Source organism: Lissotriton helveticus, chromosome 7, assembly GCF_964261635.1.
Source record: "Lissotriton helveticus chromosome 7, aLisHel1.1, whole genome shotgun sequence".
NCBI classification, from domain to species: Eukaryota; Metazoa; Chordata; class Amphibia; order Caudata; family Salamandridae; genus Lissotriton; species Lissotriton helveticus.
This window is the reverse complement of record NC_136068.1, coordinates 497,684,606-498,261,321: the sequence shown is the minus strand read 5'-3', so window position 1 is coordinate 498,261,321 and position 576,716 is coordinate 497,684,606. Positions and strand designations below refer to the sequence as shown.

General features: G+C 45.6%; 1 protein-coding gene across 4 annotated transcripts; it reads left to right on the top strand.

Annotated features, from left to right (window-relative positions):
- The first annotated feature begins 97,574 nt into the window (after nucleotides 1–97,574).
- On the top strand, nucleotides 97,575–538,103 carry LOC144768675 (butyrophilin subfamily 2 member A1-like). 4 transcript variants are annotated; one of them, XM_078652498.1, is made up of 15 exons: nucleotides 97,575–97,741; nucleotides 127,272–127,364; nucleotides 143,477–143,824; nucleotides 182,112–182,396; nucleotides 278,138–278,275; nucleotides 283,607–283,651; nucleotides 298,672–298,704; nucleotides 306,534–306,578; nucleotides 337,199–337,231; nucleotides 356,972–357,016; nucleotides 494,878–494,898; nucleotides 508,356–508,376; nucleotides 508,460–508,480; nucleotides 508,574–508,600; nucleotides 533,884–538,103. In XM_078652498.1, the coding sequence occupies exons 2-15, from the start codon at nucleotides 127,304–127,306 to the stop codon at nucleotides 534,396–534,398; spliced, it is 1,638 nt and encodes a 545-aa protein (XP_078508624.1). In that variant the 5' UTR covers nucleotides 97,575–97,741; nucleotides 127,272–127,303; the 3' UTR covers nucleotides 534,399–538,103. The 4 variants fall into 4 exon arrangements, with proteins under 4 accessions (XP_078508624.1, XP_078508625.1, XP_078508626.1 ...); XM_078652499.1 differs by lacking the exon at nucleotides 298,672–298,704; XM_078652500.1 differs by lacking the exon at nucleotides 306,534–306,578.
- Nucleotides 538,104–576,716: the final 38,613 nt, after the last annotated feature.

Sequence of the window (576,716 nt, the reverse complement as noted above, 5' to 3'; positions counted from 1 at the left end):
GGATAGCACTATATCTTTAATATATAAAAAGCCGATTAACGATCGAACGGATTTACTACTGCAGCTCCGGGAGGCTTGGACCGGTGATGGACTGGAGTTGGATGATGAAGACTGGCAGGCTGCGATATCCTCTCCCAAAGAGGTTGCGATTCCGGCCCGTCTCCGGCTGGTGCAACTAAAGATTTTACATCGTATTTATATAACGGGTCCCCGTCTGATGCGTATGGGTTTTTCTGTAGATGGTTTGTGTAAGCGTGGCTGTGGTTTGCTTGGTACCTTCCTTCATATTATATGGGAGTGTCCTGCGGTGGCTGTGTTCTGGAACCGTGTGCATGTGGTCATGGAAGAGGTCACGGGAGTCTTGTTGCTGCCTGAAGCCCGACGCTGTTTACTGAATGTGTGGGAGCCGAATGACTATTCGGTGGCACAGACGCAATGGGCTATCCTTGGGAACATGGTGGCTAAAAGGGACATAGCACAATTGTGGGGGTCCCAAAGAGCACCTACGATTTCAGCTTGGGAAGAAAACATGGACTGGTGCATGTTCAGGGAAAAAACTATATATGTTGCACGTGGCAAGCCTAAGAAGTGGGGCAGAATCTGGAACCAATGGAATTCATACCCGGGGGAGATTTGTACCCCTCCGTTTGTAGATGTCCCGGAGATACCGCAGTCCCCATAGCCTGACGTTCCTTATACGGTACAGATTTTTGCAGAAACATGATCATTGACACGGCTCTCCCCCATGGAACGGACACATACTACATTGCCTCTTTGTTTAGTTAGTTTTGGTTGTTTTATTGTTCGTTTATATGTCTTTAAATAGTAAAACCTTGACCTTATCCTACACTACAACATATGAACCGTAAGAACAGTATGCTGAATCGCTGCCGGGCCCCCGGGCTGTCGGCTGAACAGCTGTGTATATGTGAAATACTAAGTTTCTGTTTCGTTTTAGCGACGGCCGGCCCCCGTGGTTGTAGGCCCGCAAATGTAAGACTGCAACTGAAAATAAAGGTTTAAAAAAAAAAAAAAACACATCCATTTAACACAGGGAGCACTCTCACTGTGGCACTGAATAGCAGTGGCACAGTACCCAAAGCATCTTGACCAGCAAAACAATCAAAAACAGTGGAGGCAATCCGTAAAAGAAAATGGAAGGGAGACTCACGCCAATGACACCAGGTCTAACAGACCACAAATATCAAGGGTTACTTTCTCCCAAGCTCTTTTTTGGAAATATAGACACCGTAGTAGGAATTTCCATAATCACATGAGATTTTTCACTACAAGTATTTGGCACATAATTCTGAACACATCTCTCAATATCTCTGTCCATTACTGGCCACCTGAATTCCGGTCATGTTTTACGCTTCATTGCAGACATGCCCCCATGACCAACGTGCAACAGTTCCACCAACCTTTGTAGTAAGCTCTCTGGAACCACTAGTCTTCCACTGCTTCAAAGCAGATCATTCACAGCTGGTAATTGCTCCCAAACTGTCAAAACTGACACAAGGTCGTCCATTCCTCTCCTCTAGGAAGTGATCCATCTGATAATCTTGATGTGAGCAACTGCAACAACTCATCTTCCACCATTGCCCAACTCAACTCTTCAGTATTTCTCCATTGCAAGTTTCTGACACCTTATCCACCACCCAATCATTATTGTTCACACATGAATCACACAAATGCTTATTCAATGGCAACCGCAACATGCAACCGCATTGACATTCCCGGTGCCTGGTATATACTTTACCTAAATATTGAAATCTTGTAGACTAAACAGCCACTTAACTATATGTCGTGTAGCCCTTCTTGCACCTTGGGTTGTGAATAAACCTAGAAGTGGCCTGTGATCTGTCCGTATTTTAATCATGTTACCCCACACATAAGTCCTAAAATGTTGCCCTCCAACCACCACCAGCGCCTCCTTCTCATTGGTGGAATAAGTTCTTTCTGTACCTTTCGCTGTATGTGACGCAAAAGCCATCAATCTTTCCTGACCATCACACTCTTGCATTAATACCGCATCAAGACCATACCCACTGGCATTAGTCACCACTATAGTTTTGTCATTGGGCTCAAGTGGTTTCAACACAAGAGCTTAGACTATATATTCTTTGATAATATAAAATGCATGTTGATATGGAATTGAACACCCTTCTTCATCAACTCATGCAGTGTATGGATTTGATATGAAAAATGCCTCAACAAACTTAGAATAGTACTCCGCCAGACCAAGAAATTAGTGTCATTTTTTCTTGTTCTTTGAAGTTGGTTCTCTTTCAGTGACTTTCTAGAACTTTTATTTTGAATCTCACCCCCTCCCACGACAGTGCATGCTCCAAATATTCAAACTCTCTGACACCAAATCTACATTTATCCAGTCCTACTGTGAAACCAGCTTGTTCCAATGTAAACAGCACATCGTTTACAATAGCATCATATTGGCGTTTATCTGGCCCCCACAGAAGAGTGTTATCCTTGGAGAAGAATACATTAGCGAGGCCTTGTCCTTATGATCCTTTGGAAGACTGCAGATGCCCTGGTTACTTACCGGTAATCTTCATTACTCCGAGTATAGTCTTCCTCGCCACATGACTAACAAAGTGAGCTTCAGCTCCACACCAGAACCCTCCAAAGCAAAAAGTCAGCCTCCCATGCCTCCCATCCCTTCCCAAGATGGCCGACCCAATGCCACCTGACCTCTATAAGAGGCGGGCCGGCCCAACCCATCAGCCTGAAACCACCAAGCACAAACATGAAGACGATAGCCAGTTAGGGAGGGAGGGATGGGAACTCATGTGGCGAGGAAGACTGTATTTGGAGTAATGAAGATTACCGGTAAGTAACCGGGGCATTACCTCCTCATTAGTCTTCCTCGCCACATGACTAACAAAGTGAGTACATACCAAAGCCAAGCGGCTTCATGGAAACTCACAAGCAACCAACGGAGCAGGATGGGACCCTGTCGGGATTGGCAGCAGCTCAGGGATAATTAAATGCCACTAACCTTAACCTTGTGACCAGCGGAGACGATGTATGAAGAATAGCTCCCCAGTTCCACTCAGGCACGATTCCCAACAAAGGAGGCTTGAACCCTCTGCGTGAACTCGTGCCCCGGGGAAAAGGGAAGTGGAAAAAATAATAAAGTAACGGTGGTCTCTGTGGTTCCCTCGAGGTCTGGTCAAAAGAACTGCGAGTTACCAGGAAGGACTTCCACTCAGAAGTCTTGCAGCTATACAAAGTGAATCTTTCCCTTTTCCTCTCAAAAACAAAAAGTACTAACCAAAAATTAAGATTGTCCAATCCAAAGGGCTCATTTGTTAACTGATACAACGAAAACACAGTGTGACTGTGAATGGAAAAAACGTGAAGGATTCTCAATGTCGCTTCAGATCAAATACACAGGAAAAGTTCTTTCCAACAAGCAAGCGTTGTTAAAGGCACAACGCCCTTTTAAGCGTACTGTTCCTCTGTGGTTAGAACTCGGCTTGAGACTTTCAGGAATCAACTGATCCGCCGTGTTCAATATGACATACGTGCCATAAAGTGGACAAACGGTTAAAGTTCCTTGGCAGAATAAACAGAAGTGGAACCACTTCCCCTGAACACTGCTATGAACGATATTACTCGGAACGCGTCTTATGAATCAGACGCGTGCAGAGGCAATAGCGTTCTTCATCCGCTGACTGCAATTGAAACGCGAAGCAACGCGTTTAAATCTGCACCGCGGCTTTCCTTAATTAAACACGCAGGATCCCAAGGCAAGACGCGGAGGAGGCGAGCCCGCACTCCTTCCGCCAGAGTACCTGCTACAAGTCCCGTAAAGAACACGGAGCTCCAGAACAGCGTCCCGGACACCAAAGGCTGTACTCTTCAAGCTGAAATCCGGCGGGGAACACCATCCGCCATTCTCGAAGAACCAAGAATGTTTGACAAGCACCTTCTCATCGTGAAGGAGGTGCTTTAGTAAGTTCCGCCCTGAGCCTCATGAGTCCTGCCCCTAGCTGTAGTTTTCCTGATGATCCCCCTCGTATTACATCGACCAGGGAAACAGCGGAATCGTATGGTTGTAGTCTTGTCGCCAACGTGATCGCTACAGACCCCCACGGAAGACCAACAGGCCAGACAAGCGGAACAACCACTCAAGAGAGGCAACCACGAGCAGGAAGAACCAGCCCAGGACAAAAGAAACCGGAAGTGCCGAAAACCCGGACCCCCGAGACACGAGACACGAAGTGTCTCCAGAAAACGTGAACAGACCAAAGGAAGACAGAGAAGGCACAGCACAAGACCGCACGGAGCCAAAGCAACCGCAAACAGGCCCACAAACAGAGAGCAGCAAGCCGGGCCAAACACGCCAAGACCGCCCAAGGACAGCACAAAGCGAGAGGGGGAAAACCCAAACAGGAAACAAGCCACCAGGGCCCCAAAGGAACCAAAGAAACAGAGGGCAGCCCCACCACAGCGACTCAACGAAAAAGCCACAGCAGCAAGAGACACAGACCGACCAAAGCCCAGCTACACTGTACGGTGGACCACCAACAGCGAGAGAGTCCAACCACCTCCAAACCAAAGACCAGAGGGGAGAAGAAAACAAAATCCACCAAGTACTGAGGGAAACAAGGGCAGAAGCAAAGGAACCAGACGGAACCAACCCAGACCGCCAGGAGCCGCAAGAACGGACGAAGGCGCAGGAAAAGAACCAGCACCCCACCCGAACAGCAAAAATCAAAGACACCCAAACCCCACTAACAAGGAGATGCAGGCGGGACACGGACCACAGTCGCCCAAAGGAAACCGGACGGGAGCGCAACAGCAACAATAGAGCGCAGGGACAGCAAAGCCCAGGCAGGTGCAAGGCAAAGGAGACCCGGAGGCCGCAGGGCACCGAAGGGGACCAGGTCCAAAGCCAAGCCCCAAACAGGCAGGCAAACACCCACCAGGGGACCTCAGGCACAAGAAAGCACAACGAACCCCGAAGGAAGGGGAATGCAGAACGAACAAGAGAGACAGCCTAGCGCATGGGACAAGCAAACCGCCCCGCAACGCCCCACATGCAAAAATGCGCCGCTGAGGCCAACACCCAGGAGGCCAAAGACACACCAGGATGAACCAGCCGAACAACGGAGAACCGACCGGAACAGGTGCGGACACAGGGGCAAGGCCACAGGCAGCAACCCACCAAAGGCGAGAAGACAAGAGCCGGGCGGAACGAGCCCGAGAAATGCCAACACCCCCAGGGACCAGACCAGAGCCGGTAGGACCCAGCACCCCAAAACCAGGGACAAAGAAGAAGAGGATCCAAATTGCACAGTGAGCGCCGGTGAGAAATAAGAAATCAGTGGCAGGAAAAGAAACCCCAGACCTGAGTGAGCCAGTGCCCACAGAGGCACAACACGGACCAGAGCCACCATCAGTAGGAGCAGAAATGGGAAGCACCCAGGCGAGCCCCCCCAACAGGACAAAGAACCCGGCCAAGAAAACAAGCCCAGGCGCGAAGCAGCGAGCCTGGATAAGAAGGCAGGAAAAGCCAGGACACAAACCGGAAGAGAGCGACCGAGGCAAGCCCGCAAAGACCCCAGAAAACGAGGCAGGGAACAACCGCCCAGGAGAGCAACAAGAAGCTCCCGCGGGGCCGGGGCAAAAACAAGCCAAGAAACGGTCAACAGAAGGCAGACGAGAAATCCGCCAAAAAGCACACCAACCGACCCAGCACAGATCGGGAACCCATGCATGCCGCACAGGCCGGGAAGGGGAGACCAGAACACAAAGACCAATGGCCGAACGGGCAGACAGGGCAATAAGGGGGCCACCAGGGCAAGAGAAGGGGCACCCATGGGAACAGGTGAAGGAGGGAAAACCCACAGAACACCGGGACCAACCAGACGGGGACCCCCAATGGACAGACCGGGCAAGCACCACTAGGCACCCAGGCCCAAGGAGCCCAAAACTCACCCTACGGAAGGGCCACAACAGGGTAGACAACCCAGACATGAACAGCCGGGGGCCACATAAAACCAGACGAAGGCCGACAGCCACCCAAGGGAGGAGACCAACCACAGAGCCACAGCACGCGGGACTGGACCCAACCAGCCAGGAACGCCCGAAAACAGTGGCAAGGAGTGCACGGGGCACACAACAGACCGTCCCACTCGGGGAGATAATGCAAACAAAAAACAAAAGATGGACAGAAAGCAGAACAAGTCATGCCTGTACCCCAACACAGAGAACCAGGACCAAATCCATCGAGTACCCTCGCATACTATGCCACATCAGCATGGACCCAGGAAAAATACCCCCAGGCAATACAAGGCACAACATGTGCACGGGTGCGTGCGGAGAACACAACATAGCACACTACTGCAACACCAGAGCCCCCAGACAAGAGGCAGGAGAAGCGAACACGAACCACCTGCACCAGCCGAGAACCGTGACAACATGACGAGGAGGGTGCAAGGGACGCCCGCCGGTCCAAGGCAAGAAAACCAGACCGCAGGAACAGGAGCAGACGCCAAAGCCCACCCGGAGACTACAGAAGCAGCCCGAGAAGGAAAAACAGGAGCAAACAGAGGACCACCCCCATCAGACATGCAGGTTCCCACAGACCCCGGAATCACCCCAGGATACAGCTGAAAGAATCGGCAGGAGTAAAACCCTGTCCCGTGGAGGACTGTGTCATCAGAGGCCCAAGGCGCCCCACTGAGCTACAGCACCATGGCAGCGCACAACACCTGGAATACCCAGGCAATCTCCATTCAGGCACCAACCGGGCCAAACCTAATAAAGCACACATTCACCCCAGCAACGGGGCAACAAGGCCGCTGAAATAACAGAAGAAAACTGACATCCAATACAATGGGACACACGTCAAACGACCTCAATGGATGAAAGGCCGAGCGGACCCTCCGGGGGCCGAACCCATGACCATGAGGTCAAAGCAGGCATCTGCAGTAGAAGCAACAGCCCACTGAGCCGCTGGACCATTCAGTGGTAGAGCGCATGCTTCGCATGTATGAGGCCCCGGGTTCAATCCCCGGCATCTCCAGGAGTCGCAGTCCTGCAACTTTGCTTTTTCCAGAAGGCTAGCCTGCCATCACAACAGGGAACGATCAGACAGAAGGGCGAACAAGAACCCAGGACTCCAAGAGAGCGAGCCCCAACGCAGCGCCGTAGGCCATTCGGCAATCCAGACCACACAGCACTCGTAGAATCGACCCTGGTGTGGTATATAAATAAATAATACCGGATCTAGGTTTGACTGGACATAGCAATAACAGATAGCTCAATAAATAAGAGTCAAGATTCGAGGTAGTAGGAGTTTGCAGGTTTAATACAGCATAAAGGACAGGAACAGGACAACCTGCACGGGAACAGGATGGCAGGGCCCTGCAGGGTGGACAGGGAATGAGCGCGCTAACTTTAATAACAGTACACAAGCATATATACTAAAACAGTTGCATTACAATACATACGATAGGCGGAGCAGTGGGTGTGGTAAATAGCAGTCGCGAAAGATAAGGGTGAAAGTAGGTGTAACAGGAGGCGTATACATAGACATGTGATGTAAACGTAACAGAATATGTCATAAATAGGGCGGAAACATGGAGGGGGCTACCTAAGGAGCCGGGACCTCTAACCTAATGGTGCGCGCAAACTGACAATGACGTGTTACTAGGAGAAGCTGGGGGCTATGAACTCTGCGCTAGGAGTAGAGACTGAAGTCTGGAGAGTCAGGGCGACATGTACCTAAACCCTATCTAGTATCTAATGTTTAGAGGACATGTTGATATAAACTAAGAGTCAGGAGGGGAGAGGCTAACGGACTCTAAGACTGGAGCATGCATTATTCTACATGTAGTGCGTGCTGAGGAATATTAAATGACCATTAAATACAGTATTTCTCCTACATGGAGACGTAAAGGCTAGACAATGACGGAAACTATTGATGCGATTCAGTAGCTTAGGAATGCAGAGAAGGAGGGCTGGACTGATAACTAGAATCATAACATACTCTTGGCAGACTAACAGGCAGAGCCAGGCCGAGCCGGGCACTGTGGGGCAGGAAGTAAGTGAAGGGTCGAGGATACAGGTGGGGGCTGTATCGCTCCTCAGCGAGGGTTCAGGAGACAGGAGCTGAATCTGGTGTCCGGGCCCTTTTGAGGCCTAGAAACGGGGACTTTTCAATGAAATAACGTGCACACTGGGAAACGTGGCAACATAACTTTACATAGGCCTGATATTCATAGTATTCACGAGAACTGGAAACTGACATACTAGAGATGGACACAACTGTAATTGCGTCTTTAATCGATCATGGGGAAATACATATGCATATTAATCATGCACACATAACATAGGATGGGGAACACGTAGGGACACAGAACATGGCAAAATTTACTTTTCCACATTCCCTCCTTGTCACTACGTTTCCATCAGGAAACATCAATATTCATGATACCATCTATCATTTCATACAGTATCATTTGCTCGTCTCGAATTTTCTTGGAACGGGATTTAGGACGGGACTTGGGACTAGGAATACAAGAGGTAGCACAAATGCCACAAATCGCAGGGCCACATTGTATACAGAGGCAGCAACTGAATATGATCGCTACTGCAATACCTAGAAAGGACAACACTTTCCATCCCCAGGCGGAAATTATATTCCAGAACCAACCGGACCATGTCCAGGTGCCTGGATCTTGGTGTAACATATGGGCAATTTTATGGAGTCTGGTTATAGCTGAATAAACAGACGGCGCGTTATTTGGAATGAAAATGCAGCAACTAGATCCGATGACTCTACATGCCCCGCCCCTATCGGCCAGTATGACGTCAAGGACGAGACGATTCTGGAGCACGACAATTCTCATAAAGGATTGCTCTTCGGTCAAGTTACCTAGAGCAGAGGTAGTCTCAATCACTACTGCTTCAAGGGTTCTGGTTAATATACGTATCAGTTTACTATTCACGACAGTACCTAAATAGGGAAAGACACCTTTATTGATATCTATGTATTGTTCTAGAGCAGTTTCAGTATAATCGACAATCGGGAGGTCTCTTTTGTGTCTCGTATGTACTAGGTGGGAATTCCTATGATAGTCAGGTGGGGCTAGAAAAACTGGTGGCAGTAGGAAGGCAATGTAACAGGTACCCTCCCACTCGAGGGGCAGACGAACATATGCGGTCTGACCACAAACAAAATAAGAATGACGTGAAGCTTTGAAAATAGATTTCCTACTGTCACTATACTTGACAATAGTAGTACAATCACTATGGCCTACATGTACGGAACCATTCTTTCGGACACATAATTCGCCTTTGACTGGTAATACTGACATAGCAGGTAAGTCTGGAGTAGTATCAGACTGAACATTCAGGACCATGAAATTCGAAGAATAATTACCCAAATTGTAAACTTCATTTTCTAGATCTAACCCTGTTCTGTGGGGAAGACCTTGCTTGTCTGGGAAACATGTACTGTTAAGAAAAGACATATCTGTTAAGGATGACGTTAACGTGGACCATGCTCCACACGAACCGTTATGTGAAAATGGATAAGGAAACAGTGGCAGAACTCCCTTCGGTGTCTGGAAAGGGGGGAGTCGACCACACACCCAACAATTAGTGGCATTGCTGGTCTGGTGTGAATAATGTAACATGCGGATAAAGGAATTATTACGCATAGCAAGACGATATGAGAGTTCATGAGGAGGCAGATCACTAAACGTGTGCTCTACTGTAACAATAGAAGACTTATTTACATGAGAAACTGGAAAATACAAATAAAATGCATAACTTGTGCAGGTAATCATAAGGCTGAGATATAGCAGAAAACATAAAATAATAGTGCAACTTTTAGAGTTCTCACTAACTCTCTCTCTATGGGGGTCTATTATATACATGTCAGGAACCGGTCTAACCGTTTCACCTAGGGGAGGACTTAGACAATCAAACTGGCTGACTTATTTTACTAGACCTTAATTTTAGCTTGTACTCCTGCTGCGGAGTTTTCTCTAACAGGGAGGGATCTGTATCATTGTCTTTTGCGGGACAGTCCTTGAGAATAGTACTTTGGCAATCCTTAAAATCCTCGGAAATGTTCTTGGAGACAGTCTTTAGTCCATACAATTTTTTCACATGAGACAGGTGGACCCAGCCCTTCCTGCCTTCCAGCTTGACGGCAGTACGGGTGGCCAGGAGGACCTGCTTGGGCTCCTTCCAGCGGGGCTCCAGCGGACTTGAACGATCAAAATTCCGGACAAGAACCATGCATCCGGGAACGATTTCATGCGGTGCCACCTCGGTATTGTCTGGAAATGCGGCGGCAACCTGTGAACGACAAGAGTGTAGGGCAGACATCAAGGAAGCTAGGTAATCTGTCAGCATATTACTTGAAACATCTGTAATACTTCGGGGTCTAGGTGTACCCCACATATTAGGGGGCGGCCGAATACGACCTCATACGGGGACAGACCTGATCTGGAATGTGCGACCATGCGCATATAAAACAAAGCGACTGGCAGAGCTACTAGCCAGTCCACACCTTTCTCTTTACATATTTTGGCAATGCGGATTTTCAGGGTCTGATTATGTCTCTCTACGAGACCGGCTGCTTCAGGATGGCGTACACAATGGAACTTCCACTGGTACCCTAACAACAGGGAGATGTGTTTCATGAGCTCAGATGAGAATGGCTGGCCGTTGTCAGAATATACGACTCTAGGGAGTCCGTAGCGGGGGAAGAATTCACGAACCAACTGCTTGGCAGTGGTCGCGGCTGTGTAATCTGGGACCGGATATGCTTCTGTCCATCTGGACAAAGCGCATACAACTACAAGGACATACTTGAAACCTCGACATCGCTCCATCTGAATATAATCCATTTGGAGGACTTCAAAAGGGTGGTCAGGGGGCTGGAATCCACCTTGTTCCACCGGGACACTTTTACCTGGATTAAACTGGCAACATATCATACAGGTACGGACTTTCTGCTTGGCTGCAGCTCGTAAATGCTTATTGAACCAAATGTTCTGGATACTGTCTAACATAGCTTTTTCTCCTAAATGTGCTGGACTATGTGCGGTATTGATAATGACTTGAACCATTGAGTCGGGGAGAAACCATGTGGCTTTTCCCTTCGTTACCCATCCCTGATCTGTCTGGACCCCTCCTTGTTCGGACCATTTCTTAATTTCATCGGGAGTAGCATGTAACTGGATATCTATGACATCTTGAGTAGGGTCCTTAACTGTCATGCATGTAGTCGGATCTGGAGTATGGGTCTGTGTTGGATTAACTGAAATGTCTGGAGTCTGTGCTGTAAGCTTGGCTGTGCGATCTGCTAGATCATTACCTTGAGAAATAATGTCAGTAACTTTCGTATGTGCTTTGCATTTCATGATAGCAATAGATGTCGGTAAGTGTATGGCATCTAACAGAGCTTGAATAAGGAGACCATGCTGAATCTTGGTTCCATGAGAAGTCATGAAACCTCTCTCCTGCCAGAGCACTCCAAAGTCGTGTACGACTCCGAATGCGTAACGTGAATCTGTGTAAACATTGACTTTCAGGTTCTTAGCGTGTATGCAGGCTTGGGTCAGAGCAACTAGCTCTGCTGCTTGAGCAGACAGGGTGTCAATACGGTGTGTTTCTATAACTTCAGTGTCAGTAGTCACTGCATACGCGGCTACTAGTTCTCCTGTACTTGTTCTCATACATGAACCATCCACATAAAGTGTCAGGTCGGGATCTGGTAATGGAATATCTGTCAGATCTTGTCTTGGCTTAGTCATAGTGTTAAATACTTCCACACAGTCGTGTGTGGCAGGATTCGAATTAACTGACGGTAACAGTGTAGCAGGATTTAGGACGTTGCAGCGTCTGATTTCTATGTGTGGCTGGAACAGTGTCAATTCATAACCTGTTAAACGTGCAATTGTCAAGTGTTGAGTCTGTGTACGGTTTAAAAGAACTTCCACGGAGTGTGGAACTTGTACTGTCAAGGAATGTCCTAATACTATGGAATCACTTTGTCTGATAGCTAGTGCTGTGGCTGCAACTGACTTGAGGCACGCAGGCAGAGCCTGGGCTACAGGATCTAGTGTGCTTGAAAAATAAGCACAGGGCTTGTATTGACCGGCTTGATCTTGTGTAAGAACAGATAATGCTGTACCTTCACGTTCAGTGACGAAAAGTGTAAAAGGCTTACTGTAGTTCGGTGTAGCTAGAACTGGAGCTTGGCATAAAACTTTCTTTAACTCATTGAAACTAAGTGTATGTTCAGATGTCCAAGGGAGGACAGTCGATACGGCTGCCTCCTGTGTCGTTAACTGTATCAGTGGCTTAGCTAGAAATGCATACTGAGGAATCCATTGTCTGCAATAAGAAGTAAGGCCGATAAAAGCACGTACCTCCTTCTGGGTCTTGGGCTGAGGAAGACTCGCTATTAACTGGATACGGTCGGGTGTCAACTGCCTACCCCTCTTGGACAGTAAGTGGCCTAAATAGATCACTTGCTGGACACAGAATTGAAGCTTCGAAGGGGACACTTTGTGCCCCATCTCGGCAAGGAAATACAGGACTGTAAGTGATGCTCGCTCGCAAGCACGTTCAGAACGGGCTGTGATCAGTAGATCATCGACATACTGGAGCAGGGCAGTGTCAGTTGGCATGTGAATATTGTCTAGTTGTCTCTTAAGTGCTTGACTGTAAATACTAGGACTTTCTGTGAAACCTTGAGGAGCTCGTGTGAATTTATAGCTCCTTCCATTTAAACAAAATCTGAAAAGAAACTGGCTGTCTGGATGAATGGGGACACTGAAAAACGCGTTCTTGAGGTCTATGACTGTAAAAAATGAGGCTTCGGAATCAATGGCTGTCAATAGGGAAGAGATATCTGGGACAACTGGGTACTGGGGAATAATACATTTATTAAGTTCTCGAAGGTCAATCACTAATCGATATACTGGGGGTGCATTTGGATCAGTACGTTTCATGACTGGAATGATCGGAGAATTACATACATTGGAGTCAGTTTCTACAACTACTCCTTGAGCCATGAGCTCGTCAATAATTTTGGATAAGGCTGCTACAGCCTCAGGTGGCAATCTGTACTGTCTGATTCGTGGTAACACTACACCTGATTTGAGAGTCACACGATGGGGTGTGATTTGCATATAACCTACATCAGTTGGACCTTGCGCCCATAGATGCTGCGGAACATTAGACAATCTCGGATCAAAATCTCGTAATACATAGTGACCCTTGAAGTCACGTAGAAACAGGCGTATTCCCTCTGGGGAGCAGCAAATAACTGCACCTAATTCTTTCAGTGTTTTAATACCTAACAGATTTTCTGGACATGACTTCGTAAGTAACAGATCAGTAGTGCGGGACAATGGACCTACTTCTAGAGTAACTGGCTTAGATATCTCGTTTACAATAGGCTTTCCTGAAAATCCAAGGGAAACATTTCTAGAGCCTGAGAGCGGAGCCCCTGGAACTTCGGCGTGACTAATGGTGGTCCTACTTGCCCCTGTATCAATCAAAAACTTTCTGTCTTTCCCTAGTACTTGACTGTGAACATAGGGACCCTCTTGATCTACAGGAATCTCGATGAGAGGCAAGCCTACCTCCCTCTCTAGGCTGTTTCATGAGTACTGCTGATACTCTGGATACTCGGACTGTGCATACTGGTACATCTGCTGTGTAACGTGCTGTGTTGCAGCAATAGGCTGCGGTGCTGGAACTGTCTGTTGTGCATTCTGTGGCTGAGAAGTCTGTGAAACTTGTTCTTGTCTAGGCGGACGTGGTCTTTCTTTAGTCTTACCAGTAGCTATATTGTGTTTCAGAACTGCACACTCGTTTATAAAATGACCTGGCTGTTTACAATAATTGCAGGTCCCTTTAACGGGAACTGCAGGATGACTGGCTTGATTCGGACCCCTCTTCTGACTGTCTTGAGGAACAGATTGTGCAACTAGTACTTTCATTTTCGTGTCTTTCATACGTTTTCTTTCATGATCTTGCTCTTCTCTGATTCTATTCTGGTGATACTGAAGTATCTGTAACATTTGGGACGGGGTATTAGCTTGCCAGGTACTTTCGACTTTCAAAACTCGATTCTTAACTTGTGGATTTGAATTCTCGACTAATTTAGTAACAAAAAGATGAGGGTATGACTCACTACTCGTCTTCAAGCCACTGTTTATAATAAAGCATTTCTCAAATCTAGAATAAAAATCACTAGTATCTTCGTCTTGTTTCTGTTTACAGGCTGAGATTGCATCCCAGTCTTCCTTTTTAGTGGCTAATAATCTTGGCAAAACTTGTATCAATAATTCAGGTAATTCTTTACATTTCTCTCCAAGACCGGTACCTGGTACTCGTATCTTATCTTCAGCTTCTAGAACTGCCCAATCGATCTTTTTCTCTCCCACCTCCCATTCTTTTTCCTTCAGTTTTTCATATACCCCTGCGGGCAACAGGACCTTTAGCATTTTAATTATATCTGGATACGTGTATTCTCCCATACGGAGCATGTCTTTTAATTCTCGGTGGAACCCTGCTGGATCTTTGTCATGACAGGGAATTAATTTCTTCATCTCTAAGAGTTCCATCTTTGTAATCGGAGTGTAAACAAATACTCGTTGCATTTCACCATCCGCTGTCCTAACTGGATGTACTTCTCGTAACGGATTCTGTCTGTCTATATAAAAGGGTTTACTTTCTGGAGGTGAGACATGAACAAAATGCGGGTTCAGGAACGTTCTATATTTGTGGCGCTGTTCTAGAATAACACTAATTAAATCGGTACCTAGACCTTTCCATCTATACTGGAGTAACTCGTTCAGGACATCGTGTAACGGACCTGGATCAGAATGTTGACCCTCATACAGAGTAATGAGGTGCTGGATCATATACATACCCACCAGTCGTTGCTCGGCTGGGGGCAGTTTCAGAAACATTTGTGCCACTATTTCATCTGGAAAAGTGGTAGAATCAGTAATCCATCGGACTGCTGATCGGGCTAGTTCTTGTTCATGCATAGTACTTAACTCACTATAAACGATTCGTGATTTCAGAATATGATCGGTAGCTTGAAATACTTGTTCTAGAGAACCTTGTTCTGGTGCTAGGTGATGAAAAACTGACTTGTGTTCTAGGCGTAAATGGCGGTCTGGAAATCTAGATTTTCCTACATACGCTATTCTGGCGGGATTCTCGTCGTCTACCTCTTCAGTAGAAGAGTCATTCTCTTTCTCGCTTACTTGTGCTGCTTTACGTTGTTCGTGTAACTTTATTATTTCCTTACGAATTCTCTTGTACATACTCTCTATACTACTGATAGTTCTGTGTTTACCCTCGGCTATATTATCACTCCACCTTGTCAGGATTCTCATTTCGGCCGGATCTTTGGTCGGATAATCTTGTTCCCTTATTAAACAATTAATCAGAAACTTTAATATCATGAGCTGGATCTCAGCTTTCCTTTGGGACATGGCTTCGCCAATGCTTTCTGGATCATTCCCTGTACGGATGAAACGATATATTCTGTCTAGATCTTCTTTCATATTCGGTAGGGTGTCCAGATACCCAGTCACCCGTCTTACACGGATGGAATATATAACTGTGCTATCATCACCTGCAACTGGATCATAGCGGCATTCAGTAAGAGCTCGTCGGATATCTGCAACGGACTTATATTTGGGCGTACGCTGTAACGCACTTTCATGTAACTCGACTAACGTTACTCGTTGGTGTGGTGGCGGGGTACCAGGAGGACCTCCTCCTGCGGCCCCTATACTGGAATCGTCGACTGATACTCTTCGTGCTGGCGCGGCGGGAAATTGTAATGTGGGCTGGACCGGGGGTACCGTAACAGGTACTCCGGTGACTGGAGGAGCAGGATTTACATTATTTACAGGAGCTGGCGGAACAGGATTTGTATATTCTGGAACCGTGTCGTCCAAATAGGAAGAAATAAAAATATCAGCTGCGGTCGGTTTGTGACGTAGCTTGGTCGGAACTAATGGTGGCGGAAAATTACTGGATGCCTCCGGGGTTGCTTTTGGCAAGCCCTCGGCAAGAAGAGGGTACATACCCTTAATAAGGGCATTCCTCTGTCTGTCTGACTGTTCGGTTTTAACTCGTTCACCTATCTCGATTAGTTCCCTTTCTTGGGCTCGTTCTAAGGATTCTCTACTTAATTCTGACTTTCTGATTTCTTTTTCGGTTCTTTCATGAGATTCTTTGCGCCATAACTCGATGGCATCTTTCTGTGACTGTCTGGCTTTCTTTTTCCATAATGCTTCTTCTACTCGCATGATGCACTCGGCATCCCATGTGCCCGATACGGGCCATCTATACTTTTCTTCTAACTGTTTGGTGTACTCCACCCATAAATCTAGATATAATATGGCACTTATGCCATGCTTCTGATACATAAAATGACCTGGACTGTCCCTAGGCGGGACAGGAACTGCTTCTTCTAACAGACCTTTTCTGGTTTTTAACTGACGTAGTTTAGAAAATAAAGGCATGACTGAACTGTAATCTAGACACAATACAATACACAATGAACACGATAAGTACACCACTTTCATACCACGACATTAAAATACATGAAGAACATTTAAAATAACAGTTCGAACAGAATACTACCTGGAATACGGAAAACAGAATACATGAATCTTCTCGAGAACAGAACTGACTAGAACAGAAACTAGATGCACTGCTAAAACAGTACGAAACTTACCGGTCTCATAAAGAGACACGTCAGGACCCGCATCCACCGAAGTGGACACTTCGTTTTGGGTCTGTGTACCACCAAAACCCACGGACCAGAGACAATTAGATTGACCCTGTCTAGATACTACCCCAGCAACGGTACTCACTGGGCAGCAAGAACGGAAGGCCTCGGACTGGACTGGACTGCTTCGACGCCGGACAGACGGACTTCGGACTTCTGTTACGGGTGGGCCTCCGGATACCTCGGACCTTGGACTCTCGGCTTGGGCTCTGGTCGGGACTCGCCGCGTTCCTCCACCGCCTCGTCTGGATGCTGGACCGCAACCTCCGTCTCCTCCGTGGGCCTGAGGGATACTTGAAGCAGAAATATCTGCACGTGGCCGGTATGGTTCCGTCACGGCTGCAGAGGGTCAGGGGGCATACGTGGCTTCACCGGCGCGTGGGGAAAGGGCAAGTCCCTATTCGGGCGCCATTATGTGGTATATAAATAAATAATACCGGATCTAGGTTTGACTGGACATAGCAATAACAGATAGCTCAATAAATAAGAGTCAAGATTCGAGGTAGTAGGAGTTTGCAGGTTTAATACAGCATAAAGGACAGGAACAGGACAACCTGCACGGGAACAGGATGGCAGGGCCCTGCAGGGGGGACAGGGAATGAGCGCGCTAACTTTAATAACAGTACACAAGCATATATACTAAAACAGTTGCATTACAATACATACGATAGGCGGAGCAGTGGGTGTGGTAAATAGCAGTCGCGAAAGATAAGGGTGAAAGTAGGTGTAACAGGAGGCGTATACATAGACATGTGATGTAAACGTAACAGAATATGTCATAAATAGGGCGGAAACATGGAGGGGGCTACCTAAGGAGCCGGGACCTCTAACCTAATGGTGCGCGCAAACTGACAATGACGTGTTACTAGGAGAAGCTGGGGGCTATGAACTCTGCGCTAGGAGTAGAGACTGAAGTCTGGAGAGTCAGGGCGACATGTACCTAAACCCTATCTAGTATCTAATGTTTAGAGGACATGTTGATATAAACTAAGAGTCAGGAGGGGAGAGGCTAACGGACTCTAAGACTGGAGCATGCATTATTCTACATGTAGTGCGTGCTGAGGAATATTAAATGACCATTAAATACAGTATTTCTCCTACATGGAGACGTAAAGGCTAGACAATGACGGAAACTATTGATGCGATTCAGTAGCTTAGTATTGCAGAGAAGGAGGGCTGGACTGATAACTAGAATCATAACATACTCTTGGCAGACTAACAGGCAGAGCCAGGCCGAGCCAGGCACTGTGGGGCAGGAAGTAAGTGAAGGGTCGAGGATACAGGTGGGGGCTGTATCGCTCCTCAGCGAGGGTTCAGGAGACAGGAGCTGAATCTGGTGTCCGGGCCCTTTTGAGGCCTAGAAACGGGGACTTTTCAATGAAATAACGTGCACACTGGGAAACGTGGCAACGTAACTTTACATAGGCCTGATATTCATAGTATTCACGAGAACTGGAAACTGACATACTAGAGATGGACACAACTGTAATTGCGTCTTTAATCGATCATGGGGAAATACATATGCATATTAATCATGCACACATAACATAGGATGGGGAACACGTAGGGACACAGAACATGGCAAAATTTACTTTTCCACACTGGAAGGAAGACAGGCACATGCAAAATGAGGGCAAATGAACAAGACATACCAAAATAAAAACAGCAATGCCTACAGCCGTATTTGAGGACACATAGTCCCGAAAGCAAGAGGCTAAGACCAAAACCAACAGGCCCAAAATACGACAGGAAGCGAACCCGCGCATAGAGAAATCGGCAACTGAAAATGTGCCGCCGCACCAGGTGCGGCCCGAACTCACAATCAGCCAGGTACAGCAGAAAAAACACAGTGAGCAACCTGACCGCGCCACTGGAGCACACACAGGAGTTAATACCCAAAGAGAACGGCAGTACCGCAAGTACAAAACCAAGACTCAAAGCCAACCCCAGGGCAGGAAGCCTGAAAACGGACAAGCACGTCCCCACCAGACACAGAAGACACGCAGTGCCACTAGAAGCGAGAGGGAGTACACAGAACTACCACCTAGAGGACGGGAAGGAAGACGCACCCCAGACAGAGCAGAGAACCAGCAGAGCAGCGTAGTCGCACATAGCCACGGAGGAACAGAGACCCGCCAGGCGGCCGCGGCCACGCCCCCTTGGAGGCAGAGCTAGAAAAAGCGAGGACAAGCGGCACCCCGCCCCCTAGAAGCCCGGACCGAGAAGCGAGCCGCACCGGCAATGCATCCGCCGGAAAGCAAGTGTAAGGAGCAGCCCCGCAGCCGCCCGCCAGCCCCAATGGACCGAGAGCGCAGGGAGCACCGGCCACCCGACAGAAAAGAAAGAACACAACCCGAAGGCAGCGCACACAGGAGCTGAAACGGTGAGTGTACCCGGGGCCCGCAAGAGCAATGGGGGTGCAGCCGCGGTATGCAGGACAAACCGCCGGGCACCCAGCTCAACCCCGCCAACAGCCACACACACACAGGGGCCACGGGATACACCGGGTAGGCCACAAGTAATAAAAAGACCGGAACACATGCAGAGACACCTTGCGCACCAGAGGGGCAGACAGTGCTGTTTGCCAGCAGCAGCAGCACAAGAATTAAATCGTGTCAAGGCACGGCAATGCACCCGTCTCTTCCAAACCAGGAGCACAACGCTCGAAATTAAAATCAACAGTGATAAGAACCACGTTCAGTGCAAGCCCGCGCCACAGAGGCACAAGATTCACCACTCAGCCACAGCTCCGTGGTGTTTAGACAAAGCCAACAACCAACAACTGAGACAGTGCGAGGCGAGGGGCAGATGGGAGCAGAATAAACAGAGCCCCAGACCACCCCGCCCGCCCCCCCTATTGACCCTTGGCCCGCTAAGGCAGGGCCTAACCAGCCCCAAAGAGACCGGGGGAAGGAAGGGGAGAGGTCCAAAAGCCCCAGAGTCCGCAAGCGCAGGACCACCAACCAAGGACCCATGCTCCCGCAACAGCAGAACCCACTTACCTGAAGACGCATCTGGAGAGTAATGACGCGCAGAACAAAAAAAACAGGCTGATGGGTTGGGCCGGCCCGCCTCTTATAGAGGTCAGGTGGTATTGGGTCGGCCATCTTGGGAAGGGTTGGGAGGCATGGGAGGCTGACTTTTTGCTTTGGAGGGTTCTGGTGTGGAGCTGAAGCTCACTTTGTTAGTCATGTGGCGAGGAAGACTAATGAGGAGGTAATGCATTTCCTTCACTTTCATCCCCCAGCCTACAAACTCTAGCAAAGAGCCCTAGTTTCTTGTATTTAGAACATCCGGCTTTCAATGTCGGACACAAATCGGATGCATCCCTGTGTTTATCACTTTACCTTCTATGACGTGAATGTCATGCAAAAAACCATTAAAAAGAAAGAGAATGCATGGCATGACAAAGTTGTTCCTTTACTGCAAAATCAAGGATTAAAACGTTTGTCATAGTGTGTTATTGGTTCTATTGATCAGTGGATCTCTAATTATTTCTTGTTGAAGATCCCTTAACTTAAATGACACCGATAAGGTTCTAAGCACAGCTACATATTAATCTATACTTTCGTCTTGCAAGTTGTGCACAAGAGAAAAATGTTTCAACAACGCTTATGTATTTTCCAAAACTTTCCCCCAGAGGTTTAATTGCACTGATATATTCATCATACGATAAATAAGTGTCACTCTCTGTCAGTATCATCCTCCTGTCTTATAGGAATGGGAAGAGGTTTCAGAATTCTTCTACTCTCCTCTCCTAATTTATGTCTCAGAAAAACTCATTTCCTCTTGGCCCAAACTCATCACCTCCCAAAGCTTCTAAATATGTCTCAAAAGATTCTATCCAATCTTATCATACCAAAAATAGTTCTTCAGGTTGCTGTAAAACATGAGAGTAGCAGAAATAGACTATACAGCCATGTTGGTAGTGCTTAAATAACAAACTAAAATAAGAACAGTAGTCTCCATTCTTTTAGGGAAAATTGGAAAAGTAGTCACTGCTGTCGTAAACCGTAGCACTTCCTAAAAAACCACCTTTGACCCTGCCAGCAGGTATGTCGCCCCCCCCAGCCGCCGCACGGTCCTCCTGTGCAGCTGCCCGCCTGTGCCCTCGCTGATGCTGCACCCGGTAAGCTCTCCTGTGCCTGCTGCTTCTGTGCCTCTGTCCCCGGTTTCCCCCGTGCCCTGTTGTTGCCCCCTTCTCCTCTGTGCCCCGTGTGCCCCCGTGATTGTGTCCGTTTTTGCTTCTGTGCCCCATGTGCCCCCGTGATTGTGGCCATTGCCTCTGTGCCCCTTATGCCCCCGTGATTGTGCCCGTCCTTCTGTGACCCCCGCTGCCCCCCGGTCCTCCTTTCCGCCGCTGCGTCCCTGCGGCTCCGCCCCCCGCTACCCCATTCGCCACCCCGCTCCCGCCTCCCAGCTGCTCCTCCCTCCCACTACCCCTTAAATGGAGGCTGCGCAGCGGGCGCGCCACTGGCGCGCCTAAGGCAAGCCCATCTGAGCCTGTTCGCGCCTGGACCGCGCCCAGCGCCAGGACCCCTGGCCCTCGACGATGCCAGCCCACACGACAGACTTACGACGCCGCAACCCTCCACGCACTGCTAGATTTAAGTCCCCCTTTATTGCTTAGACCGGTCCCTTTAAAGTTTACCTGTGCTCGAGGCTACCATCGTAACCAGCACCTCTGCACCCGGACACACCAGGGTAGGTAATCCCAAGCACCTTAAGTCCTACAGGGCACCTTCTACAACTGCTTGCAAGTATATGTTTGCAGTACATGTCTTTTCCTCCCATAGGGTAACATCACAGCGTTTGAAGTTCAAGCCTCAAATTCGGCAGATCTGCTATTTTTTTAATGTTTTCTCTGTAAAATGATAACGCCTAAAGTACTTACCCGATCCTGAAGATTTTGGTGTCTAATACTATATAAAAGTCTGTTAATTTTTTCTAAATTGATCACAGATTTCTTTTCGAGTGTTTGTCTCATTTATTTACTCTGTGTATATAACACTGACTGATAAACCTAAGCTGATCAACAACACTACTACTTATGGAGCATTTGGGATTATTAGAGTAAGCCCCTATAAACCAACAAAGGCCGTCTGGACTTTTCACACAGTTTACCCCTATATTGGTACCCTACGTAAAAAGCCAGCTGCCTATACTGGCAAGTTATAGTCTACAAAGAATGTTTCATAACAGTGGCCACCTCTTGATCCCAACACTCCTTGTGAGTAGTTTGTTATTATGAGAAGGTTCTCAATACTTTGCTGTTAGAACCACACAGATGCTTTGGTAACTCAGCCGTTGTAGTATAGTTCCTACATTCCCAATAGGCTCTGCGCATTGGAATAATATACACTATAGAATTGACATAGGACTGAGGTCAGTATGTCTCTATCGAGTATACTAAACTTAATTGTGAGTGCCAGCTAGCTCAGAGGTCACTAGAAACTTTCTTGAATACACAAGAAGGGATTAGTTTCTGACAACCGCATAAACATTACAACTTTGTTTCCCCAAGAATAAAAACTTATCTTCAGAGTCGTGGAAACAATAGGTAACTATTTTACTCAGTCAATCGTGCATGCTTCGTTTCTACAGAGTTGCATAAAAATAGTTAGACAGGCGTTTCAATTAAAGGGTTTTTTCGAAGTCTTCTTTCTCATGCAAGAGCGGTGAACTGTTACAATCGTTAGACAGAATGCAAAGTATAATGCGTACAGTGTAAACAGTGATATAAAATAATACTGTAATAGCATTGTCTGGTTCTATGCCATATAAAAATACATACATAAATAACAGAGGCTAAAATACTCAACTGGTGCTTCTAAAATACGCCTACCCCAATGTGCCTAACCTAGGTCTAGTACGAGGGAAGAAATTAGTGTTGTCTTTAGCATAGGTTTAGTTTTTGCCAAGAATTGCCAAAGGTTTCTCTAGGTTCTAATCAGCTCCACACCTTAGAATGAGAGAGGTTGGTATCTCTTTCACGGACTCGATTTCCTCGGCAGAGGATGACAGCTTCTGATCAGTACATCAGCTGGAATGTTGCCTTCCTTCAGCACTTGCTGTTGCGAGCTGCGTCGTGAAAGTAGGTAGTCGAACTGCACTGAACCACACCGTGCTTTGCTATAGCAAGCAAAGGTATATTCATACCTTGAAGGTGTTTTAGGAATGCCAGCTTTGACGTAAAGTCGGGCATATGAACGTCATGAATGAACCCCTAAGGAATAGGTGTTCGAGCATATTAACTGAGTTCTTGGAGAAATCAATATTCAAGCAAGGGGAAGTCCCTAACGGCTTAATAGTCTGTTTTTCAAGAAATCATTGTGACGTAGATGAATGGATGTAAGTAGCAATGCCTGTATTTGGGCAGCATGGGCTATGCCTAAATAAGGACTGGATTTCTATGCCTGTATAAGGCATAGAAATATATATATAAGGGAATCTAAAATCGAACACAACACCATGCTGCTCTGATGTCTTTATACTGTAGGTGCGGGATGGACATCACGTCCAAGTTTGTAATGGTGTACACCAATGATGCTGCACAAGGCCTCAACAATGTAATCTGACAGTTTAACTCATATTGTTTCAAGCCTACTGCAATGAAAATGACTGGACAGGCATAAGTATCAATATTGATTTCCCCAGGCCAGTACTGGAAGAAGAATTCTTAGGTGTAAAGTGCTGCTAGCCCAACAGCTTTATATACCACTTCACTTAGGTTGTTTGTTCCTTAAGGTGAATATGGTGCCCTGTTAGTGATGAACTTTCAAGTGGCAGCCTTTTCAAGGCAAGGAAGTCCAACCAAGGCATTTCAGAGATCTTTGAGCTCTAGACAGACTTCGACTGCCAAAGGCAAAAGGATCCCTGGCTTTCACTTCTCCTTGCTACAACTTTGTTCTCAATAAATTGCAATTGGCATCGAAATGCTTAAGTTAGAGTTTACTAGGATATGTGAAAGCCAGAACCAGTGCTATTGACAACTTATGTGTCAAGGTGAAGAAGGACTCTTCACTACTACATGGCTTCAAAAAGTATTCTTACCTTGCATTTGCCTGGAGGAGAGATTTTCTGTTTGTTTTACTTTGTTCATTGTGAGAAAGTGGCTCTATATATACTGGACAATAATGAAGTACAGTGTGTATAGAGTCCACAAACCCCAAAGGTATAACAGAGGTTAAAGTCAGGACTGACCTTACTCTCAAAAGTGGTAGCTTGGTCGAGCAGTAAGGCAGTACCAGAGGGCAGTGCAAAGCATTTGTTGCACACACTCAGTCAGCAAAGGATTTCACACACTCAAAGACTGAACTCCAGGCCAATGGTTTTTATATCCAAAGATATAGTTGTTTTATTTTTAGAACTGTGAGAAAATGCCATCTTCCTTGCCATGCCCCCACTTTTTTCTGAACTGCTGATGTACTCTGACTGAATGTGCCCTGGGTCCCTGCCAACCAGGTACCCAGGGCCTGTGTTCCTTCCCTACAAAGAAAAGCTATGCTGAAACAAAACACCCAATTGGCATCTCTTGTCAGGTTAGCACTCTGCAGGATCTTCATGCAGCATCAATGCTCCACCTCCGGACCCTCCGAACACCCCGAATGTAATACACACGGTGTTCAGATGATACGGTGAGGGAAAAAAAAACAAAAAGGGGAAAAACCCAAAAGAAAAGAGTAAGGAGGGAAGGGGCAGCAAGGGAACAGAAGCTGAAAGAAAGAACATACAAAGATTAACACAAATCAAATTTAAACCCTACTCTCATTACATTCTCACTAAATAAACATACGCAAGATTCACCTGTAGGAATGACTTGACCCAGCCCTTCCTACTGCATCTTCTGACTTCCCATGTATTCTGTACAAACACAATAACAACAGGTTAAACACAAGGAATCGAAACCTCCCTTCTGAATTTACTGTGTTCTCATTAAACCTACCCCTTCTCCCTGCTACTGCTGCTCTAAAAAGGGGATCCGTTAGATAACATAAAGCTAAATAGCGCAGGAAGTTTATGTTCAATTCCTTAGTATTCAAGCAAATGCTCCTTTGCAAACACAATGTTTTTTCCACAATCAAAAAATGACAGAACCCCAAATACGGCAAGGCGTAGTTGATTCACTACTACCATCCGCTTTGGTATTTGTAATCCTCCTAAGACTTGAAGACCAAGGACTCGTCATGTATTCATGACGGTAATGTGGAGGTAACGTGACTCCACCCCCTGCATTCCGCCACACCAAGAAGGACAAGACGACCCAACGAAGGAAGCAACCAAGTATATAAGACGCTAAGCGCCAGAAACGAAAATGATTCAATGTTCCTATAAACAACACCTCGCAGCCGCGAGTCTAAGGACTATCCGGAAACAAACGATAGTCAGAAAGTACACAGAGGACACACGCGCTATCCAGCGCTCGCTCCTTTACCCGATAGCGTCTTCCTCTCTGCCGCAGTGCACCACGATCCTCCGACCGGGCAGGGAACCCAGCGGGAAACGCCAGGAACTCAGGACAGTCGTCCTGAACAACAACCACGGAATTACGAGCCCCGAACACCGGGACCCGCCCTGCCTATCACTACTACCGCCGGCGCACCTGGGTAGTGTAGTCCTAAATCTAAGCTTCATGGGATTTGTAGTTTTTAGGCAGGCGCGCTCGCTCAGACCCTGTCAGTACGCCCTCCTCCCAGGCGCCTCCTAGGACCGGGCTTAGAAGGGTGTCTCGAATGGAAGGAGCGGAGAGCCCTAGGCGCATGCACGTTACTCCACGGCTCCCAAGAATCATCCTCGGCGCTGTATCCCTTCCATGCGACCAGATACCAAAGCACCCCCTGCGCATCTTGGAATCGCGTATAGTCTTCACTTCATACTCCAATTGTCCATCGCAGACAACAGGAGGTGGCGCCGTTCTGCGGGATGTGAGGGCTCTCTTCAATAAGTGGACGTGAAACACTGGATGAATTCTCAAGGAGCCAGGCAACTTAAGTTTGTATGCAACAGGATTGATACGTTTCGTTATGGTATATGGACCAATGAAACGTGGATGAAAAATGCTTCTCAGCTTGAACCGTATGTTTTTTCTAGAGAGCCATACCTTGTCCCCTACCTTGAACTGAGGACCAAGATCACGGTGTTTATCCTCCCAACGTTTGTACGCCTCTTTTGCTTTGCACAGATGTGATTGTACTCCCTTATGCACCTTCCTTAAGGCCTGAACACGTTCTCTCACTGATGGCTGTGTGTGCAAGTCAGTGGGGATGGTGATCGGCAAGGTATTTGCATCATAGCCATAATTAGCCTTGAAAGGCGACATTCCCGTTGAACTGTGCCATGAATTATTGTACGCTAACTCAGCCATCCATAACAATTCCACCCAGGATTCGTGAGCCTCCTTGGAGTAGCAGCGCAGATACTTTTTCAAAGTCTGATTTAAGCGTTCAGTTTGCCCGTCTGTTTGCGGATGGAAACTGGTGGAGAGTGCTGACTCGATACCCAATGCCTTGCACCACATTCTCCAAAAACGGGCAATGAACTGAGGCCCCCTGTCTGAAACGATGACCCTTGGAATACCATGCAACCTGATAACCTGGGAGGCAAGTAACTGGGCTGTCTGACCTGCTGTGGGCAAATTTACACAGGGTATAAAATGCCCCATTTTTGTCAAGTTGTCCACAACCACCAGTACAGCAGTTTTACCCTGATCCAAGGGCAGACCTGTGATAAAGTCTAGGCTTATGTTTTGCCAGGGTCGATCCGGTGTAGGCATAGGCATCAACAACCCTTTCCTCTGAGTGGTGTTTCCTTTTCCTCTAGCACAAGTCTCACACTTTCCCACCCATCGGGTAGCGTCGCTAGCCAAGGACTCCCACCAAAAATATCTTCGTAACAGGCTCACAGTCTTTGTTACCCCTGGGTGACCGGCCGATGGAGCATCATGGCACCAACAAAAAGCCTTTTTACGTATCTCCTCCGTAGGCAGATACAAACACTCCCCTTGAAAAGGCAGTCCCTGTCTCACCTTCCTGCCAGAATTTGCCGCAGCCCAACGGTTCCACGACCCCATGGACCTGGAACCTTTCACCTCATCCAAGAACTTCCCAGCTCTTATCACACAAACCACCTTTGCCGAAGGTATGATAGAGCGCTGTTCCTCTTGTACCTGTTCTGTGGGTATTTCTTGTCTCGGCAGTGCATCTGCCTTCCTGTTCTCAATTCCTGGTCTGAAAGTCACCACAAAGTTGTATTCTGAAAAGAATAGCATCCAACGCATTTGCCTTTGCGTCAGATGCCTTGCAGATGCCATGTATTGGAGATTGCGGTGATCGGTATAGACAGTCACTGCCTGACAAGCCCCCCTCAAATAAGGCCTCCACTCCTGAAAAGCTCTTTTTATAGCTAAAAGTTCCTTCTCGGCAATCGTGTAGTTGATTTCAGCCGAACTCAACTTCTTTGACAGGTAAGCAACGGGATGTAGCTGACTGCTTTGTGGATCTCCCTGAGAAAGAATCGCCCCAATGGCTTCATCAGACGCATCTGCCTCGACTATAAATGGATGCTCTAACACAGGGTGCGCCAACACCGGTGCAGAGGTAAAAGCCCTCTTCAATGTCTGGAAAGCGTCCTCCGCCTCCCCTGTCCACACAAAGGGTGTTCCCTTTCGTAACAACTTTGTAATTGGAACAGCTGTCTGGGAGAAATGCAGAATGAACCGACGGTAATAATTAGCGAACCCCAAGAAACTCTGCACCTCTCTCACGTTCCTAGGGGCTGGCCAATCCTGTACTGCCGGTACTTTCCTCCCTGACATTTGCAGTCCGCTTGAGCTGAGATTCACGCCCAAAAACTCCACCTCCTGTACACCAAACTCGCATTTGCTCAGCTTTACATATAAGCAATGCTCCCTCAGTTTGTCCAACACCTTGCACACCTGGGCTGTATGACATGAGACGTTCCGGGAGTATATCAATATGTCGTCGATATACATCACCACGAATTGGTCCACGTACTCTTTTAACACGTCATTTATGAAGTATTGGAACGCAGCAGGAGCGTTACACAGCCCAAAAGGCATAACCAGATATGTGTATAGACCATATCGCGTCTTGAAAGCAGTCTTCCACTCATCCCCCTCTCTCACTCTGACCAGGTGATAAGCCCCACGTAAATCTAATCGGTTGTAGATCTTTGCCTCTCTCACCTGGTCGAGCAGAACTGAAATGAGGGGGAGAGGATAACGATTCCTTATGGTGTTCTTATTCAAGGCGCGATAGTCCACGCATGCCCTCAAATCCCCGTTGGCTTTTGCTATGAAAAACAAAGGGGTGGCGGCTGGAGATCTAGATGGCCGAATGAACCCCAAACGGACATAATGGTCAAGGTATTCCTTTAGATGCTTGGTTTCGGGCACTGACAAAGCGTACACTCTGCATGACGGTATTGTGGCCCCTTCTACCAGATCGATGCGGCAGTCATATTCCCGGTGAGGGGGTAGGGTTTCAGCTTTCTTCTCGCTGAAAACATCCTTATATGACAAGTATTCCACTGGTAGTTGCACATCTGTTTCCACAGCCGTAGCTGCTACAAACGGAGTGGCCAATACTGCAACATGAGCGGACGCACAAGGCACTAGGTGATCCTGACAATTCTCCATCACAAAATGGAAGGTCTTTGTCTGCCAGTCAACCACCGGATTGTGTTTCCTTAACCATGGCATGCCCAAGATAACTTCATACTGAGGTGCTGATATTATATTCAGAGACAACCTCTCTGAATGGATATATCCCTGCGTGGCTATCGATAAACCTAACTCTCTGGTTCTTTCGGTTATATGACCTGAAGTTAAGGGTTTGCCATCCACCGCTAAGACTTCTTCCGGACTCTCTCTTGGAACCCGAAGCAATGCCAATCTTGTTACCAGACCATCGTCTATGAAATTGCCGGTGGCTCCAGAATCCAACATTACCATGACGTGATGTTGTTCTACTTCACAGTCAAGTGTCATAATCACCACTATGTGTGACTCTGTTTCATCGTTACCATAAGATGACAGAGACGTAAGTTTCCACTCCTGTACTCCCTCACGCCTCTCTTGATTGTCACTCTTTGCTTCTATGTCCTGCACTGTTGTAGACACAGCCACTTTTTTGAATCTATTGAAATTACCAGAGGATTTGGGTTTCGATGGACATTCTCTAACATAATGTCCCTTTTTTCCACAGTACATACATAGGCCCTGTACTCTTCTTGTTTCTCTCTCCTCCCTAGACAAAGGAGCCTTGAGAGCTCCTATTTCCATTGGTTCGGGGGCTGATTCTGATCCCCCCACTACTCTATGAGGGCCTTTATCGCTACTGTAGGTTCCCTTGTCCCATCTTTTGCAACTATACCCTCTCTCAGACAGACGACTATCCAGGCGTATCACTAGATTCACCATGTCAACAAAAGAAGTAGGCTGAGGATCAACATGCGCTACGGCATCTTTTAATTCCTCTTTCAAACCTTGATAAAAGAGAGACATACGTTTCTCCTCCGGCCATTCTGTTTCAGCCACCAGCCTGTTAAAAGTAGAAAGGTAAGTAACTATTTCTCCTCTCCCTTGCCTCAACTCCAGTAGCTCTCGGTCAGCACTAAAAGACGTAGCCCTTCTGTCAAACACTCTCAAATTCCGCTTTAAACGCGGTCCAATCCGACAGGATGGGATCATCGCGTTTCACCAAAGGCACTGCCCAATCCGCCGCATCCCCCACCAAATACGATATAACAAAAGCCACTCTCGAGTGGTTAGTGGGAAAAGAGGAAGGCTTGCATGAGAAGTGCATAAGTACCTGGGTCATAAACACATGCACCTTGCGGGGATCGCCTGTGAACCTTTCAGGATTTGCTAGAGGAATAGGAGGGGGCACAGTTACCTGAACGGTAGAGGACGGAGCGGATGCGTTAAAAGGATTGCCACTCAATCGTTCTACCTTCTCTCTTAATGCAGCGGTTTCGGCCTTAGAAGAGGCCAACTCCTGCTGCACCAGAACCAGCGCATGCAACACGTCCTCCATGGACGCCATTGTTACTACACAAAAACCGGGCAGAGTGAAATTCTTGGGCTCGTAATTCTGTCAGGTTAGCACTCTGCAGGATCTTCATGCAGCATCAATGCTCCACCTCCGGACCCTCCGAACACCCCGAATGTAATACACAGGGTGTTCAGATGATACGGTGAGGGAAAAAACCCCAAAAAGGGGAAAAACCCAAAAGAAAAGAGTAAGGAGGGAAGGGGCAGCAAGGGAACAGAAGCTGAAAGAAAGAACATACAAAGATTAACACAAATCAAATTTAAACCCTACTCTCATTACATTCTCACTAAATAAACATACGCAAGATTCACCTGTAGGAATGACTTGACCCAGCCCTTCCTACTGCATCTTCTGACTTCCCATGTATTCTGTAGAAACACAATAACAACAGGTTAAACACAAGGAATCGAAACCTCCCTTCTGAATTTACTGTGTTCTCATTAAACCTACCCCTTCTCCCTGCTACTGCTGCTCTAAAAAGGGGATCCGTTAGATAACATAAAGCTAAATAGCGCAGGAAGTTTATGTTCAATTCCTTAGTATTCAAGCAAATGCTCCTTTGCAAACACAATGTTTTTTCCACAATCAAAAAATGACAGAACCCCAAATACGGCAAGGCGTAGTTGATTTACTACTACCATCCGCTTTGGTATTTGTAATCCTCCTAAGACTTGAAGACCAAGGACTCGTCATGTATTCATGACGGTAATGTGGAGGTAACGTGACTCCACCCCCTGCATTCCGCCACACCAAGAAGGACAAAACGACCCAACGAAGGAAGCAACCAAGTATATAAGACGCTAAGCGCCAGAAACGAAAATGATTCAATGTTCCTATAAACAACACCTCGCAGCCGCGAGTCTAAGGACTATCCGGAAACAAACGATAGTCAGAAAGTACACAGAGGACACACACGCTATCCAGCGCTCGCTCCTTTACCCGATAGCGTCTTCCTCTCTGCCGCAGTGCACCACGATCCTCCGACCGGGCAGGGAACCCAGCAGGAAACGCCAGGAACTCAGGACAGCCGTCCTGAACAACAACCACGGAATTACGAGCCCCGAACACCGGGACCCGCCCTGCCTATCACTACTACCGCCGGGGCACCTGGGTAGTGTAGTCCTAAATCTAAGCTTCATGGGATTTGTAGTTTTTAGGCAGGCGCGCTCGCTCAGACCCTGTCAGTACGCCCTCCTCCAAGGCGCCTCCTAGGACCGGGCTTAGAAGGGTGTCTCGAATGGAAGGAGCGGAGAGCCCTAGGCGCATGCACGTTACTCCACGGCTCCCAAGAATCATCCTCGGCGCTGTATCCCTTCCATGCGACCAGATACCAAAGCACCCCCTGCGCATCTTGGAATTGCGTATAGTCTTCACTTCATACTCCAATTGTCCATCGCAGACAACAGGAGGTGGCGCCGTTCTGCGGGATGTGAGGGCTCTCTTCAATAAGTGGACGTGAAACACTGGATGAATTCTCAAGGAGCCAGGCAACTTAAGTTTGTATGCAACAGGATTGATACGTTTCGTTATGGTATATGGACCAATGAAACGTGGATGAAAAATGCTTCTCAGCTTGAACCGTATGTTTTTTGTAGAGAGCCATACCTTGTTCCCTATCTTGAACTGAGGACCAGGATCACGGTGTTTATCCTCCCAACGTTTGTACGCCTCTTTTGCTTTGCACAGATGTGATTGTACTCCCTTATGCACCTTCCTTAAGGCCTGAACACGTTCTCTCACTGATGGCTGTGTGTGCAAGTCAGTGGGGATGGTGATCGGCAAGGTATTTGCATCATAGCCATAATTAGCCTTGAAAGGCGACATTCCCGTTGAACTGTGCCATGAATTATTTTACGCTAACTCAGCCATCCATAACAATTCCACCCAGGATTCGTGAGCCTCCTTGGAGTAGCAGCGCAGATACTTTTTCAAAGTCTGATTTAAGCGTTCAGTTTGCCCGTCTGTTTGCGGATGGAAACTGGTGGAGAGTGCTGACTCGATACCCAATGCCTTGCACCACATTCTCCAAAAACGGGCAATGAACTGAGGCCCCCTGTCTGAAACGATGACCCTTGGAATACCATGCAACCTGATAACCTGGGAGGCAAGTAACTGGGCTGTCTGACCTGCTGTGGGCAAATTTACACAGGGTATAAAATGCCCCATTTTTGTCAAGTTGTCCACAACCACCAGTATCAATGAATCAATCAGGAGTTTGTTAAAGCGCGACTACTCACCCGTAAGGGTCTCAAGGGGCTAGGGTTGGGGGGGGTGCAGGTTCCATTCCATCAAGGAGGGGGTCTGTCGAAGAGCCATGTTTTTAGGTTTCTTGTGAAGATGGGGAGCGATGTTGTCTGTCTGAGGTGGAGCGGAAGGGCGTTCCATGCTTTGGCCGCGAGGAAGGAGAAGGAGCGGCCTCCCGATCTGGTCTTTCTGGTGCGGGGGACCACAGCGTAGGAAAGCTGGGCTGATCGTAGGGTCCTTTGGGGTGCGTGGAATTTGAGTCGGCTGTTCAGGTATGCTGGTCCGGTGCCGTGGAGGGCCTTGTGTGCGTGGGTGAGCATCTTAAAGGTGATTCTCGCCTCGACGGGGAGCCAGTGGAGTGTGCGCAGGTGCTGGGAGATGTGGCAGTGTTTTGGCAGGTTGAGGACCAGTCTTGCGGCGGCGTTCTGGATGTTCTGTAGCTTGCAGATGAGGTTTTTGTTTATTCCGGCGTAGAGTGCGTTGCCGTAGTCGAGTCTGCTGGTGACCAGGGCGTGAGTGACTGTCTTTCGGTGTTCGAGGGGGATCCAGTACAGCAGTTTTACCCTGATCCAAGGGCAGACCTGTGATAAAGTCTAGGCTTATATTTTGCCAGGGTCGATCCGGTGTAGGCATAGGCATCAACAACCCTTTCCTCTGAGTGGTGTTTCCTTTTCCTCTAGCACAAGTCTCACACTTTCCCACCCATCGGGTAGCGTCGCTAGCCAAGGACTCCCACCAAAAATATCTTCGTAACAGGCTCACAGTCTTTGTTACCCCTGGGTGACCGGCCGATGGAGCATCATGGCACCAACAAAAAGCCTTTTTACGTATCTCCTCCGTAGGCAGATACAAACACTCCCCTTGAAAAGGCAGTCCCTGTCTCACCTTCCTGCCAGAATTTGCCGCAGCCCAATGGTTCCACGACCCCATGGACCTGGAACCTTTCACCTCATCCAAGAACTTCTCAGCTCTTATCACACAAACCACCTTTGCCGAAGGTATGATAGAGCGCTGTTCCTCTTGTACCTGTTCTGTGGGTATTTCTTGTCTCGGCAGTGCATCTGCCTTCCTGTTCTCAATTCCTGGTCTGAAAGTCACCACAAAGTTGTATTCTGAAAAGAATAGCATCCAACGCATTTGCCTTTGCGTCAGATGCCTTGCAGATGCCATGTATTGGAGATTGCGGTGATCGGTATAGACAGTCACTGCCTGACAAGCCCCCCTCAAATAAGGCCTCCACTCCTGAAAAGCTCTTTTTATAGCTAAAAGTTCCTTCTCGGCAATCGTGTAGTTGATTTCAGCCGAACTCAACTTCTTTGACAGGTAAGCAACGGGATGTAGCTGACCGCTTTGTGGATCTCTCTGAGAAAGAATCGCCCCAATGGCTTCATCAGACGCATCTGCCTCGACTATAAATGGATGCTCTAACACAGGGTGCGCCAACACCGGTGCAGAGGTAAAAGCCCTCTTCAATGTCTGGAAAGCGTCCTCCGCCTCCCCTGTCCACACAAAGGGTGTTCCCTTTCGTAACAACTTTGTAATTGGAACAGCTGTCTGGGAGAAATGCAGAATGAACCGACGGTAATAATTAGCGAACCCCAAGAAACTCTGCACCTCTCTCACGTTCCTAGGGGCTGGCCAATCCTGTACTGCCGGTACTTTCCTCCCTGACATTTGCAGTCCGCTTGAGCTGAGATTCACGCCCAAAAACTCCACCTCCTGTACACCAAACTCGCATTTGCTCAGCTTTACATATAAGCAATGCTCCCTCAGTTTGTCCAACACCTTGCACACCTGGGCTGTATGACATGAGACGTTCCGGGAGTATATCAATATGTCGTCGATATACATCACCACGAATTGGTCCACGTACTCTTTTAACACGTCATTTATGAAGTATTGGAACGCAGCAGGAGCGTTACACAGCCCAAAAGGCATAACCAGATATTCGTATAGACCATATCGCGTCTTGAAAGCAGTCTTCCACTCATCCCCCTCTCTCACTCTGACCAGGTGATAAGCCCCACGTAAATCTAATCGGTTGTAGATCTTTGCCTCTCTCACCTGGTCGAGCAGAACTGAAATGAGGGGGAGAGGATAACGATTCCTTATGGTGTTCTTATTCAAGACGCGATAGTCCACGCATGCCCTCAAATCCCCGTTGGCTTTTGCTATGAAAAACAAAGGGGTGGCGGCTGGAGATCTAGATGGCCGAATGAACCCCAAACGGACATAATGGTCAAGGTATTCCTTTAGATGCTTGGTTTCGGGCACTGACAAAGCGTACACTCTGCATGACGGTATTGTGGCCCCTTCTACCAGATCGATGCGGCAGTCATATTCCCGGTGAGGGGGTAGGGTTTCAGCTTTCTTCTCGCTGAAAACATCCTTATATGACAAGTATTCCACTGGTAGTTGCACATCTGTTTCCACAGCCGTAGCTGCTACAAACGGAGTGGCCAATACTGCAACATGAGCGGACGCACAAGGCACTAGGTGATCCTGACAATTCTCCATCACAAAATGGAAGGTCTTTGTCTGCCAGTCAACCACCGGATTGTGTTTCCTTAACCATGGCATGCCCAAGATAACTTCATACTGAGGTGCTGATATTATATTCAGAGACAACCTCTCTGAATGGATATATCCCTGTGTGGCTATCGATAAACCCAACTCTCTGGTTCTTTCGGTTATATGACCTGAAGTTAAGGGTTTGCCATCCACCGCTAAGACTTCTTCCGGACTCTCTCTCGGAACCCGAAGCAATGCCAATCTTGTTACCAGACCATCGTCTATGAAATTGCCGGTGGCTCCAGAATCCAACATTACCATGACGTGATGTTGTTCTACTTCACAGTCAAGTGTCATAACCACCACTATGTGTGACTCTGTTTCATCGTTACCATAAGATGACAGAGACGTAAGTTTCCACTCCTGTACTCCCTCACGCCTCTCTTGATTGTCACTCTTTGCTTCTATGTCCTGCACTGTTGTAGACACAGCCACTTTTTTGAATCTATTGAAATTACCAGAGGATTTGGGTTTCGATGGACATTCTCTAACATAATGTCCCTTTTTTCCACAGTACATACATAGGCCCTGTACTCTTCTTGTTTCTCTCTCCTCCCTAGACAAAGGAGCCTTGAGAGCTCCTATCTCCATTGGTTCGGGGGCTGATTCTGATCCCCCCACTACTCTACGAGGGCCTTTATCGCTACTGTAGGTTCCCTTGTCCCATCTTTTGCAACTATACCCTCTCTCAGACAGACGACTATCCAGGCGTAACACTAGATTCACCATGTCAACAAAAGAAGTAGGCTGAGGATCAACATGCGCTACTGCATCTTTTAATTCCTCTTTCAAACCTTGATAAAAGAGAGACATACGTTTCTCCTCCGGCCATTCTGTTTCAGCCACCAGCCTGTTAAAAGCAGAAAGGTAAGTAACTATTTCTCCTCTCCCTTGCCTCAACTCCAGTAGCTCTCGGTCAGCACTAAAAGACGTAGCCCTTCTGTCAAACACTCTCTCAAATTCCGCTTTAAACGCCGTCCAATCCGACAGGATGGGATCATCGCGTTTCACCAAAGGCACTGCCCAATCCGCCGCATCCCCCACCAAATATGATATAACAAAAGCCACTCTCGAGTGGTTAGTGGGAAAAGAGGAAGGCTTGCATGAGAAGTGCATAAGTACCTGGGTCATAAACACATGCACCTTGCGGGGATCGCCTGTGAACCTTTCAGGATTTGCTAGAGGAATAGGAGGGGGCATAGTTACCTGAACGGTAGAGGACGGAGCGGATGCGTTAAAAGGATTGCCACTCAATCGTTCTACCTTCTCTCTTAATGCAGCGGTTTCGGCCTTAGAAGAGGCCAACTCCTGCTGCACCAGAACCAGCGCATGCAACACGTCCTCCATGGACGCCATTGTTACTACACAAAAACCGGGCAGAGTGAAATTCTTGGGCTCGTAATTCTGTCAGGTTAGCACTCTGCAGGATCTTCATGCAGCATCAATGCTCCACCTCCGGACCCTCCGAACACCCCGAATGTAATACACAGGGTGTTCAGATGATACGGTGAGGGAAAAAACCCCAAAAAGGGGAAAAACCCAAAAGAAGGCCATTCCTGGGCACTGTAAGTGCAGTGTTGCCATTTAAGAGTATATGGTGCTGGGAGGTTGTCTTTTACGAACTCCACAACACCATAATGGCTACAATGAAGACTGACAAGTTTGGTACCAAACTTCTCAGCACATTAAACCCGCACCGATGCCAGAGTGGGATTTAATGTAAAATGCACGAGAGGGCATCTTAGAGATGCCCTCCAAAAACCCGAACCGACAAACCACGTCTGGGCTGTTGCTGGATCCCTGGGTGGAGAGCCCCCTGCTCTCCTGGGTCTGCAACAAGGCACATCCAGGGCGAGGTGCTATGTCTCCTCCCCCAGGATGGCCAGGGGGAAGCTTTAAAGGCATACCGCATCTGAGAGCTTCTCCAGACCATTTGCTGTCCCCAGCAACCAGCCCCCCACCAGGCCTACCCCCACTCTGGCGGGAAGACTGGTGGGAAAAACTACGTCAGGAAGGGGGGGTGTGCCAACCTGTGACAACTCCACCCCTCAGGTGGAGGAGGCGAGGTGAAGCACGACCCCGGACCCCGGCCATCTTGTAGATGGGGAGTCCTGCCCAATCCCGGCTAGGCTCCTGCCCCCCCTCCCACAGGAGAGGAGCAGGCTAGGGGGTGTACTCACCCCAGGGCAGGGACCCATTGGTCCCTGCCCTTGCCCTACCGGTAACGCCCCTAAATTCAGTATTTAGGGGCTCCCTGAACCTTCCTTCCTTAGATCCTGATACCAACAAGAAGTAAGAAGATCAAGAAGAAGAAGACCCGCCGCGCAGCTGCTAACAACAGGACAACAACAACTGACTTGGCCCCAGCCCTTCCGGCATGTCGATCCTGGAACCTGCTCCTGCCTAATCCCGGCGACCTCCGCGGACAGCAACCTTGGGACACCCAGAGGACCTGACTGCCTTGACCCTCTCGAAGATTGGGACTCCCATCAGCAGAGGCTCTGCTGCAACAACCCACCTGGTGCCCACCAGGAAGCTCCGGACCAGACCACTCTGCACCAGCCAATCCCGGGCCAGGCCAACCCGAACCAAGACCACGAGGACATCCCCCCGGTGACTGGGACCCGAAGTCCAGTGCCCAAAGACCCTCCTTGGCGAACCAGCCGACGCCTGCAGACTCATAACCAGGGGCCACCCCAACCGCGACCAGCCGAGGGTAAGCTTTTCCAACACCCAAAGACACCCCTGCACCCGGCGCCCTACAGCCCCCCTGTGCCTCCCTTTGGGGTACCTACCTGTGCTCCAACATCCCAACTTACCTCTTGAAGTGCTGGTCGCCCCCGGAGAGTCTATTGAAAATAACACACCCAGGCAAGCAACCTAGATATACAATGTGTTGAGGCCCAGACAACTGAAAATGACATGGAACTGCAAAATGGTATGTTTTTTTTTTGTTTAAGAAAATTCTTAATATTTTAATGGTTATCCCCCGGAGAGTCACCGTCCCCGAGCCTGCAGCCTTTGTTCCTTTGTCAAGATCCTCATTGGATAACATTGAGCGCCCGACGGCTCAAAAGCACCCTGCACCCAGCCGCCCGAGTGCCTCTGGCTGTGACCTCTCTGTCCTAATCTACTTCCCCCCTTGCCCTGAGCAAGTGACCCCCCCTGCCTCTCATTGACTATCATTGGGCCTAACTACCTCTGCACCCGGCCGTCCCTGTGCCGCTGAGGGTGTACTAACTGTACCTATCTGATCCTGGGGGACCCCTGAGTCTGTGCCCAGAACCTTACCTTCACCAACCAAGTACTCACCTGGAGGCCGGTAATTCACTTACCCGCCATTGGATAACATTGACCCATTTTGACTCGAAAATGTTCTAAGTGTGAAGTTTTGAAAACTGAAAATATTCCTATAAAATCAGCCAAAGTCTGAATTACAGAATACTCACCTGTGAAAAGGAGAGAAGCCAGTACCGTACCTTTCAGCCCAGTACTGAACCGCCAAAGTAATCCCTAGCGGGTTTACTAGTAACCTGTATTTTTCTCCATAGGAACCCATTGTCTGCTTTTCTATGAAATTTCTTCTGTCTCCTTTTGAAAACTGCAAATATTCTTCAAAAATCGTACGAAATACTTAAACGCAATTACCTACCTGTTTTAAGTTAAGCCCCCAGTGCTGGCCCTAGGAGACTAGTGCTGGGTTACAAAAGTAACGCGATTGTACTTTATCCGTAACCTGAATTTCCTCCCATTGGATAACATTGTCAGAATCATCTTGAAAAGTTTCTAAGTGTGAATTTTTAAAACCGCTTTATTTTCAGGAAAATCCACCACAATAACTGAAACGTTTTTGCTAATCTGGTTTCAGTTTAGACCCCAGGTCTGAATCCGCGACCTAGTCCTGGAACTACTAAAGTAATCCATAAAGTAATCAACTGTACTTTCCTAAGAAAAACCCATTGAGCTCAATACTAGAGTGTGTTTCAGAACTGTATTGATTATTAGCTATCCTGTAATTATTGTGTGTACAAACTTATTGCTCCTCTGCAAAGTATTTACATGAGAGTACTCGTATCTCGAAAAGTATATTTTTATATCTGTTGGTTCCAAAAATAAAACAACTATATCTGAGGATATAATAACAATTGGCCTGGAGTTCAGTTCTTGAGTGTGTGAAACCTGTTGCTGACTGAGTGTGTACAACAAATGCTTTACACTGTCCTCTGGTACTGCCTTACTGCTCGACCAAGCTACCACTTTGGAGAGTAAGGTCAGTTCTGACTTTAACCTCTGTTAAACCTTTGGGGTTGTGGACTCTATACACACTGTACTGCCTTATTGTCCAGTGTATATAGAGCCACCTTCTCACAAGAACCAACAGGCATAAAAATATACTTTGCTACATATGAGAACTCTCATGTAATTACTTTGCAAGGAGGCAATAACGTTGATGAACACAATAGGTACAGGAGTTGCTGAAGTCAACTCAAGTCTAGACACACTTTAGCATTGTGGTCAATGGATTGTTACCATAAAAGTACAGTTGATTACAGTACAGATTACTTTAGTAGTTCCAGGACTAGATCCTAGATTCAGTCCTGGGGTCTAAGCTGAAACCAGATCAGCAATAACGTTTTATTTACTGTGATGAATTTTCATGAATATAAAGCTGTTTAAAAAGTTCACACTTAGAAACTTTTCAATGACAATCTGGCAATATTATTCAATGGGAGAAAATTCAGGTTGCAGGTAAAGTATGATCGCGTTACTTTTGTAATCCAGTACTGGGCTTCTAGGGCCAGCACTGGGGTCTGAACTTAAAACAGGTAGGTAATTGCGTTTCAGTATTTCGTATGATTTTTAAAGAATATTTCAAGTTTTCAAAAGTAGACACTTAGAAGAAGTTTCATAGAAAAATAGACAATGGGTTCCTATGGAGAAAATACAGATTACAAGTAAACCCAGTAAGGATTACTTTTGCGGTTCAGTACTGGGCTGCAAGGTACAGTACTGGCTTCTCGCCTGCTTGCAGGTGAGTACTTCGGAATTCGGACTTCGGCTGATTTTATATGAATATTTGCAGTTTTCAAAACTTCACACTTAGAAAATTTTCGAATCAAAATAGGTCAATGTTATCCAATTGCAGGTAAGTGAGTTACCGGTTTCCAGGTGAGTACTTGGCTGGTGAAGTTAAGGTTCCGGGTATAGACTCAAGGGTCCCCCATGGTCAGGTAAGTACAGTTGGTGCCGCCCCAGCAGCGCAGGGCTGGCCGGATGCAGAGGTAGGTAGGCCTAATGAAATCCAATGAGGGAAAGGGGGCCTTCGGTTGGTGGCTGCTGGCTAGCAGGCCACGCGGCTGTGGGAGCTGGGCTCCGGGTCACTTGCTCAGGGCAAGGGGGGGAAGTAGGATAGGACAAAGGTGGCACAGCCAGCGGCACTCGGGCGGCTGGGTGCAGGGTGCTCTTGAGCCGTCGGGCGCTCAATGTTATCCAATGGGAAAGGTCAAAAAGGAACAAAGGCTGCAGGCCCGGGGACAGAGACTCTCCAGGGGCGACCAGCACTTCCAGAGGTAAGTTGGGATCTTGGAGCACAGGAAGGTACCCCAAAGGGAGGCACAGGGGGCTGTAGGGCGCCGGGTGCAGGGGTGTCTTTGGGTGTCGGAAAAGCTTACCCTCGGCTGGTCTCGGTTGGGGTGGCCCCTGGTTCTGAGTCTGCAGGCGTCGGCTGGTTCGTCGAGGAGGGTCTTTGGGCACTGGACTTCGGGTCCCAGTCACCGGGGGGACGTACTCGTGGTCTTGGTTCGGTTGGGCTCGGCCCGGGCTCGGCGGGTGCAGAGTGGGCTGGTCCGGAGCGTTCTGGTTGGGACCAGGTGGGTTGTTGCAGCAGAGCCTCTGCTGATGGGTGTCCCAGTCTTTAAGAGGGTCAAGGCAGGCAGGTCCTCCGGGTGTCCCAAGGTTGCTATCCGCAGGAGTCGCCGGGATTAGACAGGAGCAGGTTCCAGGATCGACAGGCCGGTAGGGCTGGGGCCAAGTCAGTTGTTGTCATCCTGTTGTTAGAAGCTGCACGGCGGGTCTTCTTCTTCTTGTTCTTCTTTCTTCTTTTCGTATCAGGATCTTAGGAAGGAAGGTTCAGGGAGCCCCTACATACTGAATTTAGGGGCGTTACAGATAGGGCACGGACAGGGACCAATGGGTCCTTGTCCTGGGGTGAGTACACCCCCTAGCCTGCTCCTCTCCGATGGGAGGGGGGCAGGAGCCTAGCTGGGATTGGGCAGGGCTCCCCATCTACAAGATGGCCGGAGCCCAGGGTCGAGCTTCACCTCCTCTCCTCCACCTGAGGGGTGGGGCTGGCACACCCCCCTTCCTGACGTAGTTTTTCCCGCCAGTCTTCCCGCCAGAGTGGGGGTTAGAACTGGAGGGGGCCAGTTGCTGGGTACAGCAAATGGTCTGGAGAAGCTCACAGAGGCGGCATGCCTTTGAAGCTTCCCCCTGCCCATCCTGGGGGAGGAGACCTAGCACCTCGCCCAGGATGTGCATTGTTGCAGGCCCAGGAGAGCGTGGGGCTCTCCACCCAGGGGTCCAGCAACATGTCGCCTGTGTGTCAGCCTCTGCAGCCACTCAGCCCAGACATGGATTGTAGGTTAGGGTTTCAGAGGGCAGCTCTAAGATGCCCTCTGGTGCATTTTACATTAACTCCCACACTGGCATCAGCGCGGGTTTAATGTGCTGAGAAGTTTGGTACCAAACTTGTCAGTCTTCAGTGTGGCCATTATGGTGCTGTGGAGTTCTTAATGACAACCTCCAGGCATCATATACTCTTAATGGCATCACTGCCCTTACAGTGCCCAGGAATGGCCCTGGGTACTGTAGGGGCACCGGGCTCATGCACATGTGCCCACACCTCTGGCATAGGGCACCTAGCTTGAGGGGTGACTGAAGTATACTAGGGCAGTGGGTACTGTGGTCATGGCACACAGGCATGTGTGCCATGTCGACTCTTGGTTTAGTTCTGTACTTAGGCACTCAGCCTGCAAAGGCAGTGTGTGGGTGCCAGTGTACAGGGCCCCTGAGGGTGGCACAATAAGTGCTGCAGACCTCAGGGGTCTTCTCTGGTCACCATGCCCTGGGTACCTAGGGTACCATTTACTAGGGGCTGACAGGTGGCACGAGATGCCAATTGGGTTTTTAGTTTCAGCACAGTTATAGGGAAGGAACACAGGCCATGGGTATCTGGTTGGCAGGAACTCAGGGCACACTCAGTCAAAGAACATAAGCAGTTCAGAAAAAAGTGGGGGCATACCAAGGCAAGAAAGATTGCACTTTCTCCCCCCCCCCACCCACCAAACGAAAGGTGATCAGACTAACCTTGCCCTAGGGAGTCTTCATTGTCTAAGTGGAAGAACCTGGAACGTCCATCTGCTTTGGCATGGGCAGTCCCTGGTCGGTGTTCCACTTCAAAGTCTATACCCTGTAGGGAGATGGACCATCTCAGTAGTTTTGGATTTTCCCATTTCATCTGCATTAGCCATCTGAGAGGTCTGTGGTCAGTTTGAACAAGGAAGTAAGTTCCAAACAAGTAGGGCCTCAAGTTCTTCACGGACCAAACCACAGCAAAGGCCTCCCTCTCAATGGCACTCCAACGCTGCTCTCTGGGGAGTAGCCTCCTGCTTATAAAAGCAACAGGTTGGTCTTGGCCTTCCTCATTGATCTGGGAGAGGACCGCTCCTATCCCCAGCTCTGAGGCATCAGTCTGCACTATGAACTGCTTGGAGTAGTCTGGTGCTTTTAGAATGGGTGCTGAGCACATTGCTTCTGTCTGGGTGTCAAAAGCCTTTTGGCAGCCAACAGTCCAGTTCACTTTCTTGGGCTTTTTATTGTATGTGAGTTCTGTGAGGAGAGTCACAATTTTATTTATTTAGTGTGTTTTGTATAGCGCACAGCTACCCCAACGGGGTGTCCCGGCGCTGCTGTAAGCATGTTGGATCTCACTCAGGTGAATTTAGCAGAAGAGGAATGTTTTCAGTGCTTTGCGAAAGGGCAGCTCCTCCTGAATCATCCGAATGGCGATGGGAAGTTTGTTCCATTGAGAGAAGGCACATACCTGAAAGGTCTTTCCCCCAGAGCGGACTTTATTGAATCTGGGGGTGGACAGCAAGATTTTTGAGCTGGATCGGAGGTGTCTAGCATTGCTGTAAGGGCGAAGACAGGAAGAGAGGTATGCAGAGCCCTTTCCCTTGATTGCACGATGTGCCGGGGTGAGGGCTTTGAATTCTGCCCTTTTTTGAACCGGCAGCCAGTGAAGCCTTCGCCGATGTGGCGAGATGTGCTCTCGGAGGGAGATGCCACAGACCAGCCGGACTGCTGCATTCTGGACTGTCTGTAGTCTGTGACAGAGGCCAGAAGCGAGTCCAATATAGAGGCCGTTGGCATAATCTAAGTGGGATGTTATTAATGCCTGGACAATGGTTTTTCTGGTGTTATTAGGGAGGAAATTGATACATTTTTTGATCATCCTAATTTTTGAGAAGCAGGCAGCAGACACCGTCTGGACTTGATTATGAAAGGAGAGGCTAGAATCCCATCTGACCCCCAGGTTTTTTACTGATTCCTTGGGGGAGGGGGGCATGCTCAGGTCGAGTGGCCACCAAAGGTTTGAGTCCAGTGGGGAGGGTTGATGAAAAAAGAGGACCTCGGTTTTTCCAGCATTTAGCCGAAGGAAGTTATTGTCCATCCAACGGGCGATGTTGCGGAGACAGTCTTTTAATGGATCAAAAGTGGTCTGAGTGGGAGTGTCATAAGAAAATAAAAGCTGAATATCATCAGCATATGAGGTTGCCTTAATTCCTGATTGAGCAATGAGCTCAGCCAGGGGGGAAAAATAAACATTGAACAGGAGGGGACTCAGTGAGGAGCCTTGAGGGACTCCCCACTTTAGCGGACGGCTAACAGAGGTGTGTGGGGGGGGGGGTAAACACTGCTTCTGTCCGATTGGATAAAAAAGAGGACAGCCAGTCCAAGGCCTTGCCTTGGATGTCTTTAGACCGAAGGCGATCAAGTAGGACGGGGTGAGAGACGGTGTCGAAAGCTGCTGATAAATCAAGCAGCACCAACACCGCTCTCGAACCCCCGTCCAGCTTCCATCGTACAGAATCAGCCATTTCTAACAGGGCTGACTCGGTGCTGTAGCCTGGTCGAAACCCGTGTTGTGAATCATGGAATAAACCGTGGGTTTCAAAGAAGCCCGCTAGTTGCTGATGCACTAGTTTTTCAAGAATCTTGGCTGGGGCGGGCAACAAGGAGATGGGCCTATAGTTGGCAGGTTCATCAGGGTCTGCATTGACTTTTTTGAGAATAGGAACTAGTTGGGCATGTTTCCAAGCGTCCGGGAATGTGCCTGTCCTGAGGGAGTCGTTCCAAATGCAATTAAGTGTGGGGTTAAGAAGAGGGGCCAGTACTTTATATTGTTTGGCCGGCCAGGGGTCGATTGGCGAGCCTGATCTACATTTTAAGGGTTCTGCCAGAGAACGATCTAAGGTGATCTCTTCAAAATCTGAGAGAATAGGGGAAGAATCTGAATGATCTACAATAAACCCATATCCCTTCACAAACTTTCTGTAGTACCTAGTCAAGCTTAGGAATGCCCCGACTTGGGTCTGGGTGGTTGGAGCTGCCCAGTCCAGGATGCTCTGGATCTTGGGCTGTAAGGATTGGACCTGGCCTCCACCAACAAGGTGACCCAAGTACACCACAGTGCCCTGCCCTATCTGGCATTTGGATTCCTTGATAGTCAGTCCTGCAGATTGCAGGGCGTGTAGAACATACCCAAGGTGGATTAGGTGATCCTGCCAGGTGGAGCTAAAGACAGCAATATCATCAAGATGAGCTGTACTAAAGGACTCCAATCCAGTCAGGACTTGGTTCACCAACCTCTGGAAAGTGGCAGGGGCATTCTTTAACTCAAAAGGCATTACAGTGAACTGATAGTGCTCATCAGGGGTGGAGAATGCTGTCTTTTCTTTGGCTCCTGGGGCCATGCTAATCTGCCAGTACTCTGCAGTTAAATCAAAGGTGCTGAGGAATGTGGCTGCCCCTAGCTTTGCTATCAACTCATCTGCTCTTGGAATGGGGTGAGCATCTGTCTTAGTGACAGAGTTGAGCCCTCTATAGTCCACACAGAACCTCATCTCTCTCTTCCCACCCTGTTGATGAGGTTTGGAGACCAGAACCACTGGGCTAGCCCTGGGGCTCTCAGAGGGTTCAATCACCCCTAGCTCCAGCATCTTGCTGACTTCAGCTTTGATGCCTTCCTTGACTTGGTCTGATTGTCGATAGATTTTGTTTTTGACAGGGCTACTGTCACCAGTGTCCACATCATGGGTACACCAGCTGGTCAGACCAGGGGTCAAGGAAAAGATGCTAGCAAACTGCTGCAAGACTTGCCTGCAGTCAGCCTGCTGTTGGGGAGTGAGGGTGTCTGAAAAGACTACTCCATCCACTGACCCATCTTTTGGTCTGGTAGAGAGGAGATCAGGGAGAGGTTCACTCTCTGCTTCCTGTTCCTCATCAGTCACCATCAGCATGATGAGGTCAGCCCTGTCATGGTAGAGCTTGAGACGGTTCTCATGGATAACCCTTTTTGGTATCCTGCTGGTGCCCATATCCACTATGTAAGTGACCTTACTCTTTTTCTCCAGGATAGGGTAAGGGCCACTCCATCTGTCTTGGAGAGTCCTTGGTGCCACTGGCTCCAAAACCCACACCTGTTGTCCAGGTTGAAATTCAACCATGGCAGATTTTTGGTCATACTAGTGCTTTTGCAGCTCCTGGCTGGCCTCAAGATTCTTGGATGCCTTGTCCATGTACTCAGCCATTCTGGACCTTAGGCCAAGCACATAGTCCACAATGTCTTGTTTGGGTTCTTGGAGAGTCCTCTTCCAACCCTCGTTCACCAGACAATGTGGTCCCCTTACAGGATGACCAAACAGAAGTTCAAAGGATGAAAACCCCACTCCCTTCTGTGGCACTTCCCTATAAGCGAAAAGCAGGCATGGCAACAGGACATCCCATCTCCTTTTGAGTTTTTCAGGGAGTCCCATGATCATACCTTTCAATGTCTTGTTGAACCTCTCCACAAGACCATTGGTTTGTGGGTGGTATGGGGTAGTGAACTTGTGCTGCACCCCACACTCCTTCCAGATGTGTTTCAGGTAAGCAGACATGAAGTTGGTACCTCTGTCTGAAACCACCTCCTTAGGAAACCCTACCCTAGTGAAGACACCCAGGAGGGCCTTGGCTACTGCAGGAGCTGTAGTAACTCTAAGGGGAATTGCTTCCGGGTACCTAGTAGCATGATCCACTACTACTAGAATGAATTTGTTCCCTGAGGTTGTGGGAGGCTCAAGTGGACCTATAATGTCCACACCTACACTTTCAAAGGGTACCCCCACCACTGGCAGTGGTATCAGGGGGGGGGGCTTTGGTTTGCCACCGGTCTTGCTACTGGCCTAACAGGTAGCACAGGAGCTCACAAACTCCTTCACCTTTTGGTTCATCTGGGGCCAGTAGAAGTGGCTAACTAGAAAAACTGGGAGGTACCCTGATCTTAATGTGATCTAAAAGGATACCCATCAGTCACCACACGGAACCACCCTTCATCATTTGGGATTCCTTGTAGACCATTCAGTTGGTAACCTACTGGTAAATATGGAAGGTAAGATCTTATAACCTCCAAAGAACCTGGTAGTAACCCGAGTGGTCTTGGTATAGATGGTACTAGTTTATGGATAAATGTGTGACTGATTTGCAGTGCCTGTGAAAGATATAGTGATTGATAGTGAAAGTAAAATTGGGTGAGGGAGCAAATGTGAAATTTTATTCTGTGTTCTGCTTGCTCCACCAATGTTAAAAGAGCAGCAAAGGTAGTCTTAACAAATAACTACCTGGATGGAAAAAATGGTCAACATGTTTCAGCAACAATGTTGGACTAATGTGTCCATTGCCTTCATCAGGACATAGAAATACATTATGCTACTGCAATAAGATAGTGAAAGATAAGAGATAAAAAAGATAGTGACTGCATAAGTATCATATTTCGACAAGCAAAGAGATCACCTGATTTCCTAGGTGTAGTCTTGACCTGTTGCAGTTATATTTGCATGTCACTGGTAGGAAAAATAAAAATACAGACATACAACAGGTAAATGGTCACATAGATATAGACATATTGGTATGTAAATGATAAACATATTCTCCTTAAACATAAATGTTTATACAAAAATAGGTTTTGTTAACGTTTTCCAACATGGAGGCACATTGTTGTTAATCCTACATGTGACTAAAACTTATCCTAATCATAGGAATTTACGGCCTCACCTCACCTGGCAATGGCTCAGGGGACGAGGGAAGCACCGCTCTGTTAAAAAGGAAGCAAACACAATAGAATCGTAATTGCTCCCTGTCCTCAAGGGATAGTATGCACACCAGTAAAGCCAGTTAGTCCAGAAGTGGTTAATAGGTGAGTGTTTCTAGTCATCATACATCGAGGCTGTATGAGACCTTTTGAAAGGAATTAACCTTTGGCATCTGAGATGGTATTGTAGCAAGGAATGATATACTTAGTCGGGTCTCACATCCACACGTAGCGCAGTATTGTACGTTAGATCAAAACCGAAAGATACAGCGCCAAACACTGCCTGTTATGTAAAGCGCTGTCGGCGTATAAGCAAGCATCTGGACACTTTCACAGCGTGGCCCCGCGTGTACTTTAGGTTGGCGCGTAGTGCAAAAGAGTAGCTGTCCCTAGTTGCAAGTCGTATGTTGTTATCCGTGTGAAAAGCTAAACACGGGAGCCATTCAAGGGAAAAGACAAACAGAATCCAACTCTCCTCTCCGTCGGTACTTCTCTACCGGCTTCTGAGCCGGTTGGGGAGGTACCTGATCGAAGGGCGAGCCGTGTTTAAAAGCGGGGTTCTGATAGGACAAAGGGAGTCATGTGACTTACGAGACCGCCTTGTTGTTGATAGCAAACGCGGAAGTCATGTCTATCATAGCGGCTCCACTCTAATAGGTCGGGGGCCATCATGAAGGATAGCTACGTAGGTGAGAAGTAGCTTATGTTAATCCGTACAGAGACGAATAAAGTTAACACATATCTAGCGCAATATAAAAAGATTTGTATTAGCGCTAAATAATAAACCATATTGGTACTAGAATAGAGACTGTTATAAACACAAGGACAGGTGTGGAAAAGTCAGCCCATAACGCTCCTGATGCCCAGGCTGCTGGCACAAGACGCCTCTTAGTTCCCATCTTGAATAATTACCAAATAAAGAGACGGGCGCTGGGAGCAGGAAAACAAGAACAGAGTTTTATTTCTCATGAGGAGAGCCTGTCATTTCGGACACTCGCATAGTGTCTTCAGGAGGTGCTCTAACTAGCCTCTCTGAGGCCTGGTCTTTTATACACTGGTTTAAGACATGTGAACGCTCTTTATTACAATAAAGACATTGTGAAGTATGAAGATGACATCCCCGGCACCCCCCCAGTTCCGGCTCATTCCAACACGTGGCTACAGTAGAGGCCCTTACCCCCCATACAATAGGAGGGGGATATCACGCAGCTGAGTGTTCTGCCGATTCCTTTGGAATGTGTGCGCCTGATCGAATCCCAGGGGGTGGGAAGGTCATGATCAATAGTAGCTCCTTTGAAGAGGGGCGAGTGCATACAGTAGTGGGCAATAAACTGTATCCTCAGGCTAAGGGATGACCAGCGGTCCGTGCAAACAATCGTGCTCAGAGGAAGGGGTCATCAAAGGAGAGATATTCATGAAAGGAAGGATCGGTGTGGACAATCGAGCGTAGAGGAAGGGTTTATCAAAAGAGGGGTATTCATGGAAGGAAAGGAGGTGTTGGTCAGGCGCGGGGTGTGATTCCCAGTGACAGAGTCATGCAGAAGGAGAAGGGTTCATGACTTGTGCATGTGAGAGTGGGGGCGGTCGGGGTGCATGGGGGATGCTTGCAGGGTCAGGGAAGGGCGCTGATGATCGATCGCGAACAGGGAGACCATGGCACCTAAAATGGCTGTTTTATATATGTGCGCATGGGTCTATGCTGACGGGATAACACAGTCAGTGTTTTGCAATATCCGTTCTGCTTACGACAAGAGGTACAGTGACCACAAATGAACGCCGCTTATGTGTATATACATTGCCAATTTCAACAGTCGCCGCTTTTTAAGATACGCTAGTTCATTTGTGTTAACCCCAACTGATGGAGTGTACATATAGTCATGTGTGGCCAATGAAATAGCGTTCGTCAAATGCTAGCAACTTGCGTGTAACCATATGCAGTCATTACAATTGGCGGAATGCGGTACATATGAATTTACATTCGTTGGGTTATTCATACAAGTCTAGAACTCGCCATAATACTTTTAGTCAGGGTCAATCAAAAAAACGTTCCGACACATCATAGAATCTGGTTCTGACTTTCTCTCCGGTGACATCAACATACAGTAAAAGTGCTCTGATACCTTTGGGTTTTGTCAGCGCTATAAGAGACTTTTGGAAAACTAAATACATGAGTGACCAATGAAACATTTTTGAAAGCAATAAAAATGGCTGAGGGAGGAATTCAGTTTGATACAAGCAATTAGTCAAAGGGAGGGTAGAAAGTTCAAAAAAGGGGGGGGGTCTTTGTCACAATGTCTTTTTAACAGAGTCCGTCTTCTTTTGTTGGCGCTGTTGAGCACCGGCGGTGGAGCTATAGGTCCAGCTCGTATTCATCCTTACGGTTGCAGGGTGCAATCTGTCATCTGCTATTAGATCACAGTCCTGTTTCCTAACTGATCTTCTTAGGGGTGCCTCATGCTGGGCACCAGCGTGTCTTTCTTCTTTCGTGGCAAAACCCTTATGCTATCTAAAGGCTGCTCTTCTTTTCTGAGTCAAAAGTTATGCGAAAAGGGCGATGTTGTCGAGGGAGGAGAGGGCGGAGTGGGATCAGATCTTTGAACACACCAAGGGACCAAAGGAGCAAAGGATGACGAGCAGGCAGGCCCATCAGTCGGGCTCAAAAAGGACGGGGACTTCAGGCACGAGTGGGTCAGCAAATCGAGGGCTTCAAGGCAGCCCTTCATTCCTTCATCTGCCGAGTTTGAGAGTGGTGCCTCGTCCCACGTCTCGTTGCTCTGCGACTCCATCTTTGGTCGAGGTCACACGTGCTTCATGATCTGTGGCCAGGCTGTGCGTCACGTCCATCTCCTCTCCTCCGGTGATTATATCTTTAAATGAGTACAAAACAAGTTTTTAGAAAAACTGGTAGGAGAAGACTTTTATACATCTCAATTCCGTCCTCAACCCTACGTAGGTGGGGGATATGTTCATCGATCACAGTCAGAAGTCATCACTTATGGAGTATGTAGGAGGGCATTTCTACTGAATTCGTAAACCTATTCGGCGTTCATTCGTGACGTACGTGGGGGGGAAATCGGACTAGGTACTGACAATCTTACATTTCCCTTCGGGGTCGGCTAAATCTTGCAAGCAGGGGGTTATCATCATGAGGGGGGGGAACAGAGGTGAAACATGTTTTACTTGGGGAGCGATAGTTAACCAAGGTCATCAATTATACTTCGGGGATAGCTGATATGGAGCTGGGGTCAATCGGGAGAAGCGAGGACGCTTTGGACAGGGAGCTGGGGTCAATCGGGAGAAGCGAGGACGCTTTGGACATCCGCACTTAAGTGCAGAGGGGTGGGGCAATCTGGGCATTGGGGATTGCATTTCTAACGAACTGAAAAACAGAAGACCATTGACGTTATAGTCCCCCTACAAAAAGGCCAGATTAGGGGACATCAGTCGTCTTACCTGTCCTTTCTTTCATTACCAACTCGGGTTCTATCGTTTTGCAGAAAGGAGAGGTAGTAATATGGCAAGTTACGATCGTTTTAGTTCCTGTCAATTTTGCCGAACACCTCTGTGTTCGAAGAGACCCAATTAGGTTTGTGCCGGTGGGGCACAACGTTACCACAAGGGAGGAGGGAACAGGGGGACCCTCAGAGAGAGAGTCGCCCGCACTCTAAACGAACCATTTGGTACACGTATGACGTGGAGAGAGAGAGAGAGAGAGAGAGAGAGAGGGAGAGGGAGAGAGAGAGGGAGAGAAACGTGTACAATAATGGTCCATTCAGTGCGCACACAACACAGAACAGCAGGGGTTAAGTAATACGGAAACACAGGCAGAGGGATGACGTAGATCCATACATCACGTACACACAAACTCAGACGGGGGAGACAGTACATGTATTATATACAAAAATCCAAGACAAAACATAGAACAGTTATTGGCCAAAATTATCTTTTCCTGTATGCTGTGCATCCTTAGCATCCTAAGCTCTTTTTACCTTTTTCTTCTCTTTTATTCGTCGGCTGCCTTCACTGGTGGCTTTGATTGTACACACTTACGCCTTTGGCAATTGGTCAAGAACTAACCTGATCGGGCTAAGGTGTTTCCAGCCTGAGGCAACAGTGGGTGTCAGTTGGGAGAACAATGGGGTAGCTTTGAGTTTCATGTCTATGAGGGTGCGAAGAAGGATGCAGTAGATTTTAAATGTAAACCTCACCTCAAAATATTCCTTAAACTTTCCCTATTTAGTTAATTGTAGGATGCTTATTCATTAGTGCACGTCATTTTAGTTGTACTATTCGGGGTGCCAAGCGAAGTTATATTTTGTAGTTTCCCCTTCAGGCTGCCCTCCCAGGCGCTAAGTTCAGGGAGAGAAATAGTCATTGTTTGTATGTCCTGTGTAGGCACCATAATCAAATCCCTTTTTCCCATCTCTTCGTCCGCTAGACCACTATTTTTTTCGTACTTTTTACTCGACGTTCCGATGTGACCTGCAGAAAGAAGGAAAAAGAAGGGGGGGGCAGGGGCAGCATTTAAACAACATATTAGCGCACATAAACCCGGAAAGGCTTTTACTTACTACATACTCGGCCTAGCTCCACAGGATGCAGTCCCTGCCAACTTGGCGTTTAAGCCCAGGTGGACCCTTTAGCGTGGGAGAAATTATTATCGGAAGCCTGTGGATGGCATAGGTCGCCCAAGTGTGGTATTACGGATCGTGCGCAGGGTGGGGGGTCAAGTGGCACTCCTTCGGGGTGACTTAGGGGCATTTTAAAACAACCTTCCTGTTACAGGTAGCATATAAAGTATAGGCTAAATACCAGGATCTTTTAATGGTTGCTTTAGGCTGTAAAAAAATGCAAAACACATACAACAAAAACCTGGACCGTTCATATTTGCAATATTTCTGAGCACTATACTTTTTAACTCTTAACTAATCGAGCTGAGCCATTTCACCTGTATTTTAGTTATATCGGAAATAGTGGTCATTTATTCGAAACTTACCAATCTACGTGTGACAACTATGTTTGCTTTTTCCAAAAATCTTTAATAAGAATGTCGGTGCACACATACGGGCCTACAACCCCGTGGGCCGGCCACGGAGCAGGCTGGAACTGTACATGTGGGGACACTTATTAGTGGAAAACCTAATAGAGTCGGTGGTCGTTAATTTCATAATAAAAAGTGCGACAAGTGCAATAAAATCATATCGAAACTTCAGTGTGAGCGAGTATCATAAGTGTTGAAATTCGAACTTTCAATAATCATGAAGCGTCAAAACTTAACAACAATTCATTGTCCGAATGTTCAATCGGTACCCATCTCATGTCAATTCATTGTCCTTCATTGTCCGAACACACAATCAGTACCTATCCCATATCAATTCATTGTCCGAACTGACAGTACACATCCTATATCAATCCATTGTCCGAACATATAATCAGTACACATCCTATATCAATCCATATGTTTAAAAACTACATACATATCCCATGACACCAAGGCTGAGCAATCGGGGTACAACAAGGGGTTGAAAGTTTCATTTGTACCGGCGCCATTTTGGGTGCAACCAGGCAGATCCAGGCATAGTCTAAATCTCCACTAACTCGTGGTTGGCCCAGAGCCTCTTTCGGCAGTCCAAAAGTTCCGTTAAAGGGCAAAAGAAAGGATCGGTGGTCTGAACCATCAGTCAAAGGGGAGGGAGGCAACAATTTTCCTACCGGGTCATACTGGGTTTTCACCGTAACTGATCCGAACTGTAGTCTGCAGGATTCTAGTCATTCAAACTGAGGCTGGCGCCAGCATGGGAGCGCCGACGTCTCGCGGCAACATTTTCATCGTTCCGTGGGCAATCATGGCAGTCATTCCCCATCGGGGGTGTCTGCGGGGGTCGGGGACTCCCGCGGCTCCTATAGAATCTTCAAGGTCGAGGAGAACTTTTATGATGGTGGGACTCGTTTCTTAATCAACAAGCAGCCGGGCCATCTCTTCACCCCGGGCCCGCTCCAGCAGGATCGTCCGCCATTTTACGAGTGGGCGAACCCATGTCGGGTGAGTGGAGCGTTGGGGGTGCCGCTGGGGGCCTCCACCTGGGGAGGTGGGAGAGGCTCGTTCGCGCCGCCTCTCCCTCCCAGCGCACCCCACGCCGTTTTCCTCGGCGCTAATATACATGATGGCCGGACCAGGCGATGAGAGAGGGGGGGGTCGGAGGCATGCGCAAGACATTCCCCCCCCGTGTTGTCGTAGCCATTATTATTGAAGAAAGAAAGAGGGGGGGGGGGTCGGAGGCATGAGCAAGACATCCCCCCCCCAGTGTTGTCGCAGCCATTATTGAAGAAGTGGGGACGGCCGGACCCCGTCGGCCTCGGCTCTTCTTCGGGACCACCTTACTCGATGACCTCCGGCTGGCAGCAGGACCCGCCCTACACGTGTTGAAGATCTCGTCTTCCGGATGGGCGTAGCCGCGAACCTGTTGCACTTCGGGAGTTTTCAGAATGGGGGTAGGTATCTGTTGACTTGTATCTATCTCATGTTACCGTTATTGGGGCGTGGCGGGCGGTGGGACAGGCATGTTTGGAGCAGTGAGGGGTGGCGAAGCCTAATTGCCTCGTGGCCGTCGTGATGTCAAGCTTGGCTTCTCTCACCATTTTCATGTTTCTTATTACGGGCTTATTCTTAACGTTTCTCATTTCTAGCGAAATCATGTATTTTATCGTGAGCTATTTCTAACGTGTTCTTATTTGTAGCGAAAATCAAAAACTCATCAGTGGCCTACTGACTTTACTTGATTCCTTTTGTTTTCCCTAACGATTTTTATATATATTTTTTTTTATCTGCTAGCACGATACAGCGGCTAATCCGCATTTTTCTTTATATTTGTCCTTTTTATTGGGGGTGTCCTCCGGGCTGAGCCGGATGACCTACCTCCAATAAATGGTCCGGGTGGAACTAGTTTACCAATCAGTGGGGAGTAGATAGGCATGAAAGATTACAACGGGGGACAAAAGGTCCACATTACCTACCCTTCACTATTTGAAAAGACTAGACGGAATATTTCTATTCCACGTTATTTGCAAACAGAGAATACCTCCAAAGAGAACCAATTCCAAACAATCAATGTTCGGACAAACAATCAATCAATGAGGAATGAAGTAGGCACGACGGGTTACAACGGGGGCACAAGCCTGCGTTACCTACCCTTCACTATCTGCAAAGGGAGAGAGAATATTCCTATTCTTCCCCGTTTGTAGGCAGAGAAGATCCTTAAGAGAACCAACTTCGAACAATTCAATGCTCGATCAAACAATCAATCAATGGGGAGAAAAACAGGCATGACGGATTACAATAGGGGACAAATGTCTGCATTACCTATCCTTTACTATCTGCAAAGAGAGAAAAACGTTCCTATTCATCACTGTTTGCAAATAGAAAATATCTCAAAGAGAACCAATACTTCAATTACAATCAAGGCTAAATGAACCAATCAATGAACAATACCAGTATTTAAATACCGATTGCAATATAAACAATCAATCAATCAATCAGATGGATAAAGCCATCCTACCAATCGGACGTAAAGACGTCCTTCTTAACCTTACCCGGGACGGACCGTGTGGGCAATTCTTCGCCTTCCTTTTTCCAGCGCCCGATCGTTCTCTTTCTCCATGTTTTTACCTCAGCATTCCTGTGGGATTCCAGTCAGGACAGTAGTTCACTTGAGAGAGGTCCGTTCGGAATCGGTGAAGTTCATTCAATCGGCAGCCGGACGAGGGCCCTCTCAAGGCAGGTATACTCCAATCGTTTAGATGTTCACCCCATCGTCTGGACCTCTCTTACCGGACCTTATGTCGCTGATGGACCCCGCGTTGGGACGCCAATTGTGGAAAAGTCAGCCCATAACGCTCCTGATGCCCAGGCTGCTGGCGCAAGACGCCTCTTAGTTCCCATCTTGAATAATTACCAAATAAAGAGACGGGCGCTGGAAGCAGGAAAACAAGAACAGAGTTTTATTTCTCATGAGGAGAGCCTGTCATTTCGGACACTCGCATAGTGTCTTCAGGAGGTGCTCTAACTAGCCTCTCTGAGGCCTGGTCTTTTATACACTGGTTTAAGACATGTGAACGCTCTTTATTACAATAAAGACATTGTGAAGTATGAAGATGACATCCCCGGCACCCCCCCAGTTCCGGCTCATTCCAACACGTGGCTACAGTAGAGGCCCTTACCCCCCATACAATAGGAGGGGGCTATCACGCAGCTGAGTGTTCTGCCGATTCCTTTGGAATGTGTGCGCCTGATCGAATCCCAGGGGGTGGGAAGGTCATGATCAATAGTAGCTCCTTTGAAGAGGGGCAAGTGCATACAGTAGTGGGCAATAAACTGTATCCTCAGGCTAAGGGATGACCAGCGGTCCGTGCAAACAATCGGGCTCAGAGGAAGGGGTCATCAAAGGAGAGATATTCATGAAAGGAAGGATCGGTGTGGACAATCGAGCGTAGAGGAAGGGTTTATCAAAAGAGGGGTATTCATGGAAGGAAAGGAGGTGTTGGTCAGGCGCGGGGTGTGATTCCCAGTGACAGAGTCATGCAGAAGGAGAAGGGTTCATGACTTGTGCATGTGAGAGTGGGGGCGGTCGGGGTGCATGGGGGATGCTTGCAGGGTCAGGGAAGGGCGCTGATGATCGATCGCGAACAGGGAGACCATGGCACCTAAAATGGCTGTTGTATATATGTGCGCATGGGTCTATGCTGACGGGATAACACAGTCAGTGTTTTGCAATATCCGTTCTGCTTACGACAAGAGGTACAGTGACCACAAATGAACGGCGCTTATGTGTATATACATTGCCAATTTCAACACAGGAGCAAAGAAAATTGCTTTAAGAACTCGGGCGCTACATGTCCGACAGAGATCCCTGACATAAAGTTGCCTCTGCAGTGCATCTCATATCAGCGCAGCCTTTATAAAGATAGCTCTATTGCACCCTGTAGCAGTGTCGTGGTAGCTCGACCTATTTTGATGTAAAGAATATAAAAGAACACCTTCAAAGAGGGTGCGTGTAATACCTCGGACCTGGCCACAGCTAAGGACGGGCGAGGAGAAGGAAAGGGGATTTTATTAGTCCTTTTATTTGCCTTTGTAATAAAACTTTACTAGGGAGCTTATATGTCAAAAAGGAAGAGGAGGAATAACCGATGTCAGTGTGGCTATCACAGGATGGACCAGGGTATCTCGTCATTCAACCCTCCTTTGTTTGTTCCCAATTAAAAAACCAATTTCTGTTCTTTGTGGAGTAGAAATTTGGAGTAGTCTGTAATATGAGAAGGGATGTATGGCTGTTCAAGAACAGTCCAGATGAAAGCAGTGGGGGCATGTTGTTTATCCAAAAAATGATTAGTAAGTTTGGTAGCCTGCCTTTTACATCTGATTGTACTTTTGTGTTCCGAAATTCTGATTTTTATTTCCCGAGTAGTCATCCCCACATATTGCAGTCTACAAGGACAGGTTATGAGTTAGATTAGCTTCTCACTGTTGCAGTTGGTGAACTTGGTTTGTTGCCATGGTCTGTTGGTTCCTATGTCAATTTCTGTGGATTTTTTCGTCTGTGGACAAGCTTGGCATGACCCGCAGGGATGATGCCCTACCACAGGTGGAAGGTCCCAAATGGTACCAAGGGCCCTTGGCATCTTATTGCGCGGTCTAGTGTGAACAATGCGGTCCCTGAGGTTTGGGCCTCTTTAAAAAGAAGAGTGGTGCTTCAAAAATCTTGTGCCCTGAGTTCAAGATAGGCCAATGTTTCTTCACTATCTTTTGAATTTTGTTTGACAGGGTACCAAACGTGCTGACACAGGTTAGTCTATCAGAAGGTGGTTTAGGAACAGATGGTTCTAATAAGGCTTGTCGGTTGTTGTTCTTGGCACGTTTTAGTGATTTGCGCACCAATCTGGGAGGGTATTGCCTGTTGCAGAGCTGGTTATGTAAGGCTGCAGAGTGTTCTTTGTATCCTTCTGTTGTTGAACAATTCCTCTGTATCCTCAGAAATTGCCCATATGGTAAGTTTTCTCTGAGGGATTTCGGGTGATGACTATCGAAACAGAGTAAGGAATTTTTTGCCGTGGGCTTCCTGTAGAGTTCTGACGGGAGTCCTTCTGGGGTGGCAAAGATCATGAGATCCAGAAATGCAATTCTCGTCTTATTGGCTTCAACCGTGAAACGGAGAAAGTCGTTTCTGTTGTTCAGCCAGACTTGGAACTTCAATTAATCCTCATGAGTCCCTCGCCAAATTACCAGTATATCATCGATATACCTTTTCCACATTTTTATGGAGGCGAGGTAGGGGTTGCCACTAGTGAGAACATGTTCTTGTTCGAAATGATGTACGTAGAGGTTAGCCAGGCTGGGAGCAAAAATGCTCCCCATGCTGGTACCAGATGTTTGTAAGTACACTGTATCCTCGAACCTGAAGAAATTGTGTTTCATGGCTAAGGTGGCGCATGCCATGAAAAATCACGAGCCATCAATAGAGAAGAGATAACCTCTAGTGTTTCATCTTGAGGTATGGACGTATAAAGTGACTCTACGTCGAAAGAGACGAGGTGGTCACTCTCGGCATCGAACTCCATATCTGGGAGAAGGCGTAAAACATCCGTGGTATCCTTGAGATATGTAGGCATTTCCTGCACCATTGGGCGCAGGAAATGATCGACAAAGGTGGAAAGCGGTTCTAGGATGGATCCGATACCCGAAATGATGGGGCGTCCTGGTGGGGGCCTTTGCTGTTTGTGCACCTTCGGGAGGCAGTAAAAGTAGGGCATCACCGGATGTTCAGTACACAGGAAGGCGGCCTCCTGAGGAGTGACCCAACCTTCTGACAAAGCTTCCTCTACCATTTCGTGAATCGTGTTACGCATATTAGCGGTAGGGTCATGATCAAGGGGGCGATATGCTCGCCTATCGTTGAGTTGCCGTAAGCATTCAGAGCAATAGACTTCAGTGTCCATAAGAACAATGGCGCCCCCTTTGTCCGCAGGTTTAATTGTAAGATCAGTATTAGCTGTTAGAGATCTTAATGCTTCTTGTTCTCTTTTAGGGAAATTGCAGAAGTCATCCTTGTTTGTTGAAAAAAGGGATTCAATATCTTTCTCTATCGCTTGTTCAAAAGCGAGAACTTGCACTGGCACCGTGTGAGATGGAGGGTTGAATGTAGATTTCTTCTTTAGGCCTGTATTGATGTTCTCTGGGTCTTTGTCAGCCTGGTCTTGTTTAGAGAAGAAGAATTGTAGGCGAATTTTCCGAAAAAATCTTGCCCTCTCGATGTTTGTTTCGAAATGATCATTTTTGAAAGTTGGCACAAAGCCTAGGCCTCTATTGAGGGCCTTCTCTTCGGTTGGAGTGACAGTGTACAAGCTTAGATTGATGACGAGCCCGTCTCCGTGCTCACTTGTGCTTGACCTTGTACTTTGTTCTTCGTCGTCGTACTCCTCAGGTTCCTCGTTGAGGTTGACGGTGGGCTGTAGTGTACCTGAGGCTGTTGGCCTCTTCTTCGTCCTCGTGACCTGCCCCGGCTAAATCCTAAAAAAGGCTGGCCTCCAAAATTGCCAGGGAATTGGGGTGGTGCGAAGGGGCCCTTGTGTTGGGGAAAGGGCCCATCTGTTGTGGATATGTAGGTCCTCCAAATTGCCAAGGAGCCGGTGGCCACCATGGTTGGCTTTGGTTCTGTTGGTTGCCTCTCCAGTGCCTTTGAGGGTATCTCCTCCCACGGCCTCTTTGTTGGGGGTTACTTTGGTTGGAAGAATCTGAATCACTCGAGTTATACTCCGAAGTAGACGACCCATAGGATGAACCGATCTTCCGGCCCTTACTGTTGAAATCTGGGGGTACAAAGGAATCGCTGGTGTAAGGATACACTTTTTCAAAAGAAAATTTGTCAAGATCCTTTTTGAACTTTTCGATCTTCGAAAACAGAGTAAAATCCTTGAAATCTTTATTGTTTTTATTTGTTTCATCTTGATTCTGTTTGAAGATCTTACTAGATAGGGTCGCTTTAATTTGAGATTCAAGGACCTATATCTCAATCAGGATCGTGTCTGCTATCCTTTGTGATGTTTGTATGATTAGAATTAACCAGTCTCTGGTGCATCGCCATGCGATGAGAGACCAGTTTTTCAGGAATTCCTTATCCTTCAAGAATAGTCTTGGGGCATTGTTCACAATAAAGCCAAACGGATAACAAGATACGACTTGCAACTTGCAACTAGGGACAGCTACTCTTTTGTACTACGCCCCAACCTAAAGTACATGCGGTGCCACGCTGTGAAAGGTGTCCAGATGCTTGCTTATACGCCGACAGCGCTTTACATAACAGGCAGTGTTTGGCGCTGTATCTTTCGGTTTTGATCTAACGTACAATACTGCGCTACGTGTGGATGTGAGACCCGACTAAGTATATCATTCCTTGCTACAATACCATCTCAGATGCCAAAGGTTAATTCCTTTCAAAAGGTCTCATACAGCCTCGATGTATGATGACTAGAAACACTGGTAAAGATTTTAAATAATCAATCAATAAGAAAATAAAAAAAATAAGACTAGAAACACTCACCTATTAACCACTTCTGGACTAACTGGCTTTACTGGTGTGCATACTATCCCTTGAGGACGGAGCAATTACGATTCTATTGTGTTTGCTTCCTTTTTAACAGAGAGGTGCTTCCCTCGTCCCCAGATCCATTGCCAGGTGAGGCGAGGCCGTAAACTCCTATGATTAGGGTAAGTTTTAGTCACATTTAGGATTAACAACAATGTGCCTCCATGTTAGAAAACGATAACAAAACCTATTTTTGTATAAACATTTATGTTTAAGGAGAATATGTTTATCATTTACATACCAATATGTCTATATCTATGTGACCATTTACCTGTTGTATGTCTGTATTTTTATTTTTCCTACCAGTGACATGCAAATATAACTGCAACAGGTCAAGGCTACACCTAGGAAATCAGGTGATCTCTTTGCTTGTCGAAATATGATACTTATGCAGTCACTATCTTTTTTATCTCTTATCTTTCACTATCTTATTGCAGTAGCATAATGTATTTCTAGGTCATGATGAAGGCAATGGACACATTAGTCCAACATGGTTGCTGAAACATGTTGACCATTTTTTCCATCCAGGTAGTTATTTGGTGATGCAGTGCGCGCAACGAAATTCGTTTTATTTATTTAAATGTTTACTTACCTGTAACACTCCGTAATCCATACATTACTACCCCCCACCCTGCCCCTCCCCCTGCCCACGTCACCGCCCTGCAGAAACACCTACTGCCGACCGCTACTGTTCTGTACCCCTCGCTGCCCGTGTCTCTGCCCAGTTTTCTCTTCTGTTCCCCTCGCTGCCCCGTGCCTCTCTGCCCGTTCTGCCTTCTGTTCTTAGCTGCCCCTATATTTCTGTATTCTGTATTTTGCCTCTGTGCCATTAGTTTTTTGTGCCCGTCTGCCCTCTGTGCCACTCTTTTTTGTGCCTTTCTGCCCTCTGTCCCACTCGTTTTTGTGCCCTTCTGCTCTCTGTCCCACTTGTTTTTGTGCCCTTCTGCGTCCTTCTGCCCTCTGTCCCACTCGTTTTTGTGCCCTTCTGCCATCTGTCCCACTCGTTTTTGTGCCCTTCTGCCCTCTGTCCCACTTGTTTTTGTGCCCTGCTGCCCCACTCGTTTTTATGCCCTTCTGCCCTCTGTCCTACTCGTTTTTGTGCCCTTCTGCCCTCTGTCCTACTCGTTTTTGTGCCCTTCTGCCCTCTGTCCTACTCGTTTTAGTGCCCTTCTGTCCTACTCGTTTTTGTGCCCTTCTGCCATCTGTCCCACTCATTTTTGTGCCTTTCTGCCATCTGTCCCACTTGTTTTTGTGCCCTTCTGCCCTCGGTCCCACTCGTTTTTATGCCCTTCTGCCCTCTGTCCCACTCGTTTTTGTGCCTTTCTGCCATCTGTCCCACTCGTTTTTGTGCCCTTCTGTCCTCTGTCTTACTTGTTTTTGTGCCCTTCTGCCCCACTTGTTTTTGTGCCCTTCTGCGCCCTTCTGCCATCTGACCCACTCATTTTTGTGCCCTTCTGCCATCTGTCCCACTCGTTTTCGTGCCTTTCTGCCCTCTGTCCCACTCGTTTTTGTGCTGCCCTCTGTCCCACTCGTTTTTTTGTGCCTTTCTGCCCTCTGTTCCACTCGTTTTTTTGTGCCTTTCTGCCATCGGTCCCACTCGTTTTTGTGCCCTTCTGCCATCTGTCCCACTCGTTTTTGTGCCCTTCTGCCCTCTGCCCTACTCGTTTTTGCGCCCTTCTGCCCTTTGTCCCACTCGTTTTTGGGCCCTTCTGCCCTCTGTCCCACTCGTTTTTGGGCCCTTCTGCCCTCTGTCCTACTCGTTTTTGTGCCCTTCTGCCATCTGTCCCACTCATTTTTGTGCCTTTCTGCCATCTGTCCCACTCGTTTTTGGGCCCTTCTGCCCTCTGTCCCACTCGTTTTTATGCCCTTCTGCCCTCTGTCCCACTCGTTTTTGTGCCTTTCTGCCATCTGTCCCACTAGTTTTTGTGCCCTTCTGCCCTCTGTCCTACTTGTTTTTGTGCCCTTCTGTCCTCTGTCCTACTTGTTTTTGTGCCCTTCTGCCCCACTTGTTTTTGTGCCCTTCTGCCATCTGACCCACTCATTTTTGTGCCCTTCTGCCATCTGTCCCACTCGTTTTCGTGCCTTTCTGCCCTCTGTCCCACTCGTTTTTGTGCTGCCCTCTGTCCCACTCGTTTTTTTGTGCCTTTCTGCCCTCTGTTCCACTCGGTTTTTTGTGCCTTTCTGCCATCGGTCCCACTCATTTTTGTGCCCTTCTGCCATCTGTCCCACTCGTTTTTGTGCCCTTCTGCCCTCTGCCCTACTCATTTTTGCGCCCTTCTGCCCTCTGTCCCACTCGTTTTTGGGCCCTTCTGCCCTCTGTCCTACTCGTTTTTGTGCCCTTCTGCCCTCTGTCCTACTAGTTTTTGTGCCCTTCTGCCCTCTGTCCTACTCGTTTTTTTCCTTGTTTTATATGCCCCTCTTGCCTTCTGTTCCGCTCGTTTCCCCAGCCGCTGTGCCCCCTGCGGTCCCGCCCTCCTGACTGCCCACTGTGGCCTTTTGTTTAAATATTGCTGTTAATCGGAGCCCCTTCACGGGCTCCGATTAACATCATTACGTAAACAAAAGGCCACAGTCTGCCCCGCGCTTTACTAACAAAAGCGTAGAGACAGTTTCCAAACACAGCGTGTGCTAAAGTACACGCTGTGTTTGGAAAGTGTCTACGCTTTTGTTAGTAAAGCGCGGGGTAGACTGTGGCCTTTTGTTTAAGTATTGATGTCAATCGGAGCCCGTGAAGGGGCTCCAATTAACAGCAATATTTAAACAAAAGGCCACAGTCTACCACGCGCTCCCACATAGCCACCAGCCCCCCGCCTCCTTACCTACACTGGTCATGTTCCCGCCACTCGCTTCTTCAAAGCGGCCGGCGGCGACTCTCTCGCGCGAAGTCCTGTGTGCGCGCTCCTAGCGAGTCGGTGCGAGGGGATGTAAGGAGAGGTGCGCGCGCGCCCTAGAGGGAACGGTGGTTATAACAACTATAATTGAAGAACCTTATGAGGTCTGACAGTGGGCTAAAGTGTTGCTTATCTGTGGGACTCTGGCCCAGGCCTACAAGGTTCGGCTTCAGTTCCCAAGGGTGTCTGTATGGAGTGCACCATTGCTTGATCACGTCATTGTACCCCTGTACAACCCACTGACCATACCAGCTGTTGTGGTGTTCCAGCTTTCTGGGTTACTAACAATCCCATAAAGGGTTCAGGGACACACTGGTAATTCAAAGACAATTTCGTTCTTTAGAATTGCACACTCCAGCACTGCACTAAGGAAAAATCCTGTATGTGTTTAAAGGTGTTTTATTTCAACAGTCTCATTTTGTTGCTTAGTATATAAGTAATAACCACACAGGATATAAATAAAACAGTACTTATGCCCATTGCTAGAAGCGAAAATAAAATGAACAATTCAACATAATTTGAATGTTCCTAGCAGCCTATGACCCTAAAGACTACTTCTGTGAGCTACACAATGAAAGCATGGAGGAGTTAACTTGCCTCTATAGTCTCATCGAACCAAGTAAACAGTGACCTGACTATTGGCATAACAGTGGATGCTACAGCAATCTGGCAGGACCTCTTGTGATAACCTGGTACAAAGGCCTCTTGAATTCAGTGGTTAATTCACTGGATTTGACCACTGACTTTTAGCCTTCATTGTTTTTTTTTTCATTGAATCCGAAACATAACTGATCTGAACCAGCATGATGGAAATACATCAACTCAGACAACATGTTAGTTTTACACATCTACTCTCAGACTTTGAGAAGTAGATATTGTGTAGCTTGTAGCAGACGTGTCACCTTATGTGAAGCAAAGTCATTATTTAGATGAATTGACACTTTCACAAGTTCTGCAAAAGATAATGACATGCTGAATATGTAACGACATGCTAACTTAACATACTCAAAATGGAGTCTGACTTTGGGATTTTACAACATACCCGGCTTGTATGTCTGAGGATAACATAATTAAATATAGATGTAGATTATGTAATTCTAGAGATTTTGTTTTGTATGAATAGACTAGATAAAACTATAACATTCATGCTCTTAAAAGTAGGAAATTCAAAACGTCTCACATAAGATAATTGAAATAATAAAAACAACATAAATATATGATAAACAGCACAAAATAATGCATTAAGCTTTACATTAATGTTTTTCTTTCAAGCCTTGCATGTCTATTACAGTAATATAAAACCATTGTATAACATTAAAAGACATTATCATATTGGTACATCAATTAAGGAGGAGATGCGTTTTGATCATTAAGCAGACCAGGCATGATATTGAATGTGCCAAATGTAAAAAGAATGTGGCTTGGTAAAAAATTGAGACAAAAGGGTAAATAGTCTGATAACAGGTCTCTTTCAGGGATTTATTTATTTTGAAGGTTTTATAGAGCTCGAACAAGATCCTTGCGGAAATCAGAGCGCTTTACATTAAGCACTGCAATTATACAAACAAATAAATGAAGGTAAATCCCAAATAACATAACAAAATATATAAACAATTAAATGAAGGTAAATCACGAATGACATACCAACTCGTGCAAAAAAAGAAAAACAGTAGAGTACATAACAGGAACATCCCGATTGAATCAGTCAAGGGCAGAATAAAGTGATTAGGATATTTAGTTGGACCCTTAACAAAATAGGGATTACTAGTAATCAAGTCTTGCATACTGGGGACTTTGGCGGGTGGAGCTATAAGAAGGAATTCGGTTTTTAGAGTGTTCAATTTGAGATGGTTTTCTGCCAGCCATGTCTGGGTGTTCCTGAGCATTGTGTTAAGCCATTTAATGACTTCTAAGGTGTTGATCTTAAGATAAAGTTGAGTATCGTCAGCGTACATATGATATTGCACGTTAGACGCATGTAGAATTCCGGTGAGTGGCTCCATGAACAGGTTAAACAATGTCAGAGAAAATGAGGACCCTTGCGGGACTCCGAACGTTACTGGTAGGGGTTTGGAAAGAGTGTTGTTAATGGAGAAAAGAAGTAAACCAGTTTAACACTGACCCAGATAGACCCATTCTAAGTTTGAGAAGATCTATCAGATTCTTGTGTTTGACTGTATCAAAGGCTGAAGATAGGTCTAGTAGGATGAGTAGGCATGATCCGTTCTGGTCAAGGATTTGTAGCGCATCGTCAATAATGTGTGTCATGGCTGATTCAGTACTGTGACCTGCTCTGAAGCCTGATTGGTGTTTGTTGAGAAGGTCAAAGTGATCAATATGTTTAGTCAATTGGTGGTGTACACATTTTTCAAGTAATTTGGCCAAGGTAGGAATATTGGATATAGGACGATAGTTGTTAAGGTCCGTAGGGTCAGCTGTTGGTTTCTTTAGGAAGGGTGAAACCTGTCCGACTTTGAGTGAGTCTGGGATGCAGCCTTGTTGAAGTGAGCTGTTAATGATTTTGGTCTAGAGAGGCAGAAGCCAAGGGGTTAAGTCTTTAACAGCGTTTGCTGGGAGCGGATCGGTGAGGTGGTTGGCAGGCTTCAGTGCATTGAGAAACTTGCCTAAAGGCTCTTCAGTGTAAGTATATTTAGGATACAGCTTTTTCACTCCAAATTGGACTTTGTTCATGTCTTCAGTCAGATTGCAGGACATCCAACTCTAGTTGTTCACTGAAGATGTTGTCACAGCAGCTGGATCATAGCCAGCATGTGAATGATCCATGAGATGAATTGGCACTGCAGACATACTTGCCGCTTGTGAACATGATGGACAGCAGCACAGGAAAATATTTTTTCTCTCTAGAGCATTCAAACATGGTGAGAGTGCCTTGATTGGTGACTCAAGTGACATCAGTGCAGCAACAACAGAATGATGGATGGAATTATTGAATTCATCTCAGCCACTGGTAATTGCTTGGGCCGCATCGCAGTCCCTCGTTTTTCACCCACCATGCCACCTCAGTTTGGGTCCAGCCATATGCAAATCAGTCTTGACCCTGCACCAATAACAACAGTCCAGCCCAAACTACCAGGCCACGTCCCCCCTGAACCAGAACACAAACAACTCATCACTGGCTTTGCACTGAATCGGGCTCATCAGCAAGATATAGCTTGGTTTCAGTGGCACATTGAGCACTGGACCCATGTTTGGGCATACCCGATGTACTTAGGGTGTCAAATGCAACAGCAACCTTTTGATGGATGGAATGCATTTTTGTGAAAAATTGCACCTAAGTAAGAAGAAGTTCATTGGTAGAACCTGAGTAGGGAGACTAGTGCAGATACCGGCTCTACAACCAATGGTAATTTATGGTTTGGGAGGCATTGCACTGCGGAGGCTTTGAATTAATTCATGGCATGGTTTCTCGGCCACCAAGCCACCTCAGTTTGGGCCCAGCCATTGGAAATCAGTTTTGACCCTGCACCAAAGGCAACAATACAGTCTAAGCTGACAGGCAAGGTGCTCTATGAACCCGGAACACAAGCAACCCAAGACCAGTTTTGCCTTGATTAGGGCTCATCGGCCAAGTATAGCTTGGTTCCAGTGGCGCAATGAGCACGGGACCCATGTCTGGACATACATGTCGCACTTAGGGCATCAACTGCAACAACAACAAGGTGATGGATGGAATGCTAGAATTAATCTCAGCCAGTGGCAATCACTCAGCGGCTTCCCAGTACATTATTGTTCACCCACCATGCTCCCTCAGCGCAGTCTGGACACAGCCATAGCCAAATCAGTCTTGACCCTGCACCAAAGGCAACAATCCAGCCCAAGGTGCTTCATGAACTGGAACACAAACAACCCAAGACTGGTTTTGCCCTGATTAGGACTCATCAGTCAGTCATAACTTGGTTTCAGTGGCACTCTGCTTTGTTCAGTTTCAATCAATCAATCAATCAGAACATTTGTAGAGCGCCCTACTCACCCGTGAGGGTCTCAAGGCGCTGGGGGGAGGGAGGGGGGTGCTCCTACTGCTCGAATAGCCAGGTCTTGAATAGCCTCTTGAAGGTAAGTAGGTGCTGGGTCTGCCGTAGGAGGGTGGGGAGGGTGTTCCATGATTTGGCGGCGAGGTGGGAGAATGATCTGCCGCCGGTGGTTGCTCTTCGGATGCGGGGGGCGGTGGCGTAGGAGTTGAACTTGCAGTTCGGGGTGTAGAAGGTGAGTCGTATATTGAGGTATGCCTCTCCGGTGTTGTGGAGTGCTTTGTGTGCGTGGGTGAGGAGCTTGAAGGTGACCCTCTTGTTGACAGGAAGCCAAAGCAGGTCTCTAAGGTGGGGTGTCATGTGGCTCCGGCGAGGTATGGCGAGGATCAAGCGTGCAGAGGTGTTCTGTATGCGTTGTAGTCGTTTCTGGAGTTTGGCTGAGGCTCCTGTGTAGAGAGCATTGCCGTAGTCTAACCTGCTGCAGACGAGGGCCTGGGTGACCGTTTTTCTTGTTTCGGTAGGGATCTACCTGTAGATCTTGCGGAGCATGCGGAGGGTGATGAAGCAGGAGGACGCAATGGCGTTGACTTGCTTGGTCATGGAGAGTGTTGAGTCGAAGGATGAACCCTAGGTTGCGTGTGTGGTCGGTGGGTGTTGGTGCTGCTCCTAGCATGGTCGGACACCAGAAGTCGTCCCACGCTGAGGGGGTGGAGCCGAGGATGCAGGCGTTCGTCTTGTCCGAGTTCAGCTTCAGACAGCTGTTCTTCATCCACTCAGCGACTGCTTTCATTCCTTCGTGGAGGTTGGTTTTGGCAGTGGAGGGGTCCTAGGTGAGGGAGAGGATCAGCTGGGTGTCGGCGTAGGAGATGATGTTAAGGACGTGCAGTCGGGTAGCCAGTAGTGTCAAATGTTCAGGGGGCTATTTTAGAGGCCTCACCTCCACCTATGTCAGCCATTGTGTCACATCCAAAAGCCCACACCAAATTTTCAGGGCTTTCAAGGTAGTGGCAGTGCCAAGGGAAGAGGGTAGCGATGGCAGCAGCAGCATTGTTTTTCTTCCTTTTCATCTGGCAGCACAACAAAAACACTTTAATTCGCCCTTGGGCGAATATGTGTGACCAGTGGGGGCTTGGATTCAGCATTGCCTGTCCTACTGCAGCTCGATCACACTGGATCACTGGGCCCTGCAGATTGTCTGACATGGTTAAGTACCCTTTACTTTTTTAGTTACTTCAAATGTATCCCCAGTTGTCATGCCAGTCTTGGTGCATGATACTTAACTCCTCTACAGGGAAATGGTGACACCTGCATAAGTCCCACTGGCTTTGCACCACGAAAGCTCAATGTTGTCCCTGTACCTGCAAGACGCACGCTTTCATATAACAATCTTGAAGTCCCAAATGAACAGTGAGCGTTTTATGGTGGAATTGACTCACATTCAGTTCATCTTCCTGTCTTTTAGCCCCTACAATGGCATCTTGGATCTTTAGGAAGGTCATGTCAGTTGTCGCAGCCTATGATCACCTATCTTGATGACTGTCTTTTGAAGGTGGGCTCACCTCAGTTCATGTTGGACTACCTGCAGAGCAGTGGGTCATTGTTGTTCAGCTAAGGGTTCTCTATCAGTGGGTATAAATCCCATCTGCATCTCATCCAGAGGCTACCAGTCACTAGCGCCATCTTGGACACAGTTGCTTTGATGAATCAACCAACAGTGTGTCCAGAACATTCAAGCTGTGATCCAGATGTTTCAAGCGAAATCTTCTATTCCAATCTTTGCAGTTTTGAAGCTGTTGGGCCAGTTAGCCTCCTGCATCTTGCTGGTGCCCTAAGGTTGGAGGTACAAGCAGGCCCTCCGTAGAAATTGCTCTTTTAATGGGTCTCGCATTAGGGATTGCAAATGTACACAATACACATCTTCAAGGAGACTTCTGGTGCTTTCAGAGGGGGGGGGTGATAGGAGTCAGCCTGATGTGTGGCAAGTCATGATGCCTTTTCCTTCTGGAAGCTTCGGTGGTGACCTTAGCCTTGCATCTTTGCTGGAGAAGTCACCTGAATGAAATAGAAGGTCAGAGGCCCCAGTGGAGCAGCATCCCATATAAACTTACTGGAGCTGCAGTTCCATTCATATGGGCCTAGATACAATCCTGATATCTATCAGAGGAAGGACAATCAAGGTGCTCACAGACAACATGAGCACCATATGGCACTGCAACAACCAGGATGATGGTGGGTTAATGCACCCTCTATCCTGTGGATTTGAGGATGTAGCTTTGTCTGGGGCGTAACAGGATTTTGCTAACAGTGCAATGCCTGAACATCAGTGCAGACAAACTCAGCAGATGTCATCTTGCCGACCACAAGTTGCTCCTACACCCAGAGGTGGCTCAAGAACTTCTTTGTGATACGTCCTTGGTTGAACTTTATGCCACCTCTGAAAATGCTTTGTGTCCAGCATTTCGTATTGTAGACTTTCCACCTCGAGGGTCTCTGTGGTACACAATCCGCCTTCCAAGGGACTCAGGTCTTCTGTGAGCATTTCCACTGCTTCCTCTAGTTCCACACGTTCTGAGGAAAGTCAGATGTGAACGATCACAGGTCAGTAAGGTGGCCTTGGATTAGGTACTCAGAACTTCTGACTTTGCGACCCACTTGGACTGCCTCTTCTGAACAATATTGTTCTGCTCTGGTCTCCTGATCTCTGTATCAAAACCGCCCCCAAGCCTTTCGAGCTGACATCTGTCATCATCACGGCTTCATCTTTGTTGTTAAAACTACCCAAGTCTGATTCATCCTCCAAACTGGTTTTTACATCTACAAATTCTTTCTCACATGAATTGCGCCAGACAAAATCTTTGCCTTTACCGAGTAAAGCCATAATACACATGTTTTCCTCGGCAAACCTTGGAAAGTACTTGTAAAATTATGCCATCCCCAGAAATTTTACCAATTTTATCCTAACCCTGAGGAGGTGGCAGATTTTTGATGGCGCTCACCAGCCCACTTTTGGGTTGAATACCTGTTCCTGTGAGTACATGTCCGAAATACTCAATTTCAAATACTTTAAATCTGCATTTCTCCTATTTTAACGTTAATCCACAAATTTGCAATCTCCGCGGGACTTCACACAACCTTTCATCGTTCTCACCAACAGTAGTCTCAAACACCAAAATGTTGTCCTGATAAACCTTCTGTGGTTCTGAAATTCTGGACCCTGCTGTTGTCCCGGTATCGAGGTCCGATACCCGTGTCCCGAAACATCAACGTACCATGACGAATTTGGTGTCAACAGACCGATAATGATTAGGGCATCATCCCTATGCATTTGCGTCATGATTGGGGGATGCCAACACCCTTAAATCATAGTTTCCGTTCCGAACCCTTAGACTCCATTTTGTGAACGGCATCCATCTTGTGTCTTGCCCTCATGATAAGTCAATTAAGTAAGGCCGAGTCTGATCTAAAAGGACACGTCCACCTTTCCTTGACTTCCCCCTGACCTGTCCCAATTGACTCCATTGCCTCCTGCCAAACCTGTTTGGGCAGCTCCTCGCCCAGTGGCCGAATACGATAGCATCGATGCACAACATACCACAAACTATTCACTACATCCAGATCATGTTTTTACACACACACACACACCTGTCCACGCACCCTGTTTATGACCAGTTTTATGACTAGGAGGTGCCTTTCTTTATTGGGGTTTCGTCGATATCTGATGGGAGTTCCAGGCCTGGCCGGGTAATCCATCACGAACTGGACGTCTAAAATAGGGGCTTGCCTACATGACTTCGCTCTTTTGTATTATTGTAGAAATATGTGTATAGCCATATCATAAACTCAGGAATTCTTGCTTGCAGCTATTATTTTTGTATATAAGGAGACGGCTGGTTCTGTAAAGACGAACAGTCTCCTGAGAACACACAACCCGTGCTGTCGTGTTTTTAGGACACCTGTTACTTGGTAGCTGCCAATAAAACTTGATCTCTGACGGTAACTAGAAGACTCCGTGTTTCTGTGGTCCGGAACAAGGGAGAACTCAGAGGTCTTCGGGTGTTATCCCCTGGCACCAGCGGGTTCCTAAAAACCCGTTACCTCAGTTGGCGCCCAACTCGGGCGGTATCAAGCGGCGACGGTCCAAGCCAGATGTTCGTGAGGAGCTTCGTGTGAAAATTCCAGAGGACGGCCAGCCACTTCAGCGACCCCTGTATGTCGACGTGGTTCCGAAGGTCTTTGCTGCGAGGTTCCCCGCGTCCCGACGGCTACGAAGGACTGCTGCCCTGACTATCGCCTTGTTTTGGACCCAGTGATCCTTGGTAGAGCGAAACGATAGACGAGTCTTCTAGCGACGTCACAGATCTTCAAATACTTCAGTTAAGTATAAGTGGAGCGTCTCCCAGTCCTTAGTTTGTCCTTAGTTTTTGGTATCCTTGAGATACGCTTTGATTTGGTACTTGCAAACCCCAAAGCCGAAGGACTCGTGTTTTCACGAGAAATATCGTAACAGATAATCCTTTGAAGTTTGAAGCTAGACTAGTGAGCGAAGATGCCTGGTTTTAGCAGACTTGGAAACTTGTTTTGTCTTGGTTGTAGTAAGGACTCCCGATTAGAGGATTCTTGTCCGGTTCCTCCAATTGGAACTCCAACATATGAGCTCTATGTAAAGCACGGCGTAGGTCCTATCACATATAATGAAGTGTGGATAAAATACACCCGCAAGGATGGTGTTTTAAAATGGCCCCAATATGGTAGTTTTGATTCAGAAATATTAGATAACCTAGAGGTCAAATTGTTCAAGAAAAAAGCCCGGCCGGCGATGTTTGACTCTTTTCGCTTATGGCGCAAAGAAGCCAAACAGAAAGAAATAAAATTAGCAAAAAAGAATAAAAGAGGAATGTCAATGGTGCAAGCTGCCATTTCATACAGGGATAACGAGGAAGAGCAAGAAAACGAACAAATGCTTAGGAGCAAGAAACTAGCAGTAGATAAATGCTACCCGATGTTACCACATAAGGGACAAGGTCAAGAGGAGAGATCCGAGAAAGATCCAATAATGTCCCACTTATTAAGCTCACCTCCACCGTATGCGTTAGACGCTACGGCACCCCCAAAGCGTTTTACTATACCGCGCCCCGGCGCACGTAACACAGCTCTTGCACAAACGCCAGCTACTGTTCAGCTGGTTCCTACTTCGCCGGCGCAACCTTCTCAAAGGCCGCCGTCTCTGCTACCTACTCCATCTACTTCTACGACTTTGCCTACAGCTCCAACTATTCTCTATGATACTACGTCTGCTACCGCTCCAACTTCCTCTGCTATTGCCTCTACTTCTTCTTTGCCTCAGCATGTCTTTTCCGATGCACTTGCCCTTCCGCAAAGTTCTCCTTCTATTAGACAAAGAGTGACAGGTACAGTCACTAGTCTGCTTTCACCTTTCTTTGGGTCGCCTAAAACGACCCCTAAAACAGAAGATAGACAGTCACGTAGTCAACTGCCTGATTACGAGGAAAGAAAAGTGCTGAATGAACTAGCCCGCCAATGGATTACGGATACTGTTAGATATGATGTTCAGCATGTTATGGACGTTTTTCGTCAATGGAATGCACCCACTCAGAGACACGTATTCGAAGAAATGTGTGTATATCTGTGCGAAGATGTGAAGACAAATGATCCCAAATGCACAATGGACGAACTATGGCGTACGCGCTTTAAGTTCCATGAAGGTATGATTGTAGGTGCAGATGTTGAGAAAGCGATAGAGTTATTGCTCTCTTATAGGAGTAAGGGAAACGTCTCTAGATCATTGCACGAAGACGACGTATCAGGTAGGAAAAGAGCGAGACAGTACCCCATGAGAGAGGTTCCTCCGGTTTGGAGGGAAGGTGATGCGAATGCAAATCCACCAATTCTGCCTCATTTCCAGCGTGAATGGGTACATGTCCCCTGGAAAAGATCCGAAGTTTTAGCACTCAAGCAGACACTGCCTGATCCTCGTAAAAACCCGACTGGGTATTATAAGGAGTTATCGCAAACTGCAAGCTCATGTATAATGAATTTAGCGGATGTAGACATGTTGTTTGGGAACGTTGTTCCACATCCTTTATGGAACAAAATCCGTCATACGGATCATGACCAGGAACTAGGTGACTCATGGGCAAACATTACCGCTACAGATGCTAGACAAATTGGTGGTTTTAAACCTGAGCCGTTAATAGCTGAACTTCCCGGTAGGATTATCGCGTACATGAAAACAATAATGCCTGAAGTACGCGTAAACTGGGATAAGCTCTCTGCGTGCAAGAAGAAGAAAGATGAGAATGTGTCTGACTTTTTCACGAGATTTGAGGAGACTTTCACCGATCATAGTGGTCAGGATATGGCTACCGAGGGTGGTCAAAGATTGTTTGTAGACAAATTCGTACATAATTTACTTCCTGAACTGTGGAATAAACTAAAAGATTCAGAGAGTGCTTGGGCTGTCTCTACGTCAGCGCAGATTTTAGCTACCGCCCAGTACTATGAAAATAGGCGCAAAGACGAGCTAGATAAGGCAGACAAAAAGACGAAAGAGTTAAAAACTAAAGTTCTTCTCCAGCAGGCCTATCCGCCTCGTATGGCTAGTCAGCCCAATTATCAGCAACAACAGCAGTATTCGAGAAATGCGCAAGGAAACGAGTTTTCCCATCAGCGTCTTCCGTATGGCCCAAATCAATGTGCGTATTGCAAGGAAGAGGGTCACTTCAAAAGTAATTGTCCGGCTCTTGCGCGACGCTTAAACGGCGTTTCAGGTGTAAGGGGAAGAGGTGTTCAACATGCCCCTAGAGGTAGTGGCCGTGGAAATTTCTCCCAAAACACAGCTTCTTTTCCGCCTCAGAATTCCATGAACAGCTTTGACCAACAGAATAATGCATCGTCTAGGTCGGCTCAGTACTATGCTGACGACTATTACACCGAACACGAAAATGAGGGTAATGATTGCTAGGACAGCCATGGACAAAGAGAGGGAGTCGTTTCAGTTCCAGTAGATCAGAATGGACCTTATGTCGAGGTAATTGCCTCAGGAGTGTCAGAGCCATTTCTGCTGGATACTGGTGCTACAAAAAGTTCTATTATGCACTCGAAACTTCCTGGCGCACCTTTGTCTGGCAAAATGAATGTCTCAGTAGGTTTCTCTGGCGCCCCTGTTAGAAACCCGATCTCTAGTCCCATGTCCCTTTCTGTTGGCCCATGCGAATTAGAAGCACCCCTCATTTTGACAACAGGTTGCGGTGAAAATTTGTTAGGTTTGGATTTACTAAAGAGGTTATATGCGACTTTATACTGTTCCCCCTTGGGAGTACAACTTACTTTAGGTAAGAAAGTCATTTCTCCAATGTATTTGTCAAAGGAAAATATTCCAACTAAATTGTCATCACTTCCTGATATACTTTGGGCTAATGGTTCTAATGATGTCGGTCGTTTGGAGATAGCACCATATGTCATAACTTTGAAAGCCAACGTTAGGTTGCCACGTATTCCCCAATACAAAATATCTAGCGAATGCGAAAAGGCGTTGTTGACGATCGTTTATGATCTGATCGATAAAGATGTTATCGAAGAAACAACAGGTAATGTTTGTAACAGTCCAGTTTTGCCCGTCTTAAAACGTACTGATCCTTCACAACCGCCTGTGTACAGGTTCGTGATTGATCTCAGAGAAGTGAATAAGGTAGTTATCCCGCAGTTTCCAGTTGTCCCCGACATTACTGCTTTATTGACAATGGTTCCAGCTTCAGCAGCTTGGTTCTCGGTGATTGACCTGAAGAACGCTTTCTTCAGCATCTCGATTGCTGAGGAGAGTAGAGACATTTTTGGCTTCAATTTAGGAGGACGAAGCTTCCGCTTCAAGTGCGCTCCTCAAGGCTACTGCGAAAGCCCATCAATATTCAGTCAGGCTCTGAGAACACAACTGACACGATTGTTCTACCAGATGGTTCAACTTTAATTCAGTATGTAGACGATCTGCTGATCGCTGCAGACACTGAAGAAATTTGCAAGAAAGCTACGGTGTCATTATTGCGTCACTTATGTGACATGAAGCACAAAGTCTCTCTTTCCAAACTACAATTTTGTCAACAAGAAGTAACATACCTAGGTCACATCTTATCGAAGGAGGGAAGGAGACTGACACCAGAAAGAATACAGGCAATTGCAGAACTGAGTGCCCCAAGGACACAGAGAGAGGTTCGAGCCTTCTTGGGCATTACATCGTACTGTAGACAATGGATACCGAATTTCTCACTACTAGCTAAACCCTTGCTGGCACTACTCTGCAAAGACACGCCCAATCCTATGCCCTGGTCTGAAGATTGTCAGACGAGTTTCCACGAGTTGCGTGATGCATTATGTTCGGCTCCTGTGTTGGGAAACCCCAACTACAGTAAGCCTTTTACATTATATGTCCATGAGAAGGAAGGTTGTGCATTATCAGTCTTAACACAACACTTTGGGGACAAGCAGCGCCCATGCGCGTATTTTTCGGCAACTCTAGACCCTGTGGCTAAAGCCCTACCAAGTTGTCTGAGGGCTACCACCGCAGCAGCTGTCTGCATTCGACAGTCTGCTGGATTAGTCATGAATAATACTCTAATCGTTATGGTTCCGCATGCAGTAGACATCTTGCTAAACAGGACGAAGACACAACATCTTACTAGCGCTCGACTATCCAGTTACGAACTTACACTGTTAGCAAGTCACATCCACATAAAGAGGTGTGATACACTCAACCCCGCTACGCTACTACCCATCCCGACAGAAACAGACGAGATTGATAAACATGACTGCTGCTTTAGGACAGAAGAAGAGACAAAAGGGAGAGTAGACTTACAGGACACTCCCCTTCCTGAATGCAATGATACTTTATGGGTTGATGGTTCATGTTTCAAATTGCCGAATGGTGATACGACTGCAGCATATGCCGTAACGACATTACACACCATTATAGAGACCGCGCGCATTTCCCACAATTCTGCACAAGCTGCAGAGCTAATTGCACTTACAAGAGCATGTGTGTTGGCGAAAGGAAAGCGAGTGAATGTGTACACTGACAGCCAATACGCCTTTGGTGTGGCTCACAGTTTTGGGAGATTGTGGCGTGAACGTGGGTTCCTTACGTCACATGGTGCAAAGATACAACATGGTCAGCTAGTTAATGAACTCCTTGAGTCATTGACCTTGCCACTACAAGTTGCAATTATGAAATGCAGTGCACACAAAAAGATTCAGGATGATGTTGGCCGCGAGAATGCATTTGCAGACGAGGTTGCGAAAGAGACTGCAAGGAACACGATGAGTCGGATGTATGTTGTAGGTCCCGCTAGATGGATTACTGATGTGGGAATGTGTGAGGACACCATTGAAAGCGTGAAATCTATACAAGCCGAGGCGACTGAGAAAGAGGTGAATGAATGGAGAGAAAGTACAGGTAGATTAGATGCGAATGGTTGTTGGGTCGAATTGTCGGAACACCAGCGATGGCTATTACCTAACGCATATGTACTTGCAGTAGTAACAATGGCTCATGGAATTGCACACATCAGTTCGAGAGGAATATGTAAACTATTGGCCCCAGTATGGCAGAATAGTAATATCCCAAAATATGCAGAGAATGTGGTCAGAAACTGTATGGTGTGTTTGAAGTACAATCCCGGTAGGGGAACCCCAACTCCAGCTGGTCATTTTGCGCCTCCAACGTATCCGTTCGAGGTTTTGCAGCTAGATTTCATACACATGGAGAGGTGCAACAACTTAAAATACGTGCTTGTGGTTGTTTGTGCTTTTTCCAGGTGGATAGAAGCATACCCCCTTAAGGACAATACCGCCTTGTCAACTGCCAAAGCCCTTGTCAAAGAGTTCTTCCCTAGATTTGGTATGCCTAGAATTGTCTGGAGTGATAATGGAAGCGAATTCGTAGGACGCGTGATGAAGAGAGTGTGTGAGTGTCTAGGCATACACCAAAAGTTCCACTCTGCAAACCACCCCCAATCAGCTGGATTAGTAGAGTGCTACAATGGCACGTTAAAGCTCAAATTAGCCAAGATCCAAGCCTGTACAGGTCTTAAATGGCCTGACGCCTTGCCTCTAGCACTCTTGTCAACCAGAACGACCGTCCATTCCAGATTAGGACTTAGCCCCCATGAGATAGTGTTTGGCCGCCCAGCCAACGTCTGGGGCGTGCCAAGGCCAAAGAAACTCAGCGAAATAGAACACCCCGTACTGCTTGACTATTTGTGCGAATTAACAACTAAATTGCGTGTCTTACACCAACAGGTTCACAGTTCCTCTCCGCCAGCCTCTGACGATCCAGGTCACTCCATCGAACCCGGCACGTGGGTCTTGGTGCGGAATTTCCAGCGCACAAACAACGGACAACCGAGGTGGACCGGACCGCACCTGGTACTTCTTTCCACGAGATCAGCTGTTCGGGTGGAAGGCAAAAAGAACTGGGTGCACGGGACCCATTGTAAACGGGTCCCTCTACCCCTCCCATACGACCGGTGGGTCAATAAAGGACTTGCCGACTCTGAGACAGAATCCGTACCTCGCTTCATCCCTTTCAGCGATGCACGTTTGAAAGAGACTGGTTCCGAAAAGGAGAGTGATCATATTTTACAAGGACTTGTGCCACCGTCTATGCAGTTGGACACTACCGAACCTGAGACATTGTTTGAAGCCAACACCGTACCTGGGAAACGACGATACAATCTAAGGTCTAGACAAAGAGACTAATAAAAGGCAAACTAATGTGAATTTCCTTTCCCCTAAGAACTATTTTTGATTTTTCAGCTCTCTCACTCTCAGGAAACTTGCTCATTTTTGATTTTCGAACCGCCATCCGGTTCTGCTGCTAGGGTCGCGGTTGAAGTCTGGGGAGTGCAACTGGGGACGTTTAGGTCAACGGTTCTGGTTGGTCCATGGGAGTTACCCCGGACTGAACAGAGCGCACTCCCTGGCAGAATCAATCTACCACCGCGGGCAGCAACTAGAGGATGGAGTTTCCTAGGGTAAAGAGACCTATCAGATTCACGAACTTTGAAAAACAATTATGCACGATACTGTCCAAAAGAAGATTCCTGATAATATGTGTTTTAATGCTGTGTAGCATAGCGATGTTCTTGACTGGTTATGCTCTATTCGTATTTCAAGTTTCCTTGTTTTCAAATGACACTCGGCCAACGCCTCCTCCCACTCTCTCTCCGCACTCCTTTCACCCTCTACCTGAACACGAGTCTGCCAGAAGACTCGAATTTTTAAATAACTCATTCATTCAACTTCTACACCAACACCAGTCCATAATGAACACATCGAACTGTTGGATATGCGGACTCATGCCACACACAACTGATAAGGGTATCCCATACTTTATCCTGCCATTCAGTTATTATGGTTCTCTGTGGGCTTTCCAGACCATGTTCCTATTCGCCCTAGAACCATACCCGACCCGTTCCACTGAGAGCGATTCCAGTAACAAGGCACTAGTGGCAGGGATAAGAAATATGAGTAGGGAGTTCGACACTTATCTTGCGATCCCAAAAGATGAACTCAGTCCCTACACTCGTTGGAACGTAACTAAATATGGGGTTTACCTGAGTAAGAGCCAGGCAGCAAAGAAATCCCGCCCAGTCTGGATAGTGCCCCACCGAGGTCACTTATGTTTACAAGGTATTGGTAGGGATCTCAAAGCACAATTAGGAAAGAGCATATGCACGGAAACATATGTGTTCGCTTCCCGAACCTCCCCTATACTCTTAGCAGCCAAAGGCACGTATTTCGTCTGCCACGACCAAGCCTACACATGGTTGCCCCCTGACTTCTCAGGTACATGTTTTATCTCATTTCTGCTGCCTCCCACCTACACGGCCAGAGCAGATTACCATCGGACAAGGACAGCTAGGGGTGTCGTGAGTAAAGACGACACCGCGGGTCAGGAATTCGCTGACTTTGCAAAGGGTTTTCTGCCATTTTGGGGGCCTATGGTGAACAGCAGGAATATTCATCAATTAGCAAGGATAGTTGAATCCGCCGTGATTGAAACGGCCGGAGCCCTTGGCAATTTAACAACCGAGCTTCAGTCGGATCGACTTATGACCCTTCAGAACCGAGTTGCCCTAGATATCATACTCGCCGATCGTGGTGGTGTGTGTAGAGTGATCCAATCCAGTTGTTGCATTTTCATCCCTGATAATGCGCCGACAGTGTACCAGGCCATCTCTAAGCTACATGAAATATCTGGTTCCCTTCACGTAGAAAAAGGGGACTGGTCCTTGCTAGGGTGGTTCTGGGAACTGATTACTGCCTGGGGATGGAAAACACTGATCTTCATTGGGATGATCTTAGCGCTTCTGTTTATGTTCTGCCTGTGTGTACAGTGCGCTCCTGCACTATGTGGCCTCTGTGCTACCTCATGTGTAAGGAAGCCTGTGTCAAGGGACGAACTGAGCAACAGAATGATGCTACAGCAACATCTCCACGAATTCATTAATACAGATTTAGACTCAGATTAACATGAGTTATTGCCTTACATAAGGGCAAAAGGAGGGTCTGTGGTTCTGAAATTCTGGACCCTGCTGTTGTCCCGGTATCGAGGTCCGATACCTGTGTCCCGAAACATCAACGTACCATGACGAATTTGGTGTCAACAGACCGATAATGATTAGGGCATCATCCCTATGCATTTGCGTCATGATTGGGGGATGCCAACACCCTTAAATCATAGTTTCCGTTCCGAACCCTTAGACTCCATTTTGTGAACGGCATCCATCTTGTGTCTTGCCCTCATGATAAGTCAATTAAGTAAGGCCGAGTCTGATCTAAAAGGACACGTCCACCTTTCCTTGACTTCCCCCTGACCTGTCCCAACTGACTCCATTGCCTCCAGCCAAACCTGTTTGGGCAGCTCCTTGCCCAGTGGCCGAATACGATAGCATCGATGCACAACATACCACAAACTATTCACTACATCCAGATCATGTTTTTACACACACACACACACCTGTCCACGCACCCTGTTTATGGCCAGTTTTATGACTAGGAGGTGCCTTTCTTTATTGGGGTTTCGTCGATATCTGATGGGAGTTCCGGGCCTGGCCGGGTAATCTATCACGAACTGGACGTCTAAAATAGGGGCTTGCCTACATGACTTCGCTCTTTTGTATTATTGTAGAAATATGTGTATAGCCATATCATAAACTCAGGAATTCTTGCTTGCAGCTATTATTTTTGTATATAAGGAGACGGCTGGTTCTGTAAAGACGAACAGTCTCCTGAGAACACACAACCCGTGCTGTCGTGTTTTTAGGACACCTGTTACTTGGTAGCTGCCAATAAAACTTGATCTCTGACGGTAACTAGAAGACTCCGTGTTTCTGTGGTCCGGAACAAGGGAGAACTCAGAGGTCTTCGGGTGTTATCCCCTGGCACCAGCGGGTTCCTAAAAACCCGTTACCTCACTTCACCCCCTCAAAACCTTTCCAAATCATCTCCATACCCCTCTGAAAAACAGACAGAAGCCACGGAAATCAACCCAAACGGCATCCTGAGAATTTTGAAGGTGCCAAACGGTGTTGCAAAGGTAGTGAGTGTGAGAAAGTGCCATCTTTCTTGCATTGGTATGCCTCCACTTTTTTCTAAATTGCTGATGTGCTTTGACTGAGTGTGCCCTGGGCTCCTGCCAACCAGGTACCCAGGGCCTGTGTTTCTTCCCTAAAACTGTACTGAAACAAAACTCAATAGGCATCCCTGGCCACCTGTCAGCCCCTAGTAAATGGTACCCTATGTACCCAGGGCATGGTGACCAGAGAAGACCCCTGAGGGCTGCAGCACTTATTGTGCCACCCTCAAGAGCCCTGTACCCTGGCACCCACACATTGCCTTTGCAGGCTGAGTGCCTAAGTACAGAACTAAACCAAGAGTCAACATGGCACACATTCCTTTGTGCCATGCCCACAGAATCCACTGCCCTGGCATACTTCAGTCACCCCTCTAGCTGGGTGCCCTATGCCAGAGGTGTGGGCACAGGTGCATGAGCCCTGTGCCCCTACAGTACCCAGGGCCATTCCTGGGCACTGTAAGTGCAGTGATGCTATTAAGAGTATATGGTGCTGGGAGGTTGTCACTACGAACTCCACAGCACCATAATGGCTACACTGAAGACTGACAAGAGTGGCACCAAACTTCTCAGCACATTAAGCCCGCACTGATGCCAGTGTGAGATTTGATGTAAAATGCACCAGAGGGCATCTTAGAGATGCCCACTGAAACCCTAACCTACAATCCACATCTGGGCTGAGTGGCTGCAGAGGTTGCACACAGCAGACATGTTGCTGGACCCCTGGGTGGAGAGCCCCCCCGCTCTCCTGGGCCTGCAACAATACATATCCTGGGTGAGGTGCTAGGTCTCCTCCCCCCGGATGGGCAGGGGGAAGCTTCAAAGGCCTGCCGCCTCTGAGAGCTTCTCCAAACCATTTGCTGTACCCAGAAACTGGCCCCCACCAGTTCTAACCCCCACTCTGGCGGGAAGACTGGCGGGAAAAACTACGTCAGGAAGGGGGGTGTGCCAGCCTGTTGCCAACCCCACCCCTCATGTGGGGAAGACAAGGCGAAGCACGACCCCAGGCTCCGGACATCTTGTGGATGGGGAACCCTGCCCAATCCCAGCTAGGCTTCTGTCCACCTCCCTCAGGAGAGGAGCAGACTTGCGGGTGTACTCACCCCAGGACTGGGACCCATTGGTCCCTGTCCTTGCCCTACCTGTAACGCCCCTAAATTCAGTATTTAGGGGCTCCCTGAACCTTCCTTCCTCAGATCCCGATACGAAAAGAAGAAAGAAGATCAAGAAGAAGAAGACCCGCCGCGCAGCTGCTAACAATAGGACGACAACAACTGACTTGGCCCCAGCCCTACCGGCCTGTTGATCCTGGAACCTGCTCTTGCTTAATCCCGGCTACTCCTGCGGACAGCAACCTTGGGACACCCAGAGGACCTGCCTGCCTTGACCCTCTTGAAGACTGGGACTCCCATCAGCAGAGGCTCTGCTGCTAGTACCCACCTGGTGCCAACCAGGAAGCTCCAGACCAGCCCACTCTGCACCCGCGAGCCCGGGCCGGGCCCAACCGAACCAAGACCACGAGGTTGTCGCCCCGGCGACTGGGACCCGAAGTCCAGTGCCTAAAGACCCTCCTCGACGAACCAGCCGACGCCTGCAGACTCAGAACCAGGGGCCACCCCAACCGCGACCAGCCAAGGGTAAGCTTTTCCGACCCCCAAAGACACCCCTGCACCCGGCGCCCTACAGCCCCCTGTGCCTCCCTTTGGGGTACCTACCTGCGCTCCAAGATCCCAACTTACCTCTCGAAGTGCTGGTCGCCCCTGGAGAGTCTCCGTCCCTGAGCCTGCAGCCTTTGTTCCTTTTTGAACTTTCGCATTGGATAACATTGAGCGCCCGACGGCTCAAAAGCACCCTGCACCCAGCCGCCCGAGTGCCGCTGGCTGTGTCACCTTCATCCTATCTTACTTCCTCCCTTGCCCTGAGCAAGTGACCAGGAGCCAAGCTCCCACAGCCGCGTGGCCTGCTAGCCAGCAGCCACCAACCGAAGGCCCCCTTTCCCTCATTGGATATCATTGGGCCTACCTACCTCTGCACCCGGCCGGCCTTGCGCTGCTGGGGCTGAACCAACCATACCTACCTGACCCTGGGGGACCTCTGAGTCTATGCCCAGAACCTTAACTTCACCAGCCAAGTACTCACCTGGAAACCGGTAACTCACTTACCCGCCATTGGATAACATTTACCCATTTTGACTCGAAAATGTTCTAAGTGTGAAGTTTTGAAAAATACAAATATTCATATAAAATCAGCCGAATTCCGAAGTACTCACCTGCAAGCAGGCGAGAAGCCAGTACTGTATCTTGCACCCCAGTACTGAACCGCAAAAGTAATCCTTACCGGGTTTACTAGTAATCTGTATTTTCTCCATAGGAACCCATTGTCTGCTTTTCTATGAAATTTCTTCGAAGTGCCCACTTTTGAAAACTTGAAATATTCTGTAAAAATCGTACGAACTTCTGAAACGCAATTACCTACCTGTTTTAAGTTTAGACCCCAGTGCTGGCCCTAGAAGCCCAGTGCTGGATTACAAAAGTAACACGATCATACTTTACCTGCAACCTGAATTTTCTCCCATTGAATAATATTGCCAGATTGTCATTGAAAAGTTTCTAAGTGTGAACTTTTAAAACAGCTTTATATTCATGTAAATTCAACACAGTAACTAAAACGTTTTTGCTAACTTGGTTTCAGTTCGACCCCAGGACTGAATCTTAGATCTAGTCCTGGAACTACTAAAGTAATCTATGCTGTAATCACCTGTACTTTTATGGTAACAAGTCATTGAGCTCAATGCTAAAGTGTGTCTAGTCTTGAGTTACCTTCAGTAACTCCGGTAGCTATTGTGTTAATCAACTTTATTGCTTCATTGCCAAGTAATTACATGAGAGTTCTCATATCAAGCAAAGTATATTTTTATGCCTGTTGGTTCTAAAAATAAAACAACTATATCTGTGGATATAAAAACCATTGGCCTGGAGTTCAGTCTTTGTGTGTGTGAAATCCTTTGCTGACTGAGTGTGTACAAAAAATGCTTTACACTGTCCTCTGGTACTGCCTTACTGCTCGACCAAGCTACCACTTTTGAGTGTAAGGTCAGTCCTGACTTTAACCTCTGTTATACCTCTGGGGGTGGTGGACCCTATACACACTGTACTTCATTCTAGTCCATTATATATAGAGCCACTTTCTCACAGTGAGTTTTTTGGAAGAGGGGTGCAGCTTTATGTGGTGGTACGCTGATTTTAGGTTGAGTGAGAAAAATGCTTAGCACCATTAAGGGAACACAACATCTCATTGATATTGAGAATTGGAAAATGGTCCACCACCACAGACTTGTAGAGTTCCGTAAGGTCCTCATTTATTTATCTATTTTATTTACTTATAGAGCGCAGGACTCGACCCCCGGAGGGGTATCTCCGCGCTAAATTTGCTGATGGAGCCAGATTCATTGCCTTTTAATGAGTGCAGATATGGGGCTATGGTTCACGGAAGAGAAATGTCTTGAGTGTTTTCCGGAAGGATAAAAGATTGGGATTTTGTCTCAAGTCAATGGGGAGTTTATTCCAGATGAGGGGTCCTATGTACGAAAGTGCTCGGCCGCCCTGTCTGGCCTTCTTAATAGGGGAGATTTTTAGTAAAGATTGATTGCTTGAGCGTAGGAGTCGTTCCGGCTTGTGGATTTGAAATTTTTTGTTTCAGGTACAGGGGTCCAGATCCAAAGAGACTTTTGTGTATGATGCAGCATATCTTAAAGCTGATTCGCTGACGGATGGGCAACCACTGAAGCTGTTCCAATAGGGGCCTAGATGGTGTTCTCGAGGGGGCATTGAGAACCAGTCTGGCCGCGGTGTTTTGGGCTACTTGAAGACGGTTAAGCATGTATTCATTTGCTGAAATGAAGAGACCGTTGCAATAGTCAAGGCGACTTATTACAAGGGCCTGAACCAAGGTCTTTCTGTAAACATCAGACAAGAAGGGGAAAACCCTTCTTAAGAGACCAATGGTCCGGAAACAGGTTCCTGTCACCAGGTTCACATGTTCTTTTAGAACCAGGTATTGATCCAGTCTTACTCCCAGACTCATAGAGCTTGGCCTACCCATTGGCCTTGCGTGTTATCACGACGGGTCCAAGCCACTCCGAGGCGTCCACTTCCTGGATAATCCCACAGTTAAAATCAGTTTGCCCAGTTCTTTCCTCATGATTTCTCTCACCAAAAACTGGACAACCCTCTCTTTGGCAACCTATGCATGTAGTATTTGAGACACCCCAGACTCTTACTAAAGACATCAGGAAAACAGTTTCAACCACTCATCACCCCTGAGACACTCCCAACAGTAGAAATATCCTACATTCTGACAAGGGGATTCTCATTTGGGTCCAGAGAAACAAACAAGTCATGCTGGTGGCACCCACTAATAAGGGAATCCCCTTTGATAGATACATATATTTATCCCAGGTATAATGCGATCCTTAAACTCAATCGTTCCCCAGAAATAACCTAACAGTTTGATCGGCTCCCGACTATACCCTTTAGGTTTTACATCCGGTTTCATCAGCTTCACTTTCATTTTTACATTTTGTTCTTAGAATATCTTTGTAATCACTGTTATATTAGCACTTAAATCAAACAGAATCCTGGCTGGTTCACCATTTGCCTGAATTGTCTCAAAGGGACCGCTAAATGAACTTTCTTTTGTTTATAGTATTGGGACCTTATATTCATTAAGGTTTGCTGAGTCATTGTCCAACAAGTCAGGAAGTTGCTCAAACACCTGCTGACTTCCAGACCCAAGACAGTGCATTAGCAATGACATTCTACGTTCAGCGCTGAGTGAAGAGCTGCATACCCTTGCATTGTGACTAAACACTTTCTTCCATTTCAGCCATGGTATTGGTGGACCACCTTGCTTTTCTAAAAAAAATGGGGGTGGAGTGAAATTCTGCATGGCGTACTGTTGTGATTACAATGCTCGTGTCCTCTCCTGGACACCGTACTGTTTATGCATAGCAGTGCCCCTGCGCGGACGCCGTACCGGCGGTGAGGTCATCAGCTGGAACTGTCAGAATGACAGTTGACAGCTGATCACCGAACTGACTGGAAGTTAACGCTCCGACTTCTGTAGGAGCATGTGTTGGCTTTATAAATAAATAGAACTCTTTACTTGAATTGGTGTTGGAGTTCTTAACAAAACTGGCGACGAGGGCCAACACGGAACCCACGCATCAAAAAAGTAAATTTAATGTAACCAGCAGTGGGAACTTCACCATAAGTTTATACTCTGCAATTCACTACAAAAAAATAAGGAATCTACAAAAGTGAAGGATATATATTACCAAGAAAATTCAGGTACAAAATAATACACTGTAAAAAGAAAAATGTTACTAAGAAGCTTAAGCGCTACGCAAATACAAGCAGCAAATTAAGCAAAGAATGTAATATTGCCGAAATGTATGAGACAGCGTAAGAAAAAAAAAACCAACAGTGCGTGTGGTAACAATCTTCACAGAGATTTGTTGAAACTGCGCAGAGTATCGCCGATCCAGACATATATCGGAAACAGATCTGCAGTAAATTGCAACAGTAAAGTGCCTGAGATAAATATAGACTGTGAGTACAGCTGCTCTAATAAATGTGAATTTTCGCTAAGAAATGTATGCAAAGAGAAACCTGCCTCAATCTGAAAAGTAAACGGAATTAAAAAAAAACGTCATCATAAACCGTCACCACCAACAGTCAACTTGCCAGCTGAGGAGAACGACAGCTGACACCTACGTCATCACGGAGGAACGTACGCGACATAGGCGGCCATCTTGAAAGCAGTGAATGCGCATTAAATGACAGTCTAGTTTTCCAGCGCATACTTCAGAAATCAATCGGGGAACGGAAAAACAACGGCAGCTAGCGCATTTTGGGAGCTTAATCGGACGTGCTGGAACATCAAGGAGGAAAACGCTCAACACATATAAACGGTAAATTTATGAACTATTTAGTGGAATAAGCAAATTAGTAGGCAGTGTATCTTACCAACAAGCTAATTCATATCATACCTAGAGCAATCTAACAAGGAGTATTTATGCACAGCAAACATTAAATAATACAGCCAGAGACTAGCATAGCAAAAGAAAATAAAACAATATAAATCCTACCATCCCTACTGCTAATAAAAGTATTAGGGACAAAAAAAGATTTGAAAATGGCTATTGGTTGTATCTGGTATCTCTCACCCCCTGAGTCATTCTTACGTGCTGGTAGCGAACCAGCATTAAAGTGGGAAGAGTGGAGGGAATATTTCCTTAATTACATCTCCACACTAGAAGAGGATGGAGAGATAAAACCAGAAAAGAAATATAAAATGCTAATGCACAGCCCAGGGGCAGGAGGAATAAAAGTGTATAACTCAATAAACAAAAATAAAAGAGCGGAAAATGAAGGTGACGTTTTCACCAACGCGATAGATGATTTAAATACGTACTACAAACAAACAGTTTGTGTGGTAGTGGATAGGTATACGTTTTTCCACATGAAACAAGGAAAAGAAGAGTTAATAGATGCTTACGTTTCCGCACTCAAAAACCTGGCAATAAACTGTCGTTTTGGAGACCTTCACGACGAATTAATAAGAGATCAGATTGTGATACAGGGCTCAAATGAAAATATTCAGGATAACCTGTGGGCAAAGGGAGAGTACCCACTGCAGAACATAATAGATATCACAAGGAAGGCAGAACTCACGGGACGATGTGCCAAAGCAGTACTCACAGAAGACAAAATAAAGAAAGAAGGAGAACAAGTGAACAAGGTGTCCGACCAAAAAATCAACACCAAACAGAGTTGGAATAAGAAAAACACCAAAAAAACATACAGAAAAACGGAATCACGGAATTGGGGACACTGTTATCGATGTCTGAGCACGGCTCACATGGCCTATGATCCTGCTTGTGAAGTTAAATGCACATTATGTGGTCTAATAGGACATTACAACAAGGCATGCAATAGAAGAAGACCACAACGAGTAGAAGTAATAGAGAACGAAGAAGATGAATTACAGGACGAATCAGATGAAGACATCAATATGTACATACTTAACATAAATGAAGAACAGGACAATGATGTTAAACAAAAAAATAAACCAAAGACAAGAAAACCAGTATGTAATATGACGATTGGAGGTGTAGAAATAAACATAGTAGCCGATTCAGGGTCGCCATACATGATTGTAAACGAGAAAGTCTTGAGTGCCAAATTCAAAGCCAAAATTGGTGAAAGACTTGACAAACCGGACATTGTGATAAAATCATTCACTGGTGAGCCCATTGATGTGTGTGGATACAGAAATCTGAAATTCATATACAAAGGAAGAGAAGCAGAGGGTAAACTTTATGTTTCGAAGGTAGGACCATCTGTTCTAGGGTGGATGGACCAAGGAAGCCTGGTAATCATTCTTGATGCGAACAGTAGAGAACCTGTACTAAGTTTAACAGACACCAGCGACTATGACCGCCTTATACTAGCAAAATTCCCAAAAGTGTTTAGTTGAACTGTGGGAGTACTGAAGGGATACCAGCACAGAATAAGGTTAAAACCAATCTCCACAACAACAGTGCACAAAGCAAGAAACATACCATTTGCCATAAGTGAAGAGGTCAGAAACCAACTCGACAAGCTACTGAATGACGGAATAATAGAAAGAGTAGAGGCATCAGAGTGGGTCTCACCGCTTGTCGTAGCCAAACGCCCTAATGGCAAGCTGAGACTCTACATAGACCTTCGAGATTTAAACCAAAACATCATAGAATATCCACTCCCAAAAATTAATGAAATGCTGTCCACCATCAAGGGTGTCAAGTGGTTTACTGCCATCGATCTAAAATCGGCCTACCACCAGGTACAGCTACATCGGGACAGCAAATCACTAACCACGTTCGTGCCGCCATTTGGGTGCTTCAGATTCACCCGAGTGCCATTTGGCTTGGCCTCTGCGGCCGCGATGTTTCAAAGGCTAATGAACAATATATTTGAGGGTGTCACAGGAATATTAAGATTCCAGGATGATATCCTGGTGATGGGAAACACAAGAGAAGAACATGACAATCGAGTGGAGCAAGTTTTGAAAATCTTGAATGAAAAAGGATTAACGGCTGAGCATTCTAAATGCAATTTCGCGAGCAAATCGGTCAACTATCTGGGCCATTAAATAACTGGCGAAGGCATCAGCCCAAAGAATAAACTAATTCAAGCCATTAAAGACTCACCGGTACCCACCAATAGAGAAGAACTGAGATCTTTCCTCGGGTTGGTGGAGTACTACTCGAGGTTCATCAGGAACTTTTCACTAAAAACGTACGCCTTGAGACAGCAATTAAAGCTCAAAAACAAATTTGAGTGGACAGGAGAATGCGAAAAAACCTTCCAAGATCTCAAACAGGACATGCGCACAACTCTACCCTTACAAGGATTCGACCCTACTCTGCAAAACTTTGTGACAACAGACGCCAGTAACAAAGGCATAGGAGCTGTACTCACTCAGAAGGACGCAAAGGGAGTAGAGTACACGATTGCATTTGCATCGCGACCTTTAACTACAGCAGAAGAAAAATTCTCGGTGATAGAGCGGGAGGCATTAGCCTGTGTCTGGGCCCACGAGCACTTCAGGCAGTACGTCTGGGGCAGGAAGGTAAATCTTTGCACAGACCATAAACCCTTAACGAAAGTGCTCACTATGAATGGGTTATGCACAGCATCACCGTGGCTGGCAAGGATCTAATGCGCCTGTTCGATTACATGTATAGCATACAATATGTCCCTGGTGTGAAAAACGTGGTGGCGGACTTTTTAAGCAAATACCACTAGAAACAAAAACCAACACCGAAACAAATGAGATGGATGAATCATATATAGCAAGTTTATGGGCATTTTCCAGTAGAATAACAAAGGAGGAGTGGCTGATGGAGCAGAGTAGGGACAAAGTCATTGAACAAGTAATGCAAATGATGAAAACTGGTTGGACGAGCAAAAAAAACCTAACCGAACAAATTAAGCACTTTTGGGAAGTGAAAAACTAATTATCAATAGAAGATGGACTCTTAGGGCCAGATGTAGGACGGCAAATACCGGTTGGTAACGGCCGATTTCGGCCGTTACCGACCGGTATTTGGATTTTCAGATGTAGGGGGCTTAATGATTACCGATTCGGTAAATTTACAGAATCGGTATTTACCGATTCTGTAAATTTACAGAATCGGTAATTTGAAATGTAGGTGGCACTGAAAACAGTGCCACAGGGCCTTAGAAATTCGTTATTTACTATTTGATGGTAAATAACGAATTGCTGTGTACATGCGCATGTGAGGCCATCGCGTCCTGTTGCTCGTAAGTGAGAGAACCAGGCTTCTGGTAGCGTTTGAGGTTAATGCGCAACAGAGCAGCGAGATGATTTCTCAGAAGTCGCGTTTAAAGCTTAATGCGTAATGTTTGAAATGACACTGTGATATAATGCCATGTATTTTGCGAGTGACTAATTTGGTCCTGTTTGCGCTTAATTTTCAGACCCCTGACGAAGGGTCATTTGTGTTATGGACCCGAAATGCATTGGGTGAATGGAAGTTTCCATGAAAATCTGATAATGATGATATAAACATTGGATTATGTTCACTTTGGATTTTGATTTATGAATATATAATCATCGTCACAAATTTGAATCACGCAAATAAATTTGATGAACTTGAAGAAATTGGAGTAGAAACTAGTTTTTCTTTGTCAATGAGTGCTCAGCCCAGAGGATAGTGTGTTCTACCCTCAATATTCTTTGGCATGTATGTGTGTCACATGGCACACAAGCCTGAATCAGGGGTGCAACAGGGTGTCAAAGTGACACCCTGTCCCCCTTGTAAATTCGGTAATTTTACCGAATCCGTATTTACCGATTCGGTAATTGACATTGGTTCCTATGGGCCTCAAGGCCCATAGGAATCAATGGCAATTACCGAATCGGTAAATACCGATTCGGTAATTACCGAATGTTACAGATTCGGTAATAAAATCGGAATAAATACCTACACAGCATTTACCGATTTGTAAATACCGAATCGGTAAAATTCGGTATTTACAAATCGGTAAATGCATTTTACCTACATCGGGCTCCTAGTGAGGAGCGGAAGATTTGTACCACCAACAGTCGTCAGGAGGAAAATACTGGAGATATGCCATGAAGGACACCTGGGCATCGCCAAAACCAAATGCAGGATCAAGAACATGTATTGGTGGCCAGGTGTTAGCCTTGATGTGGAAAGAGCAGTAACAGACTGTAAGTTGTGCATGGATTCCGACGAGACCCAGGTGACTTTCAAGCCACCACTACACCCTATACAATGCCCATCTATGCCGTGGGAGAGGATAGGGATTGACATAATGGGATCAGTGTTTAGTGACCATGAACAACATTACATTATAGTCATTATAGATCACTACACCAAGTGGCCAGAAATAAGAACTGTAAAAAAAACTGACACACCGCATGTGGTCCAATTCCTGGAAGACACTTTTGCACGTGAAGGACTGCCAAAACAGATAGTGAGCGACAACGGAGTTCAGTTCACATCAGATATGTTCAAGGAATACATGTTGAAGCACAGCATCGAGCACAAGAAAACGTCGATCTACCATCTCGCAGGTAACAGGGCAGTAGAAAGGTTCAACAGAGGCCTTAAAGGGATCATCCAGATAGCCAATTCTAAGCAGCTGGACTGGAAGAAGGAAATACTGAAGACGGTGTGGGCATACAGAATAACCCCTTGCGAGACCACAGGTCACAGTCCTTTCGAACTCATGCGAGGAAGAACTCCGCTCACTAAGGACAATGTGGGCTGGGTTAACGATGCCCGAAGAGTGCACTGGTCATCAAGGATAGTTAAGGAAAAGCTCATGCAAGCACAGTCTAAGAGCAAGAGCAGCTATGATAACAAACACGGATGCAAGGATGTGGAAATCAAAGCAGGAGATGTTGTTAAGGTGAGGAAGAGTGGCCACATAGGGAAAGGTCAAGAAAGATACACCAAGCCCCTAACTGTGCACGAGGTGTACTGCAATTATGCACGCTTAAGCGACGGAAAAGTTTGGCATTTCTCAGCTCTCTCTGCCTACAAACATCTTGTGGATGGCACGGAAGACAATCCACCCAGTAAGTCCACCAAAGACCAACCTGAATTACCTGGAAGCAACGTGACACAACACTACTCCTCTGACATGGAATCTGACTATGAGTGGCCTGCACCTTCCAATGGGAAGAGCGGAAATAGCACGCAAACAAACACCATGCAAGAGGACACTACATCCAATCGGGCAGACCAGGAGGAGTCAGACGCAGGTCACCTTCCATCCCGGTGTGCGAGTCTGCACAGCCCGTTGGCAGAAGCAGGGCAGGAAGATTGTTGGGACCACCTGCAAAACTTAAAGATTATGTTTGTGGATAGTGGAGCCCTATGCTCTTTTTGTTCCACGTTTTGTTCCCTTCTCCCAAAAGGGGGAAGATGTGTTGTGATTACAATGCTCGTGTCCTCTCCTGGACACCGTACTGTTTATGCATAGCAGTGTCCCTGCGCCGACGCCGTACCGGCGGTGAGGTCATCAGCTGGAGCTGTCAGAATGACAGTTGACAGCTGATCACCGAACTGACTGGAAGTTAATGCTCCGACTTCTGTAGGAGCATGTGTTGGCTTTATAAATAAATAGAACTCTTTACTTGAATTGGTGTCGGAGTTCTTAACACGTACGAACGACAGAATAAAGAGGAGAAACAACACAACTGAAAAAAATAGAACAGAAATGATGTACTGAGGCCAAACTTAAAAAAAACACAGGAATCCGACTTTACACCCAAGATACTGAACATGCCTTAGGAAGTCACCAACGTGATGCCCAAAGTGCAGTGGAGAATGTGCCTCTGAAAATTTTACTCAGTACAGATGTGCACAAAGTACAGCAGATAAAGTCATGTTCAAGGATTACAAAGATGGCGGATAATGTAAGCGCAATAATTTCACAGCCCACAAAATGATTCACACTTGACTGAATGTGTGCTGTAGAATAAGAAAGGCTAAGGATACTTAAATGTGAAGCAAACAAATGCTCGACATACATACCTACACAGCTAGGTCCAAGAAGCGATGCCGTAGTAAGAGAGAGAGCATGGCTTCAAGGGCACAGACTACTTTATTTGCACACCATAGAGTTGGTGGAGCTGTAGAAGAGCCTTATCTTGTTCCAAAATACATGCCCTGATACGTTACAAGGCACCAGCGGGCTAGTAATTGCCATCGAAGAGCCCTGACGTGATTCAGGACGCCGGTGGGCTTGTAGTGAAGCGCGAGGCATAGGGCAAACATACCTACACGTACTGAGGCTTGAATCAGCCTTGTATGGCAAAAGAACGCATACTCTGTGCATGCTGACGCATCCCGAAGTTTGGATCGGTGTTGCTGGGCAACCGAACGCAGATGCCATACATTCCAATTCCAGGAGGCTTGTTTCCGGTCCAGGGAAGACATGGCTTGGCAGTTCGGGCTGGACTGTTGCCATGCACAGGGTCAAGACTGATTTGCATGTAGCTGGGTCTGAACTGGGGTGGCAAAGTAAGCTAAAGAATGCTGATGGATTCAAACCAGATCTGTGACTGGGGGTGAGTGTGAGTGTCTGAAAAGTTTCAGTGCTCCGTCCATCATCTCCTTGTGTTTGCTTTGTACATTCCAATGTAGGCCAACACCGAGGCTCATGACATTGAGGCTAAGATCAGGCAAGGCTTGTCACATTTCTATTTCATGGTCCTTCACACAGCACACTACAACTGTGCATCTTGATCGCTTCAGAGTCGTTGGCTGTCGCCTAAACACACACACACCGTCAACAGTTCAAATAAAAGTGAGAGTACCTTTTTCTTAGCTTTCTTCTTTTGTTCCTGTACAAAACCACAGCACTGGTTGTTTTGAGGCCTTGAAGGAATTATACCAACGTACTACCTCGATGGCATTAATGTCTTGATTATATGGGGTTAGACACGCACCGTTGAGTAAACCAAAAGTTGAATTGATAGAAGGTTGTCGCATGCCAACCAGGGCTTCGCTGTCTGAACCAAATCAGCGTTGAAGTCATCATTACAAATTTCTTAATTTTCATCCATGCGATAAAATTAATTTTTCGGGTTTGAAACTATACATCCAAAATTCATTGTTTCCATATCCCTATGCATTTCGGGCTTGTCCAGCCCTTCATCAGGGGAATAGTCTGTGAAAAAATAAATAAAAAACGAACTGATATCAGTGGTGATATCTGCTGTACAGACTTCACTTTAAACACACATTATTTCAATGAGAAAATAACAATTGTTTAAACATCAAATCATCCTCAAAGAGCTTCATGCATAATCGTACATTTCAAGTGTAGACCTAATGTTGAATGAATATCACTATTATTAATGTTGATAGTGAACTACGTAGTGCAACAGAATCTAAAGAGACGCCACCAAACGATTGTTATTGACATCGAGTAAAAAGAATCCAGTTAAATACAATCCGGTGAAGACAGGTGTCTAATTTTAAATGTACTATAAGTCGCGTATACGGTGTTTTTTATTTATTTTTTCACAGACTATGCCCCTGATGAAGGGCTGCACAAGCCCGAAATGCATAGGGATATGGAAACAATGAAACTGGATGTATAGTTTCAAACCCAAAAAATTAATTTTATCGCATGGATGAAAATTAAGAAATTTGTAATGATGAGATAATTTATACAATTACAAATTGATTTGGAATTAACATGGTCTTTATTTGAACTTCATTATACCTTTGGGTATCTGTCAACGCGGTGCACTGGGGGACAACTCTCATTGGGAGATTGCGATATTGTATTAATGTCTTGATCTCAGTTTTAAAATGTGATGAAGCACACCGCTCATCAACAAATGTAAAAGTCCAATAAAACAAATTACTTGCAAGTAGATATAGTCCCTAGTATCTTTATTAAGAATACAGCGTCAGAGGCCCCAAAAACTCCAGCAGCGCAGAACAGCTCCACCTCGCATAGTCACCGTGATCAGAATCATGATAACACTCCCGGAATGATGCGATGGTTACAGAATATAGTGTAAAGGAAAAGGGCCTCCTGCGGGTAGATGAGAGTTCCTCTAGGCAGGGAAATAAGTAAACCGTACAAAACCTAGGTCGACTTGTAATGAATTATGCAACGTATAATGAAAATGGACATACATATAAGGGCAACAACACAAATGATAATGATTAATACATATATGTATTCAATGCCATAGTAAAATCTGCACAATACAAAATGTATAAAATACTAAATCACATCCACGCTCCAATAATATTGACTTTCGTACTCTAATAAACCACATAATAAATACAAGGTCTACAGACAAGAAGACAAACAAATATGTAAAGAGAAAAGCACTAACACTAGTGTTGAATGTGAATAATACAGAAAATATTCCTCAAGGATTAATTATATATAACCGATAAAAATTGTAAAGATCAAAAGACACACTGATGGTGACTTAACAATGACATTTCTTTTTGTCATCTTATCGCATCATTACCTGGTTACAGAATACCACAAGAGCATTTCAAGATTTTGGGATTATGGGAAAGATGTTTGAAGAGGATGACCACTCTGCCCCCGGACTGATACAATATGACTATTTGGCAAACACAAGGAGATGATGGGTGGAGAGCTGAAACTTTTCAGACACTCACCCTCAGTCACAGCATCCTGGGACCTGTGTTGTGGCTCCACCCCTCATCAGCCAGGCTAGCTTGAATCCAGTGGCAAAGTGAGCAGCACCTGGCTTGGCAGTTCGGGCTGGACTGTTCCCACGAGGAAGAGGGTCGAGACTGATTTTCACATGGCTGGGTCTAAACTGGGGGGGCATAAAGAGTAAAAGAACTATTGATTAAACCCAGATCTGTGACAGGGTGAGTGGTTGAGCAGTTCAGCACTCCATCCATCATCTTGTTGTGTTTGCCATAATTGGCCAAGGGTATGCCCACACATGGGTCCCTTGCTCACTGTACCACTGGAATCAAGCTAGCCTGACTGTTGAGGTGTAATACCCTTAAACCTGTCCCAGGATGCTTGTTTTTTGGCCCAGGGAGGACCTGCCTTGGAAGTTTGAGCTGGACGATCCCATGGGGAACAGGGTCAAGACTGATTTGCATATGGCTGGTTCCAAACTGGGGTGGCATAGTGAGAACAAGAATGATGGATTAAACCCAGATCTGTGACTGGGGGTGTATGGTTGAAAAGTTTCAGCACGTTCTCTTGGTAATTTTAATTCCAGATTGACTCACTCCTAAACTTTTCTTTTCCTCCATGATTTTATCTTTTTGAGTTTGAACATTCTTTAAACTTCTAATTTGCCTTATTATAGATGTTGGAGCAGTCCTAAATGAGGGGATGAGGGCATTACTTGCTATGGGGATAAACCTCTCCCCAAGCAAAGCAAGCGTAAGACACAAAATAAACTGTGTATTCACATTGTAATGTTAAAGGAAAATACTGCGTAAGACTAAACAAATGAAGCGTTTAGCAGGTGGAGCAGCGTTATTGCTTTCACTCCCCATTCCTAAGAGTCCGCCACATTAGATCATGCCCTTATTATTCCCAGCACTAAGGGAGTGCGCAGTTCCAATCCCATAGGTTGTTGAAAAGGTAAATGGCTTATACATAAGCTGTTATGCGGGTGTCTTGCACTTATTTTATTGCTAGGTGCATTGTATGAAGTGAATGTCAGGTTTGCAACCACGCACGACTTTCCCTGGAGCCAGAGGTCCGCCTGTTGACATCAAGTGATCATAGGTAGAAAGCCAGGAGAAAGGAGACAAAGGCCTGGGGATAAGTGAAGAATAGAGGGATAATGAAACACAGTAGTAAAAAATACAAAAGACAAAGAAGAGAGTCAAGAATGAGAGAGTGGATAGACAAAGCGGGGAAAGGAAAACTGTAAACGAACAAGCATCAAATGTTTTTCCAAATAAAATATGAGCCGCTCATCCAGTCCTGTTTTATGTTGCATTATGTTATTTATAGTTATAAATATTTTATTCTAAATACTAAATTGTAAGCACCATACACAATGAAAAATAGGAAAATAAAGTATTAACATTTGACTTGGAGTGAAATGAAATCAGAGTTAAGTATTGAGTCCAAGTAAAGGAACAGTGGAGGGGTAAAAAAGAACTGAGTAAAGGAGAGAGGGAAATTGACAAACTAAGGGGCATATTATCAAGCCCATTATCGCCGCTTTAGCTGCTGTTTTCGGGACGAAAAGCGGTGATAATGGCATCGCACTATTAGCAAGGAAACGCTAGCGGGTGTCTCCTTGCCTTAACTCCCGGTTTCCTATTGCCTCACCTTGCATCGCTAATGAGATGCAAGGTAGGCGTGCCCCTCACAACTACATCATAAAATATCAGTAACGGTGCTTCGCTGTATTTACAACGAAGCTCCGTCTGGTTTAGCGCTGATTTTTTTCGGGCTAATTGGGCCTTAACGCTGGAATTTAACGTCTGTTAAATTCCAGACTAAGGCATACCTTACAAGAGGGGTGGATTGTATGGCTAAAACCACAGGCCCTAACATCAAGGATATCGCCATTTTTCTTGGACCATCGTTGAAAACTAGCGTTGTTCCATGGAAAGCGGCGATATACCCTCCATCACCCCCCCCCCCACACACACACACCGCCGGTTTGCAACAGGCAGAGGTATCACTCCCTTTGTCTCGCTGGCCGGCCCATTAATGTATGTACATACTAGCGGGGCAGGGGGCCTCAGTAGAAGTGGCCTCACTAGTTTTCAGGTGTGTTTCACCAGTGTAAACTAATGCGTGCATTTTTTTAAGCCCCCCCCTCCTTCTTTTTAATACAATTACGCTGAAGCAATGATTTGAGGACGGGCATTATCCAAATGGGGGCGGATTTTTTTTTGTGTGCCCGGGCCGATTTTCAATCCCAATCCGACCCTGAGGGGAGGGGAGGGGGAGTCGAAATACACGAGGGAAAGTTTTAAAAAAAGAAAGAAAATAAAAGTCTTACTTTTCCCTCGTCGTTGTATGTTAAGGTTAAAATCAGGGCCACTGCAGTTGTATGCATACGTTTTACGTCAATATCCACTTTTCTTGTTTTGCCGAATAGTGAGAAACTTGCCTGAAAATAGATAAAATGAATTTATCAAATCTCAGAGACTGAGAGAACGTGATCATGTGGCACGGAGGGTGGGGAGCCCTGATAAGTTTCGGTTTCTTTTTCGCATTCTGTACTTTTTAACGGGCGTTAGCAGGCAGACAAGGGAGCGGTCGGTCTGTCGAACAACGTACTTTTCAAAGAAGAGAAAATATAAGTATTTTAAGCCTGTGTGACGGTGAACGCATACGATGGATTTCGGATGACAGGTATTTCGTTCTTCGTATTAAGTCTCCAGTTTTTTTTTTAACAACTAGTACTTCCGCCTACTCGTTGCCTGATCCCGAAAGCTCTACCTGCTTTCCAAGTTCTTCCTGTTGCGGGTTTATTTGTATTATTCCGAGAAGAGCAGTGATTGTGCTAATTTCAGATTGTGGGGGACAAAGTGACTAAAATATCTCTAAAGCGCCATACTCCAGATGGGGGTGGTGTCCGATCCTTTGTTGGGAGTTGTTGCGAGGGCCTCTTAGTTTTTTTTGTGTACGTATGCTCGCGTTGGACACTTTCAGGGACAGAAAAGTCAAACATACAAGCGTGAGTTTTGTAAATGCGACACCTTGCATTACAAATGGACCTTTGTAAAAAAAAAAAAAATCATTCGGCGCTTTAACATTGGCCCCGCCCCTTTCTTTAGACGAGCCCTGTCTAAAGCAATTTAGAAATTAAAGTGAAAGCGCAGTTTGGGACGCTTATTTTTATAATTTTTTTGTAAAAACGCCCCATGCCCGGCTTTCACTTAAGTGGCGACCCCCGCCCCCCGTTCCTTAGCATTGGCTTGTTTAAGGAAAGGGGCACTGCGCAGACATTAAAGCGTAAGTGCCATTTAAAAAATAAATAGTTTAAAAAAACATGTGGCTCCGTTTGATGTGTCAAGTAAAGCAGAGGCACAGCTGCCACTATCAGCATGGCGTCGTGCTATGTAAAAAAAATCATAAAGCTGTTGCAAGAGAGCCTGTCCTGCTTGCAACAGCAGCCATGCGAAGACCATTAAAGTAAATAATGCTCGGAGCTTGTAATAAAAGTCTACCAAGCTTACAACGCTTATAAGTGGAGGTGTCCTCATGGGAGGTACAAATGAAGACAATGCGGTACTAAGGAGGGACTAACAAGCATATTCACAAGTCAGAAGCCAGCATTTACAAAGGACAATGACACAAGTCAATGACAAATATGGGCGGAGACCTGGTGGGGTTTAAAGTGCATACCCCATTAAAGCATGACTATCAGAGCAGCGCATACGCTTGACCCAAAAACGAAACTACCTGGGACACGTCAGTGAGATCCATACGTTGTCATAGTTTTAAAGTAACACTTCCAGCTTTTAATATTTTTGCGAATTTTAAGTATTATGTACAAAAGTAAAGGTGACTCTACAAGTACCGCAGTGTCATGGTGTCAGTATTTGTATTTGTGATGTGCATTGCTGCTGCAGCCCTATAGCTCTGTCTGCCTGTCTGATTCTTGCAGTCTGGGTTGCGTGTGGAGTAGGTAGAATTGTTCCTAAATGCAGGGTTTGATTGGGGCCACAATTAGGCCCGGGCAACCCCAAAAAAGTAGACCATATTTGCAGATCGTCAACTCTCGCAATACACTGCTTAGGTAGGATCATGGAACTAAATGATGGCAAACATTTGCGGTAATAAAAGTATTTTAGAGATTAAGGGTTAGTAGTTGAATAGGAAATTAACATTTCAATGGAAAAAGTATACTTTAGAAGAACAGAATTATCAAAAATATTAGGAACTCTCTTTTTGCTTGTTAGGTCGCTGCTCTGCGAGACTTGTTGAAATTTCAGAAATTAGGGACCCTACAAATACAATATACTTGCTAGTCTTAGGGAAATGATTTTTGGGGGTAAAAACCAGTACATAAGAAAGTGAATAACTCAATAAAATTTTCTAAGCAACTAAATAATGTGATTATTAACAATCAGTCATGTACATAGATTCAAAATAACAGCAGAGAAAATATATGCCATTATTTTAGTTTGGTTTTTAATAATTATAATAATTTGCCGTCGCTATTCGGTTTACATTTTCTATACTACTGCTGAATTTGACTTGTATAAACAACACTGCTTGCTTTGCGCCACTGTTTTCCGGGATTCACCACAGTAATTTATTCTGGTACAAAAGTGAAGATTAAGTGATTTGCTCACTATTAACCCGTGCAACTATAGAGCATTTGTGCCTCTGCTATTCTGTTACTTTCTCAATAGTACCGCTTATTTTGAGCTGGTATTTTCTGAACCCACCAGGGCGAAACTGTAGTTAAACATGTTCTTAGCCTCACATAACCAACCACATTGCCTAATTTGCGCCGCTTAATTTGAGCCGTAGTTTAACATGTTCCTTGCCTTGCAAATCCACATTTCTTTAATTTGCGTCTCTTCTGGTACAAAAGTGAAGATTAAGTAGTTTGCTTCTGGTACAAAAGTGAAGATTAAGTAGTTTGCCCAGGATCACAGGATGTTTGTGCCACCCCAAAACTTGAACTTTATTGTTAACTTCAAAATAAACATTTTCGAAGTTATTGATTTTCACCAATATTATTTGATGCTGCTACTCTGTTACATTTTCTATGGTACTGCTTAATTTGAACCGGTATTTTGCTACACTCACCACAGGAAAAGTTTGGTTTCACATGCTCGTTGAGTTGTACAAAAAGCACTGCTTACTTCACTCCACTGTTTTCAGGGATTCCCCACGGCAATTTATTCTGGTACAAAAGTGAAGATTAAGTAATTTGCCCAGTATTAACCTGTACAACTAAAACACATTTGTGCCTCTGCTATTCTGTTACATTCTCTATGTACTGCTTAATTTGAACCAGTATTTTTGTTGAACTCACCACGGCAAAAGCTTACTTTAACATGCTCTTTGCTACAGCTTTTCTCCCATGGCATTTACCATTGCTATTCTGTTACATTCTCTATAGTACTGCTTAATTTGAACGGGAATTTTGCAGAACTCACCATGGCAAAAAGCTTTCTTGAACATGCCCTTTGCCTTGTTTAAACCACATGGTATACAACGGTTAGCACGCATTTTTTACAACGCGGTGCTGTTACCACGCTACTTTTACCACGCAAGTCGTTACAACGACTTGCGCTGGGGGCGCTCCAGGATAGTAAATAGTTTAATTTACTATCCAACTCCTTCCCTAGAGTCCACGGGGACTGGAGTTGGAATAGTAAATTAAAAAATTTACTATCCAGCGCCCCTCCACGCAAGTCGTTGTAACGACTTGCGTGGTAAAAGTAGCGTTGTAACGGTACGCGTTGTAAAAGTACGCGTGGTACCGTCATACATCCGTGCCACGCCAAAACTTGAACTTGGTTCCCCAGATTTAAAGCCGACATCTTGCCTTCTTACACTAGACCTTTTCACCAATGGCATTTGCCTCTAATATTCTGTTACCATCTCCATGGTACTGCTTAATTTTAGACAGTATTTTGCTGAACTCACCATAGAAAAAAGAATACTTGAACATGCTCTTCGCCTTGTTTAAACCACATTTCTTAATTTGAGCTGCATTTGGTACGAAAGTGAAGATTAAGTAATTAGTCCAGAATCACAGGATGTTGGTGCCATCCGTATGTTCTCCCCTTCACACACCTTCGTTTTTACTTATGATCTACAGAGTCTGTATCATTGAAGGTCAAGTTGAGCAGTCACAAAGTTAGAATGTTGGAAATTTGACTTTACTCACTAGCTCCCTTTCACCTAGTGTTTCATTTTTATGATTAATTATGCTTCACTCGCTCGGATCTTGTCTTTATCTGGTCACAAATGTGACAGTTGTGTCTCTGTTCCCAGTTGTAATTCCTTTATCTTAGTCCTCTACGCAGTACTGCAGCTGTTTCTCTGTTTCCAGTGATAATACCTCATTCCTAGTCCTCTAACCAGTGCTGCTAGCTGCTTCTCTGGTCCCAGTGGTGATTCCTCATTCTAAGTCCTCTAGACAGTGCTGCGAGCTGCTTCTCGGGTCCCAGTGGCAATTCCTCATTCTTAGTCCTCTAGACAATGCTGCAGCTGCTTCTCTTGTCGCATCGGTAATTCCTCATTCTAAGTCCTCTACATAGTGCTACCACCGCATCTTTGGTCCAGTTGGTAACTCCTCATTTTAATTCCTCTACACAGTGTTACCACCGCATCTATGGTCCTGGTGGTAATTTCTCATTCTAAATCCTCTACACAGTGCTGCAGCTGCTTCTCTGGTCTCATCGGTAATTCCTAATTTTAATTCATCTAGACTGTGCTGCAGCTGCTTCTCTGGTCCCAATAGTAATTCCTCATTCAAATCCTATAAGTAGCGCTGCAGCAGTGTCTCTGTTCATACATCCACTACACTCCAAACCATAACACATAGATAAAAGACATTGTCATTTGCAGTGCCAATAGCTCTAACTCTGACAAATGCGAGTCCCACTGCATTGCAAATGCTTGTTTACCCATATGTTTGCTATGGACATTTTTTTAAATTAATTTTTTAAAAATATTTTTATTGGAAAAAATGACAGACCATTCATTTCACTGTTGCTCATACAATTCACAATTCAAGTTACATTTAGCATCATATTAAGTACCAATGTCAATCAAACATATATCTTATACATTGTGTTCCCCATCCCTGTGCCTTCGCAATTCCAATTCTACCACAGGCAATATGCAAATATCCCCCCTATATAAGTTCCATTTGGACCATTTCCTGTCCCACTTCTTCGGGCACCCCTAGCAACAAACACACCTTTCTCAGCTATCATGCATCTATCTAACTCCCTTTGCCAAACCACCACTACAGGAGGCAGCACTTCGCCCCAGCCCCTCGCAATTTCTATCTTAAATAGTGTGAAACCTAACGTTACAAACTGCTGTTCAGTCTCTGTGTGGTCAGTTGCCTCCCATATATTGAGCAAGCCCAATCTTGGCGTCAAATTAAGGGGCTTTCCCAGCGCGGAATGCATATGTGTCGTGATTCTGTCCCATCGGCTCTGCACCAGCGGGCATTCCCATATCATATGGTAAAAGGTAGCTGACTGTCGGCAGCCCTTCAGACACAAATCATCTGGCCTGGACCCAATCTTCGCAAGAGTGACCCCAGTCAAATATGAGCGGTGTAAAATACGAAGCTGAATAAGTCGGAATCTAAGTGTGATGGCAGCCTCTCTAGTTGATATTAGCGCCTGTCTCCAATCCTCCTCTTCGATCGTCCCAAAGTCCCCCTCCCACTGCTCTTTAAGCTTCCCGAAGGAATCAGGCACATTATTGCTAAGTTTCTTATAGGTGAGGGAGATCGCTTTGGTGTGCAATTGCCCATCCAGCAGATGATCTTCCAGAGGGGACGAATCCGGTGTGTCCACACAACTGGGGAACGCCGTTATCAGAGCATGGCGTATTTTCAGATAGCGAAAGACCTCACTTGGCTCCAACCGGTAGGCCTTCTGTAACTCCTCAAAACGCAGAATCTTACCCTTCTTGATCAAGTCGCAAACTGTCAAGATACCAATCATATCCCACCTGTCAAATCCCGGGTGGTGGCAAAGCATACTGAGTTTCTGCGAATACCACAACGGCGTCGCTTTAGTAAGCACGCCTGTCCAACCTAGACGGTAATTAGCTAACCTCCAGATCTGCAACGTGTGTTGAGTGGGGCCTATAAAAAGTTGCCCCTTAGTGTGAGAGTAAAGCGCCCCAAGATAACCAGATCTATCCATCTGATACCTATCTAGAGTACATGCCGGGTCATCCGGCGGGCGTATCCCCATCTATTCACAGTCACCAGTTGCGAGGCCCAATAATACAGCCATACATCAGGTAGTGCAATGCCTCCATCATACCGTCAATTTCTGAAGTGCAATCCTCAGGGCCTTCCCATCCCAGAGTAACGTACGCACTTCCCCTTCAACTGCAGTAAAGTAAGTATCCGGAACTTTATGTGGACAATTTTGGAGAATATACAAAAACCGTAAGGGCCAGCATCTTAAAAAGAGCAGCGCGGCCAACCAATGACAATGGCAGAGATCTCCAATGCTGGACATCCGCTCGCAGCCTTGCCAACCAGGGTGCTAAATTGCGACTAAAAAAGATAGCCGGATCCAGCGTGACGAAGATTCCCAAGTATCTAAATCCATCTACTGTGACCATTAAAGCACAATCTCTCAGGAGGTGTGGGGTCTGTCCATGGAGCACATATAACACCGACTTTCCCCAATTAATAGCATACCCAGAATACTTCCCAAAATTCGTAAAAATATTGAGTATCATATGAATGGACCTATATGGATTCGCAAGGTATAACAATATATCATCTGCATATAGGGATATTCTATCTTCGCACTCGTGGGACCACCGCAGACCCCTTGTCATTACATTGCGCTGTATCCAGGCCGCCAAGGGCTCCAGCATGAACAAGAACAGCAGTGGCAACAAAGGACAACCCTGTCTGGTGCCTCTCCGTAGAGGAAACTGCCTGGATGTGTAGTTGTTCACTTTGACCTGCCCTAAAATGCCTGTATAGAGTAGCCGTACCCACCGCATAAATTTAGGGCCCAACCCTGCTCTTTCCAGAACTTCAAACATGTAGGGCCATTCAATTGAGTCAAACGCCATAGAGGCGTTGAGGGACAGTATGACTGCATCCTCTTCTAGATATCGCTGACGCTCCAACACATTATGGAGCCGGCGGATATTAAGAGCCATATTCCTCCCTGGCATAAAACCAGATTGGTCCGGGTGCACAAGGGAGGATATCACTGTTCCTAGCCGCGTGGCGAGTACCTTTGCCAAGACCTTCACCGCTACATTTATCAATGAAATCGGCCTATAGGAACGACAACCATCCACCGATTTGCCAGCCTTGTGAATTACCACAATACTTGCCAGCCGCTGATCCGGCGGTAGGGTTCTCTTCTCCCAGCTTTCCTGATACATTCCTCGCAGGTGCGGGACCATTTGTGAAGCCACTATCTTAAGAAACTCCACCGGGGTACCATTGGGCCCCATCGCCTTCCCAGATTTAATTTGGCCAATGGCCTTTCGAATCTCCTCATCCGACAGGTCTGCATCGAGCAGCTCTCTATCTACTTCTGAAAGAGTCGGCACGTCGCATTCTACCAGCAGTTGACGTGACTCCTCCGCCGTATATTATGCCGAGGGCGACTACACTGTTTCGAAATAATCAGTAAATGCTTCCGCTATTGCGCCTGGGTGGTAAAGAACTTCACCCCTCGGCATCGTCAATCGGGGCACCCACCTCGCACCTTGCTCCTTCCTTTCCAACCATGCCAACGTCTTTCCTGCCCTATCTCCAAGCTCATACAGCCTGTGGTGGGTAGCCGCCTGTTTAGCCAACATGTGCTCCCGAGCCTTAAGTTTGTATTCCTCCTTCTTGAGCGGCTATGGACATTTTTTTATTAATGTTTGCTGGTAAACATGACATGGCATTGACCTAGACAGCCTTTATTTATACACTCATCCTGAACTTTTTTGATATTCATTTTATATTTTGCATTACTTAAGAGAGGCGCTCCAAAGCTCAGCAACTCGTGAAAGGTGCATCCGTTTTTTTGTTTTGCTTGCTGCTAGCATTAGAGCAGCCCATTGTAATTCTGCCCATGACATTAGCCCGCTGGCCTGACTTCATATGCATGGAGTCAGGCTCAGTATATGTTTGTGATAGCAGTAACGACCTCTCTTCGCTTTTTGCACCAGGGGTCGAGACCTAAGCCGACCAAGAAACTGGCCCACCAACTGGCCTCAGCCAGAGGCCGATCGGCTGATGGCTGATTGCCCGCCTTACCAATCAGAGTCTGCCTATATGGGAAGAGTTGGTGAGGTGATTCCAGGTTGTTTCCACAATCGTGACACTGAAGTGCTGGAGTAGTGGGGTTGAGAGAAGCTCCAGGAGAATAAAAATGAATTAGAAATGGTAGCTTGTTCTGAGGACCTCCACTGAGTTTGTCAGTAGCTGGTATAGTATGTGCATACAATGTCTCTCCCCTAGAACTCATGAACTGGTTGGTGAGGTTCAAACAAATGCTCCACACTCGTCGCTGTGAATGATAAGTTGAGGAGGCAGTATGAAGTGGCAGGAAAGAGGGCGAGTAGAGCTCTCGCCCTTCTGTGTACACATGTTGAACTTGATGGTCTCCTGGAGCGTTGATTGTTGATCATTTGTACAGTCCACACCATACCATTACTGTGGCACTGTAGAGGTTTTTTGAAACCTGAGTTGACTTTTCCTAAGTTATACCACTGTTTCCACATAGACCAAAGTCTCATTTGGATTGTGGAATTTTGGGGTCAGTTTGATGACACATATGGATCTTCATACTGGTGGAGAGAACTGTCATGTTTTTATAGCATTGTATTGTTATGCGGCCTTTCACTGTTACTCTCCTGGGATACCTCTCACAGTTGTTGAGAACCAGGCCTTGTCCATATCCCTTGGATTTGGCTCTGCTAATATGGCCATCAGTATTGTCTTGCTGAAGGTAAAGACAAAGTGCAGGGCGTAGCCTTTGGTGGGGGCTGGGCCAATTACTATCTAGTGCAGGATCAGAACTTCCAGGATGGAGTTGAGAGATGTTGCCTTAAGCGTATGACAAAAGAGCATAATAAAGTGTGTGATCGCAAACATTTTATGTCTTGTGAGTTTCATTTTGTTACCAAGGTCTGGGTGACGTGAGTCTTATGGATTTCTTGCAGGAGCGTCCCGTGCAGGTAATATCGGTGGGCAGTGGCGGCTCCTCCTTCGTGGTGTTTAGGCGTCACCCCACTGCTTTCTCGCACTGCGAGAAAGCAGAAGTGCCTGGGTGGGGGCGGGCGGATGGGTGGTCCTGCTCGAGGGCAGGGGGAGAGTGGCTTTAGGTGATGGAACTAATTAAACACACCCACATTAAATAGCGGGCGGAGTCCAAGATGGCGGAGTGAGGACTCTGCTGGCGGCGGACCGAGAGCTCTCTCCCTCCACTCTGATGTCAGCAGCCGATTACTGGCGCTTATGAAGATTGCAAGGAATGGGGGATAAGCCGTGATTCTATCTGCTGTCTGTACGGCTGTTTGTACGGCAAGGAGCGAACCGGAGAGGAAAAAAGAAAGAAGACGCTGATAGATGTAGCGTACTCTTCTGGCTTGCTCACCTGGACCGCTATATAACGTCTTACAACGCCTGTAGCGCCCTTGACGCTCCGCAGCACTACACGCCACGCGCTGCTCTTGGCGGATACCACTGCCGATGTTGTGGCTCTCTACGAGTATCTGGCGAGCGGTGCGGGACTGGCTGGAGAACAGGCTCGCTCGCTCTGGGAACGATTTGTTGAGTCTGGCTAAGACGAGGTTTGCAACTATATCGCCAGAAAGCATGTTGCCCAAACATCCTCCGCGCACAACGCGGAACACTAAAACTTCTGCAACTGCGGCAGCCGCTGTACCTACGCTCACTTCGACAGCTGCATTACCAGCTCTAATTCCAGCTTCAACCCTTGTTATATCGAATACCATGGTTGTAGAGGCAGCAGAAATGACAGTGACGGGGGGGCTGAAAAAACGGTAGCGAACACGGAAACTGCAACATTGGCAGCACCGATCCCGACAGCTACTTTGAAGGGGAGCGTCAGGAAGGCGACAGGTAATACACTTCTGCGCCCTCCTCTATTGAACTGTGGGACAATTCCTAAAAAAAGGCACAAAAAGGTGTAGACTTTAGAGATATTAGAGAAAATGCTAAAGTCGGGGCTCCTTTGGCTGAGGATGGAATATTAGCAAGCTCTCAAAGTACCATGACATTAGTTGACATAAATCATGAGGATGTTTCAGCACTATCTGCTCAACTGGCTACTTCTCTTACTCCCACTGAAGACAGCGAAGTCCGGGAGGTACTAGGGAGTCCTGAGACAACAGCAGGATTAAAGGAGGTAGATGGGGTGGCAAATGGGGGCCCCCAACCATTAAACATCTCCAAGTCAGTTTCAGTTTCAGATGCTACCTCGACCTATATTCCTAAGACAGCGGCTATATTTTCAAGGATGGAAGACCAAATAGACAAAGACAAAGGTACTTTAGAAGAGAGTGATAGTCTAGCTACATGTCCAGCGAGTAACTATGGTTCGGGACAATCTCTGGAACTGGCTGATGAACATCTTTCCTCTGAAGACTGTGATTATGATACAGAGGAGGAAATGGATAAGCCTATAGATAAGACCCTGAGCAGGCTACCCCCGCAGAGACGCAGAGGTAAAGCTAAAACAACTTATAAGAAGAGAGGGAGAGCTTTGGCTGGCCTGGCTACAGGAACAGTACCCTTGATTTAAAAAAAAATGGTCATGGACAAAAGCCCGCTAAGGAAGTGGATTGAGGCCAAAGGGTTAGTTAAGACTATGACTTTAAGGCTGTCTGGGGGCAGTCCTACAGATAACGAGGTACTGCAAACCCCTAATCATGCTCTTATCGAGCAGACTACAGAAGAAGAAAAAGATCTTCAACCAGCGGCAACGGCCTCTGATATACTGATATCTGTGGATATAGACACTGATCTAAATAAATTATCTGCCGAAAATCTGAATGCAAATTCAACGGAAGAGATCAGGTTGGAGAACACTGATCACCCCCAATTAGACACTATACTAAAGCTTCTGATAAATCAAAGGGCAGAATCGGAGGCACACTATCAACAGCTAAAAAGTGACAATGTAAGACTGCAAACATCCATAACGGATATAGCCTCCATACTAAAGGGTATTACACAGGAGATAATAGAGCTCCAACAACGTACAGTCTTGGTAGAAGAAGGAACACAACGGTTAGATGCCACTGTGGGGCGCCATGATGCAGAACTAATCCAACTTCAGGGGAAAGTCGAGGACCTGGAAAATCGTCAAAGAAGATCCAACCTCAAACTTTATGGAATCCCGGAAGGGCTAGAGGGATCCGACCCGAGGGCTTTCATGGTGAGACTGCTGCCTCGTGCATTTCCGGATCTCTGAGACTGGGACTGGGACTCCCAAGTGCAGAGAGCACATAGACTTCCACTTTTTAAAAAACGCCAGAATAGTAAATTCCCACGCCCAATCTTGATGCATTTCAGCAACTTCCTGCTCCGACAAGCTGTGTGGCAAAAAGCTAAACCTAATACTCCAATAACTGTTGACAATCTTACCATCTTTGCTCGATCAGACCTTAGCAAAATCACGATGGACAAAAGATGGGAAATGCGCAAATTGATCGATCCAATCAATAAATTGGGAGGCTTTGCATATTTACAAGAACCCACCCGACTTAAAGTAATTATGAAAGGGCGCACAAACTTCTTTAGCGAAGTACGGGAAGCACAGGAATTCCTAGCCAGCCTCAACAAGAGTCAACAAAAGTAAAGATCGAAAAGAAGGCGAGGAGCTCCCTAACCTTTTCTGCATAAGAGATATAGAAACTTTAGATGGATAGAAATCGAATTTAAGTTATAGGCTGGGACACGGACACTTCAAACACTTAAAACATTTAACTTTTGTTCTTTCTTTTATGTTAACATATCTAGTCACCAGTCTTGATGAAGCAACAACATTAGCTGACATATCAGGGGGAGGGGGGAGGGACCCTTGGTTCCTGCCGCAGGTGCTGCCTTGTTAGCGGCAGTAGTAGGTAAGGGGGGGAGGGGGGGTTGGTCTTCGCAGTTTGGGATGGTTGTGGGAGATGGGGGAAGGTGGAGGGAGGGTTGGGGAAGAAAGGAAAAAAAATATTTTCAACCTGGTAGAAAAGTTTGATGAGAGCTTTACGTTTGTAAAATGTATTCTTTATTTGGTACTACATATAATAATGCTGATTATTGACATCACTTTCTGTATAAGAGATGTATAATATTAGATGTTTGGCATGGAATGTCTCAGGGTTGAACAACAAACGCAAGAGGCATTTAGTTGCTGAAGAATTAAGATTACATAATCCTCACTTAGTATTTTTGTCAGAAACCCACATTATAGACAAGGATAAGAAACTGCTAAGTCAATTGGGCTTTGAGATGATAATTAATTCTGCAGTTGCGTCCCCTATAAGAGGGGTCGCTATACTAAAAGACAAAAGGTTTAAGGCAGAAATAACCAAAACACAGGGTGATAAATGGGGGAGGTGGGCAATTGCCCAACTCTGCTTTAACAATGTGAAGCTTGTAGCATGTGTTGTATATGGACCTAACAAAGAGGACCCTAGAATATTTGAACAATTAAGTATAGCGTTATTGGATTGGGAGGGAGAAGTAATAATCATGGGTGATTTTAACTGTATTTTGAACTGCCAGACGGATACAACACGTAATTACAAACGAATGCCCAAAACTAGAACATCTATTTTAGATCTATGCAAATTACATAATGTTAGAGATGTATGGAGTTCGCTATACCCAAACTTTCCAGGCTATACATTTTACTCAGCTCCCCACAGGTTATGTTCACGTCTAGACATGGCTTTCATATCAGATTTTCTGATGAGATCCACAACTACGGTAATATATCCACGTATAACATCTGATCATAATCCCATTATGATTGAATTTACTACGTCTTTGAAACGTAAACCTCCAAGGGCTTTTACTTTCCCCAGGAATCTAATATCGGATATGACTTTCATTTCACAATTAAAACAACATTTAACAGAATTCTTGACTTTTAATAGAAACACTGCCTCATGCTTAACAGTATGGGATACATGTAAAGCCAGTATCCGAGGGTTTACACAAACCTTTGTTTTGAAACAGAACCGTGAAAGACGCAAACATAATTTAACCATGACTTCCGATATTGTAGCTGAGGAGATAAAGCTTGTACAAGCTCTAAGAGATAATCTTTCGACTCTGGATATCAGTGCAAACCTTAGCCAGCTAAAATGTAAAACCAAAGAAACACTTCTAAAGAAAAGGAGTGCACAGATTTATAAATATAAATTTTCACAATACGAGGGCGGTGACAAAATTGGAAAAATCTTAGCATTTAAAGTAGCAGAGGATAGAGCGGAGTCTACGATCCCCCAAATTATGGGGGTTGATAATAAGAGATATAATCAGCCAGATGATATAATTCAACAATTTGCTAAATATGATGAAATTTTGTATACACCAGAGAACATGTCCAACGACCATACAATTGAGAACTATTTAAAAGAAAATTTAACGAATAAGATAACAAGAAACGAAATAGAGGAATTGACCTTAGAAATAACTAGTGAAGAACTAAAGGAGGCTATAAAATCACTGCCATTAGGAAAATCCGCTGGCGAGGACACCATCCCTCTGGAAATTTATAAATCATGTTCGGACGAGCTAACACCCTTTCTTTTAGAAGTAATCACTTATATTGGCAGAACCGGGTCAGCTCCCCGTTCTTGGAATAAAGCCAAAATCATTTTTTTTCATAAAAAGGGTAAACCTAAAGAGGAGATGGGCTCATATTGACCGATCTCCTTGATTAACGTTGATGCAAAGATTTTCGCAAAGTGTTTGGCTAGAAGATTAGCACCACTAATGCCTAAAATTGTAAACACGCAGCAACACGGGTTTATAACAGGGAGGGATACATCAGCCCATGTCAATACGGCAATAACTGCGTTTGATATAGCAGAGGTAGAGGCTACACCCCTTGCTATGATAATGCTAGACGCCGAAAAGGCATTTGATCGGGTGGGGTGGGACTATCTATGGCATGTAATGGGATCAATGCGGTTTGGTGGAAAATTTCTAAATGGGATTCGGGCACTCTATGACAATCCAATAGCTTATACTAGCTATGGGGGTCTCACGTCACATTGTTTTCCAATCAAGAGGGGCACAGGTCAAGGGTGTCCCCTATCACCTTTATTATTTGCCCTCTCATTGGAACCGTTTTTAAAAGCCCTGGATACTCAGGCAGGAATAATACCCTTTAAGACTAGTAGTCAAAGCTTAAAAATTACTGCGTATGCGGATGACATCGCTATCTATTTGATCGAAACAACTGACTCCCTAAGAGCTATTAATTTTGAAGCATCCAAATTTGGCAATGTATCAGGCTATAAATTAAATGTTCACAAAACCCAAATAGTAGCTAACTTTGTTCCCCCTCAACCAGTACCTGAAATATGTAAGATTGCGACATATCTCGGAATTAAAATTACCTCAAATATTAAAGAAATCAATACTATCAACTATAATAATTTATTGAAAATTACCACTACGAATTTAAAAAAATGGCATCGACTTCCATTAAATTTAGTCGGCAGAATAAATCTGATAAAAATGAAAATTATACCTAAATATCTATATTTATTTAGATCAATTCCTTTGGTACAGAATAGGCTTTTTTTCAAACAATTAGATAGGATCTTTTGTAACTTTATTTGGGGATACAAGAAGGCTAGGAGATCGCTAAAGATGTTGAAAAATCAAATAGGATCTGGCGGTCTTAACTTTCCCGACATGAAATTATATTTCTGGGCTTCTTTTGTAAGACGTATTCGATCACTACTAAATGTAGAGGACCTGCTTTTTTATCATCATTTATCACTAAAGGGAGATTCCAAACAATTTTTTCTCCGTGTTACAGATCCTAACTATTACAAAAGGGTTAAATTCAAGACCGCGCGAGACATAGTAAGAATATGGAAGGACATACTTATCCACTGTAAAATTACTATATTTCATTCACAATTAATTCTGTGGGATAATCCTGGGCTGCCTAGTATATTTAGCGATGGGGAATTTCACATGTGGCAAATGAAAGGAATTATGGTTTTGGGTGACTTATATAATTCTCAAGGCATACTGGATTTTCTTACTTTAAAACAATTATACGGACTGTCTGATATACACAGATTTAAATACATGCAAATATATGACTTTCTAGTGCGGAAGAATAGAATTAACACTTTGTCGAGCGGGGATATTTGGGACCTCTTAAACTCTAAAAAGAGAAATCAATAATCAGCTCGGCATACAAATTCTTTATAGGTTTAAGATCTGACGACAACGATGCACTAGCTAATAAATGGAATCTAAAACTCGGAACTAATTTAACAGGAAAACAAATAAGTAAATCTTACACTAATATCCATGATCATGTAAAATCATCTAGTTTACGACTACAACAATATAGAACTATATACATGCTATATTATACCCCAGAAAATTTTTCTAAATGGTCCTCAAACAACATCATGGGAAAGAAAACCAAATGTCCGAAATGTGACGAGTATGCGGCAGACTTGTCCATATGTTGTTCTCATGTCCGAAATTAAGGAAATTCTGGGAAGAAGTGGGAAAAATTTTAGCTACAAAAAACATTCTTAGCTCACCAATAACAGCTCCTATGATAATACTAGGCCCACACTTGACAAATCAACCACATCATATACTGCTATCAATCTTATTTTCCTGTGCCAAATTAATTTTAGCCAGGACCTGGATCAACCCTAATCCACCTAATGCTCTGGAATGGTGGTACCTGGTTAATGAAATCAAAATTATGGAGTGTACGTTGGCAGAATTTAGGGGTGTCCGATCGCTAAAGAAATACGAGAAAATTTGGGGGAACCTAGAATTGAACTGACATACCCAAGACCATTATATGTCTATCTGAGAGTTTTTATGATCTTTTGTTAAGTCACTTTATTTGACAACGTGAAAAAAAAAACCTGATTAATTTATGTTTGATTATGTATTTACTTGATGAATTGAAACTGTGCTGAATGTTTTGTAGTCTTATACCAGGTGAAAATAAAATAAAAACTTTATATAAAAAAAAAAAAAAAATAAACACACCCACGTGATAAGGTAGCGAATTATATCTCCAACCTGAACGTGCTCATACAAAACAAAAGTGCTGTGTGACCAAAAAATCCAGATCCCAACACAGAAACACTGTTGAAAAATAATCAATAAAACAGGCGTTCTAGTTACCGCAATTTCTTAAATCAAAAACGAGATGCGTAAAGATTTTCTATGTTTCCTCGGGATACAGGCAGCTGGGGTAAGGAGGAGAGATCAAAACCACTTTAACTCTCACTTTCTATATGCTAAATTCAACAACTACCGAGTATATTTATTGAAGATTAGGCAAAATGGCTTACCTAGCAATTTGTATATCAAACTGAAGCCACTGGAGTCAAGCTATCCTGGCTGAAGACGGCTGATAGCCAGAAACCGGTCCTAGGATGCTTGATTCCGGTCTTGGGAAGACATGGCTTGGCAGTTCGGGCTGGACTGTTCCCATGAGGCACAGGGTCAAGACTGATTTGCATATGGCCATGTATGAACTGGGGTGGCTTGGTCAGCAAAATAACGATGGATTAAACCCAGATCTGTGACTGGGGGTGAATGTTTTGCCATTGTGCAACATTCCGTCCATCATCTTGTGTGTTTTGCTGTTCACCCTATGTGGGAAGGGTATGCCCAGACGTGGGTCCCGTGCTCACTAAGCCACTGGGGTCAAGCTATCCTGGCTGAAGACGGCTGATAGCCAGAAACTGGTCCTAGGATGCTTGATTCCGGTCCAGGGAAGACATGGCTTGGCAGTTCGGGCTGGACTGTTCCTATGAAGCACAGGGTCAAGACTGATTTGCATATGACCATGTCTGAACGGGGGTGGCTTCGTGAGCAAAATAACGATGGATTAAACCCAGATCTGTGACTGGGGTGAATGTTTTGCCATTGTGCAACATTCCGTCCATCATCTTGTGTGTTTTGCTGAATCCTCAGACATACCTGACAAGTATGTCCTTGATCTTGATGAGGACGATCAAGAATTTTACAATCTGGAAGAGGAGCTCTCATCATCCTCAAAGTACATTGTCCTTGACCCCTTGGGGGAAGAAATGTTTTCCCCATTAAACCTCAAACACCCAAGAAGTTCTGAGTGGTCCCCTCAAGACCACGTCACAAAATTAATTAAAAAATGGTTAAGAAACCTCTTAGAGAGGGACACTCGTAACATCCTTGGAGCTGAATGCTCTAGACCTTCTATCGAGGACAAGACCTGCTACACCCCCAACTTGGACCCGGAATTGATTAAATTCCTCTTCAAACTTGGACGTGATCTAAGGAAAGGGATGGAAAGATCCCTGAAAGGGTGCCAGGAACTTCTTCTCGATGTACTGGAACCATTAGCCAGAATCTTAGATTCTGCCAAAGATAGCCACATCAATGGAACTCCTCTCAACGCCGACCTGATCAGGGGCTGGAGCTAGAGGGCAGTCATACTACTGGTAAATGCCAATGCAAGGATGAATGCAGAAAGACGAAGAGTCGTTCTGACTAAAATAAATCCAAAACGAAGTGATATGGCGGACAGAGACCCCTCACAAAACCGAAAAGGATTACTCTTTGTAGAAGATCTCATTAAATCCTTGGGTAAATAACACATTCACCGCCTTTGACAAGGCACAACAAAATATGCGGAGAGTTTAATCCTAACCTTTTTGAGCGGGCCGGAAGACAGTGCCTCTCTTCCGGCCGCTTTAATCAAAGGCTCTATTCAAGATCTAGTGGTTATGGAAGAGGGTACCAACAGTACACCTCAGTTCTACCCCCAGAGAGGTAGAGGACAACGCAGCAGGGGATTTAGATCCCGCAGAACCTCCAACTCAAACAACCCTACTAGTGATTACTCGTTCCTCTCTCCCTTCCCCTTCTTTACCCCAAGTAGGTGGCAGACTCAAATACTTCCTTCACAATTGGAGATTTATCACTCAAGACCCTTGGGTCTTAAACACTGTAAGGGGATTTATGATAGACTTTACTCATATACCTTCACAAACTTCTTTCCTGAGAGAAATACCTCTTTCTCTAGATCAACAAAAAATAATAGCGGAGGAGATCTCCTCTATGCTTCAGAAAGGAGCTATAATAGAGGTCCCTTTAGAAGCATTAACAATCATAAGCACACTCTTTCTTGTGAAAAAGAAAGACATACACTTAAGAGAACTAAACAAGTATTTGGTCTACAGGCACTTGAAGATGGAGGGCATCCACCTCCTGAGGGACTTACCTCAAGAGAGAGACTGGCTAGTCAAACTGGACCTAAAGGATGCTTATTTCACCATTCCTATGGCCTAATTCCACCAACCCTTTCTTAAATTTGTATGGAAAAATCACCTATACCAATTTCAGGCACTCCCCTTTGGACTCTCTTCTGCCCCTTGGTGCTTCACCAAGGTCATGAGAACTGTCGCCTCTTCCCTAAGAGTAAGAGAGTAAGGGGCATTCGTCTAATCATATGCTTAGACAACATTCTTATAATGTTGCAAGACCCTTCACAAATAGTCAAAGATCTGAAGACTGTGTTGGATCTCCTAGAAAGCTTAGGATTCATCATAAACAAAGAAAACTCAATTTCCACCCCTTCCAGAGCTCTGGAGTTCCTAGGTTTCACAGTAGACACATTAAGATGTCTTCTTTTACTCCCTTCCAAAAAAATTACCAAAATCAGGAAGGAAATAAGACACGTCCTGAAACAACAAGATTTATCTCCGAGCGAGCTAGCCAGACTACTGGGTCTCCTCTCCTTCTCCAGCCAAGGCATCTTCCCGGTACCCTCATCTATTGGGCCCTCCAAAGGGTAAAAGGGAGACCCCTAAGATCTGGCCTCTGGTATGGAGATCGGATTTGTCTGGACCAGGAAGCCCAATCGGAACTATCCTGGTGGCTCGAGAACATAGACGCGTGGAACGGGAAAGCAATCTTTAAGTCAAAACCAGAGTTTGTTTTAGAATCAGATGCAAGCCTTTATGGCTGGGGAGCTTGCCTTCTCAATCAGAATACTGGTGGTATCTGGTCGCAAGAGGAATCCTTTACCACATAAATTATTTGGAACTAACAGCTGGCCTTTACGCCTTGATGAGCTTCAAACACTCTCTCCAGGGGAGATCAGTCATTCTAAAGATGGACAACATGTCCGCAGTAGCCTATATAAATCGTCTTAGAGGCACCAAATCGGCAGACTTCTCGAATTTAGGCACGAAACTGTGGATGTTCTGTCTGAAACACAGTATCGCTCTCAAAGCGGAATACCTCCCGGGAAAATCGAACTTCTCTGGAAACTGGAACTCAAGATTCCTGTTAGATCACAGCGATTGGAAACTCAATATTTCCGCGTTCAGTACCCTGAACAAGATCTGGGATCCACTAGAGATAGACTTATTTGCGAGCAGACTAACTTTTCAATTGGAGAATTACTTCAGCTGGATGCCCGACCCGAGTGCTCTGGCAGGCAACGCCTTCCTACAGTCTTGGAAAGGAGTCAAAGCATATCCCTTTCCCCCCTTTGCCATGATTCAGAGAGTTCTTCAGAAAGTGAGAGAGGACCAGTGCATTCTTGTCCTAATAACTTCCTTTTGGCCATCTGAGGCCTGGTTCCCCACCACTCTAGAACTAGCTTGCAACCACCCCTTCCTAATTCCTTCCCTAGAGAATCTTCTAACAGACGTAAATGGAGGAGATCATCCCCTAATTCAGAACTGGAGTTTATCCCTTCTTGCCTGGAGAGTGTCAGGAGATCCAATGAAATCTCAGGGCTTTTGGCAACAGCTGCAACTCTCCTTGGAGAGTCTTAGTGAAATAATGTCCACCCAGACAAATATGTTAAGACATAGGTACTTTAATTATCATTAGTCTCAGCAGCTCCCAGGAATCTGACAACACATCAGAGATAGTGAATATTCAAATGTCAACATTCTATCGCTATGGGGATGGGTAATGACATTAGGCCCCAGGCACTCACTACAGATATAACAACATATGAAGAATCTCGGTACGTTGGTGCCTGGAAAGGAACCTGGATTCCTTGGAGGCACCTATTGTTGACATAGTTAACTTTCTTGTTGAACAATTTGAAAGAGGTCTCAGTTTTAGAACTATCAACTGCTATAGATCAGCTATCTCTCCTGTCCATGTCCTTGTTAACGGTAAAACGGTAGGTAAAAATGTCATTATTGGCAGAGTGATGAAAGGCATTTATTTAAGAAGGCCTCCTAAACCTAAATATGAAAGTCTCTGGTATGTCAAGTTAATCCTTGTTCTTTTTAATAACTGGCCTGATAATACTCTCCTGAATAGGAAAAACCTTTCCATTAAGTGTGCTACTCTCCTATGCCTAATTTCATGCAGAAGGGTCTCCGATGTCAACGCACTGGAGATTAAGACTAGATCCTATAACATGTTTGGTGTAAAATTCAAGATTTATAGAAGAACTAAGTCTGATTAAATTTTTTATCCACTTTTTGATTTATGCCCAAAACATTGCGTTGGGAACTGCATGTGAGAGTATGATCGCAGAATGTTTGCTCTTCGTCCATGGTTGTGTGAACCAATTACTTATATCCTTTGTTAAACCCCATAAAGGTATAACCTCAACTTCTATTGCTAGATGGGTTAAAACTGTTATGAATTTGGCTGGTATGGATTCAAAGACATTTCAAGCTCACTCCCTTAGAGGTGCTATGGCCAGTAAATCTCTCTGGTCTGGAGGTAAGTTGGATGACATTCTCAAAGCGGCTGACTCGTCGAATGCTAGCACCTTTGCACGTCAGTATTGCAAACCTATTAAAAATATGTTTGATGTAGTTTTACAAAGCTACCAACATGCATAATGTAGCCTCCGTTCTTGTAATGAAATTGTGATTCCCCTATTACCATGACTAGAGAATCTGGATTTCATTGAAGACACGGAGGCTGACATTATCTCATCCATACCACCCATTCGTGGTCTTACAGTTAATTAATGTTCTTTTTATTGACAATACTTGTATTATCTCTTACCTCTTCTATTACCTTGTTGAGTTTTATACTATTTGTTACGTTCAGAGGCTCTCTCTTTTCAGGTAACCCATCTTAACTGCGAGTCGTCTGGCCACTGGATTTACTCTCATTCTTCATTCTCATTCATTTTGTTCATCAGAGGATCGTTTTGAAGTTTAGCAGATTCAGGTTTCATGGACTTATTCTTTTCCACCTTTAAAAGAGGCAGATTGTTGATGGCTCATGCCTTTTATGTGTTGCTATTGTTCTGTTCTGGAACCTTTTAATATTGTGATGTTTACAGCTGCTTGGACTGCATTAAAGGAATAATGCATATTGTCAGCCTCTGTGTCTTTAATGAAATCCAGATTCTCTAGCCATGGTAATAGGAGAATCGCAATTTATGTAGATCTCTTACTGGAGATACTGTTGAGCAATAAAAGAAGATACTTTGATGCCACAGAAAATCACTTAAAACAGTAGCCCTTGGGAACTCCAGCCTCATAAAGCTTAAAAACAAAGTGAAGAGGACAACAGATGAAATTCCTGATTAAGGAGATGAAACCAAGAAAGCGTAAAGGTGACAGGGTCTGCTTCCCAAAGCAGTTTAGGAACTTGAAAAGAGAGCAAGACTGAAAGTGTGTTGCAAAGAGAGGTTACAAAGATCACAAATTGTAGGAGAGAAAAGTTACTTTTGGTTAAATATTGACAGTTTAAAGCAGATCAGCATGACATGGCCCAGTTTCCTGAACCATACCTTGTTTGTCTGGTGGAAACTGTCAATGTTTAACCCAATGTATCTTTTCTGTCCTGCAGTATTCAGTCTTTTTCCTCCTCTCTTTGCAATACACATTCTGCCTTGCTCTCTATTTAAGTTCCTATGAGATGCTTTAATTTGTAAACTACCAATAAGACAGATCGAATATCACATATAATATTCATGTTCAAAGGCCTTTGAAGGTCCCTGTGGCCTACTAGCTTATGATAGACATTTTAAAGGCTGAGGTGTGGTACCATTCAGATGCCTTAAGTACTCCCTGCTGTCTGGAACTAACCCCTGAGAATGCTGGTATACCAGTCTGCCATCACATGGCCATGACCTGGAAGGTATTTCTCAACAGCAAGTTTCTTTGACCTGGATCCATTAATCTTGCTTATACATTTATTAACACTTATATGTTGTGCATTCTGGTAAGGATATTCTGTTGTGAGCCATGCTGTGCCAGGCTCTCAACTATAAAGGATTTAGGTAGGAAATATACGCGGTTCATAGAATCAAACTGGTGATTTGCCCTCTTAGAAAATATCCCATGGCTCTCAGGGAGTCTTTGTGTTTGCGGAGCTGGCAAAACAGACAGAAGAAAGGGTCTCACCAATGCTCTGTTGGCCTAATCATTGGGGTGAGTCAGTACTGAAAATGCATTAGCCTGATAGAATCATTTTCAGGGTTCTTTATGTGCGCTCCCGACCTTTTTGGGTCTGAAAAATTAAGAAGTACCTCAGTAATTAGGTAGAAATATTTATTGCACTCTAACCTAAAGTATTGCAAAAGACAAATGTAGGAAGCTGACTCCTAATATAGTATATCATAAAGAGATATACTGTGCAAAGAGTCTAGGCATTTCCTTATAAGTGGACAGGGGTTTGCTCTAGCAATCCCAAGGTGCTTTTCTAGGGGGGTAGTGTGGTGGAGCAGCCTTAGGCTTATCAGGGAGGATTGTTGGACATCTACAAATACCAACAATAGTTAATAAATGATGCACACAACTTATTAAGGAGAGCCAAACCAATTTATAAAAATAGCATGTATCTTTATATAAAAAAAGTCGACTGCATTTTTTCGAAGCTGCAATGTTATTATATGGGGCGAAAAACAAGTATTGCATTCAGGGAGAAGACAGCGACTTACGAGTCCAATCTCCTGGACTTAAGGTGAGCATGGGGCAAGGTCCAAGGCAGCACTGGCAGGTCACCTTCAGTGGCACTAGGGCGGCTGGGTGCAGTGGTGCAAAACCACGTCAGATGTTAGTCAAGGAAGATCGGTCTGTGGGAAAAGAGGCTGTATGTTTGGACTGTGAGGTCAGTCGGACTGAACCAACCAGAGGGTTCCAGTCTCGTGATGCTAGGGGACGTGGAGTAACCAGTGATCCTCTTCTCCTCTGGGTGGCCGAGTGCAGAGGGTCTTTTAGGTGTCTGGTTTCTTTGTCCGAGAACACTCGTGGTAGAGGGGTCCTGCACACAAAGGCTGCAATGGACGTCAGAGAGCACACACTGGGTGAAACCAAGATGTACTTCGTTTCTTAAGGGCTTGGGGACCACGCTAACACCATTGGCCAATTTCAACATAGGTTGGGTGGCTTGAGTGCAGTGGTGCTTGGAAAAAACACAAAACGAGAATAACCATCATCACCAACGATTTTGGAATATCTTCCATTAGAGAGGAAGGTATTCTATCGAAGTAAGTAATATCGAAGTAAATAATATTGTTAGCAAAAATATCGTAAACATTATCGATTTTAATTAATTTTTTTAGTGTTATGTATTTAGTATGTATTTTATATGTATGTTTAACATTTTTTTAAATGTTTTTCATTATTTTTAAATATATGTATAAAATGTTTAGAAAATAGTACATTTTGAAAACTTTTTTTTCATTTTAGTATTAGAGCGGGTTGTGGGTTTATAGGGGAATAGGGTGGGAAGTAATTTAATAATTAATTAATACGTTTTTATTTATTGTTATTGATTGTCAATTAGTTATTAATAGGTAATTAATTTTTATTAATTGGTTAATTTATCATTATAATAATTATAATAATTATAATTAATGTATACTAATTTTTAGTTATTGTTAATTAATTTTTTGTAACTTAATTAATTGGTAATTATGTTTTATTAATTGATTAATTGATAATTACATTAATTATGTTATTTTTAATGTGTAGCGGGTTTTGGGTGTATAGGGGAATAGGGTGGGAAGTAATTTAAATATAATTAATCAATTTATATGTTTTTATTTGTTATTGATTAATAATTTATTGTTAATTATTAACTGTAATTACTTTCTATTCATTGGTTAATTTGAAATTATATTATAATTAATTTTTTTATTATTTTTTATTTTTTATTGATTAAATTATTGTTAATTGATTATTAATTGGTAATTTTTATTAATTGATTAATAGATAATTAAATTGTTATTTTTTTATGTGTAGCGCAATGTGTTTATAGGGGAATAAGGTGGGAAGTAATTTAATATTTAAGTAAATATTAATTTAATAGGTATTTATTAATAGTTATTTTGTTAAATAATTATGTTTATTTTCTAAAAAATATGTAATTGATAAGTATGTTAATTTAACTCCTACGCTATCCAACATTTCCCTACTGTTGCATTTACTGGAGTGGGAATAGTAATTTTTACCCCTACGCTATCCAACACTTTCCCAATTGTTGCACCCATGGAGTGGGAATAGTCATTTGTACCCCTACGCTATCCAGCGCGTTTCCCTACTGTTGCACTCACTGGAGTGGGAATAGTAATTGTAACCCCTACGCTGTCTAACGCTTTCCCTACTGTTGCACTCACTGGAGTTGGAATAGTCATTTTTACCCCTAGGCTATCCAGCGCGTTTCCCTACTGTTGGACTCTCTGGAGTGGGAACATTCCCTAATGTTGCAATATGTGGAGTAAGTATATATATTAATTTATATGTAGATGTTTAATTAATTTTTACATTATATGTAATAGTTATTTTTTAAATATGTTTTAATATTCATATCTATATTTTTTTTAATTACATCTATTATTGACTCATTTTTACATTATTATTAAAGCATTTAAAAAAATGATTTTTTTAATATCGATATTTTTGACAATGATATTTGTTCTCGCTATTTGTGTACTTACCTTTATGTAGATAGGACTTCGATATTTTTGCCTTCGATATTTGCAGGTCGATTTTTTTGTCTGTTGATATTTTGTCAGACATTCGATTAGAATACCTCAACAAAATCAACACTACAAAGATAGACAATAATACTGAACTCGCGCTAGAAAGACCTATTTCCCGACACAAAGTCTCAAATCTAATAAAACAAAACTTACAGCTAAGAAGGCACTGGGCCTGGACGGCTTCCCGGCCTCATTCTACCAGACATGGGAATTATCCCTGACCACCCCCACCCCTCACTCTCCCAACACACCTATTTTATCAGTTATCATCCACAGGTATCTTCAAAGGAACTGCTGCAGAAGCAATGATTGTAATTATGTCTAAAGAGAGGAAAGGCCTAGCAAACCCCCAAAATAGTAGCCCATTGTCCATAATAAATGTTGACGGCTAAATGCATGCAAAAATACTTGCTCTCCATTTGGAACTCATACATAACAAAATAATACACACTCCACAATCAGGGTTTATTAAATAGAGGTTTTACCGCTGATAGACTATTCAGCAATACTATTTAGAAAGCTCACCAACTCAATCAGCCTTCTTGTGCAATAAATAGTACTTGACGCAGGGAAGGGCTTTGATAAGTTCTTCATGCCACTCATACCACCTTTAATTTAGGCCCTTCCCGAATAAGAATGATACTTGCCCTGTTCAAGGAACCTAAAGCAAGAATAAACATCTTTGGCAGTCCATCAAACTCCTTTGACCTCTAACAGGGTACCAGACAAGGGTGCCTCTCTTTCCTTTGCTTTTTCTGTTAACGCTGGAAATCCTAATCATCCAAATTAGAGAGATTCCACATAACCCAGGCATTCCCTTCAAGGCAGGCCAGCAGAATCTAGATGCCTACACAATAGATATTCTCTTATTTACCGTTCAAGCAGACCTTGCATTATCCTACATCATATCTACTATCAACAGCTACATGCAGGTATCAGGCTACTGCCTCGACAAAGACAAGACAGAGGTCCTCCCTATAAACTTACACAGTAACAGTGCTGATATCGCCAACCATGGCCTTAAATGGGCCCCAGATAAAATAAAATACCTGTTATTCTGGTTCACCCAAAACCTCTCGAGAACCCATCACCTACAGTGAGAAAATGACATTACAGAAAATCAAAGACATCCTGGATAATTGGTCTTCCACATTCATCATATGTTGGGATAGAATAGAATCCATCAAAATGATGATTACCCCACTCGTACATTTTTTAATTAGCATGTCCCCTACATACGTCTCAGACTCCTTCACCAAAATAGATGCAATTATCAATGACTTCCTATAGCAATCCAAAAAACTAAGATTTCTCTTAAAAACCTAAACTAAGACTTCCCCAAAAAATTGGCGACCTATATTTATCACGCTATAGGAGATATCAACATGCCTTCCTAGCAAAGTCTCTGGCTCTCCAATCCTAATACCACCCCCTTTCCTGGCTGGATAACCAAAAAACTCTTGCAGACCCTCCCGCTCTCTCATTCATAATCACTACCAAAAAAGTAAGAATGGACCATTCGGCATCTACTCTTATCAAGCACAGCACAGGCACTACGCAACATTGACAACAAACTCCCCACATAAATGCATCATTCAACACTCATCCTTATGGTACAATGAAAACTGTGAACGAGAAGGTAAAACACTCTATATAGACAACTGGGGACAAAAGGCATACTAGTGGTAGATGATCTTGGTACACCCTCAAATCCCCTGCCTTTTTCCAAAATTAAAACAAGATTTTAATCTAAACGTTCTAGAATTCTATCACTTCTTAAAAATTAAGACCGTTCTATCCAGACATAAAACACCCTGACTTACCCATCATATTACCGTCATTAAGCTAAAGGAGGCCACATGGCATCTAAGATCTACTCTGTCCTGTCTCCTACAAATACACTTACCAAATCAATACATACCAAGTGAGACTCGATCCTGCTCGAGTCTTGTAGTACCTAGGGGACTACCTTGAACTGCCCATCTATATAGTCGAACTTTACCTCAAACAAATTTACACCATCGCTAGCTTAAAGCAGATCGTGGATGTCTTATATGGCACTTTGAACTCTTACCAAATTAGCCAAACTTGGTTTATAGACCTCAGATAGATCCTGGAGTTGCAGAGAGGAACCAGGTGACTTGAAACATATGCTAATGGAATGCACCTTCTCTAAGAAGTTCTGGAACGAAATTAGCAAAACTGTCTAACAAAATGGACACCTACCAGGGCCTCCTTCCTCCTGGGAATCCTTCCACCTGAGACGAACCTGCATCAAACAAAGAATATAGCCTTCTATGAGTCATCCTTGTCTCTCCAGTCCTCAAAAGCATCCTTTCCGAGTGGAAAGACGTATCCAGACCCTCATCCCAAACCTAGTCGGAGTGGATACAATTCACTAGAGGTGCGGCTAGCTCACTTAATGAATATTTCAAAAAATTTGCTAGTAGGAAAGGCAAAATCTGGTCTAAATTAGACACCCACATCTCGGATGTGTTCTCACAACAGCTAGCCAAACTCCCTTTAATACCTCCATGCACCATTACCCACCTCTCCCCCATCATCCACTCCCTTACCCCCCACCGCTTCCGCTTTCCCTTCTCTTTTCTTTTCTTCTCTGTTCTATTTCTCTCTCTCTTTTTCTTCCTACCTCCATGCTATGCGCAGGGTTGTCTCCCATTATGTAGTCCATGCTAAATCACCAGTACACAGCCTCCAGTTCCCCTCAGTATAAAAACCCTCGATTTACGTGACTTCCACACAACCATACTATGAGTTTGTGTGCTTCTAAAACCAAATTGCTTATTCAACACAGTTCTGTACTTAAATACATTCTGGACAACTCATTATGATTATACTTCTTTCTTTATGGTCCATTTATGTATTGTTTTTCTTTCAATAATAAAATCTCAAGAAAAAGTTTTTGCAATTAAAAAAATAAATTAAGTTGTAGTAGCCAAACCTTGATAGAATTAAGGGGCCCATTACGATGGGGGCAGACCTGAGTCTGCCCGCCATCGTTGTGGTGGTTGGGACCGCCCACCAGTCATTCCCCTGGAGTCCCACCTATGGAATTACGATGCGCAGGCGCATCCTGGGGATTCAACATTGCGGACGGTGCTGCTGGCTACAGCACAGTTCGCAATGTCAATATGCCATGTAGTACATTTCCCTGCACTATGTGGCAGGCACCACGCAGTGCCTTCCACTTAGGGCTGGGAAATGTTAGGGGGTAACATGGGTACCCCCCCATTGAACCCCCAACACAGAGGGGACCCACAGATGGCCCCCGAATCCTACCTCCGCCGTCCTTACCATGGCGGTTCCACTGCCATGGAAAGGCTGGCTGACACCAGCATTGTAATCTGGTGGGATGTGCGTGCTAGGCACTGCCACCATTTCCCTAGTTCTATCCGCGCCGCTGGGCAATCGTACCGATTGCCTGCTGCGGAAGTGTCGTGGGTGGTCTTTGCGTCCGCCACGCTTGCGGAACAATTCCCCCCGCCATCTTAAGGTGGCAGGAGAAAATAGGCAATCAGATGGCGGAGGACCCGCCACCGCACGGCTGGCGGTGGGGGGCCTTCCGCCATCCTACTGAGCCCCTAAATCCCTTGCAAGGATACCTGATATCCCCAAGACGTACATTGTAACCCACTCCAAACCTATTCTTAAGCTGGTAGTGGCAGAAACTGATCACAGCTTTTATTTGGAGTACAGAATACAAATTGCCATCCAACAGCATGCCCATATTGCATACTCTTTTAGTAGGGAAGACAGGGTGCCCTGCACAAGCTATCAGGGCTAATGTTGTCTATGTTGAATTACCACCTCAGACAAGAAGCTGAACCTCTCCTTTCAACTTCAGTAAATTGCTGTGTGTACCATGGGCCGTTGCCTCCTAGCAGGATTCAGTGACATCACAGCCACGGGGTTACCAGAGTCAATGCTAATCAGGATTAGGCTGTGCTTTTCTAGTCGATGAAATTGAGTCGTAAACGTGATGAAGTGTGCAAAGGGCATACATAATTAAGCAGTATTGTAGTAATTAGTAAACGGGCCAGTGCTAACAATCTGAGCAACAGCCCCTGCTCCCACTTCTGACACAATCATAAGCCTTCGGACACACTCGGAGCCCTGGTCATACGTGCTAAGTGAAAATGTGCTCGTGCATTGCACCAATGAAAACTAAATGACTATACATACACACAAAAAACGAGAACACAAAACAATTCAGATTCTTTAAGCCTGCCCACTATATCCAGATTTTCAGTCTCTCATAGATGGACTAATTTTCATCTGTCCTTAAATGCCCAAACTGAGTTTTGGTACTGGCAATATATGAAACGCCAATGTTTCGACCCTCTTAAGAAGCTTGCACTTTCTATTCTTCTAACAGGGTTTAACAGGGTCTTCATCAGGACTAGGTATGGAATAACCTGCAGTCGATGAAAGGCTTGTATGACCTTCGTGTTAATTTATTTTATTTTCTGGTAAATATTTTGCTGTGCTCCTAATTCTTACAAGCACCCTTTTAATGGACTTATAAGCAATGTTTGCACTTTGTACAGTCCGATTACCTATTCCTAAAACACATTATTTGAAAGTATCAAACTCGAAATCATTTTGTGGCTTCCTATCCTATACTCAGGGCCCCTAGAATTTTGCGATTCTGGCATTTTCTGCATAATTATGGATTTTCTGCATATGCTACGTAAACGGTCATCTGCATAATCTGTAGATTTGAACAATAAAATGTTTTTAGTTCAAATGGGTCAGAAGTTGTTAAAATGTGGTGATGTCCATGCAGTGGAAACCCCTTTGCATAGGTTGACTGGTCATCTTTCAGTTTCTTATTGCTGTATCGGGGTGTCAAATTTGTAATAATAAGGTGAAATCCTTGGCCAGACAGTGTTACCCTATGTAAAAATATTTAAAAAAATAAAGTAATGGAGTTTTGGAGCAGTTAAGGGCAGATTGCATTAGGACAGAAAGCCTTTACGAAAGTGACTTTGTTGACTTTTCAACTTGATTCCCAGATTGAAACAGTCAGAAACTCTCAAGGAAGAACATGGAGTATACATCTTTCCTGATATTTTTCTTCATTTTCATATCTTCAAACCTTATATCAGGTAAGCCCAACTTTGACATTATCAATTCTTTGTGTTTTCTGTCCAGCTTTCCTGATCTCATGAATATGACTCATAAACACCTTTTAATAACACTTTATTAATTAAATTATCATAGTAAAAATAAATCTTGTGGGTGCTTCCGCATTCAGGGTAATTAATGCTTTAGCAGACTACTGCTTGACTTTTTGTTTTGTCTTTTTGGCAAAGCGATCACACAAATACAAAAAATATATCAATATACGTGTCTTGTGACAGCTTGGTCAAAATACTTTAAATAAGTATATAAATAATAAATAATTGTAATAATAATATTATTATAAGGATGAATAGACAGCAGTGCTACTGTATTCAAAATCACAGATAAACGCAAACATTGACTCAAGACCTCATGTCTTCACTTGTGCATTTTATAATTGTTTGATGAAACAGTAGATGAAATTGCATAATATTATGTCATATCCTCCTTCTGTACATGTTCCTACACACTCCCAAATCTTTTTGAGAGGGTAATTGCATTTTTTTAATTTGCAAAGTAATTTACTTTCAGAATTTCCTGATCCCAAGTAACCAAATCAGATGATACCGTGCTCTTCCATAAGTTATCTACTTGTAATCTTGCCAATAAAGTCGCAAGAAAACAAATGGATTATACACCCCACTATTAAATCCCATCATGATCAAACCTATATTGAACTTTATAACATTCCCTACAGCAGTAGATGTCGGAGCACTTCCTCCCAAAAATTGCTCATTATAGGACAGGTTGCAAACGTGAAGTCTGTTTGCCTCCTTGGACTGGCATGTGGGACAAGTAGAAACTTTAGCTGAATACTGCGTCTCAATTTTACAGGAGTAATGTAAAAATCAAATATGCTCTGATAATGTTGCAGTCTGTATTTGACTATTGTAGTTGTTTTATTACAAAGGTGTATAGATTGTGCAATGTCTGCTTTGGTGACATTGGTTAATAGCCAATGCGACCATTTTTTGCCCATACAGAGGGATCATCATTTTTGGCTTCCAGGAATATTTCATATTAACCAGATAGTCTTAATGGATCTTGTACAAGAAGTGTAGCGTGTACTTTAGGAACACTATCTACTTGCTGAACCTGCCGTTTGTCTCCTAAAAGTGTTCTAATCTGGAGGTAGTGAAAACACTTGTTCAAAGTGATTTCAAAACTCCACCGGAACATTCTAAAAAGATTGACAAATGCTCTTTTTGGATAGTTGATACAAGAAGTGTACAATGCCCAAATAGAGTTTTTAGACAGATCTATGTGTTCAACTTGGACCATGGCTAGATCAGCACATGCATGTAATTTAAGTATTCTCATAAACCTGGTAATTGACCTCACATTTCTGAAACATTCATATTGCACGTTTTGCATGGTATTTCGATTAAATAAAGAGATATGTATGGTGGTCGAGTACTGCCTCCATAAGTAACAAAGTATTACTAGTTCCTTTGATTAATTTAATGTACCTTTTACAGAAGGTGGCCCAGTGATAACAAATTTGCTAATCCGCCCCCCCACCAGCTTTGCATAAAGCAGTTGTAAAAATCGCATTGATCTGCATGACTTTCTGTGGGCCCAGATGGATGATGATATTAGGTTATCTAACCATTAAAAAAAAAAAATATATATATATATATATATATTAGTAATGATTTAAAAAGTTTGAGTAACTTGGGGAGTGAACGCATTTTGATAATATTTTTATGTCCTAGTACTTTGATTGGAAGCCTTTATGCAATATATGGGAGATTTCACAAAGGGCTTGCTTATATATGCATCATAAGGTCCTGTATATGCATTCATGAGTTTCACCCCTAATTATCTCATGCTTCAGACAGTGTAGAAAAGGGGATCAGAGACACCTATGCAAATGCATTTCAGGTTTATCTACATTAAGCTTATAACCTGAAAGACTATCCAATGTAATGGTTAACTCCTGCTCCACATAAAGTGTCCTTACAACATTCAGAGTAACCAGATAAGACCTGCAAAAGCCAATAACTTGATCACATCTCTGGGTAGTTTGATCGGTTCTGCTCCTGTATTATGAGCTATCATTCATAGACTGTGTTCCGTATATAAGACAAATTAACTGTGTGTGAGAGGACATCCTTGTTGTGTCCCGCGTGTGATTGAAAACTATTCAAAATAAAGTCCATTAATTTATATTGTTGCCAAAGGTTTTCCTAAAGATTTTTTTAAGCTGTGGGAGGATGCCCATGTGGTGCGTCACTCCCATAAAAAGGGCCCATTGTGCCCTGCCAAAAGCTTTTCTGGCATTGTGGCCCATAAGGGCGAAAGGTTGCTCATTGAATTCTGCCCAATCAATGTGTTTCGTAGCAAATACACTGTCTATGGTGGTGTCTCGTCCTGGTACAAATCCATGCTGCCATGGCTATATTAAACTGGCAATTTTGCTGTTCAGCCATGTTGCAATAATTTTAGGATAGATATTAAAATCTCTACGAAGTAAAGACATCTGGGTATAAGAACTGACCAGGTCAGGAGATTTATTCTTCTTACTGAATACTATAATACACCCATAGTTCATTATTCTGGTTTAGTTTCCCCTTACCATAGTTCAGTACATAGCTGGAAAAAAGAGGTGCTATTGCTGGAAGTATCAGCTTAAATAATTCAGCAGGGATTGCATCAATACCGATGGCCTAACCTAATGCAATTGATTTAATGGTATCAGCCACTCTCTCTCTGGTTTTAATGGATAACAAGTTGGATAAAATGTAACCTTCAACCAAGGTACTAGTCTTCTACTAACTAAAAAATGATCTATCCTGAAGTAGTGATGATGAACTGGGGAGTAGAATATGTAGGTTGTTTTGATAGGGTTATCCCATCTCCACATATCTATCAGGTCGTATTGATCTACTGTCTGAAGGATCTCCTTCTTGGTCTGGCACATGCGTAGGGAGCCATTGACGAGTGTGGCTCTAATACAGATGGTTGAATACAATTGAAGTCCTATACAAGTAAATAATCCCCTGGTTTGTCTAGTATGGCTGTGTATAAGATAGATGGATCATCCTGATTTGCTCCATATATGGAACATATATGAAGTGTAGTGGTTTCTAGATGCAACGCAATTATTGCCCACCTCCCTGCAGTGTCACTTTTTGGATTTGTAACTTGAAAATGTACTTAAAAATAGTCTTGCAGTTCATTTTATTGATGTGTTAACCAAGGTCTTGTGTCCTTTTTTAGCCCCTACACACTTGAACAGTGATTTATCCTTTACCGATAATCGAGTATCCTGAAGACAGGCTAAATTTGGCTTTTATCCGCTCAACTTTAAAGTAACTCTTGTGTTTTAATCCCGAGTTTAGCCCTTTGACATTGTGTTTGGCAATCCTATTGTTAGTAAAAGCCATAGTTAATGCTTATTGTCCATAAATAACAACTACTTTGATACTTTCTGCCTTAAAAAGCTTTTTTCTCTTAAAAGCTTTTCCCCTTAAACCCTAATCCACCCACTCACTCTGCCTTAGTGCTCCCTTCCAGTGCCCTTCAAACCCCACCACCCGAAAACCTTGGGTGCCTTAGGTAAAGAGCCATACCCCTAAAAAAATCCCATTGGGCCTACCTGGTTGCTCACGTGACTCTATCACGCCAAGTCAAACAAATGCTGATAAATGCATCCAACGATAAAAAAAGTGACACCCCTCCTACATGCCAACCATCACCACACCTGAGAAAAGAGAAGGAAGATAGAAAATAAAAAAGAGGAAATAACACCTTCCCACACAAGTGGGAGCCATATAGTTCAATAACTTAATAGTTCAGCGGCTTGTCAGTGCTCCAGTACTGCTTGCTATTGGGCTGCAATGAACTACAGATCGTTCTGTGGCTCCGAAAAGTTTTTAAATGCACCATGCAGGATGATTATTAACTTAAGAACATTACATTACTTTTTTTGGCACATGTAACACTTGACTTTAACAATGTCTGCTTTGTAGGGGAAACACATGACCTAGGATCTTTGCACTCGTGTCCCAACAGCTTCATTTAAACAGAGGTAGCTTAATCAGTGCATCTCCTCGCACCTTCCCATGATGATATGGTGATTTCCCCAATCGCCTTGATTCCCCACACCCATTCTGCTCCAGATTCCCCATGCCTTTGGACAACCTACAGCCCTCAGGAGTCCTTGCTCTGTTTCCAGCACCAGTTGACTCTAGACCCCATCATCTTCCTTTTATGTATTTTTTATCCTCATATTACCATTGGTTCTGCAAACTCAGGCAATTACATGATTGTTATCCAGCCCTCAGCCTGCTGCATTTGCATTGGCCCCCATCGCATCAAGCGAGCCCAATGACCCGCCGCCCATAGCGGAGCCTCAGTGTAATCATAGGACCACTCTTTCTGTTGGTTCCTGTCAGTAGCACCACGGGGAGATGGATCAGTCCAGCACTTTCAGATCTCTCTCCTAACAAAAGCACAAGATACAACAACAGGCCCCTCTGTGCGCTACTCAAAAGGCTGCACGAGGCCACATCTACTCCCATCAAGACCAGCTCAAGACTTAGCTTGATATTGACTCCCAAGATGTCATTTAAGACATTCTCGACGTCATCCCAAATCCCTCTGATCCTGGAACAGTTGAAAAATGTTTGTTCACCATTAGCCTTTAAAGGACCACAGCTTCTACATTTGGGGGTCAGATCCCGTACAAAGGTTGCAATCTTTTGAGGAGTCCAGTATAGTATTTAGATGGTGAAAAATTGATGTAGCTTGAGATTAACTGGCTTAACCACAGAGTACAATAACTTCAAGGATGTTTGCCATATAAATTGTAGCTCGGTCTCCTCGATGATTCTTTTTCAAACTGAGTGCAGTGCCACCATTTTCCTATCCTCAGCATCCAAAATTCTGCAATACCAGAAGGCAACCTCCTTACTTTTAGGCTTCACTTCCTGTAATATTGACTCAACTTCCTATGTGCCCCCCCATCTCTAGTGGCACTTGCGGATCAGTAAGACAGCTGCAGATACATAAACCTTGATAAGGATCCCCAGTCCTGGCATTTAAAACTTCCCAGGGTAGTACCCTCTGTACTGCAAACAGCTCCCCTGGGTAGCTATTCCAGCCCTCCTTAAAGAAAGTCTCAACCCATCCTTTGAACACTCTGTGGTATCCGGGGAATCCAAATTGTTGTATAATCTCAATAATAGTCGTTATCCAAGACCTTCCTGACTCTGAACCATAAGCTTCGTCCAGGCTTTAAAACTAATAACCATAATTTCTTTTTTTTTATTGTGGCACCAAATTTATATAGGAACCCTGTGAATACCGACTCCCTAAAATCACTGCTAGAATCACCCCCAAGTTGAACTGTCTAAGACTCCAAAACATCCTACAGTTTTTAAAATGTGAGGTCATACAATACAGAATCAGGTCAGGCAGAGCCAGGCCAACCTTCGCAAGCCTGTGCCTCAACTTTTTCCATGCTAACCTTCCCCCACCTGAGGCCCATGTAAAGCTTTTTATTTTCCCCCTGAATCTTGTCTATAGCTCATTTTGGAATTGTGAGTGGGATGCAGTTAAAAAGATATATCCGCTTGGGGTTTACTCGCCCGTAGATTGTTAATTGCAAATTATTCCATCTAGCGAGTAATATGTATACCTCCTTCGACCACTCTCCCTAGATTATGCAGTGGAATTGTCTCCAGAGGGTTAACAATAACAATACCCAGGTACTTGATGTCCGCCCGTTCCTCCTCAATCCAATCTGCTATATTCCAACACAAGTTGTTCCCTAAAAATTCCTATAGGGCCCCAAATTACTCCGACAAACTTTCCACCCTAGAGATAGTCTAAACAGGGTCTGATGTATAGATGACCAGATCGTCTGCATATAGTGTGATCTAGTTGCTAAAATGGGAGGAGCAGAGGGAATTTACCTGAGCATCCCTTCTGAGTAACTGGGCAAATGGCTCTATGTAAATATCAAAAAGGAGAGGAGACAAGGGTCAGCCCTGCTGAGTGCCTCAATGGATATCAAAACTCTTGGTCAATGACCCATTGAGCAAGGTTCTGGCCCACAAATTCTCATATAACCTCTGAAGATTCAGAATAAAATGAGGACTGAAACCCAATAACCGTCAGAACCTCCCACAAGTAAACCCACCATACTCGATCGAATGCCTTGGCAGCATCTATTGTGACTACTGCCAAGGGGATCGATTGAGCCATGGCCATGTCTATAGGTCCATTCAACTGCTAGGTAATCTCATGGATCTGTTGCTGTGGTGCAAAGTCCTTCTGATCTGGATGTATTAACTGGGGGGCTAACTTGTCCAATCTCCTAGCCAAGATGCTAGTGAAAATCATATCATCTGCGTTCACTAGGGAAATTGTTCGGTAAGAATCAGTCTTCCTAAAATATTTGGTAGGCGTTAAAATCAATGCAATCGTGGCTTCCTTCTATGAGTCGGGGACCTGCACATTGCTCTGATATACTGAATTAAACAGTACCTCCCACACTGGTACAATCTCCTCCTTTAAAAGCTTGTAAGGCTCTGGGGGAATGGCACCGGGACCTGCCGCCTTTTCGTTCTCAATAAGCCACAGGTGCTCACTAATTTCCTCCTGCATAAGCCATGCCTCCACGCACTCTTTACCCTTCATTGTGAGGCCAAGGGAGGTTGATACCCCTCAACCAATCCCTGAGCCTATCCGGATCCGGAAAGACCTCTTGCGGATACAGTGTAGAGTAGAGAGAACCACGTGCCTCTCCATATCCTCAACCTTGTTTGAGACCTCTCCCTGGGAATTAACGACTAGTTCCTTAATGGTATTCTTGGATCTCTCAACCTTCCCCTTCCACGCCAGTAGCGCACCTGCTCGCTCCCCATACTCAAACTGTCTCCTGCATCTGGTTTGCCACCTTTCCCTACACTTCCTATGCAGCCTGATGCCTCTGTCGGTACAATCCGGTCCCTTGAAGCAGAAAGAAGGCTGGAGGAGGGTGAAAATCTTCGCAGTACAGCCCAGATTATTACCAGAAACTGGTTTAAAGCACTTGCCTCTGTGGAAGAGCCTGGATAGGTTAATGAGCATTGTCAGGGACGTCAGTGAGAGAAGGGTGTAGATGAAATCAGTAGGGTGCAGGCAAAGGATTTGCTAGCAACCATTCTCCTAAGATTAAAAGAAGAGATGAAAGGCAGGTTTAAGGTCTTAGCAGCTAATTTGGTGGGCATTCAAACCTCCTGCTAGGTCCCAGAAGCTTGATGAAGTGGTTGCACGTACTAGAGCATTAGAAGAGGTTGACTCGATTAAACAGGATGTTATAAAAAACACCCTTAGGATAAGTTTGTTGACCAAGCAAGATCTAGGTTTGAGGAAAGATCTTGACAGGATCAAGAATCGCTCTCAGAGGAATAACCTCAGATTCCTGAATGTAACTGAGGCTGAGACAGGTGCTGACATGAAGTCCTTTATAATCTCTCTGCTGCCGGACACAGTCTTATAAGATAGGCCAGATGTCAAGTTACAGCGGGAGATACAGAGAGCACACAGAGACCATTTCAAGAGGAATCCTCAACGGCAGAAATCAAGTAAGATCTTGGTAAATTTCCTTTCATATGCAGTAAAGGAGTGGCTCTTTCACTACTAAAGGGTTCTCTTTCACTATAAGATGTGTGCAAAGCGAGAGACCAGCAGCAGTGGGAGCTTGGTAGGAGAATAGAGGAGCTGCATAAACTGGGGGCTTTGGTTAATACCATTAACAAGCATTTGCAATGCAATAGGTCTCGCATTAGGAAAGTTTGAGCTATTGGTATTGTAAATGACAATTTTTTTATTTATGTGTTGGTTTTGAAAATAGCGAAATTAATAGCTTTGTCATTTACAATGCCAATAGTTTTAACTTTCGCAAATGTGACACCTATAGCATTTGAAATGCAATATGTATTGTATTTACGTGACTAAGATGTATTGATATTACAAATAACAATGGCTTTTATTTTTTTTAAATAATTAATATTTACAAGTTATTGTAATTTATAATGGCAATAGCTTAAACTTTTGTAAATAACTTTTGTGAAGATTATGTTCAGTGTATTTTATTGTGACGAAAATACAAGAACAGAAGTGCAATATAAACATCTTTTTGTGACATTTGTAATAAAGCTTGAAACATTGAGAGAACATATTTGAACCAGTTGTTGGGGCGACGCCGGTGAGTGGGAGAGAACGAATAACAGGACTCACTCATCACCGGAGGCAGATGAAGGCAAACGCATTGAGAGAGTGGAGGGCGGAGAAGAAATGAGGGAGGAAGCGTAGGTTAAGAAATAACAGAAGAGGCGCAGAGACAGAAGGTAGAAATGAGCGAGAGGCAGTGGATGGGAAGGGGAGGGATGCCAGAGAGCTGTTTTGAGTCCGGGGTTTTTAGAGAAAAAAACATCGCTCCCCACAAGAGACTGCAGTGTGAGCTCTGATTCTGAGCTGAATGTACCACCTTCACACCATCTGCGACACAGAGGTGCACAAGGGGACTAGTGCAGCCTTGTGAAAAAATAATAAATTGTAAGAATGCAAAAGGCTAATCACTGCGGTAATAAGGAGAGAAGGTGGTGCGAGTTATTCACATCAGCTGTTTGCAATGAAACAACACAACACAAAGGCAGCACTGGGAACTATTTACTAGACCCTGGGATATTCCGACATGAAAGGAAGCCTCTGGAAGATGGTAGGCAATGCGCTCGCTAGTGAAGGAGACTAAAGAGGTAACTCGCACTTATTTTATCTACAATGCGATGTATTTCTAAGTGCTCGGCAGGACAGTTAGGTGTAATTTTTGCCGTACACGTGGTGCCATGTCTGTAAACACGCTTTGGCCTTCCGGCTTGCCTAGAGATCGCATCTCAACACAGCTTAGAGTAGAACCTTAGATAGGACGGTTGAATAAGGAGAGGAATACTATTAACGCGGACGGATACCTGTGGCTGGCAAAGCCTCCAGTCTCTACGTGCAATACATTTGTTTACCCAGCATGTGCGAATAGCACTTCAGTAGTCTTCTAACATTCCCTGCAAACATTTCCGTAAGAGGTCGGCATCTCTCCAAGATTTCCTGAGTGTTTCCAAACAATAACTAAAGTGCACCAGATGGGTAAGAAGCACTACCAGTGCCTAAATTGGCAGGCACTGACGTGACAGTCGTGGATTCTGCGCTGGATGTAGGGAGAGAGAGGGACAGAGGAGGAAAGGTGGGAGGGAACACGGCCTGGGGGAAGCTGGCTGGGGAGGGGGAGGAGAAGTCCAAGTCTCAGAATTGCTTCGCGTTGGTGAAAAATATAGCAGACATGGCTGGAGGTGCCCCGGTGACATGGGGCTGTCAAAAGCTCGGCACACCGTCTTCATAGATTTCTATAGCGTCTACATATGAAACGCCCTCAGGCACTGGAGTCCAACACGTGATTGTGAACAACACTGGGCTTTCAGTCGATTTCTACACGAAAACCCCTCTAGCACAGGAAAGACCAGATCACTTGTGTGCACAAGGAAATCACTTGAGGTTGTAGAAGGAGTTCGCGAGGCAAGAGTTGTGTAGAAGGGGGCTGGGGAGGAAGAAAGAATGAAAAGAGGGTGGACAGAAGAAAGATGAAAGGAGAGAAGATATGATAACGCCTACCGGAATGAAATGAGACTGGGAGTTAGGTTTAGGGACGTGTGGATGGAAAGAGAAAAAAAATGAAAGGAAATGATGCAAAACGAGGGTGACTAGATAAAAGGTCATGGAAATAAAACAGAGAGGAAAAGGAACAGAGAAGAGGGGAATCAAATGGAACGCAGATACACTAAAGAAAGAAATTAAAGAGAAGAGGCAATACGTGAAAGAGATGAATAGGAAGAATCCTTGATGAGGTGTGGTGAGAAGAGAAAACGGAAGAGAAAGAAAAAAGGGTACTGAAGTGGGATGGGGGTGAGAAGCGAGGTGAAAGTAGATGAATTTACAGCCGCCTCTTCAATCCAAAAAACGTCAGTCAGGCTCTAAATTAATGCAACGGGCAAAACGTAGCACCACATGACTGCAAATGAATCTTATCGGACCGGCCGGTATCTAACGAGGTATCTGTGTCCCAGGGAGCCGGCGGTATGTCTCTGGCAATATGTGCGTGCTGAGAGCTGCATGCTTTGTGCTCAGTTGCAGGCAGCATTTTCTCTCATTGTTTCGGATATCCTCGTGCATCTGTGGCGCGTGGAATGCATTCATACTGACAGACTTCCTATTGTTTCGCCCCTCTGGAGCTTTGTTGGCGAAAGGCTGCATCACAGCCCCTGATAATTATATTGCTTAATTAATCAAGGCGAAACAAAAATTGTGAATGTTTGCGTGGTTGACAAGTGCGGGAGATAAACAAGCTCTCAGCATTGTTGTGGCGGGGGGAGGGGGGGTGGCCGAAAAGCACGGATTTAAAAACAAGTTCTGCAGGACGTAGGCAGATGTAGGGAGGGGGTGGGCAGGCTGATTAGCTGGGGAGCGGATCTCTTTGAAGTAGCTCACGGCCTTGAGGCCGTGAAAATTAAAGCAATTAGGGGGGAGTTGGGAGGGAGGCTGCCGGCAACTCGAGCGACCATATGGAGAGGGAGGGGGGTGGGCTGCCTGCTGGGAGAAGCTTGTGTGAGGGTGACTGGGCTGCCTTTGATGATCGAATGCAAGCTCGTGCACGAGGAGCTTGTGGTCACGTGATTCACGTGAACTGTTGAAAATCCTCATCGTAAAAGTCAGCTTTGTGGATGGGTGGCATTAGGTCTCTCTGCGAGACCTAAAAAGGGGGAAATTCTTGATTTTTAGCAATCCTTGAATGGCAGGTTTGTGGGGTTGAGAGAGTGGAGGGGGCACAACGCGGCTAAGTATTTTTGAGTGTGGTTTGTCGGTGTCTCCTGGAAAAACTCTTTTGACATTCACTACGCCTAAAAGACCCTGTCATCTTCCAACTGAAATCCCAAACTTTGGTACACAAATCCTACTTAGTTGTCCTACATAAACATCAGCCTGTAAGGAAGCCCATTCCCTCTTAGATGTCACTCTCCCAGCTGAGTAGCAGAGATGTACTGGCAGGCATGAAGGTAACAGCTACATAACATAATACAATGGAAAAGTACAGAGATCTCCTTTTCCAGATTGATAAAGCAAATTTGAATGGGAAACCCGGAGAGCAGAGCTCCTCATATAAAGACACTTCCTGGCAGAGGGACCGTGTGTGCTTGTACACTGAATAGCATGTCACCTTTTCAAACAAACGAGGCATCGTTCACAGATTGTTTACATATTCCATCCTGAGATATTCTTTCTAAAACCAGAGACTATTCTCTGTCAATTCCTAATAACTGAGCTGTCCCATCCATTAGAAAATTTAACAAAGCATTAACTTCTGAAAGAGGAATTGGTCACACTTCCATTTTCTTTGCCCTTTGACCTTTCACCGAACAAGGGAGATGTCAACAGCTGGGTCTCAGTGACTTCTGATGATTAGTCTAATGATAATAATAGTAAACAATATTTCATTTCAGTACAGGTGGGTGAAAGAGTCGCACATATTGTCTTTGTGAAGTGCCTGGCACATATTGTCTTTGTGAAGTGCCTGGCACATTTTGTCTTTGTGAAGTGCCTGGCACATTCTGTCTTTGTGAAGTGCCTGCCACATTCTGTCTTTGTGAAGTGCCTGGCACATTCTGTCTTTGTGAAGTGCTTGTTTCATATAGTCTTTGTGAAGTACTTGACACATAAAGTCTTTTGTGAAGTGCTTGGCACATATAGTTTTTTGTGAAGTGCTTGGCACATATAGTCTCTTGTGAAGTGCTTGACAACATATAGTCTTTGTGAAATGCCTTGTTCTCATATGAAGAGCTAGGCCCACACTGAACAGATTTAAAGACAATGTACACCCCTAAATGAAACCAGCATTGGCATAGCCAATAGGTCTAGCCTTTTTGACCTTGTTTTATAAAAAAAAAGTTCGGGGCTAGAGCAACATTTTAAGAAGCCGTTCAATGTGTAACATATCTTGAGGCATGGGTTCAACAAAACAGTAACTGAAATCTATCAATTGGAACTGAGGGCCACACGGTGTCAAATATGTCTTGAATGTCCATTAAATGTGGGACAGAAAGATACCTTGAGTGCTCCGTCACCGATGGCAATTGTGTGTGCGTGTGGATGGGTACCATATATGTGGGAGAAAGTAACCTGAGGAAGAGAAGCAGGGGAGTGGTGCGTGTGCGACACCTCTCCAGAGTAAATACTCCGGCTCGAGTGTAAAAAACACAGCAAGGGCCCGGTCCAATTATCAAAAGCAAACCTTCGAGAGCCACAGAAGTGACCCCCCATCCCCTGTCTCCATTTAGTGACATTATACACGTAGTACAGCTACTACTTAAAAGGGGACTTTACCGCGAACAACGAAACGCGGTCTGTACTATTTCTGCGTTTGCAGTTTTATATAGCGTGCGCTCGACCCCAAGGTATCCGAGCACTTTACATGACCACCAGTTGCAATACAGACGGACACATTATTTTTTTGGCACGGGTAGATTATATTAATTAATTTGCCCATAATCACAGGATAGTGAGCTGACGCCGGGACTCGAAGCTGGCTCCTTAAATTCCAAAACAGACACTTCTGTAATAAAAATAGCTTCTTTACTTTGCAATGTCATGAATGATGCGATTGATGTCTGGATCGAAAATAATAGGATAGCCGCCTTTATTGTCTGTTCAAAAGAACCGAGTTTGTGGTTCCGGTCTATGCCTTTAATGGCAAGACTCTACGAGGAATCAACTTCCGGCACATGTTCATTGCAAAATTATTTTTTTATTTTTTTGGCACAGGTAGATTAGATTAATTTGGCCAGAATCACAGGATAGTGAGCCGACGCCGGGACTCGACGCTGGTTCCTTAAATTCCAAAACCAACACCTCTGTAGAGTAAATAGGCACGAGCCTAAAAAACACAGCAAGGGTCTAATTAGCAAAGATAAATCTTTGAGAGCCATAGAAGCGAACATTGCCAAAGTGAAATAGGAAAATCCAAGGAAATCTGTGATGCCTGGTGTAGTCTCCATTCTCAAAGACTAAGGCTTAGCCCGAGGCATTGTTTATAGCTACCACGAGGTTCATTCTAAAGGAAAAAAAAAAAAGCGAGCACCATCTGTTTCCAATTACCGCCAACGCGATAATTGGAAACAGATCAGATTAAAGCTTGCTCCTGTGGACACTAGGCCATGGAACAAACAAGGCTGGACTGTGAGAAAGTGCCATCTTTCTTGCATGGTCTGCACTCACTTTTTGCTGAATTGCTGATGTACTTTGACTGAGTGTGCCCTGGGCTCCTGCCAATCGGGTACCCATGGCCTGTGTTCCTTCCCTAAAACTGTATTGAAACCTAAACACAATCTGTATCTCTGGCCACAGGTAAACTCCTGGTAAATGGTAACCTAGGTACCCAGGGTACTGTGACCAGAGAAGGCCCCTAAGGGCTGCAGCACTTATTGTGCCACCCTTAGAGGGCCTCTACCCTGACACACACACACTGCCTTTGCAGGCTGAGTGTCTTGGTGCAGAACTAAACAGAATGTCGACATGGCACAAATCCCTGTGTGCCGTGCCCACAAACACACTGCACTGGCATTCAGCAGTCATCCCTCCAGCTGGGTGCACTTTGCCAGTGGTGTGGGCACAGGTGCAAGAGCCCTGTGCCCCTACAGTACCCAGGGCCATTCCTGGGCACTGTAAGTGCAGTGATGCCATTAAGAGTATATGGTGCTGGGATGTTGTCGTTACGAACTCCACAGCACCATAATGGCTACACTGACAAGTGAGAAGTTTGGTATCAAACTTCTAAGTACATTAAACCCACACTGATGCCAGTGTGGGATATAATGTAAAATGCACTATAGAGGGCATCTTAGAGATGCCTCTTAAAACCTAACCAACTCCTAGTGTCCTGACTGCGTGGCTACCGAGGCTGCCACCACCAGACATGTTTCTGGACCCTTGGGTCGAGAGCTTGCCGCTTCCGGATGCCTGAAACAATGCACATCCTGGGTCGGGGTGCCAAGCCTCCTCTCCCAGGATGGGCAGGTGAAGCTTCAAAGGCATGCTACCTTTTGTGAGCTTCCCCAGGCCAATTGCTGTACTCAGCAACTGGCCCCAACCGGTTCTGACCCCCAATCTGGCGTGAAGACAGGCCCTACGGCCCCCTGTGCCCAACTCCTGGGTGTCCATCTATCCTCCAAGATCCCAACTTACCTCTCGAAGTGGTAGTCGCATCTGAAGAATCTCCGTTTCCGAGCCTACAGCCTTTGTTCAACTTCCAGCTTTCCCGTTAAATAACATTGGGCACCCAAAGGCCCAAAAGCGCCCTGCACTCAGCCGCCCGAGTGCCACTGGAAGTGCAGCATCTATCCTACTCTACTTCCCCACTTGCCCTGTGTAAGTGACCAGGAGCCCAGCTCCCACAGCCGCGTGGCCTGCCTGCTAGCAGCCATCAACCGAAGGCCCCCTATCCTCCATAGGATAACATTGGGCCTACTCACTCTGCACCCGGCTGCCCCTGTGCCACTGAGGGTGTAGCAACTGTACTTACCTGACCCTGGTGGACCCCTAAGTCTACCCCCAGAACGTTAACTCTGCCAACCGAGTACTTACCCAAAGAACGGTAACTTGATTTTCTCCGTAGGGTAACATTGGCTGTTTTTTACTGAAAATTCTTCTAAGTGTCGAATTTTGCAACTTTGAAATATTCCTTAAAAATCGTCCAAATATCAAAAACGAAATTACTCACCTGTGATCAGGAGAGATCCCAGTGGTGTGTCTCTGAGCCCAGCACTGAGCGTAAAAAGTAATTATAACCGTGATTTACTGTTAACCCAATTTTCCCCCTTAGGAATACATTGCTTGGTTTTTACCAAAATTTCTTCTAAGTGTCGATTTTCAAAACATACAAATATTCCTTAAAAATCGCCTGTGTAACAAAAACGATTTATTTCACAGGAAATGCTCCAGGGCTGATCCAGGAACAAGCCCTGAGTAAGAAAAACATTCGTAAAATAATTTTATTGCATTTACTTAAAACTTCCCATTGAGCTCAATGTTATTTTGTGTTTAACTTGTGTTGCAAATTTCAACAACTGTATCTATTGCATTTAAAAGTCAACTGCTATTTGAAAGTATTCAATTGCAACATCTCATTTTGAGAAAGTATTTATGACACCTACTGTGGTTCTAAAATAAAGTAACTATAGATTTTTATATACACAAAACAATAGAGTTCAGTTCTTGAGTGTGTGAGACCTTTTGCTGACTGAGTGTGTTCCACAAATGCTTTACACTGTCCTCTGATACTGCCTTACTGCTCGACCAAGCTACCGCTTTAGAGAGTAAGGTTATATATAACTTTAGCCTCTGCCATACCTCTGGGAACTGTGGACTCTGTGCACACTGAACCTTACTTTGGTTCAGTATATACAGAGCCACCTTCTTACTGGGAAAATCCCCCACCTTGCACCAATTGCGTGCTGTGTTTTAAAAAAAGACACATGCACAGGCCAATTACAGGCTAATAAAAAAAAAAGCACATGCACGAGCATGTGTTCAGAGCTCAAAAGCCCTTACTTAATGCGTCGCAGGTCCCCCTCCCAGATTTATATCTTTGGCTACGCCCTGCACATTCAAAGTAAAAATTCCAGGTTGGGTTTTAATTGTTTAAACTTATTTTGAAAGTGACTTTTAGTCTGGACAGGTCACCTTTATTCTAGTGAGCTTAACTGATACAATTAATGTATTGCAAATGGTTTCTGATCATTACCGTACAGGATGCTTTGTCTACATGCTTTTTATGCTCAGCCAATCAGCATCCCCCACTGAATCCCCCTTTCCATCAGCTCCTTCAGAGGAAAGATATTTTGTGAAAAACTTGCAGATGGTAAAATGTCATTTTTTCTTGCTCCAATAAGCTCACACTCTTGCTTCCGTAACAAGTGCTTCTACAGTTCCTGTAATCACAATACATCTCCAATAATAGTCTTAAATCTCCTGTCTTTCTCTGACTGTGCTGTTTACTTATCAGCCAGGTTCACCGTCATTGGACCAGAACAGCCTGCCATTGCAGAGGTGGGCAAAGACGTCATCCTTGACTGCCGCATCTCCATCACTGCTGAGCTGAGGGAGGTGCGATGGTTCCGAATCCAGGCCAACTACCCCTTCATCATCAACCTGTACGAGAGGGGCAAGGTGCAGCCGACATGTGAACTCCCGCAATATGCGGGAAGGATGGAGCTTATGAAAGAAAACATCACTCGTGGAAATGTGGCCCTGAAGCTCCGCAATGTCTCCCTTGAGGATGAGGGCACATACCGTTGCTACCTTGAAACCGACAACTACTTTGAACGTGCAGAATTTGAACTGAGAGTTACAGGTCAGCCGCCTACCTTTCCCTCCTTTCTTTTCGTTTTTGTTGCATTTGTGTATTTTAACATGTACATTTCCACCCACAAGAGCTTAGTTTATTTTAGGGTCATTATATTGGATTACTAAACGTTGCATACAAGGTGACTGCTGTGGGAAGAGCAAGATGTTTGTTCAGGTCATAAAGAGAGGCGTGATAAGCATAAAAACACAAGTATGCTCTGCTCAAAGGGGCATATACCGTAGGATAGTGTGTGCACCTCTAGAGGTCAAGAGAGAACTCTGAAAACTGTACCAAGCTGGCCTTCCTTGCACCAAGGTACTTATTTACCACACATATATGGGCGTGATGCTTCAGTTCCTTTTGAGGTGGTCCTGGGTGTGCAGCACGAAAAGCCAATGGTTGTACCTTATCTATGTAGGCAAAACAAGAACTTCAAGTTCATAGCATGCATGGCTGTAGATACACATGCTTTGCACACTCCTGCCGTCTAGTGTTGGGCTCAGATGTTACAGACGCTTTTTCTTCAAAGAAGCTTCAAGTCCCACTGTGTTGTACAATTCCTCCCTTAGTATTACAATGTGTGTAAGTGTCTACTCAACCCTTAGATTGTTGTTTTTGTGTGTGTGTTTTTTTTATGCCATGGGATTTGGATATGTTTTGTAATGACTCCAAGGTCGACTGCCTCCCACTGCCTTTCTCTGGCTTAGCTGTCCGCACCTTTTGACACCCACAATTGGAGAGCAATCCTTTTGGTTCCCTGGCAGACGAGAAGAATCGTTGTGATCCTTTGGGCAGGGGAAAGATCAGAATCAAGACCTCCGTTGAGTCCTTCCTTCTTCGGATATAAAGACTTGGAGAATGTAGACAAATATAGAGTGATGGTTTAAAAGCCCTTCCTGACTTTCAAGGAAGAAATTGATTTTGACGAACCTTGGCACCCAGCTATTGCTTCTTTCACCTAGGCACTCCCCTTCGCCTCCCGCACACCCATATTCTGCACCACAACCACCTTCTTCACAATCTTGAGAGGGGTCGGTCCTCTCTTATTGTGACACCAGCAGCCATCATAGGGAGGGAGACCCATATGACCATCATGTGGGGACAGAAGCAGGGGACGGCTTTGTGGGGTGACTATAATGTCGATCCAACAGCCGGCCCTGACCCTGAGCCCTGACCCATCAAGGCATCATCCCTGATATTACTACTGCATATCATGCAGATACTTAGAGGGCAGCTCATCACCGCAAGGTGGACATGCACACTATCGAAGAGGAGGATGACGTCCTCATAGAAACCTTTTCACATACTGAATACACTGTCGGGTTTCAACTGATACTCAGAATTGTTTCCGAGAGCGTTAAGGACCCAGATAGGGCAAAGGGTAGTTGCACCAAGGGCGGAGAGGAAATTCAAGGCATCTCGCAGGGAACCTCTCTACATTAGAGGGCAAGTTCCCCCCGACTCCCTGGTCATTCAGAAGGCAAGGGAGCGAGTTTGCGTCCAGGCTACTGGGAATGCAACCCCCCCCCTTCAGATAAGGAAATCAAGCACCTTGATGCTACTTGAAAAGAGTCACATTTGGGGCAACTACCCCGTGGAGAATCACCAAATTGATAGGTTTGCTGTCATAGTATGACAGGTACCACAGTTACATTATCTTCCAGAGACCTATAGGAAGAGAAGTGAGCAATCAGTCGCAGAGGGAAAAACTATGTCTAATGCAACCATCAAGTGCACTCTGGATGCAGCACACTACATCCTTTCAAACCAACCCTAATGTATGGCTTTGTGTCTCCTGTTTTAAGCTAGAGGTGCAGCAGTAGCTTAATGTCCACTTCAATGGGGAACATCTCTTTGGACCCCAAGTGGACAGTATGTTAGAGAACGTTAAGAAAGGCACTAAGATTGTAAGGTCTGTGAGTGCCCGACAGACCTTAATCTAAGGGGACCCTTTCGTAGGTCACAGGTAGTAGGGGGCAACAAGGCAACACCACCAACCCAGGCACAGGCGTACGAATGACAGTAGCAGCCATTTCACGATTCCCACATGAGCGGGGGTTACTGAAGAAGGGGTTATAGGGGTAACATGGTAAGGACAGGGGAAGAAGTGGCTCCGGCAAGGGAGCCCCTGCTCCTAAACACTGACGTTCGAGGCATATGAGCTGCAGAATTTATACTCGTGCATAGATCGCCATCTGGTGTTGGGCTCGGATGCTTGCACCTTGTTGTTGTCTTTGAAGAAGTCTTTGTAGTCATGAGATAGGTGACTCCTCTTTTGGACAATAGTGCGCATGGACATCGACTCCATCTTTAGATAGTTTTTTTTCGCCATCGGGTTCGGATGTGACTTGCTGTGTTCCTGGTCGGTGTCGTTATCGAACTCACTTTCGACGCGCAATCACAGCTAACAGACGGTATTGTCTCAATCGTGTTTCTTTCAACAGGCACCCTCGACAACAGCTTTGAAAAACATTGACGCCTGCGAACTTAGACGCGGGCTGTTGCGCCTACCCGCACCGGTACAGACGGACATCGATGGAATGGACTCCCTTTAAGAAATGTCCTTAGTGTGGTGCTAAATTTCCACACTCGGACCTGTCTGTAACTTGTGCCTCTCTCCAGAACACCGAGAGGACGACTGTGAGGCTTGTTTATTCTTCAAGTCCAAGAAAACCATCCGGGATCGTCGTGCTCGACGCCATGAGATGCAGCGCGGCACAGGGTCCATTCCAGACATCTTCCATGCAGGCCCTGAAAGCCTCCTGGAACCAGAACAGGAAAAACAGGTCCAAGACTCCGAAGTAGACGTCTCCGACGCCGAAGATGACATCACCCCAGCTCAAAGGGACGAGAGTACTAAGACCCCCGCCCTTCCCAAGCCCATAACTAAGGCTCCGGTCACACCTTCGGGCTCAGGTCTACACCATACAAAAACTTTGAGTGCCCCGCCTTCTGGCCTAGCGCCGAAGGACAAACAAAAGCCATCTGGCTCCAGCCAACCACCCGGTCCGAAAAGCCATCTTCGGCTCCAAAACAGCCAGAGAAGACACCTGCACTGAAACAGCCACAAAAGCTCTCTGCACCGAAACAGCCGGAAAAGACCTCGTCACCGAAGCAGCCAGAAAAGCTCTCGGCACCAAAGCACACAGAAAAAGCATCCGGCACCGAAGCAGCTGGAGAAAATCTCGGCACTGAAACAGCCAGATGAGACCTCCGCGCCAAAACAGCCTGATAAAACTTCAGAGCCGAAATCATTAAAGGACACGTTTTCCCATAACTAAGCCTCCCAAACAACCACCTTCAGAGCTTAAACAACCCCCACCAAAGGTCTCAGAGCCAGGGAAAGCTTCCATACTGTACAAGCCAAAGCCAGCTTCTAAGGATAAATCTTCCATGCCAAAGAAAACGGTTGATACAGAAGAACTTTTTCTCCCCAACCCAAAGCAAACCACCATGTTAATCCATACAAAGACTGGTCACATAATTACCAAACCACCTGCAAAAAGGAAACCAGAACTTTTACCACAGGCACCAGTTCCTCCAAAGAAATTGCACATAGCTACTAATACTTCACCACCACCATCACCCCCTCCACCAATTAACCCTAATTTTCTCATCTCACCACCACATTCTCCACAACCACTGGATAGTGATGAGGCACAGGAGGATAGGCAAGAGGATGAAGACATAGTGCCATTAGACATTGATCCTGACGATCCACCACAGGAACCAGACCCATGGCATGACTGTAATACGAATCCTGATCTAAATAATAATCCTGACTTCTATCCCTCAAAACCATCTCCACCAGATGATAATGTAGGTTTTGCCCAGTTAATCAATAGGGCCACAACATACCATAAAGTCAAACTACACTCAGACCCTGTAGAAGATGACTTTCTTTTAGAAACTTTTGGCCCGCCAAAAAAATCTACTCGCATCTCGCCAATGCTTAAAGAACTTCTTAAACATGCCCCTGAGGTGTTTAAAGACCCAGTTAGAGCTAGGGTTCTTAACCCCAGAATAGATCAAAAATACAAGGCAGCTCTCACTGACCCCAAATACATCAAAGGTCAGTTCCTTTAGATTCCTTAGTGGTAGCCAATGCACGTAAAAGAGCAAACTCTCAGGGGTCAGGTGACACACCACCTCCTGATAAAGAATCTAAATTACTAGACGCATCAGGCAAACGTAATGGCGTCTCAAGCTGCAAATTCATGGAAAATAACTAACACACAAGCCCTTCTAGCAAGGTACGACAGGGCTCACTATGATGAGCTAGAAACCCTCATTCAACACCTACCACAAGAATATAAGGACAAAGCCAATGTTCTTATACAAGAAGGCAAACTCATTACAAATACATCTAAAAAATGCGCGCTCGAAGCAGCAGACACCGCATCCCGTGCACTAAATACCAGTGTCTTGCTATTCAGACATGCCTGGCTCAGGTTATCTGGCTTTAAACAAGAGGTACAAAATACCATTCTGAATCTACCTTTTTTTTTCATAACCAATTTTATTATGAGTTCAAGCATAGCTCAACACAGCCCTCCACAGTCAGGAGGAGACTGTCAAAGACAGATAAAAAAGAGACATATCATTAGTACAGCATCGAACCCATCGTTATACAGTAAATGGCATTGAACTACCCCACCCACCCAATCCCAAAAACACCAACCAGCCCCGCCCACAGCTACCCACCCCTTATCCCACCCTAACCCAGTGCACGCGATCACAGTCCAGCAACTTGGGACAATCTACAAAGGTGGAGCCGGCCAGCGGCCTAGAGTGCGGGATCCACATCCAGCTGTAATGCATCATCAATGTCCACAGGGGGGTCGAGGAGCAGGCCCCGGTAATCCGCCCACCGTTTCCAGATTTTGTAATGTTTGCGGGGACATCCCCGGGCTTCAAAAACAGGCTGTTCTAGACCCATGAGGAAATCCAGTCCCGCCCTCCAAGCCCCGAGGGGGGGGGCGCGCTCGCTCTTCCAGGCCTGCGCCAGGTCTCTCTTCGCCACCACCAGCCCCAGCAACAGCAAATGGCGCTTGTAAATATTGCCTCCAACATTCTCTAGAACATGAAGAAGGCCCAGCCTGGGGGTACGGGGCAGGTCCCAACCCAACACCTCTGATAGGCAGTCCCACACCCCAGCCCAGAATCGAGTCAGTCTCTCACAGGACCATACTGTATGAAACAGGGTGCCCTCTTCAGAACCACACCGCAGACATTCGGGAGACGCGACAAGGCCTGCCCGCCATAGACGGTGTCTAGTATAATACGCCCGGTGGAGGTATTTGAACTGGATGAAGCGAAGGCGGATGGCTATAGCAGCACCTCGGGGAGATTCCAAGGCCTCACGCCAGTCGTCATCATCCAGTGGACCTACATCAGCCTCCCAAGAGGCCCGCAGTGCTGCGAGTGAAGGGGAACAGTGAGTGACCAGAGAGCGATATATCTGCGAGACCTTCTTGTCACCCAGGTCTCCCATAAACAGTTTAGCTTCGATAGGACTAAAATCAGGGAGCTGTTCCAGGCCCACCAGACTTGGGGTAAGTGCGTGGCGGAATTGAAGGTAACGGAAAAACTGGGTCTTGGGCATGCTAAATTCGGAGCTAAGCTCCCGAAAGGACTTCAGGGTAGTACCAGAGAGGACATGACCTAGGGACGAGATCCCAATCGCATCCCAGCCGTCAAATCCGGACAGAGACGCCAGCGCCGGTAACAGACCATTTTGCCACAACGGGGTTTCGGCTGTAAGCCGACCCCACCAGCCCACCCGATGCAAGGCCCGCCGCCAGACAGTGAAGACCACTTGGGTGACTTGCGGAAGCAGTCGCCTCCGCCTAGCCGAGTACAACAGGGTGTGAAGGGAGGCGCCACCCATCAGGGAATGCTCAAGGGCATAAGCCGGGTCACTACGGTCGCCATACCACCACTCGTTGAGTACAAGGAGATGGGAGGCCTGATAGTAAGATAAAATATCCGCGGCCGCCAAGCCGCCGCAGTAGGTAGAGAGGAAGCATGTGCGCAGCGCCACCCTGGCGGCACCGCCAGCCCACAGAAACCAGCCCAGCACCGAATCAACAGTACGGAACCACTGCGGGTCAACCTGGAAGGGATGATTCTGCAGTTGATATAGCAGACGGGGCAAAGCCACCATCTTGAAGATGGCCGACCGGCCGTAGATATTAAGTGGCATGCGCGACCATGTCTTGACGTCCAGTTGGACCCGATCCCATACAGGCAGAATGTTCCGGTCCCATGCCACTGCAGGCGAGGCAGAGAGGAAGACACCCAGGTACTTCACACCTTCAACTGCCATCTGAAGGGATGCAGCCCACGGGCAGTCCACTGCGGCACCCCCCAGCACCCACATGGTCGACTTGCGCGGGTTAAGGAAGAGCCCCGATGCCCGACCAAACTCCTGCATCAACTCCAGGACACGAGGACCCGTACGCTGCAGGTCGGTCATGAAAAATAGCACATCATCCGCATATAAGGCTATGCGGTCCGAGTGATCCGCACCCCAGACGAAGCCACGGTAGAGCTCATCGCGGCGCACCCTGGCGGCCAGCGGCTCCATGGCCAGTGCGAAGAGGTAAGGGGAGAGCGGACACCCCTGACGCGTGCCCCTGGACACCGGAAAACGAGCAGACGTCGTTCCCGAGATACGCACCGAGGCCGTGATCTCAGTGTAGAGCAGCCTGATATAGGAGAGGAACACCGGGCCGAGATTCAGCAGTGGCAACAGGGTAAAAAGAAAGGTCCAGCTGACCGAATCGAAGGCACTATCAATATCAGCCAGCAGGAGCGCCGCCGGGTCCTCCGAAGACTCAATCGCCTGTATCGCGGCCTGCGCCCGTCGTATATTGTGTCTCGTTGCCCTGCGCGGCATAAAACCCGCCTGATCTGGGTGGACAAGGGCCGAAATGTGTGGGAGTAAACGGTTCGCCAGCGCCTTTGCCAGGAGCTTGGCCTCGAAGTTGATGAGGGATATGGGGCGATAAGAGTCATGGCGATCGGGGGGCCTACCTGGCTTCAGAAACACCACGATTTCGGCATGACGCCAGTCCGGTGGGAGGCGGCCATGCTCCCGTGCCTTTTCCAGGGCCCGCAAGTAGTGCGGCCCGAGCTGCAGATGGAACTTCTTATAAAATTCGCTGGGGAAACCGCTCGGCCCCGGTGCCTTGCCTACATTTAACTGACCCAGTGCATCACCCAGCTCCTCAGCCGACAGGGGAAGGTCTAGGGCCTCGCGTACCTCATCAGATACAGCAGATGGGGGAACCGAAGCAATATAGTCTGCGATAATGGCAGGGGAGAGAGTCTCCCGAGAGGCATACTGGTGCCCATAATAGCGCGCAAAACTCGTTGCAAGAGCCGCCGGATCTGTGATTGCCACTCCTGCACCATCAACAAGGCCCGGCAGCGTAAGAGGCTGTAGGTTCTGTTGGCACAGCCTATGGAGCATGGTGCAAGACTTGTCGCCCCACTGGTAGACCCGACTACGGGTGGCTAGCCACGCCTGACGAGCCTCATCCAACAGGACCGAGGAATAAGACTGTTGCGCCTGCAGGAGTAGCCGCAGTGCCACATCATCGGGTGCCTCGCCGTGCCGAGCCTCGAGCTCCTCCACCCGCTCCGCGGCCGCAGCAATGCCTCCCAGTCGAGTCCGGCGAGCAGCTGCACACCAAGCAATATCTGTGCCCCGCAGGGTGGGTTTCATAGCCTCCCAAACTGTCACCGCATCCATCCCTTCGGTAAGGTTGTCCTGCCAATAATGGGCGATCGCGCTGCGCAAATGTTGGGAATAATCAGGGCGCTGCAGATGCCACGCGGACATTCGCCATCGGAAGGGGGAGCGTGCTTTGCACAAGTCAATTTGTACCGCCACTGGGGAATGATCAGAGAGCCCGCGGGGCCGAATTGCTGCCCCCTTCACTCTGTCAAGGAAAGCCCTCGGGACGAACACACAGTCCAACCGTGAAAGGGAGCCATGGACAGCCGAGACAAAGGTGTACTCTCGCCGTCCCGCATGCAAATGCCTCCACACATCCACCCAGCCCAGACCATCAACCATAGCCCCCAACCGTGTAGGGGAGGATACAGGTGCCACTCCTGGCCTCCTCTGCCGGTCCAAAGCCACATCCATCACATCGTTCCAGTCTCCGCCAATCACAGCCATGGAGCGGGGGAGCTCGGCCCATACAGCAAACAAACGTTCAGCTAAGGCCCACTGCAGGGGGGGGGGGGCATACACACAGCCAAATACAACCGGCTCCACCCCGACCTTCCCCTGTACAAAGACAAAACGGCCCTGGGGGTCAAGCCACTGACGCTCATGTACATACGCCAGCCGTCTATGAATAAGAATGGCCACACCTCTGGAGCCCCTGGTAAATCCGGCATGGAACACTTGATGGAAGCCAAAGCGCTGCAAGCTCAGGGCTTTTGTACCTAGCATGTGCGTTTCTTGAAGAAGGAGCACATCTGCCAAGTCCCTCTTAGCCCATCGAAGCACCGCTCCCCGTTTAATCTTGTCCAATAATCCCCGTACATTCCAGCTAAGGACACGCATGGAAGCGCCATTGGGCGCCAAGTGAGGAACATCAACCATGATCACAATGCTCCCAGCCCCACACTCCCCGACCCCCGGCCCACCTCCCAGACCCCACAGCTGCAAAACACACAGAGACCACGTGCACCCCCAGAACCAGAACCCCAGACCCCACAAATCCCGAAGCCCCAAGCCCTACTACCCCTCCAATCCCGACCCAACCCACAAGCAACCAAACACCCAGGTTCCCCCCACCCCCACCCCCATACTTCAAAGAACAATGAAGTACCTGTCGCGGTATACGGTACATCAGGCCCAAAACACTGCACCCAAAGCCAGCCATACCAATGGATCCCAACTAGTCCCCCCTTTAACTAATCAGACACACCCAGAACCACCACCCAGTCCCAGCAGGAGGAGGCAGCCCAAAGTACGTGCCCTGAACCCCAACAAACACACATTAGAGTCATAAGCATAGCACCACCAGAAGGTTACAGCCCATGACGGCCCCGGCATTCGCCAAGAAGAAAGCAATACTGCACCAGCCAATGTACGTCCCATCGACCACAGCTCAGCCTCCACCAGGGATAGTCACATAAAGAAGGCAACCAGCAGACAGTCCCCATGACGGGCGATCAGGAGCCTCCATCAGATTGGTCCGCATCAGGCTGTGTGTCCCCCAAGAGGGGGTCCCGGGACAGGGACCTCCGCCGGGAGCGGGACTTGCGATGACGTTTTCCTTTGCCAGACGGGTTGCTCCTGTCCTGAGACGAGCTACGCGATGATCCAGAGTGCAGCCCCGGTTGGACGTGAGGTCGAATCCTGACTGTTTCATCGGTCCAGTTGAAGACGGCCTCCGGTGTATCAAAGAAGATGGTCTTGGAGTTGAAAATCACCCGAAGGCGGGCCGGGTAGAGCAGCGAGTATTGAATTTTTAGGCCACGCAGCTTGGCCTTGGCAGCCAGGAAGGAGTGCCGCTGTTGGTGGACCAGTTTGGTATAGTCCGGGAAGATCATTATTTTATGATTGTCATACAGCAGGGTGTCCTTCAACCGCGCTTCCCGGAGGATGACGTCCCTGTCGTGGAAGTTGAGGAGCCTGGCGATGATCGGGCGAGGCCGCTCCCCGACTGGCGGCTTCTGTGTCAGGGCGCGGTGGGCACGCTCCACTATGAAGCATCGCGACAGGGAGTCCGGAGGTAGCCAGCTCTCCAGCCACCGGGACAGGAAGGCGTCCATAGGTCCATTCTCGCAGTCCTCCGGAAAGCCAACGAAGCGCAGGTTGTTTCGCCTCGCCCGCCCCTCGGCATCCTCCACACGAGTCGCCAGGCCCCGTTGGATCTGTTCCATGTCGGCAATCTTCTTCTGAAGGGCACCAACATCGCCCTCCACTGCTGTGACCCTGGTCTCAGTTTCAGTAATGCGGGCGACTGCATTGCGAAGATGCTGACGCAGCAGCATCACATCGGCCCCCACTGCGCCGATTTTCGCATCCAGCATGTCGCGGGACTGTGTAATGGCCGCCATCAACGCCGCGTTGTCCGGTCCAGCAGGGTGACTCCCACTAGCCGCCCCGGCTCCTCCACCATGGCCGGTGAACTTGTCAATGGGTCCTGTCTTAGTGGCAGCCGAGCCCCTCGTCATGGCGGCCGTGAGCAGTGACACGCACCGGTATCAGGGCCGCTTCTCGCAATAGTCCACCAGCTAGGCCCCGGCCGAGGCGTCTCGAACACACCAGGCCGCCCGAGAGTCCCTCACCACCGGCCCACAGATCGGGTTGCACCCCAGGCAACGCTGCCCCGCCAAGGTGTAGGAAATCGTCTTCGCGCCCACCGGTACTCCTGGCACGGCGCAGATATGGGCCACCCCAGTGCGAACTACCAGCTCTCCAGCCACCGCCCCAGGTACTACAGGAGCAGGATAGGGCAATGGATCCGGGCCGGTGACTCCGGGTGGGGACCACCAAACCAGAGGTCCCGGCTGCACCAAGGCCCGGCAGGCCGCAGAGCTTCCGACACCCCCTCCAGTCGCAGCGAGGAAGGGCCGAGGATCCCACTGTAGGTCGTCAGGAGCAAGGGACCCCGGATCGTGGCCAGCCCAGGTTGCGAAAATCAAGGTCCCGACTGCGCTCGGGCCACCAGGCCACCCCTGCCGCTCCGGCCCCTTCGCCGCGTCCACACCACTTGCAGGTCCAGCCAAGCCCTGGGAGGATAATCACTGGTCAAGGGTCCAAGGTATGTCGCGACCCCCTCTGGCACAACTCTTCGCAGCAGCCCCCACTGCGCCGGTCAACAAGAGTGGAGGACACAGTTCTCACCGGTAATGGAGCCGCTGCCAGTCCCAGCGGAGGGTAATGCGCCAGCCAGTAGTGGGGGACAACAGCAGCAGAGTGTCCGGACACCAGTGCGAACGTCCTCGGGTGTCGCCAAACTCGAGGCCCCGGCTCCAGCAAGGCCAGGTAGGCCGCCGCCCCTCCAAGGGCCCCCACCGGCCCAGGCCCCCGCCACCGGCAATGTCAGGACAGGCAGGGCACTCCGCTGTGAGCCGCCGGTAGCAGACAGCCCCGGAACGCGGTCTGGGAGCGGCAGCGCCGGCTCCGGGCCAGGTCCCCCCGTCGGGAACGCCAAAATCGAGGCCCCGGCCTGTCCGGCGGGCACCAGGCCGCTCGCTGCAGTCACTCGCCCCACAGCCGTAGGTGGTCTCGGCGCGGTATCTCCCGCACCGGACGGTTCCCGGTGTCCTCCGCCAACACTACCCTGGATGTGGTGCACTTTCTGGGGTTCAGGGCCAGGATAATGCCAGGATAAACGGCGGGCCGGCGGGAGCTCTTAGGCAGCCACGTCCGCCATGCTCGCCCGCTAAGCCACGCCCCCTGAATCTACCTTTTTGACCAGGAGCACCTCTTTGACCCTGCAGTGGATACATCTTTAGTAAAACTAAAGACACAGAACCTGCCAAGTCTATGGGAGCTTTACAGTTACCGTCTAACATAGGCTCCTTTCGGCGTTCCTTCTATAGGGCAGGTTCCAAGACAAATACAACAGAACACCCTTCCTCATCTTACAAAAGTCCCAACCAGGGATTCTTTTCCAGAGGATACAATAGAGGAGGTTATAGAGGGAACAACAACAAGGGCAGAGGCAGGGGTTACTATACCCGCAGCCCCCTAATACCAAACAGTGACTTTCCCCCGCTTCCCCCTGATCATTCCGCTCCTGTCGGGGGACGCCTCTCACAGTTCCTACCTGTCTGGGATTCGATCACAACAGACAAGTGGGTAAGACAAATTATCCAGTATGGTTACTGCCTGGAACTTACTGCAACTCCACCCAACATACCGCCCAAACAACGTCCAATGTCCACAGAACATCTCACGCTTCTCAAGCAACAGGTTCTCTCACTGCTGCAAAAGCATGCTATAGAACCCGTCCCCATGCAGCATCAAGGAACGGTAGTTTACTCCCTGTATTTTCTAATTCCCAATAAGGACTGTACACTAAGACCAATACTGGACCTCAGGCCTCTCATTTTCTACATACAGTCAGATCATTTTTACATATTCACTCTTCAACATTTCCTTCCATTGCTTCAACAAAACAGCTTCCTTGCCACATTAGATATCTACAGGATGCCTACTTCCATATTCCCATACACCCTGCGCAAGGAAATATCTAAGGTTTACGGTGAACGGCCAACACTATCAGTTCAAAGTCTTCCCATTCGGGGTTACTACAGCACCCAGGGTATTCACAAATTGTCTTGCAGTAGTAGCACCACACTTGCGAAGGCAACACTTACATGTATTTCCATACCTGGACCACTGGCTGATAAAAGCCAAATCTTACCACCAGTTTATGCACCACACTTATCAAACAATTCAGCTGCTACACAACGGGGTTTATAGTAAACTACACCAAGTCACACCTGCGGCCCTCCTACCTACATCAGTACCTAGGAGCCACAATACACACTTCCAAAGCTCTAGCATACACGAATCCAACCAGGATAGCCAGTATGCATACCCTCATCGCCAAATTTCAACCACAACACACTCTTCCACCCCGAGCGTTTATGCAGCTCATATGAATGATGGCCTCTTGCATTTTCATAGTACCTCATGCAAGACTGCAAATGCGCCCCTTAAAAGAATGCTTGGCACGTCAGTGGAACCAGGTTCAAGGTCAACTTATAGATCTGTTGTTGGTGGACAGCCGCACACATCGCTCTCTGCAGTGGTGGAACACACAAAACCTTTCCAGAGGGCGGTCGTTCCTAGAGACAAATTACACAAATAGTGCCAACAGCGGACGCTTCACTCACCGGTTGGGGAGCCCATCTCCTAAACCACACAATTCAGGGCAAGTGGACCACCCAACAAAAAATGCTCCACATCAAGCACCTAGAATTACTAGCAATATTTCTAGTGTTAAAGTCATTCCAAGCACATCTCCTTCATAAAACTGTCCTAGTCTGCACCGACAATACAATAGCAATCTATTACATACATAAACAAGGAGGGGCACATTCTTTGCAGCTGTCTTAACTGGCACAAAGCATATGGAGATGGGCCATTCCACCAAATATATATCTTCTCGCAGAACATCTTCCAGGAGTGAACAATCAGATTGCGGATCTATTGAGTCGTCAAACTCGGCAGATACACGTGTGGGAACTTCATCTGCAAGTTCTTCAACCCTTTTTCCACATGTGGGGCCACCCAGACATAGATCTGTTCGCCACACACGCAAACGCAAAATGCCCAACCTTCGCCACCAGGTTCCCTCTCCTGTTGTCTAAGGGCAATGCGTTATCTATGAACTGGTCAGGTAGATTTGCGTACGCTTTTCCGCCACTCCCAATCATCCCGCTAGTAGTACGCAAGCTCAAACAGCAGTCTCTCAAAATGATCCTAGTTGCACCCACATGGGCACGGCAACCATGGTTCACAACACTTCTATAACTCTCAGTAGTTCCACACCAAAAACTACAACACTACCCAAACCTGCTAGCGCAGAACCATGGAGACAAAAGACACCCTGATCCAGCACAACTGAATCTAGCGATCTGGCTCCTGAAATCCTAGAGTTCAGTTACTTCAACCTCCCACCGACTGTATGAACATTATTAAAGAAGCCAGGCGCCCCACTACTAGAGCTTCCTATGCAGCTAAATGGAAAAGATTTGTCATTTACTGCAACGACAATAAAATTGACCAGCTAGATGCTTCACTTCAGAACATCATTTGCTATTTGCTGCATCTACAAAGATGGAACCTGGCATACTCCTCTATAAGACTACATCTGGCCGCACTTGCCGCCTACCTACAAAATAGAAAACATTTGTCATTATTTGGAGTACCCGCTATCAAAGCCTTTATGGAAGGCATTAAAAAGATAATACCATCCACACTGCCACCCTCTCCTGTGTGGAATCTAAACATTGTTCTTACTAGACTCATGGGTCCCCCATTTGAGCCTTTACACAAATGCGAATTACAGTTCCTTACATGGAAAGTAGCTTTCCTTAGCGCAATCACCTCTCTCAGGAGAGTAGGTGAAATCCAGGCTTTAACCATACAAGAACCATTCTTACAAACACATCCTAACAAAGTGGTTCTCAGAACAAATCCAAAATTCCTTCCCTAAGTAATTTCTACTTTCCATCTTAATCAATCAGTAAAATTACCAGTATTTTTCCAAAACCCCGATTCCGTAGCAGAGAGAGTTCTTCACACGTTTGACGTCAAAAGAGCTCGGCTTTGTTATATTGACAGGACTAAAGCCTTTAGAAAAACAAAACAATTGTTTATGGCTTTCTCTCCACCTCACAAAGGCAATCCCATCTCCAAAGCTGGAATTGCAAAACACACATTAACAATTCCCCCTAGAGCACATTCAACACGCAAACTAGGGGGTTCCATGGCATTCTTAGGGAACATTCCACTAGGAGATATATGTAAGGCAGCCACAGAGTCTACTACACACACCTTCACTAAACACTATTGTGTAGATGTGCACGCAAAGCAACAAGCTTATGTAGGCCAGGCTGTTCTTAAAACACTTTTTCAAACCACTGCAATCGATACAGGTGACCACCGCCAGGGGAGGAACTGCTGTACAGTCTATGCACAAGTATGAATTCTGCAGCTCATATGCCTCGAACGGAAAATGCTACTTACCAGTATGCATCTGTTCTTGGCATGTAGAGCTGAAGAGATTCATATGCCCACCCACCTCCCCGGAACCTGTATCTATTCCAGTGTTATCTTACTTGGATACATTCACATGGACATCTTTTCTGTTTCTTACAAACTCCATCATTTCCCATCATGGCGAAAAACAATCTAATGATGGAGTCGATGTTCATGCACACTATCGTCCAAGGGAGGAGTCACCTATCTCGTGACTACAAAGACTTCTTCCAAGAGAACAACAAGGTGCAAGCATCCGAGCCCAACACCAAATGGCGATCTATGCACAAGTATGAATCTCTGCAGCTCTACATGCCAAGAACAAATGCATACTGGTAAGTAGCATTTTCCTTTCCATCCATTCCCATCAGTCATCCAACACTCGTCGATGGAGTATATCAGATTTCCACCATTGCTGGATGGAAACCACTTTAGATCAGTAGGTCCTAGTACTGCAGGGCAACTGTCTAGAATTCCACATCAACCCTCCCAACATACCATCCTGACACTATAGCCTCAGTCGAGACCATCTGACCCTCTTGCAAGAAGAGATCTTAGCCTTGCTCCAGAACGGTGCCATACAGCCAGTACCCTTGCATCAGCAAGGAGAGGAAGTTTACTCACTATACTTCTGCATTCCAAAGTAGGATCGTTCACTCCTCCCCATACTAGCTCTATGGCTCCTCAATTGATAAATCTTGTGAGAAAATTTCCATATGGCCATCCCGCAGGATGTCAACCCATTACTTCGAATGGGGGGGCTTCATGACTGCCTTAGATCTCAGAGATGCGTATTTCTACATCCTAGTCTACCCTGCTCAACGCAAGTACCATTCGTTCATGGTAAATGGATAGCATTACCAGTTCACAGAGCCACCCTGTGGGGTCACCATGTCCCCCAAGGGGTTTCACAAAGTGTTTGGCAGTGGTGACTGCTCATCTACGCCGAGCTGGCATCCATGTATTTCCTACCTCAACAACTGGTTAATCAAGAGCAGCAGACAGCGGTGTCTAGCACACACACACAGACATCCCACGCTTATACAGCCAAGAGTTCACAGTAAATGCCAATAAGTCTTATCTTCAACCTCAGCAGAATCGGCTCTTACTGAGATCAGTTCTCACAGGGACAGTACAGTCCAATCAGCAGAGGGTGATGGCATTTCAGCAGCTTCCCTCTTTTTCACACCACACGTGCCAGAACTGTAAGTTTGGTAATAAAGCACTTGAGTATGGTGGCAACATGTATAGCAAATGTTGCACATGCTCCCACTTCATCAGTGCCTCACCAGCCGGTGGTCACAAGCGGATGTTCATTGGAAATCTCTAGTATTGATGAAGGCCAGCACTCCACGCACTCTGCAATGGGGGAACAGTAATAATTTGTTCACAAACCTTCCAGACACTTCTGCTTGTCTGGACTTCTACTTCTACTTGCACACATCCCACCCATATGAAAAACCAGATCCGTGGTTGAGCCTTCTCGGTCACGACTCTTAATCCGTGGAATGACCTGCTGCTACCCATAAGAGCCTCCTCTTTACTTCTTGAATTCTGCAAGACGCTGAAGACATGGCTTTTGGAGTCGCCGCACTAGACAATATGTTTGGCTTGACTCGCACCTATTCAGCGCCAAGATACCCTCCTGGGTGTTTGTGGCCTCCGAAATGCATTGGGTAACATCAATTTTGCAACTGAGGATGTTTTATGTTTTTGGGCATGCCCAGACAAAGGCTCGGATGGGCATATCTGTGGCATGAGAAACTGTTGAAATAGAAGTGTCACAAGAGTGAACAGAACAACAAAAATAAATGAAGTTATAAAAAGACTTTGGAGTACATGGAATATTTATTGTTGAAATTGCAAAAGCAGTTGGAAAAACATCGTAATAATCACAATTGATGTTGCGCACCTGGTATTGGAGGGAAACTCCGTTCCATCCCGAAAGATGTAATGATAACCGCATGACATCAGGGTATATCACGCTATCCAGGGAGCACCCAAACCGATGACAGTTGGATAAAAATGGCAAAATTAAGGAAGATGTTCAAGCGGTGTGCACTGCAATTTTTGGAAAGTGGCAACATGTATAGCAATGTTCCACATGCCAGGTTGCACATGCTCCCATTTCATTAGTGCCTCACCACCCAGTGGTCACAAGTGGATGTTCAATGGAAATATCCAGCATTGATGAAGTCCAGTACTCCACGCACTCTGCAATGGTGTAACAGTAATAATTTGTTCACAAACCTTCCAGACACTTCTGCTCGTCTGGACTTCTACTTCTACTTGCACACATCCCACCCATATGGAAAACCAGATCCGTCAGTTGAGCCTTCTCCTTCACCGCTCTTAATCCATGGAACGACCTGCTGCTACCCTTAGGAGCCTCCTCTTTACTTCTTGAATTCTGCAAGAAGCTGAAGACCTGGCTTTTGAAGTAGTCGTACTAGGCAATATGTTTGGCTTGACTTTCACCCATTCAGCTTCAAGATACCCTCCTGGATGTTTGTGAGCTCTCCACAGCTACATAACATAACATAACATGGGCAGGCTTTTTGTGGACACCATTCTGCAGATGACCATTACTACAGTTGTGCCATTTACAAGGTGATGTGCACATCTAAACAATATTTCCATCCAGGGCACTCAGACCCCCTTTCACCCCCTTCAGCAGGGAAGGCATCATTTACCTGGAAATAATGGCCCCTTTTTTTGTCCAGCAGAGTATTCTACTCCATAGTATGTATGACACAAGGTGATACTTGTGCACACAGAAAACTAGACAGCCATGTACTTCACTCAGCACTGGCACATCAGATTTGACATTGTGCAACTTGCTATCACTTACATCTTCTGGCAGAGCATCTCCCATGGGCAGACAATCATTTTGTGGATATCCAAAGCCGGACACATCCAAAAGTCTGCCAGTGGGAGCTTCATCTGCAAGTCCTCCAAAGGTACTTCCACCAGTAGGGAACTACACTCATCGACCTATTTGTTACCCCAGAAAATACAAAATGCAAAAGCTTCGCCTCCAGGAAACCACACAAACAGTCCCTGGGCAATACACTAAAGCATGTGTATCAACAGCCACACATGATATATATGGAACATGTTACCTACTGTTGAATCATCTATTTCTAATGTGAAGTACTGTACATTTGCAAACACTCACCCACCTCCCCAGACGTGGGCAGTGATGGCATGTTTCTTACCACAAATATTCATGCATTCTTAAATAACATCAAGGGCACATACCTATTTCTCTTTACATTAATTCCCCTTTCATCGTTCACTCGCTGAACAAAAAACAATCTAGGCTGGAGTTGGTGGCCATGCACATTGTAACAGTAAGGGAGGAGTCACACAACATTGCGTGACTCAAAACGTCTTTGAAGAAAAACTGTTTGTCATGTTTGAGCTTAAACCTAGATGGCAGGAGAATGCAAAGAATGTGAATCTACAGCACTGCATGCTATGAATGGCTGCTTACAGGGAAAGTAACATTTTCCTTTTTGCTGTTGCAAAATAGCACTGCTTTCCACACAATCGAATGGAGAAAAATAGTACACCTGTGCAAAATGTTTATGTGATACTATAGAGTGCTACTGTTCTGTTTTTTGCTCTACTTTTTTGTGGTTGCTAATGGGGTTTTGTTGCAGGGAAAATCAGTGCTTGTTTTTATTTACTTAGAACAAGTAGAAACAATTATTTTTACAGCAACAAAAAGCAATGGCCAGCACAGCAAATATACCACAACCTTGCAATATCTTGTTTGCTGCTTTTGCATCCAGATTAATATTAGTAACACAAGACCAATGCATGTAATCTGGTTGCAGCTATGTGGTGTTGTATGTCTGGTGCTGGAAGTCTCCTTTGTGGTATTGCCCCAAATACTTACCTGTAATTGTCATTACTCCGAATCCTCGCTTCCTCATCCCAGTCCTAGCAAGAGATGTTATGTCCTCAACCTGTAGCTTGACAATTTTGACTTAACCCCACCCCTTTGTTTCTTGCTCCTCCTTCCTTGAATACAACTTTCACCCAAAGTAATTACACTTCTTATTTCATCTGCCTCCTTGGGATGCTGGATTGGACTTTGCTGCCGTTTAATTGTTGGGTAAGTGTTTTTCGTTCTTTTTTCTTTGCTTCAGGAGGGTCTAGGTCTTCCTCTGGTATGCAATCGGAAGCCTTGGGTTTGTCAGTGTGGGGGCAGGTTTGGCATACAGGTAGTAGGGGGGACTTGGCAGGGCCACATCACAGTCCTGGTGTGCCCCATTTATGTTGGCTTGCCTGTTCTGTTTAGGGTGGGAGACCAGTAGCACATTGTGCTGCTTTTGGCGGAAGTAGCCTCTTTTCTTGTGTGCCCTCCTCCTTTATCCTTTTGATTGTGCCAGGGCCTGTGGAGCCTTCTGTGGCAATATAAAGCGTGGCACCTCTCTTTGACACCTTTTGATCCATTAGGTCTCAGGTTGGCTGTTCTTGCATTGTATGAATGTGTGTAGTTGCAAGAAGATGCTAGACATACCTGCGGTTTTAGCAGTTTTGGCCTGTGTGAGAAGCATGGAGGAGGCAAGTAAGTGCTCTGCTTAGGCATGTTGAGGGCACTAAACGTGTAGAGCTGAGGTGGCTTGCCTTGTCAATTTTATCAACTGCATCTGAACATCAGACTATTATTGATCTGCCTGTATGGTAGGCACTGATTCCTCCTTAGGACTGGGACATGGTAATAATGTGCACAGTTCTGAGGTTCTCACATGTAGTGCTGTTACTTTTTGCAAATACATTCAGAAGATGTTTTCTCGTGTGTAGGCTTCACCCAGAATATTGAGTGCCTGCTGATACCTTCAGGTCACCACTGGTTTTAGGCAGTATGAGATTGCAGGCACAGGCTCTGTTGAGGAGCTGTGAGGCCAGCTTGTTGTCTGGTACCTTGAGTGCTCGTTTCATTAATGCTTCCTGTTAACTAAGTTATAAAACAAACATGGGACATATTTTTTATTTTTTTTTTTTTTTTTTCTGGCAGAGGTAATACATACAAGGGTATGACAAAAATGAGGAATCCAACATAATTCTTTACAAAAAAAACAACCATTGTACATTTTAAATCCAATTATCAATTGGTAGCCATAACTTCCGACCAAAAGTCTTCTTTTTGAGTCCTTTCAATTTGTAAACTGCTTTATCCATTCTATAAACATTTAGCAGCTTTCCCAACCACAACTCAAAAGTTGGTGGATCTGCATCCAACCATCTAGAAGTAATACAGGCTCGATAAATAGACATTCCCATAAACATAAAGTGTTCTTGATCTATAGTTAAATTCCGAGAGGGAAAATAAACACCAAAAATAATAATAGTAGGATGGAGCATAATCCGCACATGTAACAAATTAGTCAGAAACTTTTCAATCTTCTCAATATATACAGCCAGTTTAGAACAACTATAAAACATGTGAATTGAGTCGGCTGCTAAAGTTCCACAACGACTACAATTAATACCTTTTTGAGCTTTCCATTTTACCAGTTTTGCAGGTGTATAGTAAAGATCTAGGGTGGACATAAAATGTTGACTCTTAAGAGAGCTATTAATTAGTGTCTTATTACTCATCTCGAACACTTTTACCAAATCAATCCCTTCAATACAGAGCTTTCTCTGCCATTTCAGGGTATGATGATCAAGATCGTTCTGCATCCTATTGTTCATTAACTGGTAAATAACACCAATACGACTGTTCTTCCTAGAACTTTCTAAGATATCGATAGTTTCCATAGTATCGGTAAGTAAAACATTTTTTTTTTCCAGGAAGCTACGAATCTGTAGGTATTTAAAAAAATCGTTCCTAGATAAACCAAATGTCTCTTGTAATTTAGAAAAGGACATAAGGGACCCGTTTTGATACAATTGACCAAGTAGATGAATCTGTCTCATATGCCATCGGTAAATTACCGTATCTTGGAAGATTACGGATAATAACTTATTATCAGACAAAGGTGTATAATAATTCAATTTTGGGATTATACGTAAAGTTTTGTTCATTTGCCTCCAAATCAAAAATGCAGCAAGGACCACCTTGAACTTTGTTTTTTTATAGTAACTGGGTTCAATGACTTTCAACAGGCATTGCCGCGCATGGGTACCTAAAAGCATTTCAAAGATAGAAGGTGCAATGGCTGGGTCTGATACATAATCATGAAAAAGCAAAACCCGAAAAGTTTTCAAAGCAATAGCCCAGTAATACATTCTAAAATTCGGGAGCCCCAAACCAGCACAGTCTAATGGGAGAGTACACAATTTTAAAGATCTTCTAGCACGGTGGTACCCCCACAAAAACCTAGACACCATTCTATCTATTCTGTTGAAGAGGGACATTGAAAAAAATAAGGGAATAGTACGAAAAAAATACAAAAATTTTGGAAAAATCATCATCTTAATGACATTAGTTCGACCATATAATGACAAGTGTAAGTTATTAAATCTTTCTAACGTTCTGTTGGTGGATATGAGTAAGGGGTCTAAGTTTAATGCAACAATATCCTCAACCTTGGGAGATAAAGTAACGCCGAGATATGAACCAGTAGTATTTAGTGAGATATCAGTGGGTTTACCCGTTTCCGAATGTATGATCTGAGTTTTTGTAATGTTTAGCTTATAGCCAGAGACCTTCCCGAACTCACTGGCCAGATCAATTATTGTGGGTAGCGCAGAGGAGACATCAGAGGTGACAATAGCCACGTCATCTGCGTACGCTAGGACTTTATGGTCAACTTCAAAAAGATGAACTGGTGGAATATTAGGTTCCAGAATAAGTCTACTCAAGTAAGGTTCTAAATATAACGCAAATAAGAGCGGGGAACAAGGGCAACCTTGTCTAGTCCCTCTAGTAATTGGAAAAGGTCTCGAATGGTCAGTACCTAATCTTATTATACCCTTAGGGCTAAAGTAAAGTGAGCGCACCGCTTGAATGAATTGTGGGGGAATCCCCTTCCCTTCTAACACAGTCCAAAGGAATCCCCAGTCTACTCTATCAAACGCTTTTTCAGCATCGAGTAAGATCACCCCGACTGGGGATTCCTTTGCCTGTGCCCAATCTAAAAGTGTAATAACACGTTTAACGTGATCAGTAGTGTCTCTACATCTGATAAAACCATGTTGAATATTAGAAACTAAACTGGACATTACCTGGTTAAGTCTATTTGCAAGAATTTTAGAATAAATCTTGCTGTCTGCCGTAATAAGAGATATGGGTCGATATGAACCTAATTCTTTTGAGTCCTTGTTCTTCTTTAAAAACACCACTATAATAGCGGTGGACCAGGAATCAGGTGGTTTCCCTTGAAATGCTGAATTAAAGATCTTTACAAATTCTGATTTCAGCATATGTCTGAATGTCCGATAAAATTCAAGAGGTATCTGATCAGATCCCATGGCTTTGCCTGCCGCAAGACTCAAAATGGCTTGCTCAATCTCATCCCAGCTTATTGGGCGTCCAAATGAATCAGTCTCTCCACACCCCAATAATAGTTGGTTGGTACTGTGAAGATAATTTACGGGATTCAGAGTCTTATCTACTTCATTGTTAAAGTCATTATACAGTGTTTTATAAAACTCCAAGAACGATTCTAAAATTCCTTCCCTACGTTCGTGATAGTTACCATTCATGTCATTGACACCCTGAATTTCATTAATAGAAGATTTCTGACGGAGGCGTTGTGCTAGGATTTTACCGGTGCGCTCACTATACTCATAGCGTTCGGTTTTGTATTGCTTAAAATCTAATGCTACTTTATCAGCAATATGGGTCCGTAGACCAGAACGTTCAATTACTAGACGTAATTGCGCGTCTTCTATGCCTATGTTATTTTTGCATGCGGTCGCAAGATCCATCTCGGCTAGCCTGATCTTATTTAGCCTCTCCTTAAATTCTGTTTGTATTTTTTTCCTCTTAAAGTTTGCAAAACTAATTGTCTCTCCACGTATGATTGTTTAAAAGCATCCCACACCACTGGTGGGGAGGCCGTATCGTTATTTGTTAAAAAATAATCATTAATGATAATCGCCATGAATTGCAAATAGTCTTCATCTAATAACAGATTTCTCTGAAATGACCAAGATCTACTTGAGTTCTGGCGTTCTATAGAAACCTCGATCTCAACAATTATGGGATTATGGTCTGAAATGACTTGGGGTAGAATTTCGATACTAATTGTCTCCAAAAACTGCGAAGACGTAAAAAAATAATCTAATCGGGCAAATTTCCGATGTGGGCTGGAATAGAAAGTATATCCAGGATCTTTAGAGTACAATTTATGCCACACATCCGTTAGTCCATTATTCGAAACCAACTCCCTGAGAGCACTATAAGTTCTAGGTTTATAACCCGTATATCTCCTTCCTAATTTAATATTCCAATCAGCCGGCAAATGAATATTTAGATCCCCACATATTATAATGGGTTGCGTCCACATAGCTAGTTCTGCATTAATCGTATTAAAAACTTCCGCATCATCTAAGTTTGGCCCATACATGCAGCATATAGTGAATTTGGACCCACCAATGATTAGCTCAGCGAGTCCCCATCTACCCCATTTATCGGCTAGAGTTTTCAAACACTTCCCAACTCCCTTTCGCATACAGATAGCAATACCTCTTTTTATACCCATCTGCTTAGAAACAAGTAGCACATCCAATCCCAGCTTATCCAAAAGTGAACGCTTATCCCATGCAATATGGGTTTCCTGTATACATAATAAGTCAATGGACAAGGTCTGAATCATTGAACGAAACATTCCAATCTTTTTGAAGTCATTAAGACCATTGATATTAATTGTACATATTTTCACCTTTTTCTCCATATTGAAATAGTGATTGAAAAAAAATTAGCAAGCATCAACAATATATAATCCTCACTACTACAACTTAAATACCAATTAAACATCCTTGCAACGAATACCTCTGCCTTACACCCCCACCACCAACCCTTACCCCTTCCCACCCCCACCCATTGCCCCAGAACCCCTCCCCCCACCCTCCCCATTATAGGAGGCATAGGAACTACCAGTTCCTAGAACGTATGGGTGCCGTGTCCCTGGGCCATAGCGTCCTGGCAGGAAGAAAGGGAGAAGAGAGAAACTATTAGAAAAAGAAAAAAAGATTAGAGGAAAAAGAAAAGAGAGAGAGAGAAGCTTATCAATCCTACTTAAAAGAAAAGGTAAGAAAAAAGAGAAAAAAAGAAAGATTGAAGCTTCAGCAAGAATACTTAAACTAATAGCCCTTATAGCCCTTATAGTCCTACGATATAATAGCCTTGTATTCTGGAAGGCCTTAACATCTGATTATTATTCAAATAGAGTCCAAATATTCTTTAGCTTTGACCTCTGAAATAAAGTATTTTACTGTGCCCTTGAATACAGTCTTTAGCTTTGCTGGGCCTTGAAGAAAAACGGCAACCTCTTTCTTTTGGAAGTCAGGAATCAGTTGTCTCAACCTCCACCGTTGGGCCACTGTAGCTTGACAATAGTCCGGTCGTACAAAGAACTGACAGCCAAGACCATCCGCTTTCTTGTCTGGTCTCGCAGACACATAAATGGCTTCACGGGCAAGAAAATTGTTAAATGAGACCAGAATAGCCCTAGGATAATTTACTTGGCCTTGTCGTGGGTTCCGCACAGTGAAGGGGAACCTGTGCGCACGTTGTACTTCTCGTGTCCAATCCCAGTCTACCATTTCAGGAAAAGCATCCTTCAATAGATTGATAATGAACCTCCGTGGATCAGATCCTTCTTTATTTTCGGGAATTCCCAAAAAACGTAGATTACTTCTACGGGCCTGATTCTCCAAATTAGCGATCTTATCAGACAAATCTCTTTCAGGGCTGTAAAATCGCCGACTTCCTGTCTCTGCGCCATACTTTCTTCTTCCAAAACTGCAATTCTGGCCTCTGCTTCGACAACTCTATCGGTGGTCTCAGAGCACATCTTGATTGCACGGCGAACTGAGTTTTTAACCTTAGCACAGGTCATCTGCGTGCGTAGATTTTCGGCTTTACTTTCAGCCCTGTGGCTCATCATGGTGTCAAAGATCATTTTCAAAGTAATCTCCTCACTGCCTTCACTATTGTCCTGTACTGTAACCGAATCAGAGACGGGATTAGGGTTAATTCCCACAGTGTCAGTGATGTCAGTGGTGGGAGCAGATACAAAATTAGAAGGTAAAATATTACCCCCTCTGGGTGAATTAGAGGCAACTTCTTTACTCCCCACACGTAATGACCTCTTTTTCCAGAGTTTTTTTTTTATAGTAGTAGCTGTATTAGTGTCAGGGCTCACACTGAATTCGCCATCTGAAGATAAACTCTCGCAACTGAGCTCAGCCCAGTCTTTGTGTACGCCTGTCGCCTCATCCGAGGAAAGTTCGGACAAAGAAAAAAACTTTTCCGAGGTTTCCAGATTAGTATACTGTGTGGAGTCTCCCGTTGCTTTCTGTTGGTCGTTTTCTGCTAATACTGATACCGATAGCGTGGGAAGAGAACAAGAGCGACTGATACCGGCTCCACCAGAGACTACATCTCCCATAATGCCCTTCTTTAAGGGATTAGTCAGCAGCAAGTTTAGAGGATTATTTAGCGGATTATTGTCATTTTCAACTGTAATAGCGGATTGTTCAGACTGTGATTCCATCACATCTATGCTTTGCACATTAACATCAGTTATTTTTTTTCTGGCCACTTGCTTCTCAAAAAGGGCAGGCAAAGTTTGTGACGTGACATTCTTAACACTTACGGCCTCATTATGTTTTGCAGGGGGCCTGCTGGTGTTCTTACCCTGTTTTGTTGTAGTTTTAGCAGGGGTTGGAGGTGCAGCCTCTGGAGCCTCAGCCATCACGAGTCCCTCGCCGCCCAGTTCCACTCTTCTCTGCGCTCGACCCTCGTCGTCTCTCCTATTACTGCGGGTACTGACAGACGGGGGCAGCGGTGTCTTTTTTTTCCCCTTTCGTGAGCCGCCTCCGCCTCTACCGGGAAAGACACTGCTCTGCGCCCAGAACAGACAGAGTGTAGCACGCCACAGCGGAGACCGCCGACTGAGCTCAGAGAAATTCAGCAACATTCGTATAATCCTTCAAGGGGATACTTTGTATCGTGTTCACCACGCCAGTACGTTGACAGACTCCAAAAGCACTTCTCCGCGATACTTTTCTCCGCGCCGCAGAAAGAGCCTGATTGTGCAGCGCACACACGGGTAATCAGCCGGAAGCGGTCAACGCCTCAAATGGCTCCGTCTTGCGGCGTCCAGCAGTAGAAGAAACGCCGATATAAGCGGGTAAGTGACCATGGGCGGCCGTGCAAAGCCGTTCAAACCGAATATGTACAAAGACGCTATCATGGCAAGTTTTCCTCGTAAAAAGTGGATCTATCCTCTCTCCTTTTCTCCCGGACGCCTGGAGCCAGGGAACGAGCTGCTCACACAGCCTTCCTCACGGCAGCCATCTTGCCTCGCAAACATGGGACATAAGATAAGAAAATAGTCTACCATTGAAGAAAGTTGCAAATGAGAGCCCCCCAGGCAAGGGAAGCAGATATGCTGCAAGTGTAAGGAGTGACATGATTTCAGGCAATTGAGACAGAGCTGAATCTGAAGTATGCAGAACCTGCCTTCTTTAAATAACGACCACTCCATCACAAAGAATGCTCAGGGAAGTTTGGAACGAAGGAAGCAGGCAAGCAAGTAGGTAATGGAAAGACCCTATAGAGGTGAAACTAAAAGAACACTGCACACTTGAGTGGGTGCAGCAAATTCTTTAGGTTCTAGTGTCCCTGTCGTAGTGTGTATGTTCCATCCCACTTCTGATTTTCTGAGTTTAATCCACCCTATTTGTTGCTTGTGCAGGAGACCCTTGTCACCTGTGACCTGGCATGAGACCTACTTGATTTGGTATGTTGCTCTCCACCATGGCACCAGATTATTTTGGGTGATAGGAGTTCTCCCAGACGTGGGACTCCTTTTATCAGGGGCAGTTGCTGCTTCCATGGCAAGTCCATGAAACCAGTAAGGGCTGGCACCATCTGATTCATAGTAGGGGGTTCAAGACTTTGTATCAGAACCGGAGTTGAGAGACTGCCCACCAACTCTCCCTTTGTAAATACCTGCATTATGGCATGACTGTATTGCCTAATTAGATGAGGTGTGCGTAACAAAGCTCGGTCATCCATATTTGGTGTGCCCCTGGATGTATGGAATCCCTCGTGTTGCAGGGTACTCGTTCGCGCTCTTTAAACTATAAAATAAATACATACGCTGGGTCTTAGTGGTAGTCAGTCCTATTGCCTCCCCTTCTATGTGCATGCCCTTTGTGTGGCTCTTTGCTTTCAGCCCGCCTTGCAGAAACCGTTGCAAACAAGTGCATATGTCTGGTTCTTAGTTCATATGCATTGAAACGAGCAGGAAGGATTCCATGTGATTACTGGACCAGTCCAGCTCCAGCAGGTCAGACAATGGCTTGAGAGGAGTAAAACTTGGAAAATGATTGTGGTTAAGAGCACGGGCAAGGAATGCACACCTCACACAAAACAATGTGTTGCCTGCCAGTCCACTGTGTCTTTTTCTGCTGGATCAGCAAGAACCCCGCAAAGAACCTATTGTGCACAGGTCCTTAGGATCCTAAGGGTTATGGCTTCCCTGCGTCTTGTTGCTTTGAAGCTGCATCACACTGCCAAGGACATTTACTTTTGACACCTTGAACTTGACTTTTTGGTAAAAGTATTGGGTCAGCTTTAAATTTGAGTGACCATTTGCTTGGAGGCCAGCAGACCTAGTGCTGGATATAAGCCGACACCTATGGCTTAGTGATTGTTCGTCTTTCACGGGAAGAAGGTCCCTCCGTCCATCTTTGTAGAAGAAGGCTAGGTTCAGAAGGCTAGGTTCAGAATCTTTGGCTGGCTGCCCGGGTTGGGAGATAGGGCAGGGACTTTACCCTGTACTGAGGGAAAAGTATGCTGCTCATCGATCTGAAAGAGAAACCCAGATGGAGAGTGCTGCATATAGAAAACTGCCATTGTCACGAGAGAGCCTGCATGCCTCTGCTGCCATTGGTGCAGTTCCGATGTCCTATGGGTAACAAGTGCTTGCACCCTACCGTTGCCTTTGTGAAACCTGTTTGCGTAAGGCCTGCATGCTTGCAACCCTGCATTGTCTCTGAGATCCCTGTTCTATGAGTGATGCCTATTGGGGAGGGGAGGGCTGTCCTGCCTCCTCCTGCCATGATGCCTACGAAATACCCCCTTGTCAAATGGCACCATTGGAGCATGGGATTCCTTCGCCTTTATCCCACTGTGGTTCTTCTCTAGTATCTCAAGAGGCTATTGACCGAATAATGTAGTGCAGTGTAGTGCTATTACAGCCCTTGACCCGCCAATAGTAGTGAGTATCCCCTGCAAAGAACTGAGTCTGGTATTGAACAATGTGCAGATGCTCCACTTGGATGTATCCATAAAGTATAGTTGCATCTGTATCCCTGTTTTATTATCTGCATGCTCTGCGAAGGACAGATTAATTATAGATTCACTACAATCGCTACCAGACCCTATTTCCTTAATGTAAATAACAATGCATGGGCATTTTATTCATTGAGGATGATATATGTGCTAGTTTAATTAGATATTGTACCATACATCACCGTCCAAGACAACGCCTTGACTGTTTGACCTTTCCCATGAAAGTCAAAGAGAGTAGGAACTTGGTAATTTACTGAGTGTGAAGCAGGACTGGGTTCTTGTGCTTCAAAGGACAAAAGCAGTACTTGTGACAATGGCTATCAAGGTGCCCTTGAGTCAGACATGCCCCAGAGAACTGACCTGACAACAACTAATCCATTCATGTGGAGACCAGGAACTGAAGTGGAAGGCCAGTGATTCATTTAAGCCATCGGCACTATTTTCGCGGACCAACACTTATTTTATTGCATTAGATATTAACTGAACGCAAGAGAGGGAAAACACACTGATCGGAAAGACAGGGGAATGGAAAGAGGGCAAACAGTCGCAAAGGGAAATAGCAGTAACTTGCAAGAGTGACTTAGGGGAGGCAGGGAGGGTCTGGTAGTGAAATAAAGATGCATGAGGTGGATTTAGGATTACCAGCCTTGGTAATCATTGCATCAATGTTTAATTGCTCTGGCCATGAGCTTCTGAGCAGAACTTTGGGCACTAGTACTCTTACTTTTACAAATTAAGTAGAAGTGAGACATATGTGGCTTCACTACGGGCCATTCGCACGCACATGCTTGTTCTTCATTTTTTATAATTATCCCAGGGTGTATTGATGTCCCCCTCTGGTGGGAAGACTATCGCCAACCTGTGAAGTAAGAGTGTCTGAAGAACTAAGAATGCAATAGTTTATATCTAAGTAATGTGTTTTAAGTTCTTCCTCATAAAGATGGTAAAAGCATGTGTATAAAAGTGCCCCTTTTTGACATGGTTACTCATGTGATTTTGACTGAAAGCGCACTGGGTCCCTGCCAACCAGGTCCCCAGTGCCAGAGCTCTTTCACAACATTGTGCAATTGTTCCCCCAGTTGGGAAAACCTTTAGCATTCTCTGTAACTCCCTGATAAATAGCACCCTGGTACCTAGGGCCTGAGGTACTAAAGATGGTCCCTAAGGGCTGCAGCACAAATTGTGCCACCCTAAGAGACCCCTCACCAAGCACATGCACAACTGCCATTGCAGGCTGCATGTCTTGTTGCAAACAAAAGTGAAAACACTACCGTCCCCTACCATTACATATGATATTTTTAAGTCACCCCTACAGAAGGCTGACAGCCCTAAGGCAGGGTGCTTAATATTATATGTGAGGGTATATCTGCATGAGTAGATATGCCCCTGTGCCGGGCAGCCCTATTGCTGCCAGTGCAAGTGACCAGAGAAGTCATCCTTAACCATGTACTGGACACTGGTTCCCCAGCTACATAATGTCTTCACTGAAACTAGGGGTGCTTGGTACCAAACATCTCTTATTGATAAACCCACTCTGATGCCATGTGTTGGATTTATCAATACATGCACTCAGAGGGCACCTTAGAGGGGCCCCCTGAAAACCTACCAGCCTATGGTGTGCTTATTGACTAGATTCTGCCAGTCTGCCATCCGAGACACTGTCCTGACTTCCTACGGTGAGAGCCTTTGCTCTCAGGAGACTCAAAAGCCTGTCCTAGCAGAGGGTGTAACACCCTTGTTCGAGGCATGTGGGCTGCTAAATTCATATCTTTTGCATTAGATCGCCGCCTAGTGTTGGGTCCGGATGATCGCACATTGTTGTCCTGGAAGAGTCTTCGAAGTATCCTGAGATAGGTGGCTCCTCCCCTGGACTACAGTGCGCATGGGCATCGGCTCCATCCCCAGATTGTTTTTTTCCGCCATTGGGTTCGGATGCGGTCTCGACGTCTCTCTGTCGGAACCGAGAAAACTAGCTTTTTTACGGCCAAAAGGCCTTACTTTCATTACGTCGGTATTGTTTGCGTACGGTCTCGAGTTTCTTCCGTCTCTTTGAGTCGGATTCTACGGAGTCGTATCACTCTTCGGACATCGAGGCCTTCTCATCGCAACACGACCGCAACTTTTCAGCATGGAGCGGAGCCCGTTTAAATACTGTCCCCTCTGTGGGTCCAAATACCCACATATCGACGTGCACCCGGTCTGTAACAAATGCCTTTCGCCAGACCATAACGAGGACACCTGCATGGCCTGCTCCAGATTCAGGTCAAAGAAGACACTCAAGCTTCGGCGCGCGGTGCGCCTTGAGGCCAGACAAGCGGCCCCGGATCCAGAGAACATCTTCGGCGACCAAGAAGAAGAGGGCCTAAGCCATCACCTTCAAATCTCACCGCCCGCGACGGAGGTCGAGGCGGATCCGGAAGACGACGACGGAGTCGTGGGTCAAGGCCTTGAATACGTCGACGAGGTAGGGGACGTCGAAGAAGTTTATGGGGCCGCGGAAGATAGCTCAGGGGATGAGCTATGCCCCGAAGGTTATGCGGATCAGGCTCGGGTCACGGGATCGCCACTCGGCCATACCCAAGACCCCGTACCGCAAGCCACGGCCCCGCCTTCAGGCCCGGCCAGGGACATACTTGCTGCGCAGCCCGTATCGAAACCGAAACTGAAACCAACGGTATCGACTACACCTAAAATGGCCGACCCGAAAACGAAACCGAAACTAACGGATTCGAGCGTACCTAAGATGGCGGCCGTTCCACCAAAAACACCAAAACCTGCTGCCTCATCGACTCCGTCGGCCTCCGGTCCACAGAAGTCGAAGAAAACTGTCGATTCGACAGTGTCGAAGTCGTCGGCAGAGAAGGCGTCCTCTAAGAAGGGCGTCCGGCACGGGTCGACCGGTACGACGCCGTCAAAGTCCGCCAAAGCCAGCGACAAGACTCCGGTACCGACTGGCACGTCGTTAGTCGGACGCGTGGTGGAGACGGAGCCTGCAAAACCACACGGATCGAAGGGCGGAAGCTCAACACATCGGTCCAAGGACTCTGTGTCTACGGCTGCAGCATCGACGTCTAAGACTCCGAAGGGCCCACAAGACGTCGGATCCGAAGGCAAGGTGAAGGCCTCCTCGTCGGCGCCAAATGCCGCTGTGAGTGACGCGTCCCTCATCGTCTCTTCACTCCAGAGAATTCGGGAGAAGGCCTCTGCGACGTCGGCTCCGACGCCGTCGCACCAGAAGCCGATGGACATGCCGGCAAAGCCTGCTGGTAAACTTCTCTTCCTTCTGCCGCCAAAGGAGGCACCGAAGGCCTTTACGCCAAAAACGGCGCCAAAGACATCGGAATCGTCAACGTCTGCAGCGGTTTCGGGTCGACTACTCGACTCAGGAGAAGATTCTGAGCGTTTTATCGACGCAGACACGGGCAAATTGACCCTTTACAAAAGAAAGATCACTTCACAACCAGTGGACTCCTATGTTATCCCACTGAAGAAGAAAAGGCTTGCACAGGACGCTTCAGCCCTGATAGAACCTATCCAGCCTCCTCCTAGAAGGAGCCCAACACCTTCCCCCGAACACTCTGAGGGAGAGGAATATGGAGAAGATGACCAATACACTTTCCCCATCAATGAACCCGATGCACAGCAAGATTCCTATGACGACATAGGTGACCAAGGCACCCAGAATGTGGGGCAGGACCCACAGCCTTTCAGTGCACGTGCATCCCCAATAGAAGACTCTGCAGGTTTTCATGCACTCATTGAACGGGCAGCCGCTAATCATGATGTGGACATGCATGCTGACCCAGTGGAGGAAGACTTTCTATTTGACACTTTTTCAGTCTCTGAAAGGACAATAAAGACGCTGCCTATGCTCAAAGGTGTCCTTAAGCATGCTGCGGACATCTTTAAAGAGCCTACCAGGGCGAGGGTGGTCAATCCACGCATCGAGAAGAAATACAGACCAGCACCTGCGGACCCTGCATACATTCGGGGACAGTTGCCACTTGACTCCCTTGTGGTCGCAAATGCCCGCAAAAGGGAAAACTCCCAGACGACGGGTGAAGCTCCTCCCCCGGACAAGGAGTCTAAAGTGCTGGAGGCAGGGGGCAAAAGGGTAGCTGCGCAGGCTGCCAATTTCTGGCGTATTGCGAATACACAGGCGCTATTGGCACGTTATGATAGGGCGCATTACGACACCCTAGAGCAAGTTTTACAACACCTGCCTCCGCAGTTTCAAGAGGGTACCAAACTGCTTATAGAGGAGGGCAAACTAATCTCCAACGCAGCCATAAAGTGTGCACTTGATGCCGCAGACACAGCAGCTAGGGCTATTAACACTAGCGTCATGCTGAGACGGCAAGCGTGGCTCCGCATATCAGGGTTTAAACCAGACATTCAAACAACCATACTCAATCAGCCCGTCAATCCTGATAGACTGTTTGGTCCTGATGTTGACACCACCCTCGAAAAGATTAAGAAAGACAACGAAACAGCTAAGTCTATGGGGGCCCTACAATCACAACAATTCCGGGGCAACACTTTTCGTCGCTCAGGTGCACGTGGAGTCACCAGAGGACAGATGGGTCAACAGTCACAGTTCTCTAGAGGTGGAGCACAGTCCTCGTACCCCAAGCAGAATAAAGGGGGTTATCGAGGAAACAGCACCAGAGGACGTGGCAGAGGAAACAACAACTCCCGTTCCTCTGCCCCAAACAAACAGTGACTCTCTGTCACTGCCCCCCGACCATTTAACACCTGTCGGGGGGAGACTCCAGCAGTTCCTGCCAGTCTGGACAAACATCACCACAGACAGGTGGGTACGACAACTTGTCCAGTACGGTTATTGTCTAGAGTTAAAGTCCACTCCACCCAACATTCCACCAAGGCAAAGGCCTATGTCCGCGGAGCACTTGCACTTATTGCAGCAAGAAGTAGTGGTGATGCTGCAAAAAGGCGCAATCGAGCTCGTGCCAGTGGAGGAGGAAGGCACAGGGGTATATTCCCTGTGCTTCCTTATTCCAAAGAAGGACGGATCTCTCAGACCCATTCTGGATCTGCGTCCCCTCAACCTGTATATACTGTCAGAACATTTCCATATGCTTACACTGCAACAGATTCTTCCCTTGTTAAACCAAGGGGACTTCTTGGCAACCTTAGACCTCAAGGATGCTTATTTCCACATACCACTACACCCGTCCCACAGAAAATACCTCAGGTTCACTATCCAAGGCAGGCATTATCAGTTCAAAGTCCTACCCTTCGGAGTGACCACAGCCCCAAGAGTGTTTACCAAGTGTCTGGCGACGGTAGCGGCGCACCTCAGGAGGCAGAACATCCATGTCTACCCCTACCTAGACGACTGGCTCGTTCAAGCCAAGTCGGAACAACAGTGCGCCGCGGACATGTCGACTACCATTCACCTCCTTCACAATCTGGGCTTCTCGTTGAACTACCCAAAGTCGCACCTTCAGCCGGCACATGTCCGGCAGTTTCTGGGTGCGACGATCAATACCCTGACGGCCATGGCTCAGCCAAACCAAGTCAGGATAGACAGCATGCAGTCTCTAATCCAAAAGTTCAGACCACAACACTCGCTTCCAGCGAGAGTGTTCATGCAGTTGATTGGCATGATGGCCTCCTGCATCTTCATAGTCCCTCACGCACGTTTACATATGCGTCCGCTCCAGGAGTGCTTAGCAAATCAGTGGACACAGGCTCAGGGACAATTGACAGACCTAGTGTTGGTTACCAGTCGGGCGTACGACTCTCTGCATTGGTGGAATCCACACAACCTTTGCAAGGGCCGACTGTTCCAGGAGCCAGTGCCACAGATTATCCTGACAACGGACGCATCTCTCCAGAGATGGGGAGCTCATCTGCTCACCTACACAGTGCAGGGACTATGGACGACGCAGCAACAGAAGATGCACATCAACTATCTGGAACTGATGGCAATCTTCATGGCGCTCAAGTCCTTCAATGTACATCTGTGCAACAAGGTAGTGTTAGTCCGGACGGACAACATGACCGCGATGTACTACATTCAAAAGCAGGGAGGCACCCACTCGCCACAGCTGTCTCATCTGGCTCAGAGCATGTGGAAGTGGGCCATTCAGAGGAACATTTTCCTCATGGCAGAACACCTCCCGGGCAAGGAGAATCAGATGGCGGATCTGCTCAGCAGATACAGCCATCAAATGCACGAGTGGGAGTTACACCCATCAGTACTCCGCCCGTACTTCCAGCAGTGGGGTCATCCGGAGATAGACCTGTTTGTCACAAACGAAAACGCAAAATGCCAACACTTTGCCGCCAGGTTCCCTCATCCACAGTCGCAGGGGAATGCGATATGGATGAACTGGTCAGGCAGATTTGCGTACGCTTTTCCACCAGCCCCTCTGATACCGCTGGTGGCAAGAAAACTAAGGCAGCACTCGATGACACTCATCCTAGTTGCTCCAACGTGGGCACGCCAAGCATGGTACACCACGTTTCTGGAACTCTCGGTGGTGCCGCATCAAAGGCTGCGCCTCACGCCCAGGCTTTTGACGCAGAACCATGGAGACATTCAGCATCCAGATCCACAACAGCTCAACCTGGCGATCTGGCTCCTGAAGTCCTAGAGTTTGGCTACCTTCACCTACCTCCAGAATGCATGGACATCATCAAGGAGGCAAGAAAGCCGACTACCAGAGCATGCTATGCTGCAAAATGGAAGCGTTTCGTCCTTCACTGTACAGCCAATAACATAAACCCGCTAGATGCATCTATCCCTAACATCATTTGCTATCTGTTACATCTTTACAAGTGCAATCTAGCCTACGCTTCCATTCGGATACATCTATCCGCCATAGCAGCTTATCTTCAGAACAGGCAACATCTCTCTGTCTTCAGAGTGCCTGCCATTAAGGCTTTCCTTGAAGGTCTGAAACGAGTCATTCCCCCAAGAACACCGCCAGCTCCGGTGTGGAACCTCAATGTGGTCCTCACCAGGCTGATGGGACCACCTTTTGAGCCACTACACTCGTGTGAACTCCAGTTCCTAACGTGGAAAGTAGCTTTCCTTATTGCTATTACGTCACTGAGACGTGTCAGTGAGCTGCAAGCGCTCACAATCCAAGAGCCATTCATTCAGATTCATCCAAATAGGGTGGTACTACGTACTATCCCCAAATTCCTTCCGAAGGTGGTGTCACAGTTTCATCTCAACCAAACTATTGACTTGCCTGCATTCTTCCAAAACCCACAAACGGTGGCGGAAAGAATGCTTCATACTTTGGATGTTAGGAGGGCGTTGATGTACTATATTGACAGGACACAACACTTTAGGAAAACAAAACAACTTTTTGTTGCCTTCTCGCCACAGCACAAGGGCAACCCTATTTCCAAAGCAGGAATAGCCAGATGGATTGTTAAGTGCATCCAGATCTGCTATCAAAAGGCTAAACGCACCTTAACAATACCCCCAAGGGCGCACTCCACACGCAAATTGGGGGCATCCATGGCTTTCCTGGGGAACATTCCTTTAGAGGACATTTGTAGAGCAGCCACGTGGGTTACACCACATACCTTTACAAAACACTACTGTGTTGATGTGCATTCCAAACAGCAGGCAGCTGTTGGGCAGGCTGTTCTAAAAACACTTTTTCAGGTTTCTGCAGCTGGCACGGGCAACCGCCGCTAATGGAGGGACTGCTATATATTCTATGCAAAAGATATGAATTTAGCAGCCCACATGCCTCGAACTGAACATGCTACTTACCAGTATGCATCTGTTCTTGGCATGTAGGGCTGCTAACATTCATATCGCCCACCCTCCTCCCCGGTGCCTGTCGCAGCTGCAGACATACTCTTGCATTCAATCATTAGCATGGACATCCTTTACACTTTACACTCCATCTCTGCCACAATGGCTAAAAACAATCTGGGGATGTAGCCGATGCCCATGCGCACTGTAGTCCAGGGGAGGAGCCACCTATCTCAGGATACTTCGAAGACTCTTCCAGGACAACAATGTGCGATCATCCGGACCCAACACTAGGCGGCGATCTAATGCAAAAGATATGAATGTTAGCAGCCCTACATGCCAAGAACAGATGCATACTGGTAAGTAGCATATTCATTCCACAGGATGACCTGCTGATTAGCCTCCTTGGGCTGGGAAGCTTCAAAGAAGTTGCCTAATTTGGAATGCAAATTTGGCTCCCCTCACAGTAGAGGAAGCCACTCTCTCTTGTCCGGTGCCCACTTGGTACCTGGACAGGTGGGAAAATTAGCTAGTCGGGTAGGCGTGCCACCCTCAGGTTAGCACCATCCCCAATGTGGACTACCTGCGAGATAGACACAACTTTTCAAAGGTAGCCATTTTTGTGATGGCATATTTAGGGATTCTGGGACAGGGTTATGCCCACTTCTCACAGGAAGTGGTCATATAGGGGGGCGTAGTGACCCCAAGGGTCAGTAGCCCATTGGCTACTACACTACACTCCACTAACACCCCTAAATTAAGTGTTTAGGGCAGCCCATGAGCCCCAGAGAAGGAGATCCTGAAGACCTTTAAAGAAGAAGCACACAAACAGCCACAAAAGCAGAAGAGAGCACCTGACCTGGTCCAGCCCCGGTGACCTGACTGCCGTTCTCGGTCTATTCTGTACCAAAGTCGGCTCGTCTTGCAGCTGAGTGCCTTCAGAACCTGGGAGGACTGCCTGCCTTCAATAAAGACCAAGACCTCCGTGAATAGTAGACCTGCTCAAAAGCAACTCCATAGAAAGGATCTGCAGACTCTGGAACAACTAAAGGCCCAGCACTCGATGCCTCCTGCCCGAGTTGAAGTGGCTCAACGGTGCCAACAAGGTTCTCCAGCGCAGCTGACTCATAGCCCAGCGTCGGTTCCCCCTTGTGGACTCTCCGATGTTGCCTGCAGCCTTTACACTCCTCCAGTTAAGGAAACCCAATGCCTAAAGACACCTCTGCATCTGTCGCCCCTGAGCCCCTGAGAAGAGGACCCTTGGTGTCCCTACGTCCCCGAGCATCGCCAGTCTTGAACCTCCTTATTGGTTCACACCGACTGGTCTCCTAGTCCAAGCCTACAGCCTCTTTCCACAGTGAGAAATCGCCATTAAAACCTATTGGGTTCCTGATGCTGTTTTGCACCCTGCAACCAGCCGCCCCACTGCTGCTGATGTTGTACCGCTGGTGCTGTCTTGGACCTTGCCCACCGCTCTCCTTAACGCCTCGAGATTGGTCCTGTAAGTTGATGTACTGTACCTGTTTGCAGAACTTGTTTTTCCGTTCATACGTGCTTGCTTGAGCAATTTTTCTCTGATACCTAAACATGTGTAAAGTTTTTTTTTTTTAAACTTTATTTTTTCAGCAAGATGAACAACATAATCCCCCCCCAAAAAAAATTGGCATCGGTAGAAATAAAATACAGGTGTACACAGTTCATTGTCCCAGTACGGCTCCAGCAGGTGCAGATATAACAGGAGAGTCAAACCCTTGGGATGCAAAGCAATCATAAAAACTGACAGTAAGGAACCTTGTGCGCAGTCATCAGGGCATTACCCCAACACCAACTCTCCCAAACATGTGTAAAGTACCTTGCTATTTTTATAAATTGGTGTGGATCACCTGGTTGAGTCATGTTACCATTTATTAGTCAGTTGGGTGTATTTGCAAATGTCTTTCACTCCTCTGTGTTAGGCCTAACGCTGCTCTACCACACTACTCCTTAACAGAGAACTTTGGGATTGTATAGCAAGCTCTGCCCACTAGTAAGGGAACTCCTGGACTCTTTACACTGTTTATCAGATTATTGATATATCGCATAAAGAGCCGGCTTCCTACAGCATAGTACAGCTTTTCAGCAAAATTGCTGAGAACAGGATTAAAAAAAGGGTAGGGTGTAGTCTATTCAGACAGAGATGTTTGTAAGCGTATATGGTCTTGGAACAGGCAAGGGAAGGTGTTATGTAGTAGGGCTCTAATGGTCTTTATCTTTTTGTTTATGTGCCTTTCTGTGACCCTAATTTCACTTTGCTGTTTTTCAGCAACGGGATCCGATCCTAGCATTGGCATTGAAGTCCTCCAAGATGGTGGGATAAAGATGATGTGCTTGTCGACAGGATGGTACCCAGAGCCCAAGTTGCTGAATATAAAAGACGATGGACAGATGGCGACAGGGGACTTTTCTGAAATAAAAGTCCAGCAGGAAGATCACTACTATAGTCTTGAATATTCTCAGGTCATAACACAGAATTCAAACAAGCCCTTTACCTGTGTGGTCGGAACAGTCCTCTCCAATCAGCAAAAAGAGTCATCACTTATTGTATCAGGTGAGTGGCGGTCACAAAGTTCCGACAATTTGGGTGACATCCGAACAAAATGGCCCTGTGGTATGGTAATTCAGTGTGCCTTGCTTAGGAGTTAGTTTCTGTTAGGGGACTTGGGTTATGGTTTCTGTTTGGGGACTTTGTTGCTGCCTTGGGCTCTGATTTCTCTGATTAAGATTCTGAACAAATCTGAATAGTTTTATGTCTATCCCAATACACTTTAACTGCGGGTGTCTGACCTGGTGTTCCTCCTTAAGCCTTTTAAATTTCTGACTTTTTGTGAGCTTGCCATTCTATAGAAAACTTACTAGCATTAGTGAGAAATTCAGCACTGTGCATGTATGATGCTCAAACTACTCAACAAACCCTTACTCTCGCTGCCTTGCATCCTCTTTCCAATCGCATATGCTGATTAAAAAAGTTAGAAGCATCCATCAGTGTTTATTTTTCCTCAACTTGGGGCCACCGTTAAGCATGCTTTAAATTTTGTCTTTTCTGTATTAAAGTGTGGTCCCAACATCCTAAGCCCCAAAGTTCAGGCTTCGAGTCAAGCTTATTGTAGCTTAAACATTTTGTACAAGCTAAACCACTAGGTATTGCATTTCCTGTCTTGCACATAACCATCCAGTCCTTGTCCTTTTCTTTGCCTCATGATCAGAATTGACCTGGCCATCTGTATTAAGAATCAAAAAAATAATTCTTCACTTAATGAGAACAGAAGTAAGTTTTCAAAACTTCTTACTGGCTTTTTATCGGGCCAGTCAGAACCTTGCAGTGAAGTCTCAAGAGCGTCATACTTGTGTAGTTTTTCTCCCTATGCATCAATGTCTCTGTCTTTGATTTATTATATGTGAAAGTAACCCCAGGGTGGGCGTAGAAACCTATTCACATGACCAGTTTTCCTCTGTAAAGTTTAAAAAGCACAGTGAGTCAAGTGTGGTATGATAGTCCTTCTTCAGGACATAAAACCAGTTTGAGCAATTACACTCTAAATTATTACTAGCTCCTGTTTTGGGCACCGTGTAGCCACTGGTGTTTCAGAATATGGAAAATTGTTCCTGTGAAGAGCCTGTACCACTGGCCCTACATCTAGTGCTTGTGGCTTCAGACAGACTGCTTGCCTAAAATTGTTGTTTCCAGACCATATTGAACTGTATCCACATGAAAGAGAAATGTGAGCAGCCCGGACCATCATTAACATCTTTTTATGAAGAATACCCTAGTTTGCTACTACACAAATGGCCTTTACCCTCACATGGCCACCAGGTTTACTTTGTGACTAGCATTTCCGAGTTCTTCAGCTGTGTATGAGCCTTTGCTGTGGGTACTCAGGCCTCCCACATTTTAGAGGCTCAGGAGTAAAATATTAAACTGTGGGAGAAAAACAAGAATGGGGCCCAGGTGAAAGGCTGGGCTCTGAGAGTTATAAAATTACCTTGTGTCTTCATCAAGAAAAACCCAGGGCCTCTCTCAAGGAATAGGTGTGGTTGGAGAAAATTCAGTTTGAGGCATGTGTGGCTGTAGATACACATGTTGTAAATACTCCTGCCTTCTAGTATTGGGCCGAATGTTTCCAAGTTTGTTTTTCTTCGAAGAATTCTTATTGAGTCACAAGTTAGTGTGACTCCATCTCTTGGTAATGCGCCTGATCACCATCTCCTTTTAGTTGAAGAAGACTCTTGGAGGCCATCTAACTTATCAACTTGAGACATCGGGCAGGAGCAGAGATGAAACCCCCAACTTTTTGGCACCCAAGGCCTTGAGGGGGAACATCATCCAGAGCCATCGCCTACAACAAGGAGGTCGCCACCCCCAACCCCAGTTCTGACTCTGGCCTTGAGATCGAAGTCGTGACTACAGTTACCCCCTTCCCTCTCAACACCACTCGCACTCAGAGTAGACACCTGTAAGGGGAATACAGTCTCTCTGGACCCACAGGGACATGCTCCCGGACAGCTACTGTCTTTGGGCCATGGTCAGCACAACTTTGGACTCCACGCCCATCCTCGGCTCTGCACCAAAGAAGATACTAAAGCCGACTTATTCTCTGCTTACTGCTCTTGGCTTGGAGCCAATCCGACCTTTAGATCTGAAACTTTCGGCGTTGAAACCAAAATTGGCGCCAGTTCCAAAGCATTTGGTGCTGACAAAATGATTTTTATCCATCTGCTCCAAAAACTACAGGACAAACTTCGCTTCCACCATAGACATATTATCATCCACTACCAGACAAGTTGAATCCTTAGGCAGCCTCTGGCATCCGCCGCTCAGCCTTCTAAAAGGCAGCTTAGTTTAGAGGAGGCCTTTGAGCTCCCACCCCAACCAAGCAGCAGAAGAAACACAACAAAGCCACCAGTCCTCTTACTCGGCATGAACTACCTGTCGAGGCCTCAAAAAATCATAAAATGTTTACTAGACCTGCAGGTCTAGTGACTTAAACAACCTACTCAGCCTAATTGTAATGCTCTTGACCTATACACTGGTTTCAAATGATGTTATCCTGGGCAAATATTTTAATTCACTGAACTGCCAATTTCTTCATTATCACATATGTCTGTTGTTCTAAAAACTCTTTTGTCTGATTTAGTAGACTAAACTTTTATTTCATATATAATGCTAAGCTAGCCACATATAGGATAAACATGGCCAAACCTGCTTCTTAGTTCATTAACTATAACCAGAAACAGTGGTTCCTGTGGAAGAAATTGGATCTGTAGAAAGTACTAAGATTCATATGCGCAACCGCATTTCAGGAATGGGTTAGTGCGATATCCAAAGGAGAAAGCTATACACAACTCCGTATTGGGTGTGAACAATAGTTATTTATGTAAATATAAAATCAGTTAATCAATTGTACAGTGCATTGTGTCCCCAGTGAACATGGAACCTACAACAATTTGTGACATATTAGTGACAAGTACATATGGTTTCCAACAAAATGTTAAAGTCGACCATCCAGAGAAATCAATAATAGGCATGGTTCGCTTTATTTTCGTCTACAGCGTTTCGACCCCTATAGAAATGAGGGGTCTCTTCAGGACCTAGCAATATAGGGACATCTGAATAGAATAATACCTTGTCATCGTGATAGGTATGAACCTCAGGAAGGTGAAAAAGTGAAAGCAAGCGCTTACTCACATGGGACCGGTAGTGCAGTTGCTATGCAAATTCGTATACACACGACAATACGTGTATTGTATTGAGGCCAGGCAGAAGGATGATTGTCCTCATCGAGTAAAATATGCTCCTGTATATGGTAGCATCAAAAAGGATGCATAGAACAGGTCATGTCGGCCCGTGTACCTGTGTAGTATTTTATGCAGTGGCTTAGGAATCAGGCCGCGAATGCAACCGCTACGCGCTCCCTTCGCACTGCTTGCGTCTATGTCCCACGCTGCTATATACGTATAGTAGCGTGGGACGTAGACGCAAGAGGTCCATGTCGTGTGTATAGGCATTTGCATAGCAACTGCACTCCCGTGCAGTTCAGCTTTTCTGTCATTCCCCCTCCCCTCGCTGGGTGCCCGACTGGGTCCCATGTGAGTAACCGCTTACTTTCACTTTTTCACCTTCCTGAGGTTCACACCTATCACAATGACAGAGTATAATTCTACTCAGATGTCCCTATATTGCTAGGTCCTGCAGAGACCCCTCATTTCTATAGGGGTCGAAACACCGTCACCGAAAATAAAGCTAACCATTCCTATTATTGATTTCTCTGGATGGACGACTTTTAACATTTTGTTGGAAACCATATGTACTTGTCACTAATACGTCACTAATTGTTGTAGGTTCCATGTTGACTGGGGACACAATGCATTGTACAATTGATTAATTGTTTTTATATTTACATAAATAACCATTGTTCACACCCAATACTGAGTTGTGTATGGCTTTCTCCTTTGGATATCTCACTAATCCATACCTGCATTGCGATTGCGCATATGGCATGGTTTCTTTGTGTGTAGGGTTTCCCTTGTAACTTTTTTCGACTCTTAGTTCATTAACAGCCTTGTCATCAGGGTTAGGTCAGGCATGTTTCTCAAATCATGTTTAAAACCTATCACTTTTAATGAATACATAACTAAAGCATCAAATGGTAGCACACTGTCCTTTGCAAGCAGCAGATTTTACATTGAAATGGCCACAACATTTTCCACTGACATGCGGTTTTACTGATAAAACTATATACTGTACAAACAGTGTTTGGAAATAGGGTTTCTGTAAATATTTGGCATTTGCACATCGCCAAGGACAGTGCTCTGATTTGTTTTGCCCCAATTTAAATCTTTGTTTGCTTCACACTTCTCAATTACAAAAAAATTACTTAAATTCATGATACATTTCGAAAATTGTACCATTCATTTACAAGCTATTTCAATGTTATATGTTAGAAACAAAACAGACATCTTACGGCCTTTTGTTTCACAATGGTTGTCCGACAGCTCACTTGACATTAACCTCCAACTGTAGTAAAAGAAAGAAAAAGAAACTCAATTTTCCAAATAGCAGTTAGCAAAAGGGCAAACTCACATTTGACCTCTTTCCTTGAACAGGCAGAAAATGTGTGAACATAAAAACAAGATTTAAAGGCATCTTTATTGCTCTTTTACTTTCTGAATGAACAAAATGCCTGTTCCTTTCCAGATTGTATTCACTTGCCAGAACGGACCAGTGGGTGTTAAAAATAGCTTGACCTGATAAAATCTGACTCGCCATTGCTGTCCACTTGTGGTAAATAAATAAATAATACCCTATTTTTGACTAGACATATATCATAACAGATAGCTCAATAAATAAGAGTCAAGATTCGAGGTAGTAGGAGTTTTGCAGGTTTAATACAGCATAAGGACAGGAACAGGACAACCTGCATAGGAATAGGATGGCAGGGCCCAGCAGCTGCTGGGGCTGGATCTGGGATGAGCGCGCTGACTTTTAATAACAATACATGAGCATATATACATAACGCAAACACATAGCATTACATTGCAGTAGGCGTAGCAGTGGGTGGAGCAGAAGGTGTGACGCGTAGCAGTCGCGAAAGATAAGGGGGAAAAGTAGGTGTAACTGGGCGTATACATAGACATGTGATGCAAACGTAACAGAATATGTCATGAATGGGGCGGAAACCATGGAGGGGGCTACCTAAGGAGCCGGGACCTCTAACCTAGTGGTGCGCGCAAACTGGCAATGACGTATTACTAGGAGAAGCTGGGGGCTATGAACTCTGTGCTAGGAGCAGAGACTGAAGTCTGGAGGGTCGGAGCGACATGTACCTAAACAGTATCTAGTATCTGATGTTTAGAGAACATGTTGATATAAACTAGAAGTCAGAAGGGGAAAGGCTAACTTGATTCTAAGACTGGACCATGCATTATTCTACATGTAGTGCGTGATGAAGAATATGAAGAATATGAAATGACCATTAAATACAGTATTTCTCTAAACGTGGAGACGTGAAGGCTAGACAATGACGGAAACTATTGATGCAGTTCAGTAGCTTAGGAATGCAGAGAAGGAGGGCTGAACTGATAACTGGAATCATAACATATTCTTGGCAGACTCAGAGACTGAGCCAGGCTGGACCGGGCACTGCGAGGCAGGAAGTAAGTGAAGGGTCGAGGATACAGGTGGGGGCTGTATCCCTCCTCAGCGAGGCTTCAGGAGACAGGAGCTGAATCTGGTGTCCGGGCCCTTTTGAGGCCTAGAAACGGGGACTTTATAATGGAATAACGTGCACACTGAGAAACGTGGCAACGTAGCTTTACATAGGCCTGATATTCGTAGTATTCACGAGGACTGGAAACTGGCATACTAGAGGAGGACACAACTGTAATTGCATCATTAATCGAACATGGGGAATGCATATGCATATTTAATCATGCACACACAACATATGATGGATGACACGTAGTGACACAGAACATGGCAAAATTTACTTTTCCACATTCCCTCCTTGTCACTACGTTTCCATCAGGAAACATCAATATTCATGATACCATCTATCATTTCATACAGTATCATTTGCTCGTCTCGAATTATCCTGGAACGGGATTTAGAACGGGGCTTGGGACTAGGAATACAAGAGGTAGCACAAATGCCGCAAATCGCAGGGCCACATTGTATACAGAGGCAGCAGCTGAATATGATCGCTACTGCAATACCTAGAAAGGACAATATTTTCCATCCCCATGCGGAAATTATATTCCAGAACCAACCGGACCATGTCCAGGTGCCTGGATCTTGGTGTAACAGATGGGCAATTTTATGGAGTCTGGTTATAGCTGAATAAACAGACGGCGCGTTATTTGGAATGAAAATGCAGCAACTAGATCCGATGACTCTACAAGCCCCGCCCCTATCGGCCAGTATGACGTCAAGGACGAGACGATTCTGTAAAACGACAAATCTCATAGCAGATTGCTCTTCGGTTAGGTTACCTAGAGCAGAGGCAGTCTCATTTACTACAGCTTCGAGGGTTCTGGTTAATCTACGGATTAACTTACTATTCTGGACAGGGCCTATAAAGAAAAAGAAACCTCTGTTGAAATCTGTATACTGTTCTAGAGCAGTTTCAGTATAATCGACAATTGGGGACTCCCTTCTATGTCTAATGTGTACGAGATGTGTGTTTCTATGATAATCAGGTGGGGCTAGGAAAACAGGTGGCAGTAGGAAGACAATGTAACAGGTTCCCTCCCAATCGAGGGGCAGACGAACATATGCAGTTTGACCACAAATAAAATATGAATGACGTGAAGCTTTGAAAATAGATTTCCCACTGTCACTATACTTGACAACAGTAGTACAATCACTATGTCCTACATGTACGGAACCATTATTTCGGACACATAATTCGCCTTTGACTGGTAGTACTGAAATAGCGGGTAAGTCTGGAGTAGTATCAGACTGAACATTCAAGACCATGAAATTCGACGAATAATTACCTAAATTATACACTTCATTTTCTAGATCTAAACCTGTTCGGTGAGGGAGACCTTGCTTGTCTGGGAAACATGTACTGTTAAGAAAAGACATATCTGTTGAGGATGACGTTAACGTGGACCATGCTCCACACGAACCATTATGTGAAAATGGATAAGGAAAAAGTGGCAGAACTCCCTTCGGGGTCTGGAAAGGGGGGAGTCGACCACACACCCAACAATTAGTGGCATTGCTGGTTTGGTGTGAGTAATGTAACATACGGATAAATGAGTTATTACGCATAGCGAGGCGGTAGGACAGTTCATGAGGGGGCAGATCACTAAACGTGTGCTCTATTGTAGCATTAGCAGACTTATTTACATGTGAAACTGGGAAACATAGGTAAAATGCATAACTGGTGCAGGAAATCATAAGGCTGGAAAACAATATGAAACATAGAAAAATGATACATCGGATTGAGTTTTGACTAACTCTCTCACTATGGGGGTCTATTTTATACATGTCAGAAACAGTCTAACCGTTTCACCTAGGGGAGGACTTAGACAATCAAACTGGCTGACTTAATTTACTAGACCGTAGTTTCTGTTTATACTCCTGCTGCGGAGTTTTCTCTAATAGGGGAGGGGTTGTAACAATGTCATTTGCGGGACAGTCCTTGAGAGCAATATTCTGGCAATCCTTCGAATCCTGGGAAATGTTCTTAAAGACGGGTTTCAGTCCTTTAAAAAGTTTAACATGAGAAAGGTGCACCCAGCCCTTGCGTCCTTCCAACTTCACGGCTGTACGGGTGGTGAGGAGGACCTGTCGGGGCTCTTTCCAACGAGGCTCCAGCGGACTTGATCTGTCAAAGTTGCGGACCATCACCATGGATCCTGGGACAATTTCATGCGGTGCCACCTCGGTATTGTCTGGAAATGCGGCGGCAACCTGTGAACGACATGAGTTGAGGGCAGACATCAAGGAAGCTAGGTAATCTGTCAGCATATTACATGAAACATCAGTAATACTTCGGGGTCTAGGAGTACCCCACATGTTAGGGGGGCGGCCGAAAACGACCTCATACGGGGACAGACCTGATCTGGAATGTGCGACCATGCGCATGTAAAATAGAGCGACTGGTAGAGCTACTAGCCAGTCCACACCTTTTTCTTTACAGACTTTGGCGATGCGGATTTTCAGGGTTTGATTATGTCTCTCAACGAGACCGGCTGCTTCAGGATGGCGTACACAATGGAACTTCCACTGGTACCCTAACAAAAGGGAAACGTGCTTCATTAACTCTGAGGAGAATGGCTGGCCGTTATCAGAATATACGACTCTAGGGAGTCCATAACGGGGGAAGAACTCACGAACCAACTGCTTGGCAGTGGTCGCGGCTGTGTAATCTGGAACTGGATATGCTTCTGTCCACCTGGACAAAGCGCATACAACTACAAGGGCATACTTGAAACCTCGACATCGCTCCATCTGAATATAATCCATCTGGAGGACTTCAAAAGGGTGGTCAGGGGGCTGGAAACCACCTTGTTCCACCGGGACACTTTTACCTGGATTAAACTGACAACATATCATACAGGTACGGACTTTCTGCTTAGCTGCAGCTCGTAAATGCTTGTTGAACCAAATGTTCTGGATACTGTCTAACATAGCTTTTTCTCCTAAATGTGCTGGACTATGTGCGGTATTAATAATGACTTGAACCATAGAGTCGGGGAGAAACCATGTGGCTCTACCCTTCGTTAACCATCCTTGATCTGTCTGGACCCCTCCTTGTTCGGACCATTTCTTAATTTCATCGGGAGTAGCATGTAACTGGATATCTATGACATCCTGGGTGGGGTCCTTAACTGTCATACATGTAATCGGATCTGGAGTGTGTGTCATGTTAACTGGAATGTCTAGAGTCTGTGCTGTAAGCTTGGCTGTGCGATCTGCTAGATCACTACCTTGGGAAATAATGTCAGTAACTTTCGTGTGTGCTTTGCATTTCATAATAGCAATGGATGTCGGTAAATGTATTGCATCTAACAGAGCTTGAATAAGGAGACCATGCTGAATCTTGGTTCCATGAGAAGTCATGAAACCTCTCTCCTGCCAGAGCACTCCGAAGTCGTGTACAACTCCAAATGCGTAACGTGAATCTGTGTAAACATTAACTTTCAAGTTCTTGGCGTGTATGCAGGCTTGTGTCAGAGCAACTAGCTCTGCTGCTTGAGCGGACAGGGTATCAATACGGTGTGTCTCAATAACTTCAGTGTCAGTAGTCACTGCATACGCGGCGACTAGTTCTCCTGTACTAGTTCTCATACATGAACCGTCCACATAAAGTGTCAGGTCGGGATCTGGTAACGGAATATCTGTCAGATCTTGTCTTGGCTTTGTCGTAATGTTAACTACTTCCACACAGTCATGTGGGTCAGGATTCGAAGTACCTGATGGTAACAGTGTAGCAGGATTTAAAATGTTGCAGCGTCTGATTTCTATGTGTGGCTGGAACAGTGTCAATTCATAACCTGTTAAACGTGCAATTGTCAAGTGCTGAGTTTGTGTTCGGTTTAAAAGAACTTCCACGGAGTGTGGGACTTGTACTGTCAGAGTATGTCCTAAGACTATGGAATCACTTTGTCTGATAGCTAGTGCTGTGGCTGCAACTGACTTGAGGCACGCAGGCAACGCCTGGGCGACTGGATCTAATGTGCTCGAAAAATAAGCACAGGGCTTGTTTTGTCCTGCTTGATCTTGTGTGAGAACAGATAATGCTGTACCTTCGCGTTCTGTGACGAAAAGCGTAAAAGGCTTACTGTAGTTCGGTGTGGCTAGAACTGGAGCTTGGCATAGGGCTTTCTTTAACTCATTAAAACTAAGTGTATGTTCAGATGTCCAAGGGAGGACAGTCGATACGGCTGCCTCCTGTGTCGTTAACTGTATCAGTGGCTTGGCTAGAAATGCATACTGAGGAATCCATTGTCTGCAGTAAGAAGTAAGGCCGATAAAGGCACGTACCTCCTTCTGGGTCTTGGGCTGAGGAAGACTCGCTATTAACTGGATACGGTCTGGTGTCAACTGCCTACCCCTCTTGGACAGCAAGTGTCCTAAGTATACCACTTGCTGGACACAGAATTGAAGCTTCGAAGGGGACACCTTGTGCCCCATCTCGGCTAGGAAATACAAGACTGTAAGTGACGCTCGCTCGCAATCACGTTCAGAACGGGCTGTGATCAGTAGATCATCGACATACTGGAGCAGGGCAGTGTCAGTTGGCATGTGAATGTTGTCTAGTTGTCTCTTAAGTGCTTGACTGTAAATACTAGGACTTTCTGTGAAACCTTGAGGAGCTCGTGTGAACATATAGCTCCTTCCATTTAAACAAAATCCGAAAAGAAACTGGCTGTCTGGATGAATTGGAACACTAAAAAATGCATTCTTGAGGTCGATTACTGTAAAGAACATGGCTTCGGAATCAATGGCTGTCAATAGGGAAGAGATATCTGGGACAACTGGGTACTGCGGAATAATACATTTATTAAGTTCTCGTAGGTCGATCACTAATCGATATACTGGGGGTGCATTTGGATCAGTACGTTTCATGACTGGAATGATCGGAGAATTACATACATTGGAGTCAGTTTCTACAACTACTCCTTGAGCGATGAGCTCGTCAATAATTTTGGATAAGGCTGCTACAGCCTCGGGTGGCAATCTGTACTGTCTGATTCGTGGTAACACTACACCTGGCTTGAGAGTCACACGATAGGGTGTGATTTGCATATAACCTACATCAGTTGGACCTTGCGCCCATAAATGCTGCGGAACATTAGACAGTCTCGAATCAAAATCTCGTAATACATAGTGACCCTTAAAGTCACGTAGGAACAATCGTATTCCCTCTGGGGAACAACATATAACTGCACCTAACTCTTTCAGTGTTTTAATGCCTAATAGATTTTCTGGACATGACTTAGTAAGTAACAGATCAGTAGTGCGGGACAATGGACCTACTTCTAGAGTGACTGGCTTTGATATTTCATTTATAATGGGTTTTCCTGAAAATCCAAGGGAAACATTTCTTGAGCCTGAGAGCGGAGCCCCTGGAACTTCGGCGTGACTAATTGTGGTCCTACTTGCCCCTGTATCAATTAAGAACTTTCTGTCTTTCCCTAATACTTGACTATGAACATAGGGACCTTCTTGATCTACAGGTATCTCGATGAGAGGCAAGCCTACCTCCCTCTCTAGGCTGTTTCATGAATACTGCTGGTACTCTGGATACTCAGACTGTGCATACTGGTACATCTGTGATGTAACATGCTGTGTTGCAGCAATAGGCCGCGGTACTGTAACTGTCTGTTGTGCATTCTGTGGCTGAGGAGTCTGTGAAACTTGTTCTTGTCTAGGCGGACGTGGTCTTTCTTTAGTCTTACCAGTAGCTATGTTGTGTTTCAGAACTGCACACTCATTTATAAAATGACCTGGCTGTTTACAATAATTGCAATTCCCTTTAACGGGAGCTGCAGGATGACTAACTTGATTCGGACCCCTCTTCTGACTGTCTTGAGGAACGGATTGTGCAACTAATACTTTCATTTTCGTGTCTTTCATACGTTTTCTCTCGTGTTCTTGCTCTTCCCTGATTCTATTCTGGTGGTACTGGAGCATCTGGAGCATCTGGGACGGAGTATTAGCTTGCCAGGTACTTTCGACTTTCAGAACTCGTTTTTTAATTGGTGGACTTGAATTCTCGACTAGTTTAGTAACAAAAAGGTGAGGGTATGACTCACTACTTGTCTTGAGACCACTATTGATGCTAAAGCATTTTTCAAACCTAGAATAAAAATCACTAATATCTTCCTCTTGTTTCTGTTTACAGGCTGAGATTGCATCCCAGTCTTCTTTTCTAGTTGTCAATAATCTGGGTAAAACTTGAATCAATAATTCTGGTAATTCTTTACATTTCTCTCCTAGACCAGTACCTGGTACACGTATCTTATCTTCAGCTTCTAGAACTGCCCAATCGATCTTTTTCTCTCCCACCTCCCATTCTTTTTCCTTTAGCTTTTCATACACCCCTGCGGGCAACAGGACCTTTAACATTTTAATGATATCTGGGTAAGTGTATTCTCCCATACGGAGCATGTCTTTTAATTCTCTATGGAACCCTGCTGGATCTTTGTCATGACAGGGAATTAATTTCTTCATTTCGAGGAGTTCCATCTTTGTAATCGGGGTGTAAACAAACACTCGTTGCATTTCACCGTCCTCTGTCTTAACTGGATGCACTTCTCGTAACGGGTTCTGTCTTTCCATGTAAAATGGTTTACTTTCTGGGGGTGAGACATGAACAAAATGCGGGTTCAGAAACGTTCTATATTTGTGACGCTGTTCTAGAATGACACTAATTAAATCGGTACCTAGACCTCTCCATCTATACTGGAGTAACTCGTTCAGGATATCATGTAACGGGCCTGGATCAGAATGCTGACCCTCATACAAAGTAATGAGGTGCTGGATCATATACATACCCACCAGTCGCTGCTCGGCTGGGGGCATTTTCAGAAACATTTGTGCCACTATTTCGTCTGGAAAAGTGATAGAATCAGTAATCCATCGGACTGCTGACCGAACTATTTCTTGTTCATGCATAGTACTTAACTCACTATAACCGATTCGTGATTTCAGAATGTGATCGGTAGCTTGGAATACTTGTTCTAGGGAACCTTGTTCTGGTGCTGAATGATGGGAAATTGGCTTGTGTTCTAGACGTAAATGGCGATCTGGAAATCTAGATTTTCCTACATACGCTATTCTGGCGGTATTCTCGTCGTCTTCCTCTTCAGGATCAGAGTTACTTTCTTTCTCGCTTACTTGTGCTGCTTTACGTTGTTCGTGTATCTTTGTTATTTCTCTACGGATTTTCTTGTACATACTCTCCATGGCACTAATGGTATTGTGCTTACCCTCGGCTATATTATCACTCCACTTTGTCAGGGTTTTCATTTCGGCCGGATCTTTAGATGGGTAATCTTGTTCTCTTATTAGACAGTTAATTAAGAACTTTAATATCATACGCTGGATCTCAGCTTTCCTTTGGGACATGGCATCACTAATACTTTCTGGATCATCCCCTGTACGGATGAAACGATATATTCTGTCTAGATCTTCTTTCATATTGGGTAGGGTGACTAGATACTCGGTCACCCTCCTTACGCGTACTGAATATAATACCATATTATTCTCGCCTGGGACTGGGTCATAGGCACATTCGCCAAGGGCTTGCCTGATTTCTGCGACAGACTTATTACTCTTGGGAGTACGCTGTGATGCTTGAGCATGTAATTCGAGTGCTGATAAACGCTTACGTGGCGGCGGGGTTTGAGGAGGACCTCCTCCTGCGGCCCCTAGACTAGAATCGTCGACTGATATTCTTCGTGGCGGAGCGGGAAATTGAAATGCTGGCTGGACCGGGGGTACCGTAGCAGGTACTGCATGGGGTGCCCCGGTGTCTGGAGAAGCAGGATGTGCCTGATTTACTGGGACTGGCGGAGCGCGAACAGGATTTGCATATTCAGGGACTGTGTCGTCCAAATAGGACGAAATAAAAATATCAGCTGCGGTCGGTTTGTGACGTAGCTTGGTCGGAACTAGTGGTGGCGGGAAATTACTGGATGCCTCCGGGGTCGCTTTTGGCAAGCCCTCGGCAAGAAGAGGGTACATACCCTTAATAAGGGCATGCCTCTGTCGGTCTGATTGTTCGGCTTTGACTTGTTCACCTATCTCGATTAGTTCTTTTTCTTGGGCTCGTTCTAAGGATTCTCTACTTAATTCTGACTTTCTGATTTCTTTTTCGGTTCTTTTATGGGCTTCTTTGCGCCATAACTCGATGGCATCTTTCTGTGACTGTCTGGCTTTCTTTTTCCATAATGCCTCTTCTACTCGCATGATGCACTCGGCATCCCATGTACCCGATACGGGCCATCTATACTTTTCTTCTAACTGTTTGGTATACTCTACCCATAAATCTAGATACAATATGGCACTTATGCCATGTTTCTGATACATAAAGTGACCTGGACTGTCCCTGGGCGGGACGGGAACTGCTGCTTCCAGCAGACCCTTTCTAGTTTTTAACTGACGTAACTTGGAAAATATGGGCATGACTGAACTGTAATCTAGACACAATACAATACACAATGAACACGATACTTATTTCCCATTCATACCACGACATTAGAATACATGAAAAACATTTAAAATAACAGTTCGAACAGAATACTACCTGGAAATACTGAGAACAGAACACATAAATTTTCTCGAGAACAGAAACTGACTAGAACAGAAACTAGATGCACTGCTGAAACAGTACGAAACTTACCGGTCTCATAAAGAGACACGTCAGGACCCGCATCCACCGAAGTGGACACTTCGTTTGTGGGACTGTGTACCACCAACCCACAGACCAGAGTCAATGAAATTGACCCTGTCTAGATACCACCCCAGTAACGGTACTCACCGGGCAGCAAGAACGGAAAGCCTCAGACTGGACTGGACTGCTACGACGACGGACGACGAACTTCGGACTTCGGACTTCAGTTACGGGTGGACCTCCGAATACCTCGGACCTTGGACTCTTGGCTTGGGCTCTGGTCGGGACTCGCCGCGTTCCTCCACCGTCTCGTCTGGATGCTGGACCGCCTCCTCCGTCTCCTCCGTGGGCCTGAGGGATACTTGAGCAGAAATATCTGCCACTGCGCAGAAGAGTTCCGTCACGACTGCAGAGGGTCAGGGGGTCGGCGTGGCTTCACCGACGCGTGGGGAAAGGGCAAGTCCCTATTCGGGCGCCATTATGTGGTAAATAAATAAATAATACCCTATTTTTGACTAGACATATATCATAACAGATAGCTCAATAAATAAGAGTCAAGATTCGAGGTAGTAGGAGTTTTGCAGGTTTAATACAGCATAAGGACAGGAACAGGACAACCTGCATAGGAATAGGATGGCAGGGCCCAGCAGCTGCTGGGCCCTGTCATCCTATTCCTATGCAGGTTGTCCTGTTCCTGTCCTTATGCTGTATTAAACCTGCAAAACTCCTACTACCTCGAATCTTGACTCTTATTTATTGAGCTATCTGTTATGATATATGTCTAGTCAAAAATAGGGTATTATTTATTTATTTACCACACACTCCTCCACTCCTCCCAGGCCCTCAGCCTCATCATCCCCATCTGCTTCTCCTGCTGACTCACTTTCCTCCAAACCACAGGGGTCACCACACTCTTACTTTGGCCGACATAGCTGGGGGCCCATATGACATGCCCCGCAGGGAAACCCATGGGATTCCTATGACATGGACCCTCCATGGGATACAGACCCTGACCTCTCCTTCGGGAAGAGGTTCAAGTACTCCGTCTCTAAGGTGCTATAGAGCCTGTGCCACAGCACCTGCAGGGCTCAGGGGAATATTCCCTTTACTTCTTCATTTCTCAGTCCATTCTGGACTTCAGGCCCCTCAACCTGTACATCCTGTCAGAACATTTACACATGGTCAGTCTTCAGGATGTCATTCCTCTGCTACAGCAAGGTGATTTAATGGCAACACTTGACCTCAAAAATGCTTACTTTCACATTCTGATTCATCCAGTGCATTGGCTATACTTCCATTTTGTGGTAAATGGCAAAAACTATCAGTTCAAGGTACTGCCATTCTGTGTCCCCACTGCACCTCAGGTATTTACAAAGACCGGGTATGTACGTATTCCCATACCTAGAGGATTGGTTGATTAACCACATCAGTGCTAAGGCAATTCCTCCTCTGTGCTGCAGGACCTAGATTCCCATTGTTCATGACGAGCTCAGCTTGTCATGAGCACAGGAGCAGTGTACTGCATGACGAGCTGAGCTCGTCATGAGCATGGAAGGGGTTAAGAGTGCAATGTAGCAGCAGTATCCTGCACACAAACAGACCACCATAAAACTCATACATATACTGGAGATTACCATCAACGCTGTGAAGTCCCACCTCCAGTCCCTTCAACTCCAGCCCAATTTCTCAACGCAGAGGTGGGCTGGGCCTATCCTAGCCGGGTAAGGGTCCAGTCCTTTAATGCGTTGCTCTCTTCTTTTCTGACAGACCAACAGGTCAATCTGGACTGTCCTGCACCTACTTGGCATGGGCATGATGGCCTCATGCATCTCGAGGTGTTGCCCATGCCATGTTACACATGCGCCTGCTGCAAGAATGCTTAACGCATCAATGGTTTCAGACAGAGGGTCGTTTGGATGATCTAGTGTTGATCAGTCACCACACTCCTTGCTCCCTGCAGTGGTGGAACATCAACAATGTGTTGCAAGGCTAGCCTTTTCTCGACCCAGTTCCTAAACAACTGACCCGTCCCTCACAGGGTGAGGTGTGCATCTACAGAACCTGACTGTTCAAGACCAGTGGGAACCCAGTAAATGGGGCCTCTGCGTCAACTATCTGGAGCCGTTAGCCGTCCATCTAGTGCCTTCCTCCCCCACATCGTGGGCAATTTAGTCCTCATCCAGACTGACAACATGACTACCATATATTGTCTACAGAAACTGGGAGGCGCATATTCTCCCCATCTCTCTCAGCTCACCCAGGCCATCTAGGGGTGGGCTCTCCACCACAGGATCTATCTGTTAGCAGAGTACCTCCTGGGGGTGGACACCGACTTTGCCGACCTCCTCAGCAGGATGCAGTAATAAGTCCACAAGTGGGAACTCCACTTGCGCATCCTCTTCTCATACTTCCAGATATGTGGGTTGCCGACATAGACCCCTTCGCCACAGCAGAAAACGCAAAAGACCCAAGCGTCGCCTTCAGATTGCCAAGACCTCAGTCCATGAGCAATACACTGTGGATGAACTGGTCAGTGATATTTACCTACTCTTTCCTGCATCTACCCCCTCCTACTGTGTGTGGTACTGAGGCTTCAGCAAACCTCTCTCACTTTCATCTTGGTGGCTCCCACCTGGGCCAGACAGTCTTAGTTTTCCATTATCCTCGAGCTCTCTGTGGTACTGCACACGACCCCCACCAACAGGCCGGACATTCTCATGCAGAACCATAGAGAAGTCAAGTACTGACCCCAGGAGCCTTAACCTTGTGATCTGGCTCCTGAAGCCTTGGAGTTTGGTTACCTCAGCCTACCTCCACAATGAATGAATATACTCAAGGAGGCATGCAAGCCTACTACTCATCCCTGTTATGCTGCCAAATGGAAAAAGTTTTCCTATTACAAATCACTTTGACCACTTAGCAGCTAGTATCCAAAGCGTTGTCTGGTACTTACTACATCTATAACTCTGACAAATTTAGTAGGTCTTCCTGAGTGCGGCCATGCCCTGCGAGACCTACTGTATGCTATGCATGCCAGAAGGCAATGCACTGCAGGAGGTGGGTGCTTGCAGGGGTCAGGCCCTGCGCCCAACCCCACAATGCAGATGGCCAAAGGCAGAGGGTTGCGTGCAGGGTGCGAAGGCTGTACGAGGTGTGGGGTTGGCTGCCCACGAGGGGTTGGATGCAGGACCTGCATTCAGGCCAGGCCCTGTGACCAACCTCACGCTACACATGGTACAAAGACCATGTGCATCATGGGGTTGGTATTACATATGGTAATAAAATATTACTTTATGTTAAACCAAAACACTAGAAATCCACTGAAAAAAAACAAAGGTTAACATGATGATATAGTTAGGTATAGTAATAATATCTTACTTTTCGTTGGAATAAAACATAAATAGCTATGGTATTTTTGGCTTTTTTTAGTGATTTTGTAATCCCCCACTTATTACATCACTCACAACATGATCTGTGACATCATTGATAACATGACTGCAATATCTGGAATGACATTATTGATGACAGGACTGTGCATGGCAGAGGCTCCAATCATAGTGTATTTAGAGCACGCAGGATAATTATAAATGGTGAATTTCAATGGTTTTGTTAGTTTAAAAGGGTATGTTTTAACTGATATTTTCACCTAACTATAACCTCAGTTTACCTTTGTTTTTTACAGTGAATCCCTAAAGTATATATATTTTTTTTAATGCATGTTTTCCCGATGCAATTTCCCATAGGGATTTTAGACACAACTACAGCCCGATTCCCTGAACAGAATTACACCAAATTTGGCAGAACGCTAGATCTTGGTCCAGAAAGATCTCTTTTGTGATTTGGATTAAATCTGTTAAGTAGTGTTGGAGTTATTAAAGAAATAAGATGTTCGAGGCATGTGAGCTGTAGATCACATGCTTTGCATACTCCAAGTTGTTTTTCTTCGAAGAAGTCTTTCCAGTCACGAGGTAGGAGACTCCTCCTTCGGTGATAGTGTGCATAGGCATTGATTCCATTGTTAGATTGTTTTTTTCCGCCATCGGGTTCGGACGTGAATTGCTGCGCCCCGGTTTGACACCGTTTCTCAGGTTCTCGATGCGCAATCCACTTACCCTCATCTGTATTGTTTTAGATCGTGTATTCCCTTTCTCTGCATATCGTGTTTAATACAAAAAACTTTTTGATCGGGAAACTCTTGGAAGACCGTTGGGTCTACCCGTATCGGACCAGCTTTCAGTCGATGGCACGGATGCCATTAAAATTCTGCCCTCGGTGCCACACGAATATCCGTGCACCGATTTGCACGAATTGTGCAACCTGTGCTTATCTCCAGAGCACATCGAACAAGACTAAGATGCGTTTAAATCTTTCCACTCGAAGAAAACGCTTCCACGACCGCCGGGCTCGACGTCGTGACATGTGGAGTCAGAACACCGTCTCCATTCCGGACCTCTTCGGAGAAGATTCCGAACAAGCTACAGGCTAGGCCATAGGGGCCGAGGAAGAATAAGAGGACCCTGTCCCTGTCTCCGGCTCCTATGTGGACCAAGATATTCCGCAAGGTCAGCGTATGATGAGTACTTATCCTCCCTTGCCCCAAAGTTAAACTCAGCCGAAGAAAAAGGCTCTGGTTCCACCTCTGCCTTCGGGCTATGGTCGGCACCGAAACATACGCCAAAGCCTTCCGGCTCGGGGTTCGGTCGTTCACCTTCGGGATCGAAGCTGAAACCTGTCTCGGGCTCACCTCCTTCGATGCCTAAATAGTCTTCAGCACCCAAATCCTCGGCCCCCAAGACACCGGCACCGAAACATAAAGATTCTCCGAAACCATCAAAGGATCCTCATTTTGATGTCCCGCATCCAAAACCTGACCCGAAACAATAGGAACTGTACATCAATCCAAAAACTGGACATGTTGCGACCAAATTACCGCAAATCTAACTCAGAGGAAGCCTATCATATTCCTTTAAAAAAGAAACATGCAGGTACTAACCCTTCTCCTCCTACTCCATCATTTTCTTTCCAGAAAAACAACCTGTAGGAAGGTGGTCTTCGGTTGCATTAACCCCCCACTTTTTGCCAGACTACTGATGCACTTTTCCTTGGTGTGCCCTGGGTTCCTGCCAATCAGGTTCCCAGGGCCTGTGTTCTTCCCCAAAAACGAACCCAATTGGCATCTCTGGCCACAGGTCAGCCCCTGGTACATGGTACCACAGGTACCCAGGGCACTGTGATCAGGGAAGATCTCTAAGGGCTGCAGCACTTATTGTGCCACCCTTAGAGGCCCTCTACCCTGACACTCACACACTGCCTTGGCAGGCTGCCTGTCTCTGTGCAATACAAAGTGAAGTCGTCATAGCACACATCCCTGTGTGCCATGCCCACAAAACATTACCCTGGCATACATCAGTCACCCCTCTAGCTGGGTGCCCTATGCCAGTGGTGAGGGTACAGGTGCATGAGCCCTGTACCCCTACAGTACCCAGGTCCATTCCTGGGCGCTGTAAGTGCAGTGCTGCCATTCAGATTATATGGTGCTGGGAGTTTGTCATTACGAACTCCACAGCACCATAATTGGCTGCACTGAAGACTGGGAAGTTTGGTATCAAATGCACGACATAGGGCAACTTAGAATTGCCCCCTGAAACTGACCCACAACAGTGTCTCTACTGAATGGCTGCTTCGGCTGCCACCAGACAAGACTTGGTGCCAGACCTCTGGGTCATGAGTCATCCTCTCTCGAGGTCTGCAAAATGCACGTCCTGGGTGGAGGTGCTAGGCCCCCTCCCCCAGGACGGGCAGGAGCAGCTTCAAAGGCCTGCCGCCTTTGTGAGCTACTCCAGACCACTTGCTGTACTCAAGGTCAAGGTCAAAAGGTAAGTTTATTTAGATCATAATCTTTAAACCAATACACAGTGCTTACTTGCAATAAAATATCATCAGTCAACAAAATTCATACAAAATTATCATTAAATTTCATTCCTTTAAAATAACGGTGTAAATGAACTTCCCCCAGACAAATGGCAATTGACACCAGGTACACATATTATCAGCAATTCCAACGGTTTCCCTAATAAAATTCATAAAACCAATTATCTCTAGACAATTCTATTTAAAACATTAAAATCTATAACTGATTTATTATAACACTATGTACACTTTTTAAAAATTTCCCAAGTGCGATTGCAATATCAATGCTTGGAAGTTCTGTTATTAGCTCAAGTGCTTGTCTCCTGTTCTTTATATCATATTTTATAAATTTTGGGCGCAGCCAGAGTTTACGCTGTTCTAAATTATTTAAACAGTCTAGCAAAAAGTGCACGATGTCCCCTTTTGTGCCCAGCCTGCATTTGCAGTGCCCATTAGGGTCCAACATTTTGGTTTTAAATTCTTTATTTGATATCCATGGATTGATCCCAATACGTAATCTTAGGATCTCTTGTCTAAACCACGTGTTAGGCAATAGGTCCAAGTAAGGGAACCAGGATTCCTTTGCCCATGCCTTCATCATGAAATCCACTGATATTTTCTTCCCTAGATATTCCCTATCCATACTTCTTGTAGACATTTGTCCATTAGTACGTAGTTCCTGTTTTGAGCACTCTATAGTTAGCGCCTCACAAGACATATCCACTTTTATATTTTCGCAGGCCTGTAACATTCTCTTCTTACACATTTTAGCCCATTTTAGGTCACTTCGTTGTATTTCGTTCCGGCACCAATGTGCAATATTTTGATCGTTTTCTAGGCGTTTCCAGAAACGAATTACTGCACATTGTGCCTGAACTCCCCAAGCTGTTGTCCCTAGCTCTGTTCTTATGGCTTGTACCATTGCCGATGGGGGTAGGGATAAGAGCTTTTTCATGCATTTTCCTTCCTCTATGTCCCAGGCTCCCTTACCGCTCAAATAAAGGATTTCTGCTCCATAGAGGACTTGTGGTGGAATCATTGCGTTAAATGCTTTCAATAATGGCCGATGACCCAGACTATTGTTCGCTTTACTCGTCCTAAGGGCTCCCCAGGTGGATCGAGTGGGGCCCTCGAGGAAACTGGTGATGGTGCTCCTGAAGTTGAGGAGCCAACTTTGAAGGACGTTATGGGCGCCATTGCGAGTGTTCGGACTACCATGGGCCAGCAGTATGAAACCTTGGCAGCTAAGATAGACACGGTGGCGATTGAAGTCAACCTCATCAGGGCGGACTTGGGGAAAACCAATGAACGGGTCAAGTCCCTTGATATCAAGACTGCGAGTCTGACCACGGATGTCTCGGATCTCCAGACCACAGTCCGCAATCTCCGGACGACCAGTGACCTGTTTGCGCGTCGGCTGGAAGATTTCGAGAGCCGGGCCAGACGCAACAACGTCCGCATCGTGGGTGTTCCGGAGAACTCCGCTGACTTATCCGCAGACGTCCTGGTGGAGGACCTCGTCTTGAACCACCTGGCACCAAAGGGCCTTAGTAAACTTTTCGCTGTGGAGCGGGCTCATCGAGTCCCTGGTGGGAAGCCTAAACTGGGAGCCACTCCGAGGCCCATAATAGCCAGGATTTTTAATTTCCGGGACAGGGACGCCATCCTGCAAGCCTCACGTACAAATGGCCCGCCAAATTTGAGAATGTGTCGATCAGTTTTTATCCGGACTTTACTCAGGCGGTGCAGAAACAACGAATGGGCTTTACGGGAGTGAAAAGGCGACTCAGGGATATGGGACTGAAATACGCTATGCTTTTCCCGGCCCGCCTGAGGGTTGAACATGAGGAACGTGCGCTTTTTTTCGACCGCCCGGAGGTGGCCAGTGACTGGTTAGACACTTTGTCGACGCGCCATGACAGCCCGGAGAGCTTGAGGGGCGCCGAGGGCGGCTTGGAAGAACAGGAGTAGTGAGTCTATGCCGGCGAGCCTGACTTAACGGCAGTGGCTCTGAGACTGTTATGTTCTTACAGTATGGATACCCGGGGGTGGGGGGAATCGGGACTCTTCCTCCTTTGGGGACTTTTTCTCTCTTCTTGTAGGTTAGTTTAATGGGGCGACAGGCACACTGCAAGTTGGGGTGGCTCTTTGGTCTACCGCAGGGGTGCAGGGTGGGGGGTTTGTGTTTTGAGGGTTCATTGGGGGTGGTGGGGGGGACTTTTCTTTCTTGTTTGTATCGAGGCTACGCTTTGTTCCATATTGGCTGCTATGTGCCTGTTTCATGGCGGGGGGCAGAATGTTTACTACTGGGATGGGGGGTAAGGGGCTGAGGGTGCTGAGCTGGAACATCAACGGTCTTGGTGATAGGATAAAACGGGGGATAGTACTGCAATATTTGAAGCGATGCTCCCCAGATGTAGTTTTGCTCCAGGAGACACACTTGGTAGGTAATACGTGCCAGGCACTGAATAGACGGGGCTACCGATTGGTGGCCCATTCCGGCTTTACCACTGGGTCGAGGGGGGCGGGCATCCTGGTTAGGAACTCCCTCCCCCTAGAGATAGATGGCACGGTGTTGGATGACAGAGGCCGCTACGCGGCTATTACGGGAAGGTGGGAGGGGAAGTCGATCTCCATATTGTCTGTGTATGTTCCGCCTGGTCTACAGTCCACCACATTCACTGATTTGGGTGGGGTGGTTCTGGGGCTTCCTGACGGCTTGTTGGTAGTGGGTGGCGATTTTAATTCCGTGGTTAATGGGGAGAAAGATCGTAGCCCCCCCAGGCTCCTTCCCGCATCGCAGTTATGGCTGGGGAAGTTTTTAGACACGTTTGGTCTGGCGGATTGTTGGAGACAACTGCACCCTGGACAGCTCCAGTACACCTTTTACTCGGGAGCTCACGGGAGTCTCTCGAGACTCGATTATATCCTCGTACCGGCGGTGCAGATGGTCTCTGTACGGGAAATCAAGCATTTAGCTAGGGGGGTCTCCGACCACTCCCCGCTCTGGCTTACCATTGATGCACAGCGGGGGGCCGGGGGGCGGATTGCCCCGATCAATCCATGGCATTTTCATAACCCCAAAATTAGATCGGAGGTGGTCAAGTGTATGGACTTCTACTTTGCTGAGAATGAAGGGTCGGTGTCCTCCCCGGTCTCCTTGTGGGAGGCTTATAAAACTGTGATTCGTGGCCAGACTCTGTCCTTGATCACTAGTGAGAGGAGGCGCAAAAATGAGGAGGTGGTGGGCTTGGAAACTGAAATTACTGGGTTGGAGGAACAGTTGGAGTCTGGGGCTACACCTGAGCGACTGCACTTTTTGGCTCTTAAACAGTCTGAATATAGGGCTTTGGTGACTGACGCGGCCAAGGCAATGAATCGTGTGCAACAGGGGCGTTTGTATGATGTGGGTGATAAAGCGGGAAAGTTGATTGCTTGGCTAGACAAACGAGATAGATTGAATCGGGTAGTGCCTGTGGTTGAGAAAGTAGACGGAACGCGAGTGGTGGACCCGGTTGAGATAGTCGAGGTGTTTGCCCAGCACTTTCGGAACGTCTACGCGCCGGTCTCGGACAGACCGGAGGAGGACTCGCACTTGTTGCTTCGTGATCTCGCGTTGCCTAGCCTCTCAGAATCGGACAAGGTGCTTATGGAGCCGGACTTTTCCACTGATGAGGTTGTGCTCGCCATCCGCTCCCTTCGCTCGGGGAAGGCCTCTGGTCCGAACGGTATACCAGTCGAACTGTACAAGCTACACCCTGACAAAATGGCGCCGTATCTTTGTCGTATGTTCTCGGCATCGCAAGACCTTGGGTCCCTTCCCCGGGATCAAAGGCTGGCGTCCATTGCGGTCATCCATAAAGATGGCAAACCCCGCGAACACTGTTCATCGTATCGGCCGATATCGCTCTTGAATGCGGAACCCAAGATCCTGGCGAAGCTTTTGGCAAACCGGTTGATCACGGTGATTAGTGACTTGATACACCCGGACCAGTCTGGTTTTATTCCCCATCGGAATACCGCGCTCAATCTTCGCCGTCTTCACGGTGTCCTGGCGAGGGCGGGGTCTCTCAATGAGCCGGCCATCCTGGTTTCTCTTGATGCCTCGATGGCCTTCGACACGGTTGAGTGGCCATATCTGTGGGCTGCTCTTGCTAAATTTGGTTTTGGCCCGAAGTTCATTGGGTGGGTCAGGCTTCTGTATGAGCAGCCGCTGGCTCAGGTGGTGGTCAACGGCAGGGCCTCGGAACCCTTTGTTCTCGGCCGCGGCACGAGGCAGGGGTGCCCTTTGTCGCCGCTTCTATTTGCGCTTGCCCTTGAACCCCTTGCTGCTTGGCTCCGCTGGGAGCCCTCACTCAAGGGTATTCGATGGTCCCCGGACTTCGAGGATCGCATATCACTATATGCCGATGACATATTACTGTACCTGACCTCCCCCCGTAAGTCACTAGGAGTCCTCTTCGACGTTTTGAGTTCCTTCGGAAGAAACTCCGGTTTAGTTATCAACTGGGCCAAGTCTTGTATCGTCCCACTCACTGGAGACTCACCCTCTCTGCCCCGTGCTTGCCCGATACCTGTTTCTAGAGGTGGCTTCAAATACTTGGGGATCTATATTTCATTAGACCCCGTGATACGCTATGAGTGGAATTTATTACCCCCGCTTGCCCGGCTTCGGTCGGACGTTGCGGCGTGGTGTAGTTTGCCTTTGTCCCCCTTGGGAAGAGCGGCCCTGTTCAAGATGATGTCTCTTCCCCGTTTTCTGTATGCTGTCCAAAACCCACTAGATCTGGTGCCGGCCAGTTATTTTCGTGAAATTGAGGGCCTCCAGAGGCGACTGGTGTGGGGCGGGCGGCCCGCATTGCGTTGGCAAAGTTGACTCTGCCCTGGTACGACGGTGGTATAGCATTGCCTGATATTAAAAGATACTACTGGGCATCTCAGTTGAGCGCTGTTAACCATGCCATGTACGGTCCAGTTCCGAATCCCGCATTTGAGATGGATAGGTGGCAACTTCCCGTGGGCGATTATAACAGAGCGCTCTATTCTAGAGCCGCCAGGAAGAACCTGACGGGTCCCACTGGAGTGGCGGTGCGAGTGTGGGGTAGTGCGACTACGGCTACGGGGTGGACGGATAGGCTGACTAGAGCGACCCCCCTATATGCCGCAGAGAGGTTGGGTGAACTATGGACGTCGAAGGGTTTCGATAGATGGGACCTTATTGGTATTAGTAAAGTGGGCGACCTCTGGGCCAAAAATAGAGTTAAGACCTTTGATGAATTGAAACAGGAATATAACTTGAATGATAAGGAATATTTCCGCTGTCTCCAGGTCCGTCACGCACTTGAATCGGTTTTTCCAGCCGGATCTACGATCCCGGAGTATTCTCCCCTGGAGGACAGGGTGCTGGACGGATACGTTCCTGACAGCACTATATCTCTTATCTATAAAAAACTCATCAATGATCGTTCGGACCTTCTGGTTCAGCTTCCAGGTGCTTGGACGGGCGATGGGCTGGAGCTGGACGATGAAGACTGGCAGGCTGCGATATCCTCTCCTAAAGAGGTCGCGATTCCGGCGCGTCTCCGACTGGTACAGCTGAAGATTCTGCACAGAGTCTATGTCACGGGTCCACGATTGATGCATATGGGTTATTCTGCGGACGGGCTGTGTAGGCGTGGCTGTGGTATGCTTGCTACCTTCCTCCACATCATATGGGAATGTCCGGAGGTAGTGATTTTTTGGACTCGAGTGCATGCGGTGATGGGTGAGGTGACGGGCGTTGAGTTATTGCCTGAGGCCAGACGCTGTTTGTTGAACATCTGGGAGCCGAATGACTGCACTGTTGCTCAGACTCAATGGGTCACGCTGGGCAACATGGTTGCGAAAAGGGACATCGCTCAATTGTGGGGATCTCAGAGGGCACCATCAGTTCTCACCTGGGAAGAAAACATGGACTGGTGCATGTTTAGAGCAAAAATTGTATATGTTTCCCGTGGTAGGCCCAAGAAATGGGGTAGGGTATGGGGTCAATGGAATTCGTACCGAGGAGAGATATGCGCTCCCCCTCTTACTGAAGCTCCCGACACTCCTCGATCTTCTTGACTGTAAGTTTCAGTTTCCCAATTTCCTGCAATGCACGATATGTCTTTTGCTCTCTGTCCCCCCCCCCCCTCTCCCAGGATCTCTCCTTCTTCCTAACACTGCTCATTGTTCGCCTTCTCCCCATACCGTATGGAACAGTCATTACATTGCAAGGTACCGCCTCAACTCTTTCTATGGTTAAGTTTTTGTTGTTTATTTTGTATAAAATGTGAAACCTTTTAAATATCCTCTTATTGACACGAACTTTGGATAATATCATGCTTTATCACTGCCGGACCTTCGGTTGTCGGCTGATGAGCTGTGTCTTATTGCGTTACTGTTATTGCATATGACTGGCCGGCCCTGGTGGTTGTAGGCCTGTAACTGTATTCCTTTTCTTATTAATAAAGGTTTTTAAAAAAAAAAAAAAAAATAATGGCCGATGAGACTTATCCCCATAATCCCGGTTAAACATTTTTAGACCAGCAATTGAGGTTTGTGACTTCGCTTTTTGGGCTTCAAGGTGTGTTTGCCAATTTAGTTTTTTATCGAACCACACACCTAGATATCGGTATTCATTTACGGATTCTAGTTTAAGATCCCCTAAAAACCAATTAACCTTGATCGCTTTTTTCCCAAAGCATAAGATTTTTGTTTTGTCTAGATTTACCTTTAAAAACAACTTTTTACAATATTCATTAAAAAAATTCAGTTTCCTTTGAAGGCCAATTTCTGTTTGATCCACTATCACTAGATCATCTGCATATAGCAGACACGACACCTTTTTGCCATCCATTCTTGGGCTGGCACTACCCTTTACTTCGAAATATTCCGGTAATTCAGATAGGAAGATGGAGAATAACTGGGGGGCCAGTACGCAGCCTTGCCGCAGGCCATTTCCAATGGGGATTTTTGGTGTTAGTGTCCCCTCAGTATCCCTGATAACTTGGGCCCAATTTTCCCGGTGCAATTCTTTTAATACCGTCAACAAGTCTCTTGGGATATTTTTCTTAATTAGTATTTCCCAGAGACAGTCCCGGTCCACCGAGTCAAATGCCGCTCGGAAGTCCACGAAGCAGCAACAGAGTTTTTCATTCTGTTCCGTCGACTTCCTCGCCATTGCCCATAGGGAGAAGCAGTGATCTATTGTTGAATGACCTGCTCTAAACCCTCCCTGTTCGATTGGTATTATTGAGTACTCCTCCACCCAGACATTCAGTCTGTTAAGGACAAGTTTTGAAAAGACTTTTGCCCCTATGTCCAGGAGATTTATCAATCTGTAATTTTGTGGTTCCCCTGGGCTACCCTTTTTGTGGATAGGTCTGATTATGGCCCCCTTCCAGTTTGATGGCATTTTTCCCTCTGTTAGGATTAATTGGAAGAGGTTTGAGAAAAACTGTGCCCACCATTTTGTTTGAGATTTAAGGATTATAGCTGGGAGATTATCCGGCCCTGCTGCTCTAGTTAGGTTCAACTTCTTAATTATTTCTCCAATGTGGTCTTCTGTGAAATCTAATTTAAATTCGTCTGAGATTTGGAGGCGCTAGGGGGCGCACAGCGGGATGGCTGCCTGACACAGCAGCTCCGCCGGGAAGATCATGCAACCGCGTTTAGAGGTTGTCAAATCTGCGAATTAATCGACTTGAGCCATATGGTAGGATCTGTCACCTTCAGGGGCACAATCGACGTGACTCAGGCGGTGGTTGCAAGCACTCTCCTCGACGCCACCAGCTCCGGCAGGGAACGGGAGCCCAAAGCTGACATGGCGCCCGGTCGCAGTCTCTGACATTTCTGCTGTAACTGACGAAGGAGCGCGCACAAGACCGGCGGCCCCGACGATGCCCCACGCAGGATGAATGAGCGGTAAGGGACGCCTGCGACACAGCGAGCGCAGATCAGCACTCTGGATTGTGCCGTTTTTCGTGACTCCATGGGAAGATCATAGCGCGGTCCTACACGCAAGATGGCGGCGCTGTGTGAGACATAACGGAGAACAGTAACGGTTGGCGGCGGGAACAGAGATCCCAAGGGTGGATATGTGTCACGGGTCCTTTCCCCACTGTTAGCTGAACAATAGCGCGTTTCCTGCCTCAGAGCGCTCCCTACAACTGTGTTTGTCGCCTAATTACCAGCGGCACCCAGGCTCATACGTGCAAGATGGCGGAGCCCTCCAAACAAGCAGCAAGTCGGGGATAGATGCGACCGCTCCGGGTAATATGCACACCTTAATATACCCTTTTGAAAATCGTGCACTATCCCCACACTAGCAAGCTACCAACGCCGCTGATATCGCTCTGCCACTCACCCCCTCATGACAGTAGAGTGAGTTAAAATACCGCGAAAACTGGACAGTGACTCTGGGCGCCGACATTTGGGACCCGCCGCTCTCGCTGCCCGCCATGCTGCCATGTATACTCTCGTAAGCTTTCAAGGACCAGTTTTCAGTCCCCGGTGAGCCAGTACTTCTGAGTGGGCTACAATACTACCACCACACATCGACGTCCAACTGTTCACGGGGGCGGAGAAGACCCGAACCAGCGCATTAACCGGTCGCCCCTGTGGTCTGCTTTGAGTTCTGATCCACGGATGAAGTGACGCACCTTGCAATTCGCCACATTCTACGACCTGCACCTGCGTACCTGATTAGGTGATCCCAGTGCATCTCCATCCCGCCCGACTGGATCATTGCTTCTACGCGGTCCCAAATAAAGCCGGGAAGGGGACCGCCAACCACCCTTCCCACTAGACGAACTCGAACACCTGTCGCAGGTGATTTCCAAAATACACCGTCGCGACGACCCTCGTGTGTTGCACGTCCGAGCTCGACAATCATGGGCAAACCTGAAAGGCAACAATCCAAACTCAGCTTTGAAACGCGGAAAACCCAGAAGGGTCCAGTGGAAGCAATGGACGAGGAGGCGACGAATGGCAATTCGGAAGGAACCAACATGGCAGACATTCTTGCGGCTATTAACAACAACCTCCAAGATATTAATGGTAAGCTTGATAGTCTGACTGGTCGCATGGATAGAATGCATGCACGGATGGAGCAACATGGGGAGCGGCTAGATGAAGCGGAAAAACGCATATCCACGGTGGAAGACGAAGCTCACGCCACCACCACTACATGTGCGGGTATGGAGAAGGTCCTGGCGGTGATCAAGGGGAAGGCGGAGGAATTGGAAGCGAGATCGCGTCGAAACAACATACGCATCGCAGGCCTTCCCGAGACGACCAACACGGGACGCATGGAGACTTATATCGAACAGCTGTGCAAAGATATCTTTGGTGAAAGTTCCATGTCCTCTGTGTTCATCGTCGAAAGGGCCCACAGGGCATTGGCGCCGAAACCACCGACCGGTGCAACGCCTCGTCCCATAATTGCTCGAATCCTAAACTACAGAGATCGAGATACCATACTACGGCTGGCAAGGGAGAAAGGCGCCATCACCCATCAAGGTAACAAACTGGACTTTTTTCCGGATCACACGTATGCAGTGCAACAAGCGAGAAAAGAATTCAGCACCGCCAAGGCCAAACTACGTGACCTACAGATACCGTATGCCATGCTGTATCCAGCGCGACTCAAAGTCACATGGGAGGAGAAAACGATCATCCTTCTGACTCCTAAGGCGGCCACAGACTTCATAAAAACTGTGACGACAAAGGGTAAAAAGGTGAACCGCAAAGAGAACGCGACAGACACGGAGTAAGGTAAGGTGGCGACATACTGCACTGGATAATGTGATGTACACTATTTCTGTCGCTGGCTGCCCTCCGGCATGACTTTCCACCAGTCTAACTCTGGCTGCCTACGAACCTCTACACATCCAGGGGCCTTGGCCACATAGACAATGTCGTGCCAGTTGGGATCTGTGGGGCATAGTAACACGACACGCTGAACTAAAGGCACAGCTCCTGCAGATGTACTCTTGACTACCACATTATGAGACATTGGCTACATTAATCGCAGCAAGTAGTGATAACGCTGATGTGACTTGGGAACACAGACACACACTCTCTGTTGAGGGCTTGGTGATTACACTTATGCAAACGACTTCTCATCCACTTGTGGCTGGCTAGTTAGCTACAATTTCAACCTACACTATGCATTATTGGATTATGATCTGACCCCATCCTTTGAGTAGGATGGTGAACGTGCGACCCCGGCGGACCTCCACATGGGAGTTCCCCAAAGTTATGGTTATTGGTGAAGTTTTTAAAGGGACATGGCTTCAGCGAATTTGGGTTGCTGATGTGGGTGGGTGTGGGACCAGTTGGGGTTTCGTTAAACTTGCAACACCAGTATGTTTGAGATGCATTGCTAATTCCCGTAAACAATTCCAAATATGTACCATGAATCTTTGTCACTGTCTGATGGTGAGTTATGCACTTCCAACTCTTCAGCTGAACCATATGTGGTTATGTATCATTTCACAATTGAGTAATGGCGAATACTAATGGTCTGAACTTATTGACATGGAATGTACGGGGTATCGTTAATCCTAAAAAAACTAGACAGATATTTGCAAGTCTGGACAGGCACCACATTGACATTGCATTACTGCAAGAGACACATGTAGCCCCAACTATGTATAGAAAGATTGGGTCACGGTGGGCCGAATCGTGCTACTCATCCTCATATTCCTCCTACTCAAGAGGGGTTATGACACTGGTCAGGAAAGGTGTTAACTACAGAGTTGAAAGGTCCATATCAGACCCCAACGGTAGATACGTCATCGTGTCTGGCCGACTGCGAGGCCAACCCCTCACGTTGGTGAATGTTTATGGACCTAATGTGGACGCACCCGAATTTTTTCAGGAACTATGGAATAGAATGGTGGAATTCACCAACACATACATCATATGGGGGGGGGACCTTAATGTCGCATTGAATGACACCCTGGACCGCTCTGGCACTACCGTTGAACCACATAGACAAGCAAGGGCTACGATTCAAGACATGATGTCCACTTTCCCCTTACGTGATATCTGGAGGGTCAAAAACCCAGATACGACTGCTGCCACCCACATTAATGCCATGCACGGCAGCTGGTCCAGGATAGACTATTGGCTGGGGTCAGATGAGATCTTGCTGTGGACTGACACCGTCACTGTGCTTCCCAGGACTGTATCTGATCATAATCCCCTCAAGCTGCAGGTCCGGATTCCACAGTATACACCCCCGCCATTCAGTTGGCGCTTTAACGCCAAAGCACTCTTAGACCCCTTATACGCGGACAAAATAGCGACGGCTGTCACAGAATACTTCCAATTTAATGTGGCATCGGTTAAAGACCCAGGTATACTTTGGGAGGCCTTTAAGGTAACACTTAGAGGGGTCTGTATCAGTACCAGTGTGGGGATATTGCGAGACATAAGAGATCAGATCAAGAAGTGTGAAATGAAGATAAGAACGCTTGAAATGGAATATGATAGAACGCAGGATGCCACTGTATTAGGGGAACTGAGGAAAACACTTACTGAACATCAAACATATGCCACTGATGAGCTGAAGTATATCACCAAACGGCCAGTAGCAAAACAATATGGAGAGGGTGGGAGACCAGGCCGCATCCTTGCATCGAAAATTTGCGATGGAAAACCCCACCAAACCATAACACAGATAAGGGACTCCACGGGCATTCCACTGACACAACCCGACGACATATTACGTACCTTTGTAGATAACTTTAGCACGCTGTACACCTCCAAACCCACACCACCCAAGGAAGAGACACTAGCATATTTGAACGACACCGCCATCGCCTGGTTATCGGACAGGCAACGTGAATACCTAGCAATGCCAATTACAGTAGAAGAGGTTAAAGACATAATTCGCTCCTTGCCTAATTGCAAAGCGCCCGGCCCTGACGGGTTCACCTGCGAATTTTATAAAACATACGCTGACACTTTGGCGCCACACCTCGTTGCCATGTATGGGAATGCATTTGATCAAGCCACACTCCCACCATCACTACGAGAAGCTGTACTCATAACCCTACTGAAACCCAACAAAGACCCAGAACACTGCGATTCATACCGACCCCTTTCACTACTCAACGTCGACTCAAAGATACTGGCCAAATTGCTGGCGGTCAGACTACAGCCCCTAATGACTAATTTGATACTACCGGACCAAGCAGGGTTCATACCCACCAGAGCGACCTCCCACAATACTAGGACCTTGTTCGCACTCTCCCACTATTTAACTCCTAACACTAAAGCAGTGGCGGTTATGCTAGATGCTGCCAAAGCATTTGACTCAATTGAATGGCCGTACCTGATTGCAATACTCCAACGCATGGGCTTCCCGCCACGGTTTGTAACATGGGTAACGCTCCTGTACACGAACCCTGTAGCCAGGGTCCGGGTCAATGGTTATATTTCGGACCCTTTCCCCATAAGCCGAGGAACACGACAGGGTTGTCCTCTGTCCCCATTATTATTTGCGCTCGCGTTGGAACCATTAGCATGCATTATCAGACAATCATATAAACACTCCGCATTACACTTTCCGGGCCGTCCATTGCACATTTCTATGTATGCTGATGACATGCTGTTATACGTTAGGGATCCCGAACAAAATATGAACCCCATATTACGCGAGTATATCAAATTTGGCGGACACTCGGGTTTACAGATCAATTGGGACAAATCGGTAATTATCCCTCTTACAGACACCACGAAGCGACACCCCACTGATTTCCCATTAGATTGGCAAACGGACCCGGTTCGGTATTTGGGGATTTGGTACAGCAGGGACCCAGAAGAAGTTATTCGTACAAACTATGGCAGAGTACTGGATAAACTGAATAGGCAAATTGACCGATGGATACAACTCCCACTGTCACTAGCTGACCGTATAGCCATAACCAAAATGAATATCCTCCCCAAGCTCCTGTACCTGTTTAACAACATACCGATTACACCCCCGAAAGCAGTGTTCAAAAATATCACCTCGATGGTTCTCAAACTCATCTGGGCGGGTAAGCAGGCTCGCATTGATTTACGAACTTTGACTTTACCCTATGAAAGAGGTGGATTCTGTGTCCCTGACTTTTACCTGTACTTCCTCTGTGCTCAAGCGCAGTATGTAACATACTGGTATCACACGATCCCTTATCTTACACACACGGCGGTGGAGGAGGGGGACGCCTCTCCTATACCGCTGACAGCGATGATCACGCATAAACGACCACCGTTGCACGCAGCGGATATTAACACAGTGGACACAACGATAGCTGCTTGGGGTGCAATTGGCCGCCTAACGCACAAAACACCACTCTATGCGCCAGCGCTGCCGTTACACTACCATCCCCAGATTTCTGTCACTAACGAACAAGTGGGTATGGGTCTTCTAAAACAAGTTGGTATTGCCACATTTGGGGATCTCTATCAGGATGGCGCATTCAGAAACATAGATGATTTATCTTATATCAGCAATCAAACCGCCCTGTTCCGCTTCACGTATTATAGGCTACAAAGAGCAGTGCGTGATTTATACCCGAATTTCCCGGCAGAACCCCCCAGTCTAGACACACTGCAGTACGTACTCACCACCTCAAATGCGGCACACCTGGTTTCCCGCCTTTACAAGCTGGCCCAGAACGAGATCCCTTTCACATCTAACAGAGCCTGGGAGCGCTGGAATGAGTCCCTCTCAGACCCACTAACTGAGAAAGAATGGTACACCACGTGCACACTGATCAAACTACTTACTTCGAATGGCAATTTGCGCATTCTACACCTAAAGTACCTCCATCAATCATATCACACCCCATCACGGCTACACAAGTTTGGGCTACGGGACGATGCTAAATGTAAACGATGTGGGGAACAGGACGCAGACTTCATACACCTGGCATGGTCGTGCCCGCAAATACAGGACTATTGGGGGCAGGTGATTGCAATTCTTAAGAACATGGTAGGCATAGAATTTGACTGCACTATAAAACTGTGTCTCCTGGGTCTACAAACTGGGGTCAAAGCAGGGAAACGTAAGTATTGTGCAATCTCCCTGCTGTTAGCTAAAAGGCAAATTTCACAATGTTGGGGTGGCACTAGAGTACCGACCACGAAACAGTGGCTAAAAGACCTAGCATACTGCAAGACTCAATTGCTAACTTATGAGGAAGAACTACCAGCACGGTCTAGACCGAAAGACTACTGGTCTTATTTTACGAACTACTTGCAAAGTGTGGAATCCTTGGACACTCCGTGAAACCTAATGTTACCAGCACCATTTTATTTCAGGTCCACCTTGTGAAATTTGTGCACTAACTCCATTTTACCTAGTACTTGGTACAACTTATAACAATGTCTAATTTTATAACATGTATGTTGGGATGACGGATGCGGGAATGTTCTGGTGTTTGCTGTATTACCATTTCTGATGGTTGTATTTACTTGTTTTGAAAATCAATAAACAGATTTAAAAAAAAAAATTCGTCTGAGATTTCCTGCCACCCTGGGAGTACTCTTACTCCTGAGACTGATCTTGCTTCATACAGTTCCCTTATATATTTGTCCCAGGCAGCCTCACTTACGACGCATATCATTTCTCCCGCAGGGGGAGACGATGCTGCTTTTATCAATTTCCAAAATTGTCTCAAATTCTTATTTTCAATTGATTCTAGCAGCTCTCCCCAGCATTTCTCTTTGTACTGCATTTTTGCATCAAGGGCCATCTTCTTAAGCTCTACTTTTAGAGAGATTATATATTTTTTCCTCTCTAGGTTAAATTTTTTCCTTTGTTTTCTAGCTTCTGCCCTTATTTCTCTTTTTTTATTTTGGCAGTCCATTGAGAACCATTTCAGACGGCTGGCACGATTTATTTGACCTTTACTTTTATTCTTCTTTAGTTCTATCCTAAGACATTCGACTAATTGGGCGATTTTCTCCTCGTACCATTTTAGATTTAAGTTTTCTAGGTTTACCAGTTCTATCTTTTGTTGGAATGATTTTAACTTTTCCACATAATCTTCGGTTACTCTGGTTGTTGCCCTTTTTGGGTAATCTAATTCTTGGTGAATCACCTTTTCCCTTGGTTCCAACTTTCCCCATTTTAAACGTACCGAGAGCAGATTATGGTCGCTACCTTCACCATGCAGTACTTTAAAGTCCTGCACTAAGTGGACATTCCAGGCTGGCATAAAGACATAGTCAATTGGAGAGTTTTGTAGGCCTTTTTTAAAAGTCTTCTTGGCAGGGCAGTCTGATTTAAACCTGCCATTTAGGCAAAAGAGTCCCTTTTCCCCCAAATAATTGACCAATTCCCAATCCAGCTTTGAGGGGTCACATGTTGGAAACTTTGCATATGTTATTCCATAGGCGTCTAATAGTTCTGTGCACCAACGATCGGTCTTCCCTGGGTATAGTTTATGGTTAAAATCCCCTAAAATTAACAATATGTCTGAGGTGTACCTTTTTAAAGATATGATCTACGTCCTGTTTGAAGTTTCCCATCTCTCTTGCATAGTCATCTACATTGTCCCATTGTATATATACATTTACAACAATTATCTTTGCATATGACTTATCCAGGCAGAGATGGTTTATCCTACATGCCAATAACCATTTACACTTTACTTTTAACATTGTCACATTTCTTAGTATCTTCGTTGAGATAAGCGTCATTATTCCCCCCGAGGGGCGACCAAATCTTTGTCTCGTTGCCGGTCGATTTAGTTGGTAATATCCCTCGAAGATGGGGGTTTCGCCGCATGCCCAAGTCTCTTGTAGGCAGGCAATTGCTACTTCGTTTATACGAAGCTTTATCTGTTCCCTTTTTAAATCATTGCCTAGCCCTTTTATGTTCCATGTTAAGAGACTTAGGGCAGTCGGCGACCCTCTCTCCTATTCTATTTCGCTCAGTCCCCCGGCTACCTCACTTTCCTCCAAATAGCACTCGATTGAGTCCCCTAGATAGCTGCATTGACTCCAATTGCCCCACCAATCCTCTTTCGCTGTGTTATTTATCACCACCTTTAGACGTTTATCCCCTTCCTCTTTACCCTGGTGTATTCTCACCTGTCTCTTTCCCAGACCTGCGTGGCAGCTTAGGAAGTCCCTTCCTGTGAGTACTTTTCCTCTTAGGTCGTTTTCAGTCAGTACCTTTACTCCTTCTTGGAGAATCTCGCTGGCTGCCCTCAAAATTGCCTTTCTTACCAGATCTGAGTGTAACAATACTTTTGTTATTTCCCCACCTGTGGTGCTATCTATAAAGCCCACCTGTCTTAAATCTTTTGTATCAATCCCACTCAGGCTTACACATTTTGAGAAGATCGCCAAAATTTGTGATCTATTTAGGGGTTTTATTTTTCTTGACTTCTTACCCCTTTGGCCTTCTTCTGCTGGTTCTAGGTAGACCCATTTATTGTTCCCCTGATCATATCCTTTCTCTGGGAACTCTATAGTTTTCTGTCTTGGTCCTTTCTTCCCTGTTACTCCCGTTTCTATCTCTTGTGGCTGGGAAATTTCTTCCGGGTTCCTGTGTCTCAGGGGGGTCTGCCTTTGGATTTTTAATGAGGGCGTTATTCTCTGGCTTATGGGTTTATTCTTTTGTACTGTCCCTTTTGGGTCCTTGCCTTTCTGACTCTTTTCTTGTATGTTTTGAGCCTTCCTTAATGTTTCTATTTCCGAAGGTCTGGTCGGGACAAAAGCCCGAGCCATAATGTTTAGTGTATCTCCGGTTTCTTTTTCCTTCGACTTCTCCTTTGGCCCTACCTGTGTGGCCTGCTTTTTTCCCGCCCTACCTTTGGTGCGAGTTATTACATGGTCACATCTCCTTCTTATCAACATTGGGCGCCTAGAGATATAGACATTATCTGGAGGCTCTATCCGACCACTTTCCAAGCTTTGTTCCGTAGCTTGGGGGGTTCCTACTGGTCTTATCAGGGTAGACATTTGGCCTTTGATTCCAGTCAACTCATCCTCTATCTTCTTTAGGTGTTGCTTTTGGGAATTCAGAACTCCATTGTTCAGCAATGAGACTTCGAGGATCCCTTGCAGAGTTTTTTGCAACATTAATAGAAGGTCCATCATTGAGGTGGTAGGGGCCATTGAGAGATCAGGGTCATGTTGACTATTTCTCTCTGGGATTAAGTGGCTTCTGATTTTCCCAGTATTCTGCAAATTTGAGTTATTTCCCCTTTCTTCACTCAATGGTACTCGGCTGGGGGATGCCTCCCAAACAAAACTTGTCTCCAGGCTGACTCTTCTCACTTGGTCTTCGTTCCCCGATACTTGGGGGGAGAACAGTTTTGGGGATGAAGATAGCCGAGGTACCAGCAAATTTGAATTCTGACTGTTTAGTATTAGATTTATTAATAGGGGATCCTCCAGCTCTTCTTCTTGTTCTTTTTCTGGCGTTCCTCTCAGGTTTTGATCCACTTGAAGCACGTTATCTGTTTCTCTATTTGTTGTCTCGGAGTCCTCCTCCTCATCAGAGTCCACATTAATTGCCGTTGGGTTTTGGATTTTATAGTGTTTACCTAAGAAGTCCTTAACTGGGTTTGAGGGCTCTGTAGTCTGTTTTTTAGGGGATGTTAAGGAGCACCCTTTTTTTACTTGCAGGGCCTTTTTTGGAACTTTTTTAGATTTCCCCTTCTTGCGTCTCTCCACGGAAATATCCTCCTGGGAAGTCAGACCCTCTTGGCTCTCTTCCCTTAATCTGGACTCAGCCAGTTGTTCGCTCATCTCCAGGCTGGAGTCTTGTGCCTCCTTCCGCGCTTTCTTTCTTAATTTGCGGCCCATACCCTTTTATAGGATTAAACTGGTGGGGTTTTGTTTTATCCCTGCGAGGCTCGCTTTCTTTTTACTGTACAGTGTGGGTTACTAATCACCAATTAATATTCATATATTCTGGCTTAAACATACACTCCTCCACACTCCTCCACACTGTAGCTAACTTACCTCCGTTGTGCACTATCCACCAGACTGCCTTGCCAAGGATTAATGATGCAAATCTCTTCCTTTATCTCCCTTTATCTCCTTCTCTGGGGGTGTTTCAGTATTTCATTGTTTCAGTATTTTCAATGTTGTCCCCCAGTTGGGGCGCCCAGAGGCTCAATGGTCCGGGCTTAAAGGTCGACTCTCGGGGGGCCCAAGTATCCGTTTTACAATGCTCCCCCTGGGGACACAGTTTGCCGCTTCTTGCGCCTTTCTGCGTCTCCCGGTCCCAGGTTTCTCTGGCCACGGCCAGGGGTGCCCAAAGCTTTGCCGACTTGGTGCGGCTTCACCCAAGAGGCGCGGAAGTGAGGGTGGGATCAATTGATTTCACCACTCCGCTGTACCGCGCCTCGCAGCACAAACAGTCCGCACAGCTGCGGGGGACACACCCCTCGGCTCGCGTCTCCAGCCGCACAGAGCGCGGCGCCTCGGCGTCTAAAGACAGAACATGCCTCCTGGTTTCACTGGGCGTTTTTCGTCGCTTTTCTCCGCGACAATCCCTGGTATGGTTCCCGGCTCCCAGCTCTGAGTTTCCGCGGCATCCGCGGCGTTTTCGCGCCGTTTGGTCCGGCGCCTCTCTCGTGATACTCCTCCTCCTCTGGTGCTTCAGGCAAGGCGAGGCGGGGCGTAGCGGCAACAGAGTCTGCCGCTATGCCCCGCTGTGTACTCAGCAACTGGTGCCCACCGGTTCTGACCCCTACTCTGGCGAGAGATTGGCGGGAAATTCGAAGTGAGGAAAGGAGGTGTGCCAGCCTTTGCCAACCCCACCCCTCAGGTGGGGGAGGCGAGGTGAAGCACAACTCCGGAGTCTCGCCATCTTGAAGATGAGGAGCCCTGCCCAATCACAGATAGGCTCCTGCCCCCCTCCCACTGGAGATTGGCAGTATAGGGGGTGTACTCACCCCAGGGAAGGGACCCATTGGTCCCTGCCCTTGCCCTACTTATAACGCCCCTAAATTTCATATTTAGTGGCACCCTGAGCCTTACTTCAACAGATCAAGATCGCAATAAGACCAGAAGAACTGCTGTGCAGCCAGCTAACAAGAAGACAACGCCCACAGACTTGGCCCCAGCCCCACAGCCCTGTCGCCCTTCGAACCTGCTCCTGCGGACCCCGGCTTCTACAAACAGTCAGCAACCTTACTAACCCCGGTGGACCTGTCGGCCTTGCCTTTGAAATGGCTTGGACTCCTGTGAACAGCAGACCCTGTTCAACAAGTAACGTGCATTCTTTGGCTCCGGCCCGAGAACGCGAATCCTGTCCACTCTGCACCCGCCGAGCCCGGCCCGAGTTGAAGTGGACAAAGGCCACGAGGAGGTCCCCCAGCCGAGAGTGACCACAGTCCCAGCGACCAAAGACCCACCTCGGTGCTCCTGACGATGCCTGCAGCCTCAACACAAGGGAACCCTTCAACCGCGACCTCCTGAGGGTAAGACTTCCGACGTCTCAAGACACCCTTGCAACCGTTGCCCCATGTCCCAAGTGCCCAATCCGAGGGGGGCCTACCCAACCTTCAACCCTCCAACTTATCCCTCAAAGTGGTGGTCGCACCTGAAGAATCTCCATCCCCGAGCTTGTAGCCTTAGTTCATCTTGCAGCTTTCCCATTGAAATACATTGAGCGCCAGACGGCTCAAAAGCACACTGCACCTGATCGCCCCTGAAGGTGCAACCTTTATGCAGTTTGAATCCCCCACTTGCCTTGAGCAAGTGACCAGGAGCCCTGCTCCCACAGCCGCATGGCCTGCCTACTAGCAGCCACCAACCGAAGGCCCCCTGACCACCATAGGCTAACATTGGGCCTAACTCACTCTGTACCTGGCAGCTCTGGTGCCGCTGAGGGTGCAACCAGAGTGCAACTACGAACCTGGGAGACCACTGAGTCTAGCCCCAGAACTCTAACTTACCTGGTCGAGTACTTACCCAAAAGTCGATAACCTGATTTCTCTCTATAGGGTAACATTGACTGTTTTTTCCTAGAATTTCTTCTAAGTGTCAACTTTCTAAAAATTGAAATATTGCTTAAAAAGCGCCTGTTTGATAAAAACGAATTTACTCACCTACTTGCAGGAAAGGTCCCAATGCTGGATCTAGGTACCCAGCACTGAATAGTAAAAGTAATTGCAATTGTACCTAAACCGAGGATTCCATTTCCTTCCATAGGATAACATTGGCAGGTTTTCTCCGAATTCCTTCTAAGTGTCGATTTTCTAAATATTGAAACTTGTCTTTAAAAACGTCTGAATAACCAAATCGTTTTCCTCCAACTGTTTGTAGGAAATGCACCAGGTCTGAATCCAGGATTGAGCCCTGAGTAAGGAAAATGTTAGTAAAGTAATTCTATTGCAGTTTACTTAAAATTCCCATTGAGCTCAATGTTAAACGTGTACTGAGTATTGCATGGCCTCGCATCGCCTGTACTACATTTTGCTTCAAAGTCCTATTGTACATTCTAAGCATTGAATGCAAGCATCTTACTACTGTAAAGTGTTTTATGCAAATATGTGCCAGGCTTGCTTGGTTCTAAAAATATATTAACTGTATATTTTTTATACAAAAACCCAATTGGTCTCGAGTTAAATCTCGGAGTGTGTGAATTCATTTGATAATTGAGTGGGTACAATAAATGCAGTAACACTGTCCTCTGATACTGCCTTACTGCTCGACCAAGCTACCCCTTTAGAGAGTAAGTTTGTATCTAACTTTAACCTATGCCAAACCTGTGGGGACAGCTGGACTCTGTGCACACTGTACTTTACTTTGGTGCAGTATATACAGAGCCACTTTTATTACACAACCCTATTAATTCACTACCACCATACACACCTGATGATCAGGATGACTGGGATAGGGATGAGGACAATAATCCTGCGCCTGCAGATCCCTGGAAGGATTACTACACAGATTCTCCCACAGGTAACGATCATGATCTTTACGCTACTAAACCTTCTCCACCAGATGACAACATAGGCTATATAGAACTGTTAAGCAGAGCTGCTGATTAACGGGGGTTTCAATTACACAAAGAATCTCTAGAGGAGGATTTCCTTTTTGAAACACTTAGTAGTTCCCAAAGATACACACACACACACACACACTTCTCATGCTCAAAGGTATGCTAGGACATGTGGATGACATATTAAAGGATCCTGTTCGGTCATGTATTCTCACCCCCAGGATAGACAAAACGTATAAATCTGCACAACCAGACCTAGTTTATATCAAGGCCCAGTTACCCTTGGATTCGTTAGTAGTTTCTAATGCCCGTAAACGGGCCTATTCTCAAACGTCAGGAGATGCTCCACCTCCAGACAAAGATTCTAAGTTGGTAGACGCCTCTGGGAAAAGAGTGATTTACTAACCACAAGGGCAACCCTAGAGCAAGAACCAGGGGTAACTCTAGCTATTTTCCAAACAATGGTTCTTGAGCTAAGTTAACAAACTAAACAACTGAATAAAAATTAAATAAGAAAACTGTGGATAAAAGGGGGGACAACACCTTATATTAGCATAATTTCACAGATAACCATGTACATAAGTGATTATATAAATGAATTTAATGAAAAACAAAGGGCGCTCATCAAGTTACACTCATACTATACACTAAGAAACATTGCCAAGTGTGAACTCAAAAAATAGTGGCAGAGAAAAATATATAAGTTAAGAATCAACAGAAGAGTGACGAAAGGATAGTTAATAGCTGCCACCAAGTAAGAAAATTTGTTTCAAACAGAGAACAGTCAGACAGTTAGGATTGCATACAAAGTGCCGCAAGAAAAACCCTCAGGCACCAACAAGATAGTCGGTTGCCATTTGTCTTCATTGGGTTTTTTTGTTAGAAAGTAGTGATGGAAAAGTTAAAAGAAGTACTGACTACTCCCCAAATTGTTTTATTAAGGAGGTAGCTCTAACTTCATTAAAATTCTTAATAGGAAGAAAGAGGACGGGAAAGTGGATATGTTAGTTTGAACCACCCAGTCCTAAACATAAAACAACAGTATAGGTCGACATGTTTCGGCTACAAGGAGCCTAAACTCAGCTCAGCGTTCATCAGGACCGTACACACCTACAACATGTGGGTGAAGCGCGCTAATGATTCACTACCACATGATGTAGAAAAAATTGTTATAAAAGGGAAAGATTACAACCTTATGTGTAATCGAGACACTGGAACTTCCTAGTGTTTCTCCTCCTACGAGTGAGGGATTTGGATCTGTAAAGAAGGATAAACAGAACACAAACAAAAGATCTTGGCATGTTAAAGGCACTCTGTTTCAGGTTTTCACAGTTTTTAACATAATGTGAAAAAACATTATTTTCTAAATGTGCAAAAACCATCACCCACTGTGTGAACATAAATTGTAATATCATCATTATGTCTGGTCGCTCTCAATAAGTAGCCTATCTGATAAACATTTAATTATGAATATCTTTTACTAAAGTTACTACCAAGCCTTCATAAATTATTTATGAGGAATTGAAAAGAGAGCTAGCCGAGTTTTTTGAAAACTAAACAAAAAACTAAACACAAAACTCTGTAAGCGCAGTCAACCATCAAACGAAAGGAGCGCAATGGAAAGATTAATTCAGTCCATGTTATTTCACAAGTGTCCAACACGTTAAAAACAATCCAGCAGCCAATCACAATCGGTCCACTAGGTCAAGACGGCGCCATAGGTGGCGCGGATCACGGTCCGGCACGGACTCTTCCATGACCAGGACCTATTCACCGACTTTGTCGGAATCCCCGGGAACGCGAGTGTCTCCTGTGGACGACATCAGCACGTTCCAGGATGTTCTCCTGAGGGTTGCAGCAAAATTGGGAATCACGGTGACGGCTCCAACACCCACGACGTCCGTGACTTTTGAGACGCTTCATAAGAAGCATTTGTCTCGCCCTTTACTACCGCTAGTACCAGGATTGGTAGAGCCCGCGGAGGAGCTGTTCCTCACGCCAGCAGTGACGAAGGCCGCTCCCTCCCGGCTCCTTAAGAAGTACAGGGCCCCGGATTCTGACCCGATTCCGGATTCTGTTATAGTGACGACGGCCAGGAAACAACACTCTACCTCCCACGTCTTCTACCGTACCTCCTGATAAGGAGAGCCGATGGATCGACTCAGCTGGCAGGAAGGCCTGTGGGACGGCATCTAGGCCATGAAGGCGTCTAGCGATGCGGCTCTGCTAGGGCGGTATGATCGTGCCCTGTGGGAATCCCTCCAGCAGTTCACGGAACTCCTGCCACGAGAGAAGAAGGAGGATTTTCAGGCGATCCTGAAGGAGGGGATGCTGGTATCGAACCAGGTCATCAGCGCGGCTGCTGATGTATCTCTTTTGGCGGCCCATGGGTACTGTCATGGGATCAACCAATGGCGCCATGCTTGGCTTAGGCTCACATCACTTAATCCGGAGGCTCAGCAACGGGTGGCCAATCTGCCCTTCTCGGGGGAAACCCTGTTCGGCAAGCATGCGGACGATGAGATGGCCCGCATGAAAGCGGAGTCCGAGACCCTGACGGCGGTTGGGTTGGAGAAGCCCAAAGAAAAGAAGGCCTACCGCACGTTCCAGAGACGGTTCGAGGCACAGGGCAGAGGGCGAGGGCAGGCTTCAGGACAGCAGCAGCAACAACAGCAGCAGTTCCGGAGGCCCTTTCAGAAGTGCCAGAAGGGTAGAGGAGGCCAGTAGTCCTCTACAGCGAACAAAGGCCCAGCTGGGTCTCGACCCTGAGCGGTTACTTCCCCTACATCCGTTACCCGCTCCGGTGGGGGGAAGCGTTCAATTTTTTTCTGGCAGAGTGGAGAAAAAATTACTCGGGACAAGTGGGTGCTGAATATTGTTTGCAATGGATACAGTCTTCGGTTCACCAGCCCGCCTCCACCAATTCCACCGGTCAGCTCGCAGTTTCAGCTGCGTGAGCTCCAGGCGGAGGCCGATATCCTGTTAAGGAAAAGGGCGATAGAAGACGTACCTCTGTCTCAAAGGGGAAGAGGTCTGTACTCCCGGTTCTTCCTGGTTCGCAAGAAGGACAAGAACGAGTTCAGGCCCATACTGGATTTGCTACAAGCAAACAAGTGGATTCGCAGAGAGAAGTTTCGCATGCTGTCGTTGCATCAGATTTATCCTCAGCTGCAACAGGGAGACTGGCTATGTGCTATAGACCTACAGGATGCGTACTTCCATGTGCCCATTGCACACAAACACAGGAAGTTCCTGCGATTCTAATCGGCACCAATCATTATCAGTACACAGTACTGCCATTCGGACTGAAGTCTGCGCCCAGAACATTCTCGAAGTGCATGGCAGTGGTAGCCGCACACCTAAGGAAGAACAAGGTGTTTGTCTACCCGTACCTGGACGATTGGTTGATCACGGCCTCCTCCTTCTCGGAAGCTCAAGCGCACTTCCAGAAGACGTGCGTTCTCTTGAACAAGCTGGGGTTGCACATCAACATGTCCAAGTCGGTCCCGACTCCGGTCCAGTGCATACAGTACCTTCATCAATATGCTGTCAGCAAGCGTGTCTCCTTTGGAGGAGAGACGATTATCACTCCTTCGGAAGGCTCAGGTTCTTATGACCACTCCATCTACAACAGTGAGGACGGTGTCTTCTCTACTGGGGTTGATGGCCTCTTGTATCTTCCTCACGCCACACGCACGGCTGCACATGAGACCATTGCAGGAGTGCTTGGAGGATCAGTGGGATCAGAGGAAAGGATCTTGGGACGACAAGATACGACTGTCTCTGCATGCTCTTCAGTCTCTGAAGTGGTGGTGTTCGGCGGAGAATCTCCTCAGAGGGGTTCCCTTCCACAAGGAGATTCCCACGCAGACTATCGTGACGGATGCGTCTCTCCGCGGCTGGGGGGCGCACTCCGGAGACTTACAGATTCAAGGGACGTGGTCCCCGACGGAGTCCACGTACCACATCAACTTCCTGGAACTCAGAGCTGTTCACTTGGCACTAAAGGCTTTTCATCCGTCCTTCCAGACAAACTCTCTGCTTGTGCAGACGGACAATACAACCACGATGTATTACCTCAACAAGCAGGGGGGCTCGAGATCGCGCACTCTGTCGCAGGAGGCACAGGCGATCTGGCACTGGCGCTTAGCCAGGGGACTGACGATAACGGCTACCCATCTGCCAGGTGTGCAGAATGTTCAGGCCGACGCACTGAGCAGACTGATTCAGGAAAACCACGAATGGGTCATAAATGACGAAGTACTGGGAGAAGTCTTCGCAAGGTGGGGGACTCCAGACGTAGATCTGTTCGCCACCGCCGAAAACAGCAAATGCCGAGACTTCGCCTCCAGGTACTACCAGCAAGGGACGCTGGAGAATGCGTTATGGATCAACTGGTCGAACAGCTTTCTGTACGCTTTTCTACCCATTCCCCTGATTCCAGCGGTGCTCATCAAGCTGTCCCAGTCGAGGGCGCGGATGATCCTGATTGCCCCGGAATGGCCCAGGCAGTGGTGGTTCACGGACCTGTTTCACCGGTCTCTCCTTCCTCACATACGGTTGCCGTGCAGGCCGGACCTTCTAACGAAGTTCGGGGGGCAGATGTTGCACCCCAACCTCTCGTCCTTGAGTTTGGCGGCATGGCTCCTGAGATAGTGCAGTATGGCCATTTGAATCTGCCTGAAGATTGCATGGACATACTGAAGGAGGCTAAGCGACCTTCCACTAGGACTTCTTATGCTTACAAGTGGAAGAGGTTTTGCATCTGGTGCAAGTCCAAGAACTATGACCCAACGACGTGTAAGGAAGATGTCATCCTTCCGTATCTTCTACATCTGGCGCAGTCTGGCCTTAATGTCCATTCCATTAAGGTTCATCTTGCTGCGCTGACTGCCTACAGGAAATGCCCTTCACAGACTTCCTTCTTTAAGATCCCTGTGATCAAAGATTTTTTGGAAGGCTTGAAGAAAGTGTTCCCTCCTGTCCGGCTTCCTTCGCGGGAATTGAATGTGGTGCTGTCCAGATTGATGAAGGAGCCTTTTGAACCTATTCATAAGGCTTCGTTGCAGCACCTGTCCTGGAAGGCGGCGTTCCTCGTGGCCATTACATCGGCCCGCAGGGTGAGTGAAATTCAGGCGTTGTGTTGCCAAGAACCTTATACTGTATTTCATGCTGCTAAGGTTGTTATACGTACTCACCCTAAATTTCTTCCAAAGGTTATATCTGATTTTCATGTTAACCAGACCATAACTTTACCTACGTTTTTCAGAATCCTTCCTCTCCAGCGGAAAGGTCTCTGCATTCCCTGAATGTTAGGAGGGTGTTGAAATTTTATCTGGATAAAACTAAGGATATTCGTAGGTCAGACCAATTGTTTATCAATTATGGATCAGTCAGGACGGGTCTTGCTACCTCTAAACAGTCCATCTCGAGGTGGATTGTGTCCTGTAGACAATTGTGTTACCTAAAAGCTAATAAGACCTTAGGAGGTAAACCTAAGGCTCATTCCACCAGGGGCAAAGCTGCCACGACTGCTTTGCTACGTAATGTTCCGATTGCAGAAATCTGCAAGGCGGCCACTTGGAAGTCGGTCCATACCTTTGCTAAGCATTACTGTCTGGACACTGATGCCAGGGCAGACACTCAGGTTGGGCAGGCTTCGCTGCGAAATCTGCTCGCACAGTAGTGGTTATTTTGTTTTTTCTCCACCGCTTTGGTGTGGGGATGGGCTTGCCATTCTATTTACTAGATTTTGACTATACACAGAGATCCCCTACTACAGAAGGAGTAGTTTCTGTCCTGTAACTCCAGTTCTGTAGTAGGGGTATCTCTGTTATAGTCATAATCGCCCGCCCTCCTCCCCGTTGGAGAGAGATATTCATGTAAGGAATGCTACAGGTCTGGCGTGTTACGCCTTTAAAAACAACTGAAAGTAAAAGGGACCTGCAGTGCATTCTGGGATACTGTGAAGTTCTGGAAAGTTCTCTTAAAGGCACAGTATCCTGTTCTGAGCCACATAATGGCAGCCTATGGGGCTTGTCTGTCCATGTCTTCCTCTCTATCAAAGGTCAAAAACATTTATTGCATAATTAATTAAAATCATTACAATTTCCACATGATAATTTTATAGTACAAAAAGACAAAATGCTTACTAAAAAGATTAGACTCCTCCTTTGTTAAAATGATGTAACACAGTTTAAAAATTTTCTTCCGGGGATACTCCCACAGAGGAGGTCAAAATATTATTACATGTTTGTGCAAGGTTTACCAGTCATTAGGGTCGGGCAGCGTTGGTGATCCGCTTCTTTAACCCTGTCCTTGTTCCACGAGACTCAGGCATTTTTTCACTTCTGCCAAGAATTTTGTTCCCCGGCAAGCCAAAATAATTGAGCTCCCTCCCAGCCAACAAGTTACGGCTTGCCTGCAGGTGCGGATTTTTAACTCGTTGCAGATCTGTTTTAATAATCGACGACGTTGTGCCAGGAGAGCCGGACAAACACACAAAAAGTGAGCTAGTGATTCTGTTTTGTATCCACATAGTCTGCAACTCTCGGTCTGGTAGTTACCTTTCCAGGATGGTGCTAGATCCTTCGAAATGTGCATACCCATCCTGTAGTCTGTAAAGGCTCTTTTTATGTGCACATTGAAGTGAGAGGATAAGTATGCATGCGGTAGTCCAGCTTTAAAGGAGTTGATTATGGTCCAACCATGTCGCCGTTTAAGAAGTGACGCTTTGTCATCTTGGAAAGATTTCTTCCTTGCTGCCTTATTGGCTAATCTACTTAAGGTTGCTTTATCCGTCACGGACTCCCATGCGCCTTCCAACCCCAGCTCTTTTACGCAGATTTTCAGATGTTTTCCCAAGGACACGGGGTTCCCTTCACTCCTTGATCTTTTATAGATTCCCAGTTTAACCAATCCATTGAATCCGGATCTGCTGATCTTAACTTGTAACACAGTTTTATGAAGCCGCTCATGCTCCTATAGTTCTGGTTTTGCAGACCAAATTCCAGTCTAACTTGCGGGGCTGAAGCACACTTTGGAAGGTTAAAAACTGCTTTATGGATTTTGGTTTGGAGCTCATTTAGTAGGTCTATTTCCTTGCCACACCAGGTGACAAGACCGTAAGACAAGGATGGTAAAATTTGTGCCGACATGACCTTCAAGAGGTGATTGTGGTTCGGACAGTCCATTTTTGTTTTTAGCAACGGCTAAGCAAAAATTAGGCTTTGGGCTTTTGCGCGTATTGCAGTTATATGCTCAGTTTGTTTTGCTCCCTGGGATATTGTAACTCCAAGGTATTTATACGAACCTTGTTCGTTCACCTTCGTCCCGTTGAACGTCCATGTGTATCTAAGTTTTTTTGGGTCTACTAGACGGACCACTTTAGTTTTTTTCTTTATTTAGATCCAGACATTCTTGTTTTAAGTACGCTGATAGTATGTTTAAGGCTCTTTGTAGACCAACTGGGGTTTTGCTCAGCAGGACTATGTCATCTGCGTATTGCAGGCAGGGAATTCGCAGGTTTGCCAATGAAGGTGGGTGCACTTCATCTGTGTCCAGCACTGTTGCAAGATCGGAAAGGAAAAGGTTAAAAAGGGTGGGCGCTAGAACACAGCCTTGTTTTCGGCACTGGTGTGTTGGTATGTTCCTCGTTGTGTAAGCTCCATTTCCCAATTTAACCTTTGCCCATGTGTCTTCATATAAAACTTTTATTGCCTGTATTAGTTTCGTTGGCGTCCCCCAATGCTGCAATTTACCCCATAGACGCTCTTGGTTAACTCTGTCGAAGGCAGATTTAATATCTACAAAACAGGCATACAATCGTGCACCCTTTGCTGCTGTTCTGCCCATTAATAGTGACAGGCAAGTTAAGTTGGTAATTGTCCCCATATTCCGCCTGAAGCCTGTCTGGAACTAGGGGATTCTGTGAGATACTTCGATCCAGTCTTGCAGCTTTAGGAGGATACAAGAGGCGTAGAGCTTTGCTTCAACGTCTATAGCGATATAAGTCTGTAATTTGTTGGGGAGCCATGGTCGCCATGTTTAAATATTGGATGAATCACGTTGCCCTTCCAAGATGCAGGTACCTGTGTGTCATGATAGATTTGATTAAAAAGTGGCGTTAGGATTTCTGCCCAGAATTCCGGGTCATGTTTAAAGATGGCGTTGGGCAGCCCGTTCGGGCCTGGTGCTCCTTCAGCCTTTAGCCTTGTGATGATTTTACAGAGTTCCCCTCTGGGGGCTAGTTCTGGGACTGTCGTCTCCTCTTTTGTGCAATCCTTTATCCCCGGTCCTACTGTACCTATGTTGTAAGTTCCCAACTGGCCATTCTCTACTAGATTTGTTACCCGTGTATTGTTCGAGAGGCCTGCTGTTGTTAAGCTGTAGAGGGATTGCACATGTTTGGACCAAGAGTCGGCTCCTACTCCTGCTTCCTGGTAGAGTTTTGGTCCTTTGTTTAGGTCGTTAATGATGCCCCAAAATTCTCGACTGTTGGGGTGTTTTCCTGCACTTAGCAGTTTATTCCATAGCTTCTCCTTGTAGGCAGATTTTGCGATGTTTAGTGACTTCCTATAAGCGTTTCTGGCTTCTATCAGGTCCCCCTTGTTTGTTTGTAACCCCAGTCTTTTTTGCCGAGCTATAAGTCGGACCTCATTCGCTACCCTCCTTTTTTTTGTTCTTAATTCGTTGGAAAACCAGGGCTCCTTTTTAAGGGTAGACTTGCTCGGTACACCTGAAGTTGCTGGAAATTTGTGGAGAAGGTCCAGGACCAATTGCTCCCAATTTTTTACCAGGTCCTCCTTTTTTTGCAGCCCTAACTCGAGTTTTCGAGCTGTTGCGGCGAGCTGGATTTTTTCCAGCGTTTCTCCTCGCCATTTTAGTTTCTTTAAATTGAATTTAGAGGCTTGGTGAAGTAAACTTGATATTTTCGGTGCCACGTTAGGCGCAGTGTTTAGGGAAGTTATTTGGGGGAAGTGGTCACTTTCTGGCCGTTGGACAATTTTGAAGGTCTCAATGCCTGGAATTAAGTCGTCACTTACTATTGTGTAATCTATTGTTGAGTGGACCCTTCCACTCAGGTACGTAATACCTGCCGGCCTATCCCCCGTCATGTTGCCGTTCAAGATCGTCAGACCCAGGTCTCTTAGATCGAAGGCTAACCTGAGGCCTCCTTTGGGCTGTCGCATGATTCCTTTTGCCCTATGTTTACCAATTAGGTCGCAGTTGAAGTCCCCTGAGATTAATAGTGGGCATCCTAGATAGGTTTTTTGCAACATTTTAATCAGCGACGTCAGGCTAATTTGTTTTTCTTGTTGTAACTTCCGATCCAGGTGGATATAAATATTGAGGATTATGATTTGCCACTGTTTGGGCCCAGCTGACATAGATTCAGTGATTCTGGTCACTTGTACCCAATTGAGGCCTACATCCAGTGCTTCTGATGACCAGTTAAATTTTTGAGTTATGTGAGTTGAAAGACCACCCCCGGGGTGCCCAAAGTTTGAATGTCTTTCTGCCGGTATGTGGTGGGTCTTAAAGCCTGGAATTACACTTGGTGCTAATTTCCATGACTCCTGAATCAGGATTACCATATTTTCTGGCGTATAAGGCGACTGGGCGTATAAGACGACCCCCTACTTTTTCTTTAAAATATAGGGTTTGGGCTATATTCGCTTGCTCATAAAATGACCCTGGCGTATAAGACGACCCCCGACTTTTGAAAAGATTTTCAAGGGTTAAAAAGTCGTCTTATACACCAGAAAATACTATGTCTTGGTTGGAAAAAAAGGATTGTGTATCATAGTCCAGCTCCATTTCTTGGAATCCATGTACGTTCCATGCGCATACTGAAATATTTGTTGAGATTGTTTTGGCACTCTGCGTTTCCTCCCTCCTACGTGGAGACGATGAGAAATGTTTCTCCGTGTTAGGGTCCCTTTTTACACAGGAACGTGGGGACCCAGGACCAGTCTGTTTTGTCCCGGCCGTGCTGCCTGGTTGGTTGGTTGATGTCTATCAAGATTTCCCCGTCCGCTAAACTTGCAGCGGCTGGTGAGGTAGCACGTGCTCCTAATAGACAGGAGAACGGAGGACGTTTTTTCCCGTTGCCCTTTGATTCGTTGTGGGTGTTTGTTTGTAACGGAAATGGATATCTTGGGCGTGTGTTTCGTACAAGCGAGATTCCCCATATTTCGAAGTGATCTTTTGCGGAGAAAATCTTGTCAGCGATGGCTTTTGAGGCCCACGTTGTGACGGTGACTTCAGACTCTGTATGATGGGGGATTCTTTTAAATTCGACTGTCAGAAGGTCCTGTGATGTTATCTCGTTTAGCTCCTCTATTTCCTGGAACAGTTTTAGCAGGTTGCCTCGGTTTAAGAAATCCTGAGGCCCCTCTGATGGGTATTCCGGGATGAATGTTAGGTTGTGGTGTGTAGTTTCAGGATGATGAAGGAATTCGTTGGAATCTTTAGACTGTTGAGGCTTCGTAAATTCATTGAGTTTGGGAATTTTAGAGGGGGGATCTCGTTCCCGGTCCGTGTTTGCTGACGTCGTCAGATTGGTTGGACTTTGGTTTGGACCTGGGTTATGATGCTCCTTTGAAAAAGAGTTTTGCCGAGTTTGTAGTAGGGCACAGGTGCGCTCATTTTCCGAAACGGTAACGCACATGCGGGTGGGTACAGTTTTTAACTGTGGTCCTAGATTTTCTCCTGACTTTTTATTTAGGGGGGATACCAGTTTCAGGCGGCTGGACTGTGTTCCGGTGGAGTTCGGGCTGTTATTGTCGGCCAGTTTTGACAGACATTGTTCCCCTATGTAGACTCCCGTGTTTTCTCTTGGCCTTATTTGCTCTGGGCCTCCCTTTTCAGTAATCCGGGTAAAATTAGGAATTCCTTCCCTGTGAATCTGGACGCTCTTTGGTACTGGTGTTTTTTCCTTTGGGCCGCTAGGCACTTTGGCTGGTACCAAGTTCGTTGTGCAGGATTGGTCAACAGATGTTCTTGTCGCGCACTGCCTTGGATTGTCCTCCCTCGAGGGGATTTGGGACTCTCGTTTTACTGGCGGCTGAATTAGACCCTCCTTGCCGTCTTGCGGCGTGGTAGGAGAATCGGAGTTGGAGTCCTGAGCGGAGTTTGCGTTGAAAATCGGAAACAGCTTGCCTGGGTCTGTAGTTTGTTGCTGCTTGTACTTTAATCTGGCTTTCCTGGCCTTTTTCTTTTGTCTCTTAGTTGCTATTTTTTCCTCTTTAACGGCAATTTTTTCCCCTTCAACCGATATTTGGGGGGGCAATGATGTTTCCTGGTCTTGTGCTGTTCTTTCTAGCCCCGCTTCCCTCGGGATGTATTCTAAATCCTTTAGGTAGTTACTGGTTGAATGCTCCTTTATGATTGGCCTGTGGGGGGAGTATGATTTTTCCGGGGTAAGATTTGTGGGTTTTTCGGCTGGATTGTGAGGGTGTCTTACCTCCCGTAAAATGTCTATCAGAATGGCCGGCAAGCTTGCTAGTTTTTCAATTATTGAGCCACAACCACAACAAAGCTGTTGTTTATTGTAGCCTGTTTGGGCCTCTAATTTCCCCAGATTTTTTAAAAGGGAGGTAAGTGCGTCCATTTTTAAGTTTAAGCCCGCAATGTGGCCTGCCACTAGGGTGATGAGGTCGATTTGCACCTCCATTTTATTTGATTGAAAGTTCAGAACTTTTATGGCTTGGTCTAAAGAGCTTAGTAAGGTCCTAATCCAAATGGACGACTGATCTCCTTGAGACTTGTTTGGAACTTTAGTATCAATGTCCATCGAGCTGCCCGACGAGATGGTTATTGGTGCAGTTTGATTTACGTAAGGATCGTTTATTGTCATGATGTTACTGTCGTTTATCGTAAGGTTTTGATGGTTTCTTTTTTCTACTGACCCTCGAGGAGTAGACATCGCCAGACCTAGACTTGGGAGAAGATTTTTCGGACTTGGCTCAGATCGTAATACTCTGCCTTGAGTTTCTAGGTACATTGATATTCTTTCCGTCAGTTCTTCCAGTTCAGAATCGTTTGACAAAAACAATGGTTTATGCCATGGGTCACTATCGCACGGGGATTCTGCGTATAGGTTGCCATGGCTTGTTAGGCCCTCATTGGGTCTTATCGGACCTTTAGGATCAATTTCTTCCACCACATCGGTAAGTGTTGTGCTGTCAGTTGTTTTCCGGCTGCAGTCCTTTATGGTGGCATCCGCCAAGGTGTGCTTTCGAGTTTCTGCGTGGTCGTTTTCCCCAGGGTGGGAGTTTAGATGGTGTACTTGTGCGGTAATTGTCAGTGTGCTTCCCTTGGGTGTGGGACCCTTGGATTGTATGCAGGGATTTGGCCCATCGCTCATGCTTGGCTTGTTTTTGTCCAGAGAGGATAGAACGTTAATTGGGGAAATTGGGTTTGATAAGTTGCTGGCTTCAGCTGTTGGCGTATAGATCGCTGCAATTGGGTCTTTTAAGTAAAAGAATTTTAGGAGCCCCGACTTTCCTGCAAGTTTTGATGTCGATTCGGGGGTGGGCGCTGAGACCAGTCTCTCCCTTGGCCGGCTTGAGCCCCCAAGGATGTGTCTGCTACGTTTAACTTCTTTGAATTTTTTTGGTTTTTTTTTTGTTTTCCACCGGTCGTCGAGTTCTCCCTGACCTCATTATCCCCCGGTTAGGGCTCTTAGCCCGCTTCTCTGTTCAGCACGACCTTTTGGGGGGGGTAAAACTTTTGCTCTTGCTCTTAGTCTTGATCTTGATCTCACTCTGCGTGCGTGCGCTGCAAGTGCCCCCCCCCCCCGCCCTGTCCCCGGCAGGTGCTTGCTGTCTGGCTGCCTCTGTTTTAGCACACCGATGGATGGGGTGGCTGAGTGGGTGGATCCTCTTGTCCTCCGGTTCCGACTTCAGCGTTGGCTCCAATGCTCTCTGTCTCCACAACGCCCTTCCTCTGCTTCCAGCTTTAGGGTTCCGGGTCGGCTTTTGGAGCCCCCCTGGGGGTTTTTCGGGGGCCGGACCGCCCAGGGGCCAGGCGAGCTGGGCAAGACTAGCTAGGCTAGACAGGCAGGCGGGCTCCCCTTCCGCCGTGGAGCTCAGCACTCACGCCCACCTCCAGCGTATCAGCAACGGGGGCTGGCGTTGGGCTCTCGCCGCTTTTAGGGTTGCTTTGGGATAGCGCTCACCCCCACCTGTGGCACCTTTTACCTTCCACCTTGCTGGAGGCTTGGGGCTCGAGGCTCGTGGTACGGATTCTAACGGTGATTGAGGAAGATGGCGATGGTGGTGGCGGCGGCAGAGTGGGGACGGTGTTGTTGTCTCAGCACATCGGACCACTCACACCCGCCTGCAACTCGCCTGCTTCCGCGGAGTCTCACCCGCCCTCCTCGACTCCTGCTCACCGATTACGTAGCTGTGTGGTCGGCTGTGGCTGTGGGCAGGCTGGCCGCTGGACGGCCCCGGTGCTCCCGCTCCCACTCCCGTACCGCTGCGCTGCTTCTCCCCTGAATACTTCTTGCACCCCTGCTTGGCGGGCACAACGGGATAGCGACGGGATAATAATGGCAAAGCGGCAAGACGGCAAGACGGCAGCCTGCTCCCGTCTCCGGGTGGTGGAGAAATGGCGATCTGGCGTTTTCGTCGTTCAATGATTCTCTGGCTCCCTCTGCTGGTCAGACTAGCAAGCAATCCAGACTCAGTGCCTCTCAGTCAAAAAACGTATAAAGTTTATGAACTTCCTCTCTATCATACCAGAGGGTTTTTGCTGTTAAGGCAAGAGAAATCTGGACAGGCTGTGCTGTTTGTGGATTTTTGGTGGAATTTCTAGTTGAAGTACTGGACAGTGTAGCCTGTGGATATAGGCTGCATTATCTGTCTTTAATTCTCTCTTAAGTGTCTGTGCAGTTCTGCATTTTTGACACCTTAAGAGATTATTTTTTATTGCTCCGGGGTCCACGCACATGGGCGGGACTATTCACTAGATTATGACTATAATAGAGATACCCCTACTACAGAACTGTAGTTACAGGACAGAAACTACTCCTTCTAGAGTGAAAGCGACCACTTATTTTGGTTCTTAACAATCTTCCTGCACGCAACAGTACTAATCCCTTATCCAACCAAAATTCCAAAGTATTTGAAGGGGAGTCCTGTAGGTGTGAAAAAATCACACTGAATGGCAAATCTTCAGTACAAGTCAATCAAAACTCTGGTTTGACACTATAGAACAAGGATATAGAATTCTTGTAAAGTCCCAGAAAGATTTGGTAATTTATTTATTTGAAACCCTCGTGTGCAGTATCCCGTCCTCCGTCAAACATCCGGCAGTAAGAGCAGGAAAAGAGTAGCCTCCCAAGCTGCACATTTCTGGCGCATTTCTAACACCCAAGCCCTTTTAGCCAGGTACGATAGGGCGCATTTAGATGAAATGGAGCAGTTGCTCGAATTCCTGCCTCATGAGCACAAGTCCAAAGCTCAAGACTTAGTGAAAGAGGGAAAGCTCATCTCTAACAATTCCATTAGGTATTTGATAGATGGGGCTCTCACTTCGGCCAGGGCTGTCCACACCAACGTGCTACTAAGAAGGCATGCATGGTTAAGAATTTCTGCCTGTAAACCAGAAGTTCAAGCTTCTATTCTTAACACACCATTTGACAAACAACACCTCTTTAGTCCTGTTGTAGACACGTCCTTAAAAAAGATGAAAAAGGACACAGACGTGGCAAAATCTATGGGAGCCCAACAGTCCCCTTCTGGCCGGGGTTCCTTTCGCCGCTCCTTCTATCATGGGGGGTCCAGGGATACCTACTCAGACACTGCCTCTGCACCGTACAAGAGCAACAATCAGCCCTCTGCTTCCAAGGGTTTCTTCAGAGGGGGCTACAAAGGCAACAATGGCAAAGGTAGAGGTAGAGGTTCCAACACACGCACCTCCCCCTCTAATACTAAACAGTGACTTGGCTACACTCCCCCCTATCATTTAACATCTGTCGGGGGTGTCTTTCACAATTCCTACCCGTCTTTCAATGAATAACTACATCAACTCCCTTGGAGTCTTAGGGGGAACAAAGGTACAGACCACCCCCCACTCAAACAGTACCAAACCAGATTGTGGCCTATCCCTCAAGACACTCTTATTTTTCAATTATACTGCAGGATCCATGTAGGTGTGTGCACAATAGTATCACTACCCCTTCCCTATTATATCAAGGCTCTTAGTTCCTGCACAAGTGTCACTCTTTGTCAAAGTACACACAAGGTAAAATTAAAATTGCCAAACAACCATCACCCATACCACAAAAAATTGTGGAGAAAGAGAGTGAGCCCCTCATGGTAGAACCGCCAATGGGGTTATCTGGCTAGCAATTACCAGTGTACCCACTTATCATCATAGGTAGCTCACTCTCATGAAAGTGGAAAGAAAAAGACACAAACATACAGAAGAAAAGGACAAACACCATGTAACAATCCTTTTGCTTCACAACAGTCAGACAATGTGCTGAATGTTCGTGAAACAGCGAGTAACAAGTACCAGTCGGTGTTTAGTGTACACATTCACCATTAACCCCAGTGAGAAAAAGAAAAAGTGAATCTCACACATTAAAATTGCAGAACTCACTGGCCACTCCTGCTTTTATTCTGGGCTGTGAGTACTCCAAACTAAAACAGACTCACATTGAACCGAGTTTTGTGTGAGTCTAGGTCGCTAGTACTCACAGCCCAGAATAAAAGCAGGAGTGGATTCCAATACATCCCGCTCATCGCAAATTTCTCAGATTTGTGGTAGCAGCGCAGCATTACCAGTTCAAGGTACTCCCATTTGGAGTCGCCACTGCTCCCAGAGTCTTTACGAAATGTTTAGCTGTGGTCGCTTCTCACCTACGAAGACAACACATTCATGTCTTCCCCTAATTGGACGACTGGCTCATCAAAGCCTGTACATACCCAAAGTGTCTCCAGCACACTCACATAACACTGCAGTTACTGCACCAACTGGGGTTTACAGTCAATGTATTGAAATCACATCTTCAACCTTCCAACACAGAACTATCTAGGAGCCACTTTAGATACTCAAAGAGCTCTAGCCTTCCCCAATACAGCCAGAATTCACAATATTCAGGATCTGGTTCTTCAGTTTCAGCCCACTCACTCACCAGGCTTCACATGCGTCCCCTTCAGGAATGCTTAGCCAGTCAGTGGAACCAGTCGCAGGGTCTCTTAACCGTTCTAGTGTTGGTAAACTGCCGTACCCATCTGCATTCATGAAACCCACGAAATTTGTTATAAGGACGGCCCTTCATAGACCCTGTTCCATAAACAATACTAACAGCAGAAGTTTCGCTCACTGGTTGGGGAGCTCATCTCCAGAAACACACAATTCAAGGCTTGTGGAGTCAAAAGCAAAAAGCTGTCAACATAAATCATCTACAGCTGCTAGCAGTGTTTCTATTGCCCAAAACCATTCGAATTCACCTTGTAGGCAACGCTGTCCTAGTTTGCAATGACAACATGACAGCTATGGTTTATATAGAAAAGCAGGGGGGAGAAACATTCTCTCCAATTGTCACACCTAGCTCAAGACATTTGGAAATGGGCCATACACGGCAAAATCTATCTCCTAGCAGAACACCTCCCAGGAGTAAACAATCAGATTGACGACCATCTCAGCAGACAGAGGCAGGAAATCCAGGAGTGGGAACTCCACCCTTAAGTTCTCCTCCTGTACTTTCAAAGATGGGGTTCCCTCAAATAGATCTTTTCGCCACATACAAAAACGCAAAATGCCCAAGCTTCGCCTCCAGGTGTCTACGTCCGCTCTCCAGAGGCAATGCACTATAGATGAGCTGGTCAGGGATATTTGCCTAAGCTTTTCCGCTTCTCCCACTCATTCTATCAGTGATTCGGAAACCCAGGCAAACATCCCTCACACTGATTTCAGTAGCTCCCACATGGGTCTGTCAACCTTGGTTCATGACCCTTCTGGAGCTATCAGTAGTTCCACATCAAAAGCTGCATCTCACATCCAATCTCCTCGCACAGAGCCATGGAGAAATCAAACACCCAGATCCCAAAGAATTGAACCTAGTAAACTGGCTCCTGAAGTCATAGAGTTTGGCTATCTGAATCTTCCACCAGACTGTATGAACATTATTAGAGAGGCCAGAAGACATACTACAGAGCTTGTTATGGAGCTAAATGGAAGCGTTTTGTTATTTATTGTAATAATAACATTAATCCTCTTGATGCTCCCATACAAAATATCATATGGTAACAGTTCCAGCGGTCAGAATTAGCTTACACTTCTATCCGTTTACATCCCACTGCATATCTGCAAAGCAGGCAACACTTATCTCTTATCAGTACCAGTTATCAAAGCTTTTATGGACGGACTAAAAAGAGTTATACTGTAGTGTAGCTCCTATCATCCCAATAGGCTCTGCGCATTGGAATAATACCTACAATAGTAAAGGCCTAGACCAGACGTTAACTAGGTCTACTACTGTCGATATTAGACTTAAAGTTTTGGGTTTGCCAGCTTAGCTCAGAGTTCACTAGAAACTTTCTCGAATGTTCAGGAAAGAATTAACTTCCCTGATTAGACAAGAAGGGATTTAGTTTCTGACAACCATAGAACATGACAACTTTGCTCTCCCCTAATCAAGAGTAAATCTCGAGAGTCGTGTGAACAAAAGGCAATTTATTTTACTCAGTCAGTACGTGCATTCTTAGTCTCATCAGATTGTAGAGAAAAGGAAGAGACGGGCGTGTTCAATAAAAAGGTGTTATTTATTGATCAGTCTCTTTTCTCATACAAGAGAAATGGATCGATATTATTGCAATACTTATAGTTAAGTAAAGTGCATACATTAAAAGCAGAAGTATAAAATAATACTGTAAAAACATTGATATGGTTTCTAAGCCATAAGATGTTTAAAATGAATAAAATATATTACATACACATATACATTTGACTAAACGTACTCAACTGGTGTTTCTAGATACGCCTACCCCGTGTACCTGACCTAAGTCTAATACGAGGGCGGGAATAGAAAGTTACAGTTTAAGTTAAGTTTGTTTTTGCCAAGTGAATAACTTAAGAATTCTCTGTGAGGGGTTATTCAGTTCTGTACCTGGAAGTTAGGATGAATGAGGAATGGTATCTCTTTCTCTGGTCTCGATATTCCAGGCTGCCTGCGAGGGCTACCCGGAAGCGCCGGTGCTTGGTTTCTCGGCAGGAGAAAGCAGCTTCTCGTTCTCAGCGCGTCAGAAAGGCGGGGCTGCTGCCAGCGGGGTCTGCTCTGCTTCTGGGCTTCGACAAGTATGGCTGCTCCGTCTCGTCACCACGCGTGTGTTTGCATAGGGCAAGATCGGTAATATTTATACCTTTAAGGTGCCGAGATTGACGTAAGGATGGACATAGATACGTCAATAAGGATGTCATACGACTTGCTCGTTAGCACATTCTTTTGCTGAAGTTCTCGGTGAAATCAAAACAATGGCCGCAGGGTTTTGCCCAGGTTGTCATAGGTTTGATTTGTTATGAGAACTCCGTATGCCTTATCAGGGGCTGGAGGAATATCGCTTGTCTAATTAGATCGCAAGCGTTATGACCTAATCAGATAACACGTTCCTGTGCCGTAGTGTGACTGCGTCAGATAACGGTATCTGCATCATGGGGATTTTCTGCCTCATGGGCTGATTACTAGTTAACTTGTTAGTTTGCTAACCAGAATAGGGTCAGGAATAGGGGGATCGATTCAGAACCTATAGGAATACATCACACCCACTCCACGCTAACTATGGTCATATTTACTAATCTATGCATAGTATAACATAGTACAACATACTATAGAGTATAGTGTATACCTTACCACCCCAAAATACATAAATGCATTTTGAAATTTTCAAATATACGGAAAAATTGCAGTCATATGTATTGTATGCACTCAAGCTATGGAATAATGCTAAAGTAATCACGCATTTGTATACATTATTGCTTATTTGGTATATGAGAAATTACACATGAAATGGCTCTTAATACAGAAAAAAGTTCGAGACCATTCCATCACAGAATAAAATATTTATGAACATACCAGCGGGCAGCTAATGTCTATATGCTATCTAAAATTTAGAAATCTTAGTTCTTTAAGAATAGTTTCTTACTTTAAGCAGAAGATAGTGTCCCGAAAAAATATGCAAAAATAATTTGGGGCTGCTGAAAAACTTGCTGTCCGTGAACTGGAGGGAAAATTGTTCATGTGACTTTATTTTTAAAGTTGAAGGCCGAATTCAGGGAACGCCGTGTGCGAGCTTGCTCAAAAGTCTCTATTTCTGCTCTGGAGAGAACATCATATCATTCAGGCTTTCGAAAAAGCTGTCAACAGCTTCCTGGGAAAGTTCCACTAACTCGGAAATAGGTGTAATCATGCATTCGTGAGCATGATTGTCTCCATTGACATTCTGATTCGCATTGCTGACAGAAGGTCGTACCTGATCGATGCTGCTTTCATCTTGAACTTCACTACCCATCAATCGTAGTGGTGAAGCTTCCACGAATGCCGTCATCAGGATTGGTAGCCTTTGAGGGCAGCACAAAGCATGAACCTTGATCGGGCTCAACAATGTTTCTGCATCCATTGGCGCATCCGATTGTAGCGTCAGACAGGTGTCTAACACGCATTCTTTTCCGCATAGCAGACACCTTAATACAGGTAAAACACATCTTTGCCACATTGGTCGAAATGATAGAAACCAAGTCATGTTCAGGTCTCTAAGCCGGGAGAGTCCCAGGATTTTTGATATCCGGTCCCGGTATCCAATGGCTAGGATTGTTTCTTCCCTTGTCGCAAGAGTTTTGTCTGTGACATGGGTTGCCATAACGAAAAATAAGGACTAAGAATAGGATTCCTGCAATTAGTCCCAAGATCAGGGGAAGTCCGCTAAAAATCGAATGGACGAAATCTGGAAAAATACCCAGTATGGCTTTGAATGGTGTTAATGCCATCGAAAATACTGTCTTAAATACCTTTGAGACCCCATTGGGATCAGAAATATTTAAGATTTCATTCAGGATTTCCGCGAAATGTACGGGGGAATTAGTTGATAACAATGAATGTATCTCTGCAGTCGTCCTTGCGACTTGGAGATCATATGTTTCTTTTGATGACGAGAGCCTGGTAGGCGTCTGAAGAAGCACTGTTTTCATTCTGCTTAAAGTATCTATTCGAATAGAAGTAATTTTCAAATTGGGCCATGCCCTTGCCTCCCTGTCTGGAAAGGAGCTGGGGAACAATGAGCGTCCACAGCACTTGACCTTCGCAGTCGTAGTTACGAGATAAGGAGTCCCGGGCATAAGACTACAACATCTGCGATCTACAATTAGAATGTAACTCCCATTATAGAGTCTTTGAAAGAATGGTTCTATTTCTGTTGCAGGTGCGCCTTGCTGGTGACATGAAAGGTTGTATGAATTCCCTTCACAGGCTCCATGCAAACTAATTCCGTTACACAGAAGTGTGCCACTTAGTGACATCGCACAATTGTTGCCACTAAGAAACACTTTCTGTCCTTTATTACTGACACATGCATGTGAATAGGGCAGGTTCCATGTTGTTTTAATGTACCCCTTTCCCAATTTCTCGTACATGCCAGCCTGTATATATTTTTGGCAGTATTGAAACCTGAAGGTTGAGATTGGAATATTAATTATCCCATGTATTATCCATTCACTGACAGGTCGTTCTGACATTGTCACTGGTAATCTTTCTAGTTTTTCAATGCTCAAGATTGTATAATCAGCACCCTTTTGCGCCATACTGATTTGTCTATCAGTAAGGTTAAAGATTTGGAATAGTGACGTTGTGTTGATTAAACGCCAAGGCACATAGCCTGAACGCAGGTTTTGTAACGTCCAGCCAAGCTGTACAATAGAACGCAATTGGGAGTGACCGTGTTGTAGCAACAGTAAGTCCTGCGATAATATGTCGATTGCTGTGTGGTAAATAAATAATTAATTACCGGTACTATTTTTCATATAATCGATAAAACAGGTAGCTCAATAAATAAGAGTCAGGATTCGAGGTATCTTGAGTCAACAGGCTTTAATCAGGCATAAAGGACAGGAACAGAACAGCCTGTACGGGAAGGGAATGAAGGCAGCTGCCGGGGGCAGGATCTGGGAATTGGCTGGCAATTGGCAACTTTTAATATGGGTGCACAATATATATATCAAAACAATTGCATTATATTCAATACAGTAGGCGTAACAGTAGGCGTGACTCGTAGCAGTCGCGAAAGATAAGGGCAAAATGATGTAACAAGAAGGCGTGTACAGGGCGTATACATAGACATGTGATGTAAACGTAACAGAATATGTCATAAACGGGGCGGAAACATGGAGGGGGCTACCTGAGCAGCTGGGACCTCTAACCTAGTGGTGCGCGCAAACGGGCAATGACGTGTTACCAGGGAGAACTGGGGGCTATGACTTCTGCGCTAGAAGAGGAGACTAAAGTCTGGAGTGTCAGAGCGACATGTACCCAAGGCATATCTGGTATCTGGTATTTAGAGTACATGTTGATAGAATCCAAAAGTTATCAGGGCAAAGGCTAATAGACTCTAAGACTGGTGCATGCATAATTCTACATGTATTGTGTGTGCTAGGAATATTCTATGAATATTAATACAGTATTTCTCTTACATGGAGACATAAAGGCTAGACCATGACGGAAACTATTGATGCGATTCAGTAGCTCAGGAATGCAGAGAAGGAGGGCTGGACTGATAACTAGAAGCATAACATACTCTTGGCAGACTGGGAGGCAGAGCCAGACCGGGCCGGGCACTGCGAGGCATGAAGTAAGTGAAGGGTCAGGGATGCAGGTGGGGGCTGTATCGCTCCTCGGAGAGGGTTCAGGAGACAGGAGCTGAATCTGAGTCCGGGCCCTTTTTGAGGCCTAGAAACGGGGACAATTCAATGAATTAACGTGCACACTGTGAAATGTGGCAACGTAGGTTTACATAGGCCTAATATTTGTTGTTTTCACGATGACTGGAAACTAGCATACTAGAGATGGACACAACTGTAATTGCGTCTTTAATCGATCAGAGGGGAATACATGCATATCGATCATGCACATATAACATAAGATGGGGAACACGTAGGCACATACAACATGGCAAAATTTACTTTTCCACATTCCCTCCTTGTGCCCTACGTTTCCATCAGGAAACATCAATATTCATGATACCATCTATCATTTCATATAGCATCATTTGCTCGTCTCGAATTGTCTTGGAACGGGATTTAGGACTAGGAATACAAGAGGTAGCACACATGCCGCAAATCGCAGGGCCACATTGTATACAGAGGCAGCAACTGAATATGATCATTACTGCAATACCTAGGAATGACAATACTTTCCATCCCCAGGCAGATATAATACTCCAGAGCCAACCGGACCATGTCCAGGTGCCTGGATTCTGGTGTAACTGATGGGCAATTTTATGAAGTCTGGTTATAGCTGAATAAACAGACGGCGCGTTATTAGGAATGAAAATGCAGCAACTAGATCCGATGACTCTACATGCTCCTCCTCTATCGGCCAGTATGACGTCAAGAACGAGACGATTTTGGAGCACGACAAATCTCATAGCAGATTGCTCTTCAGTTAAGTTACCTAGAGCAGAAGTAGTCTCATTCACTACTGCTTCAAGGGTTCTGGTTAACCTACGTATTAACTTACTATTCTGGATAGGTCCTATAAAGAAGAAGAAACCTTTATTAAAGTCTTGATACTGTTCTAGAGTAGTTTCAGTTTGATCGACAATTGGGGACTCGATCTCCCTTCTATGTCTGACGTGTACTAGATGCGTGTTTCTGTGATAATCAGATGGGGCTAGAAAAACTGGTGGCAGTAGGAAGGCAATTTAACATGTTCCATCCCAATCCTGGGGCAGACGAACATATGCGGTCTGACCACAAACAAAATAAGAATGACGTGAGGCTTTTTTTTTTTTTTTTTTTTTTTTTTAAAAAAAACCTTTATTTGAGCAAGCAGAAATGTACAAGGATGGGCCTACAACCACACGGGCCAGCCGCTAAAAAGGAGTAGACACATATCACATATGCCCGCAGAGGTAACCGTCAATCAACAATGCAATACTCCACATTATATACAGGACCAAAACAGGTTTTATATATATGAAAGAACAAACATACAAAAAGGCGAGAGTGTATCACTGAAGGTCAGCCCAAGGGACGCAAGGGGGGGACAGCAGCGGAGGTGCAGTAGTAATATCCTAAGCACTAAGGAGTATGGAGTGGGGGGGGGGGGAGGGGGGCAGAGATCAGGAAGAAGAAGGGGGGAAGAGCCGGAGACACCAGCTCAGTCCCTATATGAAGATTCCGGGAACGCTAGCCTAAGGAGATAGGGCAATCTCGATAGTGTCCACAAGGGGAGGAGTACAAATGTCGCCACGGTATTCGTTCCATTGACCCCACACCTTCACCCATGCCCTGGGTCTACCCCTGGCCACATAGACAGTTTTCTCACGGAACATGGACCAATCCATATTATCCTCCCATTGCGAGAGGGCAGGGGGCCTGGAGGCCCCCCAGAGTTGCGCAATATCTCGCTTCGCAATCATATAGCCCAGGGTGGCCCATCTAGTCTGTGCCACCGAATAATCCGTGGGCTCCCAAACATTCAAAAGACAGCGACGAGGTTCCGGTCGCAAGGATATCCCTGTCACCACAGTCATCAGATCAAGCACGGCCACCCAATAAGCAGCCACCATCGGGCACTCCCAAAGAATATGCAGGAAAGTAGCACGCAAACCACATCCACGCTTACACAGTCCATCGGAGGAAAAGCCCATCACCATCAGTCGCGGTCCCGTAACGTACACCCGATGAAGGATCTTCAATTGGACCAGACGGAGTCGAGCCGGTATAGCCACCTCCTTCGGAGAGGAGAGGGCCGATTGCCAATCCTCATCATCAAGTTCCAACCCATCTCCCATCCACTGTTCCCGAAGTCGGGCCAATAAGTCAGTCCGATTGTTAATCAACTTTTTATAGATCAGGGAGATAGTGCTATCAGGAAGATGTTCGTCAAGGATACGGTCTTCAAGTGGGGAAGAGTCAGGCGGAATCTCACCAGGAGCAAACACCGAAACCAAAGCGTGCCTGATCTGTAAATAACGAAAGAATTCCCGACTACTCAGGCCGTAGTCAGCCTGGAGGGCCTGAAACGGACGCACAGAACCCTTAGAATATACATCCCCCACTTTAGAGATCCCAATCAAGTCCCAACGGTCAAAACCCTTGGAAGACCAAAGACCGCCCAGACGTTCTGAAGCATAAAGCGGCGTCGCCAACGTCAAGCGATCCTCCCAGCCCAGGCTCACATTCGCAGCACGCCACACTGTCAAAGCAGTCAAAGTAGGTCCCACAAGATGGCGCCCAGCGGAGCGAGAATAGAGCACTCTATTAAAGTCACCTCCCGGAAGCTGAAGTGTATCCATCTCAAACGCCGGATTACGACCCGGAGAGAACATAGCGTGATTAATAGCGGACAGATGGGAAGCCCAGTAGTATCTCTTAATATCGGGGAGCGCCATGCCCCCATCGTACCACGGGATGGAAAGTTTCGCGAGAGCAATGCGCGGTCGCCCATCCCAAATAAGTTGCCTCTGAAGGCTCTCAATCTCCCGAAAATAGGTCTTGGGGATAGGATCATAATAATTCTGGAGAGCATAGAGAAACCGCGGTAGTGACATCATCTTAAACAGGGCCGCCCGACCCAGTGGAGACAGGGGAAGTTTGCGCCAGCGGGCAACGTCCAAACGGAGCCTAAGCAACGGGGGAAGGAGATTACGATCAAAACGAAGGGACGGATCCAAGGTAACGAAAACCCCCAAGTATTTGAAACCATCCCGGACCACCTGAAGAGGAAGTCTACTCGGCAACGGAGGCAAGATACCAGATAAAACGTATACACAGGATTTAGACCAGTTGATGACGAGGCCTGAGTTAGCGCCAAAGGACGCAAGAACGTCAAATAAAACAGATAAAGACTTGCGAGGAGAAGTAAGATACAAGAGGATGTCGTCCGCATAAAGCGAGACGCGGTCTTCGAAGTCCGGGGCCCAACGAATACCTTTAAGGGACGGTTCCCAACGGAGCCATGCCGCCAACGGTTCAAGAGCGAGCGCGAACAACAGAGGGGACAAGGGGCAACCCTGACGGGTACCCCTGCCCAAGGAGAAGGGGGCCGACACTCTACCGTTCACTACAACTTGCGCCAGAGGTTCCGCGTACAACAGCCTAACCCAGCTAATAAACTCGCACCCGAATCCAAATTTCTCAAGTGTCGCCCATAAATAGGGCCACTCCACAGTATCAAAGGCCATGGAGGCATCCAGGGACGCCAAAATGGCCGGTTCAGTCAAAAGCCCCGCCCTCGCCAGCGCGCCGTGGAGGCGACGTAAATTCAGAGCAGTGTTGCGATGCGGGATAAAGCCAGATTGATCCGGATGGACCAACTCCCCAAGAACCGAAAGGAGACGGGTCGCCAAAAGTTTAGCCAACACCTTAGGTTCAACATTTAATAGGGATATGGGCCTGTACGAGGAGCAGAGGTCACGCGGTTTACCCTCTTTGGGAATGACGACGATTGTCGCCAGACGCTGATCATAAGGAAGTATGTTCCGCTCACGAGATTCTAGAAACATGGCGCGGAGATACGGCGCCACCTTATCGGGGCGTAATTTGTACAACTCAATAGGCAAACCGTTCGGGCCCAGTGCTTTGCCCGAACGGAGCGATCGAACTGCATTGGCTATCTCATCATTCGTAAAAGGGGAGTCCAAAGCAATACGGTCCAAGTCGGTGACACAGGGCAAAGTGATATCACGCAGAAGAAGGCGGGAGTCAGCAACATCCCTCACAGACACGGGAGCATATACCACACGGAAATATTCCGCAAAACGATCAACAATGGCGGTCGGATCAATCACATTCTCACCACTCGCAGACTGAATCACGGGCACCACACGATTAACTCTTTCTTTCTTGTCCAACCACGCTAGGAGTTTGCCCGCCTTGTCACCCACGTCGTACAATCTGCCCTGCTGCTCACGAAACATCACCTTTGCAGCGTCAGTGACCAGAGATTTATATGCAAACTGTTTTAGACCCAGGGCATGGAGTTTCTCAGGCGTGACACCAGATTCCAACTCGTCCTCCAAAGCAGAGATCTCCCCCTCAAGGTCCACCACCTCCTTCCTCCCTGCCCTCTTAGCTTCAACAATCAAGGAAAGGGCCTGTCCACGAATCACAGTTTTAAAAGCTTCCCACAGGGACACAGCCGAAGAGACCGACCCCTCATTTTCCAGGAAATACGCATCCATGGACTTGAGCAAGAGGGTACGAGTCTCAGGGGAGGAAAGATACCAAGGGTTAATGGGAGCCACTCGGCCCGCCGCCTCTACCCCAACCTCGAAACGAAGCCAGAGCGGCGTGTGATCAGAAATACCCCTCGGCAAATGTAAAATCTCGCGAACCGCCGATGATTGGGCTGCGGGCATCAGGAAATAATCCAGCCGAGACAGACTGCCATGGGCCCCAGAATGGAAGGTGTATTGGAGCTGAGTAGGATGCAACAGTCGCCAGCAGTCCACAAGGCCAAAGGTATCTAAAAACCCACCCAACCACTGCTGAGCCTGCGGGGTATCTCTAGGGGGATGGCGATCGTGAAGGCCGGAAAGCACCGAATTAAAATCACCGGCAAGAAAGAGAGCGCTATCAGGGAGATCTAACAAAACACGGCCCAAGTCAGTAAAAGTAGAGGCCTGCAAACCCGGGGGAACATAAACATTGAAGAGAGATAGGGTGCGGCCTTCATATCTACCCACCAGGACAGTATATCTCCCACTGTCATCATGAATCACCTCATCGATAGCCAGGGGGAGGGAGGTTCGAACAAGAATACCCACACCCCTAGATCCGGAGGTAAACCCCGAGTGCGCCACAAGGCGGTAGCCCCATCTATTCATTGCATAACAAACATTACCAATCAAATGGGTTTCTTGCAAGAAAACAATGTCCGGTGACAAACGTCGTATACATTTTAAGACCACACTGCGCTTAATACGATCTCCCAGGCCATTAACGTTCCAGGAAAGAAATTTCAACCCTCTACCCCCCATCCCAACCGCCCGAGCCAAGACCCCTCGTCCATGAGCTAGACATCAGAAACAGCAGCAAACACAGGAGCAACTCGCCTTGAAAACAACACACAGAAAAGAAAAAACTTCCCAACCCCCCTCCCCCAAACTGAAGAGAAACACCCCCCACCTTGCACCCCTGCAAAAAGCTAAAGAGCCACCCCAACCTGCAGTGTGCCTGTCGCCCAAGAACCCCTATTCTACACAAAGACCCCGGAGGAGGAAAGGTCTCCGTTCCATCCACCCCCCGACCTCAGCAAGAACAAAAATAACAAACGAAAGACAGAATGATCACAATGTAGAGGGACGCCGGCCAACACTCCTGAGAATGTATTCAAAATAAGACATAAGAGCCGAACAGTTAGATCTCCACGCCACCTTCGGCACCACCAGGGTGAGCGGCGGAGTCTGTCTCAGGAGGACGGTCAGGCAATGAGTCCAGCCAGTCATTAACAGCATCTGGCCGATCAAAGAAAAGGGTACGTTCATTGTATTCAACCCGGAGTCTAGTGGGAAAGAGCATGGCGTAACGTAGGCCCCGATCCCGGAGACGTTTCTTGGCACCACGAAACTCCATACGTTGTCTCTGAACCTGTTGGGAAAAGTCCGGGTAAAAGTTCACCGTAGCATTCTCAAAGGCCACCGGGCCCTTCACCCGCGAGGCCTGCAGGATAGCGTCCCGGTCTCTATAATGAAAAAGCTTCGCTACAATGGGTCTCGGCGGGGCTCCCGGCTTGACTTTGCCCCCTGGAACACGATGTGCACGTTCCACCGTGAAAAATTTTGTGAGACCAGAAGGGGCCAAATGGTTCAAGACCAGATCCTCAACCAGGAGATCCACCGAGTGGGGTTCAGGGTTTTCCGGTACACCAACCAGGCGAACATTGCAGCGACGCGCCCTATTTTCAAAGTCCTCCAGGCGACGGGTCATGAAGTCGTTCCCCCGACGGAGATTTCCAATCTCTGTTTGGAGCTCCGAGACATCATTCGTAAGGCTAGAGGATTTAATATCCAGTGATTGTACCCTCTCATTCGTCTTGCCGAGATCAGCACGAATCAGATTCACCTCAATAGCCACGGTGTCAAGTTTGTGGGCCAAGGCCTCGTACTGTAGGCCGATGGATTCCCTCACACCCGAGATGGCGCCCATGATATCCTGTAGGGAGGGCTCCGCCGACTCTTCCAAAATTCGTTCGGACGCTATACTAGAACCAGGCAGGGCAGCTCCGGGGGACCCCTTAGAATGGGTATAACGGTCCATGACATTTGATTGAACTGGAGCTCCGCGCAGAGGTGTTTTCGTCTTGCGCGTCTCTCTGTCCCCTCTGCCCGCCATTTTGAAGATGCGTCACAGGACAAGCCACCAGGTTCGACGGGCCCGACACCCAAAGTACAGGATCAAAAGTACATAAAAAGGGGGCACAACTCGGGTAGAGGTCGCCAAGCCAGCAAATAGGTCACATGAAAGCCCAACAGCCGATCTGCCTCCAAGTCTCAGTCGCAACACGACATCCACATCCGTGGCCCAAGTCGGAACGGAATCGAAACCGAAACTTAGGAAGGGGGGACCCACAAGGCCAGATCTCCTGCCGTTGTTGTTCAATTGCAGGACGGCTACAGTACCGCACCCCGTCCCGGGCGCACCTCAAGGGCGGAGCCCAAAAGTTCAGAGCACCATATTTCAGGAATACGAGATCCAAATCGATTTCTGAAAAGTGCCAGGGTAATCAGCCAAACGTCCCCTACACGAATTCTTGCAAGAAATCAGGATTCAGCCAGGATAAAATGTCGGGAGCGGCGAGGGTCCGGAGAGCGCTGTGCTCAAGCGGCCATCTCGGATGCCCGCCAAGCTCCTCCTCCGACGTGAGGCTTTGAAAGTAGATTTCCCACTGTCACTATACTCGACAATAGTAGTACAATCACTATGTCCTACATGTGCGGAACCATTCTTTCTGACACATAATTCGCCTTTGACTGGTAGTACTGAAATAGCAGGTAAATCTGGAGTAGTATCGGACTGAACATTCAGGACCATGAAATTCGAAGAATAATTACCTAAATCACATACTTCATTTTCTAGATCTAACCCTGTTCTATGGGAGAGACCTTGCTTGTCTGGAAAACATGTTCTATTCAGAAGGGACATATCATTTGAGGATGATGTTAACGTGGACCATGCTCCACACGAACCATTATGTGAAAACGGATAAGGAAAGAGTGGCAGAACTCCCTTCAGTGTCTGGAAAGGGGGGAGTCGACCACACACCCAACAATTAGTGGCATTGCTGGTCTGGTGTGAATAGTGTAACATTCTGATGAATGTATTATTTCGCATAGCAAGACGATAGGATAGCTCGTGAGGAGGCAGATCACTAAATGTGTGCTCTATTGTAGCATTAGAAAACATATGTACATGTGAAATTGGAAAACATAAATGTAAAGCATAACTTGTGCAGGTAACCATAAGACTCGAAAATAACAAAAAACTTAGAACAATGATACATCTTTTAGAGTTTTGACTAACTCTCTCACTGTGGGGGTCTATCTCATACATGTCAGGAACCTGTCTAACCGTTTCACCCGAGAGGGACTTAGACAATTAAACTGGCTGACTTATTTTACTAGACCGGAGTTTCTGTTTATACTCCTGTTGCGGAGTTTTCTCTAACAGGGGAACTTTGAGTTCAGAGTCTGTTTTTAGGCAGTCTTTAGGAATGAGGTAGTCCTTAGCAAAAGTCTTTTCTGGTACTCCATGGAATTTCTTTACGTGGGTCAGGTGGACCCATCCTTTTCTCCCCTCGAGCTTCACTGCAGTCCTTGTTGTAAGCACGACGAGGCGGGGCTCCTTCCAGCGGGGCTCCAACGGACTTGAACGATCAAAATTCCGCACCAACACCAGATCGCCTGGAATGACCTCATGCGGTTTAACCTCGGTGTTGTCTGGAAATGCGGCGGCAACCTGTGAACGACAAGAGTGTAGGGCAGACATCAAGGAAGCTAGGTAATCTGTCAGCATATTACTGGAAACATCTGTAATACTGCGGGGTCTAGGTGTACCCCACATGTTTGGGGGGCGGCCGAATACGACCTCATACGGGGACAGACCTGATCTGGAATGTGCAACCATCCTCATATAAAACAAAGCAACTGGCAGGGCGACTAGCCAGTCTACACCTTTCTCTTTACATATTTTTGCAATGCGAATTTTCAGGGTCTGATTATGTCTCTCTACGAGACCGGCTGCTTCAGGATGGCGTACACAATGGAACTTCCACTGGTACCCTAACAGAAGGGAAACATGTTTCATAAGCTCGGATGAGAATGGCTGGCCGTTATCTGAATATACGACCCTAGGGAGTCCATAGCGGGGAAAGAATTCACGGACCAACTGCCTGGCAGTGGTCGCAGCTGTGTAATCTGGAACTGGATATGCTTCTGTCCACCTGGACAAAGCGCATACAACTACGAGGACATACTTGAAACCTCGACATCGCTCCATCTGAATATAATCCATCTGGAGGACTTCAAAAGGGTGGTCAGGAGGTTGGAATCCACCTTGTTCCACCGGAACACTTTTACCTGGATTGAACTGACAACATATCATACAGGTACGGACTTTCTGCTTGGCTGCAGCTCGTAAATGCTTGTTGAACCAAAGGTTCTGAATACTGTCTAACATAGCTTTTTCTCCTAGATGTGCTGGACTATGTGCGGTATTAATAATAACTTGAACCATAGAGTCGGGGAGAAACCATGTGGCTTTTCCCTTCGTCAACCATCCTTGATCTGTCTGGACCCCTCCTTGTTCGGACCATTTCTTGATTTCTTCGGGAGTAGCATGTAACTGTATGTCTATGACATCTTGTGTAGGGTCCTTGACTGTCATACAAGTAGTCTGATCTCGAGTGAGTGTCTGTGTCGTGTTAACTGGAATGTCTGGGGTCTGAGCTGTAAGCTTGGCTGTTCGATCTGCTAGATCGTTACCTTGGGAAATGATGTCAGTAACTTTCGTATGTGCTTTGCACTTCATGATAGCGATAGCTGTCGGTAAATGTATTGCATCTAACAGAGCTTGAATGAGGAGACCATGCTGAATCTTGGTTCCATGAGAAGTCATGAAACCTCTCTCCTGCCAGAGCACTCCAAAGTCGTGTACGACTCCGAATGCGTAACGTGAATCTGTATATATGTTTACTTTCAGGTTCTTGGCACGTATGCAGGCTTGGGTCAGAGCAACTAGCTCTGCTGCTTGAGCAGACAGGGTGTCAATACGATGTGTTTCTATAACTTCGGTGTCAGTAGTCACTGCATACGCGGCTACTAGTTCTCCTGTACTTGTTCTCATACATGAACCATCCACATAAAGTGTCAGGTCGGGATTAGGTAATGCAATATCTGTCAGGTCTTGTCTTGGCTTAGTCATAGTGTTAACAACTTCCACACAGTCATGCGTGGCAGAATTTGAAGTAACTGACGGTAACAGTGTAGCTGGATTTAGAATGTTGCAGCGTCTGATTTCTATGTGTGGCTGAAACAGTGTCAGTTCATAACCTGTTAAACGTGCAATGGTCAAGTGCTGAGTCTGTGTTCGGTTTAAAAGAACTTCCACGGAGTGTGGAACTTGTACTGTCAGGGAATGTCCCAACACTATGGAATCGCTTTGTCTGATTGCTAGAGCTGTGGCTGCAACTGACTTGAGGCACGCAGGCAGAGCCTGTGCTACTGGATCTAATGTGCTCGAAAAATAAGCACAGGGCTTGTACTGTCCTGCTTGATCTTGTGTGAGAACAGATAATGCAGTACCATCACGTTCTGTGACAAAAAGTGTAAAAGGCTTACTGTAGTTCGGTGTTGCTAGAACAGGTGCTTGACATAAGGCTTTCTTTAATTCATTAAAAACAAGTGTATGTTCCTGGGTCCAAGGGAGGACAGTCGATACGGCTGCCTCCTGTGTCGTTAACTGTATCAGTGGCTTGGCTAGAAATGCATACTGAGGAATCCATTGTCTGCAGTAAGAAGTGAGGCCAATAAAAGCTCGTACCTCCTTCTGTGTCTTGGGCTGTGGAAGACTCGCTATTAACTGGATACGGTCTGGTGTCAGCTGCCTACCCCACTTGGACAGTAAGTGTCCTAAGTATACCACTTGCTGGACACAGAATTGTAATTTGGAAGGGGACACCTTGTGCCCCTGCTCGGCCAGAAAATACAGAACCGTGAGTGACGCACGCTCGCAGTCACGTTCAGAACGGGCTGTGATCAGTAGATCATCGACATACTGGAGCAGGGCAGTGTCAGTTGGCATGTGAATATTGTCTAGTTGTCTCTTAAGTGCTTGACTGTAAATACTAGGACTTTCTGTGAAACCTTGAGGAGCTCGTGTGAATTTATAGCTTCTTCCATTTAAACAAAAACCGAAAAGGTACTGGCTGTCTGGATGAATGGGGACACTGAAAAACGCGTTCTTGAGATCGATAACTGTGAAAAACGTGGCTTTAGAATCAATTGTTGTCAATAGGGAAGAAATATCTGGGACTACTGGGTACTGGGGTATGATACATTTATTAAGCTCTCGAAGGTCAATCACTAATCGATATACTGGAGGTGCATTTGGATCAGTACGTTTCAGGACTGGAATGATAGGAGAATTACATACATTGGAGTCAGTTTCTACAACCACTCCTTGAGCAATGAGCTCGTCAATAATTTTGGATAAGGCTGCTACAGCCTCAGGTGGCAATCTGTACATAGGGGTGTAAACAAATACTCGTTCTAGATCACCACCCGCTGTCCTAACTGGGTGTACTTCTCGTAACGGATGCTGTCTATCTATGTAAAATGATTTACTTTCCGGAGGTGAGACACGAACAAAATGCGGATTCAGAAACGTTCGATATTTGTGGCGCTGTTCTAGAATGATACTAATTAAATCAGTACCTAGACCTTTCCATCTATACTGGAGTAACTCGTTCAGAACATCATGTAACGGACCTGGATCAGAATGCTGTCCCTCATACAGTGTAATGAGGTGCTGGATCATATACATACCCACCAGACGTTGCTCGGCTGGGGGCAGTTTCAGAAACATTTGTGCCACTATTTCGTCTGGAAAAGTGGTAGAATCAGTAGTCCACCGGACTGCTGATCGGGCTAGTTCTTGTTCATGCATGGTACTAAGTTCACTATAACCGATTCGTGATTTCAGAATGTGATCGGTAGCTTGAAATACTTGCTCAAGAGAACCTTGTTCTGGTGCTGGAGGAGGAAAAACTTTCTTGTGTTCTAGGCGTGAATGTCGGTCGGGAAGTCTAGTTCTACCTACATACGCTATTCTGGAGGGATTCTCGTCGTCTACCTCTTCAGTATCAGAGGCGTCTTCTTTCTCGGTTACTCGTGCTGCTTCTCGTTTCTCGTGTAACTTTATTATTTCCCCACGGATTTTCTTGTACATACTCTCTATACAGTTCTGTGTCTTGTGTCTTCCCTCGGCTATATGGTCACTCCACCTGGTCAGGACTTTCATTTCTTCCGGATCTTTATCCGGATAATCTTGTTCCCTTATTAAACAATTAATTAGAAACTTTAAAAGCATGAGCTGAATCTCGACTTTTCTTTGAGTCATGGCCTCGCCAACACTTTCTGGATCTGCTCCTGTACGGATGAAACGATATATTCTGTCTAGATAACCTTTCATATTCGGTAGGGTGTCCAAATATTCGGTCACCCGTCTTACACGCAATGAATACAGGACCATATCATCATCGCCTGGGACTGGATCATAACGGCATTCGGTAAGAGCTCGCTTGATATCGGCAACTGACTGGAGTTTGGGCGAACGCTGTAACGCTCGTTCATGTAGCTCGAGAAGTGTCAGACGTCTATGTTGCGGCGGGGTTCCAGGAGGACTTCCCCCCCGTGGCCCCTAGACTAGAAGCGTCGACGGGTATTGTACGTGCAGGGAGAGTGAGTGATGTAGCGGGTACATGTACTGTAGGCTGGACCGGGGGTACCGTAACAGGTGCTGTAACGGGTGCCCCGGTGGCTGGAGGAACAGGAATTACATTATTTACAGGAGCTGGCGGAACAGGATTTGCATATTCTGGGACTGTGTCGTCCAAATAGGACGAGAGAAAAATATCAGCTGCGGTCGGTTTGTGAGGTAGCTTAATCGGAACTAATGGCGGCGGAAAATTACATGGTGCTTCCGGAGTTGCTTTCGGCAAGCCCTCGGCAAGAAGAGGATACATACCCTTAATGAGGGCATTTCTCTGTCTGTCTGACTGTTCGGATTTAACTCGTTCACCTACTTCGATTAATTCCCTTTCTTGGGCTCTTTCTGAAGATTCCCTACTTAATTCTGTTTTTCTGATTTCTTTTTCTGTTCTTCTATGAGATTCTTTACGCCATAACTCGATGGCATCTTTCTGGGACTGTCTAGATTTCTTTTTCCACAATGCTTCTTCTACTCGCATGATGCACTCGGCATCCCATGTACCTGACATGGGCCATCTATATTTCTCTTCTAATTCCTTGGTGTAATCCACCCATAAATCTAGATATAATATGGCACTTAAGCCATGCTTATGATACATAAAATGACCTGGACTGTCCCTAGGCGGGACAGGAACTGCTTCCTCGAGCAGACCTTTTCTGGTTTTTAACTGACGTAACTTCGAGAATAGAGGCATAGTTTAAGCTGGAGTCTGGACACAATACAATACACGATAAACACAATAATGACTGGAAAAACAACTCACTCATACCACGACATTGAAAAACACATTAAACGACATTTAAAATAACAGTTCAGACAGAATATTACCTGGTATACTGAGAACAGGACACATGAATTTCTCGAGAACGAAACTTACTTGAATGACTAGATGCACTGCTAAAACAGTACGAAAACTTACCGGTCCCATAAAGAGACACGTCAGGACCCGCATCCACCTAGATGGACACTTCGTGTTGGATTTGCGTACCCAAACCCACGGACCAGAGACAAATTAATTGACCCTGTCTAGATACTACCCCAGCAACGGTACTCACCGGGCAGAAAGAACGGAAGGCCTCGGACTGGACTGGACTGCTACGACGACGGACTACGAACTTCGGACTTCAGTTACAGGTGGGCCTCCGGATACCTCGGACCTTGGACTCTCGGCTTGGGCTCTGGTCGGGACTCGCCGCGTTCCTCACCGCCTCGTCTGGACGCTGGACCGCAACCTCCGTCTCCTCCGTGGGCCTGAGGGATACTTGAAGCAGAAATATCTGCACGTGCACGGTATGGTTCCGTCACGGCTGCAGAGGATCAGGGGGTCTGCGTGGCTTCTCCGGCGCGTGGGGAAAGGGCAAGTCCCTATTCGGGCGCCATTATGTGGTAAATAAATAATTAATTACCGGTACTATTTTTCATATAATCGATAAAACAGGTAGCTCAATAAATAAGAGTCAGGATTCGAGGTATCTTGAGAGTCAACAGGCTTTAATCAGGCATAAAGGACAGGAACAGAACAGCCTGTACGGGAAGGGAATGAAGGCAGCTGCCGGGGGCAGGATCTGGGAATTGGCTGGCAATTGGCAACTTTTAATATGGGTGCACAATATATATATCAAAACAATTGCATTATATTCAATACAGTAGGCGTAACAGTAGGCGTGACTCGTAGCAGTCGCGAAAGATAAGGGCAAAATGATGTAACAAGAAGGCGTGTACAGGGCGTATACATAGACATGTGATGTAAACGTAACAGAATATGTCATAAACGGGGCGGAAACATGGAGGGGGCTACCTGAGCAGCTGGGACCTCTAACCTAGTGGTGCGCGCAAACGGGCAATGACGTGTTACCAGGGAGAACTGGGGGCTATGACTTCTGCGCTAGAAGAGGAGACTAAAGTCTGGAGTGTCAGAGCGACATGTACCCAAGGCATATCTGGTATCTGGTATTTAGAGTACATGTTGATAGAATCCAAAAGTTATCAGGGCAAAGGCTAATAGACTCTAAGACTGGTGCATGCATAATTCTACATGTATTGTGTGTGCTAGGAATATTCTATGAATATTAATACAGTATTTCTCTTACATGGAGACATAAAGGCTAGACCATGACGGAAACTATTGATGCGATTCAGTAGCTCAGGAATGCAGAGAAGGAGGGCTGGACTGATAACTAGAAGCATAACATACTCTTGGCAGACTGGGAGGCAGAGCCAGGCCGGGCCGGGCACTGCGAGGCATGAAGTAAGTGAAGGGTCAGGGATGCAGGTGGGGGCTGTATCGCTCCTCGGAGAGGGTTCAGGAGACAGGAGCTGAATCTGAGTCCGGGCCCTTTTTGAGGCCTAGAAACGGGGACAATTCAATGAATTAACGTGCACACTGTGAAATGTGGCAACGTAGGTTTACATAGGCCTAATATTCGTTGTTTTCACGATGACTGGAAACTAGCATACTAGAGATGGACACAACTGTAATTGCGTCTTTAATCGATCAGAGGGGAATACATGCATATCGATCATGCACATATAACATAAGATGGGGAACACGTAGGCACATACAACATGGCAAAATTTACTTTTCCACAGCTGAAAACACAATGTTGTCCAAAGAAAAAATTCTGGAGGACAGAGTCATTAACCCATTGTCCACTACAGAAAGTGATTTTTCCAAATTAATACGGTCAATTTCCCGTATTCTCTCTGCTGTCTCAATTTGAGTAACCTTCCAGGCCTCATTGTATGCTGCATATACAGAGGCTGCTATGAAACGTTTTTGACGCTGTTTGCGTGGTCCCATTATGAAATCACGCAAGTCAGCACCATCAGTAAGTAAAGTTAGGTGTTGCTTAATTTCTGCCAGTGTGGAAGTTTGTAGCCATTGAAGGCATAATTTGCCCACACTGTAGGTTGTTATTATCCCTGGGTGATGTCTTTGGGGATATCTAGGGTCTGGCCTGGTCATTTTGAACCCCTGTGTTTTGTTCAGGAATCTGTCTTGACAGTTATTAGTATCTGTGGGCCAGATCAACCATTGTTTCCAATCAGGATGTGTTCTGTTTTGGTTTAATATATGGTTTACGTCTATCTCTTCATCTGTAGAAGTGTTGCTAAACATTGTTGGCTTTGGAATAGACGGTTTATTTAAATCTTTGATTTTGGCTAGGCCAAGACAGGTGGTTTTTTGAACAGTGTCATTTAAAAATATCATTTGTTCTGGGATCATGCAGGCTCTAAACAAAGCTTCTATACCCTGTACTTGCCAATCTTTTGTACCCCAAACACTTTTCAATTCAACATTTTTGTCCCAATAATCAAAACCAAAAGTATTCATTTTTTCAAAAAATGAGTCCGAATATATCAATTTTGTGTTGGTTATCATGGTTTTTGTCCCTGTCTTGTTTGACAATTTAAAATAAAATGTTTCAGCATTACTTGTGTTAAACCCTGAAAAATATGAATATTTGTCGTAAACGGTTCTTGAGCTCCCTTTTGGAGGTGTTGCACAATGTTCCCATTTATTATAATTTAAAACATTTCTAGGTTGTGCAGATTTATGTAGAAAATGGTTACCATAGTGGTTATAACAGTACATACTATCATAATTTGTAGAACCCTGCAAATAATCAAGTTTGGTAAATTTAGCAGACATTACTAAGTCAGACATCATATTATTAATGCTTTCGAAGTCCCAATCATCAGCAAATGAGTTTGGTTTTACAAAGTCACTCAAGGAGATCTTAATTTGGTGTGGATATTTCAGGATTTCGACCGGACCATAAATTTCATAGTCAGTGTTGTCCCATGCTACCCCACCCGGTATAGGATTGGCTGTGAAGTTGGCTGAAGAAAGTTCTCTTTTCTCGACGTGTGAAGATGTGTGTGGTTTGAGGATCAAGTTGATTTTCTGACTTGCTGTGTCCATTTTAGCATATTTTCCCTCAATGAAGCGTCCCAAAGTAAGTACCATGATGAGCCAAAGTATGAGGATAAATGCACCAAAACCCACCCAAAATTCAATCCATGGGGAAATCAGATATGTTTCTTTCAGTTGATTCAAAAGTTCTTTAGCTTTATCTTTAAAGGTTTTTGATGATGGCTGTGTCTTTGATTCGTTGAAGCCTTCAGAGGAATCATCGAAGTTTATGAAGTAGCCGGATGCTGTTCTGTCAATTGTTCCAATTGCTTCAGGATTACTGTTTCTTGCATTTTCACTTGGTACTTCATTATAGATTTGTGTGTCTCTGCTAAATGTTTTTATTTGGGTTTTCAGAGGTCTGAGTTCTATTGCATTGTTGCATAGTCCTTGTTGTTCTTCTGTAGGCGTTTCGAATGTGATGAGCCTCTTCGATAGGACCTCTGTACTGGTAGCAAACCTTGGTGTTCTGCTACTTATTGGGAGTCCACTTGGCCTACTGTTTGTTATCGGCCACATGATTGTGGTTTTACCAGGTCGATGGATACAACTCGGTTCTCCTTTTTTCCAGCAAGTGGCGGTAGTACAACTGATCTTGTCCCGTTGACAGACAAGACAGGAACTGCTTTTCTGTAAGAAGGCCCAAATTCCTTCTTTACCGCGATCTTCTCCCTGACTAGATCCCCGACTTTTGGAATCCAGACAGGTCTTGCTGGGACAGGTGGTGGTTCTTCAGTGGTTGTTGGCTGTTGTTTCAACTTTATGTTGCTCAGGTCTTTTCTTGTTTTGTTTAAGTCCTGCAAAATAGCCAAACGGTCTTTGATATCAAAGCTTTTTTCTTTCACCACTGAAGTCTGACTGTCAAGGTCAGAGATTAACATCCTAGTTCCGAATAATAATTCGTACGGACTGAATCCCTTCAGAGAATTTCTTGGCAAGTTATTTAGACTACGTTGGACACTTATTAGATGTTTGACCCACCCAGCTCCCGAACCTAATATCCTTTCCGTTATAGATTGCTTTATGCCTTGGTTTTTTCTTTACACCATCCCGTACCCTCAGGAAGGAAGTGAGAAGATTCCCGCTGGGCTATGCTCATTTGGTCATGTTTCCCCTCAGGCTGGAGGGCTAGAGTGAAAACAATGGTCAAACGTAGCATGCTCTTAGCGTATATGCCATTTAGACTCGCAAATCTTTGTATAACAGTCCAGACGTCAGCCGAGTGCTGAGGATCTACATTATAAGTGGAAACTAGCCTGTATATGTTAATCGCAACCCTTCCTTTTTACTCTTGATTTTTTTCTGGAGCAAAACGGCGAGGTATTAAACTGTTTCTCTCCCCACTGCGATCTCTGTTGCAGTTTGGGCAGTTTTTTACAAACATGGTGTGACGCAGGCTCATGCCTGGCCACCAGTACCGTGATTGTAATTCTTCCAGAGAATCTTTTAGTTTGAGGTGTCTGAGACCCTCGCCCATATGTGCGTCTGCGATTAACAAGTTTCTCCTGTCCATGTTTGGAATCACTCTATCCCCCACTCCAGGGATTCGAGCAAAAGGGACGGAGTTTGCATCGATTATGTATGTATAATTGAGTGGATAGTTGATCGGTAACGCTGAGCAGTCGCCTTTTGATGACGTTTTCACCGCCAGCACTGTTTCACCGTCAATGTATTTTAATGTACGCTTTTTTCGAACTACGGGAGCCGATTTAGTGGCTGCCGCGCTGGCTGTTTCAGCCAATGAATTCCCTGCAACGTGAACGCCATCACGCTGATGACTCAGTGAGTGTGTCACGTGAGTCTTTGGTAGCTCTTTCTGTAAAAGAGCTATTTGTTCCCAGAGCAGTTTTTGCTTTATTGGTGCATCTGTGTCATCTTTGTAACCGTTTTGAATCCATGTCTGCAAATCGCTGTTATATGATTTGACGCAGTAATATGAATCTGACACTATAAGTGTCGGGAATTCGCGATCCGCATTATCTAGCGCCATTTTCAATGCTAATATTTCAGTCTGTTGTTCTGAATTAGTTTCTACTGAGTGTGTTTTTGTTAATAGAGGTTTTAGTTTACCTCCGCGCCACACTTCTTTTGTAATCTCACATGTGGGGTTGTATGCTTGTTCTCCCCAAACGGAGGGTTGAGCATGTCCGTTTGTATAGATTACACAGGCGTAATGTCGTAAAGGCAGAATGTCGATTGGCAGAGGGAATGTTTTTTCATATTCTAAATTTTCCATTTCTTCTAGTTCTAGAAGATTGTAAGCCAAGCTACACTTGATAATTCATATCCTACGAACAGGACTGTCAGATGGGCAATTCTGGATTTTTTAAAGTTGAATTTGTAACCCTCTGCTGCGAACCCAAGTATTATGGTGTTCACTCTCTTCAAGTGAGTCTCCAAGTCATCGTCTGTTAAGTAAATGTCATCGACATAAGATAATGCTTCATCATCATATATTTGTAGTAATTCTGTTACTCTCGCTGAGAATACCCCCGGGCTGTTCTTGTACCCCTGGGCTAACCGACAGAATTGTTTTTGAGTGCCATTTATTGAGAACGCAGTTAAATATCTGCTCTCTGGTGCTATGTTTTGACAAAAGAATCCATTAGAGATGTCTAATGTTGTTTTGTATTTTTTGCGCACTATGTTATTCATTAGTGCAGCACTGTGTGAGTTTTGCACTGCAAAAGTTTTGCAACATGTGTTAAGGTGTCGGTAATCCAAAACTAGACGATATGAATTGTCTGGTTTGGAGACCGGAAACAAAGGGTTGTTCATTTGTGAGGTGCAAGTTTCAATCACCCCCTGGTATTCTAGCTGATCTAGTATTTCATTTACCTGTTTTTTAGCTTCTTGCTTAATTGGGTACTGCCTTTGTGCAGTTGGTTGTGATTTTAACTGGATTTTGTGAGGAGGAGAGTCCTCATCCCATCCCACGTGATTTTTATATAAAGCAGGAGCTAGAGCTACTGCCCACTTTCTGGCAAGTGTGTATTTTTTATGAATTGGGATATGATTTGAGAAGGCAGGCATAATTACTTCTTCGCCATGAGGGCACTCCCTGACAAACTCTGGTGGCCAGTCTTTTTCAACTAGAAGGATATCATAGCCCTTGGAGAGATTATCCCAAAATAGTCCCCTTATTTTTCTAGTCTTATCCCCCTCTATACGCAATGTTATTTTGTATATTTTGTGAGGTTTGCTAACTCTGGTGTCCGCAGTTTCCACTTGAAGATATTCATTCGTGTCCACTGTCTCCAGATGATTCATAAGGACTTTGCGAGCTATGCTCACTTCTGCTACGCTGTCTAGCATTGTCTGAGCCCATTCCCCGTTTTTCAGTTGTGTCCTCAGTATTCTCGGCATTGTTAACTACCTTGATACTGGCTACCTTCTTTTTTGGAAATTGTAATTTCTTTTTTAGCTGAGCAGGTTCCTTGTCTTTGGACTTGGCGTGCTCTTCTCTTTGTTCTGATCGTCCTCTTCTTTCCGATTTCTGCGAGGAAGTCTGAAAAGATTGAGAGGGACGTGTATCAATGTCTTGATATCTATCAGGCTTTTTTATATTATCCCTATTTCTAAGGTTATATCTTTTCCCAGAGGGGTCACTCTGGGGTGACCTGTGTCTTTGGTTCGGAGATTTTTCTCTTCGCCTAGGAGACCTTCCTCTGGACTGGAATTTCTTTTCTTTAGGATTGGATTGTTTGTTTCCATCCCAGCTCTTTTTCTGTGATGTTGAATTATTATTAAAAAATATTTTTTCAGGACTTTCAATCAGTTGTGGTTTTACTGGTATTCCACCTAAACTATCTCTACCTAGTTCCTCATAGGATTTTTCTATGATTCTGGCAATTTCAGCTGGTTAGTCTGCTATATCTGTCTCTTTTAACCTCTGGCGGATCGCCACGTTTGCTGCTTCTCCCTTTATGTTGGCTAATAATATAGCCGAGACCTGCTTGAAGTCTTTTAGTAATTTCATACCAAGAGTTAAAGCGGGTTCTGGACCGTATTCGTCTTGAATTTGTTTTAGCACATCTGGTATCACCGAAATGGATGGAACACCGTGCGTTTTTGTGTAGATGGAAGCAAAGACTGTACCCCAAGTGTCACAGTCCTCTATGTGTGGTGCGATTCCCATTGGGAGACAGATAGTCAGAATCCTGTGCTTTTCTAGCGGGGTGGTGTCTGGAAACACCGCCTCTATTTGGGTGATTTTCTGCGCCAACCAGAATGGTATTTGTTCCCGTTTAGCCGGTACTTTACCTAGGCAGGATTGGATGTTCTGTGGTGTAATTTTATTTGTGTTCCCCTGGTGTGGGGTCAGCTGTGGAAGTTTCATCGCTGGCTGAATTGTTGAAGTCCGCATCACATACTGGACTAATTGTCTATGTATTTTTATTAATTGTTTTAGCTGTGTTAACAGCTGTGGTGCAGACATCCCGTCGATGTCTGGATGTGGTGTGTATCCGGCTAGGACCGGCCACGTTGCTCCTGGTCTACCTAAAGGACCGAGCCTGGTGATGTGATTGTTATGTTTTAGGGCGCCATCAAATAAGAGCAAATGCTCTTGAAATTTGAGTGGTACTTCCACCTCCTCGAAAGGAGTGTACTCATTAGGAGGTTCCTCTATTTTGTAATAGTGGAAGTACTTTGTTACAGCATTTGCTGCTGGAAAATGTATCCATGAATAGTATACCTCTGTCTGCCGATATTCGTGTGCCTCAATTACGAATATGACTGTGCCACCTCTAGGTGTCAGTCCATTTTCTATAAGTTTTATGGTTATAGATTTCCTTTTGATGACCGGAATGAGTATTATATCCGGGTCTGTGTCTTGCATAGTAGCATCAGCTGCTGCGAGTTCAGTTGCTATTCTAACTGCCTCTCTTTCATCCTCATTGTCTGACATTTTACTGTCCAAAAGGTTATTTTGTTTGTTTGCAGATCAGGTTTCTTATGGAAACAAAGATTAGATGCACAATATTTTGGAACTGTGTATCCTTCAACGTTGACTATACCAAGAACCATACATAGGAGTTCCCTCCTGCGAGGTCTGGCGGATATAACCTTTCACCCACTCCAGACGTCTTTGGAGTATTGTGGGAAAAGGGGTCTGAGTGAGAAAGCACGACTGAGTTACTCTAAATGTCTTACGTTAGTTTTATCGCCCTTTCCAAACGCGTTGGGCGCCATGTAGTGTAGCTCCTATCATCCCAATAGGCTCTGCGCATTGGAATAATACCTACAATAGTAAAGGCCTAGACCAGACGTTAACTTGGTCTACTACTGTCGATATTAGACTTAAAGTTTTGGGTTTGCCAGCTTAGCTCAGAGTTCACTAGAAACTTTCTCGAATGTTCAGGAAAGAATTAACTTCCCTGATTAGACAAGAAGGGATTTAGTTTCTGACAACCATAGCACATGACAACTTTGCTCTCCCCTAATCAAGAGTAAATCTCGAGAGTCGTGTGAACAAAAGGCAATTTATTTTACTCAGTCAGTACGTGCATTCTTAGTCTCATCAGATTGTAGAGAAAAGGAAGAGACGGGCGTGTTCAATAAAAAGGTGTTATTTATTGATCAGTCTCTTTTCTCATACAAGAGAAATGGATCGATATTATTGCAATACTTATAGTTAAGTAAAGTGCATACATTAAAAGCAGAAGTATAAAATAATACTGTAAAAACATTGATATGGTTTCTAAGCCATAAGATGTTTAAAATGAATAAAATATATTACATACACATATACATTTGACTAAACGTACTCAACTGGTGTTTCTAGATACGCCTACCCCGTGTACCTGACCTAAGTCTAATACGAGGGCGGGAATAGAAAGTTACAGTTTAAGTTAAGTTTGTTTTTGCCAAGTGAATAACTTAAGAATTCTCTGTGAGGGGTTATTCAGTTCTGTACCTGGAAGTTAGGATGAATGAGGAATGGTATCTCTTTCTCTGGTCTCGATATTCCAGGCTGCCTGCGAGGGCTACCCGGAAGCGCCGGTGCTTGGTTTCTCGGCAGGAGAAAGCAGGTTCTCGTTCTCAGCGCGTCAGAAAGGCGGGGCTGCTGCCAGCGGGGTCTGCTCTGCTTCTGGGCTTCGGCAAGTATGGCTGCTCCGTCTCGTCACCACGCGTGTGTTTGCATAGGGCAAGATCGGTAATATTTATACCTTTAAGGTGCCGAGATTGACGTAAGGATGGACATAGATACGTCAATAAGGATGTCATACGACTTGCTCGTTAGCACATTCTTTTGCTGAAGTTCTCGGTGAAATCAAAACAATGGCCGCAGGGTTTTGCCCAGGTTGTCATAGGTTTGATTTGTTATGAGAACTCCGTATGCCTTATCAGGGGCTGGAGGAATATCGCTTGTCTAATTAGATCGCAAGCGTTATGACCTAATCAGATAACACGTTCCTGTGCCGTAGTGTGACTGCGTCAGATAACGGTATCTGCATCATGGGGATTTTCTGCCTCATGGGCTGATTACTAGTTAACTTGTTAGTTTGCTAACCAGAATAGGGTCAGGAATAGGGGGATCGATTCAGAACCTATAGGAATATATCACAATACTACCAAGACTTCCACCTGCCCCAGTGTGGAATCTTAACATAGTCCTCACACGATTAATGGGCCCACCTTTTGAACCCATGCATAAATGTGAACTGCAATTTCTCTAGTGGAAAATCGCTTTCCTCATTGCAATCACTTCACTGAAGAGAGTGGGTGAGTTACAGGCCCTAACAATAGAATAACCTTTTTTCCAGCTTCACAAAGACAAAGTGGTTCTTTGTACCAACCCTAAATTTCTACCTAAAGTAGTTCCTGCCTTTCACATCAACTAATCGGTTGAGTTACCAGTGTTCTTTACTCAACCAGATTCAGTGACAGAACGAGCTCTACACAGTTTAGATGTCAAAAGAGCCCTCTTATACTACATAGAAAGGACAAAGTCAATCCGGAAGACTGAACAACTTTTTGTTGCTTTTGCTCCACCTCACAAGGGCAGTCCTATTTCTAAGAGCGCATTCCACTCGCAAAATAGGGGCTATAATGGCTTTCTTAGGAAACAGTTCCATAGTTGACATTTGTAAGGCTGCAACATGGTCTACACCACACACATTTACCAAGCACTATTGTGTAGATGTGTTAGCAAGACAACAAGCTAATGTAGGCCAGCTAGTACTTAGAACACTCTTTCAGACAACTGCAAGAGCTACAGGTTAGCCACCGCTTTGGGAGAATACTGCTGTATAGTCTATGCTACGCATGTGATCTACGGCTCACATGCCTCAAACGGATAGTGTTACTCACCCAGTAAGCATCTGTTCTGGGCATGTAGAGATGTAGATTCACATGTGCCCACCCGCCTCCCCGGGTACCTCTACCTGTTGCAGTTCGCTCTTACTTTATATGCATACGCATGGACATCTCTATTCTACTCTTACTAACTCCATTTTCACCCACTGCGGGAAAACAATCAAACAATGGAGTTGATGCCCATGCACTCTATCACTGAAAGGAGAAGTTACCTACCTCGTGACTGGAAAGATTTCTTCGAAGAAAAACAACTTGCAAACATCCGGAACCAACACTAGATGTCAGGAGTATACAGCGCATGTGAATCTACAGCTCTACATGCCAAGAACATGTGGGTAAGTAACATTATCATTATGTATATTTAGGTACGCTACTCTAACGTGGATCTGCCAGATCTCTGATATCTCATTGGATGCCACAACTTCAACCAGGAAGTGGTGTCAGCCAATTTGGGACTGGAACTCAGCTTAGTCCCAAGAATAAAGGAAAACAAAAAAAAAACAAAGAGAGCAGGTTGTGGGGGTCCCACTAGTACCCCACTGAGGGCAAAAACATTTTTAAACATTTTCCCTTGAATTCTCAGACGATCTGTGGGAATTTTTTTAAAAGAAAGCAAGCAAGCATGTTTACCCCCTCCTACTTTTTTTTTTTGCCCTGTGGGCTGGCTAGGTCGCGGGGGGAATTTCATTGATATATTAGGGGGAGGGGGTCACATGGCACCCCTACCGGTTCAATTTCATCCCCCAGAGCCTGGCTGAATTTGAAAATAGGGAGGAGGGCTGATTTTGTCCCAGGTAACCACCACGCATACATACCCCGGACCCCCCCCCCTCCTGGGGCAAAAGGGGGAGGGGTGCCACACAGCCCCCTTTCCGGCAGCATTACTGGCCCGAGGACGCCATTCCTCAGAGCTGGTTCCAGCTATATCCAGGGGTGCCCAACCCCAAACATAGTGGATTCCCTGTTTTGCTCTCACTTACAGGGAGCGATTTCAAAGCTCCCGCCAGCAGCGAGCAAACATTAAGTCTGCTCCCGGTGGGCGGTAGCATGAGAAATGCTCTCGCCTGCCAAGAGGGGAATTTTCATCTATTTCCCTGCCCACTGTGAAGCGGGCACGGAAACAGCTGAAAAAATTGCTTCCGCCCGCAGGGAGCAGCATTTTATGCTGCTTCTTGAGGGGGAGAGCAGTGCCGGCTCTCACTGGAGGCAGTAAGCCGGCTGCGGCCACCAGGACATTGTAGCTCACCCGTCATGTGGCCCCCAGCAAACATGCAGTGGGTGCCCTTGGTGGGCTCCAGGGCACCCACCATTTAGTGGACTGTCCCGGGGTATGGTTCCCAGGGCTAATATTGGCCCGGAGAGAGGAGTATCATGCCCTCCTCCTCTTTTATGATAAGGCCAAGCCCCGGGTGATGGGGTTCCCGGTGCCAAACTCGGCCCTGGGAAAGGGGGCTATGTTGCCCTCCCCTTTTAGGTCTTGCCTAGGCAGCGTGCATGCACTGCTCTTTGAGATGACCTTTAGAAATTGGTCAGCTCTTTTCAAGCACTCGTACTTGTGCTAGCATCCACATTGCGGGAGCGAGCAGCGGCGCTCGTGCTAATTGAAAGCAAATGACCAGTGCGCTACTGCTCGCTCTCGTGGATGCCAGCACAAGCATGAGTGATTGAAAAGAGCTGTTTGCATTTGCCTACTCTTTTTACGTCTCGCCTGAGCCAGCGCGCATGCAGGCTTCTCTTCTCCTAGTGAATGTAGCATTTCTTACCTTTTGCAATCTCCTCCAAGTCCACACCATCACCAATTAGTTTCTGCTGAGCCCTCCGCCATCTTGGAATAATCACTTTCATTGTGTAATGAAGTGTCCCCTTTGTATGTCCATGACTGTTTCCCTTCGGTTGATTCGGACACTTTGGGCACAGCGGAAAACAAACTTTGCAGCCATCGGTTCTGGTGAGTATCTGCTCGTCTTTCAGCTTCTCCCCCCCCCCCCCCGTGCCTCCTCTCCCCGTGCCTCCTCTCCAACAACTTCAGTAGTGCTCCGAGTTCGCGTCAGCCTTGGGATTCCTCTTGTTCCAGTAATACAGTATGAACCGGCAGCTCAACAGTCCGACCTCCCTGTCCCTCCATACTGCCTCAGTGCCCCTGAACACAACGTCGCAGGGGTTGTTTCGCTGCAACGAGGGATGTGGATGGACGCCGGTCGGTTTATCAGGAACGACCTGCTGTAATACAGTGCCCACATCCGAATCTCATGGAGTAATAGGACCTCCTGTCCTCCACTAGATCTATAGATCACTCAGTAGTTGACCAAAAAAGGTATACTATTAAGGTGGCAAGACCGTGCTCACCACTCAGGAAGATTTGATAAACATCGCCATCTTCGCCGATTGGCATGTTTTAAGTCCAAATATCTTAAATTCGACATTGTTAAGAAATAAAACACAACGGGAGTAAAGTTGCTGGGAAGACTATCCTTGGACTCCAGTTCACTTTACATTATCCTGCCTTCAAAAGCGACGTATTATCAAACTTAAAGCCCTGAAGAAGTCCCGGCTTGGGACGAAACGCGTCGGCTGTTTCTGTTTCACCACAAATTGAAAAATAAAGATTAAAAGAAGACTAACAACATTTCTTCATGATATATTTCCTTATTGTGCTCAAATACTTTTTGCACTTATTATTTTATTTGTTGTGGTGCACCTTTGCGGTTGTTTTTCCCCTTTTTTTGTTGCAGATTTTTACTACTTGGTGTCCTATTTGGAAATACTACACAGATTTATATAGTGCAGACTCGACCCAAATGCATTGGAGCGCTTTACTTGATTACCAGTTACGTTACACAAGGACCCAGTAATTTTTGGTAGGCTCGAGGATATTAAGTGATTTGCCCTGAATCACATGATGCTGAGCCGAGGCAGGAACCTGTCCCGCGCCATCTGAGTGGTCCACGGACCCACCCAGCCTCAGTGCTGCTTTGAAATCCTTTCTTAGGTCGTCCCAATCCCCCTGCTGGTACTGTGGTCTATTGACCCCCCTTCCAGCCTCAGCTGTTACCTGAGCCCCTCTGCTGGTCTCCCCTGCAATCCAAGCCCTCCCTTAACTTCTGTGCTCCGTTGTCGCCCCCCCTTACAGGGCTCATCTACAGCCCGTTTAACCCCCCGTCCGTCCTACAGCTGCCCTGAGCCCCCTCAAGAACCATGGGTGTCATGTCTTTAAACAGCACTTCGTTGCCACCTGGGAAATGTTCTACTTTGATCAGGTGCCGCATTTGAACTCTTTATTTGTAATCTCTTTATGCTGCTCCAAGCGGTTCTATTTTGTTTTGGGCTGCTACTTATGCATTGCTTTGAGTGTGTTTAGTCGCTGCCTCTGTGTTACTCTGTACATGCTGCTCCCTATTACTTTTACCATTTATCCGTATGTGTGATACCTCTGAATTGATTTACCGTAGACCCTGCTTGCTCCCATAAGTTGTTATAATTTACATAATGGTGTAGCACGAGCATTATTAACATGATACCTTACTGCTACCTAGGATTGTTTTGAGTTTGCATTTACTGGCTTACATGATCGTCACAACCAGTGATACTCTTCCTCTGTGAGTTGTGCATTCCACACAACAACCTGTGTCCACTCCCAGGATGTACCGTGATATTACCCTTCCCACCTAAAATCTACTCAGTGAATATTTTTGTCACTCAGGAATGGCCCCAGACTATTCATCCGGGTCTCATCACTACACCTGCAAGCTCCTCTGCTGCCAGCTTCTCACAGATATCATTGCTACTGGCTTGAGCTTCTAGCCTAAGCCCTTTGTTTAACACTGCTTTGCAACCACTCGACATGTTAAACCAAGTCAAATCCTTAGCATCCTGACTGTAGTACCTTTTAGGTCTTGCCTGAGACATTTCAGGCGTAGTCGCTTGCCAGTTCACTTAAAGAAGAAGCATTTACAATGAACTAGGTCTTGCATTTCCGCGACTTTGAGTTATTGACATTGCAAATAACAATGCATTTTTTGTTTTTGTTTTTAACACATAAATGAAAGACAAAAACCAAAAAAACTAGAACACATTTTTGGTGTTAATTCTGGTTTTTAATCAGGTACTTCAGTTGTATATATTGTTTTCTAGGTTATATATAAGGTGACAAATGGTTAAACACTTTTTTATTATAACTTATGACTTTTAAACATGCTGCACAACATTCACAATGCTCTACAACACATATTAAAAATGAAATACACTTAAACGCACAAGGGTTGAGGCAAAGAAACCTGCACCTGTTATCATCTGTGACTCAAAGTATGGCGATGGTGCTCAAGAAACACAACCCTGTCTGTCCCTTCAAGGGCAAAGCCCAAAATGCAAAACACAGGATATGGAATCCGCACCCATCAAAAAGTGTCTTCAGCAGTCTATAATGTCTTTCAGTCAATTAACAAAATGAATTCCATAATAAACAGGTCCGGACTTGAATGAAGTTCGCTTTCAATTCTTTATTGTGGTATTCCAAAGCAGATTAAAATATCCAGTTTATTGATTCTGGCCACCATGCCTTTCCCGTCATTTCAAGACACAGATTGGAATTGACAGATTACCTAAATATCTGCTTGAATCAAGGAACCCTCTTGTTTTACATTAGTTTTATAAAGACAGCTTTATGAGCCCTGAAGAAGTCTCATTCTTGAGATGAAACGCGTTGGCTAAAAAAGAAAAAAAATCTTTTGTAAAATTGGATCTTTTAATCTGCTTTGGAATACCACAATAAAGAATTGAAAGTGAACTTCATTCAAGTCCGGACCGGTTTATTATGGAATTAATTTTGTTAATTGACTGAAAGACATTATAGACTGCTGAAGACACTTTTTGATGGGTGCTGATTCCATATCCTATGTTTTACATATTAAAAATGTTACAAAGCCAATAGCTCTGTCTAAACACTTATAAGGCCCCAAAGTCGAGACCTATTGGCTATGCCAAAGCTTATTTAGTATGCAGTGGATGCCCTGGGTGGGCTCCAGGGCACCTACCATATAATGGGCAGGCCCTGGGGTCACCAGGGCCAATGTTGGGCTGAAGAGAGGTTCTGCATGTCCCCTTTCCACCTTTATAATAAGGCTAGGTCCCAAGAGATGGAGCCTTTGAGGCTGAGTTTATAAAGGGGGCATGAAGCCCCCACCTCCCGGGCCAATATTGGCCTTGTAGACTCCATCCCCCGGGGCCCGTCCAGTGCATGGTGAGTTCCCTGGAGCCCACCCAGGGCACTTACTACATGTTTGTGTTGGGGCTGAGGGGGGATTTCGGCCATAGAAATTCACTGCAGAAATCAAAGGTTACAGGGGCTTTGTAGTTAAGAAATTAAATTTTAAAAACTTTAGAAATTTAATGAAAAAAAATCAAAGGTTTCAGGGAATTTATAGTTGGGTTAAGAGTTTACAGACACAACACCATAGAATTTCAGAAGGTCTAGTTAAAGGTAGCTCAAGTAACTATAACTTGTGACCTAAGGTAACTACAACTCCGCCCTCACCATGCATTATGTTGTGTGGTAGTGCAACCTCGTCGCGTAATACACTTACCTACCCCTTTAGGACCCTCAGGTTTTGTCTGTCAAACCCTCAGTTCAACCCTAGGCAGCTGTTGAACTGAGCATCAAGGCTTACACAGAGGAACAAGTGTAAAGCATTTAAACAGCACCAAAATAATCGAAGAAGAAATCAACACAACACTCAAGAAATCTGACACAAATTTGTAAAAATAGACTGTATTTTTGCGAGACTTTAGACACTAGAATGAAAATGCTCAACTGGAGGATTCCAGAGATATAGATTTTACAAACAATAATATATGAAAGCAATTTCATTCAACCATGAACAAGCCTTGGCAAAGTCAACAAATTGAACACAGAACTTTTTCAAAGAAAACATAGGTAAGTGCCAATGGGTTCGGTTAGGAGTACTTGGGGTGACTAACTCTGGCAAGGAGCTAATCAGGGAGACCAACAAGGTCCTCAATAAGAGTTACCTTCACAGAGAAAGCAGCGCTTCAGCAGTTCCAGGCACTTTATCTGTGAAGTGGTCCTGATAGAAGGGAAGAAGGATGCTGAAGATGCTGTGGATGCGGCGCAGTCGAGGGGGGTCTTCCTACCCAATTAACCCTTAGGTATCTGGGTAAGGACATACAATCAAAAAAATAACAATGCCTTGGGATAGATAAATGTGCCAAACAGTAAAACGAAGAGAAACCTAATTTAACTGTTCCTGTAGATATGAATCTTCTCAATAACTACCATACATTTCCAATATCCATAGTCAATTAACAAACTATATGCGTACAATTATTCATGATTCAATTCTTTTTGTACTGTATTTTATTCCATACGTTTTAAGCAAAAAGTCATCTTTTTTTATATTTTCAAACTAAATATACACAAATACATTAGCACAACATTTATACACACATATTTACATTTATACATACAACACAAAAACAAGTGTAATTGTACTTTCTTGCTCTCTTGGCCCTTATTATCAATAGGGATGCACCTCACAAGTTTTAAACATTATGCATTCCCTTCCTTACTAGATCACCATTTTTAGAGCCACCTAAAGGTTTTGTAAATTCAAACCCCTTTATTTTAGGTACTCCCAACTTATTCTGTTTTATATTTATTTTGATTTTATATGGTGTCTCAAATTGTTTGTTGTTCAGCCACTCTACTTGTTGGCCTCATCAGGACTAGGGCAGTCGAGTGCATAATTTTCAATTTAACCGGTCTTGAAAAATTCAACTGGACACCCGGGAGGGTGGGCCTTACGCTGAAGTACTCCACCCAGTCCGCTATGCATGTGATCATTTTCTGCACATAACTATTCCCAGACGGGTCGTCCCCTTTGCATGAGCGTTCCCTCTTTTTCAATATACAGTACACAATGGTTTAGCAGCAAAACAAGGATTTAGTAAGGTGCATCGGATCCTAAAGGATAGTACCACGTTCCACAGCACTAAACACGTGGAATAATTCACTTGTCGTCCCGGTTACGACGATGTGTCAAATCTTAAAAAACGCGAAGCATCAATCGATACCGAGGTAATATCTGCAATAGATCACTTCCGACAATTATCCTATAGATTGGATTCGCATACGTTGTGTTCTTGTATTCTGACGATAGCGGTTCAAACCGTAAATGAGGTTTCCAAGAATCTAGCAGTCAGGTTGAGTCAATGCGATGGTTGACTCCCCTGTTTCGCACTGAAATTTGCAGCTTGGTTGAAGCTTCTAGGGGCCTTCTCAACACCTCAAGATGCGTTAAATTCCGAAGCTTTGCACCATCTTTGTGCACAATAGTTGTACGCATATAGTTTGTTCATTGACTATGTATATAGGATATGTATGGTATGGTAGATATTGAGAAGATTCATATCTACAGGAAGATTTAAATGAGATTTCTCTTCGTCTTACTGTTTAGCACATTTATCTATCCCAAGGCATTGTTATTTTTTTGATTGTATGTCCTTCGGCAGGCTTCTTCAGCTGTTGTGTCCCTGTGTTGCAAACAGGAGGCCAGTCGGCTGGCCTTTTAAGTCTCTTGACTTGACTAGGCTCTGGAGACAACTCCTTTGAGCAGGTCACGGTAGGTGTAGTCTTCAGAGGTGCAGCAGGGCAGTCCTTCTTCGGTCCTTTTTTGAGGGGTTTTATATAGCATGAACTCGACCCAAAGGTATCCAAGGACTTCACATGAGCACCAGTTGCATTACAGATGGACACATTCATTGTTTTAGGCACTGGGAGATTAAGTGATTTGCCCAGAATAACAAGATGTTGAGCCTCCGCCGGGATTTGAATCTGCTTCCCCAACTTCAAAGTCAGCCGCTCTAGCTGTTACGGCACTTCCTCTCCCCTTCTTTCAAGTGGATCGCGATCTGAGTTCTGGGTGCCAGAGCTGTCTGCCTAAGCAATAGAGTGCTCCTCTCCTAAGTGTCGCCCATTTTCCCTTCAAAGGTGGCTTCTCCTTTCAAGCTCTCTTTTTTGGGCTAACACCCATGTGGCTTCCTGCAGGATGGAGCGAACACCTACCTCCCATTGAGGCCCCTATTGTGTTTTTCCTGAGAGTTTAGCACATCACCCCAAGAGGATAGAAAACTGTCTGCAGGACAAGCCCCATGTACATAAGTAAACAAGCACTGGAAACCTTGGGCAACTAAAGTGGCAACCTCTAAAGTTGCACTTTACTCACCAGTGACGTTACATTTGATTTAAACATTAAATCAGATTTAATGCACTGATTCTTTTGATACCGAACAGTACCAACCTTAGTAGTCCCATCCAAAGGTTAGCAGGGGTGCCAGCCTATAACTCTGTACTTGCCAGTGGGCCCACTAGACTTTCCCAGTAAAAACGACAATTTAGGGTTTTTACTGCTGGAACATATAAAAGTACCTGTTCCACTTTTTAATGTACAGCACCCTGCCTTTTGTCTCGTTAGACCTGCCATAGGGGTGACTTACATACATTAAAAAGAGAGGTTTGGGCTTTGCCATTACCTTAAATAGGAAAGTCGAGTTAGCAGTTTTAAACTGGCCTTCCAGTCTGCAGTGGCAGACAGGGAGCCATGTTTTACCTTGTTCCACTCGGGCGGCACAACCAGTACTCTAGTCCCTGGGGAACTCTATAACTTACAGGCCTTGGGTACCCCTGGTACCATATACTAGGGTCTTACAATTAAGTTAGGCTATGCCAATTGGGTTTAAGCCAATTCAACATGCACCATTTCAAGGGTCAGAGCACACACACTGAGTCCTGTTTAGATGGTCTTGGGGCATTTCAGAACCATTGTACCAGTACCTATCAGTCAAACATGGCGGCAAAAAAGTGGGTGTTAACCTGCAAAAAGCCCATTTCCTTACACCTTGGCTGCAAGTAGTGGGGTTTTGGACCTTTCACAGTAAAGTCTGAGTGTGGTGGTGAAATGGGGGTATTTCTTTGGAGTTTATTCTGGCCACCCAATGTAACCGCTACACTGTCGCCACTTGTCCCGTGTTGAAATTATGCCATTAAATTTTTTTAATCTTTATCTTGTTTGCAGAAACATGGTTTAAGAAGACGTCCTCGCTGAGAAGAACTGAGCTCTCCATCATCGTCGTTGCCTGTGCCTTTTCTGTGATTATTGTTGTATTTGTGATTCATTGCGGTCTTTTAAAGAAACGTCACAAATATTCAGAAGGTAAATATTTTTCGCGCTCTTCCTCAGTGGATTTCTGAGATCTCTTTATTGGAGAAAACGACAGTAGACCCCAAAGGCCCGGATCAGCCAGATTTTAGGGTAATCCCTGCCCTTAATGAGGAGTTTAATTTAGATCATTGTATGCTTAAAAATGTTTCTTATGTAGAAATCTGGCCTGGAATCCAACCTCATGGACCTCCTTGGACACCCACTGCTCTTTATTTCAGCGTTTGTATAAAGCGCAGTCCTTGTGAAGTGGCTTGAAAATAGAATCTCAAGGTGCTGCGATTTAGAAATGGAAAACATGGGATACATCATTGGAATAAGAAAACAGGGGCACCATTGCATCAAATCAGGAATACCCCCTGGTAGACTCGTAATTCTGGATTTACGAGACTATCATGGTATTCCAAACAGTTCCCTTAGTGTAACCCTGAGAAAAGTGACTTTCCAGCTGGATTCTGTGTTTCCGCACCCACTTCTAGTGGTATTGCTTCATTTTTCAAATGCTTCCCATCCAGAAATCTCACCAGCATTTAACTGGTAAAAAGTCTGGGGGGCAGTTGAAAGCTGGCACGTATTGTACTTCCGGTATCTTTGGTAACACAGTTTCTGGAAGGACGGGAAGACTCCAAACTTTGAAAGAAGGCCTAAGAATAGAAAAGAGGTCTATCAAGTACATTGAAAAGCCAACTGTGAATATTTTGGTATGTCACATTGATTTGTTAATTCCTGAATATGATGAATATCCCACAGTATTACTTACTATTTTGAGCTTGCTTATGGTCACTTCAGTCTTCGGTCTTTGCCCATGTCATTTTTTTTCTGGTCCTGGGCAGCCAGTAGTTGCTAGGAAGTTTCCTTTGTGGGACCTATAACAGTGTTGTCCCAGGGTCTACATTTTATTTGACACTAGTGATTACTCACAATAAACTCAAGTTCCAGCTGTTTATTTACAAGCAGCAAAATAGAGAAATATATTTTAAGAATAGTACAAATAACAGGGGTCCTAGAACATTCTGGGGCTGAGGCACAACCCCAAAACATTATGTTGCTTATTCAGTAATGGGCATTCATTTAAATAACGTGAGGATATAGGTCATCCTACAGGGAACAGTTTGAGAATTCTCAGTTAAGTGTAATTTTTAGTGTGTTCTGTGTTTAAGAATCTGCTGTGTTTAATGTTTATTCAGTTATTTGGGATGCAAGACAGGATCATATTATGTATAAAGATTGTCTGTGATACATCTGTTCTGCTGACTCAGTGACCCTAATAATTTCAAAAAGGGGGTGGTGATGGACAGAGTATCTGAGTTAATCAGAACACTCCTACCCAGTCAACAGATCAGGGCTTGATCCATCACCGTTTTTTAGCTCACTGCACCATCCCAGTTCAGAACCTGGCTACATGCAAATTAGTCTGTCCCTGGCCCAGTGCATCATGGGAACAGGGCAGACCAAACTACCAAGCCAATTCTTTACTGGAAAGGAAACAAGCTTCCGGGGACCGGTTTCTGGCATTACAGCCGTCTTCGGCCTGGCTTGCTTGAATCCTGATGGTGCAGTGAGCAAGGGACTCACATCTGAGCATACCCTTCCACACTTATGGTGGCCAAAATAATTTCAAAAAGGGGGTGGTGATGGACAGAGTATCTGAGTTAATCAGAACACTCCTACCCAGTCAACAGATCAGGGCTTGATCCATCACCGTTTTTTAGCTCACTGCACCATCCCAGTTCAGAACCTGGCTACATGCAAATTAGTCTGTCCCTGGCCCAGTGCATCATGGGAACAGGGCAGACCAAACTACCAAGCCAATTCTTTACTGGAAAGGAAACAAGCTTCCGGGGACCGGTTTCTGGCATTACAGCACAATGGCAAGGAAGCACCCACATACAACACTATACACTTACACCCTCGGAAGCCCTGAACACTGACCCCAGATTACGCAAGCTGTAATACACACACACACACACCAACATATAAAGAAGACAAACACCAATGTACTGTGACTCCTGTGATACGCACCTCTCAAATCCTCTCATTTTCACAAATGAGGGGTCTCATAGCACTTTTAAGTAGAACATGTGACTGCCAGTCACACAGTGGAGGGTACTACTCTTCCACAAGCCTCCTCTAGTGCTGTTCTTTCCCATGTTTGCAACACCAGCAATAGGGATCCTGCACTCCCCCACCCACTTGCGCACCAGAACCAGGGCATTAGAGTCCATCATATTCCATTTCATGCACCAGATACCAGCATTCTGCACTTCCTTATACTCACACAAGGTACTACCCTTTACTATTTTGGCAACACTAGAATTATGCAACTTGACGGGGTACTCTCCTTCCCCATGTTTATGACATGAGAAACACATTAGACGGTGTACTTCATCTCCCACATATTTGCAAAAGCAAGATTGCATGTGCAAAATGGCACTTACCTTCCCTCCATTTGCACACCACAACATACACATCCAGTGCACGGATCCCAAAGCAATTCACCAAAGGGTACTAAACTTCAGGTTGCTGACCTTACTGGTATGTGACACATTTTCATGCTGGAGGGTACTGTCATTCGTTCCCCTGCCTGCAACAGCCGGACCCGAAGCAATCTGCAAATGCTTGAACTCCTAAGCCGCCTCATCCAAAAACTTGAATTGCATCAGTACATCCGAGTAAACCTCCATTCATTTTCCAACAAATACATTATGCATTCCCAAACCACAAGCAATAATATTACATTTTTCAAAAAGTAACCCCCATTTTCCCACTCTTAGATCCCTCAACCTCTAGATGCATGTGAGTCTACAAGCATAAAGTAATACCTTGCCACTATTAGCGTTTACGTTTTACAAACTCCACTCACAAGCATTCTTAGAAATATACATTACTTAAATATTTGCTCCACAATTCATTATTTCCGCTCCTATTAAACCCTTCCACTTTCCTTCAGTAATCGCACGACTGTACAGCAGAGCTTTAAAGGGACATAGACAGTCAGAAAAACACCCTAAAGTCTCTTTCAGTGACACATAGCGGCAGTCCTGTTCCATGTATTCTCACCATACACTTGTTCACAGTCCTTCCCATTTATTCCTTCCAGGTTGTCCATTTGTCATCAGATCCAGACCTTCTGTTTTACTGTACTCCTGCTCATGCCTAAGCACCCCCCCCCCCAGCATAAACAAAAATTACAAAACAGGGACACGTGCCTTGATGCAACGCATATCACACATGCGCCTTTAGAATAATGTGTGCATGTTTAAGACCGCTGTCCCTCTGCGACTCTTGCAGTGTGCAACATTTAGGATTCAGGCTTATAGGCCAAACAGGCAAACTCAAAGGGTTGGTCTGACAAGTCAGTGAGTGAGGCATTATTTGCCTGTTTGCGGGATTGTTTTATGGTCTGGTGTGCTGGTTATTACTGTTGATTTCCCTGGCATTACCACAAACATTGCCTGCAGCAAACCCAAGTCTGTGGGGTCTTCCATATCTTATGCAACGAGTCTTTACAACTTCAAAACGGCCCCACTTTGCAAACTTTTTTTAGCTGTCTCATTTACTAATGGGGCCACTTTATTTTGGTGACTTTGAGCTATTTTTAGTCCCAATCTGACCCTGGTCACAGTTCTTGAATCCATCCTCCAGAGGTATTTTTGTGCTCCTGTGGCGTAACACACGCATACCCTGAATGCCTTGTCCACCACCCCTGGCACGAGGCCCTTGCAGAAGTTTACAGCACTTCAGGGAAGAAGCTTAGAGCTCCTCATTTCAAATGGCCGAGGAGTTAAGGCAATGCCTTCCCATCCTGTGGAACTATTTAGTGAACATTTTGGTCTTCCAATGCAAAGTGCAGTGTATGCATTAACCCAGTGAGTAAAACCCTGCTGCTCTCACTCACGACCACACTGAGGTGAGGCAGATAACTCTCAATAGGTCCTGCTCTCTACTATCTGCTATGTTTGAGCTCTTTGGGATCACAGCAATCCTTTCTTTTTACACATTTCTTGATCACTGCCCAAATGTCCAGCAGGCTGAAGGTTTCTGCCTTGTCCACCCTCATCGCTGGTGTCTCCTGCTCAACAGTCAGGTTGACACCTCCTGTCTTTCGAGTTGACGGTGCTGGCCCCACACTCATGGTCCGAAGGCGTATCTCCATCTCTATATAGTCCTCCCCCATGTCAGAAACAGCTCCCAATTTGTGCCTGAGACCTGATACATCTCCACGTGGGTTCTTTTAATAACTAGTCAACAAAACATTTTAAGTTGGAGGGCAGCGTCTGCATGGAAGTCTGGAGTCTCACAGGTAGGAGGTATGCTTTTTATTTCTTATTAGACCCTTAGGTGACAGCCACAAGCTGCTGGCTCCTCCCTTCAGCTGTAATTCACTGCCAGGATTCTCCCAGCACACACATCCCAGCATTCCACGTTTCATCATGTTCTTGTGCTGCAGTAACAAATGATGGAAGGAATGCTGAACCAATCAAACATTCAAGTTTGGACCACCCAATCATAATGTTCTTGTAGCATCCACACTCCTCATACTACAACGTACAGTGAATCAGAGATGCATCATATGACCATGCTATTTCATACCTGACCTTGTTTTTATTGATGTGTTAAATAATTATTGTGTAAACAGAGATTTTAATATTGTCTTTTAATTTAGAGAGGTAATTCGAATCTTCTTTATACTTGTGCATGATAATCTTTTTATTCCCGTCAGTCCCAGTTTTTCTTAAAATTATTTGATCATTATATTAGCAATTATCATTTGACAACGAACATTACTGAATTACAAGAATTAGAATCTAATTTGTAACTATTCATGAAACCGTTTGCAAGGAGACCTCTTTGACCTTCCACGATGTCCTTCCTTGATAAAAGAACATGGGTTTTAGTTCAATTTTAAAACTGCAAAACAGTTCTCCTACTACAGCTTGACAAATTGAGAACGTGTGTACCTTTGCATTCTGAAAGCTAAAGCCAAGAAGATATTAGGAATGTAAAGTTAGCACTTGAATGAAACACGGATGCAGTCTCCTGCAAAAATACTTAAACAGAACTAGAGCAACATTGAAGAAAAAGATTCCACAAAAAAGAATCGTACCTAGCACAAACCAAACTGAGTAAATCAAGAATAAATTGAAAGTTCTTCAAATATTTTTGTGCACGGCTTTACTTTTTTGTGATTGCAAATTGCAACTTCAATCATGTGCTAGACAGAATTCTTGATCATGCGCAGTATAACGTGTGACTAATGAAAGCAGGACCATGACTAGGTTTTATCTAATTGCCTCTTGTGTTGCTTTTTTTCTTATGATTCAGGGGGCAAAGCTGAAGAAGACGTGGAGTTACTGGGAAAAAAAGACGGTAAGAAATGATTAAAGCAACATATTTTAGAGATGTTAACCTGTGCTCTCAAAAACAGGGCTTAATGAGCTCGCCAAACCGCATATTCTTTAACCGGGGATTATGAGCTCACTAGTCACCAAACCACGGCCTCTTGAAACAGGGATAATGAGCTGAATGATCAGCAAACTGCACATTCTTGAAACGAGAAATATAAGATCACTAAAATGCGTCCTCTTGTAACTGGGATAATGAGCTCGCCATTCACCAAACTGCACGCTCTTGAAATGGGAGTAATGAGCTCACAGAACACCAAACCCCACGTTCTTGTAACCGTGATAATGAGCTCACTGATAGCTATCTGTGCTCTGAAAGTGAGGATAATGAGCTCACTACTTAGCCACCCATGCACTCTTGTAATGGGGCTAGTGAGCTTGGCAATCACTAAACCTCGCTCTTTATAAATTGAAAGAGTTAGGACACCAATAACTAAACTATGCACTTTGAAACAGGGGCAGTGAGTTCACGGATAACAAAACTGCACACTTCAAGATGTAGAGTGTGAGATAATCAGGGAGGTTTTATGAAATCCACTCTCAACCAGTGAGGTCTGCGTTGTGGTTGAGAACAAAATCTTGATCAAAATTGTATCTCTGCTATTGACACGTCAAGCCACGGACCTTCAGTTACAAGCTACCCCTATTTAAAATCTGTCGCCAGTTGGTGATCAATTTGAATCCTCCTGACCCCTGCTTCTGTCTTGCTTTGGATCAGCCAAGAAATTGTAGACCTTATTTGGGAACATCACGCTAACCATCAAGGATTATACATTCTTGGGACCTATTGGTGCCTGTTCTACATTCCTCTTTCATGGAACAAGTCTGGGAAGGTGTGCCCTGCTTTGGTTGATCTGATCTATAGATTTTGAACATGGCCAATCCTTGATGTGTCCTCACTTCCTGCTAGTGACCCTTGAACAAGATAACTAATAGCTCAAGACCAATTTCTTGCATTCTTCTGAGGAAGCACTTTCACCAGTACAGAAGGATGTTGAAACAAAAAAGGACTCTGGAAGTTGGTGTCTGCCCGAAGCCTGAGAAATGCCTGAGCACTTTAGAGGAAGCCCTCCTTCTCTGATGTGCTCTGAAAGGAAAGGCAGCTATACTGCCCACTTGAGGAAAGAAGCTTGGCCCCGGCCATGAGGATTACCTCAAGGCCCAGTCTACTGAATCTTTGTCAGTGAACTGAGATACCTATCTGCCACGAAGACCTTCCAACCCAGTTGATCCAATCTAATACATGTGTTTTGTAAATTGGTGGATGAACTACAAGTGGTGTTATAGGAGTACTAGTGTGGTAAGGCTGTATCACTTTGAGAGTACAGTACCTTTTGCCATTCCTTGCTATGGGGAAGCTTGTTACTGGCTACTGGGTTTTTCTCTGAACTTTAGAACCAGCCCTTTAGCACCATGAAACCTACATGTTCGAGGTATGTGGGCTGCTAAATTCATATCTTAGCATAGATCGCCGCCTAGTGTTGGGTCTGGATGTTTGCACCTTGTTGTCTTGGAAGAGTCTTCGAAGTATCACGAGATAGGTGACTCCTCCCCTGGACTACAGTGCGCATGGGCATCTTCTCCATCTTCAGATTGTTTTTTTCCGCCATTGGGTTCGGATGCACTTAGACAGCTCCAACTTTGGGATCGAAGTTTTCCAACTTTCTAACGCTAAAACCTTCTACATTCAACGGTATTGTTTCCGCTCGGTATCCCTCGACTCGACAAAACTTCCATTTCTCTCTGGTCGTCGACGCGGGCCGTTGGGCCTTTTCGACGCCACATGGACCTCCCGCTGATGGGAAGGACCCTGTTTAAAAAATGCCCAGAGTGCGGAGGAAAATTTCCACTCAGCGACAAACATAGATTATGCAATAGGTGCCTATCTCCGGAGCACAACGAAGAACACTGTCCAGCTTGTGCTCTGTTCCGGTCCAAAAAGACTATCCGGAACCGAAGAGCTGCTCGAGTAGAAATGCAGCGTCAGGCACCAGAACCGGAAAACATTTTCGACGACGAACATGAACTCCCAGAGGCAGAGGGCTCTGAAGATCTCGAAATAGTCACCGCGGAGGACCAGTCGGACTCCAATGACCAGATCACACCGGGGCAAACCGTTAGTACCAAAGCCCCTACCCCGCCTCCACCTCCACTCAAGGCTCCGGTCAAAGCATCGCCTAAAAGCCTTAGCCGCGATGGAAAACACCGCTTCAGAAGCCCCGCCTTCCGGCTCGGCTACGAAGACCACACCCAAGCCTTCCGGTACCCTGGGACCTAGCAAAGCCAGTCAACCCAAAAAGGTCATCGACCCCAGTAAGCTCGTCGATCTGAACACTGTCGTCGAGCCGAAGAAGGCCGTCGAGCCGAAGAAGGCCGTCGAGCCAAAGAAGGCCTTCGAGCCAAAGAAAGCCGTCGAGCCGAAAAAGCCCGTCGAGCCGTAGATGGTCATCGAGGCGAAAAAAGCTGTCGAACCGAAAAAGGTCGCCGAACCGAAAAAGGTCGCTGAACCAAAGAAGGCCGTCGAACTGAAGAAGGTCACCGAGCCGAAGAAGGCCGTCGAGCCGACGAAGGTCGCGAGCCTAAAAAAGCCATCGAGCCAAAGAAAGCCGTCAAGCCGAAAAAGGTTGTCGAGCCGAGACAGGTCGTCGACCCGAAAAGGGCTGTCGAACCGAAAAAGGTTGTCGAGCCGAAGACAGGTCGTCGACCCGAAAAAGGCAGTCGAACCGAAAAAAGGAGTCGAGCCAAAGAAGGCTTCACATCATAAAGACGTCCAGCCTAAAGAGACACTCGACCCGAAAAAATCCATCCAGCCGAAAAAGGCAAAATCTTCGGCACCACAGCCACGGACAGAGGAGGAAGAACTCTTTCACCCAGATCCACAACAAAGACTATGTATAGACCCTGATACAGGACATATAGTCTACAATAAAAACCAAATAAGACTGGACACTGAAGCCCCTTCTCCTGTTCCTCCTAAAAAAAGGACTTTGGCACATCCCCTTCAGGACCTTACACACCTCCTCCTTTCACTCCCAACATGCCTTATGTTCCATATTCTCCTTCACTTGTAGATTATGAACAGGAAGAAGACATGGGGGAAGATCCTCAGGATGACTTTATACCACCTGACGATCCGGGGAACCCAGATGACACATGGGGTGACCATAATGATCCTGATGACACAGATTATACACAACCCATACCCGATCCTACTACATACCCCACAAAGCCGTCTCCTACTGACGACACTATCGCTTTTAACCAACTAGGGGACAGAGCAGCTCAGTATCCTGGTGTACACATGCACACTGACCCTGTAGAAGAGGATTTCCTATTTAACACCTTCCCAACATCAGAGAAGAGTGTAAGTGTACTCCCTATGCTAAAAGGGGTACTAAAGCACACACCAGACATCTTTAAAGACCCAGCCAGGGCCCGTGTCCTCAATCCAAGGATTGAAAAAATATATAAACCGGCCCCTACAGACCCCTCTTATATCAGGTTTCAGCCACCACTAGACTCCCTAGTTGTGTCTAACGCTAGGAAAAGAGCAAACTGTCAAACAAAGGGTGATGCCCCCCCTCCTGACAAGTAGTCAAAAATTTTAGAAGCATTAGGGAAAAGAGTGGCCTCTCAGGCAGCAAATACCTGGAGGATTGCCAATACACAAGCTCTCCTAGCACGCTATGACAGAGCACATTATGACCAACTGGAGGGATTATTACAACACCTACCAGAACCCTATGAGGCAAAAGCAAACGACCTAATACAAGAAGGGAAATTCATCACTAACGCATCCATAAAATGGTCCCTTGATGTAGCTGATACAGCTGCTAGGTCTGTCAACACTAGTGTACTGCTACGCCGGCATGCCTGGCTTCGCATTTCAGGTTTTAAAAATGAAGTGCAATCTACCATACTCAATTAACCCATTAACCAAGATTTCTTATTTGGCCCTGCGGTGGATACCATCTTAGAAAAGATGAAAAAAGATACTGACACTGCTAAGTCCATGGGTGCACTTCAATTTCAACAGTCCAGAAGCTCTTTTCGTCGCTCATCCTTTCGAGGCTCAGGCAGAGGCAACACATCACAAACATCTTCATCTTTCAAAAGCACTACACAAGGCACCTTTAATAGAGGCTCCAATAGAGGAGGTTATAGAGGAAACAATAACAAGGGCAGAGGACGTGGTAATAATAACACCCGAGCCTCCACCGCCACCAAACAGTGACTTTCTCACACTCCCTCCAGACCACTGAAAACCAGTCGAAGGAAGATTAACACAATTCCTACCAGACTGGAATGCCATTACTTCAGACAGATGGGTGAGACAAATTATCCAGTATGGTTACTGCCTGGAACTCACTTCTACTGCACCCAACATACCACCCAAGCACCATCCAATGTCCAAAGAACACATCACGCTGTTACAACAGGAGGTGAAATCCATGCTAGAAAAAGGTGCCATAGAGCCAGTTCCATTACAACATCAAGGGACAGGGGTATACTCTCTATACTTCCTTATTCCCCAAAAAGACGTCTCCCTCAGACCAATATTAGACCTCAGACCTCTGAACCAATATATTCACTCAGATCATTTTCATATGATCACTCTACAACAGGTACTCCCACTACTCCAGCAAAACGACTTCCTCGCAACATTAGACCTCAAGGATGCATACTTTCACATACCCATACATCCAGCTCACAGGAAATACCTCAGGTTCACATTAGAAGGTCAGCACTATCAATTCAAAGTCATCCCCTTCGGGGTATCCACAGCACCAACGGTGTTTACAAAATGCCTAGCAGTAGTGGCAGCACACCTCAGAAGGCAACACATCCATGTGTTCCCCTACCTCGACGATTGGCTCATAAAAGCCAACTCGTACGTACAGTGTGCCAGCCATACCTCTCAGACAATCCAGCTACTGCACAATCTAGGATTTTCAATAAATTACCCAAAATCACATCTGCAACCCTCCCACATACAGAAATATCTGGGAGCAACAATAGACACCTCAGTAGCAAAGGCATATCCAAACCCTGCCAGGATAGCCAGCATACAATCTCTCATTCAAAAATTTCAGCCACAACACTCCCTGCCAGATCGAGTGTTCATGCAGCTCATATGCCATCACACGATGGCATCCTGCATATTCATCGTCCCCCATACTCGGCTTCAAATGCATCCTTTACAAGAATGCCTAGCACGCCAGTGGAACCAAGCTCAAGGACAACTAAACTAGTGTTGGTAGACAGTCGCACTTACCGCTCTCTGCATTGGTGGAACCCACAAAACCTTTCCAAGGGGCGACTGTTCCGAGAGCCGGTTCCACATGTAGTATTAACAGCGGACGCATCACTGACATGTTGGGGAGCCCATCTCCTTCAATATACAGTCCGAGGTCTCTGGACAGCCAAACAAAAGACTCTACATATAAACCACTTAGAGCTACTAGCAGTATTCCTAGCAATGAGAGCTTTTCAGAAATACTTGCGCAACAAGACTGTCTTAATCCGGACGGACAACATGACAGCCATGTACTACATCCAAAAACAGGGGGGCACACACTCTCTGCAACTATCTCACCTCGCACAGAGCATATGGAAGTGGGTAATTCCTCAGAACATTTATCTCCTGGCAGAACACCTCCCTGGGATAGACAACCAGATAGCAGACCTACTAAGTCGACACAGTCAGCAAATACACGAATGGGAGATTCATCCTCAAGTTCTCCAACCATTCTTCCAAAAGTGGGGACATCCAGACATAGATCTGTTTGCCACAAACGAAAACTCAAAATGCCCGTCCTTCACCGCCAGGTTCCCACACCCGTTGTCACAAGGCAATGTGATATGGATGAACTGGTCAGGCAGATTTGCGTACGCTTTTCCACCAACCCCAATGATTCCATTAGTGGCACGCAAGCTAAGGCAACAGTCACTCACAATGATCCTGGTTGCTCCTACATGGGCAAGACAGCCATTGTACACAACGCTACTAGAACTCTCAGTAGTTCCTCACCAAAGACTATGCCTCTCGCCACAACTGCTAACGCAGAACCATGGAAAAATCAGGCACTCAGATCACAATCAGATGAACCTAGCGATCTGGCTCCTGAAGTCTTAGAGTTCGGATATCTAAACTTGCCTCCAGATTGTATGAACATTATCAAATAAGCAAGGTGTCCCACAACCAGAGCATGTAATAATAACCAAATCAATCCATTGGATGCCTCCATCCAAAATGTAATCTGTTACTTGCTACATCTTCAAAAATGTAACCTAGCATACTCATCTATAAGGCTACATCTCGCTGCTATAGCAGCATATCTTCAAAACAGACAACACGCCTCCCTATTCAGAATCCCACCTATCAAATCTTTTTATGGAGGGACTTAAAAGAATTATCCCTCCAAAGCATCCACCTTCTCCAGTCTGGAACTTAAACATAGTACTTACCAGACTCATGGGACCACCCTTCGAACCACTTCATTCATGTGAACTACAATTCTTAACATGGAAGGTGGCATTTTTAATTGCTATTACCTCCCTCAGGCGAGCGAGTGAGCTACAGGCACTAACCATTCAGGAACCTTTCATGCAAATACACCACAATAAGGTAGTGCTTCATACAAACCCAAAATTTATGCCAAAAGTTATATCCACTTTCCACATCCATCAGTTCATAGAATTGCCAGTTTTCTTTCAAAATCCGCAATCCGTGGCTGAAAGAGCTCTGCAAACACTAGACGTTAAAAGAGCTCTGTTATATTACGTTGACAGAACAAAATCATTCAGAAAGACAAAGCAACTATTCGTCGCATTTTCACCACAACATAAGGGTAATCCCATTTCAAAGACAGGAATAGCCAGATGGATAGTTAAATGCATTCAAATATGCTACCTAAAGGCAAAGCGCACTTTAACAGTTCCCCAAAAAACACACTCAACGCGTAAAATGGGGGCATTCATGGCTTTCCTAGGAATTGTTCCCTTAGAAGACATATGTAGGGCAGCAACATGGTCTTCCCCTACACACTTTCACTAAACACTACTGTGTTGAAGTGCAAGCTAAGCAACAAGCTGCTGTGGGCCAGGCTGTCCATAAAAGTCTTTTTCAAACCACTGCAGCTGATACAGGCGACCACCACTAGAGGAGAAACTGCTATACAGTCTATGCTAAGATATGAATTCAGCAGCCCACATGCCTCGAACGGCAAATGCTACTTACCAGTATGCATCTGTTCTTGGCATGTAGGGCTGCTGACATTCATATCGCCCACCCTCCTCCCCGGTACCTGTCACAGCTGCATGGTTATCTTATTTACATACATTTACATGGTCATCTCTTACTTTTCTATACTCCATCTTCTATACTCCAATGGCGAAAAACAATCTGAAGATGGAGAAGATGCCCATGCACACTGTAGTCCAGGGGAGGAGTCACCTATCTCGTGATACTTCGAAGACTCTTCCAAGACAACAAGGTGCATACATCCGGACCCAACACTAGGAGGCGATCTAAGCTAAGATATGAATGTCAGCAGCCCTACATGCCAAGAACAGATGCATACTGGTAAGTAGCATTTGCCTTGTCTGTGGATGTGAAACACAGTTCATGTTTGAGTGATTTGTTTTAGTTTTTTACCATATTTTTGGTGAGCTTTTGCATCTCTGTCAGTCATGGCAGCCTGGACTGAAAACGCTCCCAGGAGGTAGCCCCTCTTGACCACATGGCCAAATACAAAAATTGGCCGACGTATTATAGACGACTTGATACATTGTAGCATTCAGTCTTACACTTGTGCTCTATTGACTGGTGACTGTAAAAAAACAGTTTTAACCACAATTGAAGAGTTTCAGACTCTAACCAGTACCTCACAGTCCCTCCTTCAAGAGTAACATTGACCCTAGGCCACTTTGCATTGTTGCTGTGTCAGGCATCATCTGAGTTCCATATCTACTGCCACTTTGTGCAGTGAGCCTAGAGAGCTTGACAAACGACACCCTTGGAAAGAAGTGTACAACAGAAGTAACTTTGATATTGAGTTGGAATGCAATAGTCCTCATGGTCATAGGATACAAGTGACAAACTGTAGTACCCCCATCCATGCTATTACCCAGTAACAGCTGACCATCCAATCACAGATTGCTACAAGTATAATTATAGTGAAGTCCATAATCACAGGACTGCACCACTTAGTAGCAGAAATTGTGAACTCCCGTCACTGGCCTGTGTTGATAGGGCTAATTAGATCCCTCAGTGAATGCATATCTACTTTGTTTTTCTTTACAATCCCATCACAGGACATGGTCCACACAGAGGTGACCAATCTTAGTTAATAGTGCATACTGCAGCTGCATATGGGATCCCTACACAAGGTGTTGTGATAATCAACCCCACGTTTTATGCTGCGCTTCTGAGTCTTTATTTCATAGACTTGTATTGTCCAAGTGCAAACCTTGCTAGGCAACAAGCAAGGCCTGACCTTTGCCCCATATAGATGTGGAAGAGGTCTTAGTTAGAAATTTGGTGGCAAAAAACACTACTATGGCTTCCTCATCAGAGGCTTTTAACACTTGGGTACCTGCGGCAATTGAACAAGTGGCCCCACTTAAATCCAAGGAGGCCACGAGAGCCAAGGCATCTGCACCATGCTTCTCAGCTGATTTAAAAAGAGCTTAGACAGAGCCGTAGGCAAGAACGCCAGTGGAGGCTTGCTCCCAGTGCAAAATAAAAAATGAAACAAAATAATTAATGGTGATATATGTGTGCCATTTTTTATGCTAAATCTGATTATTTCACTATGAAATTACGTGCTGCTAGCAACACCCCCAATGAACGTTTCAAAGTTGTGAAGGGGTTCTATACACTCCCATGCTCGGCAACTCTTAGAGAATTTGCAAAGCTTTTGTAATAAGGTGGCAGATTATTTTTTTAGAAAACATTTTGAGTATACTTTCTGATTTTCAGGAAGACAATGACACTGTTTCTCTTGAAGAGGACACAGAGGTCCCCATGGCCAAGGAACCAGTGGCTACGATGTCAACCTTGCCTCCCTTATCTTGCATGCAAATTAAAGCCCCACTTATGAATTTGAAATCAGGCTCCCCAAATGATCCTTGCCCTTCCCCAGAGTACTTCAACTCGTCCCTGACTTTATTACTACTTTTTGGGAAAAGCCTATAACCTGATAGTTGGTTCAGGTGTTAATCCACAAATTTGGACAGAGGTTATTGTCATTCCTCTTAAAAAGAAGCCTATTGGGGAGCCAGATCCTTTAATACATTTTCACCTAATTTCGCTTTTCCCCGCACCGGCAAACGTTTTTGCAAAATATATTAATGGGATTTTGCCTCAGATCATGTTCACGCAGAACCTGGTAGTTCCCTCACAGAATTGTTTCCGTATAGGTTGCAGCAGCAAATCGACTTTAGTAGCTACGGCACACAACATCCTTTGTCAGGTGGACCCAAGGTGGCACTTCCATCCTGGTCATGCTGGATCTGTCAGCGGCATTTGATACAGTATCCTCCTCCCACTTGGTGCAAAGATTGCACCAGGTGGGGGTGAGGGGCACTGCGCTGGCTTTACTAAGGTCACTTCTCACTAACCAAACTCAAATTCTCAGCTGCGGTGACTTCATGGCAGCACCCCATGTCTCCTTTGTGGGGTGGTGCAGGTGCTGCAGGGGTCTTCGCTTAACCATACTTTGTTTAATCTCTATGTAGCTCCGCTGGCAACTTTAGTGCGGTAATTTGGCTTCCAGGTTTTGTCATACGCCGGACACCGAGATCATTGTCTCAGTGTCTAATGATATGACATCAGTGGCAGGGAAATTCAAGATTTTCATAGTGAACATTGGGATCTGGATGAAGGAGAATTGGCTGAAACTGAATACAGCGAAGACTGAGATCCTGGTTTTTAAGACTCAGCATTCGGAGTGGTTTGAGCTGAGGTGGCCATAGACTTGTGGTCCCTTACCTGCTCCTGTTGCCTCTGTGAAAACCTTAGGAGTATTTTTTAATAACAAGCTCACTTTTGATATTTAAGTCAATAGGTCCACAAGCTCTAGCCTTTTTATTATTACAATTTTGAAACAGATTCTTACTTTTATCCCTTTATAGGGTAGAACCACTGTAGTCATTGCATTAATCACCTCTCGCCTTGACTACTGCAATGCTCTCTACTTGAATATCAGTAAAGCCTCACTCAATAAACTCAAGGTTATTCAAAACATGGCTGCCCGTTTGATATTGAATATTCCCAAATGCCAGTCAGTGAAGGAGGTCATGCGTTCTCTACATTTGGTACACGCGAGGAAGCTTTTGATTTTCAAAGCATTGTGCATGATCCATCGGGTACATCACTATCAGAGACCGCTTCCTCTCAGGTTAGCACTCCAATGATATTTGCCTAAAAGTCAGCCAAGATCTTCTTTGAGTAAGGTGATTTTCTGATGTTTCAGAAGGTAATATGTGATGTGGCCAAACCTTTTTGATGGCATCTGCCAAATTATAGAACACACTGCCATTTCACATAGCCAATTTAACCTCTCACGTGGACTTCTGTAACAATTAAAAACATTGTTATGTTCTCTTTCGTAAGTGTTCCTCCTGTGGATAGCTTCTTTTATGTTGGAAGCGCCTTGACGCCTTAGGACATAGTGCGCTTTTATAAATCAACAATCAAATTAAAATCATGGTTGCTGTGAGAAAGTGGCTCTATATATACTGGACTAGAAGGAAGTACAGTGTGTATAGAGTCCACCAACCCCAGAGGTATAACAGAGGTTAAAGTAAGAACTGACCTTACTCTCCAAAGTGGTAGCTTGGTCGAGCAGTAAGGCAGTACCAGAGGACAGTGTAAAGCACTTCTTGTACACACTCAGTCAGCAAAAGATTTCACACACTCAAAGACTGAACTCCAGGCCAATTGTTTTTATATCCACAGATATAGTTGTTTTATTTTTAGAACCAACAGTTATCAAAATATACTTTTCAAGGTACGAGTACTCTCATGTAAATACTTTGCAGAGGAGCAATAAGTTTGTGCACACAATAATTACAGGATAGCTAATCAGCAATACAGTTCTGAAACACACTCTAGCATTGGGCTCAATGGGTTTTTCATAGGAAAGTACTGTTGATTACTTTATGGATTACTTTGGTAGTTCCCGGACTAGATCTTAGATTCAGCCTGGGGGTCTAAGCTGAAACCAGATTAGCAAAAACGTTTTAGTTACTGTGATGAATTTTCCTGAATATAAAGCTGTTTTAAAAGTTCACACTTAGAAACTTTTCGAGGTGATTCTGACAATGTTATCCAATGGGAGGAAATTCAGGTTACAGGTAAAGTATGATCGTGTTACTTTTGTAACCCAGCACTAGTCTCCTAGGGCCAGCACTGGGGGCTTAACTCAAAACAGGTAGGTAATTGCGTTTCAGTATTTCGTACGATTTTTAAAGAATATTTGCAGTTTTCAAAAGTAGGCACTTAGAACAAATTTCATAGAAAAGCAGACAATGGGTTCCCATGGAGAAAATACAGGTTACTAGTAAACCCGCTAGGGATTACTTTTGCGGTTCAGTACTGGGCTGAAAGGTACAGTACTGGCTTCTCTCCTGATCACAGGTGAGTATTTTCGAATTCAGACCTTGGCTGATTTTATAGGAATATTTTCAGTTTTCAAAACTTCACACTTAGAAAATTTTCGAGTCAAAATGGGTCAATGTTATCCAATGGCAGGGAAGTGAATTACCAGTTTCCAGGTGAGTATTTGGTTGGTGAAGTTAGGGTTCTGGGCATAGACTCAGGGGTCCCCCAGGGTCAGGTGAGTACAGTTAGTTCAGTCCCAGCGGCACAGGGGCGGCCGGGTGCAGAGGTAGGTAGGCCCAATGATATCCAATGAGGGAAAGGGGGCCTTCGGTTGGTGGCTGCTGGCTAGCAGGCCACGCGGCTCTTGGAGCTGGGCTCCTGGTCACTTGCTCAGGGCAAGGGGGGAAGTAGGATAGGGCCAAGGGGTTACAGCCAGCAGCCCTCGGGCAGCTGGGTGCAGGGTGCTTTTGAGCCATCGGGCGCTCAATGTTATCCAATGAGGATCTTGAAAGAGGAACAAAGGCTGCAGGCTCTGGGACGGTAACTCTCCAGGGGCGACCAGCACTTCGAGAGGTAAGTTGGGATCTTGGAGCACAGGTAGGTACCCCAAAGGGAGGCACAGGGGGCCGCGGGGCGCCGGGTGCAGGGGTTTCTTTGGGGGTCGGAAAAGCTTACCCTCGGCTGGTCGCGGTTGGGGTGGCTCCTGGTTCTGAGTCTGCAAGCGTCGGCTGGTTCGTCTAGGAGGGTCTTTGGGCACTGGACTTCGGGTCCCAGCCGCCGGGGGGACGCCCTCGTGGTCTTGGTTCAGGTTGGCCCGGCCTGGGCTCGGCTGGTGCAGAGTGGGCTGGTCTGGAGCTTCCTGGTGAGCACCAGGTGGGATGTTGCAACAGAGCCTCTGCTGATGGGAGTCCCAATCTTCGAGAGGGTCAAGGCAGGCAGGTCCTCTGGGTGTCCCAAGGTTGCTGTCCGCGGAGGTCCCCGGTATTAGGCAGGAGCAGGTTCCAGGAACAACAGGCCGGTAGGGCTGGGTCCAAGTCAGTTTTTGTTGTCCTGTTGTTAGCAGCTGCACGCGGGTCTTCTTCTTCTTGATCTTCTTTCTTCTTTGGATATCGGTATCTGAGGAAGGAAGGTTCAGGGAGCCCCTAAATACTAAATTTAGGGGCGTTACAGGTAGGGCAAGGGCAGGGACCAATGGGTCCCTGTCCTGGGGTGAGGACACCCCCTAGCCTGCTTCTCTCTTGTGGGAGGGGGGCAGGAGCCTAGCTGGGATTTGGCAGGGCTCCCCATCTACAAGATGGCCGGAGCACTGGGTCGTGCTTCACCTCGTCTCCTCCACCTGAGGGGTGGGGTTGGCAAAGGTTGGCACACCCTCCTTCCTGACGTAGTTTTTCCCGCCAGTCTTCCTGCCAGAGTGGGGGTAGAACGGGTGGGCGGCCAGTTGCTGGGTACAGCAAATGGTCTGGAGAAGTTCTCAGAGGCGGTATGCCTTTGAAGCTTCCCCCTGTCCATCCTGGGGGAGGAGACACATCACCTCGCCCAGAATGTGCATTGTTGCAGGCCCAGGAGAGCGGGGGGCTCTCCACCCAGAGGTCCAGCAACATGTCTGCTGTGTGGCAGCCTCTGCAGCCACTCAGCCCAGACGTGGATTGTAGGTTCGGGTTTTGGAGGGCATCTCTAAGATGCCCTCTTGTGCATTTTACATTAAATCCCACACTGGCATCAGTGCAGGTTTAATGTGCTGAGGAGTTTGGTACCAAACTTGTCAGTCTTCAGTGTAGCCATTATGGTGCTGTGGAGTTCGTAATGACAACCTCCCAGCACCATATACTCTTAAATGGCATCACTGCACTTAGAGTGCCCAGGAGTGGCCCTGGGTACTGTAGGGGCACAGGGCTCATGCCCTTGTGCCCTCACCTCTGGCATAGGCCACCCAGCTAGAGGGGTGACTGAAGTATGCCAGGGCAGTGGGGTCTGTGGGCATGGCACAGTCCACTCTTGTTTTAGTTCTGTACTTAGGCACTCAGCCTGCAAAATCAGGGTGTGGGTGCCAGGGTACAGGGCATCTGAGTGTGGCACAATAAGTGCTGCAGCCCTCAGGGGTCTCCTCTGGTCACCATGCCCTGGGTACCTAGGGTACCATTTTACTGGGGGCTGACAGGTGGCCAGAGGTGCCAATTGGGTATTTTGTTTCAGCATAGCTTTTCTTTTTAGGGAAGGAACACAGGCCCTGGGTGCCTGAATGGCAGGGACCCAGGGCACACTCAGTCAAGCACATCAGCAGTTCAGAAAAAAGTGGGGGCATACCAAGGCAAGAAAGATGGCACATTCTCACAGTCGCTCATTCTACTACATCGCACCCATTAAGTGGAACAACCTCCCTCAGACAATCAGAGCCTCCTCCTCACTTCTTGAGGCCCGCAAGAAGCATAGGACCTGACTCTTCGTATAAGCACCTTGGTGCCTACACATTTACACACCTGCCCAAGCACCTGGATACCCTCTCGGATGAATAATGCGCTATACAAATTGACGTAACATAACATAAAATGGTGGCCTCAGGCAGTGTAGTGAATTGCTTGAGAAAATGTACCAAGTATGGGATGTGGAGGGAAGGGGGACTAAAAAATGCTTTATCGATGGTTGATGATGCACAACTTAAAGAACTGGGAAATAGGATTGACCTCCTGGTCTTTGTTTTTGAATTTTTCATTTACATATGGCTGGTCTTTTTACCCTTTCAATTGGTGGGAGACCTTCTGTTTCAAAGTGACTAGAATGGAATAGTAAGCCTTCGATTGATTATCTATCAGTTTTTTCAATTCTCTAAGATTTTTCTGTCCATCTCTCTTATTTCCTTGAATTATATTTTACACTTCTTTGCTACATCTCTAGTATTTTTTGTTCCTTCCTTATTACACCTCTTATTTCCTTGAATTATATTTTACACTTATTTGCTTCATCTCTAGTATTTTTTGTTCCTTCCTTATTACACAACTTTTTGCCTCTTCTGCCACATACCTTACCTGCTTTGAAATGCAAACCTTACATTATATCTTAGTTCCTGCTATTCCTCTATCATTTTTATACTTTGGTCATGCCCCCTTTCTCTCTTTCCACCTCTTCTCCTTTCTTCTGTCCTTGTTCTCTCCGTATTCTTAACTTCCAGTTTTGTTTTTCCTTTCCTACCAGTTCTCCCTCCCTCTTTCCTCCTCTCCTCCTTTCTTCTGTCTTTGTTCTCACAGTTTTCTTACCGTCCAGTTCTATTTTTCCTTTCCTACCAGTTATCCCTCCCTTTTTACTCCTTTCATTTTCAAACTCTTTCGCAAAAAAATATAACAGACAGTTACTCCTCTGAAGCATTCCTTCTTTTCTTCCAGCGGGCATTGAAATGAAGCCATTGGATGAAACCGGTAAGCTTCATGAACTGACCTATAAATGATATATATATAGATATATTTGGTACCTATGTACATGATTTGTATCGCTCCAGTGAAGTACTGTACCATAAACACTGTAAAATTGGAATTATTAGAGGTAACCTCTAAAAATGTTATCACAATGCAATAAGCAATGCTTTACGCTTTGACCATCTGAAATCTCCTGATGTAAATTCCGGGAAAATGATCACAAATACTTGTTTGAGGCATGTGTGGCTGTGGATACACATGCCCTGCACACTCCTGCCATCTAGTGTTGCATCCAGATGTATGCAGGTTGTTTTTTTTCAAAGATTATCTTTTGAGTCACGAGGTAGAGTGACTCCTCCTACTCAGTGATACTGCGCATGGGCATAAACTCCATTGATAGATTTTATTATTTCAGTTGTCGGGTTTTGACGGTACTTAACCTAGTGGAGACTGTGATCGGATCACTCTTTCAGTTCTATTCTATTCTCGTTGGTATTGTTATCAATAGCGTTTTCTTCTTTTTTCTTTTGCAGTCTGCCCTGTGGTGAGGTGTAAGATGGATAGCAAGAACTCCCGCCTTCCCCTCCCTACACCAGGCCCAGCCTAAGAAAGCATAGTAAGACCCATTGATAGAGCAAGGGATGGCATTGATAGAGCAAGGGATGGCACCTCTGTCAATGCGTATCAGTCTGCAGCATTCAAGTCTTCTGATAGAGATTGAAGGACTGCAGAACGTTCTTTAGCAATAGCATCCGGGTCTGGGCATAGACTCAGTGGTGAACTCCCCACTCGCTGCCATCGTTTGGTTTCTGCTCAGTGACCGGTGGAGGTGGATTTCTCCGGCCTGATGCAGTCAACCTCCGGAAGACGAAGAAGAGATGCTGCCTCCTCGAGAGAACAAACCTGGTGCAGCCTGCCCTCCCATTTAAAGATGAGTCTAAACCGGTGTCCCCAGGAATATGTGACATCCTTGGAGCGTAGGAATGCTGTGATAGGGCGGAAGTCTCATCTTTTCTTCAGTGTAGAGACTGCCAGAACCTGGAAGAGAAGGGGCCTGCAGGAGAGGAACTCAGTGGGGTGATTAGCCCGTGCCTCTCGTCGTATGCACTCCTTAAGTTTAAAGTCATGGACACACGTCAAAATATCGGGCGGGGGGGAGCTGTCGGCGATGTCCGGTCAAGCCTGAACTCCTGGTCCGGGAGCCTCCCTGGATGTGACGGAACATATCCATGACCAAGGCCTCAATGTTCTGATCCTCCGCTCCCTGAGGTACCGCTCAGATCCGTATGTTGTTCCGGCGGGAACGGTTCTCAAGATTTCCGCGTGAGCCAGATGACCACTTTTTAATGGGGGATTGGTCGGGAACAAGCCACATCTCTTCTTCCTCCCTACTCCCACATATGTCCTCCTTCTCTTGGGGTTCAAAAGTGACGTTGAAGTCGCCAGCTACTACCAGTAGGGGCTCTATGGCTCTGATATCTAAAAGTTCTTCCAACTCGTGCAGAGTGGTCGACCTCCTGCCTGCTCTGGTTCCCCTTGCGTAGACATTAAAAATGTCAGTACCGTACGTTCCCCTAATTTGGACATCTAAAATGTCAGGCTATTAGTCCAGAGCTCCTGTGTCCTACATTGCAGCGCAGTTTACACCCAGATCAGCAACCCCCCAAATGGGCGACCTGATTTATTGGAGCATGCAGGGCGATGGAACGTGAGGTAACCTGATATGTATATGGTGGAAATAGTCCAGGTTTCTTGAAGGATACAAATATCAAAGGACTCAATAAATTGGATCCAGTGCATAAGGCACACTTTCGACCTAACCCCTGCCACATTCCATGAGACCAGACTAAGCCTGCTGAAATTAGCTTGCTCATTATTGAGGGTAAGTTGCATGGAGTTAGTGAAGAACCCTGCTTGTACTTCAGCCCACATTAATGGTGGGAGCAACCCCCTTAATCAGCTAACATTAACTCCTTTTGGTTCCCAAGGGCATCAGGTTGGGGGACTTGCAAAGAGAAATCTGTGTGGTGGCTGTCGTTAGTCGCAACAATTTGAGTGCTGTAAGAGTTTGTCATATATGTTTTAGTGCATGCAGAATTAACTTGGTGTTCGAGTCAATTATTTGTTGCTAGTATGGAGTCTGAGCCTAGGTAGGCATATGACTGGTGGACAGTAGACGGCAGTGTAAGTTGAGAGGGTCGATACTTAACCTGGATGCCAGTAGGAGTAGGGGAGCTCGATCCAACTTCCAAGGTTATCAGATTGTGGGCCACCTTTCTATCTACCAAGAGCAATTCTATATAGTCTGTCTGGGTGTTAGAGCAGGTTAACCTTTTAGCTCGCAAAATGTCCTCCCGTAGAACTGAGCGACAACCCCTTACGTGGCAGATCCAATAGATAGCTTTGTTGGTTAGGGAGTCTTCACCTTCATAGTTAAAATCAGAGGAAACTTTGGGCACGTTGGTGATATAAATACACTTAAGAGGTAACCGAGTGTGTTTGCGCCAATCAGTAAAATTGCTTGGGGGTTGTCGGTACTAGAGGATTGCAAGGGGTGGTCAGGGGTAAAAACAGTACCCTGGTGACCAGGTCTGCCTTTATTAGCTTGTGTCCATCCATTTACCATACCCCCTGTAACTACATTAGTGAGTGGTTGCACCGGGGTGCACTTGGTGGTTATGCATGTAGAGTGCTGGTGCGATTCTGCTATAGGAGGATATGGATTATTACTAAGCAGAGTCGAATTTGTTTGCTGGGTAGGAATTTGCTTTGGAGGTTGAAATTCGCAGTCACCTCTGGCTAGAAGGAATTTTGAACAGCTTAGTAAGATCTTGAACAGCAGATTCAGTGAGTTGACTTTTGACCTCAGATCAACTAGAATTCTAGATACGGGAAAGCCGTTTCTAGCTTTCCTGTCTGAGGGAACCTCGTCCCCTGGTCCCTCACTACCACTTTCCATTATCCCCTCTCCTACCCCTAATCCCATGGTGCCTACTCCCTTCTCCAACCCATTTCCTCCTTTTTGAATGCAGCTTAGATTCAAAAGCGGTGAAAATCGGTGAGTTAGGATAAGTTCAGTGTTTAGAGTGCCTGGGACTGGCTCAGCAGATAAAGGTGCAATGGTCCTTGATTCAGCCATGTCTATAATAGAGGGTAGTGGTGCATAGCTAATGGGGGATTTATTTGTACTACATGTGGTGGGTTTATTAAATATTTAAGGAATGCGTTTCTGCGGCTTTAGATTTGAATTGATTGGGGGATCGATCAGGGTTAGTGGGGCGATAGGTTCAATCAGGTCCAACGGGACTGATGGAACAAGAATGTCCTCACTTTCAACTAAAAGATTGTCAATCCGATCTAAGACACAGTTGCTTCCTGCAGACTTACGAACCTGGAATACAAGAAATGCTTTCAACAACTCACAGTTTCTTAGCTTGAGAAGAGTCAGTCCTAAGGTTTACAGAGATAAAACCAAGAGGGCTGGCCCTGCCCTGCCTCTTCCTGTCAATGACTGGCAAGGATGGGCCCTTGGCCCCGGCCTCACCTGCGCCTGTCCCGCGCCGCGGGTAAATGGCAGTCCTGTTCCAGGAATTCTCACCATACTTTTGTTCACAGTCCTTCCCATTTATCCCTTCCAGGTTGTCTATTTGTCATCAGATCCAGACCTGCTGTTTTACTGTACTCCTACTCAAGCCTAAACTGCCCCTCCCCCCAGCATAACCAAATGGGGCCATGCATCTCCTCCACTGTAGCCTTGCATCTTTATGTACTAGCCGCCTGGCTTGCACTGGTGTGGAGGGTCCGAATGCAAAACATTGACGCATGCCTTGTGTGGAAAAGTAAATTTTGCCATGTTGTATGTGCCTACGTGTTCCCCACCTTATGTTATATGTGCATGATCGATATGCATGTATTCCCCTCTGATCGATTAAAGACACAATTACAGTTGTGTCCATCTCTAGTACGCCAGTTTCCAGTCTTCGTGAAAACAACGAATATTAGGCCTATGTAAACCTACGTTGCCACATTTCACAGTGTGCACGTTAATTCATTGAATTGTCCCCGTTTCTAGGCCTCAAAAGGGCCCGGACTCAGATTCAGCTCCAGTCTTCTGAACCCTCTCCGAGGAGCGATACAGCCCCCACCTGCATCCCTGACCCTTCACTTACTTCCTGCCTCGCAGTGCCCGGCCCGGCCTGGCTCTGCCTGCCAGTCTGCCAAGAGTATGTTATGCTTCTAGTTATCAGTCCAGCCCTCCTTCTCTGCATTCCTAAGCTACTGAATCGCATCAATAGTTTACGTCATGGTCTAGCCTTTATGTCTCCATGTAAGAGAAATACTGTATTAATATTCATAGAATATTCCTCGCACACACAATACATGTAGAATTATGCATGCACCAGTCTTAATGTCTAGTGGTCTTTGCCCTGATAACTTTTGGATTCTATCAACATGTACTCTAAACACCAGATACCAGATATGTCTTGGGTACATGTCGCTCTGACACTCCAGACTTTAGTCTCCTCTTCTAGCGCAGAAGTCATAGCCCCCAGTGCTCCCTGGTAACACGTCATTGCCCGTTTGCGCGCACCACTAGGTTAGAGGTCCCAGCTGCCCAGGTAGCCCCCTCCATGTTTCCGCCCCGTTTATGACATATTCTGTTACGTTTACATCACATGTCTATGTATACGCCCTGTACACGCCTTCTTGTTACATCATTTTGTCCTTATCTTTCGCGACTGCTACGAGTCACGCCTACTGCTACGCCTACTGTATTGAATGTAATGTAATTGTTTTAGTATATATACTGTATCATGTTACTTTTCGGTGTGCAGCTGCCGTCCCGTGCTTTCAGGCTGTTCTGTCCTTTTCCCTTATGCCTGATTAAAGCCTGTCGACTCAAGATACCTAGAATCCTGACTCTTATTTATTGAGCTACCTGTTTTATTGATTATATGAAAAATAGTACAGGTAATTAATTATTTATTTACCACACTTGACACATTGCACATCACACGTGTGCCTTTAGAATAATGTGTGCATGTTTAATTCTGCTGTCATTATGCGACATTCTCGCAGTGTGTGACATTCAGGACCAGACTGGCTTATGGCCAACCAGGCAATGCCCAGAGGGTTGGTCCGACAGGTTCGTGTGTGAGGCATTATTTGTCTGTTTGTGGACCTGTTTTATGGTCTGGTGGGCTGGTTATTACTGATGATTTCCCTGGCATTACCACAAACTTTGCGTGCAGCAAGCACAAGTCAATAGAGTCTTACCTATCTTATGCATCGACTCTCAACAACTTCAAAACGGCTCCACTTTGCACACCTGGGTGATCTTTTTTTAGCTGTCTCATTTACTAATGGGGCCACTTTATTTTGGTGACCTTGAGCTATTTTCTGTCCCAATCTGACCCTGGTGACAGTCCTCGAATCCATGCTCCAGTGACATTTTTGTGCTCCTGTGGCGTAACACACACATTCCCTGAATGCCTTGTCCACTACCCCTGGCACGACTGGCCCGTGCAGAAGTTTACAGCACTTCAGGGAAGAAGCTTAGAGCTCTTCATTTCAAATGGGTCAGGAGTTAAGGCAATGCCCACCCATTCTGTGGAACTATTTAGTGAACATTTTAGTCTTCCAATACAAAGTGCAGTGTATGCATCAATTCAGTGACTAAAACCCTGCTGCTCTCACTCACCACCACACTGAGGTGAGGCAGATAACTCTCAATAGGTCCTGCTCTCTACCATCTGCTATGTTTGAGCTATTTGAGATCACAGCAATCCTTTCTTTTTACACATTTCTTGATCAATGCTCAAATCTCCAGCAGGCGGATTCTTTCTGCCTTGCCCACCCTCATCGCGGGTGTCTCCTGCTCAACAGTCAGGTTGACACCTCCTGTCTTTCGAGTTGACGGTGCTGGCCCCACACTCATGGTCCGAAGGCGTATCTCCATCTCTATATAGTCCTCCCCCATGTCAGAAACAGCTCCCAATTTGTGCCTGAGACCGGATACATCTCCACGTGGGTTCTTTTAATAACTAGTCAACAACACATTGTAGTTGGAGGGCAGGGTCTGCATGGAAGAGTGTGGAACCTCACAGGTAGGAGGTATGCTTTTTATTTCTTGTTAGACCCTTAGGTGACAGCCACAGGCTGCTGGTTCCTGTCAGGTCTCCATCCTCCCTTCAGCTGTAATTCACTGCCAGGATTCTCCCAGCACACACATCCCAGCACTCCACGCTTTATCATGTTCTTGTGCTGCGGTAACAAATGATGGACGGAATGCTGAACTAATCAAACATTCAAGTTTGGACCACCCAATCATCATGCTCTTGTAGCATCCACACTCCACATTCTACAACATACAGTGAATCAGAGACACATCTTATGACCACGCTATTTCATACCTGACTTTGTTTTTATTGATGTGTTAAATCATTATTGTGTAAACAGAGACTTTTATATTGTCTTTTTTAATTTGGGGAGATATTTCAAATCTCCTTTATACTTGTGCATGATAATCTTTGTATTCCCGTCAGTCCCAGTTTTTCTTAAAATTATTTGATTATGTTAGCAATTATCATTTGACAACGAACATTTCTACAGGAATTGGAATCTAATCTGTAACTATTCAGGGAACCGTTTGTATAGAGTCCTCTTTGGCCATCCACGATTTCCTTCCTTGATACCAAAATATGTGTTTTAGTTAAATTTGAGCTCAAAGTAAGGCATACTTTCATAATCTTACAATATAATTTTATCAGGTGTAGATATGATTGCACATTGTGACTTTATTTTCACCTTTCCCCGGTACTCAGTGGGGCATTTCTGTGATTGTGCTGGAAAGTGTCAAACAACCTTGACCATAAAGTGACCACTGGTTGTCTGCAGAGTGGAAATATGCATTCTGAGACTGCTTCTCTTCTGACCACTTTCTACCCTTCTTTTAATTATGTTTTATTTACAGTTTTTTCCCATGTACATAAACACACATTTTGCATGGGAACAGAAATAAAATACGATACACACAATATATGCCAAAGAATCACAGATTTAAAACATATAGTGGTTTTCATTCACATTGATCGCAATTATTAGAATTTAAGATGGATTTATCCACAGTAGTGTTTGAACCTTTGAAAGATACTCTTAGCAGGGACACAGCCAGAAGAGGCCAGATGCGGTACAGTGTTTAGAATTGGCAAGAAACAGATAGTGTGAAATTGTGAAAAAAATCTCTTTGCAGGATACTAGTGAGAGAGAACCAGATCCTCTCTAAATATTCGTCCATAGAATAGAAATGTTAGTTGAGTTTGCAGAGCCACAATCATGCCATGTGTTTGCATTGGTTCTTCTGCCCTTGTTGAGACTGATGGCTGGCCAGCCAGGTTCTCTGATAGACCTTTCCTGTAGCAAAACTGTTCTCCTACTACAGCTTGACAAGTTGAGAACATGTGTACCTGAGCATTCTGAAAATTAAAGCCAAGAAGATTTTAGGAACACAAAGTTAGCACTTGAATGAAACATGTATGAGGTCTCAGACACAAATACTTTCTGTAGCACTAGAGCAACATTAAAGAAAAGGGATTCTACAAAAAAGAGTTGTACCAAGTGCAAACCAAACTGAGTTAATCAAGAATAAATTGAGTGTTCTTCAAATATTTTAATGCACTGCTTTATTTTGTACTGATTGCAAATTTCAACTTAAATCATGTGCTAGACTGAATTCTTGTTCATACGCAGTATAACGTGTGACTAATGAAAGCAGGGCCTTGACTATGTGTTATCTAATTGCCTCTTGTGTTGCTTTTTTTCATATGAATCAGGGGTCACTGCTAAAGAGGTTGTGGAGTCCATTGGAAATGAAACCGGTAAGAAGTGATTAGAGCAACATTTTTTAGAGATGCCAAACTATGCACTCTAGAACATGAACTGAATGATCACAAAACTGCACATTCTTTTAATGTGGATTATGAGCTCGCCAAACTGCGCATTCTTTAACCAGGGGTTATGAGCTCACCAGTCACCTATCCACGGCCTCTGAAAATGGGGAAAATGAGCTGAATGATCAGCAAACTGCACAATCTTAAAACGAGTATTATAAGATCACCAAAATGCGTGCTCTTGTGACTGGGATAATGAGCTCGCCATTCACCAAACTAGGTGCTCTTGAAATGGGAATAATGAGCTCCCAAAACACCAAACCGCACGTTCTTGTAATGGTGATAATGAGCTCAATGGTAACTCAACTGTGCGCTCTCAAAATGAGGATAATGAGCTTGACATTTAGCCATCCATGCTCAAAAGAGCGTCTGGAGCCATTTTGAGAAATCAGCGCATGTCTATTAGCAGACCGGTAGCCCCTGCTCTGGAAGTCTATGACGGCAAAGCTTTGGACTCTGCTGTCTATGGCTCAGGGCTGTGGGGCTGTGAGAACACCGTGGACCTGGTAAGAGCGGAGAATAAGTTTGTGAGGGATTTAGTTTCCCTCCCGCTCTCGACACCGTTAAAACCCCTTTTTGCAGACATGGGAAAACATTCAATTGCAGATATAGTGCGCCTCCGTCCTTTGCTGTTCTGGGTGCGCCTGAGAAAGACACCAGAACTGGCAAACTATGCCCTGGTTGTGGATGAGCTGATCATCCTGAATGGCTTGAACAAGATTCAGTGGTTGAATAAATTGAGGCAGTTGGTTGTGAACCTAGGTTTGGGAGAGTTCTGGACCTCCCAGTCCCGCCCCATAAGCAAGTTGTAAAAAAAATCTATTGGGAGTGGGTGCAGGCGGAGGAATCAAAAAGTATAAAGCGGGGAGTCCTAACTAACCGATTCATGGAACATAAGCCCACTAAGAAACTCGAACCTTTCCTGGATTTTATCCAAATCCCAAGAGACAGTCTCTTTTCCTCAAAATGAGATATGGGATACTCCCACTTAATAAATTTATCGAGGGATGGAAAGGAACGAGGACTCATTTGCATATCTGTCCTGGGTGCCCATCCGCGAGTGAATCTCTACCCCACTTCCTGTTCGCTTGTAAAGCATACAAAGTACCTAGAACTAGATGGCTAAAGCCTGTATGTAGGGAGTTGGGAGTGAGAGATTTTAGGATAGCCCTTCGTATTCTCTCATCAGACACTACATCTCTGGTTATCGTATGTGGTGTTGCTAAGTACATAGCAAAGGCTTGGTTCATACGCACAATGCTGCTAAATACTGTAGCAACTTAGACAATGCTACCTAATCTGGTCTTTAAGCCCATCACTGTGTATACATTTAATGACTTTTTATATAACCCGTTGTTTTAATTGTAAATACCTTTTTACTTTTTTATTTCATGAAACGAAATGAACATAACATTTTAAATATCTGTTTTTTAAATGTGTGAATTGTTTGTACTTTTATGATATGTATATATCGAATAAAGTATTACAACAACAACAACAACCATCCATGCACTCTTGAAATGGGGATAGTGAGCTCGGCAATCACTAAATCTCGCTCTTTATGAATTAAAAACGTTAGGACACCGATAACTAAACTATGCACTTTAGAACAGGCGCTGTGAGTTCACGGATAACAAAACTGCATGCCTCAAGATGTAGAGTGTGAGGTAATCAGGGAGGTTTTAAGGAATCCGCTCTCAACCAGTGAGGTAGGAGCTGTGTTGGAGAAGAAAATAATGATCAATTATATATCTCTGCTATTGACACCTCAAGCTGCGGACCTTCCAGTAACAAGCTACCCCTATTTAAAGTGTCTGCCCTGTTGGTCTTCAACTCCAAGCCCCCTGACCTCTGCTTTTGTCTTGCTTTGGATTAACCAAGACATTTTACACCTTATTTGGGAACATCACGCTAATCACTAAGGATTATACATTCTTGTGACATATTGGTGCCTGTTTCACACTCATCTTTCATTGAGGAAGCCTAGGAAGGTGTACCCTGCTTTGGTTGATCTGATATATAGATTTTGAACATGGCCAATCTTTGATGTGTCCTCGCTTCCTGCTAGTGACTCTTGAACAAGATAATTATTGGCTCAAGACCTCTTTCTTTCTGACTCTGGGCTTCCGGGAAAGCTCTTACAAGTACAGAAAGAAGGATGTTTGACCAGAAAGGACTCTAGAAGTTGGTGTCTACCTGAAGCCTGGGAAAAGCCTGAGCACTTTAGAAGATGCCCTCCTTCTCTGGTGTGCTCTGAAAGGAGAGGCAGCTATACTGCCCACTTGAGGAAAGGAGCTTGACCTAGGCCATGAGGCGTACTGCAAGGTACAGGTTACTGAATTTTTGTCAGTGAACGGAGGTACCTATGCGCCATGAAGTCCTTGCAGCCCAGTTGATCCAATCTAATACATTGGTTTTGTAAATTAGTTTATGAACTACAAGCTGTGTTCTAGGAGTACCAGAGTGGTTAGCCTGTATCACTTTGAGAGTACCTTATGCAATCTCTTGCTATGGGGGAGCTTGTTAAAGGCTACTGGACTGGTCTCTGAACAGAAACCTTAATTTTACTGTGGATGTGAATCCCAGTTCATGCTAAAGTGATTTGTTTTTAGTCTTTTACAATATTTTTGGGGAATTTGTGCATCTGTCAAAGTCATGGCAGCCTGGACTGAAAATGCCCCCAGGAGGTGTCCCCTCTTGACCAGAAGGCCAAAGACAAAAATTAGCAGACATATTATAGACTACTTGAAACATTGTAGCATTCTGTTTTACACATTTGTTCTATTGACTGAAGACTGTAAAAAAGCAGTTTTAAAAGGACCACAATTCAAGAGCTTCTGACTAACCAGTACCTCACAGTCCTTCCTTCAAGGGTACCATTGACACTATGTCACTTTGCATTGTTGCTGTGTTAGGCATTATCTGAGTTCCAAATCAACTGCCACTTGGTACAGTGAGCCTAGTAAACTTGACGAACGCTACTCTTGAAAAGAAGTTTACAACAGAAGTAACTTTTCTTTTGCGTTGGAATGCAGTAGTTCTTAAGGTCATAGGATACATGTTACAAACTGTAGTACCCCCATCCATACTATTACCCAGTAACAGCTGACCATCCAAGGACTTGACAAAAAGACATCATAGATTGCTACAAGTATAATTATAGTGAAGTCCTTAATCACAGGACTGCACCACTTAGTAGCAGACATTGTGAACTCCTGTAATGGCCTGTGTTGATAAGGCTAATTAGATCCCTCAGTGAATGCTTATCTACTTTGTTTTTCTTTACACTCCCGTCAAATCAGGGTACACACAGAGGTGACCAATCTTAGTTAATAGTGCATACTGCAGCTGCATATGGGATCCCTACAACACGGTGTTGTGATAATCAACCCCACGTTTTATGCAGCGCTTCTGAGTCTTTATTTCATAGACTAGTATTGTCCAAGTGCAAACCTTGCTAGGCAACAAGCAAGGCCTGACCATGGCCCCATATAGATTTGGAAGAGATCTTAGTTAGAAATATGATGACAAAGAACACTGCTATTGCTTCGTCACCAGAGGCTTTTAATACTTGGGTATCTGCGGCTATTGAACAAGTGGCCCCACTTAAATCCAAGGAGGCCACGAGAGCCAAAGCATCTGTACCATGCTTCTCAACCGATTTAAAAAGAGCTTAGACAAAGCCGTAGGCAAGAACGCCAGTGGAGGCTTGCTCCCAGTGCAAAAGAAACAAGCATTGGTATAGCCAAATAGATCTCGCTTTTGGGACCTTATAAGTATTTAGTTATGCAGCACAATATCCTTAGTGCAACAACATCAACTGTTGCATGGCTAAACACTTATAAGGTCCCAAAGGCGTGACCTGTTGGCTATGCCAATGCTTGTTTATTCACTTAGGAGCCTGCTGTTGCATTGCAGTAAATAACTATTGTGCTTAGGGGAGGAGACACAACATATAGTGCTGCAAGGGCTTGTCTCGGAGCAGGATGAAGGCGCTATAGAAGCCAGACAATGTGTTGGTGGGAAAGACAGATCAGCTGAAGGAGTGAGTGTATGACAGCAAAGAAAGGAGGGAGAAGAATAAACTAATGCGATAGAAATCAGAGCAGCTAAGTTTAGGTTTACCATGGTGAAGTCTGAGTTATTGTTCTGAGCTTATGATTGCCATGGTGAAGTCAGTTATTGTTCTGAGTCAGTTGATACAATTGACCCAATAAGCCTGAAAACAATGTATTTCCAAATAATATTAAAAAAAACATAGAAAAATAACAGATGTCTGGGCGTTGCAACGGGAAGCAGGCGTGTAAGCAAATAGGATGAAACAACAACAAAGCGAAAAGCCACACATAACACAAGCATTAAAAATGCAATAAGTCTCGCCTTTCATTAAGTTAAAGCCACTTGCTTTGCTATACAATACCATTAGCAAAGGAAATGGCTTTAACTTAATCAAAGATGATTAACAACCACAGGGGCTGTCCACACACCCCGAACCCGGGACGAATAATTATTATATCAAACAAAAAAGGCTCAGGGGAAGAAGAAAAGTTAAAAAATTGGAAAGATATCTAATATATTATATAGAGAAGCCCTTCACAACAGCCTCATGGTATCAAAAAATGTGCATTTATTTATTCTGACAATTCAAAGAGTTTCATTTGAACATATAAATAATCTCAAGCAAGAAAAAAGCTGGTGTACAAAAGACAATACATATAAACCAGACAGGTGGCAACAACAATACACATCACAAAAGAGAAAGGAACACCATAAACATAAATACTGTGTCCGTATAGTAATTTAAGACGGCGTTTCGACCGATACATTATTTAACGGTCATCTTCAGGACTGAAAAATGTTCTTGTGCAAGAGATCTGTACTAAGCCTGGGCGTAGTAGGCGTAGTGGGGCTACGCGAATCTACGCGAAGTGGACCAGAAACTACGTCCACCTACGCACTTCGCGTAGCCCCACTAGGCGCCACCCGCCTCCCTCCCGCCCTCGCTAAATACCACCCGCCTCCCTCCCGCCTGCGCATTACTATCCATGATGGCGGCGCGGTTACCAGAGGGAGCCCCGGAGACGCAGCCGACAAGGTAAGTGGTGTTTATTGTTTTTAAAATCATTATTTAAGTATTTAGGGAGGACGGGAGGGAGGCGGGTGACGGGCAACTTCGCTACGCCCACGGAGTGGGCGTAGTGTTGCCTGCTACGCCTACTTCGCAAATGGCGAAGTAGGCAACACTACGCCCACTCCGTGGGCGTAGCGAACTGCTACGCCCAGGGTTAATCTGTACAATAAAAGATATGATTTTAACCGTTGTTCCTGATAATAAGTTATACATTAATGTCAGGGTAGGCATCTCATGAGGAAAAGGGCTGCCGTGTGAAGGAAAAGAAGAATATTAATCCCTATAGTCCGCACCACTAGGTGAAGGGGATCCTTATACCCATGTGCATAAAAACAAGAAGGCAAAATTACCTTCAGCTTTAAAATCGAAGGGATAGACCAATTTAAATTCAGGTCCTCCAAAATCAATCGGACAGACGGTAAGACTTATTTTCGGATAGCTGATGTTTTGACTAAGGCGCGCAAACACGAATTGGTTTGCCATGACTGAGCCCTTCTGCATGTTTGTGCTGAAGGTAGCGCATTTAAATAATTCTCGCTATGATTAAACATTGAACACGCCTTGACCCGGCATACATATTTAATATATGCGCCGTGGATCGCATGATGATGATAGCGTGGTGCCTGCACGGCACTCATTCCTTGGGACATATGGGCATTTTAAATATTGATTGCGGTAATTGTTATACTACCGTGACTGTAGTCGGTAATGGTCATCTTTTGTGAACCATCACGGCAGTCTATTATTCAATGCCCTATCTACCCTGCATTTATGGGTTGCATTTTTCCAATAGCTTGCAGATGATGAATTGGTGAACAAATTCCTACATCACCACTGGGGTCATTTGGTGGCCATGCAAATGTCCTGATGACGTCCACATCAGGCTATTAAGTAGCTAGACTTTATCGTGCAATTATCTGTCTTTTTGCGGTAAGTGCAATATAGACTTTTATGGTGACAATGTTCTGTCTCAGGTTCACCTATACAGTTTAAGTGACATGTGGTTCTCTTTGGTAATTTGCAGTGTCTGAACATTGATTTTGGAGGACCTGAATTTAAATTGGTCTATCCCTTCGATTTTAGAGCTGAAGGTAATTTTGCCTTCTTGTTTTTATGCACATGGGTATAAGGATCCCCTTCACTTAGTGGTGCGGACTAAAGGTATTAATATTCTTCTTTTCCTTCACAAGGCCGCCCTTTTCCTCATGAGATGCCTACCCTGACATTAATGTATAACTTATTATCAGGAACTACTGTTAAAATCATATCTTTTATTGTACAGATCTCTTGCACAAGAACATTTTTCAGTCCTGAAGATGACCGTTAAATAATGTATCGGTCGAAACGCCGTCGACGCTTCCCTGTGGCTTAAATTACTATAAGGACACAGTATTTATGTTTATGGTGTTCCTTTCTCTTTTGTGATGTGTATTGTTGTTGCCACCTGTCTGGTTTATATGTATTGTCTTTTGTACACCAGCTTTTTTCTTGCTTGAGATTATTTATATGTTCAAATTAAACTCTTTGAATTGTCAGAATAAATAAATGCACATTTTTTGATACCATGAGGCTGTTGTGAAGGGCTTCTCTATATAATATATTGGATATCTTTCCAATTTTTTAATTTTTCTTCTTCCCCTTAACTTAATCAAAGGCAAGACCTATTGCATTTTCAATGCTTGTTTTATATGTGGCTGTAAAACAATGGGAGAGGCGGACCAATGAGGAGGTGTCGCGCGCTGCCCTAGTCCGCCAATGAAAATGCTGAAATTTAGGAATAGATTCTTATCTTTCTCAGTTGGCTTGTTTACGGTTAATTTGCCTGGGCTGGTTTGTTTCTCAAGTGTCTGGAGTGTCACAGAAAGTCACACTACAGCAGACTTTCAGGCAGCCTTTTGTGCGTTTTTTTTGTCACAATACAGACGTTTATCTGGTGCTGGTTAGAGGAAGACATAATTTTTGCTCGTGGTAGCCGCTTTCATAGCGTTGGTCACAATACCGTACATATCACATTTACCCTACTTTCACGTACTAACATTATAAAGAACCTTTTATATATTTGTTGCTTTAAAAAAAAAAAGATAATAAACAATGCCATTTATAATACCAACAACTTTAAACTTTGCTACTGCGAGGCCTATTGCATTGCAAATGCTTGTTTTGCATTGATATGGAGATCAGCTTCCCTGAGGGCTCTAAGCACTTGTTCACAATGGGTCAGGTGGGTCTCCCAGTCAGGACTGTAAATGATTATGTCGTCTAAATATGCAGCGGAGTAACCCCTGTGTTCCCGTAGAACCACGTCCATGAGACGTTGGAAGGTGGCGGGTGCGCCATGGAGCTCAAACGGAAGGTCAGTAAATTCAAAAAGGCTAAAGGCGTTACTGAATGTGGTTTTAGCTTGTTCTTTTGGGGAGAGGGGTACCTGCCCATACCCCATTGTTAGATCCAGGGAGGTAATAAATTGGGACTTACCAAGTTGTTCTATCAATTCATCTACCCGTGGCAGAGGGTAGGAATCGAACTTAGTGATGGAGTTTACTGCCCTAAAGTCAATGCAAAATCTTATAGAACCATCTGGTTAAGGGACAATGACCATTGGAGATGACCATTCACTCGGGGAGGGTCTGATGACACCCATAGCTAGCATTTTGGCAATCTCTTTTCAATGGCCTTTTTTCTGGCTGCTGGGACGCGATGTCTAAGCACTTTATTAGGTTCTGAGGTAATGGAATGTTCAATCAAGGATGTACGTCCTGGGATATCAGTAAATAGGGTAGAAAAGGGGGACAGCATCTGGTCTAATGACTGTTGATGTGCTTCAGAAAGAAAGGCATTTATGTTTAGTTCAGACAGCATAGTGCGGATTGTCCTGTCCTCCTGTTTATATGATAGAATGTTCTGAGGAAGGGGCCCCAACCATTTCTTCAGGAGGTTAATATGGAAGACTTGTGTTTTCTTTTTACTCAAGCGAAGATGGTATGTAGTTAAGCCTACCTTGTCTATCACCTCAAAGGGATCTTTCCATTCTGCCCGTGCTTTTGGAAGGGATGATGGTAAGAGGACTAGAGCCCAGTCATGTATTTGCAGATGACGCCATTTTTTTCTTTTATCATAAAAGGTCTGTTGTTTTCTTTCGGCTTTTTCTAGGTTGTTATGGGCAAATTCCCTTACTTTATGAAGGCGGGAGCGTAAACCCTGGGTATATTCAAGAAGGGTACTGTTCTCATCAGGTTGTCCTGTTCCCAAGCTTCTCGACTCATTTCCAGGAGGGTTCATGGTTGTCTCCCATAGAGATGCTCAAAAGGGAAACATCCTAGGCTACTCTGTTTTGGCATCTAGTAACAAAGAGAGCTAGGGGTAGGAGAGCGTCCCAATCAGCCCCCTCTGTGGCCATCATTTTTTTTAGAGTTAATTTGATAGTACCATTATATCTTTCACAAAGCCAGTCTGTTTGGGGATGATATACTGAAGTTCGTAGTTGGGTAATGTTGAGGGTCTTGCAAACCTGGCCCATAAGACGGTAGACAAAAGGGGTGCCCTGATCCATGAGGATCTCTCGAGGGAATCCTACCCTAGAAAATAGGTACATTCATTTCTCACAGATCGATGTGGTATTGGGAGTTCTTATGGCAAAAGCCTCAGGATATCGGGTGGCATAATGGATTATAACCAGGGCATAGACATTGCCTTTACGGGATCTGGGAAGAGGTCCGATTAAATCCATACCCACCCGTTCAAAGGGCTTTCCAATTATCGGTAGGGGTTATAATGGAACAGCGGGGGGTCGATAGGAGTTTTTTCGTTGACATTTTTCACTTTCTTGACAGTATTTTGTAATATTAGCATGAATCCCCGGCCAATAAAAGTGATCCAGAATTGTTTGGCTAGTTTTTTGGGCCCCAATATGACCAGCCAAAAGGTGGCTGTGTGCAAAAATCCTAACTTGGTCCCTAAAAACCTGTGGCACAAGTAGTTGTTTTGGGGCAGACTCACTACCTTTCCTGTAAAGGAGATTATTTTCTATAGTGAATGCAGGGTAAGTAACCACTTTGGAAATGGAAGAGAATGCTTGTTGCCAGGCTGCTTTGAGGGTGGAGTCATTCTTCTGTGCATATCTAAAGCGACCATCACCTTGCCAAGGGGCTTGGGAGAGGAGGATGGGGACCTTTTGCTGGGTATTCTGTATCCTATATTGGAGGAGTGACATAAACTCAGGGTTATCCGTACCTAGGATTAATTTTTCAGAGAGTCTGGGTAAGACACCTACATGAACATAAAATTCCTTCCCATCAGGTAACCTCACCCTTACCCTGGCCAGTGGATGTGATTTAACATCCCCATGTATGCAACGATGGGTACCTATTTGTTATGATGAAAATCCTCTGGTGTGACTAAGTCAGTGTGTATGACCGACTGTCTACGCCGGAGTCAAGCATACATATATCCCATTTACCACCAGACTTACGTAAAAGCACACACCCATCTCTTCAGTATATAAGACTTGCTTGGGTACGTAGCTCTCATCCAGTGGCTCTTCTTGATTTTTCTTTTGTGGACAGAATCGGGCTATGTGCCCCCAAGTTCCACAATCAAAACATTGAGGTCCCTTTGGTATTAGGATTTCTGGTTTACATGGGTGTGGGTTTTACGGGTTCATTTAGGGGTTTTAGGTTTATTTTTTCTTGCTTCCCTGAACTGGAGCGTCGTTTCTCTGTATCCCAGTTCCCTGGTCTTGGTTGTGCTTGTGTGTATGTAGTGGCCATTTCGTTCGCTTGTTCTACAGAGAGGCCTGTATGTTGTCTCACCCACCTTTGTGTGGAAAAAAAGAATGGTTCCATGAATTGTTCAAGGTAAATAAGTGATAGTATTTCTTGTTTGGTCTTCTCTTGGGGTTTAAGCCATTTGACAGCTTCGGCTTTTAATTTAAAAACAATGTTCTTGGGGCTATCCCCAGGACATCCCTGCTCTCTTCGAAACAGCAATCTATAACCCTCTGCATCAACCCCTAGGTATTCCATAATGATTTCTTTCACTTCCTTGTAGGAGGTATTACCGGTGGGGTTAGCGGCTTGATAAGCGGCTTGGGCTTCTCCACACAACAGCGAGGCTAAGAAAAAAGCCCACTTTTGCTCTGGCCATCTGGAGGCTTTAGCTGCCCTTACAAAATTTAGTAAAAATGCATCTGGGTTGTCCCCAGGCGCATGTTTTTGCAGTGCTATCATAGGAAGGCTGCTCAGGTTTCCTGGTTTAGAGGAGCAATGTACAGTGATATGATCCTGTCTTTCGGTTAGTTTATGGTGGGTGTTGAGTTTTTGATTAAGGGAGGCAGTAAACGTTTCCCTATCCGCTTGAGCGGAAGTAATTTGCCTCTCGACCGCCCATTCAAGATTTTCTTGGCCTCTTATAAGCTGTTGGATAAGGTTTCCATTTTTCTTATACAATGGATTTTCGACCGGGCAGAAACACCATATGTGGATTGGGCAATTAAAGTTGATGAGGCAATTTGTTCAGAAAACAAATTTTCTTTTATTCACTCTTTCTTCACAGTGTATTTTAAATAGTTGGTTGTAGTCTTTCGTCTTGTTTTCCAGACGTAGTTTTGGGGTCCGGCTTCATCTTCTTATCCTAGAGTGTTCGCCGGAGGTCATGCAAAACAAAAAAAAAGGATAGGGGGTTTTAGTCAAGGGTTTAATATCTCAAGCTTCAAGAGAGGGTCGTGAAAGGGAACACCAATCTCCAAACACCGCCACCCAGGATTGTGACCCTTCTCCTAGAGGGGGGTTAAGATCCCGACCTGACTTTCCTTTTAGGTCTTGTCGTTTAAACCTCCCCTGGCTTGTTTGGGGGTCCCGCTTCAACAGACCTCCCCCTCCCAAATAACCCCAAGATGCGTCTATGTACCTCTGGCCGCCACTCTCCTCCAGGGGCCTGGCTGGCTTGTAGATGGTGTCGAAGAGGGTCCGGCTCCCTTCTTTCTTCTTCTGAGGAAAATTGAATTTTGCCCTTTTATGTGTCCCTACGTGTTCCCCATCATGTAGTATATGTGCATGATTTCTATGCATTTCCCCTCCATGGCCGATAATAAAGACGCATTTACAGTTGCGTCCAACATTAGTATGTCAGTTATCCAGTCCTCCGTGAAAGCAACGTGAATTAGGCTTTTAGGCCTATGTTGCCAACGTCTTTACATGGTGCACGTTAAATCATCGAGATGCACCCGTTCCTAAGCCTCCACAGGGCCCGGACACGAGATCCAGGCCTCAAGCCTCCCGAACCACTCCGAGAGAAGCAGCCCCGCCCGCATCCCTGACCCTTCCCTTACTTCCTGCCAAGCAACGCGGTGCCCGGCTCAGCCTGGCCTGCCTGCCAAGAATATGTTATGCCTACAGTTATCTGTTCAGCTCCCCGGAGTCACATTCCTAGCTAACGAACAGCATAAACATATCCATCTACAGTCTAGTCTTTCTGTCTCCATGCAAGTGATTTACTGAATTAATATCCATAGAAGAATCATAGCCCACGCAATACATAAAGAAATATATGCATACACTAGCCTTTAGTGACAAGTAGCTTTTGCCCTGATGACTTTTAGAATCAAGCAACATGTTCTCCAAACACAAGATATCAGATACGCTATAGGTACAGGTCGTTCTGACATCCCAGACTCCAGTCTCCTCTACTAGTGCTAAGAAGTCAGCGCCCCCCAGCCCTCCCCAGTTACACGTCATAACTCGTTTTGCGCGCACCAGTAGGTTAAAGGTTCCAGCTGCCCATGAAACCCCCTCCATATGTCTACCCACCTATGACACTTCTGTGACGTCTACATCACACACCTCCGTGCACGCCCTGTGCACGCCTTCTTTTATGCCCATATGTTCTTATCTTCCTCTTTTTCACTTGTTACGCCTACTGTATTCAATGCAACTGTATGGTTTTACTATATATATTGTATGATGTTAATGAAATGTTGAATGTCCCTTCCTGAACCTTAGTAGGTGATGGAACCCGATGTCCATTGGCTCGAGCCACTTAATTAAAGCCCGTATGACTCAGATACCACGGACTCTGCCTCTCATTTATTGAGCTATCCTTTTCATTTAATGCATAGAAAAATAGTACCGGTAATTTATTTATTTACCACATAATGGCGCCCGAATAGGGACGTCCCCTTCCCCACGCGCCGGCGATGTAACGCAGGCCCCCTGACCCCTTCTACAGCCGTGACAGACCTCTACTGTGCACCTGCAGGTTTTCCTGCTAAACTCCCTCAGGCCCACGGAGGAGACGGAGACTGCGGTCCAGCATCCAGACGAGGCGGTGAGGAAGGCGGAGAGTCCCGACCAGAGCCCAAGCCGAGAGAGCAAGGTCCGAGGTATCCGGAGGCCCACCTGTTTCCGAAGCCCGAAGCGCATGCGTAGTGCGTAGCAGTAACCAGACGCCGTAGCAGTCCAGTCCAGTTTCCGAGGCCTTCAGTTTTGCTTCCCGGTGAGTACCATTGCTGGGAACGCATCTAGACGGGTTCATTAATTTGTGCCCGGTCCAGACGGGTCTGGGTACACAGATCCGGTCCGACGTGTTCACCTAGGTGGATACGGTATGACGTGTCTCTTTATGAGACCGGTATGTTCTGTACTGTTTTAGCAGTGCATCCAGAAATTCTGTTTTCTAGTATAGTCTCTCGAGATTTCCAGTATTATGTTATGTTTTCAATGTACTAGGTAGTATCTGTTCGAACTGTTTTTAATGTGTTTTGATGTCGTGGTATGAATGATTTGTTTTGCTATTCATTACTGTGTTCATTGTGTTCAAGTTCAAGTACGTTCAAACATGCCTCTGTTTTCAAAGTTACGTCAGATAGGAACCAGAAAAGGGATACTCGAAGAATCAGTTCCTGTCCCACCTAGGGACAGTCCCGGACATTTCATGTATCATAAACATGGCTTAGATGCCATACTGTACTTAGACTTATGGGTAGACTATACCAAACATCTGGAAGAGAAATATAGATGGCCTGTTTCAGGAACCTGGGATGCTGAGTGCATCATGAGAGTAGAGGAAGCATTATGGAAAAAGAAAGCCAGACAATCCCAGAAAGATGCCATAGAGTTGTGGCGTAAAGAATCGCATAAAAGAACAGAAAAAGAATTCAGGAAGACAGAACTAAGTAGGGAAGCATCAGAAAAAGCCCAAGAAAGGGAACTACTAGAAGAAGGTGAACGAGTTAGAGCAGAACAGTTAGACAGACAAAGAACTGCCCTTATTAAAGGCATGTATCCCCTTCTCGCCGAGGGCCTGCCTAAGGCGACCCCGGAAATACCCTGTAATTTACCGCCACCATTGGTCCCGACTAAGCTACGTCATAAACCAACCGCAGCTGAAATTTTCCTTTCTACCTATTTAGACGACACTGTCCCAGAATATACAAATCCGCGTCCTCCTCCGCCTGCTCAACCTCAAAACCCTGTTAATAACGCAACTACTGTTCCTCCAGCCACTGGTCCCGGGAATCCTTTTAATCCGCCAGTGACCCAGGACCAACCCACATTACGTATGCCTACTTTACCAGTCGCATTACCAGCGACGGCACATCCAGTATTAGTTGACGATTCTATTTCAGGAGGAGCAGGGGGAGGTATCCCTATCACCCCGCCTCAAGTAAAACGAATGACGCTGAGAGACGCAGCATTACAACGTACGCCAAAAGTGGCTACATACGCAGCCCTCAAACAATACCTTACTGATTGTAGATATGATCCAGTGCCAGGCGAAGATCAGATGATATTATATTCCATACGTCTACGACGAGTTACAAACTATTTGACTATCTTACCAGAAATGAGGGAACATTTAGACAACATATATCATTTCATCAGAACAGGGGAAAGACCAGAAAGTATTCACGAGGCTATGGCACACAGGAAAGTCGAGACTCAAAATATGATCTTGCAGTTTTTGATAAATTGTTTAATAAGAGAACAAGACCAGCCTGGTAAAAACAAAGACGAGATGAAAGTCCTGACAAAATAGAGTGACAACATAGCGGAAGGAAAACACAGTAAACAAGGTTGTATAGAATCCATGTATAGAAAGATTCGTAAAGAAATTCTAGGCATACACGAAAGGGAAAAAGCAACGAGAGAACCCGAGAAAGAGAATGACACTTCAGACGAGGATGCAGACACAGACAACCCAGATAGAATAGCGTACGTAGGTAGGGCGAGACCTTTTGACAGATCCACACGCCTAGAATGTAAGAAAATTTTTCTTCCTCCCGTACCAGAACAGTGTTCTCTTGAGCATTTATTCCAAGCTACCGATAGAGTTTTGAAACAACGAATAGGTTACAGTGAGCTTAGTACCATGCATGAACAGGAACTAGCCCGATCAGCAGTTCAATGGACTAGTAATTCTAGCACATTTTCAGACGAAGTAGTGGCCCAAACGTTTCTGAAATTTTCCCCAGACGAACAGCGACTGGTGGGTATGTACAGGATCCAACACCTCATTACACTGTACGAAAGTCAGCATTCCGACCCAGGTCCCCTATATAATGTATTGGACGAGTTACTCCTAAACAGATGGAAAGGCCTAGGTACCGATTTGATTAATGTCATTTTAGAACAACGCCACAAATACAGAACGTTCCTGACTCCACACTTCGTACCTGTTCCACCCCCAGTAAGGCAGACATTTTACATAGACAGACAGAATCCCTTGCGAGAAGTGCATCCTGTTCGGACAGGGGGAGGTGCGCTCGAACGAGTATTTGTTTACACCCCTTTAACGAAAATAGAACTACTGGAAATGAAAAAGTTAGTGCCCTGTCACGATAAAGATCCAGCAGGGTTCCACCGTGAATTAAAAGACATGCTCCGCATGGGAGAGTACACGTATCCCGATATCATTAAAATGTTAAAGGTCCTGTTGCCTGCGGGCATATATGAAAAACTTAAAGAAAAAGAATGGGAGGTGGGAGAGAAAAAGATTGACTGGGCAGAATTAGAGAACGAAGATAAAACACGAGTACCTGGTACTGGTCTCGGGGAAAAAGCCAAAGCATTGCCCGAGTTGTTAATACAAGTCTTGCCAAGATTACTAACCACGAAAAAGGAAGACTGGGATGCCATCTCAGCCTGTAAACAGAAACAAGACGAAGACACTAGTGATTTTTATTCCAGATTTGAGAAATGTTTCATTATTAATAGCGGCTTGAAAACAAGTAGTGAGTCGTATCCACATCTTTTCGTTACCAAATTAGTAGAGAATTCTTTATCACAAGTTAAAAATCGAGTACTGAAAGTTGAGAGTACCTGGCAAGCTAATACCCCGTCCCAAATGTTACAAATGTTACAGTACCACCAGAACCGAATCAGAGAAGAGCAAGAACACGAAAAGAGACGTATGAAAGACACGAAAATGAAAGTACTAGTTGCACAGTCTGTTCCGGTGGATAGTCAGAAGAGGGGTACGACTCAGACTAGTCATTCTGTAGCTCCTGTTAAAGGGACATGCAATTACTGTAAACAGCCAGGTCACTATATAAACGAATGTGCCGTTCTGAAACATAACATAGCTACTGGTAAGACGAAAGAAAGACCGCGTCCTCCTAGACAGGAACATGTTCCACAAAACACGCAACCACCGCAGAACGCACAACAGACAGTAACAGTACCGCAGCCTATAGCTGCCACACAACACGTTACACAACAGATGTACCAGTACGCACAGTCAGATTATCCAGATTATCAGCAGTATTCATGAAACAGCCTGGAGAGGGAGGTTGGCTTGCCTCTTATCGAGGTTCCTGTAGATCAAGAGGGTCCCTTTGTACACAGCCAGGTATTAGGGAAAGACAGAAAATTTCTGATTGATACAGGGGCAAGTAGGACTACCATCAGTCATGACGAGGTTCCAGGGGTTCCTCTCTCAGGCTCAAGAAATGTTTCCCTGGGATTTTCAGGAAAGCCTATTGTTAATGAGATATCGAAACCAGTTTCCCTAGAAGTTGGTCCATTGTCCCGGACTACAGACTTGTTACTTACGAAATCATGTCCAGAAAACTTACTTGGTATTAAAACCTTGAAAGAATTGGGAGCAGTGATTTGTTGTTCTCCGGAAGGAGTGAGATTGTTTTTACGTGATTTTAAAGGACATTATGTGTTAAGAGATTTTGATCCAAGATTACTGAATGTACCACAGCATTTATGGGCGCAAGGTCCGACTGATGTAGGTTATATGCACATTACACCATACCGTGTCACTCTGAAACAAGGAGTTGTGCTACCACGAATCCGACAATACAAGTTGCCACCTGAGGCTGTAGCAGCCTTATCGAAAATTATTGACGAGCTCATTGCTCAAGGAGTGGTTGTAGAAACTGACTCCAATGTATGTAATTCTCCTATCATTCCGATTCTTAAACGTACTGACCCAAATGCACCTCCAGTTTATCGACTAGTGATTGACCTTCGAGAACTTAATAAATGTATCATACCCCAGTACCCAGTGGTTCCAGATATCTCTTCCTTATTGATTGCCATTGATTCAGAAGCCGCGTTCTTTACTGTCATCGATCTCAAGAACGCCTTCTTTAGTGTACCCATCCATCCGGACAGCCAGTTCCTTTTCGGATTCTGTTTAAATGGACAAAGTTATAAATTTACACGTGCACCTCAGGGGTTCACAGAAAGTCCTAGTATTTACAGTCAAGCACTGAAACGTCAACTAGATAGTATTCACATGCCGACTGACACTGCCCTGCTCCAGTACGTTGATGACCTATTGATCACAGCCCGTACAGAACGTGACTGCGAACGTGCGTCACTGACAGTCTTGTATTTTCTGCCAGAAATGGGGCACAAGGTGTCCCCTTCGAAATTGCAATTCTGTGTCCAGCAAGTGGTATACCTTGGACACTTGCTGTCCAAGAGGGGTAGACAGCTGACACCTGACCGTATCCAGTTAATTGCACATCTTCCACAACCCAAGACACAGAAGGAGGTACGAGCTTTTATCGGCCTCACTTCTTACTGCAGACAATGGATCCCTCAGTACGCATATCTAGCCAAGCCACTGATACAGTTGACAACACAGGAGGCAGCGACATTGACTGTCCTCCCTTGGACCCAGGAACATACACTTGTTTTCGAAGAATTAAAGAAAGCTTTATGTCAAGCTCCTGTTTTAGCGACACCAAACTACCGTAAACCTTTTACACTTTTTGTCACTGAACGCGATGGTACAGCATTATCTGTTCTCACACAAGATCAAGCAGGACAACACAAGCCTTGTGCTTATTTTTCTAGCACATTAGATCCAGTAGCCCAGGCTTTGCCTGCGTGCCTCAAATCTGTTGCAGCCACAGCTTTAGCTATCAGACAAAGTGATTCCATAGTGTTAGGACACCCCCTGACAGTACAGGTTCCACACTCCGTGGAAGTTCTTTTAAACCGAACACAGACTCAGCACTTGACCATAGCACGATTGACAGGATATGAACTGACACTGTTTCAGCCACACATAGAGATCAGACGCTGCAACATATTAAATCCTGCTACACTGTTACCCTCGATTACCTCAAACCCTGCAACACACGACTGTGTGGAAGTTATTAACACCATGACGAAGCCAAGACAAGACTTGACGGACATTGCATTACCTGATCCAGACCTGACACTTTATGTGGATGGTTCATGTATGAGAACAAGTACAGGAGAGTTAGTAGCAGCATATGCAGTAACTACTGAAACTGAAGTTATAGAAACACATCGTATTGACACCCTGTCTGCCCAAGCAGCAGAGCTCATCGCTCTGACTCAAGCCTGCATACGAGCCAAGAACCTGAAAGTAAACATATATACAGATTCACGTTATGCATTCGGAGTCGTTCACGACTTTGGAGTCCTCTGGCAAGAAAGAGGTTTTATGACCTCTCATGGAGCCAAGATTCAGCATGGCCCCCTCATTCAAGCTCTGTTAGAAGCCATACATTTACCTACAGCTATAGCCATCATGAAGTGCAAAGCACATACGAGAGTCACTGACACCATTTCCCAGGGTAACGACCTGGCAGATCGAACAGCCAAGCTTACAGCTCAGACTCCAGACATTCCAGCTGACTCGACAAAGACAGACGTTTCAGTCCTGACGACTTGCATGACAGTCAAGGACCCTACACAAGATGTACTAGACATACAGACACATGCTACTCCAGACGAAATAAAAAAATGGACTGAACAAGGAGGGGTCCAAACAGATCAGGGATGGTTGACGAAGGTAAAAGCCACATGGTTTCTCCCCGACTCTATGGTTCAAGTCATTATTAATACAGCACATAGTCCAGCACACTTAGGAGAAAAAGCCATGTTAGACAGCATCCAGAACCTCTGGTTTAACAAGCATTTACGAGCAGCAGCAAAGCAGAAAGTGCGTACCTGCATGATCTGTTGTCAGTTCAATCCAGGTAAAGGTGTTCCCGTGGAACAAGGTGGATTTCATCCTCCTGACCATCCTTTTGAAGTCCTCCAGATGGATTATATACAGATGGACCGATGTCGAGGATTTAAGTATGTCCTCGTAATTGTATGCGCTCTGTCCAGATGGACAGAAGCATATCCAGTCTCAGATTATACTGCCGTGACCACTGCCAAGCAGTGGTTGGTTCGATATGGTTTGCCCCGGGTCGTGTATTCAGATAATAGACAGCCATTCTCGTCCGAACTCATGAAACAGGTATCACTTCTGTTAGGGTACCAGTGGAAATTCCACTGCGTACGACACCCCGAGGCAGCTGGCCTCGTCGAGCGACACAATCAAACTCTGAAAACACGATTAGCGAAGGTTTGCGCAGAAAAAGGTGTAGATTGGATGGTAGCCCTGCCGGTTGCCCTCTTCTATATGCGAATGGTCGCTCACTCCAGATCTGGTTTGTCACCATATGAAGTTATTTTTGGTCGTCCCCCAAACATGTGGGGTACACCTATGCCTCGTAAAATCACCGACGTTGACAGTAACATGCTGACAGATTACCTAGCTTCCTTGATGTCTGCACTACTCTCTTGTCGTTCACAGGTCGCGGCTGCCTTTCCAGACAACACCCAGGTGAAACCGCACGAGGTCGTTCCAGGAGATCTAGTTCTGGTTCGGAATTTTGATCGCTCAAGCCCTCTGGAGCCCCGCTGGAAGGAGCCAAAACTCGTTCTGATGACCACAAGGACCGCCGTAAAACTAGAAGGAAGAAAAGGCTGGCTCCATTCCAGTCATATCAAGCGTTTCCATGGACCATGTCCAAAGACTTTTTTCAAGGACTGCCCCGATACTGACTCTAAACTTCCCCTGTTAGAGAAAACTCCGCAGCAGGAGTATAAAATCAAATTGAGGTCTAGTAAGTCAGACAGCGTTTAATTGTTTAAGTCCCGCTCGGGTGAAGCGGTTAGACAGGTTTCTGACATGTATGAGATAGACCCACATAGTGAGAGAGATAGACGAAACTTCAAGAAAATGAAATATTGTAAAAATCTCCGAAGCAGATGCATCGTTACATTATTGTTTATGTTTGTTCTGAGTCTTACGATCACATGTATAAGTTGTATGTTACACGTATTTTTTCCTCCTCTCGATTCACATTTACACCTTTCCTCTAATGATACTGTAGAGCACACATTTAGTGAACTACCCCCTCACGAGTTATCCTATCGACTTGCAATGCGCAACAATACTTTTATTCGTATGTTACACTATTCGCATCAGACCAGCAATGCCACAAATTGCTGGGTATGTGGTCGCATCCCCCCTTACCAGACAGTGAAGGGAGTTCTGCCACTCTTTCCCTATCCGTTTTCACACAATGGTTCGTGTGGAGCATGGTTTACATTAACGTCATCTTTAGACGATAAGTCCCTTCTGAATACAGTTATGAATAAAACCTGTTTCCCAGACAAGGACGGTCTTCCCCATAGGACAGGGATAGATCTAGAAAATGAAGTATATGATCTAGGTAATTTTTCCTCTAACCTCATGGTTTTGAATGTTCAGTCCGACACTAATTCAGACTTGCCTTCTATAACAGTTCTACCAGTGAAAGGCGAATTATGTGTTAGAAAGAATGGTTCAGTACATCTAGGACACAGTGAGTGTACTACTGTGGTCGAATACAGCGAAAAAGGGAAGTCTACTTTCAAAGCTTCACGTCATTCCTATTTTATATGTGGTCAGACCGCTTATGTATGTTTGCCCCTAGATTGGGATGGAACCTGTTACATTGCATTCCTACTGCCACCAGTTTTCCTAGCACCATCCGATTATTACCGAAATACCCATCTAGTACACGTCGGACATAGAAGGGAGATTGAGTCCCCAATTGTCGATCAGACTGAAACTGCATTGGAACAGTATACGGATTTCAATAAAGGTTTCTTTTTCTTCATAGGTCCTGTCCAGAATAGTAAATTAATACGCAGGTTAACCAGAACCCTTGAAGTAGTAGTGAATGAGACTACTTCCGCCCTAGGTAACTTAACAGAAGAGCAGTCTGTTATGAGATTTGTTGTTCTTCAGAACCGCCTTGTCCTTGACGTCATCCTGGCCGATAGGGGCGGAGCTTGTAGAGTCATCGGATCTAGTTGTTGCGTTTTCATTCCTAATAACGCACCGTCTGTATATTCAGCAATAACTAGACTTCATAAAATAGCTCACCAGCTACACCAGAATCCAGGCACCTGGACTTGGTCCGGCTGGCTCTGGAGTGTAATATCTGCATGGGGATGGAAAGTACTGTCATTCCTGGGAGTAGTAGTAATGATCATATTCAGTTGTTGTCTCTGTTTACAATGTGGCCCAGCGATTTGCGGCTTGTGCGCTACAGCTTGTATTCCACGTCCACAGTCCCATGCCCAAAAGAAAAAAGACGAGCAAATGATGCTGTATGAACAGATAGATGGTCTCATGAATATTGATGTTTCCTGAAGGGAACGTAGGGAACAAGGAGGGAATGAGGAAAATTGAATTTTGCCCTGTTATGTGTCCCTACGTGTTCCCCATCATGTAGTATATGTGCATGATTTCTATGCATTTCCCCTCCATGGCCGATAATAAAGACGCATTTACAGTTGCGTCCAACATTAGTATGTCAGTTATCCAGTCCTCCGTTAAAGCAACGCGAATTAGGCTTTTAGGCCTATGTTGCCAACGTCTTTACATGGTGCACGTTAAATCATCGAGATGCACCCGTTCCTAAGGCTCCACAGGGCCCGGACACGAGATCCAGGCCTCAAGCCTCCTGAACCACTCCGAGAGAAGCAGCCCCGCCCGCATCCCTGACCCTTCCCTTACTTCCTGCCAAGCAACGCGGTGCCCGGCTCAGCCTGGCCTGCCTGCCAAGAATATGTTATGCCTACAGTTATCTGTTCAGCTCCCCGGAGTCACATTCCTAGCTAACGAACAGCATAAACATATCCATCTACAGTCTAGTCTTTCTGTCTCCATGCAAGTGATTTACTGAATTAATATCCATAGAAGAATCATAGCCCACGCAATACATAAAGAAATATATGCATACACTAGCCTTTAGTGACAAGTAGCTTTTGCCCTGATGACTTTTAGAATCAAGCAACATGTTCTCCAAACACAAGATATCAGATACGCTATAGGTACAGGTCGTTCTGACATCCCAGACTCCAGTCTCCTCTACTAGTGCTAAGAAGTCAGCGCCCCCCAGCCCTCCCCAGTTACACGTCATAACTCGTTTTGCGCGCACCAGTAGGTTAAAGGTTCCAGCTGCCCATGAAACCCCCTCCATATGTCTACCCACCTATGACACTTCTGTGACGTCTACATCACACACCTCCGTGCACGCCCTGTGCACGCCTTCTTTTACGCCCATATGTTCTTATCTTCCTCTTTTTCACTTGTTACGCCTACTGTATTCAATGCAACTGTATGGTTTTACTATATATATTGTATGATGTTAATGAAATGTTGAATGTCCCTTCCTGAACCTTAGTAGGTGATGGAACCCGATGTCCATTGGCTCGAGCCACTTAATTAAAGCCCGTATGACTCAGATACCACGGACTCTGCCTCTCATTTATTGAGCTATCCTTTTCATTTAATGCATAGAAAAATAGTACTGGTAATTTATTTATTTACCACACTTCCGTCTTTCCGATAATGGTTTCCCCGAACACCGTTTCCCTCACATCCTCGGCTTCCTCTGTCAGTAGTGTGATGGATCCGCTGTTCTTTTCCTCGCGTCCGGCTCTTGTTGGTTCTCCGGTTGTCCCACACACACCTCTCTGTTATGTAGTCAGCAGTCTAGCAGGTGGGTGGGCGGAGCTAGTTGGGGACCAGGGGAAGAGGAGGAGCATAGGGAGGAAAGGGGCAGTTAGAGTAGGGACCTGGAAGAGACAAGACGTACAGAATAAAGGTGATGGTATATAATCATTCCTGTGTCCTCGTATCATTACTTAGGACATGACAACTGGCGACGAGGGTGGGATATAGCAGTCCGCTATCCCAAGACCCCAGAAGCAAGCACTGTCCGGTCCCTGGGTGTCGCGCTGATCAAGTCGCCGTTGCGACACGCGAGCCCGCCATGATCGCCGTCGGAACGACCAGCGATCAAGACCTGCACTCCGCGATTGGTAAATCGCATGGAGCTCCCCTGGCGCAGCTGAGTGAAGTGCTGCCCGAGTGCCAGAGAGGGATTTTTCAAATCGAGCGCTGTTCGCGCCAAAAGACTGCCAGCGCCCAAGTGAATACGGGCAGAAGTGAGGCCGAAGGAAAACAAACGAGGGATCGGGAGCCCAACCCCGATCCTGCTATGCTGCATGAATGAATGCGGGGACCGACTGAGCGCTGTGAAAGGAAGCGCTGTCCCGCTGAAAGAAACTGTGCCGCCCCGTCGGAAAACCTCACCCCTGATGCGTGAGCTATTGCATCTGTGTCCGGAGATCGAGTCGGACTGAAACATTGAGCCTACCTGGTGGTGGAGAGAAGAAAACCCCAGAAGAAAGGTGCAGGACTGGAATGAAGGCCTGGGTGAGTCCATGTGAAGAGTTGCATGTGGAGACGAGCTGAAGGTATTCAAGCCTCGTGGTGATTGGGCGGCCATCTTGGAGTCAGGCAGCTGGGAAGGACATCCCTGTGCAATTTTGAAGAGGCCATCTTGAAGTCAGGCAACTCCCATTTGTGCCATCTAGCACACGTATATGCACAAGGGGGATAAAGAAACGAGCACGAGCCAACGTGAGAGGCCAGACAAGCATAAGAGTGCAAAGGGTGAAACAAGTAATCAAGCACAAGCAAATGTAACAGAGTAGACGAACGCGAGCCAAGACAAATAAGACGCAATCCATTAACCCGAACGCTTCCAAAGAAGAAACAATAAGTCAATCAGAGTCTACGAAAGGCGAAGTGAACGAGCTATCACAATGTGACCCCAAATACCTCACCACAACGAAATGAAGTCAAACCAATCGTCACTGGGGTGTCGCATCTCCGGCCCCCGGAACCCTTAACACTGACTACAGGAGGGAGCATGGGCCCCCGATGGCAAGAGTGGCTTGAAGATTTCGAAGACTATATTAAGGGGTCCAAAGTAACTGTCGATAAAGAAAAATTGATTGCCCTCCGCAATCTGGCGGGCCGAGAAATCAGTAAGATAATCAAGGACTTTCCTCCTGCAGATGTAGGAACTTATGACAAGGTGCGTGAGGCCCTAAACAAAAAGTTCCTTCACAAACGGAATGTGGGCTATGAAAGGCACGCGTTCCATCAGGCGCGTCAAGGAAAAGATGAAGCCATGGGTACTTTCATCACCAGGCTGCGGCGATTGTCGAGATACTGTGAATTCGACACTTTCTCAACAGATGCTGCCATCATATCTCAAATTATAGATGGATGTCACTCGGAAACCCTTCGGAGGCGGCTGTTGAGGAAATCTCATGAATTAGACGACAATGAGGAAATGACTCGCGTCTACGACCAGGCGGAGGAACATGCTACGACCATCGAATCTGGACGCACGGTGAGCCGTGAACAAGCGTGTCGAGTGCAAGCCAATAGCAGCAGTCGTCGACAATCAGAGGAAAAACAATGGAGGCCTAGGTCGTCATCCCGCCAACGACACACGGAACACAGGAGGTGAGACCCTGGTCGAAGGGATAGGAGACCAGAGAGGACAAAAAGATGCTACAGGTGCGGATATGACTATCCCCAAGTTGATACCTGCCCCGCCCTGGGCCAGCGGTGCAGAAAGTGTGGGCGGTCGAACCATTTTGAGGCAATGTGTGGAGACTATCACAAGGAGAGACGGAGCGAACTGTCGAGGTCATCTCGCTCTGACACCAGAAAACATCACATAAGAGCAGTCCAAGACAAATCGATGGTGTCGTCCGGCTCGTCACACTCCAGCCGAGAGTCACGAAGGTCGCGATGGGAGCGGAGGTCACCATCCCGAGACTCTAGGTCATCATCCAGAGACTCTGAATACACGGTGGAATATGTGAATATGATTGCAGACCCCGACCAGCTCAAGAAATACCCGCGGTTGGACATAAGTGTGGGGAACCACGATACCAAATTTGTGCTAGACAGTGGAGCGTCGCTAAACTAGATTCCAGTCACGGAATATGAGCGAATGAAACCTCAGCCACCACTGTCTCCTGCACATGTCCGAGTTTTCACTTGGATGTCCAAGAAGCCACTCCCTTGTTTAGGAAAATTTCCAACAACACTCAGGCATAAAACGGTGACCATTCCAGCATTCATACATGTCATCAAAGGCCTGGAGGCTGACTGCCGGCTTGTCGAACTTCTTTTCAAAGTCAGTGATGACCCGGATATCATCAGCAAGTTTCCCAGACTGTTTCAGGGACTAGGGAAAATGAAGGGTTGCCAGATTCGTCTTCACATTAATGAACAAATCAGGCCGGTTGCGCAACATCCTCGGCGTGTACCGTTCCATCTCCAACAAGCTGTGGAGGATGAGTTTCAAGAACTCCTAGCAGCTGATATCATCGAAAAGACGGAAGGTCCGACCCCATGGGTGTCCCCGGTAGTCATTGTGCCAAAGAAGGGTACATCTGGCAAAGTGAGACTGTGTGTTGACATGCGATTACCTAACACAGCTATAGAAAGGGAACGCCACCCTGGGCCACATCTCAGCGACATGATTACCGCACTGAATGGAGCGAGAGTGTTTTCGAAGTTGGATTTAAACAAAGGTTACCACCAGCTGGAGTTAGATATCAAATCTCGCTACATCATGACATTTGCAACCTACCTTGGACTTTTCAGGTACAAGCGTTTGAGCTTTGGTGTCTCCTCAGCTGCAGAAATCTTTCAGGAAGCAATTAGGCAGGTCATTCAGCACGTCCCTAACACTTTGAATTATAGTGACGATATCCTCGTATACGAATCGGACGTTCGTGAGCATGACAAGGCTCTTGACCGTGTTTGCCATGCCCTGTTGGAGGCCAATTTGACACTGAACAAAGAAAGTGTGAGTTTCACCAGTCCACTTTGAAATTTTTCGGTCATGTTTTCTCGGATGCCGGAATGAAGCCCAATCCGGAGAAGGTGGTCACGCTGAATGAAACCAAGAGCCCTCAGGATGTTGGCGAACTGAGGTCATTTCTGGGCATGGTCAGTTACTGTGCTCGCTACATCAAGGACTATGGTACCATCAGCCACCCACTCCGAGCTCTCACAAAACAAGGTCAACCGTTTACCTGGTCCTCCCAGTGTGAACAGGCGTTTAGGGAGATCAAGCGGGCGGTGGAGTCGGCCGACAACCTCTCATATTGTAGTCCTCGACGAAAAACAGAAATCACGGTGGATGCCAGCCCTGTGGGGTTGGGGGCAATTCTGGCGCAATATGACAATGACTCTGATCAGAGACGCATCGTTGCCTATGCCAGTCGCAGTCTCTCTGACCCTGAAAGAGCTTATTCACAACCTGAGAAGGAGAGTCTTGCTGTGGTGTGGGCGTGTGAACATTTTCATGTCTTTATTTATGGCAAGCACTTTACCCTGATCACTGATCACCAGGCACTGGTCACCATTTACGGCAACCCAAGATCCAAGATGCCACCAAGAATTGAGAGATGGGGTCTGAGACTCCAGGAATATACTTTCACGATTGTTCACAAACCCGGGAAGTCTGAGAACCCAGCAGACTACATGTCACGACACCCGCTCACATCGTCTGAATCCAAGCCTTCCATTGCAGAGGAGTACATCCATTTTGTGGCTGATCAAGCGCTGCCACCTGCTATTCCCATGGAGGCCATTCGAGATGCCACCGCGCAAGATGTCATCCTACAGAAGGTGCTATGTCGGATTCGGACAAACCGGTGGAGACATGAATGTGAGGACGACGCCAGGGATCCGACGGTCAAGCAGGAGATGCAAGCATTCCGCCACGTCTGCGACAAACTGTCTGTCACCACGGATGGGTTGATCCTACGAGGTCAGCGGATTGTTGTCCCCAGACTTTTACGACAAGGTATCATCAACCTTGCCCATGAAGGTCACAGAAGAGTGGTGTCAACGAAACGAGCTCTCCGGGAAAGGGTGTGGTTTCCTCTTCTTGATCAGATGGTGGAGTCGACTCTAAAGGACTGCCATCAGTGTCAGCTGGTCAACCGAGGAGATCCTCCTGCCCCATTGCAAATGACTTCTCTACCCGGTGGAGTGTGGCAAGAGCTCGCCATGGATTTCTACGGACCGTTACAATCTGGGAAATATGTTGTAGCCATCATTGACGAATTCTCACGGTTCCCCATTGCGCAGTTTGTACCATCCACAAGTGCCTCTAGCACTCTCAAAGTGCTGGATGAAGTGTTTGCAGCCTGGGGTGTTCCCAATGAGTTAAAAACAGACAATGGACTGCCTTTCAACAGCCACGAGTTCAGTGCTTTTGCAAAGCATTTAGACTTCAAGCATAGGAGAATTACACCACTGTGGCCGCAGGCGAATGGCACCATTGAAAGATTTATGGCCACACTTAAAAAGACGTTTCAGCAAGCTACTGCTGAGAAAAAGGATCTACAGGTGGCTCTAAATGAAGTCCTTAGAGCATACAGAACAACCCCTCATGCGACCACTGGAAAGTGTCCTGCAACCTTGATGCTAGGACGTCCTATGAAGAATCGCATTCCGACTTGGGAAGTAGCACTGCGAGCGGTGTCGCCCCTCCGCAGTCATCATGAGGTAATGCTGACCGACAGCCACAACAAGGACAAAATGAAAGCATACGCGGACACAAAAAGGAGAGCGAAATCACCATCTCTGCGTGAGGGAGATTGTGTCATCGTCAAACAAGAACAACAAAGAAAGACTGACTGTCGCTATCGAACTGAACCTCTGCTGGTCACCCAGCAGAAGGGCACCATGATAACAGCGGAGTCCGACCACCGGCGGATCACGAGAAACGCATCACACTTTAAGAAATGCCCTCCAGACATGAGAGAAGCCTTGACAAAAATGGCTGGAGCGTCCGCCCCTGAAGAACATGATCAATCTGATCAAGAGAGCGAGAACCAAACAAGAGACTCCTCAGTGGACGTGAGGGCTGAGAGTGGAACAATGTCCATGCGGCCTCGCCGAGATATTCAACGACCAAAGAGACTCATTGAAGAGATTTGAACCAGTTAATTGCCTTGTTATTTTGTTAAGAAAGGGGGAGATGTTATGTAGTCAGCAGTCTAGCAGTTGGGTGGGCGGAGCTAGTTGGGGACCAGGGGAAGAGGAGGAGCATAGGGAGGAAAGGGGCAGTTAGAGTAGGGACCTGGAAGAGACAAGACGTGCAGAATAAAGGTGATGGTATATAATCATTCCTGTGTCCTCGTATCATTACTTAGGACATGACACTCTCTCTCTCGCTTTCGTAGTTATAACGTCACGTTCCTCCATCTCGTAAAAGACCATTGGTACACGTGATGTGGTCATGTGATAGGGATCGGTCTCCAGGAAGTAGGGCGATTTAAAGGTACTGCTATCGTCCTCATCCAAAGGAGACTGAAAATAAAACACAGGAGCGATATAAGGGGGAAACAAGTCATCACAGTCTTTCTCTTCCTTATCCTGGGATGGTCCCCCATGACACCCTACTTAAGCATTTGAAATCTGGCTCCCCAGATGATCCTTGCTGTTCTCCAGAGTACTTCAACTCGTCCCTGACCGTATTACTACTTTTTTGGGAAAAGCCTATAATCATTCCAATTTCGCTTTTGCCCACACCGACAAACATTTTTGCTAAATATATTATTAGGATTTTGCCTCAGATCATGTTCACGCAGAACCTGGTAGTCCCCTCACAGAATGGTTTCTGTAGAGGTTACAGCAGCAAATCGACTTTAGTAGCTGCAGCATACAACATTCATTGTCAGGTGGACCCAGGGTGGCACTACCATCCTGGTCATGCTAGATCTGTCAGCGGCATTTGATACAGTATCCTCCTCCCACTTGGTGCAAAGATTGCACCAGGTGGGGGTGAGGGGCACTGCGCTGGCTTTACTAAGGTCACTTCTCACTAACCAAACTCTAATTGTCAGCTGCGGTGACTTCATGGCGGCACCCCTTGTCTCCTTTTTGGGGTGCTGCACGGGTCTTCGCTTAACCCTACTTTGTTTCATCTATATGTAGCTCCGCTGGCAACTTTGGTGCGGTCATTTGGCTTCCAGGTTTTGTCATACGCCGGACACCAAGATCATTGTCTCCTTGTCTGACGATATGACATCAGTGGCAGAGAAATTCAAGCTTTTCATGGTGAATATTGTGATATGGATGAAGGAGAATTGGCTGAAACTGAATACAGCGAAGACTGAGATCCTGGTCTTTAAGACTCAGCATTCAGTGTGGTTTGAGCTGTGGTGGCCAGAGACTTGTGGTCCCTTACCTGCTCCTATTGCCTTTGTGAAAACCTTAGGAGTAATTTTTGATAACAAACTCACTTTTGATATTCAGGTCAAAAGGTCCACAAGGTCTAGTCTTTTTATTAATAAAATTTTAAAACAGATTCTTCCTTTTATCCCTGTACAGGGTAGAACCGCAGTAGTCATTGCATTAATCACCTCTCTAGCCTTAACTACTACAATGCTCTCTACTTGAATATCAGGAAAGCCTCACTCAATAAACTCTAGGTTATTCAAAACACGGCTGCCAATTAGCAGGTTAGCATGCCAATGATATTTGCCTAAAAGGCAGTCAAGATCTTCTTTGAGGAAGGTGATTTTCTGATGTTTCAGAAGGTAAGATGTGATGTGACCACACCTTTTTGGTGGCATCTACCAAATTATAGAACACACTGCCAGTTCACATAGCCAGTTTAACCTCTCATGTGTACTTCTGTAAGAATTTACAGACGTTATGTTCTCTTTCGTAAGTGTTCCTCCTGTGGATAGCATCTTTTATGTTGGAAGCGCCTTGACTTAGTGTGCTTTTATAAATCAAAAATCAAATTAAAATCATGGTCGCTCATTCTACTACATCGCACACCAATAAATGGAACAACCTCCCTCAGACAATCAGAGCCTCCTCCTCACTTCTTGAGGCCCGCAAGAATCTTAGGACCCGGCTCTTCATATAAACACCTTACTCACCTGCCCAAGCGCCTGGATACCCTCTCGGATGAATAATGCGCTATACAAATTGACGTAACATAACATAACATGGTGGCCTCAGGCAGGGTAGTGAATCGCTTGAGAAAATGTACCAAGTATGGGGATGTGGAGGGAAGGGGGACTAAAAAATGTATTGATGGTTGATGATGCACAACTCAAAGAATTGGGAAATAGGATTGATCTCCTAGTCTTTGTTTCTGCATTTTTCATTCACATGTGGCTGGTCTTTTTACCCTTTCAATCGGTGGGAGACCTTCTGTTTCAAAGTGACTAGAATGGAATAGTAAGCAAGCCTTCGATTGATTATCTATCAGTTTTCCAATTGTCCAAGATTTTTCTATCCATCTCTCCTTATTTCCTTGAATTATATTTTACCCTTCTTTGCTTCATCTCCAGTATTATTTGTTCCTTCCTTATTACACCTCTCTTATTTCCTTGAATTATATTTTACACTTCTTTGCTTCATCTCTAATATTTTTTGTTCTTTCCTTATTACACAACTTTTTGCCTCTTCTTCCACATACCTTACCTGCTTTGAAATGCAAACCTTACATGATATCTTTGTTCCTGCCTTTCCTCTATCATTTTATACTTTGGTCATGCCCCCTTTCTCTCTTTCCACCTCTTCTCCTTTCTTCTGTCTTTGTTCTCTCCGTTTTCTTAACTTCCAGTTTTGTTTTTCCTTTCCTACCAGTTCTCCCTCCCTCTTTTCCTCCTATCATTTTCAGACTCTTTCGCAACAAAATATAACATACAGTTACTCTTCTGAAGTATTCCTTCTTTTCTTCCAGCGGGCATTGAACTGAATCTGTTGGATGAACACGGTAAGCTTCATGAACTGACCTGTAAAGGATATATATAGATATATTTGGTACATATGTACCTGACTGGTATCACTCCAGTGAAGTACCGTAACATAAATACTGTGAAATTGGAATTATTGGAGGTAACCTTTAAAATGTTATCACAATGCAATAAGCAATGCTTTATGCTTTTGATCTTCTGGTACGATGAAATCTCCTGAGGTAAATTCCAGGAAAATGATCACAAATACTTGTTTGAGGCATGTGTGGCTGTAGATACACATGCCCTGCACACTCCTGCCATCTAGTGTTGCATCCAGATGTATGCAGGTTGTTTTTCTTCAAAGATTTTCTTTCGAGTCACGAGGTAGAGTGACTCCTCCTACTCAGTGATACTGCGCATGGGCATAAACTCCATTGTTAGATTTTGTTTTCTCCGTTGTCTGGTTTTGACGTCTGCAGTACTTCACTTAGTGGAGACTGTAATCGGAGCTCTCTTTCAATTCTATTCTATTCTCGTTGGTATTGTTATCGATAGAGTTTTCTTCTTTTTTCTTTTGCAGTCTGCTCTGTGGTGAGGTGTAAGATGGATAGCAGGAACTCCTGCCGCCCCCTCCCTGCACCAGGCCCAGCCTAAGAAAGCATAGTAAGACCCATTGAAAGAGCAAGGGATGGCACCTCTGTCAATGCGTATCAGCCTGCAGCAATTAAGTCTTCTGATAGAGATTTAAGGACTGCAGAACGTTCTTTAGCAATAGCAACCAGGTCCGGGCATAGACTCAGTGGTGAACTCCCCACTCGCTGCCATCGTTTGGTGGCAGCTCGGTGACCAGTGGAGGTGGATTTCTCCGGCCTGATGCAGTCAACCTCCGGAAAACGAAGAAGAGATGCTGCCTCCTCGAGAGATCAAACCTGGTGCAGCCTGCCCTCCCATTTAAAGATGAGTCTAAACCGGTGTCCCCAGGAATATGTGACATCCTTGGAGCGTAGGAATGCTGTGATAGGGCGGAAGTCTTATCTTTTCTGCAGCGTAGAGACTGCCAGATCCTGGAAGAGAATGGGCCTGCAGGAGCGGAACTCAATGGGGTGATTGGCCAGTGCCTCTCGTCATATGCACTCCTTAAGTTTAAAGTCATGGACACACGTCAAAATATCGGGCGGGGGGGGGCTGTCGGCGATGTCCGGTCAAGCCTGATCTCCTGGTCCGGGGAGCCTCCCAGGATGTGACGGAACATATCCATGACCAAGGCCTCAATGTCCTGCTCCTCCGCTCCCTGAGGTACCAATCGGATCCGTATGTTGTTCCGGCGGGAACGGTTCTCAACATTTCCGCGTGAGCCAGATGACCACTTTTTAATGGGGGATAGGTCTAGGTGGGGAACAAACCACATCTCTTCTTCCTCCTTACTCCCACATATGTCCTCCTTCTCTTGGGGTTCAAAAGTGACGTTGAAGCCGCCAGCTACTACCAGTAGGGGCTCTATGGCCCTGATATCCAAAAGTTCTTCCAACTCGTGCAGAGTGGTCGACCTTCTGCCTGCTCTGGTTCCCCTTGCATAGACATTAAAAATGTCAGTACCGTACGTTTCCCTAATTTGGACAGCTAAAATGTCAGGGCTATTAGTCCGGAGCTCCTGTGTCCTACATTGGAGCGCAGTTCACACCCAGATCAGCAACCCCCCAAATGGGCGACCTGGTTTATTGGAGCATGCAGGGCGATGGAACGTGAGGTAACCTGATATGTATATGGGGGAAATAGTCCAGGTTTCTTGAAGGATACAAATATCAAAGGACTCAATAAATTGGATCCAGTGCATAAGGCACACTTTCGACCTCACCCCTGCCACATTTCATGAGACCAGACTAAGCTTGCTGAAATTAGCTTGCTCATTAATGAGGGTAAGTTGCATGGAGTTAGTGAAGACCCCTGCTTGTACTTCAGCCCACATTAATGGTGGGAGCAACCCCCCTCCGCCAGGCGTTTAATCAGCTAACATTTACTCCTTTTGGTTCCCAAGGGCATCGGGTTGGGGGACTTGCAAAGAGAAATCTGTGTGGTGGCTGTCGTTAGTCGCAACAATTTGAGTGCTGTAAGAGTTTGTCGTATATGTTTTTGTCCATGCAGAATTAACTTGGTGTTCGAGTCAATCATTTGTTGGTAGGATAGTCTGAGCCTAGGTAGGAATGTGACTGGTGGACAGTAGACGGTAGTGTAAGTTGAGAGGGTCGATACTAAAGCTGGATGCCAGTAGGAGTAGGGGAGCGCGATCCAACTTCCAAGGCTATCAGATTGTGGGCTACCTTTCCATCTACCAAGAGCAATTCTATATAGTCTGTCTGGGTGTTAGAGCGGGTTAGCCTTTTAGCTCGCAAAATGTCCTCCCGTAGGACTGAGCAACAACCCCTTACGTGGCAGATCCAATAGATAGCTTTGTTGGTTAGGGAGTCTTCACCTTCATAGTTAAAATTGGAGGAAACTTTGGGCACGTTGGTCATATAAATACACTTAAGAGGTAACCAAGTGTGTTTGTGCCAATCAGTAAAATTGCTTGGGGGTTGTCCATACTAGAGGATTGCAAGGGGTGGTCATAGGTAGAAACAGTACCCTGGTGACCATGTCTGCCTTTATTAGCTTGTGTCCATCCATTTACCACCCCCCCTGTAACTACATGAGTGAGTGGTTGCACCGGGGTGCACTTGGTGGTTATGCATGTAGAGTGCTGGTGCGATTCTGCTATGGGAGGATATGGATTATTACTAAGCAGAGTGGAATTTGTTTGCTGGGTAGGAATCTGCTTTTGGGGGTTGAAATGCGCAGTCACCTCTGGCTAGAAGGAATTTTGAACAGCTTAGTAAGATCTTGAATAGCAGATTCAGAGAGTTGACTTTTGACCTCAGATCAACTAGAATTCTAGATACGGGAAAGTCGTTTCTAGCTAGCCTGTCTGAGGGAACCTTGTCCCCTAGTCCCTCACTACCACTTTCCATTATCCCCTCTTTTACCCCAAATCCCATGGTGCCTACTCCCTTCTCCAACCCATTTCCTCCCTTTTGAATGCAGCTTAGATTCAAAAGCGGTGAAAATCGGTGAGTTAGGATAAGTTCAGTGATTAGAGTGCCTGGGGATGGGTCAGCAGATAACGGTGCAATGGTCCTTGATTCAGCCATGTCTATAATAGAGGGCAGTGGTGCATAGCTAATGGGGGATTTATTTGTACTACGTGTGGTGGGTTTATTAAATATTTATGGAATACGTTTCTACAGCTTTAGATTTTAATTGATTGGGGGATCGATCAGGGTTAGTGGGGCGATAGGTTCAATCAGGTCCAACGGGAATGATGGAACAAGAATTTCCTCACTTTCAACTAAAAGATTGTCAATTCGATCTAAGACACAGTTGCTTCCTGCAGACTTACGAACCTGTTTGGCTTTGTTTTTGCGTCAAGCCTTTCCACTCCCACAATCAGTTGACTTTCTTTTCCCCATATTGTGATTTGGATGCAAATTTGCAAGTAGGATAAAATAGAATGATGAGGTAACTAAGGACAAGGTCACCGCGATTACTTGCAGCCATGCTGCCACTCTAGAGGCCTAGCTGTCAACAGTCGCTTTTGCACCAGAACCCACCAGGGCCCCCCTCCAAGTCCCCCCCCCCCCCAAACAGTAATAGCCATGAGCACTGAACCTTTAGCTGGTAACAATTACTCATTCAGTATCATATAGGAACAGTGATCAGCTAAGGATCTGTGGGACTTGAGTTCAACAAAGGATGGCTAGGTGAACAAAGCTCAAACAAATTAAAACGGGCACCACAGTCACAAGGAATACAAGAAATATGTTAAGAAAGAACACTCCACGCAAGAAGAGAGTAGACGAGGAGTTTAATAGAACAGGATTCTTCAGTGCCAACTACTGGAGTGAGCTCCCCAACATTCCAAGGCGAGCTTCACTCCAACATTCCACAGGAGGGAGAGACCAAGTAAGGGGAAGAGGGCAGGGAGGGGGGAAGGAGCATACCATGTTATAACACACCTCCCTTTGTTTCACAACACATTTAGGTAAGTGCAAAGAGGCGGTAAATTGACAACAGCCTAACTAAAGAGTAAAAGATACATTTGAGAGAAAAGTCCAATACATGCAATGAAATACAATACATTGAAATAGCATATGAAAACCCCAGGCAAAAACACCAGTAGGAGGAACAACGGTGAGAGCACTGAAATATATACTTTACATGCTGTAGTCAGCATGCCATGCCGGACACCTCCGTTGCCGTGCCTCTCTTCCTATGCTTGAATCACCCACCGCTTCGTCAGAGTCCTCCTTGCTAGTGGATTTGGAGACATGAACATTAGTGCAACGAGCCAATCTATCCATGCTCCATAGATTGCCACCTTCTAACAAAACAGAGTTATTGTTTATCTTCCTTATTCTAAGGGGTTTAGAGAAGCCGGAAGGTTTAGACTTCACTAGAGTGGGTTTCTTGACCACCACCCAATCCCCGACCCTCCATTCTCTGTCCTTAGTACCCCATTTAGCATCATACTTGTCGTTATACTTTGCTTGATTTTCTTTCACCTTCTCTGAAACATAGGTCCTGTCAACCCACACCGGGGAACCTCCATTTAACCAATTGGGAGTGAGCTTTGAACCTGGGTTCCTGCCTTTAAGAGAGGTAAACGGGGAGACTCCGGACACTGAATTAGGTGTGATGTGATATGACCACACCATCTTCCTTAAACAGTCTACCACGGATTCTTTAGTTGAAACAGCTAGTTGAATGGTATCCTTCAACATTCTATTAGCCCTTTCCACTAACCCATTGGATTTAGGTGAGTACAATGGAGATTTGATGTGGACAATAGAGAAGTCGTTCAAGAATTCCCTCATCTCATCTGAAGTGAATTGCACCCCATTGTCCGTTATCAATTCACTGGGGATGCCCTCTTTTGAGAAGGTCTCTTTAAGAAACTCAATGAGGAAAGCAGTGGAGATGGAAGGGACGAACTTAGTGGTTATCCAATGGGAATGATAATCGATTAGAACGAACATGAATTTTTGAGAAAGATTTAACATATTCTTTTTTTTTTTAAATGTTTTTATTGAGTATAATCAGAGCGAGAAAGCTGCAGTTACATCTTGAAAACATACATAATGTGTGTAAACTAGCACAGATAGATTTTACAATGCTTTCTGTTGATAGAAAATAAAAGGAGATGTCATTTTCATTTTGTTTAACAGTTCCAACAATAACATAGGTGTACATCAGGGCAACCGTCAATAAAACATTTCTGTCAGAATGCGTGTATAAAAGCAAATAAATACATCATTATTCCAATGCAGGTTCAGGATAGCAAGCATGCAGTACCCACAGCAGTGATGACAATGTGGGCGGAGGCCCAGATACAATTTGCAAATCAAATGCTGGAGGCCAGGCAGCCAGCGCCAACGTATTCGGCGGCCATCTGCGTCACACTGTTCAAGGGTGGGACAGGCAGACACATTAGAACAGGCAGTACAACCACCCAGCAGGTTATGTGGGTCCAACCGGGCTACTAGGAGCTGTCCCAGGTGGAGACTGTCCGCTGTGTGACCATTGCAGGAAAGGTTCCCAGATGTCCCTCGGGCGCGCAGCAGCAGGCATCAGCTCCCAATAGGACCCCAGCTGAGCATGTCCATATGTCACATCAGACAACCAGTCTTTCAACCTCGTTTTGGACTTTCGCCCCCATGTGACAGCCACCCGCCTCTTTGCGTATAGCAGTAGGAGCGCGTGGAGCTTACGGTTCGCAGGCGCTGTGTCCGCAACCCAGCCAAGGATGCCCAGCAGCGGCGACGGGGCGTCATCCCTCCCAAGTATTTGGTTGATTGCTCCAAATATATCGATCCAGTACTCAGAAAGCGCTGGGCAGTGCCACGCTACATGTAAGAAGGAAGCCCCCTCCGCCCCACATTTCCAGCATCTATCATCGTCCCTGAGGCCCATACGGTGAAGGGAAGTTGGAGTGCGGTAGTATCTGTGTAGGAATTTAAAGTGCACTAGCCTGAGTTTATAGTTAGGGGATAATGCCAACAGCTGCCCACAACAGAACGCCCACTGCTCATCCGTTAGCGGCTTCCCAAGGTCATCTCCCCACAATTGCTGCGATCTGGGTACCATCAAGGGGGATTGCTCCTGCATTGAGTTATAGAGCCTGGTCACAAGCTTTTTGCGAGATGCCCTGGCGAGTATGGTCTGTAGTGCCGTCAATTGCGGTGGTTCCTCCGGAAAACAACCCCCCAGCGCCCTGCACGCAGCCCTGAGCTTGTGGTATGTGAATTTGTCATTAAATGTCACGGGGCTCTCCGGCGTCTCTGGGGGCATCTCCAGGAACCTGCCATCTGGGTATATGTCTGAAAACGTGCGCAGGGTGGTACCAGCGAGGGACACATCACCACTATTGGACTCCAAGCAAGGAATCATGGGATTTCGCTTGAGGGGCATCGCGGGTGCATACAACAGGGGAATGGAGGATCGCTTCAACAACTCCCTCCAGGACCAGCGAATCATGTCTGCCGTGTTTACATCTTGTGTAGGCCTCTGCGCTTTGTAATAGAGTGCCACATTGAGTGGGAGTGGAGAGACCATGTCTGCTTCCACCGCCACGTGCGGCTGGTAAGGTGTGGGGTAGATCCAAAAGTGCAAGTATTGGGCTTGTGCACAGAGTGCATACAAATGCATGTCTGGTGCGCCCAGCCCACCCTGCCGCAGCGGAAGCGTCAACAGCGCCCATGAGACTCTAGCCTGGCCCCCCGCCCAAGCAAGCGCAAGCAGGCTGGAGCGCAAGCGTGTGAAAAAGTGTTGTGTCAAGGGGATCGGCACATTAGCAAAAAGATAGAGGAATTTAGGCAATACAATCATTTTTGCCAGTGCAATCCTGCCCGCCAAGGAGAGAGGAAGTTTGGACCAGATCGCCACCTTGCCTTCAAGCCATGTGATCGCCCTGCCAAAATTCAGGTTCCAGATCTCCTGCATGTTCCTGCTGACCCAGACCCCCAAGTATTTCACTTCATCCGCTTCCCATCGGAGGGGGTAATCCGAGTGCACCTCTGTGGTGTTATCGGTGAGCGGGAATATGACTGACTTAGACCAGTTTATGGAGACACCGGAGAGGCCGCCAAACTTGACGAATTCGCGGAGTAATGGGTTTAGGTTTTCAGTTGGTTTGTTTACATACAGGGTTACATCATCAGCGTACAAGGAGATTAGGAGGCTACGTGAACTAAAGGCAATACCCCTCGCCGTATGGTGTTGGCGAATTCGAGCAGGCAGCGGCTCAATAGCGATGGCAAATAAGAGGGGGGACAATGGACAGCCTTGTCTTGTGCCCCTGGAAATCAGGAAAGACTCAGAGATCATACCATTCAGTCGCAATCTGGCTCTAGGGGCGGTGTATAGTAGGCGAATTAGGTTTATGAAAAGGGGGCTGAAACCCATTCTTGTTAAAATGGTGAAAAGGAATGACCACTCCAAAGAGTCAAAGGCTTTTGTCGCATCCAGGAACACCACGGCGGCCTGGGTGTCAGGGTGGAGATAGTGTAATGCAGAGAAGACCGTTCTCAAGACGATTTAACATATTCCATGGGCCAATGATGTCCATCCCCAGTTTGTCCCAAGGTCTGGTAGGCACGGTGACAGGAACCAAAGGAGCTTGGCGGACATTCTTGGATTTATCACTAGTACCGCACTCAATGCAATTTTTTACAAGTTCTTAAATTTGTGTGTCCATTTTTGGAAACCAATAGCTTTGACGAATTTTACTTTTCGTCAGACTCCGACCTGGGTGACCTTCATGCCCTATCCGTATGATGTGACCTCTCATTCCAGACGGAGGGACTATCTTGTTACTCCTCCAGACCAGGTCTTCCACTATGGATAATTCATCCTTCACGCACCAGAACTCTTGGAGATCCTCTGCCACCTCCTCTTTTTTTTGCGGCCAGCCCTTTGAAATCATTTCTTTCAATTTGCGCAACACATCATCTTCCTGAAGTGACTTCTCCCACTCATCTTTTTTTATGGCCGGGACATCAACAGCAAGGATGGTTTCTTCTCCTTGGATCTCTTCAGGTTCATTTTCCAATACTGGCATACGCGAAAGACAGTCCGCCAAGGAATTTTTTGAGCCAGGGACATGTACAATGGAATAGTTGTACCCTTGCAGTCCTAGAACCCACTTGGAGATGCGTGGAGTGGTATTTTCTAGCAGTTTGGTGGCAAACAACGGGATCAAAGGTTTGTGATCCGTCCTTAAGCAGAACGGAATTCCCCACAAAAAGTACTTAAAATGGTGAATAGCCCAGTAACACGCAAGTGCCTCTTTCTCGATGGTGGAATAATTTGCTTCCGCAGCCTTCAAAGTCCTTGAAGCGAAAGCTATCACTCTTTCTTCGCCATTTACCATTTGAGTCAAAGAAGCTCCCAACCCTTTATTACTGGCATCAGTTGAGAGTGTGGACTTAGCATTAGGATCAAACGTGTCCAGAATGGGAGTATTCACAATGGCTTCTTTGACGCGTTGAAATGCTTGTTGGTGTTCAGTGCCCCATTCAAATTTGGTTCCTAGTTTGAGCAGTTCACGGAGTGGTTGTACTTGATCGGCAAAGTTCTTCACAAACTTCAACATATACTCAACCAGGCCTAGAAAGGACTTCAATTCTTCTTTATTTACCGGAGCAGGAGCAAATTTGACTGCGTCCACCAAACTGGCCTTGGGTTTGATACCTTCTCTAGAAATAGTGTGCCCCAGATACACCACCGTCTGCGCCCCAACCTTACATTTTTCTTTCTGGGTCGTGACTCCCACTTTGCTGAGTTTAGACAGAACTACCTCCAAAACTTTGTTGTGCTCACTTTCGGATGCTCCATAGAGTAAGATGTCATCCTGGAAGCAGATACATTTTTCAAGGTCTTGCAGGATATTTTGCATTATGCGCTGGAAAACAGCAGCCGCAGAAGCGAGTCCAAATGGTAACCTTGAGAACTGATATGCACCAAAAGGGGTTATGAAGGACGTGAGGTGCTTTGAATCTGGGTGAAGGACAACCTGGTGATAGGCCGAGGACAGATCTAGAACTGTGAAATACTTTGCTCCTTGAATTCCCATCAACATTTCATTAATGTTGGGGAGGGGGTGTCTGTCTACCCAGATGTTGGCATTCAAATCCCTAAGGTCAACACAGAGGCGGATGCCCTCCCCCCCCCCCCTTTCGCCGCTACCACAATGGGGGCCAACCACTCTGAGCTTTCAATACGCTCTATTATTCTGTTTTCTTGGAGTCTGTTCAATTCTTCCTGAAGGGGTTCTCTTAGCAACAAAGGGACAGACCTTGCTTTGTGTACAACTGGTTTCGAATTAGATTTAAGTTTTATCTTGTTAAGGAACCCTTTAAGCTGCCCTAACTTGTCTGTAAACACCTCCGGAAATTTCTCACACACCTCCTTCCCAACCGCAGGCCTATCAATCAGCAACACCTGTTCAGGAGCATTCGGGTCTAGTTTGATACCCAGGTCTTTCTGGTGTTTCCACCCTAGCAAATTAGATCCATTTTATGTGATATACACTTTACCCAATGTTGACCTATCTTTAAAATCAATCTGCATTAACAACATCTCAATCAAAGGAATAGGGTCGCAATTGTATACTCCCGGTTTAATATCTGGAGGCAAAAGATTATACTCTTTATGACCTGAATTTTCTTTAAATGCAGACTCATTTATGAGAGTGTAAGGTGAACACGAATCTGCAAAGACTTCATATGCAACATTGTCAAGTAATATTTTACATTCAGGATATACATTCACCTCCTGTTCACCAATGTACATCACTTGAAAAATAATGTCCCCTTGCAACGGTTGGTCCAACTCTTGGACCACCATGTGAGTAGTACTTTTCTTTTCGTGGCATACCCTCGAAAAATGGCCCCTTTTTTTTACAATTACTGCAAGTGACTCCCCTCGCTGGACACTTTACATCATTAGCTAGATGGTTTGGGTTACCACATCTGTAGCACTTTGGCTTGTTGGGCTGAGCATTGTGTTTATTCACCTCAGGTTGGTTAGACTTAATTTTAACTTCTCTCTGAACTACTTTGTTCACACCATTGTCATTAACCTGTTTAACCTCACCAGCCTCCTTCATTTCATTCATACAGTAGCTTGTGTGTTCAATGCTGATGGCAATATCAATAGCTCTTTGTAAATCAGGGGCTTCTGCTAAGAGTCTCTCCTGAATTTTCTTTTCACATGTGCACCTAACTAATTGGTCCCTGATTAAGGACTCAGAAAGAAGACCAAATTCGCACGTGGCTGCCAAACCCCTCAACACAGCAATATAATTCTTCACTTTCTAATTTTTTCCTTGAGCCCGCAAGAAAAATTTGTGACGCTCAAGAACTATATTAATCCTGTCCCCAAACTGTTCTGCCAATTTTTTTACGGTAGCCTCATACACATCAGGCTGAACCCCGCCATCACCACCCACATTGACGTTAGCACCGTCAACAGCTACTTCAGGTAAGTCTTCGAACACATCCCTACCATATTTTCCTAAATTATGCAGTAAAATGTGTTGCTTCCTTAAAGATGAAAATCTATTTCCTCCTATAGCAATTAAATATGATTCAAACAAATTTAACCATTTTTTCCATGAAATAATTGGATCACCTGCTTCATCAAAAAATGGTGGTGGCTGAGACATATTTGAGGCTGTCATGGTAATAGCTAGAGAGAGAAGAAAAGAAGAAAACAAAAATAAGGAGAGAAACAGAATGAAGAAATAGAATACCCAGAGTGGGTAGAAATAGAAAGGTGAAGGGAAACCGAAAATAGCTTATTTCAACAGGCCTAGGTAATGAAAACAAAAAGGCAGTGCTGTGCCAATCAGCGAAGAAACCGTCAAAAAGCCCCTGTGGGTAACAAAATGAAGCTATATAAATTGAATAGATAGCACCAAAAAAATATAAATTAGTGCTATGTAGATTTTGTAAATAGATTACTTTTGAAAATACTACTGAACTACAAAGGAAAGCACCAACATAAGTATTTACCACCCCATACTCCTTTCAATAATAATTCAAATGCATATTTGTTTCGAAAAAACATGTGCACTCCCTCTCCTAGCAAGTCATTGGCCGTAGGTGAAATCTCCAACAATTCCTGACTGGCTACGATGACACACCTGTAGAAAGAAAGTAAGTCATAGTCTCCCTATGACAGCAAAAAGGAACAGGCCGTGAAATGTTAATCGTTGTGTTCCAGAAGCAAATTACCGTTCCCTTGAGAGGAGCGAAAACGCATTACAGTCATGAAACCATTCCTCGTAAACAGGAAAGCCCAGCAGACCGAAACAGTTAAGAAGGAGGGGCTTCCTACCCACTGTCTCCTACCTCACTCTTGCCCCTCAACAGTACGAGCTGGAAGATTCTGTTAATTACTGTAACGACCCGGGGGATTCCGAGTTGTCACCGCTAATCAAGTCGGATACGTGGACACATGCGCCGGACTCTTCACGTTACCTCAGGGTGGTTCACCGACATGGAACTGAGGAACGCAGGGATCAGGCAGGCTGCTTCTACAATGCCGATGTCAATTTTCCTCACCACCTTGAACTGGAAGCAGTCCGTCACAGATTGCTGTCCTTCCCAGAGGACTTGACGTGACAGGAACCACACGAAGCGGAGCAGGCTCTCCGGCGTAGATTTCTCTCGCCGGCCACCAGTCGGAACGAAACAAGCGTCCCCTTGCCGAGGAAACTCCGTTGGTAAGGAACTGACGTGACTGGAAATGCAAAGGTTATAGCAGGTTCACCGGCGTATAGTTCCCACGCCAACACCAGGCAAAGCGAGTTCAGCGTCCTGTTGCCAAGGAAAATCCTTTATCACCCCAGACACAGTTCTCCAAGTGAATGAGACGGCTGCTGCTTAGGTGTTGAAACGGCAGGGTCTTTTAATCACTTCCTGCTTACCGGTGTGTCACAACTTCGGATGAGCTCAGATGGATTACTTCACGAAGCTTGGTCCTTGACAGGGGTGAATGGAGCGCCGCTACGCCTCTCCTACGATCTTTTTACTTTTGTAGTTGGCAATTATCACAGGGGAAAAAATCCTACCGTCCCCAGCACGGTATTAGTCGCCAAATTGTTAAGAAAGAACACTCCACGCAAGAAGAGAATAGACGAGGAGTTTAATAGAACAGGATTCTTCAGTGCCAACTACTGGAGTGAGCTCCCCAACATTCCAAGGCGAGCTTCACTCCAACATTCCACAGGAGGGAGAGACCAAGTAAGGGGAAGAGGGCAGGGAGGGGGGAAGGAGCATACCATGTTATAACAAAATGCTTTCAACAACTCACAGTTTCTTAACTTGAGAAGAGTCAGTCCTAAGGTTTACAGAGATAAAACCAAGAGGGCTGGCCCTGCCCTGCCTCTTCCTGTCAATGACTGGCAAGGATGGGCCCGCCCTTGGCCCCGGCCTCACCTGCGCCTGTCCCGCGGCGCGGGTAAATGGCAGTCCTGTTCCAGGCATTTTCACCATACTTTTGTTCACAGTCCTTCCCATTTATCCCTTCCAGGTTGTCCATTTGTCATCAGATCCAGACCTGCTGTTTTACTGTACTCCTACTCAAGCCTAAACTGCCCCTCCCCCCAGCATAACCAAATGGGGCCATGCATCTTCTCCACTGTAGCCTTGCATCGTTATTGTACTAGCCGCCTGGCTTGCACTGGTGTGGAGGGTCCGATTGCAAAACACTGACGCATGCCTTGACACAACGCACATCACACGTGCGCCTTTAGAATAATGTGTGCTTGTTTAATCCTGCCGTCATTATGCGACATTCTTGCAGTGTGGGACATTCATGAACAGACTTGCTTATGGCCAACCAGGCAATGCCCAGAGAGTTGGTCTGACAGGTCAGTGTGTGAGGCATTATTTGTCTGTTTTTGGACCTGTTTTATGGTCTGGTGGGCTGGTTATTACTGATGATTTCCCTGGAATTACCACAAACTTTGCCTGCAGCAAGCACAAGTCGATGGAGTCTTATCTATCTTATGCATCGACTCCCAACAACTTCAAAACGGCTCCACTTTGCACACCTGGGTGACCTTTTTTAGCTGACTGATTTACTAATGGAGCTACTTTAATTTTAGTGCCCATGAGCTATTTTCTGTTGCAATCTGACCCTGGGGATAGTCCTCGAATCCATGCTCCAGTGACATTTTTGTGCTCCTGTGGCGTAACACGCATACCCTGAATGCCTTGTGCATTACCCCTGGCACCACTGGCCCGTGCAGAAGTTTACATCACTTCAGGGAAGAAGCTTAGAGCTGTTCATTTTGAATGGCCCAGGAGTTAAGGCAATGCCCACCTATTCTGTGGAACTATTTAGTGAACATTTTAGTCTTCCAATGCAAAGTGCAGTCTATGCATTAACCCAGTGAGTAAATCACTGCTGCTCTCACTCACCACCACACTGAGGTGAGGCAGATAACTCTCAATAGGTCCTGCTCTATACCATCTGCTATGTTTGAGCTCTTTGAGATCACAGAAATCCTTTCTTTTTACACATTTCTTGATCACTGCCCAAATGTCCAGCAGGCTGAAGGTTTCTGCCTTGCCCACCCTCATCGCGGGTGTCTCCTGCTCAACAGTTAGGTTGACACCTCCTGTCTTTCGAGTTGACGGTGCTGGCCCCACACTCATGGTCCGAAGGCGTATCTCCATCTCGATATAGTCCTTCCCCATGTCAGAAACAGCTCCCAACTTGTGCGGGAAACCTGATACATCTCCACCTGGGTTCTTTTAATAACTAGTCAACAAAACATTATACTTGGAGGGCGGCGTCTGCATGGAAGAGTCTGGAGTCTCACAGGTAGGAGGTATGCTTTTTATTTCTTGTTAGACCCTTAGGTGACAGCCACAGGCTGCTGGCTTCTGTCAGGGCTCCATCCTCCCTTCAACTGTAATTCACTGCCAGGCTTCTCCCAACACACACATCCCAGCATTCCACGCTCCATCATGTACTTGTGCTGCAGTAACAAATGATGGGCGGAATGCTGAACTAATCAAACATTCAAGTTTGGACAACCCAATCATCATGTTCTTATAGCATCCACACTCCACATTCTACAACATACAGTGAATCAGAGACACATCATATGACCAAGCTATTTCGTACTTGACTTTGTTTTTATTGATGTGTTAAATCATTATTGTGTAAACAGAGAGTTTTATATTGTCTTTTTTAATTTGGTGAGATTATTCAAATCTCCTTTATATTTGTGCATGATCATCTTTGTATTTCCGTCAGACCCAGTTTTTCTTAAAATGATTTGATCAGTATGTTAGCAATTATCATTTGACAGCGAACATTGCTGAATTACAAGAATTGGAATCTAATCTGTAACTATTCAAGAAACCGTTTGTATAGAGACCTGTTTGGTCATCCACGATGTTCTTCCTTGATGCCAGAATGTGTTTTAGTTCAATGTTAACACAAAGTAAGGCATACTTTCATAATCTTACAATATAATGTTATCAGGTGTAGATATGATTTCACATTGTGACTTTCATTTCACCTTCCCCCGGTACTCAGTGGGGCATTTCTGTGATTTTGCTGGAAAGTGGCAAACAAGCTTGACCAGACAGTGACCACTGGTTGTATGCAGAGTGGAAATATTGGTTTGAGGCATATGAGCTGCAGATTACACACTGTGCATAGATGGCCACCTAGTGTTGGGCCCGGATGTTTGCAGTTTGTTTTTGTTCTGGAAAGTCTTTGGAAGTCACAGGATAGGTGACTCCTCCTTTTTGATCATAGTGCGCATGAGCATCGGCTCCATCCCCAGATAGTTTTTTCCACTACCGGGCTCGGATGTGTTTCCTGCGCTCCGTGTTGAAACCGTTTTCCTTTGGCACGCAATCCTCACCAGCTTCGACGGTATTGTTTCGAACATGTTTTCCAGTCGACGCTACTCTTGAACTCCGAAGTCTTCGATTCCAGTCGTCGACGAATGCCTTCGGGCCTACCTTAGCTCAACTTCCAGCTCATGGAAAGGAGGCCATTTAAAAAGTGTCCTCAATGTGGGTCGAAGTTTCCCCACACCGATCTACATGAGGTGTGTAACCTTTGCCTCTCACCGGAGCACGAGCCCAGAGACTGGTCCGCTTGTGCCTCTTTCCGCTCCAAGAAGACGATCTGGGACCAACGAGCTCAAAGAACAATGGCTCGCTCATCAGCTTCAATCCCAGACGACATCTTCGAAGAGGGCGTCAATGTCCCAGAGCAACAGCAACAACATGGCGTCGACAGCAACTCCGAGGCCGAAGATTCAGAAGTCGAGGACATCACTCCGGCACAGAGGGTCGTAAGTATGAACGTCGACCCCGACCCTTCCTCGACACCTTCCAAAAAGGCTTCGGTCACACAATCGCACGCATGTGGCTCCTTTCATCGCTCCTTCTACAGGGAAGCTTCCAAACAAATTGGGCAGACAGTTCCTCTTCCTTTAAATCCAACACACAAACATCCCCCAGTAGAGGATATTTCAGAGGAGGATATAAAGGAAACCCAATAAGGGAAGAGGTCGAGGTAATAACACCAACCGTACCTCTCCCAACACTAAACAGTGACTTCCTTCAGCTCCCCCCGCAACATCCTACTCCAGTCGGGGGGAGATTAACACAGTTCCTACCTGTCTGGAATTCCATCACAACAGACAAGTGGGTGAGACAAATTATCCAACATGGTTACTGCCTAGAGCTAACAGTTACCCCTCCACACATACCACCCAGGCAGCGTCCTATGTCCACAGAACATCTTATGCTACTAAAACAAGAAGTTCTCTCATTGCTTCAAAGGAATGCAACAGCGATTGTTCCCTTACAGCATCAAGGGACAGGGGTTTACTCGCTGTACTTCCTAATACCCAAAAAGGACGGGACACTAAGACCAATTCTCGATCTCAGGCCCCTCAACCTATATATACAGTCAGATAATTTTCACATGGTCACTCTACAACAAGTGCTACCACTGTTACTACAAGGTGACTTCCTTGACACACTAGATCTCAAGGACGCCTACTTCCACATTCCCATACATCCTTCTCACAGGAAGTATCTAAGGTTTGTAATTGACGGACAACACTACCAGTTCAAAGTCCTCCCATTCGGAGTGACAACTGCACCAAGAGTGTTTACAAAGTGCCTTGCAGTAGTAGCAGCACATCTCAGAAGACAACAGATTCATGTCTTCCCATATCTCGACGACTGGCTAATAAAAGCCAAGTCACACTCATCAAACCATTCAAACATTACACAACTTAGGGTTCACAATCAACTACACCAAGTCACATCTCCAACCCTCATATATACACCAATATCTGGGAGCCACAATAAACACCTTTACAGCTCTAGCATATCCCAGTCCAGCCAGGATAGCGAGCATTCAAGCCTTAGTTACAACATTTCAAAACAACACTTTCTTCCAGACAAAGTGTTCATGCAACTCATAGGGATGATGACATCTTGCATCTTTATTGTACCATATGCAAGACTTCAAATGCATCCCTTACAAGAATGTCTAGCACTACATTGGAATCAGGCTCAAGGACATCTTACAGATCTGGTGTTGGTGGACAGCCGCACACATCGCTCTCTGCAGTGGTGGAACACCAAAAACCTGTCCAAAGGGCAGCCGTTTCTAGAACCTGTTCCACAGATAGTACTTACAACAGACGCATCACTCGCAGGTTGGGGAGGTCATCTCCTCCAACATACAACTCAAGGCAAATGGACCACTCAACAGAAAGTGCTCCACATAAATCATCTAGAGCTACTAGCAATGTTCCTAGCTCTAAAATCATTCCAGATACATGTACAAAACAAAGCTGTCTTAATACGGACGGACAACATGACAGCCATGTACTATATACAAAAACAAGGGGGGTGGGACACTCTCTGCAACTGTCCCAGCTTGCACAGAACATTTGGAGATGGGCCATCCCTCAGAAGATATATCTACTGGCCGAACACCTTCCAGGCATTCACAGTCAGATTGCACATCTGTTAAGTCGACAGACACAACAGATTCACAAATGGGAACTACATCCAGAAGTTCTTCTACCATTCTTTCTCAAGTGGGGTCAACCAGACATCGATCTGTTCGCCACACACCACAACGCAAAATGCCCAGTCTTCGCCGCCAGGTTTCCACACCCGTTGTCCAAGGGCAATGCAATATGGATGAACTGGTCAGGCAGATTTGCGTACGCTTTTCTGTCACTCCCACTAATTCAACTAGTGGTACGCAAGCTCCAACAACAATCTCTCAAACTCCTTCTGGTAGCTCCCACATGGGCTAGCCAACCGTGGTTCACAACTCTGCTAGAACTCTCACTAGTTCCGCATCAAAGACTGTGCCTTTCCCCATCCCTGCTAACGCAGAACCATGGAGAGATCAGACATCCAGATCCAAGTCAGCTAAATCTAGCGATCTGGCTCCTGAAGTCTTAGAGTTTGGTTACCTTAACCTACCACCAGACTGTATGAACATCATTAAAGAAGCTAGGCGACCTACTACTAGGGCTTGCTATGCTGCAAAATGGAAAAGATTTTCCCTTTACTGCAAAAACAATCAAATTGATCCACTGGATGCTTCCATCCAAAATATCACTTGCTACCCTTTGCATTTGCAAAGATGTAATCTAGCATATTCTTCTATGCGTTTACATCTAGCAGCACTCGCTGCCTACTTACAGAACAGACAACACCTGTCATTATTTAGAATACCTGCAATTAAAGCCTTTTTGGAAGGATTAAAAAGGATCATTCCTCCTAGGTTACCACTCTCTCCAGTATGGAACCTAAATATTGTTCTTACTAGGCTCATGGGTCCCCCCATTTGAGCCTTTACACAAATGTGAACTACAATTCCTCACATGGAAAACAGCTTTCCTAATTGCCATTACCCTCTTAGAAGAGTAAGTGAAATTCAAGCGTTCACTATACAAGAACCATTCTTACAGTTACATCGTAACAAAGTGGTCCTTAGAACAAACCCAAAATTCCTGCCTAATGTCATCACCCCTTTTCATCTTAATCAATCAGTAGAGTTACCAGTGTTTTTTCAAAACCCAAACTCTGTAGCAGAAAGAGCTCTAAACACTTTAGATGTTAAAAGAGTACTTCTTTATTACATTGACAGGACAAAATCCTTTCGTAAAACAAAACAATTGTTTGTAGCTTTTTTTCCACCACATAAAGGAAATCCCATTTCAAAAGCTGGGATTGCAAGGTGGATCATTAAATGTATCCAAATATGCTATCAAAAAGCAAAGCGTATATTTACAATTCCTCACGCAAACAAGGAGCCTCTATAGCTTTCTTAGGGAACATTCTCTTACAAGACATCTGTAAAGCAGCAACATGGTCTACAACACACACATTTACTAAACACTATTGTGTTGATGTACAAGCCAAGCAGCAAGCTGCTGTAGGCCAAGCTGTTCTTAAAACTCTCTTTCAAACTACTGCAACAGATACAGGTGACCACCGCTAAGGGAGATACTGCTGTACAGTCAATGCTCAGTGTGAGATCTGCAGCTCATATGCCTCGAACGGAAAATGCTACTTACCAGTATGCATCTGTTCTTGGTATGTAGAGCTGCAGATTCTCAAACGCCCACCCACCTCCCCGGGACCTGTACCTGTTCCAGTTTTATCTTGTTTAGATATACACACATGGACATCTTTTCTGTTTCTACTAACTCTATTATTTCCCATTATGGCGAAAAACAATCTAAGGATGGAGTCGATGCCCTTGCACACTATCGTCCAAGGGAGGAGTCCCCTATCTTGTGACAACAAAGGCTTCTTCCAAGACAACAACAAGGTTCAAGCATCCGAGCCCAACACCACATGGCGATCTAATGCTCAATGTGAGAATCTGCAGCTCTACATGCCAAGAACAGATGAATACTGGTAAGTAGCATTTTCCTCATTGTACATTAACACATTTTGCATGGGAACAGAAATAGAATACGATACACACAATATATGCCATACAGTGTTTAGAATTGGCAAGAAACAGATAGTGTGAAATTGTGAAAACATTCTTATTGCAGGATACTAGTGAGAAAGAACCAGATCCTCTCCAAATATGTGTCTTATCTTCTGAAGTAGACTAATTCCTGCATTGAATAGAAATGTCAGTTGAGTTTGCAGAGCCGCAATCATTCCATGTGTTTGCACTGGTTCTTCTGCCCTTGTAGAGACAGATGGCTGGCCAGCCAGGTTCTCTGATAGACCTTTCCTGTAGCAAAACTGTTCTCCTACTACAGCTTGACAAATTGAGAACATATGTACCTAAGCATTCTGAAAATTAAAGCCAAGAAGATATTAGGAACACAAAGTTAGCACTTGAACGAAACATGTATGAGGTCTCAGACAAAAATACTTTCTGTAGAACTAGAGCAACATTGAAGAAAAGGGAGTCTACAAAAAAGAGTTGTACCTAGTGCAAACCAAACTGAGTAAATCAAAAATAAATTAAGTGTTCTTCAAATATTTTTATGCACTGCTTTATTTTGTACTGATTGCAAATTGCAACTTAAATCTAGACTGAATTCATGTTCATGTGCAGTATAACGTGTGACTAATGAAAGCAGGGCCTTGACTAGGTGTTATCTAATTGCCTCTTGTGTTGCTTTTTTTCATATGAATCAGGGGTCGCGGCTAAAGAGGTCGTGGAGTCCATTGGAAATAAAACCGGTAAGAAGTGATTAGAGCAATATCTTTTAGAGATGTCAAACTATGCTCTCTACAACATGAACTGAATGATCACAAAACTGCACATTCTTTTAATGTGGATTATGAGCTCGCCAAACTGCGCATTCTTTAACCAGGGATTATGAGCTCACCAGTCACCTATCCACGGCCTCTGAAAATGGGGGTAATGAGCTGAATGATCAGCAAACTGCACAATCTTAAAACGAGTATTATAAGATCACCAATCACCAAAACGTGTGCTCTTGTGACTGGGATAATGAACTTGCCATTCACCAAACGGTGTACTCTTGAAATGGGAATAATGAGCTCACAAAACACCAAACCGCACGTTCTTGTAATGGTGATAATGAGCTCAATGGTAACTCAACTGTGCGCTCTTAAAATGAGGATAATGAGCTTGCCATTTAGCCATCCGTGCACTCTTGAAATGGGGATAGTGAGCTCGGCAGTTATAAATCTTGCTCTTTATGAATTAAAAACGCTAGGACACCAATAACTAAACTATGCACTTTAGAACAGGTGCTGTGAGTTCACGGATAACAAAACTGCATGCCTCAAGATGTAGAGTGTGAGGTAATCAGGGAGGTTTTAAGGAATCCGCTCTCAACCAGTGAGTTCTGAGCTGTGTTGGAGAAGAAAATAATGATCAATTATATATCTCTGCTATTGATACCTCAAGCTGCGGACCTTCCAGTAACAAGCTACTCCTATTTAAAGTGTCTGACCTGTTGGTCTTCAACTCAAAGCCCCCTGACCTCTTCTTTTGTCTTGCTTTGGATCAACCAAGAAATGTTAGACCTTATTTGGGAACATCACACTAATCACCAAGGATTATACATTCTTGTGACCTATTGGTGCCTGTTCCACACTCATCTTTCATGGAGGAAGCCTGAGAATTTGTGCCCTGCTTTGGTTGATCTGATATATAGATTTTGAACATGGCCAATCTTTAATGTGTCCTCGCTTCCTGCTAGTGTCCCTTGAACAAGATAATTGGCTCAAGACCAGTTTCTTGCTGACTTATGGGCTTATGGGGAAGCTCTTCTTACCAGTACAGAAGGATGTTTAACCAAAAAAGGACTCTGGAAGTTGGTGTCTACCTGAAGCCTGGGAAAAAGCCTGAGCACTTTAGAAGAAGCCCTCCTTCTCCGATGTGCTCTGAAAGGGCAGGCAGCTATACTGCCCACTTGAGGAAAGGACCTAGGCCTAGGCCAGGAGACTCACTGCAAGGTGCAGGTTACTGAATCTTTGGCAGTGAACTGAGTTACCTATCTGCCGTGAAAACCTTGCAGCCCAGTTGATCCAATCTTATACATTTTTTTTGCAAATTGATTGATGAACTACAAGCGGTGTTCTAGGAGTACCAGCGTGGTAAGCCTGTATCACTTTGAGTGTACCTTTTGCAATCTCTTGCTATGGGGAGCTTGTTAAAGGCTACTGGACTGGACTCTGAACAGAAACCTTCATTTTTCTGTGGATGTGAATCACAGTTCATGTTTGAGTTATTTATTTTTAGTCTTTTACAATATTTTTGGGGAATTTGTGCATCTCTGTCAAAGTCTTGGCAGCCTGGACTGAAAACGCTCTCAAGAAGTGTCCCCTCTTGACCACAAGGTCAAAGACAAAAATTGGCAGGTGTATTATAGACTACTTGATACACTGTAGCATTCCGTTTTACACGTTTGTTCTATTGACTGGAGACTGTAAAAAAGCAGTTTCTAAAGCACCACAATTCAAGAGCTTCTGACTCTAACCAATACCTCACAGTCCGTCCTTCAAGAGTAACATTGACCCTAGGCCACTTTGCATCGTTGCTGTGTCAGGCATTATCTGAGTTCCAAATCAACTGCCACTGTGTACAGTACGATTCAGAAAAGGGGGTGGTGATGAACAGAGTGTCTGAATTAAGCAGACCACTCTTACCCAGTCCAAAGATCAGGGCTTGATCCATCACCGTTATTTAGCTCACTGCCCCATCCCAGCTCAGAACCTGGCTATATGCAAATTAGTCTGTCCCTGGCCCAGTGCATCATGGGAACAGGGCAGACCAAACTACCAAGCCAATTCTTCACCAGAAAGGAGACAAGCTACCGGGGACCGGTTTCTGGCATTTCAGCCTCGTCGGCCCGGCTTGCTTGAATCCTGATGGAGCAGTGAGCAAGGGACTCATGTCTGAGTATACCCTGAAACACCTATAGTGGCCAAAAACGATTCAGAAAAGGGGGTGGTGATGAACAGAGTGTCTGAATTAAGCAGACCACTCTTACCCAGTCCAAAGATCAGGGCTTGATCCATCACCGTTATTTAGCTCACTGCCCCATCCCAGCTCAGAACCTGCCTATATGCAAATTAGTCTGTCCCTGGCCCAGTGCATCATGGGAACAGGGCAGACCAAACTACCAAGCCAATTCTTCACCAGAAAGGAGACAAGCTACCGGGGACCGGTTTCTGGCATTTCAGCCTCGTCGGCCCGGCTTGCTTGAATCCTGATGGAGCAGTGAGCAAGGGACTCATGTCTGAGTATACCCTGCCACACCTATAGTGGCCAAAAACGATTCAGAAAAGGGGGTGGTGATGAACAGAGTGTCTGAATTAAGCAGACCACTCTTACCCAGTCCAAAGATCAGGGCTTGATCCATCACCGTTATTTAGCTCACTGCCCCATCCCAGCTCAGAACCTGGCTATATGCAAATTAGTCTGTCCCTGGCCCAGTGCAACATGGGAACAGGGCAGACCAAACTACCAAGCCAATTCTTCACCAGAAAGGAGACAAGCTACCGGGGACCGGTTTCTGGCATTTCAGCCTCGTCGGCCCGGCTTGCTTGAATCCTGAAGGAGCAGTGAGCAAGGGACTCATGTCTGAGTATACCCTGCCACACCTATAGTGGCCAAAAACGATTCAGAAAAGGGGGTGGTGATGAACAGAGTGTCTGAATTAAGCAGACCACTCTTACCCAGTCCAAAGATCAGGGCTTGATCCATCACCGTTATTTAGCTCACTGCCCCATCCCAGCTCAGAACCTGGCTATATGCAAATTAGTCTGTCCCTGGCCCAGTGCATCATGGGAACAGGGCAGACCAAACTACCAAGCCAATTCTTCACCAGAAAGGAGACAAGCTACCGGGGACCGGTTTCTGGCATTTCAGCCTCGTCGGCCCGGCTTGCTTGAATCCTGATGGAGCAGTGAGCAAGGGACTCATGTCTGAGTATACCCTGCCACACCTATAGTGGCCAAAAACGATTCAGAAAAGGGGGTGGTGATGAACAGAGTGTCTGAATTAAGCAGACCACTCTTACCCAGTCCAAAGATCAGGGCTTGATCCATCACCGTTATTTAGCTCACTGCCCCATCCCAGCTCAGAACCTGGCTATATGCAAATTAGTCTGTCCCTGGCCCAGTGCATCATGGGAACAGGGCAGACCAAACTACCAAGCCAATTCTTCACCAGAAAGGAGACAAGCTACCGGGGACCGGTTTCTGGCATTTCAGCCTCGTCCGCCCGGCTTGCTTGAATCCTGATGGAGCAGTGAGCAAGGGACTCATGTCTGAGTATACCCTGCCACACCTATAGTGGCCAAAAACGATTCAGAAAAGGGGGTGGTGATGAACAGAGTGTCTGAATTAAGCAGACCACTCTTACCCAGTCCAAAGATCAGGGCTTGATCCATCACCGTTATTTAGCTCACTGCCCCATCCCAGCTCAGAACCTGGCTATATGCAAATTAGTCTGTCCCTGGCCCAGTGCATCATGGGAACAGGGCAGACCAAACTACCAAGCCAATTCTTCACCAGAAAGGAGACAAGCTACCGGGGACCGGTTTCTGGCATTTCAGCCTCGTCGGCCCGGCTTGCTTGAATCCTGATGGAGCAGTGAGCAAGGGACTCATGTCTGAGTATACCCTGCCACACCTATAGTGGCCAAAAACGATTCAGAAAAGGGGGTGGTGATGAACAGAGTGTCTGAATTAAGCAGACCACTCTTACCCAGTCCAAAGATCAGGGCTTGATCCATCACCGTTATTTAGCTCACTGCCCCATCCCAGCTCAGAACCTGGCTATATGCAAATTAGTCTGTCCCTGGCCCAGTGCATCATGGGAACAGGGCAGACCAAACTACCAAGCCAATTCTTCACCAGAAAGGAGACAAGCTACCGGGGACCGGTTTCTGGCATTTCAGCCTCGTCGGCCCGGCTTGCTTGAATCCTGATGGAGCAGTGAGCAAGGGACTCATGTCTGAGTATACCCTGCCACACCTATAGTGGCCAAAAACGATTCAGAAAAGGGGGTGGTGATGAACAGAGTGTCTGAATTAAGCAGACCACTCTTACCCAGTCCAAAGATCAGGGCTTGATCCATCACCGTTATTTAGCTCACTGCCCCATCCCAGCTCAGAACCTGGCTATATGCAAATTAGTCTGTCCCTGGCCCAGTGCATCATGGGAACAGGGCAGACCAAACTACCAAGCCAATTCTTCACCAGAAAGGAGACAAGCTACCGGGGAACCGGTTTCTGGCATTTCAGCCTCGTCGGCCCGGCTTGCTTGAATCCTGATGGAGCAGTGAGCAAGGGACTCATGTCTGAGTATACCCTGCCACACCTATAGTGGCCAAAAACGATTCAGAAAAGGGGGTGGTGATGAACAGAGTGTCTGAATTAAGCAGACCACTCTTACCCAGTCCAAAGATCAGGGCTTGATCCATCACCGTTATTTAGCTCACTGCCCCATCCCAGCTCAGAACCTGGCTATATGCAAATTAGTCTGTCCCTGGCCCAGTGCATCATGGGAACAGGGCAGACCAAACTACCAAGCCAATTCTTCACTAGAAAGGAGACAAGCTACCGGGGACCGGTTTCTGGCATTTCAGCCTCGTCGGCCCGGCTTGCTTGAATCCTGATGGAGCAGTGAGCAATGGACTCATGTCTGAGTATACCCTGCCACACCTATAGTGGCCAAAAACGATTCAGAAAAGGGGGTGGTGATGAACAGAGTGTCTGAATTAAGCAGACCACTCTTACCCAGTCCAAAGATCAGGGCTTGATCCATCACCGTTATTTAGCTCACTGCCCCATCCCAGCTCAGAACCTGGCTATATGCAAATTAGTCTGTCCCTGGCCCAGTGCATCATGGGAACAGGGCAGACCAAACTACCAAGCCAATTCTTCACCAGAAAGGAGACAAGCTACCGGGGACCGGTTTCTGGCATTTCAGCCTCGTCGGCCCAGCTTGCTTGAATCCTGATGGAGCAGTGAGCAAGGGACTCATGTCTGAGTATACCCTGCCACACCTATAGTGGCCAAAAACGATTCAGAAAAGGGGGTGGTGATGAACAGAGTGTCTGAATTAAGCAGACCACTCTTACCCAGTCCAAAGATCAGGGCTTGATCCATCACCGTTATTTAGCTCACTGCCCCATCCCAGCTCAGAACCTGGCTATATGCAAATTAGTCTGTCCCTGGCCCAGTGCATCATGGGAACAGGGCAGACCAAACTACCAAGCCAATTCTTCACCAGAAAGGAGACAAGCTACCGGGGACCGGTTTCTGGCATTTCAGCCTCGTCGGCCCGGCTTGCTTGAATCCTGATGGAGCAGTAAGCAAGGGACTCATGTCTGAGTATACCCTGCCACACCTATAGTGGCCAAAAACGATTCAGAAAAGGGGGTGGTGATGAACAGAGTGTCTGAATTAAGCAGACCACTCTTACCCAGTCCAAAGATCAGGGCTTGATCCATCACCGTTATTTAGCTCACTGCCCCATCCCAGCTCAGAACCTGGCTATATGCAAATTAGTCTGTCCCTGGCCCAGTGCATCATGGGAACAGGGCAGACCAAACTACCAAGCCAATTCTTCACCAGAAAGGAGACAAGCTACCGGGGACCGGTTTCTGGCATTTCAGCCTCGTCGGCCCGGCTTGCTTGAATCCTGATGGAGCAGTGAGCAAGGGACTCATGTCTGAGTATACCCTGCCACACCTATAGTGGCCAAAAACGATTCAGAAAAGGGGGTGGTGATGAACAGAGTGTCTGAATTAAGCAGACCACTCTTACCCAGTCCAAAGATCAGGGCTTGATCCATCACCGTTATTTAGCTCACTGCCCCATCCCAGCTCAGAACCTGGCTATATGCAAATTAGTCTGTCCCTGGCCCAGTGCATCATGGGAACAGGGCAGACCAAACTACCAAGCCAATTCTTCACCAGAAAGGAGACAAGCTACCGGGGACCGGTTTCTGGCATTTCAGCCTCGTCGGCCCGGCTTGCTTGAATCCTGATGGAGCAGTGAGCAAGGGACTCATGTCTGAGTATACCCTGCCACACCTATAGTGGCCAAAAACGATTCAGAAAAGGGGGTGGTGATGAACAGAGTGTCTGAATTAAGCAGACCACTCTTACCCAGTCCAAAGATCAGGGCTTGATCCATCACCGTTATTTAGCTCACTGCCCCATCCCAGCTCAGAACCTGGCTATATGCAAATTAGTCTGTCCCTGGCCCAGTGCATCATGGGAACAGGGCAGACCAAACTACCAAGCCAATTCTTCACCAGAAAGGAGACAAGCTACCGGGGACCGGTTTCTGGCATTTCAGCCTCGTCGGCCCAGCTTGCTTGAATCCTGATGGAGCAGTGAGCAAGGGACTCATGTCTGAGTATACCCTGCCACACCTATAGTGGCCAAAAACGATTCAGAAAAGGGGGTGGTGATGAACAGAGTGTCTGAATTAAGCAGACCACTCTTACCCAGTCCAAAGATCAGGGCTTGATCCATCACCGTTATTTAGCTCACTGCCCCATCCCAGCTCAGAACCTGGCTATATGCAAATTAGTCTGTCCCTGGCCCAGTGCATCATGGGAACAGGGCAGACCAAACTACCAAGCCAATTCTTCACCAGAAAGGAGACAAGCTACCAGGGACCGGTTTCTGGCATTTCAGCCTCGTCGGCCCGGCTTGCTTGAATCCTGATGGAGCAGTGAGCAAGGGACTCATGTCTGAGTATACCCTGCCACACCTATAGTGGGCAAAAACGATTCAGAAAAGGGGGTGGTGATGAACAGAGTGTCTGAATTAAGCAGACCACTCTTACCCAGTCCAAAGATCAGGGCTTGATCCATCACCGTCATTTAGCTCACTGCCCCATCCCAGCTCAGAACCTGGCTATATGCAAATTAGTCTGTCCCTGGCCCAGTGCATCATGGGAACAGGGCAGACCAAACTACCAAGCCAATTCTTCACCAGAAAGGAGACAAGCTACCGGGGAACCGGTTTCTGGCATTTCAGCCTCGTCGGCCCGGCTTGCTTGAATCCTGATGGAGCAGTGAGCAAGGGACTCATGTCTGAGTATACCCTGCCACACCTATAGTGGCCAAAAACGATTCAGAAATGGGGGTGGTGATGAACAGAGTGTCTGAATTAAGCAGACCACTCTTACCCAGTCCAAAGATCAGGGCTTGATCCATCACCGTTATTTAGCTCACTGCCCCATCCCAGCTCAGAACCTGGCTATATGCAAATTAGTCTGTCCCTGGCCCAGTGCATCATGGGAACAGGGCAGACCAAACTACCAAGCCAATTCTTCACCAGAAAGGAGACAAGCTACCGGGGACCGGTTTCTGGCATTTCAGCCTCGTCGGCCCGGCTTGCTTGAATCCTGATGGAGCAGTGAGCAAGGGACTCATGTCTGAGTATACCCTGCCACACCTATAGTGGCCAAAAACGATTCAGAAAAGGGGGTGGTAATGAACAGAGTGTCTGAATTAAGCAGACCACTCTTACCCAGTCCAAAGATCAGGGCTTGATCCATCACCGTTATTTAGCTCACTGCCCCATCCCAGCTCAGAACCTGGCTATATGCAAATTAGTCTGTCCCTGGCCCAGTGCATCATGGGAACAGGGCAGACCAAACTACCAAGCCAATTCTTCACCAGAAAGGAGACAAGCTAACGGGGACCGGTTTCTGGCATTTCAGCCTCGTCGGCCCGGCTTGCTTGAATCCTGATGGAGCAGTGAGCAAGGGACTCATGTCTGAGTATACCCTGCCACACCTATAGTGGCCAAAAACGATTCAGAAAAGGGGGTGGTGATGAACAGAGTGTCTGAATTAAGCAGACCACTCTTACCCAGTCCAAAGATCAGGGCTTGATCCATCACCGTTATTTAGCTCACTGCCCCATCCCAGCTCAGAACCTGGCTATATGCAAATTAGTCTGTCCCTGGCCCAGTGCATCATGGGAACAGGGCAGACCAAACTACCAAGCCAATTCTTCACCAGAAAGGAGACAAGCTGCTGTAATGCCAGAAACCGGTCCCCGGAAGCTTGTTTCCTTTCCAGTAAAGAATTGGCTTGGTAGTTTGGTCTGCCCTGTTCCCATGATGCACTGGGCTAGGGTCAGACTAATTTGCATGTAGCCAGGTTCTGAACTGGGATGGTGCAGTGAGCTAAAAAACGGTGATGGATCAAGCCCTGATCTTTTGACTGGGTAGGAGTGTTCTGCTTAATTCAGATACTCTGTCCATCACCACCCCCTTTTTGAATCGTTTTGGCCACCACAAGTGTGGAAGGGTATGCTCAGATGTGAGTCCCTTGCTCACTGCACCATCAGGATTCAAGCAAGCTGGGCCGAAGACGGCTGTAATGCCAGAAACCGGTCCCCGGAAGCTTGTTTCCTTTCCAGTAAAGAATTGGCTTGGTAGTTTGGTCTGCCCTGTTCCCATGATGCACTGGGCTAGGGTCAGACTAATTTGCATGTAGCCTGGTTCTGAACTGGGATGGTGCAGGGAGCTAAAAAACGGTGATGGATCAAGCCCTGATCTTTTGACTGGGTAGGAGTGTTCTGCTTAATTCAGATACTCTGTCCATCACCACCCCCTTTTTGAATCGTTTTGGCCACCACAAGTGTGGAAGGGTATGCTCAGATGTGAGTCCCTTGCTCACTGCACCATCAGGATTCAAGCAAGCCGGGCCGAAGACGGCTGTAATGCCAGAAACCGGTCCCCGGAAGCTTGTTTCCTTTCCAGTAAAGAATTGGCTTGGTAGTTTGGTCTGCCCTGTTCCCATGATGCACTGGGCTAGGGTCAGACTAATTTGCATGTAGCCAGGTTCTGAACTGGGATGGTGCAGTGAGCTAAAAAACAGTGATGGATCAAGCCCTGATCTTTTGACTGGGTAGGAGTGTTCTGCTTAATTCAGATACTCTGTCCATCACCACCCCCTTTTTGAATCGTTTTGGCTACCACAAGTGTGGAAGGGTATGCTCAGATGTGAGTCCCTTGCTCACTGCACCATCAGGATTCAAGCAAGCCGGGCCGAAGACGGCTGTAATGCCAGAAACCGGTCCCCGGAAGCTTGTTTCCTTTCCAGTAAAGAATTGGCTTGGTAGTTTGGTCTGCCCTGTTCCCATGATGCACTGGGCTAGGGTCAGACTAATTTGCATGTAGCCAGGTTCTGAACTGGGATGGTGCAGTGAGCTAAAAAACGGTGATGGATCAAGCCCTGATCTTTTGACTGGGTAGGAGTGTTCTGCTTAATTCAGATACTCTGTCCATCACCACCCCCTTTTTGAATCGTTTTGGCCACCACAAGTGTGGAAGGGTATGCTCAGATGTGAGTCCCTTGCTCACTGCACCATCAGGATTCAAGCAAGCCGGGCCGAAGACGGCTGTAATGCCAGAAACCGGTTCCCCGGAAGCTTGTTTCCTTTCCAGTAAAGAATTGGCTTGGTAGTTTGGTCTGCCCTGTTCCCATGATGCACTGGGCTAGGGTCAGACTAATTTGCATGTAGCCAGGTTCTGAACTGGGATGGTGCAGTGAGCTAAAAAACGGTGATGGATCAAGCCCTGATCTTTTGACTGGGTAGGAGTGTTCTGCTTAATTCAGATACTCTGTCCATCACCACCCCCTTTTTGAATCGTTTTGGCCACCACAAGTGTGGAAGGGTATGCTCAGATGTGAGTCCCTTGCTCACTGCACCATCAGGATTCAAGCAAGCCGGGCCGAAGACGGCTGTAATGCCAGAAACCGGTCCCCGGAAGCTTGTTTCCTTTCCAGTAAAGAATTGGCTTGGTAGTTTGGTCTGCCCTGTTCCCATGATGCACTGGGCTAGGGTCAGACTAATTTGCATGTAGCCAGGTTCTGAACTGGGATGGTGCAGTGAGCTAAAAAACGGTGATGGATCAAGCCCTGATCTTTTGACTGGGTAGGAGTGTTCTGCTTAATTCAGATACTCTGTCCATCACCACCCCCTTTTTGAACTGTGTACAGTAAGCCTAGAAAACTTGACGAACACTACCCTTGAAAAGAAGTGTACAACAGAAGTAACTCTGTGTTCGAGGCATACGAGCTGTAGATCGTATACTTGTGCACAGATCTCCATCAGGTTTTGGGCTCGGATGTTTGCACTTTGTTTTATTCTTGGAATAAGTCTTTTGTAGTCAAGAGGTAGGTGACTCCTCCTTAAGACGATAGTGCGCATGGGCATCGACTCCATCTTCAGATTGTTCCTTTCCGCCATCGGGTTCGGATGTGTATTGCACCGCTCCGGATCATCTTCAAACCTTTTCGGCGCGCAATCGTTACCACTCAACAGTATTGTTTTCGATCGAGTTTCCCCTTTTGACGCACATTGTAAAATCCAAGTACTTCGTTCGACGATTCGACGCGGGCCGTGAGGCCTACCCGCGCCGACCATGCCAGCAGTCCATGGAACGGATTCCATTTAAGTAATGCCCCGGGTGTGGGGCTAACTTCCCTCACACAGACTTGCACGAGGTCTGTAACCTCTCCCTCTTCCCGGAGCACGAAGAAATCAGCTGCACGGCCTGTCGATCATTTCGATCGAAGAAAACAATTCATGACCGTCGGGCTCGACGGTGCGAGATGAGACGCGGCACTAGTCCAGTGGAATGTACGACTTTACAACGCGTTCTTTTACACCGCGTGCCGTTACAACGCATTTTTTTCAACGCAAGTCGTTACCACGACTTGCGTTGGAGGGGTGCGGACTTAGGAATTTTTTAATTTACTATTCTAACACCAGCCTACGTACAGTAGGGAAGGTGTTGGATAGTAAATAAAAAAATTCCTTGCCCTCCAGCGCAAGTCGTGGTAACGAATTGCGTTGAAGAAACCGCATTGTAACGGCACGCGGTGTAACAGCCGCGTCGTAAAGGCTGTAAACCGTCCAGTGCAGCGCCAAAGAAGAAGGGCTGATTTTCGTGTCTGAAGCAGACGACTCCGACATGGAAGAGGACTCCAGCATCACTCTAGCTCAACGAACCGAGAGTAACGAGCCCCAACTGCCCACAAAAACAAAGACTCTGATTACACCTTCACCCTCAGGCTCGGGTCGACACCGTGATACTGTTTAAGATGCCCCGCCTTCGAGCCCGGCCATGAAACATAAAGATGAGCCTTCCGGCTCGGGAACATGCCAACCCTGTCCATGTGTCGAACCCACATCTTTGGCACCGAAACACAAGGCCAAGACTGACGCCCCGCTGTCGGCACCGAAAACATCTTCGGCATCGAAAGACTCACAAAAACCAAAGACTTCGGAGCCGATACTACCGAGACCAAAAACTTTGGAACCGAGACCGGTTAAACCGAAAGCATCGGAGCCGAAACCAATGAAAGAAAGAACTTCAGAACCAAAAGAAAAGCCTCCGGATCCGAAGCAGGAAAAAACTAAGCCTTCAGCGTCGAAACAGCCAGCAATGACCATAAAAAACACGGAAGCCCTCGTAAGCTGACTCCATCTAAAGAACTTCCTCCACAAGAGTCTTTGGATCCGAACCAAAAAGAGTAGCATATTTTCCCAGACACTGGGAAACTTAAAGCAACACTTTCCAAAAAATGGAAGCTGGACCTCCCTGAAGACTTCCTCATACTTTTAAAGAAAAAAGACATGGGTACTAACCCCTCTCCCCCTTATATACATCGCTCTCCTCCACCTTTTAACCTACAACTAATAATTTCACCAGCAAATTCACCCCCGCCATATTTTTCTCTTGGGCACCAGGATCATAATGATGAGGATGGGGATGGAGATGCAGACGGGGATGGGGATGGGGAAGGGGATGGAGATGATGATCAGCACACCATTCCTCAGGACCCAGATCCCTGGGATGATTACGATAAGGACCCGGATTATACTAATGACCCCAATCTATATCCCTCCAGACCATCACCACCCGATGACATTATCGGTTTCGCATAGCTCATTAATAGAGCTGCTCAATACCATGGGGTGGAATTACACACTGACCCCTTAGAAGAGGATTTTTTATTGGAAACTTTTGCTCCATCACAAAAACACACAAAGACACTATGTTAAAACACGCCAATGAAGTATTCAAAGATCCTGTTAGAGCTAGTATACTTACGCCAAGGGTAGACAAAAAATATGAAGCCGCTCCCACAGACCCAATTTACATCAGGGGTCAGGTACCTTTAGATTTGCTTATTGTTGCAAATGCACAGAAAAGGGCAAATTCTCAGACAACAGGTGACACCCCTCCACCTGACAAAGAATCAAAACTTATCGATGCATCAGGCAAAAGAATTGCATCTCAAGCGGCTAATCATTGGTGCATTGCCAATGCACGAGCTCTCCTGGCGGGGTATGATAGAGCTCACTACGATGAGCTAGAGAAACTAATACAACACTTAACAGAACATTAGAAAGCTAAAGCTCATGACCGCATTCAACAGGGTAAACTTATAACAAACACTTCCATCAAATGTGCCCCTGATGCAGCTGACACTGCCTCGCGTGCCATTAACACCAGCATTTTGCTACGACAACACGCTTGGCTCCAAATCTCAGGCTTCAAACAAGAAGTGCAATCAGCACTTCTTAATCCGCCTGTTGATCAACAACACCTTTTTGGCACCACAGTGGATTCTTCATCGGAGAAACTGAAGAAAGACACTGAGACTGCTAAAGCCATTTGGGCATTACAGCTACCCTCTGATAGAGGTTCTTTTCGTTGCTCCTTTTATAGGTGTGGCTCAAAGACGTCTGCATGTGAAAACACCTCCTCTTCTTATAAAAGTTCCAACCAATCCTCCTCATCCAGAGGATATTTTTGGGGATGATACACAGGGAAGAACAATAGAGGAAGGGGCAGGGGAAACTCCACCTGCACTTCCCCTACCATCAAACAGTGACTTTCCTCCACTACCCCGATCATTCCACTCCTGTTGGGGGAGGTCTATCACAGTTCCTATCTGTCTGGAATTAAATCACAACAGACAAGTGGGTAAGCCAAATTATCCAGTATCGTTACTGCTTGGAACTCACTTCTACCCCCCCAAACATTCCTCCCAGACAACGTCCAATGTCACGGAACATCTTACACTTCTCAAACAAGAGGTTCTCTCTCTATTGCAAAAACATGCAACTGAACCAGTCACCTTGCCTCTCCAAGGCACAGGGGTTACCTCCCTCTATTTACGGATCCCAAAAAAAGGACAGCTCTCTCAGGCCATATTGGACCTCAGACCACTAAACCTCTACATTCAGTCAGACCACTTCCGCATGGTCACTCTCCAACAGGTGCTCCCACTACATCAACAAGGCAACTTTCTTTCTACACTGGATTTAGAGGACGCCTACTTTCATATACCCATTCACCCCGCTCGCAGGAAATATCTCAGGTTCATGGTAGATTGTCAACACTACCAGTTTAAGGTCCTCCCATTCAGGGTGACTACAGCACCCAGAATATTCACCAAGTGTCTCACAGTAGTTGCAGCCCACTTAAAAAGACAGCACATTCATGTGTTCCCTTATCTAGACGAATGTCTCATAAAAGCCAAGTCACTCAGCAGCTGTGTGCAACACACACACAAAACAATCCAGCTGCTTCACCATTTGGGATTCACAGTAAACATCACCAAATTCCAACTCCAAACATCCAACATACAACAATATTTAGGGTCTACAATAGACACTCCAACAGCTCTAGCATGCCCCAGCCCAGTCAGCATAAGTGCCATGCAAGCTCTAATACAAAAATGTCAGCCTCAGCACTCACTACCAGCCCGAGTGTTCATGCAGTTAATCGGAATGATGGCCTCATGTATTCTCATCGTCCCTTATCCAAGACTCCAAATGCATCCCTTACAGGAGTGTTTGGCACGTCAGTGGAACCAGGCTCAAGGTCAGCTAACAGATCTGGTGTTGGTAGACGACCGCACCCATTGCTCTCTGCAGTGGTGGAACACACAAAACCTTTCCAAAGGACGGTCGGTTCCACAGGTAGTGCTAACAGCAGATGCATTGCTCACAGGATGGGGAGCTCATCTTCAAATCCCTACCCTTCAGGGCACATGGACCACTCAACAAAAATAATTCCACATAAATTACCTGGAATTGTTAGCAATCTTCCTAGCGTTAAAATCTTTTCAACTTCCCCTCATGAGCAAAGCTGTCCTAGTCCGTAAAGACAACATGACCGCAATGTATTATATACAAAAACAGGGCAGGCACACTCTTCAGCTTTCACACCTAGCTCAAAGCATATGGAGATGGGCCATTCCTCAAAACATATATCTCCTTGCAGAACATCTCCCAGGAGTACACAATCAAATTGCGGATCTACTCAGTCGCCAAAAACAGCAAATCCATGAATGGGATCTTCATCCTCGAGTTCTGCTTGTATTCTTTCAAATGTGGGGCCACCCAGAAATAGACCTGTTCGCCACACACCAAAACGCAAAATTCCAAAGCTTCCCATCCAGGTATCCACACCCATTGTCCAAAGGCAATGTGCTATGGATGTACTGGTCAGGCAAATTTGCTTACACTTTTCCGCCTCTCCCGCTCATTCCGCTAGTGGTTCGGAAGCTCAAACAGCATTCCCTCACAATGATCCTGATTGCTCCGACATGGGCCAAGTAACCATGGTTCACAGCCGTCTTGGAACTATCAGTATTTCCTCATCAAAAGCTGCGCCTCTCACCCAAGCTTCTCACTCAGAACCATGGAGAGATAAGACATCCAGATCCCAGTTAACTCAACCTTGCGATCTGGCACCTGAAATCTTAGAGTTTGGCTACCTCAATCTCCTGCCAGACTGCATGAACATCATTAAAGAGGCTAGATGTCCTACCGCTAGAGCTTGCTATGCCGCAAAGTGGAAAAGATTTTTAATTTACTGAACAAACAACCAAATCAACCCACTAGATGTTTCTATTCAAAACATCATCTGTTCCCTTTGCATCTACAACAATGTAGCCTAGTGTTTACATCCATTAGACTACATCTCGCTGTCATAGCAGCCTATCTCCAAAACAGACAACACTTGTCTTTGTTTAGAGTACCAGCTATCAAAGCTTTTATGGAAGGACTTAAAAGAATAATTCCACGAGAGTTCCACCCGTTCCGGTATTGAACGTAAATGTGGTCCTTAACAGACTCAAGGGTCCCCCATTTGAACCTATGCATAAATGCGAATTACAATTTCTCACCTGGAAAGTAGCTTTTCTGATTGCCATCACCTCTCTTAGAAGAGTCAGTGAACTCCAGGCGTTAACCATACAAGAACCATTTCTGCAAATTCACCATAACAAAGTGGTTCTTAGGATTAACCCAACATTTCTACCTTAAGTCGTGTCTGCTTTCCACCTTAACCAGTCTGTAGAACTCCCAGTGTTCTCCCTCTACAACGCTCAGTAGCAGAACGAGCTCTTCACATGCTAGACGTGAAAAGAGTGATACTTTACTACATTGAAAGAACAAAATCATATAGAAAGACTAAACAACTTGTTGTTGCTTCCTCCCCACCTCATAAGGGCAATCCTATCTCAAAAACAGGGATTGCAAGATGGATTGTTAAATGCATCCAAATATGCTATGCTAATGTCAAACTCACATTAACCATTCCCCCTAGAGCTCACTCCACACATAAACTAGGGGCATCTATGGCTTTCTTAGGGAACATTCCCCTAGATGACATCTGCAAAGCAGCAGCATGGTCTACACCGCACACTTTTACAAAACACTACTGTGTAGATGTGCACGCATAACAACAAGCTAGTGTGGGCCAGGCTGTATTAAGAACACTTTTTCAAACCACTGCAACAGATACAGGTAGCCACCGCTAAGTAAGTAACTGCTGTATAGTGTATGCACAAGTATACAATCATATGCCTTGAACGGAAAATGCTACTTACCAGTATGCATCTGATCTTGGCATGTAGAGCTGTAGATTCGTATACGCCCACCTGTCCCCACAGATAACTCGGTCTGTTCCAGTACTATCTTACTTAGATACATTACACATGGACATCCTTTTCTATTTCTCACTATCTCCATCACGACCCTCCATGGCAAAACAGTCTAGAGATGGAGTCGATGCCGATGCGCAATATCGTCCTAAGGAGTTGTCACCTACCTCGTGACTACAAAAGACTTCTTCCAAGACAAAAACAAAGTGCAAACATCCGAGCCCAACACCAGATGGCGATCTATGCACAAGTATACAAATCTACAGCTCTGCATGCCAAGAACAGATGCATACTGGTAAGTAGCATTTTCCTTTTCCTCCATAGGATAGCATTGACAATTTTCTTCCAAAAAGTTTCTAAGTGTGGAGTTTTGAAATCTAAAAATATGCTTTAAAAATCGCATGAATAACCAAAACGTATTTACGTACCTGTTGTCAGGAAATGTCCCAGTGCTGAATCTAGGTATCTAGCACTGAGTTAGAAAAGTAACGTAAAAAGTATCTTACTGTAATTTACTGAAAAAGCCTATTCATTTCAATGTACTGTATTTGCTAAGTATTGCAACCTACTGCAGCCCCTGTAAATAAAACAAAGTACGAGTCCTATTGCATTTTCAAACTGTTTTACATTCAGCAACGTATTACTGTAAAGTATTTAATGCTTACCTGTGCCAGGCTTGCTTGGTTCAAAAATAAAATAACAGTATATATTTGTATACAAAAACAATTGGCCTAGAGTTCAGTTCTTGAGTGTGTGAATTCATTTGCGGATTGAGTGGGCACATCAAATGCATAACACTTTCCTCTGATACTGGCTTACTACTCGACCACTTAACCACAAATAGAGAGTAAGGTTCTGTCTAACTTTAACCTCTGCTTACCTCTGGGGTCACCTGGACTCCAAACACACTGTACCTCATTTTGGTGTAGTATATATAGAGCCAGTTCCCTACATTTGTGGTAAATAAATAATTAATTACCGGTACTATTTTTGAATATATTAACAATAACAGATAGCTCAATAAATAAGAGGCAGGATCCGAGGAATCTGAGTCGAACGGGCTTTATTCAGGCAAAAGGGAAGGGACAGGATCGGGACAGCCTGAAATAAAATAGAGAGGCAGCTGCAACGTTTCATCAACAGTACAGGATATATATAGTAGAATATCACAATTACATTACATACAGTAGGCGTAACTAGTGACAAGCGTAAGATAAGAACACATGGGTGTGAAAAGAAGGCGTGCACAGGGCGTGCACGTAGACATGTGATGAGAACGTCACAGAAGTGTCATGAATGGGCGGAAACATGGAGGGGGCTACCTGAGCAGCTGGGACCTTTAACCTAGTGGTGCGCGCAAACGGGCAATGACGTGTTACCGGGGAGAACTGGGGGCTATGACTTCTGCACTAGAAGAGGAGACTAAAGTCTGCGGTGTCAGGACGACATGTACCTATAGCATATCTGGTATCTGGTGTTTGGAGTACATGTTGATAGAATCTAAAAGTTATCAGGGCAAAGGCTACTTGACACTAAGGCTGGTGCATGCATATATTCTACATGTATTGCGTGTGCTATGAATCTTTTATGAATATTAATACAGTAACTCTTACATGGAGACAGAAAGACTAGACTAGAGCTGGAGATGTTTATACGGTTCAGTAGCTTAGGAATGTGAAGACGGAGAGCTGAGCTGATAACTAGAGGCATAACATATTCTTGGCAGACAGGCAGGCAGAGCCAGGCCGGGCACCGCGCTGCGCGGCAGGAAGTAAGTGAAGGGTCAGGGATGCAGGTGGGGGCTGCATCGCTCCTCGGAGTAGGTTCAGGAGACTGTAGCTTGAATCTGGTGTCCGGGCCCTTTGAGGCCTAGAAACGGGGACAATGCAGTGAATTAACGTGCACACTGTAAAACGTGGCAACATAGGCCTAATACTCGTTGCTTTCACGAGAACTGGAGACTGGCATACTAGAGTTGGACACAACTATAATTGCGTCTTTAATCGATCATAGGGGGATACATGCATATCGATCATGCACATATAACATAGGATGGGGAACACGTAGGCACATATGACAAGGCAAAATTCAATTTTCCTCATTCCCTCCTTGTGCCCTACGTTTCCATCAGGAAACATCAATATTCATGATACCATCTATCTGTTCATATAGCATCATTTGCTCGTCTCGAATTGTCTTGGAACGGGACTTAGGACTAGGAATACAAGATGTAGCACACAAGCCGCAAATCGCAGGGCCACATTGTAAACAGAGGCAGCAACTGAATATGATCATTACTGCTATACCTAAGAATGACAATACCTTCCATCCCCAGGCAGATATGATACTCCAGAGCCAATCGGACCATGTCCAGGTGCCTGGATTCTGGTGTAACTGATGGGCAATTTTATGGAGTCTGGTTATAGCTGAATAAACAGACGGCGCGTTATTAGGAATGAAAATGCAGCAACTAGATCCGATGACTCTACAAGCTCCTCCCCTATCGGCCAGTATGACGTCAAGAACGAGACGATTTTGGAGCACGACAAATCTCATAGCAGATTGCTCTTCAGTTAAGTTACCTAGAGCGGAAGTAGTCTCATTCACTACTGCTTCAAGGGTTCTGGTTAGCCTACGTATTAACTTACTATTCTGGACAGGACCTATGAAGAAAAAGAAACCTTTATTGAAGTCTTGATACTGTTCTAAGGCAGTTTCAGTTTGATCGACAATTGGGGACTCGGTCTCCCTTCTATGTCTAACGTATACTAGATGTGTGTTTCTGTGATAATCGGATGGGGCTAGGAAAACTGGTGGCAGTAGGAAGGCAATGTAACATGTTCCAAACCAATCGAGGGGCAGACGAACATATGCGGTCTGACCACAAACAAAATAAGAATGACGTGAAGCTTTGAAAATAGATTTCCCACTGTCACTATACTCGACCACAGTAGTACAATCACTATGACCTACATGTGCGGAACCATTCTTTCTGACACATAATTCGCCTTTAACTGGTAGAACTGAAATGGCAGGCAATTCTGGAGTAGTCTCGGACTGAACATTGAAAACCATAAAATTCGAGGAATAATTACCTAGATCATATACTTCATTTTCTAGATCTAACCCTGTTCTATGGGGAAGTCCTTCCTTGTCTGGAAAACATGTCTGATTCAGAAGAAACATATCATTTGGGGATGACGTTAACGTGGACCATGCTCCACACGAACCATTATGTGAAAACGGATAAGGAAAGAGTGGCAGAACTCCCTTCGGTGTCTGGAAAGGGGGGAGTCGACCACACACCCAACAATTAGTGGCATTGCTGGTCTGGTGTGAATAGTGCAACATACGGATAAACGTATTATTTCGCATAGCAAGACGATAGGATAACTCGTGAGGAGGCAGGTCACTAAAAGTGTGCTCTACTGTCACATTAGAAAACATATGTACATGTGAAATAGGAAAACATAAATGTAAGGCATAACTTATGCAGGTAACCATAAGACTCAGTAATAGCATAAAAAACAGAGTAACGATACATCTACTTCGAAGATTCTTTTGATAACGTATTCTCTTAGAGTTTTGACTAACTCTCTCACTGTGTGGGTCTATCTCATACATGTCAGGAACCTGTCTAACCGTTTCACCCGAGAGGGACTTAGACAATTAAACTGGCTGACTTACTAGACCTCAGTTTCTCTTTATACTCCTGCTGCGGAGTTTTCTCTAACAGGGGAAGTTTAGATTCAGTGTCTGGGCAGTCCTTGAGAACGGGGCAGTCTTTGAGAAAAGTCTTTGGTTTGAGTCCATGAAATCTTTTGACATGACTGGAATGCAGCCACCCCTTCCGTCCTTCGATCTTCACGGCGGTCCTTGTTGTGAGCAGTACAAGGCGGGGCTCCTTCCAGCGGGGCTCCAGCGGACTTGAACGATCAAAATTCCTCACAAGTACCAGGTCGCCTGGTATGACCTCATGCGGTTTCACTTCGGTGTTGTCTGGAAAAGCGGCGGCAACCTGTGAACGACAAGATTGTAGTGCAGACATCAAGGAGGCCAAATAATCTGTCAGCATATTACTGTCAGTCACGAGAGATGCCGTGCACACCTATTTTTTGCTTTTAGTCTTGTAATCCAATTATTTCGCTGTTTTAACCTCTTTGCGTGCTCCCTGGATGACGTGGTCCACCCTTTGCCACGTTGAAGTAAACAATATAATCAAGTAGATGGGGCGACACTGCACCCCAAATCCAGACGCACAGCGAGAATCACTGAAAATTGCATATATTCGTTTGCGTTTTCTCAGTTTTATGCGGTAATAAATCCATTTTACACCTTAAGTTGATATAAGTTCATTTTTTAATTCCAATTTGATATCCACACATGATGAGCCAATGTTTTTAGGACACTTTTTAACACCACGGATATGCCTCAACTGGCCTTTTTCCGGGCGCGCGTCAAACATGTTACATCCTTAATATACAATGATGATGTCACCCAATGCATTTCAAACTTTTCAAAAGTCCTTCCTCAGGGGTCCACTGTAAAATTAAAAAAAAAAGTTGCTAAGAACATTTTGCTTAAGTAATCACAGTAAAAATCAGTTCAAAACCCAATAGCGTAACTATTCTGTTGTTGAAATCTCCCCACAATTATAAACATTTTTGGCGCTACCCTCGGAACACGTAGCAGAAAAACTGCCATAGTTTGAAAAAAAGAATCTCTTGGACTCGCACTCTTACCACAATGTTAAACCCTTAATTACTTCACGAATGGGGCCCAATATACCAACCCAGTTGTCCTCATTTTCTTTTCCCTCGTTATTCACCCAAGTTTCAAGCCTCTCATTCTCATACCTGTAACGTTAATACACTCGATGGCGGCATTTAGCTGCACGCCGTCTTCTTCCACAGATTCAACTCCTTGAATGCATGCCCCACCTTTAAACCCACGTGTGTCGTTAATCTCCACTCTGTCATCCTACACTTCCCATAATGCCTCTGTACACAAAACCCGGTACACACATCCACTCCCCAGCGTGTTCATCAATCCTTTTTATATTCAAAGTGCTTATCCCACGAAATTATTTAATGTCCCCCGCCCACCCTGTTGATTTTGTCACTTACGCCGAAAACATTCAATAAGAGTACAATTTATGCATATAATAGCCTTGAATTACGAAATAGGTCATCAAACCAAGTCCAAAACAATAGTTCAAATTCTTGCATGGTGAGTACACAACCAAACTGTTACCAAACAAGCTTATTCAACATTAACGATGTGCTTTTCACATGTGTTTTCACAAAACGGAATCCGTAGGTCGATGAATTTGACATATTCCTCCTTTAAGTGGGTGCTACGTGCAGATGGGCAGTGGTTTTCAAAACAGTCACGAGAGATGCCGTGCACACCTATTTTTTGCTTTTAGTCTTGTAATCCAATTATTTCGCTGTTTTAACCTCTTTGCGTGCTCCCTGGATGACGTGGTCCACCCTTTGCCACGTTGAAGTAAACAATATAATCAAGTAGATGGGGCGACACTGCACCCCAAATCCAGACGCACAGCGAGAATCACTGAAAATTGCATATATTCGTTTGCGTTTTCTCAGTTTTATGCGGTAATAAATCCATTTTACACCTTAAGTTGATATAAGTTCATTTTTTAATTCCAATTTGATATCCACACATGATGAGCCAATGTTTTTAGGACACTTCTTAACACCACGGATATGCCTCAACTGGCCTTTTTCCGGGCGCGCGTCAAACATGTTACATCCTTAATATACAATGATGATGTCACCCAATGCATTTCAAACTTTTCAAAAGTCCTTCCTCAGGGGTCCACTGTAAAATTAAAAAAAAGTTGCTAAGAACATTTTGCTTAAGTAATCACAGTAAAAATCAGTTCAAAACCCAATAGTGTAACTATTCTGTTGTTGAAATCTCCCCACAATTATAAACATTTTTGGCGCTACCCTCGGAACACGTAGCAGAAAAACTGCCATAGTTTGAAAAAAAGAATCTCTTGGACTCGCACTCTTACCACAATGTTAAACCCTTAATTACTTCACGAATGGGGCCCAATATACCAACCCAGTTGTCCTCATTTTCTTTTCCCTCGTTATTCACCCAAGTTTCAAGCCTCTCATTCTCATACCTGTAACGTTAATACACTCGATGGCGGCGTTTAGCTGCACGCCGTCTTCTTCCACAGATTCAACTCCTTGAATGCATGCCCCACCTTTAAACCCACGTGTGTCGTTAATCTCCACTCTGTCATCCTACACTTCCCATAATGCCTCTGTACACAAAACCCGGTACACACATCCACTCCCCAGCGTGTTCATCAATCCTTTTTATATTCAAAGTGCTTATCCCACGAAATTACTTAATGTCCCCCGCCCACCCTGTTGATTTTGTCACTTACGCCGAAAACATTCAATAAGAGTACAATTTATGCATATAATAGCCTTGAATTACGAAATAGGTCATCAAACCAAGTCCAAAACAATAGTTCAAATTCTTGCATGGTGAGTACACAACCAAACTGTTACCAAACAAGCTTATTCAACATTAACGATGTGCTTTTCACATGTGTTTTCACAAAACGGAATCCGTAGGTCGATGAATTTGACATATTCCTCCTTTAAGTGGGTACTACGTGCAGATGGGCAGTGGTTTTCAAAACAGTCACGAGAGATGCCGTGCACACCTATTTTTTGCTTTTAGTCTTGTAATCCAATTATTTCGCTGTTTTAACCTCTTTGCGTGCTCCCTGGATGACGTGGTCCACCCTTTGCCACGTTGAAGTAAACAATATAATCAAGTAGATGGGGCGACACTGCACCCCAAATCCAGACGCACAGCGAGAATCACTGAAAATTGCATATATTCGTTTGCGTTTTCTCAGTTTTATGCGGTAATAAATCCATTTTACACCTTAAGTTGATATAAGTTCATTTTTTAATTCCAATTTGATATCCACACATGATGAGCCAATGTTTTTAGGACACTTCTTAACACCACGGATATGCCTCAACTGGCCTTTTTCCGGGCGCGCGTCAAACATGTTACATCCTTAATATACAATGATGATGTCACCCAATGCATTTCAAACTTTTCAAAAGTCCTTCCTCAGGGGTCCACTGTAAAATTAAAAAAAAAGTTGCTAAGAACATTTTGCTTAAGTAATCACAGTAAAAATCAGTTCAAAACCCAATAGCGTAACTATTCTGTTGTTGAAATCTCCCCACAATTATAAACATTTTTGGCGCTACCCTCGGAACACGTAGCAGAAAAACTGCCATAGTTTGAAAAAAAGAATCTCTTGGACTCGCACTCTTACCACAATGTTAAACCCTTAATTACTTCACGAATGGGGCCCAATATACCAACCCAGTTGTCCTCATTTTCTTTTCCCTCGTTATTCACCCAAGTTTCAAGCCTCTCATTCTCATACCTGTAACGTTAATACACTCGATGGCGGCGTTTAGCTGCACGTCGTCTTCTTCCACAGATTCAACTCCTTGAATGCATGCCCCACCTTTAAACCCACGTGTGTCGTTAATCTCCACTCTGTCATCCTACACTTCCCATAATGCCTCTGTACACAAAACCCGGTACACACATCCACTCCCCAGCGTGTTCATCAATCCTTTTTATATTCAAAGTGCTTATCCCACGAAATTACTTAATGTCCCCCGCCCACCCTGTTGATTTTGTCACTTACGCCGAAAACATTCAATAAGAGTACAATTTATGCATATAATAGCCTTGAATTACGAAATAGGTCATCAAACCAAGTCCAAAACAATAGTTCAAATTCTTGCATGGTGAGTACACAACCAAACTGTTACCAAACAAGCTTATTCAACATTAACGATGTGCTTTTCACATGTGTTTTCACAAAACGGAATCCGTAGGTCGATGAATTTGACATATTCCTCCTTTAAGTGGGTGCTACGTGCAGATGGGCAGTGGTTTTCAAAACAGTCACGAGAGATGCCGTGCACACCTATTTTTTGCTTTTAGTCTTGTAATCCAATTATTTCGCAGTTTTAACCTCTTTGCGTGCTCCCTGGATGACGTGGTCCACCCTTTGCCACGTTGAAGTAAACAATATAATCAAGTAGATGGGGCGACACTGCACCCCAAATCCAGACGCACAGCGAGAATCACTGAAAATTGCATATATTCGTTCGCGTTTTCTCAGTTTTATGCGGTAATAAATCCATTTTACACCTTAAGTTGATATAAGTTCATTTTTTAATTCCAATTTGATATCCACACTTGATGAGCCAATGTTTTTAGGACACTTCTTAACACCACGGATATGCCTCAACTGGCCTTTTTCCGGGCGCGCGTCAAACATGTTACATCCTTAATATACAATGATGATGTCACCCAATGCATTTCAAACTTTTCAAAAGTCCTTCCTCAGGGGTCCACTGTAAAATAAAAAAAAAAGTTGCTAAGAACATTTTGCTTAAGTAATCACAGTAAAAATCAGTTCAAAACCCAATAGCGTAATTGTGGGGAGATTTCAACAACAGAATAGTTACGCTATTGGGTTTTGAACTGATTTTTACTGTGATTACTTAAGCAAAATGTTCTTAGCAACTCTTTTTTTTAATTTTACAGTGGACCCCTGAGGAAGGACTTTTGAAAAGTTTGAAATGCATTGGGTGACATCATCATTGTATATTAAGGATGTAACATGTTTGACGCGCGCCCGGAAAAAGGCCAGTTGAGGCATATCCGTGGTGTTAAGAAGTGTCCTAAAAACATTGGCTCATCATGTGTGGATATCAAATTGGAATTAAAAAATGAACTTATATCAACTTAAGGTGTAAAATGGATTTATTACCGCATAAAACTGAGAAAACGCAAACGAATATATGCAATTTTCAGTGATTCTCGCTGTGCGTCTGGATTTGGGGTGCAGTGTCGCCCCATCTACTTGATTATATAGCATATTACTGTCAACATCTGTAATTGTACGTGGTCTAGGTGTACCCCACATATTTGGGGGGCGACCGAACACTACCTCATACGGAGATAGACCTGAACGGGAATGAGCGACCATTCTCATATAAAAAGGAGCGACTGGCAATGCTACCATCCAATCTACACCTTTCTCTGCACATACTTTGGCAATGCGGATTTTCAAAGTCTGGTTATGTCTCTCTACGAGACCGGCTGCTTCAGGATGTCGTACACAGTGGAACTTCCACTGGTACCCTAACAGAAGGGATACTTGTTTCATAAGCTCGGATGAAAATGGCTGGCCGTTATCTGAATACACGACCCTAGGTAAACCATAGCGGGGAAAAAACTCACGAACCAACTGCCTGGCAGTGGTCGTAGCTGTGTAATCTGGGACTGGATATGCTTCTGTCCATCTGGACAAAGCGCATACAACTACGAGGACATACTTGAAACCTCGACATCGCTCCATCTGAATATAGTCCATCTGGAGGACTTCAAAAGGGTGGTCAGGAGGATGGAATCCACCTTGTTCCACCGGGACACCTTTACCTGGATTGAACTGACAACAGATCATGCAGGTACGCACTTTCTGCTTGGCTGCTGTTCGTAAATGCTTGTTAAACCAAAGGTTCTGAATACTGTCTAACATGGCTTTTTCTCCTAAGTGTGCCGGACTATGTGCGGTGTTAATAATGACTTGAACCATAGAGTCGGGGAGAAACCATGTAGCTTTTCCCTTCGTCAACCATCCTTGATCTGTCTGGACCCCTCCTTGTTCAGACCATTTCTTGATTTCATCCGGAGTAGCATGTGACTGTATATCTATTACGTCTTGTGTAGGGTCCTTAACTGTCATACAAGTCGTCTGGACGGGAATGTGTGTCTGTGTCGTGCTAACTGGAATGTCTGGAGTCTGAGCTGTAAGCTTGGCTGTTCGATCTGCTAGATCGTTACCCTGGGAAATGATGTCAGTGACTTTCGTATGTGCCTTGCACTTCATGATAGCGATAGCTGTCGGTAAATGTATTGCATCTAACAGAGCTTGAATGAGGGGGCCATGCTGAATCTTGGTTCCATGAGAAGTCATAAAACCTCTTTCTTGCCAGAGTACTCCAAAGTCGTGTACGACTCCGAATGCATAACGTGAATCTGTGTATATGTTTACTTTCAGGTTCTTAGCTCGTATGCAGGCTTGGGTCAGAGCGACGAGCTCTGCTGCTTGAGCAGACAGGGTGTCAATACGATGTGTTTCTATAACTTCGGTTTCAGTAGTCACTGCATACGCGGCTACTAGTTCTCCTGTACTTGTTCTCATACATGAACCATCCTCATAAAGTGTCAGGTCGGGATCAGGTAATGCAATGTCTGTCAAGTCTTGTCTTGGCTTTGTCATGGTGTTAACAACTTCCACACAGTCATGTGTGGCAGGATTAGAGGTAACTGAGGGTAACAGTGTAGCAGGATTTAAAATGTTGCAGCGTCTGATTTCTATGTGTGGCTGGAACAATGTCAGTTCATATCCTGTTAAACGTGCAATTGTCAAGTGCTGAGTCTGTGTTCGGTTTAAAAGAACTTCCACGGAATGTGGAACTTGTACTGTCAGGGAATGTCCTAACACTATGGAATCACTTTGTCTGATAGCTAGAGCTGTGGCTGCAACTGACTTGAGGCACGCAGGCAGAGCCTGGGCCACTGGATCTAATGTGCTAGAAAAATAAGCACAGGGCTTGTATTGTCCTGCTTGATCTTGTGTGAGAACAGATAATGCAGTACCATCACGTTCAGTGACAAAAAGTGTAAAAGGCTTACTGTAGTTTGGTGTTGCTAGAACAGGTGCTTGGCATAAATCTTTCTTTAACTCATTGAAAACAAGTGTATGTTCCTGGGTCCAAGGGAGGACAGTCGATACGGCTGCCTCCTGTGTCGTTAACTGTATCAGTGGTTTGGCTAGATATGCATACTGAGGAATCCATTGTCTGCAGTAAGAAGTGAGGCCGATAAAAGCTCGTACCTCCTTCTGTGTCTTGGGCTGTGGAAGATGTGCTATTAACTGGATACGGTCAGGTGTCAACTGCCTACCCCTCTTGGACAGTAAGTGTCCAAGGTAGACCACTTGCTGGACACAGAATTGTAATTTGGAAGGGGACACCTTGTGCCACATCTCGGCCAGGAAATACAAGACTGTAAGTGACGCACGTTCGCAGTCACGTTCAGAACGGGCTGTGATCAATAGATCATCGACATACTGGAGCAGAGCAGTGTCAGTTGGCATGTGAATGTTGTCTAGTTGTCTTTTAAGTGCTTGACTGTAAATGCTAGGACTTTCTGTGAAACCTTGAGGAGCTCGTGTAAATTTATAGCTCCTTCCATTTAAACAGAATCCGAAAAGGAACTGGCTGTCTGGATGAATGGGGACACTAAAGAATGCGTTCTTGAGATCGGTAACAGTGAAGAACGTGGCTTCGGAATCAATGGCTGTCAATAGGGAAGAAATATCTGGGACCACTGGGTACTGGGGTATGATACATTTATTAAGTTCTCGAAGGTCAATCACTAATCGATAAACTGGAGGTGCATTGGGATCAGTACGTTTCAGAATCGGAATGATAGGAGAATTACATACATTGGAGTCAGTTTCTACAACCACTCCTTGAGCAATGAGCTCGTCAATAATTTTGGATAAGGCTGCTACAGCCTCAGGTGGCAATTTGTACTGTCGGATTCGTGGTAATACAACACCTTTCTTCAGGGTAACACGATGGGGTGTGATGTGCATACAACCTACATCAGTTGGACCTTGCGCCCATAAATGCTGTGGTACATTCAATAATCTTGGATCAAAATCACGTAATACATAATGACCTTTAAAATCGCGTAAAAACAATCGTACTCCTTCTGGGGAGCAACATATTACTGCTCCTAATTCTTTCAGGGTCTTGATGCCTAATAAATTCTCTGGACATGATTTCGTTAGTAATAAGTCTGTAGTTCGGGACAATGGGCCAACTTCTAGAGTAACTGGTTTCGATATTTCATTAACAATAGGCTTTCCTGAAAATCCAAGGGAAACATTTCTAGAGCCTGAGAGTGGAGCCCCTGGAACCTCGTCATGACTGATGGTAGTCCTACTTGCCCCTGTATCAATCAAAAACTTTCTGTCTTTCCCTAATACTTGACTGTGCACATAAGGACCCTCTTGATCTACAGGAATCTCGATGAGAGGCAAGCCAACCTCCCCCTCTAGGCTGTTTCATGAATATGGCTGGTAATCTGGATACTCTGACTGTGCGTACTGGTACATCTGCTGTGTAACGTGTTGTGTTGCAGCTATAGGCTGCGGTACTGTAACTGTCTGTTGTGCGTTCTGCGGTTGCTGGGAAGTCTGCGAAACTTGTTCTTGTCTAGGCGGGCGTGGTCTCTCTTTCGTTTTACCAGTAGCTATATTGTGTTTCAGAACTGCACATTCGTTTATATAATGACCTGGCTGTTTACAGTAATTTCAGGTCCCTTTAACGGGAGCTGCAGGATGACTGGCTTGATTCGTACCCCTCTTCTGACTGTCTTGCGGAACAGACTGTGCAACTAGTACTTTCATTTTCGTGTCTTTCATGCGTCTCCTTTCATGTTCCTGCTCCTCCCTGATTCTGTTCTGGTGATACTGCAGCATCTGGAGCATTTGTGACGGAGTATTAGCTTGCCAGGTACTCTCGACTTTCAGTACTCGATTTTTAACTTGTGGACTTGAATTCTCGACTAGCTTGGTAACAAAAAGATGGGGATACGATTCACTACTTGTTTTCAGACCACTGTTAATAATGAAACATTTCTCAAATCTAGAATAAAAATCACTAGTTTCTTCGTCTTGTTTCTGTTTACAGGCTGAGATGGCATCCCAATCTTCCTTTTTCGTGGCTAGTAATCTTGGCAAAACTTGTATCAGTAACTCGGGCAATGCTTTAGCTTTATCCCCAAGACCGGTACCTGGAACTCGTGTGTTATCTTCAGTCTCTAATGCGGTCCAATCTATCTTTTTCTCTCCCACCTCCCATTCTTTTTCTTTAAGTTTTTCATATATGCCCGCAGGCAACAGGACCTTTAACATTTTAATGATATCAGGATACGTGTATTCTCCCATACGGAGCATGTCCTTTAATTCACGGTGGAACCCTGCTGGATCTTTATCGTGACAGGGTATTAACTTTTTCATTTCCAAGAGTTCTATTTTCGTGATAGGGGTGTAAACAAATACTCGTTCTAGACCACCCCCCTCTACCTTAACTGGATGTACTTCTCGTAACGGATTCTGTCTGTCTATGTAGAATGATTTTCTTTCTGGGGGTGGAACGGGAACAAAATGTGGATTCAGGAACGTTCTGTATTTGTGGCGCTGTTCTAATATGACACTAATTAAATCGGTACCTAGACCTTTCCATCTGTTTAGGAGTAACTCGTTCAGTACATCATGTAAAGGACCTGGATCAGAATGCTGATCATCATACAGTGTAATGAGGTGCTGGATCATATACGTACCCACCAGACGTTGCTCGGCTGGGGGCAGTTTCAGAAACATTTGGGCCACTATTTCATCTGGAAAAGTGGTAGAATCACTAGTCCATCGGACTGCTGATCGGGCTAGTTCTTGTTCATGCATGGTACTAAGCTCGCTATAACCTATTCGTGATTTCAGAATTTGATCGGTGGCCTGGAATACTTGTTCAAGAGAACACTGTTCTGGTACTGGAGGAGGAAAAACTTTCTTGTAATCCAGGCGTGAATGTCGGTCGGAAAGTCTAGTTCTCCCTACATACGCTATTCTGGAGGGATTCTCGCTGTCTACCTCTTCACTAGAAGAGTCATACTCTTTCTCGGTTGCTCTTTTTGCTTCCTCTTTCTGGTGTATACTTATAATTTCCTTACGAATCTTCTTGTACATACTTTCTACACTACCTTGTGTCTTGTGTTTTCCCTCGGCTATATTGTCACTCCACTTAGTCAGACCTTTCATCTCGTCTTTATCTTTATCAGGATAATCTTGCTCTCTTATTAAACAGTTAATCAAGAACTGTAAAATCATATGTTGGGTCTCGACTTTTCTGTGTGCCATAGCTTCGTGAATACTTCCTGGATTCTCTCCTGTACGGACAAAACGATATATTCTGTCTAGATGTTCCTTCATGTCGGGCAGGGTGACCAAAAAGTTGGCAACCCGTCTTAAGCGTACTGAATATAATACCATGTAATCATCGCCTGGAACTGGATCATATATACATTCCGTAAGAAGTCGCTTGAGGTCTGCATATGTAGCTAGTTTTGGCGTACGCTGTAACGCTGCGTCTCGCGGCGTCAGTCGTCTTACTTGAGGCGGGGTGATAGGAGCACTTCCCCCCACTGCTCCTGAACTAGAATCGTCAGTTAATACTGTACGTGCTGGTAAAGTGACTGGCAAAGCGGGTACATTTACTGTGGGCTGGTCCGGGGGTACGGGCACATTAACTTGACCCACGGGACCAGCGGCTGGAGGAACAGGAATTACATTATTTACAGGATGCGGAGGGTGTGTAGGCGAAATAGGATTTGTATATGCTGGGACTTTGTCGTCCAAGTAGGACGAAAGAAAAATTTCAGCTGCGGTCGGTTTATGACGTAGCTTAATCGGGACCAATGGTGGCGGTAAATTACAGGGTGCTTCCGGGGTTGCCTTCGGCAAGCCCTCGGCAAGAAGAGGATACATACCTTTAATAAGGGCATTTCTCTGTCTATCTGACTGTTCTGCTCTAACTCGTTCACCTTCTTCGATTAATTCCCTTTCTTGGGCTTTTTCTGCGGATTCCCTACTTAATTCTGTTTTCCTAAATTCTTTTTCGGTTCTTTTATGAGATTCTTTGCGCCATAACTCGATGGCATCTTTCTGGGACTGTCTGGCTTTCTTTTTCCATAATGCTTCTTCTACTCGCATGATGCACTCGGCATCCCATGTACCTGATACAGGCCATCTATATTTCTCTTCAAGATCTTTCGTATAATCCGCCCATAAGTCTAGATATAATATGGCATCTAAGCCATGCTTGTGATACATGAAATGTCCAGGACTGTCCCTAGGAGGGACAGGAACAGCTTCTTCGAGTAACCCTTTTCTGGTTTTTATCTGACGTAATTTCGAGAACAGAGGCATTTCGGAATTATACTTGGAACACAATACACAATAATCACAGTAATGAAATGGCAAACAAATCACTCATACCACGACATAGAAATACATTAATGACAGTTCGAACAGAATACTACCTGATACACTGAAAACAGAACACAAGAATTTCTCGAGAACGGACTTACTAGAATTACTGGATGCACTGCTAAAACAGTACAGAACATACCGGTCTCATAAAGAGACACGTCATACCGTATCCACCTAGGTGAATACTTCGGACTGGATCTGTGTACCCAAACCCATCGGACCAGGAACAAACTAATGTTCCTGTCTAGATACTTCCCCCGCAACGGTACTCACCGGGAAGCAGAAACTGGAAGGCTTCGGACTGGACTGGACTGCTACGACGTCTGGTTACGAACTTCGGACTTCAGAAACAGGTGGGCCTCCGGATACCTCGGACCTTGCTCTCTCGGCTTGGGCTCTGGTCGGGACGAACCGCATTCCACACCGCCTCGTCTGGATGCCGGACCGCAGTTCCCGTCTCCTCCGTGGGCCTGAGGGAGACTTGAAGCAGAAATATCTGCACGTGCACGGTAGAGTTCCGTCACGGCTGCAGAGGGTCAGGGGGCCTGCGTTACATCGCCGGCGCGTGGGGAAAGGGCACGTCCCTGTTCGGGCGCCATTTCTGTGGTAAATAAATAATTAATTACCGGTACTATTTTTGAATATATTAACAATAACAGATAGCTCAATAAATAAGAGGCAGGATCCGAGGAATCTGAGTCGAACGGGCTTTATTCAGGCAAAAGGGAAGGGACAGGATCGGGACAGCCTGAAATAAAATAGAGAGGCAGCTGCAACGTTTCATCAACAGTACAGGATATATATAGTAGAATATCACAATTACATTACATACAGTAGGCGTAACTAGTGACAAGCGTAAGATAAGAACACATGGGCGTGAAAAGAATTCGTGCACAGGGCGTGCACGTAGACATGTGATGAGAACGTCACAGAAGTGTCATGAATGGGCGGAAACATGGAGGGGGCTACCTGAGCAGCTGGGACCTTTAACCTAGTGGTGCGCGCAAACGGGCAATGACGTGTTACCGGGGAGAACTGGGGGCTATGACTTCTGCACTAGAAGAGGAGACTAAAGTCTGCGGTGTCAGGACGACATGTACCTATAGCATATCTGGTATCTGGTGTTTGGAGTACATGTTGATAGAATCTAAAAGTTATCAGGGCAAAGGCTACTTGACACTAAGGCTGGTGCATGCATATATTCTACATGTATTGCGTGTGCTATGAATCTTTTATGAATATTAATACAGTAACTCTTACATGGAGACAGAAAGACTAGACTAGAGCTGGAGATGTTTATACGGTTCAGTAGCTTAGGAATGTGAAGACGGAGAGCTGAGCTGATAACTAGAGGCATAACATATTCTTGGCAGACAGGCAGGCAGAGCCAGGCCGGGCACCGCGCTGCGCGGCAGGAAGTAAGTGAAGGGTCAGGGATGCAGGTGGGGGCTGCATCGCTCCTCGGAGTAGGTTCAGGAGACTGTAGCTTGAATCTGGTGTCCGGGCCCTTTGAGGCCTAGAAACGGGGACAATGCAGTGAATTAACGTGCACACTGTAAAACGTGGCAACATAGGCCTAATACTCGTTGCTTTCACGAGAACTGGAGACTGGCATACTAGAGTTGGACACAACTATAATTGCGTCTTTAATCGATCATAGGGGGATACATGCATATCGATCATGCACATATAACATAGGATGGGGAACACGTAGGCACATATGACAAGGCAAAATTCAATTTTCCTCACATTGGTGGATCAACGGTGGGATATACAACTTGCATTTGTTGGACTACTTGGTTACCACCTGATCACACAATAGAACTCTTAAAATGCCTTTAGAATTCAGATTGTTTCAAATTGGCCTTTTTACAAAGCTACAAAGAGTCTTGTTAGGGCCTTGCTTAAGTCCTTTTAGAATTTTAGAAAATAAAAAGTTAATTTAGTAAGGGGTAGAGAGGTTAGAATCTTTTTGTTAGAATGTCTCAAAAACAGAACCCAGCTATTAGTGAAGCTAACCATAATAACATACAGGACATGGTTGAGGAGCTTGACCTCACCCCTTACCTTCACTAGTCTTTCAAGGATGTAAGTTCCTTATGTAAAATTAAAAATATACCAATGGACCCTTATCCAACCAAACAAAATCTCCAGGAGCTGTTGGCTGACTATTCAAAGGCCCACCCCTCTGCAAATGGTGATGACCAGTCAGGGAGAAGGAGGCGAGGAGGATGGAAAAAGGTGCCCACCTCCGCCACTTCCTAGGAAAGAAATGAACCCTGTTCCCTTACTTCCAAGACTCAACCCATGGGGACCTAGAGGCCACAGAGGTAAGAGCATTGTGGTCCAGACCCTGATTCTCCCGCACCTGGACTACTGTAACTCACTGTATTAGGTAGCCCTAAAATCTACCCTAATGACGCTTCAGGTGGCACAGAATTGCGCTGCGTGGCTTTTGACCGGTTGTGGCAGTACGTAGTCAGCTAGATCCAGTTTGAAAGCCCTTCACTGGCTGCCGATGAAGGAGAGGATCTCCTTTAAAGCCTTATGCATTGCTCATAAGACTCTTAGGGGCACATGCCCCGCATTAATCAGTCTCTAATCACCGCCTATCTTCCTAAGAAATCTCTTCGCTCGTGAATTAAAATTTTGCCTGAATTCCTAAAATCAATAGGTTGCGTAGCGGAGGCTGCTCCTTTTCATATAAAAGAGCCAGACTGTGGAACACACTCCCTCTCAATCTGAGGCTTGAAACTTCCCACCTCTCCTTCCGGAAGGGTCTTAAAACATGGCTATTCCAGAACAGTAATTGCTAGCCTCCTCCTTTAACTTGATTTGTCACTAGCACTGGGATACCTCAGGGTAGCCATGCGCTTAATAAATGCTAATTAATAATAATAATAAAGAAGTGACTCAAGGTCTGGTGCAGACCGGCTCAATGAGGAGGACAGCCTTTTAGCAAGGCTGGCCAAAAGACCAGATCTAGAGTCCAGACTCCTGGCTCTAGAGAGAGAAAGAAAGGAGATGGGTTTAGCACCCATCAATGGTGGCAGCAATCAAAGTAATAAGGATAAAGAGCACTCTTATGATCCTGAAATCCCCAAAGGGATTGTCCCTAAATTTGAGGAGGATGATGACATCACTAAATGGTTCACAGCCTTTGAGAGGGCTTCTGACATGAGAAAGGTGAAGAAACCTCTCTGTTGGGCACTCCTGTGGGAACTGTTCTCTGGTAACTGCAGAGACAGACTCCTGACCCTTTCTGGACCAGATGCTGTGTCTTATTACTGCATGAAGAGAACTCTGATTGAGGGATTTGGGCTCACAGCTGAGGAGTACACAATTAGATTCAGTGGGGCTCGCAAAACCCAAAACCGGTCCTGGATTGATTTTGTAGACTACTCAGTAAAGACACTAGATGGTCGATTAACTGGACACAATGTGCATGACTACTGGAATTCACATCTTGTTTTTGAAGGAACATATTTTAAGTAATTGCACGAATGAAAAGTTACATCAGCATTTGGTAGACCTAGGTCAAAATTTTCCACAAGAATTGGGAAAGGAGAAACACCACTGGGTCAAGACTAGAGTCACTAAGACGACCACTGGGGGTGACCAAAAGAAAGGGGGTTTTAAAACCTCCCCAGGGGAAAGGTGGTGAGAATCACCAAGATAAAAAGTATGAGTCTTCTAAAGGGCCCCAAAAACCAGCACAGGGGGTGGGTCTCAAAACTCTTCCCAATCAGGTCCTAGATACAGGGCAGAGAACCTTGATCCTACAAAGGTCTGGTGTAACAACTGTAGAAAGTTGGGACACTTAACTGGAGACAATGCTTGCCCTAGCAAAAAGGCCCCTAGTCCTACAGCTACTCATGGTGTAGTAAGTCTCCAGATGGGCTCAAAAGTGTGCCAAGAGCAAATCAGGTTGCACGCTGAAGCAGTTCTAGTTTCAGAGGGGGAAGTTGAGTTTGCCACTATAGCTATGTGGCCTCCAAACTTAAAGAAGTACTTACAATACACTTGGATTAATGGAACTAGGATAGAGACTCTGAGGGATGCAGGTGCCAGTGTCACTATGGTGAGAGACACTCTGGTTTCCCCTGAGCAATACTTGATTGGGCGTACTTACCCAGTCACCAATGCTGACAGTGTTACCACTAACCATGCAATGGCTATGGTGACATTAGATTGGGGGAGTCAACAATGCTGGATATCCCTGAATTGGTGTGTGTAAGAACAAGAGCACAAAGCAAAAGGCAGTGTGAAAAATAAGTGTTGGAGCCTACACATATGGCCCAACCTTCCAAGAGTAAAGGTAAGAAGATTGGGGAACCAGCTTCTGTTCAGCAAATGGATCAGGACCCCTCTCACCAGGGAGAGGACATGGACACCCCAGAGGGAGCTGAACCTATGGAGCTTGGCCCTTCCCAGGTTGAACTCTTAGGCCCAAGGGGACCCTCTAGGTAATAGCTGTGCAAGGGGCAGCAAGGCCACTCTTGAAAGCCTGATTCAGCAGGCTAATTCAGAAGCCAAGGGAGATGTCAGTGGCACCCACAAAGCTTTATGGGAAGAGGGATTACTGTACACCGAGGCAAGAGACCCCACACCTGGAGCCACCAGGAGAGTGGTAGTGCCACAGAGGTACAGGGAGTTCCTCCTAACTTTAGCTCATGGCATCTCCCTAGCCGGACATCTGGGCCAAACCAAGACTTGGGAAAGGCTACTTAGCCACTTTTACTGGCCCCAGATGTACCAGAAGGTGAAGGAGTTTGTCAGCTCCTGTGTTACCTGTCATACAAGTGGCAAGACAGGTGGCCACCCAAAGGCTCCCCTGATACCACTGCCTGTGGTGGGCCACATAGTGGGTCCACTTGAACCTCCCACAGCATCAAGTAACAAATTAATTCTAGTGGTAGTGGATCATGCCACTAGGTACCCTAAAGAAATTCCCCTTAGGGCTGCTACAGCTCCTGCAGTAGACAAGGCCCTCATTGGTGTCTTCACCAGAGTAGGGTTTCCTAAGGAGGTAGTTTCAGACCGAGGTTCCCATTTCATGTCTGCTTACCTCAAACACATGTGGAAAGAGTGTGGAGTGCAGTACAAGTTTACTACACCCTATCACCCACAATCCAATTGCCTTGTTGAGAGATTCAACAAGACATTGAAAGGTATGATTAAGGGACTCCCTGAAAAACTCAAAAGGAGATGGGATGTCCTCTTACCATGTCTGCTTTTCGCTTACAGAGAAGTGCCACAGAAGGGAGTAGGGTTTTCCCCTTTTGAACTTTTGTTTTGCCATCCTGTCGGGGGACCACTCTGTCTTGTAGAGGAGGGTTGGGAGAAGCCTCTCTAAGAACCCAAACAAGATATTGTTGATGATGTGCTTGTCCTAAGGTCCAGAATGGCTGAATACATGGATAAGGCATCCAAAAATCTTGAGGCCAGCCATGAGTTTCAGGAGCATTGGTATGGCCAAAAGGCTGCAATTGTTGAATTTTAACCTGGGCAGAAGGTATGGATTTTGGAACCAGTGGCACCAAGGACACTCCAGGAGAGATGGAGTGCCCCATACCCTATCAAGTACCTGCTTGTGCCCAGTACTTGGTTGACCTGGGCACAAGCAGGGCACCCAAAAGGGTTATCCAATTGAACCGTCTAAAACTCATCAATGGCAGGGCTGACATCACCATGCTGATGGCGACTGATGAGGGGAAGGAAGCAGAGAGTGAATCTCTCCCTGACCTCCTCTCCTACAGCCCAAAAGATGGGTCAGTGGATTGAGTTGTCTTTTCAGACACCCTCTCTGCCCAAGAGCAGACTGAATGAAAGCAAGTCTTGCAGCAATGTGCCAAGCTCATTTCCTTGACCCCTGGTCTGACAAACTGGTGTACCCATGATGTGGACACTGATGACAGATTTACTATTGACAATCAGACCAAGTCAAGGAAAGCATGAGAGCTGAAGTCAGCAAGATGCTGGAGTTAAGGGTTATTGGACCCTCTGAGTGCCCCTGGGCCAGCCCAGTGGTTGAAGTCCCCAAACCTCACCCACAGGGTGGAAAGAGAGAAATGAGGTTCTGTGTGGAATATAGTGGTCTCTAATCTGTCACCAAGACAGATGCTCACCCAATCCCAAGAGCAGATGAGTTGATAAACAAATTGGGTGCAGCCACATTTCTAAGAACCTTTGACTTAACTGCAGGGTACTGGCAAATTGGCATGGCCCCTGAATCAAAAGAGAAAACCGCCTTCTCCACACCTGATGGGCATTATAAGGTCACTGTTATGCCCTTTGGTTTAAAGAATGCCCCTGCAACCTTACACAGGTTCGTGAATCAAGTCCTTGCTGGGTTGTAGTCCTTTAGTGCAGCTTATCTTGATGATATTGAGGTATTTAGTTCCACCTGGCAGGATCACCTCATCCACATTGGAAAGGTTTTAAAAGCCCTGCAAACTGCAGGCCTAATTATCAAGGCATCCAAATGCCAGATAGGGCAGGGAACTGTTGTGTACTTGGGCCACCTTGTTGGTGGAGGCCAGGTACAGCCCTTACAGCCCAAGATCCAGGCTATCCTGGATTGAGCAGCTCCAACCACCCAGACCCAAGTCAGGGTATTCCTTGGCTTGACTGTGTACTACAGGAGGTTTGTGAAGGGATATCGGTCCATTGTGACTCCCCTCACAGAACTCGCCTCCAAGAAAAAAATACCCAAAAAGGTAAACTGGACAGTTGGTTGCCAAAAGGCTTTTGACACCCTGAAAGAACCAATGTGCTCACCACCAATTCTGAAGGCTCCAGATTATGCCAAGCAGTTCATAGTGCAGAATGATGCCTCTGAGCTAGGGTTTGGAGCGGTCCCATCCCAGACCAATGATGAAGGCCAAGACCAACCTGTGCTTTCATAAGCAGAAGACTTCTCCCTGGAGTGCCATTAATAGGGAGGCCTTTGTTGTGGTTTAGTCCCTTGAAGAAGTTGAGACCATACTTGTTTGGGACTCACTTCCTAGTTCAAACTGATCACAGACCTTTCAGATGGCTCATGCAAATGAAAGAAGAAAATCCAAAACTGTTGAGGTGGTCATCTCCCTACAGGGAATGGACTTTGAAGTGGAACACAGACCTGGGACTGCCCATGCCAATTAAGACGGACATTCCAGGTTCTTCCACATAGACAATGAAGACTCTTTAGGGAAAGTGAGAACGAGCCTGTGCACACGTCCTGAAAGTATTATAGCAAAGTGAGTACTCTGTCTATTGGTGATTCAAAAAGCACTTAGACATCACTTGTGTACAGCTTATTTCATGCAATAAACAATCAACATTTGCAATTTATTCTTCTTTTTATTCTTGATAAATTGCCCAGCCAACAAGTGTTTCGTCTGGGTGTGTTACCCTAGACTTCCTCAGGGCTTACGGCAACTAATTGCAGGTCTAAAATCTATCTGCCGGTTGTTCTTCCGTCCCGACTGGCAAGAAAAATGAAGTAAAATGAAGAACCTGATGCGGTTTCCCAAAGGTCAACAAGTAAAATCACTTAGTGTGAGCTCACTGGGATGTAGTAAGCGAGTACGCGGGCCCGCATACGCAATCCTAGCATCTGGGTCCGGTCCCAGACGCTAGGATTGCGTATGCACGCCATCGTACTCGCTGGATTAGCATTTATCTTCGAATTGTACAAAGTATACTCCGCCTGCTTGTGGTGTAGCTGTGATTACCTGAACACCCTGACTTACTACAAATGTTGATTGTTTATTGCATGAAATAAACTGTACACATGTGATGTGTAAGTGCTTTTTGAATCACCAATAGACAGAGTACTCACTTTGCTATAATACTTTCAAGACGTGTGCACAGACTAGTTCTCATAGTCCCAAGACCTCCGGTCTTCTATTGAGGGGCTCAGGGTTAACCCCTTCCTGTAAGCACCATCCTACGATACACAGGGATAATAATGCGTGTTTTATATTGGGAAGGCGCCGTTTTCCTACATACTTACCCAAACCCTGCTCCAGTTCTACTCTTTAGGGAAAGGTTCGTTAGGGAGAGTTGTGTGAGAAAGTGTCCTCTATCTGCATAGTATCCCCCCACTTTTTGCTGAATTGCTGATGTTCTTTGACTGAGTGTGCCCTGGGGTCTTGCTAATCAAGTACCCAGGGCCTAGGTTCCTTCACTAAAATTGCATTGAAGCCTAAACCCAATTGGCATCTCTGGCCACAGGTCAGCCCCTGGTAAATTGTACCACAGGTACCCACGGCACTGTGACCAGAGACTGCCTCCAAGGGCTGCAGCACTTATTGTGCCACCCTTAGAGTTCCTGTACACTGACACTCACACACTTCCTTTGCAGGCTGCGTCTCTTGGTGCAGAACAAAGTGAAGAGTCGACATGGCACACATTCCTGTGTGCCATGCTTGCATACCACTGCCCTGGCATAGATCAGACACCTCTCTAGCTGGGTGCACTATGCCAGTGGTGAGAGTACAGCTGCATGAGCCTTGTACCCCTACAGTGCCAAAGTCCATTCCTGGGCATTGTAAGTGCAGTGCTGCCATTAAGAGTATATGGTGCTGGGAGTTTGTTATTACGAACTCCACAGCACCATAATGGCTACACTGAAAACTGAGAAGTGTAGGATTTAATGTAAAATGCATGACAGAGGGCATCTTATAGATGCCCCCTGATACTCAAACAACTTCTAGTGACCCCCACTAAGTGGCTGCCACCAACAGACATGTTTCTGGACCCCTGGGGCGAAAGCCTGCTGCTCTCGGGGGCCTGAAACAATGTACATCGAGGTGCCAAGTCTCCTCCCCAGGATGGAAAGACCAATTGCTGCTTTTCAGCAACTGGTCCCCACTGGTTCTACCCCCCACTTTGGGCGGAGAACCGGCGGGGAAAAAAGTGCCAACTCCACCCCTCAGGTGGGGGAGGTGAGGTAAAGCACAACTCCGAGTCCCCGCCATCTTGAGGATGGGGGGACCCAGCCAACCAGGGACAGGCTCCTGCCCCCCTCCCACTGTAGAGTGGCAGAATAGGGGGTGCACCAACCCTAGGGAAGGGACCTATTGGTCCCTGCCATTTACCTACCTGTAACGCCCCTAAATTTAGTATTTAGGGGGCACCCTGAACCTTGCTTCCTCAGATCCAGAAACAACAAGATAAGAAGAAGGAGAAGAAGGACGAGAAGAACTACAGAAGAGCCGTGCAGAGCTAACAAGAGGAAGACGCCCACTGACTTGACTCGCGAGGAGGCGAGGAAATCGGACGCAGGTGCAGAGGCGGGCGACATCCTTCTTACACGCTTGACCAAAGGCGACTCCTCTCCTCACTCTCCTATGGGGCTAGTAGGCCCCATTTGTAAGGGCGTGAATACTTTAGCCGCACAAACGGTGGAGTGTGATATTGATCACCCCACCTAGTGTAGTTCCTATATTCCCAATAGGCTCTGCGCATTGGAATACTATATCCTATAGAATTGACGTAGGACTGAGGTCGACTAGGTCTCTATCGAATATATTAAACTTAATTTTGAGTGCCAGCTAGCTCAGAGGTCACTAGAAACTTTCTCGAATAAACAAGAAGGGATTCGTTTCTGACAACCGCATAAACATGACAACTTTGTTTCCCCAAGATAAAACGTATCTTCAGAGTCGCTGAAACAATAGATAGATATTTCTCTCTGTCAATCGTGCATGCTTCGTTTCACCAGAGGTGCAGAGAAATAGAGAGACGGGCATTTTCAATAAAAGGTATTTATTGAACAGCCTTCTTTCTCATGCAAAAGAAATGAACTGCTACAATCGTAATACTGGTTGCAAAGTATAATGCGTACAGTATGAAGAGTATTATAAAATATTACTGTAAAAGCATGGTATGGTTTCTAAGCCATAGAATACATACATAAATAAACAAATACTAAAAGTACTCAACTGGTGCTTCGAAAATACGCCTACCCCGATGTACCTAACCTGTCTAGTACGAGGGAAGAAGTAAGTGATGTGTAGCATAGGTTTAGTATTCTTTTGCCAAGAATCTATCCAAGATTTCTCTTAGTGTCTAATCAGCTCCGTACCTTGGTTTAGAATGAAGGAGGTCTGGTATCTCTCTTTCTCAGGACTCGATTTCCCAACACCCTGCAAGGGGAGCTTGGAAACACTGGAGATGGATTTCTTGGCAAGAGAAAAGACAGCGTCTCTCTCAGAGTGCTGCTGTAGGGTCGGCTTCCTTCGGCACTTGCTGTAGCGAGCTGCGTCGGGCAAGTAGATAGTCGAACTGCTCCAAACCACCGTGTGTTTGCTAGGGCAAGTGTGGGCATATTTATACCTTGAAGGTGCCGAGTTTGACGTAAAGTTGGACATAATAACGTCATCAAGGAGTCTCAGTTCTTTGAAAACTCCATGAGTTCTTGGATAAATCAATATTCAAGCAAGGGGAAGTCCCTGACTGCTGAATGAGAGTCTTCCTAGAAATCGTTGTGGATTTTCGGAACTAGTGGAAGTAGTCATGCCGTATTTGGACTGCATGAGCTAGGTCGAAATATGGTTATGATTTCTATGCCTATATAAGGATATGGTAATTTATACCTATATAAGGGCATGAATCGGGAAAATTACACTAGGGTCCTAAAATGCTATACAACACCCACTCCACTTTATTATGTTCGACAATACTAAATTTAAGCACTAAAACATATCTAAAGCATTTGTTTACAATCCCACCCAAAAATACATAAAAATGCATTTGGAAATGGTTGTACACAAAAAATGAGTATTTGTACAGTACGCATTTAAAAGCAATGATTTCATTGTAAGCATATAATATGATATAGGCAATGCTAACCGAATGAATCACGAAATTACATTTATGAAATGGCTCTCAGTTACAGAAGAAAAATTCTAGACCATCCCATTGCAGAATATATAAACTGATTTGGTTGACAAGTTCAAAATATTGTCTCTAAGAAGTATTCAAATAATTCTTGTTCTCTAAGAATAGTTCTACTTTAAGCAGATTACTTTGTGCCCAAAAATAAAATATTTCAATTTTGGAAAGAGTCAAATCAAATCGTAGAAAAATAGAGTTCCAAAGTTAGAAGTTTTGTTTTGAAAAGCGAAGGTCGAATTCAGAGTTCATAGAACACTGTGTGCTTAATTAAAAAAATTCTCGTTGTCAGGAGAAAACATTAAATCTTCTAAGCTGGCAAAGAAATAGTCTACCACAGTAGGTGAAAGTTGAACCACTTCATTAAGTAGATCAATCGTACACAGATGAGAAGCATCGCCGTCAGCGTCAGTCGCATTAGCAATGTTCGCAGTAGATGGTACCTGTGTGCCTGTTGGTCCACGTATCTCACCCGCAGCTGGAATTGCCGGTGAGACCTCAATGAATGCCTTCATCAGGATAAGTAGCCGTTGGGGACAACACAATGCATGAGCTGTTACCGAACCAAGCAAAGCGTCAACATCCGTTGGCAGTGCTGATGGACGTGTCAGACAGATATCTAACGCGCATTCCTCTCCACAAAGCAGGCATCGTAGAACATGTAAGATGCAATCTTGCCAGATTGGTCTGAACAAAAGAAACCACGTGGTATTCAGATCTCTCAAACGAGCCAAGCCAAGAATCTGTATCATGCGCTCATGACATTGCATTGCCAGAAGAGGGTTCTCCATGGTAATCTGGGTGTCGCTGGTGACCGGACTTGCCATATCTGAGCAGAAGGAAATAGAATAGTATCCTGCTACGAGTCCTAAAATGAGAGGCAGGCCGCCAAACACAGAGTGCATGAAGTTTGGAAAAATGACTAGGACTGCATCAAAGGGTACTAACAGTCCCGAAAAAATCGTCTTAAATACATGTACAATACCACTGGTATCAGACATGTTTAAGATACAACCTAACATTTCTGAGAAATTTATGGGGCAGTTTGTTGATAATAGGGCATGTATCTCTACAGAGGACCTTGCAACTTGCAAATCATACGTCTCTTTGAATGAGGTCAGTGGCACAGTTTTTTTGCAAAAGAATGGCTTTCATTGTGCTTTAAGTATCAATTCGAATAGAAGAGATGTTCAGTGAAGGCCATAACGGCTACTCCCCGTCTGTCTTACTTTTAGGAAACAATACTTGCATACAACAAGTGACCCTGGCTAACACACTAACGAGATAGGCTATTCCTGGCATCATTCCACAACAGCTGTGATCATTCAACATTATGTAGCTCCCATTGGAAAGCTGCCTTAAAATTGGATCTATCACTGCTGCCGGAGAACCCTGCAGGTGGCATGACAAGTTGTTTGAAGAACCATCGCAGGCTCCATGCAAATTAATGCCCTGACATAGAAGTGTACCGCTCAGTGTAGTTTTAAAATTTTGACCACTAAGAAATACCTCCTTTTCCCCACTCCAACATTTCTGTGTGTATGGTAAATCCCAGGTCGACTTTATGTACTCTTTACCCAACCTTTCATACAGTCTTGTTGGTATGTGTTTCAAGCAATACTGAAACTGAAAAATCGTCACTGGTATTGTGATGGTGCCATGTATTATCCATTCAATGGCTGGTTTCTCAGAAACAGTTCTTGGTAATCTTTCTTGCTCAGCACCGTATAGTCTGCTCCCCTCTGTGCCAAAGAGATTTATTTCTCTGTAAGGTTAAATCCAGTAAACAATGACGTGGTGTTGATTAGACGCCAAGGCACATAGCCTGAACGAAGGTTTTGTAACGTCCAGCCTAGCAGCATTATAGAACGTAATTAAGACTGGCCATGTTGTAACATGAGCAAGTCCTGTTCCATTATGTCTATGGCAGAGGATACAATGCTGTCCAAAGAATAAATTCTGGATGACAGAGTCGTAAACCCTTGTCAACTACAGAGAGAGCTTTCTCTAAATTAATATGATCAATTTCTCGTATTTGTTCTGCAGTTTCCATTTGCATGACTTTCCATGCTTCATTATAAGCAGAATATATACCGGTGTATATGAAAAGTTTATGACGTGGTTTACGAGGCCCTTTTAAGAAGTTTCTCCAATCAACGCCATCTTTAAGTAAAGTTAAAAGTGTTGTTTTATATCTGGAAGTGTGGATTTCTGTAGCCACTCAAGGCATAGTTTTCCTATACTGTAAGTTGTTATTATCCCTGGATGTTGTCTCCGGACATATCTTGGGTCTGGCCTAGTTACTGTAAATCCTTGTGTCTGTTTCAGGAATCTATCTTGACAGTTATTAGTGTCTGTGGGCCAGATTAACCATTTTTACCTATCAGGATTAGTTCTGTTTTGTTGAAAAATAGTATTTACGTCTACCTCCTCATCTGTAGTTCTATTACTATTAGGTGTGGGTTTAGGTATGAGCGGTTTGTTTAAATCTTTTATCTTAGCTAAGCCAAGACAAGATGTCTGTTGAACAGTGTCATTTAAAAACATTATTTGTTCTGGGATGATGCAGGCTCTGAATAAGGCTTCTAAACCTTGCACCTGGCAGTCTTTTGTGCCCCAGACAGTTTTTGTCTCAATGTTGTCTTTTCAAAAGTCAAAACCTAATGTGGACAATTGAGCATTAAAGGCCGCAGAATAAATTTGCCTAGTATTAGTTAACATACTTTTTCTTCCTGTCTTATTAACATTTTTAAAATAAAACGTTTCTGGATTTGAGACATTAAAACCTGAGAAGTATGGACATTTTTCTTGGAATGTTAATGAGCTACCCTTCGGTGGCGTTGGACAATGTTCCCATTGATTAGAAGTCAAAACATTTCTAGGGTTTGCAGATTTGTGCAAATAATGATGATCATAATGATTAAAACAATACATTTGTTCATAATCTGATGAACCTTCTAAGTATTAGTGTTCTGCCATCATGTTATTAACAGTCTCAAAGTCCCAATCATCAGAAAATGTGCTGGGTGAAACAAATTCACTCAAAGAAACCTTAAATTGGGGTGGAATCTTCAACAGCTCGACCGGACCATAAATGTCATAATCCGTTCTGTCCCATGCTATACCACCTTGTGGTAAATAAATAATTTATTACCGGATCTATTTTTCAGAATAATCAATAAACAGGTAGCTCAATAAATAAGAGTCAGGATTCGAGGTAGCTGGAGTTTACAGGCTTTTAATCAGACATAAAGGACAGGAACAGGACAGCCTGTACGGGAATAGGATGGCAGCTGCCGGGGGCAGGAATAGGCTAGTTTTTAATATGCGAGTACAGTATATATACTTAAACAGATACATTACATTCAATACAGTAGGCGTAGCAGTAGGCGTGACTAGTAGCAGTCGCGAAAGATAAGGGCAAAATGATGTAACAAGAAGGCGTGTACAGGGCGTATACATAGACATGTGATGTAAACGTAACAGAATATGTCGTAAACGGGGCGGAAACATGGAGGGGGCTACCTGAGCAGCTGGGACCTCTAACCTAGTGGTGCGCGCAAACGGGCAATGACGTGTTACCAGGGAGAACTGGGGGCTATGTCTTCTGCGCTAGAAGAGGAGACTAAAGTCTGGAGTGTCAGAGCGACATGTACCCAGGCATATCTAGTATCTGGTGTTTAGAGTACATGTTGATAGAATCCAAAAGTTATCAGGGCAAAGGCTAATAGACTCTAAGACTGGTGCATGCATAATTCTATATGTAGTGCGTGTGCAAGAAATATTCTATGAACATTAATACAGTATTTCTCTTTCATGGAGACATAAAGGCTAGACCATGACGGAAACTATTGATGCGATTCAGTAGCTTAGGAATGCAGAGAAGGAGGGCTGAACTGATAACTAGAAACATAACATATTCTTGGCAGACTGGGAGGCAGAGCCAGGCCGGGCCGGGCACTGCGTGGCAAGAAGTAAGCTAAGGGTCAGGGATACAGGTGGGGGCTGTATCGCTCCTCGGAGAGGGTTCAGGAGACAGGAGCTGAATCTGAGTCCGGGCCCTTTCGAGGCCTAGCAACGGGGACAATTCAATGAATTAACGTGCACACTGAGAAATGTGGCAACGTAGGTTTACATAGGCCTAATATTCGTTGTTTTCACGAAGACTGGGAACTGACATACTAGAGATGGACACAACTGTAATTGCGTCTTTAATCGATCAGGAGGGAATACATGCATATCGATCATGCACATATAACAAAATATGGGGAACACGTAGGCACATACAACATGGCAAAATTTACTTTTCCACATTCCCTCCTTGTGCCCTACGTTTCCATCAGGAAACATCAATATTCATGATACCATCTATCATTTCATATAGCATCATTTGCTCGTCTCGAATTGTCTTGGAACGGGATTTAGGACTAGGAATACAAGAGGTAGCACACATGCCGCAAATTGCAGGGCCACATTGTATACAGAGGCAGCAACTGAATATGATCATTACTGCAATACCTAGGAATGACAATACTTTCCATCCCCAGGCAGATATAATACTCCAGAGCCAACCGGACCATGTACAGGTGCCTGGATTCTGGTGTAACTGATGGGCAATTTTATGAAGTCTGGTTATAGCTGAATAAACAGACGGCGCGTTATTAGGAATGAAAATGCAACAACTAGATCCGATGACTCTACATGCTCCTCCTCTATCGGCCAGGATGACGTCAAGAACGAGACGATTTTGGAGCATGACAAATCTCATAGCAGATTGCTCTTCGGTTAAGTTACCTAGAGCGGAAGTAGTCTCATTCACTACTGCTTCAAGGGTTCTGGTTAACCTACGTATTAACTTACTATTCTGGATAGGTCCTATAAAGAAGAAGAAACCTTTATTGAAGTCTTGATACTGTTCTGGAGTAGTTTCAGTTTGGTCGACAATTGGGGACTCGATCTCCCTTCTATGTCTGACGTGTACTAGATGTGTGTTTCTGTGATAATCAGATGGGGCTAGAAAAACTGGTGGCAGTAGGAAGGCAATGTAACATGTTCCATCCCAATCGAGGGGCAGACGAACATATGCGGTCTGACCACAAACAAAATAAGAATGACGTGAGGCTTTGAAAATAGATTTCCCACTGTCACTATACTCGACAATAGTAGTACAATCACTATGTCCTACATGTGCGGAACCATTCTTTCTGACACATAATTCGCCTTTGACTGGTAGTACTGAAATAGCAGGTAAATCTGGAGTAGTATCAGACTGAACATTCAGGACCATAAAATTCGAAGAATAATTACCCAAATCATATACTTCATTTTCTAGATCTAACCCTGTTCTATGGGAAAGACCTTGCTTGTCTGGGAAACATGTTCTATTCAGAAGGGACATATCATTTGAGGATGACGTTAAAGTGGACCATGCTCCACACGAGCCATTATGTGAAAACGGATAAGGAAAGAGTGGTAGAACTCCCTTCGGCATCTGGAAAGGGGGGAGTCGACCACACACCCAACAATTGGTGGCATTGCTGGTCTGGTGTGAATAGTGTAACATTCTGATAAATGTATTATTTCGCATAGCAAGACGATAGGATAGCTCGTGAGGAGGCAGATCACTAAATGTGTGCTCTACTGTAGCATTAGAAAACATATTTACATGTGAAACTGGAAAACATAAATATAAAGCATAACTTGTGCAGGTAACCATAAGACTCAAAAGTAGCAAAAAACTTAGAACAATAATACATTTGATAGAGTTTTGACTAACTCTCTCACTATGGGGGTCTATCTCATACATGTCAGGGACCTGTCTAACCGTTTCACCCGAGAGGGACTTAGACAATTAAACTGGCTGACTTAATTTACTAGACCGAAGCTTCTGTTTATACTCCTGTTGCGGAGTTTTCTCTAACAGGGGAACTTTAAGTTCCAAGTCTGTTTTTAGGCAGTCTTTAGAAATAGAACAGTCATTTGCAAAAGTCTTTTCACGAACTCCATGGAATTTCTTGATGTGGGACAGGTGGACCCATCCTTTCCTGCCCTCCAACTTCACTGCTGTCCTTGTAGTTAATAAAACAAGTCGAGGCTCCTTCCAACGGGGCTCCAGCGGACTTGAACGATCAAAATTCCGTACCAACACGAGGCTTCCTGGAATGACTTCATGCGGTTTCACCTCGGTGTTGTCTGGAAATGCGGCGGCAACCTGTGAACGACAAGAGTGTAGGGCAGACATCAAGGAAGCTAGGTAATCTGTCAGCATATTACTGGAAACATCTGTAATACTGCGGGGTCTAGGTGTACCCCACATGTTTGGGGGGCGGCCGAATACGACCTCATACGGGGACAGACCTGATCTGGAATGTGCAACCATCCGTGTATAAAATAGAGCAACTGGCAGGGCAACTAGCCAGTCTACACCTTTCTCTTTGCATACTTTGGCAATGCGAATTTTCAGGGTCTGATTATGTCTCTCTACGAGACCGGCTGCTTCAGGATGGCGCACACAATGGAACTTCCACTGGTACCCTAACAGAAGTGAAACATGTTTCATAAGCTCGGATGAGAATGGCTGGCCGTTATCAGAATATACGACCCTAGGGAGTCCATAACGGGGAAAGAATTCACGAACCAGCTGCCTGGCAGTGGTCGCGGCTGTGTAATCTGGAACTGGATATGCTTCTGTCCACCTGGACAAAGCGCATACAACTACGAGGACATACTTGAAACCTCGACATCGCTCCATCTGAATGTAATCCATCTGGAGGACTTCAAAAGGGTGGTCAGGAGGTTGAAATCCACCTTGTTCCACCGGGACACTTTTACCTGGATTGAACTGGCAACATATCATACAGGTACGGACTTTCTGCTTGGCTGCAGCTCGTAAGTGCTTGTTGAACCATAGGTTCTGAATACTGTCTAACATAGCTTTCTCCCCTAGATGTGCTGGACTATGTGCGGTATTAATAATGACTTGAACCATAGAGTCGGGGAGAAACCATGTGGCTTTTCCCTTCGTCAACCACCCTTGATCTGTCTGGACCCCTCCTTGTTCGGACCATTTCTTGATTTCTTCGGGAGTAGCATGTAACTGTATGTCTATGACATCTTGTGTAGGGTCCTTGACTGTCATACAAGTAGTCGGATCTGAAGTGAATGTCTGTGTCGTGTTAACTGGAATGTCTGGAGTCTGAGCTGTAAGCTTGGCTGTTCGATCTGCTAGATCGTTACCTTGGGAAATGATGTCAGTAACTTTCGTATGTGCTTTGCACTTCATGATAGCAATAGCTGTCGGTAAATGTATTGCATCTAACAGAGCTTGAATGAGGAGACCATGCTGAATCTTTGTTCCATGAGAAGTCATGAAACCTCTCTCCTGCCAGAGCACTCCAAAGTCATGTACGACTCCGAATGCATAACGTGAATCTGTATATATGTTTACTTTCAGGTTCTTGGCACGTATGCAGGCTTGGGTCAGAGCGACTAGCTCTGCTGCTTGAGCAGACAGGGTGTCAATACGATGTGTTTCTATAACTTCAGTTTCAGTAGTCACTGCATACGCGGCTACTAGTTCTCCTGTACTTGTTCTCATACATGAACCATCCACATAAAGTGTCAGGTCGGGATTAGGTAATGGAATGTCTGTCAGGTCTTGTCTTGGCTTTGTCATAGTGTTAACAACTACCACACAGTCATGTGTGGCAGGATTTGAAGTAACTGACGGTAACAGTGTAGCAGGATTTAGAATGTTGCAGCGTCTGATTTCTATGTGTGGCTGGAACAGTGTCAGTTCATAACCTGTTAAACGTGCAATTGTCAAGTGCTGAGTCTGTGTTCGGTTTAAAAGAACTTCCACGGAGTGTGGAACTTGTACTGTCAGGGAGTGTCCTAACACTATGGAATCACTTTGTCTGATTGCTAGAGCTGTGGCTGCAACTGACTTGAGGCACGCAGGCAGCGCCTGGGCTACTGGATCTAATGTGCTTGAAAAATAAGCACAGGGCTTGTATTGTCCTGCTTGATCTTGTGTGAGAACAGATAATGCAGTACCATCACGTTCTGTGACAAAAAGTGTAAAAGGCTTACTGTAGTTCGGTGTTGCTAGAACGGGTGCTTGACATAAGGCTTTCTTTAATTCATTGAAAACAAATGTATGTTCCTGGGTCCAAGGGAGGACAGTCGATACGGCTGCCTCCTGTGTCGTTAACTGTATCAGTGGCTTGGCTAGAAATGCATACTGGGGAATCCATTGTCTGCAATAAGAAGTAAGGCCAATAAAAGCTCGTACCTCCTTCTGTGTCTTGGGCTGTGGAAGACTCGCTATTAACTGGATACGGTCTGGTGTCAACTGCCTACCCCACTTGGACAGTAAGTGGCCTAAGTAGATCACTTGCTGGACACAGAATTGTAATTTGGAAGGGGACACCTTGTGCCCCTGTTCGGCCAGAAAATACAGAACTGTAAGTGACGCACGCTCGCAGTCACGTTCAGAACGGGCTGTGATCAGTAGATCATCGACATACTGGAGCAGGGCAGTGTCAGTTGGCATGTGAATATTGTCTAGTTGTCTCTTAAGTGCTTGACTGTAAATACTAGGACTTTCTGTGAAACCTTGAGGAGCTCGTGTAAATTTATAGCTCCTTCCATTTAAACAAAAACCAAAAAGGTACTGGCTGTCTGGATGAATGGGGACACTGAAAAATGCATTCTTGAGATCGATAACAGTGAAGAACGTAGCTTCAGAATCAATGGCTGTCAATAGGGAAGAAATATCTGGGACTACTGGATACTGGGGTATGATACATTTATTAAGCTCTCGAAGGTCAATCACTAATCGATATACTGGAGGTGCATTGGGATCAGTACGTTTCAGGACCGGAATGATAGGAGAATTACATACATTGGAGTCAGTTTCTACAACCACTCCTTGAGCAATAAGTTCGTCAATAATTTTGGATAAGGCTGCTACAGCCTCAGGTGGCAATCTGTACTGTCTGATTCGTGGCAAAACTATACCTTGTTTGAGAGTCACACGATGGGGTGTGATGTGCATACATCCCACATCAGTTGGACCTTGCGCCCATAAATGCTGTGGAACATTCAGTAATCTTGGATCAAAATCACGTAATACATAATGACCTTTAAAGTCGCGTAAAAACAATCGGACTCCTTCTGGGGAGCAGCAAATTACTGCACCTAATTCCTTTAATGTTTTAATGCCTAACAAATTTTCTGGACAAGATTTCGTAAGTAACAAATCAGTAGTTCGGGACAATGGACCAACTTCTAGGGAAACTGGTTTTGAAATTTCATTAACAATTGGCTTTCCTGAGAATCCAAGGGAAACATTTTTAGAGCCTGAGAGCGGAGCCCCTGGAACCTCGTCATGACTGATAGTAGTCCTACTTGCCCCTGTATCAATCAAAAACTTTCTGTCTTTCCCTAATACTTGACTGTGTACATAGGGACCCTCTTGATCTACAGGTATCTCGATGAGAGGCAAGCCTACCTCCCTCTCTAGGCTGTTTCATGAATACTGTTGATACTCTGGATACTCTGACTGGGCATACTGATACATCTGCTGTGTAACGTGCTGTGTTGCAGCGATAGGCTGCGGTGCTGGAACTGTCTGTTGTGCATTCTGTGGTGGCTGAGAAGTCTGTGAAACTTGTTCTTGCCTAGGCGGACGTGGTCTTTCTTTAGTCTTACCAGTAGCTATGTTGTGTTTCAGAACTGCACACTCGTTTATAAAATGACCTGGCTGTTTACAATAATTGCAGGTCCCTTAAACGGGAGCTGCAGGATGACTGGCTTGATTCGGACCCCTCTTCTGACTGTCTTGTGGAACAGATTGTGCAACTAATACTTTCATTTTCGTGTCTTTCATACGTCTCCGTTCGTGTTCTTGCTCTTCCCTGATTCTATTCTGGTGATACTGGAGCATCTGGAGCATTTGTGACGGAGTATTAGCTTGCCAACTACTTTCGACTTTCAAAACTCGATTTTTAACTTGTGGACTTGAATTCTCGACTAGTTTGGTAACAAAAAGATGAGGGTACGACTCACTACTCGTCTTCAGACCACTGTTAATTATAAAACATTTTTCAAACCTAGAATAAAAATCACTAGTGTCTTCATCCTGTTTCTGTTTACATGCTGAGATTGCATCCCAATCTTCCTTTTTCGTGGCTAGTAACCTTGGCAAAACCTGAATCAATAACTCGGGCAATTCTTTAACTTTAGCCCCTAGACCGGTACCTGGTACTCGTGAAGTATCTTCAGCTTCTAGAGCTGTCCAATCTATCTTTTTCTCTCCCACCTCCCATTCCTTTTCCTTGAGTTTCTCATATACCCCTGCGGGCAACAGAACCTTTAACATTTTAATGATATCAGGATACGTGTATTCTCCCATACGGAGCATGTCCTTTAATTCTCGATGGAACCCTGCTGGATCTTTGTCGTGACAGGGAATTAGCTTTTTCATCTCTAAGAGTTCCATCTTTGTAATGGGGGTGTAAACAAATACTCGTTCTAGATCACCACCCGTTGTCCTAACTGGATGTACTTCTCGTAATGGATGCTGTCTATCTATGTAAAATGATTTACTTTCTGGGGGTGAGACGTGAACAAAATGCGGATTCAGAAACGTTCGGTATTTGTGGCGCTGTTCTAGAATGATACTAATTAAATCGGTACCTAGACCTCTCCATCTATACTGGAGTAACTCGTTCAGAACATCATGTAACGGACCTGGATCAGAATGCTGACCCTCATACAGTGTAATGAGGTGCTGGATCATATACATACCCACCAGTCGCTGCTCGGCTGGGGGCAGTTTCAGAAACATTTGTGCCACTATTTCGTCTGGAAAAGTGGTAGAATCAGTAGTCCATCGGACTGCTGATCGGGCTAGTTCTTGTTCATGCCTGGTACTAAGTTCACTATAACCGATTCGTGATTTCAGAATGTGATCGGTGGCTTGGAATACTTGCTCAAGAGAACCTTGTTCTGGTGCTGGAGAAGGAAAAACTTTCTTGTGTTCTAGGCGTGAATGTCGGTCGGGAAGTTTAGTTCTACCTACATACGCTATTCTGGTGGGATTCTCGTCGTCTACCTCTTCAGTAGAAGAGTTGTCTTCTTTCTCACTTACTTGTACTGCTTTCCGTTTCTCGTGTAACTTTATTATTTCCCTACGGATCTTCTTATACATACTGTCTATACAGTTCTGTGTCTTGTGTCTTCCCTCGGCTATGTGGTCACTCCACCTGGTCAGGACTTTCATTTCTTCCGGATCTTTATCCGGATAATCTTGTTCTCTTATTAAACAATTAATTAGAAACTTCAAAAGCATGAGCTGAATCTCGACTTTTCTTTGAGACACGGCCTCGCCAATACTTCCTGGATCTACTCCTGTACGGATAAAACGATATATTCTGTCTAGATATTCTTTCATATTCGGTAGGTGTCCAAATATTCGGTCACCCGTCTTACACGCAATGAATACAGGACCATACCATCATCGCCTGGGACTGGATCATAACGGCATTCTGTAAGAGCTCGTTTGATATCTGCAACTGACTGATTTTTGGGCGACCGCTGTAACGCTCGGGCATGTAGCTCGAGTAATGTCACACGTCTGTGTTGGGGCGGGGTTCCAGGAGGACTTCCCCCCGTGGCCCCTGGACTAGAATCGTCGGTGTGTACTGTACGTGCTGGTAGAGTGACTGATGTAGCGGTACATGTACTGTAGGCTGGACCGGGGGTACCGTAACAGGTGCTGTAACGGGTGCCCCGGTGGCTGGAGGAACAGGAATTACATTATTTACGGGAGCTGGCGGAACAGGATTTGCATATTCTGGGACTGTGTCGTCCAAATAGGACGAGAGAAAAATATCAGCTGCGGTTGGTTTGTGACGTAGCTTAATCGGAACTAATGGCGGCGGAAAATTACATGGTGCTTCCGGGGTTGCTTTCGGCAAGCCCTCGGCAAGAAGAGGATACATACCCTTAATAAGGGCATTTCTCTGTCTGTCTGACTGTTCGGCTTTAACTCGTTCACCTACTTCGATTAATTCCCTTTCTTGGGCTCTTTCTGAGGATTCCCTACTTAATTCTGTCTTTCTGATTTCTTTTTCTGTTCTTCTATGAGATTCTTTGCGCCATAACTCGATGGCATCTTTCTGGGACTGTCTGGATTTCTTTTTCCATAATGCTTCTTCTACTCGCATGATACACTCGGCATCCCATGTACCTGACATGGGCCATCTATATTTCTCTTCTAATTCCTTGGTGTACTCCACCCATAAGTCTAGATATAATATGGCACTTAAGCCATGCTTATGATACATAAAATGACCTGGACTGTCCCTAGGTGGGACAGGAACTGCTTCCTCGAGCAGACCTTTTCTGGTTTTTAACTGACGTAATTTCGAGAATAGAGGCATGACTTAGACTGGAATCTGGACACAAATACAATACACGATAAACACAATAATAACTGAAAAACAAATCACTCATACCACGACATTGAAAACACATGGAATAACATTTAGAATAACAGTTCGAACAGAATATTACCTGGTATACTGAGAACAGAACACATGAATTTCTCGAGAACAGAACTTACTAGAATGACTAGATGCACTGCTAAAACAGTACGAAACTTACCGGTCCCATGAAGAGACACGTCAGGACCCGCATCCACCTAGGTGGACACTTCGTGTTGGATCTGTGTACCCAAACCCACGGACCAGAGACAAATTACTTTTGACCCTGTCTAGATACTACCCCAGCAACGGTACTCACCGGGCAGCAAGAACGGAAGGCCTCGGACTAGACTGGACTGCTACGACGACGGACTACGAACTTCGGACTTCAGTTACAGGTGGGCCTCCGGATACCTCGGACCTTGGACTCTCGGCATGGGCTCTGGTCGGGACTCGCCGCGTTCCTCCACCGCCTCGTCTGGACGCTGGACCGCAACCTCCGTCTCCTCCGTGGGCCTGAGGGATACTTGAAGCAGAAATATCTGCACGTGCACGGTATGGTTCCGTCACGGCTGCAGAGGATCAGGGGGCCTGCGTGGCTTCTCCGGCGCGTGGGGAAAGGGCAAGTCCCTATTCGGGCGCCATTATGTGGTAAATAAATAATTTATTACCGGATCTATTTTTCAGAATAATCAATAAACAGGTAGCTCAATAAATAAGAGTCAGGATTCGAGGTAGCTGGAGTTTACAGGCTTTTAATCAGGCATAAAGGACAGGAACAGGACAGCCTGTACGGGAATAGGATGGCAGCTGCCGGGGGCAGGAATAGGCTAGTTTTTAATATGCGAGTCCAGTATATATACTTAAACAGATACATTACATTCAATACAGTAGGCGTAGCAGTAGGCGTGACTAGTAGCAGTCGCGAAAGATAAGGGCAAAATGATGTAACAAGAAGGCGTGTACAGGGCGTATACATAGACATGTGATGTAAACGTAACAGAATATGTCATAAACGGGGCGGAAACATGGAGGGGGCTACCTGAGCAGCTGGGACCTCTAACCTAGTGGTGCGCGCAAACGGGCAATGACGTGTTACCAGGGAGAACTGGGGGCTATATCTTCTGCGCTAGAAGAGGAGACTAAAGTCTGGAGTGTCAGAGCGACATGTACCCAGGCATATCTAGTATCTGGTGTTTAGAGTACATGTTGATAGAATCCAAAAGTTATCAGGGCAAAGGCTAATAGACTCTAAGACTGGTGCATGCATAATTCTATATGTAGTGCGTGTGCAAGAAATATTCTATGAACATTAATACAGTATTTCTCTTTCATGGAGACATAAAGGCTAGACCATGACGGAAACTATTGATGCGATTCAGTAGCTTAGGAATGCAGAGAAGGAGGGCTGAACTGATAACTAGAAACATAACATATTCTTGGCAGACTGGGAGGCAGAGCCAGGCCGGGCCGGGCACTGCGTGGCAAGAAGTAAGCTAAGGGTCAGGGATACAGGTGGGGGCTGTATCGCTCCTCGGAGAGGGTTCAGGAGACAGGAGCTGAATCTGAGTCCGGGCCCTTTCGAGGCCTAGCAACGGGGACAATTCAATGAATTAACGTGCACACTGAGAAATGTGGCAACGTAGGTTTACATAGGCCTAATATTCGTTGTTTTCACGAAGACTGGGAACTGACATACTAGAGATGGACACAACTGTAATTGCGTCTTTAATCGATCAGGAGGGAATACATGCATATCGATCATGCACATATAACAAAATATGGGGAACACGTAGGCACATACAACATGGCAAAATTTACTTTTCCACAACCTGGTATAGGAACGGCTGTGATGTTTACTGAAGACAAGTCTCTTCGTTCACGATGAGATGATTTGTGTGGCTTCAGGATTTAGTTGATGTTCTTACTTGCTGTCCCAAAGTTAGTACAAGAAGTAGCCAAAGTAGGAGGACGAGTACGCCTAACATAATCCAAAGTTCATCCCATGGTGAAACCAGATATGTATTTTCAAGCTGGTGAAAAAGTTGTTACTTGTTCCTTGAAAGTTTTATTTGCTGGCGTTGTTTCGGGCTCATTGGGATCCTCAGAAAATGGATCAAAGTTGATGGCATAGCCAGAGGCAGTTCTGTCAATGGTCGTTATTGCATCAGGATTAGTTTAAATCACTGGGGTTACCGGATCTTTTGTCCTATTAGTATACTCAGATGTTACCTCATTGTAGACAGGTGATTCTTGACAAATTATTATTTGGGTTTCAAGAGGTATAAGTTCCATGGCTTTTTTGCATAGTCCTTCTTTTCACACTGCAGATTCTTCAAAGGTGATGAGTCTCTCAGTATGAACCTCTTGGATAGTAGCCAGATTTGGTCATCTGCTACATCTTTGGAGTCCACTGGGCCTACTACTTATGATCGGCCACATGATGTGCTTTTACCAGGTCGATGGACACGATCTGGTTCTCCTTTCTTCCAGCAAGGGGCAGCAGTAACACTGTTCTTGATCTGTGGACTGCTAGTACAGGTACTGGTTTTCTGTAAGAAGGCCCAAATTCCTTCTTGTCCGCGATATTTTCTCTGACTAGATCCCCAATGTTTGGAATCCAGACTGGCCTTGCTGGGGCTGGTGGTTTTTCTTCAGTGGTCGTTTGTTTCTGTATTGTGTTGCTTAGACTTCTTCTCGTTTCATTTAAGTCCTGCAAAACAGCCAAACGGTCTTTGATATCAAAGGGTTTTTGTTCTACCACTGAAGTGTGACGATCAAGATCCTAGATAAGCATTCTAGTACCAAAAAGTATTTCATATGGAGAGATTCCACCCAGAGAATTTCTTGGCAGATTGTTTAAACTACGTTGGACACTTATTAGATGTTTGACCCACCCGTCACCCGAGCCTAATACCCTAGCTGTTATCGATTGCTTTATGTCACGTTTTTTTCTTTCCACTACCGAATTTCCCTCAGGATGGAATGGACTTGAGTACCGCAATGCAACGCCCAAACTGGCCATAGCCTCCTTGTAAGCTCAAGAGTTAAACGCAGGTCCCTGGTCAGAATGTAGCATGCCGATTGCGTATGTGCCGATAAAGACTCACAAATCTTTTATAACAGTTCGGGCGTCAACCGAGCGCTGAGGCCACATCCAAATGAATCTTGTCCTAATAGTTGTGGGACCGCTTTTGTCCATAGGGACGTCTGAGCGTGGATAGTCTAATGTTATCTAACAATGGTGTCTGTACTAGGCTGGCTACACTGTAGTCAGGAATCTGGTGGCGCTCTAAGCTGTGATCTCTGTAGCAGACATCGCAAATAATTCCAAATTCTTAAATGTGGGCGCTCATCCCAGGCCACTAGTACATCTCTTTTAATTCTAGTAGTGTTTTTGAGATCCCTTCATGTATCAGACCCTCTCCCATATGTTCTTCTTGAACCAAAGCACCTCTCCGATTCCTGTTTGGAATGACCCTATCCCCCACTCCAGGGATTCGAGCAAAAGGAACGGAGTTGGCATCAATTATGTATGTATATTCGAGTGCATAGTTTAGAGGTAACGCAGCTCCGCTGCCTTTGCTTGTGGCATTGACAGCTAGCATTGTTTCACTGTCTATTTTTGTTTTTGAACGAGGGATTGCAGCTACGGAAGCCGTTTGCACAGCTGCCTTCACGGCTTCATCAGCCAATGAATTCCCTGCAACATGAACGCCATCACGCTGATGACTCAGTGTATGGATCACATGAGTCTTCTGTAGTTCTTTCTGTAGTAGAACTACTTGTTCCCAAAACAATTTATGCTTGATTGTGCCACTTTTTGCGTCTTTGAAATTGTTTTGAACCCAGTTCTACAAGTATTCGTTGTAAGATTGAACGCAGTAATACGAATCGAACACTATGAGTGGGGGGAATTCACGATCGGTATTTTCAAGCATCATCTTGAAAGCCTGTAGTTCAGCTCGCTGAGCTGTACAGTCTCTGAGAGATTGAGTTTTTGTGACCATAGGTCTGAATTTACCATTGCGCCAGCGACCTTTAACAATCGCGCACGCAGCACTATAAACCTGTTTACCCCCAATCACGGGCTGTGCTGATCCGTCTGTATAAATTATACATCCATAATGTTCTAGAGGTATAATCTCAGTGGGCAGAGGACAATCTTGTTTGCATTGTAGAAATTCTTGAGTTTTCAAATAAGGGTAAAAAATTTATTCAACGTCTGTTGCAGCAAGAGAATTAACCCATTGTATCCATCTTGGATGTAAAGCCTTTGCATTTGGAATGCTCGCTTTTGTCACTGCCTCTAAGGCAGGTACGGGTGTAACGACCATTATGCGTTTTCCCTGTGCGAGGGCTCTCTTTTGCTATTGCAGTTTGAACCGCTGTCAGAATTTTTTCTGTTGAAGTGAATTTCATTTCAGCTTGTTTGTACAAGTGTGACTTATAAGCTATTGGTACCTTTTCACCTTCATTAAAGGTTAGGTATGTGAATACGCATCTCCGTGGGATGATTCGGATTACAAGGTTGCGTACGTTTACGCGTGTCTGTAAATGTTTTGTTGCTAACATGTCTGTTTGCACTGAACGCAAAATTTCTGTGTGTTTTTTAGTCCAATTAGTTGATTTGAAATCAGGTTTGATTAATTCGTAGAGAGGTTTAACCCTTTCTGCGTAATTTAGAATGCAAGTTCTTCCAAAATTCAGGAAACCTAGAATTGACTGTAAGTTTTTCAGCGTTTTTGGAGGTTGGAGCAGCGCACACTTTTCTAAAAAGTTGGTTGCCAGGGTTGCCAGGTTTTTGCCTTCACTTGATAGTTGATATCCTAAGAATAGGACGTTGAGGTGGGCAATACTTAAGTTTTTTTAAATTGAATTTGTACCCTTCAGATGCGGAGCCAAGTATTATGGTGTTCACTCTGTTCAAGTGCCTGTCCAAGTCATCGTCTGTTAGATAGATGTCATCGACATAAGATAATGCCTCATCATCATACGTTTGTAGTAACTCTGTTACTCTGGCTGAAAATAACCCTGGACTATTCTTGAATCCCTGGGGGAGATGGCAAAAATGACGCTGTGTCCCCATGATTAAGAAAGCTGTCAAGTACCTGCTTTCCGGTGCAATGTTTTGACAAAAGAAACCGTTAGAAATATCTAATGTGGTTTTATATTTTTTGCGCACAATGTTATTCATCAGTGCTGCACTGTGTGCATTTTGTACTGCAAAGGTCTTGCAACAAGAGTTTAAATGTCTGTAGTCCAAAACTAGACAATATGTATTGTCTGGTTTGGAGACAGGAAACAAGGGATTATTCATGGACGAGGTGCATGTTTCAATCACCCCTTGGTATTCAAGTTGGTCTAAGATCTCCCTGACCTGTTTTTTTGCTTCTTGCTTAACCGGATACTGTGTATTTTTTATGAATTGGAACATGATTTGAGAAGGCTGGCATAATGATGTCTTCGCCATGTGGACACTCCCTAACAAATTTAGGTGGCCAGTCTTTTTCAGCTAGAAGAATGTCATAACCCTTAGAGAGTGCTCTTATTTTTCTAGTTGTGTACCCCTCCATCCGGAGCGTTATTTCATATAACTTATGGGGTACACTTACCCTGGTGTTGGCAGTTTCAACTTGAATGTACTTATTCAAGTCCACTGTCTCCAGATGATCCTTTAGGATCCTGCAAGCTATGGTAACTTCTGCTGCGCTGTCCAGCATTGTCTGGACCCACTCCCCGTTCTTGAGTTTTGTCCTCAAGATCCTTGCATGTCTGATTTTTAGGTTTAAAGTATTTTATTCATGACAACATGTAAGGACAAACAAACATTTCAAGAGAAAGTAGCAGGGCGGAAAAGCAAGTGTCCAAAAGTACCGTTAATGAATAGCCATCCGTCAACTCCGCCTGCGCTATGATAGAAGGCTCTAGTCGCCTCAACATGTTATGACATTACCCATGAAACCCCCCCACCCAACATGCCCCCCCAACACCCGAACTCCCATCCCCCCCTCCCAATCCCACCCCCGTCCAGTGCACAGTCCCCGAGCTCAACATACATCAGCGCTACAATACGAAGGAGAGAAACTCACAGGAAGATTAAGGGGCAGACTCCACCTGGGCTGGAAGCCTCAAAAGGCGGAGATATTTGGGACAGGTAAGTTCCTTAAATTCAGTAAGCAATAGGGAGTGAAATGGCTGCCAGAGCTCCCTAAACTGGTCCACATCACCCGCCACCGTGAGGGACAGCTTCTCCATACCCAACACATGCCACAACCTGTGGAGCCAGCCAGTGATAGACGGGACTGTAGCAGTGTGCCAATGAATCAGAATGTTCTGAACCGCGGAGCCCAGAGCTATAGCTATTTGTCTTCCTCTGCGGGAACGAAGGGGATACATCAGATCATTCGGAAGTCCCAGCAGGGTATAGGCAGGGAAACGTGGCAGTTCAATTTCAAAAGCAGAATCAATTTCATCCAACACTTCCTTCCAGTAAAGTTCTAGGAGCGGGCAATCCCACAGTACATGCATAAGAGTACCCTTATGTCCACACCCCCGCCAACACACATCCGCTTTACTACGGTCAAACTCATGCACTCGTTCTGGTGTGTAATACCAATAGGTAGAGATTTTAGTCAAGGTATCTGTGAGTCCCATGTGGTAGGCTGAGTGCCGCGCTCAATAGGCTATGTGTTCCCATTCCTTAGGGCTCAGCGTCCTCCCTAGCTCCCTCTCCCAACGCTCTCTCCCAGGGTGATAAAAGTGTGTTGCCGGGGGCTGCAGCAGCTTGTACAAGTCAGTAATCAGTTTGGAGTCCGAAGTCCGTGTCATGAGCCAGTGCTCATAAGGGAAAAAAGGCCGATCGGCCGTCTCTCGTACTTGCGGGTGGAGGGCCCAGTGGCGGGCCTGCATGTAATGAAGTCGCTCCGTTTCTGGAAGTGAGAACTCCTGGCGAAGTTGGGGAAAAGGAACCACCCCGTCAGGGCCATAAAGATGACACAAGGCTCTGCACCCCGCCTGTTGCCACCTCGCAAACGCTCCTCGTTCCATCCCCGGGGTAAAGTCTGTATTGTCCACCAGCGGAGTAAGCGGTGACGGGAACGTGGTGAGGTCACGTAGAACGCTAGTAGCATCCCACACCCGCAGTGGCACCCTCGTAACAAAAGAGGCATAGAGATTTTTGGGCCGATGTGGGCGACGCAGGAAGGGGATGTCCTGCAGCGGTCTCCCAGCCACCGCCTGATCCTGGAAGAGCCAATGCTTATCAGACTCCCACCTACTCCATTCCACCAGGAAACGCAGCTGTGCTGCCTGGAAGTATTTGCGGAAGTCTGGGATACCCAGTCCACCCGCCTCCGGGGCCAGCAGCGAGAGGGCCCTACGCAATCTAGGCTTCTTCCCCTGCCAGACAAACCGAGAAACGTCGGCCTGTAATTGCGAGATCCATCCTCCGGTTGGAGCGGCAAGGCCCGAAAGAGGTATAACACCTGAGGTAGAATCGTCATTTTAACAGCAGCTATCCTGCCAAGCCAGGAAAAAGCGCCTCGATTCCATCGGCCCAGTTCCTCCTTGATCTTGGCCCCCAGGGCTCGATAGTTTGTCGACACCATCGCCGCCACGGTAGGTGCAATCTGGATGCCCAAATAGGGCACTGCTTCCGAGGACCACAACATGGGAAACCGCTGCTGCAAACAGGCCCTAGTGACCGGGTCAAGGGAGATATCCAGCGCTACCGATTTACCCATGTTCATCCGAAATCCAGACACCGTGCCAAAAGAGGATAGTTCCTCCATGCATGCCGGGAGAGCCACGGCGGGCCTGTCAATAGACAATATAACATCATCAGCGTAAAGGCTAACCGCGTGTGTGAAGGCCCCCATCCGGATGCCGGTCACTCGCGGGTTATCTCGCACCCGCTGGGCAAAAGGCTCCATGTAGAGCGCGAAAAGCAAAGGTGAAAGCGGGCAACCCTGCCTGGTGCCCCGTTCAATGTCGAAGGAGGCAGAAGCGTGCCCATTAATGCGGACCACCGCCGATGGACGAACGTAGCAATTAAGGATCATGGTGCGGAATTTCTCACCTATACCCGCTTTCATGAGCACCCGCTCCAGGTAAGGCCAGTGGACTCGGTCAAACGCTTTCTCTGCGTCCACCGCCAACATCATTCGCTCCCCCGGAACCCGAGAGGCCTTCTCCAGCAAATGAACAATTCGTTTCGTATTGTCCACAGTCTGCCGCCCCGGGACAAAACCCGCCTGGTCAGGATCGATAAGGCCGGGCAGATGGAGAGCTAGTCTAGCAGCAAGTATCCCCGTATACAGTTTTAAATCAATATTCAGAAGGGAGATCGGCCGGTAGGATCCACATTGCCTCGGGTCCTTACCTGGCTTAGGGATAACCGAGATCGAGGCCCTGAGCAGATCCGGTGGAATGGCCCCGGCCTCCGCAAAGGAGTTGAAGAGGCGCGTCAGGATGGGTGCCAGCGTCATGCAAAATGTTTTATAATACAGCGCAATGTAGCCGTCTGGGCCCGGTGCCTTTCCGTGCTTGAGTCGGGCAATGGCAGAAACTACTTCTTCGATCCTAATGTCCCTGTCCAGATAGTCCGCCTGCACAGGGTCCAGAGAGGGAAGTGTGATCGAGGCCAGATAAGTGTCCATCGCCTCCTCATCCGGAGGATCCCCGGTATAGAGGTCTTTGTAAAAGCCCCGAAAGACTGCAGCTATCCGCTCGTCTTCAGTTTCCGGCATGCCCATCGGGCCAGAGATCTCCTTGACCAGCTGACTCTGCCGCGCCACACGGAGCCTATTTGCCAACAACTTGCCACAGCGGTCCCCTCCAGTATAAAAGGCGTGTCGCAACCGCAAAGCGGCGTACTCCGCCCGGTCGAGGTCCAGGGCCGCCAGGAGCTTCCTGGCGTCCTTGAGCTGCCGCCAAATTCGGGGGGCCCCGGTTCTGCGATGGATCTGTTCCAGTTCCCTAACACGATCTGTGAGTTCATCTCTCTTGGCCTGCCGCTCCCTATTGTCTGCCGAGGAAATCGCTATAAATTCCCCTCTGATGACTGCCTTCAAAGCCGCCCATTGCGTGGCCCGACTAGTGTCTGCATTATCGTTATGGGATTGAAATTCCTGAATCGACTTTTCAATGCGAGCCAAACAGCATGTCTGATTTTTAGACCTGCTACCTTCTTCTTGGTGAATAGAGGTTTCTTATTTTTTGGAACGTGTTGATCGTCTTTGGACTTCGCGCGTTTTTCCTTTTGTTCTGACCGTCCTCTTCTTTCGGATTTCTGCAAGGAAGTCTGAAAGGTATGAGAGGAACGTGTATCAGTATCTTGATATCTGTCAGGGTTTCTCAAATTATCCCTGTTCCTGAGGTTACACCTCTTTTCAGAGGGCTCCTTTTGAGGAGACCTACCTCTGGATTGAGAACGCTTCTCTTTAGGAAGTGTCTGTTTAGTGTTTTCCCACTTCTTTTTAGGAGTAGTGAGAGTAGTTTTTATAAAGACCTTTTCAGGACTTTCAGTCAGTTGGGGTTTAACTGGTTTCCCACCCAACCTGTCTCTACCTAGTTCTTCATAGGATTTTTCAATAATTCTGGCCAATTCATATGGTTGCTCAGTTACATCAAATTCTCTTAATTTCAGGCGGATCACCACTGCTGCTGCCTCACCTTTAATATTAGCTAGTATTATAGCTGAGACCTGTTTGAAATCCTTCAGTTATTTCATACCTAGATTTAAAGCAGGCTCTGCCCCGTATTAATTTTGAATCTGTTTCAGGACGTCTGGTATAACCGCCATAGACGGAACACTATGTGTTTTAGTGTAGATTGCGTTGAAGACTGTACCCTAAGTGTCGCAGTCCTCCAGGTGTGGTGCGATCCCCATTGGTAAACAGATCGTTAGAATTCTGTGTTTCTCATGAGGTGTACTATCAGGAAATACTGCCTCGATTTGAGTAATTTTTTTGAGCTATCCAGAATGGAATTTGTTCCCTTCTTTACGGGCAGTTTACCAATGACTGATTGTATAGTCTGTGGTGTAATTTTTTTTGTGTTCCCCTGGTGAGGGGTGTGCTGTGGAATCCTTATAGGAGGTTGGACTGTTAGAGTCCCCATGTTGAACCAATTGTCTATGTATTTTGATTAGTTGTTTTAGTTGAACTAATAGTTCTGCATCCGACATTTCTTCAATGGCAGGAAGTGGTGTATAGCTGGCTGGTACCGGCCATGTTGCTCCTGGTCTACCCAGTGGACCGAGCCTGGTAAAGTGATTTTGATGTTGTAGAGCGCCTTTAAACCAGAGCTGAAGCTCTTGGTATGTTAATGGAATTTCAATATCCTCGAAAGGAGTGTATTCCGTTGGAGTTTCCTCTTCTTTGTAGAAGTGAAACGCATATGTTACTGGATCTGCTTGTGAAATGATAATCTATGAATAGAATACTTCTGTCTGCCGATATTCATGTGCCTCTATGACAAATATCACCCTACCACCTCTCGATGATAGGCCATTTGTTATAAGCTTTATAGTGATGGTTTTCCTTAAATTTTCCGGGATGATTATAGCATCTGCGTCGTTTTCATTAAACCCTGTAACGTCAAAGCCTGGTCGAGCTGTAGTTGCAGCTCCACCGGTCGTGTTTTCGTCACCGTTAAGTGACATGGTTTAGTGAAAGTTTGCAGAGCAAGTTTCAAGGAAACAAAGATAAAGTGCACAATATTTTGGAACACTGTATCCTTCAACGTTGAACTAACCAAAAACTAATACATAGGATTTTTTGTCCTTCTCAGTTATGGTGGATATTATCCTTTCACCCACTCCAGACGTTTATTGGAGTATTTTACGGGAAAAAGTGGTCTCTGTGAAAAGCACGACTGAGTTACTCTAGTATCTAGCGTTAAATTAGTGCCTTACCAAACGTTGGGCGCCATGTAGTGTAGTTCCTATATTCCCAATAGGCTCTGCGCATTGGAATAATATATCCTATAGAATTGACATAGGACTGAGGTCGACTAGGTCTCTATCGAAAATATTAAACTTAATTGTGAGTGCCAGCTAGCTCAGAGGTCACTAGGAACGTTCTTGAATAAACAAGAAGGGATTAGTTTCTGACAACCGCATAAACATGACAACTTTGTTTCCCCAAGATAAAACGTATCTTCAGAGTCGTGGAAACAATAGATAGATATTTCACTCAGTCAATCGTGCATGCTTTGTTTCACCAGAGGTGCAGAGAAATAGAGAGACGGGCGTTTTCAATAAAAGGTATTTATTGAACAGTCTTTTATCTCATGCAAAAGAAATGACCTGCTAGAATCGTAATACTGGTTGCAAAGTATAATGCGTACAGTATGAAGAGTATTTTTAAAAATTATACTGTAAAAGCATGGTATGGTTTCTAAGCCATAGAATACATACATAAAAATAAATAAATACTAAAAGTACTCAACTGGTGCTTCTAAAATATGCCTACCCCTATGTACCTAACCCAAGTCTAGTACGAGGGAAGAAGTAAGTGATGTGTAGCATAGGTTTAGTATTCTTTTGCCAAGAATCTATCCAAGATTTCTCTTAGTGTCTAATCAGCTTCGTACCTTGGTTTAGATTGAAGGAGGTCTGATATCTCTCTGTCTCAGGACTCGATTTCCCACCACCCTGCAAGGGGAACTTGAAAACACTAGAGCTGGATTTCTCGGCAAGAGAAAAGATAGCGTCTCTCTCAGTGCGTCTGCTGGAGGGTCGGCTTCCTTCGGCACTTGGTGTAGCGAGCTGCGTCGGGCAAGTAGATAGTCGAACTGCTCCAAACCACCGTGTGTTTGCTAGGGAAAGTGTGGGCATATTTATACCTTGAAGGTACCGAGTTTGACATAAGGTTGGACATAATAACGTCATCAAAGAGTCTCAGTTCTTTGAAAACTCCATGAGTTCTTGGACAAATCAATATTCAAGCAAGGGGGAAGTCCCTGACTGCTGAAGGTGAGTTTTCCAAGAAATCGTTGTGGATTTTTGGAACTTGTGGAAGTAGTCATGCCGTATTTGGACTGCATGAGCTATGTCTAAATATGGTTATGATTTCTATGCCTATATAAGGATATGGGGATTTATACCTATATAAGGGCAGGAATCGGGAAAATTACACTAGGGTCCTGAAATGCTATACAACACTAGTGGAACCTCACCATCACAGTACGGTATGGGTGGAGCCCAATTGTGTAGTATTTGTCCTGATGAATGCCACGGACCGGTAAGGGTGGAGCCCAATTGTGCAGTATTTGTCCTGATGAATGCCACGGACCCCTCGGGCCAGTAGGCAGAAACATGTTGAGCACTCCTAATATAGTGAGGGGACAATAGAATCCCCCACTTATCTTTAGAAGTGCATCCCTGTCTTCAGGTGTATGCCTGCCCTCTATTAAACCCAGGGCGAGTACTGGTCAATGATGAAGCATGACACCAGGTGGTGTGTGAGACCAGATGCCTTCACTCACAAGATAACACTATAACACTGTAGCACTTAGGTCATCACACTAGGAGCGGCTCTTTTTGTGGTAATCTTTTATATATGTAACATGGTGACGTCCTATAACTGCTATAACACGCCTAAAATCGATTACTGCTGGTTTTCTTGTTCTAAAACCAATAAAATAGACTATAAAAAAAAGGGATCCCATGCAAAGGTAGAGACCCGCCCCCCTAGGGGTCAGGGGCCGAGTCCTGTGCCTAAATCATCACTGTCTGTAGGGCCTCCACGGCCTTCGGGCTACAGTCGGCACTTAACAAATGCCTCGGAGATGAAAATCTCCCGCCCAAAAGCATCAACCCTCCGGAGACATCAGGGTACAAGATTCTGCAAATGCCTTCACTCCTTTCGAAGCTGAAGGCCTCTTTGATGCCAGTGCTGAAGCCATCCTGCCTTTGACGTTGGAGACCCCATTAAAAACCTGCTCCAAAGACTTGTAACAGCCGATCCTTCAGAGACTGCAGTAAGAGTTGGATGCAAGGCAGTCATCCCTAGACTGGAAGATTTGAGTGATACCCATTAAGACTCTGCCTCAGAAAAGGAGACTCGCCTTCGAGGAAGAACATTTTTCAGCACGTGTTCATGCTCTCAGACCCAAGGGATAGGGTCACAAGTCTTCCTTCCTATGTGCTACCTCCACCTCCAAGTCCTCTTCCTCCATCTTCCTCTACTTCAACACCCCTTCCATGACCTTTTTCACCACCCCCATGACCTTTTTCACCACCTCCACTGCCTCCACAGTCCCCAAAATGTTTCTCACATTCCTCCTTTGGTTCTGACAGCCTCTTTGGTACCGCCAACCTTTATGAGGTAACTTTAAAGCCAGCGCCCATAGGCGATCTGTCGGATGACTGATGTCATTACCCCAGAAGGCGATTTCCTTGTGCATGTTTTCCAAGTCTGAGCATATAGTCCAGTTCTTGCCCATGCTAAAGGGCATGTTAAAGTCAGCCAGAAATATTTAAGGAACCTGTGAAAGCCAGTATTGTAAGGAAAATTAAGCCCCCTTTCAACAAACCAGCCTATTTCAGAGCTAATGTGCCACCTGATTCCTTGGTCATGCACACTATCTCTCTTGTTGGAATTTAGGGAGGGGGAGGATATAGTCTCAGATGGCAAGACTAAATCCAATGCCACCATCCACATGGGCTATCAGTGGCACGAGTATAGCTTTCCAGTGCATCATACCAGTATCCTCATCAGGCAGCAAGCAGCCTAGCTCCATGCAACAAGTTTCAAACCAGAGGCCCAACTGCATCTTTTCAACCTGCCCTTTGATGGGGAACCTCTGTTTGGGCCACTGGTTGCAGAGATGCTGGAGAAAATGAAGATGGACACAGATATTCTGAATTCATGGATGCCCTTCGGACGCTGGCTGCCAAAGTTTTCTTCCAGAAGCAGCAGCCTCAAGGAAGTTCCAAAGCTGCCTCCCCAGATCCCTTCCCCTCATACCAGAGGCATCAACACGTGTTAAACCAGCAGGTAGGAAGAGGGTGCACAAGGGATTTCCAAAGGACAACCCTAACAAGGGCAGGGGTAAAAGTGGTTCTGGCAAGGGGCCTCCAACCCCAGGCACTGATTCCCCCGAACACCCTACCTGTTAGGGGGCGGAGCTTTCATATCTCACTTGGAGAAAATCACATCAGATCAATGGGTTTTAGCGGTGGTTCACCACAGCTACTACCTAGTGCTTCTCACAACCCCTCCTAACATTCTATACCACACCCACACCCTCAGCAGAAAACATCTCTGCTTTCTAGAGGAAGAGGTACAAGCGCTCCTGTAACAAGCATTTGCAATGCAATAGGTCTCGCATTATTAAAGTTAGAGCTATTGGCATTGTAAATGGCAATGCCTTTTATTTATGTTTTTGTTTTTAAACATTTACAATGCTAATAGCTTAGCCCCTTCGCTGCGGGGGTAATTCCCCCGCTGTGCTGGGGGAGAGGGGGGCGCGCATAGTGCTCCCATGCTCATGACGAGCTGAGCTTGTCATGAGCTACAGTGCTCCTGTGCTCATGACGAGTTCAGCTCGTCACAGGTGCATTGGTTCCTGTGGAACGCTCAGCACAGCAGGGGAATTCTCCCCGCACCTGAGCGTTCCATGGCCCATGACGAGCTGAGCTCGTCATGAGCACCGGAGCACCGTGCCTCATGACGAGCTCAGCTCGTCATGAGCATGGAAAATGTTAAACTCTCGCAAAAATGAGACCTATTGCATTGCAAATGCTTGTTTAAAGGACGCCCCAGACACTACTTCCCCAACCTACCAACCTTCAGACTGCAAGCTTATCTTAACAAGTCCATACCTGAATACATCGTGCTTTGAAGAGCAGCACATGCGCTGCTCAGGAACGACCTTAAAAGTCTCTGTTTTAATAGCATTATACAATATGGTCGGGTATACAGGGAAGAGCCGATTCTGCAGCTAGGATGGCTAGAATGTTCAGGCAGTGTTGGATAGTTGTCAGGGGCTATTCATTCGTTGCCTTTTAGAGGATAAAGAACATTCTTTTCTGCTCCTAAAAAATGTAATAGGTGTCAGTTATAATGGGCTTTTATGTTAAGCGCTACACATGGAACATTGTTTAATGTAATGGATACCTAGTGTTAAGTGGTCCTTTTTTTCAGTGACTTTGTGTGCATGCGTGTGTATGTATGTGTGCGTGCGTGTTTATGTGTTTGGGTTTGTTTGTGTGTGTTTGTATGTATGTATGTGTACGTTTGTGTGTGGGTGTGTTTGTATGTGTGTGTGTGTGTATTTATTTATGTATTTGTGTGTGTGTGTGTGTGTGTGTTTTTCTCAGCAGATTATAGGTTCACATCTCTGCTGGGCAGCCTCTTCCTTTCATCCTTTGGTGTCATTGTCCCTCTGACACGTCATTGGTTTTACACGAGGAGGGACTTGCTCTTGGCGTTTCCTTAAACCCTGCTATGATGCATGAATGAGACTAGGCAGCAACTGAGAGGATTCTTTAACGTTCTGTCCTGTGCAATGGGTGATCTAGAGGAGCTGGTCAGTGGACATTTCAGCATGCACAAAATGTTAACTAATATGCACTCTTACACCTGACCTTCTCTCGAAAACTGCGACATATGTGTTTTAGTGTAAGGTTTTTGGACGCCAGGGTAGAACATGAAAAACGGGGGCCCTGCAAGTAATTTTAGGACAGTACACCACGCTGCATGGATATGATCCGCTGGTGCAGTGCATACATCACGTTACACAGCTATACACCACTGCTTGAGGCACTGCGTCCATCTGCAGCTATGCCATACTGCTTCGTTACACTGTATCACACTACATAGCTATAGGACACTTCTGAACTACACTGCACCATAATGTACAGATGTACAACGGCGTTTCAGCGGCACTGCATGAAGGCAGCCACCTAAGAAGATGTGTGGTTCCTGATTGCACATATGGGTAAGTGGAGGTTGCTGTGAAGAAGCGTGGCCTAAAAACAGGCACAGCTGTTTGTTACTCCCAATGATACCCCATCAAGCCTGCATTGCACTGAGGTAGCAGGATCAACTGTATCAAATTATCCCACAGTGCTGAGGCCGCAAGGTGGCTCTCCCTTGCCCTCCTCAGTGCAGTGTAAGTTGCCACTTGGAATCGGAGTGTAAACTGTTACTTCAGTTCACAGCTCAACATCTCTTCAAGTGGCAAAAAGACATTTTAAAAACGCCATACGCACAGTGAGCAGCCCAAGGTTCAAGAACAGGTTGTCTACTGCAACTCTCTAACAGCATAGTTATACGAGGAGACGCAATAAAATAAGGTCCAACCTATGTGTGAATGTATCTATGGATCTTAACTGAGAAAAAACATAAAATGTTTCTACAACAAAAACACAGAAGCATTTCTAGCCATTCACTGATTCCGCTACAACCTCAGCAAAGCGGCACACACTGAATTCATAAAGGACTGTGAATGCTGCCTCCCCCCTGGACAGTGCACAGTGACCTGTTAGACACGTGGCTGAGGTTCTGATTGGACTGTCAAATGCAGCTGCCTCTGTGCACTGGGACAGCTCCGACTGCACACCATCCCCGGAACCGAAATTACACCTTTTCAGTAGTTAATGTGAGCAGCTTCTGAAGCTCATCCAACGCCGGATGCCTTAAAGGAAGGGTTTCCTGGCCTATGGTGACTGGGTGTGCTTGGACCTCGCTCAAAAACTGGTGGTGAGAAGTGCCAGATGATGCAATTAATTATATGATATGGTGAGAAGTGCTAAATGCCTCGTATACCTGCCAACAAATACGGTTCCGGGAGTTTCCTGTTTTTTGTAACACAGTACTGGCAGTGTTTCTGTCACCTGATAGGGCAAGGGCTTGTCAGCCACTGATGACAAAGTGCCAAGGGCACCAGGCAGAATAGGAACACTGGAAATCGTCTTCCCTACTGCCCAATTACTTAAGGTACCCACCAATCATGTAGTCCTTATATATCACCTTGTCATTACTATACATGGTCGTGCCTGGTTGACAAACTACAATTGCACAAACACAATAAATAGTTGGTGGTTCACTACTTTACTACCAAATCGAACGGGGCGGGGGGTCTCTGCTACCCCGCTAGTTACTGGCAGAGTAAATATGTAGCTGCTCTGCAGGGGGGAGTTTCAGTGGCCTTAGCAATGGGCAGAGAAAGACCCTGCTAGCGCCAGCGGCTCTCTGCGATCTGGTGCTCGGCAGTAAGGAATGCCGCCCGTCAGTGCTTGAATATGTCAAGGCCTCTGCAGCTTGGTAGAAAGACAATATCAGCCACACGTAGAATTTCTGGGCGCTCGTATCTCACAGGGCAGTGCAACTGGCTAGCTCCTTGCTGGTGACAATCGACAAAGGCTGGTATTTCTAACAGGCTGTAAAACCCAGCAACGTCTGGAGCAGGGTTGTAGGTCCAGTGCCATAGTGGTTCTCTTGTGCCAAGTACGGTGGTCTTATGTGCCTCTCGGACCGTAACTAGAAGTGCCAGGGGCCGGCTCAGAGTTGGCAGGGAGGCGGTCGCACGGGTAGTGTTCGAGGCCGGCCCATGCAGCCACGGGCAGAGCCAAAGCGGCCAGCAGCTGACCCGACCAAGGTACGAACTGGACTTGACGGATTCGCTGTATGCCCATGGCCCCTTCCTGCCCTCCCCACGCCCGGACTGTGAGAAGGACGCAGCCCCTTTGTTGACAGCATTGGCACAACCTCCTCTGCCCCCTGCGCCTCACCCCTGTCGCTACCTTGGCTAGGCGGCTGCTGTCCTCCTCCTACGTCTCCTGTGAGTCCCCGCTCCTGCCTGGCCGGGCGTCTCCCTCCTCCTCCTCCTTCGCTCCTGATGACAACAAACAAGGAAGTGCGGCCGCGGCGCCTCCAGTGCGGCCCTCCCTGACAGGGACCAATGGTGCGGGGCTGGGGCGGGCGGGAGGGGCTGCGGGCAGACGTGGGCGGAGAATAAGCAGGGCTGTGACGCGCTGGCGCGCCCACTCGCCTAGCCACGCGGGGGGCGTTGTTTTCTTCTGACGTCAGGCCGGAGGACATGGCTGCGCCTCTCTCTCTTCGTAAGAGGATACGCACCTTTGGCCGTCCCTAACAACGACCCTAAGCGGCCTGGCCAGCGATGACGTCATACCGCTAGCGTGCTCTCTCTATGGCTCACGCCAGTTGACCAGCGGGGAGACTGCGGGACCCCCAAGCCTAAGGAGAGAGCCCCGCATCTTGCAGGCATAGCAGAGCAGCTCGAGTGCTCTGCGAGGCTCCCGAGAAGCCCGAAGCCCGGTTAGGTAAGAGAAAGGAGGGGAGAGGGGGTTGCCTGTATGGGTGCCTGCGTGTGTGTGTCTGTGTGTGTGTAAGTAAGTGTAAGTGCGTGTGCGCGCGTGTGTGTGTCTGTGTGCATGCATGCGCGTTAGGCTGACTTGCTGGGAGTATGGGAGGGAAGTGCACAGCGCGGCGCGGGACGGAACGTGCGCGTTCGCGCACACAAATCCGGCTTTCAAGCTCGTAACACCCTCTTGTCCTTCCTTCCCCCGAGACAGGCAACTATAAGTCTCCAGCCTGGACGCATCCTTCGGATGCTAATTCCAGGCGAGACCTAAAAAGGGGGCAGAGAACCCGTGCCCTTTCACCATCAAGATAAGGGTGATTACTCTCTTTACTTCCTCAGCCCTAAGATGGACAGCTCCCACAGGACCTCAGGCTTCTCAATCACGACATTCTCTTGGAACATTTTCACATGATAACTCTGCAGGATGTCGTTCCTCTGCTTAAACACTGTGAATCCATGACAGTGCTAGACCTGAAAGACTTCTACTTTAACATCCCCATTCTGTGACTCGAAAGCTCTTCTTCATAGAGCAACAACCTGCAAATGAATGAGCTCAACACCAGGAGCATACAGAGCATGTGAATCTAGAGCACAGGCCATGAACAGATGCTAACAGGGTAAGTAATATTTTCCTTATAAATCACATACTTTGAAATATTGCGTAAGCTATAATGAGGACACATTTTGGTTCTTGAGTGGACATATACTTGAATTTTTGCTGCTATTTTGAAAAACTAGAGCCCCATAGACCTCAAATGTAGTTGTTAGAAGATCCTGCTGGTAAGTAGACCAAGAGGGCTTGGATTACCACAATCTTTCCCCAGAATTCAAACTTAAGTTAAATATTATCAGCCTAGCGAAAAGGAGAACAGGCTGTCTAGAGGTATGTAAATGTAAATGTAAATGTAGTATACTTGTAAAGCGCACAGCTGCCCCAGCAACGGGGCGTCCCGGCGCTGTATAACTCTGGGGAACCCGTCCTGGCTTTCCCTGTGGGATAGTCCCTTGCTGGGAGTCCCCAAGGTGGAGCCAGGCATCCCCGGAATTGGTGGGGCCGTTGTGGAGATTAGGCAAGCTAATGCCCAGAGTTGCCGAGTGGAACCCCTGATTAGAGTAAGCACCGAAGCGAGAATTATCAAGTCCGCTGACCAAGGTCCACGACCCTGCCGCATCAGGAATTGAACCCTGGTCCCGGGCTGACTTCTGCTCTCAGGCCTGCTGCCTCTAACCAGTGAGCCACACTACTCCGTATGGCCTTAATATGTTCACTTGCCTTACCAGAATACATTTTAGTCGAACTTGATTCTTTGATGTTGATTGGAGTAAATGAAAAATCAGCCATGTTTGGACTTTGCACAACTAGTCTGATAATTTCCAGGAAACAGCCTTTACGACGAGGTTTTTACCTTGTTGTGCCTTTCCCATGCATTTTTTTACGCGCATGTTTTTACTGCGAATATGTATTTAAAACACATGCCAATACCTTGCATTTAAGGTTAGTTAGGGGGTGGGGGGGTCTCCCCACATATAGTTTGTTTTTAAATCTAAAAACAATGTGTGCTATTGGCATGCATTTTAAATACATATTCGCTGTAAAAACGTGCGCAAGTAAATGCGTGTGAAAGGCATACAAAGTAATTGCACGCGTTGTACAACCGTAATTTCCCAGCAAACAGTGGATGCACATAAATTAGAAGTTGCACAGAACTAACCATCAAAAAGGGGTAATAGAGGGGCTTTTAGGTTATCACATAGTCTATTCAAAGATTATATAATTCGGCTTTAATTTGAATTCTAATTGGTGCAAATTGTGGTTTCCCCTTCTTGCCACCCCCAAGATAGTGGTATTTTATGGTTCTGTTAATACAGAGTTCGCCAATTTTCCACATGCAGTATGGATCCAGGAGTACTTTTGGCACTGGTGATATATCTGTGAGAAAGTGGCTCTATATATACTGGACCAAAGTAAGGTACAGTGTGTATAGAGACCACAACCCCCATAGGTATAACAGAGGTTAAAGTCAGGGCTGACTTTACTCTCCAAAGTGGTAGCTTGGTCGAGCAGTAAGGCAGTACCAGAGGACAGTGTAAGCATTGGTTGTACAAACTCAGTCAACAAAAGGTTTCACACACTCAAGGTCTGAACTCCAGGCCAATTGTTTTTATATCAAAATATATAGTTGTTTTATTTTTAGAACCAACAGGTATCAAAATATACGTTTCTCAATATGAGTGATCTCAGGTAATTACTTTGCAGAAAGGTAATAACTTTGTAAGCACAATAGGTACAGGGGTTGCAGTAGGCAACACAAATCTAAACACAATTTAACATTGAGCTCAATGGGTTTTTCTACATAAATGCAGTTGATTACTTTATAGATTACTTATGTAATTCCAGGACTGGATCCTAGATTCAGTCCTGGGGTCTAAGCTGAAAACAGTTTAGTAAAAACATTTAGGCTATTGCAGTGATTTTTAAAGAATATAAAGGTATTTTAAAGCTTGACAAACTTTTCAGTGAAAAACTAGCAATGTTATCCTATGGAAGGAAATTCAGTCACAGGTAAAGTAGGTTCTCGTTACTTTTGCTATCCAGGGCTGGACTCCTGGGTTCAGTACTGGGGTCTCTACCTAAGACAAGTAAGTATTTACGTTTCAGTAGTTGGTACGATTTTTTAGGAATATTTGTAATTTTCAAAGTAGACACTTAAAAGAAATTTCAGAGAAAAACAGTCAATGGTTTCCTATGGGAGAAAATTCTGGTTATGGGTAAGTATGGTTGTAATCACTTTTGCGGTTCAGTACTGGGCTGACAGGTACAGTACTGGCTCCTCTCCTGATTCCAGGTGAGTAATTCGGAATTAGTTACTCTGCTGATTTTATAGGAATGTTTTAGAGGTTCAAAACTTCACACTTGGAAGATTTTTCGAGTCAAACCAGTCAATGTTATCCTATGGCAGGAAAGTGAGTTATCGTTTCCAGTTGAGTACTCAACTGGTGAAGTTAAGGTTCTGGGCACAGACTCTGGGGTCTCCCAGGGTCAGAAAGGTACAGTAGTTACACCCTCAGTGGCACAGGGGCAGCCGGGTGCAAAGAGAGTAGGCCCAATGCAATCCAATAGAGGGTAGGGAGCCTCTGATTGGTGACTGCAGGCAAGCAGGCCACGCGGCTGTGGGAGCTTAGCTCCTGGTCACTTACTCAGGGCAAGTGGGGAAGTAGAGTAGGGTAGTAGTTGCACGTCCAGCGGCACTCGGGCGGCTGGGTGCAGGGTGCTTTTGAGCCGTCGGGTGCTCAATGTTAGCCAATGGGAAAGTTAAAACGTGAACAAAGGCTGCAGGCTCAGGGACGGAGATTCTTCAGGTGCGGCCACCACTTCGCGAGGTAAGTTGGGATCTTGGAGAAGAGATAGGTACCTCAAAGGAAGGCGCAGGGGACCAGGTGCCCCGGGTACAGGGGTGTCTTTTGGCGTCGGGAAAGCTTACCCTCAGCTGGTCGCGGATGGGGGGGTCCCTGGTTCTGAGGCTGCAGGCGTCGTCTGGCTCATCGAGAAGGGCCTTTGGGCACTGCACTTCGGGTCCCAGTCGTCGGGGGGACGTCCTCGTGGTCTTGGATCATCGGGCACGGGCCGGGCTCGGCAGGTGCAGAGTGGGATGGTTTCTTGGTTCCTGGCTGGCACCAGGGGTATTGCTGTTGAAGCAGAGCCTCTGCTTAAAGGAGTCCCAGTCTTTCAGAGGGTCAAGGCAGGCAAGTGCTGGGGGGGGAGGTGGGGGCCGCTACTGATTGAACAGCCAGGTCTTTAGTGTCCTCCTGAAGGTCAGCAGGTCTTGGGTCTGTCGTAGGTTCAGTGGGAGGGTGTTCCATGTCTGGCGGCGAGGTGGGAGAAGGATCTCCCGCCGGTGGTTGTTCTTCGGATGCGCGGGATGGTGGTGAGTGAGAGGTCGGCGGAGCGTAGCTGGTGGTTGGGGGTGTAGAAGGAGAGCCGTCTGTTGAAGTAGGCTGGGCCGGTCTTGTGGAGTGCCATGTGTGCGTGGATGAGGAGCTTGAAGGATATCCTCTTATTGACGGGGAGCCAGTGCAGGTTTCTCAGGTGGGGGGTGATGTGGCCATGTCGTGGTACATCGAGGATCAGTCGTGCCGAGGCGTTTTGGATGCGTTGTAGACGATTGATGAGCTTGATCTGGGCTCCCGCGTAGAGGGCGTGTCCGTAGTCGAGGGCCTGGGTGACTGTCTTTCTTGTATCTGTCGGGATCCATCTGTAGATCTTGAGGAGCATGCAGAGGGTGTTGAAGCAGGAGGAGGAGATGGTGTTGACTTGCTTGGTCATTGAGAGCATTAAGTCGAGGATGATTTCCAGGTTGCGTGCGTAGTCGGTGGGGGTCGGGGCTGCCCCCAGTGCCGTTGGCCACCAGGAGTCGTCCCAGGCTGACAGGTTGGAGCCGAGGATGAGGACCTCCGTCTTGTCCGAGTTCAGCTTCAGACGGCTGATCTTCATCCAGTCGGCGACGGCCTTCATTCCTTCATGGAAGTTGGCTTTTGCGGTGATGGGGTCCTTGGTGAGGGAGAGGATCAGTTAAGTGTCGTCGGCGTAGGAGATTATGATGAGGTCGTGCTGTCGGGCGACGTGTGCAAGCGGGGCATCTAAATGTTGAACAGTGTCGGGCTGAGGGAGGATCCTTGGGGTACGCCGCAGATGATCTTGGAGGCTTCGGAACGGAACGGGGGGAGGCGGACGCTCTGGGTTCTGCCGGAGAGGAAGGAGGTGGTCCATTCCAGAGCCTTGTCTCGGATCCCTGTGGCGTGGAGGGGTGCGTGTTGTGTGCAGTGGCAGACGGTGTTGAAGGTTACGAGAGCCTTGGCCAACTTCCTGGAATCCAACTCCAGTCCGGATGTAGCTCAATTTGGCTTCAGACCGGGCCACGGTACTGAGACTCCTCTGGTTACCGTGTTGAATGATCTGCGAACGCGTGTCGACAGGGGCAAGTCAGCATTTTTAGTACTGCTTGACATGTCGGCCGCGTTCGACACGGTGAACCATGAGGTCCTCTTGGGCCGTCTCGGTAATGCGGGAATAACGGGCTCGGCACTAGCCTGGTTATTATCATATCTGGATAACAGACAACAGGCAGTAACACTACCACCTTTCCGTTCTGCCATACGCCAGGTGAACCAGGGTGTCCCCCAGGGTTCGGCGATAAGTCCGATTCTTTTTAATCTGTACCTCCGCCCCCTGATACAACTTATAAGGTCTTTCGGTATTCAAGTCATCAACTATGCCGATGATACCCAATTGATTTTTTCTTTTGAGGGTTCAGAGGCAGTGTCGAGGGACACTTTCCATCAGTGTATGTCGGCCACAGCAGAGTGGTTGCAAGCCAATTCACTCCAATTCAATGGCGCAAAGACGGAGATATTGCACTGCTCTTCAGACCGACTCCCTCGCCCATTGCCGGAAGACTTCTGGCCTAGTTCCATTCCAGGCTCAGTGGAGGCAGCAGATTCGGCCCGCAATCTGGGAGTCATGTTCGAGCCGAACCTGCAATTGGACGTCTCGGTGAACAGGACTGTTGGGACATGTATGGGCCTGCTCCGTGCTCTACGGAAGATACTGCCGCTTCTCCCGCGGGAAGCCAGAGTAGAAGTAGTGCGTAGTACCATCCTCAGTAGGTTAGACTACTGCAACGCACTACTTCTAGGAGCCCCAAAGGTTTTGATCCATAAATTACAACGGGTTCAAAACATGGCGGCTAAACTAGCCCTAACCTTGCCTCGCTCTGCTTCTTCTGCCGGAGCTCTGGCAATCTTACATTGGTTACCGGTCCAGCAGAGGATCTCCTATAAGGCTTTGTGCCTGATTTTTGGTGCACTGCATGGTCAAGGACCAATACCACTGCAAAACCTCTTTTCGTGGTAGCAGGCTGCCAGACCTCTGAGATCCGCCTCAGCGTTCTTAGTGAAAATCCCAAGAATAAACAGAGTGAGAATGGGCGGCCGCGCCTTCAGTTTTACGGCCGCCACAATGTGGAACACTCTACCTTTAACACTGAGGAGCAGTCAAAATTTGATTTTATTTAAAAAGGACCTTAAAACCTTTCTCTTCCCTAGAGCAGAATAAATGGTAGAGCAGATGGTGGAACTGATCTCAGCGCCAGGATACCCGCTGGGTGACAGCTGCGCTTAATAAGCATTAAAATACATACATACATACAAATACATACAAGGCGGTGGAGAGGTCTAGGAGGATGAGTGCTGCAGTCACCCCATTGTCTAGCAGGGTCCTGAAGTCGTCGGTGGCAGCGATGAGGGCGGTCTCGGTGCTGTGGTTGTTGCGGAACCCTGACAGGGAAGGGTCCCGGAATCTGTTCTCTTCGAGGTATCGGGTTAGCTGCCTGTTAGCGATTTTCTCGATGACCTTGGCTTGAAAGGGGAGCAGAGAGATGGGTCGGAAGTTCTTGAGGTCTCTTGGGTCTGCCTTGGGTTTTTTGAGCAGGGCGTTGATCTCCGCTTGTTTCCAGCTCTCTGGGAAGGTCGCAGTCTCAAGGGAGAGATTGATGACGTTGCGTTGGGGGGGTGCGATGGAGCTGCTTGCTTTGTTGAAGAAGTGTTGCGGGAATGGGTCTGACGGAGAGCCGGAGTGGAGTGTGCTCATGGTGTTCATGGTGTCATCGATGCTCACGCTGGTCCAGGCTAGCCAGGGGACATGGTCGAGGGTGTGCGGAGGGTCTGTTGTGTTGCTGTCTGTTGGGGCTGTCTGGGTGTTGAAGCTGTCGTGGATGTCTGCTATCTTGCGGTGGAAGAAGGTGGCGAGGGAGTCTCACAGGGCTTGCGACGGCGGGATGTCGTTGGTGTTGCAGCTGGGGTTGGAGAGTTCCTTCACGATGTTGGAGAGCTCCTTGCTGTCGTGTGCGTTGTTGTCGAGGCGGTCTTTAAAGGAGGTCTTCTTCCAAAGGTTGCTGTCCGCAGGAGTCGCCGGGATTAAGCAGGAGCAGGTTCCAGGATCGACAGGCCGTAGGGCTGGGGCCAAGTCAGTTGGTGTCGTCCTGTTGTTAGCAGCTGCATGGCGGGTCTTCTTCATCTTGATCTTCTTTTCGGGATCTGAGGAAGGAAGGCTCAGGGCGCCCCTAAATACCAAGCCTAGGGGCGCTACAGGTAGGGCAAGGGCAGGGACCAATAGGTCCCTGTCCTGGGGTGGGTACACCCCCTAGCCTGCTCCTCTCCTGTGGGAGGAGGGCAGGGGCGTAGCTGTGATTGGGCGGGGCTCCCCATCTTCAAGATGGTCACAGCCCGGGGTCATTCTACACCTCGCCTCTCCCACCCACGGGGTGGGGTTGGCACAGGCTGGCACACTCCCCTTCCTGATGTAGGGTTTCCCGCCAGTCTTCCCGCCAGAGTGGGGGTTAGTACTGGTGGGGGCCAGTTGCTGAGTACAGCAAGTGGTCTGGAGAAGCTCACAAAGGCGGCATGCCTTTGAAGCTTCCCCCTGCCCATCCTGGGGGAGGAGACCTAGCACCTCGCCCAGGATGTGCATTGTTGCAGGCCCAGGAGAGCAGGGGGCTCTCCACCCAGGGGTCCAGCAACATGTCTGCTGTGTGGCAGCCTGGGCAGCCACTCAGACCAGACGTGGATTGTAGGTTAGGTTTCAGGGGGCATCTCTAAGATGGCATCAGTGTGGGTTTAATGTGCTGAGAAGTTTGATATCAAACTTGTCAGTTTTCAGTGTGGCCATTATGGTGCTGTGGAGTTCGTAATGACAACCTCCCAGCAACACATACTCTTAATGGCATCACTGCACTTACAGTGCCCAGGAATGGCCCTGGGTACTGTAGGGGCAAAGGGCTCATGCACCTGTGCCCACACCACTGGCAAAGGGCACCCAGCTAGAGGGGTGACTGTATGCCAGGGCAGTTGGTTTGTGGGCATGGCACACAGGGATGTGTGCCATGTCAACTCTCTGTTTAATTCTGTACTTAGACACTCAGCCTGCAAAGGCAGTGTGTGGGTGCTAGGGTACAGGGGCCCTAAAGGTGGCACAATAAGTGCTGCATCCCTTAGGGGTCTTCTCTGGTCACCATGCCCTGGGTACCTAGGGTACCATTTACAAGGGGCTGACAGGTGACCAGAGAGGCCAATTGTGTTTTAGGTTCAGGACATTTTTAGGGAAGGAACACAGGCCCTGGGTACCTGGTTGTCAGGAGCCCAGGGCAGACTCAGTCAAAGCAGTTCAGCAAAAAGTGGGGGCATACTAATGCAAGAAAGATGGCACTTTCTCACAATATCTGACCTTGTTTGAGGGCGGTGCCACAGGGTAGGCAACGACTACAAGGCTCCAGCTGTAGGTGCATTTGCCACTGATACCCTGGGGTTCTGTTGTACTATGACTGCATCTTGGTCCCAGTACACCCATTTCCATACTTGACTCTCAAGGCAGTGAGAATAAGCAATCAAAGACTTCTCAGTGGGGTAATGTGATGAACAAGAGCTTACAACACAACAGTTAACCAACATACATTATACTGTATTGCCCAGCTCAGTGCTTATATTTTTATAAAAGAAAGCTCTATAATCTCACAGCAAACCAAAACACTTTTAAATTCTATATGAATCTTAATTAAGGTTTGGTGTTACACCCCCTCTTGTTACCATTTCCCCTTTCTGATGTCTGCTGGCCCCAAGTGTGATGTGGGCTGTGTCTGTCCCATCACTATATTCCGAATCTACACAACCATCCTCAGAAAGCTGAGCTGGCCAAGAGCTCGAACTTGGTGCTTTGGACCTTCTGCTCGACAGTAGGTTGATATTGCAGACGGGTAACACACCATCCACATAAAAATCATATTGAATTAACTGGAAAATGTTCATTATTTAGGTAAGATCCAAATAATGTCTGCACACTAGTTCTCACCATAGCTTTGTGCATCTCACTAAATCAAGCCTCTTTATTGAGTGTGCACCTCACTGCTATCTCTGCTATCTGAGGATGTTTGATCAGCCATCATTTTCTTCACCCAAAACAATAAAATTATGCATTTGGGATTTATTTTAAGGATTTCCACCTTTAACAGAAAAGGCTCTAGCATGGGAGTTAAATGCATGTCTAGCTGCCTTGATAAAGCCTAACTTGGAACCTGTCCACAAATCTATGGCTGAACATTTGTCTTGCAAAACTGCATTTTTACAAACTATATTCTCAGACAAAAGAATTGATTGTACTCTAGCTCTTTTGGCTAAGACACCGTAATTCTGTTTTAAAAAACAAGGTAACTTCCAAGACAAAACCCAGGATTATTCCAAAAGTCCGAATATGATTTCACTTAAAACAACACATTTTACGCTCAACCAGGGTCAATAGCAGAGAGATCATGACACTCTTCTTGAAGTCAAGTGATGTCTAAAATTGTATTTGTAATGGACAGAAGGTTTCGCCATAGTGCTCCTCAACTTTTTGTTGCATATGGACCAAACAATGAAGGCAAGGCTTCATCTAAGCAAAGTTTTGCAGGGTGGCTTGTATCATATATCTTTTTAGCTCCTGAGTCTGTGGGCAGGCCTCGTCTGGTAGAATGCAAGCTCGTTCGACAGGAGGAATGGCAGTAACAGCCTTTATTTTTATTCAATTCCCATTGAAAGGAGTATGTGGAGCAGCAACGTGAAAAACTGCACCCCTTTATTGAGCGCTGTTGTGTTAAAACTAAACTGCAATGGTGGTTGATCAGGCTTTACTTTGAAATCTCTTGGCATAAAATGAACTTCATTTACTTGGATTCCTCTATCCACAGATTTCTCACCTTCAATATATTCTTCAGGTACCAGACTGGAACCGGAAGATTTTTATCGCATTTTTCCCGCATGTCAATGGTCATTCAAACTGTGCCATGACTGGAAACAGACTTTATTTATGAACTTGCACTAGATCTGCCTTTGTTGTTTGGGCGCATAGCACGGCTTAAAGTCCAGTGAATAATGTGTCCTCATACCACTGAAGGCCGCAGAGCAAGCTGTATGTCCCTGAACACCAAATAAAGTGACAGACCTTTTGTAAGTATTACTCAAGCTTCAAGTAGAGGATGCAGACTCTTTTCTGAGGCCTCTTTCGCGAAAGATTTTCATTGCGGTTGAAGCTGCCCGGTAAGTTCAAGTTCAAGAAGAAGCTAATGAAATTGAAGCGGGACTCGACCTCATCCACCACTCTTTTTCTAAAGAGAAGTGTGGATGGTGTCAAGGTGCCAACCATTGTCGCCAAATTGATTCCCCAACTGGTTCCAGTGTGTCTCGAATTCCCTAGGCCATCAGTGATGCTGCAGGAGGAAGATGCCTTTAAGGAGGCTATGCTGTATATTTTCAACACTTTACCAGATCCCTCTGGCATGCCTTCTGGGCCCAAAGAGCTGCAGAGGCCTCCAGTTGTGTTACCTCTGACGGAACCGCCCTTTGCACTGTGTGCCCCTCAAACCTACCTCAGGTTCCCCACTGACTGGCGACTTTATTTTTTGGGTTCCAAGAGCTGCGCCTTTCCCTTCCCCACAGAAACCAATTCCAGAGCAGACGGAGGTAGATCCCAGGCGGACCCCAGTGTCTGACTTTGGGCCAAATCCGCTTTTACCCTGACCGAGGTCATGCTCTGGCACACCAGGTCCCATACGCTCTGATTCTGGTAAAACTCTTCCTCTTCACAAGGCTTTGCTCAAAGGCATCATTACCTTTTTGGTTCAGACTCTGAACAACCTGATGAAGGCAATGAAGACAACATTTACTTGAACTTACAGGAGCCCAGTGGACTAGATAGCTCTCCAGATATAGGCTTGGTGATGCCCCTTGGACACCTGTAGAAGAAGGTGCATCCTTTGCTGTGGTGATTAGACATGCAGCTAAAGGCCTGGATCTATAGCTTCCTTCAGTGGAAGTCACTACAAATGTCCTTCTAGAGTTTTTGCAACCAGGGCCAACTTCATCTGAGCCCTTTATTACCATTGAATGAAGCCTCAAGAAGGAGATCCAGACCAATTTTAGAAAATTATACTTTGTATTTAATTTTATGACCAAGATCTTCGCTATAAGGTAAGTACGTTTTTCAATAAAAATACTTTTCCCTTTGAAAAATCACTACATCTGGAGAAGTGTGGCTCAATGGTTAGAGCGGCAGACTCTGATGCAGAGGTCTGGCCCGGGACCAGGGTTCGATTCCCGCCTCGGCGGGTCTTGGGCTCAAATTTCCCCGGACCTGATAATTCTCGCCTCGGTGCCTAGTCTAATCATGGGTCCCACTCTGTGACTCTGGGCAATAGCTTGCTTAATCTCCAAAACGGCCCCAGCAGCGCTGTGGATGCCTGGCTTCACCTTGGGGGTGCCCAGGAGTGGACATTTCACAGGAAAGCCAGGATGGGTTCCGCAGCGGTATGAATACAGCGCTACGAGGCCTCCGGGTAGAAGTGCGCTATATAAAATACAAACATTTACATCTGCTAGCTTGGGTCCTTCTTCACTGGTTATTTGTGTATATAAGAACAAGCAATTGACCACTCTGACTACATATGATTAAGACTCGTAAGGAGTTGAAACACGTTCTGCAGCACCTACTGCCATATTCAAAAGTCTGTTTTGGCATATTACGAGCCAAATTGAATTCTTCCTTCGGACGCCCTGACAATTGCCACCAGGCAGTCCAACAATTTACCACCGTTGTACAAAACGCTGGCCTGATTAATTTCAAGGCCAGGCAGCTCCTCTTTATTAAGAGTGCCGACCGCTTATTCTATGAAATTGTTCAGTGTCGGGTCTTGAAATAAGCCACCATACTGGCTCTAAGTCATTGAGCTTCTTGTCCTGGTGAGAACTCTTTAATCTTTATGAGTTTGAAACGCGTAGACTACTATTTGGGCCATAAGAACATCAAACTGTGCTCGAACTGTTACAAATTTCTATGAAAGATAGTCTTTGGCATGCTGTGAATATTGTAATTCTAGTGTAAATAATATGTGAAGTTTGTGTATGTATGGAAGTGAACGTTGATGAATAAGAGTCTGGTGAGAGTGTTTATGAATGATCCAAGAGTATTGTCTTATGAGAATTTTTGTATAATATTGTATATGTTTTGTACAGATGGTTTTTGAATTCTAAAATTGGTGAAATTATAACCAAAGTAATGAAGTAAAGGAAATGAAAAAATAAATAAAATAAAGAATGATTTACTCAGAAAAGAAATTCCAAGGAAACATAGTGTTTAATTTGTATGTTTCGCATAATTAAAACAAGGAACTAAGGTCAACAGTATTGGCACCTGTGTTGTTGGTTATATATTCAAAAGTCAGTCATAATGATCGTCTAGTAGGTTTGTTTTCATGTTGCTGGAGGTGGAAATATTTTCATATATATATATATGGCATCTGATGAAGACATTGCTGTCGAAACGCGTCATGCCACACTTGCTGAATAAATCCCTTTCCTGAAAGCCCCGCTGAGTCTCTCTGGTTCTTCCTGTAGGAATCATGCTTTTTTCATATATATATATATATATATATATATATATATATATATATATATATATATATATATATATATATGTATGTATATATATATTCACTGAAAAAACCATAGGTTATAGACCATATATAGTTAGGAATTAGCATTTAAAAAACCTTATTTTACTCACACAAAACCATTGAAATTCCATATATAGTTAGTTGCACTAACTATATATCGCGCACCCGCAATCCACTGCTGATCATGTCACATATTACATCATTCATCATTCATGACATGGTCAGTGACATCACTGATGACATCACTGATGACATCTCAAATGACATCACTGATGACAACATCCAGTGACTGTATTTTTCTGTAAAGTTAAAATATGTCTTGAGTGGATGTATAAGTGTCTGGATGAAGGATTTAGTAGGTGCATGACTGACTGTATGAGTGAGTGATTAAATGTGTCTCACTGAATGCATGGGTTAGTGACTAAACTGTCTTAATTTGTGCATCATTATGTCTGTTGTTCTGTAAACTGCTGCATGTGTTGATCATTAGCTATACGAGAGGCTATATGTGTTATTAATTGGTTGCCCAAGTATTTCTATGGGAGATTGAGTTTGTGTGGGGGTGGCTGGAAGGTGTGTGACTCTATGCATAGATGTGTGAGCAGTTTATTCACTAGGTGTATGAGTTCAAGAGTGCATGTGGAAACAGCTACATGGGCAGTTGACTGTGTGCATGAGTGTATTGATGAGTGAATGGATATCTCAATGCTACATGTCATAGTAAGTACATATGTAAAACACAGTACATGTGAGAGTTGGCATATATAAATAACTGTGCATGAGAGCCACTGAATGAGTGAGTGGTTGTATCGATCATTGTGAACTTGTATCAGGGATTGTATAAGAGAGTAAATATGTGTTAGTATATGTTTCAATAAGTAAGGTGTGTTTAACTGTATAGTTGAAGAAATGGAGGTGAGATTGTTTCTTTGCATGACTGACTGGGTGTGTGAGTAACTCCATGGATGAGTGGCAGTGTGTGAGTGTCTGTATACACTGAGTGTATCTAAGGTTATATTAGAGTCTGAAGAGGTTTATCGTATTAGCACAAGAATGATGTCAAATGAGATGTCATCAGTGATGTCATCAGTGATGTCATTTGAGATGTCATCAGTGATGTCATCAGTGATGTCACTGACCATGTCATGAATGATGTAATATGTGACATGATCAGCAGTGGATTGCGGGTGCGCGATATATAGTTAGTGCAACTAACTATATATGGAATTTCAATGGTTTTGTGTGAGTAAAATAAGGTTTTTTAAATGCTAATTCCTAACTATATATGGTCTATAACCTATGGTTTTTTCAGTGAATTTTCAAGGTTTTGTAAATGCTAATTCCTAACTATATATGGTCTATAACCTATGGTTTTTTCAGTGAATTTTCAAGGTTTTGTAAATGCTAATTCCTAACTATATATGGTCCATAACCTATGGTTTTTTCTGTGAATTTCATTGGTTTTTTAACAGCTAATATCTGTAGCTGTAAAATGTATTCTTCTTTAAATCCAAAAATATATTTTATATGTTTATGAATAATTTTTTTTTTAAATATTTTTTTTTCTTCGTTCCCGCTTCGCAAATCGGGAAGCTTCCCGTTAGCTGACCTTGATGCCGCGAAATAGACCGCGAGCCGGTAAACGTTTCTTTACCGCAAGTGCCGCGTTACAAAACAACATCGTGACGCCTCCCGTCCGCATGACGTTTCACGTTGTCGCGTGATACGTCATATGACGTACTACGTTAGCGAACTGGTACGCGAAGCGAGTCGCAAAGCGCAGGTTTCTGGAAGCAAACCGGGAGGCCCTGCAAAGCGCTTAACGTAAACACAGCAAGTCATGTGACTTGGTAATAACACTTTTCATTGGTTCATTTCACTTTTGGTTTCCTAATGATGTAAGACTAGGTCATATAATCTAAAATGAACACTTTTGATTGGTTGAGAACTCTTGTTTTTCCCAAATGATGAAAATCCCTCCTTCTTTCCTCACTCTGACTTTCATCATTGTGAGAGAAAGACCCTTTGTGATCACTGAGCAATGGCTTCTTTAGTAGCTTCAGCTGGTGCTTCCCCACCACCTCCACCACATCCAAGGAAGAGTGGACCACCTGCTCAAGTTATAATTCAACAAGAAGAAGAAGAAGAGGAACAGGAGGACGAGCACGAAGAGAGGCAGTTTTTGCCTGAGCAGCCCAGGACGTCTCACCGGAAAGAAAACTTCATTTGGCAATTTTTTAAAATTCCCAAAGGTCAGAAAAAAGTAAATGCAAGATACGTAACTTGCCTTATATGTCAAGATAGACTGTCCAGAGGGACCGACAAAAAATACAGTTTCGGAAACTACACAATGCATCGCCATATGACTAGGTGGCATCCTAACAACTACAGTGCTGCACAGTTTCGGAACGACCTAGATAATCTCCCTATTATGGCCAGAAGATCTGTTGTACCGGAAGTAACGGGACCAGAGGGCAGGGAGATGGTGCCAAATATACAAATGAGATTTGGTGATGTAAAACACATCTGCGCATTTTGCGATGGATTCATTTCCTACGGAGAAAAAAGCATCACTCTGATCAACAGAGCTATTGACTATCATATGCAAGTTTGTCCGAAACGCCCAAAATAATAAATACTTCTTTTTTTTGTTTTGTTGCTCCTGTTGAGCCCTTTACAATGAATCGTTTTCATTGCCCCCTCCAAGAAAAACCCAAAAAAATATAACACTGTTCCGAAAAATTCAAAAACAGTAAAAAAATGTTCAGAAAAATAAAAAAAAAAGTTCTTTTCAGAACTACCTCCCCGTTATTAAAAAATTGGTACAATATTTGGAACTGTGCCAACCTCTATTTCTCTTAGTTCGCTTCCCAGTTCGCTCGCCGGTACGCGAACCGGAAGCGAACCAAAAACAGTAAGTATAAGGGAAGGAAACAGACACTTATGTTAAAAGAAAGACAGCTATAAGGGAGTAAACTAGAGATACCATTACCCGTAATCCACTGCTGATGATGTCACATATTACATCATTCATGACATGCTCAGTGACATCATCAGCAGAGGATTGCGGGTTTTTTGGCAACATGCCTTATCCACGGTTTAATAACGCTGCCTTTTGCTTTATATAAGTTTTCAAATTGTATGAAATATATACCAATAGGTCGTTATGAACCTTTAGGTAGTGCTTTTCTTCATGAGGTCTGGTCGCTTCCATACACATACAGATGTTTCAAAGATGATCAAGAAGTTTATCTGAATGGAGAGGAATGCACTGAGACGCCAGATCATTCACTAATGTGTAGGCACATACAGTTACACGGTTCATGCAACAAACACCGACCAAATATGGCTTGCGTGTTGCAAGGCACGCCAGTTCCTGCTATCATCCCCACGTTCAAGTTGTTGGAAAATGGTAGTTATTTGATGCTCAATAATGAAGATTGTTCTGAGTTAATTAAAAGTATTCCTTTTATCGTAACAGTAAGTGAACGGGTTATTTGCTGCAGAAATGTTCTATTTCCTCCCACACATGAACATAGGGAGTTTTCAATCTGGCCACAAATACCAACCTTGGGACACGTTTCAACGGCATGGCAAGAATAAGAGCTCTTTTGTCTCAGAGAGAGGTGGCCTTGAGTTCGGCCCGTGAAACTTTCGTACTTCACATAGCGAACACCCGTACAGAGGTGCACACCCTTTTCAATTAAGATTTGCCTTTCAATTTCAGCAACATGTTTCCGACTATCTTTAACGCATCCTCCACAAAGTCCCTGGCGCACTTTTTTAAAGTTGTTACCAGTGGTCTCGTGACTTCATTTGAGAAAATCTTTGGAGTCATCCCTGCTTCCTTTCATTCTATTTTCTGCACTCTGGTTCGTGGATTGGCATTTTTACTTGCATTACCAGCGGACGCTCTTGTGCTTTTTTACATTTTTAAATATGGATGTCCCTCCTATGCAACCTCCCACCCTGCAGCTGCTGACACTGTTCCGCAATCGCATGCTAGAATATTATGGCACAATGCCGTTGGCGATATTAAGCACGGCATATGGATTATCTTTTCGATTCTCCTACTTCACCTGTGTCCAGCCTGTATTTCACTGCCTGACCTGTGATTTCGATTGGGCCATTGATTTGTGTCTCTGCGGACCGGTTTCTCCTGACGTCGACTTTAATCAGCTGATGACTCCTATCATTACTCACGAGTTGGTTTGTCCTGGCGAAAGGATTATGGCTGTGGCATTGATGCATGGACTACTTGGTCCCTGGAATTTACTGGCGGCAGCACAGTCTTTCTTGGAACAGAGCTTTCTTGAAAACCCACCGAGCTGTCCTCTGATGGTGATAGAGGATCCGGTGCTGGGAGAGCACGTATGTTCTTTTCCGCTTTTAAATTGGATGGCTGAACTGTTTTCGGATGAAGACGGTGACTTCCTATTGGAGGCTGTTGCAGCTTATTTTGCATACACAGTTATGTCATAGACCTTTTTCATGTTTGATATGCTGAGTACTAGCATTTCACTAGCACTAGCATTTCATTGACAATTCATTGACTTATTTGTCAAGTTTTTATTATTTACCTTGCCTATTGGCTTAAGACTCGATAAAGTACTTGGCTGTTTTATTTTTCTTTAGCATTAAATTTTCCTAGTTTTTAATGCTTTACCTTGCGGACCGTCCACATATAAACTTGCAATCTGCTCTCATGAGATGGCACTTCTATTATCTTATTCAGTTCGTTTCCGGATCATGAGGAGGTGTCATCTAGGTCCTGGATATCTTTACACCGTGTTAAGTTAGCATGGGCTCATTACCGGTTTAAACGCCATTTTTCCTTTTTTGCAACTTCTGCACACGACACTTAGTTGTTGCTTTAGCTTTCCACCTAGTAGTTCATCGTGGTTTACATGAGAATAATATGTTATTGGTCTACTATCTGCTTTACTTGTTAAACTATATCTGTACAGCGAGTGCTAAAGTTTCAAGAACAACACGATACAGAATTGTTATGAGGTCTGATCTCCACGACTTCATACTCATAACATAAGTGCAACTTCTGCCAATTCTGGGCATGAGGCGGGTTTTATATTGCTTTGCCGAACACACATACACAACAGTTGATGCGGTTCACATGAAGAGAGAGCTGGTGTATGCTGATGTGATTCCTTCAAATCTAAGACACTAAAGTATGGGCACGCCCTAAACCAACACAAAGAGACCTTCTTAGCAAATAATATAATATGTGTATTAGGGAGGGTGAGATATAAGCAGCCGCGGGCCGTGGAGGGAGTTACTACAAGGTAGAGAGCCCTCTCTACCTTGCCCCTCCCCCTCCCCGCCTCCCTGCCCCACCGTAACTCCCTCCACGGCCCGCGGCTGCTTATAAGTGTTGCTAACTCTTATTCATTTACAGCATGTTAACATACTGTCACCATTCGCTTTTTATGTACTAGTAACTATGCTGGTAATTTTGCTACTGATAATATATGTACTTGTATTCTCCACCCTGCTTCTCCCCCTCCCCGCCTCCCTGCCTCACCGTAACTCCCTCCACGGCCCGCGGCTGCTTATAAGTGTTGCTAACTCTTATTCATTTACAGCATGTTAACATACTATCACCATTCACTTTTTATGTACTAGTAACTATGCTGGTAATTTTGCTACTGATAATATGTGTACTTTTATTATCTAAGGTACTACGCCTGAGAAGACGGCATTAGTAAATAAACATTTCAAATACACATCTGTTCTTCTTAACTCCATGTTCTGGTTTCTAAGAAATCTATAACAACCGACTGTTCATGAGTTCCACGTATCCTGAGGTACTATAAGTTCATATTCTGGATTGTCTAAACATTGAGAGTTTGTTATATCCAATGTGACACTGTACCTAGCTTGCTAAGGAGTTTTTGATTACTAACGTGAGTTTTGGGACACCCTAATTCGCCGAGGTTCCAATCCTCTGTCCACAGTTCTGTGTGAGAACAGAAACCCTGCGACAGGGGCACCCCCGACCCTTGCTGGAGCTTCATCACACTTGCGATACAACTCCAACAATGCATTCGCCGAGGTTCCAATCCTCTGTCCACAGTTCTGTGTGAGAACAGAAACCCTGCGACAGGGGCACCCCCGACCCTTGCTGGAGCTTCATCACACTTGCGATACAACTCCAGCAATGCGCCACCTTTACGGCACAGATACATCACGCATCTGTGCTGTTTTTGCCCCATGATGCGCCGCATTGTAAATGCAGCACACCATAGGTGACGGAACAGCGGCACAGAATGACTAACACATCCCTGGTGATGCGCCAGTCATCATAAATGTATCCCTATGCTTCTTATCTTGTTAGAGATGAACCGCCATATGTATCATCAAAGTTTTTTGCATTTCCTAAATAGCGAACTTTAAGGAATAAATAGCGATTCTTTACCATTCCTAGTTTGCGATGAGCTATTTGCTAATTAGCCGAATGTAGCCCAATGAAGCCCAATGTAGCCCAATGTAGCCCAAAGATGGCCGCCAGACACACAAAAAAACAAATGTAGCCCAAATATCAGCCAGATGTAGCCCAACTATAGCCCAGTGACAGAATGACCAATCAGCTTCGCAAACCTCCGTTACGCGAAGCGGAGCGCTGTTACAGATATATATCTTTTTTTGAACGTTAATTTCTCAAAATCCACTGGAGCACATATATTGAGACCTAGCAAAGGCACATCGGGCTACCAGTCCCTAATATTTTGCCAAGTTTCGTGCAAATCCATTCAGCCGTTTGATTATTATTATTATTATTTTTTTTTGCCCCGCGGGGCCCTTTTAAAACCTCCACATCAAACCTAGGGGGTCAGCGAGGATCTACTATGCCCCCTTATAGTTATTTCCCCCTTTGTTTTGACCTCCTCTTGTCTCTCGATCCTACCGAGAGACAAGATGGCGGCCGCTACGGACTGTTTGGAATGTTGACAGACGCCGGAGAACCAATCAGCTTCGCTTCACAAAGCTCCGTTGCGCGAAAAGTCCGCGAACCAGAGCGCTGCCCGGTCCGCTGTTACAGATATATATCTTTTTTTAAACGTTAATTTCTCAAAATCCACTGGAGCACATATATTGAGACCTACAAAAGGCACATCGGGCTACCAGTCCCTACAATTTTGCCAAGTTTCGTGCAAATCCATTCAGCCGTTCGGGCTAAAAGTGAGGCCAACCGCCCTATGGAAAACTCAATGTTAAAAACACGTTTTGGGACCCCCCTTTTTTCTCAGCCCCCCCTTGACGAACCCCCCCCAAATTTTCAAGGGCTGCTCAGAAACAAAATGTGCCATTTTCCTGAAAATTTCAGCCAATTCCGTCCACAAACGCCAAAGTTATTAGACATAGAATTTTCAAAAAACCCATAGAGAAAAAATCCTAACTATATATACCTACTGTCCTCTGATGGTGATAGAGGATCCGGTGCTGGGAGAGCACGTATGTTCTTTTCCGCTTTTAAATTGGATGGCTGAACTGTTTTCGGATGAAGACGGTGACTTCCTATTGGAGGCTGTTGCAGCTTATTTTGCATACACAGTTATGTCATAGACCTTTTTCATGTTTGATATGCTGAGTACTAGCATTTCATTGACAATTCATTGACTTATTTGTCAAGTTTTTATTATTTACCTTGCCTATTGGCTTAAGACTCGATAAAGTACTTGGCTGTTTTATTTTTCTTTAGCATTAAATTTTCCTAGTTTTTAATGCTTTACCTTGCGGACCGTCCACATATAAACTTGCAATCTGCTCTCATGAGATGGCACTTCTATTATCTTATTCAGTTCGTTTCCGGATCATGAGGAGGTGTCATCTAGGTCCTGGATATCTTTACACCGTGTTAAGTTAGCATGGGCTCATTACCGGTTTAAACGCCATTTTTCCTTTTTTGCAACTTCTGCACACGACACTTAGTTGTTGCTTTAGCTTTCCACCTAGTAGTTCATCGTGGTTTACATGAGAATAATATGTTATTGGTCTACTATCTGCTTTACTTGTTAAACTATATCTGTACAGCGAGTGCTAAAGTTTCAAGAACAACACGATACAGAATTGTTATGAGGTCTGATCTCCACGACTTCATACTCATAACATAAGTGCAACTTCTGCCAATTCTGGGCATGAGGCGGGTTTTATATTGCTTTGCCGAACACACATACACAACAGTTGATGCGGTTCACATGAAGAGAGAGCTGGTGTATGCTGATGTGATTCCTTCAAATCTAAGACACTAAAGTATGGGCACGCCCTAAACCAACACAAAGAGACCTTCTTAGCAAATAATATAATATGTGTATTAGGGAGGGTGAGATATAAGCAGCCGCGGGCCGTGGAGGGAGTTACGATGGGGCAGGGAGGCGGGGAGGGGGAGAAGCAGGGTGGAGCCCTCTCTACCTTGCCCCTCCCCCTCCCCGCCTCCCTGCCCCACCGTAACTCCCTCCACGGCCCGCGGCTGCTTATAAGTGTTGCTAACTCTTATTCATTTACAGCATGTTAACATACTGTCACCATTCGCTTTTTATGTACTAGTAACTATGCTGGTAATTTTGCTACTGATAATATATGTACTTGTATTCTCCACCCTGCTTCTCCCCCTCCCCGCCTCCCTGCCTCACCGTAACTCCCTCCACGGCCCGCGGCTGCTTATAAGTGTTGCTAACTCTTATTCATTTACAGCATGTTAACATACTATCACCATTCACTTTTTATGTACTAGTAACTATGCTGGTAATTTTGCTACTGATAATATGTGTACTTTTATTATCTAAGGTACTACGCCTGAGAAGACGGCATTAGTAAATAAACATTTCAAATACACATCTGTTCTTCTTAACTCCATGTTCTGGTTTCTAAGAAATCTATAACGACCGACTGTTCATGAGTTCCACGTATCCTGAGGTACTATAAGTTCATATTCTGGATTGTCTAAACATTGAGAGTTTGTTATATCCAATGTGACACTGTACCTAGCTTGCTAAGGAGTTTTTGATTACTAACGTGAGTTTTGGGACACCCTAATTCGCCGAGGTTCCAATCCTCTGTCCACAGTTCTGTGTGAGAACAGAAACCCTGCGACAGGGGCACCCCCGACCCTTGCAGGAGCTTCATCACACTTGCGATACAACTCCAACAATGCATTCGCCGAGGTTCCAATCCTCTGTCCACAGTTCTGTGTGAGAACAGAAACCCTGCGACAGGGGCACCCCCGACCCTTGCTGGAGCTTCATCACACTTGCGATACAACTCCAGCAATGCGCCACCTTTACGGCACAGATACATCACGCATCTGTGCTGTTTTTGCCCCATGATGCGCCGCATTGTAAATGCAGCACACCATAGGTGACGGAACAGCGGCACAGAATGACTAACACATCCCTGGTGATGCGCCAGTCATCATAAATGTATCCCTATGCTTCTTATCTTGTTAGAGATGAACCGCCATATGTATCATCAAAGTTTTTTGCATTTCCTAAATAGCGAACTTTAAGGAATAAATAGCGATTCTTTACCATTCCTAGTTTGCGATGAGCTATTTGCTAATTAGCCGAATGTAGCCCAATGAAGCCCAATGTAGCCCAATGTAGCCCAAAGATGGCCGCCAGACACACAAAAAAACAAATGTAGCCCAAATATCAGCCAGATGTAGCCCAACTATAGCCCAGTGACAGAATGACCAATCAGCTTCGCAAACCTCCGTTACGCGAAGCGGAGCGCTGTTACAGATATATATCTTTTTTTGAACGTTAATTTCTCAAAATCCACTGGAGCACATATATTGAGACCTAGCAAAGGCACATCGGGCTACCAGTCCCTAATATTTTGCCAAGTTTCGTGCAAATCCATTCAGCCGTTCGATTATTATTATTATTATTTTTTTTTGCCCCGCGGGGCCCTTTTAAAACCTCCACATCAAACCTAGGGGGTCAGCGAGGATCTACTATGCCCCCTTATAGTTATTTCCCCCTTTGTTTTGACCTCCTCTTGTCTCTCGATCCTACCGAGAGACAAGATGGCGGCCGCTACGGACTGTTTGGAATGTTGACAGACGCCGGAGAACCAATCAGCTTCGCTTCACAAAGCTCCGTTGCGCGAAAAGTCCGCGAACCAGAGCGCTGCCCGGTCCGCTGTTACAGATATATATCTTTTTTTAAACGTTAATTTCTCAAAATCCACTGGAGCACATATATTGAGACCTACAAAAGGCACATCGGGCTACCAGTCCCTACAATTTTGCCAAGTTTCGTGCAAATCCATTCAGCCGTTCGGGCTAAAAGTGAGGCCAACCGCCCTATGGAAAACTCAATGTTAAAAACACGTTTTGGGACCCCCCTTTTTTCTCAGCCCCCCTTGACGAACCCCCCCCCAAATTTTCAAGGGCTGCTCAGAAACAAAATGTGTCATTTTCCTGAAAATTTCAGCCAATTCCGTCCACAAACGCCAAAGTTATTAGACATAGAATTTTCAAAAAACCCATAGAGAAAAAATCCTAACTATATATACCTACTGGCGACCGCCAGTAGGTAATATATACATATATATATATATATCTATATATCCTTGCTCCTCCTACACCATGCTCACGCACTCGCGAGCGGGTGCTGATACAGCGGAAGGTGCATCCGCCTATATTATCGCTTCTTGTCTCCTCCTGCTCCCAGAAAAGACACAGCACTCGCGGGGGAGAGTCTCCAGCTTTGTGACTCTTCAACGCACCATTTGTTATTTTATTTTTATTTTATTTTTTTGAGAGTCCCCAGCTTTATTAGACTCTTCAACGCACCAGATGCGTTTCGGCAGTCGCCTTCCTCGATGGTACAAGGGCGTGCCAGAAACGGCCATTTTTAGGTCTCGGACTGCGAACAGATCGCGAAGCGATCTGTCGTTCCGAGACTCTATTGCAATCATTTCTGCTTTCAAGTAGTCAAGGGAGACAGGAGACAAGTGAGGTGCATGCGCAACCTTGGAACTGGGATCAGGTCGCGCGCGCTTCCTGTCTCCCATGGCTCCTTGGAAGCAGACTCACACGCACACACACACATACAGACACCCCCCCCCTCGCGGCGCATACACACACACACACATACAGAACCCCCCCCGCCGCCGCGCATACACACACGCACGCACACAGAGCCCCCCCCTTCCTACCTCGTCTCGGCATGTCTTCGCGCTCCCTTGTTTAAATATGGTGACGTTCGCCAAATGAGGGTGAGCACTGGGCGGGCAGGTGCACAGTCGTCGACAGGCCCCCAGCAAGTCATCAAGCGCCTAAGGAGGGGCACCCTCTCTCAACCGAACACACCAGGCTTGCCTCAGTCGCGTGCCGCCCCTGCCTCTCACGCGGCCGTACGTGCGCGCTCTCCTCGCCCTGTAACTGGAGCTTCTCGCCCTCAGCTCATGATGGGAGCGCGTGCCAGTGCTCGCACGCAGCCGCCGTCCACGGCTGCGCGCGTGCCCCCGCAGCTGAGGCAGCAGCAGAGCCTGGAGTAATCACACACCGGCTCCTTCTCCTCCCCAGCCGCTGCCATTCTCTGCTGCGCTCTCTGCACACCGGGAACCGCCGCCCTCCACCCGGGGGGACACCATGGGTGAGTACACTGTCAGTTGCACGGGGAACGGAAGGAGGGGATGGTGACAGGCATTTTTTTGTACTGGCGTCAGCATACAGGTTGGTATGACTGGGCTGCAAGACCACCCTTTTATTTTTATGTTTTTAAAAATATTACTTTACTCATTTTCTTTTGCATATTGCTTATGTTTGTACAAAAAGATATGGGAAGCCTGTCAAGGTCAGTTCTGGTGGCTTTGCTAAAAGTTGTTTTGGGTATTAGCATGGCCCCACTTTCCTGTTGTAGTGATCCTCATTGTCTAAATTCCATCCTGGTTATAGTCCAAGCTGAACAAAAACTATAAACATCCCCCAGCTTTAAGGCGCTTTTATTGGAAACACGGACTTGTGGATACTACATTTTTAATCAAATTGACAGCTGTCCGGGCCAACCAGGTGTTTGAGAAAGTGGTGTTAAGTCTCACTGGGGAACTACATGCTGCAAACAGCCTAAAATCCTTTAGCAAGACGTTCACGTTCCTTTTCAGCCCCCACCCGACAAAATGTGAAGGTTAATGCCACGAAGATTTGTGCACAGCTGCCTCTTTAACTGTATGGAGGAGAGAGTGTAGATGGGTAGCATCAGTGTCTAGCTTGCAAGCTACAATGTAGCAAATAATTGAACATTCTTATACATACAAACATATTACACTGTGACGCCGAACTAGTGCAGACCGATCGACACCATCTTATGGTTGTTTTGTTTCAACTTTGGGTCCAATGACAGATGGCACTGATAAAAAAATATTTAGACTATCACTCTTCAGTTTATATGAAACGGTTGTGTGCTATGGGTACAGCTCTGCCTGTGCACATCCATAAAAGTTGAATGTGCTGCCAACTCTGAGACATAAGCACTCCTATATCCCCTTGAGTCTGAATGAATGTTGACTAGCCTGGCTCTGGGAATCTTTACAAGTATGATTTCAGCCCAGTGCAAAAGTTCTTTGCACATGTCATTTTAGTTACAAAGTATTTGTTAGCACATCTTTAAGTGTGAAACATCCAGATAGTAGTTAAGGTTTTTCACTTCCTCAACAAAGTACAATTTTCCAGATTTATTGAGTTTAGTAGTGCGTGCAAAATGGCACACGTTTCTAATAAAGACTTCGGATGAGCTATTCCCATGCATATCCAGTCGTGAGCCACTACGTTCTGTCGCTGTAACAGAGCCCAACACATGCCAGCAGCCACCTCTTTTATATTTGCCCACTATGCCCCTGTATACGGATGTTATGAAATGCAAGCCTGCGAAGGAAAAAAAGAAAAAAACTTTGGGAGTGTAACATTGTTACTTAAAAAAAAGTGATATTCCGATTCAGTACGGAGCTTTTACACCTCGCCTGAATTTATTTTGAATTATAATACAGATGCTCTCCTGATTATTTTAATGCAGAGGGTAAGAGAGATGTTACTTCATGCATACACTTTCTCTAAAATTCATGCAAACACGTCCTCTAAAATTTTGTAGAAGCAGGTCAATGGTCAGTTGGCCTCCTTTTTTAAATCCCAGAACTTTCTTCATACCTCTAAATCTGGTTTCAGAGCTGGTTTCTCTACTGAATCGACTCTTTTGGGGGTGACAAATGCTAAGGCACTGCTTAGATGAAGGTGAAACTGCAACACTCATCGTATTAGACCTCCGCGCCGCTTTCGACACGGTGTCCCATCATATCCTGGTGAGAGCCCTACTGTGACTGGATGGATTAGCCTTGGAATGGTTTTGTTCCTTTCTCAAGGACCGGACCTTCCCGGTTTCCTCAGCGATGACCTGCTCCAACTCTCATATGGAGTCCCACAGGGCTCGGTGCTGAGTCCACTGTTATTCAAATGATATGTCCGCCTCTTAGCAGAGATTGTCGAAAGTGCAGCACTGTCCCTCTTCTCCTAAGCTAAGGGCACTCAGATTATTTTTTCCCACTCCTTGTCACAAGGACACAAGCCCTCAGACCTTAAGTTAGACTTGAACAAAGTTGCTCTCTAGATGCAATTAAATGGTGATAAGACCGAAGTTATGATCCTTGGCAAAAGACATGACTTTTGGGGACTGCAACACCGGCCCCCAGAATTGGGAGCTCTGCCCCCGCTGGTGAACAATGTTCAGAACCTGGATTTCATTGTAGATGAACATCTGTCGATAAAACAACAAGTAGCCAAGGTGTCATCCACCTGTTATGCAGTCCTGAAATGGTTAAAGAAGATTTATGGCTGATTCCTCTCCTGGCACAGAGAATTGTGATCCATGCCCTAGTTACTTCAAGACTGGATTAAGGAAATGTCCTATATCTTGGACCCGATAAATTGACCATCCAGAGGCTTGGGAATTCTACGAGCTTTGCACTGGCTGACGGTGTCGAATCAAGTGAAATTTAAGGTGTTATATGGTTAGAATCAAAACAGGCTCAGCCCCTAAATACCTTCAGGATTTGGTTCAGCGTTAGCATCTCTCTCTCCCCCTGTGCTCGCCCATATCCAGTTTGTTTCAAAAATCAGACTAGCCCGTATGAGAGGTCTGTTTTTCTCATATCTGGGACCAACTTTATGGAATTCCTTACCAGTCTCCTTGGGAGAGGAGACCTCTCTTCGCGCCTTCCGCAAGGGTTTGAAAACCTGGCTGTTTTAACTTTAGCCTTCCCACGTACATCCTTTTTAGGTCTCGGCCTAGAGACGCGCGAAGCGCGTTCTCGGCAGAGAACTTATTGCAATCGTTTCAGCCGTCAAAGCCGCCAAAAGGAGACAAGAGCTGGGCACGCGCCCAGCATTCCTAAAGGGAGAGGGAGCGACAAGTGCTGGCCACGCGCGGGTTTGGTCGCGCACACGCTCACGGCGCCAGCGTCCCCGCCGCGTGCCGATGACTACTCTCTTCCTAGCCGGCATCAAGAAAGTCCTGCCGCTGCGCGTCGCCTCCACTGGGCATGCTCAGATCACGTATCCTGGGCTCTGATGCGGTAACCGTTGAACAACGCGACGCTGTGAGGTGCGGGAGGAGTGTCAATCAACACCGGAGACACCGGGAGACCGAAGCAGAGGCCGTAACCCCCTGCCGGGGCTGCCGACAGAAGCAGCCGTCCTTTCCTCCGAGGAGCGAGCGGGCGCTGGTGAGTGAGGGGGCCTGGTGTGGGAACGTTGCAATGGTGCAATGGTCTCCTCCGACGGGGAGTGGCTGGCTAGTGGGGAAGGGGTGAGTGGAGTGAAGTCTGCGCCTAATTCACTGCTTAACTTGTAACGTGGGATCATTTCCCGTGCTTCCACCGGACCTAATTTTTTTACCCCACTAAACTGGACTTCAACGAGAAGACGTACATAGTTTAAAAGACGACAGCGCATATCTCAACTGGGCACGAACATGGCTTGGTTGACATCAGAGGGTATTAGGAGAGTAAATGAATGAGCGAAGGCAACGGATAATAATTGGAAACAATGAATCGTGAACTCGCAGCAGTGGATAAATGGAACGGGTGGGTGGAGAGAATCAGCGGGGCAGGTTTTTGGCTCAGACCTCGCTGAGAAGAGCAGGGATAGCGCCTGGGCGGATGATGCAGGTGTTACATAAGCCTCAGGGTGCTCCCTGCTCCCGGAAACTCTCTGCCTCATGAGTCGTGAACCCCCTCCCAGAGCCGGTCCCGTCAGCTCCCTCACTGGCTCTGAATCACAACCGGGCTGAGCAGGAACACACCCATTACCTCACGGGCCAATGCACATGCATGCACGTACTTGGGGGTGTGTGTGTGTGTGTGTGTGTGGTGGGAGGCTGAGAGGACCGCTGACCCCATGTCATAGACTGGCAGGGAGGTGCGGGTGGACATGAACACACCCATTACCTGTGCACTAGCACCTCACGGCCAATGCACACGCACGCACTTGGGTGTGTGTGTGTGTGTGTGTGTGTGTGGTGGGAGGCTGAGAGGACCGCTGGCCCCATGTCATAGACTGGCAGGGAGGTGCGGGTGGACAGGAACACACCCATTACCTGTGCACTAGCACCTCACGAGTGCACGCACATGGGTGTGCGTGTGTGTGTGTGTGTGGTGGGAGGTTGAGAGGACCGCTGGCCCCATGTCATAGACTGGCAGGGAGGTGCGGGGTGGACAGGAACACACCCATTACCTGTGCACTAGCACCTCACGGCCAATGCACATGCACGCACTTGGGTGTGTGTGTGTGTGTGGTGGGAGGCTGAGAGGACCGCTGGCCCCATGTCATAGACTGGCAGGGAGGTGCGGGTGGACAGGAACACACCCATTACCTGTGCACTAGCACCTCACGAGTGCACGCACATGGGTGTCCGTGTGTGTTTGTGTGTGGGGGGGGGCTGAAAGGACCACTGCCCTCTGGTGAAGAGACTGGCGGGAGCTGCAGGACCCAGGTGAGGGCAGGGAGGTGCCACACAACCACACACTCACACACACAACCATACACACAACACACACACACACCACCACCACACTCATAACCACAAACACGACACACACAACCACAAACACAACACACACAACCACACACACACAAACACAACACACACAACACACACACAACAACACACACACACAACCACACACAACACCACACCATCAGTGCACACTTTCACCAAACACAGACACCATCAGTCATCAATGCACGCTTTCACCAAGCACACACACACCACCAGCTGTCAGTGCACGCATTCATCAGACACACACCACCAGTTGTCACTGCACGCTTTCACCAGGCACACACACCACCAGCCATCAGTGCACGCTTCCACCCAGCACACACACCACCAGCTCGCAGTGAACACTTCCACCAGGCACACACACCACCCGCCATCAGTGCACAATTTCTACAGACACACACACACCACCAGCCATCAGTGCACACATCAATTGTTAACGCATCCACAATTAACTATTGTAGCAATAGCAGTAGGGTACACTTTACTTTAAAAAAATATTAATATAAAGCGCAGCATGCCACCATTGCTACAAACATTTTTTTGGCGTACAATTTATAGACTTTTGTTGCAGTTGGTGTTGCAATATTTAGCAATGCCAATAGCTCAAACTTAACTAACCCGAGACCTATTGCATTGTAAGTGCTTGTTTATACTTTATTTACAAGCACACTTCCTGTTTCCATACAAGAACATGGAAGAGGGACCGGCATTCGTATCACAGTGTAAGCGCCATCTTAACCTTGCCTGATATACAACTAAGGCACACTAAAATGTACATTGCCGATATCGGCCCATAACTCGCTCCCCGTTCACTAAATAACATTAAATAATGAAATGTCATGAGCAGGTCTACAAACTCTAGCCCTGAATGGGCCAATACATTGCCAAATATATAGCATCATAGGTAAAACTATCCTTTCTGTGCCACACTTTCATAACACAACCCTGAATGGGTAAGCTTATACAATGATTTTGGTTTTAATCAACCGTCCTCACATTGTTAGTGATCCCTCCCACCTCAGTCCCCCAAAACTTCACCCAGTGACATTTCCAATTAAATCCACATATTCAAGATGGTTGTCAAGGAAATACCAAGCCATACGTAAGCAAAAACACAATTAATCAATTTTCTCTAAATTATTAAATTATACATCTCTTCAAACAATTCATTCTCTAGAGTACATAACAAATCAAGTAATTAGTTGATTATTCGGATTGTCATTCTTTATTCTAATCAGAATTCTCCTTAAAAAATAGAAAATCTCCTAGGAAGAGGTCCCTCTATCCTAGGTGTACCACTAGCTCTTCATTACTATGCAGTCCCCCCGGGGCCTTTGTACCTAGATCTATAATATACCTTGTCTCCAACCTTCTTAATTTAGTCACTCTATCCCCTCCTCGAAGATTGGCTGGAACATGGTCTAATACAAAGTAGGTGAGTCAATCCCTGTTGCAATTATGTACACCTTGGTAATGCCTCGCTACTGGGTATGTTATATCCCGATTTTTAATTGCCCGCTGATGTTCTAAGATCCTCACCTTAGTTTGGTGGATCGTACTGCCCACATATCTTTACCCGCAGGGGCATGTCAAACAATATACGGTGTAGGGGTGCTGCAGGTTAAAAACTTCCTTATCCAACGTGGTGTCGCACTCGCATTCACTGAGTACGATAACACCTTTTTACTTGTACTGCAGGCTTTGCATCTTCCAGAAGAGAAAAATCCATGTGAAGCCTCGCCAAATGGTTTCGTTACTGCTTGTACAAAGCGTTGAAGAGACTCAATAAAGCTCAAGACTCTCCCCGTGAGTGCTGTGTCTTTTCTGGGAGCAGGAGGGGACAAGAAGCAATTATATATATATAGCACGTTTGTTGTGCCCGATTAAAACCTAAGCTTTAAACTAACTGGATCGGTGTGGCTCGTTCTTCGTTTCTCAAACTGGAGTGAAGTTTCTTGTTGGATATATATATATATATATATTTATATATTTATATTAAAGACCTGCTGAACCACAAACTGCTACGGAGTCCGTTTCCCGTTTTTTCCTTGATGAGCCCGGCTGATTGAGATATATATATATATATATATATATATATATATATATATATATATATATATATATATATATATTAAAGACCTGCTGAACCACAAACTGCTACGGAGTCCGTTTCCCGTTTTTTCCTTGATGAACCCGGCTGGGAGCGCTGAAAGAAGGGCGGGAGATTTCAAAAACATATATATATATATATATATATATATATACACACAATCCACCAGTTGTCGGTCGATTAACGGCAAGCACACGGATCTCCGATTACAAAAGTGTTTATTTCCAAACCCCCTTCACCCTTGACAGACGCGTTTCGCTTTGAGCTTCGTCAGTGTCAGTTTGTGCCTTACAAAAATCGCCATTTTAAACCCCACCAAGCATTGCAGATATTCAACAACATAGATGATGTTCAATTCTAGTAAACGTGGTGGCCATTTTGAAGTGTCTCATTTTACATCTTTTACAATGGTTAAAAAAGGCGAATATAAAGTGCTTCAGTGCAAATTAAAAACAGTGACAGCAACAAACATATCATTATTCTTGTTCAAGTTCCATTCTTTCTAATTCATCAATTTTTTTTATACATTGTCCCTTTGTTTCAACATAAGGTTCTTCAGTTTACTTAAACCATTATTTCTAACATCACGGGGTGTATCCCCTTATTTTTTCTTATGAGGTCGCATTCCCTCCGTATCTAACTTTGGGACCTATTATTACGCCCTGAATGGGCTAATTTTCAGTTAATGTGTATGACAAATATATCATAATTATTGAACAATGTCACAATTCTAAGGAGTTGTGGTCGTACAGTCAAAAATAATGTTGTTGTTCGTATCTCAGTATGATCGGAAGGAGAGCAACTCATCGCTATCTAGAGGTGTACCCACATCTCTTCATCATTATTAAGACCCCATGGTGTCATAGTTTTTAGGTCGATGATATATCTAGATTCTGCGATGCGGAGTGCCTTTTCCCTGTCCCCCCCACGTTCTGAGCGACTGATTTGGTCTATGCAGTAAAACCTGAGGAGATCCCTATTGCTGCCATGATATTTTGCAAAATGACGGGCTACCGGATATGTTTTGTCCTTATTCGCGATAGCCCTCATGTGCTCTAGGATCCTCAGTTTGGTGGGGTTTATGGTACTGCCTATATATCGCTTATGACAGGGGCACTCTAAGCAATAGATGGTGTATTCTGAGTTGCAGTTGAGATGTTTGATGATTTTTCTATTCTGTTTCTCATCTCCTGTCCTTCCTGGATATTCTTTTGTTTTTTTGCTGTACTTACAGGCTTTACAGCGCAAGCATGGATAGAACCCCTGTATACTGTTGGTGACCGGGGTTTTCATTTGTGGGGAGAAATGGCTGTGAATTAAATGATCAGAAAGAGACTGGCACCGACGATATGTAATCATCGGTTTATCTGAAAGATGTTTCCTTAAGATGTTATCTGTATGTAAGATATGCCAGTTCTTCTTAAATGAGTGGACCAGATCACCTGATTTGTTGTTAAATGTGGTGATCATTCTTGCCTGATCACCTTCTGGTTTCGCCTCCTGCACAACTAGGAGATCCCTCCTGTTAATAGCTGATGCCTTCACAGCTGCCTGTTGTAAAATGTCTCTTGAGTAGCCCCTAGCTAGGAACCTACTCTTTGCATCTTGTTTGGCATTCCGAAAATCTTTTTCTGCTGTGCAGTTTCTTTTAAGGCGTAAGTATTCACCATAGGGTACGTTTTTTATTAAGCTCCTAGGGTGATAGCTTGCCGCGTGTAACACGGCGTTGCCCGCCGTGGGTTTTCTATACAGTCGGGTCTGAAGACTATTATGTTCTACGAATACCTCTAGGTCTAAATAACATACACTTTTTTCGCTAATATTGCTAGTGAATCTCAGATTCAGGTCGTTATTGTTCAGGGAAGCGATGTATTCCTCCGCCGAGGTCCTATCGCCGCGCCAAACAATAAAAAGATCATCAATGTATCTAGTCCACATTAAGATCCTCTCACTCCACACCTCATTGGTCCCTCCCCAGGCCTCGTGCTTCTCCCACCAGCCCACGAACAAGTTCGCGTAGCTAGGGGCGAAGCACGAGCCCATAGAAGTACCCCGTGTCTGTTTGTACAGTTGACCAGAAAAAAGGAAAAAGTTGTTATACAAACAAAATCTAATCATGGACAGTATCATGCTGCTATGTGTCTGAAATTTGACATGTTTCCTATCCAGGAACCATTTCGTTGCCTTTAGTCCGTTTTCATGATTTATACACGTGTATAAATTAAGAACGTCCAATGTTATTAGTAGCATGTTGGGTTCCCAAGAGAAAAAAAAAATATATATATATATATATATATATGGTGGAATGTTTGGAGGATATATATACGTGACATCGCAGTAACACTTTAAATGTATGGTTTCCTGTCACAGCGTCATCTGATCAAGACCTCTCGAAGGCCGAAACGCGTCATGGCGGTGGTACGTGGTGTTGGATATAATAAATAACTTGCACTCAACTTTGGATCCGTGTTCGTCTTTCCAAGGAGGATTTTGGGAGTTCCTGATGAAGTTTGTTGCATATATATACATAAACGCGTCATGTTGGGAAGAATGGAGCAATAAAGGCACTTTAAGAAAATCGAAACCTGAGTGGTGGTCCGTTCCTATAAGCATCGCTGATCAATTGTTGCAGCATTTTGGTGTCGACAGGACTTGGTGGTTTATATATATATATATGTTTCCACAAAGTGTCCCCCCATAATGAACAGTCACGGAGCACACGTGGGGGTTCTGAAGTTCTTTATTACACACAGCATGACGCGTTTCGTCTTTTCGACTTCCTCAGATGCTGTTGGGTAACGCAAGAAGTTTGTGTTTTTTACAGTTCTTTAAAAAGCCTAGGTTGGGCTCCTCCCACCCAGTGTTCGGCCCGGAGAGAATGCATTGATATTTTTGGCCGCCATCTTGGAGTGTCTGTTTCTTTGGTTATTCCATCAATTTTCTTTGTTAATGGCGATGTTGGTTCTTTACGATAAGCTCACAATTCTCGCTTGGAAAAGAAACATGCCTCTCAGATGTTGTCATGTCACTGGGTAGTTTATGAGCCTCACAATCCGCTTTTCTCCCCACTCGTCAACCGCTTGGGATGTTCTGTGTCTGGGAAAGCGGGTTTGAGTAATCGGTTGTCCATTGTGTCGTCACAATCCATTTTGGCAGATACAATTCTCGCTTGGAAAAGAAACATGCCTCTCAGATGTTGTCATGTCACTGGGTAGTTTATGAGCCTCACAATCCGCTTTTCTCCCCACTCGTCAACCGCTTGGGATGTTCTGTGTCTGGGAAAGCCGGTTTGAGTAATCGGTTGTCCATTGTGTCGTCACAATCCATTTTGGCAGATACTATCCATCGTAGCGGCGGTTCTGGCAGAATTGTATCCTCAGATTCAACACGAACGCTGCCTGTTCTGTCGAACGCTTTGTTGACGGGTGCCTCCTTCGTGCAAGCAGCATGCACGTAAATAAGTTTCCACAAAGTGTCCCCCCATAAGGAACATAAGTCTTGCAAAGTCTTATGCATTTCCTGTTCTTCTGTGGTTTTTATAAAAAACTTACTGTACATTATCTTATGCCCTATTGTAAGAAAAATGAATTGACTAATTTTAAATTGGCACTCCGGTCTTTCCAGGTATTGGGATCTGACGAAGTTATTTTTAGGTTGAGCTGTTTTCTCAAAGCTGCTGTTAGATCGAGAGTCACCCTTAATATCGATGCATAATTATCGCACACTGCACTTTCTATTTTGCACTTTCCTGATAAAATTTTTTTTTTTTTTAAATCTACTTCTTTTTATCTTTTGTAATTATGTGTAAATAGATGAAATTATAATAATGTGATGTCCGTCCTTTTTCAACAAAGGTTTTAAAATTGTGTTTTTAAACAGTGTTTTTTAATAATATTATAAGATATTTTCTTCGTTTAACAATTTTTAAATCTATTACTAGGGAAGGACAAATCTGGTATAGTTGTGAAATTGTAATGGATTTTGATTTGATTGTGCTCGTTTTTCCTCGTACTATTCTCCAATTGTAACAATAGAATTGAATGTTTTAAAATGTTTTTTGTTTGTAGTTTTATGGATGTTTTTTTATTCCGAATAAAGATCTTTTGACTTGACTTGGCTAAATTCAAAGTCTGTTTAAATCATTTTAGCTTTTTAAAGATCAGTTATTTTGTGTTTACCTGATTGTTTTTAATTTACATTTATAGGAAGAAAGGAAGATAGTTACAAAGGAAAATGAATCCTAATTGGAGGTAGATTTAGTGATGTATTAGTTCTCAGTGATTTCTTCTTCCTCCATACAGAAGAAGATAAGAGTTCGAGGCATGTGAGCTGTAGATCACATGCTTTGCATAGTCCTGCCATCTAGTGTTGGATCTGGATGTTTGCAAGTTGTTTTTCTTCGAAGAAGTCTTTCCTTTCACACGGTAGGTGACACCTCCTTACGGTGATAGTGCGCATGGGCATTGACTCCATTGTTTTTAGTTTTTTTTTTTCTTTGTCAAACATTTTTTATTAGGAAGAAACAGACATCAGCAATACAACAACATTTCAGAGGGGATAATACAGTAGGCATCATCGGTACAGCAGGGAAGTAACAGGATACATTACTATAGGGTGGAAGGTCTAGGGTGAGGGGGATCATCGGTAGTAGGAGTCAAAGGAGGCTGACATATTTCTACTCGATAGGAGTTCCACAAGCCCCATACACGAGACCATTTTTGGGACATCCACAGGATACATACACAGTTTTTTCTCTGAACATTGCCCAATCCAAGTCTTTTTCCCAATCTTGAACTGTAGGTGGGAGCGGCGCCACCCATCGCTGGGAAATATTCCCCTTGGCCACCATTGGTCCCAACGTAACCCATTGTGTCAAACAAACATTTAAATCGGTTGGTTCCAAGATGTTTAAAAGACACCTACGGGCTTTCACACACAGAGCTGCACGGACAAGACAGTATTAATAATGTCATGGATGTCGTGCCACTAGGGTTGGATCAGTGCACATTCCCAGACTATGTGGAAAAAGGTTCTCAGCAGGCCGCATCCCCGTCTACCCTCCCCATTCGTTCCAATTGAGGCCCGGTTACATAGACCCTGTGGAGGAATTTTAGTTGGACAAGTCGGAGACGAGCTGGTATTGCCACCACCCTGGATGAGGAGATAGCCTCCTGCCACTACTCATCATCCATCTCTATGCCATCTCCGGACCACTTCTCTCGGAGGGGTCGGAGAGGATACGAGATGTTGTTGACCAATTTCTTATATATCAATGAAATGGTGCTGTCTGGGAGAAGACCATCCAATATTCTATCCTTTAGTGGGGACGATTCCGGCAGCGTGGCCCCAGGATGTAAGTATGTGCGAAGTGCGTGTCGAACCTGCGTGTAACAGAACCGCTCTGACTCGGACAATTTGTACCGTTGCTGCAGTGTGGCGAAAGACTTAATGTCTGATTTTTCCAACAGATCGCCTATTCATGTGATACCTATGTTATCCCATTTGTCAAATCCCTTACTTCTCCACAGATTACCCAGTTGTTCAGAATCCCATTGTGGTGTTTCAAGCATCCGCTTGCATCCCCAACCAAGGCATTTGGTGGCCGCATGCCAGACATGCACTGCATGTTTACTGGGGCCCGTAAGCGGATAGCGCCGGGGCCTAGAGTATAGGGCTCTACTGAAGGTTCCTCCAGAGATGATCCACCTATCCATGTTATAACCTGGGTCGCAAGGTTGGGCATAAGTACAGTGATTAATGGAGGACAGATGCGACGCCCAATAGCACAGTTTAATATCGGGGAGGCTAATGCCTCCGTCATACCAGTTTCAGGGAAAGCTTGCTGAGAGCAATGCGGGGCTTGCCATTCCACAATAGATCCCTTTGAAGGCTCTCGAACTTCCTGAAGTATGACGCGGGTATCAGGTCCATTGAGTTCTGGAGTGCATATAGGAACCGAGGTAAAGACATCATCTTAAAGAGGGCAGCCTTCCCTAGCAAAGGAAGGGGGAGCGATTTCCATCTATCGATGTCTTTACGCAGCCGAAGCAGAGGAGGCTGGAGGTTGCGAGAATAGCGAAGAGAGGGATCCAAAGAAATGAAGATACCCAAATATTTAAATCCTTTGGAACATGTTTGAATAGGACACCCATGCGGCGGAATCAGCTGCTCACCCGCTACCACGAACAGAAGGGATTTGCTCCAGTTTATGGAGTAGCCGGAGTATCGTCTAAAGATCGCAAGGATAGCTAAAACCACTATCAAAGACCTCCTCGGAGAGGTTAAGTACAGAAGGATGTCGTCAGCGTAAAGGAAAATACGGTCTTCCCAGTCCGGCGACCAACGCATGCCCCTAACCATCAGATCCATACGTATCCAAGGTGCCAGTGGCTCAAGCTCCAGAGCGAACAGGAGAGGGGACAGGGGGCAACCATGGTGGGTCCCCCTACCAAGCTCAAAGGCGGCCGACTTCATGTTGTTAACCACCACCTGGGCCATGGGTACAGTAACTGCACCCATTGAATGTATTTCAGACCAAACCCCATTTTCTCCAATACTGCCCACAAATATGGCCATTCGATGGTGTCAAATGCCATGGCAGTGTCTAGGTAGACTATAACCGCTGGTTCCAAAATAGAGCTTGCCCTGCACAAATCCCTGTGAACCCTGCGCAGGTTCAGTGTGGTATTGCAGTGGGGTAGGAAACCGGATTGATCTGGGTGGATCAGGGTCTCAACCACCGTCAAAGGTCGAGTAGCAAGGAGCTTAGCCAGGATCTTGGGCTCTGTGTTCAACAGGGATATCGGCCGATAAGACCCGCAATCGGTCTTGGGCTTCCCCTCCTTGTGGATGGTGACAATAGTGGCCGTCCGTTGGTCTGAGGGCAGGAGTCCCGAGTGCCTCGAGTCCTATTACATAGCTCTTAGGTACGGGGCCAATCTGTCTGGTTTAAGTTTGTACAATTCAATCGGCAGCCCGTTGTGGCCAGAGGCTTTACCCGACCTGAGGGACCAAACTGCTGCCGCTATTTCTTCATTGGATATGTTACTTTCCATGAAGTCGTAGTCGACCAACGATAGTTTGGGTAAGACTATATTAGTGAGCATCTGGCGGGAATCACCAATGGGATAGGGGGCAGCCAAGGTGTAGACTACCTCAAAGTGGGCCACGAAACGGTCCACAATAGTTTGCGGATCCGTTAGGGACTCTCCCTCTCGGAGCTCAGTCACTAATATATTTGCCCAGTCTCTTTTATCCAACCGAGCCAAGAGTTTCCCAGAATTGTTGCCTACCTCATACAACCGCCCCTGCACCGCTCTCTCCAAAGCCTTAGCCTGGTCTGTCGCTAGTGCCCTATAGTCCTGTTGTTTAAGTTTGAGAAGGTGGAGCTTATCAGGTGTGACATCAGATTCTAGGTCAGCTTCCAATCTTTCCACCTCCGCCTCAAGGGCCACCAGCTCTCTTCACTGCTCCTTCTTCCCCGAGATCACTGTCTTAAGGGCCTTCCAAAGCATCTGTGGGGATTCTACCGAGCCTTCGTTTTCATTAAAATAGTTATCAGTAGTCGCGAGGAGTTCGCAACGGATATGAGGATCCCGAAGATACCATGGATTGATGGGGGCCACCCGTCCCACCTGTTGATAATTAAGTGCCACCTAGAGCCAAACCGGTGAGTGGTTAGAAATGCCTCTAGCTAGGTGTTTTATCTCCCGGACATGGGTGACTTGAGATGCGGGTACCAGAAATAGTCAATCCTAGATAGACACCTATGCGGCCTGGAGTGAAAAGGGTATTGAAGAGGGTGAGGGCGAAAGGCCATCCATCCATTCACCAGCCCCATGGATTCCAGGAAATCAGACAGCCAGCATTGTGAATGAGCGAGGTCACGTGGAGGGTGACAATCTAGACCACCAGAGACCACAGAATTAAAATCTCCTCCCAACACCAGGAGACCCTCCGGGATATGCAACAATAATGCACCCAGGTCCCTGAATGTGGTTACCTGGAGGCCCGGGGGTACATAAATCGAGAGGAAGGTGACAGGATGGCCCTCCCAAGTACCCGAGACTCCAACATATCTCCCTCTTACATCCAACCAGGTATTTTGCACTACAAGGGGGAAGGACTTTTTCAACAGTATGCCAACTCCTCGGGAGCCCATGGTGAAACCCGCGTGGGCCAGCAATACGTAACCCCTTCTGTGCAATGCCCTGCATACGATACCAACTAGATGAGTTTCCTGAAGCAGGATGATATTGGGAGCATAGCGTTTTATATATTGAAGAACAACGCTGCGTTTAATTTTATCCCCCATCCCATTGACATTCCAACTTAGCAGTTTAACCCCACTCTCCCCAGCTGATGCCATGACAAAGTATACATTTTAAATTTACAGAATGTGTTGCCACTCCCTTAATCAATGTAACAATAGCAGTTGCTGATGCAATAAGAACTTCAAAAACATAACAATACACCCCCGCCCAACAACCCCCCACCCCGCTGCCCTGCACTCTGGGCTTGATACTGCCCGTAAAAAACTTGCAGAGTGCCTGTCGCCCTGGAAAAGGATTCAAGAAAAAAAGGAGAAGAGAAAGGGGGGAATTAAAAGCGCACCCTACCCCGGCCCTAGAGAAGAAATGCACACCCACCCAAATGCTAAAACCTTAGGTCCAAGTGAGTCCACAAACTCCAATACTACGAAAGTAGAGACCCCCCACCCAAACCCTACCCCCCACTGCCCCAACACTAAGTCCAGAATCTACCTCCAAAGGCTCACCGCCTCAGGCCGGTTCACTGTTCTCATTTTCACAGTTGTTCCGATCGGCAGGGCTCCTGGCCTCACGGCTCTCGATCCAGTCCGCTGCCGCCTCAGGGTGCTCAAAGAACCACACCCTCCCCACGGCCTTGACGCGAAGACGTGCTGGAAACAACATGGAGTACTTCAGTCCTCGCTCTTTGAGGACCTGCTTGACAGACAAGAACAACTGTCTCTGCCGCTGCACCTTCTGTGTGAAATCCGGAAAGAAGGAGATGTCCGAGTTCTTGTACAGTAGGGGCGCGCCAGCCCTGGAGTTTTGGAGGATAATGTCTCTGTCACGGAAGTTCAAGACCCGCACCAACATGGGCCGCGGGGGAGCTCCTGGTTTGGGACATCCGCCAGGGACCCTGTAGGCACGCTCGATGACAAAGAACTTACTGCTCAGGCACTAATCTACTTGCCCAGTCTCTTTTATACAACCAAGCCAAGAGTTTCCCAGCCTTGTCGCCTACCTCATACAACCACCCCTGCACTGCTCTCTCCAAAGCCTTAGCCGGGTCTGTCACTAGTGCCCTTTAGTCCTGTTGTTTAAGTTTGAGAAGGTGGAGCTTATCAGGTGTGACATCCGGTTCTAGGTCTGCTTCCAATCTTTCCACCTCCGCCTCAAGGGCCACCAGCTCTCTTTGCTGCTCCTTCTTCCCCGAAATCACTGTCTTAAAGGCCTTCCAAAGCATCTGTGGGGATTCTACCGAGCCTTCGTTTTCATTAAAATAGTTATCAGTAGTCGCAAGGAGTTTGCAACTGATCTGAGGATCCTGAAGATACCATGGATTGATGGGGCCACCCGTCCCACCTGTTGATAATTAAGTGCCACCTGGAGCCAAACCGGTGAGTGGTTAGAAATGCCGCTAGCTAGGTGTTTTATCTCCCGGACATGGGTGACTTGAGATGTGGGTACCAGAAAATAGTCAATCCTAGATAGACTCCCATGCGGCCTGGAGTGAAAAGTGTATTGAAGAGGGTGAGGGTGAAAGGCCCTCCATCCATTCACCAGCCCCATGGATTCCAGGAAATCAGGCAGCCAGCATTGTGAATGAGCGAGGTCACGTGGAGGGTGACGATCTAGGCCACCAGAGACCACAGAATTCAAATCTCCTCCCAACACCAGGAGACCCTCCGGGATATGCAACAATAGTGCACCCAGGTCCCTGAATGTGGTTACCTGGAGGCCCGGGGGTACATAAATCGAGAGGAAGGTGACAGGATGGCCCTCCCAAGTGCCCGAGACTCCAACATATATCCCTCTTACATCTGACCAGGTATTTTGCACTACAAGGGGGAAGGACTTTTTCAACAGTATACCAACTCCTCGGGAGCCCATGGTGAAACCCGCGTGGGCCAGCAATACGTAACCCCTTCTGTGCAATGCCCTGCATACGATACCAACTAGATGAGTTTCCTGAAGCAGGATGATATCGGGAGCATAGCGTTTTATATATTGAAGAACAACGCTGCGTTTAATTTTATCCCCCAGCCCATTGACATTCCAACTTAGCAGTTTAATCCCACTGTCCCCAGCTGATGCCATGACAAAGTATACATTTTAAATTTACAGAATGTGTTGCCACTCCCCTAATCAATGTAGCAATAGCAGAGGCACCCTCGTCTACAGACCCCTGGGACCACGCACACAATTCAGCGAAGACATCACAGACTTCATCAGCCCGCACGCCCTCCCCTCCACTGACTACATCCTCCTCGGGGACCTCAACTTCCACCTGGAGAACAACAAGGACCGCAACACCACCGCCCTGCTGGAAAACCTCGCCAACCTCGGACTCAAGCAACTGGTCAACACCCCCTCCCACTACGCCGGCCACACGCTTGATCCCGTCTTCTCTTCCAGCAAGTACATCACCTTCAGCCACGCCACCGGACTCCACTGGACCACCACAGCTGCGTCCACTTCAGCTTCAAAAGATCCACGACCCACCACCACCCGCAACAGGTACCTCACAGGAATTGGAGCAAGATCACCGCAGACCAGCTCACCACCTCCCTCAGCCAGAGCCCACCCGCCAACACAACGGACCCCAATGAAGCAGCCCGCAACTTCACACAGTGGCTGACCGCCTGCGCCGACGACCTCGCGCCACTAAAGAACCCTCCCAGCAGACCCAGAAGCAAGAAGGCACCCTGGTTCACCGACGACCACAAGGACTCCAAGAAGACCTGCCGCACCCTCGAGAAAGCCTGGCTCCTCGACCGGACCACCGACAACATGACCGCCCTCAAACACGCTACCCGCAAGCACCACCAGCTCATCCGCACCACCAAGAAGAAATCCCTGAAGGAACGACTGGACAACAACGCCCACGACAGCAAAGAGCTCTTCACTATCGTCAAGGAGTTCTCCAACCCCAGCACTGGCACCAACGACATCACTCCGTCACAAGACCTCTGCGACTCCCTCGCCTCATTCTTCCACCGCAAGATCGCCGACATCCACAACAGCTTCGGCGCCCCACCCACGCACCCAACCGTCGAACCAACCCCCCCACCGCCACCCTTCGCACCTGGACCACGGTGACCACCGAAGACACAGCCCGCACGATGAACACCATCCACTCCGGATCACCGACCGACCCGTGCCCACACCACGTCTTCAACAAGGCCGACTCCACCATCGCACCCCAACTCCGGAACATCATCAATGCCTCCTTCAACACCGCCACCTTCCCGGAGAGCTGGAAGCACGCCGAGATCAGCGCCCTCCTTAAAAAACCTACAGCGGACCCCACCGATCTCAAAAACTTCCGCCCCATCTCGCTCCTCCCTTTTCCTGCTAAAGTCATCGAGAAGATCGTCAACAGACAGCTGACCGCCTTCCTCGAGACGAACGGATCCCTCGACCCCTCGCAGTCCGGCTTCAGAGCCAACCACAGCACCGAGACCGCCCTCATCGCAGCCACCGACGACATCCGGACCCTGCTCGACAAGGGGGAAACAGTGGCCCTCATCCTCCTGGACCTCTCCGCTGCGTTCGACACGGTCTGCCACCGCACCCTAGTCCAGCGCCTCAGCAACATCGGTATCCAAGAGAAGGCACTGGAGTGGATCATCTCGTTCCTCGCCGGAAGAACACAAAGAGTCCGCCTCCCCCTGTTTCGCTCCGAGGCCACTCAAGTCATCTGCGGCGTCCCGCAAGGATCTTCACTCAGCCCCACCCTCTTCAACATCTACATGAAACCTCTCGCAGCCATCGCACGCCAGCACAACCTCAACATCATCTCTTACGCCGACGACACCCAGCTGATCCTCTCCCTCACCAGAGACCCCGACACCGCCAGAACCTGCCTACACGAAGGGATGAAAGACGTCGCCGAGTGGATGAAGGACAGCCGCCTGAAACTGAACTTGGACAAGACGGAAGTCCTCATCCTGGGATCTTCGCCCTCCACCTGGGACGACTCCTGGTGGCCCCCAGCCCTGGGTACCGCACCCAAGCCAACCGACCACGCACGCAACCTGGGCTTCATCCTGGACCCCTCCCTCTCGATGACTAGACAAGTCAACGCCGTCTCCTCATCGTGCTTCAACACCCTGCGTATGCTTCGCAAGATCTTCCGCTGGATCCCGACCGAGACCAGGAAGACTGTCACCCAGGCACTCGTCACCAGCCGACTGGACTACGGAAACGCCCTCTACGCCGGAACCACAGCCAAGCTACAGAAAAGACTCCAGCGCATCCAGAACGCCTCCGCCCGACTCATCCTGGATGTCCCCCGACGCAGCCACATCTCCAGCCACCTGAAGAACCTGCACTGGCTCCCCGTCGACAAGAGGATCACGTTCCGGCTCCTCACCCACGCACACAAGTCTCTCCACGACCTGGGCCCCAAGTACCTCAACGACCGCCTGACCTTCTACACGCCCACCCGCCAGCTACGGTCCACCAGCCTCGCCCTCGCAGCCGTACCACGCATCCGAAGAGCCACTGCCGGAGGAAGATCCTTCTCTTACCTGGCTGCCAAGACTTGGAACTCCCTCCCCATCCACCTTCGGCTGACCCAGGACCATCTCGCCTTCAGGAAACAACTCAAGACCTGGCTGTTCGAGCAGTAGCATACCCCTCTCCCCAAGCGCCTTGAGACCCTCCCGGGTGAGTAGTGCGCTATACAAATGGCATGATTGATGATTGATTGATAGCAGTTGCTGATGCGATAAGAACTTCAAAAACATAACAATACACCCCTGCCCAACAACCCCCCACCCCGCTGCCCTGCACTCTGGGCTTGAAACTGCCCGTGAAAAACTTGCAGAGTGCCTGTCGCCCTGGAAAAGGATTCAAGAAAAAAAGGAGAAGAGAAAGGGGGGAATTAAAAGCGCACCCTACCGCGGCCCTAGAGAAGAAATGCACACCCACCCAAATGCTAATACCTCAGGTCCAAGTGAGTCCACAAACTCCAATACTACGAAAGTAGAGACCCCCACCCAAACCCAACCCCCCACTGCCCCAACACGAAGTCCAGAATCTACCTCCGAAGGCTCACCACCTCAGGCCGGTTCACTGTTCTCATTTTCACAGTTGTTCCGATCGGCAGGGCTCCTGGCCTCGCGGCTCTCGATCCAGTCCGCTGCCGCCTCAGGGTGCTCAAAGAACCACACCCTTCCCAAGGCCTTGACGCGAAGACGTGCTGGAAACAACATGGAGTACTTCAGTCCTCGCTCTTTGAGGACGCGCTTGACAGACAAGAACGACCGTCTCTGCCGCTGCACCTTCTGTGTGAAATCCGGAAAGAAGGAGATGTCCGAGTTCTTGTACCGTAGGGGCGCGCCCGCCCTGGAGTTTTGGAGGATGTCTCTGTCACGGAAGTTCAAGACCCGCGCCAACATGGGCCGCGGGGGAGCGCACGCTTAGGAACGTCAGCCCGGGACCCTGTGGGCGCGCTCGATGACAAAGAACTTACTGAGGCCCTTGGGTTGCAGATGTTTCAAAATTAGGTTCTCAACAAAGAGGTCCTTCCGCTTTCTCCGGAACCCCAAGTATGCGCAGGCTGTTGCGCCTAAGGTGGACTTTGTAGTCGTCCAGCTTGATGTTAGTGAGCCTGCGAAAGTCTCGGATCTCTCCCTGAATTTGCGCAACATCGCCTACTAAACTGGCAGTTCAACTTGCTCAACCTTCTCATTCAACTTGTCCATGTCGGCCCTGATAAGGTTGACATCGATCGCCACTGTATCTAGGGAGGCCTTAACGCCAGTGATGGCAGCCATGACGTCTTTTAAAGAGTATTCGTGCTCTTCCTCGCCCATGCCCCCTGAGGCAGAGTCCCTAGGCATCCAGGATTGTTGCGTCTTTTGGGACTGTGTAACGGGACAATTTGTTGGATTGCGTGGCCTTCGGACCTTGGGCCCCTGCGGTCTTGACACGCTCCATCTTAGTCCCCTCCACGTTCCACTAGTCTGAGCACCCGTGTCCTGGCAGTGCGGCCCCGCCACCACCAAAAAACTGAGCAAGGATCCAATTGGTGTTGAGGGAATCAGAGCGCCCCCGTTTGTGGCCTCTTAGTTCTCCGTAGGGCTAATCTTCAAGAGGAAATCCGTCTCCGCCACAAAGGCCGCAGCAACACAAGGGGCCTCCCAGGGCAGTCCAAGTCCACTTGCGTTCGCCGATGTTCCCAGGAGGCCGCGGCCCTCACTGTCCCAGGTACCGGGGGCCCACCGCTCACTTGGCGCCAGTAGGGGACCTCAGCAGTCCTGTCTCCCCCTAGGCAGCACCAACTCCATTGGGAACGTATCTGCACAGCTAGGGGTCTTCGGGAAGCTATGCGTCTGTCCTGAGGCCAGTGAGCACGGTCCGCGGCTCTGGGGAAAGGCGAGTAAAGAGACATGCAATGCAAAGAGCAGCTCCCCGTGTTGAGTCAGACGGCAATCCGATGCAGGCATGCGGCCGGCTCACAACACAGGCAGCAGTACAGGGCCGCTCCCGCCTACCGGCAAATCGTAGGGGCTCCAGTCCGGAAAAGGGAAAGCGATCTCCACATCGTAGCGGCAGCGCACTCCAGCTACGCCGCCACCGTTAGCAAAGGCCAGACCCTCTGAAGCTTCCTCTCGGCTACATGCGCACTGTAGATCTCGGCGTGGGTCCTGCCGCTGGGCCCCACCCCGCAGTGGATGAGTGTTCAATCCCCAGTGTAGAAAACGGGGCTCAGAGCAGCGGGCCCGTGTCTGTTTCAAAGTCGGCACTTGGGCCATGAATGCGGCCATGGTTGCCTTCCACAGCTCTGGGAGGGGTGGGGGGGGGGGACAGCGGAGGAGCAGTGCCTCAGGATACTTCCTCCGGTCTGCACCAGACGGAAAAGTTGGGTCGCTCGAAGGGTCAGCGCACAGCACACAATGTAGATCGGAGCCGACCCTCTCCGTAGTCCGATCTGGGGGGCCTCCGTGTATATTCACAGGAGCTCTGTTCTCCTCACAGCGGCAGCGCCCTCCAGTCACGGCACCACCGCAAACACAGGCCACACCCACTGGAGCTCCTTCTCGGACCCTAGCGACACTGTGGGTCCCGGCGCGGACCTCGTCTCTAGGCCCCACCTACGCAGCACTGGTTCTTCCATCTCCGACGTCGGAGATGCGTCTGGAGGAGCGGGTTCGTGTCCGCATCGATTCCGACACACAAGGCTGCATTTAGGCCGGTCAGATCATGGGCAGGATAGACGTGAGGACGGGCCGGTCCGGTCCTGGAGCTGCGCCCTACGTGGGCCTCAGGCTCGACGTCACGAAATGCAGAGTCAAAACGTCGAATACACGCCGGACATCTTAGGCGAAGGATCTGAGCACGAATTTGGCGCACAAGGGGACAAGGAAGAACTTGTCTCCATTCTAGAATCTGACTCCGAGATCGAAGAAGAATTGCCACAAGGTCAACGTCCCGTGAGTACCGAACGCCCCTTGACCCAAACTCCAATTCAGCTGAAATAAAAGACTTTGGTCATGCCGCCTGCCTTTGGGCCATGGTCGGCACTGAGAAGATGTTTCTGACGCCACGCCCTCTGACTTGGTCCCGAAACACCTCACTAAGCCTTCCGGCTTGGGATAGAGTCGGCCAAAGTGACGGCAGATATGCTTTCGGCTGCGCTCAGTCAACATCCCTGTATACTTTCAGGGAACTTAGATACCGATCTGATCTTGGTTCAGAATTGGCTCAAATCTAGATTCGAGGAGTTTGCCCCATTAAAATCAGTGAGAATTGCTCCCTGTCACGATTCTGCTCCTTGGTTTACTTCCACACTACGTATAAAGCGCCAAGTCTGTAAAAAGGCGGAACGACTGTGGCGTCATAAATACGATCCAGTGGAGAAAATAAAGTATCGGGACGCTATAAAACATTATCACAAAGATATTGCCGAAGCCAAAAAGGAATATCTGGAGCACAGGATAGATCGAGCGGACAATACGAGTAGGGAACTCTTCAGAATTGTGAAGGAGTTCACGGATCCTGCTATAGGTGCCCGTCCACACTCTCACACCGAAGGGTGGATTAGGCAGCTAGCTGATTTTTTTGTCACAAAGATTAAAACTATTCAGGATTCGTTTCCTCCTGGGGACCCTCCCGGGGTTGCGGACGTCTCTATGAGTAACGGGCCGGCATTATCTCTGGAGGTAGAACCTGGGCCCACACTATCGGTCTTCCCGCAGCTGTCCTGTGCAACATCTTTGGAGCTACTGTCTCGGCTTCATTCTGGCTCACCCCTGGATGCCTGTCCAGCGAGATGCTTGGGCAGAGTGGCACCGGCAGTAAACAGCTTGCTGAATCCTCTGCTCAATCTGTCTTTGAGCTCCGGAGTGGTGCCTCGGGATTGGAAACACGCATTGATTCTGCCGCTGATCAAAAAGCCTCAGTTGGATCCTTTGCTGCAGGCTAACTATAGACCGATCTCCCTTCTCCCTGCTCTGGCGAAAGTGGTTGAGAAGCATGTTCAGCATACTCTTACCACCTTCATTGAGAATAACAACATTCTCCATGATTCTCAATCCGGTTTCCGTGCAAACTATAGCACGGAGACGGCCCTTGTGGAGGTGACCGACGCCATCAGGGAGACGCTCGATCTAGGGGGAAAGGCTATGTTAGTCATGCTGGACTTGTCGGCGGCTTTCGACACCGTCCCTCATGCTGGTCTCCTGTTAAGACTCAGGGAGATCGGCCTGCGGGGGACGGTGTTGGATTGGTTTCAATCCTTCTTGTCGGACCGCCGTCAGGTGATCTGGGCTTCCCCGTTCTCCGCTGAAATGCCATCGCTAGAGGTTGGGGTTCCTCAAGGGTCCATTCTGAGCCCAACCATATTTAACATCTATATGGCTCCTCTGGCGGCGGTAGCGGAGGCCTATGGGGCCCAGGTCATCTCATATGCTGATGACACCCAGCTTCTGTTCACATGCAGCAAGGGAGAGGCTTTCGACGGCGACAGGATTAAAGATTGTCTTAGTGCAGTCTTCGCGTGGTTTCAGCGGCACAGCCTGAAATGCAACTCGGAGAAATCCGAGCTGCTTTTCTTTGGCTGTGCCCCCGATCCGGGCTGGAAGTCCTGGTGGTCCCAGGATATGTTCCCTCCTGAGAACTCATCTCCCCAAGTGAAAAATCTTGGAGTGGTGTTTGATGATGACCTCTCCTTCCGTCCCCATATTCTGGGGATAGCTGGGAAATGCTTCGGCATCCTTAAGATGCTGAGGAAGTTTCTTCCTCTGCTTTCCCTGCAGTATCGGAAGACTGTAGTTCAGGCATTAGTAGGCTCTAGGCTAGACTACGCCAATGCGCTCTTTGCAGGCTTGCCTAGGTACCTCCTGGACAGACTGCAAATTGTTCAAAACTCGGCGGCCAGAGCTATATTTGGCCTGCCCAGGAGAGCTAGCGCTCACCTGCTATTAAATAGGTTGCATTGGTTACCCATCTCTAAACGAATCAGGTTTAAAATCCTCACACTAGCCTTTAAAGCCCTTCACTCTGTCGGCCCGGTTTACATCAGAAAGAGGGTCGCTTTCTATGTGCCTCGGAGGACGTTGCGCTCAGCGGATCTGGCCAAGCTGGAGGTTCCTACTGCCAAACGAGTTCGGATGGGGGGACGGTCCTTCCAATTTGTGGCAGCTCGCTTCTGGAATGAGCTTCCTCTTTCCCTTCGCAAAGCTAAGAGTCTTTTGGCTTTTAGGAAAGAGCTGAAGACCATGCTCTTTTCCGCGTAAATCACTACGACGGTGGTATTGCTCCTTTGTGTTTTCAGGTTTCAGGTCTCTTTTGCCAAAGCGCCGGGACACCCCTTGGGGTAGCCGTGCGCTCTAAAAGTATGGCCATAACATAACAAAGTCTGGCACTGAGCCGAAACCTTCAGGCTTGAAGCCGAAAACCATTTTGGAGCCGAAATCACAACACCGAAAACGAAGCCTCCTTCCGCACTGAAAAGTAATTCTACTCCAGCACCGAAATCCTCGGTGCCGAAACCTAAAACTTTTCTTCCGAAGCTACAAGATCCGATTTTCAACCCCCCAAATCAGACCCAAAACAAAAGGAACTTTATATAAGTCCAGATACAGGACATTTTCTGACTAAATCACCTCAGCAACGCAAACCTGAGTCAGGTGACACTCTTTACCATATTCCTTTGAAGAGGAAGAATGTAGGTACTAACTCTTCCCCTTCTCCTCCTCCACCACGTTCCCCTACACCAACTTCCCTACTTTTGCAGCATTTACTAATTACACCAACTAACTTTCCACCACCACCACCTGATGATGATGATAATGATGATGATGGAGATGGGGGTCCAATATTTTGCCAATAGACCCCTGGAAGGATTATAGCACGGATTCATCTACAGATAAAGTCCCAGATCTTAAAGCTATGATGAGACATGCCGATGATATCCTTAAAGATCCACTGTGTGCTCGCATTCTCACCCCCAGAATTGATCAAAAATAGAAGCCTGCTCCCTCAGATCCAGCATTTATTAAAGGACAGTTGCCACTGGACTCCTTGGTGTTCTCTAATGCCCATAAACTGGCCAATTCACAGACTACAGGGGATGCCCCCCCTCCAGACAAAGAATCAAAGCTTTTAGACGACTCTGGTAAACAAGTAGCCACCCAAGCAGCAAATCATTGGTGCATTACCAACACCCAGGCCCTGCTGGTCAGATATGATAGGAAAACTGGGATTAAATGGAGCAATTGCTAAAACGCCTCCCAGATGAGCACAAAGCAAAAACTCAGGATTTAGTCCAGGAAGGGAAGCTGATATCCAATTCCTCAATTAGATGCGCTTTAGATGCTGCAGACACACAGCTAGAGAATCAATACTAGTGTGTTATTAAGGAGACATGCATGGTTGAGGATTTCTGGTTTCAAACCAGAAGTACAACGGTCCATTTTAAATACTCCTTTTGATCAGGAACATCTCTTTGGGCCAGAAGTAGATAAGTCATTAGAAAAAGTGAAAAAAGACACAGAAGTAGCCACGTCTGTGGGCGATCTGCAGTCTTCATCTAATTGGAGCTCCTTTCATCGTTCCTTTTACCATGGAGGGTTAAAAACCATGTCCTTGGACAATACTGCAGCGCCCGCAGTTACAAATATAGTCGATCAGAGCTATGCTCCCTTAGACCCCCATTCTGTATCAATTTACCCCTCCTGACTCTCTGGGACCCTTGGGAACCATACTCATGCACGTGCTGTGGGTTTACCCCAAGTACCAGTTGCTCCTCCACGCTTAATCAGTCCTGTAACTTAAACATTGTAACGCTACCCACAGAAGTGAAATTAAAAGCCTGTCTGATAAATTGCAGATCCATGCCTAAACACGCCTTGTACATTTATCAGTCCATCACAGAGAACAACTCGGACCTTATGTTCCTGACTGAGTTGTGGCTTCGAGATGACACCAACCCCGCCTTGACTCTAGCCATCCCTGAGGATTATGGCATAGTTTTGGCCAACAGGCAAGGTGGGAAACAGGGAGGGGGTGGCTGTCATTCATAAAACTAGTTGGGAGATTGCAACATCTAATCTTGAACAGTTTGATTCCATCGAAGGATTGCCCTTTTGTATTAAACTCTCAGCGTCTTCTTCCTGCTCAGGGTTGTTGCTTTACGGACCCCCTAACTCCTGTTTTAAACACATTTCCTCTCTTGCGGACTATATCTCCCAAGCCAGCACACAATACTCCAACTTTACAATGTTAGGAGACCTGAACTTACATGTGGACGATCCTACTTTCCCACATAGTTCCAGTTTTATTACTACATTAGCCGGTTGCAATTTAATACAACATGTATCTCACCCAACCCACAAGGCCGGCCAAACTCGGGAGCTGATTTGCTCCAACCTCCCTGATATCATAGTTCATCCCCCGCTGCCAGTGATCTGGTCAGATCACTTCTTGATCCTGTTTCAATTTCATTTGATAAGCACGGCTAGAGCCACCTCTATCCCCAAAGAGTATAAAAGGAATTGGAGGAGGGTTACCGCTGAGTCTCTTATGCAACATCTGAAGGACTCCAAGCCTTCTCTCTCCAATGACCTTGAGGCTAGAATCTTAAACTTAAATAAATGGATCAGCGATGCGCTTGATTCCTTGGCCCCTTTGAAACCAGTAAAGTCATCCAGATCGTCTCCCACCGCACCTTGGTATTCGGAGGAGATTAGAACTAAAAAGTCAGAATGTAAAAAATTAGAACGTAGCTGGAGACTTACCTATTCTGTGGAAAGCAAAACAGATTATCGTGCGGGGCTTAAAGAGTACCTCAAACTTCTTACTGAAAAATAAAGAGACTTTCTGGCCGATCAGATTAACAATGCTAAAAACTCCTCCGGGGAAATTTTTAAAATTGTACAATAGTTCACCGATCCATTAGCACTTATCCACAAACATCCTCCCTCACAAATATTATGCAACAAAATATCTGATTTTTTTGAGGATAAAATCGCTGTGATTTATGCTTCTTTTCCTGTTCCACTCGATTTCTCCCAGACGATTAATGAATATTATCTAGAGCAGACTCCCGAGTATTGGACTCTCAGAATTTGCAGAGATATCCCTCGAAGCCTCATTGATTGAACTGCAGAAGTGCAAATCAGGATCCCAGAGCGATCCATGGCCAGCCAAACAATATAGTGCCTTAGCGGAGTGTTTCAATCCCCATCTAAATGACATTTGGAATTCTTCACTCAGACAGGGTATCTACCCTGTAGCTTGAAAACATGCCTTTCTCTTGCCCATATTAAAAAAAGCAAATGTTGATCTGGAAATCACTAGTAACTATAGACCTATTCCACTAATCCACGCTCCTGCGAAGGTCCTGGAGAAACTTGTGCATCAGAAATTGGCTGGTTTCATTGAGACCAATGGCCTTCTTCATGAATCTCAATCTGGCTTCTGCACTGGCTTCAGTATGGAATCAGTCCTGATTGAAATGGGTGATTCAATACGATGGGCGGTGGATGGAGGCTCTAAGGCGGTGTTAGTGCTGTTAGATTTATCTGCAGCATTTGACACAGTCTCCCACCCCATCCTCTTGAATCGCCTAAAGGACATCGGCATCCAGGGAACTGTGTTGAACTGGTTATCATCCTTCTTATCTGACCGTAAACAACAGGTCTGAACCCATCCTTTTTATTTCTCCTGTTAAACCTCTTAATTGGGATGTTCCCCAGGGCTCGGCCCTGAGCCCGCTTCTTTTTAATGTTTATCTAACTCCCCTGGCAGAACTTATCTCTAAAACTGGGATCAAAATAACATCCTACGTTGATGATACCCAGTTATTGTTCACCTTTAGTAATGTGTCAGCTTTCACCTTTGACCCACTAAAAGTGCCTTAAGGACACTGCCGCCTGGATGGAACGCAACTTTTTAAAGACTTTATGCGGTTAAGACAGAGGTTTTGTTTTTCAACCAACCATGTCCTCTTCCTTTGAATTTATGGTGGCCTGATGAATTAGACAATGCCCCTTCACCTAAGGACTCAGTCAAGAATCTGGGCGTTAGATGGGACAAACATTTATCCCTCTCGACGCAGGTTCAAATGGTTTCGGCCGCTTGCATTGGTAAAATCAAAATTATTAGGAAATTCATCAGCTATTTGCCTAATGCAACCTGCAAAACCATGATCCATGCGTTAATATCCTCTCACCTGGATTATGCGAATGGCTTATACCTGGGTCTCCCACTGGGTTTACTCCGTAGACTCCAGATCATTCAAAACGCTGCTCCCCGATTAGCCTGCGGTGTTCCACACCGTCACCGCATCACTCCTTATCTTCGACAACTTCATTGACTGCCAATTGCCAACCAAATCGAATTTAAAGCTTTTCGGGCAGATAAAGGAAGAGGGCCGGCCTACCTAAGAACGAGTCTCCGACCCTATCAACAATCTAGATCCTTAAGGTCCAAAATCAAACACTTCCTTGCCACCCCTCGGTTTTCGAAAGCTAGAATGGGAGGCAGATCTTTTAAGGTGGGCACTACCACATGTTGGAATAACTTACCCCCCTATTTACGTTTGATTCAGTCTGAACAAGAGTTCCGCAAGTCTCTGAAAACCTGGCTCTTTAGTCGGAATGACTAGCCCTTGCACATTTCCTCGCCCTGCTCCCTGTGTGCTATAGCGCCGGTACACCCCGTTTGGGATAGCTGTACGCATAATAAATGTCTTTATTATTATTACTGCAGTGTCCTACAAAGGGTAAAAGCAATCTTCCTCTACAAGGGGCTTCTTTAGAGGAGGATACTGAGGCAACAACAACAAAGGTCGAGGCAGGGGTTCCTCACCACGTAATGCCCCCTCCCCCATCATACAGTGACTTGCCTACACTTTCTCCGATCATTTAACACCTGTTGGGGGATGTCTTCTAGAATTCCTTTCCATCTGGCAGACTTATCACCACAGACAAATGGGTGTTAGGAATTATCCATCATGGTTATTGCCTGGAGCTTACCAACAATCCTCCAAACTTTCCGCCACCTTCTCACAAAATGTCACCACAACATTTACAGCTACTACAGCAAGAGGACCAATCTCTCCTGTCCAAAGGAGCCATTGAACCTGTGCCATTACAGCATCAAGGGACAGGCGTGTACTCCCTGTACTTTCTCATCCCCAAAAAGGACGGCTCCTTGAGACCTATTCTAGACCTCAGAGAACTAAACCTATACGTACTTTCAGAGCATTTCCACATGGTGACACTTCAACAAGTGCTCCCACTTCTACGGCAGGGCGATTTTACGTCCACTCTAGACTTAAAAGACGCATATTTCTACATTCCAATTCATCCCGCTCATCGCAAATACCTCAGATTCATAATAGCGGGTCACCATTACCAATTCAAAGTACTACAGTTGGGAGTCACCACTGCTCCAAGGGTATTTACTCATGTCTGGCAGCAGTTGCAGCATATAAGACAACACATATATGTCTTCCCATACCTAGACAACTGGCTCATCAAAGTGAGCACTAACCAAATGTGTCTCCAACACACTCAAACCACTATTCACTTACTTCACAAACTAGGGTTTACAATAAATGCGTTAAAGTCTCATCTACAGGCTTCCAACACACAAACTTACCTGGGAGCCACGATAGGTGTTCAGGAAGCTCTAGCCTCTCCCAAAATAGCCAGGATTCATAGTATTCAGCCCCTTCTCACTCTATTTCAGCCCAACCAATCATTACCAGCAAAAGTATTCATGCAACTGCAGGGGATGATGGTGTCTTGCATTATAATTGTTCTCCACGCAAGAATTCACATGCGTCCCCTTCAAGAATGCTTAGCAAGTCAGTGGAACCAGTCGCAGAATCAGTTGACTGATCTAATGTTGGTAGATGGCCGCACCCATCGCTCTCTGCAGTGGTGGAACCCGCAAAATGTATCCAAAGGGTGGCCTTTTCTCGACCCTGTTCCACAGACAGCGCTAACAGCAGACACATCGCTCACTGGTTGGAGTGCTCACTTACAGACTCACACAATTGAAGGATTGTGGAGTCTAAAGTACAAGAGCCTCCATATAAATCACCTAGAGCTACTAGCATTGTTTCTGGCAGTCAAATCCTTTCAAACTCACCTAATCAGCAAAACTGTCCTAGTCCGCACAGACAACATGACAGCTATGTATTATTTACAAAAACAGGGGACACACACACTCTCCCAACTGTCACGCCTAGCACAAGCCATTTGTAAATGGGCCATACATCTCAACATTTATCTCCTAGCAGAACATCTTCCAGGAGTAAACAATCAGATTGCAGACCGTCTCTGCAGACAGAGACAGCAAATCCACTGGTGGGAACTTCATCCCCAGATTCTTCTTCCCTCCTTTCAGGAATGGGGATTTCGACGGCTCAAAACACAAAATGCCCAAGCTTCGCCTCTAGGTTCCCACAGCCGCTCTCCAAAAGCAATGCCATATGGATGAATTGGTCAGGGATATTTGCCTATGCTTTTCCGCCTCTCCCACTCATTCCGCTGTTAGTTCGGAAGCTCAGGAAATCATCCTTCATACTCAGTCTCATAGCTCCCACAGGGGCACGTCAACCTTCATTAATCACCCTGCTAGAGCTCTCAGTTGTTCCACACCAAAAGCTTAATCTCAACTCTAATCTCCTCACTCAGAGCCATGGAGAAATCAGGCATCCAAATCCCAAGGAACTCAACCTAGTGATTTGGCTCCTGAAGTCATAGAGTTTGGTTATTTACAATTACCACCGGACTGTATAAATATCCTAAAGGAGAGTAGAAACCCTACTCATAGGGCATGTTATGCAGCAAAGTGGAATTGATTTGTTATAAACTGTAACAATAACAATCCCCTTGATGCTTAAGTGCAAAACATCATCTGTTATCTCTTACACTTACAGCAATCTGGGTTACCCTACACATCCATTCGATTGCATTTAACAGCAGTAGCTGCATACTTGCAAAACAGACAACACTAATCTCTATTCAGAGTACCAGTGATTAAAGCCTTTACAGGACTAAAAAGAGTAATACCTCCTTGGAGGTATTACTGCACCAGTTTGGAACTTGAACATAGTCCTGACATGGCTAATGGCCTACCTTTTGAACCAATGCACAAGTGTCAACTACAATTTCTCTCATGGAAGGTTACTTTTCTATTACAATCACTTCCTTAAGAAGAGTTGGCAAACTCCAGGCACTAACTATACAATAGTCTTTCTTTTAACTTCACAAAGACAGAGTGGTTCTTCGAACCAAAACCATATTTCTTCCTAAAGGGGGTTCTGTTTTCACATCAATCAATCAGTTGAGTTACCCATGTTCTTTCCTCAACCTGATTCTGTAGCAGAACGAGCACTACACACACTAGATGTTAGAAGAGCTCTGCTATATTATGTGGAAAGAACAAAAGATTTTCGTAAAACAAAACAGCTCTTTGTTGCCTTTTCGCCACCACACAAAGGCAATCTGCCCATATTTAAATCAGGTATTGCAAGATGGATAGTGAAATTTATCCAAACATGTTATGTACCCCCTAGAGTGGATTCTACCCACAAAATAGGGGCTACTATGGCCTTCTTAGGGAATTTTCCCCTTGGTGACATCTGTAAGGCAGCAATATGGTCTACACCACACATATTCAACAAACACTAGTGTGTAGATGTGTTAGCGAGGCAACAAGCTAATATAGGCCAGGCAGTACTTAAAACACTTTTTCAAACAATTGCAACAGCTACAGGTTAGCCACCGCTTTGGGAGAATACTGCTGTATAGTCTAAGCAAAGCATGTGATCTACAGCTCACATGCCTTGAACGGATAATGTTACTTAACCAGTAAGCATCTGTTCTTGGCATGTAGAGATGTAGATTCACATGCGCCCATATGAGAGAAACAAGGACCCTGAGCCATGAATAACACGATTCCTAGGACAGGGATAAACTGCTTGAAAAGTATCACTCCTAGGCAATCTAAGATTTAAATATCAAAACTTGATAAACAATATTTAAGTGTGACACAATATATAAAGTGTGAAGAACTATCAAACACTGATTCAGTAAATATACAAATTTTAGTAATTGTTAAAAAAGCTCCATAAAGGAAATTACACAATGCATTACATATAAATAAAAAACATTAAAAAGGTGGCAAGATCTTTCAATTCTGTCTCAAAAACATTTAAAAAGTGGCAAGATCTTTCAGTTCTGTCTCGACGCGCGTTTCGGCGTATTACACGCCATCTTCAGGAATAGCCACAATACATTCTGCAGATTTAATAGAAATATATAATTTAAATTTAAAATCACAGAAAATTTATTTTTTACATAAACAACACAAATGATTTCACATTTAATAAACACAACACTAATTATGGTTCGATCTCTTTTTACATCAGATTAGTTCTTATACCTATGTATACATCCTAAAATCACATTTGTTCTTCACATGTGCCAACTTATATAATATTACTGTTTGAGTACTCATAAAAGAAGCTCATTGTTCTTATCTATTTGGGTATGTGGAATTATGATAGAACCCAAAAATTTCTTTCCTAGCGAAGATATTTATATCTCATTTCTCATATGTAAGATAGGGGAAATATGATAAGCAATTAATCTCCTATCGAGATTTTATTTATAAACCCTTCATACCGTATGTATGTATAAGGGCTGGAAATTCTACAATTTATGCTTTAGAAGCGAATATTTCATTTCTTGAAAATGTAATTCCAACCTGTACCTTATTAAGAACATTCGTATAGGTAGACTTACTATCTTTTTAACTTCTAGTAGAAATACGACTAACAGAGGGGTTCTAATTGGAATGGTAAACATCCTTTACAACGCAACTTTTACCACGCAGTGCCTTTACGACGCAACTTTTACAACGCAAACCATTACAACGCATTGCGCTGGGGGGCGCTCTAGGATAGGGAATAGGTTTAATGTACTATCCAACACCTTTCCTACTATCCACGGGGACTGGAGTTGAAATAGTAAATTAAACTATTCACTATTCACTATCCAGCGCCCAAAAGCATTATGCGTTGTAAAGGTATTCGTTGTAAATACCACCTTGTAAAGGCATGCGATGTAAAAGCATGCGTTGTAATGTCATACATCCAATTGGAATAAGTTCAGATGCCTATCTATGTATGAACCCTACCATAAATAAAAAACATACTGTCTTGAATATAAAAATTCTATTTGGGTTGTCAACACGCATTTTAAACGTTATGGACCATGTCGGTATCTTATATGTACCTGCTGAATCTTTTAAACTCGAAAAGTTGATAATCCCAGAGCTCTCAGCGTCTTTAAGAAAGGGAGACATAAGATATTTACGTCCACATAAGGATCTGAAGAAAAGTGGGGAGGATAATACATTTAGTAAGCAACTTTACAAAAAAAACACCTTTATCTTAAAGAATAGCCAACTGATCTGTTTGTGGCTTAGACTATTACCTGACAACTATTAATTAAAGTTGTGGAATATCTAGAGCCGGGTTCTGGCAACCGATATAAAAGGCTATATATCTCCTCACAAGACGCGATAGGATGCAACTGCAAATATTAAAACAAAGAGTTCTTTTAGTTTATCTAATACAGCAAATCCTATATAATATAATACTTATAGCTCTCTTGCGAGCACCTCGTATTTTACCTTATTATGTTTCGAAAAAGGAATGGAGACGTAGAACGATATCCAGCGTATTCAATTTAAAATGAAAACAAATTTTCTCTGAGGATCTCTTATCTAAAAATGATAACAAAAAAAGAGATCAAGCCAGACTCCGTTTAGTATTCCCAATGAATTACGAAATATCTGATGTATATAATTTTCATAATCACATATTTTAAAAATACCTTGATAAATTCCGATACTTAAATGAAGACTGTCGGATGATTTTCCAGCGTCTTCAAAACTGAAGTAGAAATTCGTGTCAATGGGAACTTGTATTTTAATGCAGTCTGAAGGCAAAGGATACTACATTTAATATTGTGTCTTAAGTCTACAACAGATGTAAAAGTCATCTAATTATATCGTGTTTACCTGATATAACTGTTAAATCTCTTAAAAGCTCCAGCGAGAAATGATGGTCAGCGTTTTAGGATGTGTACTTCTTGCTCGGTACTTGTATTTTAGTGCAGTCTAAAGGCAAAGGATACTACATTTAATATTGTGACTTAAGTCTAAAACAGATGTAAAACTCATCTAATTATATCGTGTGTACCTGATATAACTGCTAAATCTCTTAAAAGCTCCCCAAGAAAAGGTGGTCAGCGTTTTCGGATGTGTACCAGCCAGTCTTGCTCGGTAGAATGCTATATACTCTATGGTAGTGGCGAAGGTTAGTCATTTGACCAACCTCCGTGGAAAACTAGAACGTTGTACTACCTAATGGAGTTGTGACTACGCACGATATCTTTAAAACTATATTTTTTCAATTTATAGTTAAAGCTAAACAAGAAAGGGATTCACTAATAAAATTTAGTTTTCTATGTAGAAAAACAACTACCTATGTTTTTTTATTCTGTTGTTGTAATCACACCGTACCTCCCACAATTATTCAACAATAGACATCAAAGAAGGACTATTGCTATACAATTATGTTATGAATACGGCTCACAATCATAAAACTTTATTTCACAAGTAAGTATGCATTCTATTTTAACGTTCTATTTAAACTTAATCTTCCACAGATGATTTATGATAACCAAACGAGAAAGGACTCCCTTTTATACAAGTATAATTTTAATGCGGTTCATAATCAGGGAATTTTATTTTGGGGCCCTAAATGTTTACGATGTTTCGAAATATAATATATCAACAAAAGGGAGAGTTCACGATCATAAAACTTTGTTCACCCGTATTCATGTATTTCATCGATATATTCAAACATTACTCCTCACAGATGATTAATAATAATAAACATCGAGGAAAGACTCTTATTGTACAGGTGTATTTATAATGCGGTTCATGGTCGTGGAACTATATATTTGGGCCCTAATTATTCACGATGTTTATAGATATAGCAACAAAAGGGGAAGTAATGGTATAATACTAAAAAACTATTAAAACTTGAACTTGATTAAAACATAAAAACAGATAAAAAGTATAGAATGATCAAAAAGGATCATTACGAGACAGTGAAATTCTATTGCAAAAACCAGTATTAAATTATAGCGTTCTCCCAAGGTATATCAATATTTAAACCATTTTTAAAAGTGTCGAGAGAGAAGATCCAAGAAACTTCACGTTTTTTGCATATTCTCTGACCACCTTTGTTTTCTGGAGTATTAATTTTCTCTAAAATCCTCCATCTAATGTCTTCGGGTTTGTGGTTCTGTTCAATAAAATGTTTGACTAAAGGAGCCATTAATTTTGCAGAGTGATGTTCAGTTATTCTAGTTTGAATTGTATTCCACCCACAAAATAGGGGCTACTATAGCCTTCTTCAGGAATTTTCCCCTTGGTGACATCTGTAAGGCAGCAACATGGTCTACACCACACATATTCAACAAACACTAGTGTGTAGATGTGTTAGCGCGGCAACAAGCTAATATAGGCCAGGCAGTACTTAAAACACTTTTTCAAACAACTGCAACAGCTACAGGTTAGCCAACGCTTTGGGAGAATACTGCTGTATAGTCTAAGCAAAGCATGTGAGACGGAGTGTTTTCCCCATGCCATAGGCTTCTGCATCCCTGAAATGCCATGTTTCCCTTGCTTTGGGGTCTGACAGTATACCCGAACCTGTGCAACATGGGCAGTTGTTCATCAGTTTACTTCTCCGGTCGTGCAGATCCCATTCCAGGGTTATTGATGATCGTTGTTTTGGAGAGTGGGAAGTGGCAAGGAATGGTCCTCTGCGATCTCTTAACCTCTGGTGGTTCTTTCTTAACTAGTTCAAGGCTCTCCAGGTACGATTTGGCATCTATTTTGCTCAGGCTGCTTCCACTGCCCCATCTTCATGGGGAGGAGGAAGGGAAACAAAACGGGTGGTGAAAAAGGGGGAAATTTTCACTTTTCCGAACTGCTCCCAGTGCTGCCGCAACAAACCTCCAGCATCCTCCTCCTCTTACCCTTGGACACCTGATCATTTCTATGGCCCTGGTTCTGGGTGCTCGGCAGCCACAATCCAACCTTCTCCTTAGCATGGATTTAATTTGGAAAGCAAAGCCGGGGCCTCTGCTTTCTCCTGCTTTGCTGATCATTAGCCAGGTGGGCAATTAAAAGACAAAACAAAAGTTAGGCAAGTTAAAGCCGCTTTGTGTCAATGCATTTCAAATATATATCTTTTATGAGATTTTTCAGTTTAAGACGAATCTACTTGGGCCCAATCGTCTGTAGGAAATAGCTGAATAATACACAGCAGGCCCTCTGATACTTCTCGTTGTCTCAATATAGTCCAGAGGTGCACAATGTTAACTGAAAATTAAAAGCTTCCTGGAGATCCACATCACAGTGACAATGTATTTTCGAGGATAACATAGATCTCATAACTGCCTCCCACTGGAAAAGGCAGTGGTTCATAGTGGAGCTCTCCTGCTGAAACCCTACTTGTTTAATTGAAATGTATTGGTCTGAGTCTGACTCTTCTGCCAGCCGAGTAAGCATAAGCTTTGTTAAGATTTGAGTGGGCACATTCATTAAGGCGAAAAGTTGATAACACAGGATTATCTTCTCTGTAGCTAAAAAAAAAGTTTAACCTTGGTTTAACCTTGGCTTCCATTCAAGACAATGGGATTTTATAATTCGTTAGATCCACTAAACGGCATAATTGGTTTAAAAAGGGTGTGTAATGTACATAATTTAGCAGCACCCATAGGTCCATATAAGCACCCAGGTGTGCAACCAAGGCCTGCTTAGATGGTTACATTCAGGTGAGAATGTATTCCTCATTAATGGAATCCAGAAGCAATTCCATGGGAAATGTTCTTCTCAAATTCATCTGAAGTAACAGAGTTCTAAGCCTTAAAAACAAATAACCAGCATGCTACATGGATCATGCACTTGAGGAGCTCAGTTTCAGTTCCTGAGAGCACTCCTATCGAAATGCTGCATCAGTACCCTTCATTAATGGTTTGCAAAATTAAATGGCAGGTATTATTGTTGTGTAGTTGATTTTTCACTTTTTGTATTCGGGTGATATTGGAGATCGGTTTCCCTAAATTCTTAAGAAAGAGCATCAGTAATTTCTTCTCAGCCTGCTCAAAGCTTGAAATTGTGCTTTTGAAATGAATAAATTAGACTCCAGATCATCCAGAACACAGCCACAAGACTCGTACTCGACCTCCCACGCCACACCCACATCACACCGCACCTCAGGAAGCTTCACTTGCTCCCCATACACAAGTGCAGTCAACTCAAACTTCTCATGCACACATGCAAAGCCCTACACAACACAGGACCAGAATACCTGAACAGCTGCATAAACTTTTACCAATCACCAGACACCTATGCTCTGCCTCTCTCGCACACACGCCCTGCATTTTAAAAGTAAAACTGGTGTTCGCTCAGTCTCCTACATCGCACCCAAGACATGGAACAGCCTCCCTCAACACTTCAGAGCCTCTTCCTCACTTATTGTGTTCCACAAGAACCTGAAAACCTGGCTCTTCATTTAGGCACATTGGGACCACACACCTTGCCCAAGCACCTGGGTGCCCTTTCGGGTGATCAGTGCACTATACAAATCAACATAACATACATTCTAAACGGCAGTATCGTGCTATCTGTGAACATCCTCACCTACCAGCATTTTGGGTTTTCAATATCGATTGAAGGAAAATTAATTGTGTCTGCCATCATAGTTTTTAAGCTGTTCAAAAATGTCTCAGAATATCTGATACATCACCTTTGGGATATAAGATGGAAAGATCAGATCCACAGTTACTCTTACTAGAAAGAGGACTATCACAGTAGGCGTATCAGGGGTAATGATCACTTTCATCTTCTTTGGTGGTACACAATTCGAGCTTCTAGCAACCAAATCAACAAGAATGAATATCTATCCAATTTGGTTTCCCCTCACCCATTTACGAAGCCTCTTGCAGCTGTGAAGTCAACCCCAAAATGTCCATTCAGATCGACAAGTTAATGCTCTATAAGTAACAATTCCATTATCAAGGGCGGAAAAGATAGACGACAAGAACAGTACAATCCAAGATGAATTTCAAATGATTTGAACCTCTATATTGAGAGACCTTCAAACTCTTGCAAGTCCAGTTTTAGATTGCTACGATGCTGTGATTGGTTGAGAGCCCAAACATATTCCCCCAGTTTGTCAATTCCAGTGTTTATATGTCTCCACACTGAAAGTGCAACATGCAACAAAATAAACCGAGTTCCTTGTTCTTAAATATAAAGTTTTAAAAACATATGAAAGATACAAGCTCAGTGAATGAGTGCTTGGCGTTTTCACAATTTGACGTTCATGTTCATTATTGCAAAGTTTTCAAGACATTGGGCTAAGGTTGGTGAAATTGAAATGTAAGAATTTAGGGTTACAGCTGTTGCAACAGTCGTAAGAGTAAATAAAGCAAAGGTCACACAAGTCTACTGGCTAAGAGGTCTCAACAACCTGATTCTTGCCCGAACTTCCTTGTGCCAGATGCTCAGTCACCTTACTTGCTGTCTCCCTCTTGCTCTAAAAAGTGCGACTGACAATGTTGCTTTGGATGCAAGCCAGACTGAGCCCCACCTTCTTCTCATGTCAGACTTCATGCCCTTTGCCCGCTGGCCTGCAGCACACCACCCTATTGCGCTTGTGCCCCAAGAGGACGCAGGGGGCACGAGCAGGTGCAAGCGGTGACCACGCATGTTGGAAGAGGGCATCAGCACACCCAGACACTTTCGCCACACTATGAGTAAGAAGAGAGGAGAAGCAAAATAGTGTTGTAATCTTATAAAGCACAAACTTTATAATTCAACATATTGACACTGTTTAAACTTCAGATGTGCTGTTGACAGGAATTAAATGAAATTGACCCTGTAGTAAATCCCCAAAAGTAACACTGGAGAACAAAAAGAGACAAAAAGTGACAGTATATAAATTCCAAAAATACCACAAACTAATCACAAAGTGACACTGCGTTTACTCTAACAATTGAAATAATCAAAATTGAAAAAGGCAACACAAAACTCTAAAGGGTCTACTGAAGAATTCCTGAATGTAGCAACATAGAAGGGCTTAATAGCTAAACGGTATGATCCCAAATGATTTTAAAGTCCAAAAAGCAACTGTATGTACAATCCAAAAGTATCTCTCTTCAGCCTCTGAAAGAGTCAAAAATAACCCTGCGATAACGATAAACCGGAGAAAGTTAACACAACAAAACTCTGATATCTTGTGAACTCCCCAAAACAAACCTCAGTCTTTAGAAAGTGACTCTGAAATTTAGTGAATGACACTGTGAAGACTACAAAGAAGTGATACCATAAATCCCAAAAAGTGGACAATGTTTTCAGAAAATGGCATTGTTAGAAATGCAAAAAAAAGTTCAGTCTTAAATGACCTCCAAAAGGTGAAGACAAGTGATCTGCGAAATATGACATTAGGAATTCCAAAAAGTCACACGATGTGAGGTCCAAGAATTGACAGGGTATGATGCCAAAATGTGACACGGTACGAACTCCAAAAAGGTGAGAGTGTATCGTTTAAAAAAAAATGAGAATTTCTGAATTCCAAAGAGGGAAGGTCACGAGAGGATGAATAATTCCCTGTGCATGTGTTTACTGGCCCTTGCAAATTTCTGCGGTTAATATACTGCTGATGTTAGTTGATGCCACCAAATATTTAAAGATGCTGCACTGCCAGTAGGATGGTTCACCAATTGCAATATCCCTGTCTGTGGCAATGCCTGCAGCATTAGAAGAAGAAGGTAAAGCACAGTTACACTCCCACAGCACCATACAAGCCAAACTTGAATTGATTAGCTCAAGAGGACCGTGGATGTGATGGTCACTGCATAATTCAGTTCATGTATTCGCCACTAAAAGCAGGCCTATGTGGAGATTTTTTCACTTAGGGTGCCTGCTGGGAGGGCTTTAATGTGTTATTAATAACTAAGGCTTCCCACATTGTGTCAATTCAAGCATAGACATGTGCTCGTGTTTACTTTGTAAGTACTTTGTTATTAACTGAAGGGAACCTGAAATATCTAGAAGACTAACAATAACTTGGTGTTTTCTTTTATTTTGTTATAGAGCATTCTGAAGAGGATCTGGGTAAGAACTGGTATTTAACTCTTGGGAATTTGGACATGACGTGTGTGTGTGTGAATTGAATTCTCATAATTTACTGCATAAGCTGCCAGCTTCCCACTGATTCGGTATTGCAGTTCTGTCCAGTGGCAGTGGACAGTGCTAACGTGTTTTGGGATATTTTTTTCTTATATGGATTTGCCTTTCTGTTAATTGTTAATGGTCCTTTCACATGTAGAAATCATTATTGATCTGTAGTGATCAGACTATGCCTTTACAGGCTGACATGTAGCTCACATGGTTGTTGATTCGTAATATTTCTGTTGGGCTAAGATGTTTTTTTTTTTACTACATACATTTTGTTTTGTTTTTTTGCATGCACTTCCTAGCTCTCTTTTTCTGTCTTTCAGCTTTGCCAAGATCAGCGCCTTGCACAGCATTGTTCTCCCACTTGAACTCTTCTGCTATATTTATTTGTCTCGCAGCCTTTTTCTTTCATAAACCCTCTGCTCTCTCCTGCCTACTCTTGTTCTCCTCCTGTCTCCTCTATCGTGGAGACCCTGGTGCTTCAGAAACAACCACAAAATTGAACTCTCATTCATTCATTCCTTGTGACTCCCCTGAATAGGGAAAACAAGACGATTGAGGCATTTGGAAAATAGATGTTCTCTTTGGCTAGCCTGGAATTCAGATTGGTCAATGCAGTCCGCTTGTTATGTTGCTCTACGCATGCCCTCTGAAACATGGCTACTGAGATCTTGCTGGCGCCCTGGAAGACTTTAGGGTCTCCCTGGCTCAAACAAATCATGATTGATAGGACGTGTGATTTGTGCTGACCTAAATACTACTGATTGCTTGGGAAGGGCAGTTACTGCAGAACAACAAGGTCATTGAAGGAATGCTTTAATGAACTTCAGACACTGACAGTCACTCAGACCACATTCCAGACCACCCCATATGTCCACTGTGCTATTGTAGACAGACTTGCATTATGCAAATCAGTCTCGGTCCTGCTCCAAGGATGATTTGTGTATGGCTGGATCCAATTTGAGGAGGCATGGTGGAGCAAGAAAATGATGGACTAGAATGCTGCCCAGAGTAATTGCCAGTGGTTGAGAATACTTCAGGCATTCCATCCATCACTTTTTTGTATTCCGCAGTGCGAGGGGGGCTGGCATAAATGTTTTGCTCCACATGGATGCTTTTCACAGGTTTTTCTGGAGATTTACAAGCCGCTCATTGATATGCCCTTTGATGGCTCATGTCTTTATGGTAACACAGCTGATTCTAACACGGAGCGTTTAAAGGTCATTTGAGCCATGATGCACTCCCTGGGTCTGTTAACCCCTGCTAAGCAGTTACCTTTTCAGTCCAGAGAATATAAATGCTACTCAAGAGAGATGACGTATAGACAGTTTTGGTCACCCCAACTGGTACAGCAGCCACCAGAATCCTTTTGAGGCCAGTGATGTGTGTCTGGAAGGGATCACTGACATAATATCGACGTCACAAATATCGAGATACACAAATATCGAGTGAAAAATATCGAGTGACAAAATATCGACTCCCTATCTACAAACAGGTAAGTACCAAAATATCGACTTACAAAAATATAGACTGTCAAAATATCGATTTTTTTAAATGTCTTAAAATGAAGTTAAAACTAATATAGTAATATATATATTTAATATAAACTAAGAAATAATTATTTTAAAATTTTAATTTTAATATTATATCACAAAAAATAATACATATTTATATATATATATATATATATATATATATATATATATATATATATATATATATATACATATTATTAAATAAACATATATAACATTTTTAGCGTAGCATAGAAAATGGTTAAAATTTATTGTAACAACTATAGTGAGTTCAACATTAGCAAAAGTGTTGGATAGCGTAGAGGTAAAATTGACTATTCCCACTCCAGTGGGTGCAACAGTAGGGAAAGCGCTGGATAGCGTAGGGGTTAAAATTACTATTCCCACTCCAGGGATGTATGACGTTACAACGCATACTTTTACAACACCTACCATTACATCAAAACTTTTACAACACAAAAACTTTTACAACTCATACATTTACAACGCAAGATTTTACAACGCATATACCTTTACAACGCATACCATTACAACATAAGTATTGGTAAGTATATAATATTATTTTTAATATAAATTAATTTAAAATATTATAATATAATTTAATTTTATTTAATTGTATTTAATTAATGTAATTTAAATGTAATTTTACTTTATTTTTACAAAGTACCCCTGTACCCCAAAAACCCTAAACTGACCCTGAACCCTAAAAATACCCCTTTACCCAAAAACTGAAAACTGACCCTGAACCCTAAAAATACCCCTTTACCCAAAAACTGAAAACTGACCCTGAACCCTAAAAATACCCCTTTACCCCAGAAACTGAAAACTGACCCTGAACCCTAAAAATACCCCTTTACCCAAAAACTGAAAACTGACCATGAACCCTAAATATACCCCTTTACCCCAAAAACTGAAAACTGACCCTGAACCCTAAAAATACCCCTTTACCCAAAACACTGAAAACTGACCCTGAACCCTACAAATACCCCTTTACCCAAATACTGAAAACTGACCCTGAACCCTAAAAATACCCCTTTACCCCAGAAACTGAAAACTGACCCTGAACCCTAAAAATACCCCTTTACCCAAAAACTGAAAACTGACCCTGAACCCTAAATATACCCCTTTACCCCAGAAACTGAAAACTGACCCTGAACCCTAAAAATACCCCTTTACCCAAAAACTGAAAACTGACCCTGAACCCAAAATATACCCCTTTACCCAAAAACTGAAAACTGACCCAGAACCCTAAAAATACCACTTTACCCAAAAACTGAAAACTGACCCTGAACCCTAAAAATACCCCTTTACCCAAAAACTGAAAACTAACCCTGAACCCTAAAAATACCCCTTTACCCCAGAAACTGAGAACTGACCCTGAACCCTAAAAATACCCCTTTACCCAAAAACTGAAAACTGACCATGAACTCTAAAAATACCCCTTTACCCAAAAACTGAAAACTGACCCTGAACCCTAAAAATACCCCTTTACCCAAAAACCCAAACATATAACATTTTAAAAATAATTATATACTGAGCAATACTTACGTTGTAATGGTATGCGTTGTAAAGGTATCTGCGTTGTAAAAACATGCTTTGTAAATGTATGCGTTGTAAAAGTTTTTGCGTTGTAAAAGTTTCGTTGTAATAGTAGTGCATAGTAAAAGTTGCGTTGTAAACGTTGCATACCCACTCCAGTGGGTGCAACAGTAGGGAAAGTGTTGTATAGCGTAGGGGTTAAAATTACTATTCCAACTTCAGAGAGTGCAATAATAGGGAAAGTAAATACTTCACAAATAGATATAAATAACATAAATAGTAATACCAATTACAAATAAATAAAATATTTTACTTGTGTATAAAAAATATTAAATATTTATTTATAAATACAAAATAAAATTATTTAATTATAAAAATTGCCTACTCATACTAATTAATTACCTATTAACAATAAATTATTTTACAATTTCAAAATTAATAAATTTATTTGAATTACCAATTATATTTTAATTAATTACCTATTAAAAATTAATTAACAATTAATTCAAAATAAATACCAATAATTTAAATGACATATTTAATTAATTATAATTAAATTACTTCCCACCCTATTCCCCTATAAACCCACAACCCGCTACAGAAAATACATTTCTTAAATTAAAATATTTATCAATTAATCAATTATAATTAATTACCAATTATATTTTAATTAATTACCAATTAATAATTAATTAACAATTAATTCTAAATAAATATCAATAAATAAATTAACATATTTAATTAATTATAATTAAATTACTTCCCACCCTATTCCCCTATAAACCCACAACCCGCTACAGAAAATAAATTACTAAAATTAAAATATTTATCAATTATAATTAATTACCAATTATATTTTAATTAATTACCAATTAATAATTAATTAACAATTAATTCTAAATAAATATCAATAAATAAATTAACATATTTAATTAATTATAATTAAATTACTTCCCACCCTATTCCCCTATAAACCCACAACCCGCTACAGAAAATAAATTACTAAAATTAAAATATTTATCAATTAATCAATTATAATTAATTACCAATTATATTTTAATTAATTACCAATTAATAAGTAATTAACAATTAATTCTAAATAAATATCAATAAATACATTAACATATTTAATTAATTATAATTAAATTACTTCCCACCCTATTCCCCTATAAACCCACAACCCGCTACAGACTTATATTACACAAAAAATAAAAATTATTATTAACTTACCTTAAATTCGATATTTTTGTTGGCTATATTATGTCTAGTCGATATTATGTCCATTCTATATTTTTGATTCGATATTATGTCCATTCTATTCGATATTAATTTTCTCTAGTCGATATTTTTGTTGTCTATATTATGTCTAGTCGATATTATGTCCATTCTATATTTTTTACTCGATATTCTGTCCAGTCGAAATAAAAGACTCGATATTATGACTCTTTACCGTCTGGAAGACAAAGCGAAGGCAAACGGAGACACCAGTCCTCCTCCCTTGCAGCAACAGCCACTAAGCCAATTTAGTTTACCCTTAGCGGCACACACCCATCCAGTGGGTGGCAGGATTCTGCATTTCCTCTCATGGTAACAATCGTTGAGGTCAAAAAGAAAGATCATACAGACCTTTCAGCATGGCTATGTCCACAGATCACAAATGGCGTCTCCATCTCCAAGGTGTGCTCTCTATTTTCCGGCAGTGGGTAGAACCCTGGCTGGATCTTTTTGCTGCTGTCAAGAATGTGCAATGTAAAAAAGTTTAGACATGTAGGAATTCTGCAAGAACACTTGCTAGGAGTTGCATTCTCGCTAGAATGGAACACAGGACTCCTGTACACCTTCTCGCCTCTGCCTCACCTGTCCCAAGTTTTGAAAAAGATCAGGGATGAACAAGCTCAAGACATCCTAGTGGCTCCAGGTTGGGCCAGGAGAGTGTGGTACCTGGCGTTTCGGGCATGAACATCTGTCCTCTTCGGGAGGACTTTTGTCCCAGTAGCAGGTCCTTCACTCGGATCTCTACAATCTACACTTCAATGCATGAATATTAAGTGGCGGCAGATGACTACGCTTGATCTGCTGTGTGAAGTGGTGGATGTCATTTTGCCACTAGATGCCCTTCCATGAAGTCCATTTATTCTGGGCGCTCAGACATATTTGTGGCCTGGTGTGGTGGCCGCAGGACTAACCCCTCTCAAACAAAGCTTAGATGTTTATTTTTGTTTGTCTTGTCTTTGGCCCAGAAAGGCTTTGAAGTGGGCACTATTAAAGGTTGGTTGTCTGCCCTTTTGACCTTTTTACGTTTGCCAGACTAGCCATCCTTGATTAAATAACCTGTCGTGATTCAATTTATTAAAGGTTTGACACGTTTCCTATTAAACTTTTTTGTGATAGCACAGTGGGACCTAACATGGCCTTGATGTTTCTCATGTGTATGCTCTTTGACCAAATGAATGGCTGCTCGCTGCATCACTTGACTTTAAAGAACATTTCCTCATTGTTATCTTGTCAGCTCGCCGCATGAGTGTACTGTGAGCACTCTGTGTGTGCCACCTTTTTTCAGACAAGTTAGAGTTGAGTACTCTGCTGGCTTTCATGCCAAATGTTATGAATCCATTTCAAATTGGACAATCCTTCACTCTGCCTCCATTCTTCACCCCTTCTCACCCCTTGAAAGAAGAGGAGAGACCTCATTGTTTGGACCACAAGAGGTCGTTAGGTTTTACATCGATCATGCCAAGGAATACGCTCAACTTTTTATGTGGTTGTCCGGTGCGAAGTAAGAGAAGGCTACGCAGAAGAGGAGCTGCGCAGAAGAGGTGGATAGTCCTTTGCATTAAGATCTGCTTCCACTGTCCTAGAAGCAGCCCCCAGAAGCTCAGAGAGCTTATTCCACTAGGCTAAGACCAGTACCACTGCTTTGGCAGGAGGAACACTTGTGCTTGAAATCTGCCATGCTGGAACATGAGCGTCTGTGCTCATGTTTAAGAAGCACGACTGCTTGATGGCCTGGTCTGTCAGGAATGGCATTTCACCAACCCAGTCCTACAAGAAATTTTGGTCTGAGCCCACTTCACAGGCCCTGGACCTTGGGGTGGTACTCCTTTGGTATCTGTTAAAAGTTGAGGAATCTGTGACAGGCGTGCAATGCTCATAGGGCTAAAATAGCTTTAGACCGCACTCCCCGTCATGTGTCTCAGCCCGGGCTGCTGCAGCTCGAGCTGCTGTGGACTCTGCTGGGCAGTGTCTGGAGTCTTATCTCCGGCACGCCCACGTTTTTCACAGGTCTTTAAAGACCATTTGCATATTTACATACCTTTGTAAATAGGTTATCGAGGCTTTGTGTTTTTTGTTCTGGCTCCAGTACCCCCTGAGCCCCCACTCTGCCTATTCCTTACAGTTGTACTTTACATTTAATGCCATAGTGTGAGAATGAGCTTCATGAAAAGGAATATAAAGTAGGGTTGCCAAAAGAAAAATGCCAGCCATGTGTTGTTTAAAGAGCCTGTAAAGACCTGTCTTGATACTAATTAGGGTTATAAATAAAAAAAGATATGTATTCCTTTGTAATTTGACTTTTCTGTCTTTGTTCCCTTTAATTATCAGTCATGGATCATTCAGGCAGCCCTAGAACACAGTTAAAAGTGCTTTCTATTTATATTGGCGATTCTAAGTATGCACAGAAAAGTGCTGAAAATACGTCTTAAGGTGACTGCTTATTTTTTTACCGTCTGGGACTTGAAAATAATGAGCTGGCAACCCTAATCATAAGACTGGAAGCTTGTTGCAAGATCAGCACATTATTTATTTCCTCCACCCTCGATCCCCGAATAATGCCATAATAGCCATAGTTTAACTTATAGCTGAAACCCTACACCCCTGTCAATAACATGCTGAGTTACTTAGAGTGTCTGGGAATGCAACCTGCATTCAGACAACTCGCTCCTCCTTCTCGCCCTTCACTTTCACGTTCACCCAGCACTCACAGCGATCACAATGTACTCACACTGATCACCATGCACTCACACCATTCACCCGCTCACCCTTCAATCACAGTGATCACTCTCCACTCACAATGCACTTGCGCTGTTCACCCTGTACCTCACCCTGCAGTCACACAATCACACTACTCACCCTGCACTCATGTGACACTTCACTCATCCGTCTCCCTCACTGCTCAATCTGCAATCTCACTCAAACAAGCCCATCACTAACCATGCATTCATTCGTCCCACTCTGCACTTACATCTACATCCAAATTCATATGGTCACCTCACTCGCCCTGCTGTCACTCCTGTTACCCTACTCTCACACTGTTGCATCGATCACCGTGCACTCACATGTGCACTCCTGGCATCCACACAGCTCATAGGGTTAATGTGCCTGCTACAAAGAACATGTACCATTCAGATCACTGAACTGAGTGTGAGTAAACTATGAGTAGCGCTATCAAAAAATTAAATGTTCGTCAGAAAGGTGCAATAGAGAGATGAGTTGCATTGTTGGTGAGTGGTAGTGAGGGAATTCATGGAGAAAGAGGAAAGGGGGCAGAGGTGCCAAAAAGACTGTTGCACTGTGTGGTACCAGTGCTAGGGGCAGCCCTGGCTGGGAGTGTTAGCCCCCCAAAGTTCGGGTGTAGTTGCACCCCTGATATGCGGTTAGAAGTATCCATCATAAGAACAAGATATTTATCTGTAGTAACGATATTTCTGGTGGATACTCTAACTGCAAATTTCTCACCACCCTCTCATCTCACAGTTGTGGAGAGTGGCCTCTTAAACATTTATAAAGGTGAAAGCTAGGAATTTGTACACTGGCAACAACTCCTCCCCCATTCCAGGGCGCAGAAAGAGATAAGCAAGGAACTGATGTTAGCCTGTAGTGGTGATGCTTAAACATTCACATGTCACATTCAGGGCAGTACAGAGCCAGCATGTAGCACATCTAGTGGTGGTTGTGAGCATTGCCGGAAAACATTTCCAGTTCGAGTATGGCACCTGATGAGTGTGAAGAGTCTGTATTGTATTGTATTGTAATTTAATTTATATAGCGCTTATTACCCCTGACGCGGCGTCGAAGCGCTTTTTCAGCGGGAAGCAAGCTACTCCGGGACCCATAGAGGATTAGTGTTGAATTAGTATAGTGAAACATGCAAGTTCATTTTAAGTGGTGGATAGGTTAGTCAGTTATTTGGATTTGGAATGATAGCAGGATAGAGGAGGAAAAAAAAGGTTTGTTATTTATATAGCGCGTGTTACCCCTGATGGGGTTTTGAAACATGCTATTCAGGAAGCCCATAAAGGATTAGTGGTGAATTAACATGGTGCAATATCAAAGTAATTTCAGTGGTGGATATCAGTCAGTTATTTGGAGTGAGAAGGATAGCGGAGGGATAAAAGGGGAAGAAAGGTTTGCATTCATATAGCACTTGTAACCCCTGATGGATGTTAAAGCGCTTTTCTGGCGAGTAGCACGGCACTCCAGAACTCATAAAGGATTAGCGTTGAAAATTAGTATAGTAAAATATGAAGTCATTTGAGTAGTGGATATGTTATTCAGTTATTTGGGTAGAGAAGGGTAGGTGGCGGAATAGTGAAGGGAAAGAGATTTGTATTTATATAGCGCTTGCTACCCCTGATAGGGTTTTGAAGCGCAAGTAGTACGCTACTCTGGATCCCATCAGGATTAGTGTTGAATTAGTATGGTGAAAAATGAAAGTAATTTTAGTGGTGGATATGTTAGTCAGTTATTTGGTTTGATCAGGGTTGGGGAGGGGTAGAAAAGAGGGAAGATTTTAGAAAGGTTTGTTTTGGGGGATCGGTATAGTAAAAGGTGTAATATGATGCAGGGAGGGGTAGAGTAGGAGAGAGTCTAGAAAGGGCTATTTTGGGGATCATAGTAGTGGTATGGGGTTTGGGGTTAAATGAGAGTGGATGTAGAGGATATATTGAGCGAAGTATAGGCTGAGAAATAGGGAAGTGCATTGGAAATGCTAAATTAGAAGAAAGTGATAAATATATAGATCCATAAGTACATTGAAAGTATATAGATGCATAATGGAGGTATGCATATTGGGCAGCATTCCTGGCCCTGGTCAGTCTCGAACAGGCTCGAACAGGCAACTGCCCTTGTCCTCTCCGCCCTTAACAGACTCAAACAGGCAACTGCCCTGGTCCTCTCTGCCCGGACTGAGACGCCCTAACCCTGGCCTTCTATAGCCCTAGTAGTCAAGTGACCCATCAGCCAATGGGAACCCTAGCCCTAACACTATCCAATCACAACACAAGCCCTAAAAATCTAGACCCAATAGGAGACCAGGACCTTTGCAGCCAATCTTCCCTCAACGCACACAAGACCCAGTGACTGGATAACCTCACCACTAGCCCCGGCCCCTTAAGGCCTTTCTGGATGCACCCCAATCATTCTCCTCCATCTTGTAAGTTGCAGCCTCCCTGTGCCCCAGCCCTAGTCCAAGCACTCAATCAGTTAAAAAACCCTAATCTGTACGTACAATAGAGGCCCTGGCCCAACCAGTAGTCCCACCCCAAGTCCAAGCAACTAATGGCACAGGAAACTCTTGTCCCTACTGCCAATAGAAAGCCTAACCCTGCTCTAAGTCCCACAACCAATCACACCAGAAGCCCTAATCGCTACTTCCAATTAAGAGTCTAACCCTAGCCCTAGTCCCAACAACCAATAACATAGGAAACCCTAGTCCCTACTTCCAATAGAAATCTTAACCCTAGCCCCAACCCTACATTGATTGAATCACAGACCCAGAAACCAATCAGAACACTCAAATACCCAACCAATGAGGATACTAACCCTAATCCAATAGAAACAGATACAACCACCAATCAGTGTACACATGTACCAAACAGACCATATAAGGTCCCAGCGACCTCAGACAAGGTTTGCTGGCAAGGGTGTTGGAAGCTGCTTTTCCTGTTCAGAATCTCCTAGGAGACAGACAGGCTCAATCCACACTTTGGACTTCTGCAGGTAAAGGCCTCACTAACTTGAAATCTAACAATACTGTTTGAATAAAACTTTACTCCCTCTACTGGCCAAAAAACGAAGTGCACAGTCCCTTGTAAACACAGTTTAAACAGCTCACAGAAGCACCCGCTGATGTAGAATATCCCTGTTGCTGGTGATACAAGTGTACAGGTGATAAAATATCCAATCACAGGCAGGTTAAAACTACAATTTTAAACCGTAACAACCACAGGCAAAGACAGAAATCACAGAAAGGGAAAATCGTTTTTTTTTTAAAACTTTTGTTTTGGGGAAGAGACAGCACTAGTCTGCCTCCTTACCACTTCCTGGACTCTGCTCACTGCAATCTGTGGCACAGGGAGGCTGCAACTCACAAGATGGAGGAGAATGATTTGAGGTGCACCCAGCAAGGCCTTAAGGGGCCTGGGCTAGTGGTGAGGTCACCGGGTCTGGTGTGCGTTGAGGGCAGAGAACAGGCAGAGCACAATTTGTTCTCTTTAGTAGAGAACAAAAATATTTACTAATTGCCTACAAAACATGGCAAACAAAACTCCACCAGTTTTGGATTACTTAGAATGCCAGCTGGCAGAAATTCAGCTGGCAGTGGTAGAGTAAAATAAAGGGAAAGGGACCTGCTGAACGTGGCAGCAATTGGGGGGGGGGGGGGGGGGGGGGAGGGAGTGCATCACTTAAAAGTAGAGTTGCATGTTCAGTACTAGGCGGACCCATCCCTTTTGGCCCGATTTCCTCTGAGAACGAGGCTTCAAATAGCTCCATCCACCACCAACTCGCCCCCATTATGGAAGTGATTAGAGAACCACATTTGGAGGAATGAATAGACCTAGTTCACCAGCGATCCCTGGATTGGTCACAGGCCTTGCCCATTAGTGCTGGTGGGGAAAGTGAGAAATCTAGGAGGGCGCAGCCTCAAATACCAGGGTCACTCCTTGAATAGCCCCCAGCTGGAATCAATTGAGCCTTGAGCGGTGAACAAAAATCTCCCCCGGAAAAGGAGGCTATGTTAAATATGCCAAAATATTGGCAGAATCGGTTTAAAACACTGAACCTACCCCTGCATGCCCTCCATATGCCGTGGTATCGAGGAGTGGGCTTCTTCTCTGCAGGAAGTTCGAACAGAAGGTAAGTTTGAAGGCTAAAGTACTTCACTGGCTCATGAAAAATTCTGGGTGGAGGGTTGACTTTCATAATTAGAGCCTCGTTTAGGAGCTTAAGTTGGGCACTGCTCAAATCAGACTGCAGAGGTTAGTTTTAGGAAACCCAAGCTTGTGGCACTCCTAAACCGTCTTAGCCACACTTTTCGAAAGGATATTCAGGCCCTTGATGCTTTTCTATGAAACCCATTAGACAAAATATTGGGATCATTTTCATATTTTAAAGGAGAAACAGCACATACCGTATAGGCTCGACCTAAAAGGTGAGAAAATCGGGGTAAATTATACCCATCTCTTTGCTGGATTTAACTTTTAAGATAATAGGGTTAGGAAGTGGGGGGGGGGGGGATCTTCGCCTGCATTGAAATGCCTGGGCAGACTTAACATGATCTCCAATCTAATTTGGCTTCTGCGTGATTTGGGCATGGTGCAGTGTCTTAAACTTTCACTGCCAGTTGAGAAATACGTTAAAGATGGGCAATGACTGCTTGAATCCTTCACTTCATTTATGAAGAGCCCAGATTTAAGGGTTAGCTTCTCACTCATTTGATAGTCATGGGTTCCCCAAAAACACTTGAATTCTAGGACACATGTAGTTTAAGAGGGTTACTATTACCCACCTTCCAACTATTGGTCTGAGGAAAGGGCAAACTTTACTCAACTTAGGGCCATATGTATCAAGATACCCATTTGTGATTCCTTAAATGCAATTGCAAAATAAGGAATCGCAAATTTTGCGATTCCTTATTTTGCACCAGATTTTGCTTAATACATACCATGTAGCAAATTCGCATTCGCAAAGGCCAAAATTATGCGAATTTCGGCCTTTGCGAATGCGAATTTGCTTGATACATAATACCCTTAGTCTTAAAACTGGGCATTTGAAGCCTTAGAGATGCCAACAGTGGGAGCACGCACAATCCGATCACTTCAACGTGTCTGTGGCCTTACACCCAATTGTATAGCCCACGAGAGGTTTGATTTGACAAGGTTCATATTCGTTGGCCTAAATATTTTTACAACTTGGCTCTACAGTAATGTCGCTCTTCTGAACTATATCAGAAGCGCTTCGATTAGGTGCAAATGTGCCGTCTGACTGCCATGTACAATTGGCCTTATCTTTAAGACTTTAGGTTTGTGGTTTAGGTCTGTGCTTATGTAAAGTATCAACAGAGGTATGTAATTGGTTTATCTATGCCTGTGCATCTTGTGTTTCTATTTCAGTTTCCATCTCCGTCCCTCCATTTCTCCCGATGTGTGCTCTCTTCAGCTCGCTTCTTTCTGCCCTCACTCTCGGAACCCAACTCGATATTTTGCTCTTCTTTTCTCATCTTATCTGTTTGTCTTCCCCCAACTCATTTATTTTGTATTTCTCCATCCTCTTTCTGTCTCATTTGCTTTGGCGATCATCAGGGGTGAGTTTGTTGATAGCTATCCTTGACCAGTACATTTGCCTTTATAGTTTGCGATTGTTCACTTTCTAAATATCTCAGTAAAAATATAGCGAAGTAATGGCATTTTGGTACACGTAGGCTAAAGCTGGAGTTACGGTTCTCACACACACTGGCCTCTTAACTATAAAGACGTAGTAAGGGTTAAGATGAACACTGTTTTCTTTCCCAAAGTCGCAGTTTGTGAAATGACACAGGTAATGTGAAATGTTGCTCTCTTCTGCCCACCATTTTCAGGGTTTTTAGCATATATAGCCAGGATTTAAAAAAATAGTCCATGAACAGAAATTGGTCTCTCTATATAGGACACGATTCCAAGTGAGCTGGGAATCCCATTTTTTGGGGGGGTTTGAAACAGGCTAATTGTCCTAGTATTTCTGTCTCACCACATCCATGTGAGGAAACGCTGCTTACCCCATAATATTCCCCATTCATGTGTGAAAACTCATAATGGCCTAGTAAATGAGCAGTAATACTGGCTGGTATTGGTAATTCTGAGTGTGGCACTGGCATGTCATATCACCCCATCACTTGTAATTGGCTCCATAGTTGTCTTTCTGAATCCGCAGAGAGGAAAGCTCTCTGGTGGCGTGACAGAGGCTGCGAATAGATTCCTCTGAAGCGATCAGATCTGTGAAGTAATATTGAGGGTCTTTACAGCTGACCAGCACAGGTGACACTTTTCTTCTTTATTTCCACAGAGGAGTTGAAGCGTCAACTAGGTACGTCTTACTGCGTTTAAATGTTTAAGTTCATCATCTAGTTCTTATGTGGACTTCACTAACCCTTTTCTGTTTGCTTTCAGTTGATGCTAAGGCAGAGCTAGGTGAGTCAGATTCACAGCTCTACTATTGCTCAGATTGTCTTTCAGCTTTTTTCCATGAGCATCTGACTTTTTATTCACTTTTGTTTTACGCAGCGAAATTGAAAGCGGCTAAAGGTCCAGGTAAGGAGGAAAAGAGGGGGACGGCACGTTAGGATCCAGCTTAAATAAATATTTCACTGCCACAACAGTTTATTTTCTCACATCATACAGTATGGAGGTACATACCATTCTGAATGTGGAGGTGAGCAAGGGACACCTGTGCATGCTGGGAAGGGGACACCAATCTGCTGTGTAACAGATTAACAGATTGGTGAGTGGAAGGGGACAGTTGCACAATGAGCACCGAACAGGAGAAAATAGGGCAGTTACCACTGCATGGGGGAGAAGGATAGTGTGTATTGGAAGGTGAGATATGTATGCATTAAGCACTATCAGGAGTCAGACCAGAGCAGCGATCAGTGGAAAGGGAATAAAGTACAATGTACAAACAATCATAAGAGATTAAAATCCTATAGTGTATAGGAGAGTATGACAGGATGCCATGAAAGAGTAGCTTAGTGTGCTTTGGTAAGCAGAGAGTAACAAAATGCACTGGAGGGCCAGAAAGAATAAGTGGGCATTACAAGAGGGAGGAGTAACACAGTATGTTATTAAAGGGGAAAGAGTAACAGTTTACATTGAAAGGGATAAGAGTAGCCTAGACTGGTACAGTTTACCATTCTTTACTGGAAGTGTTTAGAATTTCATGGCATACAAAGAGAGGGGACAGAACCTTTAGATTACATAGTTCACTGGAAAGAAGGGTGTAACAACTCGCAGTGCGCTCATCAATTTCTAGCAAGCACAATGTTAACACTATAAGGGGCACCACCAAGGTCACATATGCACCAAAGAATGACTGCATAGCCGGAGTGTCTGTACATATATGTTTGTGACGGAGCTCCACACGTGTGCACCAGAGGCTGAGTGGGGATCTTGGTGCTCACTAATTGAGGCAGAGGACAGGTTCCCGTTTAGGGGCACTGCCGCACAACTTTTTCTATCCATCTTGAGATGTGTCCTCTGATTTTCTTCAATTGGACGGTCACCAGGTACTCTATGCTGATGTTCACTCACCCTGTCCAACTCCGTCAAATCTCTTGGTATTTCTATCGATGACACCCTAACCCTTAACGTCCAAATCAAAAATTCTGCTAAAGGAGCCCTCTGCACTCTCCGTCACCTCAAGAAAATCAAACCTTTTATACCTACCGATGACTTTAAACTTGTAGTTCAATCACTTGTCCTTTCACGTATAGACTATGGTAACGCCATCCTCAACGGAATCCCAAAGGTCCACCTTGCTCCAATCAAAGCGGTGCTCAACCTTGCAACCAGGCTCATCACAGACTGCAAATGCTTCGATCATTTCTCCCCAGCTCTCAAATCTCTTAAATGGCTCCTTATTGAAGGTAGATCAGCCTACAAAACTTGCATCACTCATAAAGTCCTCCACCAAAACACTCCAGAGTACCTCTCCAAGAAACTCCTCATTGCAGGCACCACACGACCTCTGAGAAGCTTCAACGCCATCCTCTGTTATCGCAATAGCGCCATGAAACCGCTAGGTAGAAGTGCGCTGAATAAATGCTTTTAAATTCAAATTCAAATTCTAATCCCACCACTGCATAAAAAGAAATCCACACAATCACGCTCCTTCTCTGGTAATGCCCCTTATTTATTTTGAAAGTTTTATATGGCGCGAACAGGATCCTTGCAGATATCAGAGCGCTTTACAAAGCAGGGAATACCAACAAGAGAGTGAGGAGCAAGTCATTAGGGAGTAAAGTAGAACAGGTACAACAATAATGCAAATATTACTAATAACTGTGTGCATAAATAGTCAAATAAATCAATAATACAGGTAAAACACATAGTCGTAGGGATCGAGCTATCATCTGGAATGCCCTCCCAAAAAACCTGCGCTGTAACCCCTCCTATTTCAGCTTCAAAAACGACCTACAAATTCACCTCCTCAATTATTACTGGGGATCATAACCTGGGACCTGCACTTAATCTCCAATTCACCATTTTACTTATTGTCAGTAATATTTATCCTTTTCCTGTACATCCGCCTACAAACTACTTAATGAGTACAGCTCTTGCCCCATTTAATCTATTTGTTTTGTATATCTCGCAGTTTGCTTTCACTATTCTTTTATCTATTTGTATGGCATGTTTGGCCAATTTAATATTGAAGGTCATAACCTGTGACCTGCACCTGTATCTCCAAATCATTAGGTTTTGTTTTGTAACTATTTGTCCTTTTTCCGAACATCATCTTCCTAATTACTGGCTGTTGTATAGCTTTTTGCACATTTATCTATTCTTGATTTGTATACTTTACATGTAGTTTCACTATCTTTTTATCTTCCTTTATACCATGTTCGCCTCATATTATCTTCTCGTGTAAAGCGCTCTGATACCTCCTGGGTCTAGCCAGCGCTATATAAAACTTTCAAAATAAAAATAAAGTAACTATTTATTGACATGAAGTGTTCCCCGCCCCTCAAGACCCCGAGTAAGTACTAAGGCGCAGTGCATGTGTACAAAGAAGGCGAAATGATAATAGTAGACACTGAAGGGGGTAACAGTTCCCCTGTAGAACAAGCATTGGAAATGCAATAGGTCTCGCAGCATTAGAGTTAGTGCTTTTAGAATTGTTTATGGGTTTTTTTTGTAAATCTTTAGCATTTTTGTTTCCTGTAGCCAATGCTAAAGAATTACAAATAAAAAAAGCCATAAACAATTCTAAAAGCTCTAACTCAAATGCTCCGAGACCTATTGCACTGTGTGAGGGTGAGGGGTTGAGGGTGAGTGAGGGTGAGGGTGGGTGAGGGTGAGTGAGGGTGAGTGAGGGTGAGTGAGGGGTTGAGGGTGAGTGAGGGGTTGAGGGTGAGTGAGGGGTTGAGGGTGAGTGAGGGGTTGAGGGTGAGTGAGGGGTTGAGGGTGAGTGAGAGTGAGGGTGAGGGTGAGTGAGGGTGAGTGTGAGTTAGGGTGAGGGGTTGAGGGTGGGTGAGGGTGAGGGTGAGGGGTTGAGGGTGAGTGAGGATGAGTGAGGGTGAGTGAGGGGTTGAGGGTGAGTGAGGGTGAGTGAGGGTGAGTGAGGGTGAGTGAGGGTGAGTGAGAGTGAGTGAGAGTGAGGGTGAGTGAGGGTGAGTGAGGGGTTGAGGGTGAGGGGTTGAGGGTGAGGGGTTGAGGGTGAGGGGTTGAGGGTGAGGGGGTGAGGGGTTGAGGGTGAGGGGGTGAGGGGTTGAGGGTGAGTGAGTGAGGGTGAGGGGTTGAGGGTGAGTGAGTGAGGGTGAGGGGTTGAGGGTGAGTGAGGGTGAGGGGTTGAGGGTGAGGGGTTGAGGGTGAGGGGGTGAGGGTGAGGGGGTGAGGGTGAGGGGTTGAGGGTGAGGGGTTGAGGGGGTGAGGGTGAGGGGTTGAGGGTGAGTGAGTGAGGGTGAGGGTGGTGGCCCGATGGGAGAGAGCAGCCAGGATGGGAGAGAGTGTGAGAGAAATGGCAGGATGAGAGAGAGATGGCAGGATGGGAGAGAGAGATGTCAGGAAGGGAGAGAGATGGCAGGATGGGAGAGAGAGATGGCCGGATGGGAGAGAGTGTGAGAGAAATGTCAGGATGTGAGAGAGATGTCAGGATGTGAGAGAGATGGCAGGATAGGAGGATAGGCGAGAGGGCGTCAGGCAGACAGAGAGAGAGAGTGGGAGGAGCAGTGACTCTGTTACAGACAGATCGAGGGAAGTAGGGAGAGAGGTGAGGGGAGGGAGAAACGGCGGCCGCGATTACTGACACTTCAGGAGAGAGGGCGCGTGAGGAGAGCTGAGAGTGACAATGTCAACAAAGGACGGGAGGGCATGAAGAAAGGAGACCCCCTTGCAGAGGTGACGGGCAGAGAAGAAGAGACAGCGACTGGTGAAGGGTCATAGACAGAGGGCAATGGGAGAGAAAGGCGACATTGGCAGGGAGAGAGAGCAGTGATGGAAACACAGTTCATTAGACAGGAAGCGTAAAGGGTGTGAGGCTGGAGGGGGTACCAGGTGCGGCCCCCGCTCGGGGAAACGAGGTGGAAACAGAGAGAAGCGCTCCACAGCCAGAGGCAAAAGACGGGGTCCGGGCACAGGCGAGGAACGAGGGCACATTGGGTACAGGCAGCATTCATAACAGGGCGCGCTGGTGAGCGCCAAGCCTTCCTGCCCCCCAGGCCTGGAGAACAGACAGCAAGGCCCAGCTGCAGCCGCCCTGGCCTCCCGCCAGCCCCAGGAGATCAGCCGCCTGCAGGAGGAGTGATTCACCGCGGCGGCACAACGGAGCCTGTGTGCAGCGGCAGCGGCGGGCCGAGGGCCTGCTTGTTTTGGAACAGACGTATTGCATTGAAAAAATAAAGTTTACGAGGGCTTGAACCGGAGCTCAGCGACCGCTGCTCTATTTTAAGAAGCGTCTCGCGCTGTCACATAGACGCAGGCAGCGCGAGGCGCGTCTTTGCTCGCTGAAATGGTTTGCGAGATGTTTGTCACGAGCAAATGTAGCGCCTTGAAATAATAACGGGACACTGCGCAGAAATATTGTGTAAATCAGTGTGCATAAAAAAGGTGGCGTTCTGAATTGAAAATGTACATACTGGCTGGTTTGTCACTCCTTGATTCTGGTGGTGAAAACCCTAACAAGACGAAGAGAGCGAGAGTGAGCTGGCCCTGGAAACGCCTCCCCTCCCTGCTGTTTGTTTCAACAGAAAGAGGAGAGGAAGCAGCGCTGCTTGCCAGCACAGCCGCCCATAGGCAACAAGACGGAGGGAAGAGAGGGGAGGGGGGAGGAGAAATGCGACACGGCGGGAGGGGGCGGAGCGGGTAAAATAAACAAGACGGAGGGAAGAGAGGGGAGGGGGGAGGAGAAATGCGAGGGGCCAGAGCGGGTAAAATAAACAAGACGGAGGGAAGAGAGGGGAGGGGGGAGGAGAAATGCGACACGGCGGGAAGGGTAGGCCTCTGATGTGGTCCCACACAATTCTGCATTGAAATCCAGGCAAACTAATGGTTCATTTTGCTACAGGGACCCTAAATGTTTCATTAAGACCCCCAACAAGCAAACATTCCATCAGACAGTGATGACACCAGGGTTTAATTTCCTCTGTTGACTTCAGGGCACCTGAAACCACATGGCTCCAAGTGTGGGCAGTGCTGTCTGTGTCCCATCTTCCTTTACTACAGGGATCCCAACTTCTGGCTGACAAATGGAGTTACTGGCACTGTCCGCGTGTGTCTCGCTGGGTTCTGCTCACCACGTAATGGGCTAGTCTCGCTCAAAGAAGGCTAGTTGAGGACGTAATCGAACACTGAAGCTGTTCCCAATTAGCCAGATAAATATGTTAAATTTAAGATTATGTGCAAGAGTAAGTAGTCTGCAGTAAGTGGGGTGCCAGGCACTGTGTGCCACCTTTGATGGTTTATATGAACCGGGCAAGGAGCACTGCTCAAGTGAGTAGCGCACAGACAACCCACGCCTACACCACCCATGAACAGCGCTTTCCCGACATTTCTTCATAGCAAAGGGGCTTAAACCTGGTTGGTCACTTGTCGTTATAGCCGTGATTCTCAGTAATTGCTGCATTCGCTCAGAGGATTGCTAATAATATCAGACATAATCTGATAGGATAACGTGTGTGGTTGTGTGCGTGTGTGGTGAGCATCAGAGATTCCCCTCAGACATTCCCCTCACACTTGGCACCAATTCTGATTAGGGATGTGCCCACCTTTGTTTACCACAGAGTAAGGTCGTTTGACCCTAGATATCAAGTTGGTCAGTGTCAAAAAGCTGTTCAGTATATGGGAGTTGTTTGTTACGCCCGTTTCCGAGATTCAGGCCTGACCTTTAAATGAGTGGCGACTTCGTGTAAGGCGAAGTGACCATTAATTATTCGTAATGCAGTAGCTGCGGTCTTCCCCCCTCCTTACATGTATAGAAAACGGCTGGATGCCCTGCGAACAAAGACACCGTGTGGTGGCCCATAGGCGGGTGAAGTTAAAGCCGAAAAGCAACCAATCACATGATGTTTTGTGGCAGCGTCACACTGGTAGTCGTTTTTGGCGCATTAAAGAAGGCGGCTTCGGTTCCACAGCTCCCCGCGCAGCCCTGCAGTGCACGGCACACCAGAGCGCGGGACGCCTGGTTTCTGCTGTCAGCTTTTGTCGCAGTATTGTATAGCTGCGCTGCCACGAAGGGGGAAAAACACGAATCTCTTCAGAGTGGCGTGTGTGCGCGCCGGCGCCGCAGGTCCCCAGGCCTTCTCCGTGTGACTGCTTAACCGTAAAACATGTAGTGTCAGAGGCCAAGTGCTCGGAGCATGTAAAGGTTTAACAAGCTGTGATGTGGGTCACCGAGCTTGCAGTGACGCCCTGCAGGCCTGTCTTCCACACAGCTGACAATCCCTGTCCCTTCTGTAGCTGAACAACCCTGGCCCTGTCTGCAGTCCTCTACCTGCAGACTCAACCTGTGCATGCCGAGTGCTCTTCAACCAGCGGTGTCCAACCTAGGTGCAGAGGCTGCATCCATGCCAGAGCCAGAGCGGGTAAAATAAACAAGACGGAGGGAAGAGAGGGGAGGGGGGAGGAGAAATGCGAGGGGCCAGAGCGGGTAAAATAAACAAGACGGAGGGAAGAGAGGGGAGGGGGGAGGAGAAATGCGACACGGCGGGAAGGGGCAGGCAGGATGACTCAGGGGAGGGGGCGGAGCGGGGCAGAGCGGCATGTGGGTGTGAAGAAGCCGGGCCTTTGAAGTGAAGCTAAGCTTCACTTCAAAGGTGTCGGAGGAATGCGGGCGGCTGTGCACGCGCTTTTAAGCTCAATGCACATGCGCATTGAGCTTAAAAGTCACGGGCACTGCAAGGAATCGCCACGATTCCTTGCAAGTTAGATAAAGAGTCGATGAGCCCCTATAGTCTCGCTTGCTCGATGCGCATGCGCATCGACAGGCGAGACCTAAAAAAAAGACAGGAGAAGCATGGCGCGCTTTTGCTTGTTTTATTCCAGCTTCACATGCTGTGCGTGCTTCTGCCATCTAGTGGCAGACCTCGGAACAGCACAGTGAGCTCCTGCAAGAGCTACAAATAACACACGTGCTTATCTTAAGTCTAGGATAGTTTCAAACGCCCTCGTCCAGAAACCCATAATGTGCCACTACAGATGGAGTCAATGGGCAAGGCAGGAGACCAGTCCGAAAGACTCTTTCGCAGACGGTCCTTCAGCCTCAAACATGAGCTCTGCATAAAGACCTTAGTGCCTGGACCCTAAACCCGCAGTCCGTGAGAGCACGTGCACGTTTGAGGGGTTGCGACTCATTGGTTAATGGCTCAGACTTAGGAATCAATTAACTCCACCAACAACGTGCCTCAGACATCACTTACTCATCTTCCCGATAGTTCTGCATAGAGCCCGTAATGAGAATAAATGGGAAGTGCACACCTTCTTGTGATGCAGCACCGGTGTGACTGCACCCAAACTCTGGCCTATATCAAACCGCATAAAACAGCAGAGCTCAGTCAATGCACCTCAACCCCAAACTATAATGAAACTTGGTAAGCAGCACCCTAGTTCTCCACCGCTCCAATTACACAGAATTAACCCTTGACCCGCAGTTTCCTTCTTGCACCGCACCCTGCTCTGTCAAGGCCCCTCAGGCCGGCTCCACAGCGCCATGCCGTTCACAGCTTTGTCGATGCACCCAAACTCGGCCCTGCGGCACTCTGCTGCTTCAGGGCTGAGGCACAGTGTACGCCCCAATCTTCCCTGCAGCACCCCCTTCAGCGGCAGCCACGCAGCGTTACCATTACACCGGATATTACTGTGTAATCTCCAAGCATGCTGCACAGACACACCTAACGCCGCAAGTGGAGACTGTACTCGTGAGCGACTGGCAGAGTCTGGGCAAGAGGGTGAGGCCACGACGGGGACCCTGGAAGCCCGCAGCCAGGCAGTAAGGCAGGAAGCACCTACACTGACTACACTGGGAAGAGCCGCTGGGCCTTACCCAAGTGAGCCAGACAGTAGGATGAGGGCAGTGGCATCCCATGGCACTGCGCCCCCTGACACGTGCCTAGCCATTACGACTCGTGCGAGAGGGGGGCACACCTAGGCACTCTTGGAATCTGCCATGTGGGAGCTAAGAGACCATCCTGGAAGAGCGGAGGTGGGGGGGGGGGTGTCCAGCTAGCAGCCTCTTCCCAACAGGAAGCTCCTGGGGCAGGGTGATGGAGCAACAGACCGGGTACAAGATGGGCTGCCGACTATTACCTCACCCCCTATAACGTACCCTTCCTGTCTCTAAAGCGCTGGCATCCCTCCTGTATTCGAAAGTGGGATATTCTTGCCGCCAGACTACATCTCCCTGACTGCATTATAAACGTTGCCTCAATCCAACACCAATACTGTATATTTAGATAACGTAGGCGGATGCACAGAGCGTAATATGCCATTTATTAGCATTGTTGTTTTTTGGGGACTGGTCATAATTCTACACTAAATAATGCAGAGCTTAATACAATACCATTAGCAAAGCAAATGGCTTTAACTTAATCAAAGGCAAGACCTATTGCATTTTCAATGCTTGTTCTAAATTCCAGTTGGTTGTTTGTCTTTATTTACTTTGGAAGTGTATTCCAGAACGTGCATGTCTGTACAGACAATGAAAAGCACCCAATCGAGTTTTCCTAAAAGATGGGAAGATCAGAAATTGAGTCTGTCTGGATCTGAGATCCCCCTTTGGTTATAGAACTGGGGTCTAGATTGTAAAAAAGAAGGGTCCTGGTCTTGGATCGTCAGGTGCATGTTGCAGGGACCTACAAGTGAGAATCACCTAGCCACTAGAAGTAGATGTAATGCTTTGATGGTAACCGTGATGTGGTCCAACCTGCTCAATTTACCATTTGACTTATTGCAGCATTCATGATCTATTGTAGTTTGCTGCTCAGGTGTCTTGGGAGCCCAAAAAAAGAGCTAATTTGCATAGCAGAGGCTCTCAATGCCATCCCCTTTGGGAGAGTCCAGTGTGATGAAAGATCTTTGTTAAGACCCTCATATTGTAGAATCCACACTGATGACTTGGTTAACTTGTGGCTGGAGCAAAACGTTGAAATTCACGATTAGACCAATAGTCTTTACTTGTGTAGAGGTTTTTGAGGTATCTTATTTCACGAAGCCAGGTGTTGATGGGGGCATATTTTTAAAGCTCCTTATGGAAGTTCCACTCTATATGAGAAGTTGAACTACAGGTGAGAACTGACGAATCAAGATCTCATGATTTCCATTTAATATGACCCGCGTTCTGCCTTTGTACTAAGTAAGCATGAAATTGTTGATTTCAGGAAGTGTGAAACATAGACACTACTTCATAAGGGATCAATAATTTTTACCCACTTTGGTGGACAATGATGGTACGCAGAAATGGGAGAGGGTGATGATTTGGACTCTTTCTGATGGATAGATCTTAATCCACTGGAGAACATCACCCTGGATTCCGGTGCCATTGAACCTTTGGAGAAGTAGTTATTTGTCAGTGATGTTAAATGCTAATACAGGTGGAGGAAGAGGAGAGAGCAGCTACACAATTGGAGTCTTCTGTGTTCTAGACGTCTTTCCAATTTGCTCCTAATGTTGATCTTGTACCAGAAACCGGTCTGTGAGAGAGGAGGAGGCTCAAGGAAAACTGAGATTTGTGTGAATGCTACCTTCTTGGTCATCCTCCCTGGGAATGGTCCACTTGCTTTTGACTTTGACCTGTCCTTTGCTTGGTTAGAGTCATCCATTCCAAAGCCTGCATTCTTCATTCCTGCTTGATGGAGGAATTTATCAAACTTCCACACCGCAAATACCTAAATGTTTTCATAGCAGGCAAACATTACCAATTCAAAGTTCCACCTTTTGGAGTGACCACAGCACCTCAGGTGTTCACAAAATGTTTGATAGTAGTGGCAGCACATCTAAGATGACACAATGTTCACAAATGACCCTACTAGGGGGATTGGCTCATTAAAGCCAGTACCTACCAACAGTACACTCAATTGACAGCAGATATACTTCACAGCCTGGGTTTTAAATAAATGTCCATAAGTCTCACCTTCAATGTGTCCAAATTGAACCGTACTTAGCAGAAATCATCAACACACAGTTAGGATTTGCCTATCCTAATCATACTCAAGTTCAGAACTTTCAGGTAACTCACACTTCCACCCTAACACACCTCTCACAGTTCAGACTGCGGTGTGTCTGCTAGGAATGATGACCTCTTGCATTGCCACAGTTCCCCACGTGAGGTTACATTTGCATCCCCTACAGCAATGTCTAGCTTGCCAGTGATCTCAATCACAGGGTCACCTCGAAGATCCAGTGTTGATAGACCGCCACACTCACTGTTCTCTGCAATGGTGGAACACCAACAACCTGCTACAGGGGCAGCCTTTTCTGGACCCTGTGCCTCACCTCACCTCGCCTCACCACATACTCATTGGAGATGAGTAGTTTGGATGCCCACGTACAAGACCTTACAGTACAAGGTCTGTGGGATGCCAAATATCACTCCCTACACATCAACTACTTGGAGTTTCACGCGATCTTGGCCCTAAAGGCTTTCCTTCCTCACCTATCCCACAATGTTGTCCTAGTCCTGCCGGACGATTTGACATCCATTTATTATCTACAACAAGCTTTTGCAATGCAGTCGGTCTCGAATTTACGAGAGTTTGCGCTATTGGCATTGTAAATGACAACGCCTTTAATTCATGTGGTGTTTTTAAAACAGATAAATAAAAGGCATTGTCGTTTACAGCGCATATAGCTCAAACTTGTGCAAATGCAGAACTATTGCATTGCAAATACGTTTGGTGTCCGTGCTATAAAAATACCTTTTAAAAAAGCGTTAGGAGAGAGTTGTCCTACCTAGGAGCTATTTGAGAAAATAGTGCTCGGAAGCTGCAATTAAAACCTACTGAGTAACAACACATGTGACAGGGGGTGTTGTCATGGGAGGTTACAAAATGAGACATGGTGGTACTAAGGAGGGAGCATTGTTTTATCTTTAAAGTAGATGGAGGAAAGTGCTCTTTATGACTTCTGTTTTTTTTCTCTTTGTGCATGTGTCTGTTAGCATAATGTGTTCATAAACCTCTGGATAAATCAATAAAAGGTTTTTCATGCCCTTCACGTTGGTATTTCAACTAGGCATGAACCTTTGTAAATCATATTTTAACCGGAACTGGTTTCCCTCATAAGCCACCAACACTGCATTCACAGCCAATCACAGGAAGTCACAAGTTGTGACCTACCTAATGAAAATTCATTACAATGGTAGATTTCCGTACCGCTACAAATTAACAATTTGTTATCAAAGCTGTTATTAAATGGGTCGCATCATTAATTGGATACCCATGTGCAAATGACACATCCTGATACGTGAGTGGGTCTTTGTACAACAATTGAATTTTTTTATGTTAATTCTCTATCTTTCACAGGAGGCAATCCTTTTTTAAATGTTTTGCATTGCAGCTGTCATTTTTTGTTGTTTTTATCAACACCCAAGTGAGAGTATCAATCCTATTGGCTTCGCTAATGCTCTTCACCAATTGTTTTTTGGTTCTTTATCTAATAAATGTTTTTTCCTAAATATTCTCTGTTCTTTATCTTCTTATGTTCTTAAAACTTTGTTTTTTTTAGTTGTTTGATTTTTGGACTCCACAGCACTTGCCTGGAAGTTTTGCTCTACACACACACAATACAAGGGCGAGCCAAGGTTCTTCAAATATTTGTTTGACCTGGCCAACTAATTTAAGAAGTCCTTTGGAAGAAATATGTCTTAAAGTGTCCACTGGACAAAGCAGAGTAACACAGTGTGACCCGAAAGGGAGAGAGTAACCTGGAGCACTGGAAGGGTAGAGGGGAAAATAAAATGTACATCAAAATGGGGAAAACCAATGGTGAGCACTGGAAGTGAGCAAGGATTGCAGCTCTTTCCACATATACATATCGTTTGTGAACCCTACTTCAGTAGCCTCAATGAGTATTCCTTTACCAAAATTGGATCTACCTTATTCACTTATGGAAATTCAACACCTCATCGGCTTTCTGTTCCATACGGTGAGGCAGCAGTTCTTGTTTCCTCTTTCATTTTTGTGGGTGTTTTCTTGTGCGGGCTTGCGCTCACTTCTCCAGTTGACACTCATTATGCATGGCATTTATATGGGTTTTCAGTCATTCTTGTCCAGCCATCTTACATGGTCGCCATGTAAATGTGTTGATGTGGGTGACCATCTTCGGTGATAGGATTCCCCACCCCAGCTGTGTGATAGAGTGGCTTGTCACCAATATATATTGCCTTCCCTTTCTCCTCTGGAGCTGCAGTGTCAGCAACCAGTGCCGGGCCCAACATGGTGTCTTCCTGAGAACCCAACATACATGTTTTAATTGCAGTGCGATGATCTGGATGGCCTCCTTTGCATTTCTTGGTACTCCTTGGATTCTGATGTTCTGATGCCTTGAAAGGTTTTCAAGGTATTCGAGGAGGAGCTGCAAGACCTAAATCTGGTCCTTCATTGCTTCCAATTCCTCCTCTCTATGATCCAAGGTGGTTTCTAGATCATCCGCTCTTTGGCCAATGGCTGCTTTTTTTTGTTTAATATCTTGAATGTCTTTCGATATGTCCCCATTCAGGCTTGCAGTGTCATCGCATATACCTCAACACAAGTCCTCTATGAATAGCCTTGTAAGGGATGGCTCTGTCTACGTGGATACTCTTGTCCGCTCAGGTGTTTCCAGAGGGAAATCTGCATTTGCTAACTGTTTTAATTAGTGAGACCCTGCTTGTGTCAGCATATCCTTTAGTTTAGTCTCTTTCTTTCCTTTGAAGGACACCATCTTGTCTAAGGGTCTTGGTGCAAGCTGAATCAACAGTCCAGGCTTTCACAAATTGTAGAATCCCCCACATTTCTAGAGCATGTGTGGCGACCAGAGACATCCACCCTTCTCTGAGGGTACTAGGAGTGATGGGCCCTTTATTTGCAGTCCCAGCTCATCACATGTCTTAGGTCTTTTACCTGCTTCCCTCTCGTTACGCAAGTGCTGTCTCTTGTTGTCCTTGGCTGCCAAGCCCTAAGGCTCTAGTATGCCCGCTCTCCTCTGCATTTTATTGCCTGGCTTTCAAATCACTTTGCTGTGCATACACCATATCCCAGGCCTATTGGCAGTTAAGATGTCCCGAGCAGCTGTCCTGGTGCAGCCTTCCGCGATACCTTCCTCCACATATTCCACTCTTAGCAGGTCTTGGAGGTGCTCCACTGCTCAGGGGCCACTTGAAGCCTTTCTCTTCTTCCTCCTCGGGGACAACACAACACCTGAACGAAGACTAATTGGCGCAGCCATCTCCATACTCCAGGTACCGGTTAGACTTCCTCTGGTGTCTCAGCCCTGTACGCCACAGTGCATCTTGTCTCAGCTGCAATGTTGACGGCCTAGCCTCAGAACACCTTAAGAGCAGCGAGCTAGGCCCCCCTGTCCCTGATGACATGCTTCCAATGTGGGTCTGGTATTCTGCTTCTGGTCGGTCCCCGCAGCGTCCTCGGTGACCGCTTTAATTAGAGCGTCCAGGCTGAGAGCGAAGAAATAGACAGGAGACATCCATCTAGACTCCGCTCCTTGGAGCAATTTAAGGACAGTAGAGATATGGCATTCTAGACGTTTCCAAATAACTGCCATGCAGACAGAAACAGCCGAACCAACCAGTGTAACACATCACCGAGTTCTCTCAAGGCAGTGCCAGAAGGGCTTGCCACATCTGCTAATCTTTTTACGTCTTTTGGGTTCACTACCAACAAGCCAAAGTCTCACATGACTCTCTCTCAGAGGCTTCTATTCATTAGGGGTATCCTGGACACAGTGGATTCAAGGCTTTCCATTCATCGTCATCAGCCCAGTATATTCAGGATGTGAGCCCAATGTTTCATGCTTGGCCATGGATCACAGTGAAAGCAGCTCTGAGGCTTCTTGGCCTGAACCTCCTGCATCCTCAGCTATGCAAGGTGATATATGCAGGCTCTGCTATGAATTTTGAAGTTCCAGTGGACCCTGCTTCAAGTCTGTCTTACTGATGCCATTCAGGTCTCAGAGGACGTAGGTCTGTATCCCAAGAAGGAATGGTGCTGGCTGTCTTCAAATAGTGGGGTGAACTATGGCTGATTGTTTTGCCACATACAGTGCTCAACCTGCGATGTCAAAGGTTTTACATCTTAGAATTTCCACAAGAATAATAATGCTCTCTGGGGGATGTATAACAGCTGGAATGGTCCACCGGACTATTGCACCTTCCCAACCCTGCTTCTCCTGCCCCGAATTATTAAGTAGATCAGGAATAACAGAGCACAACTCATCCTAGTGGCTCCACTTGGATCAGGAGGGTGTGGTACCCAGACCTTCTGGGTGTGGTACCTAGACCTTCTGGGTATGAGCATCTGTCTTCCTATCAGGGTACTACTTCGTGTTGACCTCCTGTCGCATCAACAGGGTAGGATCCTTAACCCACTTCTGCGTAATCTACACCTACATGTGTGGAGACTGCACAATAGCAACTGACTATGTTTTATCTGCTGCCTAAAGTGCTGGGTGTCATCCTTGCTGCTAGGCTTTCTTCGGCAAAATCCGTTTATACCAGGTTCTGGGACAAATGTGTAGCTCTGGGTGGTTTCCACAGAACCAATCTCTTACATGCAGAATTGTCAGACGACCTTTTGTTTGTTATATCTCTGGCCCAGCAAGGTCTTGCAATGGGTTCCATTAATATTTAGTGTCCATTTTAGCGGCCTTATGCTTGCCAGACCAGCCAACCTAGTTTAAAACACCTTGTGTGATGTGATGTATTAAAGGTCGGACACATGTTGCCTCCCAAACTATTTGTGGTGCCAAAATGGGAGCTTAGCTTGGTTCTGACATTTTTCATGTGTACGCCAGCAGAACTGAATGTAGAGCTATTCGCTGTGTCTTCTAACTTTAACGATAGTCTTCCTCATTGCAATCATGTCAGCTCATCTTTTGAGTAATCTCCAGGCACTTTCGATGCAACCGCCCTACCCAACCTGTTTCCCGGATAAGTTAGTGGTGAGGAATTGAGCTTCATTCTCACCACAAGTTATAACTGTCTTCTACATGCAGCAATTCATCACTCTGCCTGTGTGCTCCCCCTCAGAAGAGGAGGAGACACTCAGTCTGTTGGGCCCCAAGAGGGCTTTATGTTTTACATTGATCGTGCCAAGGACCACCAAGAGGACCATCAACTTCTTGTGGCGTTCCCTGGCGCAGAGAAAGGGAAAGCTGTGTAGAAGGCCATGTTGAGGTGGATAGTTCTCTGCAATAAGATCTCCTATATACTGGCCAAAAAGCAGCTTCCAGAAGGTGTGATACCCCCTTCAACCAGGGCTAAGGTTGCTGCCACTGTATTGGCACGCTTAGAGCCTGTCCGTGACATGTGCACGGTTGCGACGTGGACGCTAGTGCACATGTTCACAAAGAACTACTGCCTTGACAGCAGTTTGGTCCTGAAAGACTTTTTGGTCTGAGTCCACACCACAGACCCTCCTCCTTGGGAAGATACTGCTTTGGTATCTGTTCAAAGGTGAGGAATCTAGTCAAAAGTATCCTTCAGAAGGACAAAACGATTATCTTTGTTAATGCTCTGTATCTAAGAACAAATTCCTCAAACCCCCTCTTGCTTCCTCGTGCTGTGGAGTGGCCCAAACTCCCTAGTTAAGGGTCAGCACAATAGTACCAACAGTTGTTTACACTCCATGTCTAAGGCTGCAAAAAGAAATAAGCATGTGCAGTGTCTTTAAATTAGAGCTATTGGCGTCGTAAATTGCAACTTTTTTTTACTTTTGCTTTTTGTTTGCAAGCATTTAACACTGCTGTTTCGTGACCTGATCAATGAAAGTAGTTTTATAGAAGACGCATATACTTATGCTCTGATGACCTTCTTGCCCAGATAAGCACTTTCCCTGATCACTTCTACAGACTAAGAGAAAAGCTTACACCAGTACAACCTTTAATCAGAGAGTTTTGTTTACTGACTTCATCTATGTTAGTTCTGGTGGCTATTGTGCATTTCTATGTATATTAAGTTACATGCTTTCTAGCATAAAATGCATTTAAAGCGCATTTAAAGTGCAAAGCGCATTTAAAGTGCAATTCAGCTGCATTTAGGCATTATAGAAACACTCAACTGAAAGCTGCTGTAGCAGTAATAATTACTGGGTAGTGGGCCAGTGCGGAGACTCAAACGTGGAAATAAGTTTGTCCGCATTATTCTTACTGAGATACCCACTTACAGTAACTTCCCATTTGCTTTTATAGCCAGCGGCACATCACTGCTCTTACTGTTTTAAGGCAATTAAGTTGCTGTCCTTGGTTTGGCCAAAGTTTAATTTACATACACATAAGCTACACCACCAATAACAAAAATTGCTCTGTGAGTTGAATGCATTGGGTTGCCATCCTTGGTTCATCTAGAGTTGTATTTACTGACTTCATCTATTTCAGTTCTGGTGGGTATTGATTTTTTGTATGTATATTAAGTTACATGCTGCTTGGCATAAAATGTCTTCATTCAGCAGCATGACCAAACAATCTATAATTCTGATAAACCATTAGCTAAAAGGGCCGTAGCTCTTTACTAAAACAAGGGCATTTTTAAACAACCACGTTCTACAATGCAAAATCCTTTTGGAAAAAATGAAAACATACACATAAACTACGTCACCTATATTGAGTATTTTTTCTTCAAATTATGCTGCCTTTATATGCCACCCCCTTTTGTACCGCCTTTACATATAAGCGGAATTCCGTCCCTGAATATGGTAGGCTTTGGGACCCCTGGAATCGCTGCAGTGTCGCGGCAGAGCCCCATGCCCCCACCTCTCCCTACGACAGCCAAGAATGAGGAAAATCATGAAGATAATACTCCCAAGAGCCAGGGGAGATTAAAAAGGGGGAAAAAAACTCAGCAAGGAGTCTGCAGGAAACGTGTACGTTTGGAGCATTGTATTTTTCAAACCGTAACTAATAGAAGCAGTCGATGCCTGCACTGTATGGAGCGAGACAGCTCAGAGAAGACTGTTAATATTAGCTGTGATGATGAAAATTGCAGGGTTGGTCATCTGTATAGCTCGGTGTCAGCAGGATTAATTTGAGGCATTTAGAAAAGTATTACTCACATGAATAACCGATAGTTGTATAACATTTATTTCCATGATGCTTGACTTTCAAAGGCGGTCCGATTACCATCAGCACTCACTTTATCCATCCCTGAAGGATGAAATGCAGAGTTAGCCCCCCTCGTGATGTAAATCAGCGACCTGCAGGTTGCACGCAGAGCCCTGCACATATCATCTAGCAAACTCTCTCACCGACTGCTTCAGAGAGGGCAGACTACAGAGTTGTCTAAACCGAAGCAGGGCATGCCCATAAATCCAAGAGCCCCCCTCCCACCATTTAGGAGCAGCGCCCTACGGCAAAGTGCCTCCGCCCTGCGGCATGGCTGCTGACCTGCTGCCAGGGTCCCAGAGTCCGGCAGATGACCACACATGGGCACATTTGTGGGAGCTACCTGCGGTGAACACGAATCTACGCTTCAGCCATATTCCCACCCCCGATGGGGGCCCAGGCCTATATATCATGAACAGTGAATAACAGGCTATCAGGGGAATAGCTCCATGCAGAGGAGAACAGAAATATTAAAAGCTCCCTTCGCTTCACAGCGCAGAGGCCCGAGGGCAACAGTGGCCCTTCCGCGACTGCGAGAAGCTGTGGCAACTTCTGTGAACAGGGCAAACTAGGGCTGATCTCAAGTATGCTCCTCTGTCTGGCGGCCCCATGTTCTGTGATGAAGCGCAGCGTGCACCGTGTTGATTAAAGAAAACACACCTCGTGCCTACAACATAACAGCTGGATGAGAACTGCAAAAGTGAAAAGTTGAAGTTAGATTCACACATTGGATTACGCAGTGTTTGCTGGCAAAGCTGCCCCGCTCTCCCTCAACCTCCTGTGCTGCTCTCTGCTGCCCCGGCGGGAGTACGCTCTAGAGGCAAACAAAATAGAAAATAGTGCCACAAACCAACATAAGTTTAAAAATAAAGGAAGAACACATGTAACAGGCGCAGTCTGCTGGGAGGGTCTGTAACAGCAAAAGGAAGGATGAATTAACAATATTCACCAATGAGAAGCAGCCATTTACAAAGGGCATTAACCGGAACCAATTGAAACATGGGAGGTGCTTCAAGCGCATGTTGTTCTTCTAGACACATGTCTCGAAGAGACCACACACGTGCTGCCTAGGCTAGACCTAAAAATGGTAGGAAACTGGCGTCGGAGTCTAGACGTGCTTGTGCGGCTCCTTTACTTCCATGGCAGTGTTGAGTGAAGTGTGCAGCTGCACAGCACCATCAAGTGGTGAACAGGAGCACTGATATAGAAAGTTTCCGGATCCAGTCTCATTCTTGGGGAGTATTCTGTGATGTATGCACAGTTAGAAAATCCACCAGAAAGAGCATTAACAAAGGTAATTACCTTGTTCTTTGGTGCCATCCACATTGGAATGAGAGTTAACGATGTCTAGATTAATTAGATGAAGTAGTGACTTGATAAAATATGTAAAAATAGGTGGATCCCTGGGGCATATCAAAGTTGATAGATATGGAGGTCAGAGTAAAATGTTCTAGTTTTAAAAACTATCACGAAAGCACATAAAACAAATATCGCATTGTTGTGAAATCTTTTTATTGTGGAAACAAATAATAATACAGGAGTATTAAATAGTAAACATTGTAGCATCACAGTACAATCATGAATCTGCTGAAGTATATTAAAGTCTGAGACTCTCCCCATCCCTCACCCTGTCCCTGCGGGAAGACATCCGGCCCTATCGCCAATAGGTTGTACCCAGCGAAGAACACCTGAGTCTATGGGATCGGTCACGGTACAAATTCCATCTTGGAAACCGTTCGCTTCCCACATATTTTGGTCCATAGTGTTTGGACAGCCCCTTCCTTCATAAACATCCCTCTCTGCCAACATGCACCAATCCATATCTTTTCTCCAGGCACTCAGATGGGGCAACTAGTCCACCCTCCACTCACGTGTAATATGGTGCTTCTCCACTATCAACCCCAATGTCATGTAAATCTGCTCAATGCGGCGGCGATCCATGGTCCACTTTGTGAAGCCCTCCAAACTGCCCCCACACACCTTATTCAGGCATGCAACCACAGAGTTCCAGTAGTGGTGAAAGGCAGGGCAACCCCAGATCATGTGGAAAAACGTCCCCTCTTGGTTGAAACCACTGTGACACAGTGGGGTTGACACCCTCCTCATCCTTGCCATGGTGGTGCATGCAAAATAGCTGCAATGTAGGATTTCTAATTGTACAAGGTGGAACCTGTCTCTAATAGCCACTTCTCGTGGGGATTCCAATGCTTCCAACCATTCATCGACTTCTATCCCCTCTAGATCTCTGTCCCACTGCTCCTGTAGCCTAATTAGGGTGCCTGGTGATTTTTGGAGCAATGTACGATACATGAGGGAAATCGCTTCCTTAGGCATATGTTCATTGAGGAGCTGATCCTCCACTGGGAGGACTATGGGAGCTTCACTCCCTTTGGGTACACTGCCTGGAGCACGTGACGGATTTACAAGTACCTATATGTCTCTGTGGGTGCCATTTTATAATCTTGTTGTAGCTCCGCAAATGGGATGACCCCCACCGTCTCCACAGGTTGCCCACCTTGGAGAGACCACTGAGATCCCATTTGTCAAATCCCGGCTGCTTTCCCAGGATCCCTAGCTACACGTTATCCCAGAGGGGAGTAGCCAATGTAAGGTTCCCTCGCTAGCATAAGGCATGGAACGCTGTGTGCCAGAGAGTAAGCGTGATTGCTGTAGAGATCTGAAACGATTAGGGGCGTGAAGTACGCTATATAGCCTTGAGGTACACCCTGGATGCATGGCCTGCCTGTCTAGACGATATGCCACTTCCTCTTCTTGGAGATGGGCCCACTGATTAATTGTGATAAGTTGAGCTGCCCAGTAGTACTTTTGTATGTTGGGGAGGGCGATGACGCCATCATACCATCCCCTTTTCAGCTCTTTTAAGGCAATGCATGCTGGTAGATATGCTAGAGTTGCATGCAGTTTTCCTTATCAACAGCCTGAAAGTAGGTGGGCCAGGCAAGGTGTGTTGTGAAGTGCACATAGAAAGCGGGCAGTGCCATAATTTTAAATTGGGTGGCCTTCCCCAAATGGGACACAGGCAGGGTCCTCCAATGTTGTATATCTCCTCAGAGGTGTGCCAGAGGTGGCTCCAGGTTTCTTTCAAAGAAAACCTCTGGATCCACTGTAATGTAGATTCCTACATAACGGAACCCTCCAGCCATGACTTTGGCCGTGCAGTCTCGGGCCATCATGGGGCTTCTTCGCCCAGAAGGTAAATGAAGGGTTTATCCTAATTGGTGGTATAACCCGCGTAGCATTGGAACAGAGTAAGGATGTGCATTATTAGGGTAGGGACTTTGTCAGATATATACAGCAGGATGTCATACGCGTAAAGTGAGATACTGTCCTCCTTCCATTTTAGTCTTCGGATCAGGTGGTCCTGCCTGATCCAAGCCGCTACGGCTCCAGAAGTAGAGAAAATATGAGTGGGGGAGTGGGCAAACCTGTTTTGTGCCGCACCCCAGATGAAATGCAGAGGATGTACCACCGTCACCTAGGCCAGTGGAGCAGTGTATAAAAGACATAAACATGTAAGGCCACTCAGTGGTGTCAAAGGCCACATGAGCGCCCAGCATCTTCACGGAGCCTATTGGCGTGTACCAAAATTCCATATAGACGGCTCAGTTTGTAAGGTGTTGCGCCCAGGCATAAAGCCTGATTGATTGGGGTGGATTAATAACTTTATCACCTGGAGCAGCCTGGTGGCCAGCAGTTTTGCTAATATTTTTACTTAAATGTTTAATAGCGAAATTGTCCTGTATAAGGCACAATCTTCAGGAGGTTTTCTCTCTAATATATCATTGTTAAGATTGGCTGTAGGAAAATAAATTATAATCTCTTATACAGCAGAACAATTAAAAACAATAAAAAAGATTCAGAAATTCAACTGGTTTTGTTTGCGTATTGTAGATTTTAAGAAAAACTTCTTACATGGAGACAAACAAGTTTGATTGGGCAACATGCACAAAAATACAACAAAATTCAAGCCGATATATACTGGTAAAAACTATATGGTTTAGGAACAGGTTTTAAAAAATTCTTGGTAAAGAATTTGTGATATTAACAAAAGAAGACAAAGTGGGAGAAAGCTTGAACTGAAGCCTTTGTCACAAGGCAGAGCAGGGCTGACACAACATCATTTTGGCCAGCGGGAAACATAGCTGGGACCTTATAGTCCCCATCTGAAATATTGACAAAAGCAGTCTTTCCCACTGGTTCTTAACCCAAGTCAAATAACATTCAAGGTTATTAGCAATTTGGACAATAGCATAATCCTGCATCAATGGTTTCCTAATTTCCTTCTTTTGCCTGGAAGTGTTACAAAATGAGATGTATATTTTTTGTCATAATTATGACTGCCTTCACTAGAGAATGAGGGGCACAAACAGGTCATAGCTGCATATGGCTTTGGTAGTAAACTCAATATTCTTGAGCCATGCAATCATGTGACCCTTATCACATGCCAGACAGTCCGAAATAATGGCTTGATTAAGGGTAGCATTTTTATTAACTCAAATTGAGACCCAGAGCATTAATGGTGCAAGCTTTAGGTGATCTACCACAATATTATGCCCAATCCTTGTGCAAGAAAAAATGAGGTGTGGATGGTGGTACCCCAAGTAATTGCCTACAAAATCGGTCGTCCTCGGTTTGTAGGTTGAAAACATCACGATAACCCCAAATCCGAGCCGAATAGGTAAAAAAAGTAGGCATTTGCATTCAAAAACTTTAGTGAGGGTCCGAATAGGTTTGTTACTCATCCTCCTAGCAAAATCAAATGGTTCCCCCACTGAATTATTAATACGCTAGCTTTCTTTAGACGTACAGGGCAACCATGTGCAATGTGAGTCAAAAATTATCCCCAGATAACGGAAAATGTTTACCTCCTTAGTCTCCCCGGATAATATGGCATATCTTGCTTGACTTTGTGTCACACACCAATTCATATTTTTTTTCTTTCGATGTTTGTCTCTAAATCAAAATTGTTAATGAACGGCGCAAAGTTTTGAATTAAGGTCCTCAGGCCAATAGGGGTATGTGAGAGCAAGACAGCATTGTCAGTGTAAAATAATTCCAGGGCTGCAGTTAAGCTGATTTTTGGCATATCCTTCCCTGTGGATTGCAAGCAAGCATTCAACTGCCAAGACGCACTCTTGATGTACATCTTTTGCAAGGTCAGAGGCATCATTACATTCACCACATGACCAATAGCTTAGAGAATCAATCACCCCACAATGCAAGGTCCTAAGAAAGTTATTGTCATTTATTTTTGTGCTCTGGATGAAGAAAAAACAAATGTTCAATTCTACAGTCCAAAGTGAGGGCAAACAGTAGTCATTACATTCTTTGTGTAGTGCCATGCCGTTAATGTCTTGGTTAAGTCCATTCTGAGTAACCAAGTCCTCAATGCCTTTGAAATCAGTGATGTTAGTTCTTCAGAAGTCTTTCTGAAGAGATTTATCTTGGTTAGCTTAGTGAATTCTTTGGTCATAAGCCCTATCTGGGGCCCGTCAGGTTAGGATCCATGGCTTCAGTGCCTTCATGAAGTCAATTAGAAATGGGGATCACTAGTTGGCAGCGGCTGGCGCCGAGGTCCAAATAGGGATCCTTCTTCCTAAGTCAAAGTAAGGGGGCTACACCTTTTGATAACCCCTACTCAACCCTGTGGTAATGTAGCACAAGCAGACAGGCCTTTCTCAGAGGCAGTGTGTGAAGCATTTATGACCATACACAATAACGCACGGAAGACGCTACAAACGGACACCACAAGCAGTTATAGATTTTTTTTTATCTTTATATAGACTGAACATGAGGTGTAAAAGCACTCAAGAAACCACAGTACACATAATTACAGATTCACTTCAAAAGCAATAGAGGCGCTCAAAAAGCGTGTGGAATCAACTTAGTTTGAGGCCGGGGTCCACGCGACCCAGTGATGCACAATGTACCTGAGATCTAAAGGGACACGGCACACAGCCTCACAAGGAAGCAGCAGTGGTGACAGGTGGACTCGCAGCGGCCACAGCTCTCTGCTGTAGCGGTCTGCGGTGTGCACTCACAATAATCCTGGGACGGGGCTTAAAGGCGGGCACCCAGCATCACACGCAGGTGATAACAAGATCCTCGAAGTGGTGACTAGTGCGGGCACTCAGCGGCACAGCTCCTCAGCTGCAGCGGCCCCCAATTGCAATAGCGATGATTCTCGTAGGACGGTAAATGCGGGCACTCAGCGGCAACAGCTCCTCAGCTGCAGTGGCCCACACTAGCGATACGATGACTTTCAGCCTGCATTCCCCGCAGTAGAACAAGAGGCTCTGGAATTCTCAACAGAGGCTTTACCTGCGAGTAGAATTCGCCTCAAATAGGAATACAGACGGCTGATGGGTGAAGTCTAATATCCCTGAGACTTCAACAGGAGGCAAGCTTAAATCAGGCCCTTGAGTAGTTGCTTCAGCAAGATGGATGAAAGTTTCAAAGTCTTTTCCCTCTAGTTACACAGACAGAGGTTCGTCTTGACATCCAGAAGTAACACACCGTGTAGGGGTTTTAGCACAGATCTTTATACCCCAAAAGTCTTTGTTCTCAAAAAGTCACAAATCACTGAACCCAGCCAGAACCAGATTGGTGTCGTCCTGGAGCACTTTGTTCACAAGGTTGCATCCTGCCTTTCAGGAAGAGGGGGTCTGCTATCAGACGCACAGTGGGAGGTGGAGCCATCATTAACCTTGCCAGGCACAGCCCTGCTCAGATCAAAGGGTCACCCCTCCCCATACTCCAACTGCAGATCTCTCTATTCAATCCAGGTCGGGCTCAGCCTGCCCTGTCACTCCAAAACCAGACAGCCAATACACATAGCTGAGCACACTGGAAGGCCTAGGCAAGAAAATACCCACTTTCGAAAAGTGGTATTATCAACCACAGAATACAAAAATAATCTTCACTAAAAGATGCACCTTAATATTCAGAGCTCGGCCATACTAAATTTGTCTTTCCTATCATGTTCCTTGGGTCAATTAGGATTATACCAATTCATACAGTCAATTTACAATAGGAAGCGTTCGCGCTGTGGCACTGAATAGCAGTGGCACAGCGCCCAGAGCATCTAACACCAGCAAACACAGAGGAGACAAAAGCGGAAAATGGAAGGGAGACCCACGCCAGTGGTGCCAGGTCTAACAAAGACCTTACTGAAGAAGGACTGTGGTACAGTGCAATGGCTAAGTTTTTACTTTTTTAGCTATTTCTTAAGTGCTCTAGGAAGCCCTTTCCCCAGAGCCATGGTTTCAGTGCTTTAGAAAAGTACTTCTTGAAGCATCATGTCATAATATCCTTTGTTGCCTCTGTCCATACCGGCTAAGTCTGAGTAAGCTCTTGGTTATATCCAATACTTAATTTGAGCCGGTGGTTGCTGGGGTGGGGAGGCGGTGGCGACAGTGGCACTCATTTCCCCACATTAGACATTTCACAAGAGCAGGAAAAGTATACGAAGAGTGAAAAAGGAGAAAGGTGAAAAAATGGTCCCAGATCGGTGAAGCAGGAACCTGCAAGAGTGAAATGAAGGGGCAGTGAAAGTCTGGTGGTAGATTAGAGAGTCATGAGTTGGATTGAAGACTACATGGCCTTGGTCTTTGGCACTGACATTTAATAACTCCGGCCTTAGGCTTCTGAGCAGAGCTTTGGGCACCACAAATTAAGCACTGGTGATATCCTTCGAAACTGCCATTTCTTCTATACCCTGGTTACAAGTGGTGTGCTTAGTGCTTTGAGAAGCCCCTCATGGAGGCTCATGTCATTGCTTTGGTTATATTTTATTTAAGAGCCAATCATTGAATTCAAGGGCTTTGACATGGTTCATGTCTCAACTTGTATTCTGAACCATTGAAACCATTGAAATTGCAAAGTAAGCTAAAAATACTTTTTCTCAATAAAAATATGCATAACACAGCTTCAACACGGGCAGTGATTCTGTTGTAATATTGTTTGTTTATAGCTTCAGGGAACCTCAGTAGATGATTATGAGGATCAATAACCCACATCATGCAGAGTTCTCAATTTCTTCCTGTGTTTCCCTCTTCTAGCCCGTTTCTCTCGAGTGGACATCTGCTTGGACTCAGCCCACCCAGACCTGCGCCTGTCCGACAATGGGAAGACCGTGGCAAACACATTTTCCAAGCAGCAAGCTGCAGACAGAGATGCCAAGGGTGCTACTCCCTTTGTCTTGGGAAAGGATGGTTTTACACAGGGCAGGCACTACTGGGAGGTGAAAGTGCCGACCACTGGCAGCAGAGGGTGGGCTATAGGGATTGCCAGAGAATCAGTCAAGTGCACCAAAGAGATCAAACTCCGGCCGCAAGACGGGATCTGGGCTGTAGGCATGGTCCTAACTGAGTACCAGGCTTTTGAAAACCCACTGATACCCCTAAAACCAGATCCAGCCCCACAGAGAATTCGAGTTTACCTGGACTATGAAGGGCAGCTGTCTTTCTACAATGCAGCCAACATGTGCCACATCTTCACCTTCCTTCCCAAATTTAAGGAGAAGGTCTATCCTTTCTTTTTAAGTCTGGATCCCCAAACATGTATTTTACCCTGAGCCTTCTTTGTGAATGGTTTGGACAGGCCCAAGACATAGCCATCCCCATCCTCAATGTATTTGAATTGTTTACTGACCCACATCCATGTTCCAGATGCTCCTTACACTGATAATCTCACACTTCCTAAGCATGTAGCCCAAGCATGTCACAGCATCTCCATGTACCTCCCTAGCCCACTCTCTTAATTTTATCCAACTGATTGCATGCCCTGCCGGTCACCTCTTGGTCTGCCCAACCAGCCAGGGGTACAATATTGGCACGCATGTGGAGGGATAGAAGAAGGAAAAAACTTTGCATTTATATAGTGCTTGTTAACCCTTATGAGGTGTTAAAGCGCTTTTTCAGCAAGTAGCACATTACTCCAGAACCCATAAAGGAGTAGTGGGGAATTAGCATAGTGAAATATGAAAGTAATTTGAGTGGTGAACGTGTTAGTTGGTTATCTGGATTGAAAAGGCTAGTGGAGGAGTAGAAGGGGGAAGGATTTAGAATGTTTTTTAGCTCGTACCAGTAGGAGGCTTGGCATGTGTAAAAGGGAGTTGAAGGGGGAAGAGTCAGGGAATGGATTAGAAAGGCTTTGGGAGATCTGAAGAGCAAAGAGGTATGAGATGATGCAAGGAGGGGTAGAGTAGAAAAGAGTCTAGAAATGGTTATTTTGGGGATCATAGTGGTATGGGGTCATCCACTGATCCACGTCTCTCAGAGAGCTGAAATTAAGCAACTTTCTAATGTCTTTGGGGCATTCCATTTGAAGGAGTATTTGCGTGTCATCTGTCTAGTTATAGCACGTGAGGTGAAATTGATTGATCAGTGCTGGTAATTTCTTCCTGTAGATGATGAAAAGAATAGGCGAGATGATAGAGCCTTGAGAGACCCCTGCTTTCGTGAAGTATGGTTTGGATGAGAAAGGGGGGGGCATATGGATGACATTAATTCTGGTACGAAGATAGGATGTGATCGAGTTTAGAGCAGTCCCCTTCATGCCGGCTTTGTAGAGTCTTTGTATCAGAGTGTCATGATCAACCGTGTCAACGGCAGGCGAGAGGTCCAAGAGAAGTAGCGCAGCAACCCCGTTGCGATCATCTGTGTTCTTCAGGTCATCCCAGATGGCCACGAGGGTAGATTATTTGCCTCTTCTTGGACGGAATGCCATTTGGAAGTCTGTAAGTATGGAATTATCTTCAATGAATTGTGACGTCTGGGCGAATGCTGCTCTTTCTATCAGTTTGCCCAGGAAAAGTCCACTTGTAATCAGTTTGTAGTATCAGGGTTCAGCGGTCCAAGTTTTCTTTCTTCAGTAATGGGTGTATGTATGGCTTTTTGAGTTCTTCTGGAAATTTTCCAGTAGTTAGGCAATTGTTGAGGATTCTTCTTACTGTTGTGACAGCAGAGATTGTTAGAAGAATTGTCTTGAAGGTTTGCGGTGGACACAGGTCAGAAGGGCTGCTGGCAGGCCTGCTTGATTTGACTAAGTCCATAAATTCATCGTGTGAAATGTGTTGGAAGGAACGGAGGGGCTGGGTTAGAGTTTTCTTGGATTGTTGTTTTGGAAAGGGTCGTGCTGGTGCTTTGTTTTTGTTTTAACTATGAGTCCAACATGTCTGCTTTGGCCGTATAATGATTTGCCAGTTGGTCTGTGAAATCTTGAGTAATGGGATGAGCTCCTTCTAGGCAATTCGGTTTATGAAATTCATTGAGAATTTTATACAATTCTTTATTTGCACATTTAGCATTTTGAATTGTGTCTGAATAGTGCATTATCTTAGCGTTTTTTATATTGGACTTGTATAGTCTGTTAATTTTCTGTAGGCGAAGTTTGTCTTGATTGGTCTTGATTGGTGTTTATTTTGAGCCAGGCACGTTGCAGCTTTCTAATTCGTTGTTTTATCTCCTCTATCTCTTTATTTCTCCAAGGTTCTTGTTTTTTTGGTCTGTTGTGTCGTTTTAGTGCTATTTGTATATAAAAAGCTTCTTGTAGCCACTCATATAATTTTTTAACAGAATCTATTGTGTCTAGATCTGTACTGGATGTAGAAGAGGTAGCGGTAAGTCAATAACTCAGAATCAACACACACAGGTATTGCAGGTTGCGTACAACTTGGGGCCTTGACGGAGGTGTTGTTGACTGAGCCTACCATTTTGCATTTATGTTATGTCAACAATCAATGATATATATATATATATCAAATAAGAAAATGTTAAGCCATCAGTTAACTGTGTGTAGAGATGGGAGTGACAAGATACTTTTAATACAGGCATCTGTAAGTGAGAGTCCAACAAAACTACTTATAGGGTGTTTGAAAAATCAAATAAAACAGTTTCCACAATGGATTAAGGGTGTAGATGCACCAAATATTTTTAGGAGAAAAAGCCAACAAAATACTTACACGCTGTTCTTTATAAATGAAGTAAAATCATTTCTAATCGTCATCTAAGCGGAGAAATTTGGACCATATATTATATGTGCATATGTGGGCCAAAAAAGTACCAACAAGGTATGTTGCTTTTTGTTCTCCACACCTTTGAACCACCCCCGCAGCCAGTCAAAGATTTTATGTATTTATTTGTTATGCACCGTGAGCTTCTCATAGTTTCTGCATGCCCCAACTCCTCAGATTATACCTGTGCTATTAGTTCCACACATAATGAACATTATTATCCAAGTTTAATCAGATTTAAATGTTTGCTCGTTGGTGGCATGATCTCTCCCACTTCATTCGTAGGATGGCATCTTGAATATCATATAATTTCACAGAATTAACCACTCACAACAGCTGATAGTGTAATTCACTGTACTTGGAATCAGATCCTTCCGTATTATGGCCTTGCAGCCCACTGCCGAGGTCTATACCGGTTGTTAAAGGCCCTGAACCCTAGTTAATGACCTGAGTCGCAGGCGAGGACCTAAGACGAGGCAGAGGGCCTTTAACAACTGGTATAGCCCGAGGCAGAATGACTATAAGGCTATTGGACCATTCCACCACTTGGGGGTAGAATGTTCCTAATTAAAAAGAAAGAAATTGAAAGACTAAGATCGGAAGGGACGAGTAGAAGGCTTTTACCAGCCAGTACAAGCTCTGAGCCAATTCATTGTCTTCAGTGGAGCTCTCAGCATTCTAATGTACTAACATGTGTTATGCACAAGAGTTAATATAATGTAACAGAGTATAGTACTTTTAGAAATAGGATCAGAAACTCTCTCAGCACACTATGCATGTATACATTTGTAGAATTTGCTGCTGAATATAAGGGCTTTTCATATTTCTAATCCGTTGGTGACTTTTGTTACTGCTCACCCCACCCCCGGTGCTGTTACACATGATAGTCTGTGGGATTCACAATTGGGTTTCTTTTAATAACCTCATCTTTGTAGTTTGCAAATATTCACACAGTTTCTGTGTTTTTTCAGTAATTCCCAGTTAACAAAATGCAAATATATAGTGTACATGTTTTCTGAGAATGCAAATAGTATTTTTAAAAAGAGATGTTTGCAAACGTTTTATATTGATGCTGCCTATGTTTATAATGCTCTGTAGGTTTTTAGATACTCTGACTTTTTACTTCATTTTCAGAATGCATGTATTGCCTTCCTCCGAAACATTGTCAACTTCTTCAATGTGTTGAAGTTTCTTTGATGATTTAACTCGGCAGCACCATATAAAGGAAAACCGTGTTTTAAACGATTACATTTTTACTCCAACATATACACTAGTGTGCATCTTTATGCGTTATGTCAACTATTCACCAACCTGTTTAGCTTAAACGAGTAGGCTTTAAGTGCCCAGAGACTATTTTGTAACAGTTACTTTATTTGGGATGTTCTGGAGTGCTAGCTGGATATCAAACTCATCTCAGCACTGTACTGCAATCTCATATTTCTCACAGTGAGACATTTTTGCATTGAGAGGCTATATTAATCAGTTTAAACAGGGAGGAAATAGGAGGGTGGCAGCTTAAAGTAGCTGGAATCAGCTATGTTGTCGTGGGCAATTTTCTGAGGGGCATAGCACATGTTTTGAGGGGGGTCGACTTGGTGTACACATCGCGAGCCGAATCATCTCTCTTAGCTGTGGATATAATTGTTACTAGAAAAGGGGAGCGACAAAGGGCGCTCACTCTCGATTCGTCCAAGGCACTGTAAGTTTCTTGCATTCAATTGTAATAACTTCTTCTTTTAAATGACACTGCAACTGTACTTCTGTGTCTATTTATTGTGAATAACAAATGTTATATTTGCCCAATTAATAGTTCATCGCTACCAGGCTGTGGAAGGATAGAAGGATGAGGGTGCTTTGCCAGGACTTGAACTCATGATGCCTGGCACACAGTATTTTATCAGCACCAAGCATTGAGTTCCATAATCCATCCTCACAAACCCTGTATTCCAAGCAGTGTCCCCATGCTCTCTGAACTCCATCCCTTGTGACCACGAGCCCCATCCCACAATCTAGTCTCATCTGACTGTCTGCCCGTGAGCCAACTGCACTCACTTTCCACGTAGTTCAAGGTCCGTCACAGTGTGTCTCTGTAATCTTAGCCCGCGTACACTGCTTGACGATATGTCATGGGTCCCGCTCTGTCTGTCCATGAACAAGACTTATGTGCAATAAACTGTCCTACCAAGTACCCAAACTCCCCAGTCTGCTAATGCGCCCCAAGGTCATCACGCAGTTTGTAAAGGAGGCAGCCCTATAAGGCATGGTAGTTTAATTATGTCCCTTCTGCATTGCTCTACTCTATCTACGAACATAGTGGATGTGATCCTTCTGCTTGAGGGCCTAGGGAGAGCACTGGGTTACCTGCTACAAATTGTCATGAAAGTTAGAGCAGTGGAAGCCATGTAACACTCTGAACCCTCCTCCCCATAAACTTTCAGGTTCCCTAGGTTCCTTACCTGTGCATGATCAAAGACATGGACATGATGATGGGCCTCAGTATGCAGATTCTGAGCGTAACATTCATGCTTTGGTCACCTGTGTCGTTCCAGCATCTTGATTCCTTTTGAACTTACGCACAGTTAATCGTAGATTTGCCAAAAAGAGGGACCTCCCAGAATTGAGGAGTGTGGTTGTAGGAAACTGGCTCTATATATACTACACCAAAATTAGGGATAGTGTGAATAGAGTCCAGGTGACCCCAGAGGAAGGCAGAGGTTAAAGTTAGATAGAACCTTACTCTCCCTTTGTGGTAGAGTGGCCGAGCAGTAAGGCAGTATCAGAGAATGGTGTCAAGCATTTGATGTACACTCTCAGTCAGCAAATGAATTCACACACTTAAGAACTGAACTCTAGGCCAATTGTTTTTGTATTAAACATATACTGTTGTTTTATTTTTAGAACTAAGCAAACCTGGCACAGGTATACATTAAATACTTTACAGTAATAAGTTGCTGAATGTAGAACAGTTTGAAAATGCAATAGGAATTGTACTTTGTTTGATTTACAGGGGATGCAGTAGGTTGCAATACTTAGCAAATACAGTACATTGATATGAATAGGCTTTTTTAGTAAATTACGTGTAAGTTACTTATTACGTTACTTTTCTAACTCCGTGCTGGATACCTAGATTCAGCCCTGGGACATGTCCTGCAAACAGGTAAGTAAATAAGTTTTGGTTATTCGTGCGATTTTTAAAGAATATTTTTAGATTTTAAAACTCCGCACTTAAAAACTTTTTGGAAGAAAATTGTCAATGTTATCCTATGGAGGAAAAATAGATTATCGGTTCAAAGGTAAGTTATCGACTGTGGGAGGTGAGGTTCAGGGGTTAGACTCATGGGCCCCCAGGGTCAGTGATGCACTCTTGTTACACCCTCAGCGGCACTAGGGCGGCTGGGTGTAGAGTGTTGAGGCCCAGTGTTATCCAATGGGGTATAGGGGGCCTTCGGTTTTTGGCTGCTGGCAAGCAGGCCACTGAGTTGTGGGAGTAAAGCTCCTGGACTTTAACTCAGGACAAATAGGGAAAACAAAGTAGCACCCTCAGTGGCACTAGGGCGGCCGGGTGCAGGGTACTGTTTCAAGGTCTGGTGCCCTGGTGTTTTCAATGGAGAGACTCCGGTCGAAAGAAACACTGCAGGCTCTGGGACGAAGACCTTCTGGGTGCGACCACCACTTCGAGGAATAAGTTGGGATGTTTTGGGTTGGCTAGGCACCATTTGTTGTGGCACACAAGACCGTGGGGCGTCGGGTTCAGGGGTGCCTTTTGGTGTCGGAATGTCTTACCCACTCTTGGTCGCGGTAGAGGAGGTCCTCTGTATTGAGGCTGCAGGCATCAGCTGGGGTCTTGAGGCTGGACTGGGATCTCCGGATCTTGGGTCATAATCGCCGGGGAGACCTCCTCGTGGTGTTTTTCTGCTCGGGCCGGGTTTGGCGGGTGCAGAGTGGGCTGGATTCGCGATCTCCGGCTGCCAGAGGTTGCAGTTGAACAAATCCGGTGTTCACGGGAGAAGCAGTCTTTGGAGGTGAAGGCAGGCAGGTCCTGCATGGTTTTTGAGGTTGCTGGCTGCAGGACACACTGGGGTTTCGCAGGAGCAGGTTCGAGGGGAGACGGGGCTAGGGCCAAGTCAGTGGGCTTCGTCCTCTTGTTAGCTCTGCACGGCTCTTCAGTCCTTCTTATCTTCTTTCTTGTCATTTCTGGATCTGAGGAAGTAATGTTCAGGGGTGCCCCGAACTACTAGATTTAGGGACGTTACAGGTAGTTAAAAGGCAGGGACCAATGGGTCCCTTCCCTGGGGTGGGTACAACCCCTGTTATGCCACCCTCCCGTGGGAGGGGGGCATGTGCCTGTCCCTGGTTGGCTGAGTCCCCCCATGTTCAAGATGGCAGGGACAGAGAGTTGTGCTTGACCTCGCCTCCCCCACCTAAGGGGTGGAGTTGGCAGAGGTGGGCACACCTCTCTTCCTCACTTGTTTTTCCTGCTGGTTCTCCCACCCAACGTGGGGGTCAGAACTGGTGGGGACCAGTTTCTGAAAGCAACAAGTGGCCTGGGGAAGCTCACAAAGGCGGCAAGCCTTTGAAGCTTCCCCTTCGTGAACCCTACCCATCCTGGGAAGGAGGCTTGGCACCTCGTCCTAGGATGTGCATTGTTTCAGGCCCCAGAAAGCAGCAGGCTCTCGACCCAGGGGTCCAGAAACATGTCTGGTGGTGGCAGCTGAAAGCAGCCACCTAGCCTGGACACTAGAGGTGGGTTAATTTTCAGGGGGCATCTCTGAGATGCCCTCTGTGTGCATTTTTCATTAAATCCCGCACTGGCATCAGTGTGGGTTTAATGTGCTGAGACGTTCAATACCAAACTTCTCAGTGTACACATTATGGTGCTGTGGAGTTCGTAATGACAAACTCCCAGCACCATATATTCTTAATGGCAGCACTGAACTTACAATGCCTAAGAATTGACTCACTGTAGTGGTACAGGGCCCATGCACTTTTACCCTCACCACTCGTATAGTGCACCCAGCTAGAGTGGTGACTGATCTATGCCTGGGCAGTGGATTGTAGGCATGGCACACAGGGATGTGTACCATGTCGACTCTTCACTTTGTTCTGCACCAAGACGCGCAGCCTGCAAAGGCAGTGTGTGAGTGTCAGGGTACAGGACCTCTAAGGGTGGCACAATAAGTGCTGCAGCCCTTAGAGGCCTTCTCCGGTCACAGTGCCCTGGGTACCTGTGGTACCATTTACCAGGGGCTGACCTGTGGCCAGAGTTGCCAATTGGGTTACTTTTGGGGAACGAACACAGGCCCTGGGAACCTGATTGGCAGGACCCAGGGCACATCAAGTCAAAATGCATCAGTAGTCCGGCAAAAAGTGGGCGGGTTACTGCAACAGAAACCCACTTTCCTACAGTGGTGTATAGTGCTAGGGTGCAAATGTGCAATACAAGTACTTAATGAAACAAAGAAGATATTCCAACAATTTGATTTCCCATTGTTAATTTAGATGTGTATCAGTATTTATATTGTGTGAACTTACCTGGGCCGCAATAAACTATTTTATGAGAGTTAGAAGACAACTGGACATCATGACTCTCCTTTGGGATTGACTTAAAACATGCTTGTAACAGGCACAGTTACAGTTTTGAGGGTGATAGAGATTAAGTGGTTTACCCAGCATCACACTTCTTTTGGTGGTGTACGAAAACTGGCATTAGAATCCAAGTTTCTGGGTTCCAGCATCAGCATCTTAGACTAAACACATCTCCTCCAGGTAAACATTTCTCAAGTTGAAATCCTCAGCCTTGTCTTTCAGTCTTTTAACCTCTTGATTAAAATAGAGTGTATAACATTTTTGTCTATGCCAGGAAAGGGTGTGGTTTACCTACCCCTCACATGTAAAGTCTTTCATCAGAACCCAGACCATGTGCTCACATTCCATGTGTGTCGAGTTTGTGTATGTGGAGTGAGTGTCTAGCATATGGATGGCAGCAGGACTCTGTGTGTGGGGAGAGCCTGAGCATTGTAGGCAGCGAGTTAATTTTGTATAGCCCTAGTTTAGCTTGGCAAAAGACAGGGAGTTTCGGGCTTACCCAGACAGTGGAAGTGTATTCCAGTGAGTTCCTGTGACTGGAAGGGTGGAGACCCACACACTTAAGTGAGGGAGGATGGAGAAGGAACAACACTTGGAAATTAATTGAGGACGTTATTCGCAGAGGATTGCTGATTAGTTTTACCCGAGTACTGCTATTTGATAGATGGCTGGGGTGAAAGAGGAGGGGCTGCAGTTTCTGTTGATCAAGGTGATGACATTTGTCTCTACATCATTACTACTTCAGAAAAGCTGCCCACAACCAGGTTCAATGCTCTCTCACTTCATTGTGCTCTTGTTTTTGATACTTCTGCTTGGAGTGAAGATCTTTGCTACCTGCTGTGTGAGCCATCACCTTGCATAAAAGCTGCATTATCTGCTGGAGGAACTAATGGCCTGTCTAAAGGATAGAAGCCTTACCACCTGCTGAGAAAAGGTAGTACTGTACCTGGCCATGCAGTAGGAAATTCCTTGTCACTGCCATTGCAGAAACCCTCTTTGAGAGAGAGGTCACAGCTGTTGAAAAACCCACCCTTTGATGATCGCCCTGGAAGCTGCATCTGTCACATCTAAAAGTGTGTCTGAATACGGCCCGGTGGACCCTACTGCTGGAGATTAATGTCACCATATTCGTCTGCCACATTGGTGCTGCCCAGTGGCACACACAGTAACAAGAGCCACCACCACAGGAGTGGGAATGCTGAAGAAGTCCATCCACACCTTATTAATAGCGCCTACAGTGGCGAGGGCTTAACTGTGTGTGGGAAGAGAGACCGAAAAGACAGAAGTCTGCTTGTGAACATAAGATTTTGAGCCCAGTAAACTCAGATTAGTGAAAGCTATTTGAAATATTTAAGCCTCTTTGACACTAGGGGTGTTTTTCAATGACCTGTGCCTACACCTAATCACTGTCTATTCCCATCTTACACTGAGTACTGTAGACATTAAAAGACTGATAGGTGGGAGAAGCTGCACAAGGAGTGTGGTGCCTCAGTGAAAATACCAAAGAAGATTATAGCCCTTTAACTTAGAAACCGATTGGCTGTGTAGTATTTCATTGTGTTGTAGTATTTCATTTTGCTGTGAGATTGAATACATCCTTTTAACGAAAATATAAGGACTGGAAAAAATTTATTGTCTGTTAGTTAAATGTTGGGCTCCGAGCTCCTGCGTCTCACACTTCCTACTTGAGAAGCATTTGACCTCTCACCCTTGCTGTCTTGAAAGTCAAGTGAGGAAAGGGTATACTTGGCCCAGTTTGGAGAGTGATAGTAGGATGGAACCGAGGACACAACAATCTCAACCCCATGGATGGGCCAGAATAACTCATGTCTGCCCTGTGAGCAGGGTCCGAAATGGCAAATATGGTGTTTTAAACATATATGATATAATATTTTTAAAGATCTATAAAGAGTTAAACGTGTTATCCCTGCGTAAGTCCATTGCCCCTTTAAACATTGCTCAAACTATCCATTCTCTATGTCACTTAATTATATTAATTTTAAAATGGTAAGATTTTGTGTGACCTAGCAGGTTTTTCTAAGTTTGCATTTAAAAGCATGAAATTAGTTTTGTTTTTTTAAGCACAGCAAGCTATTTGAAACAAGATCTCGCATTTAAAATGAATATATTTCTGCTCCTCTGTTTGAGACCATCCAAACGAGTTGCTATTTAGACATTTCATTTCCATTTTTATTTCATCCACTTCCTTTACCTGGCCTCTCCAATGAGTAGTTTGTGAGGTACTGGTAGCTCTCTGGATACTTGCAAGACGCTCTCCAGTATGCACCCCAGCCGAGTAAACTAAAAGCTTTTGCTTGGTTCAATTAATATCTATATACCAAAATTGAAAACTGTGGTTTCAAGATGGAAATGGGTATGTTTTCAGAACTCATAGCTGAGGTTTAAGAAAAAAATATGGTTGCATTTCCTACTGAATTTCCAATTCAACAATTCCAAACATTGAGTTGGGTAACAGTAAACCTATGTTATTTCATGTAAATATACTCTTTAGCGTGAAAATGTGCTTTACAAATTCACGTTAAGTTACATTCAAAGTTAATATTTGAGTGCTAAATCAAGCTGTGTTGTGGAGATGTATTATTACTTTGCGCCAGAGGCGTTACACTAGGACTGTTATGCGTTACCCTTGTGTAGGCATTGCAAATTACTAAACACTTTTTTACAATAATGCTAGTAAACCGTCCTGACGCATTGATGTGATCACTGCTGATCGTCTTGAATGGAATTGCCACCAATGTATTCTTGTATGATGTGGTCACTATTAGAACACTAATAATAATATACGTAGCTCAGCAAGATTTTCATTGAACATAAATAGCTCTTACTAAAGTGAAGGTTGGGACCCCTGCTTTAGTCAGTAGCTGCTTGTCCATAAAACAACCTGTACTTACTTCGGAATCATTTAATTGTCAGTTAAATACAATTAAATAACAAAACATGTTTATAAAATATATAGTATCTCTAAAAGCATCTTCTGTACCTAATAAATAACTATATTCAAATGTAATAATAAAATCATGTAATCATAAGCAACATCATGCAATAACAACAATCCACGCCATTATTGACTTAGCAAAAAAGGTCACTTTATTAAGACAGGTAAACAGATAAAACTCCTTCTTAAAGCAAAACTTTGTTATGACAAAAAATCCACATTGTCATTATGCTTAAAACATTTTATCATAAATAGAACCAAAATATTCCCAACAAGCCTTTTTCATAAAAAATACCCCATATACTGTACAATCCCATCATTTCCTTTTCCCTCCTTATATTTTCCTAACAAGCTTTCCGTCCACCTTCCTCCCACCCCCAGAGGGAAAGGATAAGCCTGCTCCAGACTATCCAAACCCCTCAAAAAGCGCCACCCAGGAAAACCAAAGAGTTTTCCTGGCCCCACCCCCAAGAACCTGTGGAAAAAACAACTCTACTTCGAATTGTTATCACACCAAAGATTTTCATTCCAAAATCCAGCCAGCAAATCCCTCAAATAATATGCTTGACCTATTTGGGATAAATGTACCCCATCCTCCCGAAAAAGATGTTTCTCAACACTTGTGATGTTTTCATGTGTCAAGACCTTAATACCCATTGCAGGACAGAAATTTTTCATCGCACGATTTAGCTTTCTGCAAGCCTTCTCCATCGCAATGTGGTTGCGAGCCCCCCCTCCAGTGATGCCTGTAAATAAATTCTGTCCATACCAGTGATGTACTCACCCAGTTGTTCTTTATCACTGCTAAATCCAATTTCATTTGTTTTAATAGGGATAAATTCGACAATGGTACAAGATCGTTTTCACCTAAATAAATGTTCAATAAATCCGGAAAACCGCTTTTAGATGATAGTTTTGACAGCAAGGGAGACAGATCTTCCCACCTCATCCCACCTTTCCCTTTCCAGAGGACTTCATGGCCTTTGCTGGGAAGTCCAAGCGCTCTGCCTTAAATCTGCCGCTCTGCAAATATGGCTGACACTTTAACAAAAGAGTAGGCTACAATCCATGTACGCATTTTCGTCGATAAAGAATTTTTAATTTGACCTAAGGCGGAAAAAACAAAATTAGACTGCAGCCTTGTAAATAGAAAGTTATTTATTTTCTGACATAACGAGAACAACAAGCAGATTTCCAACTACCAATCCTTTTAATGTCTTCCCAACCCTAACCCAACCTGGCTGCTTCAGTAGCAGCCCCAATTCGGAAAGAGAGAGTCCCAAACAGTAAGGGTTTTTTTCCCAACCAAGGTCAAAGATTTCCGCAAAACAGCCAATAAATGAACACTGGTAATCTTATCCCCATTGCGATGCCGAAAAATAGCCCCATGTTGAAAATCAGGAGAACTTGTGAATGACTCCCATTCCCCAACAGGGCAACATTCCTGTACACCACTACCATTTAAGTGAATCCATGTGCCCTTGCCCAATTGATCAGTTTTTGATTTTTTTCAACAAAATTCTCAATGACCCTTGTTGAAAATAAATGTCACTGGTTTGAATACCCAACTGATCTCTCAATCCCAACAATTCTGAAACTCTAAAAGCCCCAAAAAATAACCATATCATACAAAGCCTGAAACGAGAAACCTCCCATCTATCATAACAACAAAATGGTAATGGTACCAACAACTGTTGCAAAAGGAAAAAAGTAATTGGTTCGCGCAAAGGCGAAGAATCTGCACGTTCCCTACTAAAACCTTTCAACATTCGACGCAACAAAACAACCCCCCAATTCTTGACCCCACAATAACTGTCCATAAAAATACATCCCAGCCAGTTTCCCAGAAATGGTTGTATGAGACAGCCCCTTGTTCATCAAAGACAAAACAGACTGTAACATGAAACCATCGTTACCAATTGGTGTCCGTGTAAGACTTTGAGATTTAGCGTAACTTAAAAATTCAGACCAGGCCTGTAGACAACTGTGGCTGTTGGAAGGAGCTATAGACTTTTCGACCAACTCGATGATCCTCAAATCCCCCAGCACCCAGATGTCTTGTGGAATCGCAGTTTTGAAGTTGTCCGCCCTTGGCACCAAATTGCGGAATTTCTGCCAATTAAAGCGAGACAACGCGTTTGCAATTGAATTATTAATGCCTGGAATGTGCCTAGCTCTGAAAACAATATTTAGTTTGAGACTCTGTAACATGAAAGACCTCAAAAGGCGCAAAACCCGTAAATCTTTCTCTTTTTGATGAGCTCAAAAGTAGACATATTGTCTATATGAAACAGCACACATCTGTCTCGGAATTCCTCACCCCAGACTAGCAAGGCTACTATGAGAGGAAACAATTCAAGAAAAGCAATACTGCGTCCTTGTTGGAGCTAATGCTGAGGCCATTTCTCCGCACACCAGCGACCTTCCCAAACTAGGCCAAAACCATGATCCCATACGCATCAGAAAATATCTGAATCTGCCATATAGTGTTATCTTCAACAAAAAAGAGAGAAACTCCATTGAAATCCTCTAAAAATGTTAGCCAAATCAACAGGTCTTCTTTGATGGCTTTAGTAATTCTTATCGTATGATGAGGGAGGTATGCTCCTGACATTGCCATTCCCAACCTTCGGCAAAAGGTTCTGCCAGCCCTGACCACCCGACAGGCAAAATTTAGATAGCCCAACAAACGTTAAACCTGCCTGAGTTCGATTTTATCCTTGTCTATACCCTCCAACAGAAAAGACCTGTTTTCACCCACCTTTGTAGCTGGGAAACGAGCCATCATAGCATCAGTGTCAATCTGGATACCCAAAAAAGCAAGTTTGGTACAAGGACCTTCAGTTTTCTCGGGAGCCAGCGGACCACCGAACTCCTCAGCCATGTCTTGAAAAATGCCTAAAACTCTGCGACACTGGTCTAAATGTGCCTCTCCAATGAACATAAAATCGTCTAGATAGCGACAAACATATTTGTGACTACTTCTCTTTGAAAAGCACCATTGCAAAAAAGTGCTAAAAGTTTCAAACAGAGCACAAGACACTGAACAACCCATAGGGAGCACTCTGTCTACATAAAATGCTCCATTAAAAAACATTCCTAGGACCTTAAAATCCGAGGGGTGAATAAGTAGTAAACGAAACCCAGACTGAATATCACATTTCGCTAGTTCAGCACCAGTCCCAACTAACCGCACCAATCTTAAAGCGTCATCAACAGAAGCACATGAGACATTAGAGACAGAAGGGGAAATGAAATCATTAATAGATTGGCCCTCCGGCCACGATAAATGATGAATTAATCTGAATTCTCCAGCCAATTTCTTGGGAACTACGCCCAACGGGGATACTATCAAATTTTGCAAAGGACACTGACTAAAAGAACCCACTATCCAACCAGCTTTTAACTACCCATCCAATTTCTTTTGGACAATATGTTTTAATTCTTTGGCAGATTTTAAGTTGTCTGCCCAACGATGATAGTGTGGCCCTTGGTAACCTATCTTGAAACCCTCATTAAACCCCCAGAATAATTTAGAAGTAGCTTCCGAATTTGTATACACCTCCAATGATGGTATCAGTAACTGCAACTTAATTGGGGTATGAGGCCTTTAGTATAAATTGATGAACTGTTCCTCTGCCTCTTTGGAATCTCCCTTGATCCCCAAAATTCTTGTTTGTGAAACATTGTGTAAGGGCATGTTTCCCTCCACATTAGGAACATTTATGCTTGAACCTGCAGAATTGTCTGGTGCCTACGCCTCGGTTAAAATCCCAACAGGTGCCTGCTGTAGGCAGTTGTCCTCTACCAAAAACACCCGCTCCGAATAGGGCGAGGCGAGGTACAAAGGGCCGGTACGTTATTGGCAGACCACTTGCAGTATGTATCGTTGCAGGTGGCTGAGTAGAGGACATCCACCGCAACCAGAGTTCTTGATCCACCTCGCCCCAAGGTTTATCATTAAAAATACTGACTCTAGCCCTAAATTCTTCATCATAATTGAGCCATGCATTTCCGCCAAATTGTAAATGTGCTCTATGAATTATAGTCAAAAACATGAATTATATCCATGTATTTAAACAAGGCTACAGCCCTGTCTTGGTGTCTCTCACAATACATGCTAGCATATATTAAAAATGCAGCCGTCCAATTCTCATTATACTTAGGTACTCTGGGGCGTCTAGAGAGTTCCCATTCTACCTCTTTGGACCCCTCCCTAGCTTGAATGTCTCCATGAAGGAGTTTGAAAACATCAACAAATTCATGTTGCCAAATTATTTGCTTTGTTTTTTCAGAAAGATGCATCCCCAAAGGCATACCTAAACCCATATAATGTATCTTCTTATGGATGTTAATAGTGCCTGAAACCTGCCCAAAACTGGAATTGGCAACCTCCGAAACCTGTTTGTTTTGACCTAAAGTTTTGTTAGACCCTGTAACGCTACTAGAAAAAGGTGGCTGCCGGGACATGAGGAGGCAAGATGGCCGCTGAGCTGTTGTGCTGAGAGGTCGCACTCTCCTTCTCTCTTAGAATGAACTGAAGAAGAACTTTGTGTCACCCATGAAGGAAGGTTCTGATGGAGACCGGGCATTGCTGGTTTAAAAGGATACCCCTCAAGAAGCAGCTATTACGGATTGGGCAGGTTTTGAGTCGGTTGACAGAAAGACTCTCGTATTTGGTTAAAGCGCGCCTGTATATGGCTCCCAAACCACCCACACGAATGGTCAACCAGGAAAAAGAGAAAGAAAAAGTGAACGACAGGATTAGAAAACCCCCTGACACTCCGATGGCGATGAAAACAGGGGGAGCTGGTAGCGTGAAAGGGGATCCCCTGTCAGCAAAGAACACCGGCGCGATCAGGAAGATAATCCCTCCACCAGCGGAAAAGTGCAAAAAGAATGAGACGCGGAAACAGAATACCATCAGTAAAATAAACAGCACGGCGAGTAAGAGTACGTTACCACCGGCGAAGGGAGACGATCAAAAGGCTCGAGATACAAACATGCGTCAACCTACCATGTCGGAGATGCTAGCAGGGAAGCCCTCGGAAACAGCAACGGCAACTGTAACTGTAGGAAACCCGAGCACTCTCCGCAACTCAGACGCTGACATCCCGGCAGCTGGAAACGTCCTCGAGGACGTAATCGACATGGACAAGGAAGACGCGAAGGTGGTTGCCAGGCAAAGGGCTGAGCTAGCGCGGAGAGAGGCACAGAAGGCTGTAACACCACAGGCAGACGGTGCACACGCAGGAGCTTGCGCTGAAGACGAAATATCAGTAGAAGATGGAGGTAAAGGGATGATTGACAATGAAAAAGTGGAAAAAGGAAATATAAGTGCCAGGGGAGGCACTACAGCAGACATGCTTGGCGCATTAATGCAAGTCGAGAAAGAGATCAATGAGTCCCGGAAAGTGACTGGCTCATGGGGGAGCAGAGAAAGCATAGCAAGCTCTAAAAAACAAAGTCTCGAAGGGGGGATTAATATAATTAAACAGCCCCATGGAGAGGGAGATGGTACACCCTTAGAAGGGGAGGGAGAGTTTTTCTCTGTAAATGAAGATTCAGAGTCATTGTCATCAGCAGAATCAAACACAGAGGAAGATGAAGGTACAGAGTCAGGCATAAGTACCTCTGGCAAAGAGTCTACAATGAAAAAGAGGAAACATACTAAAGTAGAGAAACGTCTCCTATGGGACTACTCAGCGACTTCTCAAGTGTATCAGGAGGAGGATACGCATGCAAACATGACAGAGAGAGCAACAAGTGGCAATATCCCTTCCCAACAAGACCCTTTCCAGGCTTTATTCTCGACGCTGAGGCAGATGCAAAATGAAGCAAGAACAGAAAGTCGTAGAGCAAGGCAGGCGTCAAAGAAAATACAGAATAGCCTAAGGAAGGTCAATAAACTGTATGATGAGCTGGTTGACAGAGTTACAGAGGTGGAGGAACGGACAGGGAAGCTCGAGGACGATGTGGGGAGATGGCAATCATTTAAGACAGAGCACGAGAAAATGGCAGAGGACATGCGTTGGAAGATGGAGGATTTTGAGAATCGGCAGAGGAGGAACAATGTCCGCCTTTTGGGTGTGGAGGAAGGGGCAGAAGGGCAGGACGTCAGGCAGTTTGTGATAAATCTTTTGAGTGATGCATTCCCAGAGTCCCAGTGGCAGTGGGAAACAGAAATACAGAGGGCACACAGGTTCCCTTTTGCACTAAAGAGGGTGGGTGAGGCAGGGGGAGCAGGCAGAGGTGGGCAAAAAAACCAGCCAAGGGCTATACTAGTCTATGTTGGAAACTTTTTGCTCAGGGAAGAGATCTTAGCTAAAGCAAGGCCAGAGAGTAGGAGAACTTTTGAGAATAATACCTTTTTTGCCAGGCCTGACTTCTGTCATTTTACTGTAGAGAGGAGGTGGAAGATGAGGCAGCTGATTGCACCATTTCAGGCTCTGGGTATGGAGGCGTACTTACTTTACCCTGCCAGATTGAAGGTAATTGTTAGAGGGAAAACTTGGATGTTCAACTCAGAAATTAAAGCGGGGGTCTTTCTAGATGAAATGAAGAAACAGAAAGGAGCGTGAGTGCCCGGGTAGTATATAGGACATAGTGGGGTCAGTGGGATCAGTGGGTGACATGAAAAGGTAAATGGTTGAGAGAAGGAAGCGATTTGCACAACATAAGGCGGGCACACATAGGTCGGCTGACCTATTTGCCTGTGAAGGGGGAGGGATGGGGGGGGGGGAGCAGAGCTGGGGCGGCAAGGGAGGGGGGTGTGGGGGGGGGAGAATAACAATTGGTTGATTATGATTTTGCACATTGTCATGGTTTTGGGATACAGAGGAGATATACAGACTGGTTTGTGGCTGACAAAGATTGCTGTTTGTTATTGGTATCTACGCATGTTAACACAATGGCATGTAGGGTAGCGTCAATTAATGTGTGTGGCTTAAATGATTTAAATAAGAGAATGAGGGTGGCTGCATATTTAAAAACCCTGCGGTTGGATTTGGTATGTTTGCAGGAAACCCATATTGAGTCAAGCAAGATGAATCTTTTGGAACAACTTGGGTTCAGGGTATTGGCTAGCTCTAAACAAGAAACTAGGACCAGAGGAGTGGCAATCCTGGGCAGACACAGGGATATGATCGTGGGGAAAAAGAAGGAAGATAAGTGGGGAAGGTGGGCTATAGCGGAAATTTCCTTCAGGGGTCAGAAAATGTCATTAGCCACAATTTATGGATCTACTGAAGACGATCCTGAGGTATTTCAGTTTCTTGATGCGGAGTTGGCTCAGTGGCCTGAACCCATAATCTGCTGTGGTGACTTTAACATACATGATGCAGAGAGCTCATTTACACGGATAGATGCAACTTATAGAGGGAGGAAAAGGAAGGTGTTCAGGGCTCTGGCTGATATGGCTCTGAATAACTCATTGATTGATCCTTGGATAAAACTACATCCTCATCTTGATGGAAGTACTTTTTTTTCAGCCCCGCATAAAACATTGGTTAGGCTAGATTATTTTCTTATAACTAGCAGCATGTTAGCTGGGACACAGATTGAGAAATTTCCAAGGGTAATTTCAGACCACAGCCCGGTAATACTTACCATTAAAAATAATTGCTTACAAAGAGCACCCGCACAATGGACGTTTGAGAGGGGACTTTTAAAAGATTCAACATATAAGGAGCATATGTCAAAGTGGATTAAAGGGTTCTGGGATATCAATAGGGGGACAGCAGCTATAGGAGTAGTTTGGGATGCATTTAAGGCGGGAATAAGGGGTGAAACATTGAGCTTTGTTCTGGGAAGACAAAAAAGAGAAAGGGAAAGGAGAGAGTTGATAGAGTATAAATTACTAAGGGAGGAGGAGAATCTAAGTAGGGCAATAAGAAATAATATATCTTTAGAGGAATGTCTGCTTAGAATAATAGCATTAAAAGCAGAGGCAGTGGAAGGCCTGGCCAGACAGGCGGCAGACAAATTTTTGTCTAATAAGGAAAAGACATATGAGCTTAGTGAGAAGGTAGGGCGGGTGCTGCCAGCTAGAACCAGGCAGAGAGCAGCTGAAGCAGGAGTAAAAGAAATACGGGATACACAGGGAAATTTGGTTATGGAGACTGATGCAGTAAGAGAGGTATTTAGGAAATTCTATGCAGATTTATATACTCCAAAAGAGGTACCAAATTTGGGGGAGATTGAGGAGTACCTGGATAATATACCCCCTCCGGCGATTTCAGAAGAGGATAAAGAAATACTGGATAGCCCAATATTGCTAGGAGAGGTGGAGGAAGCTCTTGACAGCCTGCCGAAAGGCAAAGCGACAGGACCAGACCAAATTCCGCTAGAATTTTATCAGATTTTTAAAAACGAACTCTTGGCAGATATGTGTATAATTATGCAACAAGCACAAGTAGGAGACCTCAGCCCAGAGTCCTGGGGGGGGGGCTAATATAATAGTTATTTTAAAAAAAGGAAAGCCATCAGAAATGCCAGGGTCGTATAGGCCAATTACATTAATGAACTCGGATATCAAAATATATTCCAAGATTTTAGCAAAGAGACTGGCCGGGGTTATTGAGCAGTTAGTGACCCCTATCCAGCACGGCTTTATACCTGGGAAAGGCACTACGCAGCACGTAAGGACTGTGATTACAGTATTTGACCATGCAGAAATATTAGGAGATCCTGCAGCAGCACTTTTCCTCGATGCCGAGAAAGCATTCGATAGGGTGGATTGGAAATACCTTTGGTGTGTAATGAGATGGTGTGGGTTAGGTGATCTCTTTATAAAAGCGATTCAGGTATTGTACAAGAATCCAGCAGCAAGGATAAGGGTGAATGGGGGGCTTTCAGACGAAGTAAAAATCGCCAGGGGGACTAGACAGGGATGCCCTTCCTCTCCCCTATTGTTTGCATTATACCTGGAGCCCTTACTACGTAGGTTGGAGGAGAATGAAAGGATACCTCCAATGAAAAGAAATGAAAATGTTGTGAAGTCCTTAGCCTACGCAGACGATGTGGCAATTTTAACTCCAAACCCTATCCTAGCTATAAAGGAAGTAGAGTTAGAGGCTCAGAAGTTTGGGAAATTATCAGGGTACAGTTTAAATAGAACAAAGACCCAGATTATTAAGAATGGATATACTCTGTGTGCGGATAATAGGGTGGTTGACTCAGCAGTATATCTAGGAGTAGTACTAACTGCAAGGTTGGAGAGAGTAGTAGAGATGAATCTGGATCCTCTAATAGGTAAAGTTAAAAAAGAACTTGAAAGAATGAATAACCTACACCTTTCCCTTATGGGATGTACTAACGTTGTCAAAATGCTAATCCTACCTAAATTTTTATATTTTTTTCGTACTATTCCTTTAGTTTTCGAAGCTAGATGGTTTAACTTGATAGAAAGGGTACTGAACAGATTTATCTGGGCACATGGAAAGACTCGCAGAGCGTACAGGTACATGACCCTACCAAGAGAGAGAGGAGGCTGGGGAGCCCCTGACTTTAGGTTGTATCAGATGGCTGCTGCATTACAATACATGCAGGGAATAATTGGGGGTGGAGGAAGCGGTGCAAGGATTGCAAGGATTGTGACCATGTCCACGGAAGTGTATGCTATTATACTGGGGGCTGAGGCAGAAAATAATTTGTTAAATAGAGTAGAATTTGGATACTATAAAAGAACAAGGTTTAAGACCCTGATGGCAGCATCTAGAATATGGAATACATTCCTTAAAAGAATGGGAATGGGCAGATACAATAGGTATGTAAGGCTCTATAAAAACAGTTCCTTTCCGGTAGAAATATTTGCTGATTCAACAATGCTGGGATGGACACAGAAAGGGATAGAACAGATTGGGGATATAATGGATGGGGACAGGGTAATCCAGTTTTCAGATCTCAGTGCTAAATATGGGGTTGAGAGAAAGGATTTCTTTAAATACTTGCAGGTAAGGAGTTTTTTATCGCATAAGCAAGGTGGTAGGGAGGGGTTTAATAAAAATGAGCTTCTGGAAAAGATAAAAGCAGGAGGGGATTGCACAATCAGATCCTTTTATGCAATACTAACCAAAGGGAAGGTGGATGATTTGGAGAAAGTTAGCACTAAGTGGGTTGGAAAGTTGGGAGTGGATGCAGGAAGTTTTCAAGAGTCTTTAAATTTGGGATGTAATATTCTGTGCTCTGGACCCCTGCAATCGCAACACTACAAGACGTTATTTTCATTGTATTACACCCCAGCCAGAATAGCTAAGTGGGGAGGGTCCACTGGTATTACTTGCCCACGGTGTAATGCAGCAGCTGCCGATATTATCCATATGTTTGCTACTTGCCCCCAGTTATATACTTTGATTCGAAGTATAGAAGATTTTATTAATAATACTCTGGATATAAGAGTTAAACTAACATCTAGGATGATCTTGTTTGGAGTAGATAATCAAGTTGGATTGGATTATAAAGAATTTATGTTTGTAGCAACTGCAGTACTGAGACTATCAATTGCAAGAGTATGGTTGGATAAGGTACCCCCTGATTTACAAGTATGGCTGTCAAATCTGTTAGCTAGCTATAATCTTGAGAGAGCTATATATGCTCGGAAGGGGAAAAGGGGAAGGAGACTTGGGCTGAAAATTTGGGAACCAATAAACAAATGGAAGGAGAGGATGGCAGTGCAAGATACCGTAATTTGATGAATAGTAAAGGTTAGGATTTTTTTTATTATAAATATATTGTTTATATTGTTTATATTGTTATGAAAAGCTTCAAACTAGTGGTAATCTGTAAAATGTATAAAAATATGTTTTGTTTTGTAATTCAATGTGCAAGTTAACAGGAAAAAGGAGAAAAATAAAAATATTTAAAAAAAAAAAAAAGAAAAAGGTGGCTGATCCGTTAATTTCACCATACCCCCACTTTTCTCCATACCCAAAGGCTCATTTACATGTAAATCACCAACACCCACAGAAACAGAATTATGCTTGCCTGTCAAAGGTTGTGACCAAGCAACCCACCAATTAGGCTTACCTGTCGTTAACTGAGCAGCACGCTTTTGAAATTCCTGAGGATCATCACGACGACTATGTCCATGACGCCGTTCTTGATCTGCCGCATTGTCCTCTCTTGACTTCTGTAACAGACTAGAAGAATTGATTGTCCCGGACCCCCTTTTGACAAAACATGATCATATCCCAAAGAATATGCATTGCCATCCAAATCCTCCATAAAACCCCCTCATTTGCATTGTCCTCCACAGTCCCTTGACATTCTCAGAAACATCCTCCCCCAGAGCTGTCTCTGATATATCAATGTCATCAGTGGTAGCTGATTTTTTATGAAGCAAAGTAGATTTTGCCCCGGGGGCCGCTAGGCTGAGGAGCCAACACAACATCTAAAACAGTCCCTCCAAATGTAGCCTCAACAACCTGCACATTTTTAGAAACATTACTCTGTGCTAAAAGAGGTGACGTTTCAAGAAAAACCTCCTCCTCCTCCCCACTGTCACTAGAATAGTCAACTAGGGCAGCAGAGCGTCCTTCTGCAAAGACAGGAGGGGCTATATTAATTAATGATGAGTTCTTGTTAAGTTGAGTGCTATTTCCATGCACTGTATCCCCTAAATGTGCTCATTTTGGTGGGAAAGGTGCTGCTGGTTCGGTAGAATACATCATATCCCCCACAGGGCCCCTCCCCTTCTCACCAGTAGCTCAAGTGAGGGAAGCCGGCAAACTTCTGGAGGCAGCGCTGCCCCTCCTGCTGCCACGCCTCCCTGTCCTCCCCAAACGAGGCACGGAGACCGCCCCCAACCGCCTCTCCTCTATCGCCAACGAGGGAGAACAGTGGGCAGGAAGCAGCCTCACGATACCGCTCCGATGTGAGGGGCGCCTACGGTTCTTCAAAGGCCAACCGCGCATCGCTAGAGGCAGAAAGCCGTGGACGGCTTTTGGGTGACATACAAGCTGCCACACGCCTTGGGCGCCTCACGCCCACCGCCAACTCCGCAGGGACACCAGGGCAAAGTAGATCGTCACGCCCAGCCTCACACAGGACGCGGATCGCGTCCCGAACAACAGCGCCTTCAAACATGACAGCGATAAAGGAGCGCTTCACTCTGAGGGAAAAGGCAGACGTCAATCAAACGTTGGGCCAAACAACTCCTCAGAGTGAAGCGTTCCCGCCAAAGCACCTCCCCAAATAGCCTCCCACTAATCCCGCCCCCCTTCCTGCCTGAAGCTATCGCGCTGGGTGGATTGTTCCACCGCGTGAATCACCCCTTGGGGACACCGGCTCGCGCCAAGGTCCCCCTGGGTCCCCATTGTCAGTGAAACAAAACAAAGGGGCTGCTAACTTAAAAAGTGTCCTAGACCATAATTTTCAGACCGAGAACAATTAAACATGGAACAGAATGTTTTCAGGTTCTTGTATTGCGCCTCTCTTGCACAGCAAAGAGAATGATTCAAAACGCTGTGATCTGAGCCAGCATAGCTCACAGTGAGGCACATTATGTGTGTTAAGTGAATGTATGTGTTCAGTGCTCTTTACAGGCATCTGTTACTTGAGGAAGTGATATATTGGTTTATTATGTAATAAGGCTTCCCTCCAGTACTAGCCAAGAATCTCTGGGGTAGGTATTGATCATTTGAGAGCCAATCAAAATGCAGCAGTTTAGCTGTATATAGCTGACTGGAACACAAAATGACAAACGTAACAAAAATTAAATATTGGATAAAACATGACCACAAGATTTGTGGAACGTCATGAAGCATTCGCCATACAATTGACCGCATGCCCCAATGAATCAAACGTTTAAAAAAAATTTATTTGCACATTCATCACCCTTACTGGTTCTCGGCGCATGTTCCGATGTTACGCCTGTCATTTTGTGTTCCAGGTCCAGGTAAAATAGCGTCTTGTGACCTGATGTGTGATTGTTTACCTTTTCACTTAGGTTTATCCATTGATCCCAGTCATGAAGTAGTGTAGGTGTCTAATACTAGGGTCTGAAGAATTGGCATTAGATCCTGTATGGACAACCAAAGGCAAGAAACATGAAGACCACATTATACAACCATTTGACACAACTTGCTCAGTGGAGACCATTATATTTTAATAAAGCACCATGGGCCCGATGTAGGTAGGCAAATACCGGTCGGAAACGGCCGAAAATACCGATTTTGGGCCGTTTCCGACCGGTATTTGTATATTGAGATGTAGGGGCATGTCAAATTACAGAATCGGTAATTTTACCGAATCTGTAATTTTTCCGATTCTGTAAAATACCGAATCGGTAAAATTACCGATTCTGTAATTTAACATGTAGGTAGCACTGTAATCAGTGCTACAATGGTTTAAGAATTCGTTATTTACCACCAACTAGAAGTTGGTGGTAAATAATGAAAACCCTTCAATAAGCATTTTTTTTTGCTTTAAAAATGTGCCATGTTGCAGACATACATGCCCTAAGGGCATGTCTGTCAGCAACATGTGCACCATGCACAATTGAGGGGTGCAACAGGGTGTCAAAGTGACGCCCTGTCCCCCTTGCAAATTCGGTAATTTTACCGAATCGGTATTTACCGATTCGGTAATTGGCATTGATTCCTATGGGCCTCAAGGCCCATAGGAATCAATGTCAATTACCGAATCGGTAAATACAGATTCTGTAATTACCGAATTTTACCGATTCGGTAATTTAAAAATAGAAATTACCTACATCCCATTTACCTACTCTTAAATACCGAATCGGTATGATTCGGTATTTAAGAGTAGGTAAATCGAGATTACCTACATCGGGCCCTATGTCTTTTATTTAGGGTAGTGTGCTTTTTTCCTTAAATGATCTGATACTTGGCATCACTACTCCTATTTTAACCCACCTCCAACCACCACACTACACATTCACGGTTCCTCCTTGTTGATGAATGCCTTTCCTTTAGTTCAGCGCGTGCCACTTCATGATTTTAATTTTTACTTGGTCACCGCAGGAGCCCACCTCAGAGCTTAAAAGTTGGCCGCTCTCACCCTCCTGATTTGAGTTGAGCTCTCGCCCCACCTTCCGAGCACGAAAACAGCGTTTAATTCACCCAACTCTTTCCCTGTTCATGGAGTGAGGACCCATCCATGTCATTATCTGGAAGAGGGTGAACATTTAGGCCGTTTTCTACAGGCAAATCGTCAGGGCATAACTTAAACAAATATCATCACATAGTCCGCTCCTTTTGGCAGTTTTATAGGCTAGCTGATCTGGTGCCGGCCAATAGCCCGTCGCTAACACCAAGCTTGTTTTCTGTGTAGTAAATCGCTTTTGCATATTATCACTCAAGGCCAGGCTTGTTTCTTGTACCGTTAAGCCGTTGACATTTTTTTCTTTTCTGTGCTATTTTTAGCAGCTTGTTTAAGTTTGGGCAACACCAACTCCTGTGGCTTTTCTAAATATGACTTTTACGTGTATATCATGAGCTGACTTGTTCAGCAGCCCCACCCGAGCAGTGCAGGTCTCATCCACATGCTTTACCAGCTCTCCCTGAATTAAAATTGTACCTCATGCGAAATTTCCACTACTCCATCCAAGTGTGATGCATTTCTGGCAAAATATTCCCCCTGGCACTTAATGCATTACTGACCCGCTTGCAACAGTGATTTATCTGTGACCCCTGCATACAACTAACATGCGTGAGAGCCTTGTCCCCACTGCTCATAGATGTTAACACCTGCACCCAGTAACTTAGGCAAAGGTGACCTCACCCCCTTCATCCAATATGATATGCACTTATTAAGCTAGGCAGGACGCATTGCAATCAAATGTTTTCATTTTAATATTTCTGTTATTGCTACTGTGCCCTGCGCCTAGGCAGCTACCTACACAACCTGTTACCCCCCAACTCCAATAGGCAGAGTCCGCTCACACCCCAAAGACAACATTTCCTGTTGAGCTGAGGACAGGAAAGAGCAGTGGAGCTGGCAGTGATGGCTGGCGAGCTCTAACACTCACTATAGGGATAGAGAAGTGTGAACATGACTGCAGCGTTTCCGGCTTCTGGTGCTCCTGTACTGCTTAGGCAATTCATGTATTGTGCAGAAAGATGCATGTGTGCGTTTACATGACGGAACATGGTTTGCCCGTGCTGTTGTACCTCTGTAATATTTTCCGGACTTGTAGTGCAGGATTGTTCTTGCTGTGCGTGTTTTTACCTTTGATGGTTTCTTTACAAGTTCAGAACGAGGTATTGCCCTCCCAACCTTAACATAATTAGCAGTAATGTGAGATAAAGTGCCTCATCGCAAAGTACTTATATGGTCCCAAAAGCTAGACGGATTACATTGCAAATGGTTGTATTAACTTCTCATTGTTCCTTTCCACATATTTCATCTGATAACTCTTCACCTTCTCACTTCGCCCCCACAGGAGTACGTTTACTCCTCTCCATCTAATCTGGAGCTACACTTCTGCATGCTACTCTTCCTTTTGATAAATAAAATGGTGTCACTCCTGTAACAGAATGAGCTGTGGTTTTATAGCTCCACATCATATTCTTTACTTCATGCTTTCATTTCAAACCAGCACCAATTTAATACTATCACCTAACACTCGATTAAAATGTTCAACCAGTCCATTACTGCGAAGATGGTACACGGCTGTCTATGATACTTAATACGTTCTTTTCTAAGAATAGATTCAAACATACCCAACACGAATTGTGGACCATTATCAGTAACAACTATTTCCGGACACCCTTCCCTTCTAAACATATCCGCACAAAAAGAAATCGCGCTGGTAGAATTAAACACTCTCACAAAAGCTACTTCAAGCCATTTGAAGAAAAATTCTACTAAAAGCATGGCATATCTACATTCAATGTCTAAACAATCTCATGGACCACAAATATCAGGGGTTACTTTCTCCCAAGCCCTTTTTGGAAATTTAGACCCCACAGTGGGAATTTCCATTATTACATATGATGTTTCTCTACCAGTACATGGCACACAATTCTGGACACATCTCTCAATAGCTCTGTCCATTACTGGCCACCAGAAATCCTGATGTGTCTTCCGCCTTCATTGCAGACATGCCCCCATGACCAACGTGCAACAGTTCCACCAACCTTTGTTGTAAGCTCTCTGGAACCACTAGACTTCCACTCCATCAAACCAGATCATTCACAACTGGTAATTCCTCCCAAACTGGCAAAAACTGACAAAAATTGGTCCAGTCCTCTCATCTTGGAAGTGATCCATCTGATAATCTTAATGTGAGCAACTGCAACAACTCGTCATCCACCAATGCCCATCTCCACTTTTTCTTCAATATTGCTCCATTGCAAGTTTCTGACACCTCAGTCACCAGCCAATCATTATTGTTCACACATTAATCACATGAATCATTATTCAGTGGCAACTGCAACATGGCATCCGCATTGACAATTCAGGTACCCGGTATATACTTTACCTCAAAATTGAAATCATGTAGTCTAAACAGCCTCTTAGGCTAAACGTGGTGTGGCCATTTTTGCATCCTTGGTTGTGAAAAAATCTACAAGTGCCCTGTGATCGGTCCGTATTTTAAGCATGTTACCCCTCACATAAGCCCTAAAATGCTGCCCCCCCCACCACTAGCACACAAGCGCCTTCTTCTCAATGGTGGAATAAGTGCTTTCTGAACCTTTCAATTTATGTGATACAAAAGCCACTAATCTTTCCTGACCATCACACTCTTGCAATTGGGATCAAATGGTTTTAGCGCAAGAGCTTTGACTATAGATTATTTGATGATATCAAATGCCTGTTGACATGAAATCGTCCAATGAAATGTTCCTCCCTTCTTCATCAGCTCATGCAGTGTATAGACTTGATGCAAACAATGCTCAACAAACTTGGAACAGTCCTCCACCATGCCAAGAAATGAACATAATTGTATCTTGCCCATTGTAGTTGGTTCTCTTTCAATGGCTTTTTAGGGGTTTTAATTTGAGTCTCACCCTCTCCCACAACAGTGTATGCGCTAAATATTCAACCTCTCTGACACCATATTTGCTGTTGTAATAATACTTTATTCGATATTGTCATATCATAAAAGCATGTTAATAAGAATGTGCAATTCATGTAATAAAAGACAATAAAATATTATTTACAGTTATAAAAACGATTTGATAACAATACTAAAGTACAGCAGTATTAAAATAAATATGAACTAATAACAGTATATAGAAAATCTATACTTTATTAGCATTTAACATCCTAGTGCGGATAAGCCAAGCGCATGATAGAAATTTTGGCACTCCGCATACAGTAAGAAGGGATGTTGTATCAGTTGTAAGGATACGTAGGGCAGCCCGGAAATCTCTAACCTCCAACTCTATACAAACTGGTTTCAGCTATCTCAGCCTAGCCCTCTTATAAGCCATACAGCCAAACAAGAAATGGGGTAGCGACTCAAATTTACACGGGCAACAAGGGCAAGTACTGTTTAAAGCCCTTGATCCTTTCCATCTTTCTGTAAATTTGTTAAGGGGTAATGTCCCATACCTCATTTTTAGGAAGATCGATCTATCTCTTGGTATTCTAATAAAGTCCAAAAACGGTTCTAACTTCCTGATAGGCTTGTGATCTAAGAACTGTATGGTCAGTGATCCCCATTTTTGGTTCTTCTGCTCCATCACATCTACCCAATCCCAATAGATTTTCTTAATTACTTGTTTTGGGGGAGGGTTCTGAGAGGTCCAGAATTCAGCCAATCCCAGTTGTATAACCATTTGTCTCAATTTATTTACCCACTGTATTTTATTCGCGCTGTTCAAGGCAATAAGTTCATCCATAACCATGGCATAGTTTGCTAGTTCTGGGGTCCTCCTCAGGCGCACCCAAAACAGCAGGGGGCGAAGGTTAACTATATCTAGGATGGAGCGTTTGCCCATGTCATGGAAAAGGGGTTTCAGAGGAGTTGAAGTAGGAAGGGAGACTAAGTCCCCTATGAATTTATTCTCTGCTCTTACCAATTCTGGGACATTTTCACATCCCCACAGTTCAGCCCCATAGGTCGCAGAGGGCAGCACCCTCCCCTCATAGACAGCAAGAGCCAGGGCAATTGGTCTACTCACTGACATTCGCTGGCTCCTTAGAATGGCACCTGAGACTCTCTTGAGGTTTAGCAGCATCTTAGCCACATGGGAATCCCACTTCATTCTGCTATTAATTCTGATCCCCAGTTAGTCAAAATCCTCAACCACCTCAAGAGGTGACCCATTAAGAGTGATGTTAAACTTCTTTGATTTTTTGGAGCGGGGCAAGACCATCAGCTTGGTTTTGGTCATATTAATAGTCAACCCACGTTCGTGGCAGAACAGACTAAATCTATCCCACCATATTTGCATTTATCCAGTCCTACTGTGTGACCAGCTTGCTTCAATGTACACAGCACATCGTTTATAATAGAATCATGTTGGCTTTTATCTGGCCCACATACAATCAATCAATCAAGGCATTTATATAGCGCGCTACTCACCCGGAGGGTCTCAAGGCGCTTGGGGGAGGGGGGTCTGCTACTGTTCGAACAGCCAGGTCTTGAGTTGCTTCCTGAAGGAGAGGTGATCTTGGGTCAGGCGGAGGTGGATGGGGAGGGAGTTCCAAGTCTTGGCTGCCAGGTAGGAGAAGGATCTTCCTCCCATGGTGGCTCTTTGGATGCGTGGGACGGCGACGAGGGCGTGGCTGGTTGATCGTAGCTGACGGGTGGGAGTGTAGAAGTTCAGGCGGTTGTTGAGGTACCTGGGGCCCAGGTCGTGGAGGGCCTTGTGTGCGTGGGTGAGGAGTCGGAACGTGTTTCTCTTGCTGACGGGGAGCCAGTGCAGGTCTCTCAGATGTCTGGAGATGTGGCTGTGTCGGGGGATGTCCAGGATGAGACGTGCGGAGGCGTTCTGTATGCGTTGGAGTCTTTTCTGTAGTTTGGCTGTGGTTCCGGTGTAGAGGGTGTTTCCGTAGTCCAGTCGGCTGGTGACGAGTGCCTGGGTCACCGTCTTCCTGGTTTCGGTGGGGATCCATCGGAAGATCTTTCGGAGCATGCGTAGGATGTTGAAGCATGAAGATAAGACGGCGTTGACTTGTCTGGTCATCGAGAGGGAGGAGTCTAGGATGAAACCCAGGTTGCGTGCGTGGTCCGTTGGTTTGGGTGCGCTGCCCAGGGCAGGGGGCCACCAGGAGTCGTCCCAGGCAGAGGGTGATGATCCGAGGATGAGGACTTCCGTCTTGTCTGAGTTCAATTTCAAGAGTGTTATCCTGAAAAAATAATACATTAGTGAGGCTTTGTAAATCCCTTGCATGATCCTTTGGAAGTCTGATGATAAATTTCTTTTACTTTCAACACCCAGCATACAAACTCTAGCAAAGTGCCCTAGTTTCTTGCATTTATAACATTTGGCTTTCAATGACGGACACAAGTTGGATGCATCTCTGTGTTTATCACTTACGCTTCTATGACAAAAATGTTTTAATCCGTGATTTTGCAGTAAAGGAACACCTTTGTCATGGCATGCTTTCTCTTTCTTTTGAGTAGTTTTTTTGCACGACATTCACATCTCCCATATCCTATTTCTCAGTGAGACATATTTTCCATACTACTAGTGATACCAATTGTTTTTTCTAAAGAGGGGCCTTTCAAGCCTAAAAGCTTGTCTTGTTTTTTCGTGTTATTGGTTCTATTAATCAGTGGATCTCTAATTATTTCTTCTTTAAGGTCCCTGAACTTACATGACACAGCTAAGGTTCTAAGCACAGCTACATATTATTCTGTACTCTCGTCTTGCACTTGTGCACAAGAGAAAAATGTGTGTCTTTCAACAATGTTTGCTTTTTTCCAAACATTTTCCTCCAGAGCCTCAAGTGCACTGATATATTCATCATCTGATGTGCTAGTGTCACTCTCCATCAGTATTGTGATCCTGTCTATCTGAAAGAAACATGTTAGTTATAGATTCCTTACCTTAGAATTACCCCCAGGCGTCGGACTGGATCCGGAAAGTTTTTCTGTCAGCAGTACCTCTGCGCTTTGGAAGGTGGCGTCGGTCGGCTCCACGTCCGACGTCGTCGTCATGGTTGCCAAGATGACATCACAGCAGCTATTTAGCCGCTGCCCTCACGCGGTGACGGCAGTTCTTTCTTGTTCTGCGCCGGCCAGCGCAGATCCGGGAAGAGCGGTACCTCAGTCATTTTTTTACTAACTTTTTCTCAACTTTTGTCGACTTATTGTTTTCGAGTCTTCGACTCCGAAATGATGCCCGGTTTCAAGGCCTGCTGTTCCTGTCATCACAAGATGTTGTGATCGATCCGCACCGCGCGTGCCTTTTTTGCCAGAAACTCGACCACGACTCCAAGTTGTGCTCCGACTGCCGGTCAATGGCACCGAAGGCTTTGCAGGAGTGGTCCCGAAAGCTGCTTGAACACCAACAGTCGGCTCCACGCCGTTCGAGGTCCCGGTCGAGAGGGAGGTCGAGGGACCGGTTGCAGAGCCACCACCATTCCAGTTCGAAATCATCGAAGTCTTCGCACTCATGGTCGGGTAAGTCGCAGCATAAGAAGAAGTCGAAGAAGCATCGTCACTCTTCGACTTCTCCTCATTGGTCAGCCGATCTGTCGAGGCACTTTAAGAGTCCATTCCGAGTTTCCCTCCCTTTCCAGGACCCGCCCAGCTTCATACGTTCTACGAGGCGAGGCATGCCATCTTTGGGCAGACCGACCCCGCCAGCACGCATTCGAGCCCCGCGGACTCGGTTGGGGGGCCTAAGTCTTTGCTGCCGGCGGCCCCGGCGCCGCAGGCCCTCCTTGCATCCAGGCCTGGATCCAGATCAGCACCGGTTAACCTCGATACGCCTCCACCTGCGCCGTTTCTGATGGCACCACTACTGCATTTGATGCCGGTTGGCCGCCCGGCCGGCGTCGGCCCTGGCCTCCATCCCGAGGTGGACACTGAGCCGGACTGGCGTCTTATCCTGCGTCGTATCCTGCGCCGTATCCTGCGCCAGGTGGGGTTTTTATGCCCCTGTTCACTCCTGGGGTCCCTTTTCAACCACAATGGCACCCAGAGGATGATGAGGACTGGGAGGGGTCAAGTCACCCTTTAACTGACCAGTTGGACAGTGAACAGGACTGGAGAGAGGACCTGGGGGATGCCAGTGGTTTGGACACCTCCCCTGACTTTGGCATGTTGTCTCCTCCTACCGTGGCTACGAGGAGGGAGCATCGTACGCAGTGGTGTTGCGTAGGGCGGCCGATGTTCTCAACCTCGATCTTCCTATGGTGGCAGCGAGGACTAACCTCCTGAGGGAGGTGCTTCAACTGGCTGTGAGCTCTAAGGAGCCCCTGCTGCCATTTAATGAGGCCCTCACAGACGTCCTTTTGGGCACGTGGTCCAGGACCAACCCGGGGGCTCCCGTGGACCGGATGATTGCCTGACGCCACCACCCAGCCTGGGCGACCCCACTTTCTTCTACCAACATCCCAGAGAGCTTGGTAGTCCAAGCTTCCACTTCCACTTCCAAGAGCGCCCTCCCTACCGTTCCAGCGGAAAAGGAATCCAAGAAACCTGACCACCTTGGCAAGAAAATGTTCTCTTCCGCCAGCTTAGGTCTGTGGGCCGTAAACACCGCATGTCACTTGGGCCCTTATTCCCACTCAATGTAGCGCCAAGACGCCCAAGGGCAATCGTTGCGCTTTATAAATCGCAATAATACATAAATAAATGAATGTGGGATACAGTGGCACAAGTGCTGCCTCAGTGCCCGGAGGAGGCCAGGGAGGTGCTCTCCCAGGCTGTTGCCGCCGGAAGGGATGCAGCAAAGTTTACAATATGTTGTGGGCTGGACACCGCCGACTCTCTGGGCAGGATCATTTCAACGTCTGTAGCGATTCATCGCTACGCCTAGACGAGGTCCACTGGCTTTTCAGGGGATGTCCAGAACACCTTGACGGACATGCCTTTTGATGGCCGACAAAGCAGAAAATGCCCTAGAGCGCTTCAAGGACTCACGGCTACGGCCAAGTCCTTGGGCCTCTCCACCCATCTGGCACAGTCTGCTTTTCACCCCTTTCGTGGCTACGGAAGGGCTGCCCCACTACGTCTCACCCAGAGCCACCGGCTGCAGCAAGTTACCCAACCTGTGCGTGTCCGGTGACGTGGGAAACAACGCAGTGGTTCAGGGGGCCAGCGGGCGGGCCAGCCACCAACCCTTGCTCCGCAGCAGCCTCTAAACCCTCCTAGTCCGACCTTTCAGACCCATCAAACACCATTGGGCGGCAGGATTCGCCATCACCTCCCCCACTGGCGCACCATCACGTCAGACAGGTGTGTTTTGTAAATAGTCTGAAGGGGTTACTCCCTCCCCTTCGAGACTACCCCTCCAGCCATGCCACAGTGATACCGGCTGGTTGGAGGATCATCTGTCCCTTCTCCAGCAGGAAGTTATGACTCTCTTGGCCAAGGGAGCCATCAAGCGCGTTCCTGTCCCAGAAGTAGGTTGTGGTTGTTACTCCCACTACGTTCTGGTACCCAAGAAGGACAAGTTCCTGCTTTATATCTTAGACGTCAGGGACGTCAATCGCTTCCTCCGGAAGGAGAAGTTCAAGATGTTGACGCTTGCTCAGGTCTTGTCTGCCCTCGACCCGGAAGACTGGATGGTGGCGTTGGACTTGCAGGGCGCTTATTTTCACATTCCTGTCCTGCCAGCGTTACCTACGGTTCACGGTAGGCCACGAGCACTTTCAGTTTACCGTGCTCCCCTTTTCCCTAACCAGCCAATGACATGTCGGGCAGCCACGTGGGCAACGCTGCGCACATTCCCCAAACACTACGGCATGGACAGCCAAGTCCGGAGAGATGGCTCCTTCAACCGTTCTGTTCTCCAGGATATTTTGGTGTGATCTTGGTTCACAATCCACACCACCAATGTTGGTATTGCTGGGGTATCTATTCTAAGGTAAGGAATCTATAACTAACATTTTTCTTTCAGATGCACAAATTACTTACCTTTGGTAACGATATATCTCTAAGAAACATTAGTTAATTATAGATTCTTTACCGCCCCACCCATCCTCCCTGTTCTGCGCACTGATTTCTAGGGTTAAGGACATGCTTTTAAGGCCCTGGTTGTGTGCACCAGTGGTCAGTGTCTTGCATGGCTCTGCGTTTCTGGCACAGAAAGTCGTGTACAGAACTGACGTCAGCGCATGAGGGCAGCGTCTAAGTAACTGCCGTGAAATCATCCCAGCGACCACCACGACGCCGATGACGGACACAGAGCCGACCGACGCCACCTTCCGACGCGCAGAGGTACTGCTGACAAAAAAACTTTCCGAATCCAGTCTGACGCCTGGGGGGGGTAATTCTAACGTAAGGAATCTATAACTAACTAATGTTTCTTACAGATATATTGTTACCGAAGGTAAGTAACTTGTGCTATGTGAATGGAAAGAGTTTTCCGAATTCTCCTCTCCTAATTTCTGTTTCAGAAAAACTAATTTCCTCTTGCCCATAATCTCATCACCTCCCAAAGCTTCTAAGAATGTCTCAAAAGATTCTATCCAATCTTACCATATCAAAATGGTTCTTCAGGGTACTGTAAAACATGGGAGTTGCAGAAATAGACTATACAGCCATGTAGCTAGTGCTTAAATAACAAACTTAAGAACAGAAGTCGCAGTTGTTTTAGGGAAAATAAGAAAAGTAGTCACTGCTGTCTTGAACCGTAGCGCTTCATAAGTAATCATAATGCAGTATACTAATGTTTGCAGATCGTAAGTGCAGTCCATTTTCTATTGCTATGCAGTGTAAGGAATGGGTTGTCCACTTTAAATTTTTACTGTTGACAATGTTGTGAGCAACAACTGTACTTGCTGCCCACATAGGGAATTCTACACAAAGAGGTTCCACCACGATCAAGTGCAGCCTACTCATACGCAGGTACGGTTCAACTTACTGCATTCACAGCTTCACACAAGTCAGTTTGCGAGTATTGATTTACGCTCTTCAATCGCTCTGATGGCTTCAGGCCCTCAGACCAGTTCACATGCGACGAATCTATGACAAAATATCGACCACAAAAATATCTACCTACAAAAATATCGCAACAAAAATATCGAGGACAATAATATCGAGATCCTATCTCTAACAAGGTAAGTACAAAAATATCGAAAAAAATATATTGATGTAAAAAATATCGTTTTTTTAGAAAATATCGTTTTATTTTAATAAAAAAACTATGTAATATTAACAAAATAATACTTATAAATGTAATAAACATAGTTAAAAATATATTATAATATTTCAAATTAATAAATAATGTAATAAAAACTAATAATAAAGATATAATACATAGTATATACTTCATTATTAATAACTCTAAAATAATGATATTGATAACTTATAAATAAATGAAAATATAATAAATTACAAATAAATTTATATACATAAAATAATAATATAAATAACAATTAATAACAATGTAAAACTATTAAAATTACTATTCCCACTCCAGAGAGTTCAACAGTAGGGAAAGTGTTGGATAGCGTAGGGGTAAAAATTACTATTCCCACTCCCGAGAGTGCAACAGTAGGGAAAGTGTTGCACAGCGTACGGGTAAAAACTACTATTCCCACTCCAGAGAGTGCAACAGTAGGGAAAGTGTTGGATAGCGTAGGGGTAAAAATTACTATTCCCACTCCAGAGAGTGCAACAGTAGGGAAAGTGTTGGATAGCGTAGGGGTAAAAATTACTATTCCAACACCAGAGAGTGCAACAGTAGGGAAAGTGTTGGATAGCGTAGGGGTAACAATTACTATTCCAACTCCATAGAGTGCAACAGTAGGGAAAGTGTTGGATAGCGTAGGGGTAAAAATCACTATTCCCACTCTAGAGAGTGCAACAGTAGGGAAAGCGTTGAATAGCGTAGGGGTAAAAATTACTATTCCCACTCCACAGAGTGCAACAGTAGGGAAAGTGTTGGATAGCGTAGGGGTAAAAATTACTATTCCCACTCCAGAGAGTGCAACAGTTTGGGAAAGTAAATACTTCATATATGAATAAAAATAAATTAAATAATAATACAAAATACAAATTAATTAAAAGTAATTAACAATTTTATATAATATAATAACTAATCAATTAAAAATACAAAAAAAGTACTATTACAAATAATTACCTATTAATAAAAATTATTTACCAATTAACAATTAATTAATTAAAAATTAAAAAAATTATTACAAATTACAACAAAACAAAACCAATAAATAAATAACAATATTTAATTAATTACAATTAAATTACTTCCCACCCTATTCCCCTATAAACCCACAACCCGCTACAGAAAATAACTTAATAAAATTAACATAAGTATCAATTATGAAACTATTAATTTAAATTAATTACAAATTATATTTTAATTAATTACCAATTAAAATATGTAAATATCAATTAATTCCAAATAAATATCAATAAATAAATTTACACATGTAATTAATTATAATTAAATTATTTCCCACCCTATTCCCCTATAAACCCACAACCCGCTACAGAAAAAAAAAAAATATTACATAATTATCAATTAATAAAAAATAATTACCAATTAATAAAATTTAATTTATAATTCTTACTAATTAATAATCAATTTTACATAATTAAATTACTTCCCACCCTATTCCCCTATAAACCCACAACCCGCTACAGAACATATTTATCAATTAATCAATTAATTAAAATGTATTACCAATTAATTAAAAATAATTACCAATTAATTACAATTAATTGATAATTCCTAATAATTAATAATTAATTTAACATAATTAAATTACTTCCCACCCTATTCCCCTATAAACCCACAACCCGCTACAGAACATATTTATCAATTAATCAATTAATTAAAAATAATTACCAATTAATTAAAATTAATTACCAATTAATTAAAATTAATTTATAATTCCTACTAATTAATAATTAATTTAACATAATTAAATTACTTCCCACCCTATTCCCCTATAAACCCACAACCCGCTACACAACAGATGTATCAATTAATCAATTAATTAAAATTAATTACCAATTAATTAAAATTAATTTAGAATTCCTACTAATTATTAATTAATTTAACATAATTAAATTACTTCCCACCCTATTCCCCTAGAAACCCACAACCCGCTACAGTACTAAAATACAAAATTTAATTAAATTACATAAAATAAATTAAAAACATAATAAATACATAATATTATACACAAAAATAATTCAAATTCGGATTTAATAACATCGAAATTATTAACATCGATATTACTGACATCGATATTTCAAACTTCGATATTACTAATATCGATATTAAATCTATCGATATTACTTACCTTCTATGTTATGTCCCTTCGATATTTAAACTTCGATATAATTGTATATCGATATTTAAATATCGATATTTTGTCTGCATACCACATGCGACACCCTGTCAGGAACACCGCATGTTTCCCTGAGACTGTTTGAGAACAAAGCAGTAGTCACTGCTAAGTTTGATCGATACTCACTACTACTGACTTCCACTGGTGGCTGGCAGGTATGGAGGGTGGTGAGGCAGGTGTGAGAAAAAAATAAAAAAATAACCACACTTACCTTCCTGGCATGACGTCCTCTTCGCTCCAGTCTTCTCCAGACAGGTAGTCTAAAGCAGGACCCAGGAAACTGCACCAACCAATACTGGCACTGCTCTCATACAGCATGAAAGCATCCCTAGGATTGTAGGGAGCGACCTCCTTTGGCCCTCCGAGGACACTGGAGCGCTATGCTTTCTCTAACCCAGCTGTTTAAGACAGCTGGGATAAGAGAGGTTTAAAATGTGCATGTCTGGCTGCCCGTCGCAAGATGGCCGGCGAAAGAGACATGCTCACTTTAAACTTAAAGTGCCCTGACCAACACTGTTTTCTGCTGCTGCCTGACTGGCAGCAGCAGAAACCAGAAAACCCCGCCCCTCGTCATGACGCTCGGCTTGGGACCCGATTTTGAAAAATAAAATGGTAATAAATTACCTTTAGTAACATTTTGTTTTTCATCTCTGGGGACAATTTGATTAGTGGGGCGACCCTCCTCTGCCTTAATGTTTGGGAGATGGCAGGTCTTCTAAACATTGAATAAGAGTCACAAGTGCAATCTGCTACAACTTGTTGATAACTTGTTTGTCTCACTGTGAACTTATTGCTGCTGTTTTTCACACTATAGACAACTAGGGCTCGATTCCGATCCGGTAAAAAATACAGCCGTACGACTCGCATCCGTATCCGATTCCGTACGAATGTGAACTTTACATCCGACCTGCGAATTCCGATCCGTTCCCGTCTATTTCCGTACAATTATCACCGAACCGTCCGAATCACAGTCGGTGATCCGTACGACCATGCATCGGGAATCCTACCGTACGATTCGTAAACAGCTCGTACAAACACACAAGTACGATCCTGTACGAGAAGCCTGACAGCGATTCGTACGGAACTACGTTATCGCACTTGATTAATGATCCGTACGGCAATATGTGACTCGCATCTAGCAGCGTCAACACATACCACACGCGTACCCCTCGCTCGCGCACAAGTATGACACGCACCCCCCCAAACAAGCCTACGCGAACACCCCCACCCGCCAACGGCCCGTACCACTCACTCGCATGCACAAGTACGACACGCACCCCCCCCAAGCCTACGCGAACACCCCCACCCGCCAATGGCCCGTACCACTCACTCGCACGCACAAGTACGACACGCACCCCCCCAACAAGCCTACGCGAACACCCCCACCTGCCAACGGCCCGTACCACTCACTCGCACGCACAAGTACGACACGCACCCCCCCCAACAAGCCTATGCGAACACCCCCACCCGCCAACGGCCCGTACCACTCACTCGCACGCACAAGTACGACACGCACCCCCCCCCCAACAAGCCTACGCGAACACCCCCACCCGCCAACGGCCCGTACCACTCACTCGCACGCACAAGTACGACACGCATACCCCCCCAACAAGCCTACGCGAACACCCCCACCCGCCAACGGCCCGTACCACTCACTCACTCGCACGCCCAAGTACGACACGCACCCCCCCAACAAGCCTACGCGAACACCCCCACCCGCCAACGGCCCGTACCACTCACTCGCACGCACAAGTACGACACGCACCCCCCCAACAAGCCTACGCGAACACCCCCACCCGCCAACGGCCCGTACCACTCACTCGCACGCACAAGTACGACACGCACCCCCCCAACAAGCCTACGCGAACACCCCCACCCGCCAACGGCCCGTACCAGTCACTCGCACGCACAAGTACGACACGCACACCCCCCCCAACAAGCCTACGCGAACACCCCCACCCGCCAACGGCCCATACCACTCACTCGCACGCACAAGTATGACACGCACACACCCCCAACAAGCCTACGCGAACAGCCCACCCGCCAACGGCCCGTACCACTCACTCGCACGCACAAGTACGACACGCACCCCCCCAACAAGCCTACGCGAACACCCCCACCCGCCAACGGCCCGTACCACTCACTCGCACGCACAAGTATGACACTCACCCCCCCCCAACAAGCCTACGCGAACACCCCCACCCGCCAACGGCCTGTACCACTCACTCGCACGCACAAGTACGACACGCACACCCCCCCAACAAGCCTACGCGAACACCCCCACCCGCCAACGGCCCGTACCACTCACTCGCACGCACAAGTATGACACGCACACCCCCCCCAACAAGCCTACGCGAACACCCCCACCCGCCAACGGCCCGTACCACTCACTCGCACGCACAAGTACGACACGCACCCCCCCAACAAGCCTACGCGAACACCCCCACCCGCCAACGGCCCATACCACTCACTCGCACGCACAAGCACGACACGCACCCCCCCAACAAGCCTACGCGAACACCCCCACCCGCCAACGGCCCGTACCACTCACTCGCACGCACAAGTACGACACGCACACACCCCCAACAAGCCTACGCGAACACCCCCACCCGCCAACGGCCCGTACCACTCACTCGCACGCACAAGTATGACACGCACACCCCCCCAACAAGCCTACGCGAACACCCCCACCCGCCAACGGCCCGTACCACTCACTCGCACGCACAAGTACGACACGCACCCCCCCAACAAGCCTACGCGAACACCCCCACCCGCCAACGGCCCGTACCACTCACTCGCACGCACAAGTACGACACGCACACCCCCCCAACAAGCCTACGCGAACACCCCCACCCGCCAACGGCCCGTACCAATCACTCGCACACACAAGTACGACACGCACCCCCCCAACAAGCCTACGCGAACACCCCCACCCGCCAACGGCCCGTACCACTCACTCGCACGCACAAGTACGACACGCACCCCCCCGAACAAGCCTACGCGAACACCCCCACCCGCCAACGGCCCGTACCACTCGCACGCACAAGTACGACATGCACCCCCCCCAACAAGCCTACGCGAACACCCCCACCCGCCAACGGCCCGTACCACTCACTCACACGCACAAGTACGACACGCACACATAACGCCAACACCCAAACCAGCACAAGGACTTTGCAAACAAGTGGCACAACAACACTGAACATGTCTCCTGTGTACAGACCATAGAGAATCAATGTCCTGGTCACAGCCAAACAGAGGTCAACACTAACACCCACCCCATATAACACACACACAACCAATTCAAATTAAGCTACACCCACTATTTGACCAATAAAAGGCTCCACACATACAACCCATCATCCTTTGCAACATACCCATTCTTGCAACGAAACAGAGAGCACACCAACTATAGCAGCCACATACCTTCACACATACACCCTATCACATCTACACCCACACCACCCCCTTCACAATCACAACCACACACCCTCATCCATACACACCATCACCCCCTCAATCACATACACCCCACACCATGACCACACCCAAGAATCCAAAGTTCACTAACCCGGAGATGGAGATACTTACTGATGAAGTCATCAGAGTCGAGCCACAGCTGTTTGGCGCATTGGTCAGACAGACCAGCATGGCAGAAAAAACACGCCTGTGGGAGAGGATCGTAGACCGGGTCAATGCTGTTGCACCCATCCGGCGCACCAAGGGAGAATGCCAGGCCAGGTGGTATGATCTGCGGAGGATGGTCAAGAAGAAAATGGACCAGGACTACGCCTCTGCACACCACACTGGAGGTGGTGGTCCCCGCAGACCTCCTGTATACCAGCCCTGGGAGGAGAAAGTCATGGCCCTGCTGCCACTGGCGGGAGTACATGGAATACAAGGAGCCGTTGAGTCTGGTGAGTGTACACAAAATACATGTTATATGGGTGGACTTACAACAGTGCCCAGCAGCATGGGGTGGGTGGCCATGAGTCCTAGCCGGACACAACTAAAAGTGGTTTATTGCAAGTGGGACCCACAAAGGGTGGAAGGTGGAGGGTAGGAGGCTGCTCTCATCCCATATGCCCCAGGGCCTCACCCAGGCACCATGCCCAATGTACAGGGATAGGGAAATATCACACAAGATAGTAGACCACAGCTCCTAAACAATATCATGTTGTGGACACACCTTCCAGAGATACAATATTTTGTGACACAGTAAGGCAGTGTAGCAAGTGAACAAGCACAAACAACCTGCCTCCAACCCTGTCTCCCCCTCCCACTGTTGCCCTCTCCCTCTGTCGCCCTCTCCCTCTGTCGCCCTCTCCTTCTGTCGCCCTCTCCCTCTGTCGCCCTCTCCTTCTGTCGCCCTCTCCCTCTGTCGCCCTCTCCTTCTGTCGCCCTCTCCCTCTGTCGCCCTCCCTCCCACTGCCACACTCTCCCTCTGTCGCCCTCTCCTTCTGTCGCCCTCTCCCTCTGTCGCCCTCTCCTTCTGTCGCCCTCTCCTTCTGTCGCCCTCTCCTTCTGTCGCCCTCTCCCTCTGTCGCCCTCTCCTTCTGTCGCCCTCTCCCTCTGTCGCCCTCTCCCTCTGTCGCCCTCCCTCCCACTGTCGCCCTCCCTCCCACTGTCACCTCACCGCATCTCCCTGGGCACACACACAGTTGCACCCAAGCACTGCACAGGCCTTACAAACACCATAGAGCAGAATGTGTAGGGATGTCTCCTAATTACCAGCAGTCATCCACTAAGTGCCTGCAACACACACGCCATTTCCAGCCAACACTGTACTGTGTCAGGACACACATATCGTAAACCTCTGTAGTACACAATGGCCACAGGTGTAGGCAGCACAAGTCCCTCCTGTGATCACTGAAAACACAAACACCAGGACAAGGTCACACACCCTGTGCATGAAGACAAAACCA

What these genes read in the sequence shown, in the direction of transcription:
- LOC144768675 (XM_078652498.1), top strand. Translation starts at nt 127,304, where the DNA reads ATGGAGTATACATCTTTCCTGATATTTTTCTTCATTTTCATATCTTCA. An exon ending in GAAGCCATTGGATGAAACCG is followed by an intron (nt 298,705 to 306,533) that starts GTAAGCTTCATG and finishes CATATGAATCAG; the next exon opens with GGGTCACTGCTAAAGAGGTT. An exon ending in GAAAGCGGCTAAAGGTCCAG is followed by an intron (nt 508,601 to 533,883) that starts GTAAGGAGGAAA and finishes TCCCTCTTCTAG; the next exon opens with CCCGTTTCTCTCGAGTGGAC.